The 481,137-nt window shown below is 38.9% G+C and overlaps 4 protein-coding genes, 3 long non-coding RNA genes and 1 pseudogene across 27 annotated transcripts; 4 read left to right on the forward strand and 4 right to left on the reverse strand.

Moving 5' to 3' along the window:
* Nucleotides 1–32,360: 32,360 nt before the first annotated feature.
* On the forward strand, nt 32,361–41,125 carry Acod1 (aconitate decarboxylase 1). Of its 2 annotated transcripts, XM_048422015.3 has the most exons (5): nt 32,361–32,495; nt 34,459–34,620; nt 35,290–35,379; nt 36,884–37,089; nt 39,146–41,125. In XM_048422015.3, the coding sequence occupies exons 1-5, from the start codon at nt 32,418–32,420 to the stop codon at nt 40,134–40,136; spliced, it is 1,527 nt and encodes a 508-aa protein (XP_048277972.1). In that variant the 5' UTR covers nt 32,361–32,417; the 3' UTR covers nt 40,137–41,125. The 2 variants fall into 2 exon arrangements, with proteins under 2 accessions (XP_048277972.1, XP_048277973.1); XM_048422016.3 differs by lacking the exon at nt 35,290–35,379.
* A 15,441-nt stretch (nt 41,126–56,566) lies between these two features.
* Cln5 (CLN5 lysosomal BMP synthase) lies at nt 56,567–64,895 on the forward strand. Its single transcript, XM_048421918.3, has 4 exons — nt 56,567–56,730; nt 59,498–59,663; nt 61,036–61,261; nt 63,127–64,895. Exons 1-4 carry the CDS (start codon nt 56,615–56,617, stop codon nt 63,633–63,635), a joined length of 1,017 nt encoding a protein of 338 aa, XP_048277875.2. The 5' UTR covers nt 56,567–56,614; the 3' UTR covers nt 63,636–64,895.
* A 3,232-nt stretch (nt 64,896–68,127) lies between these two features.
* Nucleotides 68,128–85,811, reverse strand: Fbxl3 (F-box and leucine rich repeat protein 3). Of its 4 annotated transcripts, none has more exons than XM_085698235.2 (5): nt 85,678–85,811; nt 81,247–81,595; nt 78,221–78,343; nt 74,961–75,132; nt 68,128–70,589 (listed from the first exon to the last, which is right to left on the reverse strand). In XM_085698235.2, the coding sequence occupies exons 2-5, from the start codon at nt 81,592–81,594 to the stop codon at nt 69,946–69,948; spliced, it is 1,287 nt and encodes a 428-aa protein (XP_085554361.1). In that variant the 5' UTR covers nt 81,595; nt 85,678–85,811; the 3' UTR covers nt 68,128–69,945. The 4 variants fall into 4 exon arrangements, with proteins under 4 accessions (XP_085554361.1, XP_085554362.1, XP_085554363.1 ...); XM_085698236.2 differs by lacking the exon at nt 85,678–85,811 and adding an exon at nt 85,496–85,653; XM_085698237.2 differs by lacking the exon at nt 85,678–85,811 and adding an exon at nt 85,496–85,628 and having other exon boundaries at nt 81,391–81,595.
* Nucleotides 85,812–92,848: 7,037 nt separating this feature from the next.
* Nucleotides 92,849–95,215, reverse strand: LOC148120280 (ADP/ATP translocase 2 pseudogene; annotated as a pseudogene).
* Nucleotides 95,216–101,982: 6,767 nt separating this feature from the next.
* Mycbp2 (MYC binding protein 2) lies at nt 101,983–328,480 on the reverse strand. 15 transcript variants are annotated; one of them, XM_087912289.1, is made up of 85 exons: nt 328,055–328,480; nt 299,984–300,059; nt 287,097–287,312; nt 283,468–283,621; nt 278,969–279,165; nt 276,801–277,043; nt 276,515–276,586; nt 272,046–272,142; nt 268,098–268,171; nt 267,835–267,973; nt 266,565–266,641; nt 265,575–265,779; nt 264,108–264,272; nt 261,876–262,034; nt 260,484–260,688; nt 258,807–258,952; nt 258,397–258,498; nt 251,913–252,020; nt 245,659–245,778; nt 243,162–243,243; nt 239,010–239,127; nt 234,821–235,025; nt 234,322–234,475; nt 229,563–229,735; nt 227,719–227,844; nt 227,508–227,635; nt 223,377–223,468; nt 221,446–221,580; nt 219,903–219,986; nt 217,354–217,450; nt 216,054–216,246; nt 215,398–215,672; nt 212,029–212,250; nt 208,178–208,369; nt 205,909–206,115; nt 204,295–204,426; nt 200,659–200,837; nt 198,888–199,030; nt 197,515–197,615; nt 196,680–196,898; nt 194,118–194,343; nt 193,048–193,166; nt 192,430–192,517; nt 190,504–190,553; nt 187,397–187,569; nt 186,533–186,677; nt 183,836–184,051; nt 180,471–180,526; nt 176,717–176,832; nt 173,737–173,834; nt 172,945–173,061; nt 170,742–170,882; nt 165,616–165,690; nt 162,988–163,212; nt 162,009–162,141; nt 160,756–160,878; nt 158,035–158,190; nt 143,852–145,495; nt 142,846–143,015; nt 142,034–142,278; nt 139,462–139,629; nt 136,596–136,753; nt 134,041–134,237; nt 133,100–133,249; nt 131,414–131,574; nt 130,321–130,477; nt 129,952–130,176; nt 127,568–127,633; nt 126,122–126,361; nt 125,674–125,763; nt 123,844–123,924; nt 122,396–122,662; nt 121,482–121,765; nt 118,724–118,820; nt 116,936–117,055; nt 114,441–114,542; nt 113,646–113,774; nt 113,177–113,309; nt 111,933–112,036; nt 110,543–110,731; nt 109,723–109,830; nt 108,312–108,521; nt 105,668–105,775; nt 104,643–104,812; nt 101,983–102,808 (listed from the first exon to the last, which is right to left on the reverse strand). In XM_087912289.1, the coding sequence occupies exons 1-85, from the start codon at nt 328,354–328,356 to the stop codon at nt 102,694–102,696; spliced, it is 14,259 nt and encodes a 4,752-aa protein (XP_087768415.1). In that variant the 5' UTR covers nt 328,357–328,480; the 3' UTR covers nt 101,983–102,693. The 15 variants fall into 15 exon arrangements, with proteins under 15 accessions (XP_087768415.1, XP_087768410.1, XP_087768407.1 ...); XM_087912284.1 differs by adding an exon at nt 298,695–298,727 and having other exon boundaries at nt 101,983–104,812; nt 125,665–125,763; nt 134,041–134,240; ... (1 more) ...; nt 163,096–163,212; nt 328,055–328,475; XM_087912281.1 differs by adding an exon at nt 298,695–298,727 and having other exon boundaries at nt 101,983–104,812; nt 328,055–328,475.
* A 133-nt stretch (nt 328,481–328,613) lies between these two features.
* Nucleotides 328,614–419,191, forward strand: LOC146892170 (uncharacterized). Of its 3 annotated transcripts, none has more exons than XR_015739497.1 (3): nt 328,614–328,863; nt 334,833–334,985; nt 418,455–419,191. It is a non-coding gene; the product is annotated as an uncharacterized LOC146892170 (long non-coding RNA). The 3 variants fall into 3 exon arrangements; XR_015004754.2 differs by lacking the exon at nt 334,833–334,985 and adding an exon at nt 390,284–390,423 and having other exon boundaries at nt 328,626–328,863; XR_015739496.1 differs by lacking the exon at nt 334,833–334,985.
* On the reverse strand, nt 357,936–364,314 carry LOC146892171 (uncharacterized). Its single transcript, XR_015004753.2, has 3 exons — nt 363,853–364,314; nt 360,564–360,768; nt 357,936–358,437 (listed from the first exon to the last, which is right to left on the reverse strand). It is a non-coding gene; the product is annotated as an uncharacterized LOC146892171 (long non-coding RNA).
* A 36,234-nt stretch (nt 419,192–455,425) lies between the features above and the next one.
* LOC146892169 (uncharacterized) lies at nt 455,426–458,068 on the forward strand. The gene is made up of 3 exons (XR_015004752.2): nt 455,426–455,898; nt 456,302–456,494; nt 457,305–458,068. It is a non-coding gene; the product is annotated as an uncharacterized LOC146892169 (long non-coding RNA).
* Nucleotides 458,069–481,137: the final 23,069 nt, after the last annotated feature.

Genomic DNA, 481,137 nt, shown 5'->3' on the forward strand with positions numbered 1-481,137 from the left:
CTTCTCTCCATCTGCAGGGCTGGTGTTTTGGGTCACAAAATTTGTGTGCATGTATGCGTGTGCTCGTGTGTGCAGGTGCTTGTATATGTGTAGGCGGGAAACCTTGGGTATATTTGCTTAAATGCCATTTTTGAGGCAATGTCTCTGTAATTCAGCAAGCAGGCTAGGCAAGCTGGCTAGCAGCCCCAGAATCCACTTCCCTCTGCCTCCCCAGCACTGGGATCACAAGCATGGCCCCATACTCTGATGCAGGAGAATTGTCTGTATTCTGTCAATCATATTTTAATAAAATGCTGATTGGCCAGGCAGGCAGTATAGGCGGATCAACCAGACAGGAAGTAGAGGCGGGCAACGAGAATAGAATAAGGCTCCGGAGGAGGAAGGTCCCTCCGCCACTCCTGTGCAGACCACCGAAGAGGCAACATGTAAGCTGACAGCTGAAAAAGGTACCAAGCCATTATGGCTAACGTAGATAAGGATAATGGGGTAACAAAAGTTAAAAGAGCTAATAAGTAGCCTGACCTAATGGGCCAATCAGTTTATAATCTTATGGAGTCTTGTGAGTGATTTTTCCTTGGGGTATGCCGGTTGTGGGGTACTGGGTGGGACAGAAACCCCAACAAGCCGGCCCCTCATGCTACAATACTCTACCTTTCTAACGTGGGTTCTGGGAACAGAACTCAGGTTCTTGTGCTGGCTAGGCGAACATTTACTACCTGACCCATCTCTTCAGGCCATAGGTCACATCATTCCCTGTTCCGTGTGCTGTTGGATAGTCAACAGCATCTCCTTTACCCACTAGATGCTGGTGTGACCCTTCCAGCTTGGACAGCCAAAACTGCCTCTGGCACTGCCAAATGGCTGCTGGGGTGCTAAGTCTCTTAGCCAACCCCCAACTGAAAACCACTGATCCATAGCTGGTTACCTTCTTTCTTCACTGTTTCAGTCCTAGGTGGCTGGATGGTTTGTTTGGCTGGTGGTGGAGTTATTTCTGTTGGTTGGTCGTTTTGCTTGCTTATATTTAGTTCAAGTTCTGCTAATAAAATCTCTCCCAATATCCCACAGCCCATCCATACGCATTGCCATCCCAGACCATGAACACATTATCTGCACTTTGGCCAAAATGATCTTTAAAACATTAATCTGGCCATGTTAGTTTCTATTTAAAATGTCTTTGCAACTAGGTACTATGGTGTGTTACTGTAAATCCAGCTACTCAGGAGTCTGAGGCAGATGGTCACTGGAGGGGAAGGAGGAGAGGGAAGAGAGAGGGAAGAGAGAGAGAGAGAGAGAGAACGAGAGAGAGGGGGGGGGAAGGAGCTCCTTTGCTTATAAGACTTAGCTGGTAAGGTCTGTGTAGTCCGGTGGTGCTCTCTGTACACTGTCTAGGCTGAGAACCCAGCAGCTTCTCAGCCACTCGACTGGATGCCACATCAGTCCCAAGCTGGCACTGAAGGTCTGGGAGATTCTTGGAAAGCTACTGGTTACCAGTCCATCTTGGGAGTCTGAAGAAGCTGGGTTTTGCTGTCAGCAAAGGAACAGAGCAGCAGGAGAAGCAACAGCAGAGTGGATGAACTTGCCAGCAAGCGCAAAAGCCAGCAGGCAAAGGCAAAACATTTTTCTCAGGTCCCCTTTCATCTCTGCTGTCATCTGTGCATCAGAAGATGCCACTCACATTTTGTGTGTGCCATCCAACTTAAAATAACCTGATATTAATAAGGCTTGCATTTTGGTTGACGCCAGAATCAGTCAATGTAACAACCAAGATTGGTCTTTATACTACCCAATGCATCATTGCAATGTAAGAAGAGAAATGCCATTTGGGACATTAGACTGTTTGTAAATACTTGGGCAGTAAGATGCCAGCTGCCCCTTCTCCTAGAAAAGTCTTAAGAACTGAACTCCTAACTTCAGAGGGAAAATAGCCGCAAATAAAGGCAGTGTCAAAAGCACTGTTCCTGAGCACTCTATTCTACGGCTATTGCAGACTGCAGCTAAGAAGGGAAAGGGAGGATGAAATGTTCAGAGGCTATGTTCCCTATGCCTGCGCTTTCATTCTAAGTACATTTTTTATGTGTCAGTAAAAATCTCAAGAGTAAATGAAGACAAATGGCAGGGTTTAGTCCTGGGATCTGTGTATGACATCAGGATGGAAATCTCAGGAAAGAGAAGGGAGAGAACTCAAGAGAAACATGTTCCACAGATAATTCAGCAGGGAGTCTCTCTTAAAGCCTTGTTTTTTATTTATGTTTTATATCATGTATGTGCTCATGTGCATGGCATGGCATTCCTGTGGAGGCCAGAGGACGATGGAACGTTAAGGACACATATAGCTCAAGCAGAGGACAATAGTTTAGGTCCTCACATCCACATTGGATGGGTCACAGCCTCTGATAACTCCAGTTTCAAGAGATCTGACGTCCTCTTCTGATCTTCACGGGCAGTTGTATTTATGTGTGAATAGCACCCCACTCCATCCCCCCACACACCCCTGCATATATACATAAACAAAAATTAGTAAATCTTTAAAATCTAAAAGTTAAAATGGAAAAGAAAAGTAAGGTGCAGAATAGAGGAAGACACCCATTGTCAAATTCTGACATCCACAAGCACACGCATGGGTGATTGCACCCCTGCATACACCACGCATGCGCGCGTGCGCACACACACACACACACCCCATAAATTATCTATTTTCACTACTTTGAAATACACAACACATTGGGTTTATCTTTAACCACCACACTGTGTGATAGAACACCGGGACTTACTCCTCTGAACAGAAAGTATCCACTGTGCCCGTATCCCCTACAACTCCAGTATCTGCCTTTCCTCCCTACCATTTCTATGAATCCAGCACTCGTAGATTCCACATGTGGGTGGGATTTACAGTGTCTGTCTGTCTGTCTGTGCCTGTTCATTTCGCTTCAAGTAATCTCTAGATCTGTCCATGTGTGTCCAGAAGACAGGAGTCCACTCTTTGGGGTTGATTACCCCTCAATTTGAGTCTAGGACATTTTACTTTTTATAAAAGATTTGTTGTTAAGCATTTGGATGAGTGTGTTACGTTTGTGCATGGGAGTACAGTACCCTCAGAGGCCAGAAGAGGGCATCAGAGGCCCTGGAGCTGGAATCCTAGGCACTTGTGGATGTTGGAAACCAGTTGGGTCCTCTAGAAGAGCAGCAAGCTCTTCCAGCAGCAAGCTCTACCAGCAAGCTCTCTTAACTGCCGAGCCATCTCTCCAGCCCCAAATTTTCTTCATCAGCTGGTAGGCACAGACTGCTTTTATACGGCGGCTGTTGTAAGTACTCCTATAATAAATGTGTGTGTGCATACACGTCTTTGACATACTGATTTCAATTCTTTAGAACATAAACCTAAAATAATAATTTGCCACGAATTTCATCAACATTCCTTTCTGCTCGTTGTACATTTTTTCATTTGCCACTAAGAGAAACTTTAACCGGAAACGCGGTGTCCTGCCTGTCGCCCAGTTCCTTGCACTCAGTGGGTGGAAAGTCACCTGAGTGCCTATAGTAGGTGGCACTGTTCCCCTGAGTTCTCAAGTGCTATGGGACTGAAAGGGCCCTTTTTAGCTTGGTGTGGGAGTCCTCTATCTCCCTTCCTCCCGGCTCACCAAGGCCACCCTCAGGTCACGTGGGTGGAACTATACCAAGTCTCCCCTCTCCCTGGAAGCTCCCTCAGCCAGCAGCACCTTTCTGCTGGGCTCTGCCTAATGCCTTTCTCCTGGTCATTTTCTCTCAAGATCTCAACACGCTGTCATGCATCCTGGGACCTTTTCTGGGGTCTTCCAAGAAGTTATGCAATCCCTCTCTCTGCGGTTCTGTGCACCCTGTACTGCCACAGGGTTACACTTTATTTTCATTTGCCATGGTACACCCTTAAGAAGCATTTACTGCAGCGCAGAAGTTGTACCCAGTCCTGAGATTACCCGACCACCGCCCAAGAACAGATCAGTCAAAGGAAGTGCCAACCCCTGTAGATAGGATCACCTGCCAGTGCACATTCACCGGAACACCCCCAGACAAATGGCAGCCAATCAGGGGTCCTGAACCTCAGAAACCCCTCACTCCCACCTTTACTACTGTAAAAACTCAATTCTAATTGAGCTCAGGTCTCCCCTTCCATTCCAATACGTTGGACATGAGAAGAGACCGAGTTTGCAAACTTGATTAAAATAAAGACCCTTTGCTTTTACATACAGGATTCAGTCTCCTTGTTGGCCTTTGTGGGGATTTTGCAGATTTGGGCATAACATCGGGCATACCATGAGACCACACTGCAGGTCTCCAAAGGCAGCAGGTAAGAGACAGCAGGTAAGAGACAGAGACATAGGCACACCGTGCAGAGTGAGGTTGGACATTTATTTAGGGGAGAGCAGAGAAGGGGAGAATAGAGGAGAGAGAGAGAGAGAAAGAGAGAGAGAGAGAGAGAGAGAGAGAGAGAGAGAGAGAGAGAGAGAGAGAAGAAAGAGAAAGAGAGAGAGAGAGAGAGAGAGAGAGAGAAGGGGAGAAGTGGGGACAGAAGCTGCCTCTTCGAGAGGGAGACAGAAAAGAGAGAGACTTGGGCTGCAAGCAGAAAGGAAGATTTGCCTGCTTCAACAGATGGGAGAGGGAGTGGGCGGGGCTTGTTTCTTAAAGGGACAGGACAGATCTTTGCATATCCCCAGCACTGCTAAAAATTAAATTAAATCAAAATGTAAAACAAATGTATATTAAAAAGGAATGGAAAAGAAAAAAGGAGGGAGAACAATAAAGAATAATGGTGATAAATATATTATAATCAACACACATAGTAAATATGGAAAAGCCAGAAATAAAAAGTTTTACTTTGTATCATAATTCTGTGCCAATAAAACAAACTTTTAATAATCTGTGGGCTGATTGTGGTGACTGGTGCTTGTGATCTTAGCACCTAAGAGGCTGGGGCAGAGGGTCCATTGTGAGTTTGAGACTAGACTGTGCTATATAGACCCTGTCTCAAAAAGGAAAAAGATCTGTATTTTAAAGAGATTGCTTTCATGAATCAAAGGAAGATGAACTTAAAATGACAAGACTCCCAGTTATGGTGGCACATACCTGTGTTCCTAGCCCTTGGGAAGCTGGAGCAGAAAAACTGCAGGCCTGGTCTCCATAGCGAGACTCAGTCTCAAAAATTAAAATAAAAGAAAATAAAGATTAAAGGCAGATAAGCTACTCAAGAGGCCTTTTAAGTGGTTAAAAATAAAATCATCAGGGTGTCCATAAGAGAAACAGTCAGTGCAAAAATAAAATACCCCAAACCTGGTAATGAGAGATTCTGTCTGTGAACCCAAAGACAATCCTGACTTCTCTAACATTGACTTCTCTAACATGATGGGACTCAGGCACAGAGCATGCCCAAGAGGAGGACACATCAGGGGAAAAATGATGCCTCTCATCAAAGTCACACCAGCAGCCTGTGAACATCCAGGAAGAGATACTCTGAGAGGCAGCGAAAGTCTGAGCTGGAGACAACCATGAGTCTGTGGTCCAGGAACACAAGATCTAGCAAGACCCAGAGAAAAGATTCTCCATGGAAACCCAGGCAGAGCATTGTAATGTGGTCTGAGGAAGAGGAACCATGGGGGTCTAGAGGAATCTAGTGAGAGAGGCTGGGGAGAGTCCAGTGTCGGCTACAGAGAGTGTGTGTTGCGTAAGGAAGGTCAGGTCTGGACTCAAGGACAAGGATTCTGAAGCCATACTGCCTCCAAGCATGCCTATCACTTACTAAGTGGGAGCAGTACAATTAATTCTGCTCTGTCTCCTATTTCTCCTTCTGTAAACAGGATGTAACCATTCCACTCAGTTATAGTGATATAGTTATAAGTTAATATGAAGGCATTAAGACTATATAGTTATAAGTTAATATAAAGGTGTTAAGACTCGTAGCTGGCTCACACTGTGTTCCTAATTAATATACACTACCTTTCTTTGTTGTTACTATTATTGCCATCAATATTGTTGGTTTCTGCTGTTTTTAATGATTTCACTCAACTTCCTCAGGGACAGAGACCATTTTTTAACTCTCTGTGTCCCCAACACCTGACCGTGACATATAATTTCTAATCGGCATACCTGAAATATTCGCAGAACAAAATCACCTACAGGGAACATTATTTAGTTTGATGGTTGGTTGTGATGCTTATTAGTTAGAGTCTGGACCCACTAAGGGTTTGATTTTGCTTTCTATTGTAAAAGGAGCCACAGGTGCTTCCCTGCTGCCTGGCTCCCGGCCGCCTGGCTAGCTTATACCCCGAAATAACACCACACAAATTGTATTCATTTAAACACTGCCTGGCCCATTAGTTCTAGCCTCTTATTGGCTAACTCTCACATCTTGATTCAACCCATTTCTAATAATCTGTATGTCACCACGAGCTCGTGGCTTACCGGGAAAGATTCAGCATGTCTGACCTGGCAGTTGGCTCCATGGCGGCTCTCTCTCTCTCTCTCTCTCTCTCTCTCTGTCTCCTTTCTCCCAGCATTCTGTTCTGTCTACTCTGCCTATCTAAGTTTTGCCCTATCAAAAGGCCAAGGCAATTTTCTTTATTCAACCAACGAAAACAACACATAGAAAGAAGATCCTCCTACACCAGCTTTCCTCTAAAATAAGAAGAACCTATTTTTGTGATTCCAAGTACTCCTGAAACCCTAGAGTTGAAGAGACCACAGAAGTCACCCAGTTCAACATCCTTATTAATCTAAGGCTGTGCCCAACACCCACGGTTCTCATCTCCACTGTAACATTTTGGTGAAAACCAGGTTACCTTCAACTCACTTCTCCATCACCCTTGGCTATGTAGAGAGTGTGCTAATCTGGGCTGCCTGAAAGCCAGTGTCCAAAGAACCAAAACCAGTTCTATGTAAATGAGGAGTCACTAGAGTGCACATTTCTGAGTGTCAACAGTCTGAGCTCTGTGCCGATTTGCACATAGTGGGTTATTCGCAGACTAACTTGCCCAGAAGTGCAGTCAGCCATGTGAGGGATTTGGAAATTGCGGCATTTGTGTAAAGGAAGTTACAGTAATAACTTCTGTCTGTGGCCAACTGACATACTAAGTGTGTTTCTAGACTGATTCCTGATTTAAAAAAAAAAAAAACAACTTTTAAAAAACCTGATGTATGTTTAACATTTATCTTCTTATTACTGAGTACATTATTTTACAAATGTACTTATTTCTGGGTACATTTAGCTGGAGACTACTGATTTTTGAGACCCCTGATTTTTCATCACAACAGTGTGGTTTGGTTTCGGGGGGTTGTTGTTGCTGCTGTTGTTGTTTTGTTTATACTCTTAATGAGCTAGGTCTCATCTAACTCAGGCTACCCTCAAACTCACTATGTGGCTGAAGCCACCCTTGAGTATGTGACCCTCCTGCCTGTAGCTTCCAAGTGCTGAGAAAACAGGCATGGGCCACCACACCCAGCACAGTCAGCTATTTCAACTTGGTTTCTTCTGTAAACTGGACTAGAATGATCACTAAAAACTCATGCATGAATCTAGAAGAGAAAAGCATATCTGGTTATACAGTCTTAAAGTCACCTCCTCTCCTTGATCTCTGTTTACGGCCATCTTTAAAGTTAAATGCAAGGTGGGAATTGCTCAAGTCATTGGGAAGTCTCTGTGCAGTCAAAACCGATATCACAGAAGCTTTCCTTGAAATCCTCATGAATTACTTTCCCAATTCTGTGTGAATGACTGTTACCCATAGAAATTATGTATAGCTTTTACAAGTTTCAAAGAGATCTAAAAACCACACTGATATGTACCAGTTGCTATCTATCTACCTAACTGTACAGTTCTAACCAAGACTCAAACTCCAAGCATTTCAATATCAAATTCTTTGAAAACATGCTGAAAGGCTTAATGCCTGAAGTGCATGTCATGGGAATGATGTTGGGATGCCTACTTAATCAACTTCCTGTCCAGATCCATCCCAAAAGTAGCCAAAGATTCTGCCAGTAAGAGACCAAGGAGGAGGAGAAGAGTTGAAATATTGAGGTGTCTCTAAAGTGAAGCCCAACTCATCTGCCATCACTGGTGAGAGAGGATGAATAACAGAAACTCCAAATGGATGTTGGTGTATATATTGACAGTAGGCAGGTAAAGGGAGATAAAACAAAAGACTTCCACAGATGTCTGTTTCCTGGACACTTTGAGGGTCACAGGTCACATGTCAGGTTAGCAATGACCACTGCCTGCCTTTGGCTAATAACAACCACTGGTGAAAGCTGTCAGGTGTCCTTTGACGTAACACCGAGTACCTCCTGCATCAGGGCAATGGTGGAGCAACCTTTGATGCAGACAGCAAACACTTCCGCATTCGGGTCATGTCAGCAGCATCCTCCAATGGCAAACGGTTTTACAACCTAAAGGGAAGGGAGCTAATAGGAGCAAAAGATGCACTGTTTGAGGAGAAAGAAGACCAGCAAGAGGGATATCTTAGTTTGGGTTTCCATTGCTGTAAAGAGACACCACGACCACAGCAACTCTTGTAAAAAGAAACCATTTCACTGGAGTAGCTTACAATTTCAGAGGTTTAGTCTGTTGTCTTCTTGGTGGGACGTGGAAGCATGTAGGCATACACGGAGCTGAACTACATCATCACCAGCAGAGGATCTGCAGACAGGGAGCAGGATGCTGGGTGAACAACAAAGCCGCTATAACACGAGTCAGGAATCCAACCATCTGAACAGACGTGTTACATTTTCTTGATTAGTCATAAGCTCCTTTCTTACTTTTCTCTGTTGTTAGACTCTGGCACCCAAATCTTGCTCAGAATGACATCCATTCCAAACCATCACATCACGCCACTAATCAGGCTGTACTTGGGTCAAACACAATTGGTCATGGATGCTAGCCTTTCCAGAGAGCAGTGAACTGCATCTGCCCTATTCACCAACATCTATCAGAAGCCTTGTCTGTGAGGGAGCCATGGGAGCAGTTCCATCTCCTACACCAGGGAAGGTCAGACCATCTGAGATAACTGACAACATAGTGAACGTCTTCTGGGATGCTTTCTTAAGCTCCGAAAAATACGGGAATGAAAATGAAAGGAAAATTATAGCAGTGAGCCAGGAGAGCAGGTGCAAGGCCATTGCTCTGGTGTGGGTTTTCCCGGTATTCTTGGCGTTACAGCTTGGCTAGGGTTTTCGTGGCTTCATGGAAACAAAACACCCGGTGAAGTTGGAGAGTTACAATTGGGAACTCAAAGCTAAATTCAGGACTTCAGCCTAACTGAATGGTCCACCCGGATTGTCATCTTTACAAGCAACAATGCAGGACAACCAGTCAAATCCATAGTACATTTGGACAAAAATATACGTTTATAAGTATGTTCAAGGCAAGACTCAGAAAATTAACTTTCTCTTTATCTAACAGTAATTTTTATCCCATAACTACCAGAAATACTACTACCATCTTAAGGAAGTCATGTAAGTGTGTTCCCATCTCCTTGTAAGCTCTGAATGGTGGAGAATGCTGTCAAAAATTAATAAGCATAAACTAGGCAAAGTGGTCATGACTGTTACCCAGCACTCAGTGGGCTGAGCCTTGACAATAGTGAGTTTAAGATTAAATTCTGTCTCAAAACCCCTAGTCAAAAAATAATTAGCAAGTTGTTTCTGCCGGGACATGAATTTATGAATCTACTTTATACTAACAGGTCATGATATTCCAGAAGTCTAAATATAGCTCACAGCCCCAAATCACAGATGAGGTGCTTATGTGGTGCAAACAAAGTCGGCCTGGGAAAGCTGCTAATATCAAGATGAGTCATCATCATCAGAGCCAGACAACATTAAAGTCAAGAAATTATGAAGAAGGACAAAATCAACGTCTTGCTGTGTAATGTAAACACTATCTCAGAGACCTTTCAAAACCTTGTAAAAATAATCTCTTCCTTTACACAGACACAGCATGCTTTGCACAACTCATGTGTATGTACGTATGTGTGTTACATATGTATGGATGTATGTATATGTGTGTGGTTGTATATGTGTGTATGGATATATAGTGTCCCGCGCTACCGTCTCGCCAGCAAGAACCACGCGGGACACATAGGATCCTTCTGCAGAAAAGCTTTATGTCTCTTGGGAGCTAGAGCATAAGCCACATGGCGGAGACCCAGATAAGATGGAACCCATCCCTTATATAGGAAACAGACCCTGCTTTGGACGTGTCACTCTTTGATTGGTCAACTGCTCCCAGTCCCAGGTGATACCTTGGGAGTAGTGGAAAAATACCAACACGTGTGAGCTTTCTAGCTCACCTGGCGGTGCAGCGCCATCTATGGTGGAGAGTGTGGTTGCGGCCCTCTACAATATAGGTATATATGTGTGAATGTACCTGTATATGTGTAGATGTATGTGTGTATAGGTGTATGTATGTATGTGTGTATGGATGTATGGATGTATGTATACACACACACACGTGTGTGTGTGTGGATGTAAGGATGGGAATATGTATGTGTGTGTAAATAAATACATGTGTATTATGTGTGTGTGGTTATATGTTATGTGTGGTTGTGTGTATTATATATGGATATACATACATGTTTGTGTATGTGTATGTATGGCTATATCGGTATATGTATTGCATATGAGTGTATTATTTATATGTGTGTGGATGTATGTATATGTGTGTGGTTGTATATGTGTGTATGGATATATAGGTATGTATGTGTGAATGTACCTGTATATGTGTAGGTGTATGTGTGTATAGGTGTATGTATGTATGTGTGTATGGATGTATATATGTATGTGTGTGTGTGGATGTAAGGATGGAAATATGTATGTATGTGTAGATTAATATATGTGTATTATGTGTGTGTAGTTATATATTTTGTGTGGTTGTGTGTATTATATATGGATATATGTACATGCTTGTGTATATGTATGTATGGTTATATGAGTGTATATATTACATGTGAGTGTATGTATTTATATGTGTGTGGATGTGTGTACGTGTAGGTGGATGTATATATGTACATACTTGTGTAGTGAAGTTTGACACTCTGTGTAGCTGTTCAGAGATGATGGTCACTGCAGAATGTTTGTTGAAGATGAGCTGGTGGGAGCCCTCTCTGCACTTTCCAAGATCAGACTTATGGATTCTGTATCCACAGCCACACAACCTACTTGAATCTCTCCTTCTTATTAAAAAACGACCCCTGGACCTCAGGCTTCACCCCAGAACACTCCCAACCTTTGCTGTGGCAGATGCTTTCCCATCGCAGTGCTCTGTGTTCCCAAATGGGTCCATCGACCTTGAGAGAACTACTGTCCGCTATTGCCAAGGCTGGCATAGCGTTCATTTGCCAGTTTAGAAGGCCAAAGGTCTGAAGCCCCTGAGATTTTCCATGGTGGGGGTCATTTAAGATTGTTCCCATCTCTTTTCCTTCCGGCCAGTCAGCAAAGTGTTGGATCCACACTGACTCTCATCTGACATAGCGACCCCCACAAACCCATCAGTGCTCCTAGCAAAGGCAAGAACGAACAGCAAAGGTAAGAACAAAAAGCCCATTCTAGCCAAGGGAGGCTCAGTTTCCTTGTGTGAAAGATACCACCGTTGAGCCACCGAGCTTGGGCAAGAACTCCACGGATGAGACAGAACACAGCTTAGTTCCTGCATGCACTGGCGAGTTGTACGGCAAGTTAGGCTTCCCTAACACTTAGAGTTCATGTGTTAAAATCAATTCTGTGTTTCCGTTTCCCACACTTCTCATTTGAAGTAGTGGCTTTGCTGTTATTCCTGTTGCTTTCTCTTGTCTTTCCTTTTCTCATCTTTTTTGACTACTTCAAAATGTGTCGACAGTCCAAGATGCTTTGCATTGATGGTAATGGGCAGCAGAGAGGTGTAACTGCTGGAATTGTTGAGAATGAGGGACGTGGGAGGCTCTGCTCTAAAGGAGATCTCAACATTACTCCAGGAGAGCAGGAAGGGCTCTTAACTGTTGACTGGTTTTTAAAATATTCAAACTCTGACTCTCACACTGTGCCAGTCCAACAGGAAAAGAGTAAGAAACACTGCAGAGCGTCTTTCTTCCTCCCCTGGCGAGGGCTGTAGCAGGCCAGAGCATGGCAAAGATGGCACAGGCAGGCCTTGCCCTTCCCCCTTCCCTCTCCCTGTAAACCATAGGTAAGATACCTACTCTTAGCCACAAAGGTCTATTCCTTTATTTGGACACCTTTTTACGCCAGGCTCATCCCTAGGCTGATCACCAAGGTCTGGCTATCAAAGTATTGAAGTCTGGTAGTCAAAGGCCGCCTTTTTGGCTACCCTAAATAGCATGCCCAATCAAAACACACCACCAAACCCTAGCCCCTAGCCCGTTCTAACTCAGACTCCCCTTTCTCTTCTTTAAAAATCACACACACAAGGTCATTTTCTGCTGTTTCTGCCTCGGAGAAATTTCTGAGTCAGAAATCAGCCACTCCACTGCCCCCCCCCCCCGCTAAATAAAGGATCTCTCTGTGAAAATAGACGTTTGGGTGTGGTTTGTGCAAAGATTTAGGAGGGGGTACCTGTATGTCTGAGTCTGTTTATCTAGAGAATGTTGCCGACTAAATTCTCTAACTGTTTCATTCTGGTTACATCCCTAGGAATCAACATCCAGTGACTCATCTGGATTCCTAGCCGCATTGCCATGGGTGGGGCAGTTGGTAACCCAATAGAAGTATTCAGTTTTCATTGTAAAGAAATATTAAAAGTATAAAAACGCATTGACATCTTCTTGAAACATGCATTAGCCTCTTTCAAGTTTGTTGGGGAAAAAGTCCCTTATCCCAGCGGAAGAACACCTCTGGAGCTCATTGCTCAGAGCTGGACCCAGTACAACATTCAGGTGACTTAGGAAGACATTTTCCCAGCACATCCTTGCTGGAACCGCTCCTTGCCTTGTCTGAACATTTTTCAATCCTGATGGCAATCACCTCAACTTCCCAGGCTTGTGGAAGGGATAAACTTCATGGGACTCCATCCCTACATAAATAACCAGCAGGAAAATAAGAACTACAGAGAGACTGAGAGCCGTGCTCTCTTCCCAAGGAGGAGCCCCCAATTAATTATCTAATACCAAGTGGTTAGCACTGTACTTGTATTTACATACAATAGTATATAAATACTTAGTGTATTTATGCATATATCTGTAACAATAACAACTTGAAAAGAATTTGAGGGGAAGTGGGTGTGTCGTGGGGAGGAGGTGGAGGAAGGAAAAGACGCACAGCAAAACTGTGCAATTATATTTTAGTTTTAAAATATCCTTAAAATTTTTTTAAAAAAGGTGCAGGCAGAAGAGCTAAGACCATAACTGAAATGTGATTTCTCAACTGTTTAAAGTGCAAATAAAGAAGTGATGCGGGAGAATTGTCTGTATTCTGTCAATCATATTTTAATAAAACGCTGATTGGCCAGGCAGGCAGTATAGGTGGGAAAACCAGACAGGAAGTAGAGATGATGCAAGGAGAACAGGAGAATTCTGGGAAGCAAGGAGGTTCCTCAGCCATTCCTGTACAGACCACCGAAGAGGCAGCATGTAACTTGCCCAGCAGAGAAAGGTACGGAGCCATTATGGCTAACATAGATGAGAATAATGGGTTAATATAAGTTATAAGAGTTAACAAGAAGCCTGACCTAATGAGCCAATCAGTTTATAACCTTATGGAGTCTTGTGTGTGATTTTCTTTGTTGCTTGCCGGCTGTTGGGGTACTGGGAGGGACAGAAACCCCAACAAGCCAGCCCTCATACTACAAAGAAGGAAGTTGAAGATCCCATACTCACACAAGTCCACATTTATTCATTTATAATGCTGTCCAATCAGCAACTAGAATGTGTCTGGTAATTGGTACTGGAGATCCAAAGGCAAAGAACATGGAAGCCCCTTACCCTATAGAGTTTTGTTCTAGTTGGGGTTCTTCAGAAAACCAGAAGCCCTGTAGGTGTGAGTGTGAGTATGTATGGACTAAAACAAATTCATTTTATTTATTTCAAGGAACTATCTCACACAATCATGGAAAGTCCAAAATCTTCAGTGCAGCTCAACAGGGTAGAGGCTGGGGAAAGACTTCATGTGTCACGTTGTTTTCCACAGGCAGTCAGGAAGGACAATGTCCTGCTCTCCAGAGAATGTCATCTTTTTTCATGAGTCTTTTGGCTGCTTGGACAGGCCACTTGGAGTAGAGCAACCAGTTTGCTGTACTAAAAACTTACTTTATAACATATTATCACATCTTCAGGTCATCTGAGAGCTACATCTAGAATACCATTGGACTGGCATGGCCTAGCCAGACAGACATGCAAATTAATCATCCCAGGTCTGTAGTACAGTGTGTTCCATGAACCAGAAAGGGTTATTCCCAACCTTGCCATCCTGAGCACCCCATCACTTACATGCTTGCGTGCAAGAATACATACACACACATGCACAGAGAGAGACAGACTTACTTTTAAAAAATTACATTAAAAAAAACACAAGAGGTTCTTTTTAAAAATCTCTGTGAGCAAAGCACACAATGATATATGTATATATGTATAAATACCCCAGTGAAACCCACTCTTCTGTACGACAACCGAAACATGATTAATTTAAAAGTCAACTTACTGTGCCATAACACTCCACTGCCAGATCTGCTTAGCCAGGAAGTTCTCAGGCGTGGAAGATAAATACGTGCAAACATGAACTTATGATCCTTTGATATCATTTAGGAAAAGCCTGCTAAACAGTACATGCGGACATTAGCCACTCCTTGGTTAGGAAAGAGAAGAAAGGAGATAAGAAGAAAGAAAGGAAAGAAGGGTAGAAGAGGGGAGATCAGCTTTGCCTCCAGGTTTTCCTTCCCTTACTCCCCAAACCTTTTGCTGAAAGGGAGCCTAAGTCCTACTCAGAGTGCTGGGGCCCAGTGGTACCTGTGTCCATGGTGATAGACACCAAAGAAGAGAAGAAACTGGCTCCCACAGTCCCCTGAGCCAGACTTACCAGGTTCATAGGAACCAATCCATCCAACCCACTGCCAGCCTTCCTGTGGAACTTCCTGAGACTTCCCCTCAAGATCCATCCCACCCTGGGAGCACAGTGACTGGACTTTTGACCCACGCATTTCTCATCTGCCACACACTATCTCAGAGGCTAACGAGAAGGCTTAGTTATCCATATTGAAAGTAACAGACGGTCCCTCTCCCCTTCTCCACCCCCTTTCCTTAATTCATTCATTTTAGAAACTAGAATTTCTGGCTCTCTCTCTCTCTCTCTCTCTCTCTCTCTCTCTCTCTCTCTCTCTCTCCTTCTCTCTTTTTCCTTCCCCTTCCCTCTCTTTCTGTGGAAAGGCAGGAGCCTAACTTGCACAGATGACTCCAAATCGCAAAACTACCTCCTGTCATAAGAACCTGAGGAACTTTTTCTCTCTCTGAACAAAGCCAGTTAATTACAGCTGTTGGTCACCTCCCTAATTAGCTGGTGAAGGTAAGGTGAACACTGTGACAGATGGCGCGTGAAGTCCTTTCGCTTGAGGACTAGTTATCTTGGCAATGGGCATGCAGAGGCATGTTGTCCTCGGTTGTACAAAAGCATGAGGTTGCCAACAGTCTTTGCTCTCTTGGCAGATTGCCTACAATGTGCATCCCTTTCCAAGCGCATACTCTCATTCTCTGCGTGTAGGGAGTGTGCCCATGTTAGGAGGCTCTCATATAATGAGATTCGGCCAGCGTCTCTTTCGCCCATACCCAGCATGCTTTGCACGGTGTTTTCTCACATGCAGAATGTTCTCCATTGATTTCAGTCACCCCTATTTTCACAAGCCCAGATCAAGGCCAATATTTTTAGTCTAGAAGAACAAAATAATATTGTACTAATTCAAGAAATAAAATCACTGTCAGAGAATCTTAAAAATGCAAACCAGTTTAAATTATTAATTATGTTCAACTGAAGAGAAAGAATAACATTCTTCCTTTTCTCTGTAATGATCGTCAGTGCAGAAAACAAGAGACAGTGAACGAGTCAGTTCTATGGGAATCATCCATAGCACCCGCTTAAAAAAAATGGAAGACAGAGAGGGGAGAGGAGATGCTCTGCAGAAGACATCTCCTGGACACGAAGCAGCCGCTTCACTCATTCATGAGCTCACTAGAGCTGTGATTACCTGTCCCACCCAATTCTGTGAGCCCCTACTCCTTGACAAGAGTGCACGCCTCCCGTATGGAACTGCGAGCTTGGAACAATGTCCTAGGAGTTAAAAACAGACACACACAGAGACCTGGATCATTTGCCCAAAAGGTAAATGTCAACTTTATTCAGTGAAATTCCAGGTTTATACACTTAGGGGCCAAGGGACGAGAACCCCCTCCCAGTCGGAAGTGAGATCAAGGTGTTGGGCACCTAGCGCCGGATGACAGAATCTGCTGGGCAGGGGGTGCCGAGCTAGCTGCAGTGACAGACAGGGCAGGCCCACTGCGAGAACCGCTTCTTTGCAGGTTGAATTACCATGCCAATAGAGGATAAGGCTCTCTATGCTAATTCCCCTAGCTGGTGGAGCGAGCAGAGGAGATGGCAGGAAGCTAGACTGATTGGGTAAACAGTCCTGCATAGCACCTCGAGGAGCCAGGAAAGGCCTGGGATTTAACAGTTACCCACACGAGGCTTGCACAAGTTTGAATCTGTTGCTATTTCATCACTGAAGAGAGCAGCACTTGTGACACCTGCTCCTTCCTGGAAGACAGCTGACCGTAAATGGTGGAGGCAGGAGACGTGACTTTCTTCGGTGATGTGGCCACTGACAGGTTGACCACCCGTGCTCACGAAGAAAACTACAGCTAAACTCAGCGGCTCAAACACAAAAGAAGACGTGAGAGGAAGGCTGGGAATTGTCAGGCCGAAGGAAGCTTGAGCAGGAATGGGGAGGTGACGAGAGAAGGCAATGAGGGGCTAAATGACTGAAATGCATCATGTACAGTACACATAATCCTGTCGAAGAATAAAAGCACTTTTTAAAGTCTTGAAAAGACAAAGGGAAGATTCTTTGTGCAGATCAAGGAATTCAGAAAGGGGAAGGAGGGAGGACGAAGTGGGAACTCTCCAAAACCAGGTCAGAGTGATCACGCGGAAAGTACCACATCTCTAAACCATTGTGGGAGATTGCACTGTTATTTCTGGTTTTCTAAAGTTATGAGGAAATATTAAAACAGCATTAGACAAACACACAGCCTATGTATGCACTGTGAGTAATGACAAACTTTCCAACTGTCAGCACTTCTGTCATTGGAACAAGTTGTAAGAATTCTGTCCCTGCCAAGGGGTTGGGGACTACTCTGCCATGTCTTTGTAAGATTCCAATGGCAAGTCAAAGTTCAATTCTATCGGCTCCCACTGGGGACCCAGTGACTTTCCTGGGCTTAAATACAGAGCAAGGGTGTGGGGCTACTGACAGAAGCAAGCCTGACCACCAAAGCAACTGTACTGCAATACTCTTTACCCACCATGGACAACAGCTTCCCTATAGCAACACAGAGATCTCTCCCCTTAATCTTCCCCAGTCTATATGCACTAACCCCTTCCCCAAGACACTGGATTTACTTGCAATTAGGGTAGAGCTGTATAAAACTGGTAGGGATGCTAGAGGGTTGGGGAGGATCCACCGACCAGCACCTTGCCCTTCTATGAGGGAATGTCAACAGACAACAAGTTCAGCTATCGTGATCTTTTGCAGGTGGCTACACACAAACGTTTGAAGATGGCAGCTGCTGGACTCAGAGGGACGTCGTGTCCAACATCACTATCATTCCTTTGCCACTCACAGGCTGTGTTTGACTGTGTCATGAATTTGAGAGGCTTTGACAAGCACGAAACTCACTCATTGACTAGATGAAGCTGATGCATTAAAAGTGTAAAATGTAAAACTGTAAGAATATCTGACTGAATTGTGATGTATGTTCTCATCATGTTTATTTAAAGGAAACTGAAAGGTCAATAAGATAAAGGTAATTTGTGAGCATTTATTGTCACTAAAAAGTTAATAAGATAAATGCAATGGGAAGGCAGTGAGAAAAGCAGAGACCGGTCAGGAGTTGTGCAGGATGAAGGCTTTTTAAACACTCACTGAAAGCGAAGTGTGCAATGTGATATGTGAGTGTGACAAACACTCACTGAAAGTGAAGTATGCAATGTGATCTGAGTGTGAGATGGAAATAGCACTAACCATGGCAGCCTGGCTGGGTTTGCGAACTGGTTAGCATGTCTTACTTTACCTGACTCTGAGGAATAAGGAACTTTCCTTATTGCTCGACCAGGAGAGGCCTCATAAGCCTGTCCAAGTTGCCAGAATCGAAATGGAGTCACTTTTGTAGAGCCCTAAGGTAGACAGATATCTAACGTCATTTGGAATTTTATGCATCTCTACCTGATGACCACAATTCACAGTAAGACAGCGAGATGCACAGCCTGTACAGAAGCCACTACAGTCTCACACACATGCTATTCTCAAAGGATGCCTAACTTACAATGGTCATTACATCTTGGACGAATACTGTTCATCTTTACAGCTATGGATCGTCTCAAAATTCCATAGGTAATACACCTCATTTCACCTTGAAAACCTTCACTGTCCTTTGCTCTTCTTGACTATGTAGTTAATAATAACAGATGCATTCCCATGGATGTGTTCTGCTATTCTTGGGAGACTTTTTATTCAAACTGACTTCCAAGGCTAGGGATGGACGTGGCAGTGTGGGGAACTGAGAAGACAGAAGCGCATCCACCACAACCAGCGATCTTTCCATTAAGAGCCCCATCTCAACACCAGTGATGGGTGTAACACAGGATACAGCACACAGAAGAACAACAGAATCATGTGACATGAGCTGTCCCCACTGCATTGGAGAGAGGAACTGAGATGAAACACTGATTCTGATCCTAGGAGAAAACTTTTATTTCTGAAGGAATTTTCTCAAAACCTTTAAGAAGTTGCAGTATCAAGAAAAAAATGAGAAAACTTGTTAATCAGCAAACAAGAAAGAACTCTAATAAAAGGAATGCATGAATGAATGAATGAATGAATGAATGAATAAGTAGGTAGATGGATGGGTAGATACATAGATGAGATAGATAGATAGATAGATAGATAGATAGATAGATAGATAGATAGATAGATAGATAGATAGATAGATGACAGACAGATAAAATCATGATCGTCTGCTTCAGTTAGATCCCAAGGATCCCTGAAAGGGTCATGTGCTAAAAGTTTAGTCCTCAGGGTGACGCTGATGAAAGGTGGTGGGGTTTTGAGAAGTCAGACCTAGAAGGAAGTGTAAGGATCAGGGAGGGTGTGCCCTGAAGGGGATTGCGACACACCAAGCCCTCCGGCTCTTTGTTCACTGACTCATTGTTTGGCCACCTAAGTGAAGGTGGCTTTGCTTCATGACACACTCCCTCACCATGTTATTTCCCGGCTCCAACAGTTAGGGTCAGCAAATCCTAACATCGACTAGAGATTTCAAAACAAACTGTTTCTCCTTGTAAGTTAATGAGCTCATGTACATGGACAGAGTGATGGAAATTCGAGTTGTTACATCACCGAAATAAGGAAGTCACTTACAGAACTAGGTAGCAGAACGGACACAACCAAGGGGATTAGACTGTAGGTACACAGGTCTCCCCCCACCCTGCTTCGTGGCGATTCGCAGGGCTGTTTGACCTCTGGCTCCCTGGAGATTCTGCACTAGCACTGGCTTGAGGGTATAGCTTAGGAAGAATTTGGCTCTCTTTTGTTATGGTGATTCCACCCGTAATCAAGGTTCTAGCAGTGGGCCCCATATGCCTTCCTCCCCCAGCTGATTCTGCCTGAGGCGCCGGGCACCTATAATCTTCTTCTACTGCTCCTGTTGGGAGGGGGCTGTGCCCTTTTGCCCTCTTGCCCACTGGTATAAATACCCGACTTGAGTTTAATAAAATGGCCATTTACTCTTTAGTAAGTGAGCAGGTCTCTTTTGTGTATGTCTGTATAAACCCTCAGGACAATCGTCCATTCTCATGGACTCGAGTTCAGAAAAGCGCGCGCCTGAATTGGGCCTGGGTATCCACAGAAAAATGCGGAGGCTTACATTAGACAACTAAGCCATCTGATTTAATCTGATCCTATCAGAATGCCAAACAGAAATGCAGGAGAGATGCAGCTGGCAAGAGTCTGGTGTGGAGATGGGGAAGATGAGGGCTTAGTTACACGATCTATCTGCTGTGCTCAGAGAGAGAAATAGATCAGGAACTAAAACTGCAGACAGTAAAAGAAAGTTCACTGGGATGAAGAAAAAGACTTGACTTTCCAGCGAAGTCTGTGGTGTGATGTGGAAAGGATGAACCTGGATCTCCCTTCTCCCTGTAAAGCAGTCTACTTATAGTCCTTATGAGCTACACTACCATTTTACATTTACATGTAGCTCAAAAGAACGGCAGGCCTTGCTCCTATTCTGCCTCCTACATGTGCATAAAACGTTTCTAAACGGGCTACTTAAGGTCGGCCAAATTTATTTAAAGAGGGAAAATCCATTTTATCCTGCTTTTATCAAGAATCCAGTGTAAGGCAGTACAGCCTGCAGATAATCCCTCAACAATCTCTAGTTAACTAGGACTCAGCAGCGCACTATTTTCTGCTCCTGAGGAAACCACACACGGTATCTTTCTTTAAGGTAAAATAATTCTAATTGATTAGCAACATTTTGAGCACCCATGCATAGGGGAATTCTCTTCACAACACACTATGCTGAGCTGATTGCCCATAAGAGGGATTTCCTCCAGTGGTGGTGGTGCACTTCTTTAATCCCAGCAATCAGGAAGCAGAGACAGGTGGATCTCTGTGCATCTGAGGCCAGCCTGGTCTACAGAGTGAGACCCCAGACAGCCAAGGCTACATGAAGAAACCCTGTATTGAAAAAAAAATCCAAAACAAAACAAAAAAAGATAAATGACAATATTGTATAGCTGTGTATTTATTCAGTGGTTGCAATTCCTCACTTCATTACCCGGGAACTCAATCCTTTTCTTCAGATGTAAAATTCCACCCAAGTTTTAACAAGTTGGTAAACATGTATATATGCAGAAGTGGCATATATACATGCAGAGTAAACACAGACTCATGACTTTTCACAATGTAAATGGTAATTCACTATAAATACATTTTCATATTTTTCCTGAACCTTTTCCTCCATATGCACACAGACAACCCCACATATGAAGTCGTGCACACACACACGACCCGTTTATACTGTAAATGAAGAACACTAAACTTTATTCATGCTATTGTGGTCGACTTCCAGAAAGCATCAGATCTGCAGGGATTCGTTCATCTTCATGTTTACCTTCTTTGTTAAAATCTGATCTCTTGTCTTCTCTAAGGGCTGTGGAGAATGCAGCCAGAAGAATGGCAGAAAAAGAGAGAGCTGGGCTGCAGCTTAGGGAAACCAAACAAGCGCCTCCCTACTTTGGCTGTGTGGTGACTATGTACCAAGTGAGCAGAAAACAAATATCCTGGGGGATGAAGGGTGGTTGGGCTTCTCCTAAAATGTCAGTTTACTACACAGTGAATCAACCCTGACGCTGAATCATCAGATTTTGCTCAAGAGCATTACGAGAAGGAAAGGCAGCACCAGAGAAAGGAAACTGAAATGGAAACACCCGCCCCAAGCCAGCTCTTCTGACAGTCCACAAAATTAAATAGATTATTGTTTCGGTGGACTTAGTAAGGCATATTACCCTCCCCAGTATGAACAACTCTTATCTAGTCAGTAGCAGGCATTCCTAGAGTAGATGGGAAATTCTTCCTTCACATAGCCCTTGAGCTGGCAAGAAGAGATCTTTAGAACACAGCTGTCCTTCTTGAGTCTCGGTCTTGCTGGTGTTTGAGCTAGACCTTCAGTATTGACTTCATATTCTCTAGTCTTCAGATGCTTCCTGGCACTACCCAAGAGGTCTCCAATTTATCAACTGCTTATCCCAGGGCCTGTTAGCCTCTACAGGGTTGTGAAACTCTCTCTCTCTCTCTCTCTCTCTCTCTCTCTCTCTCTCTCTCTCTCCCTCTCTCTCTCTCCTTTCTCTCTGCCTGCCCTCCCATGCAAACACACACATACACACACACACACACACACACAGAGAGAGAGAGAGAGAGAGAGAGAGAGAGAGATCATTCATGGGTTTCATAGTAACTCTGAAGATGTGCCAACACCGGCTGTAGTCAGGCAGTTTCAGTTCCACTCTGTGGATCCCCACAGGGCTGCACCCAACACTGCTTTGTCCAGGGGACTGATCAACATGATTTTGCTAGAAAACAAAAGCTCTGACAGCTATTTAGCTCTAAAGGAACAAAGCCATGGCATTTATCAAACTTTTAAAATGTTGTGACAATATTTATTCACAATTGGTTTATATAGGCATAAAATGGTGAATGTTGGTGGGATATGATGTTTTGATATATGTGTTCAGGTGCAATGTTGAAATCAATTAAATATACCTATCTCCTCAAACACTGGTCACTTCTTTTGTGTATGTGTGCCCATGTCCAGGTATATGTGTGCTGGGGTGCATGCATGGGTGTTCTCATGCACATAGAGGGACGAGATTGACTTTGGATGTCACTCCTCAGTCTTCCTTCACCTTATGTTTTTGAGACAAGGGCTCCCTGAACCTGCTGTGGCTCTCTGATTGGCTAGATGAGCTATCCACTAAGCTCTGAGGATCCTCCTGTCTCTACCTCTCCAGCGCTGGGATTACAGGCCTACACCAACATGCTCTGATTTCTATATAGGTGCTGGGGATCCAAACTCAAGTCCTCATGTTTTCCTGGCACAGCAGTTTCCAATAATATCATTTATCTTTATGGTAAAAATGCTTTAAATCCTTTCTCCAGGTTTTCGAAATGTATAATCCACTGCTATTACCTATAGTCCACCATACTGTTCAACAGCGGGCCAGAGCATCTCTTTGTGAGAGTTGGTTGTTCTTCTGACTTGCTTGTTTATTTGCTTGGGTTTTCCATTGTAACTCTTGTTGGTGTTGTTTTTTTTTTCTTTTCCACCAGAAAAAGAAATTGTGCCTAATTAATTTCACACCCTCTGATCAACCTCTCGCTATCCATCCACTCTTCCACTCTCTCCAGCTTCTGGCAACCACCATTTCACTTTCAGTCCCAATGAGATTAGTTTTACCATTCCCCCAGATAATTGAGATCATGCAATAATTGTCCTTCTGTGCTTTTCTCATGTCACAAAACAGAAGCATCTCCAGTGCCATCCGCTCGGTCACTTTTGAGAGGCGTGCATTCTCTGTGCCTGAACAGCATTGCTCTTTATGTGTGTCCCATTCTCTCTGCACATTCTTCACATAGTGGACACAGGATGTTTCCGCCCTGTGGCTATTGCAAATAGCAGTACAGTGAACGTGGGAGTTCAGATGGCTCTTTAAGGGACAACTTCCATTTCTTTAGGGTATCAACCCACTAGTGAGTTTGGTGAATGATACAGTAATTCTACTTTTTAAACCCCCGTCCTGTTTCTCCTGATGGCTATAAGAATTTACCTTCCCACCATAGAGGTGTAAGTTCCCCCCCACACCCTCACCAGTACTTCCTACCCCTATTATTATTATTAAAGGTCCCCCTGAGGGTGAAATGAGGGAAACACTTTGTGTTCTCAATGTGTATTTGACCCACTACTGAGGTAGAGCATCCTTTTATAAACCAGGTGGCCATTATTCATCTTCCTCTGAGATAACCCCACCTGCATGGCTCTGATTTGCTAGAGCTATTTCATGAAGATGTCCCTGTCACTAATGTGTGCCTCTTGCTTCTGTTATAAAGTCTGTCTATGGTGAGACAGCCAAGAGCATCATCGTAATCTCTTCACTTTCATGGACAGTCGGTAGCAAATACCATCTTCAAACCCCACTGCTTTTGTTTCATCTTCTCGGCTGCAATAAAACACCCTGATCAAAAGCAACCTGGGGGCGGGTATTGGCTTACAATCCCACATGACAGTCTGTCATTTTGGGGAAGTTAAGGCAGGAACTCAAGCACCTGTGTTGTGTTCTCATCCACAGTCAAGAGCAGAGAATGAATAAACTCCTGCTTTCCTGCTTGCTGGCTTGCTTAGGTCCCAGCTAGCTTCCGGTCCTCCTATCCAATCCAGTGCTCAGGCAACCCACATTCAGGAGGGTCTTCCTACCTCAATTAACAATCAAGACAACCACCACTGACCACTGGTGTGTCCACAGGCTAACTGGATCTACACGATTCCCCATTGAGACTATCTCATTCTCTCTCTTTCTCTAGGCTGTGTTAAGTAGAGAGTTAAAACTAACAACAACAAAAAGAATTAATTTTATCACTCAGAGTTTTGGCTTTCTCATATTCAAAATGAGAGTAACAGCCAAATGTGGTGGCACACACATTCCAACTTCAGGACTGAGAAAGCTGAGACTGAGGGATTGGGAGTTTGAGGGTAATCTAGGCTACAAAATAAGACCCTGTCTCAAAAATTAAAAAAAAATGATAGTAATGATGGTGACAACACTCAGAGTATCTCTGTAAAAATGGAAGTACCTACAACATTAGTATATGCAAATATATTGAGCAACTATAATAGACACTTAAGCTAGAAAAAATAGAATTTCAAGCTGAGATAGTTTTTTTCTTAATGATTTTTATTTTAATTAAAATTTAATCACCTCAGTTTCCCCTTTCCTTTTGTCCCTCCAGCCCCACCTCTTTTCAGTCCCCTGTGGAAGCTGAGAGTGGAGAGATGGCTCAGAAGTAAAGGCACTTGCTGCTGAGTCTGACAGCTTGAGTGTGATACCAGGGATGCACATGGTGGATGGAAGGGAAGAAACAACTCCTGAAAGCTGTTCTCTAATCTCCACACAAGGCCACGGGCATGTGTGCACCCACACACATAGGCACGGAGCCACATACAGACATGTACATGCATACAAAATTTATGTCAAAAACAGCGGTCTAGTTGCTGTCAGTCCAGTGAGGTCTCTCTAAACACCAGTGACATAAATCCTCCAATAGTGAATTGTAGAATCTTAGAACGTGTGATCTATACAATGACACCTGAGCAAAGTTCTCTGCCTGAGGCAGAAACTCTATCACCAGTGACTCTGGAAGGCAGTCTTCCTTCTCCAAAGAACAGTTGAGAGACATGCCCTTGGCCAGGAGCTAGTTAGGAGCCAGCCTGACTCCATCCTCGGGCTTCTTCCCTCTAAGGTCTTTCTTCTCTTCCTCTTTTAAGGAATGACCTGGAAGGGTAATTTCCCCAGTTCCTCTCTCCATTGTGTAGAACCAGGTGGACCTGAAGGGTCTGAATGCTTGTGCCAGCAAATGAGATGTAACAAGAACTGACCACGGAAGAGCTGTCAAACCTGGGGGTGGGACAGAACTCTGAGTCCACCAAGGCACTACTTTTACAGAAGAGAAGGAAGTGAGAACTCCGCTGCCCAAAGGAGCTTCTGCCAGCTTCTGGTACCCACGGAGACCCTCCCACCACCTCCGTACCCAGGTTGTTCCTCCAGTCTCTACCAGAAGCCATCCTGTGCTTCAGTCCTTGTGGGTGGCAGTCTATTTCCCTGACCTCAGTGTGCGCAGGGCAATTCCTGTCGGTTCTTGTCCAGTGGGGATTTTTGCTTCCTTCCCACAAGCCACTTCCCTGACAGCTAGGACAGCCAAGTGGCCTTCCAAATGATAGTCTACTACCAACAGCACCTTGTCCACAGGGTTCTGGCACCCTTTCAACCCCTACCATTCCCTTCTGAAGAAGTTACCAGATCTGCTGTTAGGATAAGGGTGATGATGGCTCTGGCTACTTCTGCTAGAAAGACGCAAGGTTTAGGGACAGGAGACAGGGTTTTTCCAAACACCCTCAATACCATTTCAACCTTGAACTATTCTAGGCAGTAAGAAACGGATTTTTAAGAAGCTCAATAAACAGAGTTCAAATAATAGGGCCAAGAAGATTATTACTAAAGAGTATTTATAAAAGGCCTATGAGGGGAGGCAAACAGGACATTCAAAGCCACATCTGGAAGCAGGAACCCCATGGTTCTGTTGGTTGTTGGTAGAACTACGAAGCACACTCTGTCAATTGTCACACTATGTCCTCGACAATTTCTGATTGATTTGCACAGACAATTTTCTTCTGTGGGAATTATTTCTCTGAGAAACACTGCATGAAGCTTCCCTTTACAAACCAAACATTCACCCAGCCTGTAATCAAGCGAGTGTGCCTTGAGACTAAGTACCCATCCTTCTTACATCTGGTAAATCCAGTCCGCTCAGAGTTAACTGACCTCTAAGAGATCACTGTAGTCAGTCTGGCTATACTTTGTGTTGCCAATGCAAGTAATTCCCTCAAATGTTGCTCAATGCACACCCTCGATTGTGCCTTGCTCCCCATTTCTCCTTTGTAAGTCTTTCATGCCTCTGGCTCAGAACAATGTATGCGTGTGAGAGACGTGGTGACCAGATCTAAGAACATTTGTTGAAAGCAACAAAGCATTGAAACTTAGCCCCCACCCCCTGCCACACACACAATATGTTAGAAGCCACATTCAGATTGATACCCGATTGTGGCTTTGTGTGCTTTTCTCAGTCAGCAGGGCTAGAGAAACAATTTTTTTCTCCCCTGTGAGATTTCGGTTAAGACGAATTCCTCATTCCTTTGCGTTACCGTATTTGCTGCTAGGCAGATCAATAAGGAGGATGGTCTTTGTTCAGGATAACTCAGATTACAAATAGATTACAACAGCAGAGACCAAAACACTTCAGAAATCAGGGCCACTGTTGGGTAAATGACACAAGCATTAGTCTTTCTTCCTGTGTGCTCCATTACCACACTCTTCTAGGAAGAAGTATTGTCCCCACCTCAGCAGTGAGAAGGTCTAGTTGCCTTCCCTTTCACAGGGTTCCAACTGCCAAAGACGCTATCTGGCCTTGTAGTGCAACCCTATTTTTACCATCTGCTCCAGGCTACCAGGGAGATTCTTAGACAAGTTCTGATGTTGGGGAGGAGGTGTCAAGTCCTCCCACATCAGTGCCCAATCCCAATGCCACAAGAGTGATATCTTCCTTGGCCCTGATGTCTGCTGCAAAAGAGTTGTCAAATATGGGTTTCTGATGGCTGCTGATGGAGAGAGAATTCATCTTCCCCAGAGATGAGCATTCTAGATATTTACCCAAGATGAAATACCAAGTGTTTGGCCCTAAAAACATACATACAACAACAATACACAGACTCAGAAGGTTGCACTGATGCATTTATGCACATATGTGTGTATCAATAATAACTGAAGAAAAGGAGGTCATAAATGTGAGAGAGAATGGGGAATGATGGGAGGGGTTCGAGGGAAAAGACATATTTAAAATTTTACCTTAAGACTTTTTAATAAAAGTGGGTTATTAAGAGTTATGTCAATTTTAAAGGACAGATAAGAAGAAAATACTCAACATCTCCAAAAATAAAGGCATTGCTCTGTCATAAAAGTCAATTCCGTGCTTTCTAGGATCAAAAGGACAGTGGTCACAGCTACTTCTCATAAGCAGGCTGTTGATTTTTTAGTCCCCAAGTTCTTTCTTTACCCTGCCGGCAGCTGGACAGGCCCTCCTGGCCCAAGTCAGACACCTCAAGCACCAGCGAACACATGGACATCCATAGAAACATCAGAACCCAAGGCTGGGGCTCCAGCCTGTTCCTTAACATCTTTAAGACCAGTTGTCCGTCTGAATCAAGTGGAAAAGAAGTTTTAATTAGAGGCCCCTTCAGTCATCTGATGAAGTCAAAGAACTGTTGCTCAGAGTTCTGCTCTGTCTCGTGTTGGCTGTAAGAAATCACCTAGTGAAGATTTCATAACCAGCCCTTAGAGCACAGTCTGCAGTTTCAGAATTAGAAGAGCCCTCTTCACTAAAAATGCTCACATAAATCAGAGACCCAAATCCCTTTTCCAGTCATTTTGTACTTTAGGTATCCTCTCATGCTGAGTGTTTAAGACAATAGAGGTAGTCAAGATTAACTGTTTTGCTACTAAAACCAACACAAAAGGTATCTAATAAGAGTTACATTCAGGGACCTGGAAGCCATTGTTCCTTTCCCGCATCCATTGTCTGCTGGAGTGGATTAGGCTCTTCTACGTGACTTCCTTTGGGAGCACAGGGAATGTTCTTCTCCCTTGACTTTTCCCTCTGCAGGATGTACCCTGGTTGGAGTCTAGTCTTGGGGTTCTTCGTGGCCTCTCTGATCAAAAGGACAGCTGATTTATGGATCTTTCAAAAGGATCCCATTGGCCCCCAATTTCTAATTGATCTTGAAGGGCAAGAACCAACTATTTAGTGACTGTCATTTTAGTCTTTCTGTCTTCCTAGGCCTCCAGACTTTGGTAGCTAAATACCCAAAAAGGCAACCTTTTAGTTTTAACTTTTGTGCAACATTTAAAGAAAGCCAGGACGAAAAACAAATTTTGGTTTCCTTAAGGTTCAGTTTTACAAGTAGTTAAAAGATTGTGCGTGAGGGGACCCTATCTCTTAGTTAGAAGGGAAGATGGGGGAAAACATATTAATCTCCTGGAGAAGTTGACAGTGGGGACACCAGAGAGCTGTATTCCGCACTGTTCTATCCAGGGGAAAGTGCCTTCATATAGACTCCCTTCTAGAATCACTGAAAAAGTTGTTGAACAATTGGTGGTACCCTGAGGAAACATCACTGAGATCCAACTCCAATGCACCTCTAGGCTCCGTCATCTGCTCACTGCTGCATGAGAGTCCCCAGGGGCACTACAACACTCATCTCAAATGCATTGCCATAGAAAATATCAAAAGACACCCTGAGAGTCACCAAATTCAAGTCAACGAATCCCACCCAAGTCTATTACAAAAAGCAACCCACCAACACTTTAGATATGTGAAAAACTGAAGAAGAGCAATGAACCCCTTGTAGAAGAAGTTTTTAGTTTGCCAGTTCTTGTGAGGGTTCCAGACCAACCCATGCCCTCAGTGGGACAATCGACAATTCTGGTCCCGAAAAAAAGGCATGTGACAGCCAGCAATCAAGAGGCCCACATGGAAAAGTGGTCAGGTGTCATTTGAAAAACAGGCAGAAGAAAACAAAATGCAGCTCTCTGCCCTGAACACCTTGGCAGGTAGCCCAGCCAGGTTTGGTCAGTAACACCCTGGTGTCCTTCCTGCCGGAAAACTTCAGTTTCTTCAGCACCTCGTCTCAGCCCTTCATGGTGGACAGCGGATTTCCATGAAAGGAAACAAGACCAACATTCCTCGCGGGGGGGGGGGGGGGGGGGGGGGGGGGGGGGGGGGAGTCAGGCTCACCTCAGCAAGCCTGACCTCTGTCCCTGAAGACCGACAGCTGTGCTAATCACCCTGAAGTGGTTTAAAGAGTCCTCGTTTTGGCTCTAAAGAACTGCAGCGGAGCACAGATGCTCTCAACAGCAGGAGCATGGCCAAGTCCACCCCACTCAGTGTCCCCAGAATGTCCTGTGGATTGCAATGATTCCTGTTAACTTCCTACAGGTTATCCCATTTAATGTGTGTTGAATGCCCAGCCTCCACCAGCTAAGATAGCTAATTCTTCAGCCTCCGATTCTTGACTTGTTTATCCTTCAAAATTAAAGTCAATGGACAGCAAAGGGCAAAGCTAGGAAACCTGTTTAGCCATGTTGGATCAATTCAGAAAGAAACTGAAAACCCAGGTAGCAAAGCAGATGCTCTGAGCTTCTTGGGGGCAGCAAGATTCCAAACGAGGTTTGAAGTGTGTGTGACAGCTCTATGCTCTCAACAAGTTTCAGGTGCCTAGGCCGGAAGTTACAAATAGCCCTGAGCTGTCAGCAGGCTTCGGGGTGACAGCGAAAAGTCTGTTGGCAAGTATTACAGTTTGACAGCTCTTGAGGGTCTTTGGGGTGCTAGCCGACATCCATCCCTGGCAGAGCAATTCTGCACGGTGGTTACTGGCGGGTAACAGGGGTAGCACTTCTCCTGTCTCTGGCAGGTCTAAAAGGCTGGAGCTGCAGATTTCCACAGGTCTGAAGCTGTGTATCATGGAGGTCGATAAATTCCCTTCTGCAGCCAAAATGTGGAGCCTTGGGGGCCGAGGGAGGAACCAGTCTCCCAACCTCCAGCTGCAGGTAGAGTCCTAGAAACTGATCAAGTTCCCTGCCTGGGGCAGAAGCCTGCTGTGTGGCCAGTTTACCTCCTCTCCCTCAATCCTTAAAGACAGGCTTCTTCTCTGGAGAATGTCTGGGAGCCAAGCTTCCGGCCAGGTGAGGAGCCAGCTGGGAACAGGTTTCCATCTTCAGGTTCCTGCAAAGAGAAGGAGCGTCTGAGGGCTGGGACACAGGTCAGAACCAGGAGAGTTCAGGAAGTCAGAATCCAGCCTGGCTGAGCACCTGGCTCCAAAGCCTTCCTCCTCTCCCGCCTCCAAGGAACAATCTGTAAAGGCTGGTTTTCCAGGTTTCTCCTCTACCACACTGACCAGGTGTCCCCCGATTGACCAAATGTGTGTGCAAGAGAAATAAGAGGGGGCCAATAGGGAAAGAGCTGTCACACCTAAGAGTTCAGAGAAGAATGCTGGGTCCAGCAAAAGTTCTCAATGTCTCATGGTCCATTTCCTACCATTGCTCTTCCTGTGAGAGTGTGTACAGTTAGGGCTGATTGATTTTGCTTAGTAGGTACATGTGGGGTGAGGGTAATTTTTTTATAATTTCCGTATTTATATTATTTTCACCCCTCCTCCCCCTCTCCTTCCAACTCTGGCCACAATTCTTCACACACTCCTCACCTCCTCGTTTCTTATTATTGATACACACCATGGCGGTTGAAATGAAAATGACCCCCATAGGCGGTCATTTAGAGGTCTTGTTAGAGTTGGGGTGGCTTTGCTGGAGTCTCAGAAGCTAAAGCCTGGCCAGTGTGTAACAGTCCCTTTCTGCTGCCTGCATATCCAGATATAGAACTCTCAGCGACCCCTCCGGCACCATGTCTGCCTGCATGCTGCCATGCTTCCCACCGTGATGATGACGGACTAAACTGCTGAACTGTAAGCCACCCCAATTAAATATTTTCTTCTAGAAGAGATGCTGTGGTCATGGTGTCTCTACACAGCAATAAAGGGCTAACTAAGACACATACACACACACACTAGATAGATGATAGATAGATAGATGTATCACATATATTTATAAAAATCCTAACAAGTCCACTTAGGGTTGCTTAACTGTTCATATTTTTAGGGTTGACTGTTTCTGATTGGATAATATCAGAGAGCTCATCCTTGGACAAAAACAATATTCCTTCTATCAGAAGCCACTGATTGCCTATAACTCTCATTGGGGAGAGTCTTATGGAATTTCCCCATCCATCAAAGCATGCATGTCAACCTGTGTTATTTGTATGCAGGTCTTGTTTGGGCAAACATACTGTTGATATTTCACGGGTGCAGCTTACCTGCCTTGTCTAGAAAACACTATCTAGCAGCAGGCATGCTGGTCCTCTGACTGTTACAATACTCCCTCCCCTTTCACCATTGTCCCTGGGCTTTAGGCATAGGGGTTTCATTGCAGGTATTCCACTTAAGGGTGGGCGCTGCACACTCGTTTATTCTTTGCATTTTGACTAGCTGTGGATCTCTGTAACAGTCTCCATGTTCTTCAAAGGGAAGCATCTTTGCTGAGCAGTAAGAGCTATACAATCTGTGGGTATAAGGAAAAGTATCTAGGATAGAGCTAGAAGATACAACATTTAGAAAAACTGCAGTAGAAGGTTCTCTTCTGGATTTGTGGCCTCACTGGCCCACTGGTTAGTGACTACTTTTGCAGTACCAGGCAAGAATTCCCTTCAGTTAAACAGGGTCGAAGTCCAATGAGACACATTCAGGGTGGTGTTTTTCTTTTCACATCATTCCCAGACTGACTGCTGATAGTGAGCTATGAATGTGCAGGCCATTGTAAGGGACTCCTAGCCCTTTATGATTCTGGGGCCATTTCTACCTTCATCATATTTGTGCCTATTTCCTCATGATAAACTTCCAGGAGTGGCGTACCTAATAAAGAGTGTGTGTGGTCTTCTGTTATACGGTCTGTAGCACATATGGACAGATCATTCCTTTTTAACTATATATATATATATATATATATATATATATATATATATATATATATATATATCTGGAATCATAAGATCCTGGCTACTATACAGCCTCCTGTGAGCTCAGTACATCATTACAAAAGAAGTTCAAGTGAGGTCATTTGGGAAGTGTTGAAATGGTGGAAATTCCATAGCTACAACAAAAGCAAAAGAGTAGAAGGTGGAGGGAAGTGTTGAGTATAAAGGCACCCAGCTGGTACAGATGCACAGCCGGCAGCAGCTCCTCCTGCAGTTCACTCCCGAGCCAGAGCTCCCCCTCCAGAACTGCATGATGCTCAAGGTATTGTTCCATGGCTGTAGCTTGCCTAGTCTGCTTTCCTGGTTGGGTTCTTCCTTTCTCGGTCAGCTGATCTTTAACCACTCTGCTGCAGAAATGGCATTTTGACTTTCCTCAGAGTCTGGGCAGCCTAATAAGCTGGATGTTAGCTCTCATCTGTGTTTACGAATGAGAGACACGATCCCGTTACTTACTCCTAGCAAGGAAGTAAGTCGTGGTAAGCTCACTGAATCTCAAGCTCTTGGTTTTATACGGGTCCTCTGTGTGATCCAAATAGATTGGCTCTCCAGTGCTATATCGGCTGTGGCATTCCCGTGGTCTCTGGGTAAGCTTGCTGAGTCAGAAGCCTCACTCGCCGGCTTGGCAGTTTAGAAAGGAATGTATCACGAGTTCACAAGAGCTCCTGGCACTTGCTATTAATTGACCCCACGCTCCGCTCTAATCTATACGTTAGTCACAGCGCTTCACTGAAAAGATGTGCAAACGCCACTTTAAAGTTAAGCACACCAGCAAGATATCCGACATAGAGATGAAGTGTGACTCAGAGATCTGAGCAGCAGTGATCCTTCCCCTCACGCTCTCTCCCTTCAAGGTCAGGGAGGGTGGGTTGTTCTTCAGCTCACTGAGCACAATCAGCACCAACAGGGGAGCCCACTAGAAGGCGACATGAGCATGGCCTTCTAATGCTGTAGAACCCACACCTCCGTTTCTACACTGGTGCCCCTCACCTAGTCAGCCATCCAGTGTTCAAGTGGTACTTGGAAATTAAGACAGCAGAGTAGTAAGTCAGTTGTTTTCCCTCCTTCCCTCTCTCTTCTGCGTGGAAAAGGTTTAGCAAAATATTTACCAGCGTGAAAAGCAGGATTATGGTTTTCCTCTGCCCTAAGCAGAAACATCCATTGCAGCATCCTTTGCTTGCCCAGCCATTCCCTCTCCTGCTTTCTCCTACTCTAAGCTCCCTTTGTTTTCTGTCAAGGCCCTAGAGATGCTACAAATGCTCCATTCTTTTGAAAATGACAGCTTTCATCTGGCCGGTAAATCTGAAGACTCTGAGAATGGGGTTAGGGCTGAAGCAGGAGGATTGTCAAAAGTTCAAGGCCAGCCTGAGCTAGATAGTGAGTCCAGGCTAGCCACATAGAAAGAGCCTGCCTCAGAAAAAAATAAAATAAAGTAAAGCTAGTAGATAGGATAGCAAAAGCGGAAGATTTCCATGTAGGCGCTGGTTCTGTTTCGGTGACTCTACTTTGACAGTGAGCCAGTGTGAGAGACCGTAAACCCTTTGGACTCCTTAATCTGATAAGTCCTCCAGCTACCATTTGTAAGCAGTGAATGTTACAGTCAGAGACAGAAAAGAAGTTAGGCAATAGTGTGTTCTTCAGACGAGGAAAGGGAAAGTACTGAACAGTTTATTGCAAGAACTCCCTGCTCGCGCTCGTCGTGCGGTGACACACCCTTCCAGCCGGAGATTTTGAGCTGTCTTCTCCTGTGAAGGCATGTGGGAACACAAGTGTGACTTGTGCGCTGAAGGCCTTGACATGGAAAGGACTTGCAAAGTCCTCTACCTACCACTTAAGAAACAGATCGCCCGACCCTGTATCTGTATCTGGTTTATGAGCAGAGGCAGACTTCCTTCCACATACAGTGACCACAGAGCACACTGTCCTTCCACCCTCCCGCTCTGCCTAGGCTCCGCTTCACTATCCTCCATCATCCTCTGTCATTGTCATCGGCTACACAGCCTGCGTTATCAGCGTGACCGGGCAAAGCACTTAATTATTGCAAATTTCCACATCCTCATGCCTCACGAATAAGTACCTAGTGCACACCGCTTTTCACAAGACAAACTCAATCACATCAACCAGGCCTCTTCTCACAGAGCAAAACTTAACCTCAAGGTCTCTTAACAAACGGAGTGAGTGGATTCAGAGCAGAGCGGAGCATTGCTCTAACCTTCTTCTCTTTGAAGTCTGTCACAGAGAGCTTTGCCAGCATGATTCACGGCTTGAAGGTGGACCACCTGACGGATGGTGTCATTCAGAGGAGCAAGAGGATGATTCTGGATTCTCTGGGCGTTGGTTTCCTGGGAACAAGCACAGAAGTGTTCCACAAAGTCACGCAATATAGTAAAGTAAGCAGTCCAAAGTTCTCTTTCAGGATGAAAACAAGCGTGTGCACAAGCGTGCTCCAGAGGTCTCTGCCTGTGTTCAGCTCACCCCACCCTTAGTCTGATTGCATTTGATGCATACGGCATTGCTCCGTGCATGTTTGTGAGTCCCTCTGCTTCATCCTATGACTTTTGAAGTTCGGTCCTACCCATTACTAATTCAGGTCCAGCACCATTCACTGGTCATGTCTCACAGCTGTTTACTTGTATGATTAAAAGTACTTTTCAACCCAGAAATCTTAGAAAACACTTAGCCATGGACAGCTTCTTCATGCAAGTATTCTCTAGAGAAAAGTCCATTCAAGTGCTCTGAGCAGAAAGCAGGGATCTCTGTGGGAGGCAGAGCAGCCCCTCTCAGAAGGGCCTACTTGATGTAGACAGCTAATCTGCCCCATCACATCTCCCACCCCCAGTGTCTACCCCAAGACCAAATAAGAGCAGATGCAGCCTCGCCTGACTGGAGCTTCTAGGTTGTGACTTGTATCTAAACAGATTCATCTCATCTCCCTTATAAGCTAGGCTGCCCTCTTAGGGGTTTGGTGAGGCCTGATGCCAGGATACCTCAAGGATGAAGGATAGCTCTTGAGACGTCAACTCTGTATTGTTGCCTTAACTGATTTTCTTCTGTCCCAGATCTACAGTTCCAATACCTCCAGCACCGTTTGGGGTCGGCCAGACTTCAGGCTCCCACCCACATATGCTGCTTTTGTGAACGGCGTTGCTGTAAGGAAGCTCACCAGCCTTTTCTATAATTAGACCATTGCAACTTCAGAGGCAGGAAGATTATTTACAATAAATTTGAGGTTCAGCGATAATTGAGGTTGAGCCATCTGGCATGCCCTACCCTTTCTCCTCATGTTCATGTTTCCACAATAAAATGGAACTTTTCCAACAAATTATAAAATAGAAAAAGTAGAAGGATCTAGATTTAAAAATACCAATAAGGTATTATAATTCTGGACTTTGAATGGACATAGCAAAAATACATGATGTATATGCAATCCAGGATCCAGACATAATGCCTTCTTGATGCTTCTGTTGTGGGCCCCAGTATGTTTCTGTACAGGAATGTTCTCTTCACTTAGTTATTTGGGTTTTTATTCAGAAAGAAACAATTACCGTGCGGTGTCTCTATTTTCTCAATGAAAATTTAGAACCTCTCATCTAACAGATAATTTTCGTGTTATTTTCTGTGTGTCAGGGAAAGCCTACAAGACGTAATATAGATATAAACATGTTGGTATTCAAGAGATATACTAACTAATTTGTGGGAACAGCATTTCAGAGTAACAAAACTCAACCCACTGGCATGGCAATAAGAAACACCAGTCACATCAGATAGACATAAATATCTAAGTGTAAATGAACTTCTGGTTATTACTAACTGTTTCATATCTGGAAAAAATAAATGACTAGAATAAAAATGGAAAAACCTTAGGGCATAAAATAACCGTTTGAAAATACAGCTTAACAGGCAATGTAGGTTTGAGAGTTCTTTGCTGTTCTTGCAACTTGGATATAACTTTTAAATTACTTCATGACAGAGACACAAAAATATATGGCCCAATGTATAATAAATGATATTAAATTTTTAGTGTGACTTGTTTAAAGGGTGAATGGAGAAGGGCAGAGCATCCTTGTGAGGGAGGATGTAGATCTCTCCAGAGCTGTGGTTTCCAGGGCAGTCACTGGCTCCTGCCCATGGTCCTGTCTTCCTCTGTCACCCCACAGTGAGGTTAGGAATCACAGCCAGTTAGTTACTACTGGGCAGGGGGCCTACTCTTAAGTGTGGTTAATTTACCCAGTGAGACTCCATTGGAGAAAACTAATTTTTCCTTTGCTAACAATGTCAAATTGTATATCTCGTTTTACTTCTCTTTTTTAATTCTAGTTTGTTAGGTTTTTGCGTTTGTTTATTTGCCTGTTTGTTTGCTAAAGAGAGAGGGAGAAAAGGCCTGAAGTTGGGTGGGTTGGGAGGTGGGGAAGACCTGAGAGGAGCTGGGAGAGGGGAAACCATGATCAAATATATTGTATGATGTATGATTTTTTTCAATAAAAAATAATTAATTAATGTTTTCAAAATTCACAGTCAATTTGTAGGGTGTAATTTCAGATAATGGAGCCCCAAACCTCTCAAGGTCATTACTAAATTAAATCCTCAGCCAGTCCAAAAGCCAGGGCATTCAAGGGCATTTCTGAGGGGGGTTGTTTGTATCTGTTCATGCAGGTTCACTCCATGGACTTTGATGACACATGGCACCCAGCCACCCACCCTTCTGGGGCAGTCCTGCCCGTCCTCACAGCTCTATCAGAAGCCCTGCCTCAGACTCCAAAATTTTCTGGCCTTGACCTGCTGCTGGCATTTAATGTTGGTATTGAAGTACAAGGACGGTTAATGCACTTCTCCAAGGAAGCCAAGGACATCCCAAAGAGGTATAGAGACTGTGCCCGTCAAGGAGAGCCACACTGCCCTCTGTCTGTCAGTGATTGTCTATGCAGAGCTGTCTGACTTAAAGGCTGGCTCTGTGACTGTTATTACCACTCCAAGAGAGGCCATTTTCAGACATAGAGCATGCCCTATGTCTATACAGAAAGATATGATTTGTAAATGATTGTGAAAACTTCCCTTGGGCTTGTAAAACCAAGCTAGCTACTAAGACCATGAGATAACTTGGAGGTCTGTTTGTCTGTGTTTTAATAAATAAGGCTCGCCTGGAGATCCGGGCAAAGCAGCCAGAGTAGTCAGCCATACAGGCCAAGCGGTGGTGGTGCACACCTTGAATCCCAGCCCTAGAGAGGAATAGAAGATGAGGGGAAGCAGGTCTCAGCTCAGTCTCGCTCTGAGGATTCATGGAGGCAGGATCACCATTTCGGTTTGAGGTAGAGGTAAGAGCTAGTGGCTGACTGCTTTGTCTTCAGGAAAGCCTTATTAATTAAAATACAAATAATATACCAGCATAAGGTGATCCTTCTCACGTGCACCCAGGAGTATTCTGGGGATCACTGGACTCCTCTCAAGCTGGAGTTACAGGCAGTTGTGAGCCGCGAGTTGTAAGGGCTTGGAAACAAAGTCAGGTCTTCTGCAAAAGCAGTACATGCTCTTAAGTGCTGGACAATCTCTCCAGCCTCAATACTTTTTTAATTGCATTTTTCTTCTCTGAAATTTCTATAATTTATTCATTGTATATTGGTCATATCCTCTGTCCCCCCACTTCATCTTCCTCTTAGTTGAACATCTTCTTTTCTAATTTTTTTATTCGTGACCCAAAGTCCAATTCGGGCTGCCCATATCCACATGGGTAGGTGGTCATCCGCTAGTACCACATCCTCCAAGGAGAGCGACTCTCTCTCCCTCAGCAAGTCATCAACTGCGGTGTTTCTCCCATTGGGGTGGAGCCTATTGCCCCTCCCCCATTGGTGCAGAACTTTGACTGGCTTGATCTTGTGTAGGTCTTGTGAGAGTGACCCCAGACCCCAGCTGCTGTGAGTTTGTGTGTGCGATAGACATGCCCTGTCTCGAAATCAACATTGTACAGCTCTCTTCCCATCTGCCAGCTCTTAGGTGATTTCTTCCCCCTCCTCTTTGAAGTTCCTGAGTCTTAATCATTGGGAAGTAGGTATAGAAGAGGAACCCATCCACAGCTGAGCCCTCCCTCAGAGCTATTTATAACCAGCGCTTTGGCAAGGTGTGAGTCTCTGCATTCACCACCGCCCCCTTCAAAGAGAAGCTTCTCTGGGAGCAACACAAATTTATAGGCATTAACACAGATATTTAGGATGCAGTTTAACAGTATTACTATTTAGCCAACAACAGTAGGTTCCAACCCACTGCCCTTCCCCAGGATCTGCGTCATGGACTTTGAGCAGGTTTATAGTACCAGGCGTACAATCTATCCTGTGAAGCGACCGCAAACCAGATCTGAAAGCAGTTGGTGACTCCCATTATTGCACCAGTGTGTGCATCTTGTCCACGGATCGCTTAGTGTTGTAGCACGCGATGTCCAGTGCTGGATCTGGCTGTCTTTTCCCTCACCCAGCAGCCTAAGGAGCACCTTCTGTGACTCACTCCCTTTCAGAGAGTTTCCTGGTCAGTCTGAGGTTGGTTTCTCTGGGTTCTGCATCCAAACTGAGTGATGTCTTCAGCAATAGGATCTTACAATATGGCTACAATTGGTAACCAAGAGCAACAGCAGTAGCTTGCATTGTTTGGGGTCTTTTTGTGTTAGTAAATGAAAACCTCAGTGACAGGCAAAAGACACCTCCCTAGGAGTTGTTGGTCAGAGGGTCCACATATGAAAGATAACATTCAGTATTTTGCTTTCTGGGCCTAGGCGAACTCACTCAATTTAGTATTTTCCACTTCCATCCATTTACCTACAGATTTTAGGATTTTGTTCCTCTTTACAGCTGAGTAATACTCCATTTTCTATATGTACCACATTTTCCTTATCCAACCACCACCAGGTGAATTCTCGCTTTTGCCTTTCAGGTTCCATCCTCCCTCTGTGGTGGGAACTTTGGGAAGTGCCGCTGCTGCATCCAAATTTTTAGGACTCAGCTTGACAAAGTGTCGGGAGGCCCTGGCTATTGCTGTTTCTCATGCTGGGGCACCCATAGCCAATGCTGCCACTCAGACCAAGCCCCTTCACATCGGCAATGCAGCCAAGCATGGAATGGAAGCCACATTTCTAGCGATGCTGGGTCTCCAAGGAAACAAGCGGATCTTGGACCTGGAGTCAGGCTTTGGGGCCTTCTATGCCAACTACTCCCCCAAAGACATTCCAAGCCTGGGTTCTCACATCTGGCTGCTGGATGAGCAGGACGTGGCCTTCAAGAGCTTCCCAGCACATCTGGCTACGCACTGGGTGGCAGACGCAGCTGCAGCTGTGAGAAGGCACCTTGTGATTGCAGACCGCATCGATGCTGACCGCATCGAGAGGATTGTGCTCAGGATCCCCGACGTCCAGTACGTAAACAGGCCCTTCCCAGACTCGGAGCACGAAGCTCGGCATTCCTTCCAGTACGTGGCCTGTGCCATGCTGCTCGATGGGAGCGTCACTGTTCCGTCCTTCCACAGTGAGCAAATCAACAGGCCACAGGTGAGAGAGCTGCTCCAAAAAGTGGTTTTGGAGCACCCTCCTGACAACCTGCCAAGCTTTAACACCCTGTACTGTGAGATAAGCGTCACCCTGAAGGACGGAACCTCCTTCACCGAGCGCTCTGACACCTTCTACGGTCACTGGAGGAAACCCCTGAGCCAGCAGGACCTGCAGAAGAAGTTCCGAGCCAATGCCTCCAGGATGCTGTCCAAGGACACGGTGGAGAGCCTTGTAAAGGTGGTAGAAAGCCTCGAGGACCTGGACGACTGTTCCGTGTTGACCTCGCTTCTGAAAGGACCCTCTGTCCAAGAGGAGGACTCAAAACTATCCCACGTGTTCTCCTTCCCTCACACAATGTCACCCAGGCTTAGCAATGTCTAAACAACTTTGCACCGGAGGAGATTCAGGTGTTTGCTCTGCAGCTCCAGCCGCCCAGCAATGAACAGAGCAGAGTAGAGAGAGAGATGAGCAGAGATATGTGTATTTGGAAGGAGTCTTGTCCTATAATCTTGAGAGACCCTTTCCACTACCTTCCAGATAACATTCAGGAAACAGCACAATATCTTATGTGTATTCACAAGGGTAAAATCTGAGTCCCCTGCCATCTGCTTATTATCTCTCCTGAGTAATTGTTAACCCTGGGAACTTCACAGATGTGGAGGGAATTGAACCTGCACGCTGCTGGCTGCAGGTGGAGCAAGCTCTGGTCTGGGCCACCGCCCGCCCAGAGAGGATAGAGACTGCCAAACCCTCTCTGCAGTGGCTGATTTGAGTGATCTTTTTCTTTCCACACGCAGTCCTGGGTTTATAGCCAAGAATTCCTCTGCTTCAGCTCCTCTACTAAAGAGATAAAAGACAGTCTGATATGGGGCAGGGAAGTGGTTTGGCATAGGACCCCCAGTTTCACTCTGTTAGCTCCGAAAATTATTTTGAGAAAGTTTGACAGATGAAAAGTCAGAGATACAATAAAAATGAAAAGGGGAAAGATGTTGATGAATGAGTAATGAAAATGTTAACTATAAAACATAGAGATGCCACATTAGCAATCATGGTGAATGTGTTCTGAATTCCTGGTGTTTCCAAGGAAAGAATGGAGCTCTTAGCTTCAGATGGTGACTTGCAAGCATCTATGTGGAAATGGGCTGGGTAGCTGAGAACTTCAGCAGACTACATGACTCCCCAGTTCATAGGAGGAGAAAAATATAATTGGAAAACTGCCAATCCAAGGGAGGAAAAACAGAAGGGGGAAATAAATACAAAGGCAGGATGTTTGGAAATCACCATATAAAATGATAGAATCTTGAGTTTATTTACAATTCAAAAAAGTTAACAATAAATGTCCCAGCTACTCAAAAACAAAACTGTTAGAACATGGTTTCATTTTTTAAAAAAAAAAATGCTTCGCAGTTTTATTGATGTTTTATTAATCACTCAGTTGAAGTACATAGTTCAAGGGCATTTAGTAAATCTGTGCTATCATTGCCATAATTGAGTTTTGGAATACTACTGTTACCACTAAAAATATTCCTTCACATATAGTTGACATAAAGCCCCATGCCCATCTCCCCTATTTAGCCCAATATAAGCTTTTAAAATATGGTTTTGTCTTTTCAACACATCTCATAAAGATGGAGTCCTTAGGTAGTCGGTCATGTGTGCTTGGTTTCTGCTAACCTAGTTAAGTGGTTTGGAGCATCTTCCACTTGCAGATCAGTTCTTTATGCCTTTCCTTGCTGGTGTCTTTGTAAGGTCTATGGTAGCTTGTGTTTGGAAACCTAGAGTCTTCAAGGAAGATGGATAAATGCAAGCCTATTACTTAATTAACACATGATAGTGAGGACTTAGTACCAAGAAATGTCCCTAGTACAGGTGAAAAGACAATCAACAAAACAGGTCTAACCTCCTGTCCTCATGAGTTTGCAATCTAGTATGACTGGACAAGGAACCGCCTTTGTGCCCATTCTGGCCAGGCTCCACTTCCTGTTTTCCTGTCCAGATGTGCTTGCCAGTTTCCAAGGACTGAACTGTGTTCAGGGTTCAAACTAGGAGAGCCTTCCCTAACACAATTAAAGACAGTAATCCCTGGGCTGTGATACAGCCTGGGAACCCTTAAGAATGTGGCTTCCATCTCAATTCAAGCAGAATCCAGAATAGAGCAAGGCTAGAGGGGACTCAGCGTAGGTAAAAGGTCAACATCCTTCCAGGGGATGTTGCAAGTGTGTGCAGCTTGAGCGGCGTCCTTTCCTGCCCACAGAAACTCACCCACAACTGCTTGTGTTGGAAAACGTTTTGTTCATCCTGTCTTCAGTCGTATGGAAGATGAGAGAATAGAAGGTAGTTGGTGACTCCCTGGATAAAGTCCTCGCAGTAGAGCCTGAGGGTGTTCTTTGTTCAGAACTTCAGCGTCCGCAGAGAAAGCCAGGCATGCTGGCCTGCACCCGTAATCCCAGTCCTGCAGAGACAGAGAGCGGAGGATCATGGGAGTTCACAGGCCAGCCAGTTTAACCAAGGCAGTGAGCTGCAGGTTCAGTGAAACCATCCTGTCTCCGAAATAAGGTGGAGAACAACAGAGGAAGCCAATTCCTGACCTCCACACACTTACACATGCACACATGACACATACATGGATGGAAAGGGAGGGAGGGAAGAGAGGGGGAGGGAGGGAGAGGGAGAGGGAGAGAGAGAGAGAGAGAGAGAGAGAGAGAGAGAGAGAGAGAGAACAGCACATGAATAGTTGACAGGAAGTAAGAATTCAGTATATTTCCAAAGCAGTTGAGGTCTTTGCAAGTTTTAATCAACAATACAAATCCTGAAACCACAAGCTCAGCTATCCATGGCAACAAGATGCTAAATAGTTCAAGCTTGGTACAAAGTAAAACTATATTCTTAAAAACAATTTAAGACAACTTCATATCTTGTAAAAACAAAGAACTATATTTGTGTGCTAGAATAAAAATATCTTTGAAGATTAGTTCTTAGGTTTATAAGATATGCTGTCCTAGATATAAAATCAGGAATCTAGGCATCTGGCCCACAGAGCAGCGGTCTTTGCCAAGTTTGCTCAGATCAACCCAATGCAACGAACAGAAATCCTCAAAAATCTCTGTGACAAGAAATTTCCCTGGGCTCTCCTTGTCCCACCTCTCTCCAGCTTTGTGCAATTTAACATTGTAGTTTAACTATAGTACATAAGACTTCAAAGACAGTGTCCCATGGCGCCTCCTATTTTCCTTTTCCTTAAGAATCTGTCTTGGAACGTAGTCTCAGTTCCTCATGTAGAGAGCAGCAAAGCAGACTGGAAGCCTCTGTCACTGCCTCCACAGCTCCAGGCTGGTGCTGAAGGCCAGGAGTTCTCTGCAGAGCCACTAGTGCTGAGACCACATCCAAAGTTCAAGGAAGCTGGAGGCTGGCACCAGCAGAGAATGGCAATAGCAGCAAGAGACGGACCCCCTCACTCAGGTCAAGGGGAGGTAGGCGGGGCACTCAGACAGACCCCTTCACTCAGGTCAAGGGAAGGTAGGCAGGGCACTCAGACAGACCCCCTCACTCAGGTCAAGGGAAGGTAGGCAGGGCACTCTGCGTTTCCCTCACATCTTGGACTGCCCCACCTCGGGGATCTCCTCTGGAAACGCCCTCACAAAGGTTTGTCTCCCAGAGGATTCTAAAAGTTTACAAAACCAACTACCCCATAATGAGTTCCAATTCTCATTATGGGATATATTCAGAGTGTCTTAATACTGTAAGAACGAGACTCCAAATTGATTTTAAAATTCCTCATTTTGGGGGCTGGAGAGATGGCTCAGAGGTTAAGAGCATTGCCTGCTCTTCCAAAGGTCCTGAGTTCAATTCCCAGCAACCACATGGTGGCTCACAACCATCTGTAATGGGGTCTGGTGCCCTCTTCTGGCCTGCAGGCATACACACAGACAGAATAATGTATATGTAATAAATAAATAAATATTTAAAAAAAAAAATTCCTCATTTTGGGGGGAAAATGTCTAACTACAAGACGAGGTGTAGCAGCACACACCTTTAACCCCAGCACTTGAGAGGCAGTGGCAGGTGGATCTCTGTGAGTTCAAGGCCAGCTTGATCTGCATAGTAGATCCTGGGCCATCCAGTGGTACGTGATCAGATCCTGCCTCAAGTAAAGAGAATAGGTGAATAAACAAGTGAAAAAAATCTGAAATACGTAACTCTTTTATCTGAGGAAATGACATCACTGATCAAGAAGTGATTCTTGTACTAAGAGGGAAAATGCAAACAAACTCTCTGTGTGATTTCCAAAGCCTCAAGGCTTCAAAGTGTGGCCTTCATCTCGCCACCACTTGTCACCATGTACACGTAGCAGAGTCTGTGGGTGGCAGCATGTGTCCTCTGAAGCTGGCTTTGGAAACCAGGAGAAACCGGGGTCTACAGACTATAGCACTAGGGACTCCCCTGGGGGCATTGGAAGGCATTAATGTTGGCTTCCATCTGAGAGTTTGATGTGCCTGGTCTCAGGTGTGGCCCCGGTGTTACACGTTTCTAAAGGGTCCCAATTGGTTCTCAAGTGCAGCAAAGTCTAAGCAATAAACAGAGCTGGGGCTGGGCACAGAAGGGTTCAAAATGCAAACGAGCATGCAGCACTGTCCATAAGATGGTTTCAAGATCAGTGAGCATCGATTAAAAGGAATATTTCACCTCACAACTTTAGGCTAACTCGCCAGGAATAACAGAACAATAGCAGCAAGCACAGAGAAGTTAAAGTCTGCCCAATCGTGTCCCTGTGTCCCCATGGCTCTCTCGGCACTTTCCTCCTGCACATGTCTCTCCTCCTCTCATGGGCTCTCTTTCAAGTAGTTAAGGACGTGCATCTGCTTGGCTTTGGGTGTCAATGACTTCCCCTCAAAATGAGAAAGCGAAGCACGTGATGTCTCTGCATGTAGTAAAACACCTCAGTAAACTGAGCAGAAATGAAAGTCAGAACAACACTAAATAATTCTGCATGTCTCACAGGCATACCAGCTGTAAATTCACAACTCAGACACAAGGCAGAAAGTGGAGGTGCCCTCCAGAGGAAGAAAACAAGAGCGACCTGTGAGCTTCCCAAAAGAAAGGAGACCACATGATCACAAAAGGGCGGGTCATACATAGATAGAGATCTCCTTTGTAGACAATCGTTTGGTTTTTTTATTTAAAATATAATTACATTTAACCCCTTCCTTGCATCCCTTTGCTCTCTCTTTCTCTCTCTCTCTCTCTCTCTCTCTCTCTCTCTCTCTCTCTCTCTCTCAAATTCACAGCCTCTTTTTCTTTAGTTGTTGTTACATGCACACACATGTACATACACGCACACACACATACGTGTGTGCATGCTCTTAAATATGTAATCTGCTCAGGCTGTATAATATTATTTAAATGTATATAAATTTGAGGGATGGCTACTTGGCATTTGATAACCAATTGGTTGCCTCTACCCTGAAGAAGACTTTCTCCTGCACTTGACATTCATTAGTTACCTGTAGTTCTTTGTTTGAGATTAGGGCCCCATGAGATTTTTCCCCTTCCACATTAATGTGTTGTCATTGTCGTCCTTGCTTGGGTCTTGTTTAGGAAACCATGTTGTTAAGACTTCATGGGTATAGCTTCCCTGTCATTTTTAGGAGACACAATCTCACAGCAACTTTCATGGTCCTCTACCTCTTAAAATACTTTCATCCCCTCTTCCAACATGTTCCCTGAGCCTTACATGTACTTGTACTGTAGCCGCATCCATTGGGCACCACACAGTCACTTGGTGCAGTTGTATTGTAGACACATCCATCCACTGGGGACCACACAGTCACTTGATGCAGTTGTATTGTAGATACATCCATCTATTAGGCACCACACAGTCACTTGTTGCAGTTGTATTGTAAATGCATCCATTGGTGACCACACAGTCACTTGGTGCAGTTATATTGTAGATGCATCCATCCATTGGTGACCACACAGTCACTTGGTGCAGTTGTATTGTATTCATTGGGTACCACGCAGTCACTTGATGTGGTTGTACTGTAGATGCATCCATTGGGCACCACACAGTCACTTCTTCTTTATATTTTGATTAGTTATGATTTTCTGTAATGATCTCCTTCTGTCACAAAGAGACGTTTCTTTCATAAAGTGTGAGGGCTATACTTACTTGTGGATATATGGATAAATATTGACAAAGTATTTAGGAGTTATGCTTATTTAGTAAAGTGACAGTTGTAGGCTCTTCTCCAATATCCAGGACTTCACCAACCCAGAGTAGTTGGCGAGGCTTCTAATACCAAGCATGATTTTCCTCTTGATGAGCGGGCCTTAAGTCCTAGTAGAGAGTTGTTGGTTAATGCCAAGATATGAGTACCACTAATGCCATGGGTTTTCATACCATGCTGGTCATTGTAGTTCCTAGGCATCATAGCTGGAATTAATTTCTTACCTCCCTTGGAAGTTTGCATGGCATCTCTTGTACCAGGAAAGTTAGCCCTCAAGAAGGAAGCCATCAGGTCAGATCCAACTCGGTCCCATGTCCAAAAAACATGCTGTCTTCAGTAATAAGGACTTAATCATTTGTTGGACATGTGTATGTTTTGGCATATTAGTCAAATATTAATTATGTATATTCAGTTGGGGTCTTCTATCCTTTTAGTTCCAATGAGCTATATTAGACATACTTTTTTGGGGCACGGACCTAATTTTGATTGATAAGAACAGAACTCAAAGACATAGGGAAATGAAACTAGATCGCAAAAATCCTTATAAAGCAACAGTTCTTTAGCTTGGAAGATGACTTGGCAGTTAAGCACTTAAGGCAAGCATGAAGACCAGATTTCAGGTGCCCAGAAACTTATGTAAATGTCAAGTGAGTGAGCATGGCAGCCTACCTGTAATCCCTGCCCCAGAATGAGGAAACGGAACCCCCATAGCAAGGCGGCTAACAATAATAGCCATATGGGTAAGCTCTGGGTTTGATTGAGAGACTCTACTGTTACAAATATCTCCTAAGAGACCCTCTCCACCAGCGCAAGGAATTCCAATCAGACCATATTAAGCCAAATTAAATGCCCATGTTTTATAGACGGCAGTCCAGGGTTGCTGGGAGCATGGCAGGAGGAAGACAGAGGGAGCACACGAGCACACCTGCAAACCCCAAACCGTGTGTTCCTTTGTTGGGGCACGAGCCTAAATACCCAGTGGGAGGGGTCAGCGCTTGGCAGGCTGGGAGTTGGAGTCCAAGCGCTTGGCAGGCTAAAAATTGGAGTCCAAGCACTTGGCAGGCTGATGTGACAACTTCCAACTCAATATTACATCTACCTTAATAAATAAGATGGAAGAGCCACTGAAGATGATTGCTGATATCAACTTTGGGTCTTGATATACATGGACACGTATATGTATGCAAAGAAATTGTGGATTTTATTCCAAATCAATAATTCAGCGCACAGAAAAGAATGGAACATGTTAACATGCAGGTCTCGCGAATCCCTTTGCAAGTTCTGAAGCAATGACTTTAGTCAACGGCAAATAAGCTCGTACTTCCTACTTCCTCTAGACCTTACCTTGGGGCACTGTTCTCCAGCCACTGGGATGTTAATGGCTGTGTCCTGAACAGCTGTGTAGATACCAGACACACTAACTCTGATGCTCTTTAAGAGGCATTTCCTTTCCTAGGCCTTAGAGAAAGAGAGCTGACATCTGTGGCCAACTTTGTCACTAATCAGTAATGACCACCTGGGGAAACTCAGTCAGAAAATGGAGTACAGATGTTGAGAAGTATTTTTAAGTTAATATTTAAAGGCACAGCTCAGCCGCTATAGCAGTACCTCTAGAGGCGTAATACACAATTAAGTGAATGTGTCCCAGTAGAGGTATGCATTATATACAGAGCAATTAAAATCAGACTCACACAGGCATTTGGGTTTTTTCTATATACATTCATTAGTTTAATACATTTATTTATTTATTTTACATCCTGGCCACAGTTTCTCATCCCTCCTCTCCTTCCAGCTCACCCCACACCTCCTTCCTGCCCCTCCCCTATTCACTCCTCCTCCATTTCCATTCAGAAAAAGGCAGGCCTCCCATAGATATCAACAAAACATGGCATATTAAGTTGCATTAAGAATAAGCCTTGCATTAAGGCTGAGCAAGGCAACCCAGTATGAGGAGCAGAATCCCAAAAGCCAGCAAAAGAATAAGAGACAGACTCTGCTCCCATTGTTAGGAGTCCCACAAGAAGACAAATCTACACAATTTAACATACATGCAGAGTGCCAAGGTCAGTCCCATGCAGGCTCCCTGGCTGTCGGTTCAGTCTCTGTGAGCCCCTATGAGCCCAGGTTAGTAGATGCTCTGAGTCTCTTGTGATGTCCTTGACCCCTCTGGCTGCTACTATCCTTTCCCCTACTCTTCTGCAGGATGCCCCAGACTCCGTCTAATGTTTGCCTGTGGTCGGCATCTGTTTCCATCAGTCGATAGCTGAAGTCTCTTTGATGACACCACGGGCTAGGCACCAATCTGTTCATAGGAGATGGCCAGTTCAGGCTACATATCCGCTGTAACAAGGACCGTTAGCTGGGGTCATCCTCATAGATTCCTGGAGATTTGACCTGACCCTGAAATTCCCCTCCCCTTTCCAGTAGTCTCTTTCAGTACTCTACCCCCTGCCCCAATCTGATCGCTCATGCTCCCATCCCCACCCACCCTCTGTTCACTAATGAAATCTCCTCTGTTTCCCCTCCCAGGGGCATCCCCTTATAAACCTCCTTGTTACCTAGTCTCTCTGGATCTGTGGATTGGATCATATTGTACTTTATGTTACAGCTAATATCCATTAATGAGTGAGTACATACCCTGCTTGTTTTTCTCAGTCTGGGTTACCTTACTCAGGAAGATTTTCTGTTTAGTCCCATCCATTTGTCTTCAAATTTCCTGTCTTTGTTTTTAACAGCTGAGTAATACTTCATTGTGTAACTGTACATTTTCTTTATTCATTCCTCAGTTAAGGGACATCTAGGTTGTTTCCAGGTTCTGGCTATTACAAACAATGCTGCTATGAACATAATTGAGCAAGTGTCCTTGTGGTGTGATTGAGTGTCCTTTGGGTATGTACTCAAGAGTTGTATAACTAAGTCTTGAGGTAGATCATTTCCCAGTTTGCTAGAAACGACCACACTGACTTCCAGAATGGCTGCACAAGTTTGCACTCCCACCAACAATGGAGGAGTGTTCTCCTTGCTCCACATCCTCTCAGCATTAGTTGTCATTTGTGGTTTTGGTTTTGGCCATTCTGACAGGTGAAGATGGAATCTCAGGGTCATTTTGATTTGCATTCCCCGATGTCTAAGGATGTTGAACATCTCCTTAAGTGTTTTTTCAGCTAGTTGAGATTCTTCTGTTGAGAATTCTCTGTTTAGATCTGTGAAGAACCAAGTCCCTCCATTTTGTCCTCCACCTCCATCGTGTGTCTTGTGTAAGCTATTTCCTGTAAAACATTCCAGTCCTCAGAATGGCTAGGGGCAAAAGTAACAGGGGAGCCATCTGGAAAGTGCAGATAACCATAGGATGTCACCACCTGAAGGTCAACCAATTACAAGCAACAGGTGAGGATGAGGTTTGAAAACAAAAATTTGTGAAAAGTTCCTAGGCATGAGCCAATCATGATTGAACCCATCACCCCAAATCCTGCTAATGTAACTTTCCTGGGTGTTGCCTTTAAATAATGCCCTCTAGAAGGGTACGGTACCTCCTGTCACTGCTGCACTGACAAGGTTCCTACCGGTTTGTACTCATGCACGATAATAAACCTTGCTTTTGTATTTCATCAAGTTGGTCTCCCTGGTGGTCTTTTGGGGTCTCCCGCGAACTGGGCACAACAATATGTGCCACATTTTTAATGAGATTATTCGGTTTGTTAATATCTAGTTTTTTAAGTTCTTTATATAATTTGAAAACCAGTCCTCTGTCTGATGTGGAGTTGGTTGTGATGGGATATTTTGATCACACTCTGACGCTTCTGAGACTGGCAATAAAATTTACTTTGAATCAGAGGGCAGAGACAGTACCAGCTGATGAAAATTAGCCATAGAGGTTCTGGAGGACTGAGGACAGAGAGACACAGGAAATAGTGGGGAGGGTTAGAAAGATTCTCTGCCTTTTGGATCCAGGAAGGAAAGAGAGAGGTTGTCACTGGTTGCTTCTACACCACTTCTCCGATCGTTCAGATTCCAAGTTTTTATTGATACAGAGTAATAAGATCAACTCTTCAGCTGGTAAAACTCTCCCCCATTCTGGAAGCTGCCATTATGTTCTTTAGATGGTGTTCTTTTCCTACAGATTTTCCAATTTCATGAGGTCCCATTATTAATTTTAGATTTTAGTGCCTGTGCTCTTGGTATTCTGTTCAGGAAACTGTCTCCTGTGCCAGTGAGAGATTATTTCCCACTTTATCTTCTATCAGATTCGGCGTATCTGAATTTATGTTGAGGGTTTTGATCCCCTTGGACTTGAGTTTTGCGCAGGGTGATAGCTATGGATCTCTTTGCATTCTTTTACATGCCGACATCCAGTTATGCCAGCACCATTTGTTGAAGATGCTTTCTTTTCTCCATTGTATATTTTTGGCTTCTTTGTTGAAAATCTGGAATCTATAGGTTAGTGCAGGTGTTATACACTCATTTGTGGTATCATTAATCCCAAGGAAATTTACAAACATGCTCTAACATAAGTGAACCTTGAAGACAATGAAAGAAGCTAAACACCAAAGGAAATACAGTGCATGGATCTGTTTGTGAATTGCCCAGAAGAGGCAAACACATGGAGACAGAATGTAGAGTAGATGTCCCCAGAGGCTGACACAGAAAATACAAAGTTATCCCTTAATGAGTGCAATGTCATTTGGAGTCGATGAAAAAGATACTGGAGCTGGGTGGTGAAGATGGCGGGTCAGCGTTGTATTCCACTGGATCTTACACGCTCAAAACAGCTACAGTGTTAAGCTCTGTGCTATGTGTATTTCACTACAAAAAGAAATAGAAGGAATAGAAAGAAAAGAAAAAGGCCTTGGCAGAGAGGAGTAGAGGGCTGTGTCACGTCAGCTGCTGAAGGGAGATGTGCCAGCAACTCGTTTCTCTCCTGTTTGCGCTTATACTGACGTTGTCTCCTTTCGCCCACTTTTCCACAAAAGCTCAGTTATTACGGGGAGTAGCCAGTGGGCCAAGTGTTGGCTACGGCCAACAAGACAAAGCTGACGGAGGAAAATAAAAGATGTGTGGGAGTTGCAGCAGGTACACCTTACCCCCCCCCCCCCCCCACCACTTTCAGAATCCCGTAGCCAAGTCACAGTCCAGCCTCCCTAGCTGCATCATCAGCACCATCCTAGCTCCTGGCTCCTCGCTGCGCTCGCAATCCACAGAAGCCACCAGTAGGAGCTGGGCTGCAGCATAGCAACAGCCCAACCCACTTCTGACAGCCTCCTCTGCAGCTGTGCAGGGATTCGCCCCCTCGAAGTGGCTGGGTCGGCAGGGCAGAGCCCCCGCAGAGCTACTGGCAGCAAAGCTCTCTGAGGCCTCCAGTCAGGCTCAAGAAATGTCCGGTAAGCCCTGCAGAACCTATAGAGCCTGTCATTTTCCCTTCTGATGGTAGAGGGCGCCAGAGAACCATAAACTAGTTTTTAATAACTCGGCATGGGCTGGGGAGGAGAATCATTAAAAGAAACAGCAAAGGAAATAAATGGATTCTCTTCTTTGTAGGACTAGTAGATGGTAACTTCCACGAACCTTATTTCCAAAAAGATGTCAATATTGATGTACGATCATTTTTCACAATAAAATTTTGAACTGCTAAAGTTCCAAAGCTGTAACTTGTAGTATTTTTGACACCAGAAACGGAGGGCAAAGAGTGCCTTAGGATTCTTGTAACCATTCTATGTCTAAACTGTCACTAAGGGTTGTGAGAAAGTTGTTTTGACCAGGATAGAAGCTGAGCTCCGTATTTATATGCTGTGCCTCGCAGTTCAGAAATTCCAGAGCTCCTTATACATTAGCCTTGTTTATGGCAACAGGAAAGAAGTGGTAACAAATGGATTTACATTGGGTTTTGTTTTGTTTGGCTAGAACAAGCTGTGTTTCTTCTATACACAAGCTATTTGAAAGAAATTTGTTCTTTTATTATTACAGAATAAGATCTGAAATCTCCAGGAACACCTGCTTCTATTACTGGATCAGTAAATTATTAGCCCTGTGTCTTCCAGAACATATTCGCTGTGCCCTTAGGTTTCCAGTGTTTAGTAACACCCGGAATCTACACTCAAGCAGAAGTCTAACTTGACCTGCTCAAAATCAGGAAATGAATGCTGTACACCTGGAAGAGGGCCCCTAGCCTTGGGCCTGGCAGGATACTTACAGGACTGACCACTGTGTCAGAGGCCAAGGTTAGAAAAGAGAAGCCCACGAGACAACTGTAGCAAGCAGAAGGAAGAGCAGCTGATTCTGAAAACTTGTTTGTGTCAATGGAGACCATTAGTAAAAGCAGGGTAAGAATTCTGAGTTAAGGAAACTCATCTGGTCTGGTTCTGAGCATTGGACGTGAGGTCTGTCTCCCTCTCTGCCTGATGATGTGATACTCAGAATGTGCTCAGTGTCTCCCAGCTAGATTTCCCTAGGTTTGTCGCAGGGTACTACTGTATCACAAATATCATCTCTGTCAAAACCTTGACACTCACAGATTTTTGCTCAGTGAATGGTTTGTGCGTGTCATTTTCTTTGATATGGGTAGTTAAGATGGGGTGCTGCTTAGTGGTAAATCTCTTAAGTTCAGGAAGGACCTGCGGTGGACTTTCAGAACCAGTGTGTGTATTGAAACTCAACTTTAAGTTAAATTTAATAGATTATACCAGCAAATTTTGTCTGAAGATATGTCTACAAATTTGACTTAAAATCTAGTTGACTTTCATTACTGAATCATAACCAGGGCAGCATTCCATCCAAAATAGATTTGATGGCTTGGCACAGAGATTAGCTTTTGTAAGGTAATTTGGGTAAAAGAAAACAGAAATCCGAAAGTGGATTGGGCAACATCAGGTTACTTTGTAAGAGTTCAAGCAGGGGATGTATTGATTACTATGTTGCTATGACAATATAACTAACAAAATCAGCTAAGGAAGGAGGTTTAGCTTGGCTCAGGTTTGAGCATATCATCCCTGATGGTGTTGTGCCCAGTAGGTAGGTGGGGACCCCAAAAGACCACCAGGGTGAATGACTCACCGAAATGCAAAAGCAAGGTTTATTATGTGCGCATTACAAGCCGGCAGGGATCTCAGCGCAGCAGCAGCAGCAGCAGCAGCAAGAGGAGGTACCCCACTCTTCTAGAGGGCATTATTTAAAGCAAAAGCCAGGAAAATTACATTAGCAGAGTGTGGGGTGATGGGTTCAACCCTGATTGACTTGTTCCTAGGGACTTTTCAGAAATTTTATTTTCAAACCTCACCTGTTGCTTGTCAAGTTTTCTTATCGGCTGACCTTTGGGAAAGGACATTCTGTGGTTACCTGTACTTTCCAGGTGGCTTACCCTGTTACTTTTGTCCCTAGCCGTTTCTGAGGACTGGAATGCTTTACAGGAAATAGCTTACACAAAACACAAGATGGAGGCGGAGGAGAGAATGGGTGGGTCTTCTGTCTGGAGACACTCTCAAGACTTGGTTTACGTAAATATTCTTTACCTCAAGATTTGCAAGTATATTGGATATGGTTAAAAAATCTATGAGATAAGTTAAGTTAAAGCTAGGAACATTGGGAGTTGATAGCTAAAAATCTATGCATGAGTAATTTGAAAGGAATCATGGCATGATTCCATCTTGGGGCATAAGCAATACATGAGTTGCCACCATCTTTAGGCAGTCACATGACTGGCAGCCATCTATGCTAGAGTTGGAGGTAGATATCATGTGATTTTACCACCATCTTGATTAAAGTTGACCATGTGGAGTAGGCCTATTAAGTAGGCAGCAATGTATCTACAAGATTGTTAGGTAAGGACAGACTGACTTTTGATAAATCCTTAGCCATTAATCCTGCCACCCTACTGCTCAATGACAACCCTCGGAAGCACATCCATGGCTGCCTGGTGATGCTGTATGTCATCCGGGGTAAGTGACCTGACCAAACAGATGTTCCTCTTACCAGAAATACAGATCTTTATAGTGATGCCTGCGGCCTCATTCAGGAAGGAACCAAGTACGCAGACCTGGCAGTGAACACAGGCCAGAAGGAGGTCATTTGGGCACAAGCCTTGCCCAGGGGCACATCTGCCCAGAAAGCAAAAATAATTACTCTGGCACAGGCTTTAAGATAGACTGAAGGTGAAAAAAAATGGACATCTACACAGATAGCCATGTACTTTTGCCACAGTTTATGTATATAAACAGAGCAATTTACTCACCTCAGAGGGAAAGACTATTAAAAATAAATATTAAATTGTCCAGTTGCTAGAGGCCACCTGGCTACCAACTGAACTGTTCATTATTCACTGACCAGGACACCAAAAAAACAAAAGCCCCCAAACTCAAAGTAACAACTGTGCAGATCTAGCTGTCAAAGAGGCTGCTCTCGGGGAGCCCAGCCCCCAGACTGTCCTGGAACCTCCACAAGCCATATTCTGACTTGGGGGCTCAGGAGAACCGTAATGGATGGTGGAGCTTGCCTGATGGACGAATCTGCAAGCCAGAGGTACTGGGCCAAAACCGGCTACCAGCCTTGTGTCACGCCATACCCTTGCCACCTAAGATCTCAGGACTCATCTCCCCTCATGTCTAGCTACCTGGACACCGAGAAAAAGTTCAGAGCATTTCAGATCACTGCCTGACCTGTGCCCAAGTAAATGCGAAGAAGGACATGCTTCCCCCAGGCCGACAAAGTCAAGGTATAGTACCCAGTGAATTGTGGGAAATGAACTTCACTGAAGTCAAGCCAGGAAGGACTGCTAGTCCTACATCACGGGCTGGTTAGAGGCCTTTCTGTCCCGAATGTAAATGGCCAAAATGGTACCTATGAAATTAGTAGAAATTATTCCCGTATTTGGCCTCTCCGTATCTCTGGGGTCCAATAATGACTTGGCCTTCACTGTCAAGTTATCACAATCGCTCTCTAAGGCTCTTAATATATATATAAATTGGAAACTCCGTTGTATGTATCATCCTGGGAGAGGTAGAGGGGATGAAAAGAACTTTATAAGAGATTTTAAACTAAATCTCTTGAAACTGGTGGTAACTTGGCTGACCTCTTGCCGTATGTCCTTCTCAGAGTCCGATGTACCCCAGACAGCGACAAGTTCACCCTATATGAAATAGTCTTCCTCCCATGATTCCTCGGGTATGTGCCTAGGTGCCGTACTGTTATCAGATTGCCCCACTCCAATCTCTGAGTCCTTAAAAGGATTGAGGATTGCAATCCGCTTTCCATAAGATTCTCTCTTATCTTATTGTCCAGGCGGCTCAGCATGTGGGGCACCGCGCACCTGATCACCGGTTCTAACCCGGAAATGCTGTTTTCGTCCACTGCTTCAAACCGACTTGAATCCAAATGGAAAGGACCTTAAATTGTGTTCTCCAGATGCCTACTGCTATCAAAAATGCTGATATTTCTGCCCGAGTTCATCGTTCACACCTCAAGATTGTCACCTGAGAAACCCACGGAAGAGGAGCCCAAACTCGAGAGATGGAAAGTGACTGAAAAAGGACCGTTAGAAATCAAACTTTCCAAGGTTTGACTGTGTAACTCAACTTTGTGTAAAAAGTTAATGAGAAAACTCCTGTGTGAGAAGAGATCCCTCGATTCCTGGGCTTTAAAAAAGGATATTTGTATGGAATAGGAGGTTCTTATGAAAAATACGCAAGGATAACAGGGGACAAAATAGCACATTCCCCACTAACGTTCTAAAAGCTGTGGCTGGTGTTCCCGTTGATAATGTCTTTTTCCTCCAGTGTCTGTTTGACTGGCCCGAGGGCCTTCATTGACCCTCTGATACTATACTGGTTATCCCAATCCGGCCCTGTGCCCTCCAATGTCTCACTAACCTGATCACCTGTCAGATAAACAGTTCTTGAATCATGACTGCTCAAAGACAGTATTATTCTCGCCGTTGGGATTAAGAGTGTATACAAGCATCACAAACCTAAGGAGAGCATTCCGCTTTCGTTAACAAAATATCCTTGGCTCCTGCGTTAAAATGTGTTTGGAAAATTAGTGCATCAAGGTTCCGTGTGCCATAGAACCCTTTCGCAACCTGGAGTCCCTTGGGAGAATAATGATTCATTGTGTTCATCGAATCATAAATGAGAGAGTAAAGGTTAGCTTGGACTTCACAAATTTGCCTGGCTAGTCGTCATCCTGAAGCAAAAGTCAGATAAAATCAGTCTGAGAACTACTAGGAAGTAGTATCTCCCTCCAACCGTAGTCATAATGGCATCCTGCTCTTTCAGTCACTGAAAAACTTTGTCTCCTAAACTTCACAGACGTGGGTTTTTCTTTTGAAAACTCTATCAGCAAGGATGAAACATCTCGACCCTTTGACAGGCGCCTCTCTAAGAATGTGCCTCACACTATAAAGCAGTTCCGAGTGAGGTTTGCATTGCCAACCCCAAGCTTCTTCCGGAAGGACAGAGGGTTTGCCTAGGATTCCAGCGCACGCGCGGTGGCGCCAAGGTGCTCAGGCCACCATGGCCGGGAGAGGCGTCACGCGCTCGGAGGTCACGCGCCCGCCCGGGGCAGTGCGCGCGCCCGTCTGTCCCGTCGCGGCGGCGCGCACGCTAGAACGACGCGGCCCCGGGAGCCACGGGGGACCTCGGGGGGCCGTGCATGGCGCGCGCAGGGCGACGCGGAACAGACTGGCGCTGGGCGCTGGCGCTGCTCGGGCTGGCGGCGACTCTGGGCGCGTCCCCTACTTCGGGGCACCGCTGGCCGGTGCCCTACAAGTGAGTGAGGCGGAAGGGGACTTGGACGGGACTTGGAGGGTGCAGAACTACCCCGGGACGTGCTTGGGGACCCGGGCGCCGGTCGACACTGGGGACGCAGTTCCTAGCTAGTTGGAAGCTGAGGGGTCCTCACCGATTCTGGGCAGCCCCGAGTCCTGGGAGGAAGGGAGAGAGACATTTCTACACTGAGTGACTTTTAAGTACAACCGACTGACTCGGAGAGCAGGTTAAAACACAGTTGACATACTAAATTTATTTACTGCTTTATCACCAGTCGTTTTTTGCATAATATTTGCAAAATTTACAGGGAGGTCGCCTGCCCAGGTGTGCCCCGGGTTTCCCAATCTTACTGCTCTAAATTCCAGACCCGGGGAAACTCCTCCCTGGAACAAACAGGATCTCCTCGTTGGTCCACTTCTACCTGGAGGTGCAGACTCTGGACCTGAGAAGCTGATTGGAGTCTTTGACATAGCTGAGTTTCGACAGCCCGTGGGAGGGGACTTGGTAGGGGAGAGAGAGTGTGGACATCAAGAAGTGGAAGGAACCGCCGCTTCTGAAAACAAATGTTTTGCATTAGAGTGAGCACGGTGAAGAATGGCCAGGGAGTTCCTGGTTCAGAGTCCGTCCGCAGATCAGATCTGTTGGACCAGCCCCTCCTCGGTGTGGTCTTAGGAAAATTACTCCATATCTTCATGCTCACATGCCCTGAACCGAAAAGAGGAAATGATAGCAGCGCTATCATTGGTAGGACCATCTCCAGTGAAAACCAACTGTTGCCAAACTTAAATATTCGTGTGTTCTGTTCACAAACTGGTTCTGCTTAATGTATGTAAAGAAAAAGTTTAGGTCCGAAACTGGTTTTTATGAAAACATTCACAAGAAATAAAAACTAAATATCCAATTAAAACAAAGAAGAGAAGGTAAATCTGAAAGTATTTTATTTCACACCAAGAGGAGGCTGACTGATTTTTGTTTCCAAAGAAGCCTCAACTTGACACGCCCTCTTGGCCACTGGCATATTTACCTTTACGAAAATTTCACTCGAGTTAGACCTATAAACTTACCCTTGACCTAAACTAGATTTTTCTGTGGGTAATGAAGCTATATGTTTGTTAAGCCAGCTAAAAAGTTTTTGTTCCTGTGTTCAGACTGTAATAAAATACTCTGTGTTTGGGATCTTAGTGTTCTTCCTCCTGCTTCTGCTCCAATGCAGCCAGGCCTGGAAGGTGATGCGGTAACAAGTGTGCTGAGCCATGGTCCCTGTCTGCTCTAGTTGCTGCATCTGTCTAAAAGTGTTTTGTTTGGCATTGTTGCAGTCTCCTGAGTGGTCTCTGCCTGAATTTTAACCCCAGTGACTCTGTACGGGTCTATTTTGGTCTGTTCATCCCAATGAGATCTGCTTTTTAAAATCCCCTAATTTATTCAGGACACAAGGTCCCCATGTCAGGGGCTGTAGGATGTCAGTTCATACTTCCCATGACAGACTTGTTAGACCCTTTCTGCGCTTGTCTTGAGGCCTGGATTCTTGTCTGCCACTGCTGGAATTTCAGTGGTTCTCAACCTGGGGGCCACAACCCATTTAGTGGGGTTGGATGGCCCTTTTACAGGGATCTCATTATTCGATAGCCTACATATCGGGTATTTTCATAACAGTACCAAAATTAGCTATGAAGTAGCAACGAAATAATTTTATGGTTGTAGGTTCCCACAATATGAGGTCATGGCATTAGGAATGTTGAGAAGCCCTGAGCTATTTCCTCTGTCTTATAATCCTCTTTCCCTTCCTGGCTTCACTTTCTTTCCCAGTGCCTTCTCCTAATAGCACCGTACACCCCCACCGTTGGAACCGAGTTCTTCCTCCATCGTGCTTAGGTCTCTGTTTCCTTAGCTCACTTCTTACCACAGCTACCGCTTGACTTAATGTCTTCCAAGTCCCAGCTCTGGGCTTGGTGAGGAAGGGAACAGGGTTGTAATTTTTGTTCCCCTTCTTTTCCGTGTAGTCCTGTAAATGGTAGTTCCTCGGGAAATGTTAGTTGAATGTTTAGTTTTAAATGTCAAATCTGCTTTATGATTTGATATTTAACACATCATTGGGAGTGTGTATATGAAAACAAGTAAAATGTACATTTATATTTACTCTATACTATGGCCGAAGCTTTAAATATTTTCCCTAAAAATATTGACGGCAAAGAAGATGGCTCAGTGCCCACATCATAATCCCCAGGCCATGAGTTTGGATTCTCTGAACTCAAACCAGCATGAACTGAAACCAGCATGGCAGTGCATACCTGGAACCCTAGCCTTATGGAGGGAGAGACAGAGGCAGGTAGATTCTTTTTTTTTTTTTTTTTGTTTTTGTTTTTGTTTTTTTTAAATATGGTTTATTTAACTTTATTTTATGTACATTAGTGTGAAGGTGTCAGATGTCCTGGAACTGGATTTTCAGACAGTTGTGAGCTGCCATGTGGGTGCTGGGAATTGAACCCGGGTCCTCTGGAAGAGCAGTCAGTGCTCTTAACCGCTGAGCCATCTCTCCAGCCCCGAGGCAGGTAGATTCTTGAAGCTCATTGGCTACCTGGTCTAGTAGCTAATAAAGGTGTAAAGCAATCAAGGAAAGGCACCTGTACATGTGCACATACTACATGTAACACACCCGCAACACACACATAGTGCGCTGAAGCAAGCCTGCAAGGAAAATTGGGATTCTAAATGTGTTAGAAGAACAGTTCCTTTTCAGATCTAATTTGACGGTTCTCTTCCTCACTAGGCGCTTCGCTTTCCGTCCAAAGCCAGACCCCTACTGTCAGGCTAAGTATACCTTCTGTCCCACTGGCTCACCCATCCCACTTATGAAGGACAATGACGTCATCGAAGTCTTAAGACTACAAACCCCTGTTTGGGAATTTAAATATGGAGACCTCCTGGGATACTTTGTAAGAATGCATCTTGATCTTGTAACTTTGCTTAAATAATTTTTTAAAAAATTAACTAATTAAATAACTTTTAAAAAGTGATTACTTTGACTTAAATGAGTAATCAGAGGGTTTCTAGATCATATTTATTGATATACTTTGTATGGTGTGTGTATGTGTGTGTGTGTGTGTGTACGTACCTATTCACAAGCATGAAGTGGCTGAAGGAGCATGTTGAGTGTCATTTGTCTCTCACTGAACCTGTAGCTAAACTGGCTGGCCAGTGAGCTTGTCGTGGGGAAAGAGACACAAGTGGAAATTCCTGGCTATTAGGTGGGTGCTAGGGATTTGAACTCGGGTCTAGCAAGCACTCTTACCCATTCAACCATCTCTCCAGCCCATGACAGACTTCTTAGCACCTTTAAATTGGCAGTCAGAGAGAGTCACCATTGCATCTACATGGTGCTGCACACCTGTAATCCCAGCACGTGGAAGGTCCAAGTAAGAGAATTACTATTTCAGAGTGAGTCTGGGCTACACAATAAGACTGTCTCAAAAACAAAGCAGAAGTTAGGGCGAGTAACCAGTGTCTTGGCCTTAACATGTTTTGCTATGAAGGATCTTGTAATGGACCCCAGGCCTTAGCACAAGTCCATATTAGAGGCACCAGGACACCATTCTGACCTAAGAGCCTAGCATGTAGACCCCATCACCTGCCAAAAAGAGTAAAGACCCAGTCTGTCATGGTCCATAGTTCTGGGTCAGTCCCTAAATGTACAGACCTTGCTTTTTTACTCCATAGCTCCATTTATTGCTGACTTCTTGCTAAGTCTGTTAACCAGGATATATTTTTGTTCATAAAAAGCCAAGATTGGTCAGGCTCATGACTACACAACTTGGGCAAGTTTCCTATGTAGCCTTCCAGTCTGGGAACAAAGACTTTGTTTCTCTTGGCTTTAAGAGTCCATGTGCTCTCAGGAGGAGTCGCATGGCAACAATGTAAGCTCCCCTACTGTCCCCAGTTCCTGGGAATGAGAGAAAGGCAAGGCAGGCAGGAATCAGGTCTCTAAGCTCTGCTGTGAGCCCTTTCCCAGCTGTCAATCACCCAGGGAGGTAGGCACACACTTTCCTGGAATATTCACGACAGCTTTTCTTGTTTACCATAAGCTGTGAGAACATCCACAGTTTCTTCAGATAGCTCACATCCTTACTAAAATGAGCCCTAGCTGCCAAAACTGTAGGTGTCTACAGTTTGAGGGGCTGCGGTGAAGGATAGTGACAGAAGTTGATCTCTCTGGTGTGCATTTTCTGTGTATCAGAGTCTCTCCTAGTAGGCGTCCTGAGCCCGTGGTTACTCCAAAGGTGCGCTCACACCTGCGTTATCTCTACACAGAAAATTATGCACGATGCTATTGGATTCAGGAACACAATGACAGGCAAGAACTACACAATGGAGTGGTATGAGCTTTTTCAGCTTGGCAACTGTACGTTTCCTCACCTTCGGCCTGAAATGGATGCTCCGTTCTGGTGTAACCAAGGAGCAGCCTGCTTTTTTGAAGGAATTGATGACAGACACTGGAAGGAGAATGGGACATTAGCTCTAGTCGCGACCATATCCGGTAAGTTTCAGAAACAGAGTACAGGTGGACGATCGCATGGGTATGCAGGCGGGAGATTTCGTTCACTGAGATTTCATGCCTGGCCTCATGGTGATCATCTGTAGTCTGTGCTTCTGGTGCCATCCACCGTGGACCAAATGGGTCCAGATGCAGAGCTTCGCTAGGAGATGCATGGCTCATCTGCTCTGTCCCTGAGAGACAGGAAGGAAACAAATGCTCTGTATAGCTAAATTGAAGTCCACATAAACAGCAGTTAGGGGATCCATAAAACACCCCACTAGGAAGGCCTCTTGACTGTATCTGAAAAAAAGAAGGGTATAAATTATTTGTAGGTGGAGAAACATTAAGGGTTTGCTTCCTCTGGGTCTGGCCTTGTTCTGAATGCTATACTTAGAGCACGTCACTTACCAGTCTCAGACTCCTGAGAGAATCATTACTGTTTCCTCCATTGTGCAGATGGGGAAACAGGTAAGATTAAAGTTACCCAGGTGTAGTAACAGGACTCCAGCCCTGACAGGAAAGCCCTCTCCGTCATTCTCTTAAGCATTTTGGTTCACTGCCTCCCTGATATATGTGCTGTGATACATCTCATGTCCTCTTGAGCAAAGTCTGAGTGTTCATCAGGAAAGCTGATGACACCATTGTAGTTTTGCATTAGCTATTGATTCCTTTATCATGGGAACTTTTTTTTGTCAGGCACTATGTATGTGACCTTGACTCATATTAACTTACTGGCCCATTGCCTCCTGTGGAGAATTCAGGGCCTGCTTGCACTCTGTGTGAACCTACTGTGTGCATGGTGGTTGTCCAGGAAAGCAGGGTGCTGAAATGAGAGCATTATTTGTGATGCTAATTTTCCCACCAGCCCCAGGACTTGAGGAAATGATCAGTGTCTGTCTGTTAGTTTCTACACAACAATTTAAGGTGTGTTAACGCATCATTCAGTGGGGGAGGGTAAGACCTCTCCCTTGGGTTTTACAGGTAAGGAAGTGTTAACAGGTGAGTTCAGCCAGTGACATGACTGACACTTTCAGTCACCGAGCTGGATGGAACAGGCCACGCCTATAGTCGAGGGCTTTTAAATGTAACCCGGTCTTCGAACACAAGCACTGCTTTTCTAGTCTTTCCGTCTACTTTATAATTCACCCGACAAAAGCCCATCTCTTTCAGCAGTAGATGAGTAGTTTCTGTCTTACATCCCAAGCTAATTCACACCTTCCTTCCTCCTCACATAACCCGAGAATCTAATAAGTAGTGATCGCTCTTCTGCAAAATGCTAGAATTTGAAGCTTGTAAATTCAGCTTTGCGTATGACTAATCCTGTCTCCTGACCTTCTCTGGATGTTATGACATAGTGTTTGCAAGGCCTGCTTTACCACGCTACTAAGGACCATGCTTCCCACTCTAAAGCAGACATTAAGCCTAGGCAGGAGCTGCACCTCAGCCGCCATGCCTACTAAGCAGCCCACTCCTTGGCAGTTCAGCCGTTTGCCCTTCTCTCTTCTTCTTCCACTCTTTGTCTTTTGCCTTTCCTGCGTCAGTTCTTGCTTCTGAACCCAAGACTTGCCAAAAAGAGAAAGAGAGCTACTGCCTGAGTGTATTTATACTCGACAATCGCCTTGACCATAGCTTTAATAACTACAGAATTGTAAGAGTTCCCTTTCTATCTTATTCCCCCACTACATCTTGTATTTGCAGCTCAAAGGCCTTGACAACTAGAAGGGGTGTAGCTGTGCCTGCATTCCTGCTGTGTGCTGTGGGATACGGGTTTTGAAGTCTTAGAGTATTTCTTATTTATTCATCCTGGTCTTTATTGGGTCTCAGCACATTTTGTAAGCAGTTTATTCTGTTGCCTTTTCCACCAGGAAACACATTTAACAAACTGGCGGAGTGGGTGAAGCAGGACAATGACACGGGGATCTATTATGAGACGTGGACGGTCCGGGCCAGCCCAGGAAAGGGGGCGGAGACGTGGTTTGAATCCTACGACTGTTCGAAATTTGTGTTAAGGACATACGAGAAACTGGCTGAATTCGGAGCAGAATTCAAGAAGATAGAAACAAACTATACAAGAATATTTCTTTACAGCGGAGAACCTGCTTACCTGGGAAACGAAACATCTATTTTTGGGCCAAAAGGAAACAAGACTCTTGCTTCCGCCATAAAAAAATTTTATAACCTCTTCAAACCACACTTGTCAACCAAAGAATTTCTGTTCAGTCTCTTGAAAATTTTTGATACAGTGATTATGCACAGAGAGTTCTACCTGTTTTATAACTTTGAATATTGGTTCCTACCTATGAAATTCCCCTTCGTCAAAATAACATACGAGGAAATCCCTCTGCCTAGCAGAGGCCCACTTCCTGACCTGTGACGCTTGCAGTCCGCTGCTCTCTCCAGCCACCTGCACCCATTTTCTTCCAGGGGTGTCTTTACTTCTGTGTCTTTATTCTCTCCTCCTTCTCAGGGCAGGAAGGTGAAGTGCTCGAAGTTGGAAGTGCGGTGTACTGACAGTTCAAGACTCTTGGAAAGAAGTGGAAGCATAAATGTACAGGCCAAAGTGAATGTGTTAAGATCTTGATATTATTGGGAATCGGCTGATACTAGCTGTGGAGTTCGTTGATCCAATGCTGACAGTTTTCTATTACAGCAGTGCTGTTTCTTAGTTTAAGAGCTTTCTGGTCATCTAAAGAATAGCTGTTGTTATAGCTACGGCAACTGGGGCCCAGGTCTGCCTGCTTTCTAGTCACGTAACCTCAAGGACCGGTTTGGACCCCATTGCTGGAGCAGTGTCTCTGGACACAGGAAGATGGTGTTAGAGAGCAGATTTTCTGGCCAGCGTTTGAGAATTGGCTAGCAACTAACTGGCTGTTGTGACAGAAGCAACTTAACATCTCCAAATTTGTGTCCTTGCCTCAAATGGGAAGATTGAGGACACCCATGTTGGCATAGGAAGGGCACACTGAATGTCCGGAGTCACTGAGACTTTGAGCTGACAGAAATACATACTGCGTCAGCAGTTTTTCAGTCCAGGCCATGGAAGTATCTGGCTGCAGACACGGCTGGGCGAAATGTACTTCTGACTTCTTGTGTGTGCCCTCTGTTCTTCATCCATTAACAAGGCTAGCACAGTGACGAGGGTGCGCTTTCTTGGAAAGGATGGGATTTAGTCGAGGACCTTCAATTCATTATGCTTGTACTACGGGCTTTAGACAAGCTCTCAGGGTCCCGTATTTATCAGTTGAACCCACCTTTTTTCTTTTGTTCTTCTCTCCTACTCATAAAAACACACTAACACAATAATGGGGGGAAAAAGCCTGTGTAATATGCAAATGAGCCAGTTATTCAATTCACCTACCGTTTGAGTGCTTCTTGAGAGGTCAGTACACCATTGTGAGCTGTCATAGAAAGCCTCATCATACAGATCTGCTGGCCCAGATGGGTAAGTCGGGGCTTAGCAGGGTCAAGTGAACCTGGAATTGTGTGTTCTCTCAGGTTATGCCGGATGAATGGATGCACTGACACTTTTTGGCAGTATTCAGAGTGTGGCCTTCAGACCAGTATCTGTGCACTACATGTTACCAGTCTGTGCCATTCCCTGTTCAGTCTAATAAAAACAAAGGACAAAAACCAAGGCATGGACTTTGTATCTTTGACCCTGTTTGTCTAGGAATTTGCTTTTTATTGTTTACAAAAATAAGCCTCAGAAAGCCAGAGTGACTCCAGATGACTGGAATCACGATTGGATGTCTATTTGCCCCATCAGAGGGCACCGTTTCCCGCTGCCACCAATTTATCTTCTCATTGTTACAGTGCCTAAACCAAACCAAAATGTGGCCTCTCTGACCTGATCATCTTCAGAATGTGGTATAAGAAAGAACCTTCTTCACATTACCACTATCTAGCGGCCAGACTCAGGCAACACTAACTTACATCACACTGAGTTATCTGGAAAAGTTAGGATTTCCCAGCAGCCCGGAGGTGGCAAGCATGTCCTTTAAAATCACTTTGGTTTGTAGCACAGGGGGCAGGGAATATACACATGGAACTTGATTCTACTGTGGAATCGAGAAACACAGAAACGAGATTCTACTGTGTTAAAAAGCATGCCGGGTCTTTGATTGTGGAGCTCAATAAATGAAGAAAACCCGTGAAAGGCGTAATTCCCGTGATCTCCCAAGCGTTTGTCAAGCTGTGAGATGTATTTGTAAGATGGAGAACAACTTCGAGGCAGAGATGATTCAGAACATTCTTGGAAATAGTAATTGAGAAACCAAAATATGAAACAATGGGGTGTCCCAGACTTTGAAGGCGGCTTTCTGTACTGCTGTGGGTGGGCTTCCAAACTGCAGGTGCCTGAAGCTGGTGGCCACAGGAAAGTCTATTGAGTCAGCAGCCTCTGAGTTCTTGGATGTAAATCCAAATGCAGTTCATAGGCAACAAGAGGATGGGTTCAGAAAGCAGTTGTGTTATCGATTCACAGGTGGGAGCCTAAGAAGAGGCAGAGCTCCTGTGTAGACTCTGGGAAATGGGAGCGTGTGGGACTGCTGCTCGTCTAGGGGCTTTTTATTGAATTCGCAGCAGGAATGAGCATGGGGAGGGGATGGACTAGACAGATGGCTCCACCATCAGGTCCAGGCTGCTAGGCACAGACTCCAGACAGGCACGCCCTCTAGGGAGAGAGAGGCCTAGTGGCCTCCCTTCTGGTATCTGGCTTTGGCAAGCACAGAACTGTGCAGAGGGTCAAGGACAGTTTCAGATTTTAAGCCAAGGAAAATATTTCTTTTGGGGTCTCCTATCCTAAACTACCTGGCCAGTTTCAGTCTTCTGCTCTCATCAAAAAACGGGTCTACGAATTAAATTCTGTGGCCATTTGGTTTATGATGTGTTTCTATTTCTGTCAGTTCAAGTTACAAATGTGTAGTATTTCTTTTTAGAAAATCTCTGTGTTAAAGCTGAATATTAGGGATTCAGAGTAAATGTATCCTCACCCACGAATCTAGCTCACTATAAGGTAAATACCTATTATTGCAGATGGAAGAAAACAGCTAAAAAGTGCAATAACTGCTGTCAGCACTCAGAAGTACTCAATAATGGTCGTACCTGGGTCAAAGTGCTGAGACGTCACAGTTTAGTGCTCAGCCCTCAACAGGATATCTATCGTCAGTCCTTCCAAGGGTCAGCCGGCGTCACGGACGAGGTGGCAGAAACAACCCGAGCTAGAGGATGGCAAGGGCTATGAAATGCTGCCACCTGGGTAGAGCATGGCTACTGCACCCAGGAACTCACAGCACCTGTGTTTATATGCCCTAGATGGGGCAGCAGACATTCCACCAAGAATGGGGAATGGGGCTCAGGAGGCCACACCCCTCTCTAATAAATTGTTTGCTGGGGAAGAGGAGTCATTTTTTCCAGCGGTATTGCCACTAATTAGCTGCCCATGCCTCAGTAGTCTCCCACCCTGCTCAGGCAAGCATCTCCAATTAAACTCAGTGAGTCCCTAGAAAAAAGAAAAAGTAGAAGAAAAACTTGCTGGGGGAAAAGGGGGTTCAGCAAGAGTGGAAGACAGAGTAATGGGGAGTGAAAATGAACAGGATACATTATATACGTACACTGTTTAAGAATAAAAATACACCGAGTTTCTGTAGTTGAACCTAGGCTCTCACACATAGGAGGGAAGTGTTCTACCACCGAGCTCTTATCTACAGCCTCCTTTAGTTATGAGAAGAGGTTGTCTGGTAGCCTGAGTGGGCCTTGAACTGCAACCCTCCTGGCTTAGCCTTCTAAATAACTTAAAGGTCTGTTGCACCGCACCCAGCCAACCTTTCTCCCCCCACCCCCCGAGACAGGGTTTCTCTGTAGCTTTGGAGCCTGTCCTGGAACTAGCTCTTGTAGACCAAGCTGGCCTCGAACTCACAGAGATCCGCCTGCCTCTGCTCCCGAGTGCTGGGATTAAAGGTGTGCGCCACCACCACCCGGCCCCAGCCAACTTTTTTAAACAAACACACCAGGTAGCTTCATGCTCTTCCAAGTGCATTCAAGAGTTCCTTCCTTTTTGAAACAATTTAAGTATTTACACTGTGTGTGTGTGGGGGGGGGGCGCAATTATTAATTCCAAGAGTCAGCTTTTGGTCTCTGAAAAATGCTTTCTCTTCTTAAAGGAGTTTTAGACAGCAGATTGGTGGGCTTTTCTTACTTCTTGTTAATATTAAAACTGGCCTCAAATATAAACAAGTTTTGCACAAATAGGTTTATTAACTTACTGTTATCAAGGCCCATTTTTAAATGTTTAAGTAGCCTACATTACCACACCAAATTGGACCTGTTTTCTGAAACCTATTTAAGATAGTAGATTAAAATAATATTTATGGCTTAAAAGCTATTTTTACTTATATAGATTTCTAATATGGCTGGCTAGCTTAAAGAAAACTCTTTAAAAAAACTTTTAAAAGTATTTATCCTTCTGTTTTAATGAATGTGGGTGTCTGGGCGTTGTACAGGAAGTGAGCGCAGGTGCGCACGAGGCCAGAGGCCTCACATCTTTAGGAACTGGAGTTAGACAGCTGTGCGAGATGTGGACACTGAAAACTGCCAGGGGTACTCCTCCTTCCAGCCACTGAGCCATCTCTTGAGCTCACAATTCTGCATATATAAAGAATCTAGTCCTTATGTTTAATCATTTTCACAGTAAATGCCATAGTTATTAGAGCACAGGAACAAATTCAATGCGCCTTAATTTCGTATCTTCAAACAAGCCAGTCTACTCCTGTGTTTAAATACTATCAAATAATAGATCTGAAGATAAAAATCATAGCTTTGTAATGTGTATTTGATTAGTTCTTAAAGGTTATAAAAATACAACAGCATTAGTAACTATCTTTATTTTCAAATTGATAAAACCATTTAACATATATTTTACAGTATAAACAAATTAAGTGCTATCCATTTTGCTTATAAAGTGACTTAAAGTATTCAAGCATGTAATTCAATTTTACAAAAAGTAAGTTTTCAAATGAAGCTTTGGTTAGTAAAACTGATTATATACCATCAAATCCATTTTCCAAAGTTGCTCAAAAAAAATTTAAAAAAACCAAAACACCTAACACAGGTATTTCCTGTATGTACAGTCAAAGTTTTTTACTATTTTGGAAGAGGGAGATATTCTAATAGCTGCTTTTACTGTTGAGCTCTGGTCAGTCTTTCTTTTCATTCATATGTAGCTGAAAAATACCATCACTTTTGGAAAGCATAAATTGTGTAGAAAGCCACATTTTGTTTTATTCTCAAGAAATTCACCTATTTTTAGGACTGTTAGCTTGTGTAACTACCAGGTTACTCTCAAACATTGCACTACTAAAGAGGGCCATGTCAGGCACTGAAGCATTCTGCTGGAGACATCTCCTGCACTAGCGCCTAGAATCCAAGCTCAAAAAGTACCTGAAAAAAACTATATATAACCAAAACTTACTATTTTTTAAACTCTGCTAGAATTTACCTTTATTCATATGAAAGTAGTATGAAAAGCTACATAACTTAAATATAAAATACCAGTTTCAACCAGATTAACAATCACAAAACTGCAGATAGTTTTAAAATGTTCCAGTTCACTGAGTAATATTTACTCAAAAATTATTCTGAACTTATATATATATATATATTTATATATCTTTTAAATTTAGTGTCTGAACTGTACAGATACTCCTTTTGATTTTTAAAGTTATATTTATTTTAGCTATGTAATTCCAAAATTAAAGCATAAGCCATCACTAAAATTCACTGGAGACTAATATTCTTTTATGAAAACTATTCATAAACAATTTATAAAGTTCTACTTTTCATTATTTCAATTGGCTTTTAAGTAGGATTTGTTTAAATTGTGTAATAGTTAAAACTAGTTTAAACAAAGATTAAAAAAAGATTAAAGCATTCCTTTATATACAATGCCTCAGGCACCACAACATTAGTAATATAACAGAAAAGAGCTCACATGGTTTAGCATATTACACAGAAAACCTAAGGTTCATACAAAGCTAACTACTACCTCTCTTCTATTCCACTGGTTTCTTCAGAGTTAATCCTGGCCGTGTGCCATCCTCAACGACCACTGCCACATTTATCAGTGTTCTAAATACTCTGATATAAATATCTTAATTTTTAAAACAGCTTCATAACATCTGAAACCATTTAACCAACCTCTTATGAACTATACCATACATTTCTCTCACAAAATGCTCACTTTCCTGAGCTATATTAAACACCTTATAACAGGTGTATTTATAACTGAAGACCTAAAATGTCAAGTTTACATTTTTTTTAAAAAAATGCATAGAGAACATCTCAGAAAACCTATTAGTATACTTCTTAGATATTAGAGTATACCTGTTGTTTCCTTCGGACTATGAATGATCTCATTTTCATAACTTGATATTACTTTCAAATATAAAACCACACTTTAATTTTTAAACATTTCATTGTGATTAGGTTACAAAAAAGGAGTTACCGGACCCAAACTATAGGTCTTCCAACAAACATCATTCATTTTAAGCTCACCAAAGATATCAAATTTCTGTGCCACAAAATAGTTGTTGAATTATATCAGAACTAGAGCAAATAAACTTTTATTATAATACATTTTCTTAAAATTAAGGTGCTATTTATTCATCATGCCCTATATCATGCAACCCTTACCAAGTAGGCATCATGTCTGGAAACCATACCCTGCCAAGATGCTTAGATACTTCCCAGTGAATCTGCTCCAAACTGTACTTCTGGTCAGGAATCAATACTTCTTCCATAATGGATAGTTGAGACAGGCGACCCCCACACATCTTTACAAACTCAACAAAGGCACTACATGAGACTTCACACTCCCCCAACCCAATAGCTGACAAATTTTTGCAACGTTCTGCAATGCGAATTAACTCTTCATCCAGGGGTCGTAACCCGTTGGCACACACCACCAGTTCTACTAGTCTCGGGCAGGTCATGCCCACACGGCCAAGCACATCTTTGCTTACTGATCTCCCAAAGTAAAGATGAGTGGCAGGTATTTCATAACGGAAGAATGGGTCAAATTCTTCTTCGTATAAAAAAAAATACATCACTAAGTTCACTTTGGGCGAGTGTTTAATGAAGGCATCCCAGCTGCTCTTCTGAATGGTGTGAAAATGTGTCTGTCCGGGGTTCTCACTGACGACATCAATGCGCAGGTGTTCTAAGCGAACGTGCTTTTCAGAAGACAGTGCAAGCAACAACTCATCACTTAGCAAATGGTAGTTCAGGGCCAGTTCTCGTAAGCCATGACACTGATCAGCCACACAAAGAATACCTTGGAAGAAAAAAAAGCCCAATTATAAGTTTTTGTACAATTTATCTGTTTAAATGTTTAATCAAGTCCTATAAAACAGCCCTATTTCCCTTTTCTCTAATTAAACCAATTTTTAAAATTTTAGTTGTAATAATGATTAGAAGTCACACTCGTTGTTTACAATATGGAAAAAATTCTGTATCTTTGTTGCTTATTTATAACTTAAGAAGACTATTTAATTGTCATTTTAAAAATATGTCATAACTAAGATTTATTCTAAAAATGTACAGTGTCATTTTTTGTTTGGTCCTTGCTACTCACTATGTAGCCCAGGGTTGGCTCCAAGCTCACAGTCCTTTGGAGTGCCAGAAGTCATATTATAAAAAAAAAAATCATTACACTAAACTTACAGTTTAAGAAAAATTCCACATTCAACTAGAACAGAGACTAGAGAATAGTTCCCAAAATTAAATATGTAATCCTAATATAAATAGAATATTTACGAAGTCAGAAAAATTCCATCAAATGGTTATAATTTAACAACTAATAGTACTAATAAGCTTGTCAAATTTCTAGAAAATATGAAAAGATCACTCTTAAATGAGTAACATTAATATGAGTTTTGAGCTCTAAGGAAAACAATTTCTTAAACATTTCCCATACTCAAGACATATTCACCCAAACTATTATTCTAGTAACAGACGACTTTACCAAAAATCAGTATTTGATCTCCAAAATGATCTTTAAGAATTCTGCCCCAAGATGTCACTCTATCCAACATTCAATCCAGTTCTTACGTTTAGAAACAGGCACGACTAACAAAACATAGACATTTTCATTACTATTTCTTTCACAAGTTATGGGAGGTACTAAATGTTTACCTACAAATAATAGGATTTGTAGGATCTATTTAGAAATAGTATTTCTAGCTCAAAGTAGAAAGACAGCTAGCTAAAGATAGAAAGCTAGAATACAAAAACGAACTGTAAGTTCATTAAGAAATCTAGATAGGTCCATCAATAAAGTACAGCTTCACAGCAGTGGATGAAAATGGGCAAAGTGACCCACAAAGTAAGACTCAGCCCAAGAAGGAGGACGAGACCTCTGGTGATATAGGCAGGTCTGACGAGACCCTGCCTATATTGGCACTGTGCTATATGACACGACTGGCCTTATGAAATAGACTGTATAGACTCCTAATCAAATCGTGAGCTCTTTTAGAAGCAGTTTACTCTTGGCCAGATGCAGAAGAGGAAGTTAAAGGTCAGAGAACAAATGGAACTAAAATGTTAACTGCTAATTTTAAGACAAGCAAGTTTTAGATAGACCCATGTTAACAGTATCAAATGACTTTTTATACATAAAAAGTAAAACTAAGTAAGCCAGCATACTCTAACAGGGACCACCACCCCCACCACACAAAACAGTGAAAAAAGGAGATGTCAACCTCAAAACCACAAACCCACCCACAGTGTAAGAGTGAATGGAAGTGGATTTTCCCCTAGAGCTTACAGATCAAGAGTCTAGCCTGACAGACACTGATTTTGGCCTAAGACCCTAAGCACAGAAGTCATCTGAGACTGGCCCACAACTCTGCCTTATAAACTGTGGGACTGATAAGCAGGCATTAAGTATACTCTATTGCATATGTAATTAGCTATGCAGCCAGAGACAGCTAATGCACTAGTTATGAGCATTTAAATACATAACATCATAAGGACAAACACAAGTCAATAATAAGACAATTTTAAAAATAAGCCAAGGAAAAATTATAGGCAAAAATCCAAATAGACATTTCTCCAAGAAGATATTCAAATGGTCACTAAACACATAAAAAATAAGTCACCAAATAGCAGGGAATGGTAGCCCATGCTTTAATTCCAGCACTCAGGAAGCAGAGGGAGGTTCATCTCTGAGAGTTCAAGGCCAGTCTGATAAACATATTGAGTTTGAGGCCAGCCAGGGCTACATACAGAAAACCTGTCCAAAAAAAAAAAAAAAAAATCAAGAATGGTGAGGGAGGAGGATCACCATGAGCTGAAAGCTAACCTGGTTTATATAATGAGTTCAAAGAGTAAGGCCTGAAAGGGTAGCAGCAGGGACAGGGGTGTCTGTGTGTAAATCAAAACCACGATGGTACTAGTATATACCAACCAGGACAGGTATAGTAAAAAGGATAAAAAGCATCAGTAAAGATGTACAAAAAGTTTGTATGATGGCAATTCTCCACCTTCATCCTGAATTTTGGGTTTAATCATTTTTGTTCTGGAAAACAGCTATCATATTTTGTTTGGAACTCCCAGAGTACATCTTTGTCTAATAATTTGCCACCTCTTGTTGCTCAAGGAACCTAGCTGTCCTAGAGCCAGTGTCTGGAATGTAGGAGGACAGTTCCTCAAGTGGGTAAGAGCTACTACATGATGTGGCAACCCTATTATTAGCTATACACCAGGAGAACCAATATGACCACACAAAAGTATGTGAATTTTCACGTAAGCATTATCTGTTTTAATCAAAAGGTAGAAAACAACCCAAATATCCACCAACTGGTCAACAGTAAATGTGCTATAAACTCATAATGGATTCTACATAGCAACAATAATGAAATTCTAATCAATTATATAGTACAAACAACCTTGAAAACATGCGAAGTAACAGAAACCACAAAGACACTCAGACACAGACACACACGATACAATTCCACATATAGGAACTACCCAGTTTAGACAAACTGCAGAAAAAGAAAATGCAATAGTGGTTGCCTAGGACTGGGTAGGATGGGGTAGCTGGGTTTTTAGGGTGTGATAGCCAGTTTCTTTTCAGTCATAATGACAATATTCTAAGATTCATAGTGATGATGATGTATACACTGCTAGTCACCACACTAAAGGTCAATAATTGTCTATTTTACATGAATTATAAATTACATGGTTCACAAATCCTTTTTCAATAAAAATTTTATAATGATGATATATTAATGAGTAGGTAAAACAATTTTTAAAGACTGTTTTACAAGACACAGTGTATTGACTACACTGGGAAGGTCAAAACAAATAACCCCAGCTCCTCTGTGCTCACAGCCCATAGGACCTGTGAGTAAAGAACAAACAAGCTAGGCAGAGGTCAGGATACAAAGGACCTTGAACACTATAAAACTACAGAAGATGGCTCTCAGTCTCATAGCAGACAATAAAATGTGATCAAGGTCACACAGAAAATAGTTGCCAAAATCTATTGGTCTCTCCTGAGTTTCTATTTTGTAATGTTTTCAGTGGTTATCTAGAGAGACTGAGACAACTAGGTAAACACAACAGTAGGCCTAGCTATGCCTACCACCAAGACCCTCCCTCCTTATGGGTGGTCTTGGAGAAACCAAGTGTTCTCTATTCAACAGTGAGTCATTTCTTTGGGGGAACTCAAACCTTTTTTATGGCAAGAAAGTAAAACAAACACAGAAAGACTTGGCTGAACAACACGGGTACAGGCAGGGAGGGATTTCGAAAGTGGGAGAAGTCAACAATGAAGCATAAGTATGAAAATCATGTTTACACTTACTTTTCAGTACAAATCACTTGTGATTTAAACAACCTCAAAATGGACAATGCACTAATAGAAAATTCTACATAAAAGTTGAAAAGACCTTTTCTAATGTTATTTCTAAAACTTAAGTTTTAAAGAGCATTCTCTCAGAAAGGCAGTCAGACTTCCTTACACCACTTCTCCCCTACTAGTGGGAATGTGACTGTTCTGACCCAATTGCCTAGAGCTCAAGTACAGTTAGCAACAAGCAGATGATACAGTGCTGCCTTGTGGTTTCAATGTGAAATGTCTCTCAGAAACTCATGTTTGAACATTTGGTCCCTAGCTGTTAGTGCTGGTTTGGAAGACTGTGGAACTTTCAGGACCTGAGCCTGGTTGAAGGAAATGAGTCACTAGGGTAAGACCTGAGGTCTTACAGATGGGCGCCATTTCACCTATGCTTCCAAACTGCAGATGAGGCAATGAGACCACTACTTCATGCTTCTGCACCATACCTTCCTCACCAGACTGACCAGCACTCTCCAACTGTGAGCGAAATTAGACTCCTCGTTCATCCTTAAGCTGCTTATCAGACATTCTGCGCCAGCAAAACTCCCCCCTTTTTCATTTCATCCATTTTCTAGCACATACTGTACTCAATTTGCATAAAACAATTAGAAAATAGAATGAAAGTCAGTCTACAGTGGACTGCTGCAGATACCGTCCTATTTTTATTAGGACACTGAATATTTTCATGTAGAAGAAGATACGGTTAATTCATTTACAAGTTCACTGACAAAATTATTAAACAATTTTCTTAATTTGAAAAGTAATATAGTTTACTAAAATATGGCTGATAAAGGCATGACATACCTGCTGGAGAGACATGAGGACAGCTGCTCATTTTTAGCAGCTTCAGTGTGTCACTGTTGTTGGCCACTAGCACTTTAAGGGACGGATCATCTACTGGGGTGTCATCTATCTTGAGTGAGGACAGGGATTTGGAGTTTACAAACACAACTGTCAGTGCAGAGATAAAGTGAGACTGAAAGACAAAAGATTAAAGCACTGGTTCAGTTCGTTAGCAGTGGCATCATACAAGGTTTCCTTACACTGCTAGTCATGGCGCTCTGTACTGAATGAAGAATTTCAGAACCGTTAGAGGGCAGCACCCGCATGAAGTTACCAAAGCATTGTCAGAGGGACCAACTTCCATCTCTGAGAAGAGATTTGGACCTGTGGAGAAATGTCACTGCAGGCCTCAGAGTATTTCTAAATCACAGCAACCTCAGTGAGAGCAAAAGGACCTGGAACCAGACAGACTCCCTCCAAATGTCATCGTATTTGGAGCTAATGTCCTGTACACTGCACCACACGGGAAAGAACAAAAACATAGAAATTAGTGGTACAATCATCAAGACTGAGGTCAATCAACTCAAAGTTCTAACTCAACTGGACCGTGAAGCACATACAAAAAGAAGCAAGAATCACTTAAAAACCCAAATTTATAACTCCCTCAAAACACTGTATCTAAGATTCTCAAGACCTGATTTTAATGTATTTTACTTATAAATATTATAGGATATCCTTTAACTTCTTATATACAATGAACAGAGACCTACCTGATCAAAAGAAATTCTTAAGAAAACAAGGATTACAGCACACTTAAAGTACATGACTTTGAGAATCAGGGCTAAAATAAGTTATAATCAATGGGCAAATACTTAAGGAAAGGGAAAAAAAAAGACCAAGACAACACATGTCTATAGAACCAGCCTCACCCTTAACCTACCTTAATAGAATCTCCACAGCAGTGTCAGAGGACGAAGCCATGCTAACAGACAATGAAGTACAAGGAAATACTACCTCCTCGGCCACAATCCTTAACTTGCTTTCTGCCTTACTGCATCTATACAACTGATTTCCGAAATTTTTGGTTAAAAACTTATGCATTAACATCACAGTATCTTCATGTCAAACTCAACTACATCTTCCACGATCACATTCCTTATTAGCAAGCCCATGGCTGCATGCTAACTTCTTTCCTCATGGTCCTGATTTAGCTATGGTCACATATATTCTTCTATTTTCTCTTCTGTTCAGGATAGCCAAAGTATAGGGACACCTGATTTCAATCCTTTCTATAAAAAAAAAGAAAAAAAAAGAAAGAAAGAAAGAAAAGAAAAAGAAAAAAAGGCAAAAAGGACAATGAGCATTTGAGGCAGTTCCAGCTACACCAATTTTTTTACTTAGCACCACAAATATACAAACTGAGAGCCCTAGATAATAAAAAAAATCAAATTATGTTTAACATGCTTTATAATGTAGTTTATTCTATATATACCACAATTTCAAAAATATAGTATGGCAGGTATGTAAAATATCAACTCAGAGCATTTCCTTTCCCTTGAGGCTTGAAACAGTTATACTGTAACTTATTTCTTAATGCAAGGCCCTTGGGCAGCCTCTGGTCTGTCTGCAGAAGACTTGGCTTCAACCACGTTTAGAACAGGAGTAAGACTCTGAAATCTATGCACAGCTAGATCCAAGTTACTGGGACTTGACTGAGGTGCTTAAGAATCTTTAATATTAGTCAGAGTTTCATTTTCCTTCTATACTCATGAGAAAACATTCCATTTCAAAACATACAAAATTAATGAAACTTAAAATCAAACAGAGGTTTTGAAATCACAATATTTCATTTGGTTCTGTTATTCAATTGAAACAATCACCTAGAGTTATAATTCACATTTAATATTCCTTCCTGAAGCACTCTAGCAAAATGAACTGTGAGATGAGTCTACATATTTTGGTGCTGGAAACATGGCACATCAGTTAAGAGCTCTGGCTGCTCTTCCTGAGGACCCAGGTTCAGTTCCCAGCACCACATGGCAGTTCACAACTGTGTGCAACTCCAGTTCTTGGGACCCAATGTGTTCTCTGATCTCCATGTACCAGGCACATAAATGGCACCCATCCTTACACTCATACACATAAAACTAAAATTAGTCTTTTTTTTAAACCTACATATCATATATGTATACTTTGTGGTATATTTTAAAAAAGTATGAAGTATACTTTGTGGTATACTTTTAAAAAAACTTTCAAATTATTGCTGTTAGCTAGTCTGAGTATGCAGCTCAGTGGAAGGACACTGGTAAGGCCCTAGGTATAATTCTCAGTCACACACACACGCCAACTTTACATAAAAAAAAAAGTTTAAAAAGAACAGTTGTATAGTAGAGACTAGTCTTTGATTATGTATAAGACTAACACAAACAGCTAAATTCTCCTAAGAATAAATGGTCTAAAATAAAATCTGTAAGATAGTTCAAGGTATGCTGACATTAACTTTCCTCAAAAATATTCTTTTCATTACATTTACCAGAAGTGTGTACATAATAAGTGGGCCCTATTTGCTCAATACTAGCATTTTCTACTTTTCACTTTTAATTTCAACAACCCGTTCTAAGGCTCAGGAAGAAGCGCCCATGGTTCTCTTTGGTTCAGGCAGGGTTAGTCTATTTCACGTCTTTTAGCACTTCCACTAGCTAGATAAGCTTCTGTAAATTCACTTATTCTTTAGCCGTACCAATGAAGAACAAAGTAATGCTTAATAGCATGTTTCACTACTGCTGGAGAGATGGCTCAGCAGCTAAAAGTACATGCTGCTCTTACAAAGGACCTAGGTTTGATTACCAGGACCCACATGGCAGCCTAACTGCCTGCAATTCCAGGTTCTAGGGGATCTGACAACCTCTTCTGGCATCCTCAGGCATCAGACACACATGACGTGCACATACTTACATGCAAATATAACACTCATACACATGAAAAAAAAATTTGTTTTGTTTTGGATTTTTGAGACAGGGTTTCTTTACGTAGTAGTCCTAGCTGTCATGGAACTTGCTCTGAAGACCAGACTGGCCTCGAACTCACAGAGATCGGCTTGCCGCTGCCTCCCATTAAAAACTCTTTAAAAGCATATTCTAAATACTATTTTTCAACACTGTAAACAGCAGCCAGATTCCATTACATATACTGCTTTGCTACCCTTTCACTGTCAATACCAACAATGCTGGGGCTTTCACTGGAATCCTCTGCAAAAGGAATAAGACAAAGGCAGCAGATACCTTTGGTAGATCCATAAAGCTTGGCCGGGCAGTAGAAATGAGTCCAAGTGTCTTTAAAGAGCAGTTCACAAGCTGTGATAATATATCACAAGCTGCTTCCGCCGATTCTTTGCTGCTGTCCACCTTAGAAAGGAAAACAGGTCTTACTCATAGAATATCCACATTCTCTTTGAGTATCTTACTTTTATAAAAGCAACACATATAGTTATTACTTCAGTGCATTATCATTTAAAGGACATTTATCTTTAATCATCTCTCCCCCAAAACCTTAATTTTCACAACAGAGTTCACTACAATTCATATGTATATTTATTTATTCAGTGCTGAACTAAAAGACTAAGTTGATTCACTTCAAAATAACTGTACAAAATGAATCAATTTTGCCTTTAATAATTTGTACTTGATTAAATGAAACAACACATGTAAACAGTGTCTATGATGAACTGTTTCAGGTCACCTGAAGAAACTAATGTCACTGAGAATTTTTAAATTAAACACACAACCTGAAATTCTTTAGTGTTTTGAACAGAAAGATTCACTAGAGTAAAACCAGGGTGTCCAACTAAACAAGCACAAAATAAACTGAACCAAAATAGAATTAGCTTTATATATATATTGTGCTTAGGTATTTCTTGAAGAAAAAGATAATATGACCAAACACATGGAAGGGGTAAAAGTTAGGGGTTTTTTCAAGACTAAACATGTTAAATACATTACTTTTATTTCCAAATAAATTTGTGTGTTTTACTGCATCCCAAAGGTGTTCTTCAATGCCATAGTCTGTGAAAGTAATGTACCAATTGTAGTTCTCAAAATGTGGTTCCCAGACCACATGAAAATCACCTGAGTACTGGAGACATGCAAATTCTTATGCCTAAACCAAACCATCTGAATTACAGGCTGTAAGTGGAACTGCAGAGCTCTGCCTTGACACCCCCCCCCCCTTGGTGAGTAAACTGAAGAGCACTGTTGGACTAATAACCCTGACTAAGTTCTCTTCAGCCTACAGTGTCTACTTAACTCTTATCAGGTCAGGATAATCCCTGCAGTGTGCTTGCTTTTTACGTTAGAAGTTACTTCCTAGACAAATATATCCCTAACAAAAACATTAAACTTAGCACAGATGGCTCTGTGAGCTCTGTAAGTTGGGTATACCTGAGCTGTCATGGCACTCTAAGAGACTGTAAGCAAACTCCAAGAACCCAACTAACCTACTGTACTGAACCATCTTTCCGATCTCTAGCTCCTCTGTCCACGTAGCTGCCATTAAAACACTCTAAGGCATCTCAGGGATGACTAAACCCCAAGGAAAAGCACTTCAGGTTTCCTCCCTGGAGGGGTGGTGAGGAGGACCTCACATTTGTTTGCTTGAATCCTATCCCACGTCAAACAAACAATACACCCAATTGGAATTTTAGGCAAGTAAGTGTGTCCCATTGTCTGGGATGCATCTACACTAAAAATTATCAATGAAGTCTAGTAAACTTGAAATTAACAAAGCATCTTTTTTTTTCCCTCTTGAAATAGGGTCTTGCTAAATATCTCTGGTTAGTCTTAAATTCACTACATAGCCCAGGATGGTCTTAACAGGTATTCTGTTATTTTTTTCTTTTTGGCTATAATTGGCAATCCTACCTAACCTAGTACTTGTATGACCAGTCTGTGCAATCACTTCTATTACCAAGTTCTTACAAGGAAGACAGATAGCATTTAGAGACAGCATGAAAGTCTAGGTTAAGGCCACAGTTAGTACAGATTTAACCTGGCCCCTTTAGTAAATAGGAAATGGGCAAATCAGGCAATTCTATGCTTTTACTACAGATTTTTAGGTTTTGTTTTTAACATTTTAAAGACAGAAGGCCTTACTATATATAGTCCAGAGAGGCCTCAAATTGTTGATTCTCTTACCTCAGACTCCCCATGTGTGAGACATGTGTGAGTCACCATGCTTGGCACTTTCATCTTTTAACAATAATTATCAATTGTTAAAGAAAAATAATCTATAGTGTCAAGGATTCAGAGAACATCCCGTATTTCTTTATTCATCTCAAAATACAACTTGCTAAACCCTTGTTCTCACACACGCTACTATGATTTCATACAATGCTCTTCAGATCTCACAATCCACTTTCCTTCACTCACTTCACCCTTACATGGGTTCTCACATGTCCCCTGTAACACTGAATGAAGCAAACAGCTCTCTTACATTTTCCATGAATCCTCTTGTTTTCCTCTAAAATATACTCAAACTAGTTAGTTCCTATACCATCTTTAAACGTTTTTTTGAGATAAAAATGCATCAGAGTAAGAAACACTTGATGGGTGGTGGTGGCGCACATCTTTAACCCCAGCACTCCTGAGGCAGAGGCAGATGGATCTCTGAGTTCGAGGCCAGTCTGGTCTACAAAGTGAGTTCCAGGACAGGCAGGGCTACACCGAGTTACCCTGTCTCAAAAACAAAAATGAAACAAAAGCAATACTCACTAATAGACAAAAACAGCAAGTAAAAGTTGCTCAATAATCATCCCCTAATGCAATGGTTCCCAGCCTTCTTAATGCTGCCACACTCTAACAGGTCCTCATGCTGTGGTGACCCCCAAACGTAAAATTATTTCACTGTCACTTCAATGTTATGAACTGTAATGTATGTGTCTGATAAGCAGGATATCGGATATGGGACCCCAAAGAAGTCTCAACTCAGAGGCTGAGAGCCACTGTCTTGTTTGTTGTACATTTGTCTTTCCTTGAGTTTGCTGCCAACCATGCACTGTTAACTGAAAACTTAGTCAACTTATGTTTACTCAGTGGCTGCTTTTGCTCGTTTAAGTAATTAATTGTAAAGGAGTATTTTAGTTCCAGCTAATATTATAAATTATTTTCAATGGCTTCTAAGGTGTCCAATAATTTTAAAACTTAAAGCACTTTATCTAAAAAGTCAAATATTTTAAAGACATAGGTTGTATTGGTTAGGACATTAAAGCCATTAAAACGCTTTTATTTTTTAACAGAAGGAGTGAAAGCATTACCTTGAAGCTGACATACTGTAGATGGTTTGAATGCCTTTTAATAATCTGTTTGATCAGCTCGGGATGTGTAGCTTTCAAGTAAGATGTGGCTGGCTGATTCAGTTCAAATTCAAAACATCTCCACAAGTCAGGCATGTGAAATACCTGATTCCAGTTCCGGCACACTTGTGAAGCATGGGCCCGGTCAAGAAGAGGCAAATACTTAAAAACTTGGAGGATGATGTCCTGCAGAAGGTTACCCCAATCACAAGGTTGAGAATGTTCATGTGCAGTCCTCAGTTTCTTAGCTTTCTCTGCAGTGCCTTCTTCAGGTGAATCAAGGTCACCTTCTCTTCCTCCTCGTTTCATCCTATTTAGAAAAATCCATCATTTTTTCCCATCTTATTTAACTTTTAATCACAAATTCATTTTCTATCACTGAGACATATTTTTATTTGGACAGTTAAATAGAAAAATGCACAAAGAACTGAACCAACAATCCAAGGAGAATATAAAAATACAAAGAAAACTGCTGGTGGAGATGAATATTCCTGAGGTGATTTCCAATACTTACATTTAAACAGTACTTATGACCTCAGTAAACCACAAAATTCAAATTCAAGAGTTGGAGTCCACTACTTAAAGTGACTATAAAAGAGCCTATAGTGGTACTTTCCAAATTCTTCAATCACCCAAGGATAACTATATTTGCGATTTTAATCTGAGGTGGATCACGGTCCCCGCGAACCTCTAGAGAGGAAGAAAGGTAAGCAGTCCAGAGATCTGCACTAACAGCCTGCACTAATAGCGTAAGTAAACCTGGGATCAAAGTACAGTTCAATTTTTTTAATATTTTTTAATTATGCATATAGTGTTCTGTCTGCATGTATGCTTGCACACCAGAAGAAGGCACCAGATCTTGTTACAGAAGGTTGTGAGCCACCATGTGGTTGCTGGGAATTGAACTCAGGACCTCTGGAAGAGCACCCAGTGCTCCTGACCTCTGAGCCATCTCTCCAGCCTGAGTACAGTCCAATGTTAAAACTCTCATTTTATACTCCAGGCCGGAACAGATTAATTAATTAAAAACAGATTAATTAATTAAAGCAGTCTACCTTGACTATGTGTAGTTTCAGCTGGAATGCAGTTTCCTCCCCCAACACATTTCTGCCACTCTGCTTTCCTGTCTTGTCTTTTTCTTTCTTTTTTTCCTGAATGATACCTCCATGTTTTTTCTAGGTATTTTTACCCACTTCATTCCATTTGCTTCTTGGTCTTGCCTCCCTGGGTTTGAGTCTTAGCTCCACTTCTATCTAATTCTATGGCTATGGATAAATTCCAAGACTGTCAGATGCTTCAGTCTGTAAAAGAGTCAGGGCTCTTATGAGGAATGAAATATTAGAGCTTTCTGAAAGGAGAGCCAACTGATCTGTTTAAAAAAATCAATCCAGTAGGAAAGCCATCACATAATTCAGAAGAAAAAAGTGATACCCCACCCCCGCCAAATACGAAGAACGATTTAATTTTAACTTTCAAATAAGGGGCGGGGAGTAGTGGTGTACAGAAACTCCGGAAGAGCTCCACTAACTTAGCATGAAACGAGCAGTGGGACTACAGAAAATTTCCCCATCTGCTTTTTTTTTCTTTCTACATTGTATAGTCATTTCTAGTCATTTTTATAAAGTAACCGAAGTTATAAAGGACACATTTTGATTGGTTAGTTGGCTAAGTACACTGCACTCTATACTAACATGGACCACTTGTTAGTGCTATTATTTGGTCTCGGATCTGCAGTGCTTTGCTTCTGTATAACAGCTCTGACAAGGCACTGGTCCAAATAAGACTCACAAGGATTGTGACTCCAACTAACTGTGACAAACAGCACATATGATTTTCCTGATCCTCTGTGCAATGAAGGATGGGCATATGTACAGCCTTTCTCATCTAGCCATGGTAAACTCTGTGAAGGAGGACTGTGGGCTGGAGAGCAAACAGAATGGCGGAGGGCATGATCTCACAACACGTCAGTGCAGGCATCTGTAACCGTAAAGAACTGTCTGTTCCTGCACCTGACTATATGCACACACACAAAAACGGCTTATTTGTGAGTAGAAAGAGTATCCAGAAAACAAAATGACAGAGGTGACAAGATGGCTTTATGGAAGACTAACTTATTTATGAATCTAAAAATAGATTTTGTGTGTTCAGAGAAAGGTTAGAATAATCTACAGGGCCAACTTAAAAACAACCATCACCACTAATAAACATGTCGCACTAGAGGTTAGCCTGTCATTATGACCCATTTTCCCACTTTAACTTACCCTGAAGGCTTAACTTTAATTTTAGCATTTTAATTTGGGTCAAAGAAACAGAATTTGCTACCAAGGACTTTCTTATTCCCCAAATCTACTCAGAACTTGAGCTGCGGAGATTCAGAGAAGAATGAAACAAGTGTTCCTCCGTCAACACAGGACGCTATGCTGCTTCTGCAGAAAACTTCCCAAGCCAGAACTTGGAGCAGAAATAGTTCACTTTACTGTCAAGGATACAGATTCAAAACCAAAACTAACAAAAATGACAGCCTTAAAATAATTTAATCCTAAGCTTCTACAGTTTTTATTTGAGGCATGGTCTTGCCCTGTAATCCTGGCTGGCCTTAAAATCAGAGACCCACTGCTTCTGTCTCCCAACACAGTGGTAGTCTAAATGAAGTGTATTTCAGCACAGCTCCACGGCTGGGCGGGAGTCAGAAAGGACAATATACAATTACCCAACACCAGGGAACAGTATTCTAAATACTGTTCTTGATCTAAATATAAACGGAATACATAGATCACCAAAGTAGTACTTAGCAGTTTATGAATAGCTAAAAAGTCTATGGACTGTTAAAGGCATTATGAAATTAATGTCAAAATCTTATGAAGCAATACAAAGATAAAAGGCCAATTGCTAAAATGTCCTATGCACTATTCTCATTTAGGCATGAAAATAACATTTGTGAGTGAACACCTAAAGAAGTTTGAAATACCATTTTTCAAAGTTGACCTTTTTAGTTGACAATTTCCAATGCCTTTTAACTATCTACACGCGAAGCTCTGCTATACAGACATTTGAACAATTCTGAGCATTCGCTAATATACACTAGTTTAAGGGAATGGGTTTTATACTGCTTGCTTCTTGTCCCAGAGAAAGTGCCTTCTATGTCTGAACAGGAGGAAGGAGTGTGGTGTACCAAAACAGGACACTAAGTGTCAGTAAGAAAACCTGGACTTTGGCAGTTTTGATATACTGTAGTGTTTCAGGAACCCAACGAATACAACCACGGTGGCAGGAACCTCTGCTAGTATTTGTATCAAGTGCCAAAGAAGCAACCTAATGAAGGAACCTACAAACTAGTTGAGCGGCACCAGGAGTTAGCGAGCTAAACATTTCCACAACCCGCAACAAAGAACCAAAGTGTTCTCGGTGTCTCAGACACATACACTGAACATGAAGTATTTAAAGACCTCATTTGCACTTACGCTTTGAAAGTCTGGTCTGGCATAATTTCCAGTACGTCCTATGTCTTGCTTCGGATAGAAGGAAACCTAACACACATTCTTTGGCTAAAATATAAGAATTGAACGATAGGAGAGAGACTAACTCTCAGAACGGTGAGCACAGTGGAGACACACACAACCAGGAGAGGACATACAGACGGACCTTACCGGGGGTGGGCAAACATAACCCGGACTGGGTTAGAGTTTAGTTACAGGTATTTTTCTAAAGAACTCACAGAAATTTTAAAAGTTACTTTTTTCACGTAAGAAAAAACAAAATAAGTACACCACCTGGGCCACTGGCACTGACACCATTAGCAACAAAGCGCCTCCTGCTCTCACCCCTCGGCTCGGAGCTGCACGGACCCCGCTGCCTCCGGGAGCCGGTCTGCAGCTCGCCCTAAGGGGCCGCACCGTAGTTGGCCAAGTTTTCCACTTGGCCGCCCGGCGTGGGCGCTGCCGCCTCCCCCGGCCTGGTTCTCCCCGATACTTCTCGGCACCCTACCCAGGCCTCCGGCTTTCCCAGCTCCCGCACCCGCTCCGCCGAGGGCGAGCCCGGCAGCGCCAGCCACCCAGCCCCGGCCGCACGCCCCCGCGCGCGCGCGCATCGCGCCTTGTTGACACGTCCCGAGGTCCCGGTCGCGCCCCGCCCCGCCCGCGCGCGCCCCCGGCCGCCTACCTCCCTCCCCGCCCGCCCGACTGCGGGCCGTGGCCCCGAACCCCCGCTGTACCTGCTGCCGGGGGCGGCTTCCCCCACACAGCACCCCGGGCTGCGCGGGCGGAGGCGGCGGCTCCCTCCGCTCTCACATGAGGCCTCCCGGGGACCCCTCTCCGCGCTCCCGCCGCCGCGGCCCCCCGCGCTCCGCCCGCATCCGAGACACTGCTCCCGCGGCGACCGCCGACGCGGCTCCACCTTGACGGCTCCGGCCGGCCGGGGGGAAAGCTTCCCTTCTCCGTCCCGCGCAGTCCGCGTCCTCCGCCTCGGTGCCTCCTCGTCGCTGCCTCGGACGCCCTCAGCCAGCCGCGGCCCAGTTACAGAATCCAAAATGGCGCCCGAGGCTCGCGGGCGCGCGCCTGCCCCTGCGCGTCTCCGCCCGAGGGGGCGGGCGCGCGCGGCCGGGGGCGGGGCAGGAGCGGGAGCGCGCGCTAGGGCGGCTGCAGCCTTCGGGACAGTCCCTGGAGAAGTTTTGTTTAGGGGCGAAGTGTGGGCAGGCTGGAGCTCGCTAGGTGCGGCGAGCCTGTCCCAGGGTTCAAACCTTAAAGTTTAGGTCGTGAAATGGGTGCGGAAAAGGAGGGTGTGTTTGCAGCATCTGGACCCACCCCTCCCGGACGTAAACATCAGCTGACAGCGACCCACCTCCGCGAGGAGGGCGCGGCCTAGGGTGGCTCTAGGGCTGCAGTCTGCCCGCCCAATAAATCAGCGTGGTTAACGCGACGATTACAAATGGTTTCTTAAAACAATACTGGCACTTCCACTATTTTCCAAGACTATTCTTAATGATTTCTAACTTTTTCCAAAACCACGTTTACCTATGAACTAGAACCTTGAAGTCTGAGAATGTTTTTCTAAAATGCACAGAAAATAATAATAATAATTTCATTATTATTAATAAAGAAGATGTCTGGTTACAAGAAAACCCCTGGTGGAGCGTTTTGCAAATCAAGGCGTCTTTTAAATGCTATTTCTCTTGTTTAAAAAACTTTTTAAAAACAAGACAAACCCCGAGACAGGGTTTCTCTGTGTAACAGTCCTAGGTCTCCTGGAACTAGCTCTTGTAGACCAGGCTTGAACTCTCACAGAGATCCGTCTGCCTGACTGATGCTGGATTTTCTTAAAACGAGAAAAGTTCAGTTACAAAACCTTTATACCGTGCCATTGACTTTCTGTGTTATTTTTCTAAAGCAAATAACTACTTCCAGCCTAGCCTCTCCCTGCTCCTCCTATCTTTTTGTTTCTTTCTTATCTTTTTTTTTTTTTTAAAGACAGGGTTACTCTGTGTAGCTTTGGAATATATCCTGGAGCTAGCTCACTAGGTTGAAGACCAGGCTGGCCTTGATCCACCTGCCTCTGCCTCCTCCTCCCAAGTGCTGGGATTAAAGGTGTGTGCACCACCACCACCCAGCTCAGCTCTCTTTTTCATTAGACAGGCTCTCATTTTGTAAAGCTGGAACTCACAGAGATCTGCCAGCTTCTGAGCACCCAGTACTGAGGCTGAAGGAATGTGCCACCATGCCCAGTAAAAATATGCTGAATTTTAAGATGCTTTTATGTATTTGTTTTTTGTTATTTTTTTAATTTTATAAACTTTATTTTCATTTAGTGGTAGCTATGTAGTGTGTGTGTGTGTGTGTGTGTGTGTGTGTGTACGTGTGCATTTGAGTGTAGTGCCTATGGAGTCCAGAAGGGATTTTGGATTCTGAGTAGGTGGGAGCCTCTAGTCCTGGGGGCTGGGAACTGAATTCAGGCCAGCTGGAAGGACAGCAAGCACTCTTCACGGCTGAGCTGTCTTTCCAGCCAAAAGCATATTCTTCTTATAGGAAAAAGAATTGTAGCCACGAGAAAAAGTTCTGTCACAGACAACGCAAGACCATAAGCATGGTAGCGTCACTATAGATAATGATAATATATCATGCAGTTAAACAAATTGGAAGAAAGGAGTTTTAATGTTTCTGCCAGAAAAAAAAATGTTTGAGGGGTTGGAACGATGACCTGATCTAAACATGAAACACTGTAGGCATGACTTGATGTGGATAGAGAGATACTCAGCACGTAAGAGTGCCTGTTGCTCCTGCAGAGAATGCAAGTTCTGTTCCCAGCACCCACACACGGGTTCACAGCCATCCGTAACCCTGTCCCAGGAGATCTGACGCCCGATGAAAGTGGTGCACAGACATAACACGCAGGCAAAGGCTCCTGTGCATAAAATATTAAAAATTTTAAGTGAATATATTAATTGAAATATCACATCACAGTATTCGTATGTATAATTTTTATGTATTAGTTAATGGATTTCTTTTTTTAAAAAAAATCACATGAGAAACTCTAACTGCTGAGATGAGAGTCTAGGACAGCACTGTTCTTTAGGAGTATATGCAAGGTACAGGTTCAATTTAAAAGCTTGTGGAGCCACATTAAAAAGTTCAGGGTCATTGGCAAGATGGCTCACCTGGTGTAGGCACTTGCTGCTGAGGCTAAAATCAAGGTGTCAGCAGGGCAAGGATCCTTGGGAATCTGGAGAAGGGAACCTTTTCACTTATTTTCCAGGTTACCTTGTAGGTCACCTGCATTTTCCATGACTAACTTGTTCCTCCATCTTTAAGGCCAACAATGGAACATCACCAAGTCCTGTGTGTACACTGTCCTTCCCTCTCTCCTTCCTTCCCTCTTTCCCGCCCTGCCACCCTCCCTTCCTCTTTCCCCTCCCCCTCCCTATCTTCCTTTTCATTTCCCCACCCCCCACTTGTATTCTTTATCTGATCCAGTTGCTTCTCCTTTCCCCAGGTGGGTCCCTTCTGATTACATTGATAACACTGGTTAACACAGTGTAACCTCATTTCAAAGTCTCGTCCCTTTCATTCTCAAATCATACATTCCAAGGATCAAGACCTGGCAAAATTGGGAAGGACATTACTCTGCCCCCCTACCCCAACTCAGGCTTTAGGATAAAGGTTAGCTACTCTAAGCCTTCAGTCAATAATTTATCTCATTGAACTACACGTGTAGTTCTTGGTTAACACTGTGCTGTATTCTTTACATCTCCGTGTCCGAGTTCTGTGAATGACTCATTCCCACACTCAGCGCAGCGCGATCCACCTATTAAGTCGCGCAGTCTGCTGAAGCACTTAAGAGGAAGGCAAGGTTACCAAGCACCTGGGAACACAGTCCTGCCCTCCCCGAAGTCTGCTGTCAGGTGCCGACCTGGATGGAGCAGGTGCTCAAATATTTATTAAAGGAGCCAATGAAGCCGAATGGTTCCCACACACTTCTGAGGAATACGAATGCTGAACTCTTCCTGACAAGGCCACTCTCACTTTTGCCTTTTAAAACTTACCAGTTTCCTTAGGACTCTACCTGAATTTGCGTATTTTAAGAAAATGTAAGACATGCCGTTACAGAACCTGTTTAGCTGAGAAGCTGTTCATGGCCTTAGTGACTCCGAGTCCATGGCTATTTATTGAACACCGACCTTCCAACTTGGCTTTCATTCAAGGTTTTATGTAATCTATTATTGGTTTTTTTCATCCCTTTGGTGCGGGGGGAGGGGGGGGTCTTGTACTGCATGTGTGCCCGTGAACTGTGTACCTGTGGAGGTCAAAGGTCAAGCTGCAGGAATATTTTTCACCTTCTCTGTATGTCCGCAGACGGAGCAGGTTGTCAGGCTTGGTGGCAGGCGTCTTTACTCACTGGGCTTTCTTGCTGGCTCTGTTTGCTTCTATATTTGTATGATGTGCGTGTGTTTTCGTGTGTGTGACCACAGTGTGTACATACCTTGGTGGACTTGTAGAGGTCAGAGAAGACCTCACCGGTCCCTGCCTTCTACCTTGTGTGAGGCAGGGTGTCTTTGGGATTCACCATTGTGCCCACAAGGCAGGGTGCCCGTATACTTCTCAGAATTCTGCCTCTGCCCCCCACATCGTAGGAACCCTAGGACTGCAGCTTTATGTTAACATGGCTGGCTTTTATAGAGGGTTCCGGGAATTGGAATTCAGGTACCCACACTTATGCCGCAAGCACCATTCCCGCTGAGTCATCTCTCCAGCTCTACACTTTTGTTTCATAATTTCTCTTCATTGTAACTGCCTCGAGAAACGAGTTTTATTATTATAGTTGCTTTTCTAAGCTACCTTTGATCACAATGTGTTTGTCTGGGTAAAAACGCCTAGGTCTAGAATGCTGCCAGGCTTTTCTGGAAGACTGTGACCTTCTGGAGGGTATTGGTAGATGCCACACATGCTAGAAGCTGGAAGCTGTCACGGACCTGGATTCTACCCCAGAAGGAGATGAGCCACAGCCCTCCCATAAACTCCTGGAAAACAAAATAGCCTTGTCTTCTTGCAACTTGGTCCATGTTTGAGTGTCCAGCTACTATCATCTCAATGATACTGTAGTATCATATGGCAGAGCAGGCTTGGGGTTTAGGGACAGGAAATTTTAGATTTCATATTGGGATTACATTTTTCCCCAGGAAAAATTCATGGTTCATTTCTTTAAGCAGTTATTCCTTTAAGCAGAAAAATGAGATGATTGTGTTCTGCAGTTTGTAGGTGGAGGCTGCTCATTCATTTCCCGGCTCCCCACACCTGAAATTATCACTCAGAAACTTTATTAATTACAACAGTGCTTGGCCTATTAGCTTGTGCATATTTCTAGCTAGCTCTTACATCTTAAATTAAATTAATTCTATTAATCTGTGCATCACTACTAGGTCGTGGTCTACCAGCAAGGTTGCAGCATTTGTCTCCTCCAGCGTCTCCCTGACTTCACCTACTTTCTCCTCTATCTCTGCTTGGAATTTCCCACCTAGCTGTGTTCTACCCTGTCATAGACCCAAGCAGCTTCTTTATTAATCAATGGTATTCACAGCATACAAAGGGAATCCCACATCCCTTCTCTTTTTCTGTCTAAATAAAAAGAAAGGTTTTAATTTTGATACAGTAAAATTACATATGCAAAACAGTTATCAAGCAAGAATTAGTTATAATATTTATAACTATTTTATCTTTTATCATAACAAAGGAAAACTATAATTATATCTATTCTTCAATTCCATCAAAGACCCCATAAGGATTTAATATTACCTAAGTTAACAGGAAGTGCATTGTAAGCAACTTCCAAAACTCTAGAATTAACAGAGACATCTCGCTCCCTTGACAGTCACCCAAAGATCTCTTGTAACATTGAAGTATTCATCTTCAGTCTTCAGGCCCAGAGTATCTGGCAGACTTTTCCATGAAGCAGTAATTTCAAAAACAGTTCTACCTATATTGACAGTTTATCAGTCACTTTCTCCTGTGTCCTGAGGAATGACCAGCAGACTCTTTCATGAAGCAAAACCCCAAAGGATCATCTCACCTTTAGGTAAGTTCAGCAGTCATTTTTCTGTGGGTCCTCCATGTCCAGTTCACATAGCATAACATCAAGCAGTCCAGGCAAGACCAGTTTCTTGCCTAAATGGCTAGCAGACTCCATAAGGAGCCTCTTCAATGCCCATCATTCTCTTGAAGTAGTTTGGTGCTGCCAGAAGCAGATGAGTCTCATTGTCATGAAAAATCCCAATTTCTTAAACATTTTAAATGCCATATTCCTTGGGTCTTTGAAAGATTATCTGTCTAATTAAAATATATCTTTATATATCTAGAAAACCTAATTAACATTACTACGTGCTTGACTATTAGAGATGACTATCTATTAACATATATTTTTTAATTATACATTACTGATGTGGGAGTCCCCTCTGTGTGCTGTGATTACCATTCGTGAATATAGAAACTGGTTTGGACCTATAGCAAGGCAGAACTTAGGTAGGCAGGGAAAGTTAGGCTGAATGCTGGGAGAAAGAAGGGCAGAGTCAGAGAGAAACCATGGAGCTGCTGCTGGAGACAGATGTGCTGAAACTTTGTTGGTAGGCCACGACCTTGTGTTGATGCACAAATTAATGGAAATGGGTTAAAATAATATGTAAGAGTTAGCCATTAAGAAGCTAGAGCTAATGGGCCAAGCAGTGATTTAATTAATACAGTTTCTGTGTGGTTATTTCAGTTCTAAACTATCCGGGTGGCCAGGAACCAATAATCGGCCTCCTCCAACACATTACATTTTTAAATGGGTTGCATAAGCACAATACTTTACTTAAGAGCAGAAATACACATACAACAAAATTGACCTTAAATGGTATCAATAAATGAAGATCCATACCAATGCAATGTTGCGGGAGTATCTTCCACTGCTTCAGCCAATAGTCGCTGAAGCACGAGCCCACAGTGTTGTGGGAGGGCCTTCCGCTCCGTCAGCCAATAGCCGCTGAAATACCAGCCCACTGGGGCGTGGTATATTTCTCTTTTAAAAAGAGCCACAGATCTCGGCTCGGGCCTCTTGGTTCCAGCGCTTGGTCCTGGTTCCTGCTCCTGGCTCCTGCTCCAGCAACTAGGCTCCCTTCCTGACATTTTATGGTGTATGTAAGTTTAACCCCCCAAAATAAATAACCCCTTAAAACATAACTGGTGTGGGATTGATTCGCCGTTAATGCAAAGTATTTATCTCTATAGGATATCCCCCTTTAAAGGTAAACAAGTCTTTATAAACAATCTTTGGGATTTTGGACATAATTCTTTCCAAACTGCTTCCTGCCTTTTGTTGGGCGAAGTATATTGGGAGGTTTTCATGGAGACCTTTTGGGTGGTCTTGGTCCATCAAATCACATTAGTCTGGAAGGAATCCATAGGATCTCTTCTTCTGTGGAAACAAAAGCAGAACCCCTTTTCCAAAGCAACATATCCTGAGATCCAAATTTTGAAGTCAAGATACCTTTAAAATAAATATTGGTTTAGTTTAGCAGCCTATACAATGAAATAAATGTCTCTCTGTACTTAATTCATTCACAGTCAAAAAATTTAATGAAGACATAATAACATGCATAATCCAGACTCTGTGTGTATTCTATTTTTATCTGGCTTCTTTTTCTTTACTTCTCTAATCTATGACTCTCTGTACTTTGTCTCTTTAAAGACTTTATTTTTTAAAGCTATTTTTTATAACAGTCTATACTCTTTTTTTTCTTCTCTCCCAAGCCTACATACATTTATCTAACACTGTGACCCATTTAGAGGTCTCTTTTTTTGTCTTTAGATATTTTTTATTTCTTCAATTTTTATTATTGGGGTGTCAGAAATAAAAAATATAATTGAGTCTCATCATTATTGTCATTATGGACATAGTTTTAGGAGAAAACTGGTCAGATGAATATTATTGCTTCCCACTTTTCAACTGGTAAATAGTTGCCATTGATAAAAGAGACAAGTCCAGAGAATCTGTCCAGAATGTTCAAGATATGGTGCATCATACAACATGCCTGTTCTCGGGGAGAACACCTACGACATAGTTATGTGTACTTCTTGATCTCATCATACAAGAGAAGCACAAAGGCACCACCCATGCCCCTGAGAACATTGGACCATGCACCCTTGAAAAAGACCTTGCTTCCTTCATCATGAGCAATCTTCCTCCAGCAGTCGATTGTGCCTGAATACATGATGTCAGTTCCTTTGCGTCCTGACTGCATCATCGTACACCGTTGAACCATGTCAAAAGGATAGGAAGTCAGGCCAGAGACAGCAGTGACAGACTGTGCAATCATCCGGCTGATGAAGATGTGAGTGTTCTTGGGATCTGGAAGCATTCCCTTTGCAGTGTCATAGATGCCAAAGTAGGCAGCTCGGTAGATGAAAATGCCCTGGACTGACACATTAAAGCCTTGGTACAGGCCCCTAATCCCATCAGATTTGTAGATCTTAACCAGGCAGTCACCAAGGCCTTTGAATTCCTTTCAGCTCCAGCTTTGCCCACATCAGCTGCTAGACGGGTACGGGCAAAATCAAGGGGATACACAAAGCACAAGGATGTGGCCCCAGCGGCACCACCTGATGCCAGGTTCCCTGCAAAGTAGCGCCACAACTGGGTCCTCTTGTCCACACCACCCGAAAATATCTGCTTGTATTTATCTTTGAAGGCAACGTTGAGAGCCTGGGTGGGGAAGTATCTGATGACATTGGCCAGGTTAGCACGCCAGAAGGACAGAACTCCCTGCTCCTTGGGGATACGAACCACGCAGTCTATAATGCCCTTGAATCGCGTATCTGCCGTGATTAGCTTGCTGGCTTGCTGCACCTGCAGCATCAGCTTGACCCGCTCCATGGGCGCTACCACCATCTTGGAGATGGCCGCAGCCACTCCACCTGCCAAGAAATCCTTGGCAAAGGACACGGTGGCATCTGTCTTGTTGAAAGAGAAAGAAAAGGCAGAGGAAAACAGAACGGTTGACAACCGGCTTTGACTCCCGGACTCTGGAACGAGGTCCTTTTTTTTTTAAAAAAATGTGAATCTGTCTTTATTGGCGTTTCTGTAATTATTTTCTGACCAAGAGCGCTTTTTTTTTAAAAAAAATTCTAAGCAGGCCAAGGCTAAGATCAACTCTGAAGTCCTGCCTGTTTGAAATAGCGTTATTTATTTATTTATTTATTTATTTATTTATTTATTGAGACAGGGTTTCTCTGTAGCCTTGGAGCCTGTCCTGGAACTAGCTCTTGCAGACCAGGATGGTCTCGAATTCACAGAGATCCGCCTTCCCCTGCCTCCTGAGTGCTGGGATTAAAGGTGTGTGCCGCCAATGCCCTTTGCTAGCAAACAGAGCCCATCAGGGAAAAAAAAAAAAGCCAGCTATCAAGAAGTCATGCTTAACTCTGTCTATAATTCCTTTCCAAGCTTTCTCAGGTTTTATGTGGATTTATCTGGCACACATTGGCACGCCAGTTGGGTGCCAATGTGTAGGTGGAGGCTGCTCGTTCATTTCCCAGCTGCCCATACCTGAAATAATCACTCAGAAACTATCTTAATTATAACACTGCGTGGTCTATTAGATTGTTCATATTTCTAGCTAGCTCTTACATCTTAAATTAACCAATTTCTATTAATCTGTGCATCACCACAAGGTTATGGCATATCAGCGAGGTTCCAGCATCTCTCTCTTCCCAGCGGCTACATGGTGTCTCCCTGACTTCACCTACTTTCTCTTCTCTCTGCTTGGAATTCCCGCCTTTCTCTATTCTACCCTGTCATAGGCCCAAGCAGCTTCTTTATTAACCAGTGGTATTCACAGCATACAGAGGGGAATCCCACATCAGCAATTGATAGATTAAATAAAATGTTAAAGTATATTAAGTGAAAGTTCTCCTCACTTCTGCACACATATTCCAAATATTTTATTGTGGAATTAAATCACTCTTGTACATACTTTCTTATTTGTCTTGATTTCTTATTATGAAAAAAAATTAGTTAAAACAAGTAGCTCAGTGAAGGTAGACAGGACACAGAAGGCGTAGCTTAGCAATGTCAGGACTGGCACTCACGTCTTGTCCCATCCAGCCCTCATTGTGAGCTATTGGCAGTTTTTAGGAAATTGAGCTGAAGTGTCCTGTTGTATAGTCACCACTAGGAACATGTGACTTCATGCCATAGGAGCAGCGAGTAGCCGAAGTTCCAAGTGTCAGCCCACCAGATGGGCCACGCACATTTTGGCGAGCACGGGACTGCAGACCCTGGAATGGCTTTTGCTTCTGCTGTGCCTTTCCATGTTTGCTGCGGCTCTCTTTCTCTGGTGTCCAGCATGGCGTGAGCAGAGGTGGGGAGATCTCCTGTAATATGCCTTTAATATGTCGTGTTTATCTTTTGGAAACATCCCGTTCTACTGGGCATTTTTACCTGTGGATTGTCAAGAAAAAGACCGCTCCCTTAGCTCACTGTCTTATTTGATAATAATGATCGCCTATACAGAGTTCTGATGAATGAAAATGAATACAAGAATATGTTTCACAGCTAAGGCCTATGAGCTTCACCTTAGGAGATGCTCAGGATAATGATTCAAAGGACAGCACCTGAGTCCAGGAGCCAGGCTGGCTCTAATTCTCTTACTGCTGAAAAAAAGCAGCCATGGACCATTAGTTAATACAAAGCTTTAAAATAACTTTACATTAGACCAGATGCCTTGCTAAAAATTCTAAGATATATAACCCCATTAAACAAGCTGAAGCTCACAAGAAAACATAGCTGAGCTGTTTAACTCATTAGGCTATGGTCAAAATTACAAAAAGACCTGATTGTTGCTAGCCCTCTTGCTAGTCTGTTTAATAATCAAAGGTGATAATTAATTCCTTATATACATTTTTGGCCGCAATCTCCGATATTAGATTGATGAGTAGATATACACGCTAAATATATAAAGTAGAGCTGACTGATTCTTTTTCATATATAAAAGTTCAGGTTGTGGTTCCTTTAAGATTCCTTATAAGATAAGTAATGGAGTAATTGGCCCTTTCTTTGTAACTGCAAAATGCAGTCTGCTAGTAAAATACCTGACAAGACAAAGGCAAAACCTGGAAAAAACGAAATGTCCCTCGACTGAAGAATGGATAAGAAAAATGTAATACATTTACGCAATGGAGTACTATATGGCAGAAAAAATGACACCTTGAAGTTCATTGGCAAATGGATGATCTAGAAAACATGCTGAGTGAGGAAACCCAGACCCAGAAAGAAAAATATCGTAAGTACTCACTCATAAGTGGCTTTCAGACATAAAGCAAAGAAAACCAGCCTACAATTCACAATTCGAGAGAACTTAGACAACAATGAGGATCCTAAGAGAGACATACATGGATCTAAACTACATGGAAAGTATGAAAAGACAAGACCTCCTGAGTATATTGGGAGCATGGGGATCATGGGAGAGGGTTGAAGGGAGGGGAGAGGAAAGGAGGGGAGTGGGGAAAAATATAGCTCACTAAAAACAATAAAAAAATACCTGACAAGAACACCTTGCTTGTGCATACAATTAATCTATAACAAGTTGCTTGCATATGAATGGGTTCTTGTGATAATTTGTTTTTCACCTATACGTAAACTGTTTAATCATGTAAGGAAGATGAAAAACATGTTTTCACCTGTATTCATTATAATCATTCACTTGAAATACAGAATGTAACCACATTGTAATTCCTATATTGACTAAAAACTTTGCTGGAGTATGTAAGCTATAGAAAAAAGTATACAGTAGAAAGAACAGAGAAAGAACATGAGAGAGCAAGAATAAAATCAAGAGAGTGTGTGAGTGCTTCTTTCCCTATAACCCCCTCAGATAGAAAAGTCCAGCTTCCACTGACCCCACAGGGTTCCTTTCAAAGCCCTGTGCTGCTGGAGGCTGCCCCTCCCCCCCCCCCCCCCCCCCCCCAGACAGCAGCAACTGTAGGACTTTGTTGGTTTTCTTGGTCATTATTAACACATTCACCTGAGGTTCTGGCCAGGCATCTCACCACTTTCTGTCAGTTTCCTTTCCTACTGCCGTGATGGAAATACTTTGACAAGAGAAATGGCTTATTTAGCTCACAGATCCAGGCTGAACTCCATCATGGCAGCACAGTCCCAAGGCAGGAGCTCAAGGAAGCAGCTTACATTGCATCTGCAGCGAGAAGACAACGAAGGCACGCTAGAGCTCCGCTAGCCTTAAAGGTTTGGGATCCCCGTCCTAGGCAATGGTACCACTCACTGTGGTCTGGTCTTCTGACTTCAGTTAATTTAATCCTAACAACCCCCACAGGCCAACCTAATGTGCATCATTAAGTCCCACTACTGTGCCTCACTTCTGTAATAAGACTCTTCCGGGTGATTCTGCACCATGTCCGGGTGACCGACTTCTTTCTTGTGCAGTTGAGCTGTTAGCCAGCAGAGTCAAGGGAGTCAAGAGTCTTTCTTACATCTCTCAAGTGTGCAGGAATCCTCTGACTTGTGTGGCATCCTTCAGGTTAGTTCAAGGCCAGAGACTCTGAGTTAAAGTTAAATATTTACAGTGGCCTCACTATAATCTCCGGATTTCCTGGGGGTACACGAAGGGGCGAGTTTCATCTTTATACCTCCCTGTGTCTCCTGGAAACACGATAGTCAACTCTGAGCCTGTGCGCCCCGTGAGACAACTCGCTGTCCCTCAACACTCTGAAGCTTCTGCATTTCCAAATCAGCCTCTTCATTCTCCTCCTCCTCTTCCTCCTCTTCTTCTTTGTCCTCTTTGTCCTGTTATTGAAAATATATTCTTTTCTCATACGATATGTCCTAATAACAGTTTCCCCTCCCTCAACGCCTCCCAGTTCTTCCCCACCTACTGTCCCTCGGGATCTACTCCCTTTCTCTCTCTCTCATTAGAAAGAACAGGCTTCTAGGTGATAACAACCATACATGACAAATAAAATATGATAAGATGAACAAAAGCTATAATATAGGGGCTGGACAGGGTGACCCAACACAAGGAAAAGAGCCCCAAAAGCAATCACGAGAATCAGAGTCCTTCTTGTTCATAAACTCAGGAGTCCCATAAATACTACACTGAAAGCGTAGGCCCTGTGCTGTTGCTTCTGTTTCTGTCAGTTCATATGCACCCGCTCAGTTGATTTAGGGGGCCCTGTTCTGGTATCTTGGATCCCATCCGGCTCTCACACTTTTTCTGCCTCCTCTTCTGAGGGGTTCCCTGAGCTCTGAGGGGAAGGCATTTGACGAAGACATCCCATTTAGGGCTGTGTGTGCCAAGGACTTTCTCTCTGCACAATGTCTGATTGTGAATCTCTGCATCTGTTCCCATCTGTTGCCTAAAGAAGCTTCTCTGATGACAGAAAAAGGCACTAATCTATGAGCACAGCAGAAAATCATTAGGAGTCATTTTATTGATTTTATTTTTGGACCAGTATGTTTTGTTTTACCTTACGTTTCTGGTATCAGATATGGGTTCTGCCCCATAAAGGGGGCCTTAAATCAAATCAGACATTGTTTGGCTACTCCCACACATTTGGTACCACTGTTATGCTAACATATCACGCAGGCAGGACAGATTGTAGGTCAAATGTTTTGTGTCCGAGTTGATGTTTACATTTCTCTTTTGGTAACCTGCAGTGTCTTCCCACATTAAAGACATTAGAAGGTAGGAGTGAAGGCTCCATGTAGGTACAAGGTTGACTTCTCTAAGATCAATGAGTTCTGTGGGTATTGTCCTCAGAAATGGGGCCCAACAGTCAGTTTGTGGTAGTAACCCACTCTCTTAGCAACAGTCTGGGTTGTTTGAGGATTTCCATGTGACCATTTTGGCCAACAACACAATTGACTGCAATGGAGTCCCAGTACTGGAAGCTTCCTTTGATAGATAACAGGAGATGACCAGTTGGGACTCTCTCTCCCCTATTATTAGAACTAATTTGAATCACCTTCATACATTTTACCAAGTTTCCACTGCACTAGGCTTCTATATCATCCCTCAAATGCCCCTCAACTCAGTGTCCCTCCTCTCACTCCTTCCATTAACCCTACCTCCTCTTCCCACCCTCACCTGCCCGCAGTCCACCCACAAAATGTGTTCTATTTCCTTCTCTCGGGGGAATCCACGTGTCCCACTCTAATCTTCTATACCCAATCTCTCCAGGTCTATAGATTATAGATTGGCTATTATTTATTTAACAGCTAATATCCACTTATAAGCAAACACATTCCATATTTATCTCTCTGGGTCTGTGTTACTTCACTCAGGATAATTTTTTTCTAGTTCCATCATTTGCCTGCAAATTTCTAGATGTATTTTTTTCAACAGTTGAGCAATACATTGTATAAATGTACCACGTTTTCTTTATCCATTCTTCTGTTGAGGAACATCTATACTTCTATTATTTTTTTCCAGTTTCTGGCTATTATCAATAAAACCACAATGGATATGGTTGATCAAATGTTCTTGGGGTATGATCAAGCATCCTTTAGGTATATGCACAAGAGTGTTATAGCTAGGTCTTGAGGTAGATGAATTCCCGACTTCCTGAGGACCGCCATATTGGTTTACATACTGGCCATACAAGTTTGAACTCCCACCAGCAATGGAGGAGTGAGTGTCCCTCTTGCTCCATATCCTCCATAGCATAAACTGTCACTTGTGTTATTAATCTTAGCCATTCTGACAGGTGTAAGATGGAATCTCAAAGTTGTTTTGATTTGCATTTTTCTGATGGCTAAAGATGTTGAACACATCTTTAAGTATTAAGTATATTAGGGGATGAAAGCTGAGAGATCAGAGCAGCAATGCAGCCAGCCATTAGAGAGATTTTTTCCTACCAAATCCTCAGACTGAAGGAGTGATCCTGTCTCTACGAATCCTCAGACCTCATGCTCAGACTGCATCCTCAGACTGTACCTGACTTCCTGGATCCTCGTGCATATTTCTCTCTCCTCCCAGCCTTATCACTTCCAGTCTCCACCTTTCCCCACACCACTCCACCCCCATCCACTCCTCAGAGAGGGTAAGGCACATTGCTTTAGAGAAGGTCCAAGGCCCTACCATATTTAGATTGAGCAAGGTATTCATCCAAAGAGAATGGGTTCCTAAACAGCCAGTACAAGCAGTAGGGATAAATCTTGGTGCCATTGCCAGTGGCCCCGCAGTCTGCCCCAACAACATGACTGCCACCCACATTCCAGGGTCTAGTTTGGTCCTATCTTGTTCCTTCCTATCTAGCTGGAGTTAGTGAGCTCCCGTTAGCTTAGATAAACTGTTTCAGTGGGTGTCCCCATGATTTTGCTGGTGTGAGATTGTTTCCTGTGTTTTCATGGGTACAGTCAACTTCCTTAAGTTGGAGTTTTCCTTCTAACACATTCTATAGGGCTGTATTTGTAGACAGATATTGTATAAAATTTTACTTTATCATGGAATAATCTTATTTTCTTCATCCATGGTGATTTAAAGCTTTGCTTTTATAGAAGTCTGGGCTTCCACCTGTGGTCTTTTAGGGACTGCAGCACATCTGTCCAGGTTTTTCTGGCTTTTAGTCTCCATTGTCAGGTCCAGCTCTGCTTGTGAAATATCACTCTTACAGCTAAATGGCTTTAGTTATGCTCTCACAACCAAAAAAATTTACAAACCAATAATGATTTTTCATAAATTTTGAAGCTTTTGATAGATTATTTTTATGAATTTTATTAAAGCATGCAAAGGCAGAAGTTATTAGTAACCTGTGTTAAGAACTGATAGCATATATATACATATACATATATGTATACATATACACCTACACACAAATAATATTTAATAAATATTCATTTTCGGGACAGAATATTATCTATCCCATGCTGATTTCAAAACTGCTATGTAGCCTAGGATTATCTTGAATTTACAATCCTGTCTCCACTTCCAGAGTGCTGTATTAAAGTTGTATTAAAGGGATTTAAACATGGTGGGTGTTGTACTTTGAATGTAATTGGCCCCCACTATCTCATAGGAGTGGCACTGTTAGGAGGTGTGGTCTTGTTGGAGGAAGTGTGTCACTGTGGGTGTGTGCTTTGAGGTCTCATATACCCTCAGTGCCTCAGTCCACTTTCTGCTGCCTTCTGATCAAGATGTAGCCAGTACCATGTCTGCCTGCATGCTGTCCTGCTCCCTGCCATAATAATGGACTGAACCTCTGAACTGTAAGCCAGCTGCCCCAATTACATATTTTCCTTATAAGAGTTGTTGTGGTCATGGTGTCTCATCACAACAATAGAAACTCTAAATAAGACAAAGGGCAAACCCCATTTCTTCCCTTTTTGTTTCCGTGCTTGTGTGTGTGCCTTGCATTTTAAAGACAGGGTCTCTCATTAGTCTGGAGCTTGCGGAGTAGGTTAGGCTGGTTAGTCACCAAGTCCTGGAGATTCACGTGGCTGAGATGACAAGGTAGTGCTACTACACATAGTTTTTTGTCTGTCCGTCATCCATCGATTCACCCACCCACCCAGCCATCTACCAGCCATGCGTTCTGGATCTCATGTTCACGGCAGGCACTTTCCTGATGAGCTCTCTCTCCAGCTCCCAAAGTTGTTTTTAACTTCTCAAAGCTGCTTAACATAAATTAGTGACACTGTATTTGTTAATGATTTATATACTGACAAACCTCTATATTTCTAACAGTGGAAATTAAAAAAAACAGGTCAAATTTTCCTTGGTGTCATGAAATACATAAAATCTGACTTATGATTAATTATAATCTAAAATTTAACATTTCCAATAACTCAAATGAAAAAAATCCAAACACCAGCAAAACAAATAGGTAACTAATAATTAAGTATGTGGAAAGCTGTGCCCATTCGAGTATGTAGAAGAGACAACAACTAGTGAATCTATTATTTATAAAAGATGAAAAGGCTTCTGGACAGGACGACAGACGCAGACTCATTTCCTGCGTGCTTCCTCCGCCTCTGGCATGTGTGTCTAAGAGAAGACATATCTCTAGGCACTTTTTTTCATGATTTTCTACCCACTGTTTAAGATCCCATCAGTGTGCTTTATTGATATTTTTATTTTCTCGAACAGGAAAATTATGAGTGTGTTATAGGTGAGTTTTAGGCTTCATGAGTTGTTTAAATTGTTTTCCAAAAAAATTCTTTACACAAATATTAGACTTTATCACTGTATAAAAATGTACAGTGGTTTTTATTGACATGTACATTCCAATATGTTTACAGCTGCAAGATAATGAGGCACACTCAGTATTGCACTTCATTAAAATTTCAGGCTCAAACTTAACCTAGAAGTTTAAATGAAACTGCTTTTGTAATTTAGTAATTCTTATACAGGACAAACATTGATAGCTTTATATACAGTGTGATACTTATTACATTTATAGGCCTTACTAACACATTTTTTTTTTAAATAACAGTCTAGGAAATAAACCAGAATATCCTCTTTATATCCCCACCCGTGATGCAATTGTACAGGATTACAAAAGGCAGTATACAATAAACAGTGATTATTTTTCTTTTCTGCTTGAAAGCCAGCATCATTCTTAGTTCATGAGTATGGTGATCCTTTTATACCAATTATCTATAAATGTTCAATGCTTCACAGGCCAATGACGGAAATGGCCACATGCAAACACCTCACAAGTTTGATATCTTGGTTCAAAAGAAGATAAACCAAAATAACAGGGAAACGTTCCGTAGCAAGAATTATGTACATGTATTTGGCATCATTCTTGCACTGTGAATGGTTCATTATCTCGGATGTAAAATGGTCCGTTCTTATCCTGAGTGGAGTTTAAACTTCACTGCATCCTCCCATTGAATGAAGGCAACTATTTCTCTCTGAAGACAAAGGATCTGAATGTTCTAAAAAGTGTGAGCATTTCTGCACACTCCACACCCCAAAGCAAACTCTTCCCCAGTGGGTGGATGAACAACGTGGAGTGGACATTCAGTTCCTTCTAGCTGTTTGCCTTTGGACCTGCACACATTTTGAAGGAGGTAAAGAAATGCAATTAAAATACATACAAATAAATGTCATATGAATAAAAATCAAGTTATTCAAAGAAATAATATTACTGTGGATAAATAAACCATAAATATGTTTACCATGGACACTTTGGCATGACAGATACATGTATCTGTATCAGGTAATAAAGTGAAATGGTCCTTGACCTAAAATGTCCTACCCAGAGAACCACTGAGCTACAAAGCTTTCTCTATTGGTAGATGAGAATGGATAATTCATTTTAAAGAAAGAAGCAAAAGTGGTCACAAAAATCTCTCACCTTAACTTAGCAGAAAATTATTCTGCACGGAAAAACAGGAGATTTTTGTGGAGGAAGTTTTTTCTTTTTTTTTACAAGTAAGATCAAACTTAAATATAAATAAACCATATTCATATCTACAATCACTGAAGAAAAATTTGTACAAGATGAGTTTAAAATATGAACATTACAATAATAGACTGTAGTAATCTCAAAAGAAACATTATGGGAAAGACATCAATCTGAAATAAAGTAGGCTTATACAAATGTAAAAACAAAACCTGCCTCTTCCTACTAAAAATTTAAAATATATCATAAACAAATAGCATGGTAAAAGTATGTGATGAATGTTAGCCACTATTATCATTCCTGAACACGGACAGAAGAGGACAAGGCATGGGTGTAGGTCATGAGGAAATCTCAGAGGAAACACCAGTTGCTGGCTTGGGCAGTGGTCTGAACTAACAGTGACCAGGGCAGCAGCTATATTGTTTTGAACAAATAGACCCAAGATGGATCAACAAGGGAGGTCGCCAGATGCTGGGTGATGAGTCAATTCCACTTGTCATGTGTTATAAACTGGAGCAGACCGCCCATCTCAGACAACACTGCAGATCTAGTGCAGGCAATGATACCATCTGTGGTGGCTTCTGCATACTGCAGTGATTGGGTTTCCACATGGAAAAGATATGGGGACTTCACAATTATTCACGACATTCTTATTTACTTCTCCCTACCCACTAATTCTCAAGTCTGGTATTCTCTTCTCTGTGACCACAAGGTTCCTGACATCTTACAATTTTTTTTCAGACTCTTGGGTTTTGTGTTCTTTTTGCCTGATCTCTTTTTGCCTGATCTCTATGGATAGCCTTCTGCATTCCTGGTGGATTCTTTAATTTCCCTGCTTTCTGGTGCTCACTGTGCTGTCACCTCCTAGGTATTCGGCATCAAATCATCTGTCCCCTTTATGGAAAACTCCTTAAGGAAATGAACAAACAAAAACAACCCCCTCCAAAAAAATCCAAGCCTCACAACATTACAAGCTGGGCCTGGTGGCCAGGACTGTTATCCCAACCAGCCAGGAGGCGAGGGCAGGAAGACTGCAGGCTGGGGGTTCTACCTGGGCTACAGAGTGAGTTTAGGCTAGCTTGGGAAACTTACTGGGACCTTGTCACCAAATTAGAAACTACAAAGACTCTGTTCAATGATGGCATTTGCTAGTATATTCAAAGCACCACAATTAATCTCCCCACCCCCGAAAATCAATTAAAACAAACATGTTGTTCTGCCATGACTTTAAGATATTAAAATTCATATGACTTGTGTTTCCTTCCCTGGCATCAGGCCTTTCTTATTCTCAGTAGACGTTACTCTCCTTCCTTGGGAGATGCTTTATTCGAGGTTCTTAACCCTTTACATGACCTCTGCTTTTTATCGCATTCAAAAAGCCATCAGCTGGCAACAGTGAAGAACCGTCTTCCATCATTGGAAACAGTTTACAACTCAATACCATAGAGACCATAACTGTGAGCTGACAATATTGAAAACATACCCGCAGGACAGTGTGGGAGCTCTTCTTTTGGAATGCTGGTCATTCTTTGGAAATCATCATGACAAGCATTGCAGAAATGTGTTGTCCCAAAACAGAAGAAGACAGCCACTGAGCAGCAGTAGCGACACTTGTATTCCAAGAAGTCAGTCCCATGTTTGGGGCACATCTATGGCCAAAGATGAGAAACACAAGATTATAGTGAACCATTTCAACTATACTTACAGTAGTTGAATACATGTATAGTAGATTTATTAAGTACATAACTTATAAATCATTATTTTGAGAGCATATGTAGCTCCAAAAGCTGACTGAAAAACCAATGGTATAGGTTAAAAGAATTAATGATTAAATATGTGGTCCAAAATATCTGATTAAAGCCTTAAATTCAAATTTAATCTCCCACACAATCTATCTGACAAAGGAGCAAACTACTTTCCTCACGAGGGAGCTAGCAAGTTGCACAGTGGTATTTGACTATCTACCAATCTCATACGTCTACCAATAAAGTTTCATTAAAGATGGAAAAGCCTGAAAGTTTTAGGGCAGGTTTATGACATGAAATAAGTAAATTTATTTCTTTGCTTAATATAGTGATCACTTCATGAAAGACAACTATAGAACGAAAACAGTAAAAAGAAATACTGTACACGAACATTTGAAAAGTCATATATATTCCTGATACGTACCAGAATACACCATGTGCAAGGGAAGAGTGAGACATGGGTAACTCTGATATTAAAGACAGATTTTTGACTAAGAAAGTATTTATTTTTATTATGTTTAACTCTTTGTAGATGCGTGCATGTACACGTGTGTTTGTGAGTATGAATACAAGCACTTTTGGAGGCTAGGGGTGTCGATATCTCAGAGCTGGCGTTAATGAAGGTGTGAGCTGCCTGATGAGGGTGCTAAGAACCAAACTTAGGTCCTCTGGAAGAGCAGCAAGTGCTCTTAACTGCTGAGCCATTTTTCCAGGCCCAACTTTGACTTTTGATAGTGTCTAATGAAATGTTCTGCATACCTGAGCCCTAGACACATCAGAACAGGCACCACAGATGAGCTCTCTGGGGTCATAATCGTCTCCTTGTCCAGCTTCAGCATCACAGCGAGCTTCACCACCGAAATACGCCTATGGAAAAACCATGTTCACATGAAGCTCAAGCACGGGAGACACAATGTGGTTGCAGTGGATGTCAGATCAAGACTTGTCTGTTAGCCACTCCCTCACAATGCCATGTGAACACATCTATACTGATAACTGCAGGGAGAATCAGGGTAAGAAATAAAGCTAGCTTATTCATTTATTATTTTGTTTTGTTTTTCGAGACAGGCTTTCTTTGTGCAGCCCTGACTGTACTAGAACTTGCTCTGTACAACAGGTTGGCCTCAAATTCGGAGAGATCTGCTTGTCTCTCATTCTCTAGCGCTGGGATTAAGGGCGTGTGCCACCATGTCTCTCTCTCTCTCTCTCTCTCTCTCTTTTTTTTTTTTAAAAAAACTATTCCAATTTGGAATGCAGACACACTTTCAGGAGGGAGCCTAAAAAATTGTGCTGTTAAAGGAAAATGACGAGAGAATATACATATTCCAAACAAATATATGGAATAAGTTATCAAGTAAATACAAATGATGTTTTTTCAGGGCAAAGTCTGGAGTTTTTCTCATTTTGAAATATTAAACAACATATTTCTTTCTAGTGCTTAAAACATGCTTATCAATTCCTAAGTCACAGTAAGACATAAGAAAGTGTGCCCGACATAAATTAGGACAGAATTAAAATTCTAAGCTTAATAAGAAAGCAAAAAGTCAATTTAAATATCTTCTGATCATATAATTTTTGAAATGAACAGAAATTTAATGAATTCTATTCAGAATACTATTCATACTTATAAATCTATAATTATATTCAGAATCTTAATAGTATTCAATATGAAAACCAGAATGAATGAAATTAGAATGATGGCCAATTTATTTTTACTTGTTTTGGGTACAAAATAAATGAGGCCAAAAAATTGGGGCAATTTACATGTACATTATGTCTGTAGTCAAAAAGCTAGATCCAATTAAAAATAAGGTGAGTCAATATAAATCTATTATCTGTCCTAGAAAGAGGTCAAAAGGACCGGCTCCATTGATGTAGAGCCTATTACTAATGGCCGTTATGTCAGCGAAATCTGGCTTTTCTAGTATGTCATTTATTCCAGGCCAATTTGCTTATTCCAGTTGATTCAGTTTTCTGTATCTTCTACTTGGCTTGGCTTCTTAAACTTGTGACTGTTACCCCAGGGGTAGCACACTATTCATTTATGATGTCTGCACAGTAATCACACATAAAGGACATTTATTATTTGTAATAATACAGCTCTTACAAATATAGACCCTTGGTCTTTCCTTTTATATCTATCTGTATATTCATGTGTCTATCAATCATTTATTTAGCCTCCCATTCATTGCTTTCATTTTTTTTATTAAAGTGAAGGTCTCCCTATCATTCTTTCACTCGTTTATTCATTCTCTAATTAATCTAGTATTCATAATATTACTAAGTATCAAGTACTGGATATACAGAAATGGAAACAATACATTCTTTGTCTTTTTAGAGCTTATAAAATGGGGCACAGAGACAAGTAAGCCAACAGAAATAGTGCATGTTAAGTGTTACAATGGATGTATGCAAGACGAGAGAATTGTAGGCAGAGGAGATGATGCTGGGAAGTGAGCACACTACAGAGGGGGAGAAACCAGAGCTGAATCCTGAAGTACTCAGATGGAGTGCAATTGTGTATTTAGTACAGCAGAAGTAAAATGCTCAGCAGGGGCAGAGAAGAACATTCCAGAAAGAGAAGCCAACTGTGTACTAGCACAGGGACCATCGGTGGTGGAGCAGTCATGGCTGAGCTTGGGTGAATGTGTGTTGTTCAGTGTATTATTGGAGGTAGACAGTGCTACAAGATTAGAAAAGAAGAATGACCCCGAAAGAGCTGAGTGTAGAAATACTAATCTACTAGCAGCACTACAGAGAAGGAATGGAGTTTAAGGATGCCACAGAAAAATCCAGGAAGATACTATAACTACAAAAGAAGACAGAGTTGCTCAATATAACAACAGAAAACAAGGACTCAGAAATCTGCAGGCAGAATCAGAGGATGGATTTTACACTGGGGAAGTGAAGGTTGAAGTATATTATATCAGATGCCAACACTGAAGAATCTGTGAGAAATTCAAATGTCTGGTAAATAAACCTCAAAGAATTTGTGATGTCCTAATGGTGTAAGGGGCAGGAAAGGTCATGAATGTACCATAGATCACCCAAAATAAGGAGATGATATAGTATAGTAAGTAGAAGAGCTGGTAAAAGAGAGATCCACAGAGCAGCATTAGAGAGGTTTATTTGAGAATCAGTTGTACAGGCAAAAGGTGAGTAGTCACAATAAGTATCCTTTGTATGGAAATACTATAAACTTTAGAAAAAAATTTGCTTAGGTAAAAAGGATTTCCCTCTCCCCAGTTAAGTAAATTACTTGAATTTGAAACACTGCATCAAACATTCTAATTTTTAATTTCTAGCTTTAGGGTTTAAGAATAATTGTATGTCACTGTATAATTTAACTTAATTATATGGGCAATCTCCAGTGCTTGGCTCTTCAGGATACTTTGTAGCATACCTTTCTGCATTTGTAGCAAACATAGTATGCATAGCGATTCATGGCATAGCCAGCTGGGTCATTGTAAAACCTGACACCAGGCGTGGTGATTGCTTCACTCTTATGTAGACCTTCATACTCCAATCTCATTAAGGCTTTTCTTCTGACATCTTCATAGAGTTCTTTTATTGGATCAAGCAAGTCTTTTAATACTATGTGATTAATTTTGTTCTGAAATACAAATAACATTTTTAACAGAAGCATTTAAGGAACAGTTCAACAAACATTTAGTGTATACTCAAGTACCAACTATTGCGCCAGGTTTAAAAATAATTCTGAAAAGTACTTTAAAAAGTTTTACTTTGCTAAGAGCAAGGAAAATAAGAGAATCAGAGCTTTACATAAAAATTTCCATTTTTTGGCTTTGTATTTCCTGATTGAAATATATCTCCCTTAGTCTTAGCTGTTCTGGGAAGAAAGGGTGTCTTGCTGCCACAGATATGACTCATGACCTCGTGTGTGGGTTTTAAGTATGTCCTGGCTCCCTGGAGATGGGGTAGAGTGTCAGGTCAGAGATGACTAATTTTCTCTACACCATTTTCTCTGCCTTTTCCAGACTCCTGAACATGATTGTGTTCTGTGGCGCCATGAGAAGGAAGACAAAAATAATGTAATTTTGGATTATTCCCTGGTCTAACTAAGCAATGATTGGGCTAAGTTTCTTTCATACTAAGCCCATTACAACAGCCTGTACTTAACAAAACAAGATAAATAGAGAAGGCACTGCTACATTCTTTAACAGAGGTGTTTTAGTAATCATTATTAGGTTGCCTAAGCAATTCCCTACTTTACTGCTTTATAGAAAAGTGTTGTAATGCCAGGGAAATGTTTTGTATTTTAATTACTTCTAAGAGCATCTGTTCTAAAGGTACTAAATGCCAATAGTTCACTTTTAATAGCACATCTCAGGTCTTGCAAGCACCAGAGGGTCCTTTTTCTGTTAATCACTGACAGCCATGTCACATGACGTAACTCTCAGAAGGTCTCAACAGTGATGTATTCACCACTAATACACAATGATGCTTAAAATAACATTTCTCCTGCCATATATTATATATTATATAACATAATGTTATTTTATTATAGTATATTTCAATTTAGGCAGCTTTTACCTGACAATTTGAAGGCAATAGCTGCCACCCCCTAAGGTCTAAATGGTAAGAAAACACTGAAGTATAGCTCTAGTAACTCATAACTACCCTAGAGAGATCTTATATTTTTACTTCAGGTTCTACTTGGATGCAGACAGAAAATAATAGAGCCTGCGGGGACAGAAAACAGGAACAGGAAAAACACCTGGTAGCTATCTGAGATGAAAGCAAATATGAGAAGAAATGAAACATAAGTAAGAACGTTCAGGTTACTGCCACACCTTGCAAATGGGACACGATATGAATCCAAATGTTATCCTTGGACCAAGCCATCTGTTTTCCAAAACTCGCCGACAGCACTGTAAGTGGAATACGTGACTGCAGTCCAGCTTAAAGAAAGAACAAGACGGACGTAAGTAAAAACAAGTAACAGGGAGACTCTCCAAGGTGGGAGAGCTGTGCGAAGGCGGCAAGAGAAAAACCAAGTACTTTAGTACCGACTTTGGGAATTATTGACTAGGATTTCAACTTATAACTTCTAATAATGCATTAATGCCACTAATGTAAGAACTACATATTTAAAGTAGGTTAGGTCAGGGAAATGTGAAACTATATATAATATAGCTATCATATAGATGAAAGAAACTACTAATTTAATGAGTTAAAATTTTGTTGAGATTATCTTAGAATTAATTATAGAAATTGAAAATATACATAAAAGTCAAAAGTTAAAGCTCTTATTTAGCAAATACAGTGCTAACTTCTATTATGTACTGGATTACATATCACTAATTACAGACTAGGTACATACTAATATTGTCAAAAATTAAGATGAGCTTAGCTATTTGAAACTCGAATCATTTTTCCTTCCATATTGTTTCCTACACAGGCTCATAAAAATCATCAAGTAATAGGTGGACCCGCAGATGGAAGCAGAACATAACATAACGGAATGTCTTCTCAACATATATTAATGAATATATGTTTACAGGACACTTTTCCTTGGCAAACCCAAAGAAAGTTCCGCTCATCTTTATATTTCAGAAACATGTTTCTACATCCTCCTGCTAAAACCCAGGTCCGTTTAAAAGCCGAGACAACCTGAATGGCCGGGGCTGCAGAGAGCGCCTCAGTGAAGCAGATCATGCACATGTCGTCAGCGTCCTGCTTGAGAGTGGTCGCGCTTTTATCACAGCCATGCAGACAGGGCAGGCAGTGCTCTTCGTTTTTAACACCTCCACACGGATGTCCACAAGGATGAGTCTTACTACAGGCTATCTTAGCATATTCCTAGTGAAGATGGATTGCAAAGGCTTTATAACAAATACAAAGGGCATGCACTACTTTACACGAAATACCTATTAGAAAAATAACTATTCTGTGCTTTGAATATAAACTAGGGTGATATTCAATGTAACAGAGTTTTTACTTTTAATATAATTAAAGGATTTGATTTTACACAGAAGAAAGGCACTGATTAAAAAGTGAACTATGACTTTATGATTTGGTGTCTCACATAGGCATGAGCCATAAAGTTCTGATGTAAACATCTAGTCACCAGCCTCTTTTACCAAAACAGGGGTTAAAAAGCCAAAATAACAAATCACACCTTACTTACCTCTCACATTCTGAATACCATCCAATCCAGAGCACATTTATTCAGGATTCATATTATTCAGGATATTTACTCAGATACTACAAGTTTGCTTTAGGCAAATAAATTAGCAAAGAAACTCTGGTCAGATATATAATAACTTCTTATGTGTGTATATACGTGTGCCCACTGTCTGTGCATGTGTGTCTTCCTGCTTTCTGTGCATGTGTGTGAGCCTGCTGCCTGTGCATGTGTGTATGTGGGTGAGCCCAATATCTAAGCATGTGTGTATGTGTGTGTGCCCACTGTCTGTGTATGTATGTGTCTGCTGTCTGTGCATGTGTGTATGTGCATGTTTCTGCTGTTTGTGCATGTATGTGTATGTACCTATTGTCTGTATATATGTGCATATGTCTGCTGTCTGTGCATGTGTGTGTGCCCATTGTTTGTGTATATGTGTATGTGTGTGTGTCTGCTGTCTCTCTCTGTGTGTGCCTGTTGTCTGTATATATGTGTATGTGTGTGTGTCTGCTGTTTGTGAATGTGTGTGTGCCCGCTCTTCTGTGCATGTGTGTATGTGTGTGTGTCTGCTGTCTGTGTATGTGTGTTTGCCCACATCCGGAGGCCTGTGCTGGGAATCAAGCCTGGGTTCTCTGCAAGAGCAGTCACCGAGCCATCTCTTCTGCCCCATGCGGCTAGATACTTTAACTGGTTCCAGAACAAAATTAAATACTTATGATAGAGATGAATAAGCAACACAAAAAGTCACCTTTGGGCTGGAACAAAGAGAAACTGCACTGAGGCAGAACTCCAACTCCTAATTACAATAAGCGAAGATGCTTTGTGAGACCATATGCTCTTTCTTTCTAGGATGACATACCTCTAACTAACACCTACCTGGCAGTCGGCATCAGAACAAACACTGCCCACAGCAGATAACTCCGTTCCACTCCTGGACCCACAGAAGCGGCACGCTTCTGAACTACTTGTGGTGGGTTTGCCTAGGTTCAAGCAGAAAAAAAAAATCTTCCATGGAGGCATGCTATTTATATTGACATATAGCTAATTTTGAAATAGCAAACTAGATTTCTTTCAGTTACTAAAGGCTGTAAGCCACCTTAAACATAAATAATCACCAAGGAGCTAAGAAACTAAAGATACATCTGAAACAAAATAAACTTGGAGAGGTTTTTAGTAGAAACTTGACCTGTTTAGCAGAAGAAACAGACTATATATCTACTCAAAGTTAGTAGACTGAGCAGATCTGCAAAGCCCTTACTCAAAATGTATAACACTAGTTAAACAATTTAATAAAAAATCAAAGTACATAGAATAAAGGGTCAATTTTTAGTATTTTATACAACAAAATTATAATATAAAATATGACTAGATTGAAAATCTGAAAAATATTTTAAAAAATCTAACCAAGAAACTCTGCAATTTCAAAACGAATTTAAATATGCTGAAATATTTAAAGAAGGATAAGGATTCCTTAAAACAAAAGTCTTGAGCATTCTCCCATACAGGCACACAAGATTTAGGATCCATCACCGATTCCAGAATTGACTGCAGAGCATACTGGGAAAAGGAAAGGAGCACCTACACCATCAGACAAGGATGGTTTGTCATTCCATTTACTAATGAGGAGAACTGACAGATTATAGGAGAGGCTTATGTTGTAGCATGAATGTCCCCTTCATACAGAGTTCTTTTATTCAGATCTATGTCCAAGGCCAAGAAGAGAAATTAATGTTAGTGGGACAACTGGCAGAAGGTAGCTGTGCTAAAATCCACAGATTTTCATGCTTTGTTGTAACTTTAAGTTTGTAATATGTAAGATTTTGTTTTATAAAACATCATGCTCTCCACATGATGATAATGAACTAACCTCTGAAACTATAAGCAACCCCCCAATTAAATGTTTTCTTTGATAAGATTGCTTTGTCATAGTGTTAGTGACAAATGAGGTTTCATGACTTTTAGTCTGATGCTCTTTCTAACATAGATGGCTGCGTATACCAAAGCATATGGCATCAGTAAGCATCTATTTACATTAGATAAGTAACATCTAATTTATTATACATTGTAGACATGGTTCATACTCCCCTTTTTAAGTTGTGACTCAATCTTTAATTCTTTACCTGTGTGTTCTCGGAATTCCACCATTGCCTTCATTGTTTTAGAATCTGCTAGTGCCATCAACCAAAACAGCTTTGTTCTACCACAGCCTTCATGAAGGTCAACCTTGATGGCTTCCTCTTCTTCTTTGAAGACCTGTTGTTCCATTATAGAAAAGGGATAAATGTGTTTGTGTTTCTGGGTAGAAGCATAAACTAAATCACTCAGCAATGGTTTTCTTTACAAAGCACTACAAGAAGTTCCAGACATCTCCAGAGTTTTCTTCAGTTTTCGCAACAGCTCCATGTTTATGATTAGGGTCCCAACTAAGTCTTGGAAAAGATAGGCATTTGCTCAGGTTATAGTTAATAAGCAAGACAACTGAGAGTTCAAGTAAGGCCAATGAACATTCCCCCTACTTTATTTCCGTATTACTGCAGAGTTCTTTTCATGCCCCAGATACTTATCTGGGCACGAAGACAGAAGTCCCACCTGTCTTTGATGAGTTTTCGTCCGTCGGTGCAGATGAAGGAATCTGTCACAGTCAGTACACAGATTCCCACAGATGTTGCACAGGATGATAGCTGCAGTTTCACCATCATCATGGTTATCACACATAGGCTGGAATAAGATATTTTCACATGCTACATTAGACTTACAAGAAACCTCAGACAAATGTTTATGATACTGACAGACTTTATAATAAAATCTGTAAGAATTTTAGAGTTTGAATGTTAAACAGAATTAGTTATTGCAGGTATATTCTGAGTTATCAAAATCTCTCAAAACTATCTAATAAGATTAATGTGCATGTGGTATCGAAAGGAAGATGTTGTTTAGTGACTTAATATTCTCCCAGTTATATATTCAAATGTTATGAACGATAAAAACTTTTATCACAAAAACTTAATCATTTATCAGAAAAAGTTGAGAAGGCCAACGATATGCCCTCTCTGAAATGACTGAAGTTATCATAAGCCTCCTCTGCTACCCCTTGGAAGAGGGTATGTCACATTGTTCCTCTTACTGTTTTTCTTCCATTTAGCCCCAAGAATAACCACATTTTAGCACAAATCAGTCAGGCTACAAATTTTGTTGATATAAACATGAATCAGAGGAGAAAGTTTTTTATATAGTCAAATATAACCTCTATTTCTAAAGCACGAAGTATGTTTATGAAATGAACGTGGGCAAAGTGGACATGTTTTCAAGAGTTTGATCTGAGCTTTCCCTACAAACGATGAGTAACTACAAAGAAAAGGTACTTAGGAAGCAATCCGACCTTACCATTTGTTTCTGTTGCCCATCTTTTCCCATCCACCTTCCTGACGAGAGGCGATCCACGTGGTCCTGATCAAGAACACACAGCGATGCGAGCGCAAGCCAGAGCTGTCGAGGAGAAAGGCTGCTGCATCACTGATTATGTGTGGGCACACACTTAAGAAATACTCACTGTCTGACACAGATGATAGCCAAATAACCGCTGGCTCAGTTTGGGAATGCATAGACACCCAGGAGTATCTGCATCTTCCTGCTGTCACTGCATATGTGACTTGCACCCAGTGGACACCAACTGAGCAGAGGATTATTTCTATACAGAACCACCATTTTCTACCAGACATGAAAGTGACCTTTATCAAAGATGTACAAAAATCAATCATTTACAGGAATAATATTTACTTTACATGTCTACTGTGTATTTTTCCAGCTAGCATATCTATCCAAAGCTCTATATTCCCAATGAGATGTTAAGTAGTTTTTCCATAAGTATTTGTGTACATAATAAGTTATTCTGCATAACAATAATTCTTCAGACATTTCTATTGTCTCAAACAATCTACTTTGTACACTTGCCATAAATTAATATCTAAAAAACTTTAGTAAAGTCGCCTAAAATATTGGAGGAGATGGGATGTACTGATATTTTCTTTGTGCTTTAACAAATAAAGCTTGCCTGAAGATCAGAGTGCAGAGCTAAGTGGCTAGAGACCAGGGAGTGGTGACACACACCTTTAAGCCCAGGACTCCAGAGATGAGGCAGAGGGATCTCTGTAAGTTCAAAGTCACCCTGAGTTACATAAAATTGAATCTGTCTAAAAGAGAAACAGAGCTCACACAAAGGTGATCCCTGCACTAGGGATCTCACGACTTTAATCCCAGCACTAGGGAGGTGGAGACAGGAGTGATATGGCTGGGTGGAGAGAAGAATATAAGGCGGGAGGAGATAGGAGCTCAGTGCAGTCTGAGGTTTGATGGAGACAGATGAGTCTTGGATATGCAGTCTGAGGACAGAATCGCCCCTTCTGTCTGAGCATTGGTAGTAGAGGTAAGAACTTTCTAGTGGCTGGTTTTCAGACCAACTAGAATTCGTGTTACATTGGGACAGATGGCTATGCAAATGTGAGACCCCAAGTTTAAGCTGTTAGAACTCATGAAAAGCTGGGGATGAGAGAGTGCATGTCTGCAGTCCCAGAGCTCCTCTGCAAGATAAGAAGCAGAGACTAGGGAGTACTAGGAGGCTTGCTGGTGGGTTGGCCTGCTGTTTGCAGCAGTAAAGTGATTGTCTCAAACCTGGTGGAAGGTGAAGACCAACACCTGAGCTGTTCTGACCTTCACATGTGCTACAGGCACATAAGCATCTGTGCTCACACAGACGAACATGCACACAAACAAACATACACAGACATGTCACTCAAATATGCAGGCATGTGACACACAGACACAAGCATATAAAACATTTTAACATTGAGACATATAAAGAGTGACCTTTAGTTTTACACAGAATGATATATTCAGTGATTAATGAAAAATTAAAAAAATTTCTATACAAGTGAAAAGGAAATGAAGAATGAAAGAATTTATGAGAAATAGAAAGGGGGTAACTGTAAAAATTGTTTAAGTGTCAAAGTCATTATCAGGGTAACACAAACTAGCTTTTTCTGTTGTAACAAGATATAACTTATCTTCTACAGACTAGAGAATTAATCTAAAAGATTTCTTTAGTGTAAACTGTTCCTAATGATGTCACACTGCCCTCTAATACTTTAAATCACCTTTGGAATTATAAGGCTCATAAAACCTGGTATGTTAAAAATTAGATATCTCATTTAAAGAATGTAACCCTATTTCCTCAAAAGTTCAACCCCACCTAAAATTGGTAAGTATTATATTAAAGAATTTTTATGCTCATTTATTTTATTTTATGTGCTGAGTATTTTGCCTGCAATGTATATACATGTACACCACTTGTATGACTGTGAAGGTCAGGAGTGGGTGTCAGATCCCCTGGAAATGGAGTTATAATAGTTATGAGCCACCATGTAGACAGACGATGGGAGCTGAACCCGATCCTCTGCAAGGGTAACAAGTCCTCTAACTGCTGAGTTGTTTCTTCAAGCCCAAGGATTGTTTTGTAAAAACAAAGCATTCAAACCTAGTAGTTGAGTTACTATTTGTCATTAGAAAGAGCCGTGGAGGAGAGTCTTATCTTTTGAGGGTCACCAGTCTGTCACAGCGTAGTGCTACTACTCAATTCACTGAGGTAAGCTACGGTAAATAGGTTAGCAGAAAGATGATATACTAGTTAGACTTTCCTAACCAGTATAGCCTCAGCTTCATAAGTAATAACAAAAGTTGATAAAAGCACCATAGTGAGCAGTGATTACTACCACATTTAATTTATAACATTTTGATGAATACCTATTTCACTATAAATGTGGACAAAGTTGACTTATGGATCACACACAATGACACAGAGTAAATACAAAATGATAAAAACTTACTCTTGTTGTTGCGATACACCTCACTGGAGACCTAAATTCTTCTTCCATCTTGGTCAAGGCAATGATGGTCTCCGCAATAGCATTTTTCGTCACTCGAGACCAAGCTTCGGACAGGTGACCCTATCGGCAGGACACAGTGTCATCCCAGCAAACTCTCTTCTCTAAATCGACACCCCGCAGCACAGAGAGTATTCACTTATAGTAAGACCATGAGCTTTTAGAGAGGGGCACAAACTACAAATCCTTTACAGTCTTATGAAAATGCAATTGTTAATTTCTATTTTGATGATTTTAAAGTAAATGAAAATTTAAAGTTTGAACATTGTTAACATGCAGTGCTCATAACATTTTATTTCATATTTGGATAAAAATAAAAGGTACAAATAAAGCTTCGACAGTTCAAAGTTTTGGTGAAAGAACCTCAATGTCTAATGTGAAACATATATAGCTATTAATTACTAAATTAATTGCTTTAGACGCTATTTCTAGAACCTAAGTGTATACATAGGTTCAATCTACAAGTAAACTATATTTCCTTTTCCTTACTGCTGGAAATCCAACCCAGGACCCTGTGAACAGCTATGCAAATTTTTTTCGGTGTTAAAAAGGTTTATTCGTTTTGAGGGGCAGGCATGATGTCTTGGTGGTTATGGTCTGAGTGCTGTACTTCCAGGACTCAAGTTTGAATCCCAATAGCCCATGGCAGGCAGCTCACAGTCTGTAACTCTAGCTCCAGGAGATTTCACACCTTCTCCCAGTCTCTCCAGGGAGCTGTACTTCTGTGTACAATCCCCCTTCCACCATATACACATAACTAAAATTATTTTTATTTTATACGAATGAATGTTTGCTTTTGCTTGCATGTATGTATGTATGCTGTGTGTGTGGAGGCCAGCAGAGGATGTTGACTCCCATGAAGTTGGAATGACAGACAGCTGTGTGCCATCACATGGGCACTAGGACCTGAACACAGGTCCTCTTGCAAGAGCAGTTAGTTTGTTCAATTGTTGAGTCATCTTTCCAGCCCTACCAATACAGATTTTTAATGAGCACTAACACTTTATTACAGAGTTCAGGTGATCAAAACATTCTTAAGCATTTTCCATCAACAGACATCCCAGAGAATGCCTAAGAAAATGCCCACAGTAAAGAAAAATAATAGAATGTCAGCTCTCCCCTGACTCTTAGATGCTGCCCATACCACGTGCAGGCAGTCTGTTAGTGGGCAACTGGTCACTCTCCTTTAAACTGCTTTGGTTCCCTTGGTCTCCTCCTAATGACAGTGAAATGTGAGCAAAGTGACCTCCTGGAGCCAGCACTCAGTGGAGTAAGTCCCTGTTCCTACAACCCAGATTTCCCCATAGTCAGTACCTTCAGACAGTGGTATAGGACATCAGCAAAGAAATATAAAAGTTCAAAACTTAGAACTGAAGAGGATGAAAGATGTCTACTTCTGGAAATCTTTTTTACTTGTTTTTAGATTTTCAACAAAGATTCTTTCTTAAGTTAGGAAGAATGCTTTTTATTTTATGTTTTAAGGTCCTGGAAAACTTACCTAAATTCTCAGGCAAATTAATTGGGAGTTTGAAATGAACACACTTTCATAACAAATTTACCATCCACTGACATGAACAATGGTACAGTAGTGAGCATTCTAAATATAGTCTTTAAATAAGCTTTAAATACTAATAATGTCCTTTTGTTAATTTAGCAAAGCAAGCTGTTTTCTGTGTCAGTCAGACTCCTACGTAGCTCGCTGTTGCTGACACCAGGAGCAAGGAAACTTACTGCAGCCATATCCTTGATAAGTTTAATGATGATCTCTGAGATCTGAGTAGGGGTTGAGCCTTTCATCCACCAGTGGCTTTCACCGCGTCGGAGGTAACTACAAAGAAAACAACATTATTTCAGCAGAGCATTTTAATTGTTTGACTGAATTAATTGAATGTTTTTATTTCTGTTACATTTTTACTCATGTATTTTGTATGTATGTATAAGTATGCCATAGTATATATGTGGAGGTCAGAGAACAACTTTCAGAGTTGGCTTTCCACCATGTGGGGGATGAGAATCATGCCAGGTTATGAGGCTTGGTGGCAGGTGCTTCTACATGGGCCATCTCACTGGAGTCTTGCTATGAAGCCTATGCTAGCCTTTAAGTTACTAATCTTCTTCCTTGTTTACATGGCTGCTAGCATTACATATGTGTTATCTAATTATGACATCTTATTTTGTTAATCACATGTTTATTTATTATTTTCATGTATATGTGTATGTGTGTGAGCTAGCATGCATGTATATGCACATAGGCATGCAGAAGCCCACAGAAGTCAGAAGAGGGTGTGTTAATACCTTGGAACTGAATTTATAACTACCATGTGTGTTGTGAAGAGAACCCTGGTCTTTTACAAAAGCAAAAAATTGCTCTTAATCACTAAGTCATCTCTCCAGCCTGTAATTGAAATATATTTTTTAAGTTAAAATATTACCTACCCCAAGTCTCTTTATTAAATATTAAGAAAACAACCTGCTAGATCACCACTATTTCAGTGTACCATCCATGGTCACAAATGGTTTGCAGTGCACATGAAAATACAAAAGAATATGTGACTGGATAAAAGGCAACTTTACATCAGTAAGCAAACCACTGCTTAACTGACTTTGTTTTCTGTAAGCACACTCTCTACACAGAGGAACTGACATTTATAACGTTCTGGTTTTAGTTGCTTATTATCACAGGTTGGCTACATAATTTACATTATTCTATCATCTCTCTAATTTTCTACTATTGCATAAAAGTACAGAACATTCTGGCACATATACCTCTGTGCATGTATATAAACTTTTAAGGAGAACTGGTGGCAAAGGATAAACCTATTTAAAATACGAGGCATTAGTAATTGGCACCTGAAATTCATATTAGATGAAAATGCCTGGGGCTGGAGAGAGGGCTCAGTGGTTAAAAGCATTTGCTGCCCTTAAAGGGGACTCAGGTTCAGATTCCAGCAGTAGCATGGTAGCTCACAGCTGTAGTCCAGTTCCAGAACAGCCAGTGCTCTCTTCTGGCCATCAAGAGCACTGCAGGGATGCGGTGCATGCACATGCTTGCAAGCAAAACACTCATGCGCATCAAATAAAGACAAATAAAAAAGAAAACGTTTATTTTTTCAAAATGTTCTTAAGCACTCTATGTATTTTGTTATTTAAATAATTGTATTTATATATATGTGTGAGGTATGTGTGCATATATATCTTTGCTCGTGGGTGTGGGTACATGTGTAGGCCCAAGACACACTGGGGTCTTCATGTCTCACCTTCTATCAAGACAGGGTTTCTTATTGATCTTCAGCTCATTGTTTTGTTTACTAGTCTGGTCCTCCAGCTTGTTTAGGGAAGTCTTTGTCTCTGTCTCCTACCCCTGGGAAAACAGGCAGGGTCCACACCCAGCTGACTTTTCCATAAGTTTTGGGATTTGAACACTGGGTCTCATGCTTGTGCTGCAAGTACTTCCCAGGCAGAGCAATCTCCCCAGCCCGCAGTTGTTTCCTTTCTATTTCCCTAGCCTCTTGTCCTCTGTTCACTGATATCTGTAACTTTTTCTGTGAACTATTACTGACATTTATCTATTGTTTTTTTGCTCTTTAATAAACATTATTTTAATCTTACAGCTTATGGTGGAATATTATTTTAACATGTGTTACATTCGTTTATGCTGTGGAACATTTCTTTAATGATGCAAAGATGTGCTGCATTCTTTTATGTTGCATTTGTTTAACTCTGTGAAGTTGAGCTACTTTGCCTGCCTACAACACCTGACTGATTTAGTAAAGAGCTGAATGGCCAATAGCGAGGCAGCGAAGGGATAGGCCGTGCTGCCAGGCAGGGAGAATGAATACAAGAGAAAAAGAGGGAGGACAGAGAAAGCATAAGGACAGGAGGACACCAGGGGCCAGCCTGTCACACAGCCAGCCACAGAGTATGAAGGAAAGAGAGGTATAGAGAACAGAGAAAGGTAAAAGCCCAGAGGCAAAGGTAGATGGGTTCATTTAAGTTAAGAAAAGATGGCTAGCTGGGTGGTGAAGCACGCCTTTAATCCCAGCACTCAGGAGGCAGAAGCCGTTGGATCTCTGTGAGTTAGAAGCCAGCATGGTCTACAAAGCGCATTCCAGGAGAGGCTCCATAGCTACAGAGAAACCCTGTTTCAAAAAAACAAGAAAAAGAGAGAGAGAGAGAGAGAGAGAGAGAGAGAAGCTGGCTAGAAACAAGTCAAGCCAAGACCAGGAAGAATAAGTCTCCATGTATTTATGGGACACATGGTACTAAGCAGAGGTAACAAGCCACGAGGTAGAACATAGATTAATATAAACTGATTATTTTGAGGGTTTAAGAGCTACTTAGGAACAAGACTAAGCTAAAGCCAAGTTTTTGTAATTAATAGGAAGTCTGTATTTCATTATTTGGGAGCAGGCAGTACAAAGAAAGTCTACCTACAGGTGCAATTTGTTATGTTTTAATTTTTGACATTAAAATAGAGGGAATGACAAACCTGGAGTTGAAAATCATCGGCAGGGTGACGGTTGTAACGCCTTTGCCCACCGTGGTGCCAGCTGTCCCAGTGATGGTGGTCCCCTTGGCTTTGAGCTGGACAGTGAGTGCTTTGGCAATGCATCCCAGAAACATGTCCAAGATACCCAGCTTATTCCAGTCTCCTTTCTCAGTTGAGTGAATGATATCACTGATGTCTGCTGGGGGCAGAGATTTCACTCCTATGATGCTGGCCAGACGACTGGGGGTCACTTCAGGCAAAACTCGTCTTAGTAAGGAGGTCACCTGATAAGGAGATTGAAAGAATACATTTAAACACTGCTTGACAGTTATTTAAAATATGCCTCATTCCTATTCTATAGCTTTGAAATCTATGAAAAGAACAGAAACATAATATAATACTTTTAATAAGTTATACTTTTAATGTTGAGAAGGAAAGATATGACTTAAACATTTTTGAATTATCAGAGTGGTAGTGACCACCTAAGAAAGCTTGAAAAAATAAGTCTTTTAGCCTTGTTCTGGATTAAATGACATAATGTGTTTCTCGGCAAGAAGTTAATCAATATACAGACTACCATTTATCACACTACAGCAGTAAACTGGAACAGAATTTTCAGCAATAAAAAACATGGAGTTGTCGGGCATGGTGACACACATTTTTAATCCCAGCACCCAAGCAGAGGCAGGCGGATCTCTGTGACTTTGAGGCCAGTCTGGTCTATAAAGTGAGTTCCAGGACAACAAGGGATACACAGATAAACTCTGTCTCAGAACAAAACAAAAACAAACCACAGAGTTAAAATCTGATCCCAAAGAAAACATAAAGTAATAAAAGCTCATGTTTAAGGTCTTCTGGTTTTTAAGTTGTCAAGCAACAGAGAAGAAACAGCAGGATGTAGAAGGATGGGTCACCTGTCTCTGGACCCTAGGAGAAGCTGTGTGAAGCAGAGAAAAGAGATCTTGAAGTAGAGTCAGCTGCTGAGCCAGGTACTGCCTGCCAACATTGGAGCCGCTCAATGCTAGGACCATGGAGAGCAGCTCAAAGCAGTAAGCATCTGAGGAAGCGTCTTCATCACTGGGCTGGGAGTTGGCATTTTCCTTGCTGGATATGGCATGTTCCCACTCTTCACGAACTCGTGTGGCCTCCATGCGAATAGCCTGGACAATGTGAGCACAAACCTATGCGGAGGCAGCATAAAGAATATAAAATTTTATTTGTAAGTCTTTTTATTACTATTACCAGAATAAGCAAGAAATGCAAGGAATGCAAGTCAATGCTTAACTTAATACTCTTTTGCCAGTATAGTCTCAATTATATTATCCTCTTAACTTAAAACAATGGAACAAAAGTTGAAGAAACCATTACAGAATCTCAATAATTAAATCACCTGATATAAATAGCCAAATTAATGAAGCAGAAAAATAAAATATAAATAAATTTATGCTGTTTTTTCCCTTTAAGAAGATTTAATGTTACGCAAAAATAATAGGGTAAAAAGAAATCAGTATTTTATCTCTCCAGTTTTTGATGAGTCTCCCTCCCTATGCTACCTAGACTAGGATTAAATTCAAGCCCTCCTTCCTCTGCCATCCAAGTAGAGAGATCACAGATGTGCCTTTGTGCCTGGTTTCTGTCTTCTGAAGTGCATATTTTAGGCTACCTAGCATTCCTGTACAAATCTAGACTTACTCCACTACCTACTTATATTTAAAAATATTAATAATGGTATAGAATGCTCAGAACTATCCCTCCTGATTGGAAACAATGAGAGGAAAATGTCATCTGTTGTAGTTGGATATTTACAACTAAAATAAAATAATGTACCCAGGTAGGTGTAGAAACTCCCATCTATACTCCCAGCATTTGGAGTGCTGAGAGGAGGATTGTGAGTTTAAGGCAGGTCTGGCTACCATAGGATAGTTGTTTCCAATCAATCAATCAATGTACTTACCCAAGGTACTTGGCAACTACCTAGCTACTGAAAACAGAGGACCAACAAAGTGATGCGGCAAAGAACTGTGAAAGAAGAGAGTTAACGTCTGTAACAAACGCTCTCCCCTTTTCTGTTTTTGTTTTACTTTCTTTCACAACATTTGGACTAGACTCAAATTTCCTTCCTCCACCTTCTAAGTGCTGGGGTCACAGGCACGTGACACCATGACTGACTTCTTCAACGTGATGCAGGTATGGTAATGCAGTCATCTTTTCTAGGAAAAGGCAGATACACATTCTACAATGTGTATTCCACAATGAAAAATGAGCATTAAAAAGCCTTAAAATGAATTTCGAGAATATTTTATAGACTGAAAATCCCCAGACAACCTAACAGACAAAGACCACTGAACAGACACTAACTAACCTGCTTTTGTAAGTTAGTCAGTTTACTCCTGCTGAATATGATTCCAACCATATGTTCTTTCAGATCAGCATCGGATGTTGCCTTTACATGAAAAATAGAAACAAAAAAAGACTCCTTAGAAAAAAATTTGTATATTTGACCTTTTAGAGTTCCATGAGAAATAATTAAGCAGGTGTTCTGAGGTGCATTTATTTTAAGTTGAGGTGTATTGCACTAAGACAAAGGATCAGGTTTAAGAAAATCATTCTGACCAAGTGAATATAAAATAAACAAAATTTGAGAAAGAAAAGGTCTCAAACTCCCTTAAAAATCAGAAAAAGAGGAAGATATCAAAATCAAAGCAAATATATGGAAATAAATGATAAAGGATATGATTTCTTAAAATAAAAGTGACAATAAAACTAAAAGCTATTTTCTCAAAAACACTAGATGTGCTCTACACTACCCAAGAGAGAATGAAGACATAAATAGTCAACACAAGGAATAAACAAGCTTCACGAAAGATACTAAAAAGATAGTAACACTGTACTGTACATGATTTATGCCAACAAGTCAGTAACCAAAACAGGCCAACAGAACCGTTAAAGCTTTCTCAAGAAGACATGGCTAACTAAAAGAGCCCTGTACTTGGTGCAGAAAGCAAATTTCTAGGAGGCAGCCTTTTACCACACACGAGCTAGAGCATACATAACTCTGTTCCAGATAGTTATTTTCATCTTAGTTGTGTCCACATCTTTCCTCATTTATCTATTTTTAAACAAAATATTTAAAAAAACAAAACAAAGCATATATGCCATTTATGTCTTTGAACTAAGCAGTTTCAATTGTTTTTGGTATATTCACAGATACGTGTACCTATCCCCTGAGTTAACTGGAGATCATTTTCATTGCCCCCAAAGAGATACTATACTATGTATCTATCATCCTCTAGCATCTTTATTATTATTGAAAACAAGCTACTATACCTCACTAACTCATTAACTAGAGATCATAGCATTGATCGTTACTGAATGACAGTTAAGAAAATAAAAAAGAGAAATGTACAAGACTCATCTACACACACACAAATCTTGAGATAACATCACACTTTCCCTTAAGGCCCAGAACAAGGTAGAGCTGCTCTGTCGCTCTGCTCAACATGCACACTGTGCTGGGCTTTACACAATACTGTAACCCAAGGTTGAGGCTTTCCCGTTAGGTGTAACAAAGTAACTCTTTAAAACAAAGTCATAAAGCATTAAAAAGAGTAGTTATTTCAGTGAAAATTTACTGCACACATGTGCAACAATACAAAATGGGTCAAACACAAATTAGATATGTATGTGGTCTATAAACTATGATTCAGTGGAAGTGATGAGACACATGTGTAGACAAACAGCATGATAGAAACCAAGAAGACACAGAAGCAAGACAGAGTATTATGAACTTTAGCGGACAAAAAACTGCTTTCTGTTTGAGGAAATTGTAAAGATGGTCCCTCCTATTTTTGAGCTAGGACCATAGAAGACAAATACAATGGAGAAGGGAAAAGATAACCAATGGGTAGAATTTAGTGATTTTAAAGACTCCAACAGCAACCAGCAAGCACCAGTACATAGCAGCTTCTATGTAAAATGGATGTAAAACTCCAGCTAGCTCAGATATGGAAAGGTGAGTTGCTTTCAGATAATTCCTGTTCTTTCTAATACAAATAAAAATATAAGCTACATATAAACTGCTGCCACATACTCATTAAAATGTACAGTAACCAAAGAGTTAGTTGTCTTACCAAAAGTAAGAAAATGAAAATGAAACATAAAATTTTAGGCTACAAATAAATACATTGTGTACTTTTTCCTCTCCTTCAGGTGATGACAAAAGTGCTTTTTCCTCTTGCTCTGGTGTAGGTTCGGCATCGCCAGAGATGAGCTTTCCAAACACCTGACAAAGAAAGCAGCCGCATGAGAAAGAACTAATATAGTGATTACCCTTGGGAAAGCTGGCCAGCTATCTAATTCTGAAGAGTTTTAATTAATTAATGATTTCGAGACAGGGTGGAACTCTAGGCCAGGCTGTCCTTAGGTCCTGATGCTAGCTCATCCGTGACTCTGAGGACCCCTCTAACAGCGCTCCTTCCCATAGCACTATCACCACTTCTCTCAAACTGCAAACGCAGCCGTGGGTGTTGGTGAAGGCCTAAGAGAAATGAAAATGAGCTGAATCTGAAGATAGAAAATTCTAATAAAATATTTGTTGTACTCTCAAAATTCATGTCAATTTATAGTGTAAGGACACTCACTTGAGATGTAATAAGTCTGAATACTCGGAGAGTCTCAGCTTCACAGTTCCTTTGCTGAGCCACACTGGCTGAGATCTGGCCAGCAATTTTTGTGCTTTCACCATCTTTCCAACCCAGGACTTTTACTTGTCGAACTCTTAATGTATTTTCTGGGCCCTTTAATTCAATTTTGATGATGTGGTTATCTCCTCCTGGGAGTTCACTTGTTACCCAGCCAATATGTCTGGAATCCAAATCGACCTGGTTGAGCAGAAACAGAACAGGAACCTGATACAGCAGAATCACTTTATCACTGCCCGGGGCTTAGCATCAGTAATGGCAAGCTCACATAACAAACAACTGCACAGATAGTGTCAGGTCGGCCCCATTATCTTATTTAAGTTTTGTGAGGTCAAGTAGTATTATTTACAGCAGATAGAATAAAGAAGAAAGTGAAGTTAACAGAGGTTGAAAGTCTCAGGAGGTGAAGGAGCTCAGAATTAATACAGACCTGACTACCATATGGTTTCCCTGTACGAATTAGGAGAACAGAACTATATATTTTACATGATTCACCTACATTGCTTCTTAATAGAATATAAACAATGAGACCCTGCAACAAACAGGTACTTTCATTGTGTCTTTTATCAAAGATTAAATGCCAATACAGAGAAAAATGGGTTTTGACAGTACTCTTTCAATGAAATTAAAATTATTCTCATTGTATTTTATAACGAAGAAGGGAACAGGAGACCTCAAGGTGATTTATTTAGACATTTGCTATTAAATTTGTAACGTCAACACTTTTAAATAAGAGAGATGAAGCAGGAAAAGCACCCTATTTTTTGGATAATTTTCCCAGATTCTTTAGCATTTGAACATTTCTCATCCTAAATCTCAATATGATTTGAGAAAAGAAAAGAAATCAAAGAAACTCATTAAATTTTGTGTAACAAAGTGACCCTAGAAGAACAGCTCTGAAAAGGGTTTGGTTATCTCAGTTTTGAGTTTGTGCATAACCTCAGACCTGTGCCCAGATATGACTTTACTTGTTTCTAGAATTGTTTTGTTAACAGACATGCAACCTAGATATAGCTGCTATGCCAAAACTCAGTTTTCTTTTTTTTCAATTTTGTTTAGGTTAACAACCAATTTTAACTTAAGATGTAGGTACATGAAGTTGGTGACTGTGAATCAGATGAATTTAAAGGCATTCAAGTCTTTGTAAAGCTATGAGAGACTGGAGACTCTAGGTATAATGTAATATTGTAGGCTCATTACCAAAGACACTTGAGGAAATACTCCTAAGATATCTAGCACTGGTATGGTAGTTCTTGGTCCACAGACTATTTGTCAATTTATTATTTTGTAAATAAATGATTTTTCATGTTTTCTTGGTAGCATGCCAATACTGAAACTAACGGTAAAAGCAGAGATGAAGAAAAAAAAAGAGAAAATTTCAATTACCTGCTTTATTCTGCACAAATCTTCTACTGCTTTACCAGTTAAGAAGGTCATTGAGGTAACTTTATTCTATAACAGACAATTCAAAATAGTTATACTATGCTCCTGTTCAGAAGATCTATAATAATGCCTTACAACCCACAAATGCACATTATTGTTCTGCTGTGTTGTCAGTCCTAATAGACCCCATACCATTTATCGAACTAACCACAGTACCTACAACTCCAGCTATCGCTTTCTTACAGATGCTTAGATTTTAATATGTGTGGGAGCCCACATGTGACTCAGTTTCCATCTGGAGTCATCTGAGTTCAATCTTGCCTGCTCTGTCTGCATCCTTGATGGCTGTGAGAAAGGTCTGATTGAGCCCATGGGAAAGAACAATTTGTCCATGAGAAAGAACATATTATCTACAAAGACACAAACTTGGTGGATGCCAGCCGAGGGCACACAGATAGAAGTAGAAACTGCTTGCTCAAGGACAGGGACAGACCATGGTTAGATACTGACTGACTGTCTATGCTGTGTTTTGTTCTGTTTTTATACATACGCAGGCTCTGAAATAAACTCACGGATCTATTCTGTCTCAGTTTCTTACAACCTCATGCCTGCTTCCAGATACCCAACCTGACTTTGTTGGAGCAGGCTCCAACATATGTGCTTTCTCCCTTTAACCAGGTTCTAATTATTCAATTCTGTATCTTCATGTAGTATTTTAACAGTTCTATTAAATTCTCCTGTTTTGGAATCACATAAAAAAGAAAGGTCACTTAGCTAACAGATGTTTGTGGGTGTCATGAGGACTTGATGGCTTTCAATAGGTCATCCTAGTAAGGTGTATTCTATTCCTTTAAAATACTTGTCAAGTGAGAGAAGGCCACATTCACACAGGATGTAAATAGTCAACAGTACAAATGCTGTGTTTCAGTTCTGGGGACCAGTCACCCTGGCACTAGAGTTAAGTATTTTTATGAAAAGTACACCAAAAAATAGATTAACGTAACTCCTCCTGAGTTGCTTACTATGAATTATTTATGCCAATGTAACTCAAAACAAAGGCTTACTGGTGGGTAGTTTGGAAGACAAAGCAATATATTTTCTCAAGGAGCATATTTCTAACATAGTTGTCTTTTAAAAGGAAAGCAGACCTTACCTGACATACTAGATCTTTGTTTTTTTTTTTCCCACAATGATTATTGTTATAGCTCTCTCTATTTAATAAGTACAGAAATTCAATTTGATTATAATAATCATTGTGAGGGGAAGTATGTCCTGGTGTAAGATGTACTATGACTCAAAGATAAATTTGACTGAGCAGTAAAAGCTAGTCAGAAATGTCTTGACTTTTTCTTGTAAGATAAATTACTTATATCCATTAGAAAATCCTGCTTCTAAATAGGAAATAAGCTTATACTATGTTAGCTTGAGCCCCTTTTCTTATTTGTCACTAGGGAAACATGGACTAAGGAGCTGGCACTTAGTGTGAATGGTAGGTTACTGTATATGGCTTGTAGAGGGAACTAATGTGGTTTGCTTTACATCTAGGTTAGTTGTGATAAACCCCACTATTTTCATTTTTTTTCAAGAAAATATATATGCAAATAGATGGGTGCAGATTAGCACCAGTTCATAGAAATCCACTAAAACCATCTACTTTGAAGTAAAAATTTAAAGTATCCTTCCCCAAGACCGAGGACAGAAGAAGCAGTCTAGCAGCTGATGCTGTTCTTTGGCTCAAGTAAATAAGATTATTTTCTATTCAGTGCCTTTAATGGAAGAATGCTTTAATCAGAGGAAATGCTCTATTCGAGAGTTTAGTCTAGGAAGAGTATAAATCATGACTACTTAAAGTAGTTTAGAGACCATCCACCTCCAGCCCTGATGACTGAGGGTGTGAAGAAGAAGCCTGGAACTAAGTATACTGTGGGTCAAAGTATATCATTAGGGTACTGCAAACAAACAGACAGAATAAAACAAAAATAATCGAAAACCCAGTGGAAAAAAAGAATAATTTTTATGCCGGAGTTATCACCTAAAGAGGATTTCTCTGCTGAGTCTTAGGATCTGAAGAACACATTGTTAAGGAAATTCTAGGCCAATGAAATTGCTTAAACAAGTGCACAGATGTGGAAAAGTCAAGGGTAGACCTTAACCTTGTTCAGTTGTAGCCATGGTATATTTGTGATCAGATCTCCTTTTAGAATTTATAGCCCAGTGTTTCCAGCCACATAAATCTGTTCTTAGATTTAAGAAACATTTGAGGAATATAAAAATGTTTGGTTGGAGAAGTCCCAAAAGATAAACTTCTTTTGTAAACTCAGAAATGAGGATGTGTATGTACATAGTATAAAAGAACGAATAAATCACAAATTAATTCCCTCTCTTACCCCAAGATCCCGGGAATTGTCCACATGAACAGACACATAACGGGCATTAATTCCTTTTACACAGTTAATAGTGATGTTCTTAGTTTTGTTTTTATCTTCATCTCCTGATTCCCAAAAGGTTTCTGTGGAGCCATCTGTCAAACTGCCAATCATGGCAGGTCGGCTTGATGTTTTTATGTCAACAATGCTGGTCAAGTCCTTTAAGCACATCACTACACATAACTCCTAACAGAAAGAAATGTAAACATTCATGGTATTAAAAATCTTTCATGATTAAAAACAAGCATTCAATAGTAAACAATGGAATCAAATGGGTATATGAATCATTCCCCACTGTTAACTATTAGAAGAGACACACAAGTGACTGACTTGGCTCATGGCTTCGAAGCCAGACTGTATGCTGATACTAAAACTCTCCTCACTGTCCCCGTCATCCGACTTAGACAGAATATTGTTAATGTGATGGAAGACATTGCTCTGGTGGAGGAACTGATGATCAGACTGCTTGAACTTGAGACTCCAGCATCTAAAACGTATAAATAATATACAAAATAATTATTTTCTAGGAATATCTAAAAGTTCTCAAAAAGGCTACTTCACTTCGCATTAAATATATCAAGAAAAATGTACATGCTTTAGTAAAAAAATAACACTGAAAAATTTCAGAGAATAAAATCATGGAAACATTTTCTGTTTATTTTGAGAAATAAAGGTAAGTCCTAAAGAAAATCTATCTATTTTAAATATTAAAAAGGGGCGGCTATGGAGGTTAAGGCCACACAAACAGAAATGAGTCTCCTGTGAAGATCAGCATTATACCATTATAGCAGCTTTTGCAATGTTGTCTGGGTGGTAATTCTGTAACAATTACTGGGTATAACACTTCAAAACTCTTATGAGGATGACCAAAAAACAAAAACAAACAAACAAAAAATCAAACCTGTTTTCTAATGGCCTTATCATTAGGACATGAGAAACCCAATCGCTCCATCAGCTTATTTGCTATATATATCATGCAGCATTTATTTATGTCTACAGTCCACTGAGTCAATATAAAATAACAATTTAATGCCAAATTCTCAACAAATTTCAAATTAAAATTATGCGATATTACCTAAGGTGGTTTTAATTGGCCTCACATACTAGAATCTAGAATCTACTTTCAAGCCCCATGGCCCCTGTTTTGTTTTGGTTTCTGAGATTTCATTTATATTTTCTCTTTTGGTCCCAGTGAAATAAAAGAAAGAAAGGAGAGCAGGATGGTTATAGCATCACTTGGGGTTACTAAGAAGGGCAAACAGATACTAGCTAGAAAGAAAAAAGGTTATAACTTGAGATAAGCTGAGGAGAATCGCTATTTTCATTTTTTGCATCATATCATTTAAAAATTTTTTCAAGTATTTAATACTTTGCATACTCCATAAAATCGTTTTTGCATTAAAATACTTTGGTGCAAAATTACCTTAAGGCCATCTGCTGCAATGAACTGCCACTGGGGAGGGACATCATGAGATCAGAGATGGTCTGAAGTAAACGATGAAAGGTATGTGGCAAAGGGTGTGCAGCTTCGCCTGCAATTACTATATCTGAGAGTGGATGTTCACACACTCTTGTATCCTTCTCCTAAATTATAAATGGAAAGTGAGCTTATCAGCTTGTATGTTGGAAAGAACAATTTTTATAAAGAAAGTCAAATAAACATACAAATACAGTTCTATGACTGTATTTGTAACATTTCTAGAGAAAATTGATAAGGTAAGTTACAAGTAATATTACCAAACAAATGATCATTCCATACACACATCAACTATAGTATCTTTGCATATCATTAGAAGGTTTAATCCATGTGTGTATGCATGTATCTGTAGTGTATATGTATGTATTTGTACACCTAAGTATTTTGTGTATATGTTTATCTATTAAAAATAATACATGTCTAGAAGCTTGGGTACTCCTAGTTCACAGGACTTTTTATGTGCACTACACACTAACAGACAATTTGCAACAGAGATCGTGACTTATTATCTATGTACACAACATACAGTATTCTGGTAGATTGTATTCTTGTGAATGAAAATTGCAGTTTACTCATCTGTCTACATCAGAATAATCATTTCGCTTGCTTTCTTGCTTATTTGTTTCCTTCCTTCCTTTCTTTGAAACAATCTCTATAATGAGTCACATATTCACATAGGAAAGCTCACAGAAGTATAATTACTAATTTTTAACGTGAGTTTATACAAGTTTTGCCAAATTTTTCTCCAAGAGACGGTTACCACACAGTGAACACGAATTCACTTGCTTCTTTAATCTGTTGCTAATGAGTACTTACCAAATTTTTTGAACTATGTCAACAAGCTAAGTAAAATACAGAAATGCTTTTGCTACTTTGTATATCTATTTAAGTAAGAACATCATACAAGTTCTAGGTTACATTATCTTCTTCTAAAACGTATTATATTTTATTCTCTAGCAGCCCTCTAGACTCAGTCAAGGCGAGGCATTCAACCTAGTTAAACCGGTTATTTTCATTTTTGCTTCACTGACTGTCCTGGTAAAGTGTGTTCCCTATTTTTGGGGCATCACACTCATCCTACTTGCTGCTAGGCTAGACTGGGAATCCTCCCAGCTTTAGGTTCCTATATAATAGTGATGCTGTTTGTAATACTGCAGTAATATACATCTTCTTATTTGTTTTGTGATAATGACAGTCAATGAGAAACCAGCTTAGTCAGCATCTTGCTGATGGAAAACTTTCACCAAGTATGATGAACACTTTGCTCATACTGTCATTGTATTGCTGTTTTTCTTTTCAGGTCAAATAATATCAATGATTTCATGTAAAACATTATACTATTCCACCAGAAAACATACTACTTAGTTCTATAAAAACAAGGAGTTATGGTCATAGAGCCATGCACATATGGGAGGCACTAATTGGACTCTGGTTGTTATTAACTACAACAACAACAACAACAAAGAAGGCATAAAGTAGGAAGGGAGGTGGAGGGGTGCACTGGAGGTAGTTGGAGGGAAGTAGTGGGAGATGGGTAAGGTCAATATACATTACATAAATGTACAAAACATCCAAAGAATAGAATATATAATTAAAAAGGAAAATATGGAATGAAAAAGAACAAAGACTCACTTGCTCTGCGTTTTCTTTATTTGTTTTATTTTCTTCATCCTCGTCTTCCTCTGATTCCACTGGAGAAGGAGTCAGTGCTGCCACAAAGTGCCAGAGAATATCATGCAGAGAAGTAGTCTGGATGACATTACAGAGGAGCCAGTTGAATGCCTGAGTAAATCAATGGACAAAATAGAGGGAAATGTGAGATAAAATGCAGGTTTATTATCATTATTATTGAGATAAACATGCTAGAAAATTTGGTTCTCATTTTTCTGAAAACACATTAAATTTGAAATAGTCACTTCTGGTCTTAATAACAAAAAGCAACAAGAAAATACTATTTACAAAATACAATGAAATTCTTTATAATATCAATTTATTTTGTTCAAGGCATTTTTTCCTAACCCACATCTAAAACTACTAGAGAAGATTTTTACAAGTTTTACACAAGCAGCTTTTCCTTAAATATATCATTTCTAACAATAAATGTGAGTGTGACAAATTACTATTGCACTCATGTTAAAAAGAAGAAACATGTATCATATGCATGTATCATATGGTGCAAGTCTTGGGACTCTGCATCACTATTATTCCATAAAATGGAAGCCTGATAAGCTATTATTTGTAAATTTCTAACTCAAAAGTCCTATGCATTTTCTTTACATGATTATTATGTCATTTCATTCTAGTGAAATGTCCTAAATATAAAAAAGGTTTAAAGGATAACCTCAGATTCAAGTAATAATGTTGTATAGAAATAAAGATTTAACACATTAAATATAAAATCTAAATTAATTTATTCATGAACCTGAAATTTTTAATTGATTGAACATGTTTTTTAAATTAGGCCCATGGCTTGAATCTTACCAACGTGTTTATTAATTAAAACAGTGGCAATGTTAAATAGGAATGCTATGTACTTGTGCAAGAAATAAAATAACTCTATTATTGTACTGTACCTCCATAGCAAACACTCGGCAAGCAGACTTCCTCAAGGCCTGCTTCATTGCTATTTCCAGCCCTTCTAGATCATGATGCTGTATAACGAAAGCTAAAACTGGCCACTGAAAATTTCGCTCTCCTTTAGAAAGAGAGCTGTGGGCTGAGATTAACCGGGAAAGTTCAGGTGACGGATGTCTCAACAGGGAAGACCCAACTTCTAAAACGGAAAAGAAAATTAGTAATTTTCATAGCTAGTATATAATGAATATATTAAATATTGAAAATATCTAGCTTATTCGTGTGACAATCCTTTGTTTCTGCACACTACCCAAATCCTAAGAACTTCTATTAGTGGTAAGGAAGAAACTCTAACTATGTAATTCTTACTTTCTCAGAGCTATATAATTTCTGAGAAATTATGCTGAACAGGTAGGTTTTGAACCAGGGCCTGAATAAAATTCATGCTTCCCACAGCACTGTAAAAGCTAACTAGCTGTATTTTGCATGAAATCTACACCTCATGTTCATCATTTCCCAAAAGACTGAGCAAAAGTGTTTAGTGTTAACTGCCAACTGACCCAATCCAGGAACACCTAGGAAGGGACTCTTCAATGGGGAATGGTCTGGATTAGGCTGCCATGAGGGTATTCCCATATGGTATGTACTCACTCATAAGTGGATACTAGCTATAAACAAAGGATATTGAGCCTATAGTTCATGATTCTAGAGAAGCTAGTAATGAGGTGAACCTTAAGAAAAACATATATAGATCCATCTGAAAAGTCAAAATAGACAAGCTGGCCTGACAAAATTGGGAGCATGGGTTGAGGGAGAAGGGAGGATGGAAGGGGAAGAGATGGGAAAGGGGGAGGGAAGGAGAACTTGAGGGCACAGTATAGTCGAGATGGAGGAAGGACAGAGATGGGAGCATGAAAAGAGATATCTTGATTGAGGGAGTCGTTATGGGATTAGTAAGACACCTAGCTCTAGGGAAATTCCCCAGAATCTACAAGGATGACCCTAAGCAATAGAGGGAGAATGTCTGAACTGGCCTTGCCCTGTAGTCAGACTGATGAATATCTTAAATGTCACCATAGAACCTTCATCCAGCAAGTGATGGAAACAGAGGCAGAGACCCGCATTGGAGTACTGGACTGAGCTCCCAAATCCAGATGAAGAGCGGAAGGAGTGAGAATATGAGCAAAGAGGTCAAGACCATGATGGGTTCACCCACTAAAAACAGTCTATCTGAGCTAATGGGAGCTCACCAACACCAGCTGGACTGGGAAGGAACAAGCAGAGGACCAGACAGTTGCATGGCTGGGGCAGACTGAGGGGACACTGGCAGTGGCACCAGGATTTATCCCTACTGCTTGTACTGTCTTTTTGGGATCCTATTGTTTTTGGATGGATACTTTGCTCAGCCTAGATATAGTAGGGAGGGCCATGGACCTTCCACAAAGCAATGTGCCTTACCCTCTATGAGGATTGGATAGGGGTGGGATGGGGGAATATGTGGAAGGAATGGGGGGAGGGGAGGGGAGGGAGTGGGAACTTGGAATAGTATGTATAATGAAAAAAGTTTTCTTTTTTTTTAAAAAAAATAAAATAAAAAAAAGAAATTTCCTTAAGTGACTTAATTTCCATGGAAAGGCCTACACTGAATGTGAGCAGAACCCTTTACTGAGCCAGGCCCAGGGCTGAAAGAAAAGGCAAGAGAGAAAGCTGAGCACTAGCATTCATGGATTAATCCACTGCTCTCTGTTCTTGACTGTGGAAATGATGTGACTAGCCTGATTAACCAATAAATAAAGAGCACCTTTCTCCATTAAGGGGCTCTGTCAAGCTGTTTTATCATAGCAACAGGAACTAACACTAAAGCAGTGTCTCAATACAAACTTGAAGATATTTATTGAATAAGCCTACAAATTGTTTCACTGTGCTCAATAATATTTTTTTCTGGTGACCTTTAATATTAAAATACATAAACCAGTATGGTAACATGTTCCTTCAATCCATGCACTTGAAAAACTGAGACAAGAGAGTTGCAAGTTTGAAGCAAGCCTCTGCAATACAGTAAGTATCTAAAAATAAAATGAAAAAATTCTTATAAACTACAATTACTCCAGATTACATAAAGTAAGAAACCCATAAAGAGCTATTCATATCTCTGAAGTTTTCTATCTATTCAGGGCAATGGTGCCTGGAAAAATCATGTGCTTCTGGGATGATGAGAAATAACCGAATGCTGAAGCACATTAGGACTTGCTCGTTTACAAAGGCTGGTGGATGGGATGATGACAGTGATATGTGTGGGGAGTTAGATACCCAGGAAGCGAAGATTTTAAAATTCAATATATTGAATAAAAATTGACTGATCTAAATATTTATTCTCACTGAGATACAAAATGTAGGTGTGTTTATGACGGGGTCATATAAAAGTACACAGCCTGTCACAAACTAAAAACCAATACACTACTTTCTCCTCAGGTATTACATTTTACAAATTATCTGCAGAGAAAAAGTTTTTGACAGCTTGATCTCTCAAGCCCTTTTCTATTTTTATATCTACCAGTGTCTCCACTGTTAACTCTTCTTCTAGGGATGGCTTTAACTCGTGCAGGTAAAATGGAATGCTGCTTGTCATATTCAGAAGCGACAACCGAGTAGGACCGCTGGAAGACAGTCCTCTTAGCCAAGTCAGTATCGGTTATGGGGCTGGTCTCCAAACTGCAGACATAAAAGAACACGGTAAACATTCATGAGAATGGAGCAAGTGAAGTGCTTACTTTATAACAGTGGTCAGACACTGAAAGTCTATGTGGGCTCCGCAAACATAGAATACATGTGGCACACAGACATACATTCAGGCAAACACTCACACATAGAATAAAATAAAATCTCAAAAGAAGGAATGCAATCTTTCCTAACAATGTGACTGTAGGCTACCAGTGGCAGCTGGGAGAGGGAGAAACAGTCTTTTCAGGGTTTGATCTTTTCAAGATTTAACTTTCATGGAGATGAAATTTAAATCAATCCTAAATGATCATCCTTAAATATGTATACATATAAGTAACATTAAATGGACTCAGGTGGGATGTGTATGTATGCATGTATGTATATGTATATATGTACATACACATATAAAAATGATAAACAAAATAATTAAAGAAACGGTGATGAATTTGAGAGGGAGTAGGGGGCAGTGGAGGAAACAGACAGGGAGAGAGAGTCTTTTAAACAAAGTTCTCATTAATTATTTGATCTTAGTTTATTAATCATCTTGGGCTTGTAAAAAAACCGGATTTAAAAACAACAACAGACTACGGCCACATATGTATTAACGTTATCAAGTTTTTTGTTTTCAAGTATGTCTGCTTCAAATATGTGACATTAGATACCCTTCTTGGGTAACATTTTATTTGTTTTAATACTTCAGAAAACATTTAGTGTTTTTTTCTGATCCAAAAATTATTATAAAAAGTTTGATTTCTACCTAACTTTCCTTTTTTAAGATTATCTGTTTTTCTTGCTCAGATACTTGAAATATTTCTATTTTTGCTGTTTGGTTTTTACGAGTTTTAGTAACTTAATATCTTTACTCTATTTAAACACCACACTGTTCAACTGTCACAAATTTTTCCTTTATTCATAATGTAACGGTTCTATACATTTCTAACTAATTTCTTAGTTTTAGGATAGTGTTGGTTTGACATTTGGTCTGTCATGGTAGCTCCACAATTTATCTTTTTACTTCATCTGGGTTCTTATCTGATTTTCACATTTAAGCTTTTGTTTTTATTAAATTTATGTTGTAATTATCTTTTCCTATTATAAATTACTTAGAGGAATTTTCTTCTCTTCCTTCAGGTGAATTTTATTCCAGATTGTTTTATTTATTATATGATAAACCAGTAACTTCATTTCACTAATGTTTCAGCGAGCAAACTGTTTTGTTTCCCAGCTTCCTCTGATAAAGTAGTGTGGATTTCCTTGGCCTTCTTTCCCAGCCAAACTTGATACACATGTTATTCCTCCCAGAGAAAACACAAGGCTTTACTTTACACGGTAAGGCAGAGACTGCTCTATGGAAGCAGTCCCTGGGACCTTAGCTGCAGGCAGCTGTGGCTGTAGAGATGGCACATACTGGGCTTTGGAGTTACAAGGCACGACCTTGACTTCTGCTAGAGCTTGCATCCTTTCCCTTATTTGCTTTACTATAAACTGGAAGATTATTTATTTAGCTTCTTAGCAAGTTCTGATTCTTTTCATGGCTAACATAGGAATTTCTATCAACTTGTATATATTAGAGCTGGTTAATGTTTATTATTTTATTTTTTAAAGGAAAAAACTAGAACTTATTTGGTATGGAAGAGTCTATGACACAGCTTGACCTCACTATCTCCACCCAGCAGTTTGTTCTACATCGTTTAGTCCTAGACACGATGTCACTCCACTGAGTCACATTTGTCAGAGTCCTCTCAAAATGGAGCAGCTCTGTCCTGAAGACTGAAATACTTTCATCCTTTAAAGATATAAAAGATGAACTGTTCTCTTAGAGACAAAGTCAAGAAAAAAAAATAAACCTGAGGAAAAATCCACACAGGTGATGGGAAAAATTTCAAGTATTTTTCAATACTGCTTGCCCTAGTGTAATTAACAACGTACCTATTAGTTTAGTTTACTGCTATGACTATACGGTACAGAACAATGACATATCTGAGTAAGCACGTTCTCACTCTTCAGCAACGCTCTTCCTTTCCAATGATACAGGTTCACATTTGCTGTTCTTGTGAAAAGTAACATGTTCACAGTTCCTGACACTCTGGTGCCAGCTAAGCTCACCTCTGTCCATCCAGGCCAGTCACACAAAACAGACAGCTGCCAGTGCACTCCAATTCTACACATCTAGCTTCAATTTATGAATACATTATCAGCTTCTTAAATGACACTGTGCTACTCTGGCATTTCTGTCATGCTTTTCGTCTCAAAGATTCAGGGCAGTCAAGTTTCTCTGTGCAATATGTTAGCCTGAATCCTCATTTTTCAGGAAGCTGTCTGTCTGGTGCTAATGATAGAGTTAAATGAGAAGGCACAGTAGATTCATGATTCATGCTCTGAGCCATTTCTATCATGGGTCTGAGTGCGGCCTCAAAGTCAACTTTCCCTCATCTGACTTAATGTATCACTCAAAATTATAGGCTTCAATATAATCTTTTCATTGTATCATTGGTTGATCTTTTATCTCCCAGTTGTCTGACTCCCATCAAGAACTCTGTTCATATATGCAGACTTTTTCATATCTTTCTAATAGCACAGCTGATTCAATGTTACTCCTGAGATAGAAAGCTGTATAAAAGGACTACAAAAATACTCTTTTATAGTTCAGCCTTTCTTTCACCAAACACTTGTCACTCAGAAAGACAGAACTAAAGTACCTTGGTGGCATAGACTTCATATTGCTCTCTGGCTCTTCAAATACATTGGGACTTGCATCAGGAGTTACTGATATGTATGGGGCAGGGACAGATGTTGAACGCAGATATCTCATTTCATCCTGGAATAGGTTGTCATCTTGATAGCCCACAAAATTTTCATGATGGTGCCTGTATTAAATTAAACCCAAGAATCTTAAGGGTACAATGGTAATATAGATCTCTGCATTTTAAATCTCCTTTAAAAACAGCAAAGCAGTACATACAGATCTACAAGTAGGGGGAAATATTAAATAATCACAGAAGCAGACTAGTAGAAATAAAAGTCTAATATTACTTCCTCTGTACCACATATACCCCAAACTCAAATGGAACTCATTTTCTTTTCTTTTGAGAACATTTCCACCTTTCAGTTCTTGGTGAATGATCCCTGACTATCCAGGTGCTTAGGTGAGAACATCTGTGTCAGACCAGGCTTAGGTCTCAAACATCACTAATCATGCAGGGCTATGATAACAAGCCTCCCTTTACTCATTCTCCTCATTTTATATCATCATTGTCATAGTCCAGGCTGGTATCATTTTTTGATGGATTGTTCAAACATTTGCTTTCTTGGTAGGAATATATGTATGTCAAATTTGAAAAAACATAACTGTAAGATAGTCCTTGGGTAAGGGTGTGGTTTATCCATTCCCCAGAGAGATAAGAATGAAACCTCCTTAGATATGCCATGCTGGTACTTTTTTTTTTCCTTCCCATGTTTTACAATTTGATTCCATTTTAACATTACGTTTCTTTATTTACTGTATGTGTGGAGGGTATGAATGCATGCCAAGATGCATGTGTGAAGGTCAGAAGATAATATATGTGGTAGTGAAAGTTGCTTTACTCCTTCTACCATGTGAGCCTAAGACTTTGAACTCCGCTCTTGTTAGGCTTGGCAGCAAGCAATTTTATCTGCTGAACCATCTCATCAGCCCACCTTGATTTATTCTTTTTCAAATCAGAACAAAATATTGTTAACCTAAGACAGCTCAAGATATGTTTGTATGTGGCTTATCTGATGCTTTCTTCCACATCTTGAATGTTTCACATTTGCCTTTCCTTTTCAATTTGTCCTATTTTAATGAGTATGAACAATTTTAAAGCCACATAACTTTGCCATAAAAAGACACGTTTTTAAATAGAATGACTGGCAAGCCACAAAAGCCAGCAATATCTAGAACTTCATTTATCAGGGAGAGGGACAAAATTCTAACTTTGGAATCTGAAAGACTATTTTGGAAGGTTAGTGTACAACCAGAGAGTGCATGCTGCACAGTCCAAGTCCAGTGGGGTGGGGAGAGTGCACTGTCAACAAGCATTCTCCATCCTGAATTAAATCCTCTGTGCAAATGTTTTGTATTAGTTTCCACATTCCAAACAATTGACTATTTCCCCGTTTAAAATTCTTCCTTTGTTGCCTCTGGTTACCGGGAAATCAGCACGAGCTACAGAGTCCCACGTTACCCAGATAACCATTTCAAGCAGTCAAATAGAATGAGCTCTCACTGCAGTCTATTCTGCTAGAAATTGCTTCCCTCCTTCACTTGCCCTACAGATTTCTATTTATCAGTCCTGCAAGAATCAGGTAAGCATCTGACTGATGTATAGTGCCCCTCTGTAGGCAGTGAATGTGCTTTATTACCATTGGATAATAAAGAAGTTGATTTGGCCTATAGCCAGACAAAATAGAGCCAGGCAGGAAATCCAAGCAGAGATACAGGAGAAGAATGGAGTTTGGTAGACACCATCCAGCCCCCAAGGAACAACATGCCAGAACATCACTGGTAAGCCACAGGCCTTGTGGTGATAGACAGATAAACACAAATGGGCTAAGTTAAATGTAAGAGCTAGCTAGTAATAAGCCTGAGCCACTGGCTAAACATTTATAATTAATATTAAGCCTCAGAGTGGTTACTCAGTAACTGGCGGGTGGGAGAGTAACCTCCAGTTACATTTGACCCTTGCTCAGGGAAGTGTTTCATAAGATGCTTAGGAGACTCTACCAGTTCTCTCAGCATACTATAATACTTCAATTTGAATACACCTAACGTGGCACTGTGAAGGTCTGAATGACATGTCTGTCTTCCCACCACTGTTGAGTATAGTCAGGACTCTATGGATTCATTTCAGTGTCCTTGGTACTCAGCTGGTACTTGTTTAAATGTAAATAGAATGAATAAAGAAACGACTTCTAAAGGAAACATCAGTTTCTTTTCTCTTTAGTATTTCTGCCTAACAGACTGAAAGTTAACTGATAGAGATGAAAAATGCAAGTCTTACTCCCCAGAATATGGTTTGTATTAACAGTAACAGAACAAACTGACAAGGTGCCCACTGGCATAAAAGTGCATTCCACTCCCAGTCGTGACAGCCAGGGCAACAGAGAAAGCAAGTTCTGAATGTTTGTTTCCTGCATACTGTCTGTAGCACTGTGGGTGTGCAGAGCAAGTTTGGACCATCTTATGGTATGATAGTAATCGTTAGAAGCTGTAAATCCAAAGGCAATTACAAACAAAAACAGTCTTATTACCTAGCTAATGTCTGCAAGTAGAGACAAGGCATTTTTACAGGAAGGTCCTCAGAAACACCTTCTTTCACAATGGGCAGCTGAGACTGGAATGGCTTTGCAGGATGGTAACACAAGATACTTGGTTCTGCTGCACTGCTCAGGGACAGCAGGAAGAGGGCATTGGCTTTGATCACCTGGTGTGCTTCCATGGTGGGCAAGGCACGAGGAGTCTTTACTTGCATTGGCTTTCTTCTAGACTGTTTGACCTGGCAAAGAAAGAATTGAAGTGACTGTTTCCTGCTTATATTTAAAGAGATAATTTCTTAACTTTTGTTGTTTCTAGGGGAAAAAAAGAAATGAAAAGATATTTTTAAACAGTGATAGTGATTGCTGAAACAAACAATAAAAACCCAGCAATGGGGCACTTGTACGGTGAAGCTTTAGCAGAAGTCTCTGCCTTGATTTGTCACTAGTACGAATGATCTCAAATTTCCAAGAGTCCTATGATGTGACTGGGTATAAGGAAAAGACAAGTAGGGAGGCAAAAAGGACAAGAAAGAAGAGTTAAACTTTTCTACATGTGTCGTGCTGGAGGCAATAATAAAGAATGACATCACAAACATTTGTCAGCAAAGCATTTGTACCCAAGTTATACCTTATTTTTAAATCAAAACCAGTTTACTTAACGAATATTGAATATGTATTCTATTTTTGTTATACAAGCTGAATTTTAACATCAATGGGATGAAATTAACTAGTGTAATGATGATTATATATTCCTATAAGTTACATCCATATCATGACATATATAACTTGAATGGAATAAAATATACCTTCTCCCTTGCAGCAGCCTGCTTTTCACGGAGGTATTTTTCTCTACAGCGATCACATACGAGGTACCAAGTGCTTCCTCCCATTCCCCCATCACCACAGTTACCAGCCCAGCCTCCACAAAAATGCCCAATGCTATTGTACCCTTGTCCACCAGCGTATCGGCCACAACCTTGAAACAAACATAAGACATACATTTAACATTCTGAGTGTAATCCTTACTACTTAAATGACAATAGATGCATCTTTCCAAAGTAAGCAAATTCCTGAAACAACTTTGTAATTTTTAAAAAAGCTAGTACTTTAGAAAAAGCAGCATGCTTGATTAAAAAAAAATCTATCAATTAAAAGATGCTCAAAATGTTTGAGATATTCTATTTTTGGATGAGCACATTAAAGAAACAGGAAATATGATTACCTATATATTTATTTAAGAATGTCAATAAAATATACACATATAAAAGACAGAGATGTTTCAGAAATCAAATATCTGTAATACCATATGTGAAAATAAAATAAAATATTGATACTTGAAGTAATTTTTAGGATATTAATATTTGAAAATATTTACCTAACATTCAGTCCTCTGATAAAACTAGTAACACCTATATAGGAAAATCTCCCATCGCAACCAGTACAATTCATTTAACTAATAACTTTAAAACAGGGTTCTAAATTAGACCTTCTGATTTAGAAGGGATGGAGGTGTGCCCTCTTGTTTAGACATGTCATTGTATAAAATCATCATGTCATATTTGGGTAACACATAAAATTCTTAAATTTCAAAATTTGCTACACTTCAATGAAATAATATTAAATTTCTTGACCACAGTATTATGAGAAATTTTCTATCTCCTTAAATAAACTATTCATGATAGTCCATGATGTAAGATTTTATAATTTTGGGCAGGCTTCTCTATACTTTGATATAATTCAGAGGACATTTCAAATGAAAGTGGTCTAGATTACTGAAACTAGAGCACATACACACACAACTACATTTCTTACCTGGGTGCGCTTGTCTCATGTGATAGGTCACGGGGTATGGATGTGATTCTCCACACAGCTCACAGATAGTATCTTTTTCTGGTCCTCCTACTGCCAGCTGGGCCATTTCGCCAAACAAATTTCCCCTTGGCCGAATTTCTGTCTTTTCTTTTTTCTTTTTTTCCTTTTTTGTTTTCTTATTCTCTTTCTCACACTCTTTCTTTTTAAGGACTGCGCAGGAACCTGGACTTGGAAAAATCATATTCTGGGAAGCAGCTTTGATCGTAGCCAAAGAGATATCCTCCCAGAAAGCTACTAAATGCTGTAACGTTAAGGGAAGCGGAGACTTAGACTTCATTGTATGGTGCATGGACATTTCAAAAGTGGCTTCAGATTTTCCATCCTCACATTTTTCATGTAGAGGTGGCTCCTTAAGCATGGATAAGACTTTATTTTTGTTGATACTACCCATCTTAGATATATCTGGTCCATGAGGTGCAATGTTAAACATATTTAGAGCAGATGATATTTCCAAAGAATGCCTATTTTTTAACTTTATTTCCTTTTCCTCTGTGGGTGGTTGGCTACTCAAACTGCTTCTTATAGGAGCATGTTCTTTGGAAAGTTCAGGATTAAATTTCAGGAAGGAAGAGCAAGCCATTGCATCGTGTACTATGCCTTCATGCCACAGAAAAGAGGCGAAGACAGCCCTGGCACACTCAGCCACAGAAGGAGACATGGCTTGCTTGGCTGGCTCTAGAGATTTGGCCCCATCTCCTTTGAAAAGAAAATTTGATTTTTCTTTTTTGGGCCTGGTGTGTCTATTAGCACATTTCCGACTGACCTTGGGGGATGCTCTCATTTCCTGTTCATCTTTCAGGGGTGCTTTTCCTATGCTGAAGTGCACTTTATTTGAACTTTCATCCACACTCTTAAATTCACTGCTTTCATCACAACTGCTGTCGGTGACGCTGTTTGTTTTTAAAGTACTTGATGTACAGACTTCAACTACCTCACTGTGGAGGTTTTCCTGTACCACATGGGGAGAAGGGGCTCTGTTTTCAGATCCAGGGGAGTCTTTTGGATCCTTTGGTACTGGTTTTGGTTTTGGTGATGTGGATCGCCCCCTTAGTGGTTCTGTGAGGGGCATTTTTTTCTTCCGGAGGGTATCTGGATCAAGCGTATAGGAGTCTGACTTGGAACGTTCCCGAGGAGGGTCCAGCTTTGCCTTAGCAGGAGCTGTGCTTTTCTGAGGTAGATTTTTATCCTGTGGTGAAGAGGAGCGTGGAGAACCAGCACCAGATGGGCTAGATCTGTTAGCTGGGACAGTCTTTGGCTTAGGAGATGAGGACCTAGACCCTGGTCCTGGGGATTCAGATCTGAAGCTAGAAGACATCCTCCCATCAGACTTCAATGTCTGCAAGGTGTTATGGTTAGGGGACAGTGACCTACTATGGGAATCTGACCTCAACTTTGCAGCATCGGATTTTAACATAAGGGATTCACTAGCAGATAAACTTTCTGTCCCCCTCGGCTTCTTCTGATCAGCAGTAGTCCGGCTCACACGCCCATCAGGTTTAATTGATCTGCTGTGTTTAGATGGCAGCTCTGATTTTCCTGATGTAGAGGCTGGTCTTGAAGATGTTGAGACAGTTCCTCTATCACCTGTATGATCCATTTCAGAGTGAAACTTGTTAATAAAATGCAACTTAATGATGATTTAACCACCAAATACTAAAATAAAAACAACTACAAAATTACATTACTTATCTTATACAAAACATGTTAATAAAATAAGAAATGTATTTAATAATAAAATTTATACAATATCATAACACACACAATACAATATATGTATGTTTATAGATGCAAAACAGATTGAATAAGGAGTACCTATTTCCTTATTCAATGAACTATTAGTGATATATACAATCCACAGTCCTTTTATAACTAATCATAATTTAAATTTATCAAGAAATGAGAAAGAGAAAAACCACTTTAAAAATTAAAAACAATTCTCCGTAAGAAATAATCAAGTTCAGATATTCAGGAGTGTAAAACTTGGCATACTTTAATGATATAGGTGTGGGATGATGCTCTTGTACATTGTGAATATTTGGCTCTTGTATTGGTTTAATAAAATGCTGATTGGTTAGTAGCCAGGCAGGAAGTATATGTGGGGCAACCAGACTAGGAGAATTCTGGGAAGAGGAAAGAGTCAGTCTGTAATCACCAGCCAGATGCAGAGGAAGCAAGATGAAAATGCCTCACTGAGTAAAGTTCCAAGTCACATGGAAAAACACAGATAAGAATTATGGGTTAATTTAAGTTGTAAGAGGTAGTTAATAACAAGCTGGAGCTAATAGGCCAACCAGCTTATAATTAATATAAACCTCTGTGTGTTTTGTTGGGACTGAATGGCTGCAGGACTGGGCAGAACAGAAGTTTCTGTCTATACATAAGTCTCATTGAACAAAGAAACTTCATTTCTTTAATTATAATATTCAATTGTAAAACAAATACAATTAGGCTAGTAAAGAGTTTGTAGAGGAGACATCTTCATTTCATGTTTTGATTAGAATGGCACAATAAAGAATTAAACTCTAAAGCTATTGCGTGTTCCCATGGAATTTCAGTGCTTTGTTACTTATTGATTACTACAAGTCTCAACTGGGTTCTTCACATCTAGAGAAAACACAAAGGCAAATCTTGTTCTAAGGCAAATTGCTAAATAGATCTACATGGACATCATCTGGTTTAGGTAGCCTGGGCTTCCCTCAACTTTTGGCCCCAGCTGCTGGTTTGGTTTAACATTACTTTTCCTCCTTAACACAAACAACAGCAAAACCACTGTTGTTTATAGTGCAAAAACTGTCTTAGAAGAAAAACAATCTGATCCAAGTGATTCAAGTGTTATGAGGAAACAAAAATGGCTAGACAATCACATTCTTTTGGAAAAGAGGTTCTAGGAAACTGAGTTTGCTACCTGGGACTAAATGCAGCCTCTTCTCCTTTACCCAGAAAAGGGATGTGAGTTAGTGTGGGTAATGTAGTAAAGTGTAGTCACACGGGAGCCATCTGCATGTCAGAGAAGGACCTATTAGAGAGTTTGTCTTCCTCCTGGAAAGTCATCCAGGACAGGTCTATGTCTTATATCCTTCAGTGATACAGGCCTAAGGTCTTAGAATATGGTATTGGTTCAAACAGTTGGTTGGATAAACAATATATACTCATTTTCTTGATTTTTTTTTCCTTCTACTATTCCAACATATTCTGACTCTGAGGATCTGCTCTTATCAATTGTGAAGAGGTGACAGGAGTCACTGTTTAAGTTCAGAATCAATATGAATATTCCTGTAGTGAAATGAGTGGGTGTAACAGCCCATGGAGTGCACAGCACCGCACTGGACATTTGCTTCAGTTGCAGCATCCACTGTTTAGCAAACAATTCTGGCTCTGTGAAAGAACACAGGTATTTTGAACACTACTGTAATGCTTTACTATTCCATTATGAATTTTCTTTCTTAAACATGGAAGTTGGGCTCTCTCTTTCTTCCTCCCTCCTCTGTTTTGGTATTGGCCCTTTGTGTTCATTTTATTATGTTTACAAACTACATTTTGAGATTAGAATACCTTTGTAAACAGAAATCAGAAAGACAGAACGTATCAATGTTAACTGGGAGAATGTTTGACAAGCAAGTGTCAATCTTCCAAGGTGCTCCAAGGGGTGCTGTTCCTTCCTGGCCTAACAATGGTGCAAAGCGAGCTTTATAAGCAAACACATTGTGTTTGGTAGAATTAACATCAGCCTACTCCTAGCCAATTTCAAGTTTGCTATTTTGGGTTATTGGGGCTTTGTTGTTGTTGTTGTTGTTGTTATTTTTCAACTAAGAGTTGGAAGTTTTAAGATCACTCATATTGCACTTAATTTAAGGAATCAAGATAAATGAGTACTATACTGGGCTAGAGAGATGGCTCAGAGGTTAAGAGTACTGACTATTCTTCCAGAGATCCTGAGTTCAATTCCCAGCAACCATATGGTGGCTCACAACCCTCTATAATGAGATCCGGTGCCCTCTTCTGATCCGTAGGCACACATGCAGACAGAACACTGTATACATAATAAATAAATAAATAAATAAATCTTTTCTTTAAAAAATACTATATCTTAGATTTCAAAACTTTATTTCAAAAATTACATTTTAAATTGAATTTTCTAATTCAGAGAAAATACCAACTTATTTTAGGATTCCTATTTAATTAGAAGGGCTCCGGCAACCTTAACCACAGATGCTCTAGGTGTGTCCTAAGGGCTAACTTACATGGTATGGTGAGTACATCTATCCAGGAGCACAAGGATGCACATTGCTGGGACTGCTCTACAATGCACACACACACACTGTAGTGGGTTATAACAATACAATCTGTCAAGTGTTGGGAACATTACTTGTCCTGGATGTGCATATGCTATAGCGAGAGGGTTAGAAACCACAAACACTTATAAGCTCTACTTCTGTGCCTCTAGTAGAGGTTACCTTTTCTTAAGATCTGTAAGTAACAACAGCTAAGGATCTGTTGGAATTCAAGTGTATAAGTAATGGCAGGGAATTCCTTTCTAAGACGTATCTATCAAATCATAACTAAATCCTTTTCAATTTTGAAGGACATATGTCTTCAAAACATTTAAAAATAGTATTTTCAAAAGAATGTTAAGAGCAGGAAATGGCTAACCTAATTTTTGTTTACAGTCCTCATGGAACTTTCAAATAATTTTGTAGCATGTATTAAGCGTTACTAAATATTATCATGTGGATGTCCCCAAATAGCAATAAAAATAAACATTTCATTAAATTATTGAACCACATGTACTTTCAAATGCAGAACATAATTTGGCTTAATAATTGATGCGGGAGAATTGTCTGTATTCTGTCAATCATATTTTAATAAAACGCTGATTGGTCAGGCAGGCAGTATAGGCGGGAAAGCCAGACAGGAAGTAGGTGTGGAGCAAAGAGACTGGGAGTATTCTGGGAAAACAGGAAGCTCCCTCTGCCACTCCTGCGCAGACCACCGAAGAGGCAGCATGTAACTTGCCCACCTGAGAAAGGTACGGAGCCATGTGGCTAATGTAGATAAGGATAATGGGGTAACATAAGTTATAAGAGTTAACAAGAAGCCTGACCTAATGGGCCAATCAGTTTATAACCTTATGGAGTCCTGTGTGTGATTTTTCCTTGGGAATTGCTGGCTGTGGGGTGCCAGGGGAACAGATACCCCAACAAGCTGGCCCTCATGTTACATAATATTTACAATATGCAAATTTAATCAGTAAACAAAAATTTCTAACTTCTAGAGAATTATTAAGAAGGATGGGCTATAAAAAGTATGTGGAGTCAAATAAATTAAATATTACTGAACATGTTAAATAGAAAGGGTTTATTCACTAAATCATTAACATGTTTTTTCTTAGACAAATTTGTCAGGGCATATGATACCATTCACGAATAAAACACAAAGAATACCATATTGTAATATGATATGTCATAACATGTTGCATATATTTGGTTATATAACCTTATATGGTAAATAACATAGCATATATGGATCTGTTTTATAATCCTATTAACTGTACTTTATATTTACTATTTATAGGTTTACTTTTTTCTTAAAAATTTTGTTTCACACTTACTCATCTGTGTGTGTGTGTCCTTGTGTGTGTGTGTGTCTCTGTGTGTGTCTGTGTGTGTGTGTGTCTGTGTGTGTTTGGATGTCAAAAGACAGTTTGTGGGACTTGGTTCTGTCCTTTCACTATGTCGGATCGAGGGATGGAACACAGGCTGCCACACTTGGCAGTAAGTGGCCTTACTTTTAATTAGAGATCACTTTATGGTAAACATATTTGAGGAAAGATTTGTAGTACTCGAAGGAACCAAATGGGCATTTTCAAATATTTTAAAAATGTATCTATTAGTCATTTAACATTTCTAAATTTAAAATATTAAAGTAAATCACTATAAAAATACTGTAAGAAAAATTTATGTTATAAAAAGGGTAGTGCATATACATACATGTGCATGTATGTTACTTCTTAATATCAAATTTTAAAAAAGGTTTTAACTTAATTTTCAAAATATTTCTATAAAAACTAGAAAGATATACCATATTCTAGCCACATATGGTAACACAAGTTTAAGATCAAGCTTTGTAAATATGATATTTTATTTACCCACGTGCTTTATAATTCACACACACCAGTTTATGGCAATTCTTTTCAAATTCCTATTTAACAAGACCTTACAAAAGGTTAGTCTTTAAAGACTAACAAGAATATCTGTAACCACAAATATGATAAACATGCATAACAGGATAACTTATAATATAATATGAATAGGTACATCATAAATAACTTCAAACACATAAGATTCTAAATAAAATGATAAACCTTAATTTAAAAATGGAATGGGATGAAGATGACTGAGCTGAGATGAAACTTCCTAGGAATGGCCCACTCACAGATGCGTGCATACCCACCCTTCAGTTTGTGAGACAGAGATGAGAGAGCAGAGGCAGGCCCAGCTACACCAAAAGTTTTGTAAATGCGCTCACGAGAAGCAAGGTTGCGAGATGGAGATTCTACAGTGGAAAACATTGGCAAAGAAGCAGCACAGATTCAATGGAAAAAAAGCTTACAGAGAACACAAGCAAAAACAAAGCATTTCAAACGGTCTGCAGTTATACACTTACTTAAAACTATTCTAAGATTTTCAAAAGGTTTATATAAAACTTAGATTTCAAACAGAAGTCAAATCAATGTGTTTAGATGAACTGTATGTACAGTATAGCCAAATGTGTTATTAGTAAGGCTTATAGATTTCCGAGATCAAATTTGAGCATTTCTATTTAGACTAGTAATGCTTTAGTTTCTTAAGTTTCTGTGCTTGTTTACCTGTAAATAAGGGTTTATACATAGAAATCATGATAGTAGAGAAAGAAATGTTATTTGTAGTTTAACTGTTGCCTTCTGGTTTTCTGAACAGATTCATTATTATGATTTCCCAAGTATAGATCTCAAAATGGCCCCACTTTGATATCTGCATTTGTCTACTTTTCTGAAGCCCAACCCTAGTATGTAGCATTTGTTTTTCTTAAATATTGTTGGCAAGTCTCACAACACAAATAAAGCAAATTAAAACTCATTGGGAAATATTAGACATTTTACTGATTTTTTCATGCAAAACTGAATGTGTATGCAATATTAAATCATATAAACTTTAAAGCAGAATAAGCTAAAAAGAATCTGAATTCCTGCCCACCCCCCCCCCCCCACATCCCATTTCAACCATGGCAATTAAAATTAATCAGTAGCTCTGAAATAAACTTTGACAACTTTTAAAAACATTTTTGAAAATAAAAATCTAGAGGGGCTAGGGAAATGGTCCAGTGGGTGTGCTGGCATATAATATGCATGCATGAGACTCTGACTTTGAATCCTCAGCACCAGCACAAAAGCTGGATGTGGGAACAAGCACCTTAAGGCCAGCGCTGAGAAGATGGAGACTGGAAGACCCCGGGCATCAGTGAACAGCTGGCCTAGAGGAAACAGCGAGCTAGCCGTCCAGTGAGACACCCTGTCTGAAACAAATAGAAGAAGATACCCAGCGAAGACTTCTGGCCTCTACAATTGGCTGGGCATGTATATCCGCACACATATATGCACATACAAACAACAGACATATACACACATGCCTATATAAAAAAAGATAATCTACAGATAACCTATTCTTCTAGAACAATATGAGTGATATTTTTGACTGATTTAATCTTATAGCTGATTTTAAAAATGTATGACTTACAAATTAAAACAAAACAACTCAAAGATACTGATTATTATATATCAGTGACTATTCTGAGCACAGAAAAGACAATGATGAAAAAAAGTCCTCACTCTTATGGCACTTGTGTGAAAGCTGGAACAGAAGAAAACATAAAGCTAGGTAACAAGAAACTTGGGAGTCATTAGCATATAATACCGATAATAGTACAGCACTAGATAAGACCACCTAGGTAGCTGGACCCACAGGTGCAAAACCATGGATAACTTGTGGGAAGGAAACAAGAAGAAGACTAGAAATGAGTAGTCATCAGAGAACATATTCAACAGGCAAATGAATATGCTTCTAGGAGGAGTGCAAAGTTCAAGGACCGTCAAAGCTCACACAAACCAGAGAACTCCCAGTGGCTTAGGAGGACAGTCTTATCAGAAAGAAGGGGTGGGGTGAGAAAGCCAAAGAATACCTATTAACCATAAATTCCCTTGTAAGACAAACCCCTGCAAAACTTCCTTTTTGTGTGTGTGTGTGTGTGGGGGGACATAACAACAGACACTGAGGAAATTGAGAGAATCATTAGGTCTTACTACAAAAGCTTATATGCCACGAAGTTGGAAAATGTGAAAGAAATAGACTTGTTTTTAGATAAGCACCATTTACCAAAATTAAATCAAGACCAGGTGGACAATTTAAATAGACCCATAAGTCGTGAGGAAATAGAAGCTGTCATAAAAAAAACCTCCCAACCAAAAAAGGCCCAGGACTTGATGGTTTTAATGAAGAATTTTATCAGAACTTCCAAGAACAGCTGATACCTATACTCCTTAATGTGTTTCACATAATAGAATCAGAAGAGTCATTGCCAAACTCTTTTTATGAAGCTACAGCCATCCTGCTTTCAAAACCACAAAAAGACCCAACCAAGAAAGAGAATTACAGACCAATCTCACTCATGAACATCGATGCAAAAAAATTCTCAATAAAATTCTGGCAATCAGAATCCAAGAACACATTAAAAAAATTATCCATTACGATCAAGTAGGCTTCATCCCAGAGATGCAGGGCTAGTTCAACATATGTAAATCTATCCATGTAATCCATCATATAAATAAACTGAAGGAAAGAACCATATGATCATTTCATTAGATGTGGAAAAAGCATTTGACAAAATTCAACACCCCTTTATGATAAAGGTCTTGGAGAGATTAGGGATACAAGGTTCATTCCTAAATATAATAAAAGCAATATACAGCAAGCCGACAGCTAACATTAAATTAAATGGAGAGAAACTCAAAGTCATCCCACTAAAATAAGGAACAAGACAAGGCTGTCCACTTTCTCCATACCTCTTCAATACAGTGCTTGAAGTTCTAGCAATAGCAATAAGACAGCATAAAGAGATCAAGGGGATTCGAATTGGAAAGTCAAACTTTCGTTATTTGCAGATGATATGATGTGCATAAGCGACCCCAAAAACTCTACCAAAGAACTCCTACAGCTGATAAGCACCTTTAGTAATGTGGTAGGATACAAGATCAACTCCAAAAAAATCATTTGCCCTCCTATACAAAAAGAACAAGGAAGCAGAGAGGGAAATCAGAGAAACATCACCTTTCACAATAGTCACAAATAACATAAAGTATCTTGGGGTAACTCTAACCAAGAAAGTGAAAGACCTATTTGACAAGAACTTTAAGTCTTTGAAGAAAGAAATTGAAGAGGATACCAGAAAATGGAAGGATCTCCCATGCTCTTGGATTGGGAGGATCAACATAGTAAAAATGACAATTCTATCAAAAGCAATCTACAGATTCAATGCAATCCCCATCAAAATCCCAACAAAATTCTTCACAGAACTTGAGAGAACAATAATCAACTTTATATGGAAAAACAAAAAACCCAGGATAGTCAAAACAATCCTACACAATAAAAGTACTTCTGGAGGCATTACCATCCCTGACTTCAAACTCTATTATAGAGCCATAGTAATGAAAACAGCTTGGTATTGGCACAAAAACAGAGAAGTTGACCAATGGAATCGAATCGAAGACCCAGATACTAATCTACAAACCTATGAACACCTGACTTTCGACAAAGGAGCTAAATCTATACAATGGAAGAAAGAAAGCATCTTTAACAAATGGTGCTGGCGTAACTGGATGTCAAACTGTAGAAGAATGAAAATAGATCCATATCTATCACCATGCACAAAACTCAAGTCCAAATGGATTAAAGACCTCAGTATTAATCTGACCACATTGAACCTGATAGAAGAGAAAGTGAGAAGTAGTCTACAACACATGGGCACAGGACACCACTTTCTACGTAGAAACCCTGTAGTACTGACAATAAGAGCAACAATCAATAAATGGAACCTCCTGAAACTAAGAAGCTTCTGTAAGCACTGTCATTAAGACAAAACGGCAACCTACTCACTGGGAGAAGATCTTCACCAACCCTGCAACAGTCTGATCTCCAAAATATATAAAGAGCTCAAGAAACTAGACTTTAAAATGCTAATTAACCCACTTAAAAATCGGGGCACTCAATTGAACAGAGAATTCTCAACAGAAGTTCAAATGGCCAAAAGACACTTAAGGTCATGCTCAACCTCCTTAGCGATCAGGGAAATGCAAATCAAAACAACTTTGAGATACCATCTTACACCTGCCAGAATGGCTAAAATCAAACACACCAATGATAGCCTTTGCTGGAGAGGATGTGGAGTAAGGGGAACACTCATCCATTGCTGGTGGGAATGCAAACTTGTGCAACCACTTTGGAAATCAGTGTGGCGGTTTCTCAGGAAATTTGGGATCAACCTACTCCAGGATCCAGCAATACCACTCTTAGGAATATACCCAAGAGATGTCCTATCATAGTACAAAAGCATTTTTTCAACTATGTTCATAGCAGCACTATTTGTAATAGCCAGAACCTGGAAACAACCTAGATGCCCCTCAATGGAAGAATGGATAAACAAAGTGTGGAATATATACGCATTAGAGTACTACTCAGAGGTAAAAAAAAAATGACATCTTGAATTTTGCAGGCAAATGGTTGGAAATAGAAAACACTTTACTGAGTGAGGTAACCCAGACCCAAAAAGAGGGCCAGGCAGTGTTTAAAAGAATATAGTTTCCGTGTAATTATTTCGGGTGTAAACTAGCTGGGAGCCAGGCGGCGGGAATGCAGCTTGCTGTTCCTTCTACATCCAAGGAGATGTCCCCAGCTTGTTCCTTGTGCAGCTGAGGAGAGGGCGCCTGAACTGGCCCTATCCTATAGCCACATTGATGAATATCTTGCATATCACCATAGAACCTTCATCTGGCGATGGATGGAGATAGAGACAGAGACCCACATTGGAGCACTGGACTGAGCTCCCAAGGTCCAAATGAGGAGCAGAAGGAGGGAGAACATGAGCAAGGAAGTCAGGACGTGAGGGGGTGGTGTGTCCACCTGCTGAGACAGCGGGGCTGATCTAATGGGAGCTCACCAAGGCCAGCTAGACTGAGACTGATGGAGCATGTGATCAGACTGGACTCTCTGAACGTAGCTGACAATGAGAGCTGACTGAGAAGCCAAGGACAATGGCACTGGGTTTTGATTCTACTGCATGTACTGGCTTTGTGGGAGTCTAGTCTGTTTGGAAGCTCACCTTCCTAGACCTGAATGGAGGGGGGAGGACCTTGGACTTTCCACAGGGCAAGGAACCCTGACTGCTCTTTGGACTGGAGAGGGAAGGGGAGGGGGAGTGGGGAAAGGAGGAGGGAAATGGGAGGAGGTGGAAATTTTTAATAAAAAAAAAAGTAAAATTATAAGAGATAATCTGACCAAAGCTAATACTTTAAATGTTAGAACTATCTGTAAAAGGAACTTCAAAAACTGTTGGTTAAATAATAGACTGTGTACTCCTGAAAATGGGGATGAAGACAAAGCATGGCACTGGTCATCAGGAGAAATGGGCCGAAATCTGCCACCACTATTTTATTATGCAGACTTCTGGGAAAATCCTTTATTCACTCTCTACTTGGAAACTGATTTGAGATAAGGACACATTAATGTGCTGAAATATGATGTTTACTTCATAGTGCTACTATCAGTATAGGCAAAACTGGTTAATATGAGCATTGACAAATAGCACTTTATTAACATAAAACTATAAGACAATCCTCATTTGGTGAGAACAAGGGAGTTTGGTTTAATATAATCCTGTGTATAATAAGATAAAATATTGGTGGAATGCATGCCAATAAAGTTCTGGTCTTAATGGATACCTGTTACACTGACTTTCCTAACATATGAGAAAATAGGAATAAATTGTTTTTGAAATATTTTTTAAGATTTATTTATGTATTTTAGGCACATCTAGTTGGACATATGAATGTATGATAGAGGAGGGTATCAGAGAGAAGAGGGCATCAAAACCCTTTATAGATGGTTGTGAGTCACAATGTGGATGCTGGGAATTGAACTCAGGACTTCTGAAAGAGTAGCCAATGCCCTTAACCACTGAGCAATCTCTCCAGCCCTCTCTTCAAAATGTTAAGACTATATTTCAGTCCCATAGTTCTTTAATGTTATGATAAAGAGACTTATGTTTTCTGTAACTTGGAACACAGAGTTCAGGGATACTCTGCTGAAATTGAGGATTTGAAAATGATCTAAGAGCCTCCTCACACTGCTGGGATAAAACCAAGTAATGATTCAGAATAGGTCAGAAGACAGGTGTAGGCCACAGATGTGCTGTAATGTAGAGGTCAAGGAACTGGTGGTACACACAAACACAATGTGAGTGAAAATAGAATGACATAAAACACTGGGATCTATAATACAGCTAGAAAAATCAATTCATTGTGATCTTTCTATTGCATGGGGAGACACATAAAAGGCAAGTGCTCTATCATTAAGACAAATTCAACCCTCAAACAACATATGGTATCATTATTAGGCAAACTTATCTTATTAAAATCAAATTTTAATGAATTTAAATTTGTTTAATAAGAATTGTTCATCTGAGTGTATTGTTTGTCTTCCTTTTCCCTTTTAGAACATCCTGCAACTAGAGCATATCTAATTCTAAAACATCCATTGCTTTATAAAATTAGTAGGTCAAGACTGAGTTTTCACTTGTTTTCATTCTTCTGAAACACTACTTATCATCAATGGAAAAGGGTATGTCACACTAGTCTGTTTCCTTGGAAGTCTTAAGAGATACATGGGAATAGACATGTCAATAAGGTAGAGAGTGATATCAACCACATGTACAAACTACCTGTAAAAAACATGCCTATCACATAATATAAACCCATCAAGGTTCATAGTCTTGTATATTCTTTAACTTACATTGACCATACTACAACAACAAACAATATAATTTGCTACATAGACTCTCCAGTATTCTCTTCAGCAACCCTAACAACAGTTACCAAAATCTTGTTGTAAAATAGTAGTTTAGGCTTAAATGTGAATGTACTGTAAGTGAAGAGGTCAGGCATTTAAAACCATACAGTGGGTTTGTAAACTGAGGCATAGGCAACAATTAAAGTTGAATTTCAGGCAAATAAGGAAAGGTAAAAAGAAGGGCTAGGAAGTGAGGCTTGCATAAAGTATTTTAGTCAGTGTGTTTATCTGGAAAGAGTATCTGAATGACAAAAGAACCTATTGTTACAGAGCAGTTTATTTATGTGGGAAGGCTCAGAAAACTTTTAAGAGAACTAAAAACTCAGTTAAGTGTGATTTATTTGAATTTATCTTCTAAACCAACGTAGGCTACTATTATAGGTAAAGGGCTAGTGCAATCCTAGAAAGTAAAACTGTAATCAAATAATCAATATAATGGATGAGGAACAAAATACAAAAGAGGTGAGGAAATGACAAAGAAAATTTGGAAATCCAAATTGCTATACAGTTTATGAATACCAAATTCATGTAGAAGAAACAGACATGCATCTTCCCTTTCTAACCAAATGCCACAGTGAAATAGTTTTATTCTTTTGGGGCATGTAACAAATAACAAAAACTCAATGAACGTTATCACTATAACTAATGCTTACCAAAGCCATGCATATCAAAAAATAAAACATGATATAGAAAGTTCTTTCTATATCATGTTTTATAGTATGAATTTGCTATAGTTAGAATATATATAAAGAACAATGGGTCTTTATATAGTTTTAATAACTCCATGTAATTCAAAAATAATTGAAAACAAATGTCTTAGCTCTGGATAATTTAAATATTTCAAAAATATGGGAGGAATAACATCTAATTAAATAAAACCAGTCAGGAGAGTTTATAATGAATAGACTGATCAATAACTCAGAAAAAAGCTTCAGAAATGCTTGATGAGGCAAGTATGGCTGACAGACTTACTCTGAAGCTGAGGCTGCTGGAAGGAAAGGGGCTGTCCGAACACAAATGGGCTGTGGACTAGGGAAGAGGGAGGTTTTGCAGCTTGATCAAAGATGGAAGGAGCTGGGAGATTGGGCCGTGACTGAATGGAATTCAATATGGCACTCAGTTGATCACCTGCAGTGGGCAAAACAGTCAAAACTACAACTTGTTACTCATTAACATCCAAAATGGCAAAGTAAATGGTGCTTTATGGCAGTCAGGCAAACTGAACAGTAAATAAGGCTATCCCAATTCAGAAAAGGGAAAGCTGGTGCTCACTGTCCTCAAATAAGGGATCTGATTCTACATGCTGGTTGGTTTTGCGGTTTTCACTGGACATACTCCACCAGTCTTATACAGTAGTCCACAGAAACAAATCCACCTAATCCACATATAACTTCCCCCATTATTTATGACAGAATAAAGGATCTGAGGGATGTATGTAAGTTCATTCAACATCGTGTTGGTGAGGAGCAAAGAAATGAAGATGCTAGGTATGGTAAAAAGGTATTTATTCCATGGTGCTCAGTAAGGACTAATGCCACCCTGCCTAACTTGTACTACATGAGAAATAAGTACTGCATAACTTCCTTTCCATACATATCATGCAGTCTTCATAGGGACAAAGTATATTTTCTACTCAGCAATACAACTATATCATAGTAATAAGTTAATACTTTCATTTAAAAGTGACTACTGCTAAGAAAATTGTATTTTTGTAAAAGCAGGAATTATTTTGCTTAGAGAGATAATTTTGTAATTCCTATAATACAAAATATGAGTTACCTAATTTGACTGACATTTTCCTTATAATTAAATTTGAAAGATATTAATAATATAGCTTAAGACAAAAATAATGCAACTAGACAAAAACAATTTGTGAAAATATATGCTGTAGTTTACACGATTCTGAAGGGGAAGCCTCATATTCAGACAGGCTGAAGCAGAATCTGACAGTACATTACAAGCTCTAGTTACTAAATCTAAGTGGAAAATCTCAACTGAGCTGCCAAGTGGCACAAATTTATACGGAATTACGTATTTAAGTTACACAAGTACTGATTTCTCTTAAATAAACACTTTAGATTCCAGAAAATATTTTATAGTTTATAAAACACTATATAAACTGTTGTTCTAAATAAAAATAATTTCTTAATCTTGGGTAGTAGAGAAGCCAAGAGAAAATGAGAACATTTGTTAAGTTAAACAGTAGTTAGATGTAGTTCATCAAATTTAACTTTCTAAATGCTTTTTCTCAATATAAATAACAAGTCCTAAATGTGTGCTATTTTAAACTATTTACAAAAGCACTTTAAAAGTACTTTTGATTTCCATTTAATAAATGCTTACAGCAATGCCTGTATTTCTTAAAAATTAATTTTATTTTCTGATGCTTTAGTAAATTCCATTTTAAAGACTGACTTACAGTAGCAGCAGTCAGTACAGTGACAGCAACGCTCTCAGGGTGAAAGCATACATTTAGACAAAACATGGCTTTAGCAGGCTTTATTCTACAAGACCAGTGGCAGTAAGGAAACAGTTGCGTCTTCATTTAAGAACTGAAGCTAATAGAGAAAGGGAGCACAAAGCGCACACTACCCACACCTTCTCTGTGATATGGAAATCAGAGTAAGGGGAGCATGCAGCAGGTGAGAGCCACTAAAGAGAGCAAAGGAAGCTGTCGGCATGGATGAGGCTAATTACAGAAGTGGATTTTAAATTAATCATTTCTCATACATCAAAACAATTTTGCATTTTTCAATAACCCCAAGTCAGGTAAATTCACTTTGTATGTGTTCCTAGAAATGAACGCCTAGGAAAAAAAATACTGTTTTTTTTAAATTTTTTTTTTTCTTTTGGAGAGGGTCTTGTTATTTACATAACCTCTTTGGATTTCAAATCAAATCTAGGCTGGCTTCCTGCCCCCGTCTATGCTGAGACTACTAGACTATTATTCTGGCTTGAATAAACTTTAAAAGTCAACTAACTCCGTGTCAAGAACCTTCACCGTGCTATACATCATTCAGTGCTTTGCTACCGTCTCACAATATTGAACATTTTCAAGGAATTCAGATTAGGTGCATTAGAAAGAACCTATCGGAATTTAACCAGAAAGGCAATTTTGGATAAATTTCAGAAGCAAATTATCCCAGCAGAACAGTTTAGATTTTCTATGATGTTGACCTGTTCATTAATGCATAAAAAACACCTGTTATAAACACATTTTATATTCGAATGCTTTAGCCTTTCCTGTTTTGCTGCTTTCTAGTTCATTATACAGACCATGTTCAAATGCATTATTTTATATAACTGTAATTTAATTAACTTATCCAGGTTAGAGATTTAAAACCACATATAATTTATAAAGCCCACATAAAACATTGCTAAGAGAAAATTTTAATGGGCTGATTAGGAAAACTCTTTGTTGCTCATTTACATTACTGTCCAATAACAGGTCACATTATTTACTAGATGTAGTGATTCAGAATGAGTGCCTCTGAAGCAGAGACAATGTGAACAAGATCTCCAGTAAACACAAGCTGAGAGTGGTATAAAACAATCCACTGTGAAAAAGAGCACCTTTTAAACATTCGAGTGTTAGAGCTTTGTAATTTAATGAGGCTATGTGGGAAGAAAAAATGAGAAAAAGTAACGAAAACTTACTGAAGTCATAAGGAAAAGACTCACTCAGACACCTACCTTTATTATTTCCGAGGCCATAATCAAATCCTTGGGCACTGCAAGTTGCCCCTTTATTAAAAGCTTGTACTGAGAAAGGGCTTGGAGGAGGAGTTTGAGAATTCTGATCCAGAAGAACTTGTTCTACAATAAAAGTCACAGCTACCAAGTTAATTTTGTATATGTTATTCCCTATTCATATGTCAGAGAAAATTCTAATAAAGAGTTTATAATGGTTTAATTTAATCTGATCCCACAGGCAGAGCTGAGCAAAGTCTAGCTCTGAATCAGATCAGCTAGCAGTTCAAACAATATAACAAATTTTGCTTTTGTTAATCAAATAAAGACAGAAATTTAAAAACTGGATCTTGCTCTTAAGTGGCATGGTATATTACTGAGTATATTTCTGGGTAAGTAAAACTTATTGCAAACAATTTATACAAGGGCATTTTAAAAATAAGTTGGACACTATATCAGGAATAAAGATTATCTATCTATCTATCTATCTACCTACCTATCTATCTATCTATCTATCTATCTATCTATCTATCTATCTATCTATCTATGCCTTCAACAACTCTACTTACTTTGATAAGCTAATTATAGTGTTTATCAATTACTTCACAATTATTGAACTTTGTAACGACACACTGGGAATATAAGGATTGCAGCCTTCTATCTGTCACAAGAGACTCTGCATCTTGGTAAGATATTGAAAAATATTTTGTCACCATCAGAATAAACAGACAGGGACAAAAATGGACATCTTAGTGAGATCAATGCTGAAAGCTAAAGCTGAAAGCTAATTCTAACAACAACAAATAGGACTCTGCACCAAAAATGCTGAGCACTTATTCAACATTCCTTTCTTGAGAGAAAATTCAGCTAAAAGAGGTTTCCTCACACAATTCTGCAACTGGTTGAAAACTGAACTTCCAGCTCATGGTAGGAGTAAAATTCAGGTCCATACTTGTACTGAAGAATAAGGCATACAAATGTATGTTAGTTAAACAAAACAAAGTTTTTCCTAGTATTAGAGAAGATAGATAATTATGTTCTCAGAGTTCTTGTAATTTTCTCCTTTGTGGCCATTTAGTACTAATATATTTTACAAGTCAATTTTGCAAGCTGTAAAATGTTTAAACCTTTGGGTTTTCTTTTATTTAAAAAATAAACATTCAAAAACCTCTTTGAGGAAAAGATAATGCAGTAAACATAAAACATATGTATGTTAAAATTTTATCAAAATAAATCACAAATTTAAGCCAACTTGCCATCTTCATGCCGTAGGTACTGGTTTCCGCCTCTGTCTCTAGCTAAGGACCATGCCTCTCCTTCATCACTCTCACAGAACTCTACCATGCTGTTCTTATCCAGCTGCACCCATGTCCCTTCAGAATTGGTTACCTGGTACATAACAGAAAGCATGATTGATTGGCTTGATTCTTTCAGGGCACCCAGAATGAAAACCAGTAAAAAGCTTAAGTGATTCGTAACAATATAATAAATGACTCCAATACTTTTCTACTGTGAAATTAGTTTCTGAAATTAAGACCACAGCCTGAGGTAAGACAGAATTAAAAACTTCTGTAAAATATTGTTTATTTAAGTCATTAACTAAAACATTACCTTTAAAGGATAAAGATCATGTCTGAATAATTTTAATATTCTTAAAACCCAAAGCTCATCTTTTAGTCTAAAATGTCCTGACAAAACTTACTTATTATTACTAAGTTACTGGTGCCTACAGTGTAATGTGAAGATGACCCTAACCCTAGGAAATAGCATGACACACTACATCTTCAAGCTTATCTGCGGAGGCAAAGGCCACAGTGGTCTAAAGAATAATTTTATTTGCTCAGGACTTCAGTGAGACCTGTGAACGGGAACAAAAAATGAAAAATTTTGGAAGGTCACATCTCCATTCCAATTCATAGAAAATCTTTTCAGTGCTGACAAGCCATAACAGTACATTTATAATAGTGAAAAATTTTCAAATACGGAACATTTACATACACAATACAACTTACTTGTTAATATAACAATACAAATAGCTTTCATGAGATAATTATGAGAATAACTTTTTTTAAAAAGCACAGAAAGTTATGTTACTATTTCCAATACAAGTAAAAGTCAACAATATGAACACTTAAGAACCTGAGGTGGTAATGACAATCTGGAAGAAAGTGATACTTGATTATATTACATTAAAAAAGAGTATCATAAAAGTCATGAAGCTTCAAGAATCCATACCTCTCCCACTGCTTTGACTTTGTTTCCCAGAACTAACATTCCAATTGGGATACCTCTAAGGTTAGGACAGCTTCTGATGTTGTGACCTGAAGGTCCTGTCTTCACTACCTTGTACATGCCTGGCCCGCCTCTCAAGAATGGGTTATCTTGTTCTTGCATTGTTGCTTCCTGTGGGCAGCAGGAGTTTATGTCTTTGAAAAAGTCATCAGTATTAGTTTTAGGTTCCTGAAAATTTGAATAGGAAAAGAAAAATGAACAAAATATAATCTATTACTACTTTCATAATCCTATTAAGAACCTTTGAACAAGTCCACAATATTTCCAACTAAGAATACATAATTAAAATATTAGCAAATACCACTACTAAGAAACCTTTTAATTTTGAACACTGATATTCAAAATAAAATTGAGGAGAAAAAAACCTGGCAGGAACAGGAAATTAATTTCTGTCTTTTGTAACCCTAAATTTGAGAAATACGACACTATAGTACATGAAATAATGCTTATAACATTTTAGCAAACCCAATACAAATGAAATATCTTTCTGGATTTGCTAGACCACCACTACTGCATATCAACACTGGTGGTAGAAAAAGAAAAGGCTTAGTTTTAGTAGAGAGGAGAGATTAGCACTAAAAGTACATTTTAAAGAAAAGAAGCTCTATTTCTCTCTCTGTATATATACTAAAAAGTGATGTGTCTAACTGCAATGACTCTGCTCTACATTTCCTGTTGAATTCAATGTTATGATGAATTATTTCCAATGGAATACATCAGAGAGGTATAACAATACACATGTACTTTGTTTTGTTTCACATTAGGGGTTCTTCCATTCCCATTATATTGCTTTCTTGGTGGTATTGAGGATTAAAATCAAGCCCTTGCATAAGTCAGGCAAGTAGGGATCTACAACTCCAGCCTACAATCATCACTTCTTAAAAAAAAAACCTTTAAATATAATAGAAGGTACTCTATGATTTGTATTGAGAAGAAATAACCATATGATGCATATAAAAATAGGATAAAGTAAGAATAAAGTTATATAAATAATGACAGAACTAGTATTACACATGATAAACTTTTATAGCAGCTTTCTATATAAGCATTTTTGTATTAGCAGATGCATGTGTATTCAACAAAGGCAACAGACTATTAAAATAAGTACTGGGGCTAAAATATATGTAGATTCAGAAACTTTTATATACTTTGGTAATGCTATAAAAATAATTACTAGCTTTTTTATTGTTGTTCTGAGACTAAGTCTTGTTATGTAATCCTGACTGGGCAGTAATTAATAACTCTCCTTATTTAGTCTCCTGAGTCATGGGATCTCAGGTATGTACCCATAATCTAGGCTCCTCACAAGAAACTTTGTAAATCACATGGTGGTAATGAAAGACCATTAAGTTTTACTTAAACAAATAATATGGAAATAATTTGTTTACATTTATTATAATTACACTGCATATATCAATAGCCTTTACATACTGACAACTTACTGGAAATAAGACCTTTAATGACTTTGGAAGAATACTAGATTTGTAAGTAAATTAAATTAGGCATTCATATTACTATGTATATATATTTGTAAAAAAAATCTCTCAATATATACTTTTATAAATATAAAGAGAACATTAAAAATAAATTAAAAAGTATAATAGGATAAAACAGTGCTAATATAATTACAAGAGTTTTGAGTAAACGTCTAAAAATTCTTGTCAATGGTAAATTTCAGTAAAAACATTATGTCATAATTAGAGGAGGCAACTTGTAGCCCTATTTACAAATGCCTTTTAAAGTTGCACATTGTCATTAAAAATAACAGCAAGAGCACGACTGGGGCTGAAAAGATTTCAGTGTTGTGATCTTCTGGCAGCATTTACAAGATTTCACAGTAACTGCAACCTCAAGGGTGACAGTGGAGAGTAAGCTAATGATAATCGTAACCTAATCATCAAATATGAGAGACTTATCAAAACAATATTTTATCTAATCATTAATGAAGCTATATAAAATGAATAGAAAACAAGGCATCTTTTGTAAAAGATAAAAGTAGTTCTTTTGTAGTAAACTGTATGAAAATAATTGATGGACATAAAATCATGACTGTGTTTGCCATTGTAAAGCAATCTTAAAGTGTACATTTTTTCAATACAGATAGATATGTGAGATTGTATACCAAAATATAAAATTGGTGAATTTCAACCATATATGCGTGTGTGTGTATGTGTGTGTATGTATGTATATATATATTTCTCGTTGAATTCCTGACCCCTTATCTAAAATAAATATTCAAAAGATCAATTTGAAAGAGCAGGCTGGGGGTCCGTTATAAGGTCACAACACCACCGCCTACATAATTTCTTTCTGAACAAAGTAACTTGCAAAAAACTGTTGGGGAAGCTCATCAGAAAACCACTGCACCCATGAAGCCATGAAAAACTTCATTTAGAATGGTAAGATACGTCTGAGCAAAATGAGAGGGGAAACTGCAGAACGTTGCAGACTCCTCCCCCTGGTAAATTTCAGTTACTGATCCCAAGCAAAGCCTCACAGACACAATATAAAACCTGTTGTACATGCGGAAACACCTGGACAATGTACAATTGTTCCTTACAGTAAACTCACCTGGGGGGAAAAAGCTTTGGAAGTCCATGAAAATACGTCCAAATCCCTGACTCCTTGGCTAGCATTAAAGATATTCTGAGTGACAAAGTTTAAGAAAGAAAAATATCAAAGGGAAAGGGATCAGAGTATCATCCGCAGAAGACACGCACAGAGTCACATTTCTGAACTCCAACACAGCATGAAATAGTATTTTCCTGAAGTGAAACTGAAGCCGCCTGAGTAAACCACAAGGTTTTGTCAAAAGCTCTCCGTAGATATAGTGTGTCATGCCATTTACTAACATCAAGAGCCAGACTTGGCTGGAAGGCTTAAGAGTTAGTCACGAAGGAAACCTTGAATTCCCTTAATGAGAACATTACTTGTTCAAGTACAAGCCAGATTTGTTTCATAACAGAGTACAATCTGCTGTTTTATACAGATGTCAACAATAGAAACTACATAGAAAATGTACCTCTTAGAAATAATGGCATGTGTGTAAACCATCACTTTTAATATCAAAATAAAAAAAAGTCAACCCAAAAGAAAAACAAGTCATTGAAATACTTTCTTCCTTCTATTAAGGTGGAAGAAAAAAGAGGAAAAAGATAGAAAGGAAGGAAGAAAGCAAGCAAGCAAGAAAAACCGACCTTTAGAAAATTTTCCAAAAATTATTAGCAAATATTTTAAGAAAAGCATACAGAAATGCAAGCTGAATCTTATAAAAAGACAAGTAACTGGTTCATCTCAGAATTTAGGAAGTCGAATGCACTTAGGACCACTATGCTGAATTCTAAAAGTAGTCTGTTAAAGGACAATTAGTTCATGACAATATGGTCCTAAAAATAAAAGTATTTTCACAAACACTCTAATGACAATTACATGACACATGTTTTACACAGATACATCATATTATCAACCTATACTTAATTTTACCTGAAACTAAAAATTATTCAGTGTGCAGCAACCCTACAAGTATATTGCTTATGTAAAGACTGTTCACAGTTTATTCTGTTTGGACAAAAGAAGAGGGCATTCAAGTGTTAATCTGTCACAGAAGACTTTAACATGGAAGGAAAAAATAAAAATTCCTGATCACTTATGTCATTTTAGACAATGAGAAGATATTGGTTTTCTATCTCTATTTCCTTAAATTATGTATGAGTGAATACAGTAACATATATACACACACAACACACATATATAAGTACTAATTATATCAGATACATAAAAATGAGTTTCTAGTAATGTGCCTACAAATTTAAAACAAAACTGAAACCCAAGTTGTCATTTCTTAATTTTAGAACATGTGGTCAATAGGTCCTCTCTCTTTAGGTAAAACAAAAACTTCATAAAGCATTCCAAAATGTTATTCTGAGAAAAATAATAGCCATATTGATCAATCAATGTAACAAGAACTTCTGGAGTGTTTGTTCCATGGCTGTTCTCCCTCCCAGAAAATAATGATGCAGACAGCTTGACATAACACAAAATCAAGATTTTCAAAGTATCTCACACTCATTATACACTACTTTAGTACTAAAAGCAACATGAAAAGCAACTGCTTAAAAACAATGCATATCGAGTCAGCATTACAGACTAAATGTAGTGATTCTTTAAGCTTATAATCTTCTAATTTCATCTTGCAAACTTGTGTCTGCTAAGTCAGTAACATGTATAATGATATTTAAAATGATGTAGCTACTAGTTATGGCAATAGATTGCCAATGAAATAAATTTTGTATATTCTAATTATAGATAAATTCGAATTTTGCACATTTTTCTTTAGTTCCTACAGTTGCAGAAAATTCTTAGACTATGAAAATTTAATATAAATTTAAATTATTTATAAAGTATTAAGACATTTACCAAATTGAAATCAGGAGATTAAAAATGAAAGAACTGAAGAGTTTTCTTTTGAAGACTTAGGAATATTTTAGCTAATGATATGAATGTTTACCAAAATAGCAATTTATTTAAAGTCTCAATTCCTGATTACTATAAAAGATAAAGGTTTCATACTATATACCTTCAAAGCTTAATATGGCACCCCAAAGATGCACAAACACAATAATTTAAATTACTTCATTCTTAAATTCTAATATAAAGACAAAATTTTCATTAGAATGAGCATATTAACGCATATTAGAAACCAGCAGCAACATGCACTTCTAAAATAACAATTTAAGGCAAAGAAGACTTTTTATAAACTAATAATTATTGCCATGAAAATGTATTATTCAATGCATCAAATGTTCGTTAAAAAATATCACTCTACGAGAAAAGCAGAGCTAAGGGCTGCTAATTCTAATGTAGAAAAATACAGGAAGATCAAAACTATACATATATAAAATATTACAGTATTACTTTAACTGAACCTCATTCTCATTAAGAAAATAAATAATGAATAAATGAAATAGTGCAGATTAAAATAATCTAATAACAGCACACTTGCTGCATTAAATAATTACCATTCAATATTATTTATTAATTATCTCTAATATTTACTATTAATTATTTAACAATTATTTATTGTTAATAAATAATATTATTATTATTAAAACAGCCTAACACATAAACCCAAACTGACTCAGAGATAAAAAGAAGGAAACCTCAAGTATATCAAACCTGAATTGCCAGGCATTAAGGATTCCAAAAGAATGTCTATAAAACACAAGAAATATTTGCTAACTACCAACTTCATGATGCTACAAGAGAATCACAAGTCGCAATGTTTCCCTTAATTTTGCTCCAAATCTTTAGTACTCCTAATTTTTTAATATCACTGTACTTTCTCTAGGTGAGCAACAACTAGTCCGGATAGGAAGTGATCTGCACATGTGCATGCAAATGTTCAGACACCCTCACTGTCTCTGCAAGAACTCAGAATACACTCACTAGTCTTCCTTTATATTTATTCTCTTTTCTCTTCAATATTTCTTACAATGTATATTTGACATTTTGACAAAGTACATAAAAATTGGGAATTTAAGTTTGAAGTCATGAATCCCTCCAATTATAAAAATAAGCTCATTTCAAAAAGTTAAGCTTTTCATTCTAGGTGGGCAAATGTCTCCTATGCCATATGTATCTCTCCTTAGTTATATTTTCCAAGAGGTATAAAATTTTATTCTAACTAATATTTTATAGCAGCAATTCTTGACCTGTGTATTGCGACCTCTTTGAGGGTAGTATATCAAGTATCCTGCATATTAGATGTTTACATTACACTTAATAACGGCAGCAAAAATACAGGCATGAAGTAACAATTTTACAGTTAGGGGTCACCAGAACATAAGGAATTGAATTAAAGGGTAACATTAGGCTTTATAGTTTTCAAATCACAGAAGTTAGTTTATTAACTGATTTTTATGTTTATATATATATGTTGTCAACGTGTGTATGTGTATGACTTCAGATGTCATCCTCAGGACTGTCTACCTCCTTTGAGATCTCTCACTGGCCTGGGGTTCACCAATCAGAACAATGAGTCCTAGGGATAAGCCTGTCTCTGTGTCCCCAGAGTTAGGATTACAAGCTTTTACCAACTTGCCCTGAAGTTTTATGTGAGCTCTGAAGATTGAACTCAGGACTTGCCACCAGACAAGAAACTTTACAGGCTGAGCCAATCCCTCACAGAATTTCATTTTTAAAACTTTCATTGACGTATTTACCGTCAGTACATGTTATGATAATTATCTTCATTTAATGACTAGTTTTACAAATATTCATATTTAAATTTGGTAGTTTATTCCAACTAATAGTGATTTTTGTAATAGGTTCTATTACTTTGAATTACACTATATTCATTTCCTTCCCATCTGCATTAGATGTTACCTCCTAAGTTAAGACATTCCATAGCTTATCACAAAACAAAATGGCTGATTATGCAACTATTTATCATTTTATAGCTATACTTATCTCTTCATTATACCAAAGCAAACTAAACATAAAAACAGACCCCTTGGAACCACACCAAGCTATAGCACCTGTTCCACTAGTATTTAAAATCTTGGAAAAATTAGAGCAATAAATTTAACAAGACAGTGTCACAGTAAGAATGACATGAACCAAACAGGTAAGAAGCACACATACGTGTCAGGAATTATTTTAAGCAGAATGATTATACCAGACAAAAGCACTCAAATTAGTTATCAAGTAATACTGACAGACTACTATGAGTAACACTATAGATGCAAGAAACATTAGTAAGAATATTTTTTAGTTCCTACCACTAAGGATCTCAAAATTAAAATAAGACCCATGCATGCACATGTGCAAGCATTCACGTAGGTGTGTGTACGCACAAATGGTTTGAAGATAAAGAAACCTAAATTCAATAAATAGTGGTAGTGAATGAAAAAAGTCCTTTCCACTCTTACAGACGACGTACACTTGAAATAAGAGGGAAACTTAATGTACACAGTACCTATCTGCTTTCTACCATATTGTCAACTAGTTATCAATTCCCAAGTCTACCACACCAGTGTTACTATTAGTGATGTCATATGGAACACATAGTGAAGTAGAAAATTCATACTTTGTGGTTAAACCAATAAAGTAGTGTGGTTATTACCTATTTTGTGATATAGTACTCTAACATACAAGACTTAACCAAATACTTCAATATCAAGGAACTGTAATGGTTCTCTCAATCTAAGGTTATATGGAATACAGTCTAAAAGTCACATCTTACATTAACACAACAGTACTGTAAATCATGACGTAAGGGATCCAGAGATAGACATTACACAGAAATAACTGCCAACGGTCAACAGAACAAACCAATAATTATACCTATTTCTGAATGCACAGTAATTCTATTTTCTTAACTATTGGGTTGGAATTCATTGTAAATAATTTTTAAAAAAGGACAACCATTTTAACTTCCCACCTCTTTGAAACGAACTCATTAAGTTTAGTTTTAATTTATTACCTACTGTTTGTGACAGATCAAAATAAGCATGAGGAGCCTTACCCCTGCCAAATTCCACTTTCATTACACTGAAGCACTTAAGTATTCAAGCACTTTTGAAGTAAAAATGCTATATGTATGAATTACCTCAGAACTGAAAAGCCTTAATTAAAGAAAGATCTATAATGAGGACAGAATGTAACTACGATGCTTTCAAAAACCATCTTTCACTTACGTCAACAGGGACCAGAAGGCTCTTGCCAAGATGCTGATTAAAAGAGAGGCACCAGGCTTCCGTGTAACCATTCATGTTAGGAACATACTTCTTTATTGTCTCATCATTCAGTCTCAGCCACACGCCATCATCATTGTGGATCTAGAGGAAGAAAAAACAAAATAAGTTTGCTTTCCTGGAAGAAGCTAATGAGGACTACGAATAAGCAAAGCAGGCAAAGAAGGGTAGAAGTGGAGATTGTACATATAGTTTTAGAAGAAGATAAATGTGTGAGAACTTCCAGCAAGGAATACCAAAACAGTAAGATCATGGTTAGATTGTGAAGGCAACTTCTCCCAGGAGTTAAAAGCAAAAAGAAATCACACTCAGGTTAAATAATTTAATAGCAAAATTAGGCATTTGCCAAAATAATGTGTCTTTTATTCAGGATATGTGGTTGCACTGCAGAAAAATGGACTTTCCAAAGTTAAAGCAATCCAAGAAATATGTTTTAAAATCATTCTAAAATTCATTTAAAATACATCTATCTTTAGAAAGTGGTATTTCTATAGGTTCTGATTATAGTGTACAATTGAGGTTTTTCATGCTTGAAGTGCAATTTTCCCAGTTTTTACTGAAAAGGGAAAATACACTAAACGCATAAGCCTCAATGAAAATATCCTATAAAAAATTTCAAAAGACTTCCCAAACTGTTTGAAACAAATGCCTTTCAAAATGGGTGGTAATTGGCATTCAACTACCAATTATGCAGAGAAACTTTTCCTGCCACCTGCTACAGCTTTCTATTTCCACTAAATCTCTCCAATATGTCTGCATATATAGTTCTGGTAATATCTATTTTACTATAGGTTACTGTTGTCAATATCATGAGTGGGATTTTAGATGACACACTATTCATAAGAATTCTATGAAGCCCAGTGTCAGAAACAGGTTATTTCTTCTGGCGTTATTGGCAAGTGACATCCCAAAGACCCCCAAATGTTCCAATGCTCTTGGTGGTAAGACTATTGCTGAGGACATCACACATGTGGCTCAGAGCACAGAGATATCAAGCTGGTACTCACCTGAAGCTTCCCTCCTATTGCCTAACTCTCATAATGTTTGAAGGTGCTATGCACACAATCACCAATCCTACTCACCATTATCTAATTCAGGAATTATGACTAGACAGGGCACAGGCCTTGGAGGAGAGTGTACTACTGCTTCCGTACTAGATGAACATTGCAGTAAACTGGCATCTAATTAACTACAGATCTGAGCACATCTATCAACAATCAGTAACCTCTTTTATTTTCTTTTTCTTTTGTAGTAGATGATGAATAACAGCAACACACAACTGTTCAAGATGAAGTGAAAAAGAGACTGCTCAGCCTTAAATGAGGACATGTCTTATCACATCCACTCCTCCCAAGTCTCAGAAATCATTTAAGAAGATGGGGAGGAAAGATGAAAGAGCTAGAAGTGAGTGATTATGACAAAAAAACAACAACAACAACAACAACAACAAAAAACCTCTGGACACAGAAGTGCAGCTGCATACATGAACTTGTAGTAGTTGAGAAAGCAACCACAAGATCGGCACAAGGTCCAGCTAAAATCCCTGCATGAAGAAGGGTACCATGCCCCCTGGTAGGCTTAACTTTTCAGTGATAACCACCATCCAAGAGTTTATGGCCAGCACAGTGAGGACTTGATGACTTGATGGGTTGAAAAAACATAATAAAACAAAACAAACAAAGAAAAATAAGGACTGGAGAGATGGCTCACTGGTTGAGAGCACTGGATATTTTTACAGAGGACCCTGGTTTGATTCCCAGCACCCACTTATGTTGTACAAGCATCTGCAACTTTGGTTCCAGGGGACCTGATGCCTGTACTGGTACCAGACACACATGTGGTAGTACACAGTCATACATCCAGGCTAAACACCCAGACACATAAAATGATAAAATAATAATAAAAAACCAAATATAAGACACAAAATCGGATAGGTTGCGAAGGGGAGATGGATCTGGGAGGAGTTAGGGAGGGAATAAATATGATCAAAATACTGTAAAAAAATTTTCAAAGAATTGATAAAAAAACGAAATAAAAAGGTTCCCCAAATGGTTTAGAACCCAGTAATATTAAAATATAGTTTTCTTCTTACTGTGTAAATTTTAAAAATAGTGTCCAAAATAAATTACTAATATTTATAAATTACCTCATCAATAAAAGTGATAGTTCCATTGACTTTCACTATGCCAATCTGCTCACTTTGAAGGGAAGGGTGGCTCCGGATACGAAGACCGGCACTATCCTTGGCCACAAATTTTCGAATCTGACAACAGAAAAAATACAGTAGTGATAGAGAAAACAGACTGTCTATTTGCTAAGTAGCACATGATAAAATCAATAGGCCTAAAAGAACTACAATCCCAAAATGTTTCCTCAAATCATCTGTCGTTGGTTTCCTTCTGCAAACAATTATCAGTTACTATAACAGCAATAAAAGTATATTCTAAGTACTGAAGAATATTGGATACCAAAATTATTAATATATTTATGATTTCCAACTTTAAGTATTGATGACATATAACAAAAATATAAAAGGTGACTTTTTAGAAGGTCATGATATAAATTCCATTATCATTGTTTTGTTTTAATAGTTTACACTAATTCCTTTATCTAGTTTTAGATATAAGGAAATTAATGTTTCTTTCAATGGTACAGAACATTTTAACCTTTAAGTGGACTTTCTGTTAGCACTACTTTTTTAATATCTGAAAGTATATAAAACTATTAAAGAATACACAAAGAAACCAAAAAGTAAAATTCTACAATTTGAAATGATTAAAACTCTTATGAATGACTCTTCAGACTGATTTAGGGACACTGAGAATTCAAATACAAAAATGAATCAAGTGAAATAGTAGCCACTTGAGGGCTACTTTGAGGCATCAATGAAAAATGTAAAAACCGTTGACAATTCCCCTTTTGATTTACCCTTCCTCACCTTATTTGGTTGAGGATCAGCCTTTGGCTTGACCAGCTGAGTTCCTGGTGGGATCATTCCCTTTGGTGGATCTTTTACTTTTACTTCGAGGCCAGCATCTGTAAGAAAAGTAGTGTAATTATAGTATTTGACTACAAAAGGTAGGGGAATTGTGAAATCTAACCATATCATAGACTATTTTATTTTTTATGTTATGTGAATGGATGTTTTGCCACCGTGTATGTCTGTTCACCACATTCATGCCTGGTGGCTGCCTAGGTCACAAAAAAGCCTCCCACAGTCTGGGACTGGAGTTACAGCTGGTTGTGAGCCACCACGTGGGTGCCGAGAAGTGCAATTGAGTCCTCTGGAAGAGCATTCAGCACCTTTAACTCTTATGTCATCTCTCCAGCCCCATATCACAGACTATTTAACTGGAACATATGGAATGCTCCTAAACAAGTTCAAAATGATAATTAGGAGAAGCCCTTTTGTGCCAAGTTCTACCCAACAGCAGGAGGTCACAACACTATTCACTACCCACAGTGGTAAGCTCTGTGACTAACAGATAGCATGATGGCCAGATGACAGGGTGATAAAATATAGTAGTTAGGAGATATGAGATTCTCATGCTCTATCACCTGAGTTCTTATATAAGCACTACCTAACTTATGTGCCTCAATGTTTTCATGTATGAGACAGGAATGACAATACTATCTACATCACATTATAAGAATTAAAAAATATCTACCCAACAATGTACATGCATTAAATGTTCAATAATGTTAGCTATTATTATTATTATCTGCCCTTCTCTGTGGTCAAGAAAGATGCTAGATGAAAGACAGCTTAGAAAAAGGCTGAGTTAGGACAAAAGGAGGAAGAGTCGAGTAGGATGCCTCTAAGTAAACGTGTACCTCTACTTCAATTTCAATATAAAGCATACACTCATTATCTTTACTCCACTATTGTCTGAGATTGAAGACTTTATTAAAGCCATTTCTAACAGTCAGTGTTTTAAATATTTTTTAACAAGAATTATGTTTCATTATAATTGTTCTTTTAATGGAAAATGGATTCTTCTCTCATACATTTCAACCCAAAAATTTTCTCCTCTCTCCACCTCCCTCTTCCCCCAGATCCACTCATGCTCCATTCCTCTTCAGCAAAGAAGACACAACAGCTAAACAGGACAAAACAAGATACAATAAGAGAAGACAAAAGCCCTCATATAGAGAGACTGGACAAGGTAACCCAACAGGAGGAAAAGAGTCCCAAGAGTAGGCAAAAATGGTCCCCTCTATATGCTTTAAATACCATTGGTTAATAAAGAAGCTGTTTCGGCCTGTGCAGGATGGAATAAAGCTATGCAGGGAAAACTAAACTGAATGCTGGGAGAAAAAAGGCAGAGTCAGAGAGACACTATGAAACCGCCAGAGGGGAAAGACACAAGCTGCCGGCTGGAACCTTGCTGGCAGGTCACGAGCCTCGTGGTAAAATATAAAATAATGGAAATGGGTTAATTCTAGTTGTAAGAGTGAGCTAGAAATATGCATAAGCTAATAGGCCAAGCAGTGTTGTAATTAATACAGTTTCTGTGTGCTTATTTTGGGGCTGAGCAGCTGGAAACAAACAAGTGGCCTTCTTACAACAGTTCCCATTGAGAGGAGTCCCATAAATGCAACAAGCTCACAGCCATATCATTTTCCAAAAAAACAAAATTGTTTCTCTTTTTCCCTCTCCACTGTCCCTTTTGATAATAAAGGAGACTGTGGCAAAGACTATGAACTAAAATCTGTCTGCTGTTACAGTTCCTAACATTCTGTACATATTCTATATACCTAATGCGAAGAACCTTTATCTCAGGAGCCTCCTCTCCATTCTTATCATCACCTTTTGCTTTTCCTCCCTTTCTTATCTCCTATACCTCCTTGGAATCTGTACAGAGGGAGCACATACAATTATTTTCTGTGAAAATCTGGATGACCTCACTTAATGTAAACTTTACAGATCCATCGTTTCCCCTGCTGAGTGAAATCCCCTTGTGTATATATGTACATTTTCATTTTCTATTCTTCTGTCAGTGGACATGTAGACTGATTCCATTTCCTTGTTATTGTGAATGATGCAGAAATCAGCATGGAAGTGTTAAGTGTCTCTCTAGTACCAGTGCTTTGAAACTCCTGCCGAAATCTGTGTGTCTTGACTTCTATTATACTTAAAGTAACTTTTACTTGCCCGTTTAATCTCAGCAACACAAAATTTTAATGCTTGGGAATATTTTTTTCTCATAAAAGGTTTTAACAATGTGGTGAAATGAAAGAGATTGTGACAAAGACTTGTAAAATTTATATATCTGATGGCATACAGTTACAAATTCTATATGCCAAAACATAAAGAACCTTTTTATCTCTAATAGGAAAATAAACAGTTTACAGTACAGTTTCCCAAAGGGTATTACAATGCTATTTTACTATTTTAGTTATCCTTTGATGACATTTTTAATCTACTATTATCCTATTACACAATGAAGCATTAACACATAAAAGAAAATCAATAGTTTTTTTTTCAAATTTAGTGGAAAATAAAATCTTAAATAACAATATCTACTAAGTAGCAACTCTATGCAGGCACTGTATCAAAACTGGGAGATCAGAGGTGGACCATACGGTATCAGCTCTAACCAGGTGAGAGTGACTGAAGAGGGGAGAGGAGGCATGTATAGGATAGTGCAGGGATAAGGAGAACATCATACCTCACTGACACACTAGAAAATGGGGCAAAGACTGATGATAGCTACAACGAGTGATCAAACACCATGAATTATCCTCAAATGATATGATCTTTGCAAAGTACTAATTAAATGTTCATTTTGAAAGAAGAAGATGAAGACACAAAGAAGTTATGAAACCTTTTTATATGTATGACACAAAGAGCAAGCAACACAAGGATGATCTCAATTCTAGTTCTTTGCAGCAACTATTATTTAAAACGTATTTACCTATTTCAATGCTATCAATGGTAACATGAATAGTGTAGAGGCCAATAGCCCCTGGCGTCCAGTTTGCACAGTAAGTCCCATCATTATTGACACGAATTAGCATATTTTCACTGGGCCTGAAAAAAAACAAAACAAAAAACAGGTGGATATCTATCAAAAAATTTACTTTTGATTATGCAGTTAGGATCATTTGGTATTTCATCAAATATCTGTCAGTACTGTCATGCTGCCTGGCAATGCTAGAGCCATCACAGTATGCTCCCAAACTTACAAACAAGTGAATGTCACTTCTTTTTCACCTTAAAGCCCCAATACTTCCGCTTTCCTTCTCTCAGCTGAAAATGACTTCACTTTTCCCCTCTGAGAAAATAGAAGCAATTGGCTATAATCTCCATGAAGGAATCAGATTGTTAAATCTATTTTGCCTCATTTTTTCTCCTGTTCCAAATAATGGAAAAACGTGGCTCTTTATCCAAAGCTAGGTTTTCCATTTGAACTGTGAATCTGGTCTCCTCAGTTACCTTACTTCCTCTCGCTCATCATTTACTTTTCCTACTCTACTAGGCCCTTTTTATTATCATGACATCTTTAGAATTTTCAATCTTAACCCTTGCTCCTCTCTAAGAATACTGTCCTTTCTTAAGAAGTCTTTTGTTTCTTCCCATACACAGGGCTCTTACCTAAGACTGCCACTCTCATTCCCTTTCTGTCTACTCTTCTACAACTGACTGTTCCTAGAACTCTGCTCCTAACACTTTCAATCAATCAATGGAAAAAAACAAAACAAAACAAAAACCCAAAAAGGTGAGGTGTGCAAGTTAAGTCCATGTCAATTTTAAAGACCACTCTATGAATTCACACTTACTGAAGACAACACATTTAAAAGGACAACTGGTCACGGCAGTTGCTGACATCAGCTACTGGTGTCACCCCATCCGTGACCTGCAGGCATTTCTTCCTCAGCAGTCTCTTGGTAGCACTTATTGGTTGGTAACTCTCACTTTTCTGAAGCCCTGTCCCCTGGCTTCTGTGACTTCCTTCTGGCATTCCTTTTGCCTCATTAGTCATTCTTTCTCAAGTGTTCTGCTGGTTTCTACTCTTCTGACTGTACTTTAATTTACAAAACACCCAGAGATTGAGTCTAGATTTTCTTTTTCTTGAATCATCTTTTTAGTTGGTTAATGACCTATCCATTAATGTTAAATACCATTTCTATATATGACTGCCAAATTTACTTTTCCCTTGATCTCCAAATTATTTGCAATTTCAGTTGTATCTCCACTTAAATATTAAATATCTGAGAAGTAATATGGAATCTCAATTTTAACATATCTAACAAAAGCTCCTATTTCTCACTAATCAAACATATATAGACCAAACAAACTTTATAGACCAATAAAACAAAGAAAAAATATAAATACCTGCTTATTTTAAGGAACTGCAGATTGTCATAGAAATTACATATCAGTAAACACTTTGTATAACAAATTGTTTGTTAGGCAAAAAAGTCTTTGTCGTAACTACTTGCTTTGATCATTGCACTGTACAAGTAGCTACCGACAATGAGCAAAGTTGTGTTATAGTAACATTTATGAGAACATGTAGCAGGTCACATTTGGTCTGGGAACAAAAATTGGCTGGAATCTGTTCTATACTGTTCCAAAAGACAAGTAACAACAACAAAACCCAAATTTCCCCTACAGCTTAAAATATAACTTAAAAAACATGCTTAAATCTAAAGTTAACAGAATAAAAGAGGTTGAAAAAAGGGAGACATCAAAACTAACACAAGTGCAATACAGAAATCTCTCTATAACTTCCTGGAAGAAGGAGACATGGAATAATTAGACAGCAAAGCAGCTGGCTGGGTTTGCCCCACTGCAATCCTAAGCACTCAGAGGCAGAAATAGGAAAACAATGCTTAAGGTCAAGCTGGGCTACATAATTAGATCCTGCCTAACAAAACAAAACAATAATATCTGTTACTAGGGTAAAAACAAAAAAACAAACAAACAAAAAAGCGAACCAGGCAGAAAATCACACTAATCCACCTAGACTACCTCATGTACACAGTTTGGGAACTTAATATTCTTTCTCTGGTATCTTTGTTATATTGTGCATTAGTAGTATTATAGCTGACTAAAAATAAATAGCACTAGAAAAACTACATCGTATGAAGGAACACTTTATTAGAGATTTCAAGATGCTGTAGTAAAAAGTCATTTAAGAAAAGAAGGTTAGGTATCCATTCTTGGTATGGGCATTTTATTTGTTAGCATGTGTTATCTTGTTGAGGTACTGTCCTTCCTGGTACAAAATGACTCCACTTAAACTCGTGTGTGTGTGTGTGTGTGTGTGTGTGTGTGTGTGTGTGTGTACATTTTACTAATTCTTTGAATCCACATGTGTAACTGCCCTGTTTTGTGTTTTGGGTGGAACAGAGATTCCTGGAAGTCATCCACCACTTCTCGCCCTTATCATTCTATCCCCCTCTTCTGTGAAGATCCCTGAGCCTTGTGAGGGATGTGATAAAAAAAACAAAACAAAACAAAACAAAAACCCAGACCATGTTAGGTTGGCTACTGCATAGTCTCTTGCTCTCTACATGTTTACCAGCGGTGAATCTCTGTGTTAATTGCAATCTACTGCAAGAAGCTTCTTAGATGAAGCCGATATAGGTATATACATGCATACACATACATATACAGGAAGCTTCTATGATAGTAGGTTTTCACATGTTTTTTCAAAATGTCTTTAATGTTTGCTATTCCTCCCCATGTTACATCTTCTACACTGCCCTCCCATTCTCTAGTCCTTTTAATCCTTCGGTTCCCTTATTCCCCTTCAGATTTATGTTAGCGTATTCTATGCCCCTTCTCTAGAGTGAACCCCACCATGCCGACACCTCCATGAGCCCTTACTAGTTTCAAACCACTATCTCTTTTTGAGCTATTGGTCAATAGAAAATCACAGACCCATAAACATTACAAGTTACTGCCACTGCTCCTGGCTACCCTTCAGAACTTAATGATAAGACCCTATTTTGAAGGCATTACATATTTGAGTTATGAAACACAGAGAAATGAAGACAGTAACTGATCTGGAAGTGGAAGGCATAATCATCAGTCTCTTCCAGCTGAGAATCCTGAGAGATAACATAAAGACTGGCATGGCAAGATATGCCCATGGGTCAATAGTGACAACCATTTCTGATTGGATTTAAGTCCTGCTCCACAATGTGAAAACCAGAACTGGTACCATTAATGGGGCCAAGAACCTGTGGCTAAAGAGGTCTTAAGCCATATGAGAGAACTAATTACTATTATTCTGCTAAATGGACATGGTATTGAGATGACTACTGATTAAATATTGATATAGATTTCAACCCTCATCCAAGAAGCTTCTTACAGTAGACAGCAATTAACAGAGACTCAGGATTGGCAAACATGTAGACGGAAGGACTTCGGAGTGATCACCCTAAAATGAGCCATTTATTTTATTTTAAATACCACCTCTCACTAGGCTCAGGGATCAGCAGGGCAGAACGGGATGGAGTGGTAAGAGCTCGAGTGGTAGAGGGCTTCCAGGAATCTCTTTCTCACACAAGAACAAGATAGGGCAGCTGCACATATGAACTTAAAGAATTAACAAAAAATATTTTAAAACAAAAGAAAATAAGGATGGAATTTTTGATGATTTCAGTTTGTATTATTAGGTTTTAGTTTTAGCAACACGTTGAGAAAGCAATTCTTACCTTTTAGGAGTTGGTGATGCAAAACGCAGTTCTTCAAATGAGTAGTTTTCATATACCTATAAGAAAGAGACAAGGAACATTTCGTGCAATGCTAGAATATCCATTAAAGGAACTGAGAACACTATCCATCTACACAGGAAAGAAAGAAAATGGCAAGACCACTGGAAAAATGAATTCCAGATTTGATAGAGATCCAAATGAAAAACAAAATCAAAACCAAAATAAAAACTTTATGATATGATTGTTAATATTGTCAACTTGACAAGGCCTAGAATCACTAAAGAGACAAATGTGTGGCTGGCTATATCTGTGAAGAATTTTCTAGATTGGGTTAACTGAGACAGGGAAAGAATTTCCAAGTGTTGATTATAATAAAAAGGAGAAAATAAGATACGCAGCAGGATATATCTCTCTTTTTGAATGAGGATCAAATTTGTGTAGTCTGCTTCCTGTGGCTGTGACCATGCCGCCCACCATGGTGGAAAGTGGAAAGTGGCTCTCACGTTGTAAGCAGAATAAACCCTTCTTTCCTTGAATTGCTCATCAGAAATTTTGTCATAGCAAGAAAAATTTAGTTTACAAAGATTTAAAAATAGAAATCATTCAGGTTTATTAAAATTTTAAATATCCCTTAAATAAAGATGGTACAGAGAAAAGACTTCACATGGAAGAAGAGGATTTTTAAATGACGTAACAAGTAGGATATGCATCCTCAATGTACAGGCCAAGTCAATCCACAGACAGAGAAAACGCAGCAGAAAATGGAGTAGAGCCAATGTACTAAAGAATAAACATAAAGATCAAGGAATAATGTAGACGTTATTTAACTAAAACAGAAAGTAAGGAAAAGTAAATTAAGAGAACAATAGTCCCAGAACAGTCACAACTACAGTTCAGAAAAAAGACAAGTGCTCAAGAGCACAGTGGCTGGCAGCAGGATAAAGTCTAGTAATGTTTAACACAATTTAGACATGTTTCTTCCTACAACCCAGAAATTATGTTACTAGAGATAAATGTTAGAGAAACTCTTGATGATTCACAGAATGAGACAAAACAAGGATGTTTATTTCAGGATAGTTCAGCAATAGGAAAATGGACAAATTACAGAACAATAAGCAACTATATCCTAGCAGAACACGCAAAATATAATACCACAATACAAAACTTTGGGATACAACATAAATAAATTCATTATTAGTGGCTAATTTTATATTTACTAAAGTTCACACATGAGAGAAGAGAGAGAGAGAGAACAATCATTCAGTTTAGGACATCCTCTAAGAAAGGGTGGGATGGGCTTGGGAATGGACTGTGTCTGTACAATGTTTCTTTATGAGCTGGCAGGAACCTTGCCAGTACAGGGGGACTGCATTAGTTTTGAAAAAATAGTAATTATTTTTTTTACCTATTATGGCAAAATGTAAAGACAAACATGGACAGAGTGTACAATAAACTTAGCACAATATCCCTGATATACTTGTAATCTTGCAAGTATTTTGTAATACCTGCAATATTACAAAATGAATCATCATTTTTCATAGTTCAAGATCTTCAACTTCTCATATTCTTCTAGCTTCCCCGTACTTACGAAGAAAAACACACCAGTTACTTTTACCAATACTTTTTTACCAGTATGCCTTCCTTTCCCCCTCCTTTCTTTCCCATAGAAGTGACTCAGAAATTATCCGGTTGTTTTCATGGGTCTATAGGTTGTACATTAGAGAACTGTAACTTAAGGTTGATTTTATGGAGTCTACAGTATTCAACAGCTGGGGACCCAGGTTCCCAGACTCTGTACAACCTCTCTATTTTTTACTCCACCACTGTCAACCACACACCCGTAATTCATTGGTAGATGTACATATTTTGTTTTCCTATCCTCTAATATAGGACTCACTACCGAATGAGTGTACAGTATCTGTGAACAGTTAGCAGAGAACATCTGCCCAGAGACCCCTTGGGAATAATACTCTGGAACTGCTCTACCCTGGATCTTCCAGAATGTTCTTGAAGCCCTGCAGTTAGAGCAGGGAACTGATTTTCTGAAGACAGTATGCAAATGGAAAAGCATGTGTGAATGACAGCACCCCCAAAGAAGCTACATGTTCAAAACCTTCACAGTTCATTAACTGTGACATGTTTCAAGTGTTGCAGGCCCAGGGACAAATTACCATTTCTCTTGGTCCATTGTTAGCACTCTGTGTGGTTCATCTCTGTGTGGGACTTGACTAACAGGTAAAGAAAATTTGGAAAGTATCATTTTAACAAAACCCTAGTTTCTGCCAATCAAATGGCTAAAATGTCAGACCACACCTAAGGCCTAGGGCAGAGTTCTTCCTGTTTTGTATAATCTATTTCTCTGATGTTTCCAACTTTAATTATGAATGTCATCTTTAATTTTCTACACTTTTCAGACCTCTCTTCATTAGCTTTGAAGTAGTGCTGATACAACATCTTCAGTATCTCTTGTCTGTTCTGACTAATAATTCACTAGGGTAAGTCCTATCGACACTGTTATCATAGTAATCTCTATAAACTACCAGCACAGTCATGCCTTTTAGCTGCTCTCTGAAAATTCCAAAATGACTAAATCTTGCAGGTTAACAAGGTTTAGTAACTCTGTCTCTTAAGATAAGTAAAAAGTTGAACAATTTTTAAAAAACCTATTCAAAAGACATCATAAACTAAAAACCTGGAGACGTAGGGAATCTAAAAAGATGCACTAATAAGGGAGCTGTAAAATCCGAAGGAATCCAGAATATGTAGAGGAAACAGGTCCCAGTGTCATAGTCAATGGCTTTTCAGAAAGACTCCAGGCCAGCCACATTCAGAGAATCCGGTCAAATTCCGAGAATCTGGTTATGGATTTTGGGGATCAAGTCAGTTTGGACACTCACCTCCTGGACCTGGAGGGGGGGGAGGAACTTGAACTTCCCACAGGGCAGGAAACCCTGACTGCCCTAAGGGATGAAGAGGGAGGAGGAGAGGGAGTGGGGGGAGTGGGAGGGTGTTGGGAAGAGGGGCGGAAATGGAAACTTTTATAATTTAATAAAACTTACTTAAAAAAAAAAATCCGAAGGAATCTAGGTAAATCCTGAAGTCCTGAAGATGTGTGTTCTGGCAGATAAGCACTTCAGAGAATGAAACTCAGCATTAAGTCATCTCAGCTTGTTCTATAATGGCTGACAGAAACTGATACAAAGTCTCTCTAGGTGAAGGAACAGCAGTTTAAAGTATATGCTGCAAATCTGACATCTATCAGCAATGCTCTAGACTTGGAATACTGGACCAATGTGTGAATAACTGAAACGTTAAATAAATCAATGGTCAAAGATTAATATTTCTGATAAGTAAAAATAAATTACCTTCATCATTGTTATGGCAATGTATCGTGCTTCCTTTACTATCATTGGCTCATAGGAAACATCCAGCTTTGGTGACGCCAACCCACCGAAAGTCATGTCGGTGTTAGAAGGTGCTGCTGCTACTGCAGGACTGCCAGGAATCCGTTGAGACTTTTTTACTTGCTCTTGTTGCAAAGATGTTTTCTTCTGAGAAACAGGTACAGCTTTTACTTCCACCTATTCACAATAATGTAAAAGCCAAATACATATAATTATCCTTGACACATTGAAAAGAAGCCATTTACAATTACAAAGTCAATGATACAAGCTTTATTAACACTGGTTCACCACGGTCATTTCCATTTCCAGGAAGACATCACCTCTTTCTTACACTCAAACAGTGTAAAACAGAGGTGTCATTATTTTAGAATAAATAATCAGGGTTTCAAAACATAAAAATTAAATCTAGCATTAGTACGATATTGGGAAAGAAAACAGAAAATGTATACTGGATTCTTTCAGGGAGTAATATTATTTTATCCGATAATTCAAATATAAATACCTCTTATAATCACATGTTTTTTTTGTAAAAATTCACCTGAATTATTGATGTTAATAGTCTACAAAGGGGGCTGGAGAGATGGCTCAGTGGTTTAGAGCACTTGCTGATCTTTCAGAAGACCTGGCTTCAATTACCAGCACCTACATGGCATCTCACTACTGTAACTCCAGTTCTAGGAGATCTGGCACCCTCAGACAGACAGATATGCAGGTAAAATACCAATACACATAAAAATAAAGAAATCTTAGAAAAATTAGTCTACAAAGGAAAATATTCTCATTAATGGAAACCTTTAGAATTGATGATTTAAAATATACCAGAAATATAAGGATGTCTGTTTACTTTGGGCAAGAAAAGCATAATTAGACAGCATACTTCAAATTTAACTACTGATTTTAACAATCTAAACTTTGCAACTTAGTTTCTACAATGATAAAATGTGAATATCCTTTATCTACTTACGTTACACATAGGAATTTTCAAAGGTATATTAAAATACTGAAAATATTGATTGTTGCTAACAACTTTCCATAAATATTTTGGAGAGTCTGGGAGTGTAGTGTGGTAGCATAGTTTGTTGTGTATGTATGAGCCAAAGAAATACTTGCCAAGAATTATAACAAAAAGTTCTATTCTGCTTTTGCTTGCTTATTTGTATACTGCTAAAAAGAACACTTGAATCATAGGTAGCCCCATGTTTATAACACATACAACTAGCATGCCATATCATGGGTACTACTTTTGAGATTACCCAAACTAGTTAATCTAACAATATGGACCACCCCACCCAGTGTGAGTGGGAGGAGGTTAAAGAGGGGTGGGTATTTCTCAGTGTCCTGGGACTCTCAAGTATACCAGGCTGGCTGGCCAGGGACACACAAGTACACATATAGAAGTATATTTGTAGTCAAATGTCTTAAAGTTTGAAAACATTTATTTTCTGTTACAGTGGTAAGATTCAAATGTTTTGTCTCAAACAACAAAGACGAGACAATACATAGGATATCATGCTGAGTGTATATGCATGTCATCCACCATACTGTAGGTGCTAGAGGGCACATGCCATTCTATTTTTGCTTCCGTGTTTGGGTCATGACACAGACTGTTTCTGTGAGCTGGGATCAGAGTGTTTAAAGGCGTTGTTAAATGCTGACATATGTTTAGCTATCAGAGTCAGATGTTTTTATATAAGTTTAGTTTTTCTGGTCTTAACAGGTATGAACAATGAGTCAATCAATCATTTTTTACTGAGACAGATAAAAGACTACACTGCTATTGTGTTTTGTTCATGCTACATATTAAAAAAGGTATAAAGCAGCTGAAATAGTTTTATTCAAGTGGTATAGAAAAAAGTATAGAAAAATTAGTGCTCTCAAACAAAAGAAGATTATGTGCCGGGCGGTGGTGGTGCACACCTTAAATTCTAGCACTCAGGAGGCAGAGGCAGGCAGACCTTTGTGAGTTCGAGGTCAGCCTGGCCTAGAAGAGCTACTTCCAGGACGGGCTCCAAAGCTACAGAGAAACCCTATCTTGAAAAAACAAACAAACAAACAAACAAAAACAACAGAAAAAGAAGATTAAGTATCTTAATTCAGCTTTGGAAGGAAAAAGGACTGAAGACCACCTACATAAATTTATATTTGGTTTAAATTATTTGGAAACACATAAAAGGTTTAAACGAAATATTTGTATCAATAGTTTGTATCACTAATTTCATTTAATATAATATAAATATCTGTATCAACTAATATCTTATGTTTAAAGTATATAATGCTTTATTCATTAGTATATATTTGTATTAGTCATTATTTTATAATCTCAATTTATATATTTAGAATTTGTCTATTAAGTTTGAGTTATCAATATCATCTTTAAAATGGGAATTTAGTTAAGAGCAGGATGCATGAATCTTTTAATAGAAAAAAACTAAACAATGCATTCAACCCTCTTTACTATGGACCCCCCCTCCAACAGACAACTTGAGCTGTCTTCTTCACAGTCGCCATAGCACACACCTAGTCCTCATCACCTAAGCAATTCCTCCGCGTCCTCCATTATACTAAGACAGAGAGAAGAGCAGGTGAGTCCTATAGACTTGCCATTCTCAAACCTTATCAGACACAGCAGTCCATGTGTGGACATTCACACACAATTACCTTCATGTTAGGAACATGGACCACATCTCCATACTGGTCTTTTGTTTGAACAGTTATGGTGGTGGGCCAGCCACAACGAACATCATCCTTATTCAGGATCAAGGATGTCTTCTGAGGATCAGCATAGGAATCTGGCTGAAGCCATCTAAAAGTTAAAAACAAGAGAACATGAAATTAAGCCAAACAAACTAAACCTGTATTTAACAAAATGCTAAGCCAGTGTTATGATTTCTGATTCAGTGACAGTTACAAGTGTCTTCCTGGGAAGCAATTAATATAAGTCCACTAGACATCATAAGAAATGCATGATACTACGAAATAATTTTAAAGTTAGAAAATACTGAAATTTTTATTAAAGATATTAAAAAAAACTAAGCTACAGTTAATCTGAAGTAGTGAGGGTGATCAGTTTTCTAATATCAAGTGGAAAAGAACAGTTTCCTCATGAAAGCAAGGGCAGAAATACTCTTCACCTTGCTTGGGAGCGGCCAGGCATCCTGCCACCCCTGTCCTCCATAGCTTCTCAACAGCTTCTTTAATATCTCCCCTCACTTACAAAACTTGTCCATTTCTGAGTGTTGGAATCACTATTAAATTTAATCTCTATTAATTTAATTTAAAAATTAAAATGAGAAAGAGGTTAAATTTTTATTTTATTTTTTTATTAATAAGCTAGCACCAGCTAGCATATTTTTCTTTTCATCCAAAAACAGCAAACAGAAAAAAACCAATAAATCATTAACATATTTTAAAATATCAACTTTTACTTCTTTACATTCAAAACACATAATGTGACTATTTCTTCCTTTAATTCCTTCTCAGAGATGAATACGTAAATGAAATCAACTGTCATATTAAAAGTACCTTGCAAGCCTTCCACCACTTGATCCTGGGACACAAGCAATGAAATCATCCAGAAAGGACTGCTCGTTGCTTTGGATTTGAAGCGGTAAGTTTCCTTCAAGAGCCTCTAAGATCGTTGGTGAATGAGAAAGAGCCAAACCCTTTCCAAGAATACCTGAGTGAGTTTTGCACACCTATTGGGAATAAAAGAATATATATCTTACTTAGTTATTATTTATTTATAAAAAGGTTTCATTAGGTAGTCCAGGGTGGCCTTGAATGTAGGATTCTCTTGTCTCAACCTTCTGACTGCAGGGCTTACAGATCTATGACACTACACACAACAAATATATTAAATTATAAACATTTCCATGAACTTTTCAACAAGCACACCTTTTTTGGTATGCCTTTTTGGAGAAAATAATTTCCTCCCATGCCTCAGTCTTACTGTCTTTGGTTTATAAGTACAAATTGTAGGGAAATGTTGTTCTCAGGAACAGCACCAGCTGCCTGTCTTCCTCAAGATTCATCCCTGCAAACTCCCCATGCTGGATACCATGGCACAACTCCTACATGACATGCACATCGGGCAGGGCCAGACCTCCTACAGGCAGGGCTGCGAATCTCCCTAATTTTCAGTTCCCATTGCCAATCATAGGTAAGCTGTGTTTACTGTCTTGGAGAGGTGACCTTAGGACCAAGGTCTTTAAAGTTGTGTTGCACATCTAACTCTGGAACATAAGCCTTATGATAGTTAAGGAAAATAGGAAGAAAAAAGTGAAATTTTAGTTTTCACCTATCTGATAACTAAAACCCTTTCTTTTGAAGATCTGCCAGAAATGCTGAGACTACAGAAAAATAACAAATTAAAAAAAATTAATAGAAATATGGTACACTTTCCATGGATATTTATTCATTTAAAAGTAACTTTTCATTCCACCAACCATGCAACTTCTAAACAGTTTTGTTTATTATTTTTTGAGTCAAATGGACTTTAGCGAAAACCCTGGTTATACATAAGTTATATACTCTTAAATAAACAAATTACCATATCAGCTAATGTTCAAACCATACACCTCTTAAGTGATAGCTATTAAATTTAAGTTAAATAATATGTATAAAATACCTATCACAGTGTTTGAGAAATAGAACATTGTTTATATATGTTATATCACACCAACTACCTAACAAGTCTATTCTTTCTTTAAATAGTATCGAGTCTAAGTGTTATTTTATATAGCACCATATTCGAGGAAATAATAATGCTTGAATTACTTAAAAGCCCACCCCTTATTTTTTTTGATTTTTTGAGAAAGAGTTTCTCTGTAGCTTTGGATCCTGTCCCAGAATTCACTCTGTAAACCAGATGGTCTCAAACTCACAGAGATCTGCCTGTCTCTGCCTCCCAAAGTGCTGGGATTAAGGTTTGTGCCACTACCTCTAGGTAGTTGAAAACTACCTTGAAAACTGTTTTAGATGTGAATGAGACATGACATATACCATTTATTAAATGTTTGTTAAATTATTATTTTTGTTCCCTAAAGTACAAAGATTTAATATTAAACATGTATCTATATATATGCATACACACATTTGGTAGCTTTTTAAAATCTCAAAAGTCTTTTAAATTACAGAGAAAATCATGGCTCCCTATGACTATAGCAAAGTGGTCAAAGTAATGGATTTTGTCAGCAAGCTATCAGAGGTAAAATTCCATTCCAGTTGTGTGGTTCTAGGCAAGTTATCTAAGTGCTTTACTTTAGTTTTCTGCAATGTAGACAAAAATATCTGGTTTATAGGGTTGTGTGACGACTAAATGAACTAAAATAAATTGGAAAATTTATAAATATTGCTTGATAAATTAACACAAATCAGTGTTTAATTTCCTTTGATCAATTAATCTCAGGAAATAAATGTAAAATAATAACTTAGAATCAGTGGAATTAGACAAAAGCTTTTATTTCTCAACTAACCAGATTCAGAACATTAGATTCTGTAAGATGAAGAAAAGAATCAATACTAACTCCAAGGTGTAACTGCAAAAATACTAAAGAAATAATATTAAAGGGACTATAAACTACAAGTGTGCAAATTATTATGTAAATAAGCACACTGCTAACTACATATACCTAGTACAGGATATAGGCCCCATCTAAATCAATGCTACCTTTATGCGAACCCAATATTCTCTGATATATGGTAAAAATGGGAAAAATTAGGCCTAGTAAAATGAATCTTTTATTTTAAAAACACAACCATTCTATTTTGGGCTATTAAGTGATCCTTATGAGTTACTGCTGATAAAACAGCATATTTTTAAAGAGTATTTTTCCTCAATAAAATTAATATTTGTGGGAAAAGTGTGAACAATTTTACAAATTCATGAAATTTTATGGCCTGGATACAATGGAATCAGACTATGCTTTACCCTCATGCTGTTTCGCTACACAGCATTAACCCGTCACTGATGGTCTCAGTGTACAGTCTACATGAATACTCAATTACAGTACCCAATAATCAATACCTAGCCTAGAATAAGCAGGCATTATAATTTGAAAATACTGCTTACTAGGGTCATTCTATCCTATCAGTGACTGCTAGCTATTTAAATTAAGAGTACTTAAGCTAAAAGAATATAATGATCTTAGTAATATAAAATTACAAATTAATAAAGAGGTCCAATACTTCAACTAAAATATATATTTATCTCCATTATATTGTCAAATGTTCTACTTAATGTTTATACAAATAAATACATTAGTAAATAATAAGGGCAACAAACTGATGCTTCCTAACTGTGAGAGCCAAATGGTTCTATGATTTTATGAAACTGACGTCCTTTGACAAATGCCTTTTTTCATTTGTTGGTAGAAAGACTTTCCAAATATAAATAAAATGTCCACAGCTCTGAAGAGCATCTCTGAACCCTAGCCCTTCTTTCTCCCCAAGCACATGGCACTAAGTGTTCATATGGGCCCTTTCATCATGAGGAAACTTACAAGTTTCAGGAATACCAATAAACAGAATGGAGTGCTTAATCACTGAGTCTTATGTTAAAGAAAACAATCATCTTGTTGAAATGCTATTTTTAAACTAATGAACAAAAGTTAAAATGTTTAGGACAATACCTGCAATGCAGCCTCTTCAAGAATTTCAAGATCTTCCTCCAACTCATTACCTATTATGCAAATTAAAAAGTTTTACTACAATATACTAACCATTCCAATCCTTTGTATTCACATTTGTTTTTGTAATCTTGCTATTATCAATTGAAAAAATTTACAGTTCTACATACAGTAGTATAGACCTTAAAATGTACAGCAATTTTGGTATGAATATAAACTAAAATAGTTAAGCTAGTAATTAAGTATCATTCTCCAAACAATGTAAAGAATTAGGCATGTTTAAGCCAAGGTGCAGATGTGGAAAGTGGCCTAATATGACTATGAATGTAGTCTAAAACAAAATCATAGCTACAACACTATGAAAATATTTTCGTATATATATATATAGTGTGTGTGTGTGTGTGTGTGTGTGTGTGTGTGTGTGTAAGTCAATGGCATGGTTCTTGAGTGTGAATTTTGTAGATGATGTCATATTTCAATGTAAAAAGGTTGTGTAAGTCTGAGACAGTGACTATATGAATGTATTTATGTGTTAAGTTTTGTATTTAGTATATTTTTTTTGCAAAAACTTAAGCTAACTTTTCTCACTGATTAACAATATAGCTACATTTCAGGCAACAATGATGACTCATAACATGCTAAGGTACTACTTACCTGTGTCCTTCAGCATTTTCTCTTTGATAGTGTAATACAGAACATTTTAATTATTGGGTTTTCTCTGACAGCTATAAAACAGTAATATGGCTCAGGGGAAACAGTCCAACTGACTAGAAGAAAGTGTAGAATAAATATATTCCAATCATCACAGTTTCCCTAAAGATATCCACTGTCAACAGTTCTTACATATTATTCTAGAAATTTTACATGAAAATCTTAACTGCATGTGTGTATGCCAATGTACATAAAGGTTAAGATGCATAAACTCATACATAGATATGATGCTGCCATCAAGAATGTGACCTTTTGTGATAGCCTATTTTTTTTTCATTTACTATAATATGGAAAACTTTCTCAGGTCATATAGTTACACTTTATCAACTGCACAAATTCCAATTAGCTATCTAACAAGGCTCCAAAACACAGATTTGGTTCCAGCTAGGCTTGGTAACAAAGGCACTACTATCTTCATCCTTAACTCAATATATATATTTTGATTGTTTCTGTAAGTATGCAACAAAAAATAGCCACATCAAGACAGGCGGTGGTGGTGCATGCCTTTAAGCCTTTAATCCCAGCACTTGGGAGGCAGAGGCAGGTGGATCTCTGTGAGTTTGAGGCCACTCTGGTCTACATAGTGAGTTCCAGGACAGTCAAGGCTGTTAAACAGAGAAATTCTGTCTTGAAAAACCAAGAGAAAAACAAACAAACAAACAAAATCCCAGTCACATCCAACAGTAAAATGTTAACAGCTATTGACAAAGTTCTTCCAATGATGGTGCTAATAATTCTCTTCATATATAAAAATATTAGTAAATTAAGAGAACAGCACAAAGGGCCTAATAATTAAAGCAGAACTGAAGAAACTGAGATTGAAAAGGAGCAAGAAAGAAACATAAACAGGAATGAGAAAGACAAAGATTTTAAAGAAGTAAAAGATGGAATGAGAATTTGCATGGACTTTCCAAGTGAAAAATAAATATGTGTATATATACATGTGTATATATATACATGGAGTGTATACATGAATATATATATTATATTATATGGAAGATATACACATATATATATATTAATCTGAGTAAAAAGGCTTTAGGATACCCTTAAGTCCATTTAAACAACATCAGTGTACCAAACAGTTATTACTCATATGTACATGTAGTCACAGAATTTGTGCTGAAAGTTTATCTTCAAATGTTCTGTGATAAATATATCTTGCTTTTAAAATTTCTTCTGAATCCTTAGCAACGCCTGTTACTTAACCAGACTTACCAATAGGAAGTGCTAGATCCTTCTTCATCAAAGCTGCTGCACAGACCCCACCGAGATTGGCTAATTCTTTTTCCAGCTGAATAACTCCCTGTAGATTTAAATTCACTACTTAAGAAATGTTTGAACATGCATTCTAAAAACACTGTAAACCCAAGTCAAGTTCTGCAGATGAAACTGGAAAGAAAGATGCTTAGCTGGCAGTGAGAGAGAAAAAGATTGAATATTACACGCTGTTTGAGTTTATACCTTCACTGCTGAAATCATTCCCATCCATTTTTAAAAAGATTATGACCTTGACTTTTTTTTTAAGTGTTTGATTTAAAACATGTAAAAAAATCTAGAATAAGTTAAGCCACTTTGTGAAGCTATTATTTCTGTTATTACGAAAGGTAAATATCTAGCATGGGGCACAGAGTTATTCTTCAAAGTCCACTTCACTCACAACAGGCCATGCTGCGCAAACTCAGCCTGCCCATGTATGACGAGCAACAAAACGTTAACAGATAATTAAACTACACAACATTTTAGACAGAAACCTCTAGCTTGCAAGGCAACTTAAATCAGAGGAACCGTGAAAAAAGCCAATTGTTATTAACAGACTGGGAAGATACTTCTTACCTCATCAGGCCCAGGGCTAAATTCATATCCAATTGCAAAACACTTGAAACCATAGAAGGAGGCTTTATCATCTTTCACATAATCTGAAGCAGTTTCCAGTGAAAAAAGGGCTTCATTTCCTTTAAAAAAGCAAAAAGTGTGTGTGTCTGTGTGAGCAAGCACCAGTCTCTGTTAGTAAGGTTAAAATCTAAAAGAACTTGATAAAATTTATTATTTTATTACATAAATATAAATAATTCTTCAAATCAGTTATTAAAAAAGAAAGAAGATTCTTTGATGGTGAATTTTTATTTACTTACACAAAGCATATTAAAAGTGATACTATCAACAATAGAACCATCCCTAATGAATGGCTGCTAATTTCCATTATAATCAAATCCATTTCCTTAATCCTACCCTTAAGTTATATAAGCATTTTTTTTTCAATGATCTATTAGTTACTGAGTACCTAGGCTAATATACTCTGTTTTGAGTTAAGTAATCTTCTACCTTGGTAAGTGACATTTTCCGATCTCTTAGCAAATTAACCCAACAAAAGTGAGTTGGAGTCAAAGGTAAAACTCTAAACTCATTAAGACCAGATTATTGGAAAAATGACAAAACTTCCTTGTATGGTTTTAAGTGTTTGAAAAACTAGTTATTGTTAAAATTAGAATACCACAGATACTAAAGAGTTTAAAAACTCCACTTTCTTTAAAAGGAAGACATAAATATCAGAAATAAGTGCATGCACATGTACACAGACACACATAAATCTTCAAAGAAAGGGCATGAATCCTATTTTAAAAGATAGCATTTCCTGGGAAAATAGAAAATCAAATCCACTTTTTTTTAAAAATTTGTTCCCAACTATACAGAAGACTCAGTATTAACTTTTCTCCCCTCAAAATCTTCAAATAACCACTCTTCATGAATTTAGAGCACACTCAACATACCTTATTTTACTCAATTGAAACCAAGACCCAGAAGTCTTTAATAATTTTCTCTGCAGTTAAACATTTTCAATAATGCATCTTTAGTATACATACCTATATTATATTAACCCATAAAACATAGAAGATATAATTCACCTGGCAACACTAAAACCATAGTAGGCCATCCAGAAGATCCTGAATATTTCTTTAATTCTATCCATGAATTAAGATTTTCATGAACAGTTGTCAATTTTGGTCCATATCCTGCGTTCTGAATAGTTCTGACAGGAATAAGCAGGCGGAGAACGTCTTCTGACTGTGCAGTACCACACTGAGGGTCAAACTCGATTGTCATCCACCTAACACACTCTGGGAATGTCACCTGGCAGTAGACAAGAAGATATGAATATATATGCACACAGCTATATCTGCTGTTGTATGTATAATGACGTGTATGTACGCCTGTAGTAAATGAAATGGGAAAATGACACACTACAAAAAACAGAGAAATGAAGTGAAGAAAACAAGACAGATTGTCTGATAATTTAGTTTTGGAGTATGGGATTATTTACACATTATAAAAACAAAATCCAATATAAAACAAATTCATACAACAATTCTATATTTCACAACAAGAACCAGAGCCTTTTTCTCCTTTAACTGGCTGATTCCAGAGCTTAAGCAGGAAATGTTAAGTCTAAATATCTGCTTGTTCCAGGGAACAAAGATGCAAGGAAAACCAGCAGGGAGAATCTAAAGTCTTAGTATGATAAAGTGAAAACTCATATCCAGCTGAGATATGGGGCTAGTTTCCTCAATAAGCAAAAGTTGCGGAAACCAAAAGACAGAGATGGAAGGGGATGAATATATTTACAGGTATTTAAAATGTCTCGTAAAACAAAAAAAGTTGGGGGGGGGACTAGAGAAACAAACAATCCCAAATATATTCATTTATGTGAATTCAAATTCAAACAAACACATAAAATATGCATATTTTATAATATTAAGGAATTGCTCATTTTCAGTGTTATATCACTAAAGTTATTTCAGAGGGTTCTTACATTAGAGAAATACAGAAGAAAATAACATGAATTGTTTTACGATAATATAAAAGGAAAGGAATGAAGTAGAAAACAAATGAAACGGTTTGATTAAAGGCTTAGAGTATCTCCTATTTCTACACCAAATTGAATGCTTTGCAAGAAAAAACATGATTTGCTCTCATTTATTTACTAAAAGGGCTTGAATATAATAACTTTAAATTTTAAAATATTTCACTTTTATTTTTTATATAGTATTCTGAGTAGACTATTTTCAACTTTCAGAGTTTATATTGTAATACCAATAATGCAAGTTTTACAAAGTATAATTTAAAGGATAGGGAGATAGTTCTGTCTGTAAAGAGTTTGAGGATTAGAGTGTGGTCTCCAGGATCTATGTCAAACAACATAAACACATGCTGAGCATGGTGGTACAAGCTTTAATTGCAGGGTTGGGAAGGTGAAGGAAAGATCATTGGGGCTTGCTGGACAGCCAGGCTAGTGCACTTAGCAAGTTGTATTTCTGTGAGAGATCTTGTTTCAAAAACAATGTGGTAGTGCTTAAGAAATAACTTGGAGGCTGCCTTCTGGTCTCTTTATCCATGAACAAACATGCCCACAGGAACACATATAAAAATACTATTTACAAATTTTAAGATTTATATTCACTATAATTATACTATACAACAGAGTTTAGCATATATACTGCAATGCTGTTATTTTGTAAACAACTTTCAAAAACCTATTAAAGTATAAAATTTTTAAGGTAAAGTTCTGTCTTCCTAGATAGCCCAGAGACCCAAAGATAAAACTACTGATCTTAAAAAAGAAAGTAACAATAAAATGACTCCTAATGACATTCTGCTATACTCATAGATCTGTGCCATGTTCATTCATCATCAGAGAAGCTTCATTTTGCAGAAGATGGGAACAAACACAGAGAACCACAGCCAGACATCATACAGAGAGAGAGACCTTGGAACACATAGCTCTAAATGGGATGTCTTCATCAAATCCCTTCCCTGAGGGCTAAGGAAACTCTATGGAAGAGGAGGTGGAAACAGTCTAAGAGCCAACAGGAATGGAAGACATCAGAACAAGGTCCTCTAAATAAACTGAGCAAAGAGCATATGAGCCCACGGAGACTGAAATAGCAATGGGGCCAACAGAAGTCTACAGCGGACCCTCTGCATATACATGATAGCTTCCAGGTTAGCACTGTTACAAATTAAGTAACTGAGGGAGTCTCTGACTCTTGTGCCTTCTCCTGGGGTTCTTTTCCTTCTGTTGGGTTGCCTGGCCCAACTTCTGATGTTATTCCTATTTTATTTGTCATGTATGGTTGTTATCTCCTAGAAGCCTGTTCTTTCTAATGAGAGAGAGAGAAAGGGAGTGGATCCTGAGGGACGGTAGGTGGGGAAGAACTGGGAGGAGTAGAGGGAGGGGAAGCTGTAAACAGGACATAATGTATGAGAAAAGAATATATCTTAAATAAAAGGAAGAGAAGTTCTGTCTTCAGGCCTTCTTTAGTCTAACAGTTCCTAATTATCTGTGGATTCTTTATATTTAAGTACTATAAAAAAATGACATTTGTGAACATATGCAAAATACTTTCTGATATCATTAGAGAATCTCAAGATCAAGGTTGGGTTTGAATCTTGCTGAGAATGGCGCTTACCTTGTAGTGCGTCACACAGGCAGGTTTGTATGGATGCTCACTCTCAACGACAGCATAGTGATTAGAAGTGGTACAAGCTGAGAGGCCTTGTTCAGGCTGGTTTCCAGTCGTGCTATCAGTGGACTGATTGGGGTTGAACGCAGGGGGTGCATACTTCTGATTCAAAATGGCAACTGAAGGAAGCAACTGCTGGACAAGGCCAAAAACTTCTACAGCAACCTAGTAGACATAAAAAATATATGATTAAATAAATGTGAAATTCATTTTACTAATGAACTATTTATTCTAATTGCTGGTAACCCTTATCAGTAACAATTTCCATATAGAGTTTCTATATTTTAAACAAAAATGTTTTTAATGGGTAAGAATTTTATCTTAGTTATTATATTAAAATAATCCATATCTTAAAACACTTTTTGTAGTCTACAATAAATAGCTTTCCTCAACATTTAAAAATGTCAGAGACTCAATAGTTTACAGCTTTCTTCATGTCTTATCTTATACTGTAAAACACTCCTTTTCTTTTGTTATTTTTATTTAAGGTGGAGAATTGGCATCAAACTCAGAAATTTTAAAATAAGTAGGTAAGTTAATGTCTCTTTATATATCATATTTATAAAATGGATTTTCAAGTGTGAAATCAACATGTCAGTACACTAAGAAGCAATGCTGGGAACAAAGAGGCTTAACTAATAACTTTTATCACGTGAGGTATTTTATCTGTTATTTATAACCCTAGTATCTTAACGCTTACTAATTCTTTAAAGGGAAAATATAAAATCTGTGAAAAGGTATAAATGGTAAGAGATCAAAGTCATAGAATTTAATTACACACCTTGGGAATAGCAGCAGCTACTGGTCCTATGTAGGCTATAATAAGGGGAAGCAGCATGGAAAACAGACTGGAAGAGCTAAGCAGTTCTGGAATGTCATCAGCTAAAAAAAGCATTAAAACTATAGTTAGAAGGTGGTTTTGTTATACTGTACACATGCTAAACTAACCTATACCCTGTTAGTTTAGAAAGTTATGGTTGACATTAACTACATGTTTATAAAGGACTGGTTCAATTTATTGTAAAGGATGTACTACCATATGTTATCTCAATCATACAATAGATACTTCCCACATTTTAGAGGATAAAAGTAAGGCACACAGTAATTGTATATCTTATAAAAAATTTTAATACATATATCTGTAAAATGCTAGAGCAAGGAGTAGAACCTCAGGCAGTGGTTTTAAACACAGCTATATGAGTGATACTAGGCAAATTATTTAATCTGAAAAGCAAGATAACGCCATTTCTTCCCTGAGTGCTGTTAGGGTTAAATGAGTCAACACATATATAAAATACTTAGAACAATGTCTGCACATATAAACATTCCAAGAAGCATTTGTTGTGACTAAGCTATTATGACTTCTATTTTTTCATGAAGAACTTTGCTGATAGCCATTTTTCCATGAACATGAGGCTTAAAAGATGGGCTAAGCCTAGACATTGACATTTATAGGACAACTATCCTCCCATATTTGGGCTTCTAGATCTGCTGCATAAGAATAAATGACATATATTCAGAAAATACTTTAACACAGCCTAGACCTATGGGATTGACCAAATTTTTAGGGGAAAGGATAACACTGAATATTTGGCACTAACAATTCTTTTGACATGACAAAGGAGGCCCAGATAGGTAACAGGAGAAAGGCAGCAATGAGATTATGTGGACATTTTCATTCAAGACAAAGTGCATGTGAGGTTGTACTATGGCAGCCTGAACTAGGTACTAAAGAACAGAGAAAGAGGAAAATACCAACTGGAGTTTCTGGTGAAGGAACAGACCCAGGGCTTAATTTAGAAAAGTGGGTCTGAGGAGATGGGCAGGGTTATCCAGACATTTGGGTGAACGGTGATACTTAACAGTAACTGGATACACAGAAAGAAAAAAAAAATTATACTACTAACCAGGAATAAAGCAAAAAAACAAAACCCAATTTAATCAGATGGGATTTTCTCTTATTATATGAACTAAAAAACTAAAAGCATTGGGTAATTTGTTTAGATCACTGTAAAAATCAAAACAAAACAAAAAACCTTTCTAAGTATGAAGTGTGTGAATGATCCAAAATCAATACTTGTATAGATGGGATTCTACAAGGTGGCTCTCCTTAACTCCCTGTGCACTATAGAGAAAGGAGAAGCACAGTCTTACCGTCCACAGCAAGGGCTCTGTGCAACAGGTCCTTAGCAGCTCGGACAACAGTGCTCACCACAGAGAGTGCTCTGCTACAGTTTCTATCTTCCTCATTGGCTTTACTGACAAGTTGGGATTGTAAATCTCCGTCAAATTCACTCCTGTGACATGAATAAACATGAAAATAATTTGCACTGGTAATTTTAGGAATTACATTCAGATCAGAGCTTCTTAATAAACTTGAAGTAAAAACCAATTACAGTCAAGACATATATGTGTAATTATGTTAATTTATGAAATTATAAAGACTTTGAACAAAAATAAAGCAGAACAGTATAAAGTAAAGACTATTAGATTAAATAGACCTTTGGTGAACTAATATTTACAAAGCCCTGAGTTACATTTAAAGATAAATTCCAAAGGGACCACAAAAGATATGAGAGGAAAGTATCAGGATGAAGGAAACCAGGTTCTGAATTTAGGGAAGAGAATGCAGACAAGTATCATTACAATGGAGGGGAAAGAGTAAAATCTGAAGAAATGGTAGACGTGGGTCAGATCATATGGAATGAAGAGGCCACAGTAACTAATTCACATTTCATCAAAAAAGACGAATCAAGAGACAAGTGAGCAGGGTACAGTGGGTATATTTTTCATTTTTATAGGTAACAGATGGTACTGTTTAGAACAACAGGAAGAGGCTGTGATACTAGCATTTTACAAGTAAAGGGATAGGTGATCAGCAGTCTCAACACAGGAATGATAGAAAAAGTCAGATGCAGAGCATTTGGCTGTCAGGAACTGTCAAACTAGATGCAAAAGAAAGGCATCTTGAACGACCAGGAGTTGGGCTATAACTGTGTGGCTACTAAAGACACATTAAACCTACAACATCTATCAGCCAACCACAGAAAGCATCTTTAAGAAGGATAACTGGTATGGTGACTTAATGGTGTGTTATCTGGAATCCAACTTTCTACGTACAAATCCCTTTACCATAGGTCTGTCTCTACAAATGTGACTTGAGAAAGATGTTTACCCACTTAATGCCTCAGTTTCCTCTTCTGTGAAACAGAGAAAGGAAAAGTGCCTACTGTGTGGCTAGCCAAGGCAACCACAGGAAGCAGTAGATGTGCAGCAGGAATGAACTGAATCAGTTAGGTTGAGGACAAAGGTGGTTAATGGCACTAGGATCATAGGTATGGTGCTATACCAAAAAAAGAAAACCAGACATAATGAGTTATGTGTATTTTTTTGCCCCAAGATTATAGTCTTCTGTTTTCCACATTTATCTACTAAATAGTTTGCTAAAATAATATAAGAAAACCATACTATTGTATTGTGTGAGTCCCACAGGCTAACCTGAGCAGGTAAAAGATATTTAAACATAAAACTATTTCTTCAGATTGGATAAAAGAACAAAGGCAATGCTACTACCTCAACTTAGGTTAAATTCTCATGAAAAGAAATGAGTAAAATCTACTTGTATTTTAAAGCATAATCAAGAAATTAAAATATAACATGAACAACATATATGCCAGTACAAAAGCAAAAAGGTCCAAAGCTTCATTGATATTAAAGAATAACAAATATTTAAAAGCATTCACCTTTATAGTTGACACTGAATTTACATTTTTAAATGAAGATTCTTCACAGGAATTGGACTAAGTATGTGCTAGGAAGATAAATTATGTAATCTAGTTACATTATCAGCTAGGCATGTTTTATGCAACAGTAGATGTCACACCCCACTTTAGCACATTTCATCTCTAATTATAAGCACGCCTACCTATAGTACAGTATCTGTGGGATCTGCCCTCTGGTTTGGTTTGTGCCATTACTGCTCAAACTACATGTGCTGAAGGTAAAGGTCACTCCATCTGGGCACTGCACGGTGGTCATTCCTCCATCTCCATTGGCTGTACGACTGCCATAGTTCCTCAAGCGCACAGCATACTTAACGTTTTCCTTCATGATGGAAATATAAGGAATAATATATCTGTTTATAATATAAGGAGAGGATACAGAAAGAACTCTAGCAGTAAACTATTCAAATATACTGAAACTTTGTGGTCATTATAAATAATTTCATTAAATGAATTTTTAATGAATCTAATAGCTAATTCTTACTGAATACATTTTGAGTAACAGAAGCTGCCCTAAATACTTTACATGATCTAACTGAATTAACACCAGTGTCATCAGTAGGTACTTGCCAAAGAATTTGAGGTCCAATTGTAAAACAACTTGCACAAAGTAACATAGCTAGTAAGCAGTGAGACTAGTAGTTGATCATCAAATATGGGTAGTTCCTGTGCTTAATTACAAACATAAAATATTAGTCAATGTCACTGTTTGAAAGAAAATGGCCCCCATAGGGAGTGGCACTATTAGGAGGTGTGGCTTTGTTGGAGCAGGTGTGGCCTTTACTTTTGTAAAGTAAAGTAGTACTTTAGTGGGAGTAGGTGTTGAGGTCTTTTATGCTCAAGCTATACTCAGTGACACAGTTCACTTCCTGTTGGCTATAGATCAAATGGAGAACTCTCAGCTCCTCAAGCTCCAGGTCTGCCTCCATTCCACCATGCTTCCTGCTATAATGATAATGGACTAAATGTCTGAAACTGTATGCTAGCCCAAACACTTTCCTTTATAAGAGTTGTCTCGGTAATGGTGTTTTCATAGCTATACAACACTAAGATAGTCATAAATACTATATAAGATAATACTTTCTCTATGAGTTTAAGTTCTTAAAATAATTCTAAGTATGCAAAAAATAATTGAGTCTATTGCATTTTTATTTGGGGAGACATTTACTCAGAGACAAAAATATGCACACAAACACAGAAAAAACATCATGCAAAACTGTCCAGAATATGCTATGTAGGAAAACAGAGTTACAGATACCCATGCTTTATGAAAGTTTTTTTTCCCATATTTGCACTGGAAGTTTTATTCTATCTGTACACAAGCTGTAGTCACCTGAGAGGAGGGAACCTTGCTTGAAAATATGCTTCCATAAGATTAGGCTGCAGGTATGCCTGTAGCGCATTTTCTTACAGACTGATGTGGGAGGGGCTAGCCCTGGGCTGGTGGTCCTCAGTTCTATAAGAGAGCAGGCTGAGCAAGTCATGAGAAGCAAGCCAGCAAGTAACACTATTTCATGGTTTCTACATCAGCTTCTGCCTCCAGGTTCCTGCCCTGCTTGAGTTCCTGTCCTGCCTGACTTCCTTCAGTGAAGGACAACAGTGTGGGTGTATAAGTCAAATAAACCCTTTCCTCCCCATGGTATATATCACAGCAATAAAAATCTGGACTTAAGACAAAAGCTGTTTTTTTAGACCTATTTTATGGTCCAGGCAATGATGGGGCACACCTTTAATTCCACACTCATTTAGGCAGAGGTAGGAGGATATCTATAAGTTGGAAGACAGTCTGGTCTACAGAGTGAATTCCAGGAGAGCCAGAGATCCATAGAGGAACCTGTCTCAAATATATATATATTTTATATATATAATATATAAACATTATATAAATATTATATATATAAATATATATATAAATAAATATAAATATACATATATTATGTGTGTGTGTATGTGCGTGTGTGAGTGCATGTGTGTGTGTGAATGCAATGCTGTGGCAGACAGAAGATGAAATAAGATCTTTTGGTGCTGGAGTTACAGATGATGTGGGTGTTGGGAATATTCTATTCTTAACCACTGATGTAGCACACCGGCCATCAAAGCTGTTTGTGATGAAGTCTCTCATGAGTCTCCTTTATACTTTAAATTCTATTCCAAAATGATATTTATTCACTTAAATCAGGCATAACTTAATATTACTTTAACATTAATATTTCTTTAATAAAATTTATCTACTTTTCCTACTTTTTATCTAATTTTATAAATTCTTGTATTTATAAAATTAATATAAGGGCAAAATCTTAATACTCTTTTCTGTATATTTATTTATTTTATGTTATGTGTATATGTGTTTTATCTACATACATGCATGTATGTGTACCACATGCATCCCTGGCACTTGTATAGTTCAAAGAGTTCATCAGAAACCCTGAACTAGAGTAATAGATGATTTTGAGCCATCATGTGGATGTCAGGAACAGAACCTGAATCTGCTATGCTCTTAACTGCTGAGCTACCTTTATGGTCCCATTAATATTAACTCTTAAGATCACATCTTTTCTTTGAAGCATTTCTGGTGCAGTATAAGTTGGAAAGATGAAGGCTAATACCTAATCAGTTTCAATACTATGCCATACACGAAAGCACATTCTCTGCTGTTATTACTTCCTCACCAAAAGTACTAAAATGATACTTTTTCAGATTTAAGAAATTTGACATCGAAGAATGATGTAGCATGTATTGAAAATGAATAAATATTACTCTGCATCTTTCCTGCTTATACTGTATTTACCCTTTAAAAAGTTAAGTCTGAAGGATTATATGAGCAGGGGAGGGTCAAGATCATGGCAGGGAAATCCACAGAGACAGCTGACCTGAACTTGTGGGAATTCACGGATTCTAGATTGAGAGTTGTGAAGCCTGCATAGGACTGAACTAGGTCCTCTACATGTGGGCAACAGTTACATACACTTTTCTGTTTGAGGAGCCCGTGGCAGTGGAACCAGGATCTATCCCTGGTGCATGAGCTAGTTTTTTTGAGTCTATTCCCTATGGTAGAATGCCTTGCTCAGCCTTGATACAGGGGAAGGGAGAGAACCAACCATTTAGTTGGTTCTGCCTCAACTAAATGTGCCAGACTTTGTTGGCTCCCCATGGGAAGCCTTACCCTTTCGGAGGATTTGGGAGGACATGTGTGGGGAGCAAGAAGATGGGAGGGAGGGGAAACTGTGGTTGGTATGTAACATGAATAAAAAAAAATAATAAAAAGTTAAGTATGTCTTACCCTAACTCTAAAGCTGTCTGACAATAAAACCTAGTGATTCTTTCTAGTATACCAGGACATTGATATGTGCAAAATCAGAGTATAACACAGTACAATAGCACAAATATTACATTGTAGTAGGCAAATACTTAATTAGTAGAAGTAGTATATAACAGATAACTTAGCAGAAGTCATAGTTAACACTGTGAACTCATGGACTACTTTTCAATGTATTTTAAAGGATTACTTTTATTTTTAATTGTGTATCTGCATGTGCATCTATGTGACAGCACATGCACAAGAGTGCAGATGCCTGAAGAGGTCAGAAGAGGGCACTGGGTACCCTGGAACTGAATTTAGCAGTAACTGTGAGCTACAAACATGGGATTCAAACTCATACCCGCTGCAAAAGCAGTCTACACACTTCATCATTGAGCCATCTCTCCAGTCCACTTTTCACTAGTTTTAAGTGTATAATATTACCTCTTAGCTAAAAAAAGAAACATCTGGTTGAAAATACCTTTAAAGGAACAACTTTGTCCAGTCTGATTTCAGCTATGTCACTGGGTGAATCGTCTGTTGTATAAGTTCCTTTAACTAATTCTAGAGATGTCCATCTGTGAGAATGAGTTGAATCTCCTGAATGTTCACTCTAATGAATACATAAAAACAAAATGCACAAGATGTTTAACTTTATTGCAGGAACAATTCTTATTATAATCCATTATCATCTCTAGGTAGTTAGTTTATTGGCTTGTATATAAAATTAGTCATGGACTGAGGAAGGCGGCTCAGTAGGTAAACAACTTGACCCCAAGTCTGACAACCCGAGTTTGATCTCTAATAATACCCAAGAGGTGGGGAGAACTGGCTCCAACAAGTTGATCTCTGGTTTGCACATATGCACGTTAGCATATGGATGCACGTGTGCCCACACACTCACATACACAAATAAATGTATAAAAAAACTGAAATTAGCTATTAGCATTTCTTTATATGTCCTAAAGAAATATTTAGCTACTCTAAGCTATTGACTTTTATTTACTGGAGAGATTAAAACATAAATTGACTAGTATTCTCTTAGGTCTTGCAAGTATTTGAGTACCTTCATGAGACACTACACACAGAGTCTTATCAAGTAGATGTTAATTAAAATTAATTGTTCGAAAGAATCAGTTAAACAGATGCTACATACAAGAAACTTATTTTTATGTTTTTGTCTCATATTAAACTTTGTAAAAGACTCAAGCACTTAAAATAATTTTGATCATAGAGATAAATATAGCCACAATCAATAAACACTATCTTTAGTTAGTACAAATTTCCATTAGCATTTTAACAAAATTGTTTAGCTTTTGAAAAAGAAAATAGTATCTGTTCTGTCCCTTTAAGAGACAAGCAACGCCCACTCCCTTCCTGCTTGCAGCCTTAGTCTCTCTCTCTTCTCCATCTTCCTTGGGAAGAGGCAGCTTTTGCCTTTCCCCACTTCTCCCCTTCCTCCCTTCTCTGTCTGTCTCTCACTCCCCTTTTCCCCTCCCTTCCATAACCACTAACTAAATAGCTAACTCACCCTACATGGTGTGCCTATCTGTCTGTCTCTCTCTCGCCCACCCACTGCCCACATGGCTAGTCTCCAGGGACCAGCCACCTTCGGAGACCTGCTGCATGGTCTTGTGCCCCAGCCCTGCCTGGGACTGGCTGCTTTCGGGACATGCTGCCCCCTGCTTGCCAGGGATCCTGAAGCAAGCTACTTGGGGATCTGCAGCAATCTTTAAAAATCCATTACAAATAGTATCCGTCTAAACCTAAACCCTGTTTTAGAATCATAAAACATGACTATAGCAGAAAAAATATTACACAAGACTTGGAATAAAAGGCTTAGCTATCTATTTCCCAGTTTTCAATTCCATTTAAAATCTCCCCCTTTCTGAAATTCCAAAAAGTAAAAAAATGAAATAAGGAGAAGTGTGCGAAGATGTCCTTAAACAATCATGTAAAGTAAGTCTTTTGATTCTGATTAATGTCCACGTATATGTGACCTGTTAGATTCTGGAGGTTTGACGCCATTGTGACTTGATAATGGTAAACTCTGATAACCACACAGCAAGAAAAATGCTGCAGGACTGATACTCACATCATCAACCAAGACCTCTAATTCATACTCGTGTATACCACCTCCTCCATAGACAGAGAAACCAACCACAACGATGCCAGGTTTGTCTACTGCAAAACAGATTGCATCCGGGGATCCATTTCCAGTGTTCCAACTTCTTCCCTGGCTTGTTTTTGTGAATCGGTTAGCACTGGCTTTTACAGAGTGAAGAGAATTAAGTCCATCAACCTGTGAATAACACATACAAGTCTATCAGCATCTGATAATCTGTATTACTAGCAACATCAGAAACAAAGTATCTTACGGGTACATGTTGGCTATTAAATATTTATCTGAATGATATATTTCATATTAAGACAGGATTTTCAAAATCAAGCCATAATCTATTTTTGGGAAAAACAAAAACCAGAAGCACCAAATCAGTTAACACAATCAAGTTAAAAATGGTTAAGAAAGGCAGTGGGCAGAGAGAAATCATTATACTTCACAACATGTAAGGTATCTATCAGTGTTTCAAGGTGACTTTACCAGATACTTAATATTTGATACTTCTTAAATTTTGTTACAATAGCTACAGAACAAATGCATACTTGCTACCACTGACTTATACACATAAGAACTGTTACAATAGTAAAGTTTAATTTATGAATATCTTATCACAATTATAAGAACTATGGTATACCTTAGATGAGACTAAGATTCTGCCCAGTTTTCATATGCATTTGTGTATGTACCTGGAGACAGAACAAAGGTTGGGCACCTTTTGTTCTTTAAGTACCATGCATTTATTATTACTAGCCTGATTTCCAAATATTACTTATCACTTAGCAATGAAACAACTGCTGTAAGTTCAGGGACTTGTATGATGTGACAGATACGAACCTAGTCTAAGAAGATAATACATACTTTAATAACTTGGTATGTTAATAAGGAAGCAGTTAAAAGATGGGATTGAAGTGGGGAAATGGCTCTGTTAGTAGTATCTGTACTATGAACATAGAGACCTGATGGAAGATCTCCAGTACCCATTTAAAAGCTGGAATGGCAGCAAATTTGTAAACCCAGGAGTAGGTTAGATGGATAGATGATAACCTGGGACTCTCTGGCCAAACAGTCTAGCCAATAGGTGATTCCCACATTCAGTATGAGATTGTCTCAATAATATGGTCAATAAGGACAGAGGATGGCACCTAACATCAACTCTGGCATCTATACATACACGCACATTTAATTAGGTATACCTGAATATATACATGCATACCCATCACATAAGTGCACATGTGTGTGCATGTGCACACATACACACAGAAAGAGGGAGAGGGAGAGGAGAGAGTCTTAAAAAGTAAAAATAGAATGAATAGATCATAGAACAAAAAGGAAAAATGATTTTTTATTATTTTGTGTGTATGTATACGCTATACATGAGCACACACAAAAGCCAAAGGACATTAGGTGTTTTATTCTATCACTCTCTAACTTACTCATTTGAGACTGGATGTCCTCATTGAAAATGGAGTTAGATCGGCAGCACAAAGAGCCAAGGATCCTCCTGACTGTCACCCAGTGCTGGGTTTACAGGTGCAGGCACATAGACATACTTGAATTTGTACATGGGTAAGCACTACTACCTGCTGGGTCATCTTCTCAGTCCTGGATATTTTTTTTTTAACTTTAAACAACAACATTCTTGTTTCTAATACATATTCCTGAACTATGTGGAAATTAGTTTCTAAAAACCTAAAAAGTATGAATAAAGAAATGACATGGAAAGTTAAATATATCTGTTGTTACTGTTCTTTGCTCATTTATCATTCTGAAACAGGCTCTTCCTAAATGATCCAGGCCAGCCTCGCTTTGCTTTTGCTTCTTAAGTGCTGAGACTCTAGGCATATACTACACCGACTGATGCTGTTAAAAGTAAGAAGGTAAGGCTGGCTTGGGAAAGAAACTGATTTGAAATGACCATCAGAAATGAGCTTTCTTAGTACATGGGAGTCATGATCAGCTCTTCAAGTAGGTAAGGATTAAGAAGACAGTGGATCATGTGAGAGACAATATGATGGGGCTTTAACGGGAAAGAGATGCTTCCCTTTAACACCTGGAGAGGAGATTTGTTAAAACTGCTAAGTAAAAGAAAAAGTTACTATAGACAGGTGATGGGGGTAGATGGGGTGGCAGTTCCTGAGGAGAATCTTTGAGGAATCTCAGAGGACATTGTGACTTAAAGAGACAGGATTACCATTCTACAGGAACATGTGCTTACTTATCCCGTTCTGATAGAGCTCCTTACCTCAGAACCTAGGGCCGATGCTGTCAGTTCACTGACAATACTGGCCAATAGCCCACAGGTGTTGGAGACCAGGTGTGAGGAGAAGAGCTCACTCTCTCTCCGCAGGCTGTTTCTCACCGGCAGCACAACGATGACGAGCATCTTCTCCAGGACCTCACGGAAGCTTGTCATCCCCGAGATGTTCTCCTCACTCTAGGATGCACAGGGAGAGAGAGGACAAAGCACTCATTTACTTAGCCTCACAGAGGTTCTCTGCTGTAAAATAAAACCTAAAGTTTTAGGCCTGAATTATTTCTATTTTGAACTCATAATTTACATGACATGTTTTTATTAGCTTAGTGACATTTTCACATATTTTCTTATTTGAACTACACAGAAGTCTATAAACTGTGTCTATCTCCATGGTAGGTAGACAATTATTCATTCTTTTAGAAACGTTTATCCTACAAGGTAAGATTTCAGTAGAACTTGAGTCTATAAAAAAAAATCAATCACAGTTACTCCTTTCATAACTACTACTCTATTTAATTTCTGAAAGAAAACAGAATCCCATACTCTGCCAGTAGAAAATTATAGGGTAAGAAATTAGAATTTCATTAAAATCCAAACTCCAAAAATATTTTTCAGAAAATACTGTGAGGATTGCAATTGAGTGGCTCTGTGACCCCAAGTGTTGCCATTTGTCACAACTCTCACGTTCTGAGTCGCTGTGAGGTCAGCACAGCGGCCAGGCAACCTTTCAGTTTTACCAAGAACTGGAGAATCAGACAGTCTGGTATCGAGTTGTAATTCTTTCACCAAGCTTTGGCTTTCCTAAATCATGGGTAGTATTTGCTGTGGTTTAATTTTCAAAACCACATTCTTAGTCCCTGAATAAAAAAGTTCTTTCATAATAATTATATTCCTTAACTGCCTTACACACAAAAATATTGATGAAACTGTACAGTCTGGGCGAAGAGGGGCTTAGAAACTAAGTTACTTTCTTCTCAAATCAAATATGTAAATGAGTAATTCATTTAGAAATTACATAATTTTCAGTAAAGCAATAACCAGCAGGACTATCAATTTCCTACTTACAGTATAGTTTTAATGCCAGCCAAAAAAGCTATTTAAAGATATTTTCATATTTTAGTCTGCTATCATGAGTATAATTACTATAACATGTTGGTTAATTTCTAACCTAATAATTTTTTGCAATTAAAATAATCCATTTTTTATTTACTAAAACTCAAGTTGTATTGTATCCCTTCTATCTCTTCATTCCCTAGAAACTTCACTTTCACTGAAAGTCTGCTTTGAAAAAAACTCAATCACTAATTGTACTTCACCAAGAATTTTGCAGTGCTTCCTTTAGAAAATTGTTTGCAGAAAAAAAGTCTATGCTTGCTTTGCTTCTAATTAGTAGTTGTCAAGAGTAATTAACAAAGCTGCTCCAGTAATAGTCTGCCAGTATGACATGGTAGAGAGAAACATGCCAAACGCGAGGTGATACTACATTTGTTAAAGATCTCTGACAATCTTTAACAAATATTTTATATAATTTCCTTTGACTTTAGAAAATTTCCCAGTATTTGAGACACTAAGGCAGAAGGTAGCTTAGCTACCTTAGCTAAGCTTAGGTAACCTTAGCTAGCTTAGGTTACAACAGGAAAAGGAGAATTTAATACTTAAAAATATTATACTGGGAAAATAATCATGACCTTAAATGAAAAGCTAAGCAAAGATACACTGTTTAAAATACTTAAATATCTGAAAAAAATAAAAAATATTCAAATATTTGAAATGCTCTAAATATATGTATTTATGAGAATGACTGATTATTTTATGACAAAATGTTAAAAGGTACAATGTCCAGCAGGCAAGGAAGGGGGAGCATGAGATATTATATTTTAATTAAGAATGTATAAAAATTTGAATTAAAAAGGGCAGTTAAAGAATATTAATTAATCCTATATTTTCAAAGACTTTAAACACATAACTAGTTAGTACTCACTATACATTAGTATTAAAATATAAAACTCTAATAGTAATTCCTAAAGAAAACAGGAGAAAATTCTAACTTCATCTCCCATGTTACTTTATCTCAGTATACTCTTAAGTATCCTTTTGTGTAGATATTTTACATAATTACCACTCTTTACATACACTTTTGATTTTTAAATATTTGCCTTGATATCAAATGTAAATATACCATTTAAATGGCTGAATAAAGTTCTATTAAGTTAATAAACCAAATTCAGCTATTTCACTTAGTAATGAACATTTGAGGATCTGATTGAGGTATTCTTCCAGTTCCCTGTGAAAACACTGACAACATGAAGTAGTGAAACAACAATTTACCATCTAAAAATATCTGGTAGTTTGTAGCAGTCAATCAAAGGCTGTGTTTGTTTTTTTTTTAATCCACTTCAACTACAATGTAATCAAAATTATAGCAAATAAACCTACAATAAATACTTGCTAAAAGGTTGAAAGAGATATTCAAACTAATTTAAATTGTAAAAAATCCATCTATAACATTACTATATTTTTTCATAATCTCATAGCATAGAAATTTATAAGAAAAAAGTTTAACTTTTTATAATTTTCTAGAAACAACTTGCTATCTCCCTAGCATTCATTATTAATTACTAGTAAGTCTGAGGTTTTTTGATGCTGGCCCTTGTAATACTTTAAATTTCTACAAGGATCCTACAGAAATAAGTTTTTAATTTTTTTCTAGAGTTCTTTTTAACAATTTTTTAATAAGCAAAACCAGTTATTAAACAATGTTTCTTATGTCTTTTGTTTTAAAACTTATTTTATTTTAACATGCTAGAATATTTTATAGAACCCATTTTCATAAAAGTTATTTGTTTCTATATTTTATACATTTGTTTATTGGGTATGTGTGTGCATGGGTGTGTTTGGGGGTGTGTGTACAGCACACATGTGGCAGTCAGAGAATAATGTGTGAGTGTAGGCTCCCCTTCCACCATGTAGATTGTGGATCAAATTCAAGTTGTTGTGCTTGGTGGCACCCTTATGGTGCCATTTACCAAAATGTGGCATTTTGGCAATTATACTTTAAAACAGTGAAGATTGCTTATACTATCTATAATTTACTTTTTTATTATACAGCAATAAAAATTAAGCAGGTGTTTACTTTATATTCACCTTTTTAAAAGTGAGTGGTCATTTAAAATAAGATTGCTTATTGTGGTGGTCTGAATAAAAATGGTTTCCATAGGTTCCTGTGTTTGAACACTTGGTTCCTAGTCAGTGGAATATCTGGGAAGGTGTCACTGGAGGTGGTCTTTGAGGCTTACAAGTGATACCAAACCCAATCTCTCTCTGCTTGCTGCCAGTAGATCAAGATGCAAGAGGCTACTGCTCCAGTGCTGGGCCTGCTTGTCCCCACACAACCTATCATGATGATAACTGACCAACCTTTTAAAACTGTAAACAACCCCCAAACAAGCGCTTTTTCTATAAGTTGCCTTGGGCATGTTATTTTATCATGGCAATAACTAAACTAGCCAGGCATGGTGGTAATGCCTTTAATCCCAGCACTCAGAAGTCAGAGGCAGTCAGATCTCTGTGAGTTCAAGGCCAGCCTGGTCTACAGAGCAAGTTCCAGGATAGTCAGACCTACAAAGAGAAACCCTGTTTCAAAAAACAAAATAGTAACTAAGATACTTATCTTTCAGGTGAACATGAGAACTAGAGAATAGCTCTTATGAAATAGATAATCATTTGTCAATTATTTGTAAATATAATTATCAACAAGGAAGATGAAGCACCAACCTATGCATGTCTCCACTTCCTATTGTTTTACTTCTCCATTTTTGCAGATTTCTGAAGACACGTACCTGGCTTAGCTTTTCCATATGTCCCACCAAAAGTGGAAATCGATGAACTAGTGTTGAGTCATTCTCAGTGCTGACTTGCTTAACAATTGATCGCAATAACACTTCTCCATCATATGCAATAGGGAAGATAGATGTCAGCTTAACAGAAGTGTGACACAATGCGGACATAACAGCTGCAAGGAGTCGGCTACTGGATGTCTTAAAGTTTGCTTCCTGGATATCCTTGTAAGAACAATAAGAACCCTCAAATACTGCATCAATATAAACCAAGTTTCTACAAATACACTAACATTTTCTACCATTCAATTCTTTAAGTGGCTTTATTACAGGATAATATCACATAGATACATTAAAGCATAATTAAATTATCATCTAGTAATGATGGGGGAAGAAGATGCAAGAAAAGTCCTATAGCAAGCTAATGTTTATACATGTGTATATCTTTACAATCACCAGTTCTTCCTAGCATCATTTTTAATTCCCATTAGAATCTATCACACACACTCATTCTGCATGCACTGCAACTACTTTTGACAAATAAATAAATAAATAATACAAATCACACTTCTGTGATACTATTTTACTAAGGTCACAGAATTATGTTATTCTCAAGTTTATGGAGAAATCTCAGCACAGCTAGACAATTTTTCAAACTTTTTAAACTTATCAACATCAGAAATCCTATTTCACAAAAATCATGCACACATTACTTAGTTCTTCACACATCTGTACTACCAGTCAAATATAAAACCAAAGCAACATGTCATAAAGATCCAATGCTGCAAAGCTAGCCTAGCATATGGAGACTGCTATGGTGAAAGTACTTAATCCATCTCTAGTCCAGGGAATATTCTTCTTCTAGAAAAGAAATACACTGACCTCCTTACTAGGATCAGAGTTCACTGGGGGTACCACTGGGAAGATAATGAATTAGGGATAGCAGGGTGAAGACCTGATGCTATCATTTCCATTACAATAATAGCCAAAGTGGCAAGAACAGGCAGTTTCCAAGAAGAAACATCCACTACTTCATTGGTATCTAGGATGTTAGCTATAGATTGCTCTTTTAGAACACTTAATATATCATTCAATATTATTTTACCATTAATTAGGGTATTGGTGACAGATTCTTCTTAGGAATCTTTTATCAGGTTGGGAAGTTTTGTTACGTCATTGTTTGAAATGTTTTCACCACTGACTAACTGCTAATTCTGTCAAATGTATTTTAACTGACTGAAATTTAAAGTGTATTAAAAGTATATGGTCTTCTCTCTATTTCGAATTACTAAAAGAGTTACTACAATGAACTCTTTTTCTTTACACCCAGTACACGAAACTGAACTCTCATTTGTGCTAGAAAGTACTTTATCACTGGATCATGCCCCAGTCCAATTAGTTCAATTGATTTCTAGGTGTGAATCCTACATTTCAAGATAAATACCACTTGGTAGTGATACAGTACTTACGATTTTTAACTCAACAGGATTATCAGAATAACTGTGTCTCAGTGATATTTGTCCATTTCTTATTCTCATACTGTATTGGGTTTTGATATCAGGCATGCCATCTATGAACCTTCTATGTTCTCTGAAGGAATTTGTTAGAGGTGTTATTTCTTTGTAAATGTTTAAAGACTCTACAAATGACTATATCTGGGTTAGGAATTTTGGGTGAAAGTTTTAAATAAGGAATTCTATTTCTTAATGGGCACAAGGCAATTAAGGTCCTCCTTTCATCCTTATTTTTGAGAAAAGGTAGACCTGGCTGGCCTGAAACTTGCTATGTATATTAGACTCTTTTAAGTCTTTTTTTTCTTTTAATATGTATGAGCATTCCAGAAGTGATGTCCAAGGCCTTGGAACTGAGCCCCATGTGGTTCCTGAGAATAAAACCTGGGTCTTCTAGATGTGTAGCCAGTGATTTTAATTGCTGAGCTATCATTTCTCCAGTCCTGACTTTAAAATTTTAATCATTTAAATTTTACTAGATTAATGTATGTAAGTATATGATTTATCCTGTGAACTGGAAACACATTTATATGTGTACTAAAAAAATATACATCCTGTAGTCGCATATTGTAGTTTATAAATGTCTCTGAGATTAAGGTGGGGTTGGAAAGATGATTCAGCTCAGCAGTTAAGAACACTGCTTTTCCAGAGGATCCACATTCAAGCATCAGCACTCATATTCAGTGGAACACAACTGCCTCTACCGCGAGCTCCAACAGCCTCTCCAGCTCCTCTACTCACCTGCATATATATAGACACACGCACATGGCGTCATGTGAACTCTAATTGGTCTTAACAATAAAGACCCATAGTCAGATATTAGTGGGTGAAAGCTGAAAAATCTGAGAAGCAGAGCAGCTAGCCACTAATTCTTACCTCTACAAAATCCTCAGGCCGAGTATTCTCTCTCTACAGGTCCTCAGATTGGATGCCTTGAGTTTCTGTCTCCTCCTGCCTTATATTCCTCTCTCTGCCCAGCCACATCCCTTCCTGTCACCACCTCCCTAGTGTTGGGATTAAAGATGTGTGATTCCCAAATACTGGGATTAAAGATGTAAGCCAACACCCCACCACCGCCTGGTTCTGTTTCTCTTTGAGACTGGATCAATCTAGTGTGGCCCAGGGTGGCTTTGAACTCAGAGAGATCCTTTTGCCTCTGTATCCCGTCTTGCGAGTGCTGGGATTAAAGGCATGTGCTACCACTGCCTGGCCTCTATGCCTAAATGGTGGCTAGTTCTGCACTCTGATCTCCAGGCAAGTTTTATTTGTTAGAGCACAAACAAAGTATCACCACACATACAATTAAAAATAAAAGTAAAATCATATAGATCAAGATAGTTTATACCATTATTCAAATCTTTTCCCTCCTCTTTTTGTCTAGCTGCATTGGTAATTACTGCAACATGAGTACTGCAGTATCTAACTATCACTGACAATGCCTCTTTCTGCGCTATAGCTCTGCAAAGCATCTGGGATTTCGAGTCTTCATTAGTGAATGAATGATGTTAGCATGTCCTTCACTCATTCCCCTCTCTCCTATCTGTGGAGTTGCTAAGGGCCACTTGTTTCCACACAGTTATTATATTCCCACACATACACACACACTCCCAGATAACTTCCCCTACAGACTGAAAGAGAAAGTCGGCGGTTATATGCACATGACTGGTAATTTTATAACAAATAGATGACACCAGAGAATGAAACAAATTTTTAAATTTTAGCTATATATGTGACACACACCAAGTAGATTTCCTAACTGACCTTGAGTAATTAACAAAGGATGAAAATTTAAATTAATTTTCTGGCACAGTATTAAGCAATATATTTTATTTTCAATCAACATTTTATACATTTAAATTACCTGATCCAAACAATTCAGCAGATCACAAAGGCAAGCCCACTGTAGTGCAGGAGTCGGGTAGAAGGAGTGAAAGCAGGCAGTGAATGTGTTATGGCACTCCTGAAGAACAGCCTCCAGAAGACTCAAGGGCTGGCTCAGGTACCCTTGAGGGTCATTATCTAACTTCACCATGCAATGATCAACTCCTTCTGATAAGATTTTTCTTAACAAAGTTCTTGTTTTTCCAATACACTCTGCTAATTTGCTAGTTTCTTCTACAACTGCTTTTCCTGTAGCTTTGAGAAATAAAAAGAAAAGTGCTAATAAACTAAAGCATGTACATGACAATAATAATTCAGTCATTTACTGTCTAAGTAAAAATCAAACACCAAAACTCAGAAATGAAACTGCTTAGAGACTAAGTGGGCTACAAAATAATTTTTAAAAAAATCTACATAGGAAAAAAGAATTAGCATCAGTATTTAAGTCTAAATTTGTGATTGATTTTTTTCTATTTGATAAATATAGTTTAAAAGTAACATTTTTCCTCTCTTAATTTTAGTAGCAACTTAAAGGTATCTTGGTGTCTTAAACACTAGGCTATCTCTACATTAATATTCTTAATCTCTGAAATGATTTCTTTCCAAAGTTTTTTTTTTTTTTTAAATTTACCATACCTGATACTGGGTATATTTCACAGGTATAGACTCGCAACAACCGCAAACAACAGGTACCAACAAAGCGTAGTCTCTCTAAATCGAGAAGTGTGGCTGTGAACTGGAACCCTTTTAATCCTCTAAGTTCTTCAACTCCTAAGACTAAGGTGGTCCAGCTCCAGTGAAGAATACTTAGCAATGACTCAAAACATTCCTAATCCACAATATGAAAAAAAATACTAGTTATTAAAGCATATCATAGTTTGAATAAAGAGAACAATAATGGCATGCAACTTCAAAAATATCCTGAACTTTTTACTGAGTTTTGATAGTTGAAGTAAAATATGTGTGCACACTTTTACACTTACCTTTTACCAGCCTAGCTAATTTATCTTATAAATATATAGAAAAAAATCATAATTTACATGTTTCTTTGAAATTATGTCAATATAGTATAACAATTTAAAGTCATGTTAAAGTATTATAAACCAGTGATACCTATATCACTATGTATAAATTACTTATATACTAAGATATAGCCAGGCAGTAGTGGCACATGCCTTTAATCCCAGCATTTGGTAAGCAGAGGCAGGTGAATTTCTGTGAGTCTGAGGGCAGTCTACTCTAAAAGAAATAGTTCCAGAACAGCCAGGGCCTTAACATAGAAACCCCGTCTCGAAAAACAAAAATCAAAACAAAACAAAATAAAAAAAGTATAACAACTATAACCAATTCTTGAAAAATTGATTTGAAATTACTAACAAAAATTAGTATTTAGATTTTTAAAAGTCCTCACGCGTGTGTTTAGGGCTAGCTTTCCCTGCAGTACTAGACAGTCTGAAGACCATCACACGTACATGACAGCAAACACTATAGCATCTCAGAGTGGAGCATTTTGCTCCCCATTCCTCACCAAGGACCAGATGACTGCTGGTATAATATAATAAATGAAAGCGTTAAAATAAATGATTGAATAGTTTTTTATATGAACAATTTCAATAACCTAATGATCACACGGTTATCTATATAAACATATAAAAATTATTAAAAAGGACAAAAACAAAATAATACTGATCTTAATTTAAAAAATACCAAATTTATTGTTTTTCAGGGCAAATGTCAAGTTAGAAAAATCACAAGTTATTTCAGAAATATAAAAGCCAACATCTTTAATTTTTTACTATTTAAAGTATACATTATCTTTGCCTAAAATATACACTTAAATAAAAGCAAATCTGAATTCATAAAGTTAAACTGAGACAGTCTTAGAATTAAAATTCAGCAATAGGTAGCAAAGTTGAAATTTTTAAAAATGGCTTACCACAGAGACAGTTCTTGCAAAAGATCTTTTTAAAATGTGTACAGGCTCACTAGTCTGCTGTTTTCCTTTGGAAGCACTGCCATCACTGGTCGGGAGTCTGGTGGTAGAAGACAAACGATATATTATGTTCAAATAAATGACCAATGACAACTTTTTACTGTTCATTATTCAGTATCAGTGGAATGCTCAGCTACGAATGGAAAATCTACATTACTTCTCACTACCCCCAAGGCACGAGGACCATTATAAAAGAGGGAACAGAAAGATTTCAAGATGTAGAGGTTGGGTAGACAGGACAAAACAGCATCTTCTGTCCTGATAGAAGTGCTGTACCCATGCTAGTAGAGCAGCTGTGGCTGCCTGCGCAAATCCATCACGAGATCAAGCCAGCCAGTTTTCCACTATGGAAGGAAAGGGGAGAAGCTACGAACAGGCAATTACTCCTGAGAGGGGGTAGCCCTTGGCAGGCCAAGCGTGTTCCAGTATGGCCCCATGTCCAGGAGCATGTATGAAAGTACAAACGGAACTCAGTGGGCTCTTTCACGACAGAGATCCACAGTAGGTCATAAAGCAGAAAACAAATGGTTGTGGGCTATGGAGTCACAGTTGACATACCTACAGTGCAACCCTATATCTAAAGCTCAGGGAAATCATGCAAGAGGGGGTAGAAAGATTTTAAAACAGAGGGGACCAGGACGGTTGAATCTAGAGTGTCCTCTAGATATGACAGGGAAATTACATCCACAAAAATCGCAACAATCTGGTTGTCCAAGCAAGACTTGCATAATGACACCGGTTAACATATCAATGTAGATGGGAGAACCGTCCATGATTCCACCCACAGATGAAAAGCTAGAGTCGGCTGTGAGATAACAGAAACCAGTTTTTTCCAGGGATTAGCTCCTGACAATTTATCTAAATCCAAGTAGTCAGCACTAAATCATAAGAGCAACACTAAATAGACTCAGTACGATATATCATCTATCCACCCGCCCACCTACCTACCTACTCACCTACCTGCCTATTTACTTACAAACCTATCCACATATGTACACACATACATACGTACATGTATCTGTGTGTATGCAGTATATAACAATAATACTTAAAGAAGAGGTAATGAATTTAAGAGGGAGTGGTGGTCATAGTAGAAGAAGAAAGGGAGAAGGATTAAAAATTATATAAATATATTATTCATATATGAATATATATTATGAAATATAAAACATTCAGTAACTAAATATTAAAATCAGTATATATCAAAGACTATAAAATTCAATGAATTAAAGATAAAATTTCAGATTTAAGAATATTATTAGAAAGAATGAAAATTCATCTTCAAAAATACATATCTTAAGAAATCAGAAAAAAATAATGGAAAGGCAAAATAGGAGCATGAAGAAAGGCTAGGGTAGATCTGGAATGAGTTAGGGGAAGAAGAATGGGGTACATATTATCAAAATATATTGTAAAATTCTCAAAGAATAAAAATAATATATTAAAGTATATATTTTGCCACAATAAAATACTCTGCATTTATATTTTACCATTAAAAACAAATAAAAGTTATATTTACTAGTAATGTACAAATAGTTATTCAACAGTAGTCCATAAAAGCAGTAGAGTACAATTTGCTATGTTCAGAAAGAACTTTTGGACTGGAGAGATGGCTCAGCTGTTAAAGGCCAAGGCTCACAAACAGATAAAATGCTACCAATATCGAAAACAATGACTACAAGAGATAATGTAAAAAATCATCAAAAATCCTTCCTGGAGAAATATGAGGCTTCTAACATTCAAATTCTTTTAGTGATTACTAGAAGAGAAGTCATGGAAGACAGTTACTTCTTCTACTTTTGGGGACTATGTTTAGCAATAAAAATATATTTGTAATGGGGTTTTATAAGTAATCTAAAACAGACAAATACTTTGGCATACATATGTCAATACATGTTTGAATTACTGAAGATTAATTAAAATTCTTATTGCTAAAATATAATAAACATGAAAAATTTGCTATTTTAAGTAAAAGTAGAAATCAATGGTAGCGGATTGTCCAATGTGTCCTTTCACAAAATAAGTAAGACTGTCGGGCTGGAGACACAGCAGAGTACTGGGGACCTTGCCAAGCATGTGTCAGGCCCTAGGTTTAATCTCGAGCACAGAGAAAAGAAAGATTACAATAAATTGACTAGGTCCACATCTAAAACATCCTCCCATCCTACCTTGCATTCATCAGTACATACTTTATTAGTTTATAACATTTTGAAATTGGTATTAAAATCAATAAGCAAATTAAACAAACAGCTATTGGCATATTATTGTTTTTATATTGATACCATGAGTTATAAAAAATGCTAAATTAGGTCTGATACAGAAATTTCCAAAAGGTTTACTAAATACTATCTAAATATTTTTAATTAGCTATAGTTTACAAGTGTAACATTAATTTGTTTAATGCTTCAATAATTTCTCCATTATTATGCTACATATTGTATAGTGATTTTATTTCTGCACAAGAAAAGAATAACTATAAAATGTTTAAATACCTGTACAACAATTGAGGTATCTGACCAGCATTTACATCAGTACCATTATTTGACTTCTTTGAACTCTTGAACTGGAAAACAACCCTAAAAGAGAGAGAGAGAAGAGAGAAGCTTTAAGGCTCATTAAAATTAATAAGGAATTTAATAATAATGTTTTCAAATTTTATGGTAATGAAAATTATTCATTTGTTAAAGATTGACATATGAAATAGTCACTGATTTATAGCTGCTGAATTATCAACAAAATGAGGGACTGAACTTGATGGGAACTCCTAGATGAGAAACCTCGTGCTTCCCATCTTTCAGCTTGGTTCACTTCAGCAATCAGCTCTGAACTAAAGATCTCCATCTGAGAGCATGAAGCAGCTTAAACAGACACATTTAACGGACTTCAGCCTCCAGTGTTGTGACATTAGCAGTTCTAGCAAAAATCTAACAGTGAGCAGAAAGAGAAACATCCCATGGCAGATTCAACTTAAATACTCATCAGCACAGAATTTACCTCAAAAATTAGCATGTACTTTTTGTACTACTGTGTTCATGAGGAAAAAAAAAACATATTTAATTTCTCTTGCAAATCATAATATTTTCAAACATTAGGATGAAATAAGTAGAGCAGAAAGAAGGTTGGGTTCTGGATATGGTAACCACATCGTTATTCTAAGTATATCATTTTCCCATTTTTATTCTCTAATTTCCCGAGTTTGAATGAGACTAATACTTGCTTTAAAACATACTGAGGGAACCATATGAAATAATGTATCTGAAAGTGTGCAGTTATTTGGGGCAGGTGTATGTGTGCATGTTGCTGTGGGTGCTTGTGCACTTGGGCATGTGTATACACGGAGGCCAGAGAAGTCTATTAGAAGAGTATCACTTCTGAAGAGTCTTGTTTTATTTTGCTTCTTTTGTGTGGTTCGTCTTTTAAGAAAGGGTCTCTCACTGGCTTGGAATTTTCCAAGTGGGCTAGAGTGGGTGACCAGCAAGCTCCAGAGATGCACATGACTTTGCCTGCCCAGTGCTAGAATTACAGGGGAATGGTATCACATCACAATTTTTACAAGGTCTCTAGGGATTGGATTCAGATAGTAATGTTTCCAATGGCAAACACTTTACTTACCAAGCTTTCTTCCTAATCTGAAAGTGGTAAATTTTTCTCTAAATTTCTTTAAGATAATATTTCATATGACAGAAACTTTGTGTCTTCCAAATTTCTGCATATGCAGTATCAAGCTAATGTGAATATGTATAATATATGTACAAATTCATCAGTATCCCGCACCCTTCCTCTATGTAACCTTTAACTTGGTTATAAAGTGTTTAAACAATTTAATACCCAGAAAGGCACATATGCCATCTGATAAGAATAATGCAGTCTTCTCCCTTTTGTCTAGATTTTAATTTAGTATATTTTGTTATATGACATACAAGGTTACATAAATTTAACTTTTAGCAATTATTTTAATACTCTGTGAGATTTCAGAACAAGATCCCACAAACAAAAGTAAGAGTTGCTTAAGTCCAAACTCAACATTCTGCTTACCCATCATCTGTGGTAATAGAAGCTTGTCCATGAGAACCACAGTCACTGCTGGGACCTGACACTCGAGCCCATGCAACATACCACCATCCAGCTTGTAGGAGAACTGGCTCGTCAAACATCATTGCATATTTTTCTCTACAGAAATCAAGAAGTCAAATACCTTTGCAATTATCTAGTCCATGCAGTTACCTTCAAATACCTTATACCAAATCCCATGATACTGCTTTTTTAAGATTCTTATCTGACAAGAATTTTATTTTAAAAAAAATAAGATTTTAAAAAATCTTATTTTAAAGTTTGGACACTAAAACAAATTTCAGTTTTTTATATTTAGAAAATCAAATTATATTTCTTTCTTTTCTTTGTGAATTCAATAATATGTTTAAATATTTTAAATTTTTCAAATTAAAACAAGAAAAGTATTTTTAAATTGTTATAAAAACATTAAAAATTACCCAGACAAAAAAATTTGCCCTTAGTTTGTGGGTTATTTATTCAGTTAAATGTTCTGAGGAGTAGCATATTTAAAAAATGACTGGGGCAAGTATCCTGGGCAATGATTTGCTATCTTGAAGATTTGGGGCAAGTTGCTACAATTAATGTTAAAAAGATACAACTGCTCTCCTTAAAAGTTGTGGCCTGGTGAGTAAGCTAATGAAGAAAATCTAGGTGATTCTCTACCAAAGACATCACAATTTCTATCTTAAAATCATAATCATTGCTAAAAATAAACAGCAAGTGATAATGTATATTAAAGTTTAATGAAAATTATCTTTTTTGAAATGTCTCCTTTAAGTGGATTTGTATAAACAGTAAAGATTACAAAGTAACAACAATATGATATCGTATAATGCAGTGTTTCTCAACCTTCCCAGTGCTGCGACCCTTTAATACAATATCTTGTGTTGCTGTGGTCCCCAACCATAAAATAATTTTTATTACTATTTCACAGTTATAAATCTGCAACTGTTATGAATAATAGTGTAAAAATTTTTGGAGACAGAGTTTTCCAAAGGACTTATGAACCACAGGTTGAGAATCACTGGTCTAATACTTAAGGTAAGAAACAGGGGCTGGGCAGTTGTGGTGCAGGCCTTTAATGAAAACATGGGAGGCAGAGGCAGGAGGATCTCTGTGAGTTCAATGTTAGTCAGAGAACAGGGGTATCTGAAATATGGCCTACTACTTGAATATATATATTCAATAATATATTGAATATATGTATATGTATGTATATATATATATATATATATATAAAATGTTACATGTAACAAATGATTGTTTCAAATACTAGCACACTTGTGTTAAGAATTTAACGAAACTACATGGGCAATAAATATTTCTAACTACCTAAAAATTAAGATTAATAGTTTTAATATAACATTATTACAAGTAATAGCAACACTCCCTAATATACTCATACACTTCATAACAAGATTTCTGACAACAAATCACATACAATGGATGGTAGCTAAACTATTTGATCAAGGTGTACACTGGGTACACAGGGCCATATCATCTAGGTCTGTGGAAAAACTTTCTATGATATTCGTAAGTGGATGAAACTATTTAACAATGAAATTCTCAGAATGTATCTCCATCACTAAGTGAGGCATAACATTATAGTTAAATTTCATAATTTATCAATAAATTATTCAAAAGTTCCTTTTAAAAATGCATTTGCTGCCAGGCGATGGTGGCACACATCTTTAATCCCAGCACTCAGGAGGCAGAGGCAGGCAGGTCTCTGTGAGTTAGAGCACAGCCTGGTCTACAAGAGCTACTTCCGGAAATGGCCCCAAAGCTAAAGAGAAACCCTGTCTCAAAAAAAAAAAAAAGAAAAAGAAAAAGAAAGAAAAAAGCGTATTTGTTAAAATAAATTTTTAATTTTAAGTACATAAAAACTACTGAACAATGAGTGAAACATTTACCTAGCGGCACAGTCATAAGCTAACACGTCAGTCTCTGCAAGAAGGTCTCCATCGGTTTCATGATCTCCTCCATCAGGACCCAACTCAAACAGCTGGAGTAAAGAGAAACAAATTGACTCCAATCATTCAGTTTTGCACATGTAAGTGTTTACAATTTTGTCCATGTCCAACAGAACTAAACTATAAATGATATAAAAATTGTTATGTGCTTTGTAAATTTTAATTACTAAGCTAAATATTAAACTTAATAACTAAATAAATATAAATATATGTGTATTTAAAATATAAATCATGCAGTGTTTTATGGTTACATTAATTCTAGCTCCCTACAGCAAGTTCTCAAAGAAAGCATTTTAACTAAAATTTTTTTAAATGAGGCAGACTCTTGCTTTATTACTTAATTACTAGATCTAGGGTCTAATATCCTCTTCCATAAAAATAGGTGGACATTAACAGAGTTCCCCTCATAGTAATTATGCAAATTGAATGAAGAATATTTGTGGAACCCTGAGAGAAAACCCTTGTTCAAAAGATTATAAAGATATTACTAGAGAGGAGTTGAGGATTCACAATAAAAAAGAATACAGGTAGCAAAAGCTAGTTCAGTAACTAGCAAGGGAAAGGGCACGATGAAGAACTTGAAATAAGGAGTTTAGTTAAGGAAAAAGAGATTATGAGAAAAGAGATCTTTTAAAAAATGGATTAATATGAGAATTAGCTTTTCCCAGGAATAAAGACCCTAAATGGTATCTGTGGGTACACAGGTCGTTCCCCATTCCCCCCCCCCCACCCAGGCGCTTTGCAGGGCTGTTCTGCTTCCTGGTTCCACTGCATCAGCTTGAGGGTGTAGCATAGAACTGCCCTCTCCTGTTATGTTAATTTCGCCTATGGCCCAAGGGTGTAGCTTAGAGCGAACTCTTCTGTTGTGGTAATTCCACCTGCAGGCAAGGTCAGCTTTTCTCTGAGCCTGAGCACGCCCACCTGGCTTCCTCTTTTCTCTGTTCAGCTGCACTCTGACCTTGAGTGCGGCCCCCTGACTTTTCTCTTTCCTTGATCCTGATGGGGGGCTGGTGTCCTTTTGCTCCACAGTATATATACCCGACTTATGCTTAATAAAGCTGCCATTTGCCACTTGCTCCTTGGCAGATGAGCCCGGTCTCTTTGTGTGTGTGTCATGTGTTTAAACCCTTAGGACAATTGTCCGTTCTCGTGGGCTCGAGTCAGGAAAAGTGCGCGCCTGTTTCGAGGTTCGGGTGTCCACAGAAAAGTGCGGAAGCTTACAGGTATCCTCTACCGAGTGTTCAGCCCTAAAATCAGTCACACACAAGTCATACTAAACAGACTCAGAGGACTGTATTTACATAGTTATATATTTATAAATGTGACAATAATAATGAAGAGGCTATTAAGTTGTGGGGGGGAGGGGTAACGTGAGAGGGGTTGGCAAGAGGAGACATGGATGGGATTGGAGGGAGGACCAGGAAGGTTGGGGTTGTGAAGAAATTATAATTTAATTAAAAATTTTCTAATAAAAGGGAACTAATATTTGTAAAACCTTCATTTTTTTCTGGAGAGTTATAGCAGGCAAACTGCAGCAAAGATATTAAAATGCATTTAAAATTATTGAACAGTACCATGCCTGTAGTGCCAAGTTTTCAACCATATCAAAGGGCCTGGAAACCTATTTCTATCTCAGACTTTACTGGCATACCCAGAGACTCCAATATTCTTTGTTCTAAAGTAAATGATTCATCTTCCTCTTCTTGTTGCCCCTGCTCTGTACAGTGGCAGTGTCTTAAAAATGCCTGTGCCCACACTTCCCAGTTGTCACTGTGTCTACTCTTCAGCAGCACAAAAAGATGGGATTTCATAAACTAGTTTTAGCTGCCTCTCCCTCTAATCCAGTTTATATTTCCCAATTCTTTCTTATTTATTTATTTATTTATTTATTTATTTATTTATTTATTTATTTATTTATTTATTGTGCTGGTGGTAATTGAACTCTGGTCCTTACATGCTATCCAAGTCAATGGCACTTAGTAATTTCTCGAAAAAGAATATCTGATTAGAATACTTCAGGGTAAAAGTCCTTAGTAGCCTCTCCTACAATGATATGACCAGAATCTGCTTCTTCACTGGCACTCCACGAAGACTTTCAAACTCATCAATGTGCTAGTCACAGTTCTAGGAACACACAAAAGTAAAAAATGCAGACCAGAAAAAAACAAAACAAAACAAAAACCCAGCTATAGGTATAAGTTTGTAGCAGTGAATAGGATTTATATTTTAAATGGACTCAGCAGGAAGGTAAGGCCAAAGGTGATGAGGAAATGAGATATGCAGGTCTTGGTAAGAGTTGCAGCTAAAGAGAAGAAAGAGAGCAAAGATCCTGAGGTTGCATTGCTTAACATATCTGAGGAAGAATCAGCAAACCATAGAATACAAAGGACAGTGAAACAGCAAGTATAACATAGTCAGACAGATGTTCCAGTAAAGTCTGATACTCTTTGATCCTTAAAGGCATTGGTTATCAACCTGTATGTCACAACCCATTTATGGGTCCAGTATCAGACATCCTGCATATCAGATATTTACATTACGATTCGTAACAGTAGTGAAAATAAAGTTATGAAATAGCAATAATCTTAAGTTTGGGGATTATCACAATATGAAGAGCTGTATTAAGGGTGTCAGCATTAGGATGGTCAAGAAACCAGCGCCTTAAAGGCGTTCCTCTAACATAGGAAGAATTTCACTATGGTGCGTGATATTCCACTTCTCAAAAAAATTCTAAAACTAGAAGGGAGAAATACATACATTCTTTAAGAGCTTGCTGGATATTATCAAATATTCACACATAAATGATAACAACTACATATATTTCCCCATGATGAACTTGCTCGGTATTATCTTCTAGAAAAACAACTCACTGAGTTTGCTTTCCTGTCTTACAGAATCAAGTTATTCTAAATCATTTTGAAAGAGGTGCACTAAACACAACTGAAAGACTAAGACTACTGGAATTTTAGTACAGAGATGTGATCTAGGTGTTATTAACCATTATTCCTATGGTTTATATTAATAATATATATATTACTATAAGAACTTGAAATTTTTACTAAATTCATTCTTAAAGTATCAATAATTTTAAAGGTATATATAATCATCAATACCAGAAAAAAGTAAACATTTAAAAAAGTTTTTAGTTCTGCTTGAGGTTTATGTAGACTGTCTTCAAAAGTAATCAAGGGCTTTAATATATTTTCTTGATTTGGGAGTATTACTGAGCAATCTAAAAAAAGAATACCTCTCACAAAAGAGCCTGAACTAAAATTTCTTATGAACCATGATATTAGAATTGAGACAAAATTTGCAGCGTGAAAAATTACAAAAGCAGACTGACAATAGACACAGTGTCCACACTACTACTAAGTAACCAAAACAGTCAGATAATCTACAATGACTGCTGGCTCTTCCAGAGATAAGTGTGGGGAAACTTAACAATTATTTTTTAAAAAAGGCAAGACCATAATCATGCAAGATAGCCTGAAACACACTAGATTAGCCGTGAACTCCCTGGTGCCATTCTCCCACGTTGCTAGCCTTACACAGGCACCAGACTCCCATGTTGCTAGGCTTACAAGCATCTGCGACCACACCAGTCCTTGATTCATAACTAGTGCAAAATTTTTACACAAAAGACAAATCTCTCCCCCATGTCACCCTTTATTCCTAGTCCCCACATGCTGCCTGTCTACATAGTATTTGACAATAAAGATGGTGGAGACTTACATACACAAAAGGAGTATATCCTGGTACTAAGACAGCTCTAGGGCAGCAACCACATAGAGGGTGCAGCTAATCAACTACTTGGAGTTCAACACAAAGCAGTGAGACTGGCGATGAATCCAGTTTGGATTGAAAGCTCATTTTCTCCCTTTGTATGAATTAGATTTTTTTTACTGGTCAGTGATCTCATAGCTTTGAGGAAGAATTTAGCAATGTTTCCTTTCTCTAAAGGAACCATTAACAACAAACCAAAGTGAAAAGTAAAAAGGAAGCATATGGCAACAGACTAAGAAAAAACAAATGTCTTCAGGTGAAACAGAGTTACAGTATAATAAACTCTACCTTTATTTTAGCAGTATATTCTCCTCTGCCTCCAAACAGACCAAGACCACCAAGTAAAATATCAGTGTCAGCACTAAAACGTATGGCTTCAACTGAATGAGCAGAGTAACCCCAGCCTCCTCCATGACCTGAAAGATGTAAATGAAAATGGTTTTAAACATGTGTCTATTTCTGTTACTAGATAAGATTTCCTAAATCTAAGAATACATACTTTCAAACCTGTTTACTACACTGTAATCTTCCTTGGAATAGACTTTCATTACTGCTTGAGTCTCCTCCTCAGTACTTGCAATGCCCATCTTTAAGTCCTGCATAGCAGCCAAAGTATCAAGACAACCTAAAACAATAAACAAGTCAACTTCAAACTCTTGAAACAAAAACTTTCAGTAGTACTGATGTTATTTAATGCTATATAGGGCAAATTAAAATAAGTTATAAATGTGGTCAATAAACATGATCTATTCCCAGCATTAAGCACTTCATAGAAGAATACATACAATAAATTTTCCTCTGTATAGATAATTATCACACTTAAAACATAAGTTATATGACATTTTCCACAAAACTAAACCTTTGAAAAGTTAGAACCACTTTACTTTTGGTCCTTACAAGTTTCTGTACAGAACTTCTGAAATCAATTCGATTTTCATAGTGCTCTTAAAGGAAGACATATTAGTCTTAAATAACTTTGATGTGTGTTTTGGATGGCTGCAATAGTTTAAATAAAATCTTAGAAAAAAAGGAAGAAATAAATTTATAATCTACTAACTATGCTTAGAAATATGTGATGTGGGATACCCCTCTGTATGCTGTGATCACCATTAATGAATAAAGAAACTGCTTTGGACCTATAGAAGGACAGAACTTAGGTAGGCGGGGAAAACTAAACTGAATGCTCAGAGGAAGAGGGCAGAGTCAGAGAGAAGCCATGTAGCCCTGCCAGAGATAGACTCCGGAACTTTTCCCGGTATGCCACAGTCTCGTGGTGATACACAGATTAATAGAAATGGGTTAAAATAATATGTAAGAGCTAGCCAATAAGAATCTAAAGCTAAATGGCCAAGCAGTGATTTAATCAATACAGTTTCTGTGTGATTATTTGGGGACTGAGCAGCTGGGAACAAACAGCGGCCTCCCTACAACAAATATGAACTTCTAGTGTAGATGCTGTATAAGCATAAGTATGTCCTTTTGTGTATCTGCATGCATATGTAGAATTCATACATACATGGTCACATATGTGAAAGTGTTTATGTTTATTAGGATAAACACGCATGTGTGTGCATGTACGCCCAGGCCTAAGGATAACATCACACTGGGAACCTTCCTATGTTGTCTTCTACTATATTTATTGACACAAGACCTCTCAATTGAATTCAGAACCACCAACATGGACATTTTAGCTCTTCTGCTTGCTCCAGGGTCTTTGACTCTGTCTCCTAAGCACTGGAATTATGGGAAGTCCACCAAACCTTCCCAGCATTGACACAGGTTCTGAAAATCTGAATTCTAGTCCTGATACTTGAAAGGCAAACTTTACTCATTGAGTCGTCTTAGATCCTAATGAATCTTTCTGAATAATCATTTCTAAAAGTAAAACAATACACAGGTATATGAACTGACTTAAAAACAAGCAAACAAACAAACAAAAAACCCCCCAAATTCTAGCAATTATTTATTGCAAAAGTTCTGAATCACAAAGTAGTTAATAAGTATATACATAAATTAGACACTATAGAAACATATTTGGTTTACAGCTCTAAAAGTTTATATGTTCAAGTTAAATAGAATCCTTCATTATCTTTCCATTGAGAAAATTATATTCGGGGATGCCTTACACTTAGGCACCCATTGCTATTTTATGATATTGAGATCTTTGTATCATTTCATGGAAGACAAACTTCTTAGGTATTTAATTTATTGTGTGACTAGCACCCATTATTATTGAACAAATATGATAGAATAACATACAGATTTAACCATTTAAGAAAAATTCTGACCATTAGCATAGCATACATGAATATCATTCAGCTCTACATCAAAAGGCAACCTTACCCAGAATATGCAAGGCTGCATGAGATCGGGTTGTCAGAGCCCTTGATCCTGTTGGCAGAGCAAGTTCAGGACTTAGAATACTACATCTGGACTGCATGTCTGCTGCAGAGGGAAGTCTGGCATCAGCAACCACTGCATTGTAACACCAGAGCTCTCGGGTACTTGGTCGAAACCTATCAAGAAAGATAATAATTACAGCACCTCAACACATAGTTAACTTTGAAAATTTTCTAAATTATACTTGATTATAAAATAAGTAATACATTAATGTACACAGGAAAATACATATCTCATTGTTTTCTACCTGAGCTAGATATAACTAAAGTAATTTATACCACTACAAAATAATAATACAGGTTATAAAACTAATTATTGTAGTAACTATATACTTAAATTTGGTTCATAAAAAATCTTTCTTATACCAAAATCTTTACTAACAAATTAGAGACAAGAGAAATTTGATATAAAATGTGAAAAATACACATGCAACAAAACCATATTTCTCATTATGTGTAAGACTCCTATAAAACAGTGAGAGAAAATCAATCCGATAGCAAGATAAGGGCAAATGACATGGAATGTAACTCTAAGACAGGAACAAAAATAAGATGGAGGTCAATGTAAGTTTTTCACAAACTGTAGTACAGCATCAATAAAAACTAAAAGGAAGCCAAGTCACAATGTCCTCTTGCCATTAGGCTTTGATTTTTTTATATTCATAATAAATCCTCAAAAGGTTAGAGAAAGAGTAAATAAGCAGTTATTATTTAATAAATATAGAGTTTTAATTTAGCAAGATGAAAATGTTCTAGAACTATAGAGCCTAACATTTAGTATTTTAATAAATAAAGTTGCATTTCATTTGTATTTTAATAAATAAAGCTTGCTTGAAGATCAGAGAATAAAACAGCCACACTGGTCAGTCTTACAGACCAGGCAGTGGTGACACACACCTTTAATCCCAGTAGTCACAGTAGTTTGCCACAGAAACCAGGTGGTGCATGCCTTTAATCCCAGCCCTGGAGAATATCAAATGGGAGAAGACAGCTCATAGACAAAATCTCATTCTGAGATTCTTGGAGGCAGAATTGCCATTTTGGACTGAGATAGAGGTAAGAGCCAGTGGCTGTCTGCTTTGCTTTTCTGATCTTTCAGGTTGAACCCCAATTTCTCTGAGTTCTTATTAATTGTGCTTCAGTGAATATATTTAATACCACAGTATCTATATATTTTTTAAAAGGACACTAAGGTTTGTTACATTTTTATCAAAATTTATTTTCTTTAAATTTTTATATTTTTAAATGTTTTTAATTAAATCTAATTAAATAAGTTTAATTAATAAATGTATTTTTAAACAAACAATTTATTAGTTAAAATAGAATTACCTCAACTTTCCCATTCCCTTTCCGCCCTTTAGCCACTCCCAGAAACCCTCCCTCAGGTTTAAAAAAAATTAAAATCGTCTTTTAAACAAACTAATGTCCATAATAGAAACATCTATAATTAGTAGGAGGAACATCGTATCACTGCCTTGGAGACATGCTGCCAATAGAACTTTTCTCTTGTATACAATAATTTTCTTTCTGGTTGTTTTAATAATTATCTCCTGATCTTTAGTGTTTTGTGTAGTCTTTTGACTTCAGATAATCAAAAAGTATAGTTTTTTAGTATCTAGGGATCCAAATCTACTTTCTTTCTAGAAAACTCTTAGGCATTATCTTTACAAATACTGATTTTCCTTAAGAATCTCTAATCTGTTTTCTGAGATGCTAATGTTTCCCTCATGAAAATCTGTTACATTTTGACATTAAACCCTTCACATATCTACACATAAGAACATATACAAACCCAGAGTCAACATCCTTATAAATGGAGGAAACACATTTCCACCAAGATGAGGAACAAAACAAGGGGATCCCTGTTTCTACAATCTGAAACCTTACAGACAGCAGTAAGAGAACTGAAGGAGATTGAGAGGATATAAACAGCAAAGGAAGAAGTCAGAAGATAATGATTTTATATATTAAAGGTTCCACCAAAAAATTTCTACAGCTGGTACACACTTTCAGCAAAGTAGCAGGATATGACAATAACATACAAAAATCAGTAACTTTTTAAAACACCAGTAATAAACATACTTCAAAAGAAATTATGAAAACAAACCCATTCACAATAGCCACTAAAACCAAAAACCAAACATAAAAGTTGGGACTAAACCTATCTAAGGAAATGAACTATCTCTACAACGAAAATATTAAGATGCTAAAGAAAAAACTGCGGAAGATACTAGATGATGGAAAGACCTTTGATATTCATGTATCAGAAGAATAAATAATGTAAAATGGCCATTCTATGGATTCAGTGCAATTTCAATAAAAATTCCACAGGGACATTCTCCACAGATATAGAAAAAATGATCTCAAATTAATACAGAAAGCCCCCTGCTCCAAGTCAGTTCTTTCTCCCAGCCTGTCTCTATCCCCATGGAATTCTGCCTCATGGTGCAGACCCAGGGTCCTCATGGTTCTTTACTAATCCCTTCAGTCCATAATCAAAGAAGTCTCCTACTGTCCCTAGCCTAGCTTTCTGGATTGTGGAGGGACTGCAAGCTAAATACACAAAGATTTAAGATTAGGATCCATATAAGAGAAAGAACTTGCATTACTTGTCTTTCTGGGCCTTAATTACCTTGATAAGTATAATTTCTAGTTCTACTCATTTACCTAAAAATTTCATTTTTCTTCATGGCTGAATAAAATCCCATTATGTATATGCATCATTTGCCATTTAAATCTCTATTTCAACAAACGAATAAGTTGTGGTGCAGCTTTATAACCAACCACTCAGAAGGTAAGGCAGGAAATCTCAAGCTGGTGGCTAATTCTGGCTATGCACTGAGGTCTAAGTCATGTGAGGTGCTGTCTTGACCAAAACAAACAAACAAACAAAAAACAAAACCCTCCCCTAAAACAAATCAACCTACCACTGCCGACCCATGTATTATATAGTTAATAAATATCTATTAACAGAGTAATCAAAATAGCAAAATTAACATTAGCATAAATATCTATTAACAGAGCGATAAAATTGCAACAATGCTTACTGATGCTGACAGTATGGGGGAATATGAAGACCTATACAACATAACTGAGAATATTAAAAGGAACTTTCAGTCTATGAATCAATTTCGATTCAGTAATCCCAGTTCTTTAAAAAATTCCAATGAATTTCTTTATTGTGTGTTTATATGTATGGGGAGACTTGTTGAAATGTGGAGAGCAGAACATGACTCTAAGAGTCGCTTCTCTCCTTCTACCATGTGAAACCCCTGGGATAAATAAGGGTAGAACTTGTGTTGTCAGGTATCACAGCAAACGGCGTAACCTGCTGAGCTATCTTGCCAGTCCAACAATCCTACTCTTTCTTTCATCTAACAATTTTTTTAAGTTGTGTGTGTGTGTGGGGGGGGGGTTGGGTGTGTATATGTGCATATGAATGCCATGCCTACTAGAGGCCAAAAGAAGGTACCAAATCCCTGGAGCTGTAATTTTAGATTGTCATAAACTAAGTCCTATGTGGATGCTGAAAAACTGAGCTTAGTTCCCCCGAAAGAACAGGAGGGACTCTTAATCTCAGAACCATTTCTCCAGCTCTAAATTTCTCTTCTTATTTTCTTTATGTTTCCATGGTGCTATGAGGCATGCTAGGTAACAACTTAAAAAACAATCGAAGGGGCTGGAGAGATTGCTCAGAGGTTAAGAGCATTGCCTGCTCTTCCAAAGGTCCTGAGTTCAATTCCCAGCAACCACATGGTGGCTCACAACCATCTGTAATGGGGTCTGGTGCCCTCTTCTGGCCTGCAGGCATACAAATAGACAGAATATTGTATACATAATAAATAAATAAATATTTTTAAAAAACAATCTAAGTAGTTACGCATAATTGGTATATCCTAACTAAAGAATTTTGTAACCAATAAATTAACTGTTGCTGAGAGAAAATTTAGTTTTTAATGACTATACTCATATATGTAAGTAGTTAAAGTCAACTAATATAAATAAAGTATAATATTTTGGATCAGAATAGAAAGTTAATGGGATTTTGTATGGAGGAAGGAAAGAATTCTGAAACATGAACAGAGTTTTTCTTATATGTGTTTTAACTTTATTTTTAAAACATACAATTTCATACATCATTTGGGTAAACTTCTGAGCTGAAAAACTTATTTTTCCTTATATCACATTTTTATAAACGTTAAATTTCTGAGTATTTATGGGAAGTCAGCTCTTAAGAAATTTGAGAGGGTGCAGATATGAAGCAGAGGCAAAATGAAACTTAGCTAAGGAATCTGCACCCCAGGGCTGTGCGGGAAATCCCAAGGCACAGAGTGGTGAGGGTCCAGATGGTGAAAAGAAATTCTGAACCTGACTTAAAGAAAAACACCCCTCAGCTTTACAATAACACAAGAGAAGACTGTCTCTTAAATCTCTTTTGGAACAATGAAAATGATGAAGAAACTAGCACAAAGTACTTGGGATTTATCTCTCTCATTCACTGCTACCACCAAATATAAAAAGCAGAAGGTACAACCAGTTATGTTACAAAACAGAGCTCTGTTTTACACACCAGAAAACATAAACTAGTTCAAACAAAATTTTACTCCCAGAACTATTAAATGTATTTTTCTTAGTGAAAAAAATCTTGAAACCAATTCTGTAACATCTTAGTGATGCTGTATTTTATAAAGTCATATGCTTACCTCCAAAGCACATCATACACAGGATCAAGACACACACCAAATCCTTGCAGATCTTCTTGTTCAGAGTCATTAAAAGTTTTACAACTTCCATCCACTTTATTGATCAGAAGACACTTAAATGGTGGAGGTTCTGATATAGAAGCAGGTACCAAGCCTTACAAAAACACATTTAAATATATTTTACTTTACATTACCTTTATATATTCCCCCAAGCCCACAAGGGAAGCACTATTATCAACATTTTAACATGCAGAAGCTGATATATACCTAAATGATTTAAGTGGAATCTTTTTTTGAATGGCAGAATTAAGACAACACCTCTGACTATCTAAATCTACAATTAATGATAGTAAATATTATCCTCTAAACCTCTACTGTGTAATTACTTGTTGTGTCATGGACATAGGATTAAGTGCGACAATCATAATTACCTTATTTTTCTATCAACAGAAATATAAAAAGGTACAGAAATATCTTATTATAAAGACAAATTATTTACCTATTATGTGTTTGCTAGCAAAAATTTCTGATGTTGCAAGTACATGAGAATTTATAAGTGCTTCATCAATTCGTAAGAAAGTCTGGTCTCCACTTGCACCTATCCAAGTGGCCTTCCGTCCATATTTTGATCCAATATTAGGCATGGGAGCTGGCTTTGCATTCCAATATGGTATATCCAAAATGGGTCGTCCCAGTTGTCCTTTCTAAAAATTAAATAAATCATATCATTCAAATTGTTGAAGAAGTAGTATGTAGGTTCTTTAAAGTTAGAATAACTGTGTATAAAAGTAGCTTTATGAAATCTTATTTTTTATATACTTTTAATTTTTCTTAATAAATAAATGTGAAATTTGGACATAACATTTTCAAAGTAATAGAGTTATTTCTATTACTCCTAGATAATCTTTAACAGCATAATATATATGTTTGTAGTAAGTTACAATATTTTTTATATAAGCAATCTTCTTAAAATGCTCTGTATTCACCTACATTTAAACGAAAGGTATCTCACATATACAATGTGTAAAAAGCACTGTTACAAATGATTCACTGAAAACAATCCCTTTGGCATTGTAAGGTAACAATATAAAGGAAAGTCACTCAAGCTCACACTGAGAGGATATTTTGCAATAAGATAAAAGCTAAATAAAGGAACTGAGAGTAAATTTAGAAAAGTGTTCCATATAATTCTTATATAAAGTTCTAGCCAGTCATTTTATGTTTTAAACAATAGGAATATATAATAAGTTGTGCGTTTAAAACAAGATAGCTCACTACAAAAGTATAGCTGCCTATAGGTAGTTTGTTAGCTAAAGAAATGTATTTCAAAAGTAGGGAGTTTCTCACTACTAAGACAGTACCTGAAAAAAATAAAAGACCACTGAGAGCGGATAATCAACCCATAGGGCTCAGGAGCCGCCTCTCACATAACTCTCCTCTCATAAACCCTGAAGAGAAGAAATACTACCTCATGGTCAAAGAAATATTTAATGCGACCTTACCAATGAGAAGAAGCAACAAGCCATGGAGAGAAAGCCACACCTTAGGAATCAGGGAATACAGACTGCTGCAAACACTCACTCAATTATCAGGTTCCTAGGAATACTTCTACTCCTTCAACATCACAGCCAGAAAACAACACACAGACTAACTACAGAAGCAACTAAGCCTCAATCCCTAGAAGAGAACCTAGTGAGGGACAAGATGAAGTTACACAATAAAAGAAGTAAGAGAACCTAGCGAAGGAGAAGGAGAAGTTAGTTACAGAATATAGAAGTAAGTAGCCAAATAGCTCGTGTTTATCCTTGTTCAAAGATCTATTTTTTTAACAAGGAAAAAAGAGCCTAAAAGGGTGAATAATGGAAAAAGCACACAATATTCAAATATATTCTGTTCTGTGAAGAAAAGAAAGTCACACGGAATAGTAAAATAAGCATGTATTCCCTTACCACCACTCAAAACATCTGAAGAAAGTCAGAAATATAGATACTTAAACAATCCCATAAGGATTGAAAAGTCAGCCATCCTTGAAGTCAAGTCTGCAACTAGAATTTCTTAGTCTAGAAAGCCATAACTGATTTCACATTTCCCACCAAAAGACACAAAACCAGCTCACAAAGCAAGCAAATGAGTACATGACTTAACCACGTTAAGATTCTGTAGAAGTCATTACATGTAACCAGAGAAAGAAACCAAATACCCAGAGTTCTCTTCCACATGTCTAGCTAGTCTAAAGGTATGGGAGGCACAAAAGAGGAGGCCAAAAAGAAGAAATGAACAGAGAGGACACAGAAAACGGACGAATTCCTCCAACAGACAAACCCTTCGTAGCAAACTGGCAGAAGGGTCAGAACTTGACAGTTCATAGCACCAACCACAGGTAGGGACTTGAAAGTGAGCAGACCCTTCCTCAGCTATCAGATCAGTGTTGATTAAAAGGGCCAACAGCACCTTCTGTTGTCAGAGCTCTGGAAAAAGATGCTTTCGTACACAGTTGGTGAGAAAACAGACTGTTAGCATGCACAAGCCTACCAAGGCATTAACTTTTGACTCAGAATCCTCATTTCTTAGAATTTATCTAAAAGATACACATCTAATAATACTATTAAGGAATTAAAATGTAAAGCATTTATGTGTATAAGCACAAAACACTGAAAAACTAGAGTACAGACACACCATGAGGTAAGAATACACTGCATGACAGGTGTCTTTGAGAAATTCTACACTATGTCAATGGACATGGCATAGACAAAGATATGCAAAATCCTAGGACACAAGCAGATCCAAATCCACACAGATAAAACAAATATGATAAAATTGATCTTAATTCTGTAACACAGGCTTGCTAGTGCATATTTACCTGCTTGCTCACCTTCATTTCATTCCCCATTTTAAAAACTTAAAGGAAGAAAAAAGAAGGGGGATATGGTGTGATTATAATCTCAAAAATAAATTATTTTCATAAAAGATATGTAAATCAGAAAGTTTTATAATTAATGTTCAAATGTGATTATATAAGAGGCATAGATGAGGAAGAATAATATCTGTCCTTCTGTAAGAAAATAATATAAAGCAAAACCATGGTCAGGTACATTAGAGCAGGCATGTAATCCTACAATTCTGGAGGCTGAGCCAGAAGGATTGAGATTCCAAGGCTTTATTTCAATAACACCGAAAAAGGATATATGCAAGCATGTATGTGCCAAAATATGCTCACAATAATAGAATGTTACTTTTTTATGTCTTATTTTCTATACATACCATTAAAGCAACAAGCAACCATGGTAAGAATACACAATAAATGTCCTGAGATAATTTAAATTCCTGTCAAAGATTTTTTTTTTAAATTACTACAAAGGCTATAAAAAAAAAGACAGGTAAAACCTGCATGAACTGATAGTGAGATGGTTAATATTATCAATTTGACAGGATCTAGAATCAATTAGAAGACAAACAATGGGCACTTCTGTGAGCACAGTTTCTGCACTGGGTCAGCTGAGATGTGAAGACCCTTCCAATTTGGAGTAACAACATTCCATAAGCTGAGATTACATAGGAGTGAAAAGTCAGAGTGAAAGCCAGGCATAGTGGCATGTGCCTTCACTCTCAGCACTCAGCAAGTAGAGGCTGAGACAAGTCTATCTCTGTAAGCTGATGGCCAGCGTGGTCTACATAGAGAGCTCAGGCTAGTAAGGGCTTTACTGTAATATCCTATCTCAAAATAAAGAAGAAAAAGAGGAGGAAAAAGATGAGGAAGAGGAAGAGCAGGAGGAAAGAGAGCAAAAATAAGGTGAAGGCTAACACTATATGACCATGGCCTCCTTTACACACAAAACCACACCCTTAATAGCAAAGCAGTAAATGAGTCAGGACCTGACAGCTCTCAGCACCAAACCTCTGCCAAACCTGCCCTGTGGAAAATAAACTGCAAACCTTTTATATTTTAATTATTCCTCAAAAAACAAGGTGGATGGCTTCTGAGGAACAATATTAGAAGTTGTCCTTTAACCTTTACATGTGTCCTGGCATGCACACCTCACATATACATGTCCCCGCACAGGCACACTTAAAAAGACGTAAACTGTTTAGGTCAGAAGAGTCACAAACATCATACAGTATAAACTTACTAATAGTCTTAGAAAGATTTTCTTGATATCCACTACAACAAACTCTAAAAAACCCTCACAGCATTCTCATTTTTTTTCATGTTTTGGCAGAGGCAGAGGGAAACAGACAAACAAAAACAGAGACGACAAAGAAAAGAAATTTTGCATTTGATATTAGGCAAAAGGACAAGCAGCCATAAGAAAGTATAATTTTAAAATAATTTTAAAAAATTCTAAAATAGAAACAGTTCTTATTAAGAAAAATTACTGTGTTACAAATTAGATGAGAAATGTCCTTTCAAATGACAGAATCAGTGCCACTGACTGTTTAAAAGCTTTTGATTTGCAATAAACATGTCCAATTCTAACATACTTACTAAATTCAATAAATTCTGATGCTGAACTAGAGATGAAAATTATGTGAAAGTCTGTCATTCAGGCTTTGTATGTGTTGGATAGGCAAGAAATATGCAATTATCTTAATACAAGAATTTTACTGGAACCAGAAAAAAAATAGCTAATGTAGCAAATTATAAGGCAATTGTACAATACAATATTATTAATGCTTGAAAGATTCCTTACAGAAAAACTTCCAAATGTGAAGACCTGTCCATCCATTAAAAGGACTGCCGTGTGGTTGCTGCCGGCAGTGACTTGTGTGCTAGGGCCTGGCAAGGCTTGAACAAGTGTGGGGCATCCCCTAGGTTTAAAAAAAAAAAAAATAGGTCAATTTCTTACAAGATTCAACTGAAATATAAAACAATGAATAAACAGTAAAATAAGGAATTGAAATGGTCAAGGCACTACTAGGAGCATTCAGTAACCATTTGTTTAGGTGTTATACACTTGCCTCCATGCCAGATACCAGATAAATGGACAATGACTTTAAGTAGATCAACAAAAAGATTCTTGAAATGTACTGCCCTAATTATGAACACATAATTATAACTTTTCATATATTGGTGCTGACTTTAACAGAAAAAATCTGCTAAGACTATGCCCTGGCTTAGCACCTAAGCATGTGGTTCCGCAACAGAAATTCAATCAAGGAATTACATGAAATAATTTTATAATCTCTGTTATAATTTTTAGCAAGATGATATAGTCTTGATGTCAGTGCAATAGTTAAGCACTCAGGACATGCACACTGAGTAGCCAGTATGCAACTACCAGTTCAGTATCTAGAGCTAGACAGCCCAGGATTGTCCTACTCCATTGATGATGAGAGACCAGTATAGATCAACTCATCCAGTGTTTCAGTTTCTCCTTACAATATAGAGAATAGTAGGAAACTGTGTCTGTCCCATGCGATCCCTGGAAATAATCAAGAAGTGTCTGGATCCATGCCTGGCACATAGTAAACACATAGGAAATGTGTTTTAGGAAAATGATAGCCTAGTATCCTTACCTATTTTTATAAACTACGTTATTAGCCATTTTTAGTAACTGTCATCTGTAATTGAAAAAATATTGCAGAAGAAAAACACAAAAAGGAAGCTCTTTTGAGAGCAAATTATACTTCAAAATTATATAAAATTTTCCACTAAAATTCGATAGAATACAACTGAAAATGACTTGGAAAAGAGCAAGACTGTCAACTAGAAATAGAAATCAGAGTAAGTAATGATAAAATTATAAACTAGGAATGATGAGTTATGAAAAGATGGTTATATCTGACAGTTGTACATGACTTTAGTTTTTAGATATTCAGCTGTTACCTTTAACAGAAGAAATGTGCTGACCTTGTATTCAATGGCGTGTCACATCTTAACAGGAATTAAATAAAGCAACTAGATGTAGTAACTGATTTTATAATCTTCAGTCTTGGGAAATGATCAAGTATGGGGAAAGGAAACAACAGGGTAGATGGGAGAAGCATTCACTTCTTTTTAGAAAAAGAAAGAATCTGTGTAGCTTGTTACAGAGCAGGATGAAGAGGTTTTTGCTATTCTGGGTATGAAGAAGAAAAGAAGAAAGAAATCCTGGGAAATGAGAGTGAGAATTCTTGAAAGAGAATTTCAAGACAGCCCAATAATGTGCATGCCAATGCTCTGGAAAGGCAGGGAGCCGCCAGAGCAGGCAGCAGCACGCAAAGCACCACACCAGACATGGAGTTCAAGCATACCAGTAGTAAAAGAAAAAACAAGAAGAACCAACGGCTAAAACAAAAAGGCAGTTGAAGAGCAGGCTTATTCCATTTAAGATATAAGATCTGAGGAAGTGTGAAAGCATTAATATAGATAAACAGTCTTAAGAGGTCAGAAGGGAGAGAGGAAACAGAATTACACAGATTCTAAAAAAAAAATACGTAGGCAGAAGGCTCCAAGGAGTGATGAAAGTAAACCTCTTTCTCACTTATAGCATAAAGAAATGAGTGGGGGACGATGAGAGTGGAAAGCAGAGTTATACGGTTTGTGGGAGGAAGAATTGCCCATCTTACAATTTTATTTTGTTGTGATGTTTATGCAGATCCTGTGCTGGGAAAAAGCCTGGTGAACAGAACAATTCAAAATCAGATCATTTGCTCAGTTGGTGGTTATGGGAACAGATAAATGCCTTGATTAGGATTAAAAGAACTGATTTTTGAGATAAACAAATAGGATTTCTAGGAAGACCATGACTAAGCTTCAGGAGACCTGAAAAAAACTTTACCTTGTAAACAAGCTTTCAGTTTACCTGTAATACACTGCAGAAATTTTGTAATTTTTTTTTCTGACAGGAATGTCTATCAGCAAGCTCTCAAAATGTTTTAAAAAGAATAACAACAAAGTCATTCAAAAGCAGAATTATGCTCACTGTAGAGAGACACAAGCTGAATCTGAAATGATGTCCATCTATATGAATATGGTGATTTAATTTTTTACGGGTCCTTAAACACAGCTATGAAAAATATAGGCAGATTCGTACATTTATGTAGCACACTAGTTAGAGTGAAAAGATGAAATAATTTCTCAACTGTGTAAGAAATAAAGTGAAAAGGAAAAAAGACTAAGAGTAGAGGGCTGTAGGAAACACAGCACTGATCAACTCAAATCCTCTGTATGTATGTGTGTGTATACAAATATGTAATGGAATATATGTATTTATGTATAGTATATAAACTCATAAAGTAGTGAAATATTTTAAAAAATTTAAAAATTGAATTTTAATAAAATATTTCATATATAAATAAAAACAGAGAGAAATATATTTGTAGAACTATATATATATATATATATATATAACTACTTTATGAGTGTCAAGATAAAATTAGTATAAAGAACCATTACACTATACTGCTTATAATTATAAAACTGAGTATTAAAAAACACTGTGAGTTACACTAAATTGTCAATAAATGAAAAACAGTTATTATACATAGGTAGGCAATAAAAGTAGAGTGCAGAAAAGTCATGTCTCAAAATAAATAAATAAACAAAAAAATAAAGTAGAACAAATAAATGAAGCAGGTGTTTTGTTTGTTTGCTGTTTGTTTTCAACTAGAGAGTTCAGTAATATGGATGGGACGATCAGTCAAAGGGTAAGAGATTCTCAATTTTGAGGACAGCAAACTTGGGTAATAAATTATTGCCACTTCAGAGGTATGCATTGTGAATTAATGTCCTCATGAACGCATCAGTTCAAATCAAACAAAAACTAAAGGGAGAGATCCTAGAACTGTTACAGTTTATAGATACTATATACAAAATGCTACCACTGAGTTCTAAGTAAGTGCACTGTCAGATCTGACATCTTTCAAGATATCTCCAAAGGCTAATTGCAGGTCTCTGAAACGTTCTTTGAACTTATCCCCTGATACTCATGGGTTCATTTACTAAATTATTGGAAAAGCAGGCGAAGAACAGAAAATAAAACTTTCACCTGTATATGTGTATGTGTACATTCCATGTCTTTATGTGTTACATAGATTCTGCAACCTTAGACAGGAACTGAAAGCTAAGGCTCAGATACATTACAATCACATCATTTGCAGGAAGTGGTGAGGTAAGGATGCGAACCTTTTCTATACACTTTCAGAAACTAGGATCAAATAGTGTATTTGGGTAGAAAGATAAGAAAAGAAAGATAAAATTCAGAAATATTATCTTATATCCAATGTACCAGAACTATATAGCTCTGAAGATCTGTCTTTAAGTTTACAGCAAATGGTAAATTTGGAATTCAGAAACTTAGAAGCACAATGAACAAAACAAAACAAATTAAAAATTTTTAAATCTTATTAGACCCATTTCAGAAATAAATGAATAAAAGTCTTATAAACCTTTGGACACCCATTTTCCAAAAGCACCAAGAGTGGGATTAGTACAGTGAAAAACAACTGAGTCAATATGATCAGCTTTGACTCTAGCATGGGTTATTGCTTAAAACAGGTTAGAACATTAAAGGCACCAATAGTACTGTTTAGCATTTATTGAATACTTGTGAATAAAAGAGTAACTGTAAAAGAATTTTGTAGCAGTTCTAGTCACTCTTATATCTAGAGCACATAAAATGCCTATCAACTATTCTCATTAAACTACAAAACAAACTACCTCCCATAAGCACTCAACCACACAATCAAAAACCACCAATAAATTTTGGGCATGTTCGCAAAAGCAATAATGCACTATTTCAGTGTACACACACATACATGCACACACACACACAAATACATGCGCACACAAACAAAAAGGTGGAAAAGAAAGGGGTATGAGAAAAAAGATTAAACTATAGAAAAATAAAGTTAGTCAGTACCTGGAATTGACATCCCCATGTCCCAGCTGGCCATGCTGCCCATATCCAAATGTATAGACGTCTCCATTTTCCATCAAAACCACTGAAACCAACAGTTTAATAGTTTTATTATAAGCATTTTATAATTTTATTATTGCAATAATGAAAGCAATATAACTTTCACTGTTAAATGTGTAGTCGTTAAAAATAGTTAATAAAAAATTAGATGAATGTGTGATGGAAAGGCAGCAAAGAATATAGGGAAGGATAACTTACATGACAGGCTCTGAGAAAGTCATGTGGAAACCTATTAAAGTAGAAGTTACCTTATGGTAGAGGGACAATATCACAACTAGACAACACACACAGGCAAAAATAATGATAATAAAAAGAAAAAAAACAACCCAATGCCAGGAATAGGTCATTTCTTTTTTAGCTGTTGTCCATTGTGGTCTCAAAGAGTCCCTCTAAACATCTGAAGCTATTGAAAATTCTTTTAGTTCATCTCTAAAAATTGATGACAAAACCCTACTGCATATTTGCACATACTACATACCTGAACCATAAAAAATGGAAAAGTAAAGCAAGAATGGTTCTTGAGGCTTCACCCACTTGGCTAGCTTTAACAGCGATATATACATATTACCCACAGAGAAAGTAATCATCACTGTTACCTAATTTAGAACCATTTGAGCTACAACAATGACCATCTTGGCAAAATAATCCTCCTGGAACAATAATGGCATGATTTTTTTTGAAGTAACCAACCACTTTTGGATTATATTTAAGACTCACTTCATGAAATAGAAACCACACCTGACACCCTTAACAGGGCCAACCTGTAGCTAGACAGATTATAGATCACAGGGGAGACTCTACTATTATTACTGTGCTAAATGGACATAATTTATTTAGCAAAAATAAATCCAAATGACTTATAGATATACTCATGGATAAGGGCATCTCTCAACTCCCACCAGAGAAGCTTCTTTGTGTAGTAGATGTCAGTTAGCAAAAAGAACCACAACTGGCCAACCAGCAGAGAATAAAAGACTTCAGAGTACTCAACCCTAAATGGGACATCAATACACTACCCTTCCACACAAGGCTAAGTAATCTTCATGGAACAAGGGGTAGAAAGATTGTAAAAGCCAGAGATGATAGATGACTACAAGAAAATAGCATTTTCTAGACACAAAAGGGCAAGTGTATTTAAGGACTTTCAGTAATTGTGACAGTATGACCAAGATCCATACAAGGCTACGACAGACAAAATCTCAACACAGAACGGGGAGGTGGGTATGAAGTCCCATCACAAGCATGTGAGCTTTTGGAATTTGATAGCTAATGTGAGAGGGAAAGGCATTTATTTATTTATTTATTAAGGATGTAAAGCCTGGTAGGTTAACTACACTTCAGGGCAGGTCCCAAAGAGTCTTTGGGCAATACAAACTTGACTTAATGGGTTAAAAAAAGGAAAGAGAGCAAAAAAAGGTTGGGTGGGTATGGAGGTAAGCAGAGATCTGGGAAGAATTGGGGTTGTGGGAGAGTGAATGTGATAAAAATACATTGTATAAAATTCTCAAAAGAGAAAAATATTAATTTAAAAATAGGTAAGAAAGGTGTGGCAGTACACATCTTCAATCCCAGTCTTTGGAAAGCAAAGGCAAAGGGATCTCTGTGAATCTGAGTCTAGCTGTATCTATACAGTAAATTCTAGGCCAGCAAGGAGTACACAATAAGATCTTGTATCAAAAAATAACCAATATAAAAATTAGGCAAGAGTAGCTTGCTTAACTCTATATTTATTAAAAAAATTAATAAAATTTTATTTCTGAAGAGTATTTTATAGATCATTAAAATGCATGCTTCTCATTATATACACTTTAAAACTCTGACAAATACCATTGAATAACATTAGCATTTAGTGATACATGTTGGTTTATCTTCATAATGGGTAAGCACATATAAAATTCTGTTCTCTAATATCTAGAATATTAGAGGCAAGCAGGTAGGTTAGTCTCTAAACGACTATAAACATCAACAAAACAACAGAAACTAAGATTTGTGAATGTCTTATCAAGTTAGAAAACACAGATTCATTTTTAATAATGTAACTTAAGCTATTTAAATGGAAAGCCAATGATTTACTAAAATATATTTTATTTTAACGATATATATATATTTCTACTTTAGCACTAATAAAACATGGGGTAATATTATAAGAGATAGGGGATTTTAGAATTGAATGGCACTTCAGGAATTATTTCATCTCTAATAACTTCTTGAAATGGATTACAAAGTTTATCAGTAGACAAACTAGAAGTCAGATCTGGTGACAAGTACATTATTCTTTCATCATGCTATAGTTTTTAAGAGATTCTGCAATTAAAAAATACTTATCAACTTGAGAGATACGGTGCCTTGACATGCAGGCAACAGCTTATAATTTATCAATTAGAAGCAAGGTATGCACAATTGTAAAAATGAAGTTATACCCCAAAGTTTCAGCTGCTACCTGAATGGTGAAATCCACAGCTGACTTGCACTGCTCGGAGTTCACAGTCAAACCTCACGGAGCCTGGAGGATAGGTTGTGATTTTGCTTGCATCCTTTTCCCCTCTATCTCCACTTCCATCTGAAAATGTTATAATTAATGATTAAACCATTATTCAGATTCATAATAAATTTTAAAATCACTTTACTATAGAAGAAAAAAGAAAAAATGTTAAAAGGAATAAGCAAGAAGACCCTGTCATTGTTAGAAGTGATAGATCAAGAAGCTACCTGCAAAGAAGACAGTTTGAACAAATATATATACGTCTATGCATATACAATATATATGCATAAATGTATATATATATGTGTGTGTATTTCAGTTATAAATACTATTAAACAAAATTAAAAAAATAGGATTTAGGTATGGATAAAACCTACTCAGCTAATTAGCTGTGTAATGAAAATGCACAATTAAATAACAGAAATAAAATTTAAATGTGAAATTTAAATTAGATATGGAAAAATTTAGTTTGCATAAAATAACAACATGCAAAAGAATTTAACAATAATTTCACTTAGTGATACTGTTAGTACTCGCTATTTACAAAATTCTAGTAGACTCACAAATGACAGGTTTCTTATCCAGCTCTCAGAAAGGCTCTGGCCTTTCTGTCTACCAGGACGGCAGAACTCAACAAAACTTAAAAAACTGTATAAAGACCAAAGATTTTTACTGAAGATGCTGTAGTTCAATGGCCTATTCCCATTCATCGCCCTCTCTTTCTTTCCCTCCGTATTCTAGTCTGTGGCTTTCTTCCTGGCCCCACTCACTGTAGCCCACCAAACCTTCTTTCTATCTTTATTCTTTTCCTAATGTTTGCCTCTCCACTTGCTTTAGGCTTCTTTCAACCACTGTTCACGACATATGATTTAGAAATGTGGCTATTCTAACCAGAGCACTCACACTCTAGAATATTAAAACTTGAAGTTGGTAATGTGTTAATCAGACAGACAGCTTGCTTTCTGAAACAAATATGACCTTTATATCAATACTCAAATTCCTTTCACACAGTACAAATGAACATCTGGAAGGAATTTCCACAGGGCACCTGGGCTAAAGCACTCCATTGTAGCATGGGAACAATAAAGAAGTGTATACAACATGCAGACACATATTTTAAATATTAAATATGAGAACATTCAATTATTAAGTTTTCACTTCATTCACTTCGATTTACTTTCATTAATATTTAGTTAACACAAACTTGATCTAAAGTGTAACATTCTTTGTAAGACAATGGCCTTCATCTTAAAACCTTTGAATACTTTCTAACAATCTTTAAATAATTGCTAACACTAGGAAGTAAAACCTCACTAATTCGGGATAGCATACAACGGGTAGGCCCATGTGACTTACTGAAGAAGAATTAATTACAGAATATTTAAGTTAAAGCTCAGTTTTGCTATCTTCAGGCAATACAGATTACAAATTAAATACCACAATGAAGAAAATATGCTCCCCTACATCAGACTTCAAAATAGGTCAACATTGCATTAAAATGTAACATAAACATGAAAGTCCTTTAACATACAAGAATTAACTGCTGGCCCCAGAGGTAGAAGGCACGTTGAAGGAATCCTTCATTTCTTGAGCCCTTGGTTTGAAAAGCTATTGATTTTAGACAGGTTTCCCCTTAAAAGTATGACCCTGAAAATTCAGAGGAAGAAATTACTTTGAATTTTTTATTAAAAAAAATCACAAAACTACACCGGAATTAGTGAGAGGTTTTACTATAACAGGATAAAAAAATAATTCCTCTTTTGCTAAGTTTTCTAATGTGGGTTTGTCTATTAAACCAAAGAAAAAAACAAATTAAAGAAAAAGTCCTAACACTTTCAGTCTAGATCAAATGTATCCCCCATTTAAAGGCTCTCTCTCATCTGGGAAGATGGTGGAATAGATTCATGACCTCAGGAAAAAAAAATAATACTATGTTTTCCAAAGTTTATTTAATCAGACACTAGATGGGAAGAAGTTCTATAACTTCCTCATAACTGGTAAATATATAAAATTATTAAAAGCAAGAGTGATTTAAATTAACATTAGTTATTTTCGCATTTTACCAGACTCAATGAAACACTTTAAATATTAGTCCACTTTGTATGAATGTATTTGTCTACTTAGAAACTTTTACCTTGACTTTAAGCTTTTTCTCCACCCATGAATTAGAGGCTAATATAAATACAAATCCCACAAAAGACTATAGCATCAGAGAAGAGAAAATATTAAAGGCTTAATAATTTAGTAAATGAAATTTATATTAATAAAAGAAAGATTTTATTGGAGAAATTAAAATTCCACTTAGAAACATTTTGTAAAGTGTTCATGTAAACATCCTATATATAAAACCATACCTTAATATTACAGATTGTGAAAGTATTAGTAAAAAAATAAAGATGGCAGAGTTTTAAACACGCACACACACCTGGGATTTGATATAAAAATATAATTTAATCATAATAATTTAGATTTTTTAAAGTTTGGAAAATGTAGTTCAAATCAAGAATCAGCAAGTATACTTGAGCAAGGTCAAATATGTTCAAACTCATTACTACGAGAAGATTAATGAGCAGCTAAAGAACTTCCTCTTCTGCCAGAAAATAATGTAGGTCTGAATAGTCTGTTGGCACGTACATAATTGTCTTTTTTTTAATCGGTGTTCAAATGTATCTAGAATATGATATTAAAACTATGAAATCTTGGCAGATACGTGTTTAAAATGCTGCATTTATCTTCTGTGACATATTTGTGTAAAGATAGAAGAGATAACATCTAAATGATGGATACCATTTACATTTTTACTTCAAGCCATGCATTTTTGAGCTAACCTTGGTCATACAAACCTAAAACGGATCATGGAACACAGTGAGTACTTTGAGAAAAATCATTAAATAAAACACAGAGAGCAGCAGCACCTGCAATATCCTAAGTACTTTATTGTGCTAAACATTATAAAACTTTCAGTGCCACAGTGGCTAAGCAGCGGCTAGACTAGAATCCTAGCTAATGGTGTAACAACTAGACATTGGATCTTTTAAATTAGCTTTCCCACTTATCAAACAGCAACAATGGTGCACACTTCATAATATTCTTTTGAGGATCAAGCAATTTACAGAAAGTATTCAATCAATATTTACTACTATTGATCATTGTTATTTGCTTTAATCAGCAAAACAGTCCAACGACATAGGTATTATTTTCCCATTTATTAAAATTCAAAGGGGTTATGTAACCAGCCCAATGTCACAAATGGTATAACTAATTTAGAATTTGAACATAAATAAGGGTCATGTGTGTTTTTTCTTCTCATCACCAAATCACGGACACCTTAAATCTTTGGATAAAAAAATAAACTATAAATTCTTTACATACTTAATAAAATTGCAGATTTTGTACATTCAAGAGAATTCTAAACCAGAAGCTAATAGTGCAGTTAAAAGAGTTAAGGCTAGCATTCATGGTGGATTTTCATGTGCAAATATAATACATGCATGTCATATTTCTTAAGACAGTCTTTATAGTAATACAGGCTGCAAGTTATTTATGCTTATAAAATAAAGACATGGAAGCTAAAAAGACTAACAAATTTAAGAAGAGCTGTATACTTGGAGTAAATAAAAGATTTAGGATGAAAACTGAACCATAATCAAGGTCATAATAGATCTAATATATTCTATAGAACTCCCAAACAGAAAGAGCAGAAAACATTCCCAGGTGCTTAGCAAAATGTCACACCCAGTCACTCTAAAATAGATTCAAAGACTATTCCTATAATAATTCAGATGTTCATAACTAGATACAACATATCAAAAAACTACTCGGATGTTGAGAAGTAGTTGAAGATAAAGTTAATCTAGGGATTATTTTAGAAATCTAGCTTACGATCCCATTTTCAAACAACCTACATATGTTATGAAGAATTCTAGTCAGCGATTCAGTCTTACACAGCCAAGGTTTTTAATCAAAGTCTGTCATGCTGTGAGTATCTCTGAGCTCTGTGCAGTTGACCAAAACTCTTCAGCCTTCCATCTTAGGAAGCAGTGCTGCTAATAAATCTAGTTTTTAACCCTTAAAAAGCTACAGGGCAGAAAAATAACTCTTATCATCCTACACTTGTAACCGCAACATATTTTATAATTATACTTAGGTCAGAAGAAAACAATTAGCACAGTGAACTTCTAGTGGATAAACTAAAGGCCAACGTATTAAAAAGAAAAAATGTATAAAAGAAAAATATTAAAAGATGGTGAAATGTAATAAGAGCAGTCAATAGAGAGAGAGAGAGGAATAAAAGACGGGACAGTGAATAACAGCCGGCCAATTAATATAGTGAGCAAACAAGAAGTAGTGAATGGTAAATTATTATTTACAGAAATAGGACACTATCTCATAAGTTAACACTACATTCATTCAGGAGTAAAGAGATGAAACAGACTTGCTCTATAAACCAGGAAAATACATAAATGAACAAACAAACCTGGCTCTGCACTGGACACCCGCACCCTTCTCGAAGACTGTTACAGCATTACAAAGAATAATCCAATGGCAAACAAAAATGATTTTTGTTTAAACTTTTGTTTAAAAGTTTCTATAGTTAATAAGTCTATAACATTAGGGGAAGTACTATTTAAATCTGTAACACCAGTCTACATTTAATACTATACTCAAAACAATTTTTAAAAGGGGTGATTTATCAGTAAGATACTTTTTAATCTGTCTCATGAAATAGGGATATATTATTATTCTACTTTAGGGAAAATCTTAAAATCCTAGTAATACACCTATTGAGAAAAGAAATTAAGAAAATCTGCACTAAAAGAGGAGGATGATTCCACAGATTCTGGCAAATAGAAAATAAATTTACACAATTTAAAATCTATTCTACAGATTTATGTATACATGAATTGTTTGATTACCCAGTAAATAAAGCAAACATAAATCCTATATTAACAAGTGATATTACATTTAAAACACTTAAGTTTGAACTCTTTGTTTTGTTTGCTTTGTTTTGTTTTTGCTTTGAGTAGCAAACTGACAATCTGAGAAGGGCAAGTAATAAAGCTGGCACGACCAGTCACTTTTAAAAGTAAGTTTTTTAAAATTTATATTTATATGGTGTTTATGTTTATATTATATGATGTTCTTACTGCAGTATGCCTGCATACCAGAAGAGGGCACCAGATCTCATACTAGATGGCTGTGAGCCACCATGGGGTTGTTGGGTGATGAACTCAGCAATTCTAGAAGAGTAGCCAGTGTTCTTAACCTTTGAGCCATCTCTCTAGCCCATGAAAGTAATTTTTAAAAGATGGGTTAAAGTCTTTTGGCCAAAGGAAAAAAGTAAGATATACACAGTTAGATTAACCTGTCTATACAGAATATACTTTTAAAATTTCCAACTATCTTCAGTCCAACCTTAGATATTTTAGGAAACATCAGATATAAACTGGACTAGCCAATGAAGATATCTGTTTCCCATGCTTGAATTCAAGATACAATTTATATAAAAAATAAAATTTTTTCTTCACTAATTATTTCCTGATATTAGCTTAGCTACAATTAGTAGTTCAAAACAAGTTATCAGCACATCTTGTGATTATTTTTCCTTAATCCAGAACTCTGATTATGAAATAAACAATGTCGAAGGAGACTCTCAAGTCTCTCTCTCTTTGGTTAGAACTCTGACCTCTCTTGAAAACTACAACATTTATATATTTTTATCTTCTACTCATTTCTCTTCCTATATGGCGCTCAGATAGCAAGAGGATTTATTTCTATATTCCAGGACACTGTTAGCATTAAAATAGTAGGAAAAATACATTGGCAGTATTAACATATTTTACATATTGTATTTAATAATTTCGTTAATGCTAAAGCATTATTAACAGCATTGAGAAGGACTAAAATACTATACTATGATCATCAAAAATCCAAGGATAAAGGATAAAGAGAAAGGAATGATACTTTTTACCTTTTTAAATTAGGACACTGGGAAAAATGAGAGACACACTGTGAACACACTCCCAGCAATAGAGAGAGAAGCACACATCCACGCAGACAGCACCACTCTCAGCGTGTTCTTTCTCCTCAGGCTATCCACCCACAGAAGCAAAGCAACAGAGTCAGTTTGTGCATTTTCCCAGAGACAAAATCCCAATGAGTGGAAGAGGCTGGGAGAGCATCCCACCTAGGTGATAAGGAAGACCAAATACCTTTGTGCTTGTCCCGTTTATGCTTTAGCTGAGCAGGATGGGATCTGAGTCTGGCTAGAGCCTGTTCTCGGTGGTTCATAAAAATAGGACCAGCAAATACAAGGGGGCCTGAGGAGAAACATTTTGTATGTGCATAGAAAAGCTCACAAAATGAAAACACTATAATGAACAAAAATAATTAAAGCAAACACTCATGAGAAAATTATTTTTAACTGTTTTGGACTCTTTACTTTTTTCCAATTTCCCAACCCATGACCTATTCACCATCTAAGACATTACTGTCTCAAGTATAGTTTATAAAGTAAAAAATCCAATCTTATATTTTTAAAGGAACTGGGCATTTCCTAACAGTCTCAAACAGATAATCTAGATGTTCTACTAAAATAATCTTAAAAGTATTTTTCAATAACATATATTAAAGATTAGTAAACATATACTGAATAAAAACAATTTTATTTCCTTTTGAAATAACAGAACACAACTAATTTTTAAGTTAATCAGTAAGATATTCCAGATAATTCCAGATCTTTATCAGCTTTTCTATAAAACCAAAGTGAAATTGTTACTGACATTTCTACATGTTGTAAAAGCATTATCAAACTAGATGTTGAGAAGCAAACCCTAAACACTTATGAGTGAGCACATACATAAATAAATATCTATGTGTGGAAACAAGGATAACCTAGATTGAGTCTCATATAGACAGTAGATAGGACTATCTACTTCAATTAACATTTTATGAACATTAGTTAACATTCATTAAGCCATTTATTTCTAAGGCATCATAATATAAAACATAATCATACACATTTGTTACTTCCCTTATTTAGTTCTTAAGGAAAATATCTACAGTCAAAATATCTTTAAAAGATCATTTTTTTCCTGTGAACATTTAGCTTGAAAAGAAAAAGTAATTTGGATTACACTTTAAGAATAAAAGTAGAACAATCAACAAAGTCTTCAAAATTTACTCTAAGTTTCAGAGTTAACCCATGAGCATTTGAAAAGATAATTATGAAGATATATAAATGCTGAAAATTTTTCATGACTCTCTACTGCTCTTGAATTTAATTAATTTAGCTAATAATCGAAAAATTGAAACTACAGTCATAATAAATTTTACATTTTAATATATGGTATTCTTTAGCAAACATAAAACAAGTGAATAAAGAAACACTTAGATCATGTTCCTATATTCAACAAAAAGATGAGTAGCACCAATACTTGGAAAAGGCAAGAAAAATATTTTAAGTGATTAATTATAATACAAACATGAAAATTTAATGTTAGAAGAATTAAGTATTATTTCCTTATAATTATTTCCTTATATACTATAAATTTATATAAACTGAGCTCTATTTCTAAAAGAAGCAAAGTAAGCAAAGTTCTTTCAATAAGAACAGAATGTCTTTTTTACTCATTATGTATTGACTATGAGGTGAATTATTAAAGAAATTAGCATTCATTACTCTTAATTAATTTCCATTTATAAAAAAGAATATTGAAGGAACCACAACTTATCATAATATAGTAAGTTATATTACCCCTTTTTGACTTTGGCGTCAGATATTTTTACATAGAAAAATACAGATATTAATTTATTAATTAGTCTCTCACAAGATTCAATCTTTTAGGAATCTTCTGATGTATAAACACAGACAGTACATTGGCTAGAAACCTAAAGCTATAAAACAGCATTGTATCTTATATACTGAAATAGTTTTTCAGGTACAGAACTCGATCATTCACTTATTCACAAAATTTTGGCTACTGCGTAAGTAGTAGATATTAGCTACCACAGATATAATTATAAAAACATGGTGCCACAATAGGAACACAGAAATGAAAACAACTGTATGGCATTATATAACAAGTGCAAAAAAAAAACCACATTTGTGTGTCATTTATGATGAAAAGACCTATGTTCAATTTAATTGACTCAGGTTTTTAAAAAATATGGAGTTAACTAGAGAAATGGAAAGGAAGATATTGCAGTTAATAGATTTAGAATAACTTGAGAAGGTTAAGCAATATTATTCAGTCATGGAAAAACCCCTGAAACCAATGTACAAAATAGATTATAGAGTCATGGGAAATTATTTTGTGAGCCTGGCATGATGGTACTCCTCTATAATCCCAGCACTTGGGAGGATCTTGACTTCCAATTCAACCTGATCTACGTAGTGTGACCCAGGCTCAAAACAAACATGCAATGTTAATAGAATAAACCTCCATTCTGCAGGTAATCAGAGTTCCAGAATTGTTTTCAGTCATCCAACAAAGATATTCCGATTTGGGCTCCAAATGAGGTAACAACTAGTAAATAAGACAAGAATACAGTCTAGCATGGGCTGGGTCACACATGACCTACTGAGAAGTTATGAACAGTGTATATTAAAAAGAAAGACACCAAAGGGACAGTGAGGAAAAACAATGTTGGAAAAGTATGAATTGAGAGAATACTAGAAACACCACCTAAACACATTTAATAAAATAAATGAAGTACTACAAAGGTTCACTGAAGAATAAAGGGGGGGGGGATGCTAGAAATAGGAATACAAACAGATCCAAGCCTGCAGGAGAAAGAGTGAGAACTGAACATGAGGACAGTCAAGATTCTTTTGATTTTAAATAAAGAAGTGCTACTAATCAGAACACTGACTAATAACTAGTTTGGATAACAGTGAATACTGGCTTGCAAAGGGACAATAACGGGTGGCTAACAACTGAACATGACTTTTTGCGGCAGCACTGAAAAGAAGAGTTGGTCTAAACTAAGACGGAAACAGTAGGGTTCTCAAAAGTTAAAAAAAAAGCTACTAAGGTATTAAAAAGTCTGAATGAGTACAACTTACTGGTTTATTTCAGTAGGAAGACAGTGACTAAAACAAGCCTGAAATACTACAAAATTTGATATATGTATAAAGTATATTTATTTGGGGCCCATTCATAGGCAGGTAAAAAGAATGTAGAATCAATGGAAGAGGAGCGGACAGCCAGAACTCTCTGGCTAGGCAGTTCAGTTAAAAAGGCAAATTCTAGATATAAGGAAGAGACCCTTAATGGTGGTGAGTTTAAGATGAAGGTGGAGAGTTACTGAGAAAGACATCCCAACAACCACCTAGGGTCTCCACAAATGCCTACATGGATACATGTTCCTGCCCACACACACATGCACAGACACACATACTCTCCCTCCCTGTTCCTATTCCTGTCTATCTCTTTCTCTTTCTTTTCTTTTCCTTCCTTCCTTTCTTTCTTCCTTCCTTCCTTTCTTTCTTTTGACTCAGAAACTGTACTTCTTCCAATTTATCCTTGGCAAATTCTTTAAAAATTATAAAAAATTTGAGCACAAAGGCGATTATTAAAATTGTATCTCATTAATTGAGGCAAAAATCTAAAAATCAACCCATACAAAAATTACATTTAAATACCATGGTATCCCTTCAATGGAAGAGATTTCAAATAGTAAACTGAAACTTATGAAGCATTTTTATGAAAGAAACTGTTGATGCTGTTCTAAATTAATAATTAATTAAAAATAAAAATAAAATGTTGCAGATGTATATATAACAATAGGCCACTTCCCTAAATATATAATAGGTCACTTCCCTAAATATATATATATGCCCATATGTTTTAAATGCATAGATATCTCCATAAATTGTATCTCAATTAAGAGAAATATGGAAACATCTAAAATAGACAATTAACATTATTAGCATAATGGGAACACTGTAGAACAAAGAAAATGACCTATCAAAATATTAAAAAGTTTATAACAATAAGCAAATCTATAAAACAATATTCAGCATATAAACAGAAATATATAAAAGCTGATTAGAATATGACAATGAAGTAAGTAAAATTTGTTACTAAATCAAAGAATAGGACCTAAATTCTTGTATTGTTTCAATTATTTTATATGCAGTAAAGAGTTTTAAAAAATTAGAAAACATTATTAAAAACAGATGCAAATATGTACTGCAGGAGAAAATAATCTAAAATAACTATAAGCAAAAATATATATATAATTTTAAAGAAATAATACCAAAATTTTGTTTATAGCTTTGCATGAATTTTTTTTAACTGATATACAGAGTTTTTTTAACTGACACTTTCTAAATTGTCCATATATTTTAGTTTTAAAAGACTTTTATGTGGCATAGAAATTTGAAGTAATACTGTATTTCATTCATTAAATCAATCAAATAACACTTTTAGAGTCCTAGCAATAGAAATATCAATGTGGCTACTTTAGAATTATAGGCTGCAAAAAAAATATTTTTATATTCTAATTTGTGACTAAACAAATTTTTACATATCAAAATGGAATCTGTGTTATTCTAGAGAAGCAGTGGGGAATTTTTCTTCATCAGAATCAATGTTTTACTATTAGAATCAAAATGTTGTAAGAAAAACAACTACGTCAAAGCTAGAGCAGGAAAGAAAATGGACTACTCCCACCATGATTCAGCAGCCACCCACCGCTGAGCACATGCGCTGCATTTCCATGCAGGTCACCACTAACAGGTAGGCAGGCACAGTGGCTGCTCACTGAAGGTGAGGAACTGAGGTTCAGGGAGGCTAAGTTCCTAAGGTTTATCCTTACAGAATATAGCTAGGCTATCACTGTAATTGTCATCCAGCTGAGACGCCTCTGGAGTGACAGCACTAGCGAACAGCTTGTGTCATATAAACAGTAGTGAAATTGCACCAATAAACCTTAATAGGTTAATTAATAGGCTTTGATCCAGAGCTAAGGGCTGAAATGTTGATCAACCTTGAAACAACTAAAACAGACTGAAAATATGATGAAAAAAACAAGTGAGTGATATAACCAAACTCTCACCATACACACATGGGTGTATACGTTCCTCACTAATGAACAAGTAAGAGTGGGAGATGGAATGTTAAAACTCTATCATCACTGTTCTTATATAGGAAAAGACAGACAAGCAGTCTTCTCCAGTACTGAACACTGACCACTCACCCAGCAGTGACTCACACAGAGAACAATCATGGGAAAAACTCTGAACCACACTGGCCTAAAATATTGGCTTACCAGTGTGGCATCACCAGAACCCTCAAAAATCTTGCTAAAGAGCATTTTGTTAGGCCCTAATATCCAAGTTCCAGACTCAGCAGGACAGGTAGGGGCTGAGAACTGCTACTTGTGGAAAGTGCCCATGTAATGATGCTCCATTTGAGACACACAGAAATAAGTAAAAGTTCTACTTTGGATAAAATCTATAAAATCACTGAGATTTGTAGGTCAATTCATATGACCCAATCTAACAGATCAAAGAATAAAAAAATGCATACTAAGGAGATAATAACCTTAAACAAAAATACTAATAAAAGAAATATAAAACAGAATGTTTCCAAAACATTTATAAAATGTAAATAAGAATAGTATATGCATTAATCTCATCAAAATATTTTAAAACCCATAACTTTATATGCATGAAGCCAAATTGGCAAATACTCAGTGAAACAGTCAACACTGATTCTAAGTTCCTATAACAATAATCCCTACACTCCAAAAATTTCTTAGATTTTTCAGGTACACTATTTTATTATTTATTGTATTTCATAAAGAATAAGAAAAAATAGACAATGACGGTAATAGCTACTGTGAGTTGATTAAAAACATGTAAAAGCAGTAATAAGCTTATTTCTGCACCAAATATCCTGTACTTTCTATGAAGTATTCAATATATGCGATGTCAATATATTTTCCTGATTAAGAATTTGCTTAACACAACAATAAAAGTACATACTTTTAAGATTTGTCGTAATTGTAGAAAAAAACAATTCTGTGGGAGAACAATTTTAGTAACATAATATTAATTTCTGCCTACTGGATACATATAAAAATCTCATTTATATACAACAAGTATTAAATATATTTTCAGGCCAAGAAAATGTCCTGAACAATAAGGAAATAATAAGAGCAATACACCTGTTTTTGCAGATAAGACTTTTAACTCATGTTTTTTTGTTTATTTGTTTGTTTGTTTTTTTGTAAAATGAAAAGTCTGGATTAAACTAAGTTTTGGCCCATGGTCAAATATAGATGAGTAAAACATTGATCTTTATATTTGTCATTCTCATTACTAATGGTATTTATATTTTTGCAATGGCACAAATTATTTTTTGAACCGTTTAACTGCAGACAGGCTTGGAATTTGTAGCAATCCTCTTGTCTTAACACTGGAGTACTAAGATTATAGGCATGAGCCATCATGCTGTTACATGGCACATGTTTTACTGTGGGGTGATTAGCATACTACTGAATAAATGGATTTTTACTAGCATAATTATAGATGTCACAAATATGTTCCTGTAACTTTCACGTGGTACTGGAATGTTACAAACTTGGTTGACTTCTTACAAAATGAGGGTATTCTGTAAACATTTCAATGGTCTCAGAGAGGGTATGAAAGCTTCCCTGAACCTCTTCTATGTCGCTACATCTTACCTCTTCCGTCCTCTAATCTGTGCCTTCTAATGACACGCTGCCGTTTTTCTTCTTGCCGTAACTGAAGATGTTCTTCAATATTAACCCCAGGTACAGGGACAGCTAGATAATTGGTCAAGATAATAAAAGAGCACATGTTATATAGCATAAGCATATAATAGTGTTATACCTATGCAAAATTCAGTAGAGTAAAAGCTTGCAAAAAACAACTTGAAACTCAATTCTTTATTTTAAGAATTCTTTTCATAAAAAGAAAACAAAAAGAGTATCCCGCATGGCTATTTTAATTATCAAAAGTAATACGGTAATCACGGTAATTAGCCATTACCATGGTTTTAACGTGATAGAAAATATTTAAACTATAATAATTGTGGTTGAGGGCAAGATAGTCAACATAATAAATAAATTACCTAAAAGGAGGTCTAACGGTATCATTTCTTTCACTGCATCAAGAATCCCTCTTTGTCTCGCCTCCTGACCATCCAACTCTCTTGCACAAGCCTTGCAACATCCACACACAGCACAGCCAGATTCTCCTGAACCACAACCACAGATCCTATGTAGAAGCAAACAAACAAAAACAGGCTTAGCTGAAATTATTCTAATCCTTTAACAGTATTTTCTATAACCACCTTTCCAATGATTATAAAGGAAAATAGGAATTTTTCAAAAACTAATGCAAGACTGTGTTATGATTCTAATGAGTACAACTAATATATTTTTACATAAAATCCAAACAGATGCTACTTCTGTCCAGGTACCTATTACTGTGCATTCTTCTACAAGGTTTCTCAGTAAGTAGCAACAGTTTTAGCACTAACTGGCAAGCAAACACAAGTTAACTCTATTTTCAGAGAAGTTAAGAGGGGTGCTGTCAGCCTTCAGCAATCAGTCAGCTTATTGGCATCACATTTGTCTCTTCCTCTTCATTCTTGGCATACTATCATGTCCCATTTTTCTCTTTTCACTAAAACTACTTAATTCGCTGCTGCTTCTTTGTCACTTTCATACAAATTGAAAACCATATAATGTGCTTACTACAAAATAAAGACAAAATTATTCCCTAAAGTTGGCTAGGATAACAGTGAAGAACTAATATCTTGGAAACACTCTTCACAGATGCAGAAATCATAGTTTTACTGGTTTACTAGTTGGTCTTTTAAAACTTTTAATAGCCCTGTCACATTCATAGTAACACAGATTTGTAAAAGTACAAGAGCAAGATTCGTGTGGCAGTAGTTCCAATGAACTGTTAATGTATCCAACAAAACTGGGAGATTTGAAGAACAGGCATCGATAACAATTTGGAAGATCACGTACTTTACAGTAATGAGTATAAGATTCCCTATTGATTTTTCAACTGAAATTATTTTTAAAGTATCATTTATAACACTGGTTTTTGAATTTCTCTAGTTTGAAGAACAGATTTCTTACTCATTCTGAATTACATTGATATTTAACTAAAGACATTAAAATGAATAAAGAAAGTAAAACACTCTACAGATCCAAAGCCTTCACAAGAATTTGGGCAAAAATACCCAACTAAATACTAGAAAACCAAACTAAACACTGTACTTCGATGATAATATACCATGAGAGTGGGATTCCGGGATGTAATCTTGGAAAATCACAGAATATACCACACTAACAGTATCAAAGGGGAAAAATGCATACTTTCTTAATCTATGCAAAAAACATTTAACAAAACTCAACATAATTTTATTATTTAAGAAATTCAACAAACTAAAATGGCATAAAACTACTTCAACACCTTCAAAGCCGCATATGAAAACATACAATGAACATTACACTCAATGAGAGATGGAAAGCTTTTCCTTTCAGACTGGAAACGGAGCAAGGACTCCCATTTGATTAATTCTATTCAACATAACATAGCAGAGCTCTGCCTAAGCAACAAATGGTATTGGAAGACTAGATACCCACATATGACACAATACTATTAGGTCTTTATCCTACATAAAAAGTAGGTATGTACACTCTGAGATAACTTTGAAAAACAACAAAAAACAAAAACGAAAGAAAAGGGGGAATATGCTTGTTCTCTTCAGTAAAAAATCTTGTCTTACCCTCCAGGAACCCTGTCAGGACGGCCGCTGCTAACACAGCTGGCTCCGTAGCCCGTGCAATCTCCACACACTGTGCATACCATGCACTGCTCCAGCTTCCACTTATGCATGCCTGGAGGGCACATCATGGACTTCTCATCTTTTTCATCTAGTTCTTCCTCCAGGTCTTCATCCATTGCTGTTGCCATATTTTCAACTCCAAACCCTGTTTGACAAATCAGTTTACTATTTTATGTAGATTATTTCTATGTCTAAAAACAAGTATTTCCCACCTTAAGAACATACACGAAACCTGATATAATCAAAGTTACTATTTACTTACTTTATCTTCTTCCTCATCAAACTTATTCATTTATCTCTTATGTTAGCATACAGCCTAAGGCATAGACAGTCAAGGTACCTATGTCTAATCAAGAAATCAGCTTAGGACTACAGGTGGCTAATTCATTAAAAGGATAGGCTCACATAGCCAAGCAAGTATCCTTGTGGTATGGTAGAACATTCTTTGGACTCATGCCCAGGCATAGAATAAATGGGTCTGTAGACAGATTTGATTTATAATAATCTAAGAAACTGCAACATTGATTTCTAATGTGGCTGTACATGTTTGCACTCCCACCTGCAGTGGAGGAGTGTCCCCCTTGCTCCACATTCTTGCCAGCACAAGCTGTCACTTGTGTTTTTGACCTTAGCCATTCTGACACGTGTAAAATGGATTCTCGGGGTCATTTTGATTTGCATTTCCCTGATAGCTAAGAATGTTGACCATTTCTTTAAGTTCTCAGCTATTTGAGATTTCACTTTAGGTAGAATACATGATTAAACAAAGGGGATAATATTTGTTGATAACCTAATGCCAAAAAATAGTTAAAACTGAAGATAACCATTTCAAAATTCTGCTTTCTATAAATAATTTAGTCATCAAAATGTTAAATCAAAGAAGTACTACTACTATTTATGTAGATTTTTAAAATATTAAACAGGTAGGAACATCACTTGCTCAAAAACTAAAAATATTATTTTATTTTTGCAACAATAGACTCTTATCAATAGTTATTATAAAATAAAAATGTAGGGGTTTTTAAATTTATAAGAATCAAAGAGTCATTCATTTAAAAGTGTTTTTAATTGTTATGTATGTGAGGTTTGCCTGCATGTATAAACATGTACCAGGGTATCAAGACTCCTGGAACAGAGTTACAGATGGCGTGAGTCACCCCACGACCGGGAAGACAGCACCTGGGTCCTCTGGAAGAGCAGCAGGTGCTCTGCACTGCTGAGCCATCCCTAATGCCTGAGTCATCATTTTACAAAGAGTAAGATTCTTCACTATGTTCCAAAAACCTAATGAAAAGACATATAATTCTTAATATCTAAAAATTAAACTCCTACCTTTCCCTCCTTGGTTCATAGCACCGGTGTCTCGTCCACATTGTCCTTTATTATTTACACCAAATGTCCAAACCTCTCCATTCTTCATTAAAACACAAGTGTGAGCTTTGCCCATTGCTACCTGAGTTACAAAATGGCCTTTCAAATCAGACACCAAACCTAGAAAAAAAAAGATACAAAATTAACAAAAACAACAAAAATCATTCTGTACCTAGAAGAACAACTTCAATGCAGAAGTTGTTCTCTTGGGAAAAATAATTCACCACAAGGAAAACAGATGACTGAAGTACTGGTAGAAAATCATCAAAAGCATTACGTGTAGTTGGGACAAATATTTCCAGATAACTTCTCCTGCCTGCATGTTCCTAGTGCCAATATCTTTGAACAGTACTCAGAAGAGCCAGTCCCTCTCAAATATCTACTACAGGTGCAAGGAAGTCATGAACCTTTACCTGTTTAGACTTGCCTCAGGAAAAGAAAATAGTAAAACACTTATAATAGTATAATGAATCAGTGTTGTTTTTATAAAACCTGTAAGATTTTATAAAACAGTAATAGATTTATTGTAAAAGCAACATGTTAATTTGCATTCAAGTGTATATGTGTGTCTATGACACACATGGGTAGTTGGAAGACAACTTATAGGAGATGGTTCTCTTCTGTCATTGCCTGAGTCCTGAGGACTGACTAGGTCGTTAAGCTTAGCAGCAACTGCCTTTTCATGTTGAGTTATCATCAGCCTTCAAAAGAATGTTTTTGAAGTCCTAATTCTTTCTTTCACAATCCACCCCAGTAATTCCTCAACTTCCCTCATGTTACTTTCAGTATGCTTTTTATATCCATTCGCTACCCTTATTACTTATTTGCAATAATTTTAAAATTACAAAAGCATCCTTAGCCTTATTTAAAAAGTAATAATAGTAACAACTAAAGCTAAGCAAAAACATTTCCAAAACTTAACGTAATTATTTAAGTTGTAAAAATTCCTAATTTCAGTATGTAGTATACTTGAAAAAATATGTATAATACGTATTTCATAGAACAAAGTTCAGTACTAATACCAGATGATTATACACTGAGCTCTTGTATGTTCTAGGTTTTGTGCAGAACATTTCTTAAATGTTCTTATATACTTACAAAAATAAACTATGAAGTGGGTACTATCTTTGTCCTCTTTTTAAGAGAGGGGGAGCAAAAGGAAAACTGAAAGTTAAGTAAAGGTTATCCAAGTAAAAACAGCTAGTAATAAATCTGACTGTCTACAGTCTTTGTACAACATCCACAAGTCTACCATGAATAACTCTCTCTGTGTCTGCAAAAAGGCAGGGAGCTCTCATCTGGTCCATCCAAACACTTACACGTAAACGATCAGTTTCTATCAGTATTTTAGCATGCAACAGTTACACCGAGCATTATTTTAAAAACACTAATGTGCTACCCCAAAAGTCTCATTCATTTTAGCAATTTCAGCCCACTGAGAATCTGAATGTTACCACATTAAGTCAGCACTTCTATTACCTATAGGAGCGGTTCCAGCTAATAATTAACTGCTATAAATTTTCCACATGTTTGACTTCTCCATCCTTGCTTGGGACAATCACTTAACTTTCCAGTCATAAACTTCATCTATTCTGGCTTCCTTTTTACAGCAAAATTCAAAGGCATTTTACACGGGTCTCATGTAAAATCTTCCCAAGTGGGATGACTCATTCACTATACTCTTTTCTAATTACTAGCGGGAAAATCCAACAAGTAATATAAGGCTATCAGACTAGAATTTATAAATATAAAACTATTTAGCTACTTTTATCTCTCCTTTTATCACTTCCTAAATTTTAGGTTTAGCAGTCAGGCACTTCTAAGTGACGAGAGAGAGAATTCAATAATTTTTAATCAGCTGTAATAAAAACTGATAGTGACTAACACTAACCCGAAGTATTGTTACATGGACACTTTAGTGGGAAGGGAAACCTTTCCGGAGAAAGTAGCTAAGGGAAAGTTTGCAACATCAAGTTCAAGACTAACTTGTGTGAAATGAATGTCAGATCTTTAGCAACAAAATACAATATAAAACATATTCCCCAAAGTTTCACATTTGAATGAAAATGCCAAGTATATAGAGAAAGCATACTACATATGTTAATTTTCTAGACACATCTGTGTTATGTCCAATGATTCATATTGGAATCTTATTTGTGTGAAAGTAAAGTGATTGTTAGATTTTTAACTTACTTGAACTATCAGAATAAATAGCATCTTTCCCAAACATGTATAGTTCTCCATCTTTAGAAATAACAGAACTACTTCCATTATTGCAGGCTGTGTACACCACAATTTTTCCTTCCATTTTAATAATCTTTTTAGGTTTATAGGGTTTTGACTGCCGTCTGCTCTTAGCTAAAAAGAACAAAAAAAAATGAATGTAAGGTATCTATATGCAAATAATAACAATGATATGAAACCAAACAAAATAAACAATTTGTCTACCTTTTTGATGTATTTCAATGAGTCTCAGAAAAGCTGGGGCTTACCACCAAGCAGATTATAATGAGGACCTTGTTAGTCTCATGCAATCAGTTAATATTTAGGCTATCATTGACAGATCCTCTTTCTTTGTAGTGTAGTAAAATTCCCAAAATGAAACACCAGTTTCCAATAAACCGGGAGTTTGAATCTCTACATTAGCTTTTATTCACACAACTGCCACAACTTACATGCCACACTAACCCCCACAATATACACTTTTATCAGCTTTTTCCTTTATAATTAATGTGTGCTATGGTATTACATCCTGGAAACAAAGTTTCTTATTCATCTAATGGATACTAAGTAGCTATACCAAGTCAATGTGCTTGTAAAGAAAGATGATACAAATGTGAAAAAGAACAAATAAATAGAAATATGAGTGATTAAAAAGTCACCATTCTCAAAAATTCTAGCATCAAAATAAGTCAAACATGGGATGTCAACTACCTAATCATTTGGTTAATCAATTTCCTGCATGCTTTTAGAATAAAACCATATTGTTATGCTATAGTTTAAAACACCACTATGGATCTCATATGACTTGACACTGACACACGCCATGGAACTAGTTTACATGAACCCTCTCTATGTCCAGGTTTCCAGAAGATGGAAATAAATCTGTGGCTTTTTAAAGCGCTATCTCAGGGTAACTTTAGTTTTCACTTAATTTTCCATTATGTATTGAGTTCAAAAAACTAATCCCTGTAAGATGCTACTCCAGGGAATATGAAAAGTTACTTGAGAGAAAAATGATGCTTTAAAGAAGGATCTAAACAGAAAAAAAATATCAGATCAAATTATATTTTCATTTCATTTCATTCATCAGAGCAAATGATTTCCTCACAGATAAAGAATTCTACAAACAGTTATCCATAATTATCATCTATGAACAAAATTACAAATGGCTTTTTCTTCTTTTGAAATACATGATCCTTGCTAAGTTTGAGTTTTTAAGTAACCTACTAGAATAATAAAATGAAAACACCCACCAACCACCTATTCTCAGAACAGTCTTGCATCCATAAAGATAAAAATTCATTCCCAAGAACTGCAGAGTGAAATGGATAGACAACACCTTCTCTTACTGCATGTCTAACTAACAACAGGCTGCCGAGGCCACTGCTGCTGAGACGGTCACACTAACACGCACCAGGGCCACTCTCAGGGACTTACTTGACTCCCCGTCCTCTCCTTTACTTGCAGATCCTGTGAAGAACACACTTCCATCCTCTGCAACCAAAAGGGCATGCGAGCCGTCATGTCCAACAGAGAAGTGCACAATCTTGGGAGATTTGGTAATTGGTAGCTCAACCCATTTTCCTGCTGAAGGACCACCTTGTTTGATTCCAAGACTCTGGTACTTGCCAGTGTAATATATCTTGTATGTTAAAAAAAGAAAGAAAAGAAAAGAAATATAAGACTTTCTTTGGACTGGTGTCGCAGGTTTCACAAGAAAGAAAAGTAAAAGCTTCCATATTTTATTGAAAGGCAAAAATAATGGAAACGTGACAGTTTTTATAGTATTCAAATTTCATGACCTGAGCGAGACAGAAATTGATGCACTCAAGTTTTTTTCTATATGTATTTTGAATAGTTAAATTTTTTTAAATTTTCATAATTACATTTCCATGATTATATTCATAGGAGGAAATTCATAAAATTTATTACTAACTTTCAAAGTTTATAAAAAGTTCCAGTTAAGTATGTGCCTGATAATTTTTATTTCCAGAATTCCTTAGTTCTTTCCTCTTCACATTTATCAGACAAAAAAAAAATCCACTTCAATTTATCGGTTAACATATATAATATATAACTTAATTAAATATGCTTCTATGTTATCTAAATTATAACTTGTATTTGTTTTGGACATTAAAATATTTAGAAATTTGTGATATATCAAAATAAACATAAAAATACAAACAAACTAATTAAAAAATTAACGGAATCCATAATTAAATACTAGCAAAGCTATAACTTTTTTAAAGTTTAAAATTTTTTAGGGTCTTATATGTCACTAATCATGCATACTATCAGTTTCAACAGGAATAAAATTTGACCATATAAAAACTAGGACAATATTTAAATATGTGAACTATGTGAATTAAATAACCATTTGTACTGTCTCAAGGAGAAAAACTTAACTTTTGAAACAAAGTAATTTACCTTTCCATTTGCTGTTTTCATCAGTGCAAACTCTCGTCCTGCACCAAGTACTGCTGACTCCTCATCAAATCCTGTGCCTTCAATAAGACAATACTATTAAATATGACTATATTTCTAACATAAGCAATTCTAATTACCACAATATACTCTATCAAATAATTTCAGTCAATTCAATTAGTATTGTTAAAATGAAAACAGTCTGGATATGGTGGCACACTTCAGCTGAGGCTTGGGAACATGCTAGGCTATTTAGAAAGACTGTCACAAAATTAAACAAAGCAAAACAGAGTAAATATCATCACTTGTTAAAGTTTTTGAAGATATAATGGTAGGCCCACAACTTCAAAAATTAAAGTTGTTTTAATCTTGATATATTTTAAATTATTACCATATAACACTTTATAACAAAATATTAGTAATTCAATGTCACCGGTAGTCAGTGACTTAAGGTATTAAAATATTTTTTCATTAAGCATAACATAACAAAAGTCATAAGATGTATACATTTTTACCTCATCTGCTCTTCATAATTATATTATCCATTTTTTTAAATGAACAAATATAAAGCTTAGGACTTCATCCAAAATCTCGAGCTCTATGGTACTGAATTATAATATGAAAATATCTGGGTATAAATTTTCAGATTTTTTGTCCTGAGCTTTTTTTAAAGAACATTTCCTAAATTTAAAAATATGTGTACATAAATGCATACATTTCAAACTGCAAATTAAAATTTTCTCTGTAGTATATTTTATGATGTCTGGCCAGTCATACAAGCAATCATCAATTCTATGAGCTTTTAAAATGGAAAATTTGAACTCAACTTGGCACTTTTCCCATGGAAAGGAATATATACAAAAGGAAAATATGAGATTAAAAAACCAATGGCAAGATTATTAAACTCCCAAAGACGAAAAATGTAAAAGTCAGAACTTATATATATTCCCTAAGTTACAGAACTGCACTAATAATCTCCAGTGGGGTTAATAAATGACACCAAGCATTGTCCATCCAAAATCCTTAATAAACGTTTATTTTCTTTTGCCTATTCAAACAGATAGTGGGAAGTATTATTACTAGTTACTTTTCTTAACACTTTCTACTAACTTGTCTATTTGCAGGCTGCATTTCCTGATTACTTCTATATATTAATCAAAAATTTTGTTATATAGTAATAGGCACAATAATCACTAAATTATGAGTTGAACTGATGAAAACACAAAGAGTTTTTCAAAGTAAAGAAAAAGAAAGAGTTATTTTGTCATCTTACTTATTATATGCAAATCCTTTTCCAAATCAAACAGTGATATTCCGCAGGCATGTAAGCATTTCCTGGCCAGTTTAAGCTGTAATTCTTGTTGTAATACAGGTTCAGTGCTTGTGGCAAATATTCTGACAACAAAGCCATCCTTAAAAGAAAAAATTCAGAATATTACATTGCATAAATCAGTCTTCTGGAACTTAATAAAAACCAAGTAACTTAAGAAAAAGTGGTTTCATTCACAACAACGACTGATGATTCCAAGAACTTACATCTCTTGAAGCAGCTATCTGATTAATATACTCTCCATCAGTAAATAAAATATTTTGACCTTCAGTGTGGCAATCTATACAAATGAAAGAAAAAGTAATTATTTTACACAACAAATAAGCCAACACGTGGAATTATTTTACTCCTCTGTTGAAGTCAGAATGAGAGTTCTTCACACAATAAGAATAGACTTATACTCAAAAAGAGACTTTTTAAAAATGAGAATTACAACTTAAGAAAAAATGAATATTTCAACTAAGAGTTCTGGTTTCACGCTGTGCTTACATTCATAAAGCTTGAATAATCAAGGATCTGAGAGCCCATCTAATTTCAAAGTGTATTAGTATCAGATACAGTCTGAGAGCTGAACATGCATCTTGATAAAAAATAATGTTGGTTATGATCATTTCAATACAATCACATGCAATGTAGGCCACACTACCATCAGACATACATTACATTACAGTCATTAGTGTCACAGAAATACAGAGAGATCTAAAGCTTCTGTATTTGAAGTCTATGGTGTCCAGCTGCAGATATCCCTTGCTTTACAGAATAAATGTCAAAACTACTTATTTATTCCCCAGGTAGAAAGTCAATGAGTATTGCAGCAAATTTAGTATTTATAATGTTCTAGACTTTCTAACTTTATCCTTCTCATATCCAACAAATCTATACTCATCTTACTTTTTGTCTCAAAACAGCCAAATATCTCCACTAACATCCGTATTTGCCAGCATTGAACATATCTCTATAAATAAACAGTGCACTGTACATGTTGATCAAAGTATAATTGTGACAAGGGATACCAGTATCACAGAAGGACACTGGAACATGTGTTAGTGACTGCGGCTAAATAACACAAAACTATAAGCAAAAATCAAGATCTGCATAACTGTATCCTATGAGAAAACAAGTACTCAGCAAGCAAGTCTAAAAGCACACACACACTTTCTACAGTAACCATGGAGAACTAGGATGAACCTCTCCATTAACCACAACAGAAAAAAGAAAATTCATTTCTAGTTCAACCTGAATCAACAAAACATAAAAGTCTGTTTTTTGGAATATGGCAATGGAGCCCACCCAAATAAGCTAGATCTTTTCCCAAGAGCTTCATACTAGCATACTTCCTTATTATAAATATGCAAAACACAGGCAGACCCTTACCAAATAGAGAATTCAGTGATCACAAACTGGAAATAGAAACTGGGAGACAAGGCCCACTGGTAGCCCAAGAGACTTGGTAATCAAAGAGAGGAGAAATCGAAAGAAAGAGTTCCTAGTCCACTGTACAGAATACAAAGAGGCGCAAGAAAGATGCTTCTCAAGCTCTAAGCAGTAAGATTTTAAACTAAAAAGCAAAGAAGAAAAACTCATTATAATTTCAGATAAATGCAGGGGTGAGGGGATGAAGTGGCGCAAGAAGAGTAGCAAAACAGCCTCGTGTTCAGAGGCACCCTGTCACCAGACATGGACAGTAAATGATATAAGAACACAATTTGAAAGAAAATTGAAATATAAAGAATACAATGTCATTCAACAAGGGGTGTTCATCCACCCTGCAGTGAAATAGCTATAAGATTAACTAGTATATGAAACTGGATGAATTATCAATTTATGTTCACTCTAAACATGGCATCCATTAGCACCTACAAATCTGCCAGTTTACTACTGTTCTTCGTGATGAAAGGCTAGAGAGAAGAGTTGTCCCTTCCCAGGGAGAAAGCAAATGGCTTTATTGAAGAAAATGCATTCCATGCCAAAGAAATGAGCAAATGACAACAAGCTTCTTCAGGCTTGAGGGCTGAGTCTTCTTGTCAGGTCATATCAAGATTTTCTCTTGATCCTTTCTTTATCCATTGGGTAATATTTTAAGACAGCATCTTCAGGAATATATCAAGCAACATCTGCAAGCTTGGAAGACACACAATATGGGACTATCCTCCCAAAGTTTGATTTGTTCTTCACTGTGAGCACAGCACATATTTATGAAACACAGAAAGCCACACTTGTATGGTTAAAATTTGCATTTATGTTAAATGATGCAGAATTTAAACTGAATAAAGACATTGACAAATCAATTTTAAACATAGTGAATTAAAAAACACCTTTTAAGGTAGTTATTATTAAATTTTCCTTTTAGTTACAGTCTTTATGAATGAAATGGGCAGAAGTTACTCTTTTGTACCAATCTACTTAGGAGAACAGGTTTTGTCAATAAAAAACTTTTCTTCTATGACATCATCCTAAAATAAATGGTACAGAGGAGAGAGAAAAGATGATCTTCACATTGTAATTTTTGTATTAAAGCCTCCCCAAAATAAAAAAGAAAAGACAAAGAAAGAAAATTGGAAGACTTCCATTTCAATATATATATTGATTACAATAAAACATAATTTGTAATAATGAAATGATGCTGCAAAAGTTTAAGACCTGAAAAAAATATTCCGTAATAAGTGAAAGGGTAAGTTAAAAAAAAAACATGTAGAATATGATCATTTTTATGACTATATATACATATATATGCTTATAAGTTTTGTGGGAGTATATATGTTTTCATAAAAAAATATTTTTCAGATCAGTCGGGCATGATAAATACATGCCTTTAATGCCAGCACTCAGAAACAGGTGGATCTCAATGAGTTTAAGACCAACCTGGTCTATACAAGTTTCAGGCCAGGCCAGGCCAGTCAGAGCTGCATAGTGAGACCCTGTCTTAAAAAAAAAAAAAAAGGAAGAAAAAGAAGGAAAAAGAGAGAGAGAAAGAAAGAGAGAGAGAGAGAGAGAAAAAGAGAACTTTTAAATCAGTAGTAGGCAGAAGAGGAGAATGAAATAGGGAAACTGGAACTGGAGGTAGAAATATAGTTAAAGTATATAGCATACATGTATAAAAATGTCCTGAGGAGACCCACTGTTTTGTGCAACAAATATATGCTGATACTTAAAAACATTTCTTAATTTGTTATTATTAAACAGATGACACAACCCAAGTCGTATTCAAAAAACAAAAAGTGGACTCTGAAAAGAACTATTACAGGATGATTTTGTGAGGCCACTTACACAGACATGAAATGTTTCATTTGTCCTACAATGGTGTCTATATATTACTTTGGGAAAATGTAATAATATAAAAGTTCAAATAATTTTCTAATGCAGCTATAATAATACCTTAAAACTTGACAAACAGACAATAATCAGTTATCTCTCTCAATGTGTTCTTTTTTTAAAAATAAATCTCACATTTTTAAGAGATAAAATACTTAGGAATACTTGAATGTTTGCCATGAGATTAACAAATACACTAGATAATATTTAAGATTTTAATGTGACCAGTTTTAGAAAGCACCAATGGTATAAGCAAATTTAGAGCAAAGAGTATTTGTACATTTACCTAGTGCCTCACTCAGACAGCATGTAGGAGAACGGCTAATTGGACTGTGCCCAAAGTCTGTGTGTCAAAGTCCTAGTACGAAGTGTGCAGGATGGAATGTTCAGTCTCCTGACCACCCTAAGCACTCTCACTGCAAGTCCTTGAAGACAGAAGAAACCCCTAGTGCACTGTTAGTGATAAATAACCAAGATTCCTCTGGTACTGGGCAATGTGAGCATTAAAGTAGTGGTTCTAGTAAAAGCAACAAAATAACATTACCCTGCTCAGTGAGCAAATAAAAAGTCTTGGTGGGTGAGGGTAGGATGTTAAAGCATGTAGACAGGTAAGAATTTTGAAATAAATATTAAACCTCATTTCACTTTGTTTCTGATGTCTAGTATCTTCATATGTATTCATTTATTGTAGGTTGTAAAATGTTTTACATGTCATAATACTTAAAAATTCATTTTTAAGCAGAGGATATTCTTTGATAATTACCATTTACATGTTTAAATATCCTAGCATGCATGCTTCTTAAAACTACTTATGAAGAAAAATATGGTTAGTTAAAACATACCTGGTAACATTACAGTACCATCTTGTTCCAGTGTTTCAGGACTTATTCTTATGGCTGTCATACTGTGGTTATTCACATCTCGATATAATAAATAACCCTGGAAATACAAATATTATATATATTATATGTATTTTAAGATACGTCTTCATTACAAAGAATAAAAACAGCTGTGTGGCTGTGTATTATATTTTGTTGATGCACAATAAATTAATAAAGCTACCTAAGGGATAGAAACAATTAAAATTTAAGAACAGGAGTCTATTTTAGATTAAAGGAAATTGAGGAAGAACTTAAGGTCAACCTCTGGCCTGTACAAGTGATGGAGGAGGGTTATCTGTCTATTGTGTTATTTTCATTGGTCAATAAAGAGACTGCCTTGGCCCCTTGATAGGACAGAAAATTGGATAGGCGGAGAAAACAGAACAGAATGCTGGGAAGAGGGCTATGAGGCAGACGCCATGGAGCCAGCCACCAGGTCAGACATGCTGAATCTTTTCCGGTAAGCCACTACCTCGTGGTGCTACCATGAGATTATTAGAAATGGGTTAATATCAAGATATGAGAGTTAGTCAGTAACTAACTCTCTAGAGATAATGGGCCAGGCAGTGTTTAAATGAATACAATTTGTGTGTTGTTATTTCCGGGGCTAAGCTAGCTGTGTGGGAGCCGGGTGAGGCGAAAAGCAGGCCTGCCCGCAGCTCCTCACTACAGATGGCACCCACGTGGATAACTGCATCCACAGAAAGCCTTAGAAAGTTTGGGAAAGAATAGAGTAAAGCACGTTTTCTTGGTGGCAGCAATTTCTCGGGTCTGCTCTGCTTGCTAGAGGCAAGCAAGGCTTTCATCTACGAGAGGCTTCCTGACTCAGCTTTAGCTGCAAAACTTCGTGGCTCTTTTAAGAGGTCCTGCCACAGAACACTTAAACGGTGTTGATGAAAAGCTGAATGCATGCTTTTCGGTTTTCAGCAGTAGCAGGAAAAAAGCTGCGCTGTTTTAAAATGCCGGTTTTCTGGACTGTCCTGCCAGGGCAAACTCTGACTCTTTTAGGTAGGCAGTCCGACTGAGTGTGGTCTGTGAGCAGAATACTACAGCTTGCTTGCTAGCAAGGACCTTGAAACGCCATAGAGTTGTGGCAGTGAACTGCAGCTCTGGCTGGTATCTCAGCCATGAGGTTGGAAAGCTAAGGAATGAACTGGATCTAGCCGTCAAAGCCACGGCTCTCCATATTGCTTAGTAAATTAAAGGCTTATGTAGCCAGAAAAAGAGAGATATACAGTAAAGAGAGATTCAAAGAGAAAGAAAACCTCTAACTGGTTTACAGTGTGTTAAAAATATATGCAGGATAAAAGTTAAAGTTCTTAAAGTAAAAAGAAAGAAAGAGAGTAGTTGGGTGTGGTAGAACACACCTTTAATCCCAATGCCTGGGAGGCAGAGGTACACTGATCTCTGAGACTTTAAGGGACAGAGGTAGTTGACCTCTGTGACTTCAAGGTGTGGTAGTACACGCCTTTAATCCCAATGCCTGGGAGGCAGAGACAGATCTCTGTGAGTTCAAGGTGTGGTAGCACCTTTAATCCCAGTACTGGGGAGGCTGAGACAGTGGGATCTCTGAGTTCAAGGACAGCCTGGTCTACAGAATTATTCCAGGACAAAGATATACAGAGAACCAGTCTCAAAAAGTAAAAGTAAAAATAAAAGAAATAGAGGTTAAAGCCACACAAAGATGGAAAATACAAAGAGAATCTTGATACTGTATGTTATTATTCTCTCTTTGAATTGTTCGAATTCTGAGGAAGGAGCAACAGCTGCTAAAAGACTTTTGTTTATAAATGCTGCTGAACTAACCCAAGATAGATATGTTGAAAATACCTTGACTTCAGAATTTGGATCTAAGGATATGATACTTTGGAAAGGAGGTTCTTCTTTTGTTTTCACAGAGAATGAGACCCTGTGGATTGCTTCTATCCCAATATGGTATGATAGACCACGCCCTCCTGAAAGATTGCTGTGAACTCCCTCAAAAAATTACTTCATTCAACTGCCAACTGAGATGAACCTGGCAGACAGGTTATACCATGAAAGACCTGATGAACAGCGCACCTATACAGCAGGAAGAAGTTTGGACAGAAATAACTACGTCCATATTCCCAAATATTGTTTATAAATGTTCTTTTACATTTAAAGGGGGATATGATATAGATATGAATAATTTGCATTGGTATGGATTTTAGGTCAATTTTGTTATATGTATATGTATTTCTGATCTTGATTGAGGTATTATGATTGTGTAGTTCATTTAAAAATGCAATGTATAATTAAAAATATAGGTTGTTAATGGATAATCATTGATAATAATCAAGCTTGTAGTCATGTTAGTTAGATTTTCTAGGTATGGAGATACAGTTTAGTTAGATAGGCATTCTTCATAGCTTTCAAAGACTACAGAATATGGCATTTTCAATGCTTTAATAACTTAGGACTTTTCATGACAATGAGACAAGTCTGATCCTGGCAGAACCAATCTACTTCAAGAGGAAGATGGGCATCGAAGAGGCTTCTTATGGAGTTGGTTAGCCATTTGGGCAAGAAACTGCTCTTGCCTGGACTGTTGTATAAACTGGACACAGAGAACCCGCAGAGAGAGGACTGCTGAACTTGCCTAAAGGTGAGATGATCTTTCGGGGTTCCTGATTCAGGAAAGAGTCTATGAGACATTCTGCAGGACACAGCAGATAGTGACTGAACTTCCTTTGAAATTTCCTGCTTCATGGAAATGTCTCTGGATATTATGGGACTGAAGGCCGAAGATGGGTGCCCCAACGATACAGAGGAACTCTGAGTGACTGTCCAGGCAGCGAGATGTCTCTGTCATTTCTAGAGTTTTGGAAGTTGCTTACTTCTTGTTTACTTAGGTAATATTATATCCTTCTGAAGTCTTTGATGGAGTTGAAGAATGGATAGTCATAGTTATAGTTTTCCATTACTATGATAAAGATATAGTTATAAATATTGTGACTGCAATTCTTGCTTGATAACTGTTTTGTTATAGGTAATTTTACTATGTTAAAATGAAAGCCTTTCTTTTTTGTTTAAACAGAAAAAGGGGAAATGATGGAGGAGGGTTATCTGTCTATTGTGTTATTTTCATTGGTCAATAAAGAGACTGCCTTGGCCCCTTGATAGGACAGAAAATTAGGTAGGTGGAGAAAACAGAACAGAATGCTGGGAAGAGGGCTATGAGGCAGACGCCATGGAGCCAGCCACCAGGTCAGACATGCTGAATCTTTTCCGGTAAGCCACTACCTCATGGTGCTACCATGAGATTATTAGAAATGGGTTAATATCAAGATATGAGAGTTAGTCAGTAACTAACTCTCTAGAGATAATGGGCCAGGCAGTGTTTAAATGAATATAACTTGTGTGTTATTATTTCTGGGGCTAAGCTAGCTGTGCGGGAGCCGGGTAGGATGAAAAGCAGGCCTGCCCGCAGCCCCTCACTACATACAAGCACGTGCCATATGCATACACCCCCATATATCACAAACACTTGCATGAGTGCACACACACCACACACACATAATAAATTCTAACTCTTAAAACTAATACATTGGCCATGATATTACTTCCTAGATAAAAACATAAGTATAAATTAATGAGACACATGTTTAGGCACACTGAGTTTTAAAAGACAATCACTTTAATATAAATTTTCAAAATAGCTCAATAATTGAAATAGCAGAATAATTCTTCACATACAGTTTAAATGAGAATGTCCCCTATAGGCTCATGTTTGAATGTTTGGCCTCCAGTTATTGGAACTATTTGGTAATGATTAGTAAGTATGGCCTTGTTGGAGGAAGTGTGTCATTGGGGGTAGGCTTTAAGTTTTCAAAAGCCCACCCTACCTCCCCCCACCCTTTCCTCTCTCACTTTCCACCTTGTCTCACTCTCACCCCACCATGTCGGCCTGCCACCACACTGCCCACCATGGCTGTCGTGTACTAGCCCTCGGACACTGGAAAAAAACCCCTAATTAAATGTTTTCCCTGATAAGTTGTCTTGGTCATGGTGTCTATTCACAGCAACTGAACATTAACTAAGACAACATGACAATTTCTTTAGTTTTCAAAGTACTTTCAAATGCCTTTTATCATTTTATGCTGACAGCAGATTCTGTTAGCTCAAGAAGCCATGAAGTATAGGGAAAACTTTACTCTTTATCCTTCCCAAAGGAACCTGGGCTTTGTCTTACAGTCAGGGAAACAACAGAGCTAAGTAAACTTATTTGCCTTTCGTCACTCAGCTAAATTGTAGTTGTACCACCTATGATTCTAAGTTTACACTCCTTACCCTGCTCTGTACCATTACCTAGCCATATTAATAAAAATACACCATTCCTGTATAAATTCATTCAACGAGCACAAACCATATGTTTTAAAACTCATTTATTAAGGAAAATATTTTCCTACCTGGGCATACCCTAACCAGGATTTTTTCTCTTTTCTGTTTCTGATACGGGATGTAGAATTATATATATGGCCCTGTAAAATAACAAAAATTTATCTAAGTACAGATTAATAATTAAAAACCAATAAAAATAATAAAATACATGAGTAATATTTAAATATGCATTTCAATAATAATTTTCAAGTAAAAACCAAAATTAGTACTAAAGGGTTTAGAAACAGAATATAACTCAATTACTGAGATACGGCTATTATTGTTATAATCAAGAACTGTACAGAATTACATTACCCTAACTGTTCCACTGTATCCAGAGCCTATTTTGTATAATCCATCCTTGCATAAGAGGTAAAGAAAATATCCATCATTCTGAAGCAAACACTGGTCATCTTCATCAACAGATACTTCTTTTAATGGCCATTTGTGCATTAGAGCTGCTTTCTTAATGCCATTGCTAAACCAGTCCTGAATTTGAATCTTTCCAACCAAAACTGCCTGTACACTTCTCTGTAGTGAATTTAGTATTGTTGGCACCTATTCAAAAGAGAAGAAATCAAAAGACAATTTAAATTGCTTTCAAACACAAAACAGGCAAAATAAAGATAGTATTTATGACAAAACAAGATATAAAAAGACTGGTGGATGTTTGGCAGGCTTGGAAAGGTACAAACTAAAAGTTCATCTATAAGAAGTAACCCTTAAGCAAATGGGACTTCTTTAAAGTCTTGGCTAGGATGCTTTGTTCTCTGTCTTTACTATCAATCATTACTTTGTGGAAATCAGACCATGGTAACATATTCTGTATTCTTTGTTTGTTTTATTGATCTTACTGAGCTATACATTTTTCACTGCTCCCCTCCCTGCCTCTCCCCTCACATTCAACCCTTTCCCAATGGTCTCCATGCCCCCAATTTACTTAGGAGATCTTGTCTTTTTCTACTTCTCACGCAAATTAGATCCACATATGTCTCTCTTAGGGTTCTCATTGTTGTTTAGGTTCTCCAGCGTTGTGATTTGTAGACTGGTTTTCTTTGCTTTATGTCTAAAAGCCACTTATGAGTAAGTACATATGATATTTGTCTTTCTGGGTCTGCGTTACCACACTCAAAATGATGTTTTCTAGATCCATTCATTTGACTGCAAATTTCAAGATGTCATTATTTTTTGCTGTTGTGTACCACATTTTCCTTATCCATTCTTTGGTTGAGGGTCATTTAGGTTGTTTCCAGGTTCTAGTTATGACAAACAATGCTGCTATGAACATAGTTGAGCACTTGTCCTTGTGGTATGATTAAGCATCATTTGGATAAATACCCAAAAGTGGTATTACTGGGTCTTGAGGAAGGTTGTTTCCTAATTTTCTGAGAAATAGCCATACTGATATCCAGCTTGCACTCCCCCAGCAATGCAGGAGTGTTCCCTTTCCCCACAACCTCTCCAGCATCAGCTGTCATCAGTCTTTTTCATCTTGGCCATTCTTACAGGTGTAAGATGAAATCTCAGAGTTGTTTTGATTTGCATTTCTCTGATGGCTAAAGATGTTGAGCATTTCCTTAAGTGTCTTTCAGCCATTTTAGATTCCTCTGTTGAGAGTTCTCTGTTTAGGTCTGTATTCCATTTTTTTTATTTGATTATTTGTTCTTTTGATCACCAATTTCTTGATTTCTTTGTATATTTTGGATATCAGACCTCTGTCTGAAGTGGGGTTAGTGAAGATCTTTTCCCATTCTGTAGCCTGTCGTTTTGTCTTGTTGACCGTGTCCTTTGCTTTACAGAAGCTTTTCAGTTTCAGGAGGTTCCATTTATTAATTGTTTCTCTCAGTGTCTGTGCTACTGGGGTTATATTTAGGAAGTGGTCTCCTGTGCCAATGCGTTCAAGTGTACTTCTCATTTTCTTTTCTATGTGGTTCAGTGTGGTTGGCTTCATGGCCTTTGATCCATTTGGACTTGAGCTTTGTGCTTGGTGATAGATATGGATCTATTTTCATTCTTCTATATGGTAACACACTGTTTTAATATACACTCCCTTTCTTATTCTCTATCCATGGTTCTTATTTCCTCTTTTTCTGCTGGATTCTATATAATTTCTTTCACTTTTATCCTTAGCTCACTATTTGCATCTTCAACCATACTACCACTATTTAACCCCCCTTCAATTTTCTAATTGTAGTTATTTGATTTTTCGCCTCCTTGAGTTCAATTTCATTTTTTTCTAAGGTGATTATGTCTTATATTGTATTCATTAATCATAATTTAAATATTTGTAAATTTTTTTCAAAATCCATTTGCTATTTTCATGATACAGAATTAAACACACATGCAGCTTAAATCAAACAATGTGCATTATTTGTATATCAACTATAGAGAGATCAAAATATTAAATAACTTAAAATTTAGAGAATTTCTACTGACAGAATGAGGAAAAGTACAATTTGGCACCTTCTAAATCTCTTAATTACCTGGATAGTTTGGCAAGCATGACTCCCATTGTTGGTTAGTATAGCAGAGATGGCCTGGAGTGTTCTTCCGGTTTCTCCCCAAGAAGCCACCAGACTAAAGAGGCAAGCACAGGAGAGTGCTGTGAGGGACTGTCCTGTGCTGTCGTTCATCCCAGTACTCCGAACAGTAATTTCCAAAAGGAGCTGGAAGAGAGACTCTGTGGATAAAACAAGATTCAGTTATACTCAGTTGAGTTGCAGAGAAATATAGATATATATATTTCACTATATATAAAATTTAAGGCATCTCGAACTATTATTTTGTAGTAGCTTTTGTTTAGTTAACCCACTCCACAACTAAAGCATTTATAAAAAGGGATTAGAAAACATTTAGTTCTACCCCTTATTTTTGAACTGAAGTAATAAAAAATGGTCTAAGGCCTTACAAAACAATCTTGCCTACACAAGAAACTCACCGTTAAGGTCGTAGTTTATCCTTCAACAACCTTGTCCTTCAGGTGAGAACTACTCACAGTATTTCAGAGTACAAAGAGTATGCACTTCTATTTGAACCACAGAGCATATTTACAAAAAATAAGGAAATGCTACAACTTTAATATAAAACTTTATATATAACATAATAACATCTCAAAGTGATAGAGGGGTATATAACTCATTTATCTTTAAGAAATATCCAAGGTCACAGGACAAATATCTTCCTCCTTTAATGGGTGATGCAAGTGAGACCAAGGCAGATGAAAAGATTTTCCCATATTCATAAAGCTATTCAGTGACAGAGCTGAAAAGAGAATACATGCTTATTCTGTTACCACACCAGGCACCTCAACACCACCCAAGACAGAATCAAATACTGCCTGGGCATTTCTTCAGCAGAGAGAAAAAGAGGAACTGAAAACTCTTAGAAAGTGAAACAGCAGAGACACTGAAAAGACAAGTCAGACTGACAGAAAACCCTGGCAAAGATTGAGGGGAGTAGGAAGGAAGAAGGTGATTCTCTGAAAACTGGAAGATTTTTGTTATTCATTCAGTAATTCAAAGACACCTAGTGATCATTTCTCATCAATTCTTCGCCTTTCTAATCCCAAATGAAGCTGTGTATTTTCTTCTTAACAAATTCTTCAATTTTCTTTATCTTATCATATCATCCAAATTCATGGTATCTACTGCCAGTGCCTAACTGAGCTAACAGAAAAACAAAAAGGTTAATAAATTAACCTTTTCATATATTAATAGTAACAGAATTTTCAAATCAAAAATCTAGTTTCCTGCTTAAAATACGCTCAATCTTTTGTTAATTCTGTCCTCTCTCCTTCTCCTTTGTGATTTTTTGCTGTTTCTTTTTATTTGTCTTTTCCATCTATCATTCCCTGTATTTTTCCTTTAAAATATTATCATTTCTTCTTTATCTTCTTTAACTGTCTCCCCATTCATCCTCCCTCTAGAAGTTATGCTTCAGTATTCAATCTTTCAGTCATTCACCAAATACATAAGTCTTCCTGCATATGGACACACTCTAAGCTGGAAAAGTATACTGTCAAACAAGACAAAGAAATGTTGTTGTCCTTAAAATGTTAGATTTAAGATGAAGAAAATTGTTAATAACTCTGTGTGTGTGTGTGTGTGTGTGTGTGTGTGCGCGCGCGCGCGCGCATATGTGTGCATGCCGTGGTGCTCATGCGGAGGTCACAAGACAAATTTCAGAAGTCAGTTCTTTCCTTCTGTATGTGTCCTGGGGATCTAATTCAGGCTTTTAAGTTTGTGTGGCAAGAGCTTTATCTGCTGAGCCATCTCATCAGTCCAACGATAAATTATCTTTAATGGTTTTTTTTAATTGTGTATGTGTCTATAAGTATGTGTACACATGTGAATGTAGATGTCTGTGGAGGCCACAAGAGAGAACTGGATCCTCTAGAAGTGGAGTTACAAGAGGTTGTGAACTCCCTTGTATGGGTTCTGAGAACCAAATTCTGGCCCATTGTAGGAGCACTATGAACTCTTAACCACTGAGTCATCTCTCCATCCCAAGGAAAATACTTTTTTTATGGGTAATGAGGTAGAGAATGACTTTCTATATTTCCTATCACTGTAACAAACCTTATAAACATGTACATATAGCTCCACATAGTTCCCCTCTTCTTCCCTTCGTCCTTCCTATGATATCACTGTAACAAACCTTATAAACATGTACATATAGCTCCACATAGTTCCCCTCTTCTTCCCTTCGTCCTTCCTATGAGGATTTCCTTCTGTTCACTATAGTCATTTTTTCCCATCTCAGAGCCTTACTGGACGCTGTTCTCTCTGCCTTAGATACTTATAATCTGGTTCACTCCTCCTTACTCTTTCTTACTTATGTCATCATCACTCATCATCATTACTTCTTATTCATTCTTACTGATGCCATATCTTTAAGGAAGTGACCCTCGGAGTTCTACTCACTCCATATTATCTGTTTACATTTGTAATTACATATGTACAATTACTTGATGCCAATGTCAACAACAAAAGAAACACTATAATACTTTATTAATACCAAGCTGTTGTACTTTGAATGAGAGTGGCCTCCACAGGCTCATATATTTTAATGCCTGGTCCCCAGTTGTTGGAACTGTTTAGGAATGATTAAGAGGTGTGGCCTTGCTGAAGAAGGTGTGTCACTGGGGACAAGCTTAGAGGTTTCAAAAGCCAATGCCATCCCCAGTTAGCTCTTCTGCCCTGTGTCTTGTATGGATCAAGATTTTAAACTTTCAGATACTGCTCCAGGGCCATACCTGCCTGCCTGCCACCATGCTCTGGGTCATGATGCTTATGGACTAATCCAAATAAACACTTTCCCACTCATGGTGTCTTATCAAAACAATAAAAAGTAACTAAGGCATGAACAAAAAAAAATCTATTAAATTTAAATACTTAAAATATATTTTTAATATTAAACTAAATAGAAAAAGCAGAAGAAAATACTCTTAACCCCCCTCCCAGGTAAGGAGCTATTGATGACTGACAAATGCTGGGATGGAGAGTCAGTTTTCTCAAGGATGCAGTCTCCAATAAGGTGTCTATGTTTCACTACATGACTCTACACCCATGCACATACTGGAAACACTAAGTGGACTAAGTGGGCTTTGAAAAAAGAGCGCAGAAATTTGGAAGGAAAAAGTGGTGGTAGAAGCATGGAGTAAAAGGGCTGTAGATGGATTGATCAAATCACATTAAACACACAATATTAACAGGACTACTGATGCTACTGTACAACAAACTGGGAAAGTGTTCTTAACCTGTGCTAACTTTTGTTTGGAAGCAGCAGTTAAGTGCCTTAGGCTAGGGAGAGAGGTAGATGCTGTCTTCAGGATGTCATTCCTCCTCCATAAAATAAAACAAAGTTAAAATCAAAAACTAAACCACTATATGCGACCAAACAAAGGAAGCTCTGTCATATATTTAGGTTCTTCAAATGTGGATCTAATAAAATCCAAATATTTCAGTAGGGCATAGTTGTAGACATCTATTAATTCTATTAGTTGGGAAGTCAGGGAAAGAGGAATGAAGTTTAAGGCCAATCTGGGCTAGACAGAAAGGCTTTGCCTTAAAAAAAAAAAGGAATTAAGTTGGGGGGGGGAGTGAGTAAAGCAAGATACAGACAATATGGAATCAAAACCTAATTCAGTCAACAATGCTGTCCCCAAGCCATCAGTAACAGTATCACAGAAACTTATTCAAATTAACAATGTATACTGAATAAAAAACCCCACACCTGGGTCAAAGATGACTTAGATACATGCTAATTTTGAGAATCATATTTCTATGGTTTTAGCGATATTTTCCTATATTGATAAAATAATCTAGAAAATTCTAGACTGACAGGATATTCATGGTTTAGCATGACAGTAAAACAAAAACCCAGCTAAAGAGTATGCTTCATCTACATTTCTATCAGTCTACACACAGTTCCTGTCTTTCTTATGTGGTTATATGTTGAGTCTAGGTTCTTAATATGAAAAGCAAGGAATGCTAAAACTTAAATATAATAAGGAGAAGCTAACATCTGTGTGTAACAAAACTTGCTACTAAGTCAGAGGCTTGAAGAATACAAAAGAAATATCTTCTCTTTAAAAGTTAATTGTACCATTTGGGGTCTGTGACACTCACTGCCCACAGGCTAGGATTTCAATTCCTCTAGAGTAACAAGTGAGTAGGAAAGATGAGCATCTGCTATTTGGATACCGGGACTTGAGTTACTGGGGATTTTAGAGGTTTGGTGTTATTCTGTGATCTTGGGGAATTTATTATTTGTTTTCCCCCTATTGTTACAACAACCAAGATATGACTCTGCATAAACCAAAACTCTTTAGACTATAACTCTAGTAAAACACAGCAAAGAAAGGCAAAGTTAAATTCCTGTTTTTCTGTACCCAGTCAAATGTTGAATTTCTTGTTCTTATGCATATTTCCTAAGAGAAGTGGTTCAGTTTAAGTGTTTCACTGAAGGCATAAGATCTTACCTAGGACCTCTGGTGGCTCTGATTGGAGGCCTTCTGGCTGCTGGCCTTGAAGCACATTCAGCAAGGCTTGGAGGCTCCTCAAACACAGGGATGGATGAGAAAATCGAGTCTCCTTGATCAATTCGAAGACTTCACAAAGCCCAACCTCAATGATCTATTTAATATGAAAATAAAATTACACTTCCTAACATGTAAGCGAATAATACTTTCTATAGTCTAGTTTTTGCAAGTTATCTCAACACCAAATAAAGAGTTATATTTAAATCGAAAAACAAAAAAAGCACGTTTTTCCAGATTTAACATGAAGATTTTGAAAACCATGTAGCTATATACAAAGAAAGAACTAGTTAAAGACATTACTTAAAGATTGGTTTGGACACAGTGAAGTCATAGCAAGACACAGTGAAACACCTTGTAAACTGGAACTAAGGAACAGATGGCATTCACACAGAAGAAATAGGCTCTGTTAATTTAAAGTACATTTGGTTATATGCAAGTAGCTTTGTTACAGTACTTGGAGCCAAACATAAAGACAACATAACACATACAGCAAAGGCAACTTTTAAAACTGATTTCATCTCAATCCTTTCCATGAAGGTATAATTGCAAAATTATTACTTACAGGCAGTATCCCCTTCCTTTGGGCATGATGATCATGAAAGGAACTGGAAAACTATTCAGCAAAAATATCACTTGATATTTTAGTTTAATGATAATAGTCCTCAATGGGCCTATAAATCCCTGATCTTCTTTAGCAAAAGGAGTGTAAATCTTTAGTTAAAGATTATAAGAGAAAAGTTACAATGAGCTGCTATGGTAACTTTGGAAGATTAATAAAACACTAGACAATAAAATCCTATTTCTTAGCCAGCATATTTTGAGAACCAGATATAACTTCAGGATGTGGTAAATTATGTGCATGCAGAAGGGACATTAAGAATTAAAATAAGACAAAGTCATAGAAATACCTCAAACAATAATTCTATGCCCAAAACAATAAGATGATATTCTTTCTGAGGGTCCCAGTCTTCCACTGTGTCTGTCCCGATGTGATGCCAAGGGCTGCCGAGGCTTATCACCTGAAATGCTCACTCTCCACTCATGGCATCGACCATGAGGCACTGTGGTTACCACAAATAGGCATCTAACTACTGCTTCCTCTGCTTTACATCTCTTTCATTATAGGATCACATTGAGTTTCTAGAAGTTCCACTTCCTTGCAATCTGAAGTATTTATTGCTAAATTACAGGATACATAAGGAAGTACCTAAATATCAAATATACCTATATACACTCTATTGTTTGGCCTTAACCTGACACTTCTAACTACAGTTCTCATTTACTGAAGACTTGATATGTACTGGGTACTGTTCTCTTAAGCATTCAACATTATTAACTCACTTAATCCTAAGTGCAACCCTATGAGGTACATAATACTCTCAATTTATAAATAATAAAGCAGAGACACCCATTTACCTAGCATTAAATAGCCAGTAATTTTAATAGTGTTTCAGCTTAATCAATTTGGCTTAATAACTGTGGTTTTTAATCATTATTCCGTTTCCAGAAAAGTATCTATGACATTCATTATTTTAGGATTTTTTTTAAGATTTCCTTTAAACCCTGTTAATTATGCTATGAAAATGTATAAAATGCCTGAGTCTTCCTCCACTGCTCACTTATTCTAATGTTTTAAAACAGTCTAATAATATATTTTTCCTAATTGTGTAGTATTTTCTAATCTAGCTGTTGGTATATTATTCAACATCTGTATTCTCATATGAAAGATTTCTCTAAACTTCTGATTTCCCTCCCAATATTGAATTTAATCACCATGGTTACCATGATGCAGTGTGATCTTCCCCCAACAGCATATTACTTTTACATAAAGTATACAACACAAAGTCTCTGGGGGTTATCCTACTTATTTTTTTAAGCCTCCCTAAGTAAGCAGAAGAAATCACAATTAAGAGACCATGATCTGTGCCTTCGGGAGGGAAAAGATAACGCATATTCATTTTCGGTTAAAAGAAGATGCTGGGAGAGCAGTTACAGTTAAAGACACCAGGAAAAAGGAAAAAGAAAGGAAAGAAACAAAGACATTTTAAGAAGGCTGGTCAAGATGCAAGGAAGGTCACAGAGCCTTCACTCTTATGAAACAGAAAGCAAGTCATCTGCTGACTAAGGAGTGATGAACCCAACAGCACAGTCAAGAACAATATATACTTAGGAAAAGTTACCACAAAGCATGCCAGCCCGAGACATGAGTTCCACCAGTCCTGATAGCTCACATAAGGCATTCCATGCAAAAACTTGTTAAAAGATACCTTATGTACAGGTGTGAGGATGTAAATAAATTTTCAGGACAGTTTTAAAGCACAAATTTAATAGTGTATGGATCATTTTTGATAAAATAATCACCTTTAAGTTAATTTATAAGAAAGCATACACATGAACCACACATTGAGGTATCATGTTAAAATGAACTTTCTCCCTTTGTTAGGAACACCATAGTAACTTTGAGGCTGATGACATGACTCATGGACAGCAATGGTGTTGGATTACAAGAGAATGAATTTGAGGGCTGGAGAGATGGCTCAGTGGATAAGAGCACTGGCTGCTCTTCCAGAGGTCCTGAGTTCAATTTCCAGCAACCACATGGTGGTTCACAACCATCTATAATGAGATCTGGCGCGCTCTTCTGGCTTGCAGGCATACACGGAGGCAAAATGTTCTATACATAATAAATAAAAAAAAATCTTTAAAAAAAGAGAGACTGTATTTGATTCTCATTGTTATAAAAGAAGAAAACAAAAGCAAAAGAGAGGGAGAGAAGGATGGAAGAAAAGAAAGACTATCTCTTATACTGAATATAAACACACACACATACATCATGTGTGATAAAATTAGTCATGAAGTAAACCAATACTTAGGACAAAGTACATTAAGAATAGTTTGTTCAGCTAAACTATAAAATAGTCTATATGTTTCTGGTACCAGGAAACGACAACAGAACAGTATGGACTGAATTGTTTCTCATCTGATTTTTCCCCTAGGTCAGGTGAGCAGAAGAACAAGAGTACAATTACAAAGTTAAACAGACTTAAGAAAAGAAAGCTTTGAACTTAGCTGCTGCTAAGGAACCTTTCCAGTTCTATTTAAAGAAAAAAAAAACTTAAATACATGCCTGTTTCTAGAGCTTGCTCTCAATGGGGTACATCTATAGCTCTTGATTTGCAACAGATTGTCCCTTCCTGTTAGGCTCATCAAATTGGGAGGTCAACAGCTCAGTGCTCCTCTTCAATCTGTCACTGTTCCATGCTCCACACAAGCATATCCATGCTCCTGCTTTTGTACACTAACAAGCCACAACACACTGACTCACTGAGTGCTTACCATGGACATCTTATTGAGTCACCAATTACCAATTCTGTGAGCTGGTTTACAAGTCCCACAGAGCTTTCCTGGTCTACCCCAAACCTATTTTTATCCGTAAGCCATGATAAATGGCTTTTTTATTTTTTTAGAAATACAATTTTAGAAAAAGCAAGGGATCTCAGGAATGTATGTATATGTATAATAACCACAACACTTGTATGTAATGGATCTAAATTGAATTCAGTGCTTACCTTTGGCAGCTTGATAGGGGGTTCTTTGGATTCCTCTTCCTCATCACTGTCTGATTCTCCACTCTGTACAGAGTTCTTGGATGCAGCTGCCAATGATGTTTCCTTTTTCTGCCATTCCAAAACGCAATGCCGTACATTACAGTAAATATTGAAGGCAGAGGGATTGCTATGAAGTTTGATATCTGGTATAATTACTGTATTCTCCAAGTTTTCAGACTGAAATATAAAAGAGAACATTTCTGCTCTACATTTTTTTCAGTTATCATTTCATTGTAAATAAAAAATATAGACAGATTAAACTGACTTTCATATCCTGCATAAGTAAAACAAATTTTCTTAAATAAACATAAAGTATCAAAATATGTAGTCTGAAAAAGGCTTCCCTCTTCTATAAAGAATTGGAATGACAGGTGGTGCACACCTTCAATCCCAGCACTCGGGAGGCAGAGGCAGGTGGATCTCTGTGAGTTTGAGGCCAGCCTGGTATACAAGAGCTAGTTCCAGGACAGGCTCCAAGACTATAGAGAAACCCTGTCTTCAAAAAACCAAAGGACAAACAAACAAAGAATTGGGAAAGGGCAAAAGATAATATCTCTTTAAATATGAAATATGTTAAAGTTAAATTAGCATGTAAGTTGGGAACATCATTTTCAAAACATTAAAATATCAAACAATTATATTAACAATATATTGAAAGTAATTCATGACTGGTATTTAACCCAGAAACAATGTTGATGCAATAGAAATGCAGTATAGTTCTCCCAAAAGAACAAAATGGAATAAACTAGTAAGCTTAAGATACAATAAATAAAATGATAAAAACATTTGGCAAAAGCTCAATACCTATATACAATTTTTTTTAAAGGCACAGCAAGCTACTAATGGAAAAGGTATTTTCTCAACTAGACAAAGGGTAACTATGACATACTCTAACAGATAGGGAAACAGACTGATTGCCTTGCTCCCAAGACTGTAAACACGGCAAACACTCTCGGGAATTCAAGTCAGTGTTGTTATTTCCTAATGCAATAACCTGACAAAAATGGCTAAGAAGAAAAGCATTTTTTAGCAATGTCTTTATTTCCTGAGCCATGTAGACAATTTTCAAAAAAACATCTACTAGAAATAATAGGCAGGTGTAACAAAATAAAAGTATACAAGGTATAAAATAAGCAACATCCATATACAAAGAATGAACAAAAGTACTGTTGGGGGCTGGTGAGTGAGTTGGCTCAGTGATTAAGAGCACTTCCTGCTTTTGTAGAGGACCTGGGTTTGATTTCCAGCACCCACATACATACCTGCAGGCAAACACTAATCCACACAAAATAATAAAATAAACAAATCTAAACAAAATTAATGCTATTTTTAAAAGAATAAACCTGAAGTTTCTGATGAGAAAAACATCTTTATTTACAAAAGACTAGTAAGTATCAGAATGTATATAGTATTCTCAAAACTCAACAGTAAAACAAAGGAGAGTTCAATAAGTAAATAGTGAAGGGAGATGAATAGATATAACAATGAAGACACAGAAGAAGTTTATAAATAAATAAACATAGCGTCAATGTCATTAGACCTTAGGCAAGAAGTAAATGAAAATGAGATATAGTACAAGCTATCAGAATCTCTAAAATTGAGCCAGCTAGCAGGTAAGAGTCCCACTGGCTGGCTGCTCCACCACTGTTTCCAACCCTTGGACAATGTAAACTACAAGACTCACTCTGTTGCCCAAATGCACTGAATCCTTCACCCTCTCCATGGCCAAACATCCCCCGCAAGAGCAGCAGTCCCTAAAGACACAAACACCACCTGTACCAATTAGAAAAAGAGATGGGTAGACCACAGTGTAAAAAATATATTCAACAACATCAAGATCAATACGGCAACCACCAGAACCTAGTGGTTCAGCAGCAGTAAGACCTGAACATCCCAACGCAAATGAAGCAGAAGAAAACGACTTCTAACATAGCTTTATAAAGATGATAGAGGTCTTTAAAGAGAAAATGAGGAATTCCTTTAAAGAAACCGAGAAAAAGACAAATAAAAAATTGGAAGAAATCAATAAGTCCCTTAAAGAAAGTCAAGAAAAAAAAACACAATCAAACAGGTGAAGGAAACAGTTCAAAATCTGAAAATTGAATTAGATGTAATAAAGAAATCAAAAACCAAGGAAATTCTGGAAATGGAAAATCTGAGTAAGCAAACAGGAACTACAGATGCAAGCATAACAACAGAGGTAAGAGAATCTCACATGTTGAAGATATGATAGAGGAAATAGATTCATCAATCAAAAAAATGGTAAATTCAACAAATTATTAACACAAAACATCTAAGAAATCTGGGACACCATGAAAAGACCAAACCTAAGAATAATATGTCTAGAAGAATAACTCCAACTCAAAGGCACAGAAAATATATTCAACAAAATCATAGAAGAAAACTTTCCCAACCTATAGAAGGATATGCCTATGAAGACACAAGAAGGTTACAGAATCAAATAAACTGTACAAAAAAAAGTTCTGTTGGAGGAGGGTCCGCTTGATCGGCCCAGCCGCCCGGTAACCTTAGCCCAGAAATAACCACACAGAAACTGTATTAATTGAATCACTGCTTGGCCCATTAGCTCAAGCTCCTTTTGGCTAACTCTTATATTAATTTAACCCATTTCTATTAATCTATATATTGCCACATGGCAGTGGCTTACCAGCAAAGATTCGGCATTCTGACTCTATCGGCTCCATGATGTGTCTCACTCTGCCTTCTTTATCCCAGCATACAGCCTAGCTTGCCCCACCCCTGCCACTTAGTTCTGTTCCTCCCTGCCATAGGCTCAAAGCAGTTCTTTATTAATCAATGAAAGCAACACATAGACTGAAGGACTTCCTACACCGAAGTCCCCTTACCACATAATAATCAAAACACTAAACATACAGAATAAAGAAAGAATAGTAAGAGCTGCGAAGAAAAAAAGACCAAGTAACATATTAAGGCAGACCTATTAGGATTACATCCAACCTCTCAATGGAGACTATGAAAGCCAGAAGACAGACACTGTACAGACACTACTATACCCAGTAAAACTTTCTTTTTTTTTATTTGTATTGAGCTCTTCATTTTTCTGTGCTCACCTCCCTGCCTCTCCCCTCCTTGCGTCAACCCTTCCCCAAGGCCCCATGTTCTCAATTTACTCAAGAGATCTTGTCTTTTTCTACTTCCTATGTAGATTAGATCTATGTAAGTCTCTTTTAATATCTTCGTTGTTGTCTAAGTTCTTTGGGGTTGTAATTTGTAGACTGGTTTTCTTTGTGTTTAAAAACCACCTATGAGAAAAAAAAAACCACCTATGAGTGAGTACATGTGATAATTGTCTTTCTGTGTCTGGGTTACCTCACTCAAAATAATGTTTTCTAGCTCCATCCATTTGCCTGCAAAATTAAAGATGTTGGGTTTTTTTTTTCTGCGTGTAGTACTGCATTGTGTAAATGTTCCACATTTTCCTTATCCATTCTTCAGTCGAGGGGCATTTGGGTTGTTTCCAAGTTCTGGCTATGACAAACAGTTCTGCTATGAACATAGTTGAGCACAATCGTCCTTGTGGCACGATTGAGCATCCTTTGGATATATACCCAAAAGTGGCATTACTGTGTCTTGAGGAAGGTTGTTTCCTAATTTTCTGAGAAATTGCCACACTGACATCCAAAGGGGTTGTACCAACTTCACTCCCCCAGCAATGCAGGAGTGTTCACTTTACCCCACAACCTCTCCAGCATAAGTTGTCATCAGTGTTTTGATTTTGGTCATTCTTACAGGTGTAAGATGGCATCTCAGAGTTGTTTTGATTTGCATTTCTCTCATGACTAAGGATGCTGAACATTTCCTTAAGTGTCTTTCAGCCCTTTGAGATTCCTCTGTTGAGAGTTCTCTGTTTAGGTCTGTACTCCATTTTTTTATTTGTTTTTTTGATGACCAATATCTTTTTTTTTTCAAAGTTTATTAAATTATGAAAGTTTCCATTTCTGCCCCTCCTCCCAACACCCTCTCACTCCCTCCCTCCTCCTCCTCCTCCCTCTCCATCCCTAAGAGCAGTCAGGGCTTCCAGCCCTGTGGGAAGTTCAAGTTCCTCCCCCCCTCCCTCCAGGTGATGACCAATATCTTGAGCTCTTTGTATAATTTGGAGATTAGACCTCTGTCTGATGTGGAGTTAGTGAAGATTTTTTCCCATTCTGTAGGCTGTCGTTTTGGCTTGTTGACCATGTCCTTTGCTTTACAGAAGCTTTTCTGTAAAAACCTGAAAAGCTTTTCTGTAAAAACCAGGGATAAATCTGGTGCCAGAGAAATCTCCAGGAACCCACAAGGATGACCCCAAGTAAGACTCCTAGCAGTGGTGGAGAGGATCCCTGGACTGGTCATCTATTGTAAGCAGATTGGTGACTTCCCTAATTGTCATCAGAGATACTCTACCTAGTCACTGATGGAAACAGAGGCAGAGATCCACAGACAAGCACTGTCTTGAGGAAAAAAGGGAGAGGGATTATACCAGTCATGGGGTCATGATGGGGGAACCCACAGAGACAGATGACCTGAGCTCTCAGGACCTCATGGACCAATAATCAGGGAGCCTGAATGGGACTGACCTCGGCCCTCTGCATGTGTGTGACAATCACGTAGCTTGGTTTTCTTTCTTTCTTTCTTTCTTCCTTCCTTCCTTTCTTTCTTTTTTTTTTTTTTTTTTTTTTGGTCAGTTTGGAGACTTTCATTTGTTTTATTTTTTTCTTTAAAAAAAATAACAAACTATCTCTTTTCATTTAAAAAGATAGTAGAAGTAGCTTGGTTTCTTAGCAAGGCTTCTAACAGTGAGAGCAGGACCTCTCCCTGGTGCTTAGCCAACTTTTGGTAAACTGTTCCCCATGCTGGATTACCAAGCCCCACCTTGATATAAAGGGAGGAGCTCAGCCCTGCTTCAACTTGATGTGCCAAGCTTTGTGCAAGACCATAGGAATGGAGACAGAGGAGGAATGGATAAGGAGGGTGGTAGATAGGAAAGGGGAGGTGGCTGAAGGAGAGGAGGGGAGAAACTGATTGATGTATAAAATAAATGAAAAAAACAAATGTTATTTAAATAAAAATAAAAGAATCTCTAAAATGACCAATAGCGTCAACCTTGAAAAATGGGAAAAGGCACATGCAATTACAATGCTAGTTGGTAAATAATAATGATATGGCCACTCTGGGAAAGAAAGCATCTCTTACAAAACTAAACATGTACCGACAACATAATCCAGTCATTTCATTTGTCAGCAAAACAAGAATAAGAACAAACAAAAAACTTATGTTCACAAAGAAACCAGCAAGTTAATTTTCATAGATTTATTCAAAATTAGCTCCAAACTAAAAATAACTCAGATGTTTTTTCCTGTGTAAATTGCTAAACTGTAGTACAGTCATAATGGAATATAACTAATCAGCAATAGAAAAGAAATGAAGTATTAATATGTGTGACAAGTAGGATGAACTTTAAAGAAATTACATCAAGTTTTTTAAAAACCCAATTCTGTAAGTTTATATACTAGCACATTTAAGTAATATTCTTGAAATAGTTAAGACTTTGCAACGAAGAACAGATCCGTAGCTGTCAGAAGCCAGGAAGATGGTGACATGTACAGCTATAAGGAATAGCAAAAGGATGGAACTGTTTTGTATCCTAGTCATGGTAACATGACTGAAGAATCATATATTATTAAAATGACAAATCTCACCAAGCCTATAGACTCAATGTAACACCAATGAAATTATTAAGGTTTTTAATAAAAGAAAATAGCAAGTATCACAGTAATAGTTACACAGAAATATAAAGAACAGAAAGCAGCTGTTTTAGCCAAACTAACACATAACCAACTTATGAATGGAAGGGGTTTACTTTGATTCACAGTTGTGAAGTTCTGTTCTATGAGCATTTACTCCCCTTGCTTTTGGGCCAATGGCAAGGCTGTGTACCATGGTAGTGCATGACAGCATCACCCATGATTGGGAAGCCAAAAAGATAAAGATAATGGAGTCATCATTATCTGAATGGGCAGATCACCAAGGGTCTGAGGACCTCTCAGAAATATTCACTTCTCAAAAGTTCTACCACTGTCTAAGAGTGTCAACCTGGGGACCAAATTCTCTTTGAGGTTGGGGGTGTGGTATTTAACATCTGGAAATAGCTACAGAAATTTTAGAAAAAAGACAAAATCTTAGAAAACATACTACTTGATTTAAGACTTAGAAAATAAAGCTAGAGTATGGTATTGACAGAAAGTCACACATGTAGATCAACTAAACAAAACACATTCCAAAATTATACCCAAAATAAATATGGTTAACTGGCTCTTTTACAAGATAACTAAATGGGAAAACTAAAAAAATAAAACCATTTTAACAAGCGAAGCCAGATCAATTAGATAATAATGAGAAAAAATAAAGGTTAACGCTTAAAATAAAAATTAGTAGAAACAGACAATATGCCTAAAGGTATCAGATAAAACTGTAAATCTTTGGATAAACTCTAAAAAATATAATTGTAGACCAACACTTTTAGGGAACAACACATATGAACCATATAAGGGATATACTAATCTACTGGATTAATAAAATACTAGTTCTTCTAAAGCTTCATTAAAAGAAAAGCAAGTACAGTCTCATCTTCAGGTATAAGAAAACAGATAAGCTAACTCACCTCTCCCTCCACCCCTCCAAACCCAACTCCCCAGTCTTGCCCCCAGCACTACAACAGAATACCAGGTACAATCTTCCTTTCCCTAGCCCACATCTCCTGTGGATCCCACAGTCTATCACCTTTTAACCTCCCTACTCCCACTTAGTTATCCCAACCCCCTTCTAACCAACAGGCCACACCTGTCAGAAAACAAGGCAGGCTGTCAAAAGACCTCTTTCTCTCCATTCCCTCAGATCCAATCTCATTCCCATAGTAGGAAACCCACTACCAACTCCCTTTCCTCTCCCCAGGGGATCACAGAGACTTTCCCCCCAATCTCCCTTAATCCCAATTCATCCTAGCCTCCAAAACCAGCAGGCATTCCATGTCAACACAATAGCAGAGCAGGCCAGCAGCACAGTCAATAGTGAAGAAACACAAACTAAGGAACAAAACACACTGTAAGACCCAGTCTTAACAAGCTCAATAGAGGCCTGCCTGAGTCTGAGTAGTTTTCCTTAAGGCAATACCTGGTTGCAAGAAAGACCAGGAACTGAGACTACAAAGGCACCACCCAGGAACAGACCTAAGGAAATTCCTAACATTCCAACCATTACAGATAGGATCACCTGCCAGCACACACCCATTGCTTTTCACCAGGACACCCCACCCTGCTAATGTAACTATTCTGGGTTTTGCCTTTAAATAATGCCCTCCTCTTGCTGCTGCACTGATGAGGCTCCTGCCAGCTTGTAATGTGCACCCAATAAACCTTGCTTTTGCATTCTAGTAAGTCAATCTCTCTAGTAGTCTTTTGGGGTCCCCACAGACTGGGCATAACACACACCCAAAAAAGCCAAACTCAAAAATCAGCACCTTGACCTATTATCATCCCCAAACCAGATGTCTGCATAAAAAGACAACCAGTAACAGAAAGAGCTAGAGTCTAGCTATTCTACCACAGCAGGTCGTAATATTCCAACACAGGAGAAGCACAAGAAAAAGACCTTAAACCCAACTACATGAGGATAATAGAGGTCCTTAAAGAGAAAATTAACAAATCCCTTAAAGAAATCCAAGAGAATAAAAATAAAAAGTTAGACAAAATTGATAAATCCTTTAAAGAAAGTCAAGGAAACACAAACAGTTGAAATAGACAAAACTGTTCAAGACCTAAAAATGGAAATAGAAGCAATAAAGAAAATACAAACTGAGAGAGCTCTGGAAATAAAAAAATTTTAAAATTTAACAGGAACTACAGAAGCAAGCTTCACCTACAGAACACGAGAGGTGGGAGAAGATAGACTCTCAAGCATTGAAGTTACTGTTATGATACAGCGTGAGTTGGGATCTTGGCAGGTCCCAGGGTGGGTTAAGACAGCCAGCAGGTGACAGAATATACCATGCTAACAGAGTTTGGGTATAGAGTTTATTGAGAAGAGGGTATTGAAAGGAGGTTAGGGGGAGGGACAGAAGAGAGACAGAAAGAGAGGGGGAATGAATGGTAGAAAAGGACAGAGTAGGCTGAGCTTGTCTCTTAAAGGGACAGGGTACTGTCTATTATGTAGGCAGGTATAACAAAGGGTGCAGTGCCAGAGTGTGCCTAGATATTAACAGTCACAATAGAAGAAAAAGATATGTTGGCCAAAGAAAATGTTAAATTTAAAGAAAATTCCTGACACAAAACATCCAGAAAATCTGAGATACTATGAAAACGCCAAACCTAAGAATGACAGGAATAGAAGAAGGAGAAGAATCCAGTTCAATGGTCCAGAAAATATTTTCAAAAAAATCACAGAAGAAAATGTTCTTAACCTATAGAACCTTTAGCGGTGAAAGAAGCTTTCAGAACACCAAATCGATTGAACAAGGAAAGAAAAGTCCCCTCGCCACATAATAATCAGGACACTAAACATACAGAACAAAGTAAGAATATTAAAAGTTGGAGGGGAAAAAAAACAAGTAACATATAAAGGCAGACCTATAGGAATTATACCTGACTTCTCAATGGAGACTTTAAAAGCCAGAAGGGCCTAGACAGATGTACTGCAGACAGTAAGAGACTGTAGATGCCAGCCCAGACTACTACACCCAGCAAATCTTTCAGTTGTCATAGATGGAAAAAAATACAAATATTTCATGACAAAGTCAAATTCAAATAGTATCTGTCTATAAATCCAGTCCTACAGACAGTGCTAGAAAAAAACTAAGGAGGCTAACCACATCCACGAAAATGCATGAATATGTAGTCTCACAGCCACAGCAGCAATATCCAAAAAAAGAGAAACACCACACACACACACACACACACACACACACACACACACACACGCTACCACCACTATCACCAATAACATATTAACAGGAATCAATAATCATTGGTCATTGACATTAATCAATATACGCAATCTTAATTCCCCAATAAAATAACACAAACTAACAGAATGGATGGGAAAACAGAACCCATCCTTCTAATGCATACAAGTAACATACTTCAACAGTATAGATAGTATCTCAGAATAAAGGGTTAAAATAAGATATTCCAAGCAAATGAGCATAAAAAGCAAGCCGGTGCAGCAATTTTATTATCTTACGAAATAGACTTCTGATGTAGGATTCCTCTCTGTATGCTGTGAATATATTTTATTACCATTGGTTAATGAATAAAGCTGTTTCAGATAATGGATTGGTAAAGTCAGGGAAAAAAAAACTGAACAGAGATAGAGAGAGATACTAGGCAGAGTCAAGGAAACACCATGTAGCTGCTGAAGGAACCTTTAAAGGTAAGTAAGCCACGGTCTTGTGGCAATACACAGACTAATAGAAAGGGGTTAATTCAAGATCTAAGAGTTAGTTAATAATAAGCCTGAGCTAATAGGCCAAACAATATTGTAATTAATATAGCTTCTATGTGATTATTCGGCTCTGGGCAGCCAGCAAAGCAAGTGCAGACTTCTCTGCCTACAGACTTCAAACCAAAACTAATTAGAAGAGATAGGGAAAGACACTACATACTCATCATCATCATCATCAACAACAACAAAATCCACCAAGACAGCATTTCAATTCTTAACATCTACAACTCAAACACAAGGTCCCCCAAGTTTGTAAAAGAAACACTACTACAGCTTGAATCACATACTGACCATCACACAATGATAGTGGGACCACTTCAATACCTCACTCTCCCCAATAGACAAGGTCATCTGGACATCTAAATAAAGAAATGCTGGAGCTAAAAGACATTACAAAACAAATGAACCTATTCATTTGTAATTTGTAATTGTAATTTGTAATTTGTAATTGTTCAGATGTAATGAACATCTGGAAAAGATGTTTCCAGAACACTTCGCCCAATACAAAAGAATGGACTTTCTTCTCTGTACCTCATAGAACTTTCTTCAAAACTGACCACATACTTGGACATAATGCAAGTCTCAAAAGAGAAAAGAAAACTGAAGTAACACCCTGCATCCTATCAGATACCACAGATAAGTAAATATCAACAAAAGAAACCACAGTAGGCTTACAAATTCATGAAAACTGAAAAACTCTCTACTGAATGAAAAAGCAAATTTCCTGAAACTGGAGTTATGAATGGTTGCTAGCTACCACATAAGTACTGGCACCTAAAACCCTTGAACTCAGAGATCCACCTGCCTCTGCCTCCCAAGCAATGATGGGATAAAAGGCTTTTGGTGTGGTAAGGTGCTTCTGTCTATGTGTTGCTTTCATTGTTTAATGAATAAAGAACTACTTTGAGCCTACAGCAGGGAAAAGAACTAGGTGGGGAAAGGTAGACTGCTGGGAGGAAGGCGGAATCAGAGAGATGCCATGGAGCCGCCGGAAACAGATGCTGGGAATTTTACCCTGTAAGCCAGAGCCACGTGGCAATATATATATTAATAGAAATGGGTTAAATTAATATAAGAGTTAGTCAATAAGAAGCTAGAGCTAATGGGCCAAGCAGTATTTTAATTAATACAGTATCTGTGTGATTATTTTGTTCTGGGCGGCCAGGACAAACAAGCAGTTCCTTGCAACAGGCTTTCAACACCACCACCACCCAACCAGTTTGTGCTGTTTTAAGCAACAAATGTAATGCTTTAGTATCTATAGGGAATCAATAAATTAGATTAACAAGAAAAGATGTTATTTAACCAACTAAGTTACATAAATAATATAGCTGATGGGAGGAAAGAGTACAAGGAAATCAGCAACACCATAGAGCTATAAAGTTGTAGGACTAAGTGGTAGATTTTTAAAAACTAAAGAAGGTAGATGGAAATTACTCTGGAAAATCAGAGGGCATGAAGACAGAATCTTACTGTTTTCTATACTCATCAGAGGTAGGTACTCCTATAGTCATCTTTGTGTACCAGTCACCTAAAATGATGGCTGCAATTCATATTTGAGGAATGACCAACTTGTTAATATTACTGCTATCACAAAGACCTCCTGAAAATAGAAATGCCAAATTGAAAAGAGAAAATTTGAATCACTAGTGGCACAAAACTAACTAAAGCCTAAAAGAAAGAGAAAAAAAAAGATCTTGACTTCCTAAATCTTCATGGATATCATATACCACCTCAGCAGTCGGTGTTTTATACATTTGAAAGTTTTTCTACCTCCTTTTTCTATTCCAAAAGTGAAATGGCAGGTGATAACACTGAAAACCTATTTCTTGCTGGGTGGTGTTGGTGCAGGATTTTAATCCCAGCACTTGGGAAACGAGGCAGGAGGATCTCTCTGAGTTCAAGGTCAGTCTGGTCTACAGAGTGGGTTCCAGGACAGCCAAAGTTACACAGAGAAAGTCTATCTTAAAAATAAAAAAAAAAAGAAAGAAACCTATTATTTATCTACCCATCCAACAATATCTTCCTCAGAGGAACTCTCACCTTGTCCACATGGAGCACCCACTCACAGCTGAACTACAAACAAAATAATTTTAATTATTAAACATATTCAGTTTAAATAAAATCATACATTTTTCCTGGCCAAGGTGATTGTTACAATCCAATAAAATATCCTACCTAAGACTCTGCTAGAACTCGTGACTGCCTTTTACTAAAAGAAACTGCCAGAAGCCTCAGTCCTCAGCCATAGGCAGTATGCCCACATACAAAGGAAGAAAAAAATGAGAGATAAAGATACAAACTTAATGATATTATTTAATTCCTGTATCCAACTATGTTTTAATATAAAGCTACCAAATAAACTCCAATCCCTCCCATACTATTTTATTTTTGGTTTACTATTTTGAAGTAGACTTTGCTCAGTTAACATCAGCAAAATCATTAATTTAAAAAAGCAAGAAACACTTCCTTCTGGAAGTTAAATACAATATAAAGATCTGGTTAAGCTCCTGTTTCTATAGCCCAAAGTAGAACAGTTCAGAAACGACAGCTACAACTATTCTTCCTGTCTAGGTACACACTACTGCTGTTCAATGGGAAGACGTAGGCTCTGGTCACTGCAAACGACAAATGGAGGGACTTTATGTCACAACTTCTACAATCAGTGAAATGAAATACTGGGTCTCTTAAGACCTCCAATTCAAACAGTATACACTGCCTTTTCTTTTGCACATTTATGACTAATCAAAAAAAGTTCTGAGCAGTACAGATATATCAAGAGGCTCCTTAATTCATCAAGAAAAGCATATAATGAATCCAAATCCAAATCCTAATGCACAATCCAAGTTTAATGCTTCTAGTACAAGTACTCAGAATGGAAAAAGAAAAAGGTAGCGAATATATTTCCCTCAAGTAATGAGCAAATATAGTGAAAAAAAGAAATGAATAATTTTCATCTCCAGATAGTTACTTCTAGGATACTAACCAAGAAGCAACTCAAAGTAGATTAAATAAAAATCATACACAAAAAAGGAAAATAATAAATCATTTATTTATAGGGATGGGGATGTGGACACAGTAGGCAGTGCACACCCCAGTGGGTGGCCCTTCTTATTAAACAGACATCACACTGGGAAGCAGGTAGGTTGGTGGGACCCGGAAGTAACAGGCATAAAATTTTCAAAGAATGAAATCAAAAATACCTTTTAAAAAGATGCTTTGAAAAATTACTTTAGCACATAGAACATAATCATTTGCTAATTACACTCCTATTTTTAAGTGTTTTCATTTTTGTCCCAATTACTATATCAACACGTTGCTAGCAACTTTACCTTGCTTCTTGTCTTTACTTTTGATTTGCTCTTCTGTTTTCGTTTCAATTTCTTCTTATTTAAAATTTTCTTATTCCTAAAAACAAAAGTGAAAACTATAAATATTTACATCAAGGCATACAAAACCAGTGAAAACAAGTAATAGACACTTGCATGTTTCTTAGAGTTTCTATAAAGCAACATACTCCAAATATGCACATAGAAACTAGTATTTAAGTAACTTTTAAGAAGACAACATTTAAAGCTGGACAGTGGTGATACATGTACTTAATCCCAGCAATGGCAGTGGATCTCTGGGTTTGAAGCCAGCCTGGTAACAGAGCGAGTTCCAGGACAGCCAGAATACACACAGAAACCCTATCTTTAAAAACCAAATTAAAAAAAAAAAAGACAAGAAATACATATTAAACTAATAATTACAAAAAGGACGGTATAAAGCCTTTTCATAAAAGTAAAGCATTTCAGGCATAAAATGAAGTTTTAAATAAAAAAAAAAACTTTCTTTAGGGCCAACCAAATGCTCATGGGGAGTCATGGGGAGGTGGGGGTGGATGGAGATGGATGCCACTAAATCTGGCAACCTGAGTTCAATCCATGGAAAACACATAGTGGCAGGCTAGCTGTCTCTGAAATTCACATGTATATGGAAGCACACATGCACACACATACTTTTTCCCCAGTGGCTATGCTAATAAACAACAACAGAAAATGTGTTCTTTATGCTAGTGAAAGTGGCAATACAGAAAAGTTAAAGTAAATTTTTATTAAATTACTATGAATATAAAGAAAATCTTGAGGGGCTGGAGACACGGCTCAGTGATTCAAAGCACTGGCTGCTGTTCTAGAGGACTAGGGTTCAATTCCCAGCACCCACATGACAGTTCACAACCATTGGTAACTCCAGTCAAGGTGAATTAGACACCCTCATCTGATCTCTGCAGGCACTGTATGCACACGGTACACAGACATATATAGAAAGAAAACACCCAGACACATAAAATAAAAATCAAGATTTGGGAAAAAAGAGAAAAGAAAACCTGAGTTCATAACCTTAGCAACTATTTCTGAGTGCCTCTGCCCCAGGCCTAATCTTTGCATTAAGGTAAAGTGCCTTCTGAGTAACTTAAAGAAAGATGTCCTTTATCCCTGCTCTCACCCAAAGCAGTAAAGGGATGTGGGATTTCCTTCTGCATGCAGTGATTACCATTAATGAATAAAGAACTGCTTTGAGCCTATAGCAGAGCAGGACGGGGTAGAACAGAGCTAGGCAGAAAGGAGGGGACTGAATGCTGAGAGAAAGAAAGATGGAGTCAGAGAGATGCCATGAAGCGCGGAAGACATTTGCTGGGAACTTTACCTGGTAAGCCACAGCCACGTGGCGATATACAGATTGATAGAAATGGGTTAAATTAATATAAGAGTTAGCCAATAAGAATCTAAAACTAATGGGCCAAGCAGTGGTTTTAATTAATACAGTTTCTGTGTGATTATCTTGGGTATAAGCTAGCTGGGTGGCCGGGAACCAACAAGTAGTCCTTCTCCAACAGTAAAGAATAAAGAAGGAGGAATAAGAAGCTAGGAAAATATCTCACTTTCATACTCTGAATGCTTGCTATGCTGAGAAATACACTCCTAACGTAGCAAAGACACAAAATGTAAAAGGCAGTTTTTGCCCTGGAGGAGAGCAGATACTTAAATGGAGGGCACAATTTAGCTATCTAGTAAGAGATTCCTACCACTCTAATAAAAACAAAAGAGGGCCTGCATGGTGATCCTCTGCTATGGTTTCAGCATCCATAGTTCTCATTAGGATAAAGCAGGAGAATCAGAAATTTGTGGACATCCTGTGCTACACAGGGAGACACTGTCTCAAAACAAAACAAATACAGAAAAAGGTGGACTGGTAAGACAGCTCAGTAACCTGAGCTCAAACCTTGGGTTCTATAAGGTAAAGGGAGAGAATCAACTCCCACAAGTTATTCTCTGATTACAGAGAGCAAGAAAGAGAGAGACAGAGAGAGAACAACAGAGACAGAGGGAGAGTATTAACAATAGATGAATGTAATAAAACAATTTAAAAATAGAAAAGAAGGAGGTAGAGGAACTGAATGGGGAGAAAGATAGAGGGGACATAAGGCAGGAATAAAGATGATCACAATACTGATTATCGATTCTGAGGTCAAGTTCTTAAAAATCTTCTAACTACTATGATCGAAGCAGTAGCAAAGGGGTGGGTGGAATCCCTTCCAGTCCCTGGTCCCTTTAGCTACCTAACCTTTGTGGTTATTCTATTGAAACACACATCTAGAGCTTGAAAGATGCATCCACATAAGGGAAAAAAATGCAATATTTGTCTTTTAGGGTCTGGGTTACATCAATTAATCAGGATGACTGTTGCTAGCTACATCAATTTACCTGTAATTTCATTTTTCTTAACAGCCGAATAATATTTCATTGTATAAATGTACATTTTTATTATCCATTCATCAGCTGATAAATATTTTGGCACAAATGTCACGTGAGTAACCAACCACATTTTCATCGCATTTAAGGTTCCAGTCCATGAGACTAAACCCATATGTGACACTGCTAAAGAGGCCAAGAACCCGAGACTAGACGGGCCGAGGGACCTCTGTTAATAAAACACAGCAATAAAACAACTCCTAATGACTGTGTGTGTGTGTGTGTGTGTGTGTGTGTATTTGAATATGGTATGAATAAGGCTCATATGTTTGAGTGCTTAGTCACCAATGGAGTGGGACCCTTTGAAAGGATGAGAAGGATTAGGAGGTGAGGCTTTGTTGGAGAAAGTGACACTGGGGCTGTTTTAAGTTTCACCCTCAGCCTGTAGATCAGAATGTACACAGCTCTCAGTTGCTGCTCCGGTGCCATGCATACCACTATGCTACATGCCATGATGATAATGGACTAAGCCTCTGAAACTTTAAGCAAGTCCTCAAATAAATGTTTTCTTCTGTAAGAGTTGCATGGGTCATGATGTCTCTTCACAGCAATAGAACAGTGACTAAGATACCCAAAGATCAGAACATCACTCAGTCCTGATCAGAGAAACCTCTTACAGTACACAGCAATTAAATCAGAGACCCATATCTGGCAATGTGTAAACAGTGAGAGACTTTGGAACACTTAGTCCTTAATGGGATGACTTTATCAAATAATTCCCCTTGAGGATCAGGTTTCTAGGTGGAAAGGGAAGTGAAAAAAGATTTTAAGAGCCAGAGGTGGTGAATGACTCCAAGGAAACAGCATGGTCCAGACATAATAGGACTGACAGACACTTGAACTCACAAAGACTGTGACAGCAAGCAGAAGACCTGCAGATTCAAACCTGATAAAATTTCAACAGTAGGAAGGGGAAGTGGACACAAAACCCATTCCTAACCAAGGACCTAGTTGCAATTCATGCCTGCTGGGAAAAGGAAAAGTCCATTTTCTTCAATGAGGTGTCATTGAGTATATTAACACTCCAAGGGAGGCGCCAAGACTAAGCATATTTGGCCAACACAAAACCAACTTGGAGTGTGTGTGTGTCTGTGCGTGTGCACACTTCTTGTTTTGTCATTTTTTTATATTATTGTTTTTGTTTGTTTTGAGAGAGACAACATAGAGTTGAGTGGATGAAGTTGGGTGGGGGGCAGATCTTGGACTCGGAGGAGTTAAGAGGAGAAAGTACAAACAAAATATATTATACAAAAAAAATAACAAAAAAGAAATAAATAATTAACCAAAGTAAGAGAGTAGGGCTCACAGAGGAGATAACAATTGATCTTGAACTTGTGACCACCCTCCCAGACCTATTCAAAAAAATAAAAACCTTCTTCTAAAGTCAAAAATGAAAAAAAAGAAAAAAAAGTTTTAACTAGGTCATTTGTAGGCAGGAAGGCTATTTCCAAATAAAGAAGTCAGGTAACAGAGTTAATCTGCTAAAAAAAAAAAAAAAGGGGGGGGGTGTGCTCCATTTTCAAGTTACTAAAGGGTTGGTTATAAGATGGACACAGGCAATCAGTATATAAAAAATTGCCTGTGATTCCACTCCTCACATCAAAATAATCACAAAAGCTAGACAATTATACCTCATAATAGCTCTTGTTTATGTACACAGAATCTCTACTTCAGCTACTCTAATAAATGATCTCTAGCACGTGGACCATGGCAAAACTTAATTAACAATTCTGTATGTCCACCCCCTACACACCTCCTTCAATCCATTCTTGACAAAAGAACCGGGTCACTTTTTAAAGACACACCTCTAAGTGGGCAATTCTCCTACTTAAAACATTGTCTTTTCGATCCCCTTAAGATAGTCTTAAAAAAACTAACATCATTTAAAACATCTGATGTAGGAAGATCATCTGTCTATGTGTTGCTTTCATTGGCTAAATAAAGAGACTGCCTTGGCCTTTGATAGGACAGCAGCTTAGATAGGTGGAGTAAACAGAACAGAATGTTGGGAAGAAGGCAATGAGGCAGACACCATGATTCTCCTGCCCAAGATGGGCATGGGTTAGAATCCTCCCGGTAAGCCACGACCTTGTGGTGGCATATAGATTATTAGATATGGGTTAGTCAACATGTGAGAGTTAGCCAATAAGAGGCTAGAACTAATGGGCCAGGCAGTGTTTAAAAGATACAATTTCCGTGTAATTATTTCAGGGGTAAAGCTAGCTGGGTAGACGGCAGGAAGAGGCCCGCTGCTCCTTTTACAAACATCCTCTTGCAAAATCTGGCTACAGTCGCCTCTGCCACTTCGATTTGCATTTCAGAGGTGGAGGGCTTTTAAAGGAGCCTCTCTTAAGGGAAGATTATACAAAAGAAACTTATATTCAACACTGAAAAATTGAGCTATTTTTGCAAGTAACATAACATCCTAACACCTAACTACATTTAAGAACTAATCATTTTTTTCATATCTAAAAATAAACTCCAGAGACCAGTCTTATAGATAAACATTTTACTTTGGAGTTTCTGATGATATCTGATTGATTTAAATCCTAAATCAATAGAAGCTCAAAGAAAAACGTTCATAATTGGGCTTGCAAGATATTTTTTTTTTATTTTCATAAAAGAACTTCATACTTGTGAAGGTACGGTAAAAGTGAAAGATAAAATGCTTTTAAAGTGACATAAATATCTTAAATATATTAAGGGGCTGGAGAGATGGTTCAGCACTTAAAGCATTTGCTGATCTTGCAGGGTACCCAGGTTCGACTCCTCAGCAAATGCGTGATTGTTCATAATTGCCTGTAACTCCAGCTCCAGGAGATCCATTCCTTTCTTCTGGCCTCTACAGACACTGGACATGAATGTGATGCACATTCAAATATATATATATATATATTTGTATTTGCATATATATATGCAGGCAAAACATTCAAATACAAAAAAATAAAATACTTTAAAATGTTATATGAAAAAAATTAAGTTACATTACTTAAGAAATGTTCAATGTTTCTTATAGTGGTATATTATTTGTGTTTTAACAATTTAAGCTTGCCTGAAGATCAGAGGGCAAGCAACTACATTAGTCAGCCATACAGGCCAGGGAGCGGGAGCGGTGGCACATACCTTTTATCCCCAAACTCAGGAGACAAAGGCAGAGGGATCTCTGTGAGTTCAAGGCTACCCTGGGCTACATAAGATTGATCCAGAAGCAGATCCAGGTGGTAATGGTTCACATCTTTAATCCCGGTATTTGGGAGTCACACACTTTTGGAGGTGGAAACAGGAGCAATATGGCTGGGCAGAGAGAGGAAAATAAAGGGAAAGAGACAGGAACTCAGTGGAGTGTGGAGTCTGAGGATTCATGGAGACAGGGTCTCACACTTTCAGTCTGAGATTCAGTAAAGTAAAAGGTCTCTCTAGTGGCTAGCTGCTTTGCTTTTCTGAACTTCAGTCTGAACTCCAATAACTATCTCTAGGTTTCTGCTAATGAGATTTGCATTAGTATGGATCTTGGTCTACTGATATAAATTTAAGGTCAATTTTGTTATATGTATGTTTTTGCTCTTGATTAAGATATTGTGTTTGTGCAGCTCATCTAGAAATGTAATGTATAATTAAGAAGTATAGGTTAATAGATAATCATTTATAATAGTCAAGATTGTAGTCATGTTAATTAGGTTTTCTAGATATATAGAAATATACTTCAGTTAGATAGGTTGGATAGATTCTTTAAATCTTTTAGGGATCTTTAGAATATGGCATTTAAAATGTTTTAAGATCTTAAAACTTTTCATGATATGAGACACATCTGCTTCTGGTAGCACCAATTACTTCAAGAGGAAGAAGGATATCAAAGAGGCTCCTTATGGAGTTTGCTAGCCATTTGGGCAAGAAACTGCTCTTGTCTGTACTGCTTGATGGTATGTTATATGAACTGGACTTACAGGAGCCACAGAAAAATGACTGCTGAACTTGCCTAAAGGTTAGACAGTCCTTCAGGGTTCCTGCTTCCTAAAAGAATCTGCCAGACATTTTGGAGGACACAGAAAAAAGTGACCAACACACTGCCAATATAGGTGGAACTGTTTGAAATTTCCTGTTTCATGGAAAAGTCTCCGAATGCTATGGGCCTGTAAGTTGAAGATGGATCTCCAATGTTACAGAAGAACTTTGGATGACTGTCCAGACAGCGAGATATCTATGTCAATTCTAGAGTTTTGGAAGTTGCTTACAACGCACTTCCTGTTAACTTAGGTAATATTATGTCTTTCTGGGGTCTTTGATGGAGTTAAAGAATAGATAGTTATGGGGCTGGAGAGATGGCTCAGAGGTTAAGAGCACTGACTGGTCTTCCAGAGGTCCTGAGTTCAATTCCCAGCAGCCACATGGTGGCTTACAGCCATCTCTAAAGAGATCTGGTGCCCTCTTCTGGCACGCAAGCATACATGGAAGGAATGTTGTATACATAATAAATAAATAAATCTTTAAAAAATAGAATAGATAGTTATAATTGTAGTTTTCCTTAGTTATGATAAAAGAGAAAGTAGATATAAATGTTGTAACTCTAATTATGCTTGATAACTGTTTTGTTATATGTAATTTTACTATGTAAAAGTTAAAACCTTAGTTTTTATTTAAACAGAAAATGGGAAATTGAGTGGGAAGTCTTAATAAGTCTTTTATTGGTTAATGAATAAAGAAGTTGCTTTCAGCCAAAGGCTTAACAGACTATAACCAGGCTGGAAGAGATATATATATAGAGAGAGAGTAGGTGGAGTCAAGAAGAGGCCATGTAGTCTTGCTGAAGACAGATACCAGACAGAACTTAACCTAGTAAGCCACAGCCATGTGGCGATACACAGATTAATGGAGATGGGTTAGTTTAGGATTTAAGAGTTGGCCAGAAATACACTTAAGCTATTGGCCAAATAGTATTGCAGATAATATAGTTTCTGAGTGATTATTTTGTGGTCTGGGTAGCCAGGAACAAACAAGTGGCCTCCTACTATATATAGATTGGCACCCAATGTGGTCCTACTACAGGTTTTTATTATTCGTGCTACAGCTTCTACAATATAAGAACAACTGACCCTGTAAAAGTTGCACAGTTTGCAAATGTCATTAATTTTTCGATAAGCTTATTAAAAGGTCTGTTTTCTAACAAAACAGAAATTAAACACCATTTTAAAAGTATTTAATTAAATCTGTTTCTTTAGTTCCTTCTAACTCAAGTGCCAAGTCTTGATGAATTCTAATGTACAGAATATTTGGGGTTTAAGGGTTTTGATCTTTTATCCAATTTTATGTATTAATGAAAACTATTTTAAAATTACTAAGCTGCACTCTAAAGCAAGAATCGAAAAACATTTTCTGTAAAAGGGTTAAGCAATTCACTCTTTGGCGTCCTAAAATTTCTGTGATAGCTGCTTTAATCATCAACAGTATGAACACAGCCAGAGAGAGCACATGAGACGCGTGGCTAGGAGTACAATTTTATTCCTAAATGTTAAAACTTGTATTTTATGTGATTTTTCTCTATGATAAAACATTATTGGTATTTTTTTCTTTCCAGCTTTAAAAATGTAAAGTCCATTCTGAACTCATGGGTGTCACAAAAACAAGAACTAGACTATGTTTGATAATTGTGCCATCTTTTGCTGAAACCTGGTCTACACATCAGTATCTTATTGTGAGCCATGACCTTATTTAGATGGGTGTAATTGTAAGGGATGCGAAAACAAAAGTAAACAAATAAACAAAAGGCAACAGTAAAATGTTCTCGAGTACACAGCAAACAAAACCTAATTCACAATCAAATCCACTGATTCCCAGGTTTTCCAAGCATTGCTCACCATGTACATCACAAAATGACACTTCAGCCTTAGTTCTGAACACACTACACTACATAGGACAGGATGCTATCAAACACTAATCAACACTGTCCAAAATATTTCGGATCAATTTGATACTACTGTGTGTTATGGTGCAGTGTTTCTGCTATACAACATTTTCTGCTCTTAAAGAAATATGATTTAGTTATGAAAACAATGAAAGAATGATTTTCCTATGGCTATTTTTCAGAATATATGAAATTGCATCCCTTTAGATGGTATTGTGTTAGGGTTTCATTTTAGAAGTTAATTACTTGAGGTATACACTCGAACATCATAAAAATTTATCAAATCATTTTGGGCTTGGCCTGGATAGTATTTCCAATAATTCCCGAAACAACCCTGAACCCAGTTCAGCCATACACTAAATATTGATGTGGAACAATATTTCTAGCACTAGTGTTTATAAAATATCAATAACTCTGAAATAGCTGAAAGTTCTTGTCCAAGAATATCTAATATCTACCAAAAAGCTAGTTCTTTGTGTAAAAATAAAGAAATATATCCTTCCATTAGCACACAAATTTGCTTTCATCTTTAGGAAATTACAAAACTACATGTTTACCAAAGGTTGTTTTAAAATGAATTCCCTAATGATTTATTATCAAGTAAATATTTAGTGTGTGTGTGTGTGTGTGTGTGTATTCATTCTTAGGTCATATAATAATTTTATGAAAATAAAGAAAAAAATTTAAGAAAACTCAGGCCTAAGGTGTACTGGTTTGTATCAAATATAAAAATATGTATTTATATAATACAGGGAAACTATTCAAAACATTACTATGCTTTTGATATAAGTACTTTTAAATTATCTTTCTGTCCTATGGTGAAGATGCACTATTAGCTTCTACTTCTCTAAAATAAGATACCATACAGGATCAAAGCCCTGTCTTCCTTCAGAGACTAGATCATCATAAGAAAGCTCTTGAAGCAATGAGATCTAGACAACCAAGGACAGAACACGTCAAGATAAAGCAAGATCCCCGGTACTGTCTTCTATGAACACATGAAGCACTGAAGCACAAATGAGAACTAAGCTTCACTCAGGAGATGGTTACTACTAAAGCAAACAAAACGCTGTGGTTGTCTAGATGTACTCATGGTCTGGAATGACACCATGTCACAGATATCTTTTCTTGGTGGTGGTGATAAATAAGATACAGAGTCGCTATGTTGTTTAAGTTGATCTGAAACTTTCCATTTTCCTGTTTCAGCTTCCTAAGTACATAAGGCAATTCTTTAATCAAAAAAGAAAAAATAAAAATTAACGATAGGAGGAGAATTTTAAATTCTCAAATGTTGGCAACTAAAAATAAAAATAATAATAAAAATGTGCCTCCAAATAAGTTATGGGTCAAGCATCTAGTCACAATAGAAACTAAAAAAATATTTCCTGTTGAACAAGATTTAATACATGTGGAAGGAATGTAGCTAAAATATCACTTAGATAAAATATATAGTTTTGCATATACCTAATGTGTATACTGAAATCAAAAAGTTTGAAACAAATTATTTTGGCTTTCTATTTGAGAAGAGGAAAGAAAGCATGAATTAAATGGAAAGAATGCAGAATGGGGAAATAAACAAGAGCAAATGAAATAGAGATCACAGATTCAACAAAAAAAAACACAACATTAAAAATTGGTCTTCTGAAAAGACCAATTAATAAATCTCTAGCAAGATTTGTTAGGGAAAAATTTAGAAGTATAAATTACCAACACGAGAAATAGGAAAGGAGACATTATTACAAATGCTGCTATAAATTTGACAACCTAAGCAAAATAGACAAGTTGCTAAAAATAGATAATGAAAAATGCAATATCTAAGCATTTCTATATCTGTAGAGAGAAGGAAAGAATTGAAAACCTAATCAAAAATTTAATACATAGAAAACAAATTCATGGCTTTACTGGTAAATTCTTTCAAAGAACTCTCTACAGTATTTTTTGTTTGTTTGGTTTGGTTTGGTTTGATTTTTGTTCTTTTTAAGACAAGGTTTCTCTGTGTAGACCAGGCTGGCCTCAAACTCACAGAGATCCACCTGTCTCTGCTTCTTGTCTCTGTGTACGTCTGTTAAAGAATGGTGCCCACGTGGACAACTGTATCCGCTTAAAGCCTGAGAGAACTTGAGAAGTAATTCTAGACAAAAAAAAAAAAAAGAGTTAAGCATGGCTTATTGATAGCAGCATTCTCTCAGATGGGCTCTACTTGCTAGAGGCAAGCACTCTTATTTAAGAGAGGCATCCTGACTCAGCTTTAGCTACAAAACCTTGCAGCTCTTTTAAGAGGTCCTGCCAAGAAACACTTAAATAGTGTTGATTAAAAAGCTGACCACATGCTTTTCAGTTTTCAGTCATAGCAGGAAAAAAGCTGCACCATTTTAAAATGCCGGCTTTCTGGCCTTTCTGCCAAGGCAAACTCTGACTCTTTCAGGCAGGCGATCTGACTATGGAGCATTTGAGTGTGGTTTATGATCACACTGCTGCAGCTTGTTTGCTGGCAGGGACCTTGAAACACTATAGACTTGTGACAATAAACTTGGCTACCTCCACCATGAGCCTGGAATCTCATAAAGCTAAGGAATGGGCTGGATCCAGCCGCCAAAGCCATGGCTTTAATCCTACCCATATTGCTTAGCAAATTAAAGACTCGTGGTCAGAAAAAGAGAAATAAACAGTAAAGAGAGATTCAAAGACGAAGTAAACCTCTAAATGGTTTACAGTGTGTTAAAAATATATGCAGGCTTTAAAAAAAGGTCAAAGTCCTTAAAATAGAAAGAAAGAGAGTAGTTGGATGTGTTGGTACACACCTTTAATTACAACACTTGGGAGGCAGAGGCATACAGATCTCTGTGAGTTCAAGGTGTGGTAGCACACACCTTTAATCCCAGCACTTGGGAAGCAGAGGCAGGTGGGTCTCTGCTGAGTTCAAAGACAGCCTGGTCTACAGAGGGAGTTCCAGGATAGCCAAAGATAAACAGAGAACCTGTCTCAAAAAGTAAAAGTAAAAATAAAAGAAATAGGGGTTAAAGTAAAACCACACAAAGACAGAAAATACACAAAGAATCTGGATACTGTATGTTGTTATGCTTTCTTATTTGAATGCTGGGGAAGGAGCAACAGCTGCTAAAAGATATTTGTTCGTAAATGCTGCTGAATTAATCCAAGGTAAGTGTTTTGAAAATACCTTGATTTAAAAATTGAAGTTAAAAGGTATGGAGAAGAGATTTTGCTTTTGTTTCCACAGGAAATGAGAGGCTGTAGATTCATTCTGAGTTAAGAAAAATCAGGTTTGATCAAGGAAGACCACCTGAGAACTCTCCGGAAGGGACAGATGGCCCTGGATGTCTTAGTTCTACATCCAGAACAGATTCAAGACTGCTGCCTGAGATGATCAAGACTCACAGGATACTCCAGTCAGGACTTGATCACAATTCAAAATTTTCTTTAGGTCCCCATAAGATTATCAGCACCCCCAATCAGCAAGAAGAAACCTGAAAAAAATATGCCCACATTCCCAAAAAATGGACTATGGATGTTCTTGTTTTCTAAAAAAAACAAAAAATAAAACAAACACAACAAAATATAAAAGCAAAAACAAAAAAAGAGGGGGAAATGGTGCGGTACAATTCTCTATTCTGTCAATTATGTTTTAAATAAATGCTGATTGGCCAGTAGTCAGGCAGGAAGTATAGGTGGGACAACCAGACAGGAAGTAGAGGCGGGGCAATGAGAACAGGGGTATTCAGGGAAGAAGGAAGCTCTCTTCCTGTCCAGGCTATGGAAGAAGCAAGATGTGATCTGCCCCGCTGAAAAAGATACTGAGCCATGTGGCTAACATATACTAGAATAATGGGCTAATATAAGTTATAAGAGCTAATACAAAGCCTGAGCTAATGGGCCAATTGGTTTTATAACTTATGGAGACCTCTGAGTGATTCTTTGGGACCTATCGACTGTGGGAACCGGGCAGGACAGAAACCCCAACAAGCAGGCCCCCCATGTTACATATGCCACCACTGCCCAGTTCACTAGTGTATTTTTAAAACAGTAGCAATCTTGAGCTAATTTCTGCAGAGACTATAAAAAGAAGAAATATTTTCTAACTCAAGCTACTTCTTCCATCAAAGTCTAAAAAGGATATTTCAAAATATGAAAATTTCTAAGAAATATTTTTTTACGAAAAAGAGGTACAAAACAACCATCAAATAAGAATTTATGAGTTTATCATCCACTTTTTAAAACTCAATGTATAAAACACCACGTATAAGCTTAAGATTTTTATAGAAAACACATTTTTTACATTTCATTTATTTATTTATTATTCTTTCACACATTACATTCCAACCACAGTTCCCCCCCTACCTCATTCCTCCCAGCCCCCTACCCCCACCCAGATCTGCTTCTCCTCCATTTCCTTTCAGAAAAGAGTAGCCTGCCCAGGGATATCAACCAAACAAGGAATAACAAGATACAATAAGACTAGGTATAAACCCTCATATCAAGGTTGGACAAATCAACCCAGTAGCACTGGCAAATGATTCAAAGATACCTCCACTGCCACTGTTAGGAGTCTCAAAAGAACACCAAGGTACACAACCATAACATATATGTAGAGGACCAAGGTCAAATCTATATAGGTAGAAATCCCATTTAATCTCTGTAATTAATATAAAGATAATTATCGGTCTGTCTGATACTATTTATGTTTACCACCACACCAGTGCAAATTTCCAAAGGAGTGGAAGATAGGGAGAAAACAGTAAAGCTTTTCTAGCAGTGGGCAGAGGAGAGAAAGAAGGAAGGAAGGGAGGGAGGGAGGGAGGGAGGGAGGGAGGGAGGGAGGGAGGGAAGGAAGGAAGGAAGGAAGGAAGGAAGCAGAGGAGAAAGGGAACTGCATGAACAAATGGATAAGGGTAAAAATTAAGGGAGAAGCCTCTGAAACAGTGTGGCTTTCTAGATCATACCTCCTACAGAATTATACTCTACACACAACAACAACAAAAAAGAGGAAACACATATGATGCAACTGTAATCTATTCACACTAAATTTCAGAGAAACAACCCAAGAGTACTAAGGGTAACAAATAACGAGGAACTCACACATGCTAGTGATTACAGCAGTTAGATATAAGAAAGACAGACAAATCTCTAAAAGCACTATGCAAAGTGAATAAAACAGGGCAACCCTCAAAGAAGCAAATGCAGTGAAATAAAACTGTATTTAGTAACTGCTAAATAAGTTTAATTTGTTATTATTCCCCTACTGAAATATCTATCTTGATTTGTATTCCCTCAAAGCCACAAGATGCTTCAAGAATCCACAGGCAATGATTGCTTTGAGATATGATCTCTGGTACAGGAAATCACAAGTAACTTAGAGGAGGATTTAATCAATAAAATGTGCAATAAAATGTGCATGAGCTCCCTAGTTTTTGTAGGTAGGTAGGTAGACACAAACTGGCTTCAACCAGAAGAGGAAGCCTCAACCATCTTCCTCAGATTAGCTCGTGGGCATGACTGTGGGGTATCTTCTTGATTATTGATAGGTGTAGGAATGCCCAGCTCATTGTGGGCAATACCATCTCTGGGCTAGTCAGCCTGAGTTATATAAGAAACCAAGTTAACAAGCCAGAAAGAAAAGCCAGTAAGCAGTTTCCCCCATGGTCTCTGCCTCTGTTCCTGCCAGGACTTCTCTCAGTGATGGAATGTGATTAGGAAACCTTTCCTCCTGGAGTTGCTTTTGGTCAGTGTTTTATCTCAGCAGTGGAAAGCAAACAAAGAGTGCATTATGAAGTGTATTCCTTTGATGGGTAATTCTACTAGTGAACATGTCTCCTGGTTACTCTAACTGTACGTGAAGAAAATGAGTTGCTTGTTTATCTGTTTCCTACTCATTACTGATGGAAACATTTCCTAGGGAAAATTTTTGAAAGTCCTGCGTAGACTTTCAAGACACAAAGTCATGGATGTTTGCAGGAGACAGCTGGAGATAAATAACAAAGAGATACAGCTAGATCAGTAAGAACACTAGCTACAGGGCTTCTAATAGAAAAGATTACTTCTTTTTCTCCCTTTCTAAACTATTCTACCCCTTTCCTTCTAAACATTAACTCCTACTTGTAGCACGAATAATAAAAATCCAGAGACAGATATTGGGGTTCAACCTAAAGATCAGAAAAGCAAAGTAGTCAAGCCAATAGAGAGCTCTTACCTCTACAAAATCTTCAGACTGAAAGAGAGCGAGTTCCTTTTGGATTCCACCTTATATCCCTCCCTAGTGATGGGATTAAAGGCATGCAGTACCACCACCCGGCCTCTATGACTAACCTGTGTGGCTGCAGGGATTAATCGTGTGTACAACTGCTTGGCCTGTATAACTGACTAGTGTGGCTATTTTGCATTCTGATCTTCAGGCAAACTTAATTTATTAAAATACAAATTAAATATCACTACACCTACTCCATCTCTAACCTTACTAGCCCACGAATCTAACTTTTCTGGCCTCCTGAATAAGGAGTAGATAATAGGTCATTATTATATTGCTTGTTTTTAAATTTGTATGAGTGTATATATGGTATATGTATGCTTATGTTTATCTTTGTGTGTTTGTGTATGGACACACATGTGGCAGCTACAGGCCAAAGGTATCTTCCTTAATTGCTCTACCTTGCATTTGACACAAGGTTTCTCACTGAATCCAGATCTCACCAAGTGGCTGGCTGGTCTATCTGGCTAGGAACTACAAGTATCTACCTGCCTCAGCCTCCACAGCTCTGGGGTTACAAAAGAACACCATGCCTGTTATTTTATGAGTGCTGAGGATCCAAACTCAGGTCCTCGGGGTTGCTTGACAGGCACTGTAGCAAATAAGCCCTCTCCTCAACCCCTAGTATGACCTTTTAATATTACCTTCATGATCCTGTCTCAAACGTCTGCTCAGGTGACTACAGAAATAAAGGCAATTTGTGATGGCTCCAAAGCTACAGAGAAACCCTATCTCAAAAAAACAAAAATAAATGGATAGAGAGATAGATAGAAAAAACTAAATTATGTCAAGTAACCATTGACAAAATTAAAGAACCAAAACTATTTTAATGCTTATCTATAGTTAGTGTTGAAACTAAAAAAAAAAAAAAAAAAAGGAACACAGATGTATAAAATGTCCAAACTACTGTCCACCCAAATTTAAATAATTGACTATGGTAGCTAATACTGACTGTCAACTTAATTAGGTTCAAAGATACACCTAAAAGAGCAGGATGAAACACCTGTGGGATATGGCTAGGAAGGTATTTCCAGAGACAATTAGATCAGAGGTGCTCTGACCTAACTTATGACTTAACCCACTGGTAGATTCAGTTTTTTAATAGAAGATTATTAAGTAGAACTATGGAAGAAAGTCTAGTCATAGGAAGAAGGTCACTGTGGGATGTGCCTTGGGAGGATAAATCTGGGCTTTGAGTCCCTCTTGTTACTCCTCTTTGCTTCCTGGCTGCTGTGAGGTGAACTTCCCTCTGCCATGCCTTTCTCTAATGTGGGAGTTCCCTCTGTGTGCTGTGATTACCATTAACAAATAAAGAAACTGTTTTGTACCCATAGCAGGGCAGAATATAGGTAGGCAGGGAAAACTAAACTGAATGTTGGGAGAAAGAAGGGCGGAGTCAGAGAGAAGCCATGTAGCCCGCCAGAGACAGACATGCCGAAACTTTAGCCAGTAAGCCACAGCCACATTGTGATACACAGATTAATAGAAATGGGTTAAATTAATATGTAAAAGTTAGTCAATAAGAAGCTAGAGCTAATGGGCCAAGCAGTGATTTAATCAATACAGTTTCTGTGATTATTTCAAGGTGAAGCAGCTGGGAACAAACTAGCGGCCTCCTTAGTACACTTCTCCATGATGTTTCTGCCTTGCCAGGAACCATGACTGAAACTTAAGAAATGAGCCAGAATCAATCTCACCTGCCTACTCTGTAGAGGTGCCCATCACAGCTGCAGCATCCTAACCAACACGCTGTCTTTTCTAGAACTCTACATTTAAAATCAAGAGAAAACATTACTCTTTTTAAGTTCAAAAGACACAATTATCAGATTGTGAGCAAAAGAAAAAAATTTCAATATTAAAGACAATACCAGTTGACATACTAATGTGGATGGAAGATATTTCATAAGACCCCACCCAAAGAAGGAGAAATCAGTCTTCTCAAAGGACAAACCCAATAGGTTACCCAATCCCAGTGATCAGCCCTACATACTACACACATATTCCTGAGTGATACTAAACAGATTCAGTAGATTCCACATGCTCCTGTGAGTGCATGCATATGCACGTGTGTGTGTGTGTGTGTGTGTGTGTGTGTGTGCGCGCGCGCATGTGTGCCTGTATGTGTACATATACATAACAATACAAATTTTTAAAAGAGTGATGGATTTGAGAGTGAAGGAGGGGGGAACAAGGAAGAGTTGGAAGGGGGAAGTGTAGGAGCCAGCTCCTACAAGGTCAGCTGGGTTGGGTGCCACCTGTAGGAGCTGGCTCCTACACCACACCACCACACCGTCAGCTAGGGTTCCTGGATATGGGATCCTCGAGGCCAAAAAGAAGAGTCAAAAGAAACAGAAGACAGGATAAAATCAGGAGGACTGTCTGGTCATGCGGGAGCAGCCAAACAGCCCCGAGTTTAGTTCAGAGTTTGTTTATAAACAAAAGCAGAACAAAGCACAGCACAGTCAGTCAGTTTCTAACCACAAGATTCCTGTCCTTGAGTGAGCAGCCTCCTCTCCATCATGTGCTTGCTGCTCAGAAGCAGCCTCACTTTCTATCTTGATGTTCCTGAGGTTTGTTGTCAGCAGTATACTCTCTACTAGATAGAGTATTCTTTTCTCATGGGCTAAATCAGAAGTTTTTCCGCAGTCCTCAAGGTTAAAGGAAAAAAGTGAAGCAGGCAAGTTTAAACTCAAATGACTTTGTTAAGTCAGAAATGACTCCAGATGGAAACTGAGTCACACATGGGCTCCCACAGGGGAGGGAGAATGGGAAGGATGTAATTACAATACTTATGCATGAAAGACTCAAATAAATTAATTTTAAAAACCAAAACAATATAAAGAATGCATTTAAAATACTGGCAATAATATTTATGACACTACTAAATATCTAAAAATTAAAATTAATTCTAGGCACTATGCTAATCAAATATAAAATATAAAAGCCATAAATAAAAAATTTAAATATTTTAACTAAACGACAAGAATACTAAAATGTTTGTAATGCAACTAAAGTGGTATTTAGATAAAAATTCAAAGATGTTCATAGTAGAAAATAAAAATCTAAAGTAAGTGACATAAGATTCAAAACCGGGGAGTGGGAGGGTAGAATAAATTCAAAATGAAAGCAGTATATGACAATCCTGAGGGGAAAGCCAATATAAAAGAAAACAAAAGTAATAGAAATAAAACTATCAAAAGCCAGTTCTTTGAATATATAAACAAAATTGGAAAATGGACAGCTAGAATAATCAAGAAAATAAATAAATGCTATCATAAATGAAAGAGGAACCATCACTACAGACATTAAAATAATAATAAGGGGATACCAATAACTATACACATAAGGCCGGTGACTGAGATGAAAAACGCATTCCTTGACAGACACAATTTGCCAGAATGTATGCAACAAAACAGACATCCTTTAACTGTGGGAACTATGTGAAGAGGGTAAATCAATAATTTAGCAGAGTTTCAAAAGCTCGCTGGTGAATTTTATCAGCTTTTAAGAACGAAACTACAGCAATTCTGATCCCTTTAGAGGATAAAGCAGAAGGAATTCTTCCTAGCTCATCTCATGAGGCCAGTATAACCCTAACAGTAAACTTGGCGTGGCAAAGAAGTACTAGAGAATTACAAACCAGCATCTTTATGAAGGCATATGCAAAAGAAAACCTCTAAATTTTATCAAATTGAATCCAGAAATGTATAAAAAACATTCACAACAACCGAAGTAAATGTATCCCAGCTAGGTATGTATCATCTGAAGATAAATTACAGGCTAAAAATAATTTATGACGTGGTCATAGCAATAGATGCAGGAAAGGCACTTGACAAATTCAACTCCCAACTTGTAACAAAAGTTCTCCGTGAACTAGAAATCAAGAGCAATTTCCTCAACATGCAAAAAGAATATCTACAGGAAATCCTACAGATGGCATCATACTTAGTGAAAAACTACAAGTTTTCTCACTAAGATCAAAAACAATGCAAAGGCATGCTCTCTAACTACTCTATATCAATATCATTATGAGAACTCTAGTAAATGCAATAAAACAAGAAAAGGAAATAAAAGATATGCCGCTTACAAAGGAAGAAATGAATTGCCTTCATTTGCAGATATGTCTGCCTATGTCAGAAATACAAAAGAACAAAAAAAAATACAACAAAACAAAAGTCTTGTCGTACCTAATTAAAAATAATAACATGGTTGCATGATATAACATTAGTAGTGAGAAGTCAACTGTTTTGCTATATACCAGAAGCAAAGTAGAATATGAAAATATTATATCCTCAACAATGAAATATGAAGGTATAAATCTAATAAAAATACATATAAGACCTAACTGAAGAAAACTGCAAAATTCTGATGAAAGAAATAAAATAATTAATATTTCATAGATAGACAGAAAGACTCATTATTATTAAGATGTCACTCTTAATTAATCCATGTATCAATAAATACCCTAGTAGGTTATTTCTGGGATTCTAGCAAATGTTCAAAGGTTTATGAGTGAGACAACACCTATAATAGATAAGAAATGTGAAAATAAAAATGTAAATATCTTACTTTAAGAGTAGCTATAAGGCTACAGTAATCGAACAAAGAGCAGGGGAACCCACGACAGACCCACATCAACATAGTCAAAAGGCATTTAGCAAAGAGCAGAGCAAGGCAATAAAAAAAAGGATGATACAACAACCCAGTAAAGACACCAAGTAAAGGGGACTCTAAATACAGATCTTACATCCTTTACAAAAATTAATTCAAAATGGAAAATAGACCTTGAATGCCAAACGCAAAACAATACAGTGTTTAGAAGATGTAATAGGAGAAAACCCACATGGCACTGAGTATGGTAACAATTTTTTAAATAAAATGCTAAAGCATGAACCAGGAAAATAATAAGTGATAGAACTTTATTAAACTCAAAAATGCTTTCTCCCCAGATATGTATATATAGGTATATGTATATATACACACAATGAGAAGGAAAAGATACAGACTAGAAGAAAACAGCTACAAAAAATATATCTGATAGAAGACTGTTAACCAGGCTATTCAAGAACTCTCAAATCCAACAATACTAAAACAATCATTTTGGGAGGAAATGAGGAAACATCCTTGACACTTCCTCAAAAGAGATAAAAAATAAAAAATACGCACCTGAAAAGATGCTCTAAAACAGGTGTTATCAGGTAATATAGATTCAAACAACAATGAGATCCATCCATCAGAATGTTCAAAATCCAGAACGCTGACAACACTAAATGTCAGCAAGGACACAGAGCAACACCAACTACGAAAAGCTTCATTTCACACACATAAAATGTACAGCCACTTGGGGAGAAATTCAGCATTTTCCTACAGAACTAAACATACCCTGATCCCTGACCATATATCCAACAATTAAAGATTGTGGAATGTATTTACCCAAAAAAGCTGAGAATTTATATCCACACAAAAACCTATACATGATGTTTATAAGAGTTTAATTCATAATTGTCAAAACTTAGGAGTTGCCAAGATTCCCTTCCAGAGAAAAAACTATGACACCTCCAAATGACAGCTATTATTAAGTATTAAAAGAAACACGCTATCAGGCCACTAAAGAGAGGAAGCATACCATTAAGGGCCTCTGATGGAGTCTATCAAATATTTAAGAACACCATGCCTATGCAATTTTTTAATTTAGGATAATTATTATCTAACTCATTTTATGAGGATAAGGATAATACTAAAGTCTGAGAGACACCCAGCAGATCACTTATGTGACAACATCTGTGCTCTGATGTGCTGACAGTCTTACTTTCTGGAGACAATCATAAGCCACAACCAAAGAAAGACTTCTTTGGAGCTCTAACCTTCACCAACTGTAGCTTCAAGTATAACAGAAGTTTTCTGTGTTTTCTTTCTAAAATGTTTCTCTTTTAAGAAGCAGTATCTCTCAACTCCTATTGCTCAGACTAGAGAGAGAGGAAACACAAACTCCCCGGCTGTACCACTGAAAACGATGTTGCCCAGCACCATTCCCAACTGTTCTCCTTTCTAGGAATACCAAAGGATGCCCCCTCATACTTGCAGAGTATCGTGTTCAAGGCATGGTATTGTCATCAGTATTGCCACCAAAAGACTTTGCATGCCCTGTCAGATCATCGCCTTCTGGACATGTGGTGTACAATGAGACAAATAGATTTCACAGGTCCTCCTTTAATATAAATTGGATTTCTATTCCAAAACCATCCCTGTTTGAAGGAAAACTATTGGGCACTGTAACAATTCTCAAACATGGAGTCAGACTGGGTAACTTGTTGTAATAAGTAATGCTTGATTTGTATAACAACCACCAAAAGCCTAACTTTGCAAAAATGGGATACCATCAAAAGAATGTACTATTAGCTAAAGTCAAAGCCATTAACTACTTCAAGCTAGCAATTTGAGTCAGGCACTGTTGTATTTCCTTTGAAAATTCAAATATCTACATATCTATTATGATGCTTTAGAGCACCTCAGTTCCATTTAGGAACAAGAATGTGTGTGTGTTTGTGCACATGCGTGCACACAGGAAATGTGAACACTCCCTTGCATAGTCCCGGTAACAGGTCCATTGCCTTGAAGCAGGTTTTACAACTTGACTTGTTCCTCAGACGGCTCCTGGTAGCAACTGGAATGACAGAAAAGGTGATATACACACCAGAACTTATTGTGAAGTGCTCTGTGCTAAGGGGAAGTAATCAAAGTAGTATGGAGCAGAAGCTGAACTGCAACTCAGCCATAGAATGACTTCAACCACTACCTTGGAGAAGCTCAGGTAGAAATGCTCCTTTAAAATTATCTTCCCTCGAGACACTTACATATCAGCACAGAACAATCTATAGGTGCAGTGAATAAAAGGCATGCCTGGGGAATCAGCTACCTCCATAACTCTCAATATACCCCAAAGCTAGAAGAGCATGTGCCTCCATCTGGGAAGGAGGGAGGGTGGGTAATCTGGGAGGCTAACTGTAGCCCCTGTCGCATCATCACTGAACTAGAATACCAAAAGGCACTATCTAATAAATACAAGAAAAAAAATAACAGAATTGTAAAGGAAAAAAACATTTTAAACTTCTATTAAAATTATTGACTCAGGCAAAGACTATCAAAGAACATTAAAACCATTGAAGTGAAAGGTCCTTACTCCCACAGTGATGTGCTCATTGCAAACAGAAAAGCATAAATTACAGGGGAGAGGTCTGGTGGTTACTGGTGTTAATACCATTGCAGTAAGGAAAACCAGCAACCTATGACTAGGGGCATACAGTACTCAATATTATACTATACTAAAAAATGTCTACAAAGAATCTAATGAATGACAGAAACATGAACAATAGGAAAGGGCCTATCCTAAAAGAAGCTAGATTCATACAGCACTATAGAAAAGGTATAATGCTAGATCTAGGCTTAATATATGGAGCTAGGAGATTGGGAATGACTAAAGCAACTTTCTGAAATGATGAAACTATTCTATCCTTGACTGTAATGATGGTTCCAGGACTCTTTAAGTGAATATTTAAAGAGGGTTAGTTTGTTGCACGTAAATTAAATCTTCACTAACCTAACCCCACACAAAAAGAAATCTGCACACTTAAGAGTCTGTTGTTGAGAAAAACAGGAAGTGGTTTTGTTGATTATTTTATACGGAATAGTTTCTAGTATGCAAATATTGCTATTAAGTTAACATATTTTCATCTATCAAATTATTATTTTTTAAATTAACATAGTTTTCTTGAGAGCCAAGATTTTTTTTACCTCTCTTGTGCTAGGAAACTAATGCATTTTACATTTCTACCAATTAATATGCCAACAGAGTAGTATCTTTGCCTTAATGTGTTTATAGAACATATAGGATTCCACAGACAAAACAGCCGTGTGAAGAAAAGTACTACCTATTCACAAACACAGATACACATATACTAATTCAACCTACATCGTTCCCTAATCCACTTCTGGAATAATGTCTCTTCTTAGTTCAAAACCATCAGGATTTTCCCAATACTTCTGATTAAAATTTAATTTTTCTTGTTCTTCCAGATACAGCCCTTTTGGCTAATCTCTCCAATCCTAGAATGAATGCCCAGCCCTTTTCCTCCTGATACCTACATTCTAGCATTAATGTTAACATTTTTATTATACCCACATCCAAACTGCCTTCCTCACCTCTACTCAGGAAGTTGAGCAGGCCCAGAGTACCATCCCTTTATCATAATAGTTGTTTTCTTGGTGATTTCATTTAACATTTTCCCAAAGTATTTGTAACTTTCACCCCCAAAACAGACAATACACTCAAAACTGGGAATTTCAACACTAAGTCTTAAGACAAATGGTTAGTTGTAAGTAATAACCCTCAGCATTTGCAGAGTTGACTTCTTAACCTTTTATAACCCAAATTCCACACACAGAGGGAATGGATCATTTCTATTCTGTTCTGTTTTGAGACAGTATACCATGTACCAGAGGCTAGCCGTGAACTTGTTATGTATCAGAGACTGGCCTTCAACTCCTGACCCCTGCCTCTATACTATCCACATGCTGGGACTGTAAGAGTGCGCTAGCATGCCAGTCAAGTGGCATTTTTAAAAAAGAAAAAAGTAGCAAAGGAGCTAATTAATTTACCAAGAAAAGAACATGGATCCTCATTTTGGTCATAATGTTCTCTAATATTTACGGCAAAGGTGCTCTTCCGCCACTGCAAACCCAGTATCCTCACTATTCTTTAGATGGCAGTCAATCACTTCCCGCTGGGCATCACTTCTCTTTTTACCATACAGTCAACCAAAAGCTTTTAATTTCTGTTTTACTTTGACCTCCAGTCACATTTCAACCCTGAATTAGTCAAGTGTAAGTTTTCCTCATTTATCTTCTAACTAGTAAGGTTAATAATAGGCTGGTTGAAATTGTATTCATGATCTCAGTAACAACAATAGCAAATCACATTTAAAAGACATTTAACATGTGTGGGCATGAAGTCTTTAGATTACCCTAAAAAGTTACAAGAAACAGAAAGAGAGCTGTAGTGTGCATACCTGTAATTCCAGCAATCAGAAGGCTAAACCAGAAAGATTGTTCTTATTTTGGGGCTACATAGTGATACTGTTAGGGTTACGCAAGGCCCCAAAAACCATAAAACAAAACATTCAGGCTGGGCCTAATGACACAAGACTATAACTCCAATTATGTGGGATTCCCCTCTGTATGCTATGAATATGTTTTATTACCATTGGTTAATAAAGAAGCTGCTTCAGCCTATGGTAGGGCAGAATAGAATGAGGGAAAATCAAACAAAGGTATAGAGAGAGAATAGGCAGAATCAGAGAGACACCATGCAGCTGCAGAAGGAGAAAGATGCCTTAGGCCACAGCCTCATGGGTGATACATAGATTAATAGAAATGGGTTAATTTAAGATGTAAGAGCTAGCTAGGAATACACCTAACCTATTGGCCAAACAATGTTGTAATTAATATAATTTCTGTGCGATTATTCAGGTTTGGGCAGCTGAGAAACGAACAAGCAGTCTCTGTTTACACTCCAATCACCAGGAGTCAAAGAAACAAGATTACAAGTTCATGGCCTAGCTAAGTCTACAAAGCAGAACATGTTTCAAACACACACAAACAGCCCAACTTAACACATAAAAAGAGGTAAAATTTGAATGTGGACTAAGGCAGTCTACAGTCTGTAACATCCTACCACAGAAGTGTGACACTTCCCAAACATAAAGTTGTACTACCATTCAGAGGACTGGTGAAACATTGTTTTTCTAGTCTTGTCTGGCCAGTCCTTTTCTCCAAGAATAAGTTTTAATTTCAATCAGTTTCATTAATTCAAAAAGCATACATAGGCTGGGCAGTGGTGGCGCACATCTTTAATCCCAGCACTAGGGAAACAGAGGCAGGTGGATGTCTGTGAGTTCGAGGCCAGTGCCAGGATAGGCTCCAAAGCTACAACCACTACCCCCCTAAAAAAACATACATATTCAGTCATTGAATACATAAAAGCTATTATTCCGACATTCAAAATCACTGATCCTCAAACCAAGGCAAGACTATTGCTTCTATCCATATGCTCAAATGCTCACTTTCAGCAAAGAAAACAAACCCCTAATATTTAATAACATATAATGTGCCAAGTACTTAGACATATTTGTTCATCTAATCTACAAAATAGCCCACATTGCTATCAACTATATTTATAAGAAAACTAAGGAATGAAAGTTAGGTAGCATTCATGGTTACACAATTAGCAAACAACAAATGACAATCAGGACTTAAAGCCACTCTAATGTCAAGACTCCAAACTTTGTTAAAATACCTTCAAAATCCTACACACTACCTTGGACTTGAATCTTATACCTAAAACAATCTATAATACCGAATTTGTTCAACATACCCTGATAATTCACTTACATTTTTGTTCCCTGAACCACAAGTTTGTTCTTCTCTTAAAATCTTTCTAATGTCCTCATATGCACTTCTAAATCTCCTTCCTCAAGACACGTCAACTTAAATGCCAACTCCCCAGGAGAACTTTGCTGACCCTACCACCTAGAGTAGTTCAACTATGAATGGTCAATGCTCAATCAAGTGAAAACGGCTGCATCTCCTTTATCATTACTTACCACAAGAAATGACAGATTGTTAGCACCACTCACTTTCACATTCAAAAACATTAAGGATTTTGTCTTGTACTTACTGCTCTGCCTTCAGTTCCTACAACAGTATATACCATGGACACTGATTTACAGAATAGATGCCAAAACATGATGCTACCTCTTCAGATCACCAGAAAGCACAGATACGGTACCATCTTCAAGAAATTATCAGTCTGTATATTTAGAAATACTTCCTTTCTATAGTAAAGGAAAATCAACCCTTAAGTTTTTGAATGACTAACCTATCATCATAAACCTGTCTCCACTGACTGCTATCAATCATCCCCTCCTTCAATTCTTTAGTATCCTCCTCTCTACTTAAGTTCCCATAGTTGACCATCCCACCTGCCCTCCAATACTTGAATGACCTTCCTGCATTTCCTCCCAGGTGGTGTAAACACTTTCCATTTCCCACCCCATCCCACACACCCATTAAGCTTATCCCAGTTATGACTACTTGGCTCCAAAGGTACCAGGGACTGGGAAGGTGTTCTCACTTATTCAGTATCTAGCACTTCTGAAAACACTTTTTGTTTGTTTGTTTGTTTTGTTTTTCTTTATTAAAACCCGAGGTGCTACTGCCTGGTTCGTTTTTTAGTTTTCTAACCCTTCTCTGTTTCTTCCATTGCTCCCCTTTTCTCAAACCTTTCACCACGATGCTCTCTAGAATTTCAGCCTATTCTCATCTGTCTCCTCTAACTCAGTGCCATATAAAAAAATAACACCAAACCCCAACTCTTCTTCCCTATCATCCTTAATTTTTCAAGTGACTGAATTTAATCCAATTCACAATAAAGAACAGTTGCAGGTGAACTATAATACACAACCATATTGTGAATAAGCACTAAAAAGCAATATCAAAGTAATGTTGGTTTCCATGAGTATTTCTTGAGCTAATTCAATCAATTTCTCATGTTTTATTGATGGCTTGCAGATATTGATCAATCTAAAAATCACCAATTTTAAGAAAGTTAATGTACATTTAATTTTGCCTACTACTGCTAGTACAGTTCTGGATTTTAAAAAAAAGAACATTATTAAAAAACAGTAGAGAGTCAAAGCAAGAATATGCAACATAGATTACTGCACAAGTTTGGAAATAATATAAAAAATAATTTTAAATCTTTAAGAGGGATTTGTGCAGGTGTAGAACAGTACAATAATTCAGAGACACACAGCTCAAGCTTAGACCTAATTCTCAGGGTAAATTCTCTAATGTGCTTTGTGCTGCTTTCCAAAAACCATTAGCAAAGAACACACTTGTGACATTCTTACCTTTGTTCTAAATAGCAAAGCGTAGTTACACACATTTAAATCCATGACTCAACTACTGATGCACACAATCCTGTCAACAAATAGATACAACTGGTTTATCCAGAAAAAAGTGTGGAGGAAGTTCCATCTTTCCAATTCTCCAACAGATAAACCTTAATACATGTGGCTACACTAGCTAGACCGACAGACTAGACCTCTCCTAATGGGAGCAAAAGATGGCCGCATGGCCACCATAAGGCACACTGACTTAGGGCCACGGAAATGGAAACAAAACAAAAACAACTCCGCTTCACCAAACTCACTTTTTAAAATCCTACTGTGCTTTTCTGAGTATTCTGTAAGAGACTGTGGTAAGAAACAAAGGTGATTCCCAAAGACCACACTCCTTCAGGGCATGTGACAAGTGAAGGCATGAAAAGAAAAACAGCAGGAGAGAGCCTTTAACTTAAAAAGGTACCCATATTTTAAGGAAAAGAAAATGAAAGTGATTTGGCACCTCTATCTAGGAAGTTGACAGTCTAGTCAGTCTAAAAAAAAAGAGATGAGCGAGCTACTAAGACTGCAGGTAAACCCTAACCAGTTGTCACATTTTCAAATTCTTCAGATTTTTTTCCATTTTCCCTACAAAACTCCCTGAGCTCTCAAACCTATCAGTAACAGGAAGCAGAACATCAGATGAAGGGAAATGGTCGGATGGCACCTCAGAACAAGGCAGCAGCAGCGAGCACATTTCGAGGCCAAAGGCCCCAGAACCAAACTACTCTTCTCAAAATCCCGATCGATCACTTCTCACATCTGCACAAATCTCCATCTATATCCTTTATTCATAACTCTCCACCTAGCTTGGTATCTAAGACATCCTACAAACATCACTGTCTTTAACCTACACCATTGCTTCCAGCAGTGCTTCCAGTAGTGAAAGGCAACCTTTATGGAGGGCAGGCAATGGGGAGAGGTCGTGTGCAAATAACACCGCAGCTCAGACAGAAACGTCAGCACCTCCCCTTAAGACCCTTGCAAACTCTCCTGATGCATTAGAGTCTCATCCCTCTCTACCATGCCTCCTTTCTCAACAATACACACACGTGTCATGACGGACCAGCACCATCACCCTCTCTAGCGTTACCCATACGTACCCATCTTCCCCTCCAAAAGACAGACAGAGAGACAGACAGACAGACAGACACACACACACACACACACACACACACACACACACCACACACACTTGTGACCACCACACCCTCTTGCTATCACCAAAGTGCTTCTTCCATCAGCATCCAGCGCTGGTTGCAAGCCCGGTGCTAAGTAGGAGGACACACACGCGCGCGCGCGCGCGTACACACACACACACACACACACACACACACACACACACTTGGTGCGGGGGGGGGGGAGAGACAGAGAGAGAGAGAGAGAGAGAGAGAGAGAGAGAGAGAGATGCACACGCATGCGGCTCGAGGAAGGGCGTCCCCGAGACTCACCTGGAGGCCGGGTGTCCAGTGCTGCTGCCGGCCTGGTCCCTGTCACTGAGCGCAGTGGTGTAAATCCTCCGGTAGCGGTCGGCCAAGGCGCGGCCTGACAGCAGCAGCTGATAGTGACCCCGAGAGTCCGCGGCGGACAGCCCCAGCCCCAGCCCCGCGGCGGCCACCGAGCCGTCGGGAACCGACATGAACAGCGCCCCCGGCGCCGGGGAGGAAGAGAAGGTGGCAGCTGCGAAGAATCCGTCCCCGCCGGGCCCGGAGGAGGCGGCGGCGGGGGAGGCAGTCGCCGCGCACATCATCATCCTCGCAGCCGCCGCCGCCTCGTCCCCGCGGGCCGGGCGGGCGGGCAGGCAGGCGCGCGCCCTCACAGCCTCCGCCAACGACGACGGCTGGAGCGGCGGCCTCGGGCGCCCGCAGCAGGGACACTACAAAGACAGCGACCTCCTCCGCCGCCGCCGCCTTCTCCTCCTCCTCCCCGCGCCGCCCTCGCCGCTGTTGGGGCCGCTCATCTAACCCCGCCACCCGCGGAGTGTGAGGAGGAGGCGGTGCCGCCACCGCCGCCGCTGCCACCGCCGGAGCTGCCCGCAATGGGAGGCGGCCGGCCTCACTGAGCATGCGCACCATCTCGCACATGCTCAGTGATCGAGCCGGGCGCCCTAGCCAGCCCCACCCCCTCCGCCAGCGATGGGGCTGCGGGTGCCGGGTGGTGCCGAAGCCGCACCGAATCCGCGGCTCCGGGTTTTACTAGCAGCACGAGGAAGAGCCTGGGCTGTGCCGGGGAAACTGTCAGTGGCCGCGTTCTTCTTCAGGTAATGTGGTTCGCTCCAGGTGAGAGAACCCGAACCTGACAGGAAGAGGTGCCTGTCAGTCTAAGGGCCAGCTGCCTGTTCCCAGGGCCGTGCTGCCAACGTGAAAATGAACTGTGCCCAGTGCTGGCCAGGACGCATTAGCCCTTTGGCAATTTTAATTGGAAATGGGGGTGGGGAGCATTATATTTAAGTCTCTTAAAAATAGCTTTGAGAAGCAGGAGTCACCGTGGCTAGCTCCTGGAATCTCAGCACTTGAGCCTCGGAGGCAGGAGGATTGCCCACAAGTTTGAGGTCACCCTGGACTACGTAGTGAGTTCCATCCAGTTCTTGGCCTGGGCTGTGAAGTGAGAACCAATCTTAAAAAACAAAATACAAACGAAGAATGCTTTGATTAGGAGAGGTAGTAATCCCAAACACCCAGTTTTCCCGCCTGTGAAAATGTAATGAGGTGTTATTAGCAAACCAGAGTTATTTCCAAATTCTTGTCAGCATTTCTATCAGAAATAAATCCTCGTGCAATTATTTTTCTCAAATATTCTATTAGTAGCTCCTTATTTAACTTAAAGCTGAATTTTTATATTGACCATAGCAACTTACCTTTTTCTGCCCAGAGTTAAATTACCAAAGATGACTCTTGAATACGACTTGAAACTTGAGGCGTGATTAAGATTATACTATCTGTGCCAAGCCTAGCAATAATCTTACCATTGTTTTCTACAAAATGTAGCAACTCTTTGCTCTTATATCTTAAATGGATTTATCTTAATGAAAGTTCCACCTTAGTATTTGAAAATACAAACAAGGACTAGGAAAGAACATTAATTGGATGGATAAGGATGCTGAGAAGATTGGATTTTAATTTAAATGACAGGCTTATATCATTTAGAGTAATAAATTAAAAAACTCTCTAGACGTGGAATAATGAAAACACAGAAACAAAGACATGGGGAGTTGGTGTTTTAATGCCAGTTAGGCAAGTTTTTTGTTTATTTTGTTTCTTCACCTACATTATAAATTCACTCATAAATTCTTATTTATTTTTGTGTCTTCCTTAATTACTAGTCTGGAAGTCTGCGCGTAGTAAGCCTGTTAAGCTAGGTTCCTATCCTGAGGTGTCCGGGTAGAAAATTACGGACTTCAGTGTTGAGCGGGATGCTTGCTATCACACCATTGCTCTGGAATCAGGTAGAGGCAGCAGGCCCTAAAGGTTGGGCAAGTGGGAGTTACAGCAGGGCACTGATGTTGTGGGAGCCAGAAGAGGCTACCTAAAAGGATTTGATGTCCGGTGACTTCGAGTTTGGATGCTGACTTGGCTTCTTTGTATTTGTATGTCTTTGGTCCCTTCTTTAACTGTGGCCAAAACAATGCCTATGTCATAAAGCTGAGGGGGACTTTAAAGCATCAAAGACGTCCATCTTGCCACGTGGCAGTTTATTCCTGGAATGGCAGTCAATACACGTTGGACAAAATCTACAGCTAGGCTTTTGCTCAGGGTGGGAATGGTGTCTGAACAACCCACTGATGGCACATTGGGAGACAGATATCGCTTAAGTAAATGAATGTCTGCACAGAATGTTAGCTCTCAAACCCAGGGCAAATGGCTAACTGCTGCACCCATATAACATATCAAAGTGGACCTGGCTGCCAGGTTCTCCTGCCATTCCTCAGTCCCTACCTGTTACAGGGTATGGATGGCACACCCTGCCCTCTACCCTAAGCTTCTCCAGCCCAGTGGCTGGGCTGCCCTTCCTCCAGTTGCCCTTCCCTATATAATCTAGCCATTTTTGGTTACCTGGCCCTTTTTATTTTTTTCTGTACACCTGTACCTTCCTGGCCTCTTGGTCTCCCCTCCTTGCTCTCCTTCTATGGCCTGTCTCATGGTTCTGTTCACTCTGGACTCTCCCAGATGTCCCTCCTTCTGGCTATGCTTTTCCTCATATCTACAATAAGCTTTCTTTTCATACCTGGAAGCAGTCATGCCCGTACCCCTCCCCCACCCCCTTTCTTTTTCATTCACAGAGAAACTTTTCTAGTGAGGACTTAGGTGTTGGTATAGCCCTCGTTATGCAATTCGAGTTTCTAGTGGAGACAGACTCTGCTCTGGTCTCCCGGTTCCACCCCCCTCTTCCTAAATTTCGCTCTGGTCCTTACTGTCCTTTAAAGTACTAGACTATCTCCTTCCTAGTACTTCGGGGTACTGACAAAACAGGGCATCTGGATTTTCCCCCGAAACCCGATGTCACTGGGCTGCACCACTAAGCGTGCGCAGAGCCCCACACATGCTCACTATGGTATCTGAGAGTGGCGTTCTGTTGCGGTTGGCAGCGTTTCCTTCCACGGCAGCGGCAGCGGTCGTCCTACTCTAAATTGATAGCCAATGCAGCGGGGGTGAGGGGAGGGGGTTGGGGGGAGTTCCCTCCTCCTCTTCCTTCCTCTGCACTGCACTGTTTTTTCTTGGTTCCTGCAACTGCTACAGCTACTGCCTTGGCAGCTCTAGCTACCTTGGAAGGCTTCCCTGGGATGGCAGGAAACAGGGCACATAACCAGAAAGGCAAGGGTGTTTGGAGTCACCCTTCCACTGACAAGGGAACGAAGAGGAGGGGGTGGGGGTCTCCAAGTCAGGTCATAACCACCACGTTAGCCACCACTTTAGCCATCCCTGCGGACCCTTGCTTGCTTTGCTTCCAGCACGGAAGCCAAGGGAGAAGCTACAATCCTAAATGCTCTGTGCAGTCTGAGTACTGGGGGAAAGAGAGGGGAGTCTTTTGCTGCACACCGCACTGTGCAAAATGAAAGCATAGATAGGGTTTGGAATTTATTTCTTCAGCCCGTGTGACCGCAGCTCGAGTCCTTCGGGCGCTGCCATCTTAGCTTTAGCTGCCGCTGGACTACCGCCCTGTACACTGTGTTCCCCAGGGTGCAAGCAAGGGGGCCACCCTGGGATGGCAAGGTGTCATCTGGAGCCGACCCCAGTGCATGACGCATTTGCCTTCAAAGAATAGCGTTACAACTAAGGCAGATCCGCGTTTGACGGTTTTATTGTGGGCGTATTTTTCTGTCTTTGTGGTTAATAGGCTCATTTCTCAAAAGATTATTCTGTCGTCCTGTAATGAGACCATGGCTTCATCTTCCACTTTTAGGATTACAGGGGTTTTTTTTGTTTTATTTTTTTGTTTTTTGGGGTTTTTTTTTTTGCCATTCTTTTCCACTTGACATTGTAAACCTGGGCTACATTTTTTTAAATTTTTAATCCCATTAACATTTTTGCTTTTCTGTATCTTAAAAAAAATATGTTTTTTAAAGAAAGCTACCTTTGCTAGTATAGTAAATTACAAGGCATGAGCCATCACGTGTATGTAGAATAAGAAAACAAACCAAATTCCATTTAAATGATCAATGTACTACTGAGCATAGTGATGCACACCTGTAGTCCCGGCCCTAGGAGGCTGAGTTGAGGCAGGAGGATATCCATAAGTCCAGCGAGATTCTGTCTCTGAAATAACAAAAATATTTGTAATTAAATAGCAGTGACATGCTTCCAGCACAGGAAGCATGTATACTATCAAACACAAAAGAGGCTGAAAATGTGGGGTCACAAGCCTGTGTGTTTTCCTGTACAATAACAAACGAAAGCATTTAAAACCAAGATTGGCACCTGAAAGCATTTCTAAAGCAAGCTCGGTAGCTGAGAACAAGTGGGTGGTGAGGGAACATTAAGCAATGCGTCCTCTTCAGGGACCTCCACTTCTTAAGGGTCATAGAATTCTGCCTTCTTAGCAGCTATGATGACATTTCAATTTAGAGTATTTCGGATAGCATTACTAGCACCAAACTGAAGATACAAATTACTGAGGTAGTTGGAATTCTTCAGTGCTTGCTGAACAGAGTCTCACTGTTACCCAAGGTAGCTCCAGACACCTGGCCTTCAGCCATCCTCTGTGCAGCTGGAACCATAGGGCATCACCACATCAGGTTAAATATAAATGGTATACAAAAGTTCTCAGGGGCTTTGGTATGTAAGCATGAATGACTAGTGTTTCTATATTAGTTTTTATACATTCCAAATATTCCCACAGATAACACACTTGGGCTCTAAGAGGACTGAGTTACATTTGGACATCTTCCTTCCTTAAAAATCAATTTCAAATATTACTTCAGGTCTGTGAATTCCATGATATATGTGGATACAAATCACAACTTTTTGAAAAATCATGTTTACGGTGTATTTCCACCAGTGTATGCTTTCTTGACCAAGATAGAAAGTCATATGAGGTGTAGCCCTGCTAAAGGGAGAATTTAAACCACAGTGTTTCAACTTTGAACAGTACCCTGTGAAGCCAAATGTAGGGGCTTGCCCTTGTAGTCACAGCACTCAGAAAGCTGAGGCAGGAGCACAGTTACAAGTTTGAAGACAGTTTAGACTGCATGATGAATTTTAGGTCAGCCTGGCCTATAGAATGAGACTTTTTTTTCCCTCAGCAACACAAAAGAAAAAATAAAACTAAAATCTTCACTATCTTTATAAATAATGTTTAGGTTAGTTTTTATTACTGACATTAAACACTTTCAACTGTAAATACTTACACACTAAAGGATCGCTGGAATTCATGTATAACACCACAATGCTTTTTCTCAAATAGAACAAGAGTTTAGAAAAAGAGTAGAAAAGTACTACTCTTAGCCCCAATTCCCGAGACCCCTTAAAGTATTTGTTTTTTATGCCCTGCTCAGGGACCTGAATCTCAACAGTGTCATGTTTTCACCAACTGACCCATAAGAGCCCCACTGGAATATTAAATTATACTCAATTTAATTTATGTCTTAATTCAAGAGACCAGTAAAAAGGGGAATCTCTATCTTAGCAAAAGTAACTGACCTGTCCTTTCAAACATAAATGGGACTGCCATTACATACAGGAACAGAGAGTACGTTTAACATACAAGTCGATTTTCTTGGTGCCTGTGACTTAGTTGTAATGTCAAATCAAGTGTGATCTGTATGACTAGAGGAGGTGGGCAAAGGCTCAGCTCGCTCGGGGCTACCAAGACTGTTAAAAATTCTAGCTTTTACACTCGTAGGTAAAGGTGTTCCTGTGCAGGTGTGGGAGAAGAGCATTTGGAGTTCCAGCTGTGTGCCCTACTTTCTACACGGGGAAACAAAACTTCATACAGATCCCTGACTAGGTAGTAGGCACTCTATAAGAGAGACTGGAACTGAGCGATATTAAGAGCAGACTCGGTGATACTGTCTGCTTTAACTGATCCCTCCTTCAGAACTGAACCTCTTATCTGCCAGCTAACAGAGTGTTGGCTGATGACAGTCATAGTTGATGGTTGCTGCCTGGCCAATAGTGATATCAAAGGAAAGCACACTCCAGGGAGCTGAAGAGAATCGTGGCAGGGGTCTAGCTGTCTTGCACTGATTTGGGGACACCTGTAAAAGCCACCCAAAGTCCAGACGCTAATCCATCCTTCGTTCCTTCCTTCCATCCTTCCTTCCTTCCTTTCTTCCTTCTTTCATTTCTTTTTTTTCTTTCTTTTCATGTTTGGATATATTCTGCAGTGGATTGTTGGATTGTCTGAAAATTTATTTTTTAAGGAATCTTTATACAGGCTGCTGTTTATGGTCCCTAGCTTGTTCCCTTACTTGAAAAGACCTTGAGAAACTATCCTTGGAAAGTACAGTCGTTTCCTCATTTCCACACATGCCACTGCCTCTGATTTTGACTCATTTCAGCCTGTTTTGTATATTCTTATGATGTCTTTGAAAGCATGCTGCATGTGATGAAATGTTAATCGAGTAGCTGGGGTGTGGCTCAGTGGCAGAAAACTTCCTTAGTATGCATGAGATGCCGGGTTTAAAGTCCAGCACTGAGAGGAAGAAACTTACTTTAAAAGTCTGCTTAAAATTATTATTAGAGTGATTAAATCTAGTTGCCGCAGCAGATAAACCCAAGCCTTTCCTCCCAGATCTACTGGCTGTCCCTTCACTGAACTTCCTTGTGCCCCAGGAGACTGTCTTCTATGCCCTGCCTCAGCTGCACCCCTTTGAGGCCCCAAGCTGGGGTTAACTAATGAGATGCTTACTCTGGAGACACAATACTGGAGAAGAGGCGTGCCAAGGTATGTGTCCTAGATTCCCCACTTTGTCAGCACCTATGGCAAAGGCTGAGTCGGTTTCTCACTAGGGTTCCTGCCTGGCATCTCCTCCTGGGCACAAGTCAGAGCTCATTCCTTGTTGTCCATTTAGTTCTAGAGGTGGTGACAGTTTCCTGTCCCCATGCTGCTTCTCTCACTCTATTGGCACTGCTATTAATTTGGATTGTCTGCCACAACTTGTTTCCTGACCGAATTTAGCTGAAATATCTCATATCTCAGTGATTAATTCAGGTTCCCTCATCACACATGTTATAGTCTGATGCAGGTCAGACAGCATTCTTTATTCTTGGAATGTCAGCCTCTGGAATATGTAGTCTCCAACATGAAGGAGCAGCACAGTGTGCTGAAAGTTTGCATGAGACGCTAAGAGCCAAGTTTGGAAATGCTTTACATCCCCCCAAATTCAGGGGCTGGAAGCTGTCGCAGGGCCCCCTGATAGCAAGGAGACTGGAAAGTGACAATTGATACTCAGGCATTTCTGGTTTGTTTCTAAATTTATTGTCTTCTTTTTTTATTTTAATTCTCTACTTTGATTTATATTTTATTACCTCAAAATATGTCCTCTCTGCCCAAATTAACTCAAGCCTCTTAGCAGCAACATGAAAAATATAAATAAATAAATAAATAAATGAACAAACAGATGCTTCTTCAGTGTTTTTCTAATTATTAAAACATATAATTTTATGGGATATATAATATTTATCTTTTCTCCATTAATACTTACATTTTGATTGTATATCTTAATATGAGTATTTTGTTGTATGCACTATTTAATATTTGAATTAAACTTAAATTATTCCTGTTTAGATTTCTGTCATTCCAAACTGTTTCACCTGATATTGTTATTCTTACTAGAAACAACTAATAACCCTTTTAATCATTACCATCCTAGTATACAGATATGTTTATCCTATAGCTTTCTTCAGTGTTTTATGTTCTGTACAACTAGAACTGCTCATAATCTGTTTCTGTGTGCTTTATTCAGGAGTTGCTTACCACTTTATATACCACTATATATAAATGGATCTTTGATAATTAAACACAATAAAGCAAGTATACAAATCCAGAAATCAAATAAATTCACCTTATGTCTTTTATTGTAGGCTTCAAAAAAAGTTGCACCTCACCCCACCCCCACCCCCATTTCTAGCAGATAAAAGCTACCTTCCAGCCGGTGACAGATGTTGGCATTTGGTTATTTTGGATAGGTGTGTCTTCCTGGTCTGGACAGCATATGCTATCCTCCTGCTTTGGTAGGCACTAGCTCCTTGCATACTAGACACTATGTTCTTTGCACACTAGATAGATTATATTTTCTTGGTCTAATGGACAGATGTTGCCCTTCCGTTGAGGTTAGGTAGATGCTACCCTCTTAGCTTGGTGGAGCGTTAGAAAGGCAATGTCTTAAACTAAAGTCACCCTTTAAATCAGCCTTCAGCATTCACTCAGGAGATAGTAAATGGTTCTCTGTTGGGTACCACTGGTGTAAGGCATGATGTATATTATAGAAAGAATGCAAGCCATAATTAGTTACTGTTGCTATGGTGGACTCAGATAAATGCTAGATATCTAGTGCCTTTCTTAACCTACTTCACAGAGGTCACAAGGAGTCCATTTTTACATCAAGTTTTATCTAGATGATTTATAAAACTGGTCACCGCTATAGGAATTCACAGAGAGAAATTCCTGAATAAGCCAACAGTTTTAGTATGACCAGCTACGTCAGCCTCGTTTCTAGGAAGTCAGAAGAAAAGTTGTAGTTGTTTTTTGTGTAGAAGTAAGTACTAAATCAATCATTAGTATTTAAAATTGTGGAAGCATACAATACTGAAGACTGTTACAGTTTGGGTTTTTTATTTTGTTTTGTATCAAGAAAAACATAATAAGAAAGTGAAGTAGTAGTAAATCTAGAAGTCAGCCCATCAATATTACTTATGATATAGGAAATTCTTTAGATCTTATTTAAAATCAACATAAGACTTCTAAAAAGTGAACACCGGCATTTCCTAAAGTGATGTGGGAGAATTATCTGTATTCTGTCAATCATGTATTTTAATAAAACGCTGATTGGCCAGGCAGGAAGTATAGGCGGGAAAACCAGACAGGAAGTAGAGGTGATGCAATGAGAACAGGAGAATTCTGGGAAGCAGAGAGGTTCCTCTGCCATTCCTGTACAGACCACTGAAGAGGCAACATGTAAGCTGTCACACTGAGAAAGGTACTGAGCCATTATGGCTAACATAGATAATGATAATGGATTAATATAAGTTACAAGGACTAAGAAGAAGCCTGACCCAATGGGCCAATCAGTTTATAACCTTATGGAGTCCTGTATGTGATTTTTCTTTGGAACTTGCCAACTTGTTGGGGTGCTGGGCGGGACAGAAACCCCAACAAGCCGGCCCCTCATGTTACACTAAAGATATTTGTAGAATGCAAGAGAAAATTTTGCAGGGCTGGAACAATATCCCAGGGGCTAAAAGCACTGGCTATTCTTCCAGAGGAGCCCAGTTGGTTTCTAGCGCCAACATGATAGCTCACAAACCACCAAACATCTTTGGATCATGGCGGGTTCTATGCCCTCTTCTGGCCTATGCAGACACTTCACATACATGGTGCATAGATATACATGCAGACAAAACAACTGTACACATAAAATAAAAATAAATAAATTTTAAAAAGATTTCACAAAGGAAAGTATTTTTGAACTGGAAGCATTGCTTCTAAGTGTTTGCATGTTCCTTGAGCGTATGCTATTTCCCCCTACTAATCCACAGTCGAGTCATTTATCACAGACTGAGGATCACCCTAGAACTTCTCTTAACTCACACACGAAGTCGACAAAAGAGGCTGGGTTCCTGGTCTCTAGGCAGGGGTCCTGACCCAAACCACCACTCCACCTACCACCGTGATTGACCTGAGGACCATGTGTGCCATGTTTGCTTCCAGCTGCTCTCTACACCCATCTTGAGGTGGGACTCGTGCTGCCAGCTCTACTGGGCCCTTTCCCCACACTCCAGCCTCTGCCCTTGAAGTACAGAGCCTAAGTTTACACTGCTAACTCCACCCAGTGATCTACCTGAAGATCATGCGATTGGCAAATAACTTCCCACCCCACTAATTCCTCCTCTTTAGACAAGGACCCCAGACATGATTGCCAGTTCCAACCATCCCCACAGCATGCCTTTGGCCCCTTGGCCCCAATTTCTAGGCAGGAATCCTGGACTCACACTACTAACTCCACCCATACCTGTTACTCAAACCACTCCTCTCTAGGTATGGACCACACCAACAATTACACACACACACACACACACACACACACACATACACACACACACACATCAGTGCTAGAACATAACCTGCCTGAGAATCATGCATCCCATCAGTCTTGTGGTTTCCCTTTTGCCCCCTTCTCCTTAGGCAGGGATCTTAGACTTGCATGGACAACTTTACTGACTCACGGCCTGAGCGGTCCTGAGAACCTCCTGCAGAATCCTGAAGACTGACTGTGGCTGTCTTCTTACTCTGCCTGACCTTAGAAATTCACTTAACTTTAACTGAACTGGGACTACTTCTGATTACCCTATTGGAACATCAACCCCCCCAAGACTGATCCTAAGCCCCACAAAGCTAGTGTTCAACCTGACAAGTTGGGGTAGCAGACAGTTGTTTCAAACACCCACACAACAAAGGAAGGACAAGATTCCCATAGTGAGAAACACTACCAGTGACCTAACTCCACCTGTTAAAGCCACATCAAAAACTAAATAAATCAGTAATCATGAATAACCAAGACAATAAATCTCTACAAAAATTAATACTGCTATAATAATGTTCCCAGAGCAAGTGACTTAGATAACTTATAAGACAATGCTTTTAAAATAATAAATATGATAAAGAATTCAAAATATGAACAGTGTCTGAAGATGGCAAAACACAGCTGAATGAAATAAATAAGCAATTTAAAATACAAAAATAGAATTTTAAAAAGAGGTGAAAGAATGAAATGAAAAATCATGGGAAAAAACCCTCTGAGGACGGATTTATGCTACACATAGAAATTTTTATGTCTCTTAATTGCTATTAAATTTAGGCTTCCTAGTTGTATTACCTTTTTAGCGATTTATTTTTTAAGATTATATGTGTACATGGGAAAGAGGTATGTACACATGGGTATATACACACAGAGTCCAGAGAATGTTAGATCCCCTGGAGCTGGAATTCAGGTATCTCTGAACTACTGGATATGGGTACTAGGAAGAGAATGAGAGACAGCATATAAAATAATGAGTCTCATGATGATATTTCAAGTGTGTGTGTGTGTGTGTGTGTGTGTGTGTGTGTGTGTGTGTGTGATGTAGTGTAACTTTTCAGTCATTCCTCTACTATCTTCCTGCACTTATACTGGTCCCTTTTTTTCTCACAAATAGCTCTGCTTTGTTTTCATGTAACACACATGTATACATATGTGTGCAAATTTAAACAGAGAGTCCATAGATGAAACTAAGTAAGTGTTTCTTTCTCCCCCTGCTACTACTGTCTCTCTGCTCCGGCTTCCTTTGAGGGACCTCTCCCTCTTTACAGTCCCATTTATGCATTCACTTTTTGTATCTCTCTCTTCCCCAATATATGTATAGGTGCATGTATGCATTTATGTATATTCTGCATATGAGAGAAACATGAAGTATTTACCTTTCCCACTCTGGTTTATCTCACTTAGTATTATAGCTTCCAGTGCTATTTTCCTGCATATGACATAGTTTAGTTCTTTTTGTTGGCAGTTTGCTTGTTTGCTTTGAGACAGGGTTTCTTTGTGTAGTCCCAGCTGTCTTGGAACTCACTCTGTAGACCAGGCTCGCCTGGAACTCAGAGATCTGCCTGCCTCTGCTTCCAAGTTCTGGGATTACAGGTGTGCAGCACCAGCAAACAGCATCACAATTTAATTCTTTATAGCCGAATCAAAGTCCATTGTGTATGTGATTTCCTTTTTCTGCTGATCTGTTGATGGGTATCTGAGGTGTCTCTACTTGACTATTATGTGTAGTGTAGCAGTAAACATGGATGTGCAGGTTTTTCTGTGTTGCATTACTTCTTTGGGGAGAATATATCACATACTTATCAAGTATCTCAGTCTATTTGTGATGGGATGGTAACTTTCCTATGACCTAAGAACTGGACTCAGGATTCCTTGGAGACCACAGGAGTGTCTTTGAGATACTACCACCATCCTTCAGTTTACACTATATGTCTGAGGGTTGAGAGGATACATGATAATCAGAAGTTGTCAACCTGTTGGATGGAGATAGAAAGGGAATGGAATGAGTCAATTTCTTCTAAAAACTACTGATAACCGACTAGAAGAAAAGGCTGCCGTTCTGTTTCCTGGGAGACATCTATAATATGAGAAAATTCTTTCTATATTCTCACACACCTGTGTGTCTTTCAAGTGATGTGCGAACCACATTTTTTGTAATACAACCTTCCTGCCCTTGAAAGTTAGAGTATCAGTCTTGCTGTGGTTTTGATATGGTTTGTACTGCAAGGGCTCCTGTGTTAGGAGCCTGATCCTCAGTGTAGTGATGCTGAGCATTTGTAAGATCTTTAAGAAGTAAACCCAGTGGGAGGTGTTGGGGATACTGACCTGGGAAGGAACCAAGTAGTTCTGAAACCTCAGTTAGTTTTTTGTGAATAGGTTGTTAGAAGCAAACAATCCTGGTTCCTTCTTGTTCTCTGGTTTCCTATCTTGCCATGCAATCTCTCCCTCGCATATATGCATGATGCAATCTATCCACCATGTTATTCCAGGAAGCTAGGAAAGGCCACTGACAGAACTGACATCGGATTCTTGTTTGGACTGACATGCTGTTTAGAATTTCAGCCTCCAAAACTGTGAGCTAAATAAACCTCTTTATTTCCATATAGAATACCCAGCCTCTAATATTTTGTTATGGGAACAGAAATGGATATGTTATAGCAAAGTGTAAATATCTCCCTTTGAAGCAAAGATTAAGTTCGCCAGGGGCTGATCTTAAAATATTCAAGTTACCTAAGCTTTGAAATAGGGTCTTCTGTGTAGACAAGTTGCCTTGAATTTATAATCTTCCTGTTCAGCCTGATGGAGGACTCTCTGGATAGTCCAGGATGACCTCGAATTTGGAAAAACCATTATGTTTCTACTTCCCAAGTTCTGTGATTACAGATATTAACTACCATGCCAGGTTCAAAGTTTCTGCCTTGATATGCAACCCGCTTTTATACAGATGCCCTCCGGTCCACTACTTGTGGGAACCAGCACACAATTAATACTCTGGCTGCTGGCTTATTGGTAGAATAAACTGTTTCCCGAGTCAATAGTTGTGTGCATCCTACCAACATCCTTGAGACTATGGCAGGCTAACTTGTTGCAATTAAAGTTTCATATCTTTTAAAGTTTCAATTAAAGTTGCAAGGTAAAGTTTCATATCCTTTATAGTTTCCAAGAATTTGCTTGAGAGGTGGATGCAATGTTCCTCTTCGGTGCTTCTCTGAGCATAGAATAGGGAACCAGAAAGATTGCGTGTAGAAAGAAGAACTTGAGTGTTGACTTTTCAGACCACCAATGGCCTGGGAACACAGTTGTCTTTGGTCAAAATAATATGACAACAATGAGACTCTGAGCATGCATTTCAAAGCTAAAAGCACGATTTAGAATGGATTTACTTGTTTCTTTTCTGGAAATTCTTACTGTATATGTCCTCAATTAGAATAGCTTAGGTACATCTGAGCTCTGAGTCAGTGGGTTAATCAAAAAACATACAGCTTTCTATTAGAGTGAACAAGACAATTCAAGTCCAAGTAAATTATTTCCAAGTTACTGCCTATGACGTCTTTGTTAATAATCCACCATTCAAAATAATCTCTCAACCTAAAATAGCACTGATGAAAGAAAATAAGTATATTTAAGGGGAAAAAATCCCGTGACAAGTCCCTACTGTAAGAATAAGGAAATAAGTATAATGATTTTAGTGAAACTATGCAAAGTTATATTAAAGGGTATGGATACGGCAGGACAAAGCACTAGGGTATGGAATGCAGTAGGGCATTCAACTGTTCCAATTGTGCTTCAATAGCACTGATTTTCTCTGGGTCCAATGAGTAGGATGGGATGCTGCTTAGGACCACTTCCTGCCAGAGGAGAGTTCTGCCATAGCTGGAGGTTGTGGGTGTTCCACAGATGGCAGGGAACATGTGAGTAGCGAGAGTACAAGAGAATCATCTGGAACCAGCTTACCTCGGTTAGGGGCTCGGTAGTTCGAAAGCCCAAAGAACTCATATGGACCCTTGAGTGAAAGTCGTTGTTTTGAATGCATGTTTCCTATGGTGACCAGAGACTCCAATCTCCTACGGAGAGGACCAACGCCTGGATGCAGTTTCCCCTAATAGCACTGCTCATTAAGCCCTGAAGGGAGAGGAAGGATGGAAGAGCGAACGACTGCAGTGTCCTCAAGTCTTAGACTGTTTACCAAACCAAGCTAAACTGAGGGGAGGAGGAAGAAAAGGCAAATGAAAAGTGGGTGGACCTGGAATCTGGAACCTGCTGAGCATGCTGTCAACAGTCTGGCTGACTGAAGAAAACAAGCATCTCATATTATGCTGCTGAACATAGTCATGTCCCATGGTGACCCCGAAACTTAGTAAAATATACGGATTGGTTCATTTTTGTTGATCAATAGGATTTAAGGAATATGATACTCATTCAGACCCAGAAGAGATGCAAACAAATGTGAAAAATAATTTAATCCAAGGACTGACACTGCTCTTTCACAAATACCATTGTCATCATTCTGCTATTTTCGTCAGTAAAAGGTGACTAGACCATGGCACTTAAAGTTATTTTTGTAGCCTTTCATTATAAAACACTATGTACTCATGTATAGAAAAGCTTGGAAAAGTATTATACAAATCTCATCTGTGGTCCCACAACTCGGAAATAACATCTGTTAATATTCTGTCCATTTTTATTTACTATCCCTTCTTTTGCATGCATATTTTTCTAAAGATATTTCAGGATTATACTGTCTACTAACATTAGTATCTTTCTAACTCAAAAAGTAAGTTTGTAGTAATCTTTATATAATTATTTGAACAAGTTAGTGAATGTAATAAGTAACATACGAAAATATATTTTCTTCAACAGCCCCTCTTTTGTTGCTCACTTGTTCCCATCTTCTACTCTTCCATACAGTGAGAGGATGGAAATTGTTCTCCTTGGAGTCTTGTCATGCTCACCAATTTTATTTGTGTTGAGCTACATTCCTGGAAGTAGGAATAATAAACAAACAAATCTTCTTTTCAAGACTATAACATACTGTACATTGCCCAAGAAGGACGACTTCTATTTTAAATCCTAAGAATAATTATGGAAGCGTCTGTGTCATAGTACTCTCGCTACTATTAAAATAAATTAGCCAAAGTTAAATGCAAAACAGATGGATTCTCTCTCTCTCTCTCTCTCTCTCTCTCTCTCTCTCTCTCTCTCTGTGTGTGTGTGTGTGTGTGTGTGTCCCCACACACATGGTATGAATGTGCATGCACTTACATGTGTGTTTGTGCCTTGCCTTTGCAACTGCTCTTTCCTTTTCTAGCACTAGTTCTTTCTTCCCCAGATTAAACCCAGAGTCTCATGCATGTTAGGTAGTACTTGTTTGGCATACACTTTACTATTGAGTTACATTCCTATCCCCAAAGACTGCCAGGTTTTTTTGTTTGTTTGTTTGTCTAGCTAAGAAACCATATTCTAAATTTTATTTATTTTTTGGTGGACTTCATGTATGTGAGGTTTCTTAATTAGGTTTTATAGCTGTGAATAGATGCCATGACCATGGCAACTCTCACGAAGTTTGAAAACATTTAGCTGGCTTACAGTTCAAAGTTTAGTCCATTATCAAACTTCCTGTTGACATGCAGGAAGACATGACGTTGAAGAGTTCTACAGCTGGATCCAAAGGCAGTAAGAAAAGAGAGTGACACTGGGCCTGGCTTGAGCTTTGAAACCTCAAACCCCATGCTCCATGACACACTTCCTCCTATAAGGCCACATAGTGCCACTCCCTATGGCCTATGGGGACATTTTCATTCAAACCACCACATAGGTAAGCTTTGTGTCACTGAACTACACCCAAGCCCCACATCCTGAACATTTCAAAATCCTTATTCCTTGCTAATACTTGTACAGTACTTGTACATGCATATTTTGATAATACTCATACAGCCCCATTACCTTCTCTTATCTCCTCTCCTTCCTCTGGACCTTTTTGCAACAAAGCTTTCTCCAACTATCATGGGTGTTTGTTTGTTTGTTTTGGAGACCCACTGAGTTTAATTAGAGGGTATTTTTTGTACATAGGTATGGTGTTATTTACAGAAACATGAGTTTCTTAATAAAGCTTATACCATTGAAGAAAAGTGACTCCTTCTGTCCCAGCAGCCCTTACCTGCTAAAGCTTCTCAGCTAAGGGCCAAACCTTATGAGCCCTTCCCCCATCTACACTGACATGTTAATGGGCTGCATCTTGTGCAGGTCTTGTGCAGGTAAGCACACCTGTTGGGACCCCCACACACTCTTCTGCACACATTCTCCCATTCTTGAATGGAGTAGAAGGGTAATATAGATGGTCCCATTTAGGATTGAACACTTCATCATTTCTTAGCACATTGGCCAGTTAAATATCTCTGCAATAACCCTTACCCACAGCAAAAAGAAGCCTTTCTGACCAATATGGGTAGCACCAAAGATCTATGAGTATATAAACATAAATATTTAGAATATGGTTTCATGTATCCATTTAGCAAAGCAACCAGGGACTTCTTACCTTCCTAGTCATAGGTTTTTGATAAGATTTACCGTAGTAAGCATGGATTTCCTCCTCTGGAACAGGCATCAATCCTATCAAAAAGTGGTTAGCAATCTTCACGACTAGCGTGCCACTATTATACCAGTGGGCACATCTTGCCTGGAACGTCAGTATTGCAACACACAGAGTCTACCTCTGGCTAAGGCCTCTGATAATGGTTCTCCCCCAGAAACTTACATAGAACCTTAGCACTGTGAAAGGTAGGCAGATGGGAGGAAGCTTCCAGCTCAATTCCAACATGATATCTGCATGTCCTATGACCAGAATGTGTGGTGTCTTCATCTTACCATCTATTTCTGGTGACAATCAAGAGCAGTGGCAATAAGCTGTTTGGGTGGCCTCTAGGACCTCAGAAACCAGCTCTTAAAGGAGTTGCTAATTCTTATCATAAGGTTTTTATTTAATAATATGTTTTCTGAAAACAGCATTATCCACTTGTGCAGGGTACCTCCATGCAAATGCTCTTGTCTAAATTATAATTTTAAATTAATTTATGAAGCAATGAATTTTCATATGGATTTTCATAAATCTTTTTTTAAAAAAATTTTGGGTACCACTCTCCCCGTTCTCTCCTCCTTCGACATCCCATATCACAGCTTCAAATCACATGTATTCTAAAGACCCCTCCCCCACTCAAGACCTCTTCCCTTCTTCCTCTCATGGCCTCTTTACTGTCAGGTTTTAAAAGCTCATTCTGGTAAGTACCATTTTGGGGAGCCATTCATATTCATATTTAACTTGTCTAGTCTTGCATTTAAGATCTCAGAGACCTCATGTCTTATGAAGTTCAGTTCAACTTCCGAATTTATTTGGGCTATTAGTTTTCTAGGCTAGAAAATAAAAGGCCTTTATGGTAACAAGAGATACTTTAGTTCAAGCTCATTTTTAACCCTTACTAGTTCTGCAATCTGTATTCATACTTCCCTGAGCACTAATGAACTCAGCTATAAAACAGTATTATTCTAATATTAAAGGGCTTGTGCATGTGTGCATGCATGTGTATGTGCATGTATGCATCTGCATGTGTGTGCATGCCTCTCTGTGTGTGTGCATGCATGTGCATCTGTGTGTGTGTGTGTGTGTGTGTGTGAAAACTAAACGAGAGTGAGGAAATCTAGTACATATTAAACATATGCTATTCTATTACTCTACAGTCAAAACACAAGACATCAAATAGAGTCATAGCAGAAATGTGATCCACATGAAAACATAATTATTTTATGGCTTTAACAGTTTCTTCTAATATGTATAGCTTTTCTTTTTATGATGATCGTTATGTTTTCTGCCAATATAGGCTAAAATCATCTTGAGTTAATATATGAAACCCCTTATTCTGTAAACCACTTCCTCTTCTCATTTCCTCTTTAGCCATACTCTCTACATAGTGACTCAACACACTCTTTCTCTTTTCTCCCCCTCCCTCTCTCTCTTCTTCTGCTGTCTCTCCCCCTTCTTCATTCCCTTCTCTCCTTTTTCCTTCCTTGTTCCTTGTCCTCAATCATTCAATGTGCTGTTCAGTTTATTCCTTTATTAACCAGAAATTCTTCTTCATCCTTGGTTCTATGTTACCATACTAATTACTGTTAGAATCTCTGTGTACTTTGGTGGTGTGCTTGCTTTCCATTTAACTGTTTCTTAGGACAGAAAGGTAACTTTCACTTCTGTGTTTCAAACAATTTTTACATCAGCCATGGATGAACTGGATGGAGTATCACAGTGAGTCTTTCAGGAGGTGCCAGTTACAAGCCAGAGTTTCCGTTTTTTATGAAATGTCAATTTGCTTTTATGTAAAAAGAAACATATACAAAACAACACTGCTTTTTTAGAACTGACCCTTACTGAAAGTATTGTGCATCCACCGAAAGTTTAAGATTTGTGTTTGGGATTTGCACATCCAACATGACATCATGGTGGGCTCAATAGCTTTGAGGGAGTCTTTCTTTACAGGGGGTTCTTGATAAATGTGTCCCAGAGGCTTTATTGACTTTACAAATCAAAGAATTCTCTATGTATAATCTCTGATATTCTAGAAACAGAGCTGCACAACTCCGAGTAGACACTGTGCATGTCCTGGTGAGGTTTCTATGGCTGTGATAAACCTCATGGCCAAAAAGCAACTTGGGGGGAAGGGTTTATTTCACGTTGCGGACTTGCCTACAGGCCAGTATGATAGATGCTTTTTCTCAATTGAGGTTCTTAAATGGACCTAACTTGTGTCAAATTACAAGAAACTAATCAGTACACTGACATGCTCAAAAATCCTGTAGTAAATTTTTAAAATATCAAGACGAAGAGGAGATGGAGAATAGAGTGAAGAGCATAAACGTAGACATAGTAATTTTATTGTTCTTGTTGGGGTTCATTGGTATTTGTTATACTATGTCTATAACTAGCATCTTTGTTCTATTGTTTAGACTTATTTGTATTTAAATGATAATATTAAATTCATTTTAAGATAAAACTTAATTATATGTGTGTATATCTGTATCTGTAGGAAAGGTGTGCTTGTGAGTTTAGTGCCTGTAGAGGCCAGAGGTGTCAGATTCCTTAGAGTTGGATTACTGTTGTGAACTTCTCGTCATATATGGGTGCTGGGAACCAAACTCAGTTTCTCTGTAAGAGCAATACATGCTCTTAATCACTGATTCATCTTTCCAGTTCCTTAAACTCACATTTTTTTAAATTTATTTATTTGTTAAAAATTTCCACCTCCTCCCCACCTCCCATTTCCCTCTCACTACCCCCACTCCTCCTCCCTCTCCCTCTCCAGTCCTAAAAGCAGTCAGGGTTCCCTGCCCTATGGGAAGTCCAAGTTCCTCCCCCCTCCATCCAGGTCTAGGAAGGTGAGCATTCAAACAAACCAGGCTCCCACAAAGCCAGTCCATGCAGTAGAATCAAAACCCAGTGCCATTGTCCTTGGCTTCTCAGTCAGCCCTCAATAACAGCCACATTCAGAGAGTCCGTTAAACTCACATTTTTACAACTTACTCTTTTAAATTAAAGTTGAATGACACAGTAGCATTTTTTTTGCTGCATCCACTAAGTTTAACAATTATTAGCCCATTACCAAGTTTAAAAGAATATTTCTATGTAAGGCATGTATTCATTTTTGAAAAAATAATTGAAAGTCATTTGAAATGTAACTGCTAAACACTTAATATTCCACTTGTAAAGACAAGAATTTTTTTTCTTCATCATAAGGTAATCAATACTCCCAATAGAGTTAATGATTTCATAGTAGTTTAATATCCCATCCATTTTAAAATTCACACATAAGACTAAAGAAGTACCACTTGATTCATGTAATAAATGGATAAACTCTGAAAACATCATGCTGAGTGAAAGAAGTTAAATATAAAGGCCATATGGTGTGGTTCTATTTATATGCAATTTCTAGAATAAGAAAACCTATAAAGATAGAGGTCTTGGTGATTGCCAGATATTGAGAGAACAGTGGTGTATAGTAACTATCAAACATCTAGTACAGTAGATTTGCTTTTGGAGTAAATGAAATGCACTGAGATTATGTCATTGTCGTAGCTGCCTATCATTATAAGCATAAAGCAAATCCCTACATTTTCCAACTTCTGTTAAGGGTATGATGCTCAGTGAGTTATCTATGTGAGTTGCTGAAATCTCTGGGCAACTGCCATAAAGAGAGAAGGAAATCAAATGGAGAGTGGTAGGAAATGAGAGACTGAGGGGAAGGTAATCTTTCTTCTGAGTGTAACTAGAGCAGCAGGAAAGTAAGACAGACGTATCAAGCTTTATGTATGAAAGGAGTCAGTGGGAAGAAACACTAGAACTCCCACCAAAGCTGACATGCAACAAAGCATGTCGGAAAAGCACTTTATGAATGCCTAATCCGTCTAGTTTAGACACCATTCAGCCATTGATCTTCCTGTAGCCCTAGCCAACTTCCAACCTCAGAGGTACTTTTCTTCTATTTTAAAAAAAAATTGTCTTTTTCTGCCTCTACTTGCCTATCTGTGGACTAATTCCTTGTGATGAAACACAAGAATATGCAAATATCAATAGACACCCTCTGGACCCCAATCCTTGCCTATAATGGTAGCATTAACTTGACACTGGGACTTTCTAGTTTTCTGGCTAGTTATATTGTAATGGTTTTAAAAGACTTACTGTGTGTGCAATAGAATCTTCAAGTACTTCAGTTCCTCATGTGGAGGGATGAGTAAGACTGGCAAGGCCCCAGTTCTAACAGAAGAGGGATTGTATAGTCCATATGTTCCCTGGTTTCCAATGGACATCCCAGTGTCCCACTGATGCTGAATACAAGGAAACATCACCATGGATAGATATATCGGCTGACCTCTCAGACTAAAGCTTTGATTGAATGGAAAAGTGGACAGCACTGATTGTGAGACCTTTAGGCTGTCCACCTGACAATGAAAAGAACAGGCATTTTATCTGGTTATTGAAGTGGTCTAAAGTCTGCAAGTTTTGTTAGTCACGAGGATGGCATTTTCAAGAAATATCTTCCGTATGGCTTGAGATTTTTCCATGTAAAATACAGATGGGTGGCAGTTTGTCCCTGGAGACATCATGGCACCCTGTATGTGATTGGATTTTGTTTTTACTGTTAGGATAACATAAGGACATGGGGAAGAGGTACATTCCATGCACTGATGACAAAGAATAAGAGAGTTTTTGATTAGTAACAGGTTATGGATTCAGTCCGTGAAGATCAATGGTCTCTTGTCACTGTGAGGGTCTCTCTGTGTTTTCCAACCAAAACTGAAGACCAGTCACTCGAACAAACTGATAATGTTGAGCATGCCAATCAAAAACACAGGCCTCACCTCAAAGAGAATGAGAGATGGTTTATTCTGGGGCCAAAAAGCAGAGATCATTGCCTGGGAACACACATTAAATTGTCCCAGATATGTCCAAGCAAGGTAATACTCTCATAAAATTTTATAGTAACAAAAAAAGAAATTCATAAATCAAAACATTTTTCAAATATATTGGTGAGTAGCAGGTTGCATCCAAGTGAAGAAATGACTGCTGTAGGCCTCAGATGAGATCTGGAGACAGTCCTAGCCTTTGGGTTGACAAAGACTAGAGATCTGTCTACACATTCCAAAGGCTTTATCCTAGTAGTTAGGATATGAAGTCACCAAAGGAGGAGGCAATGAATGGCTACCAAAGGGGTGAAGTAGCCAACAGAATCTGGCTCTGGATCTGCAACATTCCACATCTCCTCTATCACTGAAGCTCCAATCAGTTAAACACCTTTGTAGAATGTTTAGTATAGGCACAGCCTCTTTTCAGGAACTTCAGTTAACAAGAAGTTTTCATTCATAGTGATCCCCAATCTCTATGTTTAAATCAGCTGGGAAAAAAATGTCAGCCCCGGCCCTACATTCTGCTGGAGGGAATTCTCACAAGTATTAAATGTGTCCAAATCTTGCATATGGACTTTTGTTTGCTTTTCTTCACACATTTTAACCAATGATGAGATATTTGCTATTCTTGAAAGACAAAATTGCTGAATACTAGTGAATGGCAAAGCAAATAATTCAAATTGTGGGAACAGTGCATTCTGACAATACAGAAGACAAGGGTCATTGAGAAATATTAGTTACAGGAAAATACACTTTGCAATGTTGTTGCATGTCCTTGTATATTTTTAATTGGTTTAATTTCTGGTTTTTAAATATAAAAACATTCTCCATTTTCATTGAGAAAGAAGCCAAACTGACAGAAAAATGAACATCACAACTCTATTGGCACTAGAAAAGCTTAGCGTTTGGTTTTTCTCTAAAGTTTCTATGGGACACATGCATGTTTTAATCTTAATTTTTGGTAATCTCCCCATTACTTTTTAAATCTAAATGTAAATCTTAACTCTATGACATTATCTGCCACTTTTTGGTATTCATTGGTCACAGAAATAGGTCTTTTCAACATTGCTCAAATTAGCCATCTTTTTAAGTATTTGTGTTTGACTTGCTCTTTCCCTTTTCCAGGTATTCCATGCCTTCTCTTATTCTGATTACGTTTTACTTATTTTGTGAACACAGCCTGTCTCTATCTACCACTCCGAATTAGTTACTTCTTGCTGTGTTCTCACACCCTCTGCACTTGGAAACACAGGGTCCCACAGTGCCTCTTCACTCTGTGCACTCTGACGTGCACTCTGAGGAGCACTGGTTCCTGCAGAGGTGTCCCAGGAGTCTCATGGCTGTGTATGTCAGGCAGGAAGGTAGATGAATGGGAGCGGCTATTGAGTCGGCAGAACTCTTGACCTCCTCCACAGCTCAGGTGTCCTCCCTTCCCTTCCTTCCTTTGGTGTGCGTGTTTTATGTGGTGTGTGTATGTGTTTGTATGGGTGTTCTCACATATCCGTGAGGATGCTCCTGCATATATTTGTACAGATACAAGGATATGTATCTGTGCATTTATATGAGGCCAGAGGACAATTCCCAGTGTCTTCCTCAATCTCTCTCCACATTATATTTCTTTCTACTAGGTTCAAGTCCATGTCTGGTGTGGTTTGGTACTGCCTGTATTGAGTAGGGGTCTCCCTGTTTCAATGAACCTAATCTAGACTATTCCACATAGACACTTCCAGAAGTGTATTTCCAAGGTGACTATAAATTCAAAGTATGATGAAGGATAATTAACACTACAAGCCTTTGGAAAATACCATGTGGAAAGTGCTATTGTAGAAACTTCCTAAAATATATACATATGCAACCATAAAAGAAGTTAAATTAGAGTTATCTTACAAGGAGAAACAACACCCCAACATAGCAATAAAATCAGCACATGAAAACCTAAGTACCAAGAGAAGGCTGCCTCTTTTTGAGTTATTGGTTAGTGGGTGTCTGTAGGCTCTCAAATATTACCAGTTACTGTTATTGTTCTTGGTTACCTTCCACAAATTGACAGTAAGACCCTATTGTTGAAGATAGCTGTTGTTGACAGATAGCTGTCATAGTGCTGGAAGGTACTCTGCATGCTGCTGGAGGAGAAGAGGAATCCTCAATCTACTCAGCTGCAAACCGCAAGATCTACAATAATGACTGGCAAGAAAAGCCCAATGGTGTAATAGTGGCATGGATGTTATGGGATCAATCAACCACTTTAGGCTTGATTTAAGGTCCTTTACACAAGCTGGAACCCAGACATGGCACCATTATCAGGGTCAAGAACCCTGGAGCTAAATAGATCATAGGACACAGGGGGAGAACATACTACTCTTATTCTGCTAAATAAACATAGTATTAAAACAACTCCTGATAAGTTACCGCTATACCCATAGATCAGTGCCTCTTTTAACCCTTATTACAGAAGCTTCTTACTGCAATAGACGGCAGTTAACACAGAAACACAGAACCGGTCAACATGGAGAGAATAAGACAGTTGTGGTGGCTTGAATAAGAATGGCTCCTGTAGGCGCAAATGTTTAAAGACTTGGTCCCCAGTTGGTAGAACTGTTTGGGAAGGTTGAGGAGGTGTGGCCTTGTTGGGAGGTACACAATTGGATATGGACTTTGAGGATTCAAAAACCCAGGCCCAGGTCCAGTGTACTGGCTGGTTTCATGTATGGATTTGACCAAAGCTAGAGTCATCAGAGTGGAAGGAGCCTCAGTTGAGGAAATGCCTCCATGAGGTCCAATTGTAAGGCATTTTTTCAACTAGTGATCATTGTGGGAGGGTCCAGCTTGTGGCTGGTAGTGCCATCTCTGAACTGGTGGTCCTGAGTTCTGTAAGAAAGCAGACTGAACACGCCATGAGAAGCAATCCATTAAACAGTTTCCTTCATGGACTTCACATCAGCTCCTGCCTCTCTAGATTCCAGTTCTGACTTCCTTCAGTGATAAACTATGATCTGGATGTGTAAGCCAAATAAACCTTTCCTCCAAATCTTGCTCTTTGTTCTTTGGTTTTTTTGTTTTGTTTTGTTGTTTTTTCTTTTTTTTTTCCATTAGACTTGTTTATTCAAGTATCCGAAAACACTCTTTCCACTTTCTCCCCTCCTCCCAATACCTTCCTGCTCCCCCCACTCCCTCTCCTCCTCCCTCACCATTCCCAAGAGCAGTCAGGGTTTCCTGCCCTGTGGGAAATCCAAGTTCCTCCCCGCTCCCTCCAGGTCCAGGAAGGTGAACATCCAAACAGGCCAGGATCCCAAAAAGTCAGTCCATGCAGACTAAACAAGACCCAGTGCCATTGTCAATGGCTTCTCAGTCTTCATTTGGACCTTGGGGGCTCAGTTAGCCCCCATGTCAGCCACATTCAGAGAATCCGGTTTGATCACATGCTCGTTCAGTCCCAGTCCAGCTGGCCTTGGTGAGCTCTCATTCAATCAGTCCCCTTGTATCAGTGGGTGAACGCTCCCTTCGCGGTCCTGACTTCCAGTGCTCCAATGTGAGTCTCCGTCTCTATCTCCATCCATCGTCGGATGAAGGCCCCCTCTGATTTTGCTTTCCTTGCTCACGATCTCCCTCCCTCTGTTTCTCATTTGGACCTAGGGAGTTAAGTCCAGTGTTCCAATATGTGTCTCTGTTGTTGTTGTTGTTTTGATGTTGCAAGAGAAACCTAACTAAGACACCCAGGCTTTTCCCTGGCTGCCATGTGCTTGTTGATCATATACAAGCTCTCAGCCCCTATTCTAGCACCATACTTACCTACCTGATGCCATGCTCCCTGTCATGATAGCCATGGACTGACCCTTTGAAATTGTAAGTTCCAATAAATTCTTTCCTCTACAAACTGCCTTGGTCATCGTGCTTTATCATAGCAATTTAAAAGTTACTGAGACAAGAGTGCTCTTCTCTAAGTGGGCCATCTATAAGATAGCCCTCTTTCTTAGGCTCAGGGATCTTCATGGAAGAGGAGTCAGAAAGATTATAAGAGCAAGATAAAGCAGGAGACTATCAGAAAACAGTATGTTCTGAACATAGCAGGGTGATTGCACATATGAATTCACAGTAATTGTGAAAGATGCACAAAAGATATACAAATTCAGGAAAGACAAAGTCACAGCACAGAGGGGAAGAGGTGGGCACGAAGTCCCATCCCTAGCTGAAGAGATATTGGCATTTGAGCACTACCAGGGGAGGAAGAATCGGTTCTCTTTGGGTATGTGACCCTTGTAGGTCCATTATGCTCCAAGGCAGGATCTGTACCCCAAGGGTTTTGGGGCAACACAAATAGAACTCAACAAGTTAGAGACAGACAGACAGACAGAGAGAAGAAAGAAACACTCATTCACACACACACACACACACACACACACACACACACACAGAGAGAGAGAGAGAGAGAGAGAGAGAGAGAAAGAGAGAGCGAGCGAGAGAGAGAGAGCGGGGGTGAGGCATTAAAGTAATTAGGTGGTAAGAATATTGGGATAGATATAGGAGGAATTTGGGGAGGTTGAGACCTTGATTAAAATATATTGTATGAAATTCTCAATTGATTAAATACTATTTTTAAAAGCCTCATCAGACTGACAGTCAAAAATTACCATCAAGCTGGTCTTTCAGAAAACAACAGACACAGGGAAGTCCCTCTCACCCTCTCTTCTAAGGCTTTCTTTGAGGCTCTCATTTCAGAAGCACCTCTTCCCTACAGCGTGGGGGTAAGGGTTCCTTATGTCTGTGAGGATGTAGAGAACAAGCTGAAGTCCTTTTAAGATCCCAGTTCACTATGCTATTTTATACCATTTGTCTTACTATATTTTCCCCCAACTGTTGACTCTACATCAAACCTAAACAAAATATGCAAGTTCCTCTGATTCCTTAGGTGCTTTTCACTCACTAACCCCTCTTCTGTTGTTGGACCGTCATCCATTCATCCATGAACCTAGTAATGGGTGAAAAATATTTCTTTTTCCCTGCAAGAAAATAAATGGGATTCCCATGGAAAGTTTGATTGCATGATGAACAATGCCATGTTGGTTTTTTGTTTGTTTGTTTGGCTGGTTGGTTGATTTGGGGGTTTTTGTTTGTTTTTGGCTTGTTTGTTGTAGAAAAACTTTTTGTGTAGTGAAAGAAAGGGAATGAACTCTGGAGTCAGAAATATGATAGTGGCATTGGAGTACCGCCAGTCATTAGTGGGAGAACCACGGTCTCCCTGAGTGCTTTTACCTATATTCCTATTTGTAGTACTGACTGAATAGTACTTTGACAAGAGGATCACTGTGAAGACCAAATGGAATGCTCTGTGCAATGTATCTGCCTTGCTAGTAAATTTCACCTCTTTACCTCTTAGCATGTTACTTGTGACATTTATGGTGCTTTGTATTCTCCATGACCTCTTAAAGTACACAAGCAAGGCGACAGCACAGAATCTTATTTCATAAGTGAATGATTAGTTTTGATTTTGTTCCAAATTGATTTGGAAGTTTATGGGCTTACTTAATTTAAGTGCGTCTCAAACCAGGCAGATGCCTGAGTTAAGGGGAAGTTTTTATGAGATTGCAGCAATAACACCTTTTCTCACTTGGACTCTTTTTTGCATCCCAGATAGTCATATTTTCTAGTTATCTGAGGTGAAAAACTGTAACTTCTCCACACATGTATTCACTTTATACAGCTATTGATTTCAACTTTTTTTTTGCTTCCTACAGTATTTGCTTAATGGATGTATTTTCCTCAGTTTCATCATTATTATGTTTTGAAAAAAAATAATTTACTGAGCATCTATCCACAGGTGATTCTGATCATTCACTCGGAATTACTCAGGCTCAATAGTGATTTAGTTCCCATAAGAATGCTTAGGAAATAAAAAATTACAACCTTAATTATTGCTTTGTGAAAAAAAGATAAAATATAGATGAGTGCTAGCTGAATACTAGTTTTTTATTCAACAAAGAATGAGATATATAATAGGATCTGGATTTTATTTTTCAGGGCTGGTTTTAGAGTTCCATGTGTTTAAATGTACAGCTGTTGTCTCAAAAGGTACAGAACTTCATTAGCATGAAGATGTATCTCTAGGCAATGCATTTGATCCTGAATGAAGTGAATCATACATACGTATACATGTACACACACACACACACTCACTCTCACACATACATAATGAAATTTTATGTTGGAATGAAGAAGTAAATCAATACCATAAATTTCTTGAAAGTAAATGTATGAACCAATATAAATTGTAAAAAAGCCCTTTTAAATCTTATGGGAGCTCACTGGAAGGTCTGGTTTAGTTGGAATATTCATTAACACACCGTGTGACTCATGCATAAGTGAAATTTTTTTTCTTTTTGTTTATTCTCATCTTTCACATCATGCATCTCCATCCCATTCATTTCCACGTCCCTTTGTATGTACCTACACCTTCGAGATCAGCTCTACTGTGTTGCCCAGATGTGGTGCACCTGACGAGGGGCAGGGTCAGCTCTTCCTCTTATGGCCTCAGGGTCAGACCTCCCACCTGCCCCAGGCATTGATGGGCAGAGGAGGAGGGCATCTTTCCCCCACCCTTGTCTCTACATGACAGATGGGTAGAGGGGACAGCCTCCCATTCTCACAACCTCAGAGCTGGCTCACCCACACCTCCGCCAATGGGACTGACTCTATTGTGCTGCCCAAGTGAGCTGCAGGACATACTCTCCTAAGTGTTGCAACTGGTGAGGACAGGGGTAGCTCTTCTGCTCTTCAAGTGGAGTCTTGAAGAGCTCGTGGGAATCGGTGAGTTGAAGAAGTACTGAAATCACCTCAAGTAGAGAAGCTATCCTCTGCCAGTTGATTTATGTGATCGCCTTACAATATTGAAAACAGATGTTAGGAAGGCTGATTGTTGCTCATCATGAAAATGTAAAGACAATAAAAAGAGTAAGGAACATCTTCCTTAACACTCCCCTTACTTCTGGAGTAGGTTGACCAGCAAACCAGACTGCTCAGATTTCTAGGTTGCTACTGAAATGCTTCTAAGGCTGCTGTCTGTCCCGAAGAACATTTTACTAAGCCATTTCCTTTCCTGGCATTATCTAAAGAAATTCAAAAACTGGGTCCTTACACCAAAGACCTTCTAAAAGCTGCCAGAGAGGGACACTAGCCTCATACCAGTTCCTTACTGTTTTCCATAACTTGTCATATATTAATCTCATATTTATTTCATGTGTGTTTACCTTACCTTTCAACTAATATGAAAGTCTATTTAGTATTTTATGAATAGTACATTAGTTCCTTTTCTTATCTCTGTGGTGATACATCTCAGAGAAATGTCAGGGAGAAAGGTCTATTTTGTTTCATAGCTTTAAATGGTACAGTCATCATCACAGTAGGTATACAGATTAAGGCCTTTCCCTTTACCTTAGTGGGAACATAGGTAAACATCATTGACACCACAGTGGATCAGCAAACAGGGAGTTCAGGCCGCAAGGTGGGCAGAATGAGATCCTAAAAGGGTCACCCTCTGTGACTCCCCTCTGCAGTAATGCCTTCCACTGTGAGGGGCCTATGATTTCCCAAAATAGTAGCGAGAGCTTAGGGACCGAGAGCTCTCACATGGGGTCCTATGTGCCATTTAACATGCAAGTCCTAGCAGATGAGTAAATGCAAGCAAAAAGGTGTGGTGAACTGGTTCATGTAATGGTTTTAAATGACAGAGATTCAAATGGATCTGATTGCCTGGTCTGCATTGCTGTTTCCTACCATATACCTTCACTATGTGTGCTGGACTCTATTAAACCTGAGAATTGAGAGGAGAAAGGACCAAATCCATGATTGTCCAGCTGTAGTAAACTAAATTTTGGGGTGTACGCAGGACTGGCCGGCCAGTTATCTCTCCCTAAGTCGGTATTCATAGGAGAGATAAGGTATCCATAGGGACAAGAGAGGCAGCTGTTACACATTGTTAGAAAAACACAACGGAAGGTAAGGAACAAGGTAGAGATATCCGTCATGTGGAAGGGGTTGCAAGATTAGTGGAGGTTGGAAAGCATGTTTTACAGTTTACAACAGATCTAACAAACAGGAACTTGATTACAATAGAAACTTTTAACTCCCAAGGATTTAGCACAGGACAAACAGCAACATAGTCTTTAACTATTGCAAGGATTTAATATGGATCAGCGGGAACTTACTCTTTAACTAGGCAAGGATTTAACACCGTACAAACAGGAACTTGTTCTTTAACTACAAATAGAAACTTTAACCTGCACAGGACAAACAGGAACTTAACAGTCTGAACTGCAAACAGAACCCTTAACTTACAAGGTATATTGTTCCTGTTTTGGTCTCACACCTATATTCTTACTTGGATTTAGTAAAAAAAAAAAAAAAGTTTTATAGGTAAACATGATGTATTCTTTTATAATCACTGCCTGCCATATCTTGCATATGGTGGACATGCAGTGAACTGTTTGAGCGGATGAGTGGAAGGGAGCTATCTCACAGTCATTAGCCAACGTTTCCATTTCGGAGAAAGAGTTATAGCAGCTCCTTTAGTCTCATATTCGTTTCCTCGTTGAATTCTTCCGTGCTTCCTTTTCCTTTTAATCACTTAAGCCTTGGATTTCTTCCTGCCAATATTCCTTCCTGAACAAGAAGATTTATCATATATCAGAGACACAGATGCGTCTGGCAACTTGAAAATGGTAAGAAAGCAAAATGCAAATAATGATGACTTCTATTTGGTAGGCTTGGAACTAAGGATAATAGGAAAATACAGTTTTTTTCTTACTTCCCATTGTTTGGATACATTTCAGGTGCTATTAATTCTGTCTCTCCACTAGTAAGGTGAAGAGATTCTACTTTGTATGTTTTAGCATGTAAATAGCAAATCCACTGAGTTTAGTCACTACAGGTTATTACCAAATTATTAAATATACTCTTGACTTGGAGAGTGGCTTAAGAAACGCTGAATGAATGATAACAAATCCCATATCTAGATTTCCATGTTTCTATTTATGTTCTTAGCCATAAAATAAATATGCTGATATAATTTATAGAATATTGAACAGAACTTCCTAACAAATGCTGACATAGTGTCCATTTACAGCAGGACATTCTGTGGGAGGCAACATATAGTCCATGATTGCTTTTATCCATCATGGTTATGATTTGATTTCTGCCTTGGGGTTTCTGATTAAAAAAAGCAACAACAATGGAACCAAAAGCCATCCTACTATCATGGAAATATTATAATTATGCAAAGAGGGCATTAGTGTCAGGTCCAAAGACAACTCCAAATCCCCAGACTCCAACAGGCAGTCCTGAATTAGGAAGATTTCTGGTGATAAGATAAAAGCCAGCATTCCTCAGGAATTGGTGAAGCTGGTTCCCCACTACCAAAAGAAGTCATTTCCCATATTGCAGGCAGATGTGTTGTCTGTCAGCATTCTGGGAGCCCATGCTGGGCTCCTGGCTCCTTAGTGTCACAAGTACACATTCTACATTTCAAAGTCCACGCCCTTGGAGAGCTGTGCTTCCCCTTTCTTGTCTCGCTCTCCCTCTAGGTTCCTCTCTGTCTGCTCTGCTCCTGTTTTTCTCCAGGCCAGTTCCAGTTCACTGGACATGTTCCGTCTACTTTCTCCTTTTGCTTTGGTCTCTTTCAGATACCTCTGACTGGTTTCTCTCTCACGTCTACAATAAAATCCTTTCTCTTAACCATACCATGGAGCGTCATGTGTCATGGAGTCAGTTTAAACAATCAGGTTTTAGAACAAAAGTGAATCTTTTAAGAAAAAATAACTTATTTATTGTTAAACTTTCTGCCAACTTTTATTTTGAAGTTTTGAACTGATAGAAAGATTAAAAATAGACAGTAAATTATAATTTCTTAGATAAATGAATGAACATTTTACTATGTATGTTTTTGTTCCCTTTGTAACTAATACTTTTTTTTTAGTTTAAAGATGATAACAAATAAAAACTTCACTTTTTTATTATTTTAGTCACAACTAGATGTAAACGCTCTATGAGAGCAGGAACTAGACCCATCCTGTCTGTTGCTGTATCTCCAGCACCTACCATGTTTGGCTTAGAATAGAAGCCCAATACATAGCGACTAGTAAACTGAGTTGTTCTTTGTACAGTTTCTTCCTGGTAACTACACAAGTCAAAGTTTGAAAGAAGTTAATTATACTTGATATTTACATTAGTAGATAAATGAGAATCATCTTGAGTATAAACAGACCTATTAACTTTGTCAAGTTCTTTAGAGGAAGAGGGAATAGATGGTCTATTTGTGCCAAGTGCTCATTGCTTAGTTGTTCTGAGAAGTCCATACATTCTGCCGTTTCTCCTTGTAACTCACTCTTAACTGCTGGAAGAATATTTCCATAGGTTTCTGTGAGCAAAAATAATGAAGGTTCCTTTTCCTGAACCAATTTTTTACAACAATTTTGATACTAAACAGAAGACCGTATTTACCTCTGACTATGAAACTCTAGAGTAGGTCTCCTTGTTGTCTATACAATGAAAGCTGTGCTTCTCTCTGGAACACAATTTTGACAAATTCTTTTTTGAAGCCCAGTCTTTTCTAATAGACTTCTAAGCTGCTCTAAACATAGGACTTCTCAGCTCAAGACTGTTGTATGAGCAGCATCAAAGTAAGCTGCTCCATGTAACTCCTCTAGGATTCTAGGGAACAGTGGAATTGACATGCACAAACAGTTCCGAATGCTGTGTGTGTCGTGGGCAATAAAAGTTTCGTCTCTTACCCAGGAATTGCATGTCGTTTTTCAGTATCCAAGACATTATAACAAGCTAAATCGTCAGTGTGCAAACCTAGGTAAGGTATCCAAGTTTTTCAAGGTTTCTTTTGAGTGTTCTCAGGCTTATCTGTTCTCAGGACCTCCGATGTGGGTCACTGCTGGATGACCTTTGTGAGACCAGGTGGAAGCTGAAGAAAAAGACAGTACTAGCCTGGGGGCAAATAAGAGATATTATCAGGGGCTCAGTGCTAATCTGCTATGATCAGCTACCCACGCCAAGTTCATAGCAACCAGCTATGAATAAATGGATCGACATCAGGAATCAGGATGGCTCATATCCCAGAAACAGATGTGTAGACAGTAACCCTTGACTTCTTCCCTCTACTGAGTGGCTTCTCATACAGACCAACTTTCTTCTTTCTTTTAAGATTGACCTTTAGGTCATCCTGGGCACTTTTATTAAGGTACCAAGTTTTTGGGTTCCTCTAGCCCCATGGTGGGCTACCAGCCTCTTTAAAAATCAAGGTTTAAGAAAAGGGAACCTCTTTGCCTTGTGGGGAGGATTAGCTGAGCGCAGACACTCATTTTTTTATTGTCTTGGTTCTTTCTTTCTTTCTTTCTTTCTTTCTTTCTTTCTTTCTTTCTTTCTTTAAAATTTCCACTTCCTCCCATCCTCCCATTTCCCTCCCCCTCCCCCTGCCCCCCCTCCCCCTCGCTCTCCAGTCCTAAGAGATGTCAAGGTGCCCTGCCTTGTGGGAAGTCCAAGACCCCCCCCCCATCCTAGGAAGGTATGCATCCAAACAGACTAGGCTCCCAAAAAGCCAGTACATCCAGTAGAATCAAAATCCAGTGTCATTATCATTGGTTTCTTAGTCCGCCCTCATTGTCAGCCACATTAAGAGAGTCCGGTTTGATCACATGCTCGTTCAGACCCAGTCCAACAGGCCTTGGTGAGCTCCCACTAGATAGTTCCACAGTCTCCGTGGGTGGACGCACCCCTCACGGTCCTGCCTTCCTTTCTTATATTCTCCCTCCTTCTGCTCTTCATTTGGGCTTTGGAAGCTCAATCCAGTGCTCCAGTGTGGGTCTCTGTCTCTATCTCCATCCATCGCCAGATGAAGGTTCTATGGTGATATGCAAGATATTCATCAGTGTGTCTATGGGAGAAGGCCAGTTCAGGCACCCTCTCCTCTGCTGCCCACGGACCTAGTTGGGTAAATCCCCTTGGACACATGGGAACCCCTCTAGAAGTATAGAGCTACAGGGAAATCCAAGAGAAGCAGGCAGAATGAGATAGAGTTGCATTTGGAGATATATTATGTTTCAAGTACAGCTTGTTAATGGGTGGACTACCTGACTTGAAGCACAAGAAAGCAAGAAAAAGTTTAGTTTGGTGGAAAAGAGACAAGGGAAAAACAAATATTGGTTGAGATATTATTCAGTCATAGAATAGGGAGGAGAACTCATGAAGAACAAAGCACCAAGTAGTGGCAGACCAGCCTATTTGAACAAAGCAAAGTAGATGTGAAGCAGCTACTAATAACTCCTAAATTATAATCTAGTTTGTTATGGGATTGGGTAAGACTATGTATGCCTGGTAATGACTATGGCTTTAACAGCAATTAGAGCCAAGAATGATAATATTTAGGTTGCCCGTTTGGCTGGAGGATACAAGTGCCCTGACTTGTAGGGTTCCACCAGACAGTGGCATTTTAAAAGCTCATGAGTCAATCTGAAGAAGAATATAATCAAGAATGAGGCTAAAAGCTAAATTTAGAAATTCAGAAATGTTCAAATGCATTATACAACTGAAGCGCCAGAAAGCACCAGAAAATCTTGGGTAGAGTCAGGAATAAGTTCTTCCCTCCCTCCCTCCCTCCCTCCTTCCCTTCCTCCCTCCCTCCTTCCCTTCCTCCCTCCCTTCTTCCCTTCCTATGTCCCTCCCTCCCTCTCATTCTTTTCCCTTCCATATTATTTGGAGGCTATATTAGAGAGTCTTCTCCGCTCTTGTAATTTAACCCTATTGGTAAATAAATAGTAACCTTTGAAAATTTCACAGTTATTTTGCTGGGAGAGCCATAGAAGCATCTTATAAAAGCAATGTGTGCGCAAGCGCGCGCGTGCGCGCGCGCGCGCGCGCGCGCGCACACACACACACACACACACACACACACACACCTATCAGTGTCTTAAATAAACATATAGCTCTCTGCTGTGGTAGACCAGCTCCAATCATGAAGCAACTCTTGGTCTTAAACTCATCTTCTGCCTTGGCTTCCAGAGTGCTAGGATTACAGGTGTGTGCTACCACACCTAGCTATGGGTGGTTCCCTTAATCATCTTTCAGCCCTTCCCTAGGCAAGCTTAGCTTCACTAGAATTCCTGTATTGTTACTTGGAAACAGAGTTCAAGCTTTCTGGGTGAAGGAAGGCGAAATTACTCTGTCTTGCACATAGGCCTATATTCTGAGAGTCTAGCAGTCCTCCCAAAAGAGCTCAGTTTCCACTGGCATCACAAACCCGCATACTCTGGCAAATCCGTGGTAATTCTCCACCTAAGTCCTTATTTTAGTAGAAGGCTGTGCATATAAGCTCATTCCTCTTCAGGCCAACAGCAGATTCTGGGTCATGCTTACAACAAGCTATGTGCATCTCTTGGGGAGACATGGTTTTAGTTTCTATTCTCCTTCCAATGATTTATGTTTGACATTTTTATTTCTGTTTTAAAGATGTCCCCCAAATGAAATATGCTTCTTAATACCTCACAGATAGTATCAATAGTGATAAATTGTTGCTAGGAGTGTGTGAGTGTCTGTGAATGCCCAGAAAGGTAATTACAGAGAAGGGGCCATAGCGCTGTATTAGCCAGATGACTTGTCTGGTTCTGGTGCTGAAATGCCTTGCAACCCTTAGGTAAAATCTGAGACATGAAATTTGGGCAGCATCTAAAAATAATGAGGGACCAGAATGATATCCAACATTAAATGTTATCTGAGTTGCTATTTGCCTAGCTTTTGGTGGAAAGAGGTATTTTATTTTCTTTCTGAAATACATTTTTTTTCATGAGAATGGTTACCATGGTACTAGAATTTGATAAAAAAAATGACAAGTACATGAGGAAAGTGACAAAATGTCATTTAAGGCTATTTTTGATAATACCCCAATACCAGAAAAGCTCTCAGGCCTTTTCTCTGCCTTACACTTAAGGGCTGTAGTTATATGTTGAATATTTGACTCTACAATTCAGCATATTTTCAACACGAAAATAAGTTATATATGTTTTGAAAGATAATTACCTTAAATATTTTAGCTTTGATCCAGATAGAGTATTAGTAATTTCCAGCGGCAGTTGGCACAATATAGGAAGATTTTACATCCAAAAAAGCAAGCCAAAACCGGTGATAAAGCAACAGCAGAGCGACTGCCATTTGTGCAGGAGAAGAGAATGGGGAAGCAGATGAGGGTGGAGAGAGATCTGGACGATGTTCACAAGCTTTCAACAAAGGGTGGCGCCTGATACACTTACATTGCAAAAGGCGCGTGGCTATTCTGTCCAGTTGGCAATTCCCAGTTAATTGGACTTTGTATCTGTTCCAGCTTCTCTGCAGACACCCTTCTTGCTTGGCAAGCTGTTGCAAACTTCTGCTGAGTACATGCCTTCCTTCCAAAACTTTTTTTTTTTCTAAAGAAAAACATCCAGGTTTATTAAAAGAATACACAGCCATTGGTCCAAACTTATTTGGCCGCCTTTAAAATCGTTTTACAATAATGTTCACTAGTTAGCAAACTCCTAAGAGGGGGAGATACAATTTCTTCTGTAACTTAATGTTATTTACGAGTCAGTTATGGTAGTACAATCCCTATAATTCTAGCACTCAGGAGACAGCAGCAGGATAAGTTTGGATGGCCTATAAGTTTGAGGCCATCCTGGTCTGCATAGTGCATTTTAGACCAGCCAGTGGTATATAGTGAGACCTTGTCTCAAAAATCCTAAGTAAATAAAATATTTATTATACTGACCTAGTTTTCATGTATTTGTGTATATGTTTCCGTGTGTGTGTGTGTGTGTGTGTGTGTGTGTGTGTGTGTGTGTGTGTAACTCTGAGATTCACCTGCCTCTGCCTCCCAAGTGCTGGGACTAAAGAGGTGTGCTGTGCACTGCCACCTAGCTTTGAAAGCACTTAAAATGGTTAGTGTTTGTTTTCTTTTTTGTTTTCCTCACTAGAGGAGAGCTGATTTTATTGGCTATCAAAGTTACTTGCTCCCATAGAAACCAAAGTACCCAGTGAGATAAGGTTTCTTTCCTTCTCTGTCCTTAAGGAAATTGATTGATTGCCCTCGATGGAGGACATCCGGCTCCTAGATGCTCAAGAGTATTGATTTCAATACTCTGTAAGTAGGAAATTCTAGATGAATTAATGTTTTCAGTGGAGCAATTTCTATTTCCTTTAATGAAACCATATACATGAACCTCTATCACGCTAAGTGTTATAAAAGAAAGCAAGAGAATTTCAGGGCTCTTGATGATTTGATGTGGTTGAGGATTTCTATCATATGGATACTACATTATTCAGCTGTTTCCAGATAAATCTCTTCTAGCTAGTACTCACAGATAATTCAATTCAATACATGTGGGGAATGAATTTGAACACTTTATACTACTATACACATGCTCTTTCAGATACATTAATTGATGAGTCCAAAAACTAAATATTGAATATACTGTTTCCTCAAACTGTTCATCTCCTGAATAAGGCTTATTATAGTAGCTGGCAACAATGAACTACTTGCTCCATAATCTGAAGCTTGCAACCTTCAAGTTTTATAAAAACCTCATAAAGGTATTGCTTATGTAATTTTGTTCTTAAGCCATCCTGTCTTGAGGCCAGAGCGACAGTGCAGGGGCCGAACAGATATTTCCGGCTGCTTGGGTGCGGCGACGTGGAAACCTGCAGAGCGACTGGTTTTGTCTGTTGGTCCCGAGGCTTGTGTCTGCCTGTCTCTGGAAGGGTGAGTCTGAGTCAGCCAGGGTGTCACTTTCTGCTGCAGAATGGCTCTGAGAAGCATAATCCGACTATAGGATAAAAAACACATCAGAGAAAACGCCAACAAAAACCTCTTGGGGATTAGGGTGTGCAAATGCACCATTCAGACCCAGTGAATGCTCGCTCCAGTTTGTGAGGGACACTCAATGACATGGAGATTCACTTAGTACTGTTGAGCCTGAGATTGGATCTTGAGGAACTTATTTTTCTATTTTTTAAGAAGTAGAAAACACCGAGAACTGAAAGCGTAAGCTCATTTACTGAGGTGGACACTTATCACTGAATCTCAGCCCTTTATCTCATTTCCCTGGTCTTGACATCCCAGGCTCCATGTTTCACTCTAAGTATGCTTTTTCTTTTCAAAATTTCTTTGTTGAAAATAATTCTTTGACAATTTCATACATGTATATAATGCACTTCGGTCATACTCAGCCCTTTTCCCTCTTTTATCCTCCCCCGAGTCCATCAAGTCCTCTCCTCCTGACTCCTACCCAGCCCCCATCCCACTTTCGCTTCTTACCGTTTCTGCTTTGTGACCCGTTGCTGTGCCTGCCTGCCCCAGCGCTCCCGGCCATAGCGATCTCTGACTAACCTTCTGAAACTATAAGCAAGCCCCCCCCCCCCCACCCCAGTTAAAGCCTTCCTTTTACAAGTTTCCTTGGTCATGGCCTTTCTTCACAGCAATAGGGCAATACCAAAGACAAGCAGGTACAACACTAGTGATTGTAACCTTTCAGCTGTGGGTATTTGGTCAGGACCCTAGTACCTGTCAGGAACTCCTTCCTACAGAGACTGCTTCAGTTCCATTCAGCAACCCACTTGATTAAGGACAGACTTAACTGCATCTTACATGTCCTGAAATGTCACATTTTTGTCATACTGTGGCCCAGATTCTTATGGGGAGGGATTCTTTGATCAATGGATTGTGTAGATGTCTATTTTTTCTATTCAAACATTTGGGCCTTTCCTAGTTACTTCTATTACTGAGTTCTTGCCTAATTTCCAAAGATTAATGGTCTTAATGGGTTGAAATTCATTGGTCTTGATTTATGATCTAATACTTTATCAATTTTGGCAAGTGGCTTTTTTGTACATGAAAATAAATGCTATAGTATTACATATAGCACTTAATTGAGAGTAATTAATCTTGCTAAAAATCTAAAAATTTTGATTTTTCTTTTGTTACTTCTTTACTGAAATGTGTTCATATCTTTACATTTAAATGAGATGATCTATTTAATTGAATTTTTTCTTTTTTCCTTCACTTAAAAGAAAAAAAGCAATTTAAACTTTTAAATATAAATTAGTGCCTTAAAGTTTTGGAATATATATTTTACCAATATGCTGTTTTTAAACATTTCTGTGCCCTCATGTTTGTAATAGGTCTTTTGTAAGCAATATTGACTATTGTTTTTCAATTCTTATGATTTTTATAACTGGAGAACTGGAGAAAATGTTAGTATGCAGTATTATTTCATTTGTCTTTTAATAAATGAAGCTTGCCTGAAGTTCAGAGAGAAAAACAGCTGCACTACTCAGCCTTACAGACCAGGCAGTGGTGACACACACCTTTAATCCCAGTGGCCACACTAGTTTGCCGGAGAAACCAGGGGGTAGTGGAAGAGAGGAATATAAAACAGGAGGAGTCAGCTCGTACTTACAGTCTCATTCTGAGATTCTTGGAGGCAGGATTACCATTTCGAGCTGAGGTAGAAGTAAGAGCCAGAGGCTGGCTGTTTTGCTTTTCTGACCTTCAGATTGAACCCCAATTTCTGTCTTTGGATTTCTATTAATTGTACTACATTTGTATTAAAATCTTGTTGACAGAGGTTTCTGTCCTGACCTGTCCCGCGGCCATTTAGTCAAAAAGAAATACACAGAGGTCTATGTTAATTATAAACTGATTGGCCTATTAGTTCAGGCTTCTTATTAATTAATTCTTTTATCTTAAATTAGCCCATTGTTCTTGTCCCTGTTAGCCACGTGGCTTGGTACCTTTTATCAATGAGGCATTCTCGTGTTTCTTCCTCTGTGTCTGGTTGACTACTGCAGACTGAGTCTTTCCTCTTCCCAGAATTCTCTTGTTCTTGTCGCCCTGCCTATACTTCCTGCCTGGCTACTGGCTAATCAGTGTTTTATTAAAACACAAGTGACAAATCTTTGCAAAGTACAATACCATTTTCCACAGCACTCTCCCCTCCCCATTTTTTCAAAACAAGGACTTGAATCTAATCTTTGTTTAGCTTTCTTCCTGACCATTATCCAAACAACTTGTAACCAACATTCTAAACAAAGGAAAACATCTATAATTAATTTTGGGGGAATGTGGGCTTAGTTTTCTAGGCTACTTCCTGCTGATTAGGGATGGTGATAATCTTATGGGGACCTAAAGAAAATTTAGAATTATGATCAGGTCCTGACTGTAGTATTCTGAGGTTTGATTATCTCAACCAGCAGTCTTGAAACTGTTCAGAATGTAGAACTCAGACATCTGAGCTATCTGCTCCTATCAGAGATTTCTCAGGGGGTCTTCCTTGGTCAAACATATTTTTTCTTAACACAGAATGAATCCATAGTCCCTCATTTCCTGTGGAAACAAAAGCAAAACTTCTCCAAATTGCTCAGAGCCTCTGGTGAGTGTGTTGGATGCCAGTGGTCTGGAGCAAAGCTGCTCCCCTTATTACCAGGAAGAAATAGAGGCAGGGACCTTAATCCCCTTTGAGGTCATACATACAATGATATGAACCTCTGAGAAGGTTCTTTCTTACGGTAGGTTCCACTGTCAACCCATAGCACCATACAAGGCTCTGAACTTTTAATACATAGACTTTTGGGGAATTCAATATCCAACATATAGCAATAATCAAATTAATTCCTGTTTCAAGAACATTTTTATACAGATAGCTTATTTAAAAAAAGAATTTAGTTTTCACACTACATTTGTTAAATTTAACTACTTCTTTTAATCTTCATGATATTAATTAACTGTAATTTTAATCATTAAAAGAAGTGGTGCCATGCATTGTGGCTCACACTTGTAATCCCAACACCCGGAAGCTGAGTTTGGAAGACGAATGTGAGTTAGAGGATCTCCTTGGCTCTACAGGGTATTTCACACCAGCTACCTCAAAAGCCAATGAGTGAGTGAATATATATATATTTCAACTTCAGATCCCTATGGCTACTTAAATTATTTGACAACAAATTGTCACATGTTGAAATTCATGGAGAGATTATCATCCTATTTGTGAGTATCTCTTCACCTTCTACCATCCACCAGTACTGTACTTGTCAATTAACAAGTGTTTGAGTGTTAATTAAAAGAGTGGTTATTAAGATTTTTACACAATCTTAGTCATTTTGAAAGGATAACAACACAGAGTATAAGAACATAAAAGGAAAAAAAAGTGCCACGTTTTAAATCTTAAAAGGGAAATAAATTTTAAAGTTCTCATATTTTATTTAAACTAGAAGATGGATTAAGTCATCTGTAGATGGTTCTTTTTGTCCCACCTGGTCTCACAGCCGTTCAGTCCCACATAAACACACAGAGGATTATATCAATTATAAACTGTTTGCCCTACTGCTCAAGCTTGTTACTAACTAGCTTTTGCAATTTTGGGTTAAACTAACCAACCCATAATTCTTAACTATATGTTAGCCACATGGCTTGGTACCTTTTCTCGGTAAGGTATTCTCATTTTGTTTTCTCTGTATCTGGCTGGTGACAGCATCTCTCTGCCTTTCTTCTTCCCAGAATTCTCCTAGTCTGGCTTCTGGCTAATCAGTGTTTATTAAGCCAATATGAGTGGCCAATCTTTACAACATACAAGAGCATTATCCCACAGCAGTCATTCTCATTGTTAAATGAGGATGTGTCAATGCATCTTATGTGAAATTCTGCATACTGTGGCTTTCAGTCTGCTTCATTTATGCCACCCACATGTCCTGGCTTCAAGACAGTAACAATTAAAAAGTCAATATATGTGTGCGTTATATATGTGTGTATGTATGTATACGTGTATATGTATACATACACATAATACAATATATATGTATGTATACACACACATATTTCTTAAGCTTTGAAAAGACAAGCTGAGAATTACAATCCCACACAAAATTCTTCAGCATAAAACATAAGTATTCAATGCATAATAGATAAAGTTGAGCATCGTGTGGTCAGCACTGGAAGGTGATACCAAGATAGAACAGCATTATTCTCTTTGATCCAACGGTATCTAGTTAGCACTAATAGAAGGAAAAATAGAGATGAGAGCAGGAGCTTAATATGATAGGAGGGGAAAGATCCTAATGGACTGATTGATCACTTATGGGAAATTCCCAAGAGACATAATGTTAATGCAATTCAAGTATGTAATTATGGGACAGATAGCACTGGAGGAGAAAGAATTATAATTCCCTAAGCAACCCTGCACATGTCAGTCCCTGTTGACAGTATTTCATCTTCAAATACATAAAGACTAGTATGTGTAGGTGCATTCTTAGTGAAGGAATGCCTAAAAAGAGAATGGAATCATGAAAACTGTGTTTTATCTTTATTTCTCTTGCTGATGCTAGAGCGTGCATTCTACATATTACCCAAGGAAGCTAATATTTTTCTTATTCTCACTGGTTCCTTCGATATCATTAAAATGGTCTGTTAAATTATAGTATTACAAATACTCATAAAATAATATGGCATTATTCTCAGTCACTCATTAGCCTTTGGGAATATCAGAAAAGAGTAGACACATTGCTGTTTGTTTATACTAAAAGTGTGCTAAATAGAAGCTAAATCAATAGGAGCCAACTTAATGCTGATTTTTGATGGCTGAAATACATTTTTACAGCATCACTGGGCTTGTTGTAATTGCTCTTGACTAAGGAGAAAAACAAGCTCTATTAGCATCGTCTCCTAAATTGCTTGTCCAACCAATAGTGCTTTGCAAAATAATAGGTTGTCTCCCTTTATTAAGCTCAGAATATAATTTTGGTTTTTCATTTTTTGGAGGGCTGACATACAAAACAATGGGTTTCATTATGGTGTCTTTATACATGAGTCATATGTGTGTCATGCTTTGCTCATGTTTGCTCTCCTTCCTGTGAATTTTGCTACTCTGTTTTATTTTCACATATTTTGTGAGAAAAGGTGAAGCTGCAGCATGAGGCGAAATGCCTCATGGTCTTCTTCAGAGTCCTCTGAGTTGAGTCTGGGCATAAGAATCAGGGATATAATGTGTAGTTATTTTTAGTTTGTGTCAGCCTAAACAAGTTCCTTACTTTGAGTAGAGGACAAATTCAGGACTGGGTATTTAGCTTTCATAGGTCAGAATTATGTATCTGCATCATTTAGATTTTTAGAATCCAGCTTCATTTGCCCAGGTGTACATTTTGCTCTGTGTTGAACAGACGCAAACAAAGCATTTAGGATTTAAACCACAATCTCAAACAGGGTTAAGTACAGAAACATAATAGTATGTTAATAGGAGCGAGGGCTATTGTAAAAGATCAAAAATCATTAGCGAGAAGGACCTCCCGAAGCATACTCATTGTGCTTGGATGGTCCTCACTAGATGTTTTGTCTATTTTAAAATCCCTGGTCATAATCTAGGGCTCATCTAGGTTAGTGATGCAAATTTGTTTGAGAAATGAATGCACCAGCAAATCATCTTGGTCCTGAGCTTTGCACAAACAGCCTAGAAATAGGATTTTAAATAGTCTGTCACCAAGGGAATGAGTCAACCTGAAAACCAGCTTGCAGATGCACAAAAAAAGTCTGTGTGTAAATACAGCCTTCATATTTGGCAGAAATAAACTAAAATGAGAAATAGGATAGGCCTTAGCTTGGTTTAGGGTATATGTTAATTGTGGTCCTTCAAATGTTTATATGACTACAAGACTACATTCCAAGGTCTTAGTATTGGAATGTGTTGGGTTTTTAAGAGGTGGGGTCAAATTAATGAGAAGTCCTTAGGTCATTGGGGGCTTGAGGTAGTTCTTTATTTATTTATTTATTTATTAGTTGAAAATTTTCACCTCCTCCCCTCCTCCCATTTCCCTCCCACTCCCCCCCTCTCCCCCTTCCTCTCCAGTCCTAAGAGCAGTCAGGGTTTCCTGCCCTGTGGGAAGTTCAAGGTCCTCCCCCCTCCATCCAGGTCTAGAAAGGTGAACATCCAAACAGACTAGTCTCCTACAAGGCCAGTCCATACAGTTCTTATGTGAGCCCTTTGGTTCTTGCAAAGGGCCATTATAAAAGAAACAAGCATGACCGTCTTCTCACCCTCTTCTTTCTGGATGGACATATGACTGTTGACTGACACATGCTTCCACCAAGTAGTGCAACTGATGTGCAGCCAAAGGCTTGGCCCAGAGTCTAAGCTATTTAGATTTCAAATTCTCAAACCACAGGCTAAATAAGCCTTTTCTCATAAGCACCTTGTATCAGATAATTCATAAAAAAATAATACAGGTCTAGTGAGGTAAGTTGCCACGTGGTATTGTATTTCCTTCTTAGTTTGCACTGTGCGTATTTTGTGCTTGATCTCTTTTAGGTCAGAATTCCCATAATGTCCACAAATCAAAACCACGTGGTCTCAAAGTAAACTTCTTCCCTGGGTATAACACAGTACTTCTTATGGTGTTCATAATTATTATTTCTGCAAAGACAGAATTGCAGCAATGTCCACTCGGTTATGTTTTTGCGGGTATGTGAGTGCCAGTTCAGATCTGGTTGCTTCATGTTGGCATGGGGTGATGTGAGGAGTAGAAGCTGGGAGTCAGTGGGCTCAGGCCCAGAGCAAGGGATGGGTGAAGAAGCATTTGATTAACTGCCATCCTGGAGACCTCACGAATGTGTTCCTGGAGGAAGTGGAGAAGGCAAGACGTTAGGAGAAAAAATAGACACATTATTGCCATTGGCCCTATGAATGGGGCTAGCCGTGGGAATAACAAAGACTGCCAGAAAGAATGGAACAGAGATGTGCCCTGATTGTGTTGGAAAAGCTCTTCAGACAGTCTGTGGAGTAACTCAATATTAGTTTCCACCAGGCCAGATTCATTGATACAGCAGCAGCACTCTTTCCCCAGGAACATGCAGGTGTCTGTAAAACAGCTGGAACATATTTACACCTTGGTGTCAAAGCAAAGGCTATGGCTTTGGGTTAAAAAGCATAATTTTTTTATATATCTAGAGGATCTAGTTTTAGCTCAATGAAACAAACCTTAGTGGCTATACTTAGACTACAACCAAAGGAAATTTCAATTCTTGTGCTTGTGACTGAATAGTAAATAGTGCTCTATTCTGAAGCATGATTAATAAAAGCTCAGGGTCAGAAATTAGGGTCCAACCCGAAGGTCCAACAAGCAAAACAGTTAGCCGCTGGCTCTTACAAATGACATGAATCCAGGGTTTTGGCACTAGGATGATATGTTTTCATCCCCTCCCCTACTAGGTTTCTCCACCAAATACAGTAAGCCAGATCAAGCTTAATTTAAAAAGCATAACAATAGGTTTATTTGAGCAAAGCAATCCTGGGAGGGTTCTGTACTCCCAGAGATGGAGGCTGGAGAAATCGCGTCCACGAATGAAAGCAGGGAGATTTTATAGGTTGCAGGCAAAAAATGATGGTGTGTCTACCACAGCTGGGTTTGTGCCCAAGTGTGGTCAAAGCTGACCACATTAGATGAGGACTTGTGTGGCTGGCGATTTCAGGGGAAGAAGCTGCCGTAGCTGTTGAGATAGTGGAATTGGACATCTTGGTGCCTTTGCTTTGTTCGGAGACTCTCTGACGGGGTTGGGGTTTGGAGAGAGAGACAGGAACAGGGATTCCTGGGTCATGCAGGGATGGGGGTTCCAACTGAACTTCATTCATGAAACAATCACATTATAAATATAATCAGTGCTTGCCGAGTCATATCCATGATGTGATTAGCAGCATGTTGACTTGAAAGAATACTAAACTGTGAGTTTCTCAAAGCAGAAAACATACAAACTTTTTTGTTTTTGAGATAGGATAGCATGTATTCAAGGCTGAATTTGAACTTGCTGTTCAAATGATCTTGATCCTGAGAATGATCTTGATCAGCCCTCACTTGATGCGGGAGAATTGTCTGTATTCTGTCAATCATATTTTAATAAAACGCTGATTGGCCAGGTAGGCAGTATAGGCGGGAAAACCAGAAAGGAAGTAGAGGCGGGGCAATGAGAATAGGATAAGGCTAGGGAGGAAAAAACTCCCTCTGCCAGTCCTGCGCAGACCACCGAAGAGGCAACATGTAAGCTGTCACACTGAGAAAGGTACTGAGCCCATGTGGCTGACATAGATAAGGATAATGGGGTAATATATGTTATAAGAGTTAACAAGAAGCCTGACCTAATGGGCCAATCAGTTTATAACCTAATGTAGACTCTGTGTTATTTTCTTTGGGAATTGCTGGCTGTGGAGTACCAGGTGGGACAGAAACCCCAACAAGCCGGCCTCTCGTGTTACACTCACTGACAGGCACACTCCGCCACTGGTTTTATGGCATGCTGGGGCTAGATCCTAAGGGCTTCATGCATGCTAGGCAAGCATTCTACCAAATGAGCTGCATCCCAAGACCTTAATGACTTTTTAATATCCAGCATTTCTAGAAAGTCTGCCATGAAAAGAGACAATAACCCATATTGGTTAGATTAAAGTGTTACATCTTATCCTAAAGGCAATGGACCTTAGGACATGCCAAAGTTTAGAGCGCTAGGCCCCTTACATCTATTTGATGCCTTCAGAAGTTGGTGTGGCTAGTACAACCTGCTGTTTTACATTGTGTTCTGTACTTTTCTGACAAGATTTCACAGAGTGGACTCTTTGGGGCCAGTCATGATAAGCTAAGTATGGGCAGGTCACCCAGAGGAAGTTCTTCACTCCCAACCATTATCACCTGCCAGAGTAGAACTAGGCCATCAATAAATTTAATAAGAGACCTGAGTCTCAGTAGTTTACCCCTAGGCAATAAGTATCTGGTTGTAGAAAGAACCACAAACTGAGATTACCTAGCATAGCACCACCCAAAAACAGACCGTCCAAAGCAATGCCTAACATTCCAACTGCTGTAGATAGGATCACCCGCCAGTACACACTCACCAGGACACCCCTAGACTAATGTCCCCCAATTAGGGGTCCTAAATCTCAAAAACCCCTCACTCTCACCTTTACTATTATAAAAACCCAATTCTAACTGAGCTCGGGGCTCTCCATTTATTCCAATATGTTGGACATGTGGAGATACCAAGTACGCAAATTTGATTAAAATAAAAGCTCTTTGCTTTTACATACGGAGCTCGGTCTCCTTGTTGACTTTTGCAGGGACTTCATGGAATTGGACATAACAGACTCCTGTACTAGAATCTCTTTGTAGGTCAAATGGAGTTTATCTTGAATATTTGGGACCAGATGTTTTGGGATTTGGCATTAATTTTTTTTTAATATTTTGGCATACATCATGAGGTTTTGGGGGATTTAGTGAAACCTATTTAAAAAACCCTTTATTTAATATAAAACTTCCACTTCCAGCAGAAAGCTAATTTTCCAAATAGCACATATGAACTCACAGAGACTCTGACTGTATGCCCAAGACCCGCACAGATACAAGCCAAACATCCCCACGGAGAAGGAGAAAGGGAAGTGAAAACAGAGTCCAAGGAGATATTTGCGACAGATAACTGTGGGGAGATGGGAAACCAGTTTTTTCCAGTGTAGTGACACTGGGTATATCATCCACACTCAGAACGGGCCTCATGTTTAGGAGTAGTTGACCAGCATAAAACAGACTTAATGGGTTTTTTTTTTTTGTGTGTGTGTGTGTGTTGTCTTTCTTGTTTTTGTTTTGTTTTTGGGGGGTGGAGAACACCCACCAAATAATTAGGTGAGTAGAGAGATGAGAAAGATCTGGGAGGCCTCGGGGGAAGGGAAAGAATATGATCAAAATATATTTTAGGGCACATTTTTAAAAAGTGTCAGGTATTCTATATGCAGGTGTTCACTTTTGGAATCTCTATTCTGTACTATCCACCCATATGTTCATCTTTACCTCCTGATCACTCTATGGATTATTGTGTAGAATACCTCTTGTTTCTGCTCTTTATTGGAATCTTTTAGTCCCCTAAGTATGTAATTGTAATCAAGGATAACTGGCTTTCATAGAAGGGGTTTTTGGGTGTGTGTGTGTGTGTGTGTGTGTGTGTGTGTGTGTGTGTGTGTGTTTCAGCATAGTTGAGAACCCTATTGGAATCAAAGCTACATCTTCTGCCCAGATTCAAATATGACTGGCTGGCTGCAGGCTGGACTGCCAGAGGTCAATTTGCACGACTAAACGAAGACTCTTGGGAAGCCACTCTTAGGAAGAGAGTCAGGTCAGAGAGCTTGGCCTAACAGATGCTCCAGACAAGAATGGGAGCATCGATTTTTTTTTTTTCTAGTGCCCTGTTTGCTCTTCACTTCTGACCCTGGTCTCACAGCAAAGGATAAAGTGTCCACAGATTTTCTCATCTCTTGAAGATATGGGGACACTAAGAATCGCTATTTTGGTCTCCAGGCACAAAGTAAAGAAGGAAGTACGGTCTTTTTTTGGACGGCACAGCATGCCTTCACAGCACATTGAAGTTTCTTCAGAGTTAAAGTTTCATCTTTCATAGTGTGGGAATCCAGCATCCTGAAGACCACCCTGCAGAGCCCCAGGCCTGCTCCTTTGCAGGGAGGATCAGCAAAATAGATTTGATTCTGCGAACTCCCAAGGAGAACTGGGAAACTTTTGAAAACACCTGGAGAATCTGCAAATTGTAAGGGGGGGGACAAACAGAGCAGAAATATGGATTGTTTCTAGCAATGTGCCTTAGCCCTATTTATTACATGGGTGTTATAGAAATATAGGCAACATATTCTGATTAGATACATTAAAATACTGTGTTTTGAATATAGTTGGCAGAGACATAAAAATGTACAGTTACTCAACAACACATCTTTAGAAACATTGCATCACTGTTTTGCAGAATTATTTTCTCTGCTATTTTATCTCTCTCTCTCTGTGTGTGTGTGTTTGTGTGTGTGTGTGTGTGTGTGTGTGTGTGTGTGTGTGTGTATTTATGTGTGGGTGTGTGTGCAGATGCTTGTGGAGGCCAGAGGTAAATGTTGGGTGTCTTCTTCCAATTGCTCTCCACTTTGTTAAATGTAGGGTCTTCCACTGAACCTGGAACTTGCTCATTCAGCTATAAGGACTGGCCAGAGATCTCTAGGGGTCCTCTTTTCTCTGCTTTGTAGCTCAGATACAGGCATGCACCCCAACGCCCATCAGTTTTCTTAGTGCTTACAATCAGAACTCAGGTCTTCGTGGCTGTGGAGCAAGCTCTGTACTAACTTTGCCATCTCCTCAGCACCTTGATTATTTTTTAAGTGATGAAACTTTTCTGTACTTTTACACGCTAATTCTAAAGCTCTTGAAAGACTACAGATTATAAAGTATGCAGAGGGATAAAATTTAGAAGAAGTATTGTCTATTTTTCAGCTTTTTTTTGTTGTATAATGAATGGTCACTTACTGACATTTTTTACTAATTTGTTTTTGACAATTAAAACATGGCTACTGACTTGACAAACGCAAACCCAAGGAGTTTTAATGACAGAGTCTCCGATGGGGAGCAAGGGACTTGTAAATGCTGTATCTGTTTCTACTATTATTTCCATCACATTCAGAGAGCTCCCACCAGCTGTCAGCATTTAAGCAAAATGTTTAACCACCTCAGGCTTAGTGCTTCCAGGACTCACAGGCCGCACATGCACCATCAGTGTTCAGGCAAACTGCCTGACCACCCCAGGACCTTAAACCCTACATAATCAACAGGCAGAGTGGTCTCATAATCTATGGGAGGCCTACCTAAGTCCCTGTGCTCTTGCGCTAGCCGGCCTTTCAAAGCGGACATGCCTGCTCCACTGCCTCTCTCTCACCATGCTGTTTTCAGACAGGCCTGGGCACTATCCTTTGTCTTCCACCCTCTTTGCTCTGTTAATAAAACTCCTAAAGTGGGTTTTGTTGTGTATCTTGCGATCTGTTCTCACGCCCAGTAATACCAATGTCTTTGTGTGTAGGTGAGATTTAAATTGACATAAATCTTGATGGCACTGGTCCAGGGATGTGTCACCTAGACCAGCCAATACTTCCCAGTGATTATTCTCATGGTGGCATCTATTGCTTAGAGTTTGTCCTAACTAAGGTGTGTGTGTGTGTGTGTGTGTGTGTGTGTGTGTGTGTGACAAATCCTCAAGTTGGTAAGGAGTCCACAAACTTCAGATTTCAAGAACGCCTATGTTATGATTTATGGCGCCGGTGACCTCCATGCCATGTGGAGAAAGCCTGGGTATGGAGAGTTTTACTTAGTGGATATTGGGAGGGTGTAAGGGTAGCGGGATAATGAAGGGGAGAGAGAAAAAGAGAGAGAGGTACAGAAAGAGAGAGGGAAGAGAAAAGCAGCAGGAGGAGGAGGAGGCAGAGGCTGCCTCTTCAGAAGACCAGACAGAGAGAGAAAAGGAAGAGAAAGGAGACTGAAATCAGCTTGCCTCCTGGGAAAGGGGCGATTGGGAGTGGGTGGAGCTTGTTTCTTAAAGGGACAGGGTACCCAGGCAACAGGGCAGGCCAGCATAATTATAGCAGCCTATATATAATGACCTTTCATATTCTTTGAGAACACAAATGTTCCTCAGATGGATAACGGATCATTTCAGAATAACAATAAAAACAAATGTATAGAAGTGAAATCTTCTGAGACTCTTCAGTCATGAGACATCACTGTTAGATCACAAAAGGACATTACTGTTAGGTCCCAATGTTAGGTCACAAAGGGACATTACTGTTAGATCACAAAGGGACATATCTGTTCTGTCACAAAGTGGACATACTATGATGTCACAAAGGGACATTACTGTCAGGTCCCCAGCAGACATTACTGTTAGGTCACAGAGTGAACATTACTGTTAGGTCACAAAGGGGGCATAACTATTAAGTCACAAAACTGATCCCAAAATGGCAGGGCTGCTGGTAATGTCCTAAGATAATGACCTGGCCAACTCAGTCCCAGGTCTTACCAGGTAAACAGAACCCTAAGCTCAGCAATTCCTCAGAAATTTCACTGGATGGGTTATTAGTTATCAGTTGGGGTTCTCTAGAAGAATAGAACTTATAGAATGAAGACACACATACACACAAACATATTTGTAAAGGACATTTATTAGAATGACTTACAAACTCTAATCCAGCTAGTTCAACAATGACTGTCTACTACAGAAGGTCCAAGAATCCAGTAGCTATTCAATCCAGGAGACTGGATGTACCAGCTGCTCTTCAGTATCTGCAAAAATCTCAAAAAATAGGTTCTACTGCCAGTAAAGGCGTGAAGTATCAAGCGGAAGTGAGTGAGAGCAAGCAGGCAAAGAGAGTAAGCCTTCCCTCTTCCAGCAGAAGGTGTGGCCCAGGTTAAAGGTAGATCTTCCTATCTCAAAGATCCAAATTAAAAGTGGGTCTTCCTATTCTAATGATTTAATTAAGAAAAAAATCCTTACTTAGGTTTTAGTAATCCTAAAATGTGGTAATTTATGTAGTCAAGTTGACAACAAAGAATAGCCATCACAATGGGTTTCTCTGTCAGGAAAGCCACTCCTTCACTTCTCCTCCCCGAAAGGTCAAAGGACATCTAGTTCCCAATTAACCAAAGCAGCCTGCAGGATTTCAGAAACTTCCATACTGCTGACTACTCTTGCTCTCTCTCTGGCTGAGTGGCTACTCTTTGCTCTTCAGAAGCAGCCCTGCAGCTTGTTCCTCCCCAGATTGCTTTTCTATCCACAGAGTGCCCTAGGTCAGTGGTTCCACTGAACTTGGGTGCTGGGAACCTAACTCTAATTCTCTGGAAGAGCAGCAAATATTTTTAACCACTGATCTCAAGCCCCTTTGCTTTTTAAGCTGTTTGTTATATCATTTTTATCACATCTCTTGACAGTAGACTTTTTAACTGAGCCATAGAAAAGAAATAAAAGAGATCCAAAAAGGAATTGAGGTAATTTGAAGTTTCTGGAAGACAGGGAAATGTTTAAGGCTATACTGATGATTTAGCAAGTGATAAATGTTTTGTTGTTGTTGTTGGGATTTTTTTAATAAACTAATAATGTTAGTTAAAATCACATTTTGAAAAAAGTTACCATGTTGAAAGTAAATTTTAAAAAATGAACACTTTCATTTTGTTGTAGATTATATAATAATGTTAGTTTTCTTTTTTTTAAATCTTTTTTTAAAGAAAAAAATCCAAAAATTGTGATAGGATCAGAAAAATGGCTCAGCAGGTAAAAGTACAAAAAAAATTGGCCCTCTTCATTTTACTATTGATACTAAAATATTAGATTTTGGTTGTGTTCAGAAAAGAAGATTATCAAGAATTGCGATGGGGTTAGGGAATTGCTACATAGGTAAACATGCTTACTGTGTAATCCTGGGAGACTGAGTTTGGTTTGTGGAACTTACATTAAAAGTCAGGTGTGGTGGGATCCATGTATCCACCAGTACATCCCAGCACTCCTATGGAGGATGAGAGGCAGAGAGAGATAAGAGAGTTACTTAGAAGCTCATGGACCAGCAAGACTAGCGTATATTACACTGTGGAATCAGGAAGACTCTGCTTCAACATGTGGAAGGTGAGAATAGGATACCTGAAAGTTGTCCTCTGACCCCTTACCCCTCCCAACACCAACAATTACAAACAGAAAAGCATTGTGATGGATCTTAGGATTTACTCACCTGCAGTCTAGCCTGAGCCAGCTTCAGCATCCACTCCCAATACTCTCTTGCCTGCCCACGTATCAATATCATCTTCCAAACCAAGTTCCTTCTGGAACAGAGTTCTTACGTTCTACCTACTCACTTTAAGACCTCTTTTTCTTCTTTTTAAGGATTGCATATATTCCTATAACTTATTTATTTCTTAATGCCAGCTGGTTTACTTAAATCAATCTGATCCATTTTGCCCAAATTTAGCCCATTAGAAAGATGACAAGCAGAACAATCTGAGGGCCTCTTTCTGTCTAATGTCTTCATGTCTGTGTGTGTCAGTGAGAAAGCAGTTCATTTGACTTTGTTACCACTCCCATTTTTTTTTTTTTTTTGATTTTTCGAGACAGGGTTTCTCTGTAGTTTTTGGTGCCTGTCCTGGAACTAGCTCTTGTAGACCAGGCTGGCCTCGAACTCACAGGGATTCGCCTGCCTCTGCCTCCCGAGTGCTGGGATTAAAGGCGTGCGCCACCACCGCCCGGCTACCACTCCCATTTTTTGAGAATTTTATAAACAGAACTATTTCTGTAAAATCTGTTATCTCTCCATATTTTCTTTGAAGATTTTACAAATAGAACTATTTCCAAAAAAATCTGTCACAAATTCTTGAGAGATTATTTTAGACTTTAGTCTGGTATATGAGCTGTACTAAATTCCCTAAGGATGGCCAATTTATATTTAAACATAATACATACTTTATCAAGCATTTACGATATGTCATATACTGAGCTGATGTGGCATGTCCTTCTGTATATGTGTTGCTTTTATTGGTTGATGAATAAAGCTGTTTCAGGCAATGGCTTAGCATAGGAAAGGCAGGCAGGAAATCTGAACAGAGATATATAGAGAGAGTAGGCGGAGTCAAGGAAACACCATGTAGCTGCCATAGGAGAAGGACGCTGGAACCTTACCAGTAGGTCACAGCCTCATGGAGATACATTGATTAATAGAGATGGGTTAGTTTAAGATGTAAGAGCTAGCTAGGAATACACCTGTGCTATTGGCCAAACAGTGTTGTAATTAATAAAGCTTCAGTGTGATTATTTGGGTCTGGGCAGCCGGGAAACAAATGAGCAGTCTCTGCTTACACTGAGCTAACGAAATGACTTCATGTATGCTCTTCGTTTCATTCTTAAATCAGTGAAACAGGTGTTAATTCCATTTTACAGATGCAGGAGCTGAGCTCAGTCTTAGGATTTACATATTGAGAAGAGACACAGTTGATATATAGACCTTCTTCCTCATGATCAATAGACATTTCAGATACTTCCACAGCATTTCTTGAGAGTATATTAGCATAGGAAATAAGATTGCCCTAGGGTTTCAAGAAATACTTGTGCTTTATATGTAAATTGATTATTTATGTCTATGTTAATAGTACTGAATCAGATTGTGGGCCACACATTAACAACGGCATTCAAGAATGTTTCTGGTGAAACCAATCAGATTGTGTTTTAAACAGAGACCCTAAGACAATTTCAAGAAATGTTGCTGTAATCTCTTCATTAAAAATACAGTACATGGAGCTGGAAAGATGACTCAGTAGTTAAGAACACTTGATGTTCGTGGAAATAAGATAATAAATTCACAACACTAGTGGAAATGAAGCAGTTTTTAATGTACAATTCTGCAAAAAGGGAAACCAGCATACAAAGCCAATAGCCAACGTGCTGATTTGGTATAAGAGGATGGTTTTAAAAACTGCTCAAACCTGAGAAGTTTCTGTCCTTTTTTTCTCTAGGCTGAGATTTGCACCTCCCAAACTCCCAGTCTCATCGACCTAGTACCCAAAGCTTTATCCAACAAACAATTTTGGACTTACAATGGACCCTGCTTTTCTGACTCTGGGCTTAGTGATGTAACAGATGGCTTATAATTCACAGACTCAATCAGGCACTAGCAGCCAGCTAGGGAGAGAGTGGCCTAGCAGCCCTGTTTGTCTGTAACTCCAATGAACCATAAGAACAGCTCATACTGAACACGAACCATAACAGTTTGCTTCCTACACAGCTCTTCGGTGGACCCATATTGGATTTCTAGCACCCCACATAAAAATTCACAACTATCTGTAAATTCCAGTTCCAAGGACTCTGATATCCTCTTCTGGCCCTCATAGGCACCAGATACACATGTGGTATACATACATACATGTAGGTGAAGCATTCAGGCACATGAAAATGCATAAATAAGTTTGAAAAAATATGGTGCGTAATGCATTGGTAAACATTTTAAATGTTTTTTAGTTTCGAATATATAAAACATAAGTTTTCATAGGTGATTTTTTTCTTGATAAAATTTCTTGTCTCTCAGGAAAGATTAAATGACTACAATCAAACCAATAAAGAATAATCATAGTTTTAGTGAGTTGCTAAAGAGAAAATAATACAGTGGTTAATTTCCTAATCAGAGTTATTCACATCAATTGTTTTCTTAACCCACTATCACCTACCTTATCAAGCAGAAAATATACTCTTTTTATATAAGTAACCACAAAAAAAATAAATCTACAGTTGTACAATAGGAGTCTAGACATAGATCTGCAAGTTATTTTTTTAATATTTGGCAATTAAGAAATAGTTATTTCTGCAGGTATATTTTAATAGTAAATGCAATAAAAATCTGGTGTATGCAATTATTGCTAACTAACTTTATTTTGAATCTCACATGTTAGGCATAATGCTAAGTGCATTATATGCATTCTATATTATGATTTGGGTTCCTAGACCCACTAAGCTGCCATGCCAGACATATTTAAATCCTGTGGATTATGGAGTTGCATAGGAAAAGATGCAAATATATACATAAGCACAAATGTTTGCATATAAATTTAGAGATCCATTGGTCCTGTGAAATCTACCTTTGGACTCCCACGTCAAGCATCTGTGTTCTGAGTAGCCTAGGTTGTGCTTATAGAGTACAATAACAATAACAGTTTTGCTCCCAAACCCTAGCTTGCTGATTTTATCAATATTTTCAGCATAAAACTTAAAGGATAGAATTTCAGTGACCTCATTAAATCAATTATATTACAAGAGTGTACTTTTATCATGAAAAATAGGTGGAAAAGACAATACATGCCTAAAGTAGCAACTAAGGAATAATTTTTAACTAGAATAGAACTGGACACAACTATATGTTCAGTAATAGAGTGTATGATATATTAAATAAATTTGATAAAATAGAATATTTCAAATTTGTTTGTATTTAAAAAGCACATTGGAAACCCTGACTGCCCTTAGGGACAAAGAGGGAGGAGGAGAGGGGGGGGGAGTGGGAGGGTGTTGGGAAGAGGGGCGTAAATGGAAACTTTTATAATTTAATAAAATTACTAAAAAAAAAAAGCACATTGATCCCTAACATCACATTATGGCATGCTGATCTCAATGAAGCAGGATTCTAAATAGGATAGATATAGAAAATACATATATTTCATAGAAAATGTTTGGAAAGAGCTCAGTAGTGGATTGATGGATCCCAGAAGAATACTTAAAGGGAAAAATCCCTTGGGAACCCCGATAGTAGAAACCATTATGCCTCTAATGTCATAAAGTCCGGAGCTGGAGGTATTCCTGGGTTTCAGGAGCCTCCAGGGCACCAGATTTTGTGAGGCTCAGTAGCACCACTTCATCTTATTTATACATTCAGCTACGGCATTTCCCTATTTATCCCGATATGGCCTGAATCCCACCACAAAGCCCAGGTTTGTCTGGGACTTGTGATTTTCCTGCTTCAGCTTCTGCAGGCTGCGATAGGATGGGCCACCAAATTCAGAGCTCTCCAGACTCTGTCCTGCCTTTCGCCAGCAGGCTCAAGAGTTCCAGCCTCGAGGACATCTGATGTGCCTGCAGCTCACCGCACCTCTTCCAATTCCTAGCCTACTGCTTGTCAACTGCAGGGTTATTTTTCGAGTTTAAATTATTAGAGTAGTTGCTTGGTTAATTTTATTGATCTGTGTTTGCTTCTGGACATCCTGGTGATGAGTTCCATTAGGCAGATGTATCTACAGCTGGGATGAGGGGGTGGGGTAGTTAGTGTCATATAAGAAAAAGCTGCCAGGAGGCTCAGTTCATTTAGAAAAGGCTTGTGCAAACAGGCGGCACAAAGTAAGCCTAGGGAAGCAATAATATGTTCTAAAACTTATTAGTAGTTATCTCTGAGTGGCAAACTCATAAGTAATGTTTAAAATGATATACGATTTGTGTTTTTTATTTCTGATTTGTCTATAATTATATGTGATTTTGGAAATCAGAACATGATACCACCAAAAAGTTGTTTGTGCTTTTACCTCTGTAGCTTGTAGTTTGATCTAATTACATTTATTAGAAAATTGCTTCAAACTCTTTTTTTTCTTTTGATACAGAGTCTCACTATATAATCCTACATGTCCTAGAAGTTTTTATGTAGACCAGACTGCTCTCAAACTCTCAGAGATCCACCTGCCTCTGCTTCCCAGGTGTTGGGATTAAAGGTGTGTGCCAACCACTCTCAGCCATTACAGAATTTTTAAATTCTAGCATTACAATACTGCTTTGAAAAGGGTGACAAGTAAATTGACAAAATAAAAAAATGAGCAAGTGATTATATTTTATGAATCTAGGTACTAAGTATCATTTTTATGGCTAATTTTACAGTGGGACATAGTCTGAAATTGGGAAGACACAGAGATAAGATGACAACTCCAAGTTTAAGTTCATTCAGTAAATTCTGTAATAGTTTAATGAACAGTAGGGATAAAAAGTGATTGAGTACAACTGTTGTCTCCTCAAAGAGTTAGCAATTCGACTAATCATAGGAACATGGAATACAATTAATAATACAAGTCAGTGTAGGGGGTCAAATGAGGAAGCAGAGAGCTCAGTTGAGTAGGAAATCATTTTAAGTGGGGATGACTGATAAGGCCCTGACGAGAGATGTGCAATTTGAACTTGTCTTACTGAATGGAGGATGCCTAGGGAAATAACAGTATAACATAGGGTAGGGTTGACAGTGGGCATAGCAAACAGTATGTGAATGGAGAGGAAGCGAGAAGCCATGTCTGGGCATGTGACAAAATCTGTGTAGTGCATTCTTGTTAGAGACGACGGTAGGTTATTGATTAGGGTGGTAAGCAGCAAGATTTTATGGGGAGCTTTCTAAATATGTTCTCACAGATGGTTTTGGAAGTAGATTGTTTTCAGTTGTAGGTTTAACTAAGTTTCTTGGGCTGGTCAAGGGCTACTGTATCTGATTTTTGGGTGCCATTTGTCACCCTGTACTTCCTTTCTATTTTCTATCTCATGAACTTAGGTTATTAGATCTTTTGTAGTGAACGAGAGGACAAAGATAACCTTCATCTACCATTGCCTTTCTTATATCTTTGCAATTTGAGAAGGAAAATGTGGTCATTCTAAACCTGTGTTTGGATGTTTTCTCCATTTGGGGTCCTGGTTCTAGTTTTGCTGTTCTGGGTAGTCTCACATACATTCCCCGCTATCTTTGCTTTTCTCAATGTCCTGGTCAATGCTACTGATCTTGACTTAGAGCATTGTATCATGATGCTACTTTCTAATTCCTAATTGCTTTTTTTCCTTTTATTTAAAATAATTTTTTTATTTTTTTTCTTTTTATTAAAAATTTCCAGCTCCTCCCTTCCTCCCATTTCCCTCCCCCACTCCCCCTTTTCCAAAAGATGTTTTTTTTCATGCAATATATTCTGATTATGGTTTTCCTCCCCTACTCCTCTCAGTTCCTACCCACCTTCTCTCCTATCCTGATCCATACACTTTCCTTCTCTACTTAGAAAATAAACAGGCATGTCAAAGGATAATAATAAAATTTAATAAATAAAAATAAGTCTGAATATGGAAAAACAAGAATATCAGCAAAATATTCAAAGTAAAAGCACAAGAAATGTATATAGATACAAATACACATACGTTCATACACACAGGAGTTCCATAAAACCCCAACCGGAAGCCATAATATATGCACAACGGATCTAGAAGATAGAAAAAACATGTCCTAACTTAACATTATAATACAAAAAAACCCTACAAAGATGTTGCTGAGTTTGTTTTGTGTTGGCTGTCTGCTAGAAGGCAGGGGTCTTACTCTTAAAAGTGGTTTGCTTCCAGTGAGACTATCAATTAGAGATAGATTCAGGACTAGGGATGGGGCATGAGCCCACTTTTCCTTTTGGCACTAGAACTTATCCGGGTGCAGACCTGTGCATGTTGCAACAGTCCCTATGAGTTCATATGTTTGCCTGCACTGTTGTGTTTAGAAGGCATTGATTCCTTGGTGTCCTTCATCCCCTCTGGATCTTGCATTCTTTCTCCATTCTCTCCCACAGAGTTCCCTAAGCCCTGAAGTCCCTCACTCTCTGCATATTGTCTGGCTGTTGATCTCTGGATTTGTTCCCATCTGCAGCAGGAGGAAACTTCTCTGATGATGGCAAAGAAAGGCACTGATCTATGAGTACTGCAGAATGTCCTTAGGTGTCATTATATTGCTGCATTCCTTTAGCGGAACAGTGGTTTTTAATTTTCCCCTAGTTCCTTGACCTGTCTAGTTTTAGTTTCTTGGTCACCCAAGCAATGCTGGGTATGGGTTCTATTTCTTAGAGTGGGCCTTAAATTAAATCAGATATTGGTTGATTGCTCCCATAAGCATTGTGCCACTATTGCCCCAGTGTTTCCTGGTGGGATTATAGATTGAAGGTTTTTATCTAGGTTCTTGTTTACTTTTCTCCTTTGGTAGAGTGCAGAGTGCATTTCTGTACCATGAGCTCTGGTCAGTAGAGGTGAAGAATCTATGTAGGCACCAGCTTGATTTGTCCATCTTTAGGAAGTTGTGTAGGTGCTGTCTTCAGCAATGTGGCCTTACTGTCAATTTGTGGAGAGCTACCAATAGCCTTGACAATAGCCTGGACTGTTTGGAGGTTCTCATAGGACCCCTTTGGCCACCAACTCAATTAGATGTAACCCATTCCTAGTACTCTAAGCTTCATTTGGTGACAAGAGGTGTCCAGTTAAAGCTCTGTCTCTCCTGTTATTTGGCAATTTCAATTTGATTGTCTTAATATGTATATATTATATATAAATATATAAATATATTGGGAAGGTTTTATTGTATTAGGGATCCATACAACCCATAACCAGATTAACTGATGTAGACTTTGCCCACCCCCAGGGGGGTGTTTCATATATTTCCTGCTTAGCTCTGAAGGACATATTAAAAACATCCACAAGGACATATATAGTTTAATAGCTACTTACTGATTTTTTTACTTATTCTTTCAGAGATAAGCTTCATGTGTAACTGTATAATAATATATGCAAATAAATACATCACATTTTACACAAGTTTCATTATTTTGTGCATATTGTTCTACCCTGCCCCCTTTTCTCAGCAGCAATTTTTATGTAATGTAAGAACTATAATTATGCAAAGGAATGTGAGAAGACCAATTATCAGTTTATGCAAACTCTTCAAGCTGTTTTTTTTTTCTGCGCAGTAGTTTTAAAATTACTAATGACCACATCCTAGGTGTACTTTACCATAAGTGTACCATCTTCACATGAGTACTGAATGTTTTTAAGAATATTTTGTACTAACTACCTATGTGATATTATTCTAAATAATATTTTATGCTTAACATAGTTTTCCTATTGTGACTCGCGAGTACATACTGTTTATATTATGTTTACTGGACACTAGTACAAGACACTGTACTGCATACTGTAAAAGATGCAGCAATGAACATGGGTTGTGTTAGACAATGAGGAAAACATGGTTCTGTGGAGAGAGCATGATAATCATACATAGATGTGAACACACATATGGGAACTTGTACAGTCATTAAAGGGCGAGAAGGCAGTTTTAATATGTCCGGCTTATTTGCCTTTGTCATTTTGAAGGAGCAGAGACTCAGGTGTGCAGGCAGATGCTGGTCGTCCATTGGGAACACTTGATCTGTGTGTGTTGTGGTGATGCTCACTGATTTCTGCTGACATCAGCTTTATTATGAATCGCATGGCAGGCCCCTTTCATACTCTCTTCAGTTATGTATGACCTCTGCTTGAATGGACTTCAGCGGTTATAATGGCAGCCTAGTGGACTGCAAAATTTACATCTTCATGTCAAGCTAATTTGGGAATCATTTCATTAGCTTCCCAGTGTGAAGGACATTAATAATGCAGTGATTTGGACACATTTCCATTCATTTCTTCCACAAAGTTGTCTGCGCCGCGTGCAGATGGTGCAGGCTGGAGGGGCTCAGAAGACCTGAGTTTTGGATTAGGGTTGTAATCTTGAACTATCTCCTTCAATATATGTATTCTCTTTCTAGAATGTCTGTGGTTTCAGCAGCAGAGAACATTTGCTTGAAGAAGCGCTTTTCATTAACAGATATGCCTATAGCGTTATACTCCTTTGATCACTCTGTCTGGGTTGTTGAATAATCTTTATTTTTAAAGCTTGCTTCTATTCTTTGGTGTTAGAATATGACTTAATATAAAATATTTTTCTGTGTTGTAACACATATTTTTAGATGCAGATTTTTAAAGGGAAGATTGCAGAGATTAGGTCTCTTGGGAGTTACCCATCTGTGGAAACATATCTCTGCTGGACTGGAGCTCTGATGTTTGCACAATGATTGCTACAGCAAGCCGTTTACTTGGTCTTCGGACAGAATAAATTGTTTCCTAATTGGAGTTGCATCATGACATGCTCTGAAAAATGTGGAAGCCATGGTTTCCACTTGGCTTACAGAGATGACAGATTTCTCTGTCAACCATATTATGAGATGATCTTTAAGAAGGAGCACTTTCCTACTGTTTTTGCACGTTAAAGTCTGCTATATATTTCCAATAATTAAAAGAATTAATCAAAATTATTCTATGTGTGCACAGAGTTGCATCATTGCAAAGTAAGTAAATGAGAATTTCTTCAGCATAATCTCGTTGATCATGATGTGTCCTTGTTACAAAGATGTTATTTCCTGTCTGTGGGTAGAAAAAATGGTGGAGAACTCTCCGCAGGAAAACAGGAGAGTCGGTTACAGAATAGTCATTAAAGGTCATTTCTAGAGCAGATAGGGAGCAGATTCCTATGTAGAAATGTGAAGCAAATGAAACAAGAAGCAGTTTGTAAAACCATAGTCATAGCCCGATCCTAGTTTCACGTGAGGAAGCAACAGCAACAATGTGTGTTCCTGTCCGCACAGAATGAAGAGAAGAATAGAAAACCATCTGTGGATGACGGCTACAGATGGAGCTGACCTCAGGTCAAGAAGGGGATTTCCTGCACTAAAAAGAGGAGGGGATCTAGTTTGAACTTTTTTGCCTTTTTCTATTTAACATCTCTCCTACAGACAAGCATTACTTTTGTATTTGAAGAGCAGATGTGACCTTGAAAAGATTATTCTCGAAGGATGGGCTGGAAACACGAAGAGAGGCAATTTAGGAGACTTTAAGTGCTTGAGAAAGGCGTTGACAGCTAACCCCACCGAGGAGACAGAGGGATGGAAGGAGTGGTGGGTGGGAGACCAGGAGGCAGAACTCAGAAAGATGCCTGATGATCAGTTAGGGTTTGGAGCCTGGAAGTTGAGTCCAGCGCTCTCCTGCAGGTTGGTCCCTGAGCTGGGCAAGAAGAGGGGTCCTTATTTCTTCTCGTGCTCCACACTGAGACTCTCCTGGGGTGGAATTCGGTGTGAGCACCCGCAGAGCGCCTCTGCCCATGCTGTCTTTCTATGTAGGCAGCAGTTTCTGCTCTGGTTCCCCACTTTCATCTTTCCACAGGAGACCCGGTAAAAGCAGTATCATCTCTGCTAACAGCCCCGTGGGCTTTTGTCTCTGCAGCTTGGTAACCTACAGGCGATGGCACCATTACATCAGCCTCCTCCTTGGGGACCGGCAAGCAGCTCTCTGGCTGTTTCCACAGAAGCCGGAATGCCTTTCTTCACGGGCTTGAAGCAAAGCAGTTGCCTGCAGTCTGCAAGGTCCTTCTGAAAAATCTTTGGTTTCTGTTTTCACTATGATTTATATAAACTTGAGTCTGAACACACTCATCAAGTTAGCTCTAAACCCAGTGTCGTCATTGCCCAAAAGCAGTCATTGGGAGCATCATTGTTTCATCTCTGGACTCCTTCCAAGCCCCTGGCTTTATCCTCTAATTTGTATAACCAACTGCTCAACACAAGCTAAGCAATGTCACACAGTAGATACTCATTTCACGAGGGACCGCTCGTTTTATTTGTTTACTAAGAAACAGATGTTTAAACATCTGCTTAAGTACTGTGATCTTCCCCCAGCAGATTGAATCTTTCCTTCCAGCAACATTACCAGGAAAACCAATATTTACCAAAGTAGAGGCAAATTGTATTCAGAAAAAGGAGTTCTGTAAAATTGCCTTTCATAACGTCCCTAAGATAGAAAATAAAATGTCAACAACAGCTTACACATATTTAATAGGAAATATTTTTGGTTATTTGAATTTTTAAAGCTCATTAGTATACTATGACCTTGAATCCCTTTTTATTGTGTGGATCTTTGATATAGAAGGCTAAAAATAAAGTAGGTTTTTTTTAATGAAAATCAACTGAAAAATATAAATATATTTGAGAGCTGTACTGATGTGGTAGAGAAGATACAATCAAAATTCACCCCCATTTATTTAGTTTTTAAAAAACGGACAACCTCCCTGCTTTTAAAGCTTTTACATGCCCACATCGACATTTTTGAGGGACTGCATATGGCTGCATGCACACACAAAAGCTTGCTTCTATAATACAATATAAAAGCATTTGACTTATACAATTAAGATAATCTGGTTACAGCCCAGACCTGTCTTATTTAGAGTGTGAGTGACTTCTGTCTATTGTCACTTGGGAGAAAATATAATTCTGCCTTTTAGCAGGAAATAATTGGTAGAGTCTGGGGCCAAATGGCTTATCTGGAGAAGGAATTTTGAAATCGCAGCTTCAGTCTTATGTCCCTTTGTACATAATTGAAATGGCAGGTTGTTTTGTTTTTAGCAGGACCCGGAGGGAACTCAGTTAGTGACTTCTCACTGATAGGGTTTTAACTAAATTGTACAGTTGCTTATGCATCTTGCAGGACACTTTGGGAAAGAAGAAACTACAATCAGTTCAATCTGTTACCTTTTCTGGTCTTGGTTTGCTCAGTTACCTTGCCACAGGCACGTGTAAGCACACACATACATACACACACACACACACACAGAGAGAGACAGAGACAGAGAGACAGACACACACACAGAGAACCAGAATTAAACAAAAGAGACGTCTAAATCTGTCATAAAGAAACTACCACCAGCACCCAAAGCTTCACTTGTTATTTGAAGGGTGATGTTCACATGTCCTTATTGCTTCTTTTGTGCAGATATCCAGTGGCCATGTCCTTTTAGCATGCCTAGAGTGGTCAGCAACACTTCCAGCTGTTTTCAGAGCTTACTGATTAGTCATTAGACAGATGCATACATAGTCTAGACAGGCTTTTCCTGCCCTGAAGCTGAAGCTTAAAGCTATTCAATTATTTTTCAGAAACCACACATAGAGGAACAATTTCAACCAATATGAATATTTAATATTCCCAGAGGAAGTCTAAAGGGAGTAATAGTGATGCATATGAATGTTTGATAACCATGGGAATGAATACAGCAGCCTTAACACTGGGGCAAGCGTCAGTGTGGAGAGCGGCAGCCTGGGCCCCACGCATGCGCTCTCACGGCTTCGCATGCGGGCATTACAAAGACTACCTAACCCCCATATCTAACGCTTTATGATATTTCAGAGCTTGAAAAGTTTGGGCGACATGGTATCTGTCTGTCTATCTGCTTCTTAAGTCAATACGGCGGCGGAGAACCCAGGACTGATTCTCTACGATTTTTGGTTTCACCTTCTCTACACTCTCTTATAACGGTATACCAGATCCAAAGGGTAGCCATCCATTAGGAAATGGAACTATGCCAATCTTGTCTCCAAGGGTTAGTGAGAGATGCAGAATAACAAGCTACAGAAAGAAGACATTTTCTTATTTAAACTCCATCGGAGAACGTGATTTTTTTTTTCCTGAAACACTGCATTCTTCCTACCATGCTCTAAAGAAAATTACTGAGATTCTTCATGTCCTATATTTGATTTTGAAAGAAAAAGAAAAAAAATTGGTGGTCTAAGCAGCTCAGAGTATATCTATAATAAAAATAATTAGTGAATCTTTTAAACTTTGTTTTGTTTCTAAAACCATTGTCTTCCTGATAGTCAAACTTCAACCACTTAGATGATATTTTGGTTTTAAAAGACTCTTTGTTGCACCCCTTAACAAATTTGGTTTGATTTAGATCATTTTTTTTCCTTTTAGAAAAATTAGAGGTCTCCTTTTGCTTCAGTCCACGTTACCATATATGAAATCTAGTGGAACATGTTATACCAGGACAACCATAGACACTGTCTCTCACTGTTTGCAATCAACAGCCCTAGTACATCTTCTTGGACATCCATGTCGCTTCCACTTGCACAAGCAGGAGAAACGATATTCTGCTTCATCTGAACAAAGTGGTTCCATCATTTCATTTCCTTAACTTGACTGCTAGAACAGGCTGGTAATTTTGGGAAGACAAAATTGCCTACACACATATACACCCATCTGTTCTCTGCAAACATGCCTGATTTTTCTTCCTATGCAGCTGGTTGGCAGTGGGGTAATCACCAAAGGTGAGCAGGCCAGGTACGTTTAAATCAAGTAAGGGACACTTTAAAGTTAAACGTGTATTGACAAGAGATCCTCATAGAAAAAGACTTGCTGCAACTGAGTTGTCCCTCTGCCTCCTGTTGGTCCACAATCCTCTGCAGCACCTCTAGTCTGAATGCTTTAAAAAAATCTTTGTCATGGTAGACATTAGGCAGCTTGCTTGTGTGTTCTTTGCTTTTCAGATATAAGATCACACCTGTATACAGTTCACACCTGTATACAGTTCACACCTGTATACAGTTCTTGAATTCTTCTGTGAAGGAGGTCAGCCAACTGCTATTTTTCTCATTTTACTAGTACTTCACCAACTTCTGGAAAATCCAACCAGAGTTTCAGAGAAGCTACCACAGGAGAATTATACAGACAGGAGCAGCTAGGAAGAGAGACTTTAATGATAGTAGGTTCTTTTATTTTCTTTTCACGTCATTTCTCTCTTTGGCAGCTTCGTCTTTAGGCTTTAAGAGGATAGTATATCAATCCTAACGCTTCTTCCTAGCATTTTGTTTTGAATATAAATTGCAAAGTTTGTTTCAAGTGTTTCATAATAGGGGTTTACTGTGTGAATATTGAAACTATAAAATTAAAGTTACTGAGTGAGTAGAAAGCAATTTATGTAATCTCTTAATTTAATAATATGTTTTCCCAGGGGAGGAAACAGAAGTTCTGGGGAGTTAGGTGGCTCCCTGCAGCTGCACAGCTTGCAAAGGAAGAAACAGAATAATTCCCCCTCTTTCCTGTGATGCAGAGTGGCAACCGTGACTGTTCACTCGGATCCACAGGTCACAGTAGCTGTTTAAAAACAGTTCTGGAGACATTTAGTGTACATAGCACATTTAAGGGCTTCAAATTTATTCAGATGCCTTTGTATGTTTAGCATGTTTTTATGGCATGGCAAAGGCGTGTATGTGTGGGTGTGAGGCTGTGGGTGTATGAAGCTTTCCTTGATTTTGCAGTCTTAACATTTCCTGAGTTATAAGAATATGGCTTTGCTTTACATTTACAACTCTTAAAGCTCCATAACCTGTAAGTAGATATGAGTCGAAGACCCGAGGGATTCACAGAACACATTGACTTCATGTGGTTATAAGTCTGGATCTAATAAGGATAAATTCACAGTGTTTCTGGGAAACTCTAACAAAAAACAAAAACTAAATTTATTCGATTTTAAAACCAAAACCAAAATTTCAAGCTGGGTGGTTGTGGTGCACCCCTTTAATGCCAGCACTCAGGAGGCAGAGGCAAGTGGCTGTTTGTGAGTTTGAGGCCAGCCTGGTCTACAGAGTGAGTTCCAAGACAGCCCAGGCTATGCAGAGAAACCCTGTATCAAAAAATAAATAAATAAATGAAACCAAACTAAAGCAATTTCTTCAGTTTTTACTTATTGTAAAGTGTCGATTCTATGTTTGTATAAAATTCCTATCCAGAATGCCTAATTGATCACAGTCTCTGATAATTATGTGGTTTATACCCTACTCCTCCTGAAGAGACATCATACACACATTTCTGGAGTTTAGGTACAATCTCTCAGCATCTCTGTTATGTGATGAAGAGACATCACGGTATGCTTGTAACTGGAGATTGCTCATTCATTTCCCAGCTGCCCAGACCTGAATAATCACACAGAAACTATATTAATTACAGCTCTGTTTGACCAATGACTCTAGTATATTTCTAGCTAGTTCTTACATCTTAACTTAACCCCTTTCTATCAATCTGTGTATTGCTGCAAGGCTGTAACCTACTGGTAAGGTTCTGGCATATCCTTCTCCTTCAGCAGCTACATGGCATCTATCTCCCTGATTCCACCTACTCTCTCTATATCTTTTGCAGCCTAGCTGTATTCTACCTTGCTATAGACTAAAGCAGCTTTATTCATTATCCAATAAAAGCAACACATATACACAAGAACATCCACATTATCCCTCCATTTTTGTCTAATTATAAAGGAAGACTTTAACTTTAACATTATAAAATTACATATACAAAGCATTTATTAAGCAAGAACTATAGTTACAACACTTAGTCCATTTATATTCAGTAAATTAAGGAAAATACACTTTCATCTATCCTATTAGTGAGTCTAAAGCTTCATATCTAATTTATCTTTACTCATAACTAAGGAAAACTATAACTATTTGTCTTCCACTCCATCAAAGGCTTCATAAGGATATAATATTATCTAAGTAAGCAAGAAGTGCAATCAAGCAACTTTCAAATCTCTAAAATTGACAGGGATATTTCACTGCCTGAACAGTGACCCAAAGTTCTTCTGTATCATTGGGGCATCCATCTCCAGTCTACAGGCCCATTGTATTTGGCAGGCTTTTCTGTGAAACAGGAAATTTGAAGATCTGTTCTGCCTATATTGGCAATTTGTCAGTCACTTTCTTCTTTCCTGAAGAATGTCTGGCAGACTCTTTCATGAAGCAGGAACCTTGAAGGACCATTCCATCTTCTGAAATGTTCAGCAGTCACCTTTCTGTGAGTCCTGCGTGTCCAGTTTATACAACATACTATCAAGTAGTCCAGGCAAGAGCAGTTTCTTGCCCAAATGGCTAGCCTTGTCATATTGAAGGCAAATTCTATAACAAGTTTCTTCAATTCCCTTCAACCTTTCTGAAGCAATTGGTGCTTCCAGAAGCAGACATGTCTCATTGTCGAAAAAAAAATCTAAGTTTTTAAAGCATTTAAATGCCATATTCTCTAGTTCTTTGAAAGGTTTGAAAAATACCTATCCATATGAAATATATCTCTCTACATCTAGAAAACCTAAATAACATGACTACAATGTCTGATTATTACAGATGATTATCTATTAATCTGTATTTCTTAACTATACATTATTTTTAAATGGACTGTACAAACACAATACCTTAAACAAGAGCAGAAATACACATACACAGTACAACAAAATCAACCTTAAATATGTATCAGTAAACTAAGATTGATACCAATGCAAAGTATTCGTCTTTATATCATATACTTTTTTATTTTTAGAAATTGACTGTGACCATTAATCACTTACAATCAACCCCTTTAAAGTAAAAATAAGAATTTATAAACAAACATTTTGGGAATTTGGGTGTAGTTTTCTCCAAACTGCTTCCTACTGTTTGTTGGGCAAAGTATTTTTAGGGTTCACAAAGACCTTTCAGAGGTTTTGTTCCATCAAACCACATAAGCCTGGAAGGAATCCACAAGTTCTCATCTTCTGTGGAAACAAAAGCAGAACCTCTTTTTCAAAGAAACATAACCTTAGACTCCAATTTTGAAGTCAAGATACCTTTATGTTGGTTTAGCTTAGCAGACCCCAGAATCAAATATCTCTCTGCAGTCAACACATTCAAAGAAAACACAATAATGTACATAATTCAGACTGTCTGTGTATATTTTATCTTTACATAACTCATCTTTTTTCAGTTCTTTAATCTATGATTGTCTATATTCTTTTATATTGCTTGACTGTCTCTTTAAAGACTTTGTTTCATTTTTAAAGCCTATTTATTTTTGTAACTGTCTATTTTTTTCTCTTCTCTCTCCCAAGCCGATGTTCATTTATCTAACACTGTGACCTATTCAGAGGTCTTTTTCTTCTGAATCTGTCTTTATTGAATATCTGTAATCATTTCCTGACCAGGATTTCTTTTTTTAATGCTAAGCAAGCTTGGCTAGGACCAACTCCATGTCCCAACCTGTTTGTTCTGCCAAGTCCAACGTAGAGGTTTGTTCACTACCTTTGTGAGCCATGCACACTGCCCCAGTTCCAGGGATGCAGTGGACCTATGCTTCCTTTAAGCAATTTGTAACACGCTGCTCACAGACTCCATTTAATTGCAGGATCTCGTGAAAGAACCAGAGTTCATCAGTCAACAAAAACCAGGAAGCCGAATCTTAAAGAAGTCATGCATTTTTTTTTTGCCACTAACATTGAATCAGGAAGACTTCTCTTAAAGGAGCCACCAGCAAACAGAGTCTATCTAAGAAAATGTGGCTACCAAGCAGCTGTGCTTCACTCTGTTCTTTTGTATCTAGAATTCCTTCCCAAGCTCTCTCAGTTTTTATGTGGATGTAGTTGCCCCATGTTGGTACACCATTTTATAAGCAGAGACCACTTGTTCATTTCCCAACTGCTCAAACCCAAAAAATCACACAGAAACTGTACCGTTTACAACACTGTTTGGCCAATGACTCTAGCATATTCCTAGCTAGCTCTTAAATCTTAAATTAACCCATTTTCTATCAATCTGTGTATCAGCATGAGGCTATGGCCTACCAGTAAAGTTCCTAAAGTTCTGGCACATCCTTCTCCTTTGGCAGCTACATCATGTCTCTCTGACTCTGCCTACTCTATCTCTCTCTATTTCAACCTGGCTATATTCTGCACTGCTACAGACCAAATTAACTTTATTCATTAGCCAATAAAAGCAATATATATACAGAAGGACATCCAAAAATAATGTTTAAAAAATCAAAGATAAAACTATTAATTAAAAAAACAACAATAAAATAGCAAAAACAAACAAACAAACAAACACCCCCCTTTCAATTCTCTGCAGTCTTTCCTGCCTTTCCATCACCTCTCCATTGGTCTTAGTGGCGCTGGGAGCTGCAATGCAGTGGCATGCAGTGAACCCTTTGTCCAAACAGCTTTATCTGCAAATGTTCATTGTGTAATGAATTGTTAGTGTGGCTCAAGGCCACTAGCTTCTGGTACACCATCAACCCTGGACCCTCATCGAAACTTCTCTCAAATATCCTGCTGTGGCCCCAAGTCATGGAGATCTTGTGGTTATGATTCCACAAAACCAGTCCCTTCACACCCTCTAGCAGGTCATAGGTGGGCTAGATGTTGGGGTAGGTCAACTCAAAGCCCTGGATGCATGCCTGGGAGGTAGAAAGGCTCCATTTCTTCCTGTTCTTGAGCTGGGTGAAGAGATCCTTCGGTGGGATTTCTCCATGCCATTCCCAGGCTGCAAACAAAGCCAGCAGCTAATGAATGAGTCTTCTGATGAGTATGACCTTTAGAAGTAAATGAATTTACTGCCATGAACTTTCGTGTGCTTCTAGAAGCTTCCTCATGCAGGTTTATAGATGTATCTTTGCTAAGACAAAATAGAAAAAAAAAAGATGTTTACTGTTCCCTTAAAAGAATGTATTCTAATAGAAAGAGCATGCTATATATTTAACGTTAGGTAAGCAAAATATGCTAAATTCCTTAGGGTCCTAATTATTCCAAAGGCAAGGTCTAATCAACAGAGTTGAACTCCGATTCTGTTAGAAAAGCAGAGAGTGTTCTCACAAATCCTTTCTTTTCCCTATCAATGGCAATAAAAATGCTCACCTTGCTGGGAACTCATTACAGCTGGTAATTTTATTCACTTAACTTGACACACCATTGTTAAAGGGCTGCAGATGCAGAGACGTGTCTAAGAGGCTGAGAGCCCCACTATGGAAAGATAGTACATACATCTAAGATGAGGTACCTTGTAACAAACCTGATAACAGATTTGAGCGTCTTTGAATTTTTAGACACAGGAAACATAATAAAATAGAAATTCCAACTTTAGGCTATCATTTGTTTGTATAAGTGTCTACTAATCATGTGACTTATACAAATTTTTGGCTGTCCTCTATTATTTCTGACAAATTGTGCTGTGCTACTATAGAATTTTGAATGTAATTTAGTTCTCAAGTCCCAAATAACCCTGCTAGAGGTAGAAAATGAATGTTTTCATCTGAAGAAATAAAATGGGAGACTGGGGGAATGCCCAGTACTGACAGCAAAAATGCTGCTTTTTCTAACTTAGTATTGTTTCAATTGTAGGGTAAATGAACTCAATTGTCTGGAGTATTTATTTGTTAGCAACATGTGAGTTTATTTAATGACAGTGCACAGTTTTTGGCAGGAGTTTCTGAATTTTTCTTACAATGTTGATTCACCTCAAACCATACTGTTTTCCAGATCGACTCTGCTGGGTTTTAGCAAAGGCCCCGAAGTTAATCACGGATAGGAATCAATTATACCACCCAGCTGTTTCTATTGATGGTGCTGTTGTCATGGAGTAAGCACAGAAAAGTGCTTCTTAGCCACACACTTTCCGTAGTCAAGGAGATGCTGTCGTACACTTTGAGAAAAGATGGAGACATCCCAACGGTGCAGAGAGGATGCTTTCAGAGGAGCAACTGACCTCCCTCTTAATCAAGTCTACAGAAGTCTCAGTGACGAAAGACTGAAGTTGGAAAAGGTTCTTTTTGATAGTAAAGATGTCCAAACATGGATAGAGGAGATGCTATAGATACTAGATGGGTTACTCAGAGTCGCAAGGCACAAATACATAGGCTTCAGGTAGACAGAGTTAATAATTCAAGGATTTTCTTTCAGAGAGGTGCCAAAGATTTCCAAGAGGGGGCTGAAGAAAGGCAGAGCCTGAAGGACAAAATTTCTCCTTCTCTTAACCCCGTATGCTCCTCAGGTAGAGCAAGGCCATAGGGTCAGTTAGCAACCCCAGACAGAGAATGCTTGCCTTGGGACTTCTCTAATTACCATGGCTGTAGAATTATAAAGTCATGTTGCCCGCTCTGAGCCAAAGCTGCCTGTAGTTTATTTCTCTGGTCTCCCTTCCAGTGTCTGGGACTTCATTCCTTTATGGAACGGCAGCGCCTTCCCTTTCTTTTCCCTCTGCAGATGGTTGGCTCTTGGCCGTGCTCCTGTAGACTTCTCTGCAGAACACTGTCCTCTGAGCACTCCGCTCCCCAGACTCTGCAATAGGAGTTTGGCTTCCAGTGGACAAACTCATCCTCCAGCTTACGGTCTCCTTGGTGCTAATGAAACCAATCTCTTTATTTCTGAAATTAATGGGTGTGCTCAGACTTATTGACATTCGTTTTTGGAACAGTCAGACAATGCAGTCTCAGGGCATACCGGGATCTATAGCTGTTAAAGGCCTAATGGATAGAAAGTTTTCATATTTTCATAGCTGCCATCACATTTTTTTTTGAAAATGATTTCTTTTCTTTGAATGCAATGACATTTGTGCAGTTTCTTAATAATCTATATAGCTGTATCATTATACCAGTGGAAACATACAGCTATCACAAGAATAGGGTAAGTTTCAAATTTTAAAGCAAATCAGTGCTTTGTTCGAGTCATCTAAATATTTTATAAACTGCTTACAACACTGTGTGCTTGAGTTAAGGAGTGGCTAAGCCACCTGAAACCAAATTACGGATTGTCATGTGTGTACATTCACTTCTAAACAGCATCTTTGAACAGTTTATATTTGCCTTTTGTAGTTTAGAAATTTTCTTGTAGATAAGAGCTTTTAAACTAAAAAATACATTTGTTGTTATTCAGATCTTTTGACACATGATGCAACCCATCCATATTATCTCTACACTCTAATGCTTATCTAACAATTGGGTTCCAATCTAGCTACCAATCAATAAAATATGGGGGAACAGAGAGTCCTGTCCGTGTTTTTAAGTGGAATTCAATGCCTTAGTAGCTAATATCCTGCATAGATGGACTGCATGCTGTGCTGACATTGCCTGTAGCATCTCAATGCTGTGTTGAAGCCAGGATACAGCAGAGCATCGTCTCCTTTGCTGGCTTTCTGATTCAGGTGTCGGCTGTAGGCAATCTGGTCTAGCGTCAGGGGTCTGAGTCTGAAATATGTCCTTGATTTCATGATCCAGAGACTGAAAACATGAGGACTATAGACTGAATAACAAAGTTTGGTTATTCATGAGAAAGAACACTGAATTTGTATCTATACTGTAAGAGTAGAAAATAATACATAAGCAATAAAAAATCGAGACATTGTGTCTAAATGATGCATGAATATTTTAAAACTTCTGAAATTTATACCGGAAAAAATCTTGTAAATATTCTCCAACTCTTCTGTGACTAATCAAAATGAAATTGAACTAAGATGTGAGGTACACATTCAATTATGTAATTGCTTGCTTCCTGGCCTTGAAAATTTAGCTAAATATAATTTCTTTTTGGTCAGTCCAACTTATAGTGAAAAGCACTGTCATGTTTGTGCTTGGTGTGGTCAATTTGTTATTTTCTAGCATTCATTCTTGTGTTCTTCTGAAATCTCTGAAGTCTCTTTCTTTGTTTTACCTGATTTCCCTAAAGCATGAAGATCCGCGCTGCCTAACTTCAATCAACCTTCATTTTTCCCTATGTAGTGTATGACTCAGTCTTCATGCTCTTCAGAGTTTAATATTTTTCTCAATTGGGCTTGCTTGGTACCATTTCCTTTTTTCTGTGTGTTTCTTCTGTGAAGAAATTAACTCTTTCCAGGAGCAAAGGCATTGGTTAAAGTCTCAAGGTCCTGTTTATTTCTGCTTGTTCATTCAGAGGGGGTAGGTGAAGAGACTAGGGAAAGAATGGACAGCAGGATCTCAAGAAAACAATTAAGAACTTCAAACTAAATTCATATGCATCCCTGTAAATCTTAAAAGCTAAAATCTATATACATATTTGTCAGAATTCTGGGCCAATTTTGTGATCCATAGAAAATGTAAATTAAAATATTCAGTTAATTCTGCCTCCTATTGAAAGTAAATTTTGTCAACTATTTTCTCATTAAAATGTTTTAGAGCTAAACCAACAACAAAATTAAATCTCCAGAAATGTGATTAGATCTCCTAAAAGAACATCAATCTATTTAGAGAACAGACTTGGCATTTTAAGCATGTGTCTACATCAGTGCTTTTCTTCTGTGGGCAGAATGATGTGATGTAGCAAGAAGAAATAATATTCTGGAATTAGAGGAACTGGGCATGACTCCCAGACTGCCCTAGCAGTCATGTGACCTCCGTAAGATAGATGATGAAACCCTTTCAGGTTTGGTGTATGGATCATGTGACTAGTACGAGCAAAAGTGCCTTGTTGGTTGTGAAGCATCACCCAAAGTACACTTATTTCAGATAAACTTGACTGGGAATATACTTAAACCAAATAGATGATTCAACACCCACGGTAACTCTGGTTTTACTTAATTAACAAAGTGTCAATGGGTCTTGAAGTTTTTGAAAAATGCTTGAAATTATTCAATCTAGAAAAAAAAAGTCTTTTAAAAGACCACACCCCTGAAACTGAATCATAAAACTCTCACCTCAAACTTTACCATGCATAAGGCCACTCCACCCTCCTTCAGAGAAGTTCATTTAACCTTGATTTCTGTCAGAGTTGATATTGAAATTAATGTGGAAATCACTCACCTATTGGGCACAGTGTGCATAGCCCCAGGGCTCTACTTTGCTTGGCGGTGTCCAAAAAATTGTTTTTTACTTTCTTTAAAATGAATTTCTAGGTCCAAGCAAGCATTTTATTATATGTTATTAATATAGTCACCTTGGGGTCAATATCATAAAATACAATGTTTAATATTCATCACTATGAGTACCTCATGATGAGGACCCTGTGATGAATTATTCAAGGAATCCAGTAACCTGCAACTCAAGGCAGCCGAAAGCACTGTTCCAACGATAGCGGCCCTGCCAAGAATGGCAGATTTGGATGATTACTTAACATCCAGACAGGGAAACAGGGAAGGCTTGGTGAAGCTGTTATTTAAATTGAAATGGAGGGACATTTCTAAAAGGAAAGCCATGGAGCTGTGGAGGAAACAGTGTTACAACTTAGCAATGCTAGTAATCAATAATGGCCTCTTTCTTGTGTATGTGTATGGGGTAGAGAATCATTTACTAATTATGTAGTAGAATCTTGCCAAATTTTCTCCGTTTTGCATTAAAATGTTTCAGAATTAAGTTTCTAAATTCCAAAAACACCTACAAAACACTTAATGAGTAAACAGTAGTTTGTTCTTAAGATGTGAGACTAGATAACGTTAATTGGGACATCGTGGCAAATTGGTTTGTGCTTCAGTTATTATCTGACTGCAAAAGAGACCAACTGTGCAAACTCAATCAGTCGGAAATGAAAAAAGAACGAAGGAGACTAGAAGCTGTTTGCACTAACAGATTGGTGTTCTTTTTAAGGTCAGCTAAACTAGGTAATCCCATTCGATCTGAAGGTTCAGGTTTACGTGAAAACTCATCGCACCAATCCCATCATCATCGGTCCACACTCAGATTATCCAGTTGCAGATATCCAAGCTGAACCATGCTCAGTGTCTTGCTAAAATTGATACAGAGTATGTGGTTCTGTTCTAGAAGGTCTGTCTCTTTTCTAAGAGAAAAATGAAATTCTTCCATTACAGTCTAGGTTCATGTTCTTTCTTCCTATTAATTTTTCTTTACTCGCCAATCATCTTTAAGTGCCTGTGAGTAGAACTGACATTAATTTTCTAAGTAGTGCACTGGGCATATTTATATCTATGCTTATGCTAATGCTTAGTTATACTGGTTTCTGTTCTAATGTTTTCAGGCATCCTGTTCTGAATAGTTGTTGCCTGTGTGTACCAGTGGTTTAGATGGGATTCCTTAAGGATAGTTTCCACTAATGGTTCCCAGAGACTTGATGTGTCAATTCCTTTGGGTATCTGTACTTGTCCTGTCAAAATAGTCTGATAGAACAGTGATTCCTTCCATTGATTTAGGTGCCAAAATTTGGGCTGTTGTAATTCTATGTTTCTGTCCAGGGTTGGTTTATGGTTTATTTAAGAAATCACCTTTTATATTTAAACTTCTCGATGCAAAATGCTGGTGAATGCAAGATACTTTAAATGTATTATTTCATCAATTTTTGTGTCATATTTGAAAATATAGGCTTATGAAGCACTTAGAAAGTGGGGACAGAAAGATCAGGAGTTCAGTGACAACCTCCACTGTTGACAGAAGTTTCTGTCCTGCAGCACTTCAGTCCCAAAGAAACACACAGAGGTCTACATTAATTATAAACTGGTTGGCCTAGTAGCTCAGGCTTCTTATTAACTAACTCTTACATCTTAAATTAACTTATAATTCTTGTCTATGTCAGCCACATGGCTTGGTACCTTTTATCAGCGAGGCATTCTCATCTTGTTTCCTCTGCACCTGGGTTATGACTACAGACTGAGCTTTTCCTCCTCCCGGAATTCTCCTCTTCTGGTCGCCCCACCTATACTTTAGGTGCCTGGCTATTGGCTAATTAGCATTTTATTAAACAATGTAAGTGACAAATATTTGCAGGATACAAGACCAATGTCCCACAGTACTCTACTATATGGGAACCTGTTTCAAACAACAACAAAAAAAATGACAAAATAATGAACAATAAACAGATTTGTGAATAAGATAGGTATTCAAGTAAAGAAACGGTCACTTAAGGAATTCAAGCAAACCATTGATTGTTGACCAAATTGCTGCATTTTCTTAATAGCGAGAAACTGTAGATTATGAAAATAAAACAAGACAAGATAAAAATAAACCCACAAGCATTATTTACTTCCCAATAGCTTTTTGTGGAGAAGAGGGACCACACTGTACAGATGCACACTAATTCCAAGACTGATCTAATCAGACACGTGAGAGCTGAGGGGAGGAGCAGCCAGGTGAATTCTGGAACCAACACATATATATTTAACTGTGGCTCTGCATCCCTCAGATTCATTAGCTTTTAGTTATATGGTGTTTGTAGAAGACTTGTGAAGAAAACATTGTTTATTTGAAATTGTGAAAATAATCGCACAGAGAGCAGAAGTGAGTATATAAACAAAAACTAAATAAAACCCCAATGATTCCAAATCACAAAATACAAACTTGTCAGAATATTGATGTTTCAGATGTCAAAGAGGATGTGGAACAGATGTTTATTAGTGTGTTTGCTACTTTACGTGACTCACTTCATTTAATCCTCACCCCGAACTTAGCTGTGTGTGGTATCCATAGCCACAAAGTGTGGTCAAGAACCTGCCGTAGTCCGTATGCTAATACAAAGTAGAGGTTACATGAGACCCAGAGACTAATTCTATAACCCACAGATTGTGAGGTTGGTAGAAATTTTAGTTTCTCAGACCTTAGGGTTGAAGCCATGTTTTTGATTACTTTAGCCAAGTTCCTGGAGAGAAGTGCTTCCTATCAGAGTGGGTTTCTACACAGGGCAGTCTGGGTTGCTGTGACAACGGAATCCTTCCAGAACCCCACTGATTTTCCAGATCCAAATTCTATCAGCTTTGGTTTTGACAGCACTCCAGCCTTAGGATCAGAGCTCAACAGAGGCAGAAACGTCATTGCGTTGCAACTTGCTTATGTCCCTAGACTAAAATCTGTGGTTAGGCTCTGTGTTTTGTTTCTAGTTGGTGTCTGGCAAAGCCAAGAACTCAATATCTCAATATTAATGATCTGTACACAAAAAAGCAAACAGAAGCAATGTCACTTCTAAACAGTAGCAACAAAGGGAACATCATAAAAATTGAGATTCTTTCCTCAGCCTACAGTCTACTCACATTGGCTCTTTGATGCCTTAGAAAAAGTCCTCTGCCAGGTGAATAAATTAGGTGGATTCCCGAAGATCCAGCTCAGCTTTGGAATCCATTATAGTGGGTTTTTTTAGGCACTGTGTCTCATGTCTGTAATCTCATGTCTCAGGACGAAGGCGGGATAATCGCAATTCTGAGACCATCCTGACTGCAGAGTGAATGACAATCTCCCCCCTTATTTGCCCTACCCCAACCCAAATCAAAGACAAAACAAAGGAAAAAGAAAGAAAAATTAAAAAAAATAAAAAAATAGATTTCCAAATCTACCTTCTCTTTGGCCTGGCATATTTAGTTCGAGTATATATACATAAGTCTTGTGGCTTGTGTGTTTCTGTGTGTACATGTGCATGGAGGAATAGTGCCCTTTTGTCTTTCCTAAGAAATTTCCATTTCTGTCTAGCTTGTAAATATAGAAAATGAGAACATCTATTGATTGATACTTTATTCACTGTTCATGTCAGTCTCAGTCTACTTTTCAAGGACAGTGCTCTAGACTGATTGGCTATTATTTTCTTCATTATATTATGATTTTATATATAATTTATATTGGGTATTTTCGTTGTTTGGAAACAAAACTATCAAACCCTAAAACAGTGTATGAATTCTTTAATGATTTTCATCTTCTGTGTTTATTGAGCCACTGGAGAAACATTCAAATCTAGTGTCACATATGAGCGAATTCTATTTCTTTTCCAGTTATGTGCTGGAAAAGAGATATGTACATATTTACATGTGGACACATGTAGAAATGCAGAAACACACTCACAGAAACTTCTCTCCTGTGTTATTTAGTAATTTAAGTGTAACCTAATTCAAAGCAAAGGATGTAGGGATTCTGTTGGAATTAATGTCTCTACAGATAACATCAATTAACTGAAAATGATGATGCTAGTAAATGCATTTTTAAATTTTTAAATAATCTTTTAACAATTATTTGTTTTGTGCATATATGTGTATATGTGTATGGTTGTACTAAGGATAAGGCACATGTGTGGAGGTCAGAGGTTCTCTCCTTCCACCATGCGGGTCCTGGGGACCAGACTCAGGCCAGCAGGCTCACTGATATGTGTGTTTCCCTGCTTGGCTGTCTCACAGGCCCACCAGCAATTGTTTTTCAAGTAGGGCAGCAATAGTTTCTCATGAAGGGCTTCTTAAAGTTTATATTTGAACATCCTGTCTCAGATTACTTAGACATACGAATGTTCCAAAAATATAGGAATTAAAGAGATTGATATATCAAGACAGGGTCTCATTATATAGACCAAACTAGCCTTGAACTCACAGGTATCCATTTGCCTCTGCCTCCTATCAAAGGCATGTACTACCATACCTAGGCCAATTAAACCATGATTGTATTGACTATAGCGCTGCTACTACAGTATGCCTTTTAGAAGTGATATTAATATTTTATTTTAAATAAGTACCAAAGACCATTTTTAGTTATTTTTGGGAGAAGAATGTTTTCTTTCCATTCACAAGCCCTCAACTTCGACCCTTCTCCCCAGATGCATTTGAAAATGTGATATTTCAGCTGACATCCATGTCCTCTGTTCCTATTAATTCTGAAAATTCTCACCCATGATCTGAAGCTGAATCCTGTCCCTGTCCTCCCTCTGAGGGTGAGTCACTCAGCGTGGGTGAGGTCTGTAGAGATGGTAACTGGCTCTGCTCTCTCCTTTGGTAACCAAAGTGAAGGCATCTTGCTGAGAGAATGCTTGCAAGTACCAGTGTCGGCCATAAGCAAGTGTTAGAAGAAAAGCTGACCCGTTGTCAGGCTTGTGAATGCCTGCTACCGTGTTGACCAGCCTCTGCTTGTTATAGAATTTAATTCACAGCATCTTCAGAGTGATATTGTTTCCAGATACCAAGATCCTTTGTCTTCTGGCCCACGTTGGCGTTGTCATTGAGCAGGTGCTTATGATAGATTGGCATCTGGGTGAACAAGGAGAGGACTAGAGACCAAGAGAGGGCTTGGATATTTTGGGGAAAAGCACTGAACAAAGACACAGAGCGAGGGCTCTAGAAATGTGCCTTAAGTCTCAGCTTTATATTGCAGCGTTGGCAAATTCTCAAAGGTATTTCCGTTCCCTTCATTTCCATTACCCCTTGCTTTAAATGGCTGTTGCAGGGAAAACACCTAGCACAGAGTGCCTAGGTTATTCTCAGTGGTTGGTAAATAACGTCTTTTCCTATTATGAATATATGCTTATCGGAAAAAAAAGTTCTGAAAGTCCTTCCTCCTCTGTTGATTTAGAAGCACCATGAATATCTAGGATAAATAAAACCTTTTGAATTTGGGTGATATTGCCAAGGGTGTCTGCTAAGTTAGCCTTAATAGCTACTACGTGTTTCCAATGAACTTGGTCAGATAAATATCAGAAATAAAAGTAGTAATGATGCCACCAAAAGGGGTGCGTTATTTTCTGTTTGTTCAGCGTAAACATTGTTTGCTATGTGGCTTAAGTAAATGCTTTTTTAAGCATTTACAGTAAAGGTACACATTAAAAGCAGCTGTTCCTATTTGACGGCTACAGCAGAAACAGAGAGATCAAGGACTATCTTCAAGGCTGCAGAGTTGACAAATAGAAGACCTGGAGTTCAAGGTTCTAGGTTCGTAGAACTTGAGAGACTTTTCTCTTCTGCCACTGCTGTGTGCTCTGCTGGGCTACAGATTTTGTCCCTGGAATCAGTATAGTGAGCTTCAATAGGTAGTTTGGTCAGCGTAGTAAATAATGAATTCTTTGCTGCTGGTTTCCCAAGCATTCATGAAATCCCACAAACTCTCCTTTGCTGTGACTCAGAACCCCTTTAGCTGACTGAATTATTTCCATCGATGTGGATTTCAATTCCATCTAGCAGCAACAAGATTCATCTTAACAAAGGATGAGCTGTGTCAGGGGTTTTCCAGAGAGGGGTTTCTGTCATAACTTTTCAGTTAGATGAATTTGGATAATAGAATTAGTAACATCTGTCCAGTTCAGGAAGAGAAAAACTTTTATTTTAGGGACAGGCTTTGCACCTCGTGGATCTTGTATGAGATTAAAAATAAAAGACCCCAAAGAGAAAAGTTCCATTGCACAACTAGCAACATAAACACGGGGGAAGAAGAGACAGGGCTCTAACTCAGTAATGAGGCTAGAGTCACTGGGAGGGAAAATGCATAGACTGTACTTGGGAGAACTAAAGAGAAAATGATTAGGCCCATCTGTGAATTCAGGAAGTTCTTTGAAAAATTGAAAATCGCTGAACTGAGTCTTGGATAGGGAGTAATATGCTTCCAAATGGTGGAGGAGAGGAATGAGGTGTAAAGTGGAATTCACGCTCATAACCCATGGAACACATCAGAGAGCTTGGAAATAGATTGATAGTATCATTGAAGTGGAACACAGAAGAGAAAATAATCAAAATGGTAGCCCTATTGTTCTGTGACAAATTTTACTGAGGAGACATGACGTACATGTTCGTTCACCCCAGAAAAGAAACCCAGGACAGACCAAAGTAGCAACTGCGCCACTGTTCTACTTGACCAGGGTGTCCTCACTAGGGCTACTAACAGGAATATGGCTAAGCAGTTCCTGAAGGGAATATGGATGACTTAAAATCAGCTGCATCATCAACAGGCCCACTGCACCACAGACTGCAGTTCATGAAAGCTGCAAACCTGGAGCCTTCTGGACAGCTTGCAGGCTACAGTCCAACAATCTCTCCCCCATCAACTGCTCATTTCTCTTATGTAACCAGGGATGGACTCTTGTGAGGATCTTCCAAGTTGCTGTTCTCCCAGACTTCTGACTGGAAGTCTCCAGTGCTTCCCCCTCTCCTCCTAAATTTGTAATATTTTAGTTCAGAGGTAATTACCATACAACTTCTATGTGGACCCTTTTCCAGTGTTAACAAATTTTTGCTCCTTCCAAATCAATAGGGCAGAATTCATTATGATATTGTGTATGTGGAGTTAATGCCAGATCCCACAGATTAAAGAGTTTAGTACCATATCATGAACATTTAAAATTATTATTTTAATTTCTCTTGGGTTTCCCAGGCTTCCCACCTTTCCCAGTTAAATACAAACTTGGTGACTCCCCAGATACTCCTCCATAGGTTCAATAACTCCATTGACTCCCTCACAGAAACTCAGAAAGTACTTTAATACTATGATTTGTCTCTTGTAGAGGATAGAACTCAGGACCATCTGAATGGAAGGATCCAAAGAATAAGATATAGAGGGCAGTAGGGCATGATAGCACATGTTCTACTTACCAGTGTGTAGGCAGAAGTTTGTGTCCTGTCTGGTCCTATATCCATTCAATCCCCAAGAAACACACAGAGGCTTGTATTAATTATAAACTATTTGGCCTATTAGCTCAGGCTTATTATTAGCTAGCTCTTACAACTTAAATTAACCCATAATTCTTGTTTATGTTTAGTCATATGGCTTGGTTCCTTTTCTCAATTAAGCATTCTCATCTTGCTTCCTTTGTGACTGTGTCTCTACCCTTCTTCTTCCCAAGCAATCTCCTAGTCTGGTTACTCTGCCTACACTTCTTACCTGGCTACTGGTCAACCAGCATTTTATTAAACCAATATGAGTGACATGAGTGACAAATCTTTACAGTGTACAAGAGCATTATTCCACAGTATTTCCCCTTTTTCTCTTCAAAATAAGAACCCTGAATCTAATTTCCTTTGTTTAGCTTTTTTCCTGATTTTTGTCCATAAAAGTTGTTCTACTACTCTAAACAAAAGCAAACAATCATAATCAATTTTTTGGGAATGTGGGCATAGTTTTCTAGGCTATTTTCTGCTGATTAGGGTTGCTGGTAATCTTATAGAACCCAAGGAAAATTAAGGATTATGGTTAAGTCCTGACAACAATATTCTGTGAGACCTGATTATCTCAGCCAGCAGCCTTGAAGCTGTTCAGGATGCAGAACTCAGAAGAAACTGCAGCAGAGGTGCTTTGAAATGTTGGGTCATCTGGGCCATCTGTTTCTATTGGAAATTTTTGGGACTGAACAACTGTGGAACTAAGAGGGACAGAAACTTCTGTCTACATCAGCAGGATGTCCTGTGGTCTCTGTTGTTTAGATACTTTCATCAAAGCTTCCTTATATTGACATGATTAAGTCACTGGATGTAGGTGACAGAACTCATTCTCCAGTCCCTTTCCGCTCCTAGGGAGGGTAACAGTTACTGGAAGTTTCAACCTGTGGCAAAGGGGCTAGTTTTTCTGATCATTAGTTCTTATCCCAGATATATTTAGTCCACTTCTCCTCTTGTGTCATCATAGCAAACAAAAACAAACAAGTGACTAAAGCTCAACTGACTAAACAAATAAAAACTTGGGATTTTATTATTAATTCTAATTAATTAGATTAATTAATTAGATGCTGCAGTGACTATGTTAGTGTCAGATAACACAGACACTAGAACAAAAATGCATCATTAGAATCAAATGGAAATAGTCAATCATGTTAAAATGATCTATAGAGTAGAATGTCATAATAATTTTAAATGTTCATATACCTAATAATAATACAGCATCTGAATACAGGAAGCAAAGTTAAGACAGTTAAAGGTAATAATAAAAAATTACATAATCATATATGGAGATTTCAATACCCCTGTACCACTAGTTTATATAGCAAAAACCAGACAAAAAAATAATTAAGGACATAAAAGATCTGAGAAAGGCTGTCAGTCACAGAGTACTTTCCTTTATGGAACACTATATTCCATAACCACAAATGTGTATGACTTTAAGATGTGGATGGTCCTTCAATTATTCTAGGTTATTAAACAACATCATAAACCTGAAAGGAATGCAATAATATAGAGTTCCTTTTCTAACCACAGCAGAAATAAATTAAGAATCAATAATCTTAATATATATCTAAGGAAACTCCAAAGATAAGGCACTAAAGAGCAAACTCTTACATAACCTACAGATCAAAGAGGAAATGAGGAAGATAGAAAACATTTCAAATTGAAATTATGACAAAATAACAACATATTCAACTCTATGGGACACAGAAAAAAATAGTATTTGTAGAGAATTTAAAATCTCTACAAATTGATGCTTTTATCTTGTAAGAAGATCTATCACCAACAATTTAAGATCTGCCTTAAGAAGGTAGAAATGGGCTGAGAAGATAGCTCAGGCAGTAACATGTTACCAGGACCTGAGATAACATCCCTAAACTCACACAAAAGTCGGACACAGCAGTCACTCTCTAACCCAGTGCTGGGGAGGCAGAGACAGGAGAGTCCCTGGAGCTATCCTGCTCCGAGTCTGGCTGCATCAGTGAGCTCCAGTTAGGTGAGAGATCCTGTTTTAAGAAATACACTGGAGAGTAGTATTGCTGGATCCTGGGGTAGGTTGATCCCGAATTTCCTGAGAAACCACCCCATTGATTTCCAAAGTGGTTGCACAAGTTTGCATTTCCACCAGCAATGGATGAGTGTTCCCCTCACTCCACATCCTCTTCAGCATAGGCTATCATTGGTGTTTTTGATTTTAGCCATTCTGACAGGTGTAAGATGGTATCTCAAAGTTGTTTTGATTTGCATTTCCCTTATTGCTACGGAGGTTGAGCATGATTTTAAGTGTCTTTTGGCCATTTGAACTTCTTCTGTTGTGAATTCTCTGTTCAGTTCAGTACCCCATTTTTTAATTGGGTTAATTAGCATTTTAAAGTCTAGTTTCTTGAGTTCTTTATATATTTTGGAGACCAGACCTTTGTCTGATGCGGGGTTGGTGAAGATCTTCTCCTAATCAGTAGGTTGCCTTTTTGTCTTACTGACAGTGTCCTTTGCTTTACAGAAGCTTCTCAGTTTCAAGAGGTCCCATTTATTCAATGTTGCCCTTATTGTCTGTGCTACTAGGGTTATATGTAGGAAGTGGTTGGCAAGAGACTTGACTCTAGAGGATTTCCTAGGTATCCAAGCAGATGTCCCCAGCTTGTTCCTTGGACAGCTGAGGAGAGGGTGCTGGAACTGGCCCTTTCCTATAGCCACACTGATGTATATTTTGCATATCACTATAGAACCTTCATCTGGCGATGTTTGGAGATAGAGACAGAGATTCACATTGGAGCACTTGACTGAGCTCCCAAGGTCCAAATGAGCAGCAGAAGGAGGGAGAACATGAGCAAGGAATTCAGGACTGTGAGGGGTGCGCCCACCCACTGAGATGATGGGGCTGACTTAATGGGAGCTCACCAAGGCCAGCTGGACTGGGACTGATAGAGCATGTGATCAAACCAGACTCTCTGAATGTGGCTGACAATGAGGGCTGACTGAGAAGCCAAGGAAATGGCACTGGGTTTTGATTCTACTGCATGTACTGGCTTTGTCACCTTCCTAGACCTGGATAGAGCGGGGAGGACCTTGGACTTCCCACAGGACAGGGAACCCTGACTATTCTTTAGACTGTAGAAGAAGGGGGAAAGAGGAGTGGGGAAAGGGGGGAAAAGGGAGGAAGGGAGGAGGTGGAAATTTTTAAGAATATGTATACACACATTCCTTTAAAGGGCTGTACAAACCATGTTGTGAAGCTGTATCACTTTTAATAGTATTTTGAAATTTAAATTCTTAGTATTTACTTGACAGTCGTGTGTTTATGCTTCTGACTTCTCCTTTTTTCTACTCGGCTGAATTAGAAGAAAAACTCTGTCTTTCCACTGATCTTTCATTTGTTGGCTCCATGTAGATTCCAGGCATGGGGCATGGGGCATGGGGCATGGGGCATGGGGCATGGGCAGTGCCTTCAGTTTCTTGTTGGTCTTAATGCAAAATCAAGAGATTGTCTGAAAAGAGTCTACTGGGGATTTTTCACCTTTCCAGTGTGGGGATTGAACCCAGGACCTTGTGCATGCTGGGTGTCCTCTGTGCTATACTGCCAGCTCTCTCTTTTCTTTTAAATATGACCGTGAGGTAGACCCTCCCAAATTGCCTAGGCAGACTTGAACTCATTCTGTAGCACAGACAGGCCTTGGCCTTGCGTTCCACTTGGCTCCCTCTCCAGAGTAGATAGGATGACAGGCCTGTGCCACAAGGCCCTGGAGTCTGTTCCATGCTGTGAAATTTGAGGATGACTCATACACTGTAGAATGTTGGTCAAATGGCACAAAATTCCATCTATAGAGATTGAATAAGTTCTGGAGATTCAACTCCAGATGATGACTAGACTCAACAAAGCTATATTTTATACTTAAAGGTTTATCATAAAAATACTTTTCTTAATTAAGAATTTCATAAATGGATTTCCCCAAACTTCTTTAAACCCACCCCCAATCCCTTGACCCAACAACTTTGATACCTGAAATTTTCTAAAGTGGGTCTTTTCATCATATGCAAGAAAAGTAATTATCCAAGGTGATGGATATCTTAAATACCTTGACTGTGACAACCAGTTAATGGTGTAGGAGGTCCTCTGTCTTTATGTTGCTTTCATTGGTTAATAAAGAAACTGCTTTGGGTCCCTGATAGGGCAGAACTTAGGTAGGTGGAGAAGACAGAACTGAATGCTGGGAGGAAGAAAGCAGAGTCAGCGAGAGAGCCGTCATGGAGCAACAACACTTCATCCTATATAATTTGTACAGAAAATCCTTTGCTTCATTGTATTTTTCCTTTTGTTTTTTTTAATGTACACAGAAGCCAAAATTCTTTTTTTGAAGATATATAGTCTTTCTTGTAGAACAAAAACAATAATTTCATTATGCAACAACATTCAACGTATGTATACATATTTGACTTTACCAGAGGTCAGACTTTAACTTGTAAAATCAAACTGCACTCAGTGAGGAAAGCCTCATCTGCCCCGATGCTGGTACAGCATCCCTTACTCCCATCCCTAACACACCCCTCATCTGCTATGATGCTGGTACAACATCCCTTACTCCCACCCCTAACACACCCCTCATCTGCCATGATACTGGTACACATCCCTCACTCCCTGCCCCTAACACACACAACACCATTACTGGAAGGTTGTGTCTTGTCAGAGACAGAACAGGAGGGCATAAATAACATGTTTGAGTCAGATAGCTCTGGTTTCAGACGGCAGCTGCGGCCCCTAGTGTTTCTGTAATCTCAGTTAAGCCCCTCAGTGGGTTTCCATGCCAGTATTCTAGACACCTATTTCACAAGGCCTCCGTGTGCTATGGCCTGCAGTGCTTTTGAAGAATTATGTAATTGAAGCACCTGGCTCCTAGGAAACCCTCCTGGATCCTCTGATGCAGAGGCTGGACAATAAACACTGTTCTATGTTTTGTCTTTAAGAACCAGTGTGGCAGAATGAAAAGAACAGGCCTTTAAAGTCACACAAGTGGCTGGAGAGATGCCTCAGTGATTAAGAGCGTTTGCTGCTCTTTCAGAGGACCAGCGTTTGATTTCCAGGGCCCATATCATGACTCATAGCTGTCTATAAATCCAGTGTCAGATTATCTGATACCCTCTTCTGGCTTTTGTGGGTACCAGACTCACATGCGGTAGACATGCGTACATTTAGGCAAATCACTCATAAACATTAAAGAAATAAAAGTACAGAAAGGTAGGTTCCACTTTTCCTTGTCACTCTTTTGTATTTCTTTCAGCAAGCTTTCTCCATAGGAAGATTAATCATCTGTCAGATCCATAGACACACAAGGAAGAAATTAGTAAGGACAGGCAGACATCCAGAATCCCACCCAGGACTTAATGCTGAACTAAGCTTCAGTTATTTCATCTTTGTGCTAGTAAAGCTTTTTGTTAGTGAGGTTTTATTTACAAGGTCAAATGTGTTCAGTTGATCAAAGCCTGCAGGATTTCTGTCGGCAGTGCTGGAGCTCAGATCACTTTCCAGTTCAAATGCTGGATATTTAATTTTATCTCTGCCTCTGTGTGTGAGCGCCAAGGAAGTAAATCTCACTGCTTCAGGTTCTGCAGAGCACAGAGACGCTCCGCACACTCAATAGAAATTATTCTTCCCGGCTCCAACATTCACATCTCATGATTGATAACTGTTGTTTTAAGATTTTAAAAATATCTGTCCAGAAAACTCAGACCAATAATTTCTATTACTCACTTTACAAAGCACTAGGATATTTCACCAGTACATGCAAAGCAGTATTCATTTTATTGGAATTCCTTTAGCTTAATTCTCCTGTTGCTAGTGGCAACAAGAAAAGATAGATCTAAAATGATAACTGCCACAAAGATCACCATGCTTATTTTATTTTTTCCTGGGTTGTGGTTTTAAAAAAGCTTCCCCCCAGAGTGGATAGCAATAAAAACAATGGTTTGTTCCGCCTTAGACATATTGACAAACCATCTCCTAAGCAGCCTGTCCTACTAATGAACCTTTCCCCATGGCTTTCAGAGGCAGCACTCGGCCCCATGTGCTGTTGCTATGTTCATAGCTATAGGGACGATGATAGTGTTTGTATTATAGAAATTACCTCTTAATTTCTACAAACTGATGCTTGGGATCAGCATAATATGCCCATTAGCGGAAGTGTTTACATCATTTTGAAAACTACTGTCCCTTAATAAACAATGTATGTAGAACCTCCTTATGAATTTGGCTGTTCCGTTATAAAGATGTACTGAAAGCATTCAAGGGTCTAAAAATAAACACCGGGCAGGGCTGTTTGTAGACGACAGTGAAATTCTATTAGGCTGTTTTCTGAGGGCGGACCAAGAGCGTCTCTGTCAGCAGGAAACTGTTGCTGTGGAGAAGTAGGATGAACCTTTGCAATGGTTGCTGAGGCTTCTAAAATTGAACCTGGTGAAACAAACAAACAAACAAACAAAAAGCGCTAGTCATGTGGTTCGTCGACATCATAGCTGCGTAGGACTGTTGGTTGTTTCTCTCTTTTAGAAGCTTGCATGGTACCTTCTGTTACCACGGGAGCTAGGAAGAGGCATGCAAGTCAACCAAACACACCTGAGATACCATGTGACATGATGTTTCACTCTCTTCCCAACACGTTGCTCATATGCAAGTCAGAAGAGAGAGTCTTCTTGTACTCGCTTGATTTCTGCTTGCTATGATGTTCTGTCAGACCCCTACTGCTGCTCCCACAGGATCAGGGGATTCCAGAAAGAGGGCATTGACCATTTTGACTCCTGCTGTTTGACGAGCCTCTTTGTTAATGATGGAAATCTGCTACATTGTATTTCTCAAGGTCCAGGGCAGGACTGGTAACCAGCATGGGGAAGGAACACAATCCCTGAGGAGGACAGGCCCCTGACAAGCAGAGGGGTAGCTGCTGACAGAGAGTCAGCTGGGACTTAAAGGGACCCACTTCCAATGAGGGGAATCCCTGAGCAGTAAGCTATGATCTCGAAAGCATACTTCTGAGAAGCCCTCTGGGATGGACAAGAGAAGACAGCCAAGGAGGAAGACAAAAGTTCTCAAAGGAGGATTCAAACCATTGTGTCACTTGATGAAATTTCCCAAGATTAACACCCAAGACTTTTTCTAATAATAGCCATTTTTCAAAAAGCTCTGAAGTTGAGTGAAAGCCAGTTTTCCTTTTGCCTTCTTTCTCAGTTTCTACAGTGTTGCAACCATGGCTCCTTGCTCAAGTTTTCCCCGGGGCAGTGAAAATAGGCTCCTTCCCACTGAGTATTTGCCAGGGAGAGCTGCCAGGGCGAAGGCTGGTAAAGATGACTCAACTATCCAGCAGATCCTCATCTCTTCTTTCCTCCACACTAACACTAACCTCAGAAGTGAATGAGGACTCTGATGTCTCAAGGACTATTTATTATTATTGTGGTGCTCTATCTATTATTAAAGCAGGAATCAATTTGCACATGAAAAACAACAGCAACAACAAACACACAAACAAAACAAAACAGAAAACCAGACGACCCAGGCCCTGACCATCTGGCTGGCAATCATTCTAATGAGTTTGTGTGTTGCAGCCCTGCTCCTCCCACCTTGGGTTCCCAGGGTAGTCCCAAGGTCCTCCCGCTTCGGCTTTCAGACCAGTGAGCTTTCATTTATAGAAAATGCTGCCTAGCATTTAACTCCATTGCTGTGGATGAGAGAAGAGAAAACCTTGTTTTTAATAATGTGCATTTTGGGCAAACACCTGACACCAGGAAGTGGGAATTTATAAAATTAAAGGGTCATGCCTGTTTGCAATGATGTTTCAGGAAGAGCGGGTAAAGGAAGAGTAAGGGATTCTTGAAACAGAGACTGTAGTTTTCTTTCTGCTTGATGTCTTGGAACAAAATCAGCCCCAATAAACACAGGCTGCCAGAGTGACTGAAAGGGCTCAGAGGGGAAGGAGGGCGAACAGGACTGACTAGGTAGGAGTGTACCTGCATAGCTAGAGAAAACCCCCTGCTAAATGACTGATGACAGCAAGTCCCCCTGGGAAACTGGAGACCATTAAAACCCCCTCCCCACTTCTAATCTACATTGACTCCTCTAAGCATGGATTGTGCTGTAGTTCTGATGATCGCAGTGCACTGTTAGCATTTGGAACAGACCTTAGAGAGATCTTATATTGGCTTACTGTTCCTATTGTAACAAATAACCACAATGATTCTGACTCTTTCTCAAAATTTTGGTCTAAGTTCTTGCTTGATCTTCCTTTCCCTAAGCACAGAAGAACTGTAATACATGTAAGCCCCGACCTGAGAGTACATTGTACTTTCGAATTATTTATGTGAATATTTGGGTAGGTATTTTTTGCTGGTTCTGAAAAAAAAAAATCACCGTATAGTTTGCACTTTTGCTACTAGTTTTACATAACTAGACGATGTCTTTAGTAATGGTGCATGGATTTTATTTTGTGTTCTATAATATTTATCTTTGTTTTTTTTCTTTACAGATTCCATGGAAATTAAAGGAATACACTACCATCTTTCATTTGGAATGAAAGGTATAACCGTAATCACTGAGGTGATGTAATACCATGATCCCAGTGAGCTGTATTTTAGACCAGGATGGTTTCAACTACATAGCAACTCATCAACAAACACTTAATATGCCTGTCTCGTGGATTCTGTCCTTGAAGAATCCACAGTTTACTAGGAGAAAGAGGTGATGCCGACAAGAGATTATTAACAACCTGTGGGAGCAAGACTCTTAGTAGGAAATTAAATAATGTGGATTCAAATCTTATTAGTAGATGACATTGAGAATCTAACATTCAAGCAAAGACATTTCCTTGAGAACTGGCCATAAATGTGACTTGCTTAAAGATCATATTTAGAGCAGAGGAAGTTAAGAATTATGAAATATTGACACAAAATTTATATTTCAATAAACTTTAAACTTGTTTACATATTTTTTTCTTGATGTCACCAAGAAATTTTACAACATTAATTATTAGGAAATAATGTACAGAATGTTAAAATGGATATTTAAATTTTTTGTTTGTTTTTTTCGAAACAGGATTTCTCTATGTACCTCTTGGCTATCTTTGAACTCACTCTGTAGACCAGGCTGGCCTTGAAATCACAGAGATCCACCTGTCTCTGCTTCCCTGAATGATGGGATTAAAAGCACGTGCCACCACTACAGGGTTTAAAAATTTTTTTAAAGAAATAAAACAACTAAGGTGTGTGTTTTGATTGTTGAGATTTTTGTTTATATGATGCCAGTGATTAAGTTTGTTTTAAGGGATATGAGGCCATAGCCCACAGGAAAATCAATAATTCTTGTTCTTGATTGGTGAAGATGACGGGCAGATCCACAACAGTTGTTACAAAAAATAGTATATGATTAAATCTGAAAAGCACAGGTACCCATGGTGAGAAGATAATTATGTAAGGACACAGTCTCTGAAAAGTTCAAGGAGATACAGATTATCCGCAACCTTTTCTTTCTTCCTTCCTTCCCTCTCTCTTCCATCCCTTCTTCTTTCCTTCTCTCTCTCTTCTGTCCCTCCTTCTTTCCTTTTCTCTTTTAAATTTTATGTACGCGAGTGTTTGCCTGCATGCATGTATGTGCACCATGTTCATGCCCAGGTATAGCAGATGCCAGAGAGAGCATAAAATCCCCCGAAACTGGACTTACAGAAAGTTGTGAGCCTACATACAGGTGCTAGGAACTAAATCAATGTCTTCTGAAAGAACAACAGTTCTCTTAACCACTGAACCATCTCTCCAGCCCCGCAGAATGTTTCTTAATGACTGCCAGATAGTGTCACTTCAAGGATAATTCTTCCTTAAATGTGTATTATGATGTGGACTCCTTTGAGGGAATGGCCGGGGCAGGTTTAATATAAACCTTCAGTTAAAATACATGCTTAAATTTGTGACACAGCCTTATGGCCGTCTCCTTGTCTCCTTTTGCTTTTGTTAGCCCACTTTTGGTTGTTTCAAATTATGGTGGTGTAGATCTTCACAAATGATTTTTGTCTAGTTTGATGTGGGATTTCTCTCAGTATGCTGTGAATACTATTGATTAAAAAAGAAATTGCTTTGGCCTAGGACAGGGCAGAACAGTGCTAGGTGGGGAAAACTATACTGAATTCTGGGAGAAAGAAGGCAGAGTCAGGGAGAAGTCATGTAGCCGCCACAGGAGACAGATGTGCCAGGAATTTACCTGTAAACCACGAGCCTTGTGGTAAAATATATAATAACAGAAATGGGTTAATTTAAGATATAAGAGTTAGCTAGAAATATGCATAAGCTAATAGGCCAAGCAGTGTTTTGATTAACACAGCTTCTGTGTGGTTATTTTGGGTCTGGGAGGCTAGGAAACGAATGAGCAGCCTCCGTCAACACTAGTTGTTATTTTTTTCAATTCATGAGAAAGTATTTATACTCTGTAATGTGGCCATAGTTGAGCTGGGTGGAGTTATGTTAAATATAGTTATAGCAACTGAAACCAGGGCAGGGGTGAAGGCCTTTGAGAACCACTACGTACGGCAATAATACTTGTAGTCACTTGATATCTTTCCACAACTATGCTTTATTCATTCTGAAAGTATTATTTTGGTAGACAATAAAGTTCAATAATATAATCCATTCAATGTTTAAAATTGTGTATATACACGTATGTGACCTCAAGTTAACAAGTTAAGGTTTTTTTTTTTATCTCTTTTACTTGAATTTGTTAATTTGGCCACAGTGAGTCTTGTCAAACTCATGTTGAAAATTAGCCTTTAATAATTATTGATGAAGATGTTGATGAAGATATTGATGAAGATGTTGCGATGAGCTGATGGGTCAATATAGTATGTCTCTTGGTTACGAGTCTTTGCTGATCCTTGGGCTTATAGACAGAAGCAGATGAATAATGGGTCATGCTAAAGACATGGACATCTGAACGGCATGGCTGTATTAGCATCAAAACCCATCCTCGATGGAAACACAGATTCAGTCTTTAGAAGTTTGGGTGGAAGATTATTCTGTAAACAAGCTATATCCTTAAAACATTTTAGTTGTTATTTCTGAACAAGAAACATATTTTTCTGTAAAATGTTTAACATTGGTTATTTAATTGATTTTTTATTAAAAATATACTTTCGTGGCATGGCATTGCATTTGGTAGCGCACCTACCTTTAGGGAACTAAAAGCTCTTGAAGCAGAAGTGAGGAGCATGGGGCCCACACTGATAGTGCAGCAGAAGCAATATGGAACCCTGTAGTATGAGGGCCGGCTTGTTGGGGTTTCTGTCCCACCTGGTACCCCACAGCTGGCAACTCCCAAGGAAAATCACACACAGGACTCCATAAGATTATAAACTGATTGGCCCATGAGGTCAGGCTACTTATTAGTTTTTATGACTTATCTTAACCCATTATTCTGATCTATGTTAGCCATATGGCTTGGTACCTTTTTCAGCTGTCAGCTTACATGTTGCCTCTTCAGAGGTCTGCGCAGGAATGGCAGAAGGACCTTCCTCCTCCGTAGCCTTATTCTATTCTCATTGCCCCGCCTCTACTTCCTGTCTGGTTGACCCGCCTATACTGCCTGCCTGGCCAATCAGCGTTTTATTAAAATATGATTGACAGGATACAGACAATTCTCCCGCATCAGAACCCCTGCTTATGCAAAGTGGTTTTGACCTAAAACGTACAGATGAATTTTTATTCCCCAAATTGTTGTTGAATCTCTCACTTATTTGACTGGTCTTGGAGTGGCCGGACTCAGCTAGCTAAGTATCATCTCAGTGATTTCCTATGGCCAATGTACACATTTAGTAGGCAGTAGGAACCTGGGGTATTCCTGCCTCTGCTGTGCAAGGTGAACTTGATGCTTTGCGGCAGCCACGTCCCACCCACATCCCATAGGTTCCTCGCTATACAGGCATGGAGGTTTCCCTGAAAGTGATTGTTTAGTCCCTAGTCACCAGGTAACCTCCAGCTTTTGTTTTGTTTTGGTTTTTCGAGACAAGCTTTCTTTGTGAAGCCTTTGCTGTCCTGGAAATCACTTTGTAGACCTAGCTGGCCTCAAACTCACAGAGATCTGCCTGCCCCTGCCTCCCAAGTACTGGGATTTAGGGTGTGTGCCATCACTGCCTGGTGACCTGCAACTTTTATGCATGCGGAATCACAGACTTAGCATACGAAACTATCCACTCTCTGAGGAAAACTGGCACAAACGGGTATGCATATAGACATAGTCTCAGAAGCACAGTGCAGAGTTTTCAGAATTGTTTTAGTTTCTAGAAGGGTTTGGAGGTTGGAGATCTATCTCAGTGGTGGAGTATGCGCAAGGCCGGGGGTTGAATCCCTGGAATTGCAAGAAGACAGAGGCAGAAGCGCAATTCTGTCAACAGGTCGAGTACCTGCCTCAGCAGCTTCGCCCGACATCACTTCTGCGTGGTTTTGCCTGCTTCACTCTTCCGCGTGTAAGTGTGTTTATACTATTTTACGTGTTTCTATATCAACAATTAGATTGTGATTTGAGCTGTGCATCTTTACTGTCTCTCTTTATATTTTCAGTCTTTGCCAAAATAAGGCTAAGGATCTCACCTTGCTTGTGTTCTGTACGAATGCTTGCTGCCGAGTAGGAGCTCACGAAACAGACTAGACTATACGCTCATCCAGGGACACAACGGTGGTTTCTGCTTGTTTCCATTTAGGTTAAATAACCAAGAAATGTTGCCAAACAACAGAGGCTCAGCTGTGAACACAAGCGCACACCCTGGAACTGGCTTATGAAACTCCAGCCAGCTGGTCGCTTTAGAAAAAGGCTTAGGAAAAAAATAGCCCTCCCTCGTCTAAGTCATACATGGAAAATTGAATCTCCAGGCTTAACTAGCTTCTTTTTTGTCCCGCTTGTTTGTTTGCTTGTCTGAGGTATACTTTGCTGAATAATTGTGACGTTGACAGAGTAAAACCAAGTGTGGCTTTCAAGAAAGCATTGCTGCGACTCTCTCCAAGGAAGAACCTCTAGATGTTTCCATGCAAGAAACACTCTGTATGCAGACTGTGTCTCAGACCATGTCAGACGACAGGAGGCAATGGGAACCTTCCTACTTGATTGCCATATGTTCTTGTGTTTGTTTGCGTGTATAAATATATGTTATGTACACACATGTATATATATATGAATATAATCAGTGTTTATTTCACATCTTGTGCACTCCCAACCTCATTTCCCAGATTTCTTCATTTTCTGTGTTCCAGAAATACTTTATGTCCTATCCACCAAATGCACACAGAAGATCCCAAAAACATAAACAGAGGCCCAGTGAGTACAAATATTTAAAAAGTAAGGAAATAATACATTCTCAAATTTCATCTTATTTTGGAAGTATAAACAGCCTTCCTGTTGCCCCAGGATCCAAGAAACTCTGTTTGTTTAGCATTTGCAACTTGGACTGAATCATTTATTACACAAACAAGATGAGTGACTTATCTTTATTCCTCTCTGTTGCCAACTGTGATATCGTTGGAGAGACCAAACAGCACTTTGAAACAGGTGCCAGCATTTTCATCTCAGAGTGGCACACATTTGGTAGCAACAGTCGGGTGTCTTATTATGAATTGCTTTACAGGGCTTACATTACAGCTAGTCCTCAGTGGCTTCAAGATGAAATCCCACTGAGAGTCAGCACCGAACATGCAGGTGGAAGCTGAATGTGAGAGAGATGGTCCAGTTCTCATCATATGAAGCAGGGCTCGACTGTGAAAAGGTGTAAGTATTACTGAACAAAACGATGGTTCACTTCGGTTAAGCATTCAATAAGGTGAGCTATCCAAAAGATTTTCCCTTTGATAAACTCATCCATTTTAAAAGTGTAGCAGATTTTGGATTTCTGGTCTCTAGTTTCTGGGGCCATAAAATCTGAAAGAATATCTCAATAAGTTCCCTGAAAAATTACTAAATTGTATCACGCTCTTCCTTTTGGTAAGATGTAGGATGGTGCTTGTTGGTTAATCTCTTTACTTCTAAAGATGGTTTGCAGAGCCTGGCTATTTGATATGCTGGAAAATTGCTGCTCTTTGGCCTCATACAAAATGGAGTTTCCCATGATAAGATTCAAGGTATCTTCCATGGAGTCTTTCATCATTCAAACTTTATCTCATAGGGTCATGTATGAGGGAACCTTAAAAATAACCTTTTCATAGGACTTAAGTAGACCCTTTCTTATCCTATAGCTTACCTGGTGTTTGGACTATAGTGATTCTGAAGTGAGTATATGCACATAGAGTTGACACAAATTTAATTCCCTGCTAAATCAGGAAATAAGTACTTGACCTCTGTTCTTGTTACTGTCTTGGTAAGTTTGGCAAATGGATCTTATCTTTCAGTAGCAAGAATTGCTAACTAGATATTTAATGGCAATATATTATATGAACTCTAAAATTACAGCCTGGCAGAGAGGATGGTTAAAAGAACAATATACTTTCAACGAATGAAGTTTGTGACTCCAGAACGTAACTGCAGTATTAGACAAGGTTGACATCTTTCCTGACTTGTCAGATGTTTTACTTTCCTCTTGAGACAGCTTCTACTTCAGCCTTGTTGAATAACTGGACTTGTTACAAGTACGTCCACCATCACTCCTGGCTAGATTTTCTTTTGACTGCAGTAGGTGTCTGTTCTGCTTTGCTAAAGAATTTTCCAGAAAAAATTTTACAAGGAACACTTTTAAAAAAGAATTTAGAAGGTGCAGAATTCACAGTCGCCAATGATAGAAAGCAGCACAAGGGTTTTCTACCATCTACTGATGAACACCATCTACTGCTGAACAGGTAAGGCCAATGTGGGAAATTGATAGGACAGAATACACCATCACTGTATTGAAATTCTTCTTCCACAAAACTTAGAGACACTGTGCAAAGTGAAATGACAATTACAAGAGACCAGTGTCGCGTGATTCAGCTTATGTGAAGTGGCCGGAAGAATCACATTCACATCTATACAATGCGGAATGCTGGCTTCCATGGATGGAAGAAATGGGAAATGAGAAGTTAAGGTCTAGTGGGCACAGAGTTTCTGCAGAAAGATGAAAATGTTCTGGGGGTGGATTAAGGTACTGGCTGCACAGCAAAGTGAATGGATTTAAAGCCACAAAATATATGCTTGAAACTGGTTAAAATGGCAAATTATGCGTTACATATATTTTAGCACAATTTAGAAAATGAAAGGACAAAGTTTAAACTTATTTCAACTATATCTTCATGTTTGGCCTTTAATTTCAGCTGGGGTAAGTTCAGCTTTCCCAGATTCTGTGTTTTCACTCCTCTCATGTCGACTACATGTGCCTGGAAGCTTTTGTTTGTGTGAACTTAGGTATCTTTCTTGGCAGGCCCTTAACGTTAGAATATAACATTGTGCCTTTGAATTCAGAGCTAACAGAGTTAATTAACTTTGAATTTATTTTATAATTTCAAGTGTTAAATGTAAATTTAAAAGAGCAGTATTCCATCTTTGAAAATTGCCTTTCGGAAACTTGTATACATTCCCGTTTATATTAAAGATAGGAACATTCCATGACCTTTTGTTTTTTGGATATATTTTGAGCCGCACACTTAGACACTAAGTTAAAGATACTTATGAAATAGTTTCTTCCTTGCTACAGCCAATCTCTACCTGTCTACCTTTCATGCTATTAATGTTTAACTGTTTCTCCTTTCACTTTTCTATAGTGCCTTAAAAGTCTTATTTTTCCTACTTATTTTTGTCATAATAATTTTCAAGATTACCTTTATATGTCAAAATTTCAAGGCAATAATACCAGTGTGGGAATAATTGTATTGTTATTTCTGGAATTTACAATAATGTATTAGGCGTTTTATAATGAAGCTTCTCATCCAAACACTTGTGTGACGTTTATCTCAGAGATTTACACCTACAACGATGCTGAAAGGTAGGTGAGTGCCCAGGACTGAAAGTATCCAGGCATATTATTGATAGACTCTAAAATTCCTTAGGATGAGCCTTTTAATGTTAATAATTACTAACATTCAGTTGAAAATGTCAGGATTATCTAATTTTAGAGATAAATCAATTTAGGATAAAACAATTGCTGCTTAGAATACTTAATAACTTGTGATGCTGCCTTGAGTTTAGAGTGGAAACACTCGAGGTGCGAGCAGAAATGCGCACGGCAGCTTGAGGACAGTTCAGAAGGGAAAGCTCTCTAAGTCACGAATAGCAGCAGAGCCAGGTTCACACAAGGTGGAGCCCTTTCTCCCCAAATCTATTTCAAAACGGAGAGTCTGACATATTCCTCAGAGGCCATCATCTCGGTGAGACAAATTCCGTGGTGGAGAGTTCGTGACTGTCGTCCAGAGGGTCAGTGTTTCCTCTCAAGTCTTGTGACTGTCCTTCCATTCAATATGGGTGGAGGACATTTTTTTTCCCATACAGTGAGAATATTCATTCTGTAGTCACCGCTCATGAAAGCTAAGCATCTTGGGGCTAGGGGGACAAGAACAGCAAAAGCACTTCAACTGGAGGACTCAAAACCTTTGTTTTCACAGCCTCATTGCCAATTGTGTTAGACCTGACCTTATAAGTAGATGTTTGTAACTTTCACTAAAAATACTAGTATGTGGCTTCAGGTGTCGGTGCAAATCCTTCCAGGTGTGTGAGATGCTTCTGAATTCCCAAAAACCTCTGACTCTCAGGTCTGTAGGCTGATGCTACTGTAAATCTCAGTATTACTTCAACTAAGTAATGATAATGTCTTCTGAAATATGTGTTATCTAGGGACTATGGAGATGACTCTTCGGCTAAGAAGATTTATGCTCTTCCATAGGACTCAGTCTCTATTTCCAGCACCCATGTCAGGTGGCTCACAATAGCCTGTAACTCCAACTCCAGGGGATTCAACGGGTTTTCTTTCTGGACTCATGGGCAGCTGTCCTCTCATGCACACACCTGCACACAGACAAACATATACGAAAAATTAAAAGCACTGAAAATAAAAAAAAGAAAATTTGTAATTTGCAGATTATATACCAAGCCCTTTGCTAGGTGCTAGATAGCAGCAACCAACACCTAGTGTTGGTTCTATAAATACAAATCAAGTTAATGATATAAAAAGAAAAGAACAAAGTATAGGAAAGTATAAAGAAGGAATTAGGTTTGGTGACCAAATCCTAATGATTGTTAAATGGGGCCCTCAGAGGTCCTACGAGTTTGCAAGTAAAGAAGAAGCTATTCATGTAGGGGACTAGTTGTGCATCCTCAGTAAATGCAGAGGATGGGAGGAGACTGTGGTGGCTTAAATGAGAATGGACCCCACAGGCTCATATATTTGAATGCTTAGTCCCCAGTTGATGAACTCTTTGGAAAGATTCGGAGGTAAGTCCTTTTGGAGTAGGTCTACCTTTGTTGAAGGAGGTGTGTCACTGGGAGTGGGTTTTTCCTCTGCCTGCTGCCAACGGATTAAGATGTGACTCACAGCTACCATTCCAGGATCGACCTCCTTGACACTATGCCTGCCCGCCTGACACCGTGCTCTCTGCCATGATGACCATGGACTAACCCTCTGAAACTGTCAGCCAGTCTCCCCCATTTAAAGCTGTCTTTTCAAAGAGCTGCCCTGCTCACGACGTCTCTTCGCAGTCATAGAATAGTGACTAAGACAAGAACGTGTGCGTGGTAACTGGTAAGGATAAGAAACTAAATTTTTTATGTGGACAGAAGCTCGATATGTTGAGTTGGATTTGGAAAAGTTAAATTCTTTTCTATTTGCTACGACCAAAATTATTTTTTAAATATTATGTTCTTAGGCTATGATTATATTCAAATAGCAAAATACAATAGGAGAAAGCTGATGGGGATTGGACTATTTTAGAACAGAAATGGTGGAAGCAGAGGTCATAGTCAGGGAAGTAGAGATGATTAAGAAGAGAAGGATTGGGAGAAAAGACAGAACTTGGTACATTGGTCACAATGTTGAAGGAAGAAATCTCCTATTTCCTAGGAGGATAGGGATTCCACTTATCAAGATGAAAAAGAATGGAAAATGAACATGCGGTTTAGGGTGCACTGGGGAAAGGCAGGAACCTGATTTTCTGCACAAAGGGTTTATGATATCTGTAAGACATGCATACAAACATGCCACATAAACATCTGCAACTGAGATACAAAACGAGAGAATATTAATTTGGGAGTTGCCATATAAACAGATGCAAAAAAATAAACTAGAGATGGATGAGAATATTGAAAGACAAGAAGTTTAAAAGGCCGTATGTGCAGGATCTGCAGCATTTACAAATCAACTGTACGAGGAAGAGTTGGCATTTCAGAGACAAAGCAGTGGCCATCCCAACGGGGAGGAGATGTGGTGAGCGTGGTGTGTGTGAGATCAAGAAAAAGGAATTCAAGTCACGAGCGCTAAAGAATGTGGGATACTGCAAAGACAGATGGTTCTGAATGTGCTTCTGGTTTCTGACAATGGGGAAGTCGTGGTGGCTCTGGAAGGAGCAGTGTCGGTATTTGGATTATGGTGGGCCAACCACTAACAGAGGGGCGCTCATTTTGGGGAGCTTTGTTGTGGACAGGGATCAGAGAAGCAGGGGGGCTAGCAGGGAAAGATGCAGCGAAGGGAGATTATTTTAAACATGAGCTCCGAGGCGATGTCTAAAGCTTGAAAGGAACGATGTGTGCCAAAGGAGACGCTGAAGATTCCTGGAGAGGTGGGATCCAAGCAGCCAACGCGAATGCTTGTTCGGTAGCAGCATGGTACAGACACGATGCTCTTTAATCCATTTTAATCCTCACACTACCACAGGGAGATAAGTATCACAGATCTAACACCTTGTTACATTTCAAATGGCTTAGGAAGCCCAGTCAGAATGGCCTCAGGCTCAATGTGTCTATTAGGGATACCGGAACACAAAAGCACAGCGCAGATGTTTCTCTACTGCATCCCTGGGCTGCCGAATTTGTTCTTAGCGGGAAGTCATAGAAATCCTTTCTTGCTCTCTGTCCGTCTTGACTCCTTCCTCTCGTCAGCATTCCCCTCAGATCTGGCTTTATGGCACAAGGGTCTCTTTGTCTTCTGTGGAATCTCTCTTTCTCAGGAAGCACCCCAAGGCCACCAAGATCAAGTATCAGGCCTCATAGCACATTTGGAGCTTGTGCCCTTGTTCACTAAATGTGATGATTACGTGCTGACTGCTGGATACTGCACTGTGCAGTAAGGAGCAGGCAGGCGAAGTGAGTACTTATCGAACTTACTCCTAACGTGGTCTGTGTAAGTGGAGGGTGTGTGCGTATGACTGACAATTAAAGCAATGAAGGGTTTTTAAAAGAATAATTTCAAATAGTAAGGAATAGTGCATAAATTATAGTCAATATTTTATCAAATGTGACTATTTCCATGGAACAAAATTTGTTTCTGGATACCAATCAGGGCAATGTGATAGGGAATTATCGAATAAGAGATCGGAAAGATCCCAGTATTGTGCTGAGAATGTCCCTCTATTGAGACTAACGGTAGAAACAAAGAGAGCCTCTCTCTTGACTCAGTGGATGGTCAGGGCAGTGCAGGAGATCATAGCTTTGTCTACCAGTCTCCCCTCATTCATAGACAAAGAAGCAAAGGGCAGAATCACCAACCAGCTCGAGGCTCTATGGCTCGTAGGATAAGCCCTGCTTCCACTTAGTCTAATGACCTTAAACAGAAGCACTAAGTATAGGCATCTATTCGTCTCTACGAGGTCTTGGACAAGACCTGGCTGTCCGAGTGTTAGCTAATTCGTCATCCCAGGGACAAATGAGAGAGGAAAGGGAGCTGGAACCCTTCGCTGAGAACAGGCAGTATCAAATCAAAACATTTACTGCCACACCATCTTATAATTGTGAAATGTCGTTTTCTTAGACAATGAGGTCTGAAAATTTTGCCAAAAGCCTTTCGGTCTTTGCTTTCTCTTCTAGGGAGGAATGTGCTTAATTTTTTTTTCCCAGAAAAATGGGTGTTCCCTTCAGAGAAATTGATTGCTCAATCTTCCTCAGTGGCAGCAAATTCCAGAGAATCAGAAAAAAAAATTGAGGGCAAGATTTATTTAGCTTCATATCTGAACAAAAGTGCTGTGTAGGGACACAAAGTTTGGCATGGTGGGTGGTCTGTGCCGAGCTGTGGCAGGTCAGAGTTCCTGTGACCGTATGCAGAGGTCTGGGGTACATCTTGAGGCTTTCCTGTGGGGCATGGCCTGGAAAAGAACGGGGAAGTGGTCAGTCTGTCTTTGGCATCTAGTTTAGTGGGCTGTGCTTCAAACTTCCTATGCAAAATCAGAAAACCATTTGCTGTCTCAAAAGGCTGGGGGATGGCTTGATAAGGAAGCAGTCTGGGAGCAGGGCACATAGGAATAGTGGATAAAATGGGGGCAATCGATGCACAGGGGTCAGAGAATAAATGGGGATGAGAAATGCATAGGGGATGGAGGATAAAAAGGATGGGATACCGAGAAGGCCTGGAAAGTGGGGTCCAAGATGGCTGTTACTATTTCCTTCCCATTAGTGGTCAGAATCTTAGGGTTCTTTGGAGTCTTTTAGGGGTGTCTCAAGGGATTTCTCTAATCCCTGCTGTCCACCTCTATTCTCATCTCCTCCCCATGTTCATTCTCCACTTCATCGTACCTTGTTTTTCCTACCCGGTCCTTTAACTAATTGTCATAATAAACCCCGATGTTTTGTGGTTCTCTACGCAGTCCCGTCTACCTATGTATTAGAGAAAAACCCTCCTTGTTGGTTTCCTGCACATAGCTTATATTTATGGGTTTTAAAAAAATATCTATTTTTATTTTATATGCACTGGTATTTTTTGCCTGCATGTATTATCTGAGAGAAGGAATCAGCTTCTCAGAACTGAAGTTACACGTGGTTGTGAGCTGCCATGTGGGTGCTGGGAATGAAACCCAGGTCCTTCAGAAGAGCAGTCAGTGCTCTTAACCCCTGAACCATCTCTCCAGTCCCTGTATTTACTAACGTTTTTATTTGAATAATGTCTTCACCATGGTGATGCCGCCTGGGTTAACGGCAGGGAGAACCCAGCAGCAATGTGTACCCACACTACTAGGGAGCTTGACCCCTCTCTTTTCAGCTTAACTCCACCCATGAAGATCTTTAGAACAATGCCAGTTTCCTCAGTTGGGCAATTTGGCTGGCAGAGGCCAAAATTAGTTGGGAGTAACTTTCTTACTTTTGGTGGAAATTTTAGGTATATTCTTTTTTAAAAGAGAAAGAAAAGTCTGGTTGGCTTTTGGAAAATTTAAGAAAGTTAAACATAACTTCAAATTTTCAAAATTTAACATTTGCATAGGAAAAAAATCCCAAATTAAGTTCAATATTTGTATTGTAGCATTAGCCTCGTTAGTTAAGTCTCTCTGGGTAATCGACCTCCAAGTAGCAATTTAGGCTTCTAGAAACTTCTCTGGAGTCATAGGATTGAGTAAGTGCAAGTGGAAAAGACGAAGAGAGGAATAACTATGGGTGGGTGGGGGGGTGTTGGTGCCAAGCCTGGAAGCCGCATCCCTTCCCTTTACACTACCCTGACCCCCGTCCTGCACCAGGCTATATCCCACGGGAAAACGGCAGTGGCATGTCACTTAGCAATGTCCTCAAGTGAAAAGGAAAAATAGTTTGGAGAAAAAGTTGGGGGCACAGATATCATGAGTCAATCTGTCCTTTCATTCTGATTTTTTTTTTAAAGACAGGCTCTTTTTATGTAGCCTTGGCTGTCATGAATGCTATGTAGACCAGTCTGGCACCTGTGAGTGCACACATGCTTGTCTCTTTGTGTGTGTATGTGTGTGCACGCATGTGTGTGTGCACGTGTATGTATGAGAGAGTCCCACAGTCTATGAGTGGAGGCCAGAGGACAGCCTGTGGAGTCAGTTTTCTCCTGCTACTATGTGGGCCTGGTGACTGAACTCAGGTCATCAGGCTTGGCAGCTAGTGACTTTACCTGCTTAGTCACCTTGCCAGCTCCCTCCCTTTATTTTACTAATCAAATGATCCTATGACATTAAGAAAAATCATGGTAGCTTTGAAGAGCATGTATGATGCCTTAGAAAATCTATACGGTTGGGAAGCTATTGTGTTTTGGTAAAATGAGTTATAGAAATAAAGTCCAATAGCAAGGAAATGGATCTGCCTAGGTGTCCATCATCAGATGACTGGACAATGAAACGTGGCACATACGTATACATAACGGAATTTCTTTCAGCCATAAAGAAAACTGAAATATGCAGGCAAAAGGATGGAACTAGAAAATGTTATGAATAAGATCGTGTAGGACAAATACCACGTGTTCTTCCTCATATGTGAATCCTAGCTTCTAAATTTTATTAGCATGTATTGATGTGGGAGTGAGTGTGGGCAGAGGCCAGGGAACGGGGAAGGGGCCATGAGAATGGAAAAACGGGCTGTGAGGGAAGGAGTGTGAAGGGTAATAGAATAAAAGTGAAATTTAAAGGGAGGAGGAATATGTGGAGGAAAGGGTGATGGAGAGGCAGGGAGATGAAGGAGCACGGGGGAGGTCCACAGAAACTATGCAAGGAATGCCATAAAGAAACCTGTTACTTCGTATGCTAAGAAGGACATTTTCGGAAATCATATTGACTTTTAAAATATACATAGTTGACAACTGAAGTTATGAATTTGCCATCTTCCCCCACAGTGAAGCATACACACTGGTATTGACTCTGAAGGTAATTCCATTACACTGAGTCATTTTTGTGGAATTTTGGGTGTAGACTGAAGCTGTCAGTTCATTTCTGGCTGCTCAGACCTGAAATAATCACACAGAAACTATATTATTTGCAATACTGTTTGGCCAATATTTTAAGCATATTTCTAGCTAACTCTTATATCCTAAACTAACCCATCTCCATTAATCTGTGCATCACGACAAAGTCATGGCAAAGTTTCCGTGGACTCGGGAGGAGGTGCCTGTCTCCTGCTGAGGCTACATGGTTTCTCCCTGACTCTGCCTACTCTATCTCCACATCTCTGTTCAGATTTCCTGCCTGGCTTTATTCTGTTAAGCTTTTGGCCGAAAGCAGCTTCTTTATTAACCAATGGCAATAAAACACCGTCAGAGCATTTACTGAGGGAAATCCCACATCAGTTGGGTCCCTTCACACTTCCCTTACTTGGTATATTTTCATTTTATCTATTTAAAAGTATAATAATGGAGAGAAAGGCGTACGCCACCACTGCCGGGCACTCGGGAGTCGAGGTCAGCCTAGTGTACAGGAGCTATTTTCAGGAAAGGTTCTAAAACTACGGTGAAACCCTGTCTCGAAAAACCGGAAAAAAAAAATAATGGAGAGAAAGAAAACCAAGTGGAAAGGAGTAGGGAAAGGAGCACATGAGGGAAGCAGGGAGGATGGGGTCCTGGACACAAGCACCTGACACTTGATTTTCCTGACTGGTGCTGTTATTTACCGAGTGATCACAATGAATTTTGAGGTCTCCCTTCCAACTCTGAGAAAACAAACAGAGTTTTATTTCACTGTTTATTCTGACATCAAGTTTATTTTTCAGTACATTTGTGCAAGCTCTGGGTTGCACCTCTGGATGGAACTGAGGTACGTTACAAGTGAAGGATAACCGGGGAAATGCAGGGGTGAGCCCCTTCCTTTCTGAGCATTGCATACAGCCTCATTCAGGCAGTCACCCTTCAGGGAGTTCCAAATGAGCAATACAGTTCTGGAAAGTTTTCGGATGTGTGAGACACAGCTCCGCTTCAGGAGCGTGCAGTAATTATACAACAGTCTAAAAGGTACAATTAGGAATGATGGAAGGGCACTTCTCCTTTCTGGCAAGACCAGGCAAGCTTCAGAGGGAAATCTCTGCCATCTATTCAACTGCCCGTTTTACCCAGGCATCAACAGATCCAAAACTTGCAGGCACTTCAGGATCTGGGCTTTCAGTGTTGCACAAGTGCCTAGGCGGCTGCACGGTGCAGTCTGGGCTCCCTGCCTGCAGCGGAAGTAGGTCTAGAAAACGTGTTTGGTGTTCGGAGCATGTGGTCCATGAAGGTTCTCTTCAGGAACTGTAGGAGCTGTCGTTCACTGTAAGGAGAAGGATCCCAATGAATCCTTCCACCCTTCCTGGTTCTGCTGCTCCCATTCAAATCCCAGTTATGGAAAGAATAGGAACAGCAGGTCCAAGGTCACATAGATTCTCAGAGAGGAGGTTAGAGCAAAATATGGTCAAAAGACTCATGACAGGACATCTGAATATTTGATCGTGTGGTTTGTTTCTCTCTGTACTCATGTGAGAAGCATTTTTCTAAAAATATAGTATGACAAAATATGTTCAATAAATTAATTGCAGCTATGTTTTAGACAGACTGTTGGGGAAATGGTCACAGAGCTAGGTTTCTCTCTTATTTCTTTTTCCTGCCATCGAACTGGGATGAATCATTTTTCTTTGAAGAACTAAGCCTTGGGTGTTCCTCAAAGCATCTAAGAAACCTTTTCTCCAAGAGGGACACTGGCCATCAGAGTTCAGCGCTGGGTGTATGACCTCTGTCCTTCTTCACATATGTGCCTGGAGTCCCCGAGGAGTCTTTGGTTACTTTTAACATCTGCAAACTCAATGGCCACAATGAGTCTAGCAATAGCAGATGTCCAAAATGCTTCCTGGTGCACTCCACAGTACATAGACATTTCTATCCTAAAACGGCTAAGCACAACATTTGAGCGTTGAACTAACAGAAAATAGCTCCTGCTTCAGGAGCTTAGCCTTCTTTATTAGCTTTAGATCAGATATTTTTCCCTAGTGTTTGGAATCAGTTCTTGATTGTGTCTTCCCCTCCCCCAGCCCAGTTCATTACGTGTGTTTTCAGAGGCCAGTGCTTCAATGCCTGTCACCATTTCTCTGCGATTTCACAAGCATTTTTTTTTTTTTGTGGTCTTGTGAGTCACTCCTTCCTCACCTCCCACAAATAGCGTGGGTTAAATAGGGCTATGGGGATTATTTTTAAAATAATCATTTTGACTTCATAATCTAAGAAAGCGTCCCTTATATTGAACACACACACACACACACACACACACACACACACACACACACACACTAACCCACACGGACAACCTACCAATGCAGTCTCGGTGGAAGGTTCCCTAAGGTCGGGTGGCAGTGATTTGTGTTTTGTTGTACGGTGCGGTTGCCCGGCCGCCGTGATCTTTTGCTATTTCGTAGGCAGGTGAAATCACGGAGTGGATTGAGAGCCTGACCTCATTGCATCCTACATGCTGAATCACGGTCCTCCGACTGTCATCAGATGGCACGGGCCGGAGTCTGCTGTCCTGGAAATGAAAACGTGCGCAGGCTCGTGTGACCTGCTTATTGCTGTTTCTCATCAAGGTTACATGAATAGGATCAGCAAAATGCCATTTTCTCTTTCTCTTCCTCCTTTGTATTGTTCAAGCACATGCTTTCAAAATCGTGCCGGCGGCTTTCATTTTAAGGTTGTAATCGGAGCACTAGCTCCTCATCCTCAGTGTCGTGACTGACCTCTAGCGGCTGCAATGAGTTACATCACGTTTCAAATGGGATTAGGTTTTTGTTTTCTCCCCAGAGTAAACTGGCTTAAATAAAAAGCCTGAGAGTCATCCCAGAACAATGTGATGCTTTGGGGTTTGCGAAGAGCAAGAGATGAATGATTTTAATCTCTATTTTGACTCATTTTGTCTTGATTTGAAACCACTAGGTCTCAGCAGGAATTCCACCCAGATCCTCGATATTCTGTACGATAGCCCCCTCCAGTCTGATTATAAGACTGGAGTCTTCTTGGAGTGCACCAGCTTTTCAGGATTTAAATGGGTAGTTGTTCAGCCAACCATTTTTTTTCATTTAAAATGCAACAAAAGCGGAAATTGCATGCTGAATTGTGTCCAGATGCTGTCTTCTTTTGGGTCTGGCCAAATGATGCAGTTACTCATTTCCTGATGTGTCAAAAACACATTTGTATTTGAGTCTAACTGGCAATCTACAATGAAGTCTACAACGGGTATATCGAGGCAATTGCTTCCTAGATCCAGCAGATGGGGCGTGTTAAGAGTTAATCATTGTGTGTGCATCCCTGCGCACAACCACACACAGTGTGTCCAAACCGGGTGTGTTATTCTTGAGAGGCTTGTTACACAAGCTTTCCATTGTTCCCATCAGTAAAAACAAGGACCGTTTTGATCGCTACATTTTCCATCAACAATAACTTTTAAAAATCACTTTTAACAACTTGTTGATAGGAATATTAGATTAGAATATCAATTCTAAATGCTCTGGTAGTTATTTTTTGCCAGAGTATATACTATCTGGTAAGCATCCAGTAAGGATATTTTTGCCTAATTTTTTTGGTATGCAAAGTTGACAACTTCATCTCAAAATTATAGATCAAACATCAGACAAACATCCAAAATTCTCTAAGAACAATTTTCAGTCATCTCCTGCTTCCTTTGGACCAAGTTTTCTGGACCAGCTAAGAAGCCCCATCTGAATAGTTGCAAAGCTGTAAGATTGAAAAGCTACACTGAATCTCTTGCTGCACTGTGAAATCAGCTCCCGCTTGCAAGTCCCTGATTTTTCTCTGGAAAAGTTTCAGGGACGATTCGTGCATCCTTTGTCTGAGATGCGCCTGTGCGGCTAATTGCTCTTAGTCGATGCAAATAGAAGCAGTAGCCTCTGCAGCTTGAGGGTCCTTCTGCCAGCTACCAGTGGTCTCCCTCCTCGCCAGCTTCTCACGACAGCTTTTCCAAGACCTCAGTCATCTCAGCAATCCTCTTCTCACTCCTACCCTCTAGTCAGCAGACGACCTTGGCTCTCTCATTCCAGAGGACACAGACTATTTACATAACTCCGCTGTTCTCTCAGTTAACTGAAAATGCTTACCTTTACAGAGACCGCCTTATCTCTTCTCTCCAGGGGAGGGTGAAGGGATGCCTCTTATTTTCCAAATGCATCCCTCTGCCACGTCTGTCTCCATCTTTGTCTACACCCCTGCTTCCTTCTCAGGTATCTTTAGGCTCTTGCTGGTCACTATCTTAATCCCCTCAGGATATAAACACGACACCAGCTCTCCTGAAATACTGCTCTAGACTCTGAGAGGAGGAGAAACTGCCTCTTCCTGAACTCAGAAGCTACAGTGGGTCTGTAGACAGAAGCTGCGTTGAGTTTGGTCCCATGGCCTTGCCACTCTGGTTTCACTGTATTGAATTATGTATAAGAGCTGTGGCCAAAGGTAGCAGGTGTAAAGGCCATCGCCAAAAGCAGCTCAGATGTGAGAATCAAAATGACAGTAGTTCCGTTTGGGTTCCTCTTTGTAAGCAATAGAAAACAAATCCATTTAATTTAACCTCAATGGGAAACTCGGATATATGGCTGGCTCTCATATCTACAGGAGCCTGCAAAGAGAGCTCCTTGGAGCATCTGTCTGTCGGGGGGCATGGAGAGGAACAGAGAATGTTCTACAAGGTGAGAAACACTTCAGCTTGCTGCTTCTGCTGATCCTTGGAAGCACTGAGCTGCAGAGGTCTCTGAACTTGTTTATCTTAGGTCAAATGACTTACTGGTCCATGGGCAAGTTGGTAGGGAGAGAGAGAGAGAGAGAGAGAGAGAGAGAGAGAGAGAGAGAGAGAGAGAGAGAGAGCTCATTGGTTCACTCATGACCGTGTGACACATGTGTTCTCTCACTACCCTAGTCTGTACTAGGACACTACTCAAATAGGAGTTGGTTGCTGGGTTGATTAAACCCATAAATGGCGACTATAGATGATTCCCTTACTACTGCAAGTTTCTCTCAAGAGGCATGAAAATGAGACAGAGACAGCAGGAGAAGAAAGTACTAGAAACAGAAACCAGAAAAAAAACTGTAGCAGAGAGAATCGAAGATGAGATAGATTCCAGGAACAGCAATCAGCTAGGAGAGCTGAGTCATGAAAACGGTGGTCACGAGGGTGTGAGGACAGAGGCGTCCACTCCGAGGGGCGCTGAGACAGGGATGATGTAGTGACAAGTGGGTTGGTTCAGGAGCTGGCTTGACTTTGAAGGACTGTCCAGTGTGATCTGGCTTGAGGGCTTTGACTGATAGACACATACTGTCCCGTGTGTGTGTGTGTGTGTGTGTATGTGTGTGTGTATGTGTGTGTGTGCATGTGTGTGTGTGTATGTGTGTGTATATGTGTGTGTATGTGTGTGTGTGTGTTTCACTACCCAGATGTAGTGTTCATGTTGTTGCTATTATTATTTTAAATAAACTATTGCGTGTCTCGGCTGCTTCAGCTCTAAGATTATGCTTATGTGGAATGTGCAGCTGATGTAAGCACTGAACTTAGCAGACTTCCTGGGATACTAGATGTTACCTCTGGTGCCTGTCATTATTGCTATTACCATTTCACACTGCCACGGTTTTACAAATCCTAGTTTATTATTTTATCTTCATGGAAAATTCCAACTCATCTTTTAAGATTCAGTTCAGATGTAACTCTTAAACCTTTCTCTTGGCACTGGGCTAAATGAATGTCGCGGTCTTGTTCAGCAAACATTGACTGACTACTACCACAAACACAGTATATGGAGATATCAAGAGAAGAATTCCGTCCTGCAAAAGTCTAAAATACACAGTGGCAGTGACGTAAACATCCAGTCTTTCTGTCTTCTAATAAATGCTCTAAAGAACTATGACATGGTGGCACCTGGTTTTGTATTTTTTTCCTCTGAAATTATGCCTCTACTGCAACAGACATGTAGGTATTATTTTATTATTTGCACATCTGATTCTCTTGTATCTGTATAATACTCAGTACATTGGTTGTGTTTGTGTGTTGGTACTTATGTACATGTATGCATTCATAGTGTCAGAGGGCTTGGGTGTTGTTCCTGAGAAGCTGCCTACCTTTCTTCATTGAGACAGGTTCTCTCTCTGACCTGGAACTTGTCAAGGAGACAAGGCTGGCCAGGGAACTCCAGGGTTCTCACCGACCACTGCTGCTAGGATTACAAGCACCAACAGGTACAGCACTTTTTTAAAAAATATGGGTCTTAGCTGTCTGGAGATGACCCTGGGTGCAGATGCATCTAAGCCACCTGATTTGGGAGCTTAGGTCAGGTTTACCCTACCTTCCTCATGTCAAGCCCACACAAATAAAAAATATTTAACTAGCTGAAAAAATTTGGATCTTAGAATAGAATTTATGTTCTCATTCTTGCAAGATAAGTACTTTCTGGAACTATCTCCCCATCTCCCCAGCCTCAAAGATAACATTTTATTTGGTTATTACTATTTAAAATAAAAAACTTTATCCTGAAATCCCACAATTTTTTTTCCTTAACCCAAATTAAAGTTCAGTCATCAGTTAATGTCACCTCTAATGTGTTGAAATTTAAATGAGGGGAAGAAGATGGGGTCCGGAGATGTTAGGTCAAAGCTGATAGGTTTTTGTGATTTCCCAAAGGAGTCTCACTCATTCAAGATGAAACATCAGGCCTAGGAAAGGCTGAAATTTGTCAGAACACAATAGAATGGAGTTGGGGAAGCAGGTGGAGACAGAAATGGAAACGGTAGGCCTAGGAGGGGTGAGCAGAGTCCCAGGAGGAACAGAGAAAAGGAGGGAGGATGCTTCGAAGTGTCTTTCTGGGTAAAGAGGAGGAGAGTTGGCGAAAGAACAGAGACCAGATAGACAATGAGTGTGGAAGGCAAGACAGACAGATTTTAACTCTTGGTTTATTTGAAGGTTAAGGGAAACATTGACTTGCACAGTGAATGAGCAGGGCAGGTTGAATGCAATCATAATAGGGAAGGGGCCTATGGGAATGTCAAAGCAAGGCCCATATCAGGCCCCCTCATGGGAGGAAGACAGTCTCCAGCTGCAGTCCTCCCACAGTGAGGGGAATACAGAGGGGGAAGGACCCAGACACAGGGATGGGTCTAAGACAGACTTCACTGTCACCTTCCAAGGTGTTTCGCCTACACTCCTCCAAAATACGTCTTGTGATTGCCTAAGTGTAGCCACACATCCCCGATTTTAATGTCTCTCCCTTTTGTTCTGCTTTTGACCTAGTGAAAAAATTCTGTCGATGTCAGTTTCCCACGCCGCTGTTTCTTACTGTCTACGATGGCGTTTCGTGTTGATTAACGGCCAAATACAGCTTGAAGAGGTAACACGTTATGCAAATGCTGAGTAACTAGATTATTTTTTTGCTTACCTGATTCAGCATTTGCAGCTGGACAGCTTGTGGTTTTTTCTCCTTTGGCCAGCGACTTTGACTAATGGAGCCAAATGGAAAGAACCAGCAGGGGGTGGGGAGAACACGGACAAGGGGACTGGCGACCCAATGATGGCAATCTTTCAGCGCTGGAAAACCTAGTGTCTCCGTTCGTCATCTTGCAAATGTGGTAAATGAACTTTGAGAAGCTGCAGGACTTGTTAGGGTCATCGCGTGGGAGGGGAATTGGGAGGCAGGGTTTCCTCTTCTGCTAGAAGGATAGACTGTTTAATATGTGGTAATGACAGCAGGAAAAACTCCATTCTCTAGCACTGGGCAAGTGGAGGAGGGACTGCTGGGTGAACTGAATCAGGCTTTGTTTACTAGCATTCACATGCTATCTCCATTTCTGTAGAGCTGGGTTCTATTTTGAGAGTCAGTGAGAAATCTGAGGGAAAGAGTGAAACGATAAAATTATACTTTAGGAAGTTACTTAAGGCTAGTGGGAATAGCCTTCATGGCTATGGTGGCTTAAAAATAATGCACACTTTAAATATATTTATCACTGCATTTTAATTAACTCGAGCTGGTTTTAGTGGCTTGATTCTTTTTTTTGTGGGTAACATGTATAGGAAATCTAGTATGCTTTTGCATCTACCCTGACCTTCGCAAATACTACTGTTTGTTTGTCTGTGAAGTGACCTAGTTTCCGTAGGTGAAAATTTTGTCTGAGCTACTAATTGTGATGTTCTGTTTGGTGTCATGATGCCTAGCGCAGTCTCTGAGGTCAGCTTAAGATAGAATAAAGTCATCTTAGTGCGTTCAGACTGAAGTGACAGAGAGCATCATACACAGTGGAGATTTGTCCTCCCAGCTCTGGAGATGGAGAAGGTCACGGTCACAGCACCGGCATGTTTGTTACCTACAGAGAAGTCCTGTGCTAGCTCATTGATGGCCACCTTCCTGGTGTATCCTCCCAGGGCAGAAGGTCAAGGGATCCTTGTCCCCAGCAGACAGCGCTAAGATGGACAGTGTGAAGAAGGACTGCATGGATGGACTTGACCTTCCTTGACTTTGACACAAGCAAAGCTTAGCATGGATTATTTCTTGGAAATGCCCAAATTAAAGGAAAAGGAAACTTGGCCAGGGACAGTGGTACACAGAGTCAGAGGCAGGTGGATGTAGCATGAATTCTGTTTGGTTTTAATAATAAAATCTCGGAGTCAGCTATCAGGGGGGTGAGAGCTGAACGGTCAGAGAGGTAGGTCAGCCAGCTCTAGAGTTCTTACCTCTACCAGTGCTGAGACCAAAAGGACGAACTTGTCCTCAGCCTGCTTCCTTGGACTGTGTTCTCAGACCGACTGCCTTCTCACACTGCTTCAGACTGACTGCACTGAGCTCCCATCTCCTTCTGCCTTATGTTTCTCTCTCCACCCAGCCATACCACTCTTGTCTCCACCTCCCTAGTGTTGGGATTAAAGGCATGGTGTCCCAAATACTGGAATCACTTTGTGTGACTTCTGCTTCTCTTTTAGACTATTTTTGTGTAGCCCAAGGTGACCTTGAACTAACAGACCCATCCGCCTCTCAAGTGCTGGGATTAAAGGCGTGTGCCCCCACTGCCTGGCAACCATGGCTAGCTAGTGTAGCTAGCTCTGCACTCTGATCCTCAGGTAAGCTTTATTTGTTAAAACATAAAGTATCATCACAGGTGGATCTTTGAGTTTGAGGCCAGCTGGATCTACAGAGCAAGTTCCAGGACAGCCAAGGTTACATAGAGGAACCCTGCTTCCCCCAAATAAAACAAACAAAGAGAAGCTTATGCTTAACCAATCAGAGTCCACAGATTAACATGTACAACTATGGACTGTTTTTTTGTGTTTTTTTTGTTGTTGTTGTTTTAACAAAATAGACTAAATGTACCATTCTGAGTCTTGTATATGCTATGCAAGCACCAAGCTACACCATTGGTTCAAGATAAGAACCAATATACAAATTTTGGAGGCACCAAAGCACCAGTTCACAGCAAAAATCACTGGTGAAGGCTCTCACAAGACTTGCTTTAAATTTACCGAGGGACATGCTCTGTACTCCCACACTCTTGCATTTACTCTTCTAGCATAAATGCTATTACCTCTCATTTTAGCTTATAATTATAATTTATAATTTGGGAAGTCAATTCAGAATGTGAGTGTGTCCATGTCTCTGTCTGTATGTGTGTGTGTGTCTGTTGCTGTGTGTGTGCGTGTCTGTGCTGCATGTGTTTACTGCTTTGGAGGAAATGTACTATTAAACATAATTAACAATTTGGAATAATTATAGTTGGAGAGAATAGGCATGAATACATGAAAAGTTAGATAAAATACTTTGCCAAGAGGAAGCCTATTGAATACATTATGTTTTGAGGAATTTTTCAAGTACTAGCTTTAGATGTTGAAATACCTGGCTCCCATCCCTTTGTACAATTTTGTGTAGCAGAAGTTTCATGTCTTTTTTTTTTGTCATTGAGAAACTTACATAGCTAACCTAGAATGGGAAATGGAGAAGGTAATAAATGCATATGTTAAAAAAATTGAAAGAAAGACTAGTTAGCGAAGGAAGGGAAGCAGCAAATAGGGTTAGGGAACCTGGAGGAGGGCAGTCAGTTGGAAGTGAAGGAAATGGACAAGCTGAAGCTACAGCTAATGCCAGCCATTTCTCACTAAGCCTCACTGAAGCAGAGATGCAAAATTATATTTTAAAGTTTTATTTCCTATGCAAGCCTAAGAACCCATTCTCTGGGAAATGTTTTCCTTGAGATGATGTGCTAACTGTTCATCTTTCCACACACTTACTATGAGGGCCTGGAGTTAGGTTAAGGATCAGGTTCACCTACTCTGCCCACTGGGCATCTGAAAATATATTTGAATACTCATGAGTGGTGTAGCAACCCTTTCCCAAAGACAATAGTGTCCATGTCTCCAGCAGCAGAGTCTAATCATAAGGGTTCCCTAGTATGCTATGGTGTCTGGTGTTAGCAGACCAGATAGCTTCGCTTAATAAATTCTAGGGTTTGATTCTGGGAGTTGGTTATGGCTGAAGCATTCATAAATATACTTTTCAAGCCTTTTGAGAATGTATGTGAAATTCCCAGCAACCTTAGAATAATTTCTATTATCTTCTTTAATTAACTAAGGTCAGTTTCTTTTATATGCACATAAAAAAAATCCTGTCTATAAAGTAGTGCCAAGTGAGGTTGAAAGTAATAAACTTGCAGAAAACTAGGGGGAAATTAGAGTTTATTATGTCTTGTTATGAGCTAAATAGAAGTGGAAAATCAAGTTGTTGTATTTGCATAAGTGAATGTTGGACTCTAGTGTCCAAACCGAGAAGGAGTCGCCCCCAGAGACCACCTCATATACCACAGCCGATGCAAAAGCATGAGGATTTTATTAATTCTGTCATGACAGGGTCCCTCAGCATTCGGGAAGCCGAGAGACCCCAACTAACTGGTACAGTCTACTTTTAAAGGAGAAGGCCCCATAGAAACAAGAGGGGTTGTTCCTTGACCATTATGATTGGCTTATTCGAAAAGGGCTAATACCAATAATTGACTGGAGAACTATTGTCAGATCAGATGAGGTAAGAGGTCATTTTGACCCCATTTCCCAGGGGACTGAGTCAAAACATACATATGTGGGTAATTGTTCAGGAACTGAGTACGTGCATGTGTAGCTGTTAGGTCCTTGGTTCCCAGGGGAGGAGGGGAAGCACTGAGGCACAGAGGCTGAGAGGGTTTGGAATTGTCAGAAATGGCTTCAGAATTGTCTTAAAGTCTGACATGAACATTTTCATAGAAATATGTGTTATGTGTTAAACATCTTCCCCCATGTTCCTCTCCTCCCACTTCTCATGTCTCCTCCTGACGTTAGTCCCTTTTGTTCCCCTATACAGGTTCACTTCTATTTTTATGATCATATATATATTTATGAATAATATATATGATATCATATATTACTTCTATTTTTATGTATCATATGTGACACACATACATTCATTCATTGAGATCACAAATGATAGAAAACATGATATTTATCATTCCAAGACTAGCTTAACTCATTTCATGAGTATCTTCAGTTGTGTGTGTTGTGTGTGTTGTGGAGGCCCAGAAATGTGAGCTTATTTCTACCTTGTCTGAAGGTCAGAGTTTTAGCTTGCTCACAGTTGTTGCCAGTCCACCCTGACCAAAGGTCAGAGAGTTGGAATTTACTTCTGTTCCCTCAAGGTTGTTGTCTGCTTCTACCTCAAACAGATTTCCCACCTAGATTTAGATCAGAGAGTTCTACTCGCTCAAGGTTATTGTCAACAGGTGTGGCTAATAGCCAGCCCTTCTCTTTCAGCAATAGAGAAGTAAATACGTTTATATCCCAAACAAAAGTCTAAGGATCCTAATAAGTTCCTACTCACTTAGGGAGATAACTGTGGATTCCACCCAGTGAGTGGTTTGCCTACAGAATGTTTTGGTCTAGGGTGTGAGGTTACTTGTCTTGTTCTAGCAACAGAATGTTTAACTAAGAATGTAGCCCACAACATTCAACTGGAATGTTCATTTCCTTGTATCATGTTAATGCATTTTTTAAAAAATCTTATTCCTACCTTTTGGAGTCAGGGTATTTTAAGCAAATAGAAATTAAATGCAGCCTACTTCAGTATTCACTGGAGCTCCCTCCCTGTACTATCCTATGTTTCTGTTTTTATTATTTTCACTTGTGTCTTCGCATTCCTTACTGTTTTTCTAATCCCTATGTCCCAACCCTGGTAAGTGGCATTTTTGTCAAAGCTGGCCTCTGACAGTCTTTTTTCCTGCAAATAATATAACTTTCATCTTCCTTATGCCTAGTAAAATTCCATTGTGCATACATACCCTTTTTTTTATCCATTCCTTTGTTGTTGAGTTCCTAGGTTGATTCTACAGCTTAGCAATTGAGAATAAGACTGCAACAAACATTGACATGCAAATATCTCCCTGGTATATTGACCTAGAATCCTTCGGAAAAAATAGCCTGGAATCGTATAGCTGCATTGTGTAGTAGACTATTTTTAATTTTGATTCTTGTTTTAACAATTTTCATCGATTGCTCACTATATTAAATACATTGTAGGCTGATTATTAGGAACAGAATAAATACAAATTCCATACTCAGTAGAGTAACGTTTTAGAGGAAGAAGACAAATTAGTCAGTACGTATATGATATGCCAGGCAGTGACTAACTCTCTGGGGAAAATATATATTAGGAGTGAGATGAGGGGTCATTTCGTCTTCATTTCTCATGGAGCCAACTGGGATTAAAATTGAGGGGATAGGGTTGATATGGAAATTCTGGGCTTACTGTTTTGACCAACATAAAACACAGTTTGGGGAAATAATAAATAATGCATATTGTCAAATACAAAAGCTAGTAAATACAAACAACTTACACTCTTCTGGAAGAAACAGAATGATTTGGGTGCCTAAAGTATTTAAAAGACATTATTCACCCCATTGATTGGTGCAAGAGACAGATAGCCATTGCAGAAAGATGTCTTTGTCAGTCTATAATGCATGAAGATGGAAGTTCTGCACACACAGAAGAGGCTTTAGCTCACTGTGGGTGCTCAGTAAATGCCACATTTCTCTGAGCCCTCAGGCTGACTGACCCTTTGCTCCTCTGCCCTGAAAGTGTTCAGCTGCTCAGTAGGTCTCCATGGACGGTGCTAGAGTCGAATACTGCACTGTGTGGATATTACCATCTCTGCATTTGATTGATAGCTGCATTGCGGATTCTCTTTCCACTTAGTTTTGCTATCATTAATCAGTGGGGTGGCATGACAGGTACCGGTGTCTGGGGTGGTTTTAGTGAATTAGTTCTGCGAGAGATAAATGATTCAAACTCGGGTTTGTCTTTCAACACCTTTGTTTCAGAAACTGTCAGTTCAATTACATAGAGTGTATTAGCTTTTGCCCTTGAGCTGGCTGACTTTGGATTCAATCCTCCTATTAGATATACTTCTTTGTTAACAGATTAAGAAAAAAAAAGGTTTCAAACTTCTTTCCTAGAAGCCTATCCTGACTTTTCTATTTTGATTTTCCTTACTGTTTTTTATTCTTCAGTTCAAACCCAGAGGGGTTTTTTTTGTTGTTGTTTTTTTAAGGTTGTGATTTAATAGCAATATTCCTCCCTTCTCTTTCTCCCTCCAAATCCTTTAATATACTCCTTCCTGATCTCCTTCAAATTCATGGCTTCTTTTTTTCTCATTAATTGTTATTACATACATATATGTGATGTAGGATTTCCCTCTTATGCTGTGAATACCATTAATGATTTAAAAAACTACTTTGGACTTATAGCAGGGCAGAAGTTAGGTAGGCAGGAAAACTAAACCGAATCCTGGGAGAAAGAAGGGCAGAGCAAGAGAGAAGCCATGTAGTCCCGCCAAAGACAGATGTCAAAACTTTTCCCAGTAAGTCACAGCTGTGTGGCGATACAAAGATTAATAGAAATTGGTTAAATTCATATGTAAGAGTTAACCAACAAGAAGCTAGAGCTAATGGGCCAAGCAGTGATTTAATTAATACAGTTTCTATGTGGTTATTTTGGTTCAGGGTGGCAGGGACAAACAAGCAGCTCCCTCCATACTACAAATTTCATCCAATAGGACAGATTCAGACATAAAAGACCTCTAAATGGGTCACAGTGTTGGATAAATGTACGTAGGCTTGGGAGAGAGAAGAAAGACTACAGAGTGTTCTAAACAGAAGTAAATGTTTTTTTAAAAGATAAAACAAAGTCTTTAAAGAGACAGAGTACAGACAGTCATAGATTAAAAAGACTAAAGAAAAACATGCCATGTAAAGATGGAAAATTCACAGAGAGTCTGGGTATTATTGTATATATAATGTATATTATTGTATTTTCTTTGAACTTTTTGACTGTGAAAGAGCTAAGTAACCAACAGATATACTTTAAAGTTATCTTGACTTCAGAATTTGAGTCTAAGGATATGTTGCTTTGGAAAATAGGTTCTTCTTTCGTTTCTACAGAGGATGAGAACCTGTGGAATCTTTCCAGACTAATGTGATTTAATGGATTAAGACCCTCTGAAAAATTGCCTTGAACACACCTCAAAAATTTACTTTGCCCAATAAACAGCAGGAAGAAGTTTGGACAGAACTATGCCCATATTCCCAAATATTGTCTATAAATATTTATTTACATTTAAAGGGGGATATGCGGTAGAGATTTGCGTGGGTATGAATCTTGGTTTATGTATACAAATTTAAGGTCAATTTTGTTATATGTATATTTCTGCTCTTGATTAAGGTATTGGGTTTGTGCAGCTCATTTAAAAATATAATATAATAAATAATCATCTATAATAGTCAAGCTTGTAGTCATGTTAGTTAGATTTTCTAGAGATATATTTCAGATGGATAGGCATTCTTCAAACCTTTCAAAGACTACAGAGTATGGCATTTAAAATGTTTAAGAATTTAGGATTTTTCATGACAATGGGACGCATCTGTTCCTGGCGGCACCAATCAACCTCAAGAGAAAGGTGGGCATTGAAGAGCCTCCTTATGGAGTTGGTTAGCCATTTGGCCAAGAAACTGCTCTTTTCTGGACTGCTTGATGAACTGGACATGCAAGACCTGCAGAGAAATGATTGCTAACTTGCCTAAAGGTGAGATGGTCCTTCAGGGTTTCTGTTTTATGAAAAAGTCTGTCAGACATTCTGCAGAACACACAAAAAAGTGACTGATAAACTGCCAAAATAGGCAGACCTATCTTTGAAATTTCCTGCTTCATAGAAGAAGAAATTTCCTGCTTCATATTCAGTCTGTAGGCTGAAGATGGATGCCACAATGGTACAAAAGAACTTTGGGTGACTGTCCAGGCAATGAGAAGTCTCTGTCAATTCTAGAGTTTTAGAAGTTACTTATAATGTACTTCCTGTTTAATGAGGTAAAAATTATATCCTTCTGAAGTCTTTGATGGAGTTAAAGAATTTATAATTATAGTTAAACTTTTCCTTAGCTATGATAAAAAATAAAGTAGATATAAATATTTTAACTATAATACCTGTTTGATACCTGTTTTGTTATATGTAATTTTACTATGAAAAAGTTAAAACTTTCTTTTTATTTAAACAGAAAAGGACAGGTGATGTAGGGAAAACTAAACTGAACGCTGAGAGAAAGAAGGGAGGAGCAAGAGAGAAGCCATGTAGCCCCACCAGAGATAAATGTCGGAACTTTTCCTGGTAGGCCACAGTCAAGTGGGGATACAGAGATTAATAGAAATGGGTAAATTAATATGTAAGAGTTAGTCATTAAGAAGCTAGAGCTAATGGTCTAAGCAGTGATTTAATTAATACAGTTTTCATGTGGTTATTTCAGTTTGGGGTGGCTGGGACAAACAAGCTGCTTCTTCCTTACTACAAATATGTATTTGTATATACATATATATATCCCTAAATATAGCCTGTTAAGTCCATATAATGTTATTTGTATGTATGTTTTTATGGATGACTGCTTGGTACTGGACAATGAGCATAGTCTTCCCTGGGGAGGACCCACCCCTCCTGCTCCCAGCTTTACTCAGTTGCCTGTAGTTCTTTGGGCAGAACTGAGGCCTTGTGGCCTTTCCCCCACTCAGTTTGGCATGTTCTTTGATGTCCTCCTTGTTCAACTCATATTTGGACAGACATGTTGGTGAGACTTTATGGGTGTAGCTTCTGATGTTGCTAGGAGACACAACCTCACAGCAAGCTCCCTGATCCTCTGACTCATATTACCTTTCTGCCTCTTCTTCCACATAGTTTCTTGAGCCTTAGGGGTAGCAGTGTTTTGCCTTAGACCTACAGTGTATCTTTCTTCTCTTATTGATAAAACTTCTCTTCACAACAGAGATCATTCCAGAAAAGCACAAACCGTTAAAATGCAGAACAGTGGAGCCCACATTTATTTTTTTAAACTACAGAAAATTCCGTAAACACTGTATTAATGCATGGTGAATTTCTACAGACTTAGCAACTTAAAAGATCAGATTATTTCACATCTTTGTGGGTCAGTAGTTTTGCTGCAGTTTAGAGTCCCTAATCGTACTCAAAGGCTTCGCTTCACGTGATGCTGGTCTGTGGTTTAATCTGGGACTGAGCCAAAGCAGCTGTTGATATAATTCATTTCCTGCTGTCCCTGGATGTATTGTGACTTGATTTTTTTCAAGGCCATAGGGATCTCTCCTTTTAGGGATACCCTTTAGAATCCCTTGCAAAGGGTTCACTTGATTTATCTTGATCTCTTTCCCCCAGGATAGTTTCCTTATTGATAAACTCAGGGTTAATTGGTTAGAGACTTAATTCTGTGAATCTCCCACCCCTGCTCTTCCTAAGTAGCATGTGTAATCATAGAAAAACATAAAATATTGCTTCATATTCACTGGCCCATCCAATACACAGGAAGATAAAGTTTTATACAGTTGTAGACCATATCAGAAGTCTGCCAATTGTATATTTAAACTGACAACAGGACAACTCCGTGGTATAGTTAATGTGAAGGCTAGAGGCTCTTCCCCTCTTGTGTCTCTCAGGGGAAACCTACAGTTTATTATTCCTACCAAATTTATCTAGGTCACAAACTCCTTTCTCTTCTTCTTCCTTCTTCCTCCCCCTCCTCTTCTTCTTCTTGCAGTTATTAGTGTGTGTGTGTGTGTGTGTGTGTGTGTGTGTGTGTGTGTGTGCATGCATGGGAGAGAGAAAGAGAACGCATGATGAGGGATTCCCCTCTGTATGCTGTGAATATGTTTTATTACCATTAGTTAATAAAGAATCCTCTTTGGGCCTATGATAGGGTGGAATAGAGCAAGGCAGGAATACCAAGCAGAGATAGAGGAAAAAAACAGGCATAGTCAAGGAGAAGCAACGTAGCTGCAACAGGAGATAGATGCTGGATGTCGGACAGAATCTTACCAGTAGGCCATAACAATGTGGTGATACACAGATTAATAGAAATGGGTTAATTTAAGATATAAGAGCTAGCTAGAAATATGCATAAGCTAATAAGCCAAGCAGTGTTTTAATTAATACAGTTTCTGTGTGCTTATTTCGGGTCTGGGTAACTGGGAAACAAACAAGCAGACTCAGCAACAAGAGCAAGTACATGGAAGTCAGCAAATAACTGTGAAGCTGGTTCTCTCCTTCCACCTTTATGTGGGCTCCAGAGGTTGAACTCAGGTAACCAGGTCTTCACAGCAAGCAGTTTCCCCAGTACAGTCACCCCACCAGCTCCTCACCTACTATTTAGTTAAGCTTAGTGTCCTGGCTAGTTTTATGACATAATATATAGTCATCTGAAAGGAGGGGACCTAGACTGAGAAAATACCTCCAGAAGATTGAGCTGTAAGCAGGCAGGCATCTAGAGCATCTTCTTAATTAGTGGTTGATGTAGGAGGGCCCAGCCCATTGTGGGTGGTGCCATCTCTGGGCTGGTGGTCCTGGGTTATATATATATCAGACTGAGGAAGCCATGAATACCAGTTGGTAAGCAGCTCCTCTTCATGACTTCTGGATCAACTCCTGCCTCCAGGTTCCCACCCTATTTGTGTTCCTGCCTTTGCTTCTCTAAATGGACTGTAGTTGGGGGTATGTAAGCCAAATAAACTCTTTGCTTTCCAAGTTGCTTTTGGTCATGATACTTCATGACTTCAGTAGAAGGTAACTAGGACATACAGTTTACAGGGAATAGTAGTATGAAGTTGTCTTAGTTATGGCTTCTATTGCTATGAAGAGATATCATGACCATGGCAACGCTTACAAAGAAAAGCATTTAATTGAGGTGGCTCCCTTACAGTTTCAGAAGTTCAGTCCATTGTAATTATGTCAGGGAACATGATAGCATACAGGCAGATGTTATACTGAAAGTAGGTGAGAATACTGTATCTTGCAGGCAACAGAAAGTTGACGGAAACACTGGGCAGTATCTTCAGCATAGAAAACCTCAAAGCTCACACCCACAGAGGCACAATTCTTTGACAAGGCCATACCCACTCCAACAAAGCCACTCCCTATGAGATTATATGGGCAGTTACATCGCAAACTACCACAGAAGTCATTACAGAACTGAGGGGAAAAATGGAAGACAGTACAAAAATGATAAGGAATTGTAATAAAATTAATACAAGCTGTTTTGATGCTATGAAGCAAATTTTAGAAAAATTTATGTTAAAGTAGAACATTAATTCCTTAAAACGAAAGGCTACATTTCCAAGTGAAATCAGGAATTGGCTCTTCTGCCCTTTGCCAAACCATATAAATACATTGAAAGAATAAATTTCTGTGCTGACAAGAAGCAGTGACCGTGACTAAGGGTGTTGTAGACATTATAACAAGACTTGAAGTCTTTGTTTGCCCCGGATTTTGTAGCTCATATGTGGAAGAAGCTTGACTGAGCCTTTCTGGGAAATTTGCAGCACATTACTAAAAGCAGGATGTGAAGAAATGAAATGAAGCTTTCTAAATTACTAGAAACTAAAAGAAAACTTTTTATTTATGACGACCCTGCCAGAGAAAGAACTATATTTCTATTTCCCTAAGACAGCATAACTACACATTTATTGTTAATATTTAGGATATGATCAGAATGTGGGGGTCAAAAATGTTATAGTTGGCCCTTTATATGCAGCCTATACTATTCAACAGACCAGAAAACACATTGTGTCTTTACTAAACAGGTACAGAATTTTATTTTGTCAGTGTTCCCTAAACAAGCAGTGGAATAAACATTAGAGGAGCAACCGCATGGTTGCATTACTTAAGATGCATGTATTAAGCATCTTAAGTAATCTAGGATAATTTAAAGTACATGGGTAAGTGTGTTCAGACTATCATGAACACTGTGGTATTTTAAAGATGTATTTATGTGTATGTTTGTGTGTCTGTGTGACATATATGTGGGTACCCTTGGAGGCCGGAAGATGAGGCTGACAAGCTGGAGCTGGAATTACCGGTAGCTGTGAGCAGCCTGACGTGGGTGCTGGACACCGAGGTCCTGTCCTCCAGAACAGCAGTGCAGAGTCATCTTAGCAGCCCCAGTGACATCGTAAACAAGAAACTAGAGCATTTATGGCTTTGGAATCCGAGGAAGTGTGCATTTGTTCATGTGTGTGTATGCATTTGGGCATGTGTGTGTTAATCCCAGACAACATATGTGACCTTTCAAATCATTGCTTCTTCACCTGTGAACAAAGATAAGACTATGTCAAAGATAGGTATTAAAGAACCTTCTGTCTATTGTGGTAATGTCTGAGCTCTGGTGTTGAAGATATGGCCAAATATGCAATTCGGAAAGTAGCATAACAAGAACTAATATTTTATAGTATATGAAATAACCTCCCAACCAAAATAACCCCAGGGCCCGATGGTTTCAGCACAGAATTCGACCAGAACTTCAAAGAAGAGATAATACCTATACTCCTCAAATTGTTCTACACAATAGAAACAGAAATAACATTGTCAAACTCTTTCTATGAGGCTGCAGTTACCCTGATACCAAAACCACACAAAGACAAGACTCAACAAAGAAAGAGAATCACAGACCCATCTCTCTCATGAACATTGATGCAAAAGTACTCAATAAAATACTGGCAAACCGGATCCAAGAACACATCAGAAAAATCATCCACCATGATATTCTATTCTTTAAAAATGGACAGGATATGGTCCTGCCTCAACTTGGTATGCTAGACTTCGTTGACTCCCCAATGGAGGCCTTACCTCCTCTGAGGAAAGGATGAGGGCGGGATGGGGGAGATGGAGGCAGGAGAAGGGGAGGGAGGGTGAACTGGAGCTTGTATGTAAAATTAAAAATTTTTAAATAAAAAAAACAAAAAATAGATTGGATAAGAAAGTAAAAAAATGGATTGGATTTGCTCAATCAGGTTATATTTAGGATATATGCATATACATAGAAGCAATTTAAAAAGAGACCACAAATTTGAAATTGAGTAAGGAGAAGTTTGCATCAGGGTTTGGAGGGAGCAAAGGGAAAGGGAAATGATGTAACTATATAATAATGCCAAAACTAAAATAAATGATTAGAAATGGATTGGATTTGGTTGTGGCTGTCAGTAAAACATAAATGATATGAGTTTAACCAAAGCTGAAGCCCGTTTTTGTCTTTTGGATGTAGGCGTTCAATGCCTCAAATGGCAGGCAGTTCTCCCTGAAGGTTGTGAAGCTTCTCTGTTGATCTATAACTATTCAGAGTCTTTCTTCTCCAGGCCAATCCATCGGATCCCCACACCAGGTACTTCAAATGAGGGAGGGGAAAAGAATATATTCCCACCCATCAAGGGCCTTTCCTGTTGTTCCACCTAATATTCTGTTTGAATTTCATTGGCCAGAGTATCAGAAAGTTTTGCCTCTCTGTAGGAGAAACACAGGTTTGTGCTTGTATTTTGTCCCTGCTCAGGAAAAGGGACAACAGAGACTTGGAGAAAAAAAAGCAGTCTTTGCCATCCTGGGTGTGGGTGACCTAGCCACCTACAGAGTAAGTGTCAGTGAGGTGCTTAGTCACAATGATGTGTCTATACCACAAGGCTCAGCAACAATTAAGGAAGAGCAGACAGAAACACTGTAAGAGCCAAAGGCTGAGGAGGGCTGAAGTGAAACCGTGTCTTTTGGACATGACAGGATCCTTGCCCTTGTGAACTTACAGTACTTGTGGTTGCTTGCACAAGAACTGTATAAAAATCAAGCTTGTCAGCTTTCTAGAATGGAGGGGACAGTTCATAAATGCCCACAGTTGACTGAGGAACTATGGACAGCCGGTGGCTCTAGGAAAGAGAGGTCCATCACACTCCAGTCGATGGCCCCACACCAAGAAGTATGTGGGCAGTGTGTGGGTAATTAAATAAAAAGAGAGGGGACACAAAGTTGAAGAGGTAGGAAGGTGGGGTGATCTGGGAGGAGTTACAGGAAGGAGTGGAGGTAAATATCAAAATGCATCATCCTAAAATCTCAAATAATTAATAAAAATATTTTTAAAAGAGACAATACAACACACGAACACCTAGATATTTACCTAAGAATTTTAGAGTCATTCTGTCCCCCAAATTTACTGAGTTTTCCTCAAAGGAACCCATTAATTTTAATCTGTAACTTCACATTGGAAGCAAGAAGAAACATTGCCAGTGACCTCCCTAATTGGACAGACAGCTAATTGTGACACTCCCATGGTGGGATTTCTCAGTTTCCTTGCGTGCTGGTCTGGAGATAGAAAAATGTAGACCACAAGTTAGGAACTGTGCTTGAATTTTTAATGTTGACTGTTCAACATTAAAGTGATTGCTTTGAAGTTCATGGAATAGGATTATGGGTACTAACATTTTCATCATCTGTAGAGCAAGTGCTATAGCCTCTTCGCTTAATCCAGGGCACCCCACTTTTTACATTCACTTTCTGACTGGGTGTCCTGTCTGTGAGGTCAAGAGGTCATCCATTTTGCCATTCTGGACTTCTGGACCTTGGCTCTTCTGGATTGCTTGAACCACTGGGAGGTGTTTCTCCTCTCTACGTACATTTCCTTATTCCACCCATTCTAGAAAGCCTTTAATGATATGGCCATGCCTTACCACCCCCAAGTGATTCAGAACGCAAAGAAGAGGTTCTGCCGGGCACGCTCTAAGCCTTAGCTGCAGGATGTAAACATTAATCAAATAAGTATGTATTAATAGTTATATATTAATTGTCTACAGGCTGCACAAAGAAAGAGTTGTGTGTACAACTTATATTTGTGGAAGGTAGAGAGATGCATAAAGTAAATGGATTCTCTAAAGGACCATACATGCACACAGGTAAAGTAAATTATTGTCATGTGAATTAAATCAGAAATTGCATAATTCTTGATGATTTGGGCCATGGTCTATTCAAGGTAGGACTGCTTCCCATACCAAATTAGAACTGTCTTGTTACCTTGTTATAGAGGAAATCTTTACATTTTTTTTAAAATAAAATTCAAATTGAAACTTAGAAATTCTTTATTTTAGGAGGACCACTGGAAGGAAGCAGGTGGCTAAGAGTTCAGGCTCTCATTCAGACTGACCCCAGTGCTTCATCATCTAACTCCTAAATCCTTACTTTCGTCATCTTTGAACTAGGGTCAGCTGTGGTACTCATATAGTTATTGGGAAAAACAAAGAGCACAGTGCACTTAAGTACTTAGCAAGTATTCTGATACATCACTTTAAACACAGAGAGAAAGTTTGAATGTAGCTTCAATCACACATCAGACTAAAAATACAGTGTGACCTTACCTACTACCCAATGTGAAATTAAATATATATACACACACACAATCTTGTACCCTGTGTGTTATAATAAGCCTTGGATCTGTGGTGTTTTCATTTCCATTCTGTATGATGAGATGTTGAGGACAGACGCCAGGTTCAATGTGGGAGTCAAAAGGGAGGTGTGCTGGGAAATTTGCACGATAGTGCTCCACCTAAACGCCCTTCTAATCTCTAAAACCTCACTTTAAGCCTGCTGCGATACCTTTTATTCCTGGTACAGTTGGCTGCACCATACCTGTTCCAGTGCGGTGAAACCTGAAAACGTGGGTGTCACACTTTCATTTGGCGAAAATATATGAATCTAAACTGATGGGACAGAGAGGCAGCAGGTAAGCATTGCAACTCACCAATCAGGGCACAGACTAGAAGATTGGTATCAACCAGTTAGAATGCAGAAGCGTTGGTCTCACCCCATTCTAGCTGAATCAGAAGCTGATTAATGTCAAGACCCTCAGAGATGCACGGAGGTGAGGGATGTTTGACGTGGCGCACTTCATTTCCATCTTAGGAGTTCTCTTGTTGGGGTGATAAGATTGGGGATATTAGATTGCTTCTACCAATCTAATAAAAATGGTGTGGTGGGGAGCAGGTGAAGTCCTGAGAGAATGTGTACTGTGGACTTCAGTATAGCCACATCCAGGACACAATACCTCACACCCCTGGGCATAGAAGGTCTTCCTTTGGTTCTACAGATGCTGGCAGTGGGTACTGGCCACAGTTTCCTCCTCCCAGGTTGCTGCAATGTGAGACTGCTCCTGCATAGACACTCTCTACAAGATGAGATAGTTAATCTGTCTCCTCTATCAGCTACGTGTAAAAATATGCTACGTTTCTGCGGTGCTGGGAAAGCTCACCATCCAAACACACCGTCCATGCAACCCAGCTTTTCTGTGTGTGTTTGTTGTTTCTTCATTTTTCTGGAAAGGTCAGTCCCAAAGGTGTGCAGGTCATGGAACTGTGTTTCCTAATTCTACTTATTGACTGTGATCTTTGCCCGTGACTGTAGTGAGAACAAAGACTAGTCTATCACTGTCTTTGTTTCCATAGCTAACCCAAATCTTGCTCCTCACCTGTGACCCACAGTCTTGAACTGCAAGCTTTGGGCTCTGAGACAAGGAGGCAAAGTTCCACTTCTTCCAGTTGCCTCTCTGGAAACTAAAATAAATTAGTTCAGTCATTTCTAAAATGGGGGTAATCCTAATAGTATTTCCATGTTTAATCCTTCAGTGGCTCTTCTGGGTTAATCACACGTGCTTCTTCATTTTTCAAAGTCCTCTGTGTAACTCACTCCAAGTGGCTTTTCACTGAGTCAGAAAAATTCAGAATTAATGCAACTCAGATTCTCTTGTTGATATAATGCAGCTTTTCCTGGAGATTTATTTCCAGACTGAGGATGCAGTTTTCATTTTCGGTTCATCAAGTTTGCTGTGCTCGACTGTATCCCATGCCAAGAGACACGGTACCAGCAAAGAAAAGAAAACTGTTCTTCCCATGGAAAACACACACACACACACACACACACACACACACACACACACACACACACACACGATAAACACCCTAGTTTGAAGATTAGTTGATAAAGCCCATTATAGGTTCAAGTTCAGGTCTCACCATAAGTGCCTCAAACTAATCCTAAAGTTTTCCACCTGTAAAACATGTTTGAATGTAGTCACTAACTTGGCAGAAGAGGAACCCTCTCTCACCTGAAGTTTGCTCATTTCCTTTCTATCAGCTCCCATGAAGAGAAGAAAGAGACAACAGATGAAAGTTTAGCCTCTAGCAACTCCCAGAGAGCTTAGGACTACATATAACAAAGCTCTCACATTCCATTTCCTCGATGGGGACTGAGAAAACACTAAGTCATGCACTTCTTCCTCGATTTCTGAAAACATTGGTGCACCAAAAGGCGATAAAAACGTCAGAAGAGGTTGTTCCCCTGTTCTTAATTATGGCTTCATGTAATTGGGAAGGCAATTTCCTACCAGAATTTGAATCAGCCTTGAATAACAGGTTGGTGTAACTCAAGCCCTTCTCAAACCTGACTTGGGGCTTTGCTGTTTCCCTCAGCTCTAACAGAGGTAAGGCCTCTTCTGAGACTCACCTGTACATCTGCTTTTGGAAAGTGAACTTGGTGTTTTGGGGAATCAAACCCAGACTTTTTTGAAACCATTTAATCTCTTTCCACCCAACAAAACAGCAGAACACATCAGAACGAACACAATGCTTTTCCTTCTGAAGTCCAGCGCCCCAGTCTTCGTTGTTTTTCCTACTTTGCTTCCCTCTAGTGTCTCAGTGTGAAACTTGCAGGGGAATTTTACACACGCTCATGTCCTGTCCAGTGAATTCGCTCATCAGAAGGAAGTTGTAGAAATTCCTCTTGTCCTTTTAAAGATTTGAACTCCCTCTGTCTCTCCAAACCACACACCTTCTCTTCCTGGAGATACTTGGATTTCTAATAAAGAACAAGCACGTGGTCATGTGTTTTTCTGTGTAGAATGTCTATATGTTTTTAAAAATTTATTTAAACTTTTTCTACTTCTCACGTAGATTAGGTCCATGTATGTCTCTCTTAGGGTCCTCATTTTTGTCTATGTTCTCTGGGATTGTGATTTGTAGGCTGGTTTTCTTTGCTTTATGTTTGAAATCCACTTATGAGTGAGTACATATGACAACTGTCTTTCTGGGTCTGGGTTACCACACTCAAAATGATGTTTTCTAGCTCTATCCATTTGACTGCAAATTACAAGATGTCATTATTTTTTCTGCTGTGTACTCCATTGTGTAAATGTACCACATTTTCCTTATCCATTCTTCAGCCGAGGGGCATTTAGATTGTTTCCAGATTCTGGCTCTGACAATGTTGCTATGAACATAGTTGAGCACGTGTCCTTGTGGCACAATTAAGCATCCTTTGGATATATACCCAAAAGTGGTATTGCTGGGTCTTGAGGAAGGTTGTTTCCTATTTTTTTTTGGGGGGGGGGAATCTCCCTACTGATATCCAAAGTGGCTGTATCAGTTTGCACTCCCACCAGCAATGCAAGAGTGTTCCCTTTACCCCACAACCTCTCCAGCATGTAAATTGGGAGCATGGGGACCTTGGGAGAGGGTTGAAGGGGAGAGGATTGGCAAGGAGGGGAGCAGAGAAAAATATAGAGCTCAATAAAATCAATAAAAAGTGTTCATGTATATACATACATGTATATATGTAGTAACAATTAATGTATGTAGCAACAATTAATGAAAAAAGGCATGAAATTGAAAAGGATCAAGGAGTGGTATATGGGAAGATTTGGAAAGAGGAAGAAGGAGAAATGATGTCATCATATAATCTCAAAAAATAAAAGAAATATTTGAAAAAATTGTATTTAAACTTAATAATACTAGCAATCACAAAGGTATGCAGATTACAAACTCAACTTGTATCTTATAGGTGAATAATTTACTATAATGAAATGTTGGCATCATTATAGTATAACACAACATTTTTGAAGGGAGGAGAAATCTAGGAACATTTAGATTTCATGAGTTTTGTGCTCCATTTTTATCTCAGAGACAGTGTCTTTGTCCTGTTTCTGGTAATGCCCGGGCATCTGGTTTTGTTTGTTTGTTTTTGTGGGTTTTTTTTTCCAGTATTGTAGAAGAAAAGGACATTCAAAGCTTGTCTCAGCAGGAACTGTTACTGGGCAAGTATTGCTACTTGGTTAATGATCCACATGATACCCCCTGTGCTTTGTGGTCCCTCTGGGGTTTTGGAACTGTGATTCAGAACCCACTCAAAGTCCCCTTTGTTCAAAGGCTGGGAATGCATCACCAAACACATTTCCAAGATTTGATATCTCACCTTTCAGGTTAGATGGCTCTCCCTAGTGACAGATGTAGCAACCAAAGAATCTAGTTGTGCTTGTCAGCAAGCGACGCCTCTGCCTTTTTCCCAGACAAGAAGATGCACTGTGAATTGAATTGTTTGTACTTCCAGCAATGTCACAAGCTACCACATATACCCTGCCTTTGCCTGCTCTCCATCAGAGTAACCTAGGCGACAGCTAAGAAGCATCATTCTGATTTTAGTTAGCCAATTCTCTAATCTTTTTATTTTTAAGGACTAAAGGTTACTTTCCCTTTTAAGAAACAATCCACGTTATTTTATTAATTCTTTGAGAACTTCATACATGCATGTAATATATTGTAATCATACTCACCCTTCACTGGCTACCTGTAGATCTCATATCCTTTTGAAACTTCAGGGAGAATTGTTGGGCTATAATTGGCATCCTTGGTATTAAGAAGGGAAGAGGTACGATAGAGATGAAGCAAGCCTGGGTGAGATGCTTTTTATTGGCTTAGAGACACTTGGCAGTCATCTTCAAAAGAGGGTGTGTTCGTCTTTCTTGGCATGGCTTTTGTTTACTTGTCCTGGAGCCCCACCTTTTACTTGAGGTAGCATTTCTTTAACATGCTAGGCAGCTGCGCTGAAACTTCCCACAGTGCCAAACTCTCTGGCAAGTTAGAAGCAAATTAAGCTTGGTTGTTTGTTCCATCAGGTAGAAAAAAATTGCCAGATGATTGCCTTGCAATCCAGAGTTGCTTGATACAGTGAGGCAAGCATTAAGCAAGTTGGGATAATTCATTATTATATACACTTATAAAACTACAAGCCCCAAGGCTATTGGTTCCTCTCCATAACTTGATGGTGAAGCTCTCTTGCTGATGACAGTACTTACTTGTCATCAGACATGGAGAAGTCAAGCGGGAGCCCGACTGGAAGCTTCATCCCTACTAACTACCATTCACAAAACGAGAAGGTACTCTGTACACTACTGGAGGAGGAAGGCAACCATCAACGTCACCCATCTACAAACTTTGTGATCTACTGCAAGACACTCTGGTGCGATAGCGGCATGAGCATAGGAGTAACCAAGCACCTTTAGATTGAATTTAAGACCCACTTCATGAGATGCAGCTCATACCCGATACTGCTAACGTGGCCAAGAACTTGAGACTAGGTAGGTGAGGGGCCTAGCGGCAAAACTGTATTGCTATTATTCAGCTAAAGAAGCATAGCACTATTATAAACAAACTGACTCCTAATGTCACACTGTGTACCCACAGATCAGTGCATCATTCAATGGGCCGCAGATGACTTAAGTTTTTCAAGAGATGGAAACTAACACAGAGATCTGGACAATGTGCAGAGAGTTAGAGACTTTGAAGCACTCGGTTGTTAATGGGATGTCCTCATCAAAATCCTCCCCTTAAGGCTCGGAGATCCATGTGGGAGAAGGCAAAACAAAAGAAAGTGGCAAGAAGCAGAGGTGGTGGATGAGGATTACAAGGTAACAGTGCCTGCAGGACACAGTGGACCAATGCGCACACGAACTTGCAGGAACTGTGGGACCACATACAGGACCTTACAGAAGCTCACATCAGATGAGGTACCGGCACTGAGGAGGCGAAGGAGACACAAGGCATCACCCCAAGCAGCTATTTGCAGTTGATACCTACTGGCAGAGGGAAATCAGTTTTCTCCAATGCGGTGTGACTGGCTATAGCAACCATAACCCAGGGCAGGCCCCGTGTCCAGGAGGAGTTAGTCAACACAGAACGAGCTCCATGCGTTTTAATTCTCTGGGCTTTCAATTTCACTTTAGCACTTCTGGGTTTATTTGTTGTTTTGCTTTGTTTGTTTTTTGAGAAGGAGTGAGAACATGAGATTGTGGGTAGGAAGGTGAGGAGAACCCGGAAGGAGTTTGGGGAGAGGAAAAACATGATAAAAATGTATTTTAGGAAAAAATTTTTAAATAAAAAGTTTTTTAAAGAATCATAAAATAAATTGTCAAGGAACACTTTACCAGAAGTTTTATTCTAGTTTTATTAGTTTTTACTAGCAACTTCACTTTTTAATAAAACTCATAACTACTAAAGTTATTGGTTCTGGGCCTTGTATTTTTAGATTTAAATTTTAAGGCAGAAATTTTTGTGAAGGACTAATTGTTAGTACAAAAACATAGTGACCAGATGTGTAAGTTTTAGGGGTTGATTGACATGAAGGTCTCCTCGAGCAAGAACCCTCTGGGACTGAAGACTTCGTGAAGCCAGAGATCTTTGATTAGCACACTCATGCCCCTGTCTACAAAGCGCCTGACATATTGTTAAAATAAAACTATAGGAGCGTGTGTTCCTTGTGTTTCTTTCTGTGCATGAGCTTTCTCTTGAAGCTAATGTTTTCACACACAAAGAGAGTGACTTGCTGCTTTGTTCAGTTCTGCAGGCTAATGCTTGCCTGAGAGATGAAACCCTTTTCAGAACTCTGACATGCTTGACTGCCTGCTCCCATTATCTTGCTCATAGTTTTTAGTGAAATTACTTATGAATCTATTTCCTTATTCAATGATTAAATGAGATCAGAAATGTATCTAATATTAAATGTTTTAGCATCAAAATAAAGGAATTCCCAGTGTTCGGAGTTGAAAAGGGGGGAAAGGGTTCATACAGTCTATTATTATTACTGTTATTAATACTATGATAGTATGTTGGGTGGTGTTCATATGCTACCACACACACACACACAAGGCCCGATGACAATCTTGTGGGGTTGGTTCTTTCTTTGCCTGGGCTCCAGGGATTGAACTCAGGTCATCAGCCTTGGGTGGCAGATGTCTTTACCATCTCTCTGGCACTAGATTTTATTGTTGCTAACAATTTCAATTGATTAATCTCTTTCATATTTTACGACCTGTAATCATCAATCAATTTCAACAGCACCAAAATTAAAGCTATGTTTCATAATCAAATGAAACTTTGGAGAAATAATTTCTCAAGGGCATTCTGTAACTGTAGGACATCTGTGTGGAGTGTTCATGGTCCTCAGCCTGGATTGGTTCAGGGGACTGCCTGTCAATGGATATGAATGGTACACAATTTCATCTGCCTTCATGACTAGTTATAGTGCCATTGGCCCCAAGCCAGCATCAGAGCTTCAAAAATGAGTGCTGTGGGACAATGGTCTTGTACCTTGTAAAGATTTGTCACTTGTATTGATTTAATAAAATGCTGATTGGCCAGTAGCCAGGCAGGAAGTATAAGTGGTATGGCCAGAACAGGAGAATTCTGCCAAGAGGAAAGGCTCAGTCTTCAGTCATCACCCAGATGCAGAGGAGGCAAGACAAGAATGCCTTACTGATAAAGGTACCAAGCCATGTGGCTTGTAACACAGACAAGAATTATGGGTTATTGTAAGATGTAAGAGTTAGTAAATAAGAAAGCCTGAGCTAACAGGGCAACCAGTTTAAAATCAGGCCTCTCTGTGTTTCTTTGGGATCGTATGGCTGCAGGACCAGGCAGAACAGAAACCTCTGTCAACAAACGAAGAGAGGTATTTCATATCCAAAACCTATGTGCTATGGTTACAGTATTGATATGAATGCAACCAAAATACAATAATGTACCATAAATAAAACATCTGCAAATGCCACGACAGTGGGTGTTTAGATATGGATAATTCCCAACCCTATATTAAGACTTCTTCCTTCCTGTGTGTACTGGGAATTGAGCTTAGAGCCTTGAACATGCGCTTACGTGCTCTACCACTGAGCTATGTATCATGCCCCCCCCCTTTACCACTTGATATTTTAAGACAGGGCATTGCTAAGTTATCCAGGCTGGGTGTGAATTTGCTCTGTAGCCCAGGCAGGCTGTAAATTTGTGAGCCTGCCTGATGACAGAGGAGACACAATCCCCAGTTTCATTTTCCATCGTCTATTGAAATTCGACGTGATCATCAGGTGAATTTTTGGCTAACAAGAAGGAAGTAGAAAGTTTGGGCTTGAAAGTGAAAGGCCGAAAAAGCTAAAGCCTGACACCTCAGGCCCCAGGACAAACTAAATGCTGCTGAAAAGCTGAAGGCTGACACCCCAACTCCCAGGGTAAGTTGAAGACTGTGGGACTCCCCTTTAGAGGGAGTATTAGTTAATGGAGAAACCTAAATTACACAAAGTTGCTGACTACAGCCTATTCTTTCACCCATAGTCATACAGAGAATGTTGGCCACCCAACTTCCCCTACCAGTTAGGTAATATTTCAAACAGCCCCTGAGGTTAGCAAAGGGTGAGCAGTTGTCTGGAGGATGTAACCAGGGGGCTGTTGTTATAATAATAATAGCCTATCAGGAACTAACAGCTAAGCTTTACCTAACTTTTAGGCCAATTATGATATAGGATATGTAATTTTGTATTTTGAAACTGCAACCTTGTGATTGCAGTGATCTTTGTCTTTATAAACCCCTTACAATAGTAGATAGGGTCCTTCTCCTTCCATCTTCTGTGCCAGACTATGAGACAGAGGACCCAAGCTGGCCTCTTATAAATGAAACCGTACTTTTGCATTTGAAAGTATGGCTCCATGGTAGTCTTCTTGGGGGTCCCAGGACTCAGGCACAACAAAAGTCTATCTAAGTCTTTTTAGCAATGGAGACTTACTTTCCTGAACGTGGATGTAAAGGCTGTTGCTTCAGAAGCAAGCCTGGAGGACTAGAATCCTGGAACTCTATGCCTTCAAGGATGATAAACAGATACACAAACATGGCAGGACGCAAAGACAGAAGGAGCCAGGACACCCACAGCTCAAACACTCCCTGAACTTGGATGTAGAAATCTGTTTCTGCCTTAAGTTCTTGATATGGTCACTGTAAGTGTAATTCCAGGTGATGCTAGAGGTGTTTTTTATTTTTGAAAGAAAGATTCTGGGGAAATTATGAAAGACAGGAATGTCTTGAAAGAGTATTTTAAAGCAGTGGCTCCTGCTAGGTGTTCGTGTTGCACACCTTTAATCCCAGTGCTCTTGGTGCAGAGGCAGGAGGTTTCTGTGAGTTCGAGGCTGGCCTGCTCTACAGAGCAAGGTTCAGGACAGTCAGGGCTACACAGAAAAAAACCCTGTCTCAAAAATCAAAAATGCAAAATCATAAAGAAGCAGTGGTTCTCAACCTTCCTAACACTGCCATCCTTTGCCTTCATGTTGTGGTGACCTCCCATCATAGAATTATTTCATTGCACTTCAGAACTGTAACTTTGCTACTTTTATAAGTTATAATGTAAATATATTTTTAAGATAGACGTTTGCTAGAGGGGTCATGACCCACAGGTTGAGAACCACTGTTTAAAGGCCTCTCAGGAGGAGGTGTCCCAGTCATAGGAGATAAGGAATCCTTGGAAATTGCTTATTGCTACCACAAGCTTCATTAAATCTATTTTATTATGATTTTTGATTTTTCAATAATTTCATACTTAAAAATTAACATGAAGGGTATTCAGAGCACATTTTCACCCTTCACTGGATTCAACTACCACCACTGTTTGACTCTATGTCTTTGACAGTTTGTTTCCTCACCACGCATTAACCATTATATGAATATTAAACTGTGTCCACCACAGTCCTTCTCTTCTGCACCACTAGCCCCTAGACATTCCCTAATGGTAGCAATATCCTCTTTCATAATAAGAATCCAGCCTACAATTGAAGGGAATGTCACACAGAGGCACCGGTGCCACAAAGCTGTTAGCCTTTTGATGGTCTCAACCCCTTACTTTGCTGCATTTCTCTTGCCAATGTAGGACATGATCCTTGCTCAGATATTTCCACAACCTCCAATTGTCTTCTGTCTCAATAACATTTTGAAGACTGTCACTGACCTCTTTTTTATAGAATACTCCTCACTGGTCTTCTGTTTTCTCTTGGTTAGAGTCAAGTATGCATTCTACACCAGATGCTTCTCCGAGGACTTCATGTCCTTCTCCAGGCATCTTATGTGGAGTCACACAAAGGCCATCTTCTCCTTTCTGCTGATGTCAATAAGGCAGTGAAAGTGTTGCTTAGTTTTCACCCTGTGTAATTGTTTTGTTTTCACCTTGAAATTAATTAGCAGCATGTGTGGTAAGACCCATTAAGTCCATGCCAAGTTTCTGGTCTTCATCACAATCTCTTTTTAGATTTAGCATCTGTTGATGTTTCTTGTCTTATCCAATCTTCCTTTTGATACTATGATAGTGTAAATGATTTTTCAATCTCTTCCCACCCCTTGCCAGTGCTCAACTATCTACCTTGGGCAAGAGACTTCCTCCTCTCCCCTCCCCATCCCCCTAGTTGCAATATATTCCTTAAAAAATGTATATGTGAACCTTTTTCCACAGCAAGGCTCTGACTTTCAACAGTATAAGCTCACTCATTCACGGCTCAATCCTGGAACCTATCTGAATTGTTGATTTCACTGGCCTAAGACTATAAACATAGCTTGAGAAGACTAGAAATGGTTTTTGCTCCAAAATCCAGTGTTTCTTATGTTTGGCACATTAATAATGCTGAGTGTAAATCTTAAGTGACTGATATGTGTGTATATATATTTATTGGGAGTGTGCATGTGAGTGGACATGTCTACATGCATGCATGCATATGTGTGATGGCTATTGGTAAGTAAAAGTGTTTGTCTAAAAGTTAAAGCTTACTATGAGCACACTTTTCTTGTTTTTAACACTCAGCAAAAGAAATGAGTTGTATCATGTTGCAAAGTGTAAAAGGTCAATCTGGGAAGGAAGTCTGCACATTGTGTGAATTCACCATTTGAGAGGAGGCAGAATTATAGAAAGAGTAATTGTAGGAATGGTAAGATAAACCTGTGGTTTGTAAGGCTTAGGGAAGGGGACTTAAGGCATAAATAGGTGGAGCAGGATTCCTAGGGCTGTGAAATATTCTGTATGGCACTGCATACCCGAAATGCACCTTTAAGAAATGTGTGTGCAATAATCACCAGAAAAGAGTAAAATTCAGGATTACATCACACGTTACCATCAGATATTGTAGGGAGCCGCCAGGATGTCGCCTTGGCAAGATAGTGCCAGCAGTCCTACAGCCTGGAGGTATACAAATCCTTTGATGTTGCCGCTCAGGCCAGTGTGCTTGGAGCCTTGTTTGCATTTTAGAGACTTGGTTCCCTGACCTATCCTGTGGCCTTGGGCCCTAGCAGAATGGCATCAACCAATCAGCATTCGAGCCTCTCACCCTAGAAAAGCGGCTGTCTTTGGGTTTTTCGCTCTCTCTCTAAGCTCTCTCTAAGCTCTCTCTAATCTTTCTCTCATCCCTGCGCTCTCTCTTCCTCTCTCCCTTGCTCTCCCTTTCTCTGTCTTTTCTCTCTCTTCCCTTCCCCCAATTTTCCTCAACCGAGTGCTCCGAATAAAGACGTGATAGGGAAGAAATCTCGTTTTCGTGGCCGTTCATTCCTGCTGGTCAGGAAGCGCGCCGCAAGATATATTATCAAAAGATTATTTGGGGGAGAGAAATGAGAAGCTAATATTTGTTCATTTAATTTTTTTCTGCAATGATACCAAGAAGTTACATAGAAATTCTTCGATTTTGGTGTGTTCCAGTCTCTGTTGTGTTTTAGGTGAACCTGGAGACACAGAGAAAGGCATGATGTTTAGAAATCCTGACTGAGGATCTTATGCTTGTTTTCCAAAGGAATGTGAAGTTCAGAGGGAGAGTCTTTTCACAGCTCAGACCCAGACTTCTCAGACTCACCGCCCGTGTCAGTTTGTTGGAAGAGATCTAGAACACAAGAACTCTTTCTTCACACGTCTCTCTCTGCACTCACAACCAAACAGATCTCCCACTGCATCCTGTGTGCTGCACTATTCTCCATGTTCAAGGCCCTTGCCACGTTCATCTCTCTTTCAGAGTAGTGCCTTCTCTTGCCTGAAATGTGGTGCCTCCCCCTAGATGTTCTCACCAAGGTCGGATTGCTGTAGCCAGGTTAGCCTTTTGTAAAGAAAAAGGCTTTATGTGAAGCAAAACATAAACATAGTAAAATGGTCAGACTTCATGTGGGAGTTCCCTCTGTATGATGTGAATACCATTGGTTAGTAAAGAAAACTGCCTTGCCTTTTTGATAGGGCAGAACTTAGGTAGGCGGGGAAAAATAAACTAAATGCTGAGAGAAAGGAGGTAGAGTCAGAGAGAAGCCAGGTAGCCCTGTCAGAGACAGACACTGAAACTTTACCTGGTAAGCCACTGCCACATGGTTATACACAGATTAATAGAAATGGGTTAAGTTAATATGTAAGAGTTAGCCAATAAAAAGCTAGAGGTAATGGGTCAAGCAGTGATTTAAATAATACAGTTTCTGTGTGGTTATTTCGGGGCTGAGCAGTCGGGAACCAACAAATGGCCTCCCTACAACAAGACTTTAATTATATAGCTCAATTCAATTTACATTCTTATACACTATAATCACTATTTAAATCACACAGATGTAGTGAAGGCCTCTGATAACCTAGAAACCTCCAGTGTGGTCCTGTTGCAACATCCTGGTTTTGGCCAATGGGAGGTGAAAGTGCACTCAATAAATGCTGGAAGCAGTGTCTCAATTTACCTTCTGTGGGAGGGAAGTCATTAAGACACCATGCTAAAAAGGCCTAAGAAATACCTGTTGTAGCGTGGCAGCCATGGGCTCATTCACAATTCTGTTATCATAGAATAAAGGGAAAATAAATTGTGATGGAAGCTAGCTGCTTCTGTTACAATATGATCAACACATTTTTCTAACTTATAAAATATTTTTATCTCACTATATATTTAGCACTTCTTTACATTTTTTCTCAGTAAAGTTAATAATCCCCACTCCATGTCTTGAGTGCTTTTTCTTAGATGTATTTTTTTGGAGTTTCATATTCTAAGCACTTTGTTCATTTAATTTTCTGTGTGGTCTATAGAGGGTAATGCAAATTAATCTAGTATGTTTCCTTTATATATTTATTCTTTTAAATTAACACCCTTGCTTGGTATATTTGTGAATGGTGTTTATATAATCCGTGCAACACAAAACTACAGTCCTTAAAGAGTAACTACGATTATATCTATAGGCGGTTTGTAGTCAGAGTGACTTTATGCTCTGGGAGCGTGGAATCAGACATGTTTTGGATAGTGCTTCCTTTGTGCTCATCTCTCAGTTGTGATGTCCAAGGTGTAATCCCCTGCCATCTTGTCCATTCCTCCAAGTCATCAGCTGATGGACAGCCTTTTCGGAGACACAGTTTCCTCTCCTATCTGGTGTAGGGATCACAGTGTGCACCTGATCTTTGTGCGGGAGTCCTTCTCCCTGAGTATCCTCTGGGGAGAGAGAAACAATGATTAGAGGGGAAGCTGAGAGGCCAGAGCTCACAGGCTCTGCACTGGAGTGGGCTGGAGAGGGAGAAGGGCTAGAGACCATTATTCACTATCTTCTGCTCCAGCACACAATCAGCAATGATCATAGACTGTCTATAGGTGACTGTGACGTACGTAGCCCCTGCGCTAAAGTCCTGAGGATTTTATATAACTGCTTTCTCCGTATCTTTCTTGTTTTTCAGCTGGTCATTATGTCATATAGGAAGTGGCTGATTTATTTCATTTGCCTCTCCCCATGGATGACCCACTCAGTCTTCCTTGTTTACAAACTCCAAGAGGGTCATACATGGTTCACAAATGATTCACAGACCGTGAGAGCTGACTCCTGTTGAGTCAACAAGGCCCAGGATGGCAGGCAGCACAGCTCATCTCTGCAGGTTCCATGATTCACCCACCCGACATGTGGCTCTTCAGCACCCATGGCGGGGTCAGCAGAGAAGTAAATTGCACAAATAAGCAGACCACATGTCAAGACAGACGGGAGTAGCTTCAACTTGAATCCAGTAGGAACAAAAGTCCACAAAGATGAGATTGGAATCAAATTATTCGTCTTGAGTCCTTGCTTTTTCCAGTGACTGCTCTGGTCTGCAGAAGGACAGCGGTATCTCTGGTATTTCACAGAGGGAAGCCTATGAGGAAAGAGGAAATTAGGGGATATTCATGCAAAGTGCCCAGTGTTACATCCATGCCTTAACTGGGTTAGTCTAAAATCACTTGCCAGTGTAATTTTTTTCTTCAATCTCATCAGTACCAGAAGGAGTCTATAGACATTTCAATATAAATATGGATATCAGGGTAAGTACAACTTAATAGTAATCTCCTTTCAAAAAACTCTAGGCGATGCTGTGCCTCTGGCTGAGGAACTTGTTCTTTGTGCCACACCTTATGGGGAAGACACTGTTGCCAAATTCCTGCTCACAAATCCCCAAAGAATGCCTTTGAGAGCCTGTTTGCTAGGCCTTGTCAAGTTTCTCTGTGGAGGGCAGGTCAGCACAGGGAGCAGGCTGCATACCTTTCTGGGGAGACCAGGAAGCTGCCCTGCAAGCAAAGGGCAGAAGAGTTTGGGAGCCTTACTTTAGGTGTTTACTGGAGTTCGGATTTTACTTGGAGGTGTTCAGAGCACCTCTCTCTTCCCTTCTCTCTTTCCCCCCCAGCCCCCGTGTGTGTTATGTTTTTATTCACTTTACATACCAGCCACAGTTCTTCCTCCCTCCTCTCCTTTCCCTCCCCGCTGTCTCTCCTTAACCCACCCCCATCCACTCCTCAGAAAGGGTAAGGCCTCCACGGGGAGTCAGTAAAGCCTGGCACATTCGGTTGAGGCAGGACCAAAGCCCCAGTCACGTGTCCTTACTGATGGCTCTTTGACTGTGATGTCTTTAAATTCTCATGTAATAATTTTGCACATTTACAGGTATATAGAGTGATATTTCAATGTGTCAACCTTAAAAGATGACTAGATCAGGGTAATTGGTATAATTGGTATAATCTACAAGCTCAAATACTTATAATTTCTTTGTGTAGGGAGCATTCAAAATCACCTCTAATATTTTGAAATAGTGATATTGTTATTGAAATATTGGTAATTAACTATGCCAACCACAGTTACTTCCCTGTACTATAGAATGTTAGAGGTGACTTTTCTTGTCTGACTTTACCTCTAGGCCTGTTGACCCTCCTGTCTGTCTCACCCCCTAGGCCCCATATTTCCCTGGTAACCAGAATCCTGCTCCTGAATTCCGAAGTTGACATTTTAACTTTCACGCTTACGTGAGAACGAGGCAATACTTGTTTTTCTGTGCCCGACTTGCTCCATTTACCATGACTGACTAAGTTTTTAACATTTTGTGGTGGGCCTCTGGTCTCGACAAGCCACAGTTATGTGACATGTGATGGTATTCCTTCCTTCTGCTTTTGGGGTTTCTCCAGGAGTGCCCACAAAAGCTCACACTTTTCCCAGGTCTCTGCTGAGAAGGTAGAAACAAAGGCACATGTCAAACTCCTCTTTGGATTTCACTGCTGGCTTCATCACCATCAAGTGTTGTGTTTATTATGAGCTGCTCCACTCAAGGGACTCTATAGTTTTTTAACTATTGGAAGTCATAGGATTGGACAAAAGAAGCTTTATTGCTACCTAATAGGAGTTATTTTCCTGAAAGACTGGTGTTCTCTCTCTAATCTAACAGTCACAAATTACTTTAACAGACAACAAAATAGGGCTTATTTGGGAAAGAAAAGGCAGGGAAAGAAGTCATGCTTTTAGGCAGTAGCAATCTTAGACTAACACATTGTTATGTGCCTTATTCTAGAATCTGAGGCGAAAATCAGAATGTATAGATTAAACCCATTTCTGTAAGGAAATGGGTCAGTAGTAGTGGCTTTCATTCACAGACAGAATGTATGAAGAACTATAATTGATTCTGCAACATGAACACATCAGCTTGAAAACTCCCCCTCCCCCTCTTCATGGTTTGCCATTCATTGCCAGTCAGACTTTGATGGCTCTTTCTTTCAAGGATGGAGTCTAGTTACAGAGATTATCAAAGGTTCATAAAGAAAAACTATAAGGAGTGAAGAAGTGCGCATTGAGTGTCTCTTTATTCTTCTGTATGCACCTTCATCTAGTTGACTGATCAGGGATTCTGGGAAAACAAGTCAAATGAAGTGGGTGGGTCCTCTTGTAATCAATATTGGTGAGCTTCCTATGAGCCTCAGACATTTAGCTGTGAATGAAAGGGAATTCAACCTGTTTTTCTGGGGACCTGCTCTGGCTTTCAGATGCTTTGGACAATAGTCTGAGTCACTGACCTTCGCCAAGAGACCCACAGAAGAGAAGAAGCATGAAGTCCATTGACTCTGCTTAGCAGGTCCTGTGATTGTGGTTACGGCTGTCTGCAGATTCATGTTGTTGCGTAACAGAGACCAAACATGTACACTCCCCAGCCTTTCTCTGAAGGGTTGGCCATGGGTGTGTGAAGTCAAGACTCCCTCCCTGTTTCTGTGTTGCAGAATTATAGTTAGGCTGGATGGACGAGTCAGGTGATGTGGCGATGTCGGAAGGGGAGGGAGATCAGAAGACTGATGAGAATTTGAGGATTGACTTTTCAGCACAGAGCCTATGGGGACTTGACTGAAAAGGCTTCTCATAGGCATATGGGGCATAGGGTGATAAGTAGAGCAATAGCAGCAGCAGCAAGAGGAGCGAAAGAAATGTTGAGAAACAGAGAGCTCGTCCTTTGGCCATTTGCCTGCTGTGAAACTCTTGCTATGTTTCTTAAGGTCTCTAAGTCTCAGGTTTTGTTTTTATTCCTGTGAGATGCCAGTCTTTTGCAATGCTGATATGAGATGCCATGAGTCTGTAGTCTTAGCACCAAGGAGAGCGAGGCAGGAGGACAGCAAATTTGAGGCCAGCCTGGGAAACATAGGGAAACACTGCCAAAGGGGAAAAAAAAAAAGAAAGAAGAAAGGAAGAGGGAAGGAGGGAAGGAAGAAAGAAAAGGAAGGAGGGAGGAATTGATGGAGAAAGGGAGAGAGGAGAATTAAGAAGAGAGAAAAGAAAGTTGAAGGGTCAAGTCAGATAAGGCATGAATGACTGGAAGCTTGTTGACAGGGTGCATGGCACAGATGTATCCCTGGTTTTAAATGAACAGCAATATCACTTCCACACAAACTAAGTTAATGAATTTTATTTTTTCGAGTTAGGGTTTCTCTGTAGCTTTGGAGCCTGTCCTGGAACTAGTCCTGTAGACCAGACTGGCCTCAAAATCAGAGACCTGACTGCCTCTGCCTCCCAAGTGCTGGAATTAAAGACGAGCGCCACCACTGCCTGGCTAAGCTAATGAATGTTATTCAAGTCTCCCTGACCACTCAGAAGCTCATTTTATTGTCTATAAAGTAAAATATTTGATAAATCCTATTCCCCTTTTCTTCTTTAACTTCTCCTTGAACAAGGAGGGAGAGAAAAGCAAAAGTCGCATCTTTCCAATAGGACTGGTCTGCACAGGTCGGGTGTTAAGTGTTAGTAGCCATGGCTGCTGCAGGGCAGCCTGCCATGCTCTCCCCTTTTCATGTTACCCACTGCTGCTTCTTCACACTACAGTGACAGAGTCGAGGGGTTTGCATATGGCCAGCAGAGCCCCAAATGAAATACTTTCTACCTAGCCTTTAAGAGAAAGATGTTCTGTCTCTGGCTGAGCTGCACACAAAGAGGCAGCATACATTTACTGTCTGATACTGTCATGAACCTGTGCCTCATCTATGCTGGAAATCAAGGGCTGTCACATTTTATTCTCTAATGCTGGATTTGAAGCTTTCTTAAATTCTTGGGAGGAATCTCCCCTAATGGGGAGGAGATGTTTTATAAGTTTTTTTTTTTTTTAACTAGCTGTCGTGTTTTAAGCTGATGAGAGTTTTGGAATCTCATGTTGTTATTACATCATTTATGCAATACTTGTATATAGATAAGTGTAGCTGAGTCATGTTTTAACCTGCCTTCACCTTCTCTATAGCTGGTGTTGGTAACAGAGCTGATAAAGTCGCATTTTGTTTTTATGAAAGACATGGGAAAGTTAACAGGTATAATCTTCTCGAATAAAACTATTATTAAGTAGACACAATGGAAGACAAAGTGAAAATCAATGGTGGAAACCTAAAAGCATATAAAACTTGAAAGGAGCGCAGGATACAGGAACTAAGAAAACAAGTTGGGACTGGGGAGGTAGGTGAGCAGACAAAGACACTGATGGATAGAATTAGGTCTCTGAATCTGTGTCAAACTCCAGGTATCATGGTGCACTGCTGTAATCCCAGCATTCCTCTGGTGAGTTGGGAGGCAGAGGCGGGAGGTAGCCTGGAACTTTGCAAGCTGGCTTGTGCTAGCACAAACTGCAGCCATAGAAACCCATCTGCCTCAGCAAGCTAGAACGTGAGAACCCACAAAGTTGCCTCTGATTTTCATAGACACATATCCACCCCCACATACACACGCATATACTCACATATATACACACTACACACACACACTCTCACACACAACCACACACACATATCCATCCCCACACACATATACTCATATACACACACTCACACTACAATTCTCAAATTATCGAATCTAACTTTTTTCAATAGTTTTTAGTTCTAACTGCTCCAGTAAGAATAGTTAGACTCTTGGTTGGGAGAAATGGTGTAAAATTAAAATGTTGACAAGGTTTGCTCCTGTCAAAGCATCTACCATGCACCATTTTCCAAGGACATGTTTAGAGAATAATAATAATAATCACAGATTTGTTACAGTAAAGGATGGCTCACAGTTTTGCAATAATACTTGGAAGATTTGAAAATTCCGGAACTATCTGAAAGTAGAAAATAAAATCAGATTCACCTATTTGATTACATAGGGCACAGGGACTAGGAAACACTTTGCAGATGGGTTGTGAGGAGGGTGTGAACAAAGGAGCGAGCAGGCAGAAGAGGGGCAGGTATGGGTAGTGGAAGGCTCTCAGACGCTGCACGGGCACGAAGCCAGGTCACATTTTGGGTCACTCAGGAGGTTTGAGAGAATGTGTGTGAAGTAAGGGAAAATTGCAACAGAAACACAGCTGAGAGAAAAGGCTACAGGAGCCACATTTCTCTAATCAGTGAAGGCCTGGGACACTAAGGAAGAAGTAGTCATTGGCTTCTGTTTCATTTCGATGCTTTTTCCTCATTGACCCTAGATAATACAAATGCATTCAAACAATATACTGTCTCTTAGAACTAGGTAAGGCTTTATTATTACTGTTTCACAGACAAAAACAAGGAGAAGAGGCATTAACTCTATAAGTTAGCGTGAGAGGTCTTCGTCGGAGGCTGACACTGTTGGCTCATAACTCTGTTGCATACACACTTAAGATCTTCTAATGTGGGATGTTATGCTGGGTTTATAATATAAGTTGGTTAAATGCTGTAGTAGAAGACTAGGAAGAGTTTCCTTGGCATAGAGAGGAAAGGGGTTAGGTTACGTGTTCACTGACTCGTAAGAATGAATAGGGATGCCCAGTTGCACAATAAACAAATATTTCAGGTCACAAGAATGCCATCAGAATAGATATTGCAGACCTAAGGTAGCACGGTGTGTTGGGACACCAGCAAGAACTTGGCTAGAACTTAGGGTGTAGAAGAAGAAGAAATAGCAGAATGTGATTCTGTGAAAGAAGGAAGGGCCTTTTAAATGGCAGAAGACCTTCTTTATGAATTCCCCACTTTTTCTACCTATACTGGCTGAAATATGAACTAGATTTTCTGAAAGCACCAAATATGGCTGGTGCAAGTAACAGTACTAATTTTAGTTAATTTTAATATTAAATTTTAAACACAATGAGGCTAGTGGTTATTGTCGTAAACCACAATTATTCATAAATTAATTTGTTTCGTATTGCTGGGAGTTGAATCCAGGCCCTTTAACATGATAAATGGGCCACACTACTGAGCTACATTCCTAACACTTTGTATGTGTGTATATGAATACATACAACTATGTATTCATAGTTGTATATGAATTGAAAGAATTTAGATTTTGTGGGGAATGGGGGCTTTTAAATATATTTATGAGCAGGGAGTGTTATGGTGGCCTCTGTATTTTGGTGAAATGGGAATAGTGTGTTATTCTTGGTAAGAGACTAGCAGCTGGATGTTTTCTGCACCTCCTGCCCACTCCTTAGCAAAACCAAGGCTGAGAAGAATTGTATTTGAGCCATGTTGTGTACTAGTTTTGGCCACTGATGAATGAGTTAGGGTAGGTGTCTCCATCAGTCACTTGTGTGTCGATGTGATTATAATACCCCATGGAAAGAACTTAAGTGAGGAAATCTGTTTTTGACTGAATTTTAGAAGTTTTAACACACCATGACTAGGAAAACATGTAGGAATTTGTGGAGGCAGGAGTGTGTGGCAGAGGACCCTTACATGGTGGTTGTGAATCAGGAAGCAGAGAGGGGGAGGGCGAGAGGCCAAGGGCCTGGTGCAAAGTGCATGTCTTCCTCTTCTGCTTTCCCTTCTTCTTCCTTTTTTAAAACTCAATTTGTTTTATTTTATGTGTATGGATGTCTTTCTCATATGTATGTCTCTGCATCACATTCATGCTTGTCCCCATGGATGTCATAAGAGGGTGCCAGGTCTTCTGTAACTGGAGCTATGGATAACTGTGATCTGAACATTTCCAAATTCTTTCCCATGTATGTTTTAGGGGCTAAGAACCATGTGATCCAGTTTGAGGGTAGCAGCTTCCCCACTTCTCTGGTACTACTTTTCTGTATTGGTTACTTTTGTGTTACTCTAGAATTCTGACAGAAACAACTTAAATGAGGAAGGTGTTTTGGTTCCTGGTTTTAGAACTTTCATCATGGCTATGAAGACATGGAGACAGAGCGTGTGTTTAAGATCCCTCATGTCATGGAAGACCAGGCAGCAGATGGTGGGCAAAGACAGACTTCCACTTACATGTAGGTTTCACCTCCAAAAACCTCCTACCCCCCGCCCCCCGATATAGGATCATTCATTGGGAACAAGTATTTAAAACATGAACCTGTGGGGAATAGTTTAAGGAAAACTTGCATTTCTAGTCTGTATTGTGCTCTATTAATAGTTAGGGGCTCATGTGATGTCCTTGAACAAAAGCTGTACCCATCGGTCTCTGATGTTGTATGGCGGCTGACAGATAGACTCAAGGAGATCTCAACTTTATGAATTGATCACAGGTAGAGGATCAGAGTCAAGAGCATGGGACATTCATAGAGTTGTTCCTGGGTCTCCAGCATTCTTCTGGACACCTAGTAATATGTTTTTACAAAATGACTAGCAAAACTCTTTAAAAATTTAAGAAATTTTTATTTGGAATTTCATACAGGAGCACGGCATTACATCATTCCTACCCCTCCCTCCAACTGTCCTGTCTCCTTTCAAGTTCATGATCTCATTTGAATGATGATTGTTATGTATATATGCATATCCATATGCATATGCTCACATACATGCATATACATACACATTCACACACACACACAAACCCTATATTTTTCAGTGGAAGGAAAAGTAGTTCTTTCTCTCGTCTCTCTGCAATTCTTTCCTTCGGCCTGAGTCATGATGGTCAAACCACATTTACGGAATAGCATGTGACTCTCTATAGAGGTTGTGAGACTTGGGCATACACAGATATGTACAGACTGAGAAACTAGGGTTTCAGGGACTGCCAAAGGGGTTTTGTGTGAAGTGATTAAGGTTACATCATCTTGTCCCAACTCCATTTGGTGGTTACTTAGACAGTTCTCAGCCCTCTACCCCTCCCCCACCAACAGTCACATCTGCCTTGGAAAAAAATGTTGGAATTTCCATGCCCCTGACCATGGTTCAGAGGTATTAACTAAAGTAATTAATATTTATAAAAACTTAAACTAAAGTAGCTGATGAAGGTATAAGTCAAAATTAGTGTCATGTTGTGTCTGAAAGAGCTATGTTCAGCCTAAACAAATGTGGCAAGGTTACTATGGTCTTCATCTAATGTTGATGGAACTGTGGCTTTTGCTTTTAAAAATGCTACACCCCTATGTTGGCACCAAGAGACTTTGAGGCATGAGCTTACTCTTGGTCACTGGCCAAAATTAAAGGACTCGTATATTCTTAATTGGCTTAATAATATACTCATAATTGACTTAATCAACGTGGTTGTCTTTATCCTTCTTATATGGATATAAGATAAAATCTTATGTGGATTTGTTACTGTAGACACAGGAATAGAAGGGGGGAATTAAAGCTTTGAAGTAGGGTTTTTCAACTTTGGTACCAAAGAAAGAGAGACTAGCTGTAGATTTCCCTCATCTGATTGTATAAGTTCCCCTTTCCGCCATTAACTAGACCAGCTCTGCCCTGAATCGCCCAAACCAGAGCTGTGTTCACTATGCAGAAGATATCTGTACTTGTTTTGAGCTTTAAGAAGACACAGAAAGCAGCAGGAATTTAGGATCAAGTTTTCCTGGTTCCTTCTGATGTTGTCTACAACACAGGCTTAGAGTCTGTTCATAGCAAAAACACCCTGATATGATCCGTCCATTTGGTAAAGAGACAGTAGTTACAAACTTCATTGTATCTAGGACATGGGCTCAAGGGTTGAATGATTTGCTTATAGTGAATACTGAGTCCACAGGAAATTAAACCCAGGCTCACATATGTAGTTTTTTTTGAAATTTTTACTCTTTGCTCTTTGGAGGCTCACCACCCAGCTCCCAAATAAATACATAAACAATTATTTTTACTTATGAATTCCCAGCCTTAACTTAGCTTGTTTCTAGTCAGTTTTCCCTAAATTAACCCATCTACCTTTTGCCTCTGGGCTTTTACCTTTTCCTATTCTGTATACCTGTCTTTCCTTCCTACTCTGTGACTGGCTGTGTGACTGGCTGGCCCCTTGTGTCTCCCTCTCCTAATCCTTTTTCTCCCTCTTCCTCTCTTCTCCTTTTCTCTATTTATTGTCTCCATCTGGCAGCTCTGCCTATCCCTCTCCTGTCTAGCTATTGGCCATTCAGCTCTATATTAGATCAATCAGGTGTTTTGGGTGGGCAAAGTAACACAGCTTCACAGAGTTAAACAAATGCAACATAAAAGAATGCAACCCATCTATGCATCACTAAGCAAATATTCCCCAGCATACACAAATGCAATACATCTTTAAATAATATTCCACAGCACACATGGATCTGGGCTGTGTTCTTCCACTGACCTGTGTCATGATGGCACATGAAGTGCATTAAGCAATGCACCAGCGCCAGCAGTGCTGGCAGCAATTCATTAATTATGGCATCTATCTACTCCCAGGCAAGAGAAATTGATTCGGTAATCACCACCATAATGATGTCTTTTGTGCTAACAGGCATATTACATTTCTTTCATTCACCTGGAAGAAAAAATGAAGAGTCCTCTTTAAAAAAAAATCCATGTGATCAAACTGGACACGCTGAATGTGGCTGACAATGAAGGCTGACTGAGAAACCAAGGACAATGGCACTGGGTTTTGATTCTACTGCATGAACTGACTTTGTGGGAGCCCGGTTTGTTTGGATGCTCACCTTTATAGACCTGGAAGGAGGGGGCAGGGAACCCTGACTGCTCTTAGGACTAGAGAGGGAGGGGAAGTGGGGAGGGGGAGGGAAAAGGGAGGTGGGGAGGAGGTGGAAATTTTTAATAAACAAATAAATAAATAAATAAAAACAGAAAAAAAATCCAAAGTTCAGGAAAAGTAGACTAGAGATAATAAATTGTCTTTATCAGTTTTGAAACAACTTTGAGATAAAGAGATAATGGTCATTTAATAACAATTATTAAAATAATATGTGAAGGCTTCTTAGAACAATGCTGAGCCCACAGAAAGTACAACACTTGTTTTCTCTTTCCAATGCTTTATATGGAATAAGTGCTCACGAGAGCTGGTATTTCCTTTGATAGAATACATAGATAAAACAGCATGGCATTACAATATCTGAGGGACAGGGTCCCGGGTCTACAGTGGACAGTGCTATTGGGCAATCCTGTTGAATCCAGATTTGCCTTATAAACCTCATTCCATCCCTGCAGGTAGCTGCCACCAATCTTGTCACAGCCAACATAAAACCTTTGCCATTGCAGCTTCTGAACTTTCATTCGGAGCCCTCGAGAACCAAGGGTGCAATGGGGCTAACCAAGCCCAGTTAGTCCAAGCATTGTGAAGGCTCTGCAGTTCAGGCTGGAGAGAAACTAGGGTCACGCCTACCCAGCTACCACCACACCCAGACACTTTCATATTTGACCTCTTAACACTCCTTGGAATTCTAGAGTTCTAGGCAGTCACACTGAAGAATGCCTCTTTACTGTAAAGAAGTCTGGGTTTCACTCAAGTGTCTAGAATGAGTCCTTTTTTGAGTCAGTGTTGAAAGATACTGGTTTGGCTTAGTAAACCAGGGGTCCTGACAGACAAGGGAGAGAGATGCTAATCACAGAAAGAAGTAATTATTTGTAAGCTCAAGTATGTCAAATGTGTCTTGGACAGCTAATTTTTTGAACTTCCCCGTGAAATGAAACCCCATTTTTCTTCTGCATGCTAAGCCCAGCTAGTGCTGTTCATGTGCATGGATGTGAGGCCATCCGCCAGAGCATAGGAAACATACCAGCTGCCCTTAATAAACAACGAGTCTCCCTCTGTGATGCCAATAACTCCTCACTGTGGGGTGAGGCCTGGAGACCATGTACCCATCGATGCAGGGATTTGGATTGGCTTGCTCTTGTAGAAGATAGGTCACATTTGATTTTCTAACTTTCTCATGGAGGTGAGTAATATCCCATCTTACTCTCATCCGTGCTTGTCACTACGACAAAAATTTAAATTTTATTTTAAAAAGAGTTTAGGGGGCTGGGAAGATGGCTCAGTTCATGGAGAACTTGCAGTACAAGTGTGAAGACCAACGCTCAGTTTCCCAGCACCCATGTAACAGCTGGGCACAGTGGGGTGTCTACGACCTTGAGCCCTGGAGTAGTGGAAGCAGAGAGAGTGGATCCTTGGAGATTTTCAGCAAGAAACCCTGTCTCATAAACAAGGTGGAGAACAACTGGGAAAGACACCTAAGATCAACCTCCAGCATAGGAGTATGTGCAAACAGCCCCTACCCTCACACACACACACACACACACACACACACACACACACACACGCACGCACAATCACATGTAACCAGTTTACATGTATTACAAGTCAGAGATAAGTGTTTCACTATGAAAACCATCATTGCTTCAGATTTTCAAAATCCCTCAGCCTAGAATTAAGGATCTTTCAGGAAGTGACCGCCTGCAATCAGCAAGTGATCAGCTGCAAATCCATCTTGCAATTGTCTGGCTCTCCCATCTGGATGTGTCTACCTGTTTTTCTTGTCAAATGCACAGCTAAGCTGGACTGCAGTGTTTAGGAGCAGCCTTAAGGAGGTTAATTGGTGTGCTGATGATTTAGGATGACCCAGGAAGCATAGATGATCCAGTTCCTTTTAGCCACGTTCCAGAACGCTAAGCTTCCTTAAGTCCTCCTTGCTATTATGAAAGCTATGCCAGCATCAGTTGCAAGAGAACTTTAAACCATCCTTATCGCATTAAAAATTAAAAATTCATTAAAATTGTAGTGTGTGTGTGTGTGTGTGTGTTTGGATACGCATGTCACAGTCTGCATGTGGTTAGAGGACAGCCCGCAGGAGTCAGTTTGCTCCCTTCACCACGTGGGTCCTGAGGACCAAACACAGGTCATCAGGCTTGGCAGCCAGCGCCTCTACCCACTGAGCAATCTTGCTGGCTCTCTTTTTAATTCTATTAAAAAA

This window comes from Myodes glareolus, chromosome 12 (assembly GCF_982192425.1).
Source record: "Myodes glareolus chromosome 12, mMyoGla1.1, whole genome shotgun sequence".
Lineage (NCBI taxonomy): Eukaryota > Metazoa > Chordata > Mammalia > Rodentia > Cricetidae > Myodes > Myodes glareolus.

Excerpts from the sequence above, each read along its gene's own strand:
- Acod1 (XM_048422015.3), top strand. The coding sequence starts at position 32,418 with ATGCACAGCCGGCAGCAGCTCCTCCTGCAGTTCACTCCCGAGCCAGAG. Across the intron at positions 32,496-34,458 it reads AGAACTGCATGATGCTCAAG|TCTGTCACAGAGAGCTTTGC; the intron begins GTATTGTTCCAT and ends TTCTCTTTGAAG. Across the intron at positions 37,090-39,145 it reads GCCAAGGACATCCCAAAGAG|GTTCCATCCTCCCTCTGTGG; the intron begins GTATAGAGACTG and ends TTTGCCTTTCAG.
- Cln5 (XM_048421918.3), top strand. The coding sequence starts at position 56,615 with ATGGCGCGCGCAGGGCGACGCGGAACAGACTGGCGCTGGGCGCTGGCG. Across the intron at positions 59,664-61,035 it reads GAGACCTCCTGGGATACTTT|AAAATTATGCACGATGCTAT; the intron begins GTAAGAATGCAT and ends ATCTCTACACAG. Across the intron at positions 61,262-63,126 it reads TCTAGTCGCGACCATATCCG|GAAACACATTTAACAAACTG; the intron begins GTAAGTTTCAGA and ends CTTTTCCACCAG.
- Fbxl3 (XM_085698235.2), bottom strand. The coding sequence starts at position 81,594 with ATGAAACGAGGAGGAAGAGAAGGTGACCTTGATTCACCTGAAGAAGGC. Across the intron at positions 78,344-81,246 it reads TACAGTATGTCAGCTTCAAG|GTGGACAGCAGCAAAGAATC; the intron begins GTAATGCTTTCA and ends TTCCTTTCTAAG. Across the intron at positions 75,133-78,220 it reads GCTTTATGGATCTACCAAAG|TCTCACTTTATCTCTGCACT; the intron begins GTATCTGCTGCC and ends TTTGTCTTTCAG.
- Mycbp2 (XM_087912288.1), bottom strand. The coding sequence starts at position 328,356 with ATGATGATGTGCGCGGCGACTGCCTCCCCCGCCGCCGCCTCCTCCGGG. Across the intron at positions 206,116-208,177 it reads CATCGGCCCTAGGTTCTGAG|GTTGATGGACTTAATTCTCT; the intron begins GTAAGGAGCTCT and ends TGTTATTCACAG. Across the intron at positions 145,496-158,034 it reads CCAGCAGCCTCAGCTTCAGA|GTGATAGAGGAACTGTCTCA; the intron begins GTAAGTCTGTCA and ends TGGATCATACAG.